Genomic DNA, 576716 nt, shown 5'->3' with positions numbered 1-576716 from the left:
TGCTTGAGGAATTTTCAGCTGACACTCAGATAGCACAAGCTAATACCTCTCTATGCCTTCCTATCACTCGGCAACCAATTGGTCTTTCAGATCAGAATGAAGGGAATACTTGTATTTTTGTTGCTGGATCTCAAGATAAGCTAGTGCTTCAGGACTTTCAAGATTCTTTCGCCATTCTTTTGCAAGCACTAGAGAAGATGAATGTTGTTTGGTTCATTATCATAAGCCTTGGTTTCAGTGGTTATTGTGAGTTTCCTACATGTACATCGTTCTGCCTGCTCAGGGAAAGTGAGAGCAAAATTTCATTAAGTAGCCATTTGTTGGATTTGTTACATTGGAAGGCCCACCACACATGATTGTACATATTTCATCAGTAGGCGGGTGGTTGTCATCATGATTTGAAGCCCTCAAATCTCGATGGTCTGCTACCATTTAAAAGCTTTGTAAGTACTTGTTTCAGTTAAGTTAGTCTTGAGTCATTTTTTGTTTTAGTCGGTTTAAAGATAGTTTCAGCTGAGTGTCCAGTTTCAGCTTTTGAGTGTCTTGTTTCAGTTTTGAGTTAGTCTTAGTTCTTACTCATTTCAGATTATGAGTCTTGAGTCTTGAGTTTTGATGTTTTTGTTGCCAACATATGGACTCCATTGCCCAATGGATGAAGGCACCTGTCTGCTTTCCAAAGATCTGTAGTTCTTGGCACCTCCAAGGAGCTACCATCCCCATTGGAGCCAATGTTAGTGTCAGTATTTTCAGTCTTCCTCCATTGATCAAACATGCTCTTACAAAGTGATTTTAAGGTTTCAAGGTCAAATTTTGTCATTTCAGTGAGTCTTCAAGTAAAATTTGGTCACTAGGTATTAGGTCTAGGGTTTGCTTTTACTCCTTCCAAAGTTATCCAAATGTCGGTCCATGTCACCATTCAAATGAGTGTGCCATCATTCAGAGGGTTGTCACTATCATGTCAAGTTCCACTGAGTCATTTTACACCTTGTTCATGCTTCAGTTGCGCCTAGGTAAGGTTCATTTCCCTCTATTAGGGTTTTGAAGGAAATTTCTCTTGGATGGTCAAATCATCAGCAAAACTTGTATCTTGATGTTCATACACTTTCTCCTATCTTTAATGTACCTTATTAAACACTTCCCATCACTGAGATCTCCCAAATTCCTCATTTTCGCACAAACCCTAGTTTCTTGCTACAACTTGACAATTTTCTAGGCTAGGCCTGTGTTTTTCCATTTTGGACATTTCCCGTCACTCAATATTTGAAATTACACTTTTCTCTACTTCCTAACTTCCCTCCCTACTTCCAAAAATTTTCTCAAGAATTTAGAAGCCCCTTATCCCCTTCATTTCGCTTCATTTCGACAAATCCCCTGTTCCACACATCAGGATAGGTTTTACTCGAATGATGTTTCTGAGCAAGAAAAGATGCATTTTGGAAAAATGAGAGAGGTTTTTGTCCAAAATAGGCCAAGAAAGAAAATCCTCCTTCAATTTTTACACAGGTGTCATGGTTTTAGAGAAATGTCAAAAATACAGTTGCCTCGGGAGAATTAATGCACCTCTAAGTGACCTTGGGAAAATCAAGGTTTCTCCTAGCTTGGTTGGCCAAATGAATTTTTTGATGAGTCAACTGATAATTAGACACAAATATATTTCCAATGAGCTATCATGCACTCAATTTGGAGTTGAGGAAGACCTTCAAAAGTTGACTGTAACATCACTCTGCCTTGAGGCAGCCTCATTTTGCACATTTTGACCAGTGGTGAGAGATTTGACTTTTGATAAGGTAAATGAACTCCACATTGCAAAATTATAGTTGGGTTGGAAAGTAGAGTCAAGTACCTTTCCAACGAGCTATCTCGCGCCCAATTCCGACATTGGAATGTCCTCCAAAATTCATCTGCAAAAAGGCACGGCGCACCTGGGTAGTGGCGCAGCGCACTCAGTGGTCCGCACCTTTACCACAGAGAAAGTGCGGTCAGGTCCATTGGGTACATGACCAATCGGTGCGGGACCGCAGGAAATACTGAGAGAAAGTGCGGACCTAGAAATGTTTGAGCAAAAACAGGATTTTCTGCCCAATGCACCGCGCCACTTGGCGCGCGCTTATGATTGGGACATCTTCTGGAGGAAAACTTGATATTTCTGGGTTTGTTATGATAAATTATGCATGCTCAAGAATGGCCGAGAGATTTCATCAAGTTTTGGGTGGCCTAAAGGGTCAAAAACACCTTGAAAATGGTCTTTTTGCCACATTTTCCACACACAGGAAGAAGTCTAGGCAAATGGACACCAAATCTAGAAATTCCACTTGGGTTGGAAAGTCGACAGGCAGGGCTTTCCAACAAGCTATCTTGGGCTCAATTTGGACTTTAGAAAGTGCCTCAAAATCAGCTCCAAAGTGGCATGATGCATAGAGAATCAGGCGCGGCGCATAGAGGATTTTTGCCCATTTTTCACTCAGCAGCTCAGAAATTCTCCCAGTTTTGACTAGTTTTACTTTTTGATGTAATTATTGATTTATCTTGATGTAATTTGATGACCATGATGTAATATTGGCACATTTTTACTTGTTCTAGAGGATTCATTCACTAAAAAGTGAAAATTTAATGAATGAATCAGTTTCTTAGCATATAGGGGTAACTTGTTTGACTACCTAGATTTCAGTTCCTTGTTTAGAATTGGTTCAAACAGCTCCTAGAATGATGAACTCAACCCCTAGAGGCAAGGGAATGGGTTGGGCTAGTCTATATCATGTATTTTCTGAGTCATTTTCAGGGTTGGACACTTGGGATTGTTTGGCACATCATTTTTCATTCTATCTCTGCATTTTTGGCTAAGGAAAGACCAAGGTTTTGCAGCACTTGTTGGGATCCATGTGGCTCTGTGTTTTGATGGTGTTTTTCTCTATGTAATTGTAAGTTCATTGATGTTTATGTGTATTATTTTCCCTTCTCTTTGCTTCTGAAATTAAAAAAATGAGTGATTAAGGTAGAATTCATTGGATTGATATGCTCTCCCTGGACATTTTGTTTAATTCTTCATGTTTTCATCTGCTTGAGGAGGAACCTTGAAACCCTCTTGCCCTCCTTAGCTTCTCACCGGTCTGATCCATCCATTCATTCAATCCAAAGCATCAAAAATATTTCCTTCCTTGCCCCAATCAGAACTATGCAAAAACTTGGCCTCATCCCTGGACCCAAAATTTTCCTGTCCCTTTTTTCCAACAAAACCTCCAAAAACTCAAATCAAAACTTTGTACTTCATATCTAACCTAAAATTAGTTTATATTTTAGTCATCCCAAGCCCCATAGATCATCTTTCGCTGAGATTGACCCGGAGAGAGCCCTCTCCTGTCCTCGTAGGGCTAGCTATGAGGCTGAGCGTGGTTTGATGTGGACCTAAAACCTTGTCTTTTCAGCCTGAGGCAAATCTAGGCTCTAACAGTGGGAGCATCTAGAATTTCACTACTGGATGGATTTTCAGGCTTCAACCTGATCTTAGTTCATTCCAATGATCAAGATAAGACTTCTTTTACAACACATTAGGGAACTTTCAAATATGTCAAAATGCCTTTTGGACTTAAGAACGTAGGGGCAACATTTCAATGAGCAATGGACATAGCCTTTGCAAAAGAGATTCGTGATTTTCTAGTCAAATACCTAGATGACCTTACTGCATTTTCCAAATCAGATCAGCGACATTTAGAACATCTCAGACAATTGTTTTTAATCTGCAGAAAGTATTGCATATCACTAAATCCAAAGAAATCATTATTTGGCCTAGAAGAGAGAAAACTCTTAGGTCACATAATCTCAAAAGATTGCATCAGAATTGACCCAGACAGAATACAATCTATTCTACAAGTCCTCACCCTAGGAATATCAAAGACCTGCAAACTTTTCTAGGGAAAATCAATTTCCTAAGAAGATTCATACCCAACTTGGCTGAACTGATAAGATTTCTGAACAATATGCTAAAGAAAGATTCCAAAGTCAAGTGGAGAGTAGAAGCCAAGCAAGCCTTTGAAGAAATAAAAATAGCCTTAACTAAAACACCAGTCCTCACAAGCCCGAAATTTGACAGAGACTTTCTAATCTTTTCCTTTTCATCTGAACATACTATTGCTGTTGTTTAGCAACAAAAAGATGATCAAGGATGTGAAAAACCCATTGCTTTTTTCAGCAAGGCACTTAGAGATGCACCTTTAAAATATTAAATCATGGAAAAACAGGCCTATGCTCTTGTAAAAGCAATTAAGGACTTTAGCGTTTATATCTTATACTCTCATGTAATAGCTTATGTACCAAATACTGTGGTCAAGGATATCCTAACTCAAGAAGGACTTGAAGGCAAAAGAGGTAAATGGATAGCTAACATTTTGGAATATGACATTGAAATTAAACCAACAAAGCTGATAAAAGGACAAGGATTAGCTAAATTGATGACTGAAACCAACTTTCAAGCACATGACATCACTTAACTGGATAACGAACAGGAGATGGCGACTTCACAGATTAATCAAGCCTTTTTACAATCACCTTGGTATGCTGATATAATTTACGTATTGTTAAACCTACAGGCTCCTCTAGGGTTATCCAGAACTAAAAAGAGATTTTTGAAAATGAAAGCTTCAAAATTTTCTATTATAGATAATGTTTTATTTTGGAAAAATCATGAAGGCATTTTACTAAGTTGCTTAACAAAGGATGAAATTGACAAAGTGCTTAAAGAATTTCATGCATGGGACTGTGGTGGACATTTATATTGGAAATCAACTGCTGATAAAATCCTAAGAGCTTGATTTTATTGGCCTTCCTTGTTTGCTGATGTAAAGAAATTTGTAGTTTCTTTCCATAAATGTCAAATCTTTGAAGGCAAGAGAAAGCTTTTACCCCTACCCCTCAAACTAATTTCCACTGAAAGACCATTTCAACTATGGGATTTAGATTTCATTGGGGAAATTTACCCTTCCTCTTCTGGCCAGCATAAATGGATTTTGACTGCCACAGACTACTTCACCAAGTGGATAGAAGCCATCCCTTATAGACATGCCAATGATTCAATAATCATGCAATTCCTAGAAACCAATATCCTGTCTAGATTTGGCTGTCTGGAAAAGATTATAACTGACAATGCTGCTGCTTTTAAATCCAAAAAAATGATCAATTTTTGTCACAAATACCATATTACCTTAGGCCACTCCACAGCCTATTACCCTCAAGGTAATGGTTTAGTCAAATCATCCAATAAAAGCTTGATCAACATCATTAAGAAAGTATTGGAGGAAAACAAGAAAAACTAGCATAAAAAGCTTGTCAATGCACTTTGGGAAGACAGATTGACTACAAAAAGATCCATTGGAACAAGCCCCTATGAATTAGTTTATGGCATGGAGGCTGTATTCCCTTCATCTTTGGGAATCCTTGTGATAAAATTGTTGCAATAAGTACAGGCAGAACCTAATGACATTCAGAGAAGAATCAATCAAACAATTCATTTGCAGCAGACTAGAGAAGAAGTGTATCAAAGATCTCAGATTCTACAAGAAAAACTTAAGAAGATTTTTGACAAAAGGACAAAGGCAGAGAATTTTTTCATAGGAGACAAAGTATTGAAATGGGATTCCAGAAGGGAAGATAAAGGAAAACATGGGAAATTTGACTTCCTATGGAAAGGACCTTTTGCTATTCAGGCTGCACAAGGGAACAACACCTAATTTTTGAAAAGCCTGGATGGTACAGAAGCAGAAGATGGCCCAGTCAATGGTCGAATGTTCAAACATTATTTTGACCCACTTTGTTGAGATGTGAGGACTACAACTTGTACATAAGAGTGTTTATTTTTTGCAGTTTATTACAACAGTAAGATAGGGAAGAAGATATAGGAAATTTTGAGAAAAAGGCAAGGAACTATGCCACCTTTTTGTATTACCTTTTAGTCTATCAGAAGAATTGAAGAAGAAGACTTGGGAGCTGTAAATATGATGGCAAACATTCAGATAAAAGATCAAAAATAGAGCTGCAATTGTTTGAATCAGCTTATCAAAAATGTATATATGTTGCACAGGTACACTGCTGTTTATTTACAGCCAAGGAGAAATTTCGGAATGCAGCAAGAATCAAATGTAAGGCCATCCGACCTACTATTCTTGACTTTTCACTAGGAAAAGCCATCCCCAAGTGGAGCCAGTGTTATGATCCTATACCAATAGGTTTCATATTTCATGATTGACTAATGAAATGCCAAATATGTTCATCCTTTCCATGCTACAAAGGTTCCATATTTTGAAAGAATCAAAAAATTTTAAAAATGAAAAGAGGGTATGCTCTAAAAGAAAGATCAAAGGGCAAAAAGAATGAATTGGTCAAAAAAAGGAAAATGAACCCCAAAGAAAGGACCAGGAAAGTGTGCTAGTCCAAAATTCCACTACTATCCTATTTTTTGTAAAGAAGTTCAATGTTTGCACTTAGGTGACTTCTGTCACAGTTGATGGATAGCTGAACAACTCAATCTTGGCCAGGCCATATTTAAATTTCTTGTTTTAGAGATAGAGAATGAAATCTGTCCAAACAGTTCAAGCTTGGCAGATCAGTAGTTAGATAGAGAAATAAAGGTGCTCAACAGCAAAATCTGAGCCGCTGGAAGAAATAAGGGCAGACTTAGATAGGATTGCAGCTAAAAGAAAAGAAGAGAGTAAGGGTTTGCTAGTTCAAATGCACCCAAAGAAAAGGAAGAAAAAATGTTAGGTGTAATAGGCTGGGTAGGCATTTTTGATGTTGCAGAAGCAGGTTTGTGAGCAAGTTTGTCTTTTAAAGGTGATGTATCTCATGGATATCATAAGTGCCATGGCAAGGTGGCTAGAAAACAGATGAAGCACGACTAATTTCCCTTCTCATTTCTCTAAGGAACATGTACTAACATCCCCACAAGGACATTGGGATCTGCTCAATTTTCCCAGTTCACTTCATTTCATGAAAAAGACTAAGTGAAACTCTATTTTTACTTAGGATATTAAAGCCACATTTCTTGTGTAAAAATTCCTTTCTTACATTTTTGCTAGGTTTTCCAAATTCATAACATGGATACCTTTCACTCCCCTAAGCCTAAGTTTCACTTTTTTGACTTAGTGCTTTTGTTTGAATATATTTCTCATTTTAACCTACTGACTCTATTATATAGTTCCTACATGAAATCCCCCCCCGGTACTATATTTATATATGAAAACCCCAACAAAAATTTAATATCCTGACCCTCAGCAATTATAGCCATATATCATAGTTTTTGGGATTAATGGCTCATTCGAGGCCATTAATAACCCTGTGCGCGCATACCACGGCATTTATTTAACATTTGGTTAAATAAATAACCAAACCCCAAACCCTGATAACTAAAGGTTATACCTGTAAAACATTATAAATTCATTGAAATATTATGGTGGGTCCCCGCGCTACAGCCTCCGCCATTTCCCGTACGCTGGCCACCGTTGGATCTGGCCCCCGCCATCCAACGGCCCACATGAATATCGCGAGCCCTCCTCTACCCGATCGATAGCACCCGGGGGATGGCAGTATTCCTGCCGTACCCTGGGACAGGTGGCAACCTCCCGCACTGCTCGCTGCCCCCCACTCCAATAGCACTTCTGCCCAAAAGCGGTGTGGGGGCCAAACCGCTTACTGCCCTTGCTCCCTCCCCGCTGACATCACCCTCACATCATCCACTGACGTCACGGCCATGCCAACCCTACGTTAGCAACATGTCACAACGCTACATGACAAAATATCGCGTCATGCTGACGTCACCGACCGAAACGCGCCAAAACCCGCGAAAATCAATTTTTTTGTCAAAAAGGCGTGAAAAGGTCATTTTCGTTCATTTCTGTTTTTTTTCTCTGTGTGACCTGTGCATGCCAATTTACATCCAAGAGCAGTCATTCGACCACACAGTCCACTTCCAAGCAAAAATACTCCACAGTCTGGTCTTCCAGCTCAGTCCGCCGCCTGCAAATCGCACAATCCACTGGCTAAAACAGGTATTTACCTACATTTTGTTCTCGAACCTCGTGTTTTTTCAATTCCTCTACAAAATTGCCCGAAGAACCAAAATTTGAGTTAAAATTCATCAAATTACCCGCAAAAAGGCACACCATAACCACTATTTTTGCCCATTTTTCCAAAAAATCCCACAAGCTTCGTTTTCCATTGCAAATTCACCCCGTGAGCTAAATATAAGTTGGCTTCAGCCAGCAATTCTCTGAGAAAATCCCCAGAAACTGTTATTTTACCTAATTTGTTGCAAAAACCCAGATTTCAATTGAAAAATCATAGAGAAGTGAGCAATGGAAGCTTCGGTTGCCCTAGACATTGCTCCCCTCAATGCACCTCACAAGGATTTGGAGGGGTTGCCCCTAGCTGATAGGGATTTTCAAATACAAGACTTAATTGGTGACAAAAACCACTTCCAAGCATATTGTGAAATCAGGAACAGTCACCTAAACAGAGCTGATCTCTTTGGGATATGGGAATCCAATCTGCCCAAATACTATCTCCCCTTAGTAAATGTATTCTCAGATGTCATTCACCTATGCTATGCCAATTATGAACCTACTGAGAAAGCAGTCATGTCTCCAACTGGGACTATCCTTTTCTATATAACTCCTGACTCAATCAATGAGATGTTGCACTTCAAACCTAGTTAGCCTCTGGCTCCTCTTTCCATGGGAGAGTTGGTGGATGAAGGCTCTAAATTATCCACTACAGAAATAGGCCGAATTGCCAAGTTATTCATGAGACCAGATTGCCAGCCCAGAGAGCCACCTCCTTTTTGCCAGGTCTGGTTCAATGAAGCTGGAAAATTCATTACTGACATGATATCCTATGTCTTGGGATTTAAAACAAGTGAATATATTGATGAGACCATTTTAGCTTTGATGTCCATGTTTATTCCAGGACATTCTCCTGCTATCAAATTTGACTTTGCTACCTTCATTAGCAACAAAATCCATGAACAATTCATAAAGCTGGATAGAGAGGGAGTCTTCAAATATACCTCTTATATCTATCATCTATTTTTGTACTATCAAACAGATAGTTTTCAGTGTCCTATCAGAAAATTGGATACTAAAGGAGAAAGGAGGTTTGTGATATTTTGGACCTCAGTCTTCCATGAAGTCCATAACTCTCCCTACACTTACTGTGAGTTCATTGATTTATTTATACATCCACTCTCCTCTCTTCTAATGAGAACTCCTCCTCCCAGACTCTCTGGTGACATGCAGAAAATCTTACAGCTCTCCAAAAACTACAGAATAGGTGACCGGTACTTCTACCAGAATCACACTGAGATCAGGATATATGGCTGTGAGTTGTGCCCCTATAAACTGCCAAAATATGTGCCTATGAGACTCTTTTCTCTTGAATACTTCAGGAAATTTATCAGCTCAAATTTGACTCATTTTTATGCTGCTAAGAAAAAGGCTCAGCTGAAATTAAGAAACCAATTAGGCCCCTTTGTCATTAACAAAAAGGAAGGATGGCAAGATGCTGAAAAGATATTGGGTGAACAACTCAAATTAAAAAGAAGTTTTTGGTGGGTACTCTATGACCCAAATGGATTCATTTGTGATAGAAAGGTAAAAAATAGGCTATCAGCCTATAATCATTGTAGGATCCCTGAAATAGAGCAGTATGCTAATAAATATGAGTGGGTAGAGGGCACATTGATAGAAGAACTCACTGATGAAGAAAAAATGGAACAAGCAATGAAAAATCTTGAAAAGACTCTTGACCTGGACTCTTTTGGATAGGTCTCTTTCAAATTACCTCAACAAACTGGAGTGGGCACATTAACTGTTGCAACTTCACAGCAACCTACCCAAGAAAGCACTACACCAGCTGCAGGAACATCTAAAGGCAAAGAAGTGCTGCATATAGAGCAACACGAAATGACAGACCAGCCAACATCATCAAAGCAGCAAAGCCAAGGGCAAGTTCCTCCTACCCAGACCAAAGCACCAGAGGTACCAACATTGCAGACTCCTCTAAATGAGGAAAAGGGTAGAAAAAGGGACCGAGAAAAGACCACTCCTGTAAGTGGGCCAGCAAAATAGCCAGGGGTGAAAAGGAAAAGAATAGATCCTCTACCTGAAGAGGAAATCAGTGAGGAAATCATAGAAAGTCCAAGGGGTGAGAGGGCAACCAGCCCACAGACATCTCCAGTGGTAGAAACATCCACCAGTTCTCATAGGCAGCAATTGGAGAAACAACATAGTGTGGAAGTTTCCTCCTCAAGGCCGCAAAGCAAGCAAGGTGCTGATATCAAGAGAACATTCACGGACATCAAGGCCCAGAATGAGCCAATAAGACTGCAGCTTTATGATCAATTTCTCAGGATGACCCCTGCCAAACAACAAAAGCTAATGTCTGCATATGACATTAAGGAAGGAAAGATGATCTTGAGCCACTTCAAGCCTAAAGTGCAAATTCAATTTCTGATTTTGTAGGAGGAAAATCGCATCGACTTTGTGTGAGGGCAAAAGGCTGCGTTTTTTTCCTTGCTGCATGTATTGTTTTTTTTGAGGGGCTATCATCTGAGAAGGCCACGAAATTGCAGCGATAAAGTAAATCTCTACGTGGATTCGTTGCCAGATCATAGGCGACTTGCCCGAAGACTACGTGAAGGAGGGTGGTCAAGGTCATTTTTTTTTTACTACCTATTAAGAATTTCACTATATTATATTCAAATGAGCTTACTATGGGTGAAGTATTAGCCAGAGACGGAAATAGATAATGTCATCCATGTATAAATGAGGTGAAACCGCGGGTCCGTATAGCTGAGGTGCCACCAGAGTAACCCCTCGAGACAGAAAGCTCTTCGGATGGGCAACGCTCCACTCGGGCACAAACACACAGTACTCAGTATTGAAAAATACATTTACATTCGCGTATTCAAGATTGAACATTTGGGTATGGTGCATCGTTTTTTTTTTAATTAAAGTTCTGGGCTCTTATTAAAAGGAGTGAGTGTTGTAAAAAGCAAAAATGGAGAAATATTTTTGTTTAATTTTGTAATGTTATTGGAGTAATAAGGGTCTTGTAACATTTGCTAAGGTGATTGTGAATTTTTTTGGAGCAATAAGGAGTTTTGTTTTTTTTGAAATTTTTGAAGAAGATAAATGTAACTCAAAGTAATTTTACTTTGAGGGGGGGTAAATTTTTTTACCAGGTTGTGCAAAGCACCTTTGTAAAAAGTCAAATTTTGAAAGTTGCCCTATAAAAATTTGAGAAATTGATTAGAGCCAAGTGCAAAGCTCAGTCAATATTCTCCTGTTTTGACGACTATTCGAGGGTCAAGGCCAAGCCCCGATAGATCGTGTTTTTTGCATGGTGTGTTTTGTTGACTATCTTCTCCTTTCTGTTCTGCTTCTTGGTGTGTCTCTTCATTGCTAAAAATGTCTAAGTTGATTAACTTATTTTCTGATTCCGACAAACTTGAGGGCACCAAATCTTATAAAACGTGGCATCGTCTTATTGAAAGCACACTCATTTACAATGAATTATGGCAAGGAATATGTGATGGAGATGTTAAGCCTAATAAACCCACAGATGCAGATCCACTGGCAAAATGGGAAATCAAGAATGCTAAAGCCTTAGCTCTTATTAAATCGTCTGTGAATGATGAAATGTATGTACATATAGAGAATGCCACAGATGCATGGACTGCCTTGAAAACTTTTAAAGACCTCTTTGATACTCAGCCAGAATCAAAGAAGGTTGATCTACAGTTAAAATTGTTGCAACAAAAATTAACTAAAGATGGTGATATTCTTGAATATCTCTCCAGACTTAAGAATATTAAGCAGGAAATTATTAATTCTGGTTTTCCCGCAATTGATGATAGCTTTATGGTCACAATTGTAATTGTTGGGCTTCCTTCTTCCTATACGCATTTTTTAGAAACTTTACAAGTAACTGGGAAATTAGAAAAAGTAAAGTTTGATGAACTTTGTGAAATGTTAAGTCAGCATGATAAAACTTTTGGGAAGAAGAAGAAAGTTGGTGAAGATGTTTTTCTCACAGAAGCCAGCACAAGTAAGTCTTCAGCAGATAGTTCTCGAGGAAGAGGCCGATGGAATCAGAATCAAGCAACACATAATCGAGGTCGAAGCCAAAGTAGAGGCAACAATTTTAACAGAGGAGGAAGAAATAATTTTCAAGGTAGAGGAAATAACCAAGGAAGAGGAAATTTTCAAGGACAAGGCTACAATAATCAAGGTCGAGGACAATCTCCAAATAGAAGTCAACGCTGAGGCAGAGGACAATCTTCAGGATGAGGAAGAGACTTAAGTCAAATTGTATGTCGAAGATGTAGCAAAGTTGGCCATTATGCTGAAGATTGTCGAACTTCACTTAATAAAATTCCCAAATTTCAGCAGCATTCAACACAACTTGCAAATGATCAAGATGAAGACAGCTCAGAATATGTTTTTACTTCCTCACCAGCATCACAAATTTCATCTCATCTTAGAAGTGACTATGAAGATGCCTGGATCTTGGATTCCAGGGCAAATCAGCACATGACATGTCGACGTGATTTTTTCTGGAATTTTCAAGAATGCCAACTTAATTCAATTTTTCTTGCTGATGATACAAAACATACTCCTTATGGAAAAGGAGTCGTAAAAGTTTTTCTCCCTGACATTGGAGAAAAATTGATTTCCAATGTATGGTATGTACCCAGTTTCAAGAAAAATTTGCTCTCTTTAGTCACGATTCGACAAGCAGGACATCAAGTGATTATGGAAGATGGTTTAGTGAATATTAATTCAGTGAAACGGAACTTGAAAACAGTTATGACAGGTTATGAAGATGGAAAACTGTTACGGATGAAAGGGACAGTTATTCCAAGGCATTCTGATTTTGCAGGGGCGGTGACTACAGGTATTTCACCTATCAGACTATGGCATGTAAGATATGGACATTTGAATTTTGAGAGTCTTTCTCAATTGCAGAAACAAGGAATGGTTAAAGGACTTCCCACATTCAAAAGGGAAAACGCAATATGTGAAGCTTGCATTTATGGGAAACAAAATCGAGAAAGTTTTCCAACAAGTTCATGGCGAGCAAACAGGCGGCTTCAAATAATTCACAGTGATGTTTGTGGTCCACTACAAACTTCATTTGGTGGTTGCAAATATTTCTTACTATTCATTGATGATTTCAGCAGAATGACTTGGGTTTACTTCTTGAAGAACAAGTCAGAAGCATTTGATAAGTTTAAAATTTTTCGCCAACTTGTTGAAAATGAAGTCAAAGAAAAGCTAGGTACTCTCAGGACGGATAATGGGGGAGAATTCACTTCAAATGAATTCAAAAATTATTGCAGTGAAAATGGCATAAGACAACATCTTACTAATGTTTACACTCCACAGCAAAATGGAGTAGTCGAAAGAATGAACCGCACTTTGTTAGGAATGGCGAGATCCATGTTAACCTTCAAGAGGTTAAGTCCAACATATTGGGCGGAAGCAATACATACAACTGTCTACTTAAGAAACAGATCTCCAACTGCTTCTTTAGACGGGATCACACCTTATGAAGCTTGGTTTGGTTTCAAACCTCGAGTTAAACATCTTAGAGTTTTTGGGTCAGTGTGTTATGCCTTAGTTCCGAAAGAAAAACGAACTAAGCTTGACTCAAGAAGTTTAAAATGCACAATGATTGGCTATTCTGATGAGAAGAAAGGGTATCGTCTTTTGACCAATGGAAAATTCATTGTGAGCAGGGATGTCATTTTTGATGAAACAGAGAGTAAGAGTGCTGAAGAAATTGAAAATCTTCTTCACAAATTAGAAACTAAGGGAAGTAAAAGAAATGGACAAATGCAAATTCAACCAACTTCACCAAATTGGTATGAACTTGATTTTCCTTCCTCTGAAGATGAGTCATCCAGTCCATCTACATCAACAACATCATCCGGGTCTTCTAGCAGTTCATCCGCATCTCCAAGCAGCAACAGTTCTTCAGACAGTGAGTCTCCACATTCTTCACCTGAACGACGTACATCAGTTTATATTAATCCTCTTTATAATGATGGGGACTTTACAGAAGCACAAACAAGTGAGCACCAACTTCCAAAATGGGCAGTTCAACTTTTGAAAGATGTAAAACCTGATGAACAGAATAAAACTGGCACCAGAAGGGCACATAGAAGTGAAGGCAATTTTGCCTTGATAGCAAATGATTTTACTGAACCTTCCACATACAAAGAGGCAGTAAAACATAAAGAATGGCAACAGGCTATGGTTGAAGAATATAAAGCAGTAATTGATAACAACACTTGGAAACTTGTTGAATGTCCACCAAATGTTAAACCCATAGGATGCAAATGGGTTTACAGAATTAAGTATAATCAGAAGGGTGAACTTGACAAGTATAAAGCACGACTTGTCGCAAAAGGTTTTGCGCAGCAGGAAGGCATTGATTATGAAGAAACCTTTGCTCCAACAGCTAAATGGAACACCATCCGATTAACACTTGCATTGGCCGCTCAAAAAGGATGGAAGGTTCATCAAATGGATGTGAACAGTGCTTTTCTCAACGAGGATTTACAGGAGGACGTGTATATGACCCAACCACCAGGTTTTGAAGTGGAAGGACAAGAACATAAAGTCTGCAAATTGATCAAGGCTTTATATGGGTTAAAACAAGCTCCCCGAGCTTGGTATGCAAAGATGGATGATTACCTTAAGAAAGTTGGTTTTCATCGCAGTGAATCTGATGATACTTTGTATGTGCGACAACAGGGAAAATATTTGGTAATTCTTGTTATGTATGTAGATGATTTGATCATCACTGGCAATCATGATGATCATCTTGCACAGGTAAAAAAGGAGTTACATGCAGGTTTTAAGATGACAGATTTGGGATTACTTCACTACTATCTTGGAGTTGAAGTCTTCCAATGTCCACATCATATTTTCATTTCTCAGAGTAAGTATGCCGCAGAGGTTCTTCAACGATTTGGCATGCAAGATTGCAAGCCCGTTCTCACCCCCATGGAGCAAAACTTGAAACTTTCAAAATTTGAAGGGGGGGAAAAGGTGGATAGTACAACTTACAGACAGTTTATTGGCAGCTTGATTTATTTGACAAATACTCGTCCTGATCTATCTTATGCAGTCAGTATTCTTTCACGTTTTATGCAGGAACCACGAGACAGCCACTGGAATGCAGCCAAAAGAGTTCTTCGATATATCCAAGGAACAAAAGATTTTGGTCTTCTTTACACAAAGACTAAAAATTTTGTACTTGGTGGATATTCTGATGCTGACTTTGCTGGGAGTATTGATGATCGAGCATCAACATCAGGTTATTTAATGAACATGGGGTCAGTAGCAGTATCTTGGAGTTGTAAGAAACAAGCTACTGTGGCCACTTCTTCAGCAGAAGCAGAGTACATTTCAGCATGGGAAGCAACATGTGAAATTGTTTGGTTGCGCCGAATTTTGCAGGACTTGGGCATTTCTCAGGGAGAAGCTACATCATTGTTCATTGACAGCCAGTCAGCCATCAAACTTGCCAAGAACCCAGTTTTTCATTCAAAGACAAAGCATGTGGACACCAAGTATCATCATATCAGATCGCTCATTGCCAAAGATGTCCTCAAACCAGTTTATTGTCCTTCCGAAGATCAGATCTCCGACATTTTCACAAAACCGCTTGGCAGAATAAAATTTACTAGGTTCAGGGATGAACTTGGTATCTGTTGTAATGTATCTTTGGATCATAGGGGGGAATGTTAGATGATCCAAAAATACAAATTTTATCATAGGTTATAAAATTAGAATAAAATAATTATTAATTTAAGATATTAAATTAATAATTATTATTCTAGAATGTTTAATTATTTAAAGGAGACTTTTAGAATTAGCATTTTGTTGTAACTAGATATGACTCTCCAAATGTGTCGTATCTTAGGCTCTATTATAGGAGATTAGTTAGCTAGTTGGTTTGAATAGCATTTATTGTAAATGGACACTTGTTATTTAATAAGTGCTCCATAATTAGAGGTAGTTAAGACATGGAGCTTATAAATAGCTCATTGCAAGAGTGTTTGGTTGTTCGGGTGTAAGCTCTTGCAAATCAATTATGTAATTGTTTTTTTTTATTAATAAAATTACGTGTCTGAGGACACTTCTGCCATTACAGTTGATTATATTAGAACAAATCTGGAGGCTCTTTCCAAAGACATTCACCCTATGGACCAGATTGAGTTGCACAAGCAAACCAGAGAGATGGTCTATTCCACATTGGCAGACAAAGCAATGCTAGCTCAACAATTGCAGAACTCATTGAACAACACATCTGCCCAACTGGACTTGGAAAAGGCATCTTCTTTGGCCAAGGACAATAGGATAAATTCCTAGGAAGAGATTATCATTGAGCTGGAACATGATCCCAAGGATGCAAAGGGAATAAAATCATTAATGAAGAAAAAGGAGGATGACATAGCTGCCCTCAAGAAGCAATTAAAGCTACCAATTACTATGCATCCACAGACCACAGAGGTTGTGCAAGAAAAAGCAGAAGAAGACATGATGGACCTGCTAATGAAAATGAATCAAAGGTTAAATGAGACAGAGCAGGAATTGGAGAAGGAATTGCACGAAAAGCAAGGAGTGCCGACCTCCCAGCCATCTCAAATAGCTCCAACAGTTACAACTGCTCCTCCTATAGCCACAACAGCAGTCCCTCCCACTGTCCTGGTGTCAACAGCACCAAGTACTTTAGCAACAACAGCAACAACACTACCATGATCACTGAAGAATTGATAAAGGCTATGGAGGATTTAAAACTCCAAGTATCAGAATTGAAACAAGCCAAAGAGAAATTGGCCAAGTTGGAAATAAGCTATGAAAAATCTAAAATGACTGTGGCAGAAAAGGCAAGAGAGGTAAAAGCACTAGAAAACAAAGTAAAGGCATTGGAAAAAGACCTCTCTTTAGACAAGCCTCTGGGAGAAATCAGGGGCATTTTATGGGCTAATATCAGTGAGTCAATCAGTAATGTATGGAGATCCATTCAAATTATATATGAACATATTGACTTGATAGCAGGAACCCAGGTGGAAATTAAAAGGGCCAGAAATTTATTGGGTCATAAGACCAAACAGGCCAACAGGCTCATCCACTTTTTGAACAATAAAACCAAGGAAGAACTAGCAGCATTGGACATCAAAGACAGGACAGGCACCATCCTAACAATCAAAAGGGTTTTGACCATGAGAACTCTGATGCAAAATTTGGAGAGAAAGAGCCAGGATATGCAGGTGGAGGTAGACTCTTTTAAGAAAAGATTTGCAGTTTTGCAGGAGAGGGGCTTGCCAAGTCTAGTGGGAAGCAATGAACGCCTGTTGAGACAAGCTGAGTACCAGATCAGATTGAATAAATATGCTGCTGATCAACAAAATGCATCATCATCAAGTAATCCAGCAGAGAATACCCTTCCATCTGGCCAATCTCTGTATAGCAACTTAGAAAATCTATTTTATATTGAGCATGAAGTACAACATCTTTTTACAACCCAACTGAAATTTTACAAATACACAGATGCTGATGAGACCTTGATAAAGTTACAGAGACATCAGTTTCTAGAAGAGCAGTGGTGGCAGAGTATGTGGGAAATTTTGTAGGTATATTTCAAACTTTTGTTTCTTCCAGAACACGACAGATACCATAAAGTGGAGAAAAAGAGCAGATAAAAATCGTGTTGGGCAGCAGTCAATTAAAGCGCAAGTAAAAGCACCTGAGAAAGCAATGCCAGTAGCGCGGAATATCAGTAAAGCGTCCACCGGCCGACTCCATGAGCAAACAGTCAATGCGTCTCACCAACTAAGCGGCCAGCACAACATCACTTACCTTTGCATTTGTTTCTTCATGTTCCCATGATCATTTACTTCTCCTGTAGAGTAGGTAGAAGAAGTTATTGCTAGATATTATCTCATTGAGATATTTCATAAACATTTTGTACAAATACCCCCCAAGCAAAGTATTAGGGGTTGGTAATACCATTCTGGAACTGTGATGTGACTTTGAGAACTCTTCTGAATAAAAGGTTGCTGGAATGCGTTGTTGCTGAACTCTCTGGTTGTGGAATTAATGGAAGAGGACTATGTTGCAGAATTCTCGAATTATTTCATGGATCAATAAGTCTTTTTAACTCATGTTTTACGATTTCTGTATTTTTATATATCATCTATGTTCATACTCTGAATAACAAGGAAAAAGAATAACCCAGAACTTGCTTAACTGTACTCTGTGTTCAATCTCTGTTATTTTTTATGTTTTCTTCAGAATTAGCATAAGCAGGAATTCTTAACTGCTCTTGTTTCCCTGGTTCTTACATCTTGAATATAGCTAAGGAATTCTTAACTGCTCCCTGGCAATATTCATCCACTTTCCCTCTGTCAGCATGATGAAGGATTCTTGATTGCCCTTCACCCCCTGACCCCATTTCACCTGATTCTAGCTTACAATTTGTTTCATGATTAATTACCTTGCTCTGTAGTACCTCCCTCTGTCAAAGAAACCATATCCAGCAGTTCATCTTCATAGACTCCATTAACCCAATGGACTGAACTTCTCATATTTGCACCCCTGTTCTATTGAATGTCACCATCCAAAAATCAAACAAACCTTTGTACTTCATAACTAGCCTAATATACCCCAAAACCAAGATAAATCATAGAGAGAGAACCATCTATGGATGCAGATTGGCTAGAATCTGCATCTAAAAGATTGGTCTGTGGTTACCTCGACCGTATTCCCTTTTCTCACAACTTTTGGCGAACAACCTGAGTGATAACAAAACCTTCAAAAAATTGTTGGGAAGTACATCAGATACTACACTGCCTATGCCATTACCAAACCCTAAATCAAGAAGAAAGACCTATATACTCCCCTGCCTAGTCCTGGCAAACCCTGGGATTCCATCTCCATGGATTACATGTCATGCCTTCCTTCTACCAAGCATGGAAACAACTGTGTTTTTGTGGTCGTCGAGAGATTCTCTAAGATGGTCTGTCTGGCAGTCTACAAGAAGAGTATCACAGTAGAAGCTGCTGCCAAACTCTTCTTTGAATGAGTATGGGTACACTTTTGGAGCCCACAGTCCATTATCTCAGATTGAGATAGCTTGTTCCTAAGTGCATTCTGGTCAAGTGTCTGGTCATTTTTGGATACCAATCTCACTAATTTCATGGCCTTCCACCCCCAAACTGATGGCCAAATAGAGGTCATCAAGAGAATGATCATGCACATCCTACATATGTACAACTCAAAGCACCCACACACATGGGATGATGTCCTTCCCTATGTCAAACACAACTGCAACAAAGTTGTCCACAACTCAACTAGACACAACCCCTTTTAGGTGGGATTGGGATTCCAGCCACTATGTCCCATTGATGCTGACATACCATTTGTAGCTACTCAATAAGATTCGTCTCATGTCAGGTACTTAGATAGGTCTTTATAATGAGGTATCATACACGCCAAATAGAGATCCTATGACCAAGTTACAACCCTGAGAAGTTGGCTACCTAACTAACCCCAATAGGTCCCACAAACTCTTGTTGTTCCATCTCCTAGGGTTAGTTTTTTGGTTGTTTATGGTTTCCCTTATTCTTCAATAATAAAAAGGCCCTTGAGCCTCATTGTAATACATTTGGGAGGCATGTAGTCTCCACATTGTTTCTTAGAGATAAGCTACCGTCTCCTAAGCTAATGTATTTCCATTCTACTTATAAGCATCTTTTAGTTCATTGATATTAATGAAATGAAGATTTATTTCTACTGCATCTATGTGTGTATGTTTATATATGTATTATGTTGTATTCATTCATAAGTATAAATCAACAGTTCTCTATAATTTCAACATAACAACACCATAATAACCCTGTAATGGGTCCCAATCAAACTATATCAAATCTACTAATACAACATACCATGCACACCATCAATTACATACTTTCAATAGTCTTAAGTTAAAAAATCCATAAAGGCATATCATGCTAAACTATAAATTCCATACACTATAAAAATTGAACTAACCACATTAAACATTCATACATGATCATATAAATACCTCCATACTTAGTATAGTACCAACACATCCAAATAAAATCTTCCAACCTTTCACAAGAATGAGATTCATTCACATAACCATCTCATTACAAAAAACCAGGAACAATACTTTCCCTTGTAATCAGTGTTGATATACATGCAGTGTTAAAACACAAAAAAACATCATCCACTATTGACAATGCAATATAAGTATAAGTAAACACACTTATCCGTATAGATTTGTATGAATGGAAACTAAGGGAGGGACTTCAACTCTCCACCTAACCATAGGCCAATTGCACTATAATAGTTCTTGCATTTTACAAACCCATGGCTAGAGTCAAAGTTTGAGGATTTAAGTGCTCAAGGGTATTCACATTGATACTAGTAAACCAAATAATAAAGAAGAGGAGTCCATTACTTTGGTGGTTTATCAATTCCTTTAACATCAAGCACCACAATGACTTTTACCCCAGTAGAAATCAATCAAAAGGATTCACCCTGTTATCACCTAGATTGACCTCAGGCTGAAGGGAGGCAGCCAAGGTAACCACAAACCAAGCTTAGCCAAGTAGCTAGCCCTACTAGGCCGGGAGAGGGCTCTCTTCGTAAGGATTCCAGTCAATATGACTGGATCAGGTAAAGGATTTTAGGCTAGGTATATTAGCTTGAAGGTTTTGATTGAATTTTGTTGGTGTTTTGCTAGATTAGGATGAGTTGTGCAGTTTAGGTCTAGGAAATTAGGTCAGAAATGCAGGGTGTTCTATGGGTCAAGGTAGGCATAGGCTTTATCACTTTTAGGCTTGATGGTGTGAGGTTTTTAATGCTGATGAGGATCTAATAAGGGCATGTGACAATCATGGATCCTTCTTAAACAACAGAAAACATGAAATGTTGCATGATTTCCCACGGTGGAGCATTGATACAATGGATTCTACCTATCAAAATTGAAAACATTCAACTAGAAGCAATGAAATGAATCATGGCATACATAAAACATGTAAACAAATGAACACAAAAGAAGAAACTATACTAAAACTCCATACCACAGGGATCCCATAAAAATAGCTGCAAATCTTATTAATCTCCTTGCCAAACTGCTTACAATGATGTACAATCAAGCTCTGAGCATCCAACTAAGTCCAACCTCTTACAAAGAGAAAGAAGAAGAAGATATACACATTATTTCAACCTCCTCTGATCCTCAGGGGTCGAATCCCTAAGATGAAGAGCTAATCTAACTAATACTGAACAAGAAACAGGAATATAGGCATCATCAACAACTTGCCTCTAAAAGTGAAAATATGATTCATTTGGGCTCAAACTAATTCCTAAGCAATGAATATACCTTCTATTACTATTTATCCATCATATTTATAGGCCATGACATAATTTACATAGGTAAATTATCCACCATGAGAGAGAATTCATGATTACAATAAAAAGCTAGAAAAATAGCAACCTTGAGCAAAAACTGTGAAAAGCGCAGTGCCACTTTCAGGTCCCTTTTGGGGACCTTCCCCGCATCCAAATTGAGCCCATGATAGCTCATTGGAGGTTTCTTCAAGTCCATGTTCCAAAGCACCTATAATTTTTCATTTGGAGCTCATTTGACCCCTCAAAACTTGATTCTACCAAGACTGCTTTTGTGTGTCCAAAAAGTGGCAGAAAGGTCATTTTTAGGGTGTTTTTTGACCTTTTGATGGACCAGTTATGCCCCAAAGAATTTGAAACTTTCTAGGGTGCATGTCATCATCAATCTTAATCCAAAAATTCAATCCATTTCTTCAATGGGTGCCCCTAGGAAAAGACCAGCACCGGTTGCGCTGCGCGTTTAGGCAGTTTGTCTGTGTAATGAAATTCAAAATTGCAAATAACAAAATTTGTTTAAAACCTACTCAAAATTGGTGTGAAGCACTACCATCATGTGCTTTGATGAGCCAAGGAGGCTTCAGCCAACATTATAATTCTATCCTCCTCTTTCTTGCCTTTGAAGGCTCGCCTTAGCCTAGCTTTCATTCTCTTGACCCTCATATTGCAAATCTTGTTTTAGGTCCTGTAATGATAAGCCATGTGTCTGATCATCTAATTGTCACTGTTGGCCTTTTGTAACAGCTTCTCAAGGTGCAAGTTGACTCTCTAAAGCCAAGTCTCCCTATCATTTTCAATCTCTTGCTCAATAGGGGCAAAGTGACCTGTGCCTCTTTGCCACTTTGTCGTTTCATCTTAAGCATTTCTAGCTCCATGAGGACTTGTTTCTCAGTCAATTTCTTGTTTTCTTGCTCCAAATATGTGATGACATATTTGTCCCTCTCCAAATTTTCTGCCAAAGCCTTCACTTGAGCTTCCTTTTCCCGTATGATGATGTCTTTGAGGGTTTCTTCGTCCTAAGCCTCCAAGTCAGTGATATCAACTCCATGATGAGTATAACGTTACTTCAGCTCATCATGCTCAGTCAAGTCAAAATCTCTTTCCTCCTCATCATCATCCAGCATCTTTTCCTTTCCTTTGTGCAGCTGATGCACCTGTACCTGCTGTGCTAATGAACAAGGCAAAGCCCCTTCCACATCTTATGCAGTTAGCATTTTCCTATGAGCTAATGAAGAAGGCAAGGTCCCTTCCACATCCCATGGAGAAAACACTCACTTATATACTGCAAATAATCTCCTAGTGCCCCTATGATATGTCATGAAAATGGGAACCTCAGTAGTTCTTATCTCCTTGGCCTCCTCATCTGTTTTAGATGGGCTAAAAGGTCCTCCTGCTTCTCGAGGCACTAGTGGAGGAATTTGAGGTCCTCTAAAGATGTCATGAGAAATGAAGTTCTCCCAAGGGATGTTAAAGAGACTGAGATGATGAAGCACAATGACCTTGATCAGGGAGTAATGTTAAAGGCTACTCATCTACTGAGGGTAAGGCTTCCTTTGGACAATAAAAGTCATCTTCTCAATACTCCTGAACAAGTAATAAGGGATGTTTAACATCCTCACTATGGTAAAATGCATGAGGAGCCTGATATGATAAGTATACAACCTAAAGAACCAACCCTCACAAGTGAAATACTTCATGATGATATTCATCATGGGGACATACTTGTTCTCAAGAAATTTGAAAGGAAACAATCTATTCACCTGATTTCTGTATTGGGGTTTGATATAAGGTTCATAATAGTACTCATCTAGATCTTGGCACCTGAACCACTTATCCCCTACATCAGGAATCCTGGTAGCATATGCAATAATAGAAGATGAAATGGTGAAAGTTACCCCAACAAGAGTCACCCTGTTGTCATGAAGATGTTCTACAAAAATCCTAGTGAGCTCCGGGTGATATTGCACTCTCTCAACCTGTTCACAGAATTCATAGCAGCCAAGATACCTGAAGCATGTGACAACCAACTCTAAGGCCTGCAATTCCCTAAGGTTTGATGGATCTTCTCTGATAATCCTGCCTCCCTTGTGTGGTTTTCTCAGTTGCATGGCTCCATCAGTTGAGGTATCACTGGTTGTGTTCTCCTCCTCATAGTCTTGGTCTTCTAGGTCCATGTGTGCAAGGTTGAGGTGTGTTGAAATGAGAAATGAGGGGATGGAAAATGGTCTTGCAACTAGGAAATGAATGGAAATGAGAAGAAGTGTTTTGTGCCTTGAGCTCTTGGGAAAGAGAGACAAAAGGGAATATGAAGGAAAAGTGGGAAAGAGGGGGAAGGGACAAGGTGATTTTAGCACTGTAGGGTTGGGCGTTGAGAAGAGTAGGAAGGAGTTAGGGTTTACGTAGAATTAGGTAGAATTTTAGGTTTTCAAGATTAAAAATGACCCATGATGCTTGTAACTTAGATTTAGCAACCCAAAATCAATATGAAGGACATATACCTACCTATAATAAGTGAGAGCAAAAAAAATCTGAGGCTTGCTGGAAGATTTGGAGGTTTTTGGTCACTTCTAGGAAAAGCGCAGTGCCTTCGCTTAGAAGTGCAGCACCACGACAAAAGCGTAACTCTCGTTCAGTTTTGTTCTAGAAAAATTAGGGAAAAGTGCAGTTCTGCGTGAAAAACACAGCGCCTGCCTCCAAAAGCACAGCACCAGTCTGTCTCGGCCAAAAGCGCATTGCCTCTCTACCAAAAGCGCAGCGCCAGACTTTTTCACTCAAACTCACTCAAACTCGACTTTCTTTCTTCTCCATTTCACTTTCTTTCTTGGCAAATGAACATAATGAATTTGAAAATGAAGTATGAGGGTTTAAATAGAAGAAGATTTTGATCTTTTCACTTAAAAAACCCACTTTTTCAATGTTTCTAGTTCTTTTTCAAAACTATGTTTTAATGCCTTTTCTTCTTGTATCTTCACAGGTGGATAAATGCTCAATTTAACTTGAATTTTGCAGTGTTTTTTGGTCTTGCAGCAAGGAGAAATTCTCTGGTGTAGCTGAGATCAATTATTACATATAGGAATTTAAAACTACATATGAAATACAAAATAAACTAAAATACTCTGTTTTCACCTCAAAAAGATGTTTTTGAGGTGAAAACTAAATTAGGTTTAAAAGATAAAAAATTTAGTATATATGACTTACTAGTCATCATGCTTGATTTATTGATCATCCTCATACCCTTGCTGACCTTTATTTACACTTTGAAATCAGTTTCTTGACCTTGGTGATGAAACCCTAGACCTAATGAAATGAACTACATATTAATTATGAAACCATAACTGAAGACAATCTGAAGAAGGACCAGCAAGTATAGTCTATGAGGGAAAGATTTTCTGAAGAGAAAACAACCATCAATGGATCAGTATATCATGACCTAATGGAATGATGAAAGTTTTTTAGTATGGGACTCCTAAAATGCATATGCAAAGAGTGAATTTTGATCCCTAATGGAAGTATGCAGATATTGACACTAACATTAGCCTTATTGGGGATGGTAGCTCCTTGGAGGTGTCAAGAACATCATAAATCAAGTGCCTCATCCAATGGCGAATACGGTCAAAACCAAAAAAAAAAAGTGAAAAATGACTCAATACAACTGAACACTGACTCTCAACCAAATTGACTCAAAACTTGACTATAAACCAGCTCAGACTTGACACTAATCATTTAAACTTTATAGCCTTCACTTCGGGCCCCAAGCTCAAATGACAGTGTACTTGAAAACTTGCAAGGAAAATCAAAATGGTATATACAATGAAAGTGACATAATTTCAGGGAACCACCTCAAAAGTAGTAGTGCTTCAGGAGCCTACCATTCATTGGCCCTCCTGAACAATCCTGACCATCCATCTCCTTGAGAAGAAAAGCATTTTGTCCTTTGTATGCTGAGATCTTATATGGTCCTTTCCATAGATTGTCGAACTTACCATTCTTTCCTTTGTCCTCATTCTGTGCATCCCATCGCAGCACTACATCATCTTGCTGAAACTTTTTTTCTTTGGTTTTGCAGTCATAGATCTTCTTTATCTTTTCTTGCAGTCTGAAAGTGTTTTGGGAGACCTCTTCCCGTGTTTGTTGAAGGTGAATCATTTGATTAATTCTACGATGAATATCATCCTCTTCGCTGCCAACTTACTGTAGTAATCTCATGACCGGGACTGCAAGTGATGTAGGAAATATCGCATCCGTACCATAAACCAACTCAAAAGGTGACATACCTATGGATTTCTTGCTGCTCACTCTATCAGCCCATAAGGCATTAAGAAGCTTTTGATGCAAATTCTTCTTATTTGCCTCTAACATTTTCTTGATTATATTCACCAAGGACTTATTTGATGACTCGGGCAAGCCATTGCCCTGCGGGTAGTATGTTGTGGAATGACCCAATGTAATGTTGTACTTGTTGCAAAACTCGACCATTTTCTTGGACTTAAATTCTGTTGCATTATCTGTTATAATATTTTGAGGGCAACGAAAACAACACAGGATATTAGATTCTAAAAATTGAATAATTACCGTATCTGTGGCCTGCCTTACTGGAATGGCTTCAATCCACTTATTGAATTAATCGGTAGCTGTCAAGATCCATCGATGTTGTGCTGATGATATAGGATGGATTTCCCCTATGAAATCAAGTCCCCACTACTGGAAAGGTGCATTTACTTCAACTAGTTTCAAAGGAAGAGGAAGTAGCTTCCTTTTTCCTTGAAAAACTTGGCATTCATGGCAACTTATCACTGTCTTATACAAATATGAAAATAAAGTCAGCCAATAATATCCTGCTCGCAACACTTTGTTAGATGTTGTTTTCCAAAACAAATGACTGCCACAATCACCTTTATGAAAATCATGCATCACCTGCTGAGCATCGTCTTCAACCAAACAATTAAGAAGAACCCCTCCCAGATCTTTCTAATAAAGAGCATTGTTTAAAATGCAGAATTTAGTTGATTTGAGTTTTAGTGATATACCTTTTCTCCTTGACATTCCAGGAGGTGGAGAAAGATGCTAAAGAACATAAACTATATCAGAATACCACGATTATTGGAGAAACATTTATGAAACTTGAATGAGAGAGTCACCATCCTCATCCTCCGACATTGTTGCTATGAGATTTATGTCTAGAGCATGCATATTCGATTCTGCCATTAGTTTTGCTAAGCCTTGTCCCTTGATCAGTTTAGTGGGTTTAATCTCCAGATCATATTCCAACATTGCTGCTATCCACTCACCTCTTCTCCCCTCTGGATTAGTTTGCATCAGAACATCCTTTACTGCTGCATTAGGAACATATGCTATGGTATGTGAATATAGAATGTACATTTTGAAATCCTTCAATGCTTTTATCAGAGCCATCACTTGTTTCTCAATGATGTTATACCACAAGGCAACATTCAAATAGTCCTACTAAAAAATAAATGGGTTGCTCAATCTGATCTCTCTTTTGCATCAATATCACAGCCATGTTATGCTCGGATGCAAATGAAAATATAATGAAATCTTGAGTGTAATTAGGACTAATCAAGACTGGGGTTGTGGTCAAAGCAAATTTTACCAAACCGAATGACTTCATGGCATCCCCAGTCCATTTCAAAGTGCTGTCCTTTTTCAACATATTAGTCATTTCACGTAAGTGTTCTGCCAAAGTGGGTATAAATTTGCGTAAGAAATTCATCTTACCATTGAAAGCCTAAATCTCTTTTTTGTTGCACGGAAAGTCTATATGATGAATTGCCTCCACCCTTGAAGGATCAATGTGGATACCATCTTTAGAAATGATATGACCAAGGAGTTTACCCTCATCCATGGCAAAAAGACTCTTCTTGGGGTTGAGAGAAATCTCGAACTTTCTACATCTCTAAAAGACAATCCTTAAGTGGTGCAAGTGTTCATCATCAGAACCAGAAAACACCATCAAATCATTTAAATAAACAACTAAGAAAACTTCCTTCTCATTAGCAAAAGTGATGTCCATAACTCGCTGAAAAGTGGCTCCGACATTCTTCAATCCGAATGGCATTTTGGCATACTGAAAAGTTCCCCAAGGTGTTGTGAAGGCAGTTTTGTCTTGGTCTTTTTCATGCACCAAGATCTGATTATAGCCTGAGTAACCATCGAGTAGTGACATCTGTGATGCTCCAACTACTCTTTGCTAAACATGGTCCATCTTTGGAAGTGGATAGTTATCCGTTAAGGATACTTTGTTGAGGTTCTGGAAATCTATGCACAACCTTATTTCTCCATTCTTCTTTCGTACCAGGACCAAATTAGAAATCCAATCAGAAAATATGATTGGAACAATGATGTTAGCTTTGAACAATCTATTTACCTCTTTTTTGATGGATGGCAGCAGCTTTGGATTGATCCTTTTCAATTTCTGTCTGAAAGGCTTTTGATCAGGCTTGATAGGAATAGTATGCTAGATTATATCCTTGTCATACACCTTCAAATTTGAATAATCCCACGCAAACACATCAGAAAATTCAGAAAGTAATCTAACATATTGGGCTTTCACCTCAGGAGACAATGCTTTTGATAACTTTACAAGCTTGGGCTTATCAATTGTTCCAAGATTGACATCTTCAACTCCTTTGTTGGTAGGCACCAAGCTTAGCTTTCTTGCAACATCATCTTGATAAAAAAGCTTCTCTAAAGGTATGAGACCTCTAGGAATAATGTTATCCTTCAGCTGTAATACCTCCATCTGATTCACCTCAATCTCTTGTTCATTGGTATCACAATCATCATCAATGGAAGCATCCTTGAAATTTCCTTCATTCTGCAAAAATGAATTGATTTCATTATCAGCCCAAAACACTTGCCAATATCTTAAATTATCTGGAACAATCGGCTGGTGTTTGACATGAATTTCAAACTTGTTTCTGGAGTTCATTGGGATCTTCAAATTGCTTGCAGCAGTGGCGAGTGAATCTGCAATAATTTTTTGAGTTCGGGGTAGAACTGCCATTCTATAGGCTCTCATCTATGGATGCTTTGCTTGATACTCTCCCTTTCCATGTTTGATCACGAGCTCTAAATCACCATAGACAGAAATCCTTTTTGCATTCAATTTCTTCAAAATTTTAGGACCTGTAATCAGATCCTCATACTCCGCTTCATTGTTGGAGAAATCAAAAGCCAACTTGTAAGAACATACTCTAACATTACTTGGGACTTTGGTAGGCTGGAAAGCAGGGCTGCGAATCCAAATTCCTATACCGGCACCGTCCTTACCCATGGCACCATCAAAATCCATGCTCCAAAGGCCGACTTCATCTTCTAGATGCTGAAATTATGTTTCCTTCACTTCCTTACCTTGACTGATTACTTCATTTTTCTGCTCTTCACTGACCTTCTGCTACTCAGAAGAACTTGCTACTTTCTCTTTTTCTTGATTAAGGACTTCCCTAAAATTCTCTGAAATTTTTGGTACATTATCTACTTCTACAATCTGAATATTTACATCATTTAATCTACTATCAAAATACAAAACAAATGATTCTAAATCAGTATGTATAGCATTTATTGGATGATTGAGTGGCTTCTCTATGTTGGTGATCATGTATTTAATTTTATTCTCCCGATATAACTTTCTCAATTGACCAAAAACAGGAATGGTAGCATAAGAGAAGTCAAGTTATAAAGTTCCCTTAAGTTTAGCACCCCACAATCTAGACAAGAGCATACTGAATCGCAGTGGAATATCAGCAACAACCACATCCATCAAAACATTTATAGCTGGGATATGATCTAAAGACACTACAAAATCTTTGATAAGACCAATGCAATGAACTCTACTAGAGTATTTACGGGTAATATCCAAGCCCAACTTCTCCATAATGGCTTTAGGCATCAAATTATGAGAAGCTTAGAATCAAACATGGCATTATGGAGAATGTACTCATGCAATCTAAGACTTAGATAAAAGGGAGGAACTTCACTATCTTCAGACTGACCTTCTATGGCTGGACCAAAAATGAGTTCAGGATGATCATCTTCGACATTTACCATATCTGACAAAGGGTCTATTTGTAAAATTCTAGACACCTAGTGTTTATAATTTCTATTCTTTACCAGCTCAGTTAAGGGAATGGACACTTTTAACTTAGCAATTTCATTTTCTGAATTAAAGGATGAAACTTCTTCTACCTCTTTGACAGTAAGGTCCTTCTTCTCTACTTGCTCTTTCGTTACACTTTGCTAATTATTCTTCTCATTTGCAATGTTATTTGTTGATGGTACTTTGTTTTTTGCTACAATTTGCTAATTATTCTTCTCGTTTGCAATGTTATTTGTTGATGGTACTTTGTTGGAACGTGGATCAACATGCTCTTTCCCTTTCTTCTGAATGTTTGAGAAGTCATTCTTTGATTGCAGCTCGTTTCTTTTCTGATTTTCATACTCAGAAAAAATTTGGAGAGGGTTCTTCTTTACCTCCCACCGATCCAGGAATTGCCTATGTAGGACTGGCAAAGTGGTGATAGAGGCTACAGGTAAAGCTCTGAACCATTTTTGAAATTCACCTCGAATGCTTTGGACAAACAATCTCATAGTCACATTTTCTACCTCTACCTCATGAAGGTCAAAGAAGTCATTCATTCTATCAACGTGTTGCTGAGCTGTAATGTTTTGAGTGGCATCAAAAAGATGTATTTTACTTTGGTAATTAGCAGGCATATCATCAATATTCTGAGGTAAAACAAGGGGTGCATACTGGGCAGCCATGACTCGAGGTGGATTTGAAACAACGGTTAGACCACTAGGGTTTAATGGAGTGGTTGATGGAGAAGTAGGGGTAATAGGTGTTTGACAGGATATGACAGGTTGAAGGGGAAGGGTAGGTATTAACTGAAGTTGGGAATGAACTTCATAGATTCATGGGAATAATGATGAACTAAGGGTAGTGGATGCCAATTGAAAAAGCTCAGGGATCTTAGCAGCAGTGATATATGATTGAGGAGAATTTAGGATATACTCGTTAATTTACCAGGTTTCCTTTTGAATTTCGATATCTGCAATAAAATCCAGGTCTAGAACTATATCGTCAAGTGCATTTTTAGATTTGGTCCTAAATAGAGAAAGGTAAAATGACAAATCGAAAGAGAGATCTTCTAAGAACAACCACTCATCTGGGTAGGAATCTACTTTTATCGAAGGTGTCAAGCTGACTAAACTTTCTTGTCTTTTGAGTCTTCTTGAAATCAAGTTAGGATTATCCACCAATGGGCGGGATTTGGATCAGGATTGACCCTAGTGTACTTTCTCGAAGCCAGTGTGCTCAAATTTCGAAATTTTTATATTGCTTTACAACATTCTATTTCAGCCTAGTAAATTCTAAAACTCATCATCCAAAGTTCAAGAATTTATGAAAGATATTATCAAGGAGACTAGTCTTTCATTCCCTAGTATGGTCACCACTATGTTATCACCTAGATTGACCTCAGGCTAAAGGGAGGCAATGCCAGGGTAACCACAAACCACACTTAGCCAAGTAGTTAGCCCTACTAGGCCGGGAGAGGGCGCTCTCTGTAAGGATCCCAATCAAGATGACTGGATCAGGTAAAGGATTTTAGGTTAGGTATAGTAACTTGAAGGTTTTGATTGAATTTTGTTGGTATTTAGCCAGATCAAGAAGAGCTGGGCAGTTTAGGTCTGGGAAATTAGGTCAGAAATGTAGGGTGTTCTATGGGGCAAGGTAGGCATAGGATTTAGCACTTTAGGCTTGATGGTGTGAGGTGTTTAAGACTGATGAGAAGACAAGAAGGGCATGTGAAAATCATGGATCCTTCTTAAATAGTAGAAAACATGAAATGTTGAATGATTTCCCAAGGTAGAGCACTGATACAATGGATTCCACCTATCAAACTTGAAAGCATTCAACTAGAAGCAATGAAAAGAATGATGGCATACATAAAACATGTAAAAAAATGATCACAAAAGAAGAAACTATACTAAAACTCCATACCACAAGGATCCCATAAAAATAGCTGCAAATCTTATTAATCTTCTGGCCAAACTGTTTACAATGATGTACAATCAAGCTCTGAGCATCCAACTGAGTCCAACCTCTTACAAAGAGAAAGAAGAAGAAGATATAGACATGATTTCAACCTTCTCTGATCCTCAGGGATCGAATCTCTAAGATGAGGAGATATTCTAACTAATACTGAACAAGAAACAGGAGTATAGGCATCATCAACAACTTGCCTCTAACAGTGAAAAAATGATTCATTTAGGCTCAAACTAACTCCTAAGTAATGAATCTACCTTCTATTACTATTTATCCATCATATTTAAAAGCCATGATATCATTTACATAGGTAAATTATCCACCATGAAAGAGAATCCATGATTACAATAAAAAAATTGAAAAATAGCAACCCTGAGCAAAAAATGTGAAAAGCGCAATGCCACTGGGCAAAAGTGCAGCACTAATTTCATGTCCCTTTTGGAGACCTTCCCGGAATACAAATTGAGCCCATGATAGCTCATTGGAAAGGTATTAAAATATAACTTCCAGAACACCTATAATTTCTATATTTGGAGCTCATTTTACCCCTCAAAACTTGATTCTACCAAGACTGCTTCTGTGTGTCCAAAAAGTGGCAGAAAAGGTCATTTTTAGAGTGTTTTTTGACCTTTTGATGGACTAGTTCCGCCCCAAAACTTTTGAAACTTGCTAGAGTGCATGTCCTCATCACTTTGAATCCAAAAATTCAAGCCATTTATTCAATGGGTTCCCCTAGGAAAAGCGCGGCACCGCTTTTAGGCAGTTTTTCTGTGTAATGAAATTCAAAATTGCAAATGACAAAATTTGTTTAAAACCTACCCAAAATTGGTGTGAAGCACCACCATCATGTGCTTTGATGAGCCAAGGAGGCTTCAGCCAACATTCTAAGTCTATCCTCTTGTTTCTTGACCCTAGCCTAGCTTTCATTCTCTTGACCCTCGTATTGCAAATCTTGTTTCAGGTCCTCTAATGATAAGCCATCTGATTGTCTATATTGGCCTTCTATAATAGCTTCTAAAGGTGCAAGTTGACTCTCTCAAGCCAAGTCTCCCTATCATTTTCAATCTCCTGCTCAATATGGGTCAAAGTGACATGTGCCTCTTTTCCACTTTGTCATTTCATCTTGAGCATTTCTAGCTCCATGAGGACCTGTTTGTCAGCCAATTTCTTGTTTTCTTGCTCCAAATATGTGATGACATATTTGGCCCTATATAAATTGTTCGCCAAAGCTTTCACTTGAGTTTCCCTTTCCCGTATGATGATGTCTTTGATGGTTTCTTTGTCCTGAACCTCTAAGTCAGTGATATCAACTCCATGATGAGTATAATGTTGCTCTGGCTCATCATGCTTAGTCAAGTCAAAATCTCTTTCCTCCTCATCATCATCTGACATCTTTTCCTTTCCTTTGTGCAGCTGCTACACTTGTACCTGTTGTGCTGAAGAAGAAGGCAAATCCCCTTCCACATCTTGTGGACTTAGCATTTGATTATGAGCTGATGAAGAAGGCAAGGCCCCTTCCACATCCCGTGGAGAAAACACTCGCCTATCTGCTGCAAATAATCTTCTAGTGCCCCTCTGATATGTCATGAAAACGGGCACCTCAGTAGTTCTTGTCTCCTTGGCTCCTCATCTATTTTAGCTGGGCTAGAAGGTCCTCTTGCTTCCTGAGGCACTGGTGGAGGAATTTGAGGACCTCTGAAGATTTCATGAGAAATGAAGGTCTCCCAAGGGATGTTAAGGAGACTGAGATGATGAAGCATAATGACCTTGATTAGGGAGTAATGATAAAGGCTGCTCATCTGTTGAGGGTAAGGCTTCCTTTGGACAATAAAAGCCATCTTATCAATACTCCTGAACAAGTAATAAGCGATTTTTAACATCCTCACCTTGGTAAAATGCATGAGGAGCCTGATATGATAAGTATACAACCTGGAGAACCGACCCTCACAAGTGAAATACATTATGATCATATTCGTCATGGGGACATACTTGTTCTCAAGAAACATGAAAGGAAACAGTCTCTTCATCTGATTTGTGTACTAGGGTTTGATATAAGGTTCATAATAGTACTCATCTACATCCTGGCACTTGAACCACTTCTCCCCTACATTAGGAATCTTGGCAGCATCTGCAATAATAGAAGATTAAATGGTGAAAGTTACTCCAGCAAGAGTCACCCTATTGTCATGAAGATGTGCTGCAAAAAGCATAGTGAGCTTTGGGTGATATTGCACTCTCTCAACCTGTTCACAAAATTCATACCAGCCAAGGTACTTGAAGCATGTGACAACCAACTCTAAGGCTTGCAATTCTGTAAGGTTTGATGGCTCTTCTATGATAATCCTACCTCCCTTGTGTGGTTTTCTCGGTTGCATGGCTCCATCAGCTGAGGTATCACTGGCTGTGTTTTCCTCCTCATAGTCTTGGTCTTCTAGGTCCATGTGTGCAAGATTGAGGTGTGTGGAAATGAGAAATGAGGGGATGGAAAATGGGCTTGTAACTAGGAAATGAATGGAAATGAGAAGAAGAGTTTTGTGCCTTGATCTCTTGGGAAAGAGAGACAAAAGGGAATGTGAAGGAAAAGTAGGAAAGAGGGGAAAGGGATAGGGTGATTTTAGGACTGTAGGGCTGGGTGTTGAGAGGAGTAGGAAGGAGTTAGGGTTTAGGTAGAATTAGGGAGAATTTTAGGGTTTCAAGATTACAAATGACCAATGATGCTTGTAACTTAGATTTAGCAACCCAAAATCAAGATGAAGGACATGTACCTACCTGTAATAAGGGAGAGCAAAACAAATATGAGGCCTGCTGGAAGATTTGGAGGTTTTTGTCACTTCTTGGAAAAGCGCAGTGCCTTTGCTTAGAAGCACAGTGCCATGACAAAAGCGCAGCGCTCGTTCAGTTTTTTTCTAGAAAAATAGGGGAAAAGTGCAATGCTGGGTGAAAAATGCAACGCCTGCCTCCAAAACTGCAGCGCCAGTCTGTCTCTTCCAAAAGCACATTGCCTCTCTGCCAAAAGCGTAGCACCGGAGCTTTTCGCTCAAACTCAACTTTCTTTCTCCTCCCTTTCACTTTCTTGCTTGGCAAATGAAGATAATGAATTTTAAAATGAAGTATGATGGTTTAAATAGAACAAGATTTCGATTTTTTCACTTGATAAACCCACTCTTCAATGTTTCTATTTCTTTTTCAAAACTCTATTTTAATGCCTTTTCTTCTTGTATCTTCACAAGTGGCTAGATGCTCAATTTAACTTGAATTTTGCAGTGTTTTTTGGTCTTACAGCAAGGAGAAATGCTCTAGTGCAGCTGATATCAATTATTACATATAGGAATTTAAAATTACATATGAAATACAAAATAAACTAAAATACTTTGTTTTCACCTCAAAAAGATGTTTTTGAGGTGAAAATTACGTTAGGTTTAAAAGATAATAATTTTAATAGCTATGACTTACAAGCGATCATACTTGATTTATTGATCATTATCATACCCTTTGTGACCTTTATTTACACTTTGAAATCAGTTTCTTGACCTTGGTGATGAAACCCTAGACCTAATGAAATGAACTGCAGATTAATTATGAAACCCTAACTGAAGACAATCTGAAGAAGGACCAGCAAGTATAGTCTATGAGGGAAAGATTTTCTAAAGAGAAAAAAACCGTCAATGGATCAGTATATCATGACCTAATGGAATGATGCAAAATTTTCAATATGGGACTCCTAAAATACATATGCAAAGAGTGAATTTTGATCCCTGATGGAAGTATGCAGATACTGACACTAACACACCCAAGGCTCAATGAGATGCAATTAAGTTCTAAGAGGACGAATATGCTACATAAGTGGTTTATTAGTGACTTATATAAGCTAGCAATGTATAAGTCAAGAGCCCATTATCCAAGTGATTTATCAACTCACTAAAATAACACATAAGTGGTTTATTGGTTCCTTTCAGCTAGCACCTAGGTATCTCAGCCTATCAAGTCATGTTAGGGTCCCACCCTAACCCCCTTATTTATGTAGTGGGATCGAGTCATAGTAAAGAGTCAATAAAGCCCATATTAATAATTGTAAGTGGTTAACCCGCACTTAATGATAGGACCACAGTTAGTTGTAAATGGGCCATGGTATTATATAGATGGTATTAATAAAACCCATGGTATTGATCCATGGTATTGCATGTATGAGTCATATATAAAGGATAGAGACTCCCTGCGAGGAGCATCATGTCTTATTTTTTAGTCGAGCTCTGCTCTATTGGAGGTTGCCCCCTCGAAGAGGCTAGTGAACATTACTTTCTGAATAATAAAATATTTGTTGTTGTCTCTCACTATTCTATGTTCTGGGTATCTTTCTTTGCATATTCTGTATTTGGGTATCTTTTTGCAGGTTAAGAGCATAACAAGTGGTATCAGAGCACTTTCCAGGGCCGGTGGGATCTCCATTTCTTAGAAAAAAAAAATCTGGCTAGAGACGTGTTCCGGCGTCTTTAAACCACGGGATCTGTCATTGAGCGCATAAACCTGCGAATTTGGGGAGGCATGTACGCAGGAAATACAAGAGGTGGTCACGCTTTTTGGACTCCCTTGTAACCCATGTGGGTACCCCTTCGATTAGTAGCGCATTAGACAGAACCCTGTATGGACTGCCTTCCAAGTACCTTTTGGGTATATCGGAAGCCCCTTAGCTCCTCTGCAACCTCGCCATAGATAAACTATCGGTTGTCTTGCTGCTACAGTACACCAAGAACAACACTCGGAGAGATTACTCGCCCGTACGATAGGGTAGTCGGGTTGTACGGCTAAGGGTACGGTTGATCCTCCTTAGTTAGAGCCCTGAAACATTGGGTCGAGTACTACTGTCAGACCCTTATGTGTATTGCGATCTGTAGCACTTGACACTCCTTGAGACCATAGTTCCCTTTTCTATCTAGGGATCACGCATCATCTCGGCCAGATACGCTCGTGCAAAGGGGTGCAGCAGTAGCAGACATCAGTCCTGCAGTTCCGACCATCCATTCCGATCTATTAGATCCATCAGATCCGCAGCAGCAATCTGTTCCACCGCTCAGAGCTATCCGATCCGCCATTCAGATCTCTCAAATCCACCGAATATGAGTAGTTGTGTGGGGTTACTATATCGAGGCATGATTTTCATAGGACTTATTGGTGATCTATCCCATCAGAATCAGGACGACGAGCTGAGCACGATGGTACCATTCAATTCTTAGTGAAATTTTTTTTTGGGCGGTCCCAAATTTTAGGAACATCAGGTCAGTGCATGGTAGAAACTAGAGCTCAAGCTATGGCCAATGAGAGGATGGACAAACTTGAACAAACCTTGCAATCCCTCCAAATTCAGCTTAACAGACTAACTAGCATAATCCCGAAGGGCAAGGAGGAAGCCCACGAGGAGGCATATATTGGCAATGGACACAGAGAGGGTGAGTCTAGCCACTCTCTTTACCTCTGGGGCCCCCACCAACAATCTCGTTCGCGACCTCCCAAGTTGGATATGCATAAATTTGATGGTTCTCACCTAGAAGCATGGATAGTACAAATGGAGCATTATTTCAATCTAAATAACATCTTAGATAATGAGACTCAGCTTATGGTGGGGAGCATGTACTTGGAAAATTTAAGGTGGCAATGGTGGGAATGGCATCAACGTTGCAATGGAACTTTTGTGACTTGGACCTCCTTCAAAAAAGCTCTTACAGAATGCTTTGACTAGGAATCTTCTTTTGTGGGTCGTCTTACTAAGCTCCGACAGACTGGCACAGTGGATGAATATGTTACAGCCTTTGAAGCCTTAGCCTTCTGCACTAGGGGTCTCTCAGATGTGTTCTACACGGAATGTTTTATCAGTGGTCTTAAAGAAGCCATAAAAGCCCACGTTCTACTGCACCACCCTCCCACATGGACGGAGGCTTGCAAGGTAGCTCGTAACATGGAACGTGCGTTAGCAGCCCAGTACAGTCGCCCAAATTTCACTGCTAAGGGTCACCCCCCAATGGTTCACAGCACGACTCAAACACTTAAGGTTCAAAAGGTGTCTCCTTCAGAAATGGTCGAAAGAAGAAAGCAAGGATTATGTTACTACTGTGATGAAAAATACTCCCCAGGTCATAAATGCAAGGAGCCCAAATTTTTTCAAATTGATGCCACTGATTATCGCTCATCGGAGGAAGATCCACCACTGGAGGAACATGAGGTGGTAGAAGAGGACAACCAAAATGACAATGTCCCTGACGAACCAGTTATTTCGCTGCATGATTTGGCAGGGATTTCATCACCTCAAACTCTCAAAATCAGAGGTTTTATTAAACATCACCCAGTAGTAGTCTTGATTGATAGTGGAAGTGCACATAATTTCATCCATCAGAAAGTCGCGGAAGTAGTGCATTGTTTTGTACGAGCAGTTTCTAACTTCCAAGTCCAAATTGCAAATGGGGGCACAATGAAATGTGAAGGCCGCTGTGAAAATGTCAAACTTCAAATGGGGGATTATCAGTTGAAGACCCACATGTTTTCCATACACATGGGAGGGTGCAACATTGTCCTCGGTGCTGAATGGCTTCGCACCCTTGGGCCAATCACAATGATTTCCAGGAATTATATATGAGTCTTAAGCAGAACAACTCCACACATACCCTCCATGGGCTCCAGGTGGGAGCTCGCTCTATCATCAGCTCATATAGGATGGAAAAATTGCTAAAAAAAGGGCCATCTTGGAGTTATAGCTCAATTTAATGCCATCCATGCAGTTGAAACCAAGTCTCTACCGATTCATCCTGAGATGCAACAGATTTTAAATAACCATCTACCGGTCTTTGACAAGCTTCATGAGCTTCCACCCTCGAGAGGGGAACATGATCATAGCATCACCTTGGTTCCAGGGGCCCAACACGCAAATGTGCACCCATACAGATATCCGTTCACCCAAAAGAATGAAATAGAAAAAATAATCAAGGAACTTTTGGAAGCAGGTGTCATTCGTCCCAGCATTAGTCCTTATTCATCACCGGTGATCATGGTGCTCAAGAAATATGGGGAGTGGCGGATGTGTCCAGACTTCGGGGCCCTTAATAAGTTGACAGTCAAATATAAATTTCCCATCCCGATGGTTGATGATTTTCTGGATGAACTCAATGGGGCTCAATTCTTCACTAAGCTGGATCTTCGCTCAGGCTACCACCAAATTCGCATGAAGGAAGGCGACATTCCCAAGACCGCTTTCTGAACTCATGAAGGCCATTATGAGTTCCTGGTCATGCCATTCGGTCTTTTTAATGCCCTGTCTACTTTTTAGAGCCTTATGAACCACCTTCTCAAACCATATCTCAGGAAATTTGTCCTTGTCTTCTTCGATGACATCCTCATCTATAGTTTCACTTGGACCGCACATCTTCAGCATATAGATCTACTCTTGCAATTGCTCCGCAAGCATAAATTATTTGTTAAGATGTCCAAGTGTTCGTTTGGCATGGAAGAAGTTGAGTATTTGGGCCACATTGTGGGGTGTGAAGGTGTCAAGGTGGACCCCAAAAAGATCTAGGTAATGCAGGATTGGCCTCAACCTAAGACCTTGAAGATCCTGAGAGGATTTTAGGGTCTCACAGGTTATTATCACAAATTTGTCCGCAATTATGGTCGCATAGCGAAGCCCCTCACTCAACTCCTGAAGAAAAATTCATTCTTTTGGAATGATGATGCACAACAGGCATTTACAGCTCTCAAAAATGCCATGTGTTCCACTCTAGTCTTAGCACTCCCTGACTTCACCAAATCTTTTTTCATTGAATGTGATGCTTCGGGTATGGGTATTGGGGCGGTCTTAATGCAGGAAGGGCGACCTTTGGCCTTCACAAGCCAACAACTAAGTAGGAAGAATCTGGGCCAATCTACCTATGAGAAGGAAATTATGGCCATTTTACATGCAGTAGAGACCTGGAGACCTTACTTATTGGGGCGACGTTTCCAAATCCGCACAGACCATCACAGTCTTAAATATTTTTTGGAGCAACGCCTATCCTCCCCACAACAAAATAAATGGCTCGCCAAAATGCTGGGATATGATTATGAGATCATTTACAAGAAAGCGCAAGAAAATGGTGTAGCAAATGCATTATCTTGCCAATTTGAGGAGGAAAGTACCCTGTTAGCAATTTCCCTTCCCATTCCAGAATGGATTGAAGAGGCTCACAGGGAATGATTGTCACATCCCGGGCTCTCCCAACTCATTTTTCAATTACAGGCAGATCCAAATTCCACCAAGGGCTACTCGTGGCAGGATGAGATTCTTCACTACAGGGACAGAGTCGTAATATCACCAACATCCACCCTCAAAAGTCGCATTTTCGTAGAATTGCACTCATCCCCCATTGCAGGACATTCAGGCTTTCAGAAGAAGTATGCTCGCACCAGAAGATCATTTTTTTGGATATGCATGAAAAAGGACATCCTTACTTTTGTAGCAGAATGTGATGTATGTCAACGCCACAAAGGGGAGACCGTCAAAGCACCAGGCACATTACAACCGTTTCTCATCCTGGCAGCAATATGGACGGAGGTTTCTATGGATTTCATTACAGGTCTTCCAAAGTCAGGAAACAAATCAGTCATCATGGTGGTTGTGGAAATAATTTCGAAGTATGCTCATTTCTGTGCCCTACCCCACCCGTTTACACCAACTTTGGTCGCTAAATCTTTCATGGATCAAATCTTCAAATTGCATGGCATGCCCACTTCTATTGTGTCCGATCGCGACCCGATCTTCACCAATAATTTTTGGTAGGAACTCTTCAGGCTACAAGGCACCCAACTAAAACTCAGTACTCCTTATCATCCACAAACAGATGGTCAAATTGAAGCCGTCAACAAATGTCTGGAAACCTACCTTAGGTGTTTCACTTCAGAAAAGCAACATCTTCGGGTACAGTGGTTACCACTGGCTGAATGGTGGTATAACACCAAATATCATGCCACAACCAAAATGACTCCCTATGAAGCAGTATATGGTCAACTCCCTCCTTCTCCTACTTCTTATATCAAGGGGTGCTCAAAGGTACAAGCAGTAGCTCAAATCCTACAAAACCGCGCAACCATACTTGCCCATCTTAGAGAGAATCTTCATCAAGCTCAAAATCGCATGAAGCAACAGGTAGACCAGCATCGCTGAGAGCGCCAATTTCAAGAAGGGGATCAGGTCTTTTTAAGGCTGCAACCATATAAGAAAACATCACTCAAAGACAACGGTTGTCAAAAACTATCTCCAAAATTCTACAGACCATATCAAGTACTTCAGCGCATTGGAGAAGTAGCCTACAAGCTGGCTTTGCCGCCTACTGCAAAAATCCATCCAGTTTTCCATGTCTCATGCCTCAAGAAAGTGATTGGGAACAATTGCAGAATTCAAACCAGTCTACCTGAATTGGACGAGGAAGGGTCAATCTGGCTCCAACCTGAATAGGTCCTAGACACACGAGAAAGGCACCTGCGGGGCCGCATGATTAGGGAAGTTCTCGTCAAGTGGAAAGACACCTCTCCAAAAGATGCAACTTGGGAACCAGCCACTATTCTTCAGCAGTTTCCGTAGCTTCAGCCTTGAGGACAAGGTTATTCTTAAGGGGGAGGGCATGTTATGGTCCCACCCTAACCCCCTTATTTATGTAGTGGGATCGAGTGATAGTAAAGAGTCAATAAAGCCCATATTAATAATTGTAAGTGGTTAACCCGCAATTAATGACGGGACCACAGTTAGTTGCAAATGGGCCATGGCATTAGATATATGGTATTAATAAAACCCATGGTATTGTTCCATGGTATTGCATGTATGAAGCATATATAAAGGATAGAGACTCCCTGCGAGGAGCATTGTGTCTTATTTTTGAGTCAAGCTCTGCTCTATTGGAGGTTTCCCCCTCGAAGAGGCCAGTGAACATTGCTTTTTGAATAATAAAATATTTGTTGTTGTCTCTCACTATTCTATGTTTTGGGTATCTTTCTTCGCATATTCTGTATTTGGGTATCTTTTTGCAAGAGCATAACAAGTCATTTATTAGCTTATTGAACAAGAAAATAAGTGGTTTATCAACCCCAAAAGGAAAGAACTTATTGGTTTATTGGTTCTTTTCAACTAGAAATGTAGTGGTTTATCAGCTTACTAAACTAGCACACAACTGGTTAATTAGCCCCAAGGCTAGTACTTAGTGATTTATTGGTTCCTTTCAGTTAGCATTGAATGATTCAACTCCATTGAACTCTCATTGGCCAATTGATTCTCATGCACGTACATTTTCCTTAGTAAAACAAAAGAAATGTTATCCCAAAAATTGAAGGTAGGATAGAAAAGGTTATTTCTCCCTAGGAGATTCATGTCCACTACCAAATCTGCACTTTGCATTCACTTGCTCTTCAACATTCGTTGTCCCTTCTTTCTATTATCTTCTTCACATTATTTTTACTTTGCTAAGAATAACCACATCCTCACACATTATTCTCCATACTCTTGCATATTGTCTCCCTCATCTCTCTTCCAGACATTGCTTCACATCCCTTCCTTGTGTGTTAACCACACCCACATGGTCCATGAGAACCAGGACTACATGGGATCATACTTCACTCATGATACCGATAACTATATTCAATTCTTGCACTAGCAATGACATAAATTCATCATGGAGATAGGTGGTGAAATAAATACAATTCATTGGGTTTACAAGAAAATCCTCCTCCTTAGACATATAAATCCATGTCCACTTCTCTCAGACATTGTTAATATTTACCTTTCTAAATAATTTAGAATTACAATTCATATCAATATTTACAGCGGGATAGAAAAATGTTTATCATATTAACATTGTAAAAAAATTGACACTACATTGATGCCACTTCATCGGTTCTCTTTCATGTTAAACCCTCAGCCAATGTTCAATGGTCGTCACTACGGTGGGGTTTACATCCCCACCACTACCCCACCCCCACATTATCCTTCCTATCCTCTGTTGTCCTCGGATGCAACAACCTTTAATTCCCTAGTAAGGTTAGGGTTGAAGGTGCTAAAGCCAATAGTTGACAAGTTTGTCAAGAAGTTGGTTAGTATCCCCAAGGTTTAAGTAAAACAAGGAAAATCCAAAGCCATGGATATAGAATTTTTGAAAGAGGTATGTTGTGTCAATTTATGGTTTTTTGTTCTTCCCCAAAGTCCCTAAGACAATGGGTGGATAGGAACAAGGATCCTTTGGTAAAATGCCATCTATATTGTGCCTTTTATGGGAAAGGATTCTTCACCTTTTTATTTGAAGAAAAGGAGGATCTAGGACTCATTTTAAAGAATGGCGCCTATTTCTTGTGAGCTCAAGGGCTTTACTTAGATCGTTGGACTCCTAATTTCAATCCATAAAATGATGTTCCTATCATTGTTCCAATGTGGGTACAAATTTCCCACCTCCCCCTGTATTGTTTGGATGAGGATACATTTGAAATATTGGGAATACCCTAGGTGAATATATTGACACATTGGAACCCAAGGATTCCATGTATTCTTGTGCAAGGATTTGTGTGGAAGTAGATCTTGAGAAGGGACTTCCTAAAGAAATTCAACTTCCCTTGGATAATTGGTATTTCATTCAACTAGTGGACCAAATACCTTAAGTGTAAGCAGTGTCATGGATATGGGATTTTTTCCAATGACTACCCTAACAAGGAGGAAGGGGAAAAATCGATAATTTGGGCAAAGAGGGAAAAAATCCTCCTCAGAGGTAGTTTATGTTGGGTTGTGTTATATTCTTTCCACGACTAACCCATGTAGTTAATCAGGGGTTTAGAAGGGGGGCGGAGCCCCCCCTTCGTTGCACCAATTGCGTAGCAGGGGGAGTCACGGGGGGTTTGAGGGGTGTAGGTAACCCGACTTTATGGGGTCTGGGGCAACGCCCTGGAAAATTTTGGTTTTGGACCCTATGTTAGGTTGGGCAGACCTACCTATGGTTTTGTGCATGATTTTTGCACATGGTTTTGGATGCGATGGTTTTCGGTCCATGGTTTTGGACGCGATGGTTTTCGGTCCATGGTATTAGATGCTTCGACATGTATAAATATGTATTGTAACATTGAAAGGAACATAATGAAAAATCAAGCTGGTAATCCCGGTTTTGGGATCCAAGGGAAAATATCTGTGTATATGTGTTTTATGTGTTATGCTCTTGCATTGTTTATTTTCTATGTTTTAGAATTCGTATGTAGGTAATTTCTGTATGGGATTAAAACCTATAGTTTAGAGGGATTTCGTACATTCCAACGGAGGATCAGGATGCTGATATTCTGACGAAGGCTCTCACCAGGAGCAAATTCGAGTACCACCGAGGCAGGATAGGGGTTGCTGATAATCCATATCTTGTCGAGAGGGAGTGTTGAGATTGCAACAAGATGATGGAGCTTAGTGAAAAGAGTTGCCTTCACTAAGTGGGCCCGCAGGCTATTTTTGGCGCAAGTCTATTTTTAGACTATGTCTATTTTTAGACATATGGATCATGTCTATGTTTATGGATGATTGATCAAGTTGGGAAAATAGATGGACTTCTATTTTTGATGAAAGTGTGAGTGATCACAGTGTGAGTGATCAAGTCTATTTTTAGACTGGCTGTCAAAAATAGAAAAGTCAAATATTATTATCTCACAATAATATTTGGACTATAAACTTAATCTTATTCTCTTGGAGCACTTCAGTTTGAGCTACAGAAGTGGCACATGCAGCTGTCAGAAGGAAATTCGTTTTTCTTATGAGTCAGTTGAGTTGTTGCATGCATGACTTCAGTTAGAACTCAAGTGAGTTGAGTTTAGTGGACTGGAGGTACAGTTGATGGAGTTGTGTTCAGTTTAACTTAGTTAAACTGGTTGTAGTTAGTCTAACTGCAGATAGACTAATGATGAGTTGTTAAACTAATTATTAACTCATAATACAACTAAAGAATACATCAGTTAACTCAGTTGCATGTCAGTGCATGTTCAGTTCAACAGGGACAGGTGGTAGAGAATCAGATTGCTATCAGTTGTGACTATAGTTGTGCACCAGATCTTGCACAATCAAAGGATTGAGTATGCCAATGAGTTTGCTCACGTATTTGGCCCGCATTTTAGCCTTTTCTCACGTCCACAAAGGGTGAGTGACTATTTTGCAGGTGAAAATCGAGTTTGGGAAGCAATTCTCATCAGTTCTTGAGCAGGTATTGAGCAGTGGAGGCAGGCAAGCAGTGGAAGAGATTTGGAGATCAGATCTGAGCTGTATTGTGTGTAACAGAGGTGGAGATACTTGTGAGAAGTATTATGCTGTGTAATGTTACATGACTCAATCATTAATATACAGATAGTGTGGGGTTTTTAGCGAGATGCTTTCCCCGGGATACATACTGTGTTAATGTGTGAATGCTCTTGATGTTTTATTGTTATTGATGCTGCTATATTCTTGATCAACGTAGAGGAGCTTATGTATTGTGTATGTTTTCCGCATTAGTACATGATCAGGATAATCTCCATTGAATATGTGTTAAATTATTCAAAATTTCTACATGGTATCAGAGTGAGCTAGATAATTGTAGGAAAAGTTTCTACATGGTATCGGAGTTGTTGATCATCAGATCTACTATTCAGGAAGTGTTTACATTCTATTTCTTCAGGCAGAGTCTGTAATCGGGCCAGGTAGCCTCTGGATTCATCCTTCTTTTGGAAGGTGAGATATCCGGTGAATGCCCATACAGTCGATCTCTGTACGAGAAATATTGTGTTCTCACGAATTCTAGATCGGAAGCAGTTGAGTTAGTTGCTGGTGGAATTCGAATTTTGCAACAGTGTTGTTGAAAATGTCTTTCAACGGATTGCAAATGTTATTCCAAAGCAAGAGCGACCTGGCGCTCAAGGATAAACTCAGTAACAATAAAGGTGAGAATGGATCTTCATCAAAGGTATCTGATGAAGAGAATTGCGCTTTGGCTGCCAAAGCAAAGAAGGGGAAGAACAAGAAAGCTTCTCAGTCTGGTGCGAAAGGCAAGAAGCAGGATATGTCCAAGGTGAAGTGTTTTCACTGTCACCAGCATGGACACTATGCCACAAATTGTCCGCAGAAGAAGAAGAACAAGCAAGCTGCTGGATCTGCAGGGGGAGAGGCTTTAGCTTCTCAGTTTGAGCTTGATTTTTCATTGATCGCATGCTTGGTTTCAAGTGTGATGGGATCAGTGTGGTTTCTGGACAGTGGTGCGTCTTTTCACATGACGGGAGATAGAGATTTGTTCTCTGATCTGGAGGACAAAGATCTTGGAGTGCACATCGAGATGGGCGATGATGGTAGATACAGTGCGACCGGTATCGGTACCATTTCCTTTGAGAGGGAGTCTGGTAAACCCTTTGTATTGAAGGAAGTCATGCATGTTCCAGGATTGAAGAAGAATCTCATCTCAGTGGCGATGTTAGAAGACAAGGGGTATGATGTTGTTTTCAGCGAGGGAAAGGCCTTCCTGCGCAGCAAGACAACTGGTGAGACCCGGAAGATAGGGGTTCGAGTGAGGAACCTTTATCAGTTGCATGTAGATGGATGCGCAGCAATGGCAGGCAAGGCAGAAGGATTGGTGAGCCGGGATGATGGCGAGTTGTGGCACAGGAGATTGGGTCACCTTCACCATGGAGCCTTGAAGATACTGCAGCAGATCACTACAGGGCTTCCTAAAGGCACACTTGCGCAGTCAGATCAATGCAAGGGGTGTACTTTGGGGAAGTTTGTGAAAGCCACCTTTCACGAGAAGGATAGTCGCGCCACGACGATCCTTGAGAGAATTCACACAGACGTGTGTGGACCTTTCTCAGTTACTTCGACAGCAAAACACAGGTATTATGTGATTTTTGTTGATGATTTCTCTCGTAAGTGATGGATCTTCTTCATGCAGAAGAAGAGCGAGACATATTCAAAGTTTTGTGAATTCAAAGCACTGGTCGAGAAGGAGTCGGGGAAGAAGGTGAAGGTTCTTAGGAGCGATAATGGTGGTGAATACATCTCGGACGAGTTCAAGGATTTCTGCAAGGCAGAAGGGATTCGTAGAGAGCTCATAGCTCCCCATAACCCACAGCAGAACGGGGTAGCTGAGCGGAAGAACAGAACGATTGTGGGTGCTGCACGGGCAATGTTGCATGATCAGGGCCTACCCCTTCACTTGTGGGCGGAAGCATGCAATACAACAGTTTATGTGCAGAACCGTTGTCCTCATAGGATACTTGGCATGAGTACACCCGAGGAGGCTTATTCTGGTAAGAAGCCTGATCTTTCTCATTTGAGGATTTTTGGTGCTAACGTTTACATGCATGTGACGAAGGATGCCAGAAAGAAGTTGGAGCCGACTGCAGAGGTTGGGATATTTGTGGGGTACACTGATACGCCCCACAACTATCGTGTGTATTTGCCAGACAGTGGTAAAACTGTTGTGCGACGGGATATAAAATTTCAGGAGGAGAAAGCCATGAAGTGTTCGCTTGAGAGGGAGCTACACTTGCATGCAGATGAGGAGCTATTAGTTCCTAAGGATGAGCTTCAGGACATGGATCAGCCACAGGACGAGGTTCATGGAGTGGAAGAGACCACTCATGCAGCGCCAACCATCAGAGGGCGAAAGCGCTTGACAGAAGCTGAGCGACTGGCTCAAGATGCAGAGAAAGTTGTAGGACCACCTACAGCCCAACGCAGGCAGAGACAGTCACCTGATCGGTACACTGGATACATGGCTCTTATGAGCAAGTGTGTTGTGACTGAGCCATCCTCTTTCGAGGAAGCTGTGGAGGATCCCGCATGGGTAGACGCCATGGTGGAAGAGTATGATTCTATTGTCAGAAACAGTGCATGGGAGATTGTTCCCAGACCGGAAGGGAAATCAGTGGTAGGTTCGAGATGGATCTACAAAGTTAAGCAGGCAGCTGATGGGAGTGTGGAGAAGTACAAGGCAAGATTTGTTGCCCGAGGCTTTTCATAGATTGAGGGGATCGATTATGAGGAGACCTTTGCACCTGTCGCAAGGTATTCTTCCATACGGACGATTCTTGCTCTCTCAGCGCAGATGGGATGGCACATTCATCAGATGGATGTGAAGACTGCGTTCCTCAATGGAGTCATTGAGGAGGAGGTGTACATTGAGCAACCCGAAGGCTTTGAAGTCTTCAGCAGCGAGTCGCATGTGTGCAGGCTCAAGAGAGCGCTGTATGGGTTGAAGCAAGCATCACGTGCTTGGTACACACGGATAGACAGTTATTTCACAGGACTTGGATTCTCCAAGAGCGAGGCGGATCCGAACCTATACCAGATTGTGGTGGAGGGTAAGTTGCTTATCATTGTACTGTATGTTGATGATTTGATTCTAACGGGTGATGAGCTGTTGATACTGTCATGCAAGAAGGATCTTGCTACAGAGTTTGAGATGAAGGACTTGGGCCTCCTTCACTATTTCCTAGGATTGGAAATATGGCAGCGCAGTGGTGGACTGTTTGTTTCTCAGGGCAAGTATGCTCGGGAGATACTGGAGAAGTTCAACATGCATGGCTGCAAGCCTGTTGATACTCCTCTTCCTGGAGGTTGGAGGAAGGAGGATGCCACTTCGGGAGAAGAAGTGGATGCCACTGTTTAACGACAGTTGGTGGGGTCGCTGATGTATTTGGTCAATACACGACCTGATATATGCTATGCAGTTAACCAGCTTTCACAAGCTATGGTTAAGCCTACCAAGCTCTTCTGGAAGGCGGGCAAGCATGTATTGCGCTACTTGAGAGGCACATCGGGATATGGTTTGTGGTACAGACAGGAGGATGAGGTGAAGCTATGTGGCTTCACGGATGCAGATTGGGCAGGGAGCCCAACAGACAGAAAGAGCACATCAGGAGGGGTCTTCAGTATCGGATCGATAGCAGTTTCTTGGTATAGCAGGAAGCAGAGATCTGTGGCACTCAGTTCAGCGGAGGCCGAGTATATGGCAGCAAGTTTGGCTGCATGCGAGGCTATATGGATGAGGAAGATCCTGGTTGGTTTGTTCGGTTCTCATTTGGATCCTACTGTGATTTACTGTGATAACCAGAGTTGCATTAAACTCTCGGCTAATCCTGTATTTCATGATAGATCTAAACATATTGACATCAGGTACCATCATATCAGAGATTGTGTGCAGCGGAGGATCATGTTACTTTCGTACATTCCAACGGAGGATCAGGATGCTGATATTCTGACGAAGGCTCTCACCAGGAGCAAATTCGAGTACCACCGAGGCAGGATAGGGGTTGCTGATAATCCATATCTTGTCGAGAGGGAGTGTTGAGATTGCAACAAGATGATGGAGCTTAGTGAAAAGAGTCGCCTTCACTAAGTGGGCCCGCAGGCTATTTTTGGCGCAAGTCTATTTTTAGACTATGTCTATTTTTAGACATATGGATCATGTCTATGTTTATGGATGATTGATCAAGTTGGGAAAATAGATGGACTTCTATTTTTGATGAAAGTGTGAGTGATCACAGTGTGAGTGATCAAGTCTATTTTTAGACTGGCTGTCAAAAATAGAAAAGTCAAATATTATTATCTCACAATAATATTTGGACTATAAACTTAATCTTATTCTCTTGGAGCACTTCAGTTTGAGCTACGGAAGTGGCACATGCAGCTGTCAGAAGGAAATTCGTTTTTCTTATGAGTCAGTTGAGTTGTTGCATGCATGACTTCAGTTAGAACTCAAGTGAGTTGAGTTTAGTGGACTGGAGGTACAGTTGATAGAGTTGTGTTCAGTTTAACTTAGTTAAACTGGTTGTAGTTAGTCTAACTGCAGATAGACTAATGATGAGTTGTTAAACTAATTATTAACTCATAATACAACTAAAGAATACATCAGTTAACTCAGTTGCATGTCAGTGCATGTTCAGTTCAACAGGGACAGGTGGTAGAGAATCAGATTGCTATCAGTTGTGACTATAGTTGTGCACCAGATCTTGCACAATCAAAGGATTGAGTATGCCAATGAGTTTGCTCACGTATTTGGCCCGCATTTTAGCCTTTGCTCACGTCCACAAAGGGTGAGTGACTATTTTGCAGGTGAAAATCGAGTTTGGGAAGCAATTCTCATCAGTTCTTGAGCAGGTATTGAGCAGTGGAGGCAGGCAAGCAGTGGAAGAGATTTGGAGATCAGATCTGAGCTGTATTGTGTGTAACAGAGGTGGAGATACTTGTGAGAAGTATTATGCTATGTAATGTTACATGACTCAATCATTAATATACAGATAGTGTGGGGTTTTTAGCGAGATGCTTTCCCCGGGATACATACTGTGTTAATGTGTGAATGCTCTTGATGTTTTATTGTTATTGATGCTGCTATATTCTTGATCAACGTAGAGGAGCTTATGTATTGTGTATGTTTTCCGCATTAGTACATGATCAGGATAATCTCCATTGAATATGTGTTAAATTATTCAAAATTTCTACAATAAGGACAAAGACATGTAGACAATGATCAATGTCTTGTGCTTAAAATTCCCCAAGAACTAAAGGAATGTTAAGATATTCCGACACATAGGAAATAGTTAAGTATAACTTGGTCTAGTGTATAGTTAGGTAAAGTGTGTTTCTTTACTATGTAATTTTTCTAACTTACAGTCCAACAGTCACAATATGTTCTAGACATGAAGTGATCTGACGGTTCATTCTCTCCTCGGTATTACCAACAATTGATCTGTGGCTTAACACCGGATTGGTCCATGATCTCTATTTAAAGAGCATGGAGGGTCATTTGTAAGGTGACCGTTTATGAGAGAAGCTTATGTAAATTTTCTTTCTTTTACATTAATAAATTTCCTGAAGTGGTCGCCTTGGCTCAAGCTGTGGACTATTTCCCTCTTTAAGGTTTTTAACCACGTCAAGAATATTGGTGTACCAATCTGTGATATGTTTGTGAGTGGTGTCCTTTGGTGTTCTATCTAAGAAACTTACCCTGTAAATTCCTACATGGTATTAGAGCCTCCATCCTTCTCCTATTTTGTCATCCTTTTACATCCTTCAATCCTATCCCAAGTTGTTCTTAAGGGGGGATGTTAGGATATTCCGACACGTAGGACATAGTTAAGTATAACTTGGTCTAGTGTATAATTAGGTAAAGTGTGTTTCTTTACATTAATAAATTGCTTGAAGTGGCCACATTGGCTCAGACCATGGATTGTTTCCTTCTTTTAGGGTTTTAACCATGTCAATAATACTAGTGTACCAATCCGTGATCTGTTTGTGAGAGGAGTCCATTGGTGTTCTATCTAAGGAACTTACCCTATAAATTCCTACATGTTATTAGAGCTATTCGAGGGCCACATCTGTTGGTGATCCAAAACCGAAGATAATACAATTGCATCTGACTATCATTTCCTAGATCTACTCTTTTTTACCACTTTCAGGCCGAGAGGACTACTCTATTGTGTTAGGAGCATCTAATCTAGTGAGGAACCCCTTTCTTTTCACGTGAAAAGGTTTCCAGTAGCCCTAGATACATCATTTTTAAGATCTTGAGGTATACAGTCTTTGTTTTGCAGTTACAGTGATTTATCTCTCTGTTTATTTCAGTTTATAGTCCTCTATAATTTCTTTTATTACTAGATCTATACCTTTCATTTCTGCGTATGCTCTTTGCCCCATGACTTTGTATGATCTGCGCAAACCAAAAACAGAAAGAAAGGATTTTTCTCATGCGTATGCTCTTTTTTGTTGTGCCTTAATTTGATCTCGTAAACTGGCCAAATCTAACTTTAAGTCGTAAGGCTTGGAATTCTTTTGCATGTTTGTTTTGGGTTGTGTGGTTTTTTTTTTTTAATTATGTAGGCAAAAAGAGGTTTTTCAAGTAAGAACACACTCCAAAGCTTCGGTAAAAAGAAAAAAAAAAAAAAAAAAACAAGACCCTTCCTCCTTTCCAAAAATTACTAACCTTTTAAACTATCTCACTTGGTCCAAAGTTACTTCATGAGAATAGAGGTCTTGGGTTCAAGTCTTTTTTTTGTTGAGTTACTTTTTCAAAAAGAACATGTAGCTTATGTTTTAAAGTTACTTTATGTAAAAGTTCTCTCACCCATTATAAAAAGTGAGTCACTTATAATTCCGAGGTCACTTTATCTTTTATTTAAATTACAATTTAGTGGGTAGTTCATAAAGTACCATTGTAAAAGTGACTTTCACTTATTTATAAATTTGGGTCACATAAACTAATCATTTTTGAAAAGTGAGCTAATTAGATTAAGTTTGGAATGGGGGGTGGGAGGGGGGTTTTTTAAAATACAACATTATCATTCACATCCCAACATTCACATAGTTTGTCGACATCTTCAACAATTGTTCTTCAAAAAGCCATAACTTCCTCATCCGGACGCCGTTTTCAGAGTCGGTTTTTTTTAATCGTCCTAAGTTTTCGAGATCTTTCCATTGGAGCATTTAGTTTCAGCATATTTAGCTTTAGTTTCTTTTAAAATGGAAAGTCCATGCCTAGTTATTCTTGATAACACCAACTACTTCCAATTATCCTACATTGTGGATTTATTTAGAAGTAGAGGTCTTTATAGAATGGCCTTAGGAAAAGAATCTAAACCTAAAGATGAAGATAAGGTAGCCAAATGGGAAAATAAGCAAGATCAAGCATGTGGGTTGATAGGGATGTCTATTTCTCCAGATCTTAGATTCCATATCACAAAACTTGATACCGCTAATGAAGAAATGAAACATCTCAATAAAGTTTTTGGAATTAAAAATGAAATTAGAGCCCATCAACTCGAAAATGAGTTTCTTACATTGGACCCCGATAATTTTTCTTCCATTGAAGATTTTTTGTCCAAGTTTAAGACCCTTAGACTTCTCTTGGAAGGTGTTAAGGTTAAGAAAGAATACGATAGCCCTATTTATTCCATTCTTACTAAGTTAGGACCAACCTACTCTCTAATTGTTTTCACCAGGGAAAATTTTAAGAACCCCCCCCCAAATTTATAAATATAATAATTGGGCGAATCTCCATGGTATATAGGAAAAATGGAAGGTGATTTTATCAATAATATAATATGTATATATAATTTTCTGGCGAATCTCTCACCAGGCATGGCGAATATTTTACTCAATTATAAAATCTTGTAAGAACTTGGCAAGTCTTTCACTAAATAATAAAACTTTGTAAAGTCCTAGTGAATTTTAGCATTGTGAACTCTTAGAGAATATTTTGGAGAAGTATAAAACCATATATGATAAGAACCACATGGTGGCAATATCACTATTTTTTTTCACATTTCCACGACATGGAACTTGTCTATAAAATTATAAAAAAACCAACCAAGTCCCTTATAATATGTAGGTAAGCTTATAACAGAGTCTGATACCTCTATTATGCTTGTCTTGATTCAAGTGTCATAGTTGCTATACTTAACACTGTGAATCACAGCTCTCTCAGAACTCAACTCTATAGTGTACTTAAAACCTTTGGAAATTGAATCTGACAACTCTATAAAAAGGATTAGTGAAATAGAAGCTTTTGTGAATGAGCCCACTAACTATCACTACTAAGCAATCAATCTAGACTATGAAGTCTTCCATCTTGATCACAATCGTGCTCACGATCAAGGGAGTGCGATCACCTGGCCTGACATAATGGCCATCATAGCTTCCCTGCCAATACACAAGTATGTTCTTGTTTGCAGTTAGAAAAATTACCCAAATTACAATCTATTTACTCCAGCCTATGTTGGAAAGTTATAGAAGGATGACTAGTGCAATCAATCCATTCCTTTTAGCCCTGGATTTGTTTCGGTTTAAAGCAGAAGTATACAAATATACTTGTCCAATGTCTACTGCTATTGAGCATTAGTTAATTCATAAGAAAGTATGTAAACACACAAACATAAATTCACACTCATGAATATCCCAACTTTCTATCAAGTGCTATGACTAGTGATGGAAATCACAATTATTTTCAAAAGCCTGGAATCATGCCTAAGCATCCTCTATGAATGACCCAATGCCTTCCTGGTTAGCTGTCTACATTAAAGTTGCAACAAACAATATGACATTAGGCATGGCTTGAAAGTAACAAACCACTGCAGAACTCAGGCATAGATGGCAAGTGCAGACCGCGTTTTCAAGATATCGGTTAGAAAATCCATAGCATATAATAGCACAAATTGAGAAACTCATAATGTCCTGTCTGTTGAATATTGTAGCCAATTTTCTCACAGATCATACTGCAGAGCATAAAACTGCTCATAAATTAACATAACACGCAGGCTTCATATTCCTTGTATATGGCTTCATATTCTTTGTTTTTCTTCAAGTTTGTTGCTTTACAAGACTTAAATTATTCCTTCTGAATTTGTTTTACAAGACTTAAATTATTAAAGATAATAACAAATCTTCCCAACCATTCAAGATAAATCTGATTTAACTTGAATGCACATATTCTGTATTTCCATTATCTAAATGTTTTACTGTCATGAAAAATAGATATTTCCATCTCAACATGAGCTAGCAAGAGTGCCTGTATGTAACATGATATAGTGGATGAAGGAGCCAACAATGAACCACAAAAGGAGCATATTGTTGCATCTGAAAAAGCTTATGGGGTAATGCTATTTCCTTGTAGTATTTAGTCATTTATTTCTAAATCTAGGGTATTGAATCTAGCAAAACATGATTTGAATTCTAGCTGTTATCTTAGGATAAAATAGGAGCTACTTGTTACTTGAAGAGGATAGCATTTCTCTCTATCCGTATAAAAAAAATTCTACTCATGATATTCATTTTATGTTAATTGGATATTGACAGTTTGTATTTAGTTTATTTCAGCGTTTTATTCTAGTCATTCATATATAATCTCTTATGTTATTGGTCATACATATATTATTGTTAACCTATTACTATTTATGTAGTTCAATCATAATTGATTCTTCAATATGTAAGAGGATGGCACATAGATATAGGCATCGAATCTTCTGTACATTCATTCTGAAAATCTTAATATAATTCTCCTATTCTCTCTCCTACTTTCTTTGTGAGGCCAGTGTATGTACATTTTTAGAATATCTCTTCATCATCTCATCTCACCTATTTGAATCTTTGTTAAGTTGGCAAGTTCATATTCGGAAAATTGTGCTATGAATGTTTAATGCTTTCTTTGTTCAACACTTTTCATTGGAAACTAGACTTCTATTAATGTTGAAACATTATGCTGCCTCTCTATTTTTCTATTAAAATGTATGACTGAAGTCTGAGACTGCCAAACCTCAAGCTTTGTTGCCAACAAAATGCCTCACTAGGCAGAGTAATTAACCCCTTAAACTACATGTTCCACAATCTGGGTAGACTAGGGTATGAGGGACTACAAAGCCCTTAACAAAAAAAGGATACCTGCATGTTTACTGTTTGATCCAAACACTTTAACATAAAACAAAGGATATAAAAACTTCTACATGCATTCCTTCAATGGACAGAGTTAACATGGCAGTGATTCAGGAAAAATTGGAAAAGGCGCTCTACACAGTTGAGTGCTAGTAAGGGTAGCTCTACTTGTCAGGAATATCAAGAACCAAGTAGCTCACTGTAAGAAAATGGTTAATGCTAAGGATGGTCCACCAACAGTGTTGTTCAACTAAATGAAGAGTTGAACTGTAGGCCGTTGCTTACAAGTTTGGAGGACCTTGGAAATGGTGTTCTTCCCAAGAGTTGAATCTCGTACAAGTGGCACCAGCCTACATGGTCCTTGAGTTCAATCTATGCATAATGTCTGGCACTTTGATCTAAAGAAATGGCATAGAGGTGGTATATAATGTAATTGTGTCCTTCAGAACATAGATTGGTTGACATCAATGTGCCACCGCCATGGCCAACTGGTCAGGAAGAATACACAGCCCCTCTTCTATTGCAAAAACCCTGTTACGGGTTAACAAGAAGAAAGAAAAAACCAAAAAAAGAAGATCAAAAATCCAACTTTAGCATGAACAAAAATGTGGCCATGCAAAATAAAGAGGGCCTAGTGCAATACTTGCACCACTCTGAGAAATGAATTGGATCTTTTTAAAGGTAATTGCTGGTTTAGCCATTACCTTTAAAAACTAACCAAGGGAAAAAATGAGCACTATAGTCTCTATTTCTACTGAATATAAAAACAAGCATACTTGAGAATCATGGAAGAAATTCAAGGATTCAGAAGCACAATCATTGATAAAAAACATAAAAGCTAAACATGATTCAATATCACTCCCAAGAGAAGAAGATTATGAGTTACATACAAACTACGCATGGGGTTTTTCCTTCCTTTAGTGAAACTATCTAATAACTTCTAACCAGACAAACATCCAAACTTTAAACTTAATAGTAACTTTATACAATTCTGGCATATTCAATTGAAACCTTAAATTAATTCATATTGGAATAGTATAGTATAGAGTCTAGAGCAAGGACTCTACTCTCTCAAGTATTCCCTCTACGCAAACCCTACATATTTCAATAAGATTGTTGACTGTTCAAAGTAGAAACATTAATTATATCTTTTGTTATATTTGAATCAACAATGATTGTCCAACCTGTTCATAGTTTCAGTTCCTCTGTTACACTTCTAGTGAACATCAATTTAACTATTTTAGAAATATTGAAGCATTGTGTGAACAGTATTTGATCGCATTAATGGCTTCCAATGAGCGTAGAAATTCATTTGGGCTTACATGGGCAGAGCAGTGGGATTATTCATACAATGACCAGGACACAACACAGAAAAACAAGTCTGTGGTCTTGACCAGATTAGCAGATTATAACAACTAACAAGAAGATGAAATGTGCGGCGTCTGCTGGGGCCAAAATGGTGAAGGAAGGGACTTCGGCTGGTATCCGTTGGGCCAAACATCAATACCACAAAAATGCCCTATCATTTGAATTGAGATCATTTGCAAGACCCATGGAAACTTGATGGCCATTGCCCATGATGGTTTGCCCAGTATTAGCTGCTCCTAGAGAACTTGAAAATGTACCTCCAAGTAGAGAGACCACCTGCGTTGAAGCTGAAAAACGGATTCAAGCCTTAGTTTCATCTTGGAGGACACTTGTTACATGCGTACAGTACCCTATATTGGTTTGGGATTATTTATTGATCATTCAAATGAGTTAAATCTAAAAGGAATGAATATAATTCTATCTCACCCAACTTAGATATATACTTGCAGAAAAAACCAAATGAGTCCTATAGTTTCTAGTATCTCTTGTAGAAAACAAATGAGCACTATAGTCTCTATTTCTACTGAATATAAAAACAAGCATACTTGAGAATCATGGAAGAAATTCAAGGATTCAGAAGCACAATCATTGATAAAAAACATAAAAGCTAAACATGATTCAATATCACTCCCAAGAGAAGAAGATTATCAGTTACATACAAACTACGCATGGGGTTTTTCCTTCCTTTAGTGAAACTATCTAATAACTTCTAACCAGACAAACATCCAAACTTTAAACTTAATAGTAACTTTATACAATTCTGGCATATTCAATTGAAACCTTAAATTAATTCATATTGGAATAGTATAGTATAGAGTCTAGAGCAAGGACTCTACTCTCTCAAGTATTCCCTCTACGCAAACCCTACATATTTCAATAAGATTGTTGACTGTTCAAAGTAGAAACATTAATTATATCTTTTGTTATATTTGAATCAACAATGATTAACCTGTTCATAGTTTCAGTTCCTCTGTTACACTTCTAGTGAACATCAATTTAACTATTTTAGAAATATTGAAGCGTTGTGTGAACAGTATTTGATCACATTAATGGCTTCCAATGAGCGTAGAAATTCATTTGGGCTTACATGGGCAGAGCAGTGGGATTATTCATACAATGACTAGGACACAGCACAGAAAAACAAGTCTGTGGTCTTGACCAGATTAGCAGATTATAACAACTAACAAGAAGATGAAATGTGCGGCGTCTGCTGGGGCCAAAATGGTGAAGGAAGGGACTTCGGCTGGTATCCGCTGGGCCAAACATCAATACCACAAAAATGCCCAGAACTGAAATGGTAGTCAGTGTCCAAAATTAGCAGAAGAAATGAGTGTGGGAAGGGCATATATGTGAACTATTTTGCTTCTGTTGTATTCTAGAGCAGACTTATATCGTATTAATTTTTGGGCTAAAGTTTTGAGTATATTAAATGACTGAACCATGTAGAACGATTGACTTGAATTTACATATATGGTTGTAAGGCCTCCTGGTTTTAGTCATCCATTAAAACAGGGGATATTTGTGCACTAAATGTTCACTCCATGCTTTATTTTTCTGCTGAAAAAATATTTGAATCAGAGAGTCTCATGGACTGCATAAAGAGTTCAAATCAACATATGGATTTGTTGATAGAAGATATGGTGGAAAAAGCATCATAACAGTAGAGGGAGCTCCACAAAGAGGATGTCGATGAGACAATAAATGAAAGTCTCATGGGAGGTTAGCTAGAAGTGCTCGTAACATATATACCATATGGGGCTAAAGAGCTTGGTGATTATGATACTGATGCTATGTGTATAGATGCAGATGATAAGGATTTTTGAGAGGGACAATCATTCATAGTTGTCATAAGAATAGAAGAAAGAGAAGGAGTACCTTCCTAAAGCATGGAATGAAGACAAAATTTGATGTTGGAGGCATCAGAAGAGGCCAGGTAACCTTTTATTTTTAAAATTGGTGAATTTTATGTGAATACATGCTTTGCATGTGAGGAGAATGGACAACTGGTCCAAAAGGAGAGCAAGAGCACTAAATTGATCCAAGAAATCCAAATTGAGGTAGTAGATGCTAGACAATCCTCAAGGAAGGATGAGTTTCCAAAAGGAAAAAACAATGCATAATGAAGCCAAGATAACCTTGCAAGCAATTTTCAGAAGTGACCATGGATCCTAGCAGCCATGTGAAAGATGGATAACAAAACCAAGTTTATGTTAAGACAAGGAAGGAGGCAAAATTATCCCTCAAATGTCATTAAGGAGGAAGCCTTGAACAATCAAAGAATGCATCTATAAGAGAAATTGTAGAAGAGGGGATGAACAACATCATGATGCAATGTTCTTTAGAGATCGGTTGATCAATCCAAGGTTTAAGGATTGGCTTGAGTAACATTGTTCAAAGAATGAAATCAATAAGACAAAGGTGTCGAGCTTATTGTTGCAACTGGAGAGCTTGGTTCAACAACAAGAATTATGAATGTTGGCACCCAAGGTATAGTACAATTAACCACAAAGAGAGACTCATTATACTTAGTTGTAATATATAGACTGTTGTATAGACACTCTATATAACAGTGCAATTTGTCTTATAGCTTTACTAATTCTTTAGCAACAGTGCAATTTGTCTTCTTACCCTCCACAAGTCTTAACAATCAATTCTTCAATTATATGTTTAGCACCCTTCACTTGAAGATAGGATAATTCTTCCCATCAAGCTTAACGTTGGGTAGAGGGATGCTTTAAGATGAAGCTATCCTCCCCCTTGCTCAACAATTCTCTACAGATCTCAGAACAGAACCAAAGGTAATCTCAGGAACAGCGTACTATACTACTATGACAAAGAACCACAATTCTGAAAGAACCACAATAGTAGTATAGTACGCTGTAGAATTTCTTCCATCAGAGATTATTAGGGACAGAAATATCATTGCATATTAATTTGAGCTCACAATATGATACACCAAAATTATGTGACAAGGCCACTCGATGCATATGTTTGCGATTTCCTATGTTGAAGGTTCCAACAACCTTTGATCGTGGAAAATATCCTGGTCCCAATCATGTTTATGATCAAGGAAGCGAGTTATTTACTAGGCAAGATAATTTGCTTCCTTTTCCCCAGTTAGAACTATGCAATAATTGTGTTGCCTAGTGAATGAAGTTTTTATACTTTTTGAGGGACCCGTAGCATCATCATCATTTGGACTGGAGTATTTGTGCTTGGCTGGGCTATTAATGGAAGCAGGGGGTTTACAGAAGGCCCTTGTTTATTATAATGGGGCAATCAGGTTGAAGCCTATATTTCGATGTTCAATTGAGCCAAGGAAATGTATTAAAGGCTATGAGAGAGCTTCAAGATGTAATTTTGCGCTACCAACCAACAATCCAATTGTGTATTGACTATCTATTTGCCTTCGGGTATTTATCCAACGCTTTTTATGAACAAGAGTTGGCATTACCACTCTAGAAATATTCTATCATCCTGGACTCCATCTTTTTGGAGGTATAGAATAACCTGGGTGATGCATTGAAAATTTATGGGGAAAGTGGACGAAGAAATTGCTTGTTACCAGAACTACCTTCAAATTTAGGAAAATCATCCTCAGGCTCTGACAAATTCTGGGGGTATTTATATGGAATGGAATATGGTAAATTTGGTTGCTGCTCCTTTTTGTGGGATCCAACTGATATATAATGCAGGGGATGTCAAAGGTTCTCAAACAGTTTCCTTCAATTTTCCAAATGATAAGAAAACAATAAACGAGGTGGGAATTGCCATGGTCATGCTCAAAAATGTTGCAGAGGCTAAATTGAGGTCTATTGCAGGTACATGCATTTCTGAAGAACAAAACCAATATGTGGATTTTGAATCCATGTTCACACATATGGTTTTCAAAGAACATTTTCATGGGATTAAGCTTTCCAATAACAAGCAGTCACTTGAGAATAGAACAAAAGGATAACTTCTTATAGCTCCAGATGAAGATGCACTGAATGTTTTGGCAAACTTCATGGCTAATGAACAACGATATGTTGTATAAATTCTACATATTTACAACGTAGAACCAGATTATATTAACACAACATTGGTAACTGTCTTCCATAATTTTATAAGGGAGGATTTTGGTGACATTGTTGTATTCTTAATGAGGCAAGAGAGAATTGAAAGACTCCTGCAAAAGTAGGCTACACATTTGTTTGAGAAAATACCACAATTATCTGTTGTTGTCGGAGTAGAAAATTGCCTTGGGATAATGGAGGTCCTTCCAAGTCCATGGTTGAACTCATTTCCACCAGCTATTCTGTGCTTATAGATACTACTCCAAGGGAACATAGCCTGGTCATTTCACATCCAAAGTTAACAATCGTGCAAAAAGAATCTTCAGACATAGAGCTGGATTTTGCAAATCTGAGTTTTGAGGTAGTCTCACAACTGGTAGGTTGGTTCGATGAACTAGCCAATGAGATTAATTCAAGTAGAAGGCCAATTAGTATACTTGATAATGAAGATCTTCAGACAACTAATCCTTATATAAAAATTCTAGTGCGCCAAGTGGATGAGAATTGTCTTTCACTGACATTAGATTGGACTAGTCCTAATGCCATTAATAGAATGAGGCAGCCGAGAATGGAAGAAGAACGAATAAGGCAATGGAACATCAGTTTCATTGTTTTCATGACCAAAGCAGATGGTAAGGCAGCCGAGGATGAAATGCAAGAGTTTAGCTAGGGTGAATTGGTTACACTTCCTTTCCAAGACGATGAGCATCAAATGAACATGATCGACACCATGGCAATGTGTGTGGTTGATTGTAGTTGTGCTTATAAGCAAGAAATAATGGGAAGGGGACGTGACCTTCAATTGATGAATTTCTTAGTTGACCTTAGATTAAAGGAGCATACATACTACATTTTTCCGACCTATTCATTTTCTCAAGAAAAACTACTTCAAACACCGTAGACAAGGCTTTTCACCATGGTAACTGAAAGTGGACAATGGATACGACCACTTTTATCCCAGCAGGAAGGCATGAGAAGTCTAGAAAAGGAGAAAGGTTGTAGTGCAACTTATACTGCTGGAAAGAGTGGGTGGGTTGATCTAGAGCGCTCCTCAATTGACAAACAAAAAGGCGGATTTGAAGACACATTGAAAGCCTTCACCCTGGAAAGAAATCAGATAAAAGAAGCTATGGATTTTTCCTTGGATAACATTGATGCCTCAGGGTTTGATGAGACTTGTGCATTATTGTGGGATATAGATACTTCTGTAAAGATGGGAAAATTTCCATATTCAAATACTTCTAGTGAATCTGACCCAAACAACAAAGATGACATTGTCTTAATTGATTCTGTAAGGGTAATTTTGTGGATAATAAGGAGAAATCTAATATTGGGAATGGAAACGCTTCTAGAGTCTATGGATGCCAAGCAAGGCTACGAGGAAATTTTGTTGCATGCTCAATCTGCTCACATGCTTCACTCTGGAATAAAACCAAGTTCAAATTTTGATCATACTATGTATGAAGATGTTATAGTCAAAGATATTATTTTGTGTTTGAAAGCACCAAGCGAAGAGAAGTGGGAACAAATTGAGTGTGCAATCGATGATGGTACTGGGATTAACTTTCGATATGCACATGGATGGACTTTCTTTCATTGGACTGCAGATTCTTAAGGAAATTCTACTATTCATAGGGCATTGTGTGACCATCGTTACCAAGAATTAGCTGAAGTAGTTATTTCAATGGGCAAAGGAGATTTATCAACACAAGAACCACAATAGTAGTATAGTACGCTGTAGAATTTCTTCCATCAGAGATTATTAGGGACAGAAATATCATTGCATATTAACGTGAGCTCACAATATGATACACCAAAATTATGTGACAAGGCCACTCGATGCATATGTTTGTGATTTCCTATGTTGAAGGTTCCAACAACCTTTGATCGTGGAAAATATCCTGGTCCCAATCATGTTTATGATCAAGGAAGCGAGTTATTTACTAGGCAAGATAATTTGCTTCCTTCCAGCATTCAGGCCACATTTGCTTCAAAGTGCTTACAAGTATTGTCAAACGGCAGTACATTCTAAATTTACTCATATTACACTTGAGAACTAGAACACATACCGCTTGAGAAGAGAGCTGCTGCCGCTTCAAGTACCTCAAGCTCAAACTAGTCTGTTGTTCTTTCTTGCATCAAAAGAACTAAGTACAATAAGAAACAAGTTCCATGAGTATAAAATCAACAAATACAAATGAATATTACATTTTTTATCATCACCCAACGAACAAGAACCAAACAAAACTCAAGTCTAAGGGAAGGTTTATCAACTTGATGTCGAAAAAAGTACCATGAACAGGTATACCCCATCTTCCGGAAAGCAATTGCAATCCCTGAGAAAAGAAATCATCTTATTGTCTACCACAGTACAGACTATCGACATCTGAGACAAAAATTCATTCCCAAGTAGTCCAAAGCACCTCATAGCAGTTTCTCTATTACAAATCAGACAATATTAATACAACAGATTTCTTGCCTCGAAAACTTTTCAAAAGGTCTATACAAAACTTGAACTACAGTCTATACAGACACTGTGTTCAATCCAGATTTTGATTACAAACACCATTAAGGCCATACGGTATCTCCAATTTTTCACATCATTGAGGTCATCAGTATCTCCAGTTTCAAACAGCATTCAGGCCACATTTGATATAAATAGTGCTAACTGACCCATGACTCAGGCAAGAAAACACCCAATTCCCCCACTCAACCCTATGAACCAGCCCATACTTGGCAACATGACTATAACGCTCCCTCTCACCATAAAAGACATTTGAGACAATTGTACCGAGATCAAGCTGAATGAAAAATATGAACAATACAACAATCATTGCCGGCACCAACTGCTCTGGCCCTTATCACCGCAAGAAACAATATGACGTACTGTGCCAAAGAAGCACAACATATTCAGCGAATTGAAATTTGAAATTAACCTATCATCTGATAAAATAACCCTGAAAATAAAAATGACCGCGTATTTTGACCTTAAACACCCAAGAACACATCTGGATTGCACAAAAATGAGCACAATCTACAGCTATAAGAAAGCTAACAGAATGAAAGGGAAAACCAAAGGAAAAAGAAACGGACATTTAACGAAATAGGCGTGATATAAGCAACAGATAAAACAACAATGACCAGAAAGTTACTGCAAAAATGGTGCAGAAATATTATTTAAACCAACACGAACAATACATGGGAATCAGAAGCAGGAAGTTGCCTTCTCCATCAAAATCAGAATCAGAAGCAGATCACGGCTACTTATCCCATGCTTGAATATCAGCAGAGTTAATATACCTTTTACACGAACATGAGAATAAAGGGGCCTAATTTCTCGCGCTCAGCCAACAATTCGGTCAAGTACCGACTGTTGTTGTTGCTACTGCAGTGGCATGAGCCATTCAAATCCAAGAAACAATGGATACCGAAACCAGAGAAGAATAAGCGGATTGAAATCTGAAAATGCAAGAATATCCCACCGAAACTGTTGTTGCTAGATTTGTGAACTAGGATGAAAAAACCTATTTCAAAACCATTTTTATACAGGAACCCAGGGAGCCATATACACCAAAACAGCGGGCTGAATCCGTCAAAACAGGGAGCCGCCCTCGCTCCGCCCTCCATTTCAAAATAAATCTAACATCCCATGACCAAATCGACCCTCACAAACCACTCCCAAACCAGAAAATCCAAACTGTAAATCAAAATGGGGGCGATTTTGATCAAATATGATTCCGCAAATATCAAAATGGGGCTATTTTGATCAAATACGATTCGGTTAGTTTATCCGCCCTGGGCTAAAATAAAAAAATAAATTAATTTTTAAATAAAATATGGGCTAATTATATAAAAAAAAATTATTATTTTAATTAAAAATTCGCCCCATTAAAATATAAAAAGCCTTAAATTTCGCCTTTGGGCGATTATTCGCCCCTAAAATTAACCTTGGTTTTCACCTTCCATTCTACTAGAGAAGCTTTTATTTCTCAAGGACAAGCCTACAAGTCCCCCTCTTTTGATGCCTTTTGTGATTCTTTAATAAGAGAACAAGAAAAAATCTTACATCTTGGTCTTCTTAATACTAGAAACTCTTCTAAGAAAACCTTGATGGCCCAATAGCAACCAAATTCAAAGAATCTTAAGAAGCAACATCCTAAATAGAATGGTTCTAGGTCAAACAAGGGTCCTAAGCAATTTCAGTCTCAAAATGAAAAATCAATTCAAAAAAATGATAAGGCAAATAAAAACAAAGGGAAGAATACTAATAGACATTGCAACTTTTGTAATCATCATGGCCACTTAGAATCCAAATGCTTTAAGAAGATGGAAGCCTTGGAAGCAGCGATGAAGAAGCATAACATCCATTTGGAGCACTCTTCAGCTTTAACTTCATCTTCAGGAATAACACTTTCTACATGTGTTTATCAAGCATCTCGGTCTAGTATGCACTGAATGTATCTTCTTCTTCTCATTCGCATGAGTGGCTCACTGATTCTAGAGCTTCTTATCACATGGCCAAGAAAAATCCATGTTTTCTCTTTAAATGATTGTAACAACAAAAATATATATGTTGGTGATGATAGATCTCTTAGTGTTGTAGGGACTAGAACTATTCATCTAGACAATGGTCAATTTAATGATGTATTATGTATTCCTACCTTATCCTACAACCTTCTATCTATATATCAAATAACTCATTCAAGTGAAGGTAAAATTGTTAAATTTTCACCTCATGATGTTGTAATTAATGACCTAAGAGATCCTAGACAAATTTTAGCTATTGGTATTGCTGATGATTCTACAAGGTTGTATAAGTTTAACAAATTTGGGTCATCAAATCTTCCCTCGATATTTGTTGCTCATAATGATGAAGTGAGCAAACTTTGGCATGAGCGATTTGGTGACTTAAACTATCTCTCCCTTCAAAATCTATGTAAAGAAAATATGGTGACAGGTCTTCCTATGGTACCTTGTAGAGATGGTGTTTGTTCCGGATGTGTACTCGTAAAAGGTCATTGGGATAGTTTTGAAAAACGTGTGTCTTGGCATGCCTCAACCCCTTTACAACTTGTGCATAGTGATTTATGTGGTCCACTTCCAGTTGTTTCATTCTCGGCTACAAGTATTTCTTAACTTTCATTGATGATTTCTCCAGATGCACTTGGGTATACTTCTTAAAACTCAAGAGTGAAGTCTTTAACATGTTCTTAGCCTTTAAGGCCTTTGTTTAGAAATAATCTGGACATCAAATTCTCAAGCTAAGATCTGATAATGGTGGAGAATATGTTAACAACAAATTCATCAAATTTTGCACTGAGCATGGAATTCAATTGCAACATACTATTCCATATACTCCACAGCAAAATGGTGTAGATGGAACGAAGAATTGCACATTAAAATAAATGGCCAATTGTATGCTTCAATCAAAAGGACTTAGTCTTAAATTTTGGGCAGAAGAAATTAAGTGTGCAAATTACATAGTAAATCACACTCCTACTAAGGTTTTAAAGAATATCACTCCAGAAGAAGCATGGAGCTCAATTAAACCAAATGTAATTCACTTTCATGTTTTTGGAAGTGAAGCATGGGCCCATATTCCAAATGAGAAAAATAAAGCCTTAGAACCTAAGAGTGAAAAATGTATTTTTGTTGGATATTCTAAAGATGTCAAAGGATATATACTTCTTCAACATAAATCCAAAAATGTTATCATTAGAAGAGATGCAGAGTTTGCCGAAAATATATTGGCCTACGAGCGTAGTTCGACGGATGTTCCACCTCTCTCTATCCCTTATACTTCTGAAAATATTTCTTCTTCATATGATGACATCGAGGATGAAAATCCCCCCTGGCTTCTCGGGATCCTCCCTCAACTCCTTAGCTTCCAAAATGTGTCCGTGATACTCGGGATGTAGTAGGTGCTCTTGCAGGTGATCCTACAAATCATCATCATACATGTTCTCAGTTCGATAAAGCCTCTTCTTTACTGGCATAAGATTCAATGAATTATGATCCTGACACCTTTGCAGAAGCTTCAGGCCATCCAGATTGGGATGCAACTATGAATGAAGAATATAGATCACTATTGGAAATTGATACATGGGACCTTGTTCCTCTTCCAAAGGGACGAAAACTTGTTAGATGCAAATGGGTTTACAGAACCAAGTTTGGACCATATGGAAAAGTTGATAAACATAAAGCTCGTCTTGTTGCTAAGGGATTTTCACAAGTTGAAGGCATTGAATATATTGAGACCTTCTCCCCTATTGCCAAAATGAACTCTATCCACCTTGTTCTTTCCCTTGCTAGCTCTTTCAAATGGGAAGTCCATCAGATGGATGTTAAATTTGCCTTCTTGCATGGGGACTTGCATGAAGAAATCTATATGGAACAACCTCCTAGCATTATAAAAACAAACTCCAGCCTTCTATGTCGGCTTAAGAAATCCCTTTATGGTCTCAAGCAAGCCCCTCAGGCTTGGTATGCCAAAATGGATAGCTTTCTTTTAGATACTGACTTTTCTAGGTGTCATTCTGACAATACTGTCTACACCAAGAAAGAGGGTAGTCTCTTGTCATTCTTGTTCTTTATGTTGATGATCTTATCCTTACTGGTAGTGATCCCAACCTTATAAACCATGTGAAGTCTAGCCTTTAAAAGTAGTTTGAAATGATAGACTTAGGACACTGACATTATTTTCTTGGTCTTCAAGTATTACAATCCAAAGAAGGTATTTCCCTTTCCCAGTCCAAGTATGCATGTGATCTTTTACGCCACTTCCACATGGAAGACTATAAGCCAACTCCTTCTCCCTTTTAGTCTGGAGCCAAACTTTCAGTCACTTGTACTTCCCCTGAAGTTGATGCTACCTTATACCGTCAGATTGTTTGGATAAATTTTGTATCTGACCCATACCCGTTCTGACCTTTCCTTTGTTGTTGGCCTTATTGCTCGATTTATGCAAAACCCACATGAAATTCATTAAAAAGAAGATAAAATAATACGTTTTTATGTTTGAGGTACATTTTAGTTTGGGATTCATTACAGTGCAGAATCATCTCCTCTATTGGTTGGTTTCACTGATTTCGATTGGGTTGGTGACCCTGATGATCGGAAGTCTACTGCAGGTTATGTCTTCACTCTTGGTTTTGTACCTATTACATGGGCTTGCAAGAAACAAATTTCCATTTCTCTTTCTTCAGAAGAAGCAGAGTATCATGGACCCATAGAAGCTAGTAAGGAAACCATATGGCTTTGTCATATCTTGTCAGAGTTTGGTTTTCACCAGTAGCATCTGACTACACTTTGGTATGATAATCAAAGTGTCATTCAACTATGAAAAGATCCAACCCAACATCAACACAAAAAACAAATTGAACTACACATGCACTTCATCAGAAAGCTCATTCATGAAAATGTTCTTGAAGTGCAATATTTTTCAACCGATGATCTAGTTGCAGACATCTTTACAAAGCTCTCATAGAGGCAAAGTTTACTAAACTTCGATTTATGGTTGGAGTTTAGAAAGTTGTCACTAAGGGGGGATATGCTCTAATGCCTCCTTTCTCCTATTGTGTCATCTTTGTACATCCTTCAATCCTATCCCAACTTGTTCTTAAGGGGGATGTTAGGATATTCTGACACATAGGAAATAGTTAAGTATAACTTGGTCTAGTGTATAGTTAGGTAAAGTGTGTTTCTTTACTATGTACTTTTTGTAACTTACAATCTGGTAGTCACGATATGTTCTAGACATGAAGTGATGCAACGGTTCATTCTCTCCTTAGTATTACTGACACTTGATCCGTGGCTTAACACCTAATTGGTCCATTATCTCTATTTAAAGAGCATGGAGGGTCATTTGTAAGGTGACCATTCATGAGAGAAGATTATGTAAATTTTCTTTCTTTTGCATTAATAAATTTCCTGAAGTGGTCGCATTGGCTTAGGCTATGGACTATTTTCCTCTTTGATATTTTTAACCACGTCAAGAATACTGGTGTACTGATTTGTGATCTTTTTGTGAGCAGTGTCCTTTGGTGTTATATCTAAGGAACTTACCCTGTAAATTCCTACAAGGAAGACAAGTGCTGCAAACCCCCATTCTAATGGGGGTTTCAAAACCAACAATGAATAGATGAATATTGTCTCCTATACCTATAGGAAGACAGGGAGTGAAAAACGGGGATCATAAATAAAAATTTTAATTAGCTCAAAAAATCCTCACATCCTCCTTCTCTAGGAGACAAAAGTTGGGGGAGTGTGAAGCTCTGGAAAAAAGTAGAACAGTTTGGAAAGGATGTACTACAATAATTGTTAGTTCAAGAAGTGCGTTGAGTGGAATTTGTAACCTATGGGCCGCATCTATGTTTTAGCTTCTATATGAGGAGAGGTATCCTCATTGGGTCCTTACAAGATTGGTTCATCTCCAATCAAGGATTATTTGCAATAATTTTAATATTTACTTGCCAAATTCATATTATGAAAAGGTGGAATGTTGGGACTCTTTAATAAGGAAATGGGACAATCTTCTCAATAAAAATATTATCATGGGAGGAGACTTCAATGTGACAATTCATCAGTGGGAGAAAAATGGTGTTAGTGTTGTAAGATATTAGTTCTAGTGAAACATGGAGGACCTAATTTCTCTACTAGATCTTATTGATGTCAAATGCACAATTTCCATATTCCCCTAGAGAAATAAAATAATAGGCCCAGGTCACATTCTAGTTAGTATGGATAGGTTTTTGGTGAATAATGAATTGTTGTAGTAGTACATAAACCTATCTTCCTCCTATTTGGCCTTGGGGTGGGAGGTAGGATTATACCATTATCAAGTGAATCCTGTCTTTGAATGTGTAGAGAATCGTGGACCTACCACTTTTCGGTTTAACCCTGTATGGTCAAATAATGAGGACTTTGGTCCCCTTGTTGCAAGTGCCTATTCAAGATGGATTTCAAGCTCACCCATTTATATTTTGGAGTAGAAAATAAAAGGCCTAATGGAAATCAAGAAAACAATGTGTATGAGAGAGGTGAAATTGAAAAAAAGGGAGTGGAACAATATTATTCCTAGTTGGAGAGAATCTTCCATTAAATGGAGGAGAAGATAATCATAGAGGAGATGTTGGCTAAGGAAAAGCAAGTATTTTATGAAATACACGAGTGGATTAAGGAGGAAGAGGAAATATGGAGACACAAATTAAGTAGTTTATGACCTAAAGAAGGGGATATAAATACTAGAATTTTTTTCATTAGTAGGGGAAAATGAGGTAATGAAGGAATATGGTTAAAACAATGGAGGTAAATGGGGAGGTCATATCAGACATAGAGAAAACAAAAATAGTAGTTTTTCCCATTTTGAAGCTCTCTACAGAGAAATTGGTGTTGCATCATAATTCTCAATAACAGATTTTATTTCTTAAGTTCCTCGATTAGTTTTAGATGATAATTTTTAGCTAATGAAGCACATTGTGGAAGAATAAAATTGAAAGGTTGTATCATATTTTGATCAAGAGAAGGCCTTGGGCCTAGATGCATTCATAGGGAACTTTTACCAAAAGTGTTGGAATACAATCAAATTTCATTTGTGCAAATTGGTAAATTTATAAAAATATAAGGAAGAAGAGGGAGTGCTCTCAACTCATAAGTCTTGGCCCTAGTTCCCAAAGAATGAAACCACTCTTCCTTATCTCAATTTTGTCCCATCTCCCTATGCATTTTTTTTACAAAATTATTTCTAAAATTATATCTCAGAGGCTCAGAACCCCTCATCCCCATTTTGATATCGAAGAATCAAGGGGGCTTTGTCTGTAAGTGACAAATTATGGATAATTTTGTCCTAGCCCATGAAGAAATATATTCTAGTGAGTCCATAGCAGACAAAGCAATGGTAATAATGTTTGAGATGGAAAATTCCTTTGATAGAGTTATGAATTATTCTTTTTCTTGTTTTAAAGAAGATGGGATTCTATGATGAATTTTTTAAATGGATTAATGCTTTCATTTTGGGGTTGTGGATCTCCCCTATGGTGAATGGTTGTTCTATAAGTTTCTTTAAAGCCTCCATTTGGATGAGGTAGGGATGCCATCTCTCTCCTAGTTTATACATTTTAATGGTTGAATTCTTGAGTAGGTAATTCGAATATGAAAGAAGAATTAACTCTCTTCTTGGAATTAGATTTTTGGAAGGAATTAAGAGTGCAAATCATGATTTTTTTGAAGGTGGAATAGTTTTTCTTGGAGGAGATTCATGTATTATTTCTAGAAGATTTAAATATATTCTAGAAGAGTTTTTTTATGTCTCGATTGGAATGATAAATGATGGTAAGAGTCATATGTACTCCTTTAATGTTAGTAAATCTTTACATGGAAGTATCTCAAGAATTTTTGGAATGACAAGAAGAGACACATGGAAAAGCTTCATATATTTGAGTTTTCCTATTTGTCTTAAATCGATCCCTAATCCAACTGGGCTTGTGTAATTGACAAGTTTAAAAATAATTGTGAATAATGGGGGGCGCATTGGTTAAATCCAGTTGGGGGGCTAATTTTGATCCAATCAGCACTCTTAGCCCTTCCTCTATTTCAGTTATTGGCTTTGTTATCCTTAGTCCCAATAAGGAAACGAATGGTGAAGGACATAAGGAAATTTCTTTGGCAATGTGGTAAAATGAACACAAAAAAATTTCACTTTGTGTTATAGACATATTTGGGCACATCAACCCCAAAATTATATGTTGATGTATTAGGGCTCATCATCCCCTAAAAGATTTGTTTCATACCCTAAAATAACATAGTCATCTGAATACATCATTCCCCAAAAGTTCCATTTGAGAAACCATCCAGAAATTGCCTAAACTGAACCATACTGACTGCTCCACTGGCAAAGTGCGATGCATACTGAGTGGTACACTGCTAGGGTGTGATGCATACTGTTTAGGCCTTCTATAGGGTGCAATGGGTGAGGATGGAAAAATGTCCGGTACAGTTTGCTAGGTGGATACTCATGGAATCTTCTAGAAACTTCTCTTGTGCCACTTGCCTCTCTGAATTCACCCAAGGATAAATAATGGATCTAAGAAATCTCCAATCCCTTCTCTTGTGGAACCAATTGTAACAAGTGGAATGACACTAATGAAACCCCATGGATGGCTCACACCCTTGCAAACATTTATAAATGGATCCCTCATCCAAGAGATATATAGGGTGAAAGATTGTGAATTGCAAGTAAGTGTTGATAGTTTGAGGAGAGAGCATTGTATTCTTGTTGGTGTGATCTTGCTATTTCATGAGGTGAAGAAGGATTGAAGCTGGGAGGATGATGCTGGATCAGAAAACTAGGTTGTAATTCTCCCTTCTATTAATAAAGCTCTTCAAGTTTTCTTCCATATGATTGTGCAATTGTGAATGTTATCATTTGTGAATGCTATCATTTGTTCATTATATATCTAATTTTGTAATGTTTATGTTGTAATATATCATGATGCTTTGAAAGTTCTTTGCTGTACTTGTGCAGGTACTCTCCAAGTGTGTTAAGTATGGGGAGGAGTTGCAGTATCTGTCAAAGGGGAGAGAGATCAAGTAAGGGAATTTGTTTATGAGAAAACTAGTATTCCTAAAGAATGCTAGCCCTCTAGGTTTGGCTGCTACCCTAGAAACAATAGTTTAAAGCAATTCAATGATTTTTTCTATGTGTAACAGATAAGAGAAAGATAATGGAACCAACCTGGAACTTCCGCTTAATCCCTTGCTTAATCTCTCTCCCCTTTGACAGATCCTACAACTCCTCCCCGTACTTAACACGCTTGGAGAGTACCTACACAAGTACAACAACAAAGAACCATCAAAGCATCGTGATCTATTACAACATAAAAATTACATAATCAGATATATAATGAACAAATGATAGCATTCACAAATGATAACATTCACAATTGCACAATCATATGGAAGAAAACTTGAAGAGCTTTATTAATAGAAGGGAGAATTAAAACCCAGTTGTCTGATCTAGCATCATCCTCCCAGCTTCAATCCTTCTTCACCTCATGAAATAGTAATATCACACCAACAAGAATACAATGCTCTCTCCTCACTTACAAACTATCAGGACTTCCTTGCAATTCACCATATTTCAGCCTTTTAGATCTCTTGGATGAGGGATCCATTTATAGATGTTTGCAAGGGTGTGATTCATACATGGGGTTTGATTAGTGTCATTCCACTTGTTACAATTGGTTCCACAAGAGAAGGGATTGGAAATTTCTTAGATCCCTTATTCATCCTTGGGCAAATTCAGAGAGGCAAGTGGCATAGGAGAAGTTTCTAGAAGATTCCATGAGTATCCACCTGGCAAACTATCCTGAACATTTGTCCATCCTTGTCCATATCACCTTATAGAAGGCCTAAACAATATGCATCACACCTTGGCAATGTACCACTTAGTATGCACCACACTTTGCCAGTGGAGTAGTCAGTATCGTTCAATTTAGGCAATTTCTGGATGGTTTCTCAAATGAAACTTTTGGGGAATGATGTATTTAGATGACCATGTTCCTTTAGGGTATGAAACAACTCTTTTAGGGGTTGATGTGCCCAAATACATCGACATATAAGTTTGGGGTTGATGTGCCCAAATATGTCTATAACAGTTGCCCCCTAAAGCATGAGGTCGTAAATATTCATGTCGAGCGAAATGATTTATCATGAGGATCCGAAGTTTCGAACTGGAAGGTGACCTGCATCAGTTACAATACAATACATTATCATAATATGATTTTCATGATCTAGCTGAGGGAGGCATTCCCATGCTCAGCTTTATAAATTTCATTTCATGTACATAGATCATAGTCATCTGCAGATACGGACTGGTGATTCTTTAGATATAGAGTCATCATCCATGATTAGGAAGATCATCTATGCAGAGCCTTTGTACATTTGATGTTTTTAAATCCATGAATATATCGTAGCCCAGATGGATGAAACTAGATCCGGGGTCTTCAAAACTCATTCAATCTTCGCTCGATGTACAAGTCAAACCGTGTGAATAGATGTTATAAAGTCGAACATGGAAAGACATCGCCTGATTACCAGCCAATGACGTGAGTTGTTAACATACATGAGAGGAATCACCAATAATGATAATGATCCTCAAGGTACTATAGTACAATTCACGTGGTGTGAATATATGATCCGATGTCAAACACCACGCAAAATATTTCGGTCGAAGGCCATTGATGCCAACCTGTCACCGGAAGTGAGAAACTTGCCATTGATGTATGCAAGCTTCAAAGCACTGAAAGGGTTGTTTCTAAGTCAACTTCTTGGATAATGAGCTGATGTCGACAAGAAGCGACTCATCGTAGGAGGGCCTTGATGTATCCCACATCTATGACATGAAATGAAGCAAATGATTTCTGGAGGTGAAAAATGAACTGACGACACAAGGTTCAGGAATGGCGGTCATGAAAAAATGAAGGTTGGAGGTATTGCAGTGTATGAGACATTAACTGGATGGTGATTTCTCAACTGAATGACTTCTCTTGAACATGTCAGCGACACTGAGATGAATTGGTAGCGTTAACCCCAAAATATGGATGGTATGAAAGACCAATGGTGTGATTACCGGTGAACGGAATAACCCAACCCAACTCAATAATGGAGATGAAGTGAAAATGTCATGTTCAAGAGCCACTTGCTACCATAAATTCTTCAAGCTTTTTCCCTTTTTCCCTAGTCATTGCTGACCAGTACCTCTTTATTTTTGTCAAGCTTGAGGAGGATAACATATGCTTGTTCTATAATTCTCCCTTCAGGAAAACCTATCACTATTTAATATTTTAACAAGTCTAGCAACAGTGAAACTCGGTCTCATCTAGATGGACAAGTTTCTCAATATTGTTTTAACAAGTTTAACGACAAGGATAACTCGGTCCTTTTCATGTTTAGAGAGTTTTAAAAGGGACGAAAAGAAAACTCCATAAGTTCTTTTTCGTAAAGTAATCCCTCAGGTCTGAAAAGGATAAAATAATACAGGAGGGATGACATTTCCAATATTTTAACAAGCTGGAAAAGATAAGTGCTCGACAATCTTTTCATGTTTAACGAGTCTAAAAAGGGTTTAAAGAGGACTCTATTTTGAGGAACGAGTGGTGTCTAGGGTAGCAACTGGTTCCGATGATGTTGGAACTTCTCAAAACATGTTGATTTATGTGAAGAGGTTGGCTGATAAGACCACTCATTGCAATTGTTCCTAAAAAAAGGGTAAAACAACCAAGTGAAAGCATATGATTGGCTAAAGAGATGGTGGTGATGAGATGAAAACAACCAAGGCTCAATTGACAAAATGCCAATCACAAGGGTTAAAAATTGGAAATGGATCATTTTTAGACCCTTAGTTTCATTTTATTTTTTTAAACGAGGTTGACACAAGACAACGAACTATCCTTGGAGACCCTTAGTTTCATTTTTTAACGAGGTTGACACAAGACAACAAACTATCCTCGGAGACCCTTGGTTTCATTTTTTAATGAGGTTGACACAAGACAATGAACTATCCTTAGAGACCCTTGGTTTCATTTTTTAACGAGGTCGACACAAGACAACAAACTATCCATGGACTCCCCCAATCACAACTCGTAAGAGGTCATGAAGGAGAAATCTGGTTCCAATGCCCCCAGTACATGATGTACAACATCACTGAATTGATCGCCAGTTGATGTAGGTATGGAATAGGTTGCCATCTAATTAACCCATGGCGGGGATGATACCATTGATATAAATGGACCATTCAGGGATGACGATTGACTTGGAGCTATATTTGGACTGGGAAAAGAAAGTAGGTCAGTGGTGACAATCTTGCCTTCATGCGGGAAACACATCACTCAGAAGAGTGTTGAAACAATAGCTTCCATGTTATAAACATAGTCACACCCAAGAAGTAAATTGTAGTCTAAAGGTCCTGGGACTACCATCATGTTTAGATAAATGGTCTTTCCTCCCAAAGTAATAGGTAACTTAGGAAGGATCCCTAACGGTCGACTAGTTCCTCTGTTAAAGCCCAACAAATTCTATGTAACAGGCACAAGCGGTGGCGAACCAAGCGCTTTCCAAGCAGTTGAAGAAAGGATACTCACTGATGCACCTTCATCTATAATAGTGCCAGATACAATCATTTTACAAACTTGTACTATGATCTGGAAAGGCACATAAGAAGGAAGGTGGGATCCTGCCAGTCGATTCCAATCAAAGGAAGTGACTAGACTACTTGGAGAGGGTACCATAGAAACAGGAGAATTAACCCCTTGAGTTATGAGAACTGGAGGATTTTCCTCTTGTCTTGATGGAATAGGTGGATTGCCCCCAAGCTCATTAGAATCCGAAGTAACAAAAAGAACTTGAGTGGTATCATTTTCACTCTCTTCGGGAAAGGTACGATTAGCTGAAGGTGAAATCGAGTCAACTGCTACCTTGACCTATTGATTTTGGTCGAGTATAGGCTCATAGGATTCAATTTCAAAGAGAGTGGTTTCGACTGACGGTTGATTTAAGTATGTTGGTTCATCACCTAGTGAAGGTTTTAGGGAGAGTTTCCTTTAACCAGATGGAAGTCGCTGCGGTGAAGCAGGACGATTATCCAACACTCTTTTGTCTTCATCCAAAAAAGGACAAAGGTGAAGGGAATGATTACCTTCGCATAACCTACATGGAATCTTGACCCTTCCCTTCTGTGCATGAACTTTACTATCACTAGTTGATGGTGTGTTACCAACATGATCTCTAGAGGTTGATGACATGGGATGGTGTGAACGAGAAGACCATTCTTTCAAGATCTGAGGAAAGTAAGGAAAATTTCGATGAAAATGGTCTCCCGCACAAATTATGCATGGATATTTGGCTTTGTGAAGCTTAATGGATGGATTTTCATTAGATGTTGCATCTAGAGCAATGGTTGCTTGGTTGCCCCCTTGCTGAATTGGCTTCTTCTTCTTCTCCTGCCCTTTCTTCTTCTTCTTAGCCACCTGGTTACTAGTATCAATACTTTCACCAAGTGAAGAGGAAGAAGGGGAGGAAGAAATAAACGAGGAAGAAGGAAAAGGGTCAACTTCAGGATCAACTGGAGGTTGATTTTGTCCAGTTGAAGGTGTACTCGATTGTGGAGAAATCACAACATTTTGAACCAAAGAGGTTGAAAACAGCCATACTGGCAGGCCAATGGTAAATCCTAGAAGGGACAATGTAGCCATATAAGGAGCACCAATATTTCTGAAAGAAGGAAAAGGACTAGGATTCCCATCCAAAGGGATTCCTTGATCAGTGGACTTTGGATTTGTCACCATATGTCTCAACCCAAGATCAACTAAGGAATAGGGATGTTATTCGTAGTCAATTAATTTTAATGACACTTTGGACACAACTTTACTTTTTCATTTTTTTAGAGTCGAGAAAAAGATAAAGATGACTCTAGTCTCCTTCGATTTTTAATCAGCCTGAAAGGACAAGTGCTCAAATGGACCTTTTCTTTTAAAGAGTCGAAAAGGAACGAAAGTGACTACTCTGGAAAATCTAAACAGAGGGATTACCAAACCAATCGCAAAATTGCAATATACACCTTGGTGATAAATTAATGAGAAATTACCAAGGACTTATGTATGGGAGTCAATCTTCCCAAATGCTGTGTTCAGTGCATTGCGATCAATAAGGTGACAGACTCAGTTTCCTATGGATAAAGGATTTAAGCCTATGGTGGTCTCCCAATATATACACAACGGTACGAGGAGAACAAGTCCATGTTAGCACTTGTCATATCAAGGAGGAGGAATCACCCAACCTTCAATGAAAATGATAGCCACTAGTTTTAATGATGCTGAAACACGTCCCTAGCCTAGACCTCTAGATATGTTGTGTTAAGTTCCAAAGCGTTGTTAGGTTCATTGAAATTCATTTTAAAGTTGATCTTATTTAGAGTTTTCCTTTCAATGGTTCACTGCGTGATGATGATCTAAAATTCCTAAGATGCAATCTACAATGATAAACAATCTTCTTTTATTTGAGCAATTAAAATCCTAGCTACTAGGGAAAGAAGATAAAAGTGCTTTTAAGCAAAGAGCAAAGAGCACACACTAGTGCATTTCCATAAATCATCTTTTCGCACACAAATCATAAAATGATAAATGCAAATGCATGTATTTTTTTTCACTTTCCTTAATGTGAAAGATGCAAAAAGGAAAACTAAATGCAACAAAGCTCTAAAATATTTCACTCAAAATGACATTTTCGACAATTTCTTCTTCAAAAGAGAAAGGAAGAATCAAAATGACACTTTCAGTTTTGAATAAAAATTCTTTCGACACTTTGAATGTAAACAAATCAAGTCAAATGCATTGAGAAAAGTTCAATCGATTATCAAGGGAAGGAAGAATTTACAACACTTCTCTTTTTGACAAAAAACGACAATTACGACGCTTTTTGTAGCAAAGCGACAAATCGACTAAAACAACTTTTCGACAAAGGATTGTAAATGATGAAAAAATACAAAAAAACATTCACTAATCCTAATGTAATTGAGGCTGATCTATGTGATGCAAGTAAGCTTCAGTGAAGAGGCACTGTTCATATGTAGCAAAACAACCAAACAAAACTGAAAACAGGTCAAAAACCCTCAATTTCTAGATGGGAAAAGAGTTCAGTCAATCATCGCACCTAGGCTTCACGGAAATTGAGATGCATCGCACTTTCTACACTTAGGAGGTGCTATGCATACTGAGTCACAGTGGAAGACAGTGCGATGGTCTAGGGAACACAACTAAAATGGGTTTTGGCTCTAATGTGGAGTTGTTTTCAATGAACTAAGCTGGGTTTTGATGAACAATGATAAGCAAAGTATGATGGAATGTCTTGAGAGGTTACTGAGCTACCAAAAGGGCATCTAGATGTGCTTGCAAGTCAAATTTTTAATTCATAAACTAAACCAGAGATTGACTGAAGCAGCATTCATCTACTATGCAATTGCAAAGCAAGAGCAGTTTGAAAGCTACCTGGCTGACTTCATACTCTATCTATAGTTTATCAAATTGAACATAAAACAAACAAACAACTATTCATTCCCCATTGGAGTCGCCAATTTGTTTCTGGGAAAACTAGTATTCCTAAAGAATGCTAGCCCTCTAGGTTTGGCAACTACCCTAGAAACAACAGTTTAAAGCAATTCAATGATTTCTTCTATGTGTAACAGATAAGAGAAAGATAATGGAACCAACCTAGAACTTCCTCTTAATCCCTTGCTTGATCTCTCTCTCCTTTCACAGATCTTGCAACTCCTCCCCATACCTAACATGCTTGGAGAGTACCTACAGCAACAAAGAACCGTTAAAGCATCATGATCTATTAGAACATAAACATTAGAGAATAAGATATATAATGAACAAATGATAACATTCATAATTGCACAATCATATGGAAGAAAACTTGAAGAGCTTTATGAATAGAAGGGAGAATTACAACCCAGTTGTCTGATCCAACATCATCCTCCCAGCTTCAATCCTTCTTCACCTCATGAAATAGTAATATCACACCAACAAGAATAGAATGCTCCCTCCTCACTTACAAACTATCAGCACTTCCTTGCAATTCACCATATTTCAGCCTTTTAGATCTCTTGGATTAGGGATCCATTTATAGATGTTCGTAAGGGTGTCAGTCATCCATGGGGTTTGATTAGTGTCATTCCACTTGTTACAATTGGTTCCACAAGAGAAGGGATTGGATATATCTTAGATCCCTTATTCATCCTTGGGCGAATTTAGAGAGGCAAGTGGCACAGGAGAAGTTTCTAGAAGATTCCATGAGTATCCACCCAACAAACTATCCCGGACATTTGTCTATCCTCAGCCATCACACCCTGCAGAAGGCCTAAATAGTATGCATCGCACCCTGGTAGTGTACCACTTAGTATGCATCACACTTTGCCAGTGGAGCAGTCAATATGGTTCAATTTAGGAAATTTCTGGATGGTTTCTCAGATGGAACTTTTGGGGAATGATGTATTCAGATGACCATGTTCCTTTAGGGTATGAACAATTCTTTTAGGGGTTGATGAGCCCTAATACATCGACATATAAGTTTGGGGTTGATGTGCCCAAATATGTCTATAACACTTGGTCAACTGGAAGACAATTCATTTTCAAAAATCCCTTGGAGAACTTGGAATCACGGAGCTTGTTCTAATGAACATAGTGCTTGGGGCTAAACTGGTTTGGATTTTGATTACAAGAGAAAATTTTGGTAGAAATAGCAAATGTGTAATAAATATTAAGGTGGGGATAAGGATCTTTTATTTTCCATATCCTCCCTAATAAAGGCAACTTTCAAATTTGGTGATTGTTGTCAACTTCTATTCCTTTGATCATGTCCAAATTAAATTTAATCCATGGAAATGGATGAAAAAAATATTTGGAAAGGCAGAATAATGGGGGAACTACACCTACGAACAAATCCATCTTTACTCCCACTACATGAGTGGTTGTTCTCCCAACATAAACTCTTGTTGTGGGATGTTTGCTCTTGGACAAGTGATGGTGTCTAAACTAGTTGGAATTTGGGTAATGTTTCGAATCAACTTATTAGCATAAGTAAGGAACTTGAAGAATCCTTTATAGGTTGTGTTCCTTCTCTTGCAGCTAATAGGACTCTTGTGGCTGGTGCAAAGACTAATATTCTATGAACATGGGGTAGATCAAAGCCGTCCCCCTTCAAGGCTTTGGTATGTTTGGGACTCTTTTTTTCCTCCCAAAATAAATATAATTTGTTGGACCTTAGCACATAAGAGAATCCTTACAACTGAAAAATCTTATGAAAAGGGGAATAGTTGGCTCCTCGTGGTATTTTTTTTCCAAACAAAGTCAAGAATCTCTTGAGCATTTATTTTTGAAATTCCCATTCACTTTAACAATATGGAACACTTCAGTTATAGCACCATTTACCACTCTTGGTATATCTGATGCTCTGATTATGGCCTAGGGCAACCCTTCCTTCCAAAATTTATCCAAAATATAAAAAACAATGTTTTATTCCCTATACGCTACTTTTCCCTGTGATAAAAGCGTGTACACGCGGGTCAACATATATCCGACCCACATACATATGTTAAAACACTTTAAAAAATTAAATTTCCTTAATTTTGGGCGGAGTTCACGGGTTTTACCTGTTACTCACCTCCTATCGCCTATGGCCCAACTCTTTCCCAACTAAAAAAACTAACTTGGAGAGGTATAAATAAACCTCCATGGGAAGGCCTTAAGGGATAAAGGATGAGATATTGATACTATAGCGAGATTATCCCTTATTAAGTCTGATGAATCCATGTTCCTCCTGCACTCCCCAAAGCTTCAGGAAACCTTTGTTTCTTGAATTATAGATATCCCCCATCTTTCTTGAGATATCCTTGTGTTGGTGATGGAGGAAGATTGTTGAAGGCTGGGAAAGGATGGATCCAGATTACAGTTCCGCTTGGAGTCGGAGAAAGACTCAGGTCATATTTCTCCACCTTATCTATAGCTTACTTCAATAAAAAGGAATGATGTTCTGTTTCTGATATGAAATGTGTTTATGCATCAAAGTTATGTTGCAATTCATTTATAAATCTTATACTGATGAATAATTAGTCTTTCATTTATATGATTTAAAGATAACATCATGTATATCCTTTATGTTTCTACTGTCGTGTATGTCCCATTTGAATAATTTTCAGGTTTCAAGAACATTGGGAGAAGCAGAGGGTTTGCACCTTGTGGGATCTACCCAAACAAAAGACATCGGGTAAGGGTACTCCTACACGATTTAGTAGAATAAGGAATTTTGATGATTGTTTGAGTGTTTCTTGTTGAAGTTCGCCCCTTGCTCTGTTGGGGTTCTCAACCCAAAGCCCTAGGATGGTTTCACCTGTAACAGAATTGGTGACTCTACTGAAGATAACAATATTGTTATTCCTGGTTTGGGTTGTTTGTTCTCAATTGGGGTTCACTTTCTTGATTGCTTGCTTTCTTTGGTCCATTAGTGTCCCAGGCATCAAGTCTGATCTTCTTGATCATACCTTGATTTTTGTTTTTCCTTATAAATCTTTGTATACGCTTTTTACTTTGTTTACAGTAGCATATACATGCAGGTTTCTATAAAGAAGATTCATGTATATGTTATTTTCCTCTATTAGAAACGCGTGTGCATGCTTCTGTGTTTTTACACAGTTGCATATGCAATTTTTTGGATGATTTTTTCAAATCTTTCTACCCAATTAGGTTTGTAGCCAGTGATTTTTGTTGTTGTATGGTCATCTGTTGTCTGGATAATCTATTTTTCCTACAAGCTTTCTTTTTCAAAATCTCCTTCTCACTGAAAATATTTGGCCTAAGTTTGCTTCTTAAGCAAGTTCCTAGTTTGTATCTTGGTATTCAAGGCTTTGTTTCAAAGTTCTTGGTTGTTCTGGTGTTCCAGAACAGCAAATTGTTTTCAATTTTCTTATCAACCCGGATTTCAAGTTCTCTTGCTTTGCTTTATCTTGTTTGGTTGCCTTATTTCTTTTCTTTCTTTTTTGAGAGTCTTTTTGACAAGTTTGAAAGTATTTATTTCTTGGCCTTTTGGTCAGTTTGTCAAAATCTTTTGCTGCTATTTGGGTCAGTTTGTACAAGTTGTAATGTTTCTTGTTCAAGTTTCATTCATTTTCGAATTTATAACTTGTAAGATTGAAAGATTTCTTGTGCTTATTTATTGATCTTTTGAGTTTTAGTAGTACTCTTGTGACTTCAAAAAGTTGTTTTTGTTTCCTTAAGACAAAAAGCTCAAAAGACATTGCTTTGTTTTTCTTTTTCCAAGTTTTTGGTTTATTGTTTCGTTTTCTTTATTGTTGAAAGGTGAATTACGATCTTTTGCAATTTGTTTTGCTTGTTTTGAAGAGAGATTTGTGTTCAAATTTTTGTTCTCTTCATTTTTAAGATTGGCTCATTGTCTCTACAAAGGATTGCATTTTATTATTAAGGTTGTTTAGGATCTTGCATCATCGTTGTAACTTGCATTAGGGTAGTTTGCATTTTAAGGCATTCTTAGTCTTTTTAGTTTTTGGGTGTGTGAAGATTGTTTCAGAAAAGAAAAGAAAAATATTGTGCTTTATATAAGTTTTCGCAGAACCCACCTAGAGATCACTCTTCATCGAAGAAAATGACTGCATTCATATAGTTAGTTTTCTATTGATTTCTTTTGCGTCATAAAAACATCATCAATTTCACTCTCATAATTTCCCCTGACTTAAGTAGCAGCTATAGAAAATCAAGCGGTTAATAAAATGAACTAGAACTTTTATTGTTGTCAATAAAAAAACACCAACAAGTTTAGGTTCATTAGGACCTTGGATTAGGTGAGTGGAGAGTTAACTCTCCAAGGCCGCTCAAATTACAAAACGTAGAAGTTGAATAAAGAGCGAAACCCAATATCGTTAGAAAGACTAGGAAGGTTCCATGACTGGGAGTTAATCACGGGGGAGAGTGAAGAAAAGGAAGAGAGATACTCCCTCTCCAACTTATTGGTTCCCACCACACGACTGTTCCACTCGGATTTTGATACGAGTTGGTATCCATAGTTGCCTTTCCTAGGAATTGCATAGGTGGCTATGGAGGGGAATCCTATGGCACCTGAGGCTGACATTGCGTCACGTTCAACAGTACCTCTGCAGGGTACCCTTGCAAAGCTTGGGTGCTTGCACCGGTAAAGGCTTTTGTCTGGAGGTCAGCATAACTACTTCTGATAACTTCGCTAGTAGACCTGGGGTGTAATTACCCCAATCTATTTTTGGAAGGCCCTTGATTTTGGCTTTCTTGCATTTTAGTGTCTAGTCCTAATCACTTGGAGTGGAAATACTTTAGAGTTGTTTGATTGCTTGTATCTTTAGGGACTTTTATAGAGTGCTCTTTGCTCCTAGTTGGCCTAGCTTTATAACTTTTTTGAGTCTTTAAGTAGATTTCTTAAAATAATTCAAAGTGGTTGATCGACCAACTCATCGGTCTAGGAGACTTTGTGGGTTATTATCTACGAGTCATGAGCCTTCTCCTCGAAGGTGTAGGATCAATACTGCCAGTGGTTTTTAACCAGTGGCAAGAGGTGCATCGAAGATTGATCCTCTGGTTGGAGTCATTGATTCACAAGATAGACATGGCACAAGTAGAGAGTTAGAGAGGAACACTCTAGTTCTTTCTCAAGTCCTCTTCCAATTGGAAGATAATATTGAGGTTAAAGAGCTTCTTGAGTCGGTTGTAGCTCCTAATTATCCTCTTCCTCCCGATCATCCAGACATTTTATTGTATGTCGAAACTCTGACTAATAGGCCTTCGAGCCCGGGCTTACATCAATTTATTCCTTCGATGACCACTGTTGGAAGCATGGCATCCATGACAAGTGCTATGAGTATGAAGACCCCCATATCTATGCAAGGAGGAGGAACAATTTTTACACCCTCTCTTACTCCTAGCACTGCTATATTTGGTTCTACTTCCATTCCATCATCAAGTGGAAGTTCTCAATCTGCTACCTCTGGCATTGGTTTTTTCCCTTTTGGAATGTCAACCAGCGCAATTCCTTCGGTTCCATTGAGTATTCCATCAGCTGCCTCCACATCCATGGTGAGTGGATCAACTTATTTTCAAGGTTTCTCATTTAGGGGTGGTCATATACCACATTCCAAACCAACTGTGGGATCCATGCCTTTCTCCTTTTCAGGTCAAGGTAATAACTCATTTCAAAGTTGGACAAACACTACAGTCAGTGGTTTAGGAGCCGAGAATCAATCACATTTCAGTCAATAGAGGAATATGTCGTATTCTTCTGCCAATTCTTTTCAAAACTTTTCTCCCTGTGCTAATGCATGGAATCCTTATTAGGGGATTTCTACTCCTTTTAACACTTCATTAGGGGGTAACTCTACTAGTTATGGAGGATTTGTGGCAGGAGTTGGTCAAATTCTGGATTTGGTTGGATCACAAGGATCTCCTTATGGTTCAGTTGGGTCTACAAATTAATTTAGGCAACCTGGTGCCTTCACAAATCCAAGTCATTCTTTTCAGAACGTTGGGAGTTCCCACACCGAGTGGAATCCTCAAGGTCCGCCACAACTCGCTTTTGTGGCAACCTTAAACTTGCCAGATATCACTAAATAGACTAATGATCTGATTAGGTATAACCTGGTTTTGCCTCCAGTCCCAACCAAACTTCCCTCCAATATCCCAAAATTCGAGGGGAAGACATGTGAAGATCCACGGGACCACGTAAACACTTTCCACTTATGGTGTTCGTCTAACTCCCTGATAGATGATTCAATCAGGTTGAGATTATTTCAACGTACCGTAACTGGAAACGAGGATAAGTGGTACATAGAGCTACCAGGGGGCACCTTTACTTCTTTCGGTGATTTGGCTACTATCCTTTTGAACCATTTTTCAATTGCATGTCTGATATGATGCCGGAACTGAGCTTCTGGTTAATTTTCAACAAGATCAGGCAACTCACATTTCTGATCATATTCAGGAATGGAGGATACGGAACAGTCTCATCCAAGCCAATATCCCGCAAGAATTCTGTCACATGGAATGAGTCGATCTTGCGGACAAGATAGACCTTCCTAAAATCTAATGAGGCCTAGTGACAAGCAAGCCAATCAAAAACTATCTTTCTCTAAATATGCATTCATAAACAAAAGCAAACAAGTGTTTTAGGCCTACCTTGGGTCCAATGCAAGTTTGTGGAAGCCTCGCTCCTTTGATCCAAGTGAGCTCCCTTGTTGCGAATCTGCAAACTCAAACCAGCAAACAAATTAAATAGCACCTGAAAAGCCAATATCATAAAACATATTTAACATGAAGATCAAGGAATTCATGAAGCAAATGACATATGACAATTTGTTGAGAAAAATGAATCTGATTGTATTAATTCAAATCAAAGAAGAACTTTGCAACCTGTGCCTTGACGCTGTACAAGCTCCTCCCAGGGTCCAACAAGAAGTCTCCTCTACTTTGACAAGTTTCACTCTCTTCCCAATGAAGCCAAAAAGTTATGTGATCTCTCCTCTCAAGCTTAACTAGGAAGTCTAAATTCCACCAGCATTTACCCTCAAAAATGTTCAGCTTTTAACCTCCCTAGCAACCAGCCCAATGCCTTAATTTATAGTGCAATGGAGGGAAGTTACTAGGTCCTCCTTCAAAGGGATAAAGCCCTCCTTCAAAAAGATAGCTCCTCTCATCAAGGGATTAGCTCCTTCTCTTTTGGGATGCATGAACCACCTAAGAGCAACCAATCCACGTCAAAATTCCTTCTAGAATCAACTAGAATTAACCCAAAGTGAGTTTTTTAGAATAAACTTGCGGCTTTTTGACTTTCACAGGCGTCCGCACCCACTCCTTTAGGGACAGAGCGGGCAGGTCTGCAGTTTTTGTAAACATGAGGTGCGGGACCGTAGGAAACAGTGAGAGAAAGTGCGGAACCAGAGCTTTGTTGATTTTTAATGTCTTTCTCTCATTTTCAAAGCTTGACTTGAAGAGCTGAGGCCTGAGACTTGCTTAGGAGGACAGTGCAAGTGATGATAGACCCATGCTAACTGCAAATAATCATGGTGACGATATTTTTGTGTAACAGATTGCCCCCTAAAGTGCGAAGTCTGTAGTAGATGAGGATTTCATTTATCATTTTGAAGTACTTTATCATTTCGAGGATCAACTTGTGGAGAGCCCGGTCGGAACCTGTAAAAACATTCAATGCAAGATATATATATGAGATCATATCATCGCTGAGGTAGGCATTCCCATACTCAGATCAAAACTGACTTAGAAAACTAACTACTGCTCTGATACAGGAATGATCTTGTAATACATCACAAGTATAGACTCATGTGGACATAGTATGGACGCAGCCATCTGTTTATGAATAGTCCATCATATAATGAATACAAAATTCCTCGCAGCCTGGATTATAGAAACTAGATCCAGGGTCTTCATTTCTACTTCTCGAAACAGTACGATTCTATCCATGCGAATGAATGTGCTGATGTCGAACATGGTAGAAACCACTTGATTACCAGTCAATGATGTAAACTGTTAACAAGTGTGAGAGAAACCACCAGTGATGTCAATGGCTCTCAAAGTACCCAATACAATCCATGAGATGTGAATAAATGTGTTGACGTCGAACATGTCACGGAATCCTTTGATCGAAGGTCAATGATGCAACCTGTCGTCAAAGGTGAGAAACCTGCCATTGAGGCATGCAGATCCCAAGGTACTGACGATTTCTAGATCATCTTTCTAGATAATGAGCTGAAGTCGATAGAAAGCGATCCGTCGTAGACAAGCCTACAACACGAAATCATAGATCAAGTTGAAGAGATTTAGTTGCAAGGACTGACTCAGGGATGGTCAAGATGGATGACAGATATTTTGCAGATGAATGGCTTATTTGCAGTGACCTCTTGAACACATAACGACACAACAGATGGTTTGGTGACGATTGACCCAAAGTTAATACCCAGAAACCGGCTGAAGACTTTCAATGTGCTTTGATCAACTGTTAGGCAAAGGATTTCCCAACCCAGGTGAATAAAAGTGTCGTGTTCAAGAGTGGTTACAAAGTATGACAAACAGGCTCATTTTTCTCTCTTTTCCCCCACCATTTCTGGAAAGTGCCTCTTTATTTTTGACAAGCTTGAGGAGGATAACATTTGCTTGATTATAAGCTCATCCTTCGGATGAGTCCAACTTAGTTTAAATTTGAACCCTAAGAAGGAGTGGTTCGTTCCTGTTTGTAATTGAACAGGTCCTTTACTGTAAAATTTTAACGAGTCCAGTATAGGAGAAACTCGGCGTTTTTCAATTTTAGAGAGTCTAAAAAAACTTAAGAAGACTCCAGGGTTGACTTTTTCGTAAATTTGTGTCTCCCAAGCCCGAAAAAGTATAAAATAATACTTGAGAGAACCGCTTGATCTTTACGACCAAGGACTACTTTTCGTAATTAGTGTCCCTGATCCGAAAAAGTAAAAAAGCGATCAACGACACATTGTTTTATAACCAATATCGAATTTGAAATGAAAAAAATCCGGCAATCTTTTCATGTTTTTACGGTCAGAAAAGAGCTGTAAGTGGACCGTCTTTTTAGTTCCGTTTTAACGAGTTTTAAAAGAAAAACTCAGCGATCTTTTCTTATTTTAGGAGTCAGAAAAGAGCTTAAAGGTGACTCTAAATGTTTTTTCATTGAAATTGATAGATTTCGCCTGAATAATCCGTTATCCTGAACAAAAATGCAAACATTACTCATACCTATTTGAAATGGATAAAAATGCTGCAAAAATTACCTTTCCAAAGTGAAACATAAACAAATTTGCAATTTATTTACTCAAAAAACTTATAAAAAAGGCTTTCGTCAATTCATTTTTACCGTTTGAGATTTGGGTGAGAAAATAGTGCTTTTGTTCAGAAACTTCCCGTGAAGATTGTGGAAAATCCAACCGTCGGAATCGAACGTTGTCTTCTCCAGGTAATCCACATCATCCTACTCTTCATTTTTAACCGTTTCATTTTTTGTTTTAGGCTTTTATTTCATTTTTGGAGGGTTTTTAGGCTAAAAACCCGCGCGTGGGGGCCCGCACGCGTAACACTGGCAGCCCGCGGACCCCGAATTTCTCTCAATGGGAAAAAGTCAGGGGTCCGCACCTTCCATGTAGGCAAGGTGCGGACCCATGCGCTGTCTCTAACACAGAGGGTGCGGTCCCCGAAGCAAGGGTTTTTAACCCAAAAATTCTCAAATTTGACCCAAACAATTTAATTTCTAGCATTCTAATTTGTCTTTTTATTAGATGTAGAGGGTACATCATGCTAGATTGGCGTGAACGAGAGCATGAGGACGTGGATATTTCCGCGTTGAATCACCAACCTTCGATTGATGCATTAAAGGCATGCGGCTTGTACAAATTCTGGGCCATACCTGGCATGAGGGCCCAGGTGGATTTCTTACAGTGGTTGGTTGACAGATGGAGCATACAGGACCAGTGCTTCTTCATTGGTGGCCACCAGCTCAAAATCAAGCCAGCGAACATATACTTCTTGAACGGTTTTCCTAAGAGAGGTGAAGACTTGACTTTATTCGGGACTAGGCCAGGTGGCCAGTCTGTCGATAGCCTCCGGCTAGAGTTCTGCAACATCCAGGCTAGAGACAAAGGGATAGACATTAAAACCATATCCCTTCATGAACTCATGGTGATCGTGTTTACTGTCACCAGACTTTGAGGGAGTGCCGCATTACATATTGCCACCGGATCCCAGATGCGGATGGCAGTTGACTTCTTTCGAGGCACCATCTTCAACTGGTGCGATGCTGTGTTGGCCAATGTAAAAGGCTAACTGACCAGAGCCAAAAACGGACAACTGAAGACCTTTGGTTATGGGGCTTTGGTTGTGAGCTTTGGTCTGGAGAGGGTTCCAATGTTGATCACGCAGCACCTTACTGTTGGAGCTGGGCTTCCTCAAGAGCCCAAACTGATGCGATGGGTTGCAGTTATGGCCCGTCATCCGGACGAGGGGACAGAGGTTGTTCGATTCAAACCTGAGTATTTCCAATGGTTGGAAAACCAGGCTTTTTCTATTTAGGACTTCCCTTATGCTAGGGTAGATTTTTGTGGTGACCCAGACATGGCTCTTCCACCAGGAGAGCAATGGGATGACTCAGGTAAAATCATTTTCAACATTTTCCTATTTTAATTTTTTTTTTATTTTTCTATCGTCCAAAAACTGATAGTAAAAGTTTCAAATGCAAATGTGGGTCCACAGCGACTAGCCGCTCTCCGGCCTTACGAGAGGAAACAACCAGTTGCAGTCGCACCAGCCCCACAGGACAAATCAGTAGAGACTTTGGCCGAGTTGGAGAGTCATCTAGAGCGCTTGATAGGAGATATTCCAGAGACCAGCATAGATGACAATCCTCGTCGACTTCAGTGCTATGTGATTGGGGTCCCAGGACATTTTAGGAGGTTCCTTTGCAAGGTGGCCCGTGCGTTTCTTATCGAGATCATCACCAGTGATAGGATGATCGCCTATTGTGGGCACATATGACATTTTTGCTTTTTGTACTTATCATTTTTGCCAATCATAAGGTGTTTTTCAACCTATGATCGAAGACGATGTATTTTTTGACACACTCCTATATATATATCACTACTACCGACTTATCTTGTAAATCATGTTATGGAATGGTTTTAAATTTACATGTATGATTATTGCAAATGTCTACTTAACATTCGAGAAGAAATTGCATCTGCTAATGTATTTAAAGATCTTGGAATATGTTGATATTCAATATAATCAAATTCATGTTCCAAGAGACGCACTCTCAAAAATAATCTCAATAACACTGGATTTCTAATGGCATACACTCTATTAAGTTGTAATACAACGAGTTCAGAATCTAACCTCACTATCAAACTCCAAATCGCAAATGAAATGGATTCAGATAATAACTTAATCACTGCACTATACTCGGCAATGTTGTTCGTTGTTTGACCGAGGCTTACCCCATGCATAGATACCAACTCGTCAGAGGGTGAATAGATAACCCAAGCTACGGAAGAAATGCTCTGTGTATTACGACAAGCACCATCAACGAAACCAATGTATGTTTGGAGAGGCATCGACATCTGCAATACCAAGAGTAAAACCAAGATAAGCAGGAATGATGACGAAAAACACTATCTAAGCTAAGCACACTTTTTAAACTAAAACACACTAGCTAGAAAGAAAAACTATCCTAACTAAAAATCTCCATACCCATTCTTTAAGCATAATACCTCTTCAAGTAAAGACCATTTCTGGGTTTACCTAAAGAGTCCCCGTCAAAGTCTATCAATTCATAGGCCCCTTTTGCTAGCTTTCGCTTGACAACATAAGGACCATGCCACATAGGAACAAATTTTCCAGTGCCTAATTTATCATTAGCTTGATCGTAAACTAAGACTAGATCTCCTTCCGAAAAATTTCGAGGGGTCACATTTCGATCATACTGAGCTTTCATATGTTTTGCGTGAGTTTCGGTCGCCAATGTAGCATCACGTCGATTCTCATTTAATTGGGCCAAGTATAAAAAACGTTTTTCCTCTTCGGAAGTAGCTGGAAGTAACTTGATGGCCATTTGCAATGATGGGATTTCGCATTCAATGGGTAACACAGCTTCCAAACCATAAACTAGTTGGAAAGGAGTGAACCCTGTTGATGTTTTTACTGAGGTTCGATACACCAAAAGCGCTGAAAATAACATGTTATGCCAATTTGACCGATGAATCCCAATGATTCGTCGGATCATGATGACTAAAACTTTGTTGATAGATTCAACCAGACCATTAGCTTGTGGATAATAAGGAGTTGAACTATCGTGACGCAAACCAAGCTGGCCTGTAAGTTCGGTCATCATAACGTTTTGAAAATGATGCCCATGATCAGTGATAATCGCTTGTGGGACACAAAACCTAGCAATTATATGATTGAACACAAAAATTGCAGCTGTCTTGCCGTCTGCCTCAAATGTAGGCATCTCCTCGGCCCACTTGGTAAAATAATCTACCGCAAGGATGATATACGCATGCCCCCCGGTCGAGTGAGGGTTACATGTAATAAAATCGATACACCATTTGGCAAAAGGACCAATGGAAATTATAGGGTGGAGAGGAGCAGGTGGAGCGGGCATCTTTTGATAAGAAATTTGGCAGTTGTGGCATTTTCTGACCACGTTAATACAATCTTTAAACAAAGACGGCTAGAAGTAGCCAGCGTGCAATATCTTTTGGGTTGTGGCATACCCAGACATATGACTGCCACATGCTCCAGAGTGACAGTCATTTAGAACCCTTTAAGCTTCCTTGTGAGTTAAACAACGTCGAAAAACAGAATCCGCCCCACAGCGATAAAGAGTATCTCCAATAATCCTGAATTGTTGGGACTGAAATCGTATTTTCCGACGTTCTGACCTTGAAATTTCTGGCCGAAAGGATTGGGTCTGGATATAAACGATGATATCCCCATACCACGGATCTAAGGTGCTGATTAGAAACAAGGATTCGTCCGCAATGGGCTCCTCTGCTACAGTTTCTGTGTCAGCACACAGGAAGTCACAAATTAACTCCACAAAAACTAAAGATTTCTTAGACTTGGATTTTTCAAATTCCAAGTCGAACTCCTGCAGGATGACAATCCATTTAGAGTACTTGCCCCCTAGAAATTGCTTGGTCAAAATGTAGATCATAGGCTTGCAGTCAGAAATTACTGTAGTTTTACGTAGTAAAATGTAGTGACGAAAACGTTGGACAGCTTGAACAACTGCCAATGCCAATTTCTCCACATGTGAGTATTTTAGTTCAGTTGGATTTAAAGTTCGACTAAGGTAATATATCACATGTTCTGTACCGAATTCATCTTCCTGAACTAAGACCATTCCAATGGTGGAATGAGAGGCGGCAAGATACAAGAAGTAGTCCTGGTTGTAGTTGGGAGGATGCAATAACGGTGCATGGGTCAACGCGTGTTTTAGTGCATCAAAAGATTTCTGAGCTATCTCATCCCAATAGAATGGAGTATTCTGTTTCAACAACCGGGTAAAACCCTTGGTAACCTCGGCGTAGTTAGGAATGAATCGTCATAAAAAGTTTGCTTTCCCTTGCAAACTTTGGAGTTGGCGAAGACTCGAAGGAGGAGGCAATTTGACAATAGCTTCGACCTTCGAGGGATTGATGCGAATGCTGGCTTTTGAAACAACAAACCCCAGAAATCGACCCGTTTCTATACAGAAAACACACTTGTGTGGATTCAACCGAATCTGATAATTCCTACACCTCATAAAGATTGCTCGTAAATGGATGAGATGATCAGCTTGATGTAATGAATGAGTAGGCAAATCATCGAGATAGGGTTGCACAATGTGCTTGATGTCATGAAACACATAAGACATGGCCCTTTGAAAAGTTGCTCCGGCATTCTTGAGCCCAAAAGGTAATTTGCATAAGCAAATGTCCCCCATGGACAAATGAAAGCCGTTTTTGGTTGATCGGCAGGTAGAATATTGATTTGATTATATCCGGAAAAACCATCCATGAAGGAGAATATTTCGCTACCGGCACAATCATCAATGATTTGATCGATATAGGGAGTTGGGTAATTGTCCTTCGGACAGGCTCGATTAATGTCCCTATAATCGATACATATTCTTATTGTCCCTTGCTTTTTGTTAACCGAAACAATATTCGATATCCAATCCATTAACGGGATCGGATAAATGAAACCTGCTTTGAGTAATTTTTCAACTTCTGCTTTAATAGCAGCAGCTTTTCTTAGGTGAATCTGATGCAAACGTTTCCGGACGGGTTTAGCGTCCGGGTAAGTCTTGATTTTATGAACAACAATCGCGAGATCAATTCCTGGCATTTCCTCATAGGACCAGGCAAACACGTCGCGGAATTCTTGAAATAGGGCCTTATATATTTGAATTTCGTCTTCTGTACACGAGGCACCTATATGAATGTTCTCAACAATTCCAGGATTAATCGAAATGTCATTAGGAATAGTTCGAGAGATGTTTCCCAAATTTAACTCTGAATCAGGATTTTTCATTGGATTCTGAGGTTCCTTGACATATTCAGTCGTAAAAATTGATGAAAAATCATTTTCAAAACGATCATTCTCGGGTAAGAACAAAGATCTATGATGGAGATCTTCCCATGGTAAATCATCTACACATAGGATTTCAAGAATTTTCTCATCAGAGTAAACAAGTTCAAAAAATGTGATTGAATCCGAGCTTGATGTGAAAAGTGATTCCTCACGGACCACATTCATTAAGTCAATTTTGGTTGAAGATGGGTCGGTAAATGATTGCACGGCCTCATACGCAATTTCATATGGACTCAAAGGCATGACATCACCAAATGAGTCTATCTCAGATTCAGAAGGAACGATCCAAGGATCATCATAAACAATGGTGTCTGACGAAATCATATGAATGGTTGCAAATGAAGACGATGCGTTGATCGAAGGAAAAGGAAAAGTTCCCAGTAAACCGGCATCTTTAACTAGTCCTACTCCAACATCCTTATACGGGATAGTCGTTTTACCGACATGCTGAATACTTTCAGAAGAGGCTGGGTCAAATGAAAAGTAAGCCAGCTGGTCTATTGTTACGATCTTTCCATTATGAGGAAACTTAATAACCCGAAAGACCGATGAAACGGTAGCTGTCATAGCATAAGACCAACTACAACCCAAGAGAAGGTTGTAATCTAGAGGGGCATCAACCACCTCCCCATCTAGATTAACGGTTTTTCCTTCAACCCCTATAGGTAGATCCTGTAGAATGCCAAAAGGATGAAACCCACGGCCATCAAAGGCCTTTAGAATCGTCGAGGATTGATTTAGCGAAGGAGAACCAAGCGATCTCCAATATTGTATCGACATAATACATGTTGAGGATCCCTCATCAATCGCAGTCCTATGAATAGGCCTGTTTTTTACTATCACTAGAATCTGGAAAGCCATTTGATGAGGTAAGCGCGATGTACTATTTTCTAGATCGAAAATTATTAGGTTCGAGTCCTGAACGTCAACAGCTCCTATAGCCGACAAAAGTAATTTACGTTGTGCTGGACATGATTGCAGCACTTCCAAAGCCGACATTGCTGAGGGTGAAACAGCTAAATCCTCAACAATGTTATAGTTATGAGCCGCTCTCGCATGTGGATTGAAAGCTGACTTTCGAAGTATACCCTTGGCGGGCGGTTTGATTACCAAGTCTGGATTAGGTTTCTCGATCTGTAGTGGATCGGAACCGAGAGCTGAGGTTGATGGGTTAGAATGAGAAGATTCTGCTTCTTTACCATCAACAGGACTTTTACTACCATAATCATGCGATCGAGTCGCAATCCAAACATGGGACATCATCAGTATGGGTTCTTCATTGGAACTCGAGGAAGAACCTATCATCTTACTATCTTGACTTGGAAAAGGATCCTTCAAAATAGTAGGTGTTTGGGAACCTTTGACAATCTTCGCAACCTCTGCACAATGAGGGCAGTCTCTTGTAAAATGTTCTTCGTCACAAATGATACAAGGATAATGAGGTTTACGTTTTTCATCATTGGATTCCAATTTTTCAGGTTTCTCTTTTGAATTTTTGTCTGTTTTATTCTTCTTCTTCCCTTTCTTCTTGCCACCGGATTTTGATTTGGCTGTAGATGACTCTACAACGTGAATATCGGTGGAAATCTCCGCGGAAGAATCTCCTGTCGGGGAATCAGGCAAGGTTATGATAGGAGAAGAATTCTTGGAAGACTTCTTCTTACTTTTAGTGTTAACCATACCAATCATACCATCAGTGGCATGAGACCCTAAAGGAGCTGCAGCGATTTGATTTTGCTTGGGAAGATCGGGGATTTTGTCGTGTAACGTACCTGACTGAGTATAGACCAAGTCAAGGTACTGTGCTTGAGCAATTACTTGCTCCTCAGTAACGACTCCGGCCTTAGCTACATCTTTAGTGATCTTTGGCAACAAAGATTTTACAAACCATTCAGCCAAGATCTGGTCCAGAATAAAAACCTTCACTAAACGTTGTCGACATCTCCATTCATGAATGTGATCTAAAATGTAAGTGGACGTCGATTACTTTAATGAAGTTAGTAATTCCGTGCCATTGTCATATCTGACTGGCAACTAAAAATGAGTTAAAAACGAAGTAGCTAACTGACTAAAATTATAAAAAGTGCCTCGCGGTAACTCAATGTACCACTTGGCCGCGAGACCAATTAGAGTGCGCTGGAAAAGCCTTAGACGGATTGAATCATCTGAAATGGAGTTAGACGCACACCTGAGGTGATAAGTCATCACATGGTTTGACAGGTCCTCTCCTGATTTTCCTTCAAACTTAGGAATATCACTAGGCAACTTATTCGGCATTGGCGGCCAAAATGGAAGATAATTAATGGGATCGTTCGTTAGGCGTGACAAGTCAGGCAAGTCCAAAGTTGCGTAACTGACGATTAGGGTCCCTAAAACTCTGGGTCATGAGACCAGCCCCAAGAGGAGGGTATCCAAGATAACTATGAATAGGAATTGCATTTGGGATATTGTATCCTCCCGGAAAACAAGGATTAACCGAACCGTACTAGGGTTGTTGAGGTTGCTGATATGTGTACCCAGGGTACGGTTGATACTGATAGACTAGCTGCTGCACAGCAGGACTGAATTGGTATTGTCCCTGGTACGATTGATAAGTAAATTATGGTTGACTCGTGACAACCGTACTTGAACCAGGTTGTCCTACAGGCATTTGAACCGAAGTTTGAATCGTGGATCCAGACGGAGGTAAAGATGTCGAGTAGATACAGGAACAGTAGAAACCGGAGCTGTCGATACTCCAGAAGTAGGTGGGGTAGATTGAACAGATATTGCGGCAGTTGCAGCAGTCGTTTGGGGCGGAGTACGAGGCGTACTGGGCCCAGGCTGTGAAACTATCGAAGGTAAAGAAGTTTGAATAGTAGACTAGACAGGTTGCTGGGGTGTACCAGAAGCTAAGGGTTGTCCAATTTGAGATGACAACTGTACATTCGGTTGCAAGACTTGTTGAGTTTGCGATGGATCCCACACTAAATTCATTACGGGGTACGGACCCATAACAGGTTGAGAATATTGAGGACCATAACCGGGTTGAGGATAGGATTGATAATTCAAAGGTACATTTCCCGTTCCTTGAACATATGATTGACCGGAGGGTGGTTGGAAACCTTGGTTCGAGTATTGACCTTGGGGTTGATACCCTTGAGGCACGTACTGATACTGGGGTTGATCTTGAGGTACATATTGATACTGGGTTGACCTTGGGGTACATATTGAGTCTGGGGTTGACCTTGAGGAACGTACTGTCCCGTAGGTATGTATTGTCCTTGAGGTTGCCCCCCAGGCGCAAATTGGGTACCTTGAGGTTGCCCCCAGGCGATAATTGAGGATTTTGAGGCTGCCCCTCAGGCGGTAACTGGCCACCTTGAGGTTGAGGATTAGGAATAGTACCTGACATCATGAGAATATCTTCTACACTCAACGACTTATTACCATTGCTTCCAGTTAGTAACCCTTGTTCAATGGGTTGAGGAGATGCTCCCAAAAATGTACCAGAAAGTGACTGATACCCAGAGGGAATAGAAGGACCGCCGTACAAAAAGGATTCTGGCGATTGAGTAAACATGGACGACTGTCTTGACATATTTAACGGAGGATAGTAACCTCTAGGTGTTGGGTGATAAGGAACACGAGGTGGTGAAAAACTTAACCCTGGGTTTTCTAAGAAATTAGTCAAACAAAGATACCAAGCACTGCTCCTAGGTGGACTGTAAAAAATTGATTCACGCTCCCTTAGTTCAATAGCAGGTTGATTTTCAGGGATAGGGATGCCTACTTCTTCTTCCGGAGTAGCAAGTTCTTCGATAGCTATAAGTCTAGAAGGAAGATTTTGGGTAATTATTCTTTCTACCCTAGGTGAACCAGGACCACTAGAAGCTGGAGAAGCAAACCCCGATGTTGGAGTAGCAGTAAATTCACTTTCAGGTTCGGATATTTCAGGTTCCTCACCTATATCACTAGTAGACGAAAAGCTACCAGTAACTTCGGAAACAGACACTGATTGTGGATTATAATCTGCTACTAAAGCTTGAAAATCAGGATGTACCACCAAAGAAGACTCTCCTTCTTCAGGTGACCCAACTCTACTATCTCTAGGAGTTACGAGGGCTCTTAACCCTTTAGGCTGGCTCGGTGAAAACTCAGGAGGTTGGCCCCGAAGTCTACAGGACTTCCTCGGTAATTCAGCCACAATTAAAAAAATTTAACTACTTCATAGGAAAACAAAGTAAAATCTCAATGAAAACCACCTAAAGCCTCTAAAGAACCAAAAAAATTTGAATCACACGCCTAAAGAATCTAGGAGATCAAACACACACAAACAGTAACTTTCCGTACTGAAAACACTAGTTGGTGATGAAGCCCAACGTCGCAGAGTTCAATACAGAAATGGCGGTTGGAATAGTTACCCCAACAACCTGCTTAATGAATAGACTGGCACAAGTTCCTCCACTTAACTGTCTTGAGTGAAGAGAACCCCCTAGAAAATCCAAGTGAGTCTGGCCAACGTTTGCTCCAGGTACAGTGGGATCTTCCCACCACTGTCACCTTAGGAAGAATCCTAAAGAATATGGTCACTAAGGTTACCAACCGAAACAAATATACCTGGGGGAACAGTCTACGATCCGATACGCACGCAAGGGCAGAGTAGCAAGCTCAATCCCCTTGAAGGCTCCTTGACATAATCCAAGGTTTACCAACAAGTGACCCCAAGCTCCTCGACAATGGTTAATCCGAGGTTTACCATTTTTAATACATGAATATCTGGCGTCGTTCCCAATGAGGAAGGATTGATTCCCACACTGGTTTGGACATGATCTCGTGCTTCTCCTTTAAGAGGAGCTTTCCCAGAGCATAAATGCAACAATTGGATTTCTTCCCTACCACAAGATACAGCTACTTATTTGTTTTACTATCTTGGAGAGTTAATTACTCTCCTACTCCAAGACACTAGCCTAAGCTATGTTGGTGTATCAGAGCCCTAGAAATAAAAATATTACTAGATGAGTTTTACTTTAAGCGTTATTTTTATTGGTTTTTGTTTAAGTCAAGAGGTGCGGAGATGAAACTCGTGGTATGAAGACTCGACTCAAAATCACTAAAAAATGCACTTAAGATGATTAAACAATCTATTTCCTTCAATGAACTTCTAGCTAGGAAAGAGTTTGAGAATGCAAATACTTGTAAACACAAATCTTTCTTAACAAACAAATTAAAAGAAGAGCTTTTTGTCCTTTCCAATGCACTCAAAACGAGACAACTAGTTATTTTCACAAAAATTTCCCTCTTCTTTCAAAACACTCAACCACTACAAAAACAAACTTTTTCCAAAAGAGAACTTTTTAATTTTTATAAAACACTCAAAACTATGGAAATGACTAACTTTGAGATCTATAAATTATAAAAACCTATTTGAAGTCAAAGCTTACAAGATGTCTTTTTAAGGATGTTTTACTTAGCTAGATGTAAACTAAGGACCAATTTATGCAGAATCACAAATCAGTAAAAAAACAACCAATTTTGTTTTCTTTTTTAAAAATGAAATCCAAACTTTTAAACACAAGTTTTTCAAAGTTTTGTAAAGAGAAAACACAAGGCGGATTCCTCAACAAAGGTATATTTCACAAATGGTCAGAGTCATAAGAAGGCTGGTAAAAACCAAGGTGATCTGAGGTTCCTACAGCTTCTAAGCTCAAAGCTACTACAAGACGAAAATAAAAACCAAACCCAACAAGCAAAACTTCTAGGAATTTCACCTAAAACCCTAACACTAATGAAATCAACCTAAGGAAAGCTTCTGATAGGTTATATGCAGGTCTGTGCAGGGGATAATAACTTCTAAACAAAAACTAAGCTGACTAACAGAAAAAATCTTAGGTTTTCTGAAATTTTGACAGGGTCGTAGACCCACAGTTAACACAGGTGCGGTACCGCTTTGTGCTAAAAGCAAAAGTGCAGATAGGTACACACTGTGTCAAACGCCTAGGGTGCGGTCCTCTCCCAAAGTTATGAAAAACAAAAAATAACCCTGGATCTACTAATTCTACCCAATTCCACACACAACAAGCCAAAAACAGAAACAAAAACACAGTTTCTTAGGTCAAAGTAAAAAGAAGGAAAAAATCAAGTCCCCAATGGAGTCGCCATTTTTTCACATAGAATGAGTCGATCTTGCGGACAAGATAGACCTTCCTAGAATCTAATGAGACCTAGTGACAAGCAAGCCAATCAAAAACTATCTTTCTCTAAATATGCATTCATAAACAAAGGCAAACAAATGTTTTAGGCCTACCTTGGGTCCAATGCAAGTTTGTGGAAGCCTCGCTCCTTTGATCCAAGTGAGCTCCCTTGTTGCGAATCTGCAAACACAAACCAGCAAACAAATTAAATAGCACCTGAAAATCCAATATCATAAAACATATTTAACATGAAGATCAAGGAATTCATGAAACAAATGACATAAGACAATTTGTTGAGAAAAATGAATCTGATTGTATTAATTCAAATCAAAGAAGAACTTTACAACCTGTGCCTTGACGCTGTACAAGCTCCTCCCAGGGTCCAACAAGAAGTCTCCTCTACTTTGACAAGTTTCACTCTCTTCCCAATGAAGCCAAAAAGGTATGTGATCTCTCCTCTCAAGCTTAACTAGGAAGTCTCAATTCCACCAGCATTTACCCTAAAAAATGTTCAGCTTTTAACCTCCCTAGAAACCAGCCCAATGCCTTAATTTATAGTGCAATGGAGGGAAGTTACTAGGTCCTCCTTCAAAGGGATAAAGCCCTCCTTCAAAGGGATAGCTCCTCTCATCAAGGGATGAGCTCCTTCCCTTTTGGGATGCATGAACCACCTAAGAGCAACCAATCCACGTCAAAGTTCCTTCTAGAATCATCTAGAATTAACCCAAAGTGAGTTTTTTAGAATAAACTTGCGCCTTTTTTACTTTCACAGGGGTCCACACCCACTCCTTTAGGGACAGAGCGGGCAAGTCCGCAGTTTTTGTAAACAGGAGGTGCGGGACCGCAGGAAACAGTGAGAGAAAGTGCGGAACCAGAGCTTTGTTGATTTTTAATGTCTTTCTCTCATTTTCAAAGCTTGACTTGAAGAGCTGAGGTCTGAGACTTGCTTAGGAGGATAGTACAAGTGATGATAGACCCATACTGACTGCAAATAATCATGGTGACGATATTTTTGTGTAACAAATTCCTTCTCGAATGGTTTCTTAAATCATTACAACCTGAGATCTCTAAGGACGTGTCCCTCTCTAGTGTTTTCATTGAAGAGCGGGTTATTTTCAGGGCCCAACAGTTAGAACTAATCTATTCTTAGTCTGGGGTTCTTCAAAATATTCTACCTGATGCTCCTAGATCCAAGGTGGATATAGCCAAAACTGAAGCCAGGTCCCCATGCAGATAGGCTAGTCGGATCAATTGATGTAAGCATGGTTAACCTGCTAAATCAATTGCAGTAGTTGTCTTTACAAATTTCTTCCTCTATGCAGGCATCACCATCCACATCTACACCTTCTCAACCTACATCTATAAACACCATCCAAACTTCTAACCCCAAAGGAACTCAACAATCTGATGGAAAGAAGAAAGGACGAGGTAGGAAGAAGAACCAGGATGGTAAGGGCAATGCGAACAAACCCCAAAATGATACTGAAGAGGGTAGGAAAGAGTCCAAGAAAAAGGTGAAATTTCCATGAAAGTTATGCAATGGGGATAATTTGACTCATCTTTGCCCTAAGATCTAAGATGCTTAGCGCTTATTAGCATAGCAGGGGTCTTCTGGCTCCCAGGTTGTTCTCACTAGCCCCTTTCCCCAAGGGCAACAATTACTTGCTGGCACAAATTCTAATGCTGGTACCCCTGTAGGGGGAAACCAGGAAGGGGACAATTCATCAAATGTTTATGTGATGAGCTCACATGTCAACGTCGCTACACGATCACGTGATTACGGTGAAACGGAATCATCTAAGGCTAAGTTTGCTTCCGATGCCTCAGAGCCACTCCATATTGAGAGGTCCTATGTTGAGTCTATACCTTGGATGCCGAAAGGTTCCACGAAGCGCTCTACCATTAACCCTAATGCTAGGGCAACCCAGAACTACTCGATTGTAGAAGATCTAGGTCAAACTCCTTGTGCTATGTTAGCGTTAAAGGTACTCCAGTTGTGCCCCACTCAGAGATGTGCTTTTCTCTCAGCAAATGGAGCAATTGATCCTAAAAATTCTCGTCCTCACTTTTGATATGTCAAATGTCAAAAAGAGACTTCCCCATCATATGGCTTTCTAGATGAAGTCTACATACTGAAAGACCAACATCACTCCAACCATTATAGATGAGGGAGCTTCCACAAGCGTGATGTCCATGTCATGTTGGAAGGCCATTGGATCACCTCAAGCTATTCCTTCACTGACTCTATTGACGACATTTGATGGATATTCTCATAGGCTGCACGAGATTATTCCAGTATTTCCCATATTTGTTGGGGGAAAGGTGGTAAATATTGAGGTAGAAATCGTAGATGCAAACCTAGATTAAAACCTCTTCTTAGGAAGGAATTGGATTTATGAGATGGATGCCACAGTTTCATCATTATTTCGCATCTTGTGTTTTCCTCATGAGGGAAGGATTGTAAGAGTTGATCAGATGGAATATTCTCCGGGTGATTCTAACGCATCTTCTGACTCTACTGTTCCATTAGTGGATAATCCCAGGCAACCTATTTAGAATTTAGGAGTTGGGACGTACTCTTCTTTAATGGGTATTTTTTATCTCCCTGCTCCTTCAACTAGAATCAATGATATTTCATCCTCTAGGGGACCTTCTTGAAGAGAGTTCTTTCAAACTCATTATTTTTCAGACCCTTGGCCCTTACCTTCATCTACTACCACATTATATGGAGGACAGGTAGGTGGAATGGAATTCCCCATGTCTATGGTAGAAATCGCTTATCAGTCTAACGTTAACTCTGTTGAATCCCATCCTACTCATTTCTCACCAGAGGAGTTAGATGGGGATCTGGCTCCAGCCTGGACCCTTGATTCAACTTCAGCTCAGGATTTCCTAGATACAGTCTTACCATCTGAGGAAGAAATTATGGAGGCAATGATGGGTGTTGATAGACCATGGGATGATTTACATCAGTGTTCATATTTCCTCCCTCATTTGTGCGAAATTGAGTCAAGTCTATCCAGTCTGTCGACTAGTGATGTTCATACAGTTTTAAACCCTTTGGCTCCAGCACAGTTTCTGCCAAAGGTAACATGTCTGTTATCCCACGAACTGTACCTGTGAACATCTCTAGGAATCCTAACATAATTGAAAATGTCTTCATCGAAGCTGACTATTCGCCTAAAGAAATTCAAGTTTACACCAATCTCTTTAAAGAGTTTCATGATGTGTTCACTTGGTCTTATGAGGAAATGCCTGGAATAGATCCATCTATAGTCCAGCATGAGATCAAGACATACAAAAACGCTAAACCTATTCATAAAAAACTTCGACCAATCAATCCTAGAAAAGCAGCAACTATTAAAGTTGAAGTTGAAAAGTTGCTTAAGGCGGGCTTTATATACCCCGTTCCTCTGATTGAGTGGGTCTCTAATCCAATCCCCGTAGATAAAAAGCAAGGAATGATCCGAGTATGTATCGACTTTAGGAATATAAATAAGGCTTGTCTAAAAGACAATTACCCCATGCCATTTATTGATCAGATTATTGATGAATGTGCAGGTAATAAAAAAAATTCATTCATGGATGGATTCTCTAGTTACAATCAAATTACTATCCGTCCAAAAGATCAGCACAAGACAACCTTTATTTGTCCTTGGGGTACGTTTGCATACAAAAATATGCCTTTTGGCCTTAAAAATGCTAGAGCCACGTTCTAGCGGGCCATGTATTATGCTTTTCGCAACGTCAAACATGTTATCAAAGCATATCTAGATGATTTAGCTACTCATTCTCGAAAGAGAATAGATCATCCTAAAGACCTTTAGTTGATCTTTGAACAGTGTTGTTTTATAAAATCCGGTTGAATCCAAATAAGTGTGTTTTCGCCGTCACATCTGGTCAATTGTTAGGATTCATCGTATCAACAAATGGGATTCGAATTGATCCCTTCAAGGTTGAGGCAATACTTCAGTTGCCTCCCCAGCCTTCCATTCATCAACTTCAAAGTCTCCAAGGAAAGGAAAATTTCTTGAGGAGGTTCATAACAAATTATGCTGAGATTACAAAAGGATTTATGCGTTTGCTTAAGAAAGGAGTCCCATTTTTATGGGATGATTTTGCGTAGTGATCTTTTGATGCTTTTAAAAAATAATTAACCTCTACTCCATTGTTGAGTCCACCCGATTATAGCAAAGACTTACTTTTGTATCTCACTACTGCAGAATCAACTATTTGCATGGTTCTGGTTCAGGAAGATGATGCTTTCTATGAGCATGTAATCTACTACTTAAGTCGAGGCTTGGTAGGTCCTGAACTACACTATTCTCCCATCGAGAAATTGGCTTTGGGAAATATCCATGATATCCAGCGGCTTCAGCATTACATCCTGCTTCGAAAAACGTTTTTCTTAGCAGTCGTCAATCCATTTCAGTTTGTTCTCAGTAGGTGAGTGATTGGTGGAAAATACAGTAGATGGATTGTTATTTTGCAAGAATTCGATCTGGAATTCATGTCGGCTAAATCTAAGAAATATTTAGTATTTGTAGAGTTGATATCAAAGTTTCCTTGTGAAGAAGAAATTATTTATGAGGAAAAATTTCTTGATGAACATTTATTTCTCATTTCTTCACAAGATCCTTGGTATGGAGATATCATTATATATCTCCAGACTTTGAAGTTTCCACATGGTTTCTCCAAAGACGAGCATAGAAAGTTGTGTCACCTCACTAAGAATTATGTTATTATAGGTGACACATTATATCGTCTCAGGATTGATTCAATCCTTAGGCATTGTTTAACTTTGGAGGATGCTGAGTCAGTTCTTAATGATTTCCACAATGGAGCTTGTGGCGGTCATCTATCAGGACTTGCAACAGCCCAAAAAAATTTGTGGGCAGACTACTTTTTCAAACACTTTATTGAAGTAGTCAAAATATGCCATCCATGTCAAATCTATACTCAGAAAATGCACGCAAATCCAGCTCTGCTTTTCCCTGTTAACCGTCGATCCTTTTATGAAGTGGGGCATTGATTTTACTACTTGTAATCCACCTTCGATAGGAAATCACAAGTACATCATTGTAGCCATAGACTACTTTGCAAAATGGGCTAAGGTTATGCCTACTTTCAAAAGCGATAGTGAAACAACAACCTTTTTTTCTCTTCAATCAGGTTATTTCACGATTTGGCATCCCTAAAGAGATTGTCACTGACCATGGCAGTCACTTCCAAAATGAACGAATGTTTGAGTTGGCTCTCAAGTTGGGTTTCCGGTAGGAGCATTAATCTCCATATTATCCTCAAGCCAATGGGCAGGTTGAAGCCATAAACAAGTCCCTTAAAATCATCCTGCAAAGGATGACTGACAAATCTTGATCCAATTAGCACATCATGTTGTATTCGACACTTTGGGCATACTGAAAGTCAGTTAAGACTGCCACTGGTTTTACTCCTTTTCAACTAGTTTATGGGTTGGAATCTATCCTTCCTATCGAATGTGAAATTCCTTCTCTTAAGCTAGCTGTAGAACTTCTTCCAAAGACTTATAGTCTCGAGGAACACTTTGTTCATTTGGAGCATCTTGATGAACAACGTCAAGATGTCGCCATAATAAACAAATCCCATAAGAAAAGGATAAAAACTCAGTACGATAAAGTTGTCCGTCTTCGGAATTTATCTGAAGGCGATCTTGTCCTGGTCTACGATCAAGACAAAGATGCCCTAGGGGCAGGAAAGTTAAAATATATGTGGTACGGTACCTTTATAGTCAAGCATGTTTTGAAAAGGGGGCTTATGAATTAATTGACTTTGAAGGAAACAAGTTATCGGAGCCTAGAAACGGGCTCTACCTTAAGAAGTACTTTGCTTAGGCTTTGGCCAAGCACGCACTTGTTTGTATATATTGTATGTTTGTACATATCTATCTATTGGTTTTAGTGATGTCGATATTTTTTATTTTCTTTGGCAGGTATTGATGAACGATTCAGTATATCTAGGATTTGTCGATGGTGCGAATAGGTATACTCGGAACCTTTCTTTCGTGGCTTGGGTGATTTATTATACATTTGGCCAATTGATGGTTTCGAGAGGAGCATGTATCAGTCCTTCTTTGAATAATATTTCCAAATATATTGTCATTATTAATTTGCTACCTGAAGCAACATCTCTTAGCATTGATTCATTAGTGGTTTATTTAGACTCACAACTGGTGGTATCTCAGCTAAATAACACTTATTGGGTACAAGATCCCTATTTGTATCACCCATTTTTTAGAGTGATATTGTTGCAACAATCATTTGTTTATATCACATATGTTCACATTCCATGATCAGAAAATTCATTAGCATATTCTATTGCTAATCAAGCATTATATTGGCATATCAATCATTCATCAAATTAAAAAATATAAAAAATAATCGAAAGCATCATCTGTATATATCATAAACTCGTCTGTATGTAGATAAAGTGTTTATGTCCAAAAAATAATATAAAAAATTGGGACAAAATGCCCTACAAAATATGGGCCTATGCCCATCATCATGTCCAATCATAAAAATATCTGATCATCTATCTAGCTGGCTCAGGATGAGCAGCTAGAAAATAAACAACAGCATTGGATACATGCATGAATAGCCACACCAAATCCCGTGGTACTCCTACCATGTGACGCTACATCTCCTCAAGTATATCCTCTCTGGCTATCATGGGTACTTGGTGAGTCACTCTCACCAAGTTCCTCTGAACTGCATGAAGAACTCTTTCCGTCTCAGCTGCATCCCCTTTGACATCTCTCTCGCGATGCCTATGTCTGGGAAATTCATCAGGTCCCACTGGTCCCACATCTGAAACATGAAAAATATATTTTGTAAGTGTCTTGGCTCATCAAAAATATTTTTAAGTTCATTAAAAAAAATATCTTAAAAAATCTTAAAAATTAAAAAATTGTTACCTATGGCACCCCATGTTGCATTTGGTGGTAACACTAAATCTGGATCTCCTCAAAAATCCATCTTGGCGTAGGGGCAATCATCGACTGCGATGACCTGTTGATCCTGTTATCACCCCAAGAAACTCTCCTAGGTTGTATATCAGAGATGCTCGGGAACATTACAAACTCAACAAAAATGTTGGATAAATGGTGGATGAATGTAAGAAATGCTGCATATTCAAGCTAGATAACCACTTCTACTATGATTGAACCCAAACATGGGTGAACATCCCTAGACTACAAGGCTTTAGACCACCAATTACACACAGTTTGAGGCTATGGTGAAAATGTAGAAGACTGACCACACCAACAGATGCACAGGACCCTGTGATGGCCGACTGCAACCAGTTAAGAGGTCTATAGATCTGTTTTCTAATACACATACATGATGACAACTCTCTGGCATTAAAACAACAGAAATCTACAAACAGATTCAATGATACATGCTAAATCCTAACACAGAGGTGGGATGACAGCTCATCTAATGCTAAACAATAACAACACATGAATAAATGTAAAACAGGCACAGCCTGGAACAAGAAGGAGAAGTGGAAAGTGAGCAATCAACAACAAAAGAAGCTTGTATTAGCTAGAAATGCATACCAGAAGCTGCAGGTTACAAAGTAGTTACAGTCTCCAGAAGTTGAAGCTTACAACAGAATAACACTCATCAACCTATTACATTCTTTTTTCTGAGTATATATAGAATCTATTTACAAAAATTACTCTGCTGCTAAGCATGGAGGGGTCATAATGGACCACCAATTGCATTTACAGTTAGATATGGGTCTTTGATAACAGTTTGATTGTTTTCAATGAATAAAATGGCTCTTTTTGATAGTCTGATGTCCTTCTCTGGCAGATGGAGTGAATTATGGATTAAATTCCATGCCTAATAAATGCTCTTCACTGCTCGAGGTCATCTTGTTTGTCCTCAGCCATGCTGCTCCTTAAATACAGTCCCTGAAATATTACTGTGCAGGTACAGGGTAGCTGAAACAATGGCCGCCTTCTTCTTTTGAAAACACAGAACAGGAAGCAGTTGAGAACAGGATGGTGGAAGCAGACTTGAATCAAAGGAATGAATCTCAGTCGTTGGATTATACAAACCAACGGTGGAGATCATGAGATGAGGGCTATCGGAAGCGAAGAGGAATGGATGAATGCTGACCGTCGGATCAAAGAGATCGATGGCAGAGACTGAATTATGCAAGCCATCGGGAAGAAATGTGAATGGAGGATCAAGGACCGTCAGATCGTGATCTGGAAGATTTGACAGCTGACGGGTTGCGGAGTTGAACATGCGTTAACGGGCGTGGAACTGTACCGGAAGGGAGGTAAGTGGTTTCCCCACACCGCTTTATGGCCAAGGGTGGTTTACATATAGGTGGGTACGACACAATAATATGACAACACGTGGCAAGTAGGTTGGCGGGGGAAACCACTCTCTCGCGGGCTAACGGGCGGGCGGTTTACGGGGTGAAGACTTGCGAACACCGTCAGATGATAAGGTGGGATAATCGAACAGCCAAGAGAAAAGCATGGATAAAGCACATGATGGTTGATATGATGGGTGATGTGACCGGTAAGGGGCCCGCCGAGTTATGATTTTATTATATGTGCGCATTATAATGAATTAAACATTAGAGCCCAGGTTAAGATAAAAGCAAAGGTTAATGTAGGTTTTAAAGGGTTTTGAGCCTTTAATAAAGGGTATAGGGGTTTATTAAATTTTAACGCAAGGAAGCCCGAGAGCTAGGTAAACAAAGATTAAGGCAAGGTTTTATAAGGGGAGTAACAGGGATAAAGGAAAAGGGAAAATGGAGGAGTAAGGGTTAAAAAAGCATAAGGAAAATGAAAGGGAGAGATAAAACAAACTACTGCAAACCCTTTACAACCCAAACTAGCATTGCCTGACCTGATTTCATTCATCAAATGTTGCAAACTGTAGCAGAGCTAACACTAGCTCCTTCTAGGGATGAGATCCTCCCTGTGAGGTCTCAAGAACCTGCAGATCAATGCCTTCCTGATGAAAAACAATTAGCAAAATTCATAGTGTTCCATTGGGCATGGAGTCTACTTTGCCTACACAAAACTGATAAAAACATAATATTTACAACCTTTAATGCCAAAGACCTTAAACAACATAAATTTTAAAAAAACCGCCCATTAACTGGGCCATAAAAAATTGTCTCTCCTCCCATACTTTTTAGTATGAAGGTGGTGTTCCTTTGAACCTATGAAATGATGAAAGGCCCTGTCCAGAAAGCATCAAATTTCCCATGATTGCCTTTCCTCTCCTTTAGTGCATCCCATTTCAGAACCAAGTCTCTAACCTAAAAATCATTTGTTTTTGCCTTCTTGTCAAAGGCTTCCTTGACTTTTCTCTGATGTGCTGCAACCTTTTCAACCAGTTGTTCTCTAATCTGATGTATTTATGCTAAATCAGTGATCCTATTTTCCATTTCTTCTTCCTCATCCTATTCTGTTTGAAGAAATTTTGCCACAGGGAGAGTTAGCTGAATTGGAAATATAGCCTCAATGTCATATACCAGCTTGAAAGGAGAATTGCCTGTGGATTTCTTAATGGTCACTCTGTCAGCCCACAGTGCATACTTGAGCTTTGAATCCCAATTCTTTTTATTGTCCTCTAATAGCTTTTTAATTATCTTGATCAGACTTTTATTAGAGGATTAGGCCAGACCATTTCCTTGTGGATAATATGAGGTGGAATGAACAAGTTTAATGCCCATTGAATCACACATTTCCACCAATTCTTTTGCCCTGAAGGTTGTTGCATTATCTGTTATTAATTTATGTGGACAACCAAATCTGTTGAAGATATTCTCTGACAAAAACTTAATGACCACATTATAATCAACCTTCCTGGTAGGGACTGCTTCAATCCACTTAGTGAAATAATCAGTGGCTACTAATATCCATTTATGCTGGCCACTGGAATGTGAATTGATTTCTCCAATAAAATCCAAGCCCCACTGCTGAAAAAGGTCCTTTTTCCTGAATTGGTTTTAGGGGCAGGGACTTCAACTGTTGTTTTCCTTCAAATCTTTGGCACCTGTCACAAGATTTAACAAAAGAAAATACATCAGAAAATAAAGTGGGTCAATAGTACCCAGCTCTGAGAATTTTGTTGGCTGCAATTTTCCAATAGTGGTGCCCTCCACACATGCTGTTATGAAACTACTGCATAGCTTCTTTTGATTGTTCTTTGTCCAGACACCTCAAAAATATTCCAGATGGATCCCTCCAGTAGAGCAGATTTTCATTGATACAATACTTTGCTGCTCTAAGTTTTAAAGTTCTAGCTTGACTTTGAGTAAATTCTAAAGGGATCTCTAGCTTCAACAAGAAATTAATTATTTCAGCATACCAGTTACATGAAGCTAGATTTTCTGCCACTAACTGATTTATCTCTGTTTCAACTATTTTTTCCTCTTTTGCCTGACCATTTTCTGCCATTGTGCATAGGAAGTCAACATCTAAAGACCTGCAATTTTCTTCAGCCAATAACGTGGCAAGCTCCTGACCTCTAACCAGCTTGGTGGGCTTCAGCTCAATTTTAAATTCTATCATTTTTGCAATCCACTTTGCCCTTCTTCCATAAACATGAGGTTGTATCAAGACATCTTTAACAGCAGCAGAGGGCACATATGCAATTATTTTCGAATGAAGGATATAAACTCTAAAATCCTTTAAGGATTTAATAAGAGCATATGCCTATTTTTATATAATATCATACCTTAGTTCAGCATCCCTCAAGTTCTTGCTAAAAAATGCCACTAGATGCCCTGAACCTTCTTCATCTTGCTACAATAAAACTGCTACAATAGTATCTTCAGAGGCAAATGAAAATATATGAAACTCCTAGCTATAATCTGGACTAATCAAAGTAGGAGCCTCCATAATAGCCTTTTTAATAGACTCAAATGATTTTCTTGTTGCATCAGTCCATCTTACCTCTGATCCTTGCTTCAACATGGAAGTCACATGCTTAACCGATTCTGCAAAATTTGGAATAAACCTCCTGACAAAGTTAATTTTACCCAGAAAGGATTGGATATCTTTCTTTGATCCAGGGACGGTCAAAGACTGTATTGCTTTGACTCTTTCTGGGTCAATCTGAACACCTGCAGCAGACACAATATGTCCCAACAGCTCGCCTTCATTTAAAGAAAATTGAGATTTTTTTGGATTGACTGATATTCCAAACCTCTTGCACTTCAGAAACACTTTTTTCAAATGCTGCAAATGATTTTGATGGCTGCTGGAGTAAATTGTTATATCATCCAGGTAGATAAGCACAAATTTGTCCTTCTCTCCCACAAATGCTATATCCATAGCTCGCTGAAAGGTGGCTCTAGCGTTCATCAATCCAAATGGCATTTTGTCATACATAAAAGTGCCCCAAGGAGTGGTAAATGCAGTTTTTTTCTTGATCATCTGGGTGCACAGCGATCTGATTGAAGCCTGAAAAGCCATCCAAAAATGACATCACTTTAGCTCCTAAGACCTTTTGCAGCAAAAGCTCCATCTTTGGCAGAGGATAGTTGTCTTTCTTTGAGAATTTGTTCAAATTTCTGAAATCAACACACAGTCTGATTTCTCCACTCTTCTTCCTCACCACCACTAGATTGGCCACCCATTTTGAATATCTAAGAGGGACAATGATCTTGGCAGCCAGCAACTTTTTAATTTCTTTCTCAATTAGTGGAAGAAGCATGGGATTTATTGGTCTCAGCTTCTGTTTAAAAGGAATAGTGTATTTTTCCAGAGGTATTTTGTGTTGAATTATGCTCTTATCATAAGTTTTCAAGTCATTATACTCCCAAGAAAACACATCAGTAAATTGCCTCATTAAATTGCAGTACTCAACATTTTGATCAGCAGACAAATGAGTGGACAAATTCACATACCTAGGCTGACCTGGACTTCCTATATCATGCTTACAGACTGCAGATTGGTCTTCTTTCTAGGAAGCGTTGTAAGGCACATCATTCTGGTCAAACAATCTTTCAAGAGGAATTAGACCCTTAGGAATATGGTTGCTAGGAAGCTGGACTATGCTGTTTTTACCAATTTTATTTCTAAGTTGGGACTGGGGGCTTTCTTCCAAGGCATAATTCTATTGGTCAATTTGCATCTCAGAAAACTCATCAATGACTTGCAAGGACCTCCTCAAGTCATCATCATTTTCAAAAACTTTCCAATGCTGGACATTATCATGCAAGGATGGTCTATACTTCATTTCCACTTCATAAACTAGTCTGGGAGGCAAAGGAGGTATAAATAGACTAGAAGAAATAGCAAGGGAATCAGCAAGCTGATTTTGGGCTCTAGGGATGTATGAAATATAGAAATAATCAAAAGAGTCTCTGATTCTCCATACCTCATCTCTGTATGCCTTCAACATTGGGTGCTTTGCTTGAAATGATTTATTTATTTGCTGTATAATTAAATCAGCGTCTCCAAACACCATTATGCTTCTAATTCCTCTATCTTTTGCTGCATTAAGGCCCAACATCAATGCTTCATATTTTGCTATATTATTTGTCACTTGAAAAACCAACTTGAAAGATAGTTGAATGCTTTCTTGTTGTGGAGAAATCAGCACCACTCTTACTCCTGCAGCTTCCCTGGAACATGCTCCATCAAAAAACATTCCCAAACCTGACCTCCTTGCTCTTGCTCGGCCTGAACTATTGGTTTCCTAAGCTGCATTTTGGCCTTCTGAGATTCTTCTATTTGGAGAATACATGCTCCAAAACCAGTGTCCACTGCATAAATTGGATGATTTGTAGGATTCTTCTCATCACTAATGATGTATGCCAATTGTGCTTCTCTGTACAATCTCCTGCTTTCTCCTCCAAACACTGGGACAGTGGCATAAGATAAATCATTCTGTAATGTTCCACCTATTCTCTTAATCCAGCCTCTAGACACCAGCATGCCAAACTTAGGAGGGACATCTGCTACCACAATATCCATCATTATACTCTTCATGGGCAGCTGAGTTAAGGTAATAGCCAGATCCTTAATCAATCCAAGGCATTTCACCTTCCTTGAATCAAAAGAAAATAAATCATGATAGGGTCTAGTGATATCAAAGCCTAACTCTTCCATGACAGCTTTAGGCATCAAATTGTGGTCGGCCCCTATATCTAGCAGGCAATTGTGGAGGATTTTATCATGAATGGTCAATGAGACATAAAAAGATGGAGAATTATTATCAGCAGGTTCAATCGTGGGGCTGAGCACAATAGCAGGCTTGTCATCTTGCAAATTGACAGAGTTAGTAGAGGTTTGTTTGGTTTTTAGCTCAAGGGCTTCAAGAATAGGCTTCCTAAATACTTCACTCTTCACCAACTCAACCAGAGGCATAGATATTTTCAATTTCTGAACTTCTGACTCAAAGCTGAAAGAAGAGGATGATTTATCAGAACTTTTTACCTCTTGAACTAGAGCTTTGAGGATGACTGGATCAATTACTAGTCCTCTCTGCTTGATATTCTGTGGTTCTGTTTGGAAAACAGCCTTTTGTGCAGGATTTTCTTTGACATTCTTTGCATTCGACCTCAGGTTATATCTCTGCTGCTTTTCACTGGTTTGTAGAATAGCTCCTCTATCCCACTCTTGATTGTTTTGCTCCTACAACAATGATTGTTCATACTCAGCCAATGTCAAAAATGCAGCGCTGCCTTTATCTTCCATGTAGTGAATTTCATCCTCATCTTCTTCAAATTGTTCCTCCTCCATGACTACATTTTGGAAAGGATCTTTGACTTTCTGATCTTCTTTTGAATCTTCACCCTTCTGCATTATTTGTAACTGTTCATTTTCTCTTTTGAATGGATTTGGATTTCTTGGAGCAAATGTGTTCTGCTGCCTTGTTTTCCCTGATTTCTGTTCCACTTTCAGCTTAGAAATTTCAGTAGCCAATGACTCTATCATCTTAGTCATTTTGTCTAATTTAGGCTTTGAATATGATGTAGAAGAAGTAGAATCCTGATTTCTTTGTCTCCTTCTGTCAGCCTGATTTTTTATCTTTTCTGCAGCCATGATATTAGATTCTCTTCTAGTGTTGCATCCTGCATATCAACTAGAGTAGCACATCTTCTTTCTCTAAATAATAGGGAAAAATCAAAGTCAAAAGCATTATCATAAGTAAGTTTGGCAGAAGTGGGGGTAGGTTTTACCTCAGCTAGTATCTTACTATACATTTGATTGAATCTTTTATTAAAATCAGGTATTGATTCCCCATTTTCCCTCTTCAGATTACCAAACTCTGTGTGGTAATACAGCAAGTCCTTTTTATCTCCCCACTTCTTCAAAAATGCATCATCTAATGCTTCAATATCTGTTATAGATCTCTGGGGCAATTCTCTAAACCACGTTCTGGCCTCTCCATCAAGGCTCTGGACAAAAACTCTCATCCACACATCATTCTCACTTATATCTAAATTATCAGCATAATTGTAAAAAGCTTCAAGGTGTTCTTTTGCTGTCACTCCCTCTATACCAGTGAATTTAGGCATATATTTTTTATATCCTCCCACAGGCATAGGATTTAAAGGCACAGGCAATACCAATGGTCCATATCTGGCAGCTATAATTCTCTCAATCCTCGTAGGTGCTTGTTGTCTTGCCATGATTGGAAAATGTGGAAGAATACTAGCAGATTGAATGGTAGGGAGTAATGTGATGGATGGAAGAGATAAAGGGATGTTTTGGTCTGAATGGGAAGCCTTCTTTGGACTGAGATTTAAAGGGGAACTAACTGTACAAGGGGCTAAACTAATCTCTGAATATCTTTCCCTATTAGCAGTGTTGTGCTCTAAATCTTCAAATTGCAAATCTTCAGTAATAACTTTATCTTTCAGAGATGAATTAGATTTCTTAGGCTTACCTGATCTTGATGCCCCTTTCTGTGAAGATTTCTTCGATTTAATAGTCCTCTCAGGTTCAGGCACTGGTTCAATTGGTATTTTATGTGGATTTCTTCAAGTGTGTCTCACAAACTGAGCCAGAACTTCAATGTGGAGTAGCCAAATGATGGTCTTCCTCCAATGGAGTCATCAGACAGATGATTACAACCAGAATTTCTCCCAGGGAAGTTGTGCTTCAATTCTCCTCTCCCCGGCAATGGCGCCAATTAATGTTATCACCCCAAGAAACTCTCCTAGGTTGCATATCAGAGATGCTCGGGAACATTACAAACTCAACAAAAATGTTGGATAAATGGTCGATGAATGTAAGAAATGCTGCATATTCAAGCTAGATAACCACTTCTACTATGATTGACCCCAAACATGGGTGAACACCCCCAGACTACAAGGCTTTAGACCACCAATTACTCAGTTTGAGACTAAGGTGATAATGTAGAAGACTGACCACACCAGCAAATGCACAGGACCCTGTGATGGCCGGATACAACCAGTTAAGAGGTCTGTAGATCTGTTTTCTAATACACAGACAGGATGACAGCTCTCTAGCATTAAAACAACAGAAACCTGCAAACAGATTCAATGATACATGCTAAATCCTAACACAGAGGTGGGATGATAGCCCCTCTAATGCTAAACATTAACAGCACATGAATAAATGTAAAACAGGCACAGCTTGGAACAAGAAGGAGAAGTGGAAAGTGAGCAATCAATAGCAAAAGAAGCTTGTATTAGCTGGAAATGCAGACCAGAAGCTGCAGGTTACATAGTAGTTACAGTCTCCAGAAGTTGAAGCTTACAACAGAATAACACTCATCAACCTATTACATTCTTTTTTCTGAGTATATATAGAATCTGTTTACAAAAATTGCTCTGCTGCTAAGTGTGGAGGGGTCATAATGGACCACCAACCGCATTTACAGTTAGATATGGGTCTCTGATAATAGTTTGATTGTTTTCAATGAATAAAATGCCTCTTTCTAATAGTCCCATTTCCATATCTGGCAGTTGGAGTAAATTATGGATTAAATTTCATGCCTGATAAATGCTCTTCACTGCTCGAGCTCGTCCTGTTTGTCCTCAGCCATGCTGCTCCTTAAATGCAGTCGCTAAGATATTACTGTGCAGGTACAGGGTAGCTAAAACAATGGCCGCCTTCTTCTTTTGAAAACACAGAACAGGCTGCGGTTGAGAACAGGATGGTGGAAGCAGACTTAAATTGGAGGAATGAATAAAAGCCATCGGATTATACAAACCAACAACGGAGATCACGAGATGAGGGCTATCGGAAGCGAAGAGGAATGGATGAATGCTAACCGTTGGATCAGAGAGATCGACGGAAGAGATTGAATTATGCAAGCCATCAGGAAGAAATGCGAATGGAGGATCGAGGACCGACGGATCGTGATCTGGAAGATCCGACGGCTGACCGGCGGCAGAGTTGAACACGCATTAATGGGTAGGGAACTGTACTGGAAGGGAGGTAAGCGGTTTCCCCGCATCGCTTTATGGCCAAGGGTGGTTTACATATAGGCAGGTGTGATACAATAATATGACGATGCGTGGTAGGTAGGTTGGCAGGGGAAACCACTCTCCTGTGGGCTAACGAGCGAGTGGTTTACGGGGTGAAGGCTTGCGAACACCATCAGATGATAAGGTGGGATAATCGGATGGCCAAGAGAAAAGCATGGATAAAGCACATGTTGGTTGATATGACGGGTGATGTGACCGGTAAGGGGCCCACCGAGTTATGATTTTATTATATGCACGCATTATAATGAATTAAACATTAGAGCCTAGGTTAAGATAAAAACAAAGTTTAATGCAGGTTTTAAAGGGTTTCGGGCCTTTAATAAAGGGTATCAGGGTTTATTAAATTTTAACGCAAGGAAGCCTGAGAGCTAGGTAAACAAGGATTAAGGCAAGGTTTTAAAAGGGGAGTAACAGGGATAAAGGAAAAGGGGAAACAGAGGAGTAAGGGTTAAAAAAGCATAAGGTAAATGAAAGGGAGAGATAAAACAAACTGCTACAAACCCTTTGCAACCCAAACCAGCATTGCCTGACCTGATTTCATTCATCAAATGTTGCAAACTGTAGCAGAGCTAACAGATCCCACCATGTGAAAAACTAGTCGTCAAAAGTCATCTTGGGCACATCACCACCCCCAAGGCATTTCATTAGGTCAGCTCATCTACCCATTCATGGATCTCTAGGGCTATTGATAGTCGATGATACCTTGGGTCAAAGCCCAGGTACTTTCTCAAAGAAGAATGAGCATAAGATTGTGCCATACCCAAAATTCTTTGTCTGACCCTTCTGAATGGAGGTTAGTTGCTTCTTCATATTGGTTAGTAGAGGCGTGCACCAATTAAACACTATGGTGAGACATTCCACTACGAGGCTCATAGATACTTGTGAGGCCTGATGTAAAGCAGCTAAGCCATTTACCGTGGCTATGGTAAATAGTAAAATATTCAAGGACAAGCTCTCCACATGTTTTATTGGAATTTAACTTCCAATCTTTTCAGGATGACCGGGACAGTATATGTGGACATAGTCTTCTATTGTAAGACTACCCCTCATCCTATCGGTCGAATGCACCACCTCTCCCCCTCAAGAAATATTGGCAATAAAGTATATATCTTCGATCTCGATCCTTAGGGGCATCTAATTGATCATGAAGGTGTCATCCTCGGTGCTCTAGTATTAAATCAATAGCTCAAGCAATCGTGTGTTGTCTTTCATGTTTGGAATCTTAAAAAAATTTATCAAGCTGCAACCTCTTAAAGCATCCAAAGCATTTTGGTCCTCCATTACTTCATTATCTATAGCACTATGCTCTCTTTATCTCCAGGTGATGGTCATCTTGTCCAAAAAGATGTTTCAACCCATTAGTTTTATGTTTTAAAATTTTTACTTGCGCACACGCGGGTTCCCTTTTCACACAATCGTGTGTAGGGCCATTGTATACACGGGTTACCCATATTCAACCCACGTGTACGCAAAGTTGAATTTTTTGACATATTTTCCCACAATCAAAATTTGAAAAAAACATCTAAAAAGTATCACAAACAATTAAAAGCAGGATATAAGGGTTACCTGGATTTTTTGGAGTGATTTTAACGGTTCAATTAGTCGAAGGAAGATTGCTTGAGTTTGTCTCCATTGCTCCTTGCTCAAAACACAAATGAAAAAACTATGAGTCCAAAAGTCCTTATATAAGTTGGAAAATACAAAATATTTTCAAAAAATGATTTTTGTCTTATGGACTTTTTGACCTTTTGGCTTGGAGCATCGAGACTGGGTTGTCTTTACAGGAAATTTTGGAGACTTCTTCGAGACATCATTTTGGTCCCATGACCGCAGACCCTTCATGGCAGGTATCGTTTTCTTATTGGCATATAGGATAGGGAATACAACTTTCCGCTGCATTTTGCATACTAGCCTCCATACTACGATACATTAGCCATAGGTTCGACCCCATCATATCTTGGTTTGCAAACCATTTTCACTGGCTGACTTTAAAAATCATGATGCAATGGTAGATCCATCCTTACATGGGCATCTTAGTTAGATCCTCGCTGACATTGGCTGCCCATGTTGCTATATGGAGTAGGCTCGGGAATCCTCTTTAGTCTTGCCATGACTTGTGTGTTGAAGACTCATTCTTATTCTTCTGCGCCACTTTCTGGCCTTATACCCTAGAGGCTTCTTTGTGTTGAGCTGTACTGCTGCATTGCATATTGATTACTTGCACCTTTTAGCCTTGAGATGGCTTCATTTGGACTCGTGTTTAAGCCACTTTTCGACCATGTCTTCTACAAAATCAACCTTGCAATCACTTAGCCTCTGCAGCTTGACACACCCTTATACCCGTGGAAAGAACATTCCTTTCAGTGTCCTTGACCAGTTTTGCCACCTTGCATTAAGCATAGGAATGTTCCCCTCCTAGGAACTAGAGCATCTGTTTTTTCTGACACTTATTCTTTCCATTATACTATAGCATTCTTTTATTCTTTTTCAATCTTCATATAAAAGAAAAAGACAAAAAAAATTATATATTCCAAAAAGAGAGCGGGAATGTGACATTATTTCCATATTTTTATGGCAGCTAGAGTCAGTCGTGTTTCCCTTGAATAAAGCACTTAAAAGAAAGTCTTTCTTCCATTGGGGTGGGCTTTAGTTTGAATTAGGAGAGCCTTAACCTTGTTATCTAGTCAGTCCTCCTCTGATTGGTTACCTCTTCCAATCATATGGAGAGTTTGCTTATCCCTCATGCATGACAAACTTATACAAAGTTATCATATGATGCCTTGCAGTCACAGTTGAGTCGTGCTTTTGTTCAAGGGAAGTAAACCTGATTCGGCCTCTTTGAGGTGTCTCTTGACCTATTTTTTAGTCAGCCATCCCTGGTTGTTAGTGTCATGTTCATTATCACATCAGTTTTATTGGTCCTTTGCTCGTGCCGGTTTGAGAAGGTCTCCATTGAATTCTTGCTCGCGGGTCTTTTCCTTATCGACTATGACAAAATTTTTTGAGTGCGGATCTAGAGCTGCACCCTGGCCCTATTTTCATTATTGATGGGTCACCTTGTGCTCAACATTGATCATTATCATGAGTCTTTGACTGGGTGGTTTCCCTTGTGTTCAACATCAGCTTTCGTTATCACACATTGGGATTCATGCAGTGCCTTGGTTTCCATTTGACCCTATTGGTGGATTCCTCACCTCTGTGTTAGCTTTCATTATTGGTTGGTTCATAGGGTTTCTATTGTGCGCTAGCTACATCTTCTGTACGCGGGAAACGTGCTTCGGTTGGGTTACTACATCTTTGTTCATCGGATACTTTCCACATTATTGGCCTACGGGTTACACTCGTGCTATATTGATGAAGGATGCCTTAATGCATTCCTTCTAGAGGATCTTTTCCCATCAACTTCATCTCATTTCTTTGGGAAAGAGATCTAGAGTCCATTTGGAAGTAACTTAGGGTTTGCAGTCATCAGTGGCATATTCCTTCGCTTTCGACAGTGGGAAAACATCGTTGCCTCGTGATTGATAGATTCTTTCAAGTGTTCGACTACAACTCATTTATTCACGCTTGTTAGATTGTACTAGGTACCTTGACTCTCATCATCATTATTGATGAGTAGTCTCGCATTTGTTAACCGTGTACATAAATGACCAGTAAGCAAATGATTTCTCATGTGGTCGACTTCAGATCATTCATTCCCCTTGTGTAGAAATGTACCACAGAGGTCGGTGAAGACCTCGAGGTTGCATCAGCATGTCCTGGTTCACTTGTCAGTTGCTCCTGTTTCTGCTAGTTGACACCATCTACATTATATGTCGCAGTTCCTTACATCTACATCTTATATGCTAGCACCCAAGTTTTGGTGTAGTACCATTTATTCCATCATGTTCACTTGGTACTATTTGGATCAGTTTCTTGGCTTCAGTGATTAGCTTCATACTTCAGCATCATTGATCAGCTCTTTATATGTGATAATCAGACATGTACTTTCTTGATTATGATCAGATGATCCATTATGTATTTTCAGTTTCTTTATACTTGTACGCATATTGGATCTACTTTTGTACTTGACATGCGGACATGCTTTACTATTTCTAAGCATGGATATGCTCGCCTCAGGCAGCAATTTCTTTCTGATCTCTTTTGATGGCTTGGCAAGTTGAATTCTGGTGAACTCCTCCTGCATGATTCCTTCCATACACTTAATACATTTCAGCCATCATGTACCCCTTTTGACCTCATATATTAGGGGGCATCTATTATAGCACCATTTACGACTCTTGGTAGATCTGATGCTCTGATTATGGCATAGGGAAACCCTTCCTTCCAGACTTGGTCCAAAATCTAAAAAACAGTGTTTTATTCCCTATACGCTACTTTTCCCTGTGATAAAATCATGTACACATGGGTCAACATATATCCAACCCGCGTAAATATCTTAAAACACTTAAAAAAATTAAATTTCCTTAATTTCGAGCAGAGCTCACGGGTTTTACCTGTTACTCACCTCCTATTTCCCGTGGCCAACTGTTTCCCAACTAAAAAACTAATTTGGAAAGGTATAAATAAACCTCCATGGGAAGGCCTTAAGGGAGAAAGGATGAGATATTGATACTATAGTGAGATTATCCCTGATCACATTTGAAGAATCCTTGTGCCTCTTGCACTCCCCAAAGCTTTAGGAAACCCTTGTTTCCTTAATTATATATATCCCCCATCTTGCTTGAGATATCCTTGTGTTGGTGATGGAGGAAGATTATTGAAGGCCGTGAGAGGACGGATCTGGAGGACGGTTCTGCTTGGAGCCGGAGAAGGACTCAAGTCGTATTTCTCCACCTTAGCTATAGCTTACTTCAATAAAAAGGAATGTTGTTCTGTTTTCGATATGAAATGTATTTATGCATCAAAGTTATGTTGTAATTCATTTATGAATCTTATACTGATGAATAATTAGTCTTTGATTTATATTATTTAAGGATAACATCATGTATATCCTTTATGTTTCCACTATCATGTATGTTCCATTTGAATAATTTTCAGGCTTCAAGAACGTTGGGAGAAGTAGAGGGTTTGCACCTTGCTGGATCTACCCAAACAAAGGAAACCGGCTAAGGGAACTCCTATGTGATTTAGTAGAATAAGGAATTTTGATGATTCTTTGAGCATTTCTTGTTGAATTTCACCCTTTGTTGGGGTTCTCAACCCAAAGCCCTAGGGTGGTTTCACTCGTAACAACTTCCCTTTCTCATCTATCAATAAGAGTATGCTGACCCAAAACTATTCAAGAGATTTTAGGGAAATGAGGACAATACTACAAAGGATCGATTGGTGGTAAAATGTCAATGAGGAGAATCTAGGAAGCATTATCCAAGTTCATATGATGGAATATTGGGCTAGTAAAGAATAAGGTAGTGTTCCAAGAGGAAAAAGTGGATAACATCATTACAGCTGGCGGGGTGATAGGGTTCTTGGGGGAACCCTTCAATGCCAACAAAATTAAAGATGAGGACTAGGGTTTGGATGAAAAGGAATCAGAGTGGATAAAATCCTTCAATGATAGATATTTAGCTAAGGAGGGTAAATTATCCAAAGAAAAATATAAAAATAGACTCCTAGGTTTGGAATTCAAGACATGTATTAAGGAGAAAAAGCAGTTTTTTCTCAGTTTTGGTGAATTTGCAAAGGGAAATCCTAGTGTTGCATGACTAGGGGGTGCTTTCACCCTGACAATAAAGAAGCACTAAAGTATGTTGGGGGTTTTGATTTTCCTCTAAAAATATGGCAGAAGCATATTTCATCTTCCAAGGGTAAAAGAAAATTGTAGGCCTTGGAGCCTAAGAAGAATTTGTTATTGGAGACTCAAAAAAAATATTTCACCAGGAACATTCCCTTCATATCTAACTCAAGTAAATCTTCAAATGAATCCACTATTAGTACTAAACTATTCCAAGGAGGTAGTGCTTTCATCTTCTAAGAGGTAGCAACACTAAGGTTGACCTCATGGATAATCAAGGGGAAAGTTTGAGTAATAGTCAACTAAATTGGATTCATGAGAGAGGCTTTGACCAACTCCCTTAATCTCTTTTATTTATTTAATTTGGTGGGGGGTAGGAAATATGAGGCATTCTCACCCTTATGCATTTGGGGGGGTTGTGAGCCCAATTCATTGTGCCATGGAGGGCATTATGGAAGGGTCCAAGGATACATTTGGCAATCGTGCGAAGAAATGGGAGCTTGTACTTTAGAAAAGCACAATCTTGGAATATTTTGGCCTTGCCAAGTTTTGATTCATGAGATTGAATGATTTGGAGGTGCGGGAGATGAAAGCGGAGGCGTTAATTTCATGTTTGCAAGGAAGTGAAGCTTCCTTAGAGCAGGGAATTGGTGTTTACATTATTAAACTTATGTATGTAGGAACACCAATGTTTGATAGCTAGGTATATTGTCTTGGGATGTCCCCTTATAGGTCTAGACCACATATGAAGATGAAAGGTGATCGTCTCATTGTGGATGATTCTCTAAGTATTGGAGTGTTTGGTAGGTCGGTTGTGTAGTATCATTCTCCAATATTTCAATTGAAATCAAAGGGAAAAAAGTATGGGTTGGTCTATAGCTAAGGTAAGTGGTTTGAATAGTTTTTGTGTACATGTTTCTGATGCTCAAGAGTGGTATTGGGGGAGCCTCTATTTCTATTTGATATGAAGATGAATCATTGTTTTTCAATTTAGTCTTGTGGATTGGAGGATAAAGTATAAAGGGTTATGGGAGAACTCTGTTTTGAGGTGTATTCTTGTTGTTGATAATCAATTCAGGTTATTGGTTTGCATAGTCTCATCACCATGGATTTTAGGGCTACTATATGGGTTATTCGTGCATTATTTTTGTAAGGCTCTAGAGAGTTGTCCTTATCTTGGATTTCTTGGTTGGGAAAGTAGGAGTTTGGTAGTAGGGTGGTAGTGTCTATAGGTCTAATTGATAGAGTGATTTACGAGCTATATTAGATCACTATGTGCTTGCTTAATAGTTCACCTATGTGTATTCACCTTGTGAGTGTCACCCAAAAAATTGATTCTAGCACGTAGTTTGTTCTGGTTAGATTTATAAACTTTTTTTTATGTTAATTACAAAGATTTTTCTTTTTTTGGTTTTGATCTGAGGTTTAGTCCAGGAAGTCCTGGCTTGGTGGTTTCTAAGTATTAAGGGAAGCGATTGCTTAGTAATTTAGGGGTGTTCAAACTTTTCGGCCTCAATATCTTTAGATTGGGGACTTTTTTTCGATTCTATATTGAGATTTGAGTGTTCCATGGACTTGGACCTCTCTTAAGTTATGATGTAGGGTGGGAAGGGAAGAACTTGGGAAATGAAACTTTTATTTGAGCAAAAAAATGTCACAATGCTTATGGAGAATTTCCTCAACATCCAACAAAGGTTACAGAAGTTGGAAGATGAATTGGATTTTCTGAGGTCAATGCTGGAGGAAGTGACTCAATGGTTAAGGGAAGACAACAACCTGTCAAATGATTAAAACAATAAGGGGGGGGGGGGGGGGACCAGCCTCCCCAAAAATACTTGTAAATGTTCTGGAGTGATATTGATCCGGATTTAAATAGGAACGCAACAAATTACAAATATAACCATAAATACAAAGATGCAGTAGAAATAACACTTCATTTCATTAATATCAAACACTGAAATATGCAAACAAAAAAATGGAAATAAGACTAGCTCAGGCGATAGAAGCTTATATCTGAGAAGAGATGTGGCAGCTACATGCTTATGAAATGTGTTACAATGAGGTTCAAAGGCCTATTTATTATTAAGAAACAATGGAAAACCCTAAACATCCAAAAACGTAACCCTAGGAGATGAAGCACCAAACTATGGCCCCTGTTTGGGTAAATTGGTACATCAACTTCCCGGGGTCGTAACTTTGGCATACAATCTTCGTTTGATGCGCACAATACCTTGTTAGAAAGATCTATCCAAGGAATAAAAATTTTGAATGACCATCATTGATAATAAATCTCTATTGGTCCCAATTTTCCCAAAAAAAAAGTCGTTTAGAGCCTCAAAACGGCACCGGAAGTTCAGGACCCGAAAAACTGCCAAAAATAGTAAATTGTGTTAGAAATAAGGAAACTGAAAAACTAAAAGAAACAATGGCGGGGGTCCAAATGGAATAGGCGGGTGACCAATATCCACGTGGATCAGATATGCAATTTTTTTTTTCTTTAGGGAGGGGGCAATTATGGAGAATTTACAAATGGACCAATATGGAAACTTTTTTTTTTTTTTTAAATATCATATAAGGCATTGTAAATGGTTGAAGAGAAACTATTCCTTTCAATTTTGTATATGTTATTAGTTATGACATAAGCAAACATGATGTAATCCTACTTAGCTCTATGTTAATCCTTTTATTAATGAAAATTCATGGATACCGTTAATAATACACACACACACACATGATCTAGAATATTAAATTTAGAGTTTAAATTATTTTGCTTAGGAACAAATATCACACAATGTAGGAATTGAAATAAAGAGAAACATGATCATATTTACAATGGTCATGATAATTATTATGATATGTAGACTTTGTCAACTCAAAGCAACATTCAAAGTATTCTATGTAGCCTATCGATGCAAATTTTGAGTGATTTAAACTTTTTCCGCAAGCAAAATAAGAAGTAAGAATTTTTAAAACTTTGATTCATTTTATTGGAAATTGGATAATCTTGTATAATTTTAAATCATAATCAAAACGCAAAAATATTATTCTACTTTCAAAATTTAGATCATAATAAAACTCTAATTATTTATATGATTTTTCCAAAATTTATACGACTAAAAAATTTAATGGATTTTCTTTGCAATAGTAATTCTTATCATGGATATGAAGCGTTAGCTCTCCTAGCAACACACAAGATTCAAATGCTTTATGCAACTACCCATAACAGGGAAATTTCTTGAATTTTTTGAAAATTTTATGAATTAGAAATTTAAATTTTCCTTAAACAAATCTAACTAGATTCAATTTATCAAAATCATGTCATAAAAAAATTTACATTTTTTACATTTAGCATATCTAAAATAAATAATATTTATATAAAAAAATTGAAAAAATATAAATATTTTTTAGTCATTCATATATATATATACATATTTTCAAACTTAAAAATATACTATTTTAGATTATTTCTGATTATTACATTAACAAATAATATAAACAACTTTACTACTAATTTCATTTTTTCTCGTTATTTTGTAAGCTAAGTATTAATATTTATATTATGAAAAACACTGAATTTACATAGATGATAAAGTTGTTCCAGAAAATTGTATAGACTTACAAGCAAATACACAGTGTAACACTTGTTCCGAGTAGTCCTCATCTAGCCCAAAAAAAAAATGTGCAAAGTAACATATAACTAGATAGCCCTTCAAAAACCTCATGCAATAGATATTGTGAACTTGGCGACCAAAAAACTATAAACATCTATAGTCTGGAATACCATAAAAGTCGCCATAACTATAAAATAGAGAAAAAACAAAACATAGAGCAAGATAGACCCAGAGCAAAAATACTAATCTAGAACCATAACTAGAGAAATTTCATTAAAAGTGCCCTAAAGAAAGAGTGTCGTAGGTTGATTACAGTTGAAAGAACCTACTTTACTATGAAATCCATTCACTATGTGGTACCCATGTGAAAGAACCTACTTTACATATATACATTGTAGGAGGGCTTTTGTTTCGATTTAGTGGTGGGGGCCATTGACTATCTAGAAAGTTATTATAAAGCGGTGTGTGTTTATTCTCCTTACGGGGAAACAAAAACATGGTAGCAATCATGTTATCATCAAGTGCAATAATTATGGTAAAAAACTATATACCATGGTGTACATGTGGCAACAACACTAAACTCCGAATAGTGATATATTCTATCTCATTGACACGTGGCAACGATATTAAATTCCAAGTTCCGAATGGTATGTTATATACCTATTCAACCTGTCTCTGACGTGGCAATAGTTACCAAGTTCCAAGTAATATTATATAATATTTTTTTCGACATTGGCCCAATTAGGAAGTCTAATGTAGCTGATGAAAAGTGGTCTTTATAAAGGCATGTCTCCAAATGAAAAGGGGCTAATATTTAATTAATGTCAACAAAGGTAGAGAATATAAGAAGTTTGAAGGATAATTATTCAATATCTTACCTTGAGTAAATATTTAAGTTGCCTCGGATCTACATGTTTGGTAGTGAGTTGATTTGCTTTGCCCCTGTCATAATATCAAACGCTCTTATCCGGCTACACTTAAAGAGGCTTAGATTTAGTCAAAGGTATTTAAAAAGTCATTGCCACAAATCTACATGTTTGGTAGGGAATGGATTTGTTTTTCTATAGTCCACATCAATTAGTTTGCATTAGTTATCATCCACCAGAAGTGTTACGTTCTCAATCAAGTTGAAGGGGATATTATTTTGCAATTTATAAAATGAATAAATTTATTTTTGAATTATAAAATCTATAAGGTGATTACTTTTTATTAAGAATCTCTTTTTCTTATTGAGAGTATAGATATGGATATATACACATAGCCACTTTAATCTTTCGAGTGGCGCATATAACCCTTTCACCCCAACGTATATATATGGATATATACACATAACCACTTTAGTCTTTCGAGTGGTGCATATAACCCTTTCACCCCAACGTATAGATATGGATATATACACATAACCACTTTAGTCTTTCGAGTGGTGCATATAACCCTTTCACCCCAACGTATAGATATGGATATATACACATAACCACTTTAGTCTTTCGAGTGGTGCATATAACCCTTTCATCCCCAACACCATATTGTGATGTATCTAACAAGGTCCAAGGGCAAATCATGAGGAAGAATGATGCCTAACATTCTAAAAGGAACAAATAACACTTCAAGTTCACACACAAAATACTTCAACATTACAACTAGGAAAGTCAATGATCTTCCAAGACTAGAATAAAAAGTCAACCATTTCTTTTGCAATGTTAAATGCTTGCAAAGTGTATAAGCAGTCATTCAGAAATTTTGTTAATTTTCTTAAATGATCATCCACTTAATAAATAGGGTTTTGTCTACTGATTCTCTTTCAAATTTTTGGTTTAGCATTTTTTATTTGGTTTGTAGTAATATCATTTATTTATTTATTTTGATGATAGAATTGAAAATTTTAAAATTGTATTATTTTATTTATGTGTATCTAATGATGATAATTATGGTTTTTATTAATTTGAATTGTGATTTATAATGAAAACATATTTAATTTTTTACATATTTATGATTATGACTATAAATTTTTTTAGATTTAAAGTTGTTTTATATATATATATAAATTCTAGCATTTTATATCAATTATTTTTAAAATTAATTTTATATATATATATATATATATATAATTATTTATAATATATGTACACAAGACACATATACAACATGAAATCACAATAATATGCCACCACAAAAATTATAAAATCCATAGATATTAACCATGTGCCTTAAGATAACATTATTTTTAATTCATTTTTTATACCATTATTATTATCATTATTATTATATGAATTCACATTATCATTATCATTATACGAAATCACGGTGTATCATTGTATATGGTAATAAAAAAAAAAAAGAAAATAGTTAGTAAATATATATATATATATATATATATATATATTTATATTTGAAGTTTTGATTTTTTTATTTTTTTTCTAAAATGAGTTTAAATTTATAAAAAGTTTATAGTTAGAGTTTTTATTAAATAGGTGAAATTTTAATTTTTATTATTATTGTTTTTTAATTTAAAAGAAAATTTCAAATAAAAAAGAATAGATTCATACACTTATTAAACTATCTAAAAATATAATCATTATTTAGAGATTCTTTTATGAAAAGTAATATGAAAAAAATAATTTTTAAGATTTAAGTTGATTATTTTTATTTGGTAAATTATTTTTTGGAATATATATAAAAGTTATAAATTACAATGTCACATTAATGAGTTAAAAATAGAGTTTATCATGGCGGAAGCAAAATTTCTGTTATGAAACCAGCTCAAGAAAAGATAGAAAAGATAGATCAATGCCTTAGAATCCAGCCTCTTCGAGGGGGCAACCTCCTTTACATTACATAAATGAACAATTCTTGGATGATACAAATGACAAAACCTCCTTTCTATATATAAGAGTCTAAGGAGTCACAATATAATCCAGCCGACCTAACAATAATAATATAAAGCCACAAAAATAACAATAGAGGGATTCTATGGGGCACAGTAATAACAATATGGGGGCAATAGGGGCACAACAATATTAATAAGGGGTATAACTACAATAGTAATGGGGTAATCACTAGTATTATAGGGACCCAACATGCCCCTCTCCTTCAAAAAAGTGTTGTCCTCAACGCTTGAGTAGTTCTGGATACTTTTGCATAAAATTCCCATCCTCCCATGTGGAATCTTCAGCGGATAAGTTCTTCCACTTGATAAGATACTCTGAAATTGATCGATTTCGTAGCTGTCGAGTTCTTGTTTTGTGACTGCTTCCGGTTCCAATATAATTTTTCCTTCCTCGTCAAGTTCTGGCAATATTGTTTGAACTGGGAGCTTGTCACCTATAACCTTCTTTAAACATGAAACATGGAAAACTGGGTGCAATCGAGAAGCTGCAGGAAGCTCCAATTTGTATGCCATAGTACCAATCTTTTGCAACACCTTGTACGGACCATAATACTTTGGTGATAATTTATTATCCTTCTTAGCTTGCTTGAGGGACATTTGCTTATATGGTTGTAGCCGTAGGAATACCCAATCACCTACATCAAAACTTCTTTCACTGCGATGTTGATCTGCCTGTTGTTTCATTCTATTCTGTGCCAACACGAGGTTATCCTTTAAGAGTTGGAGGACTTGTTGTTGATGTTCGATGTGATGTTCCACTGCCTGAACCTTAGAATTTTCTCTTAAATATGATGTGATGGATGGTGGTTGATACCCATAAAGTGCCATAAATGGGGTCATTTTTTTTATGTATGGAAGGAAGTGTTATACCACCATTCAGCCAAAGGCAACCATTTGACCCATTGTGTCTGTTTATCAGATACAAAGCAACGAAGATATCCTTCCAAACATTTTTTTACTATCTCAGTTTGCCCATCAGATTGAGGATGATAAGATGAGCTATGAGCTAACTGAGTACCAAGACAAGAAAATAATTCTGTCCAAAAATTTCCAGTGAAAATGGGATCTCTGTCACTTACAATAATCTTTGGGTTTCCATGTAGCTTTTGAATTGTTTCCATAAATGCAGTAGAAACTGTACTGGCTTTAAATGGATGTGATAATGCACAAAAGTGTGCATACTTGGTAAGTCTGTCAACTACCACCATGATGACACTCTTTCCCTCAGACTTGGGTAAACCTGTGATAAAATCCATTGAAACCTCCTCCCAACGTTGGCTTGGAATGGATAAAGGTTGTAATAGACCTGGTGTCTTAATTGTTTCAACTTTATTTTGTTGGCAAACCAAACATTCCACCACAAACTTTTGAATATCCGATTTAAGGCCATCCCAAAAAAATTCCTTCTTAACCCTGTGGTAAGTTTTTAAAAATCCTGAGTGCCCTCCTAAGGGAGAAGTGTGCAATTCCATAAGAATCTTTTGTTTTAGCTGGGAATTCTTACAGAGGTATAAGCGATCTTTGTACCATAACGAATCATTTTGCCAGCTAAATGTATCAGACATACTGGAATCTTGTTGTAACTTTCGAATAAGTGCCCACACTTCTTCGTCATTCTTCCATTCCTCCCTTGCTTCATTTATCCAATCTGGTTGGATAATAGAAATGGCGCACAAAAATGCTTCCACATCCTCATCCTTTCTTGAGAGTGCATCTGCCACCACATTTTGCTTCCCTTTTTTGTAGATGATTTCAAAGTCATAACCCAACATCTTTGTGACCCACTTTTGTTGCTCTTCAGAGGATAATCTTTGTTCTAAAAAGTATTTAAGGCTATCATGATCCGTTTTTACCTTGAAGTGTCTTCCCATTAGGTAGGGTCGCCATTTCTTAAGTGCATGGAGTATTGCCAACATTTCCTTCTCATAAATAGCTTTGTGTAAAAACTTTCCTTTGATTGGACGACTTTCAAAAGCAATGGGTCTTTCATCTTGCATTAAAACAGCACCAATTCCATTTCCTGAAGCATCACATTCCACAATAAAGGTTTTTGTGAAGTCCGGTGTAGCTAAGACCGGTGCTTGGCACATTGCCTCTTTAAGATGTTCGAAGGCCTTTGTTGCTTCTGGAGTCCATGAAAATGCATCTTTCTTCAATAATGTTGTTAGAGGTGCTGCTATTCTCCCATAATTCTTAACAAACTTGCGATAATACCCTGTCAACCCGAGAAATCCTCGCAGATGCTTTATGGATGTGGGAATTTTCCATTCCTTAATGGCTTTAATTTTGCTAGGGTCTACCTTAACTCCTTCATGAGATACAATATGACCCAGATATTCCACCTCTTGTACTCCAAAGAAACATTTGGATCTTTTTGCATATAATTGTTTCTCCTCCAATAGTTGTAGCACCCTGTCAACATGTTCAACATGATCCTTCCAAGACTTGCTGTAGATTAGTATATCATCAAAAAATACTAACACAAATTTTCTAAGGAATGGTTTGAAAATTGAATTCATCAAACCTTGAAATGTTGAAGGTGCATTGGTAAGGCCAAAAGGCATGACCAAAAATTCATAATGACCCTCATGAGTTCTAAATGCTGTTTTCGGAATGTCTTCAATCTTCATTCTGATTTGATGATATCCCGAACGAAGATCCAACTTGGTGAAGTAAATTGATCCATGCAATTCATCCAGTAATTCATCAATGACAGGAATGGGAAACTTATCTTTAATAGTGAGCTTGTTGAGCTCCCTATAATCCGGACACATGCGCCATGATCCATCCTTCTTGTGCACCAATACTACTGGAGCAGAGAAAGAACTTTGACTTGGTTGAATTATACCAGCCTCTAGCATTTCTGCAACCATACGTTCAATTTCACTCTTTTGGGCATAGGGATATCTGTACGGCCTGATGTTTGGAGGAACACTTCCTGGAATCAGATGAATAGCATGATCATGATCACGAATAGGTGGGAGACCTTTGGGAGTCTCAAATACCTTGGAATGATTGTCCAAGACTTTTTGGAGATCTGGAGAAATAGATGATTCCAATGTGGAAACATCTAGCGAACATAATTGTGCAATTACACCTCTTTGTTCCTTTTTTAGAAGCTTTGTCATACCGTTAGAGCTGATTATCTTTCCCGGTTTCCCTGCAATACCCCTTAATTCAACTTCCTTTCCTTCCATAGAAAATTTCATGAAAAGTTCTTGAAAATTAAAAGCTATTGTACCCAAGGATTGTAGCCATTGGACTCCTAGTACAACATCAGCACCTCCCATTGGAATGGAAAGCATTGGGCTAGTCAATACATATTCTCCCATGGATAGCTTGATATTATGGCACTTTCCGAGAAATTTATTGTTCCTCCATTTGCAACCATCACTTGACACTCTGGTGCTGGATATAAGAAGCAATTCAATTCTTTTGCTACCTTACAATGAATAAAATTGTGGGTACTTCCTGAATCAATCAACACTATTACCTTTTTCTTCTTGATTTGTCCTTCTATCTTGATGGTTTGAGGAGTGGTAATTCCCACCAATGCATTACAAGATATGGTCGGATTCATTTCTTCTTTATCTAGGCTTTGTTCCTGGAGTATATCCTCTTCTTTTGACCTTTCTTGCTCCTTTTCTTCTTCCTCTTCACAATCTATGTAGAATAATTTCTTCTCAGCACACTTATGACCTTTAGTGTATTTGCTATCACAACTGTAACAAAGCCCTTTTGCTCTTTTTTCTTCCAATTGTTGTGGTGTCAACCTTATAGGTTGTGGAAGACTAGCGGCAACAACACTTCCGTCTTTATAGTTGTGAGAGGTATGCTTCCTGGTTGCCATAATTTTTCTTTCCATTTTTCTTGCTAACCTGAATGCCTTCTCTAATGAATCAGGTTCCCAAAGGCGAACATCATGTTGGATATTATCCTTTAAAGACCCTATGAACACATCAATCCTATGCTCCTCTGGAATATCTTTTACCCTTATGTTCAATTTTTGGAACTCCTCAATGTGCTCCATTATTGAACCCTTTTGTTTGAGACTTATCAATTGGCTAAAAAAAGTGTTGCTTTTTGTATCCTCATAATGTGCTATCAATTCTTCCGTAAAAATTGCCCAAGTGATAAATTGTTTACAAGAGCAAAGCCATTGATACCATACAAACTGATTTGGTTCCAAATATAAAGTTGCCATACGTACCTTTTGTGTGTTTTTCACATTATTGAGATCGAAGAATTGCTCCATCTGTAATATCCATGTGGCGGGATCCTTGCCATCAAACTTCCTCATATCGATTTTTGGAATATGGTGAGTCTTCGATCCAACATTAGAGTCTATGGAATCATGATTAACATTTCTTTTTTTCTCATCATGAGTTTCCTTTAGTACCTTTTCACCCTTAGTGACCATTTCTTGTAGCAAATTATTCATATTTATCTTCAATTCTTCCATCTTATCATCCATGCCATCAATTTTAGCGTCCATGCCATTCACCTTAGCTTCCATGCCATCCATCTTAGCTTCTACGCCTTTCTTTAAACAATCCATCTTAGCTTCTACACCCTTCTTTAAACCACCCATTTTAGCTTCTACATCTTTCCTTAAACCATCCATCTTAGATTCTGTTGTTTTTTGTGCAAGTGACACTTGTTGCACTTGTTCTTGTAATTTTGATATATCATATAGCATTTCTTCTTCTTCTTCATGAGTCATGCTAGAGCTTTCAGGTTCCTTACTAGGTGTTTACATTTTCTTTCCTCGGGGCATCAGTTACCGATAATAATTCTCTAATATTCCCTTTGAATTCCTTCAAAATAAATTTTCAAACCAAGCTTAAGCAAAAATTAAAGAAAATCTACACACCTTTTTTCACTTTGTAGGAGCTCGATATTACCTCTGATGTATCTCTGTTCTTTCTGATTATCTAGTTCTGAATTTGTGACCTATAGTAGCCCTCTGTGTCCTCTTTCCAATGCCACAAGTCTGACCCAAATTGGATTCTCCAAGGAAGAGTTATGCGAAATCTCCCACAGTGACTTGATTATAGACTAGTTCAGTAGAGCGAACTTGTACGACGTGCCATGAGTCACTGTTTCGACCTTTGGATCTGAAAAACACACACAAGAAACTATTGTCCGTCCTCTTTCTGTACCTTCTTACGAAACTTCAATCCGATCCCCAGAGAGAAAGTTATGACGATTTTCCCTAGGTCACCTGTTTTGAATGTAATTCAGGAGTCTGCAAAAAGACCAACTTCCTCAGATCATACCTCCGCAAATATCGCACGAAAAGCTCTGAAATTCGGACCCAAGGTTCCACGCGATTTCTTCTCAAATTGTTTTTTTTACGACTTCTGAAACATCACAGAAAAAAAGTTATAGCGAAAATGCCACGATGACCTGTTTGGAGCAGCTAAACCCTAGAATCCAAAGCTCTGATACCAAATGTTATGAAACCAGCTCAAGAAAAGATAGAAAAGATAGATCAACGCCTTAGAATCCAGCCTCTTCGAGGGGGCAACCTCCTTTACATTACATAAATGAATAATTCTTGGGTGATACAAATGACAAAACCTCCTTTCTATATATAGGAGTCTAAGGAGTCACAATATAATCCAGTCGACCTAACAATAATAATATAAAGCCACAAAAATAACAATAGAGGGATTCTATGGGGCACAGTAATAACAATATGGGGGCAATAGGGGCACAACAATATTAATAAGGGGTATAACTACAATAGTAATGGGGTAATCACTCGTATTATAGGGACCCAACAATTTCAATATTATGTTTTATTGGTAGCAGGTCGCTCTTGAACATGACACTTTCACTTCATCACCATGATTGAGTCGGGTTGGGTTATTCCGTTCACCGGTCATGTCACCATTGGTCCACCGTACCATCCACTTTTGGGGTTAACACTACCAATCCATTTCAGTGTCGCTGATATGTTCAAGAGAAGTCACTCAGAGAATTCACCTACCCAGCTTGTGTCTCATCTGCTACAATACCTTCACGCTTCATTCTTTCATGACCGCCACCTTGAACCTTGTATCATCAAATCGTTTTCACCTCTACAAAATCATTTGCTCCATTCCGTGTCATAGATGTGGGATCCATTAATGCCTTCCTACGACTGGCCACTTCTTGTCAACATCAGCTCATTAACCAAGAAGCCAACCTAGGGACAACCCTTCCAGTACTTTGAAGCTTGCATGCCTCAATGGAAAGTTTCTCACTTCCGGCGACAAGTTCACATCAATGGCCTTCGACCTAAAGATTTTGTGTGGTGTTTGACATCGACTCATGTATTCACACCACGTGAATTGTATTGCAGTACCTTGAGGGTCATCATCATCATCGGTGTTTCCTCTCGCGTCTGTTAACATCTTACATCATTGGCTGGTAATCAAGCAATGTCCTTCCATGTTCGACATCAGAACATCTTTTCACATGGATCAACTTGTACTTTCGGGTGAAGATTGAATGAGTTTTGAAGACCCCGGATCTAGTTTCATCCATCCGGGCTATGATATATTCAGGAAAATAAATACATCAAATGTACATCATTGCTGCACAGATAATCATCCAAACTAAGGGATGATGGCTCTACCAGAATCATCAGTCTGCACATAGATGGTTGTCTGTCCTATGTACATGAAAATGAATTTATCAAGTTGAGCATGGGAATGCTTGCCTCATCTAGATCATGAAAATATTATGAAGATAATGTATTGTATTGTATCTTATTACAGGTCACCTTCCAGTGCGAAAAACCTCGGATCCTCATTATAAATCATTTCACCCGACATCAAAAGATTTACGACCTCATGCTTTAGGGGGAAACTGTTATAGACATATTTGGGCACTGCAACCCCAATCATATATGTCCATAAACCAAGGGATTCTAAGTCCCTAAAAGTGTTGTTTCATACCCTAAAGGAGCAAGGTCAGCTGATTACATCATCTCCCAGAAGTTTTCCATGAAAAACCACTAAGAACTGGTCAAAGCAGGACCATACAGACTGCCCAGTGCAAAGTGTGTGACGTATCTCACCTGCCACATGCAAAAAGTGCGATGCATACTAGAAAGCCCTTCTGTAGGGTGCGATGAGCGAGAGCAGACAAATGGCACAAGAAGTTTGCTAGGTGGAGACCTTGAGAATCTTCTAGAAGCTGCTCATTTGACATTTGCCTCCCTGAATTTGCCCAAGGATGAGTAAGAGATCATGAAATCTCCAAGTGGAACCAAGAACTATCAGTGATCCAGGTGGATATTGGTGGCCACCTGCCAAGTCCACCCGGACGTCCACCATTGTTTCTCTCAGCATTTTCAGTTTCCTTAATTGTAGCACAACTTACTATTTTTAGCAGTTTTTTGAGTCCTCAACTTCTAGAGCCGTTTTGAGGCCCTGAACGACGTTTTTTGGGAAATCCCAAAGTGGTAGTGCTCGGATAGATCTTTCTAACGAGCTATTGTACGCGTCAAACGGAGATCGTATGCCAAAGTTATGACCCCGGGAAGTTGATGTACCAATTTACCCAAACGGGGCCCACAGTTTGGCGTTTCATCTCCTAGGGTTAGGTTTTGGAATGTTAAGGGTTTTCCATTGTTTCTCAACAATAAATAGGCCTTTGAGCCTCATTGTAACATAGTTCAGAGGCATGTAGCCACCACATCTCTTCTCAGAGATAAGCTACCATCGCCCTAGCTGGTTTATTTCCATTTCTGGTTGTAAGCATATTTCAGTATTTTCCATTAATGAAATGAAGTATTATTTCTGTTGCATCTTTGTGTATATGGTTATCTATGTAATTTGTTGCGTTCCTGTTTAAATCTGGATCAGTGGTATCAGAGCGGTCTGCTTTTTCTCTGTTTTTCTTTGCATGTCCCCAACAAGGTCGGGATATAAGGAGTTAGGGCTTGAATTGGTTGAACCTTTGCAAGACCAGCCTCACAAATCCCGACGGCCTCCCATGGCGGATGAGAAGAAAGACGAGGGGGCAGGAGATCCCATCAAAATATTGCTCGAAGAAGCCCTCGAGCGACAACGGAATGCGATGATGGACAGCTTTGCCCAGATCCTTCAGCGGCTACCCAGAAGCGACGCATCGGCTTCCAGCAGCTACTCTGGAAACGCCACGCCCTTTAAGGTACAAGTCAATTTTGAAATCCCCATATTCAAGGGTCAGATAGACGCAGATGCCGTAGATAAATGGTTAAATCTGCTAGAGGGTTATTTTTCTGTTCGTGAATTTTCGAGTCGGGAAAAGATTGTTTTCGCTCTTCTCAAAGCAGCCCCCCACGTCAAGGACTGGTGGGAAACCTACTGCGAGCAGAAGGATGAAAGTACTAGCTCAATATTTTCAGCCGCACCCACCTGGAATTCATTTCGGGATGCCATCAAGGAGCAGTACTACCCTGTCAGAAGCTATGAGGATGAATACATAAAGTGGACCACGCTACGGCAGGGAAAGGACCAAGACGTGCCGGAGTTCACCAATCTTTTCCATACCCTTCGCACAAAGTTGGGTATCAAGGATTCAGAGCAACATTTGATACTCAAATACCGTGGCTGCCTGCACAAGTACATCCAGGAAGAAATACAATTCCTGAACATCTCCTCGCTCGGCGCAGCATACCGATATGCCGTCAAGGTCGAGCAGAAGTTTAAACAAAAGAAGCGAGACTTTGGATCTGCGAATCCAAAGCAGGGGAAAGGTGCCCCTAAACCACAGAACAAAGGACAAAGCCAAGGCGGGATAGCCCAAGACAACCCGCCGAAGTTGCAAGCAAAGAATAGCGCCGTGAAGCCGAGAAAGGACACTGGAAAATGGTGTGAGTTCCATAAGAGCTCCACTCACAACACAAGTGAGTGTCGGGCCAAGCAGTCACTGGTGGCTGAGCTAAAGGTTTCAGAATCAGATGCATGTTCCCACTCTAAGTCAGAACCCAATAAGGGGAATTAAAAAGGGAAGTAGATCATTGATGCAGATCCCAACGCCACTGTTGCTACTGCCAAGATCCAGAAAAATGAACCCGAAGATCCAGAGGAGGAGGAGCGTCTCTTCCACTCCTAGATGTGGGTAAAGGGGTCCCTGATACAATTCATTGTTGATAGCGGGAGTCAAAAGAACCTCATTTCGGCAGAGGTCATGAAGCAGTTGGGCTTACCGACCACAGCACATCCACAACCATACACCATTGGGTGGCTTCACCAAGGACGAGATCTTCGCGTGAGCCAGCAGTGTCGCCTTCCATACAACATCAAGCCCTTCACGGATGAGGTATTGTGTGACATTGCTCACCTTGAAGTTTGTGATGTATTATTAGGACAGCCATACTTGTGGAAGCGACATGCTGTGTATGAATCAAGGCCCCGTGCTGTTATTATTACATTGGGAAATAAGTTGTACAGGATACCAGAGGTAGCACCACCTACCGCCATCTCTTTGATTACTGCAAAACAATGCAGTAAGATCATTTCCAAAACCAGGAAATTTGTTTTCCTGATGATACGCCCTCAAGGAAAGAAGAAGACGGTGGCCACGGCCTCCAGACGGGGTCCCTCTGCACGACAACTACAGATGGACAAGGTTGTGGAGGAGTACGAGGACATCTTCACCTCCCCTGCAGGGGTTCCTCTGCACTGTCAGGTCAAGCACTCCATCGATCTGACCCCAGGTGCGCCGCTACCCAATGGACCAATTTATCGGCACTCCGTTCTGGAGAACAATGAAATCAAGAGGCAGATTCAGGAGCTCCTACAGAAAGGTCACATCCGTCTGAGTTCATCGCCTTGTGGGAGCCCGATCGTGTTGGTACAGAAGAAGGATGGGACGTGGAGACTCTGTATTGACTATCGGGCGCTGAACAAGATCACTGTCCATAATAGGTACCCGATCCCGCGGATTGATGACCTCCTGGACCAACTAAAGGGGGCAAAATATTTCAGCAAGATTGATCTGAAGTCAGGATATCACCAGGTACCAATTGAACCCTCTGATGTGTGGAAGACTGCCTTCAAATCCAAGGAGGGCCTTTTCGAATGGTTGGTTATGCCTTTCAGATTAACGAATGCTCCTGCAACCTTCATGAGGCTAATGGATGACATCTTGCGGCCATTCACCAACTCCTTTGTAGTAGTATACTTGGATGACATTCTGATCTTCAGCCAGAGTTGGGAAGAGCACCTCCACCACATTCGACAGGTTCTCCAAACACTGCGGCAACACAAGCTATGTGCCAATTTGGAGAAATGCACTTTTGGCATGACCCAGGTTCAGTATCTGGGATACATCATTGATGAACAGGGGGTGCATGTCGATCCAGCCAAGATCCAAGTCATTCGGGATTGGCCATCTCCAACCACTCTAACAGAGCTCCGCAGCTTTCTAGGTCTTGCCAACTTCTACCGCAGGTTCGTGTTGGGGTTTTCTCATATTACTTGGCCCTTGAGTCAAGTCACCAAGGGAGGGGCGAAAGAAAAATTCTTTTGGTCTGAATCTCAACAGGAGGCATTCATGGAGTTGAAGGATCACCTCTGCACGGCACCAGTGCTCACGTTACCAGATTTACAACAACCATTTGAAGTCGAGACAGATGCCTCTGACTATGCTATTGGGGCAGTCCTTACTCAACATGGACATCCGGTGGCATATCACAGTGAAACACTTTCAGACACTGTCCGAAAGTACCCCACTTATGATAAAGAGATGTATTCCATTGTACAGACCTGCCGACAATGGAAGCATTACATTTTGGGGAAGGAAACGGTCATCCACACAGACCACCGACCCCTGCAGTTCATATAGACCCAAGGGAAATTGTAGAATGATCGCCATCAGAAGTGGTCTACATACCTGTAATAGTTCCACTTGAATATCTAGTATAAGAAGGGCAGCACCAATAATGTTTCAGATTGCCTCAGTCGACCACCGATCATGGCGTTAACCACCGTGCTCAACTCTTGTGGGCACAAGACTTCTGATTGGCCACTTCTCTACAAAAGCGACCCAGAATTCGGCCACACATACCAGACTCTTGGAGGGTCGGCATGTTCCAAATTTTCACCTCCAGGATGCCCTGTTATGCCACCTAGGTCACCTTTGTGTTCCTTCAAGCGAGCGTGCCAAGATGATTTGGGAAGCACACTACATTCGGGCTGTTGGGCATTTTGGGGTCGAGAAAACAGTGGCAGTACTGCAAAATTATTTCTATTGGCCGAATCTTCGACAGGATGTTGGGAAGTACATCAGATCATGTACTGCCTGTGCCATTACCAAACCGACCATTAAGAAGCATGACCTCTATACCCCGTTTCCTACCCCTAGTCGACCTTGGGAATCCATCTCCATGGATTACATGTCAGGCCTTCCTTCCACTAAGCATGGAAATGACTGTGTTTTTGTGGTCGTCGACAGGTTCTCGAAGATGGCCATTATGGCGGCCTGCAAGAAGAATATCATAGCAGAAGCCACTGCTAAACTCTTCTTTGAACGAGTGTGGGTGCACTTTGGGATCCCACAGTCTATCATCTCAGATCGGGACAGTCGGTTTCTCAACACATTTTGGTCCAGTCTCTGGTCAATGCTGGACACCAAACTCACGAAGTCCACAGCCTTCCATCCTCAAACTGATGGCCAGACAGAGGTTGTCAATAGGATGATTGTGCACATTCTGTGCATGTATAACTCAAAGCATCCATGCACATGGGACGAGAGCCTTCCCTATGTTCAGCACAGCTACAACCGAGCTCTTCACAGCTCCACTGGCCATAGCCCTTTTCAGGTGGGTTTGGGATTCCAGCCACTATGCCCCATTGATGTGGCCATGCCACTTGTAGCTACTCGCATAAATTCAGCTCATGTCCAGTCCGAAACAGATAAGGCCACCAGCTTCATTGAGCGCATCCAACATATTTGCCAGCAGGTCCATGACATTCTTGAGAAATCAAATGCCAAGTACAAGCAGCGACATGACCAACATCGGGTGCCACACAAGTTTCAAGTGGGCGACAAAGTCTAGTTGCATTTGCAAAAGGAACGCCTTACTGGAGCCTATCGGAAATTGAGACCACTCTGATATGGTCCTTACACCATTACTAAGGCTATGGGAGATAATGTATTTGAGCTCAGCATTCCCCCATTCCTTGGCCTGCACCCAGTGTTCAATGTGGACCGCCTTCGGCCATACTTTCCACCATTGCTAGACACATCCGACATTGCAGAACAACTCAAACCCGCAGAATTAAATCCAGATTGCATGGAACAAGCTGCAACTGATCGGATCATGGACACACAGATCAAGAACACTCGCCAACAGAATATCCAACTGTATCGAGTTGTCAAAGCAGGCCAACTCCTTCAGCAGGGCAAGTGGCTCACCAGGGAACAAGTTCAGCAAAAGTTTCCTCATCTCATGGAGGAACTCAACGCAATGGGGACCATTGCTTCCTAAGGGGGGAGGAATGATCCAGGTGGATATTGGTGGCCACCTGCCAAGTCCACCTGGACACCCACCATTGTTTCTCTCAGCATTTTCAGTTTCCTTAATTGTAGCACAACTTACTATTTTTAGCAGTTTTTCGGGTCCTGAACTTCTGGAGCCGTTTTGAGGCCCTAAACGAAGTTTTTTGGGAAATCTGGGGGGCAACATGGGTCCATGGACCCATGTTGCCCTTCCCAAAGTGGTAGTGCTCGGATAGATCTTTCTAACGAGCTATTGTACGCATCAAACGGAGATCGTATGCCAAAGTTACGACCCCGGGAAGTTGATGTACCAATTTACCCAAACGGGGCCCACAGTTTGGCATTTCATCTCCTAGGGTTAGGTTTTGGAATGTTAAGGGTTTTCCATTGTTTCTCAACAATAAATAGGCCTTCGAGCCTCATTGTAACACAGTTCAGAGGCATGTAGCCACCACATCTCTTCTCAGAGATAAGCTACCATCGCCCTAGCTGGTTTATTTCCATTTCTGGTTGTAAGCATATTTCAGTATTTTCCATTAATGAAATGAAGTATTATTTCCACTGCATCTTTGTGTATATGGTTATCTCTGTAATTTGTTGCGTTCCTGTTTAAATCCGGATCAATCAGAGAGATGCACTAATCAAAATCCCAGAAGCTGACTCACCACCCTGCAAATATCTATAAATGGATCCCTCATCCCAAAGATCCAAAGGTTGGAATTTGGTAATTTGCAAAGAGGTGCTGCTGGTTTCTCTTTGTAGACATTGTTGGGTGATCTTGCTTTATATAAGGTGAAGAGGGCATTTAAGCTGGGAGGATGGCACTGGGTTAGACCAAGTGGTTGTAATCCTCTCTTCTACTACTTTTACTAATAAAGCTATTTGAGTTTTCCTCCATATTCTTGTGTATCTCTGAATATTGTGTTGATGTATGCATTTGTATGGTCAATATATATATGATCCTATATTGTTTACAGTGATAGATCTCTATGCTTTGATGGTATCATGCTACTGTGAATCTACAGGTGCTCTTTGAAGCGAGACAAGTAATTAAGCAGTGGCGAGATTCTGTCAAAGGAGAAAGGAAACAAGCAAGGAGCCAAACGGAAGACTGAGGTTGGTACTCTCTGCTTCTTTCTCATCTCTCTCTCGTAAAGGAAAAACAAGTGACTTTAGTCTGTTTGTTTCTAAGATAGCTACCCATCTTAGTGGGACTAGTAGTTCTGAATAGACATTAGATTTCCTGAGAACTAGAACCCACGTAGAGATCACTCCTCCTTGAAGAAAATGATTGCATTCATATAGTTAGTTTTCTATTGATTTCTTTTGCATCATAAAAACATCATCAGTTTCACTCTCATAATTTCCCATGACTTAAAGAGCAGCTATAGAAAATCAAGTGGTTAATAAAATGAACTAGAACTTTTATTGTCATCAATAAAAAAAAACCAACAAGTTTAGGTTCATTAGGGCCTTGGATTAGGTAAGTGGAGAGTTAACTGTCCAAGGCCGCTCAAATTACAAAACGTAGAAGTTGAATAAAGAGTGAAACCCAATATCGTTAAAAAGACCGGGAAAGCTTCATGACTGGGAGTTAATCACGAGGGAGAGTGAAGACTAGGAAGAGAGATACTCCCTCTCCAACTTGTTGGATCCCACCTCACGACTGTTCCACCCGGATTTTGATACAAGTTGGTATCCATATTGCCTTTCCTAGGAATCGCATAGGTGGTTATGGAGGGGAATCCTGTGGCACCTAAGGCTGACATTGCATCACGTTCAATAGTACCTCTGGAGGGTACCCTTGCAAAGCTTGGGTGCTTGCACCAGTAAAGGCTTTTGTCTGGAGGTCATCATAACTACTTATGATACCTTCGCTAGTAGACCTGGGGCATGATTACCCCAGTCTATTTTCAGAAGGCCCTTGATTTTGGCTTTCTTGCATTTTAGTGTCTGGTCCTAATCACTTGGAGTGGAAATACTTGAGAGTTGTTTGATTGCTTGTATCTTTAGGGACTTTTAGAGAGTGCTCTTTGCTCCTAGTTGGCCTAGCTTTATAACTTTTTTGAGTCTTTAAGTAGATTTCTTAAAAATAATTCAAAGTGGTTGATCGACCAGCTCGTCAGTCTAGGAGACTTTGTGGGCTATCACCTATGAGTCATGAGCCTTCTCCTCGAAGGCGTAGGATCAGTACTGCCAGTGGTTTTTAACCAGTGGCAATAGGCACATCGAAGATTGATCCTCTGGTTGGAGTCATTGATTCACAAGATAGACATGGCACAAGTAGAGAGTTAGAGAGGAACACTCCAGTTCTTTCTCGATTCTTCTTCCAATTGGAAGATAATATTGAGGTTAAAGAGCTTCTTGAGTCAGTTGCAGTTCCTAATTATCCTCTTCCTCCCGATCATCCAAACGTTCTATTGTACGTTGAAACTCCGACCAATAGGCCTTCGAGCTCGGGCTTACATCAATCTATTCCTTCGATGACCACTTTTGGAAGCATGGCATCCACGACAAGTGCTATGAGTATGAAGACTCCCATATCTATGCAAGGAGGAGGAACAATTTTTACACCCTCTCTTACTCCTAGCACTGCTATATTTGGTTCTACTTCCATTCAATCATCAAGTGGAAGTTCTCAAGCTACTACCTCTGGCATTGGTTTTTTCCCTTTTGGAATGTCAACCAGCATGATTCCTTCAGTTCCATTGAGTATTCCATCAACTGCCTCCACATCCATGGTGAGTGGATCAACTTATTTTCAAGGTTTCTCGTTTAGGGGTGGTCATATACCACATTCCAAGCCAACTGTGGGATCCATGCCTTTTTCCTTTTCAGGTCAAGGTAATAATTCATTTCAAAGTTGGACAAACCCTGTAGTCAGTGGTTTAGGAGCCAAGAATCAATCACATTTCAGTCAATAGAGGAATATGTTGTATTCTTCTATCAATTCTTTTCAAAACTTTTCTCCCTATGCTAATGCATGGAATCCTTATTAGGGGATTTCTGCTCCTTTTAACACTTCGTTAAGGGGTAACTTTACTAGTTATGGAGGATTTGCTGCAGGAGTTGGTCAAACTCTAAATTTTTCTGGATCACAAGGATCTCCTTATGGTTTAGTTTGGTCTACAAATTACTTCGGGCAACCTAGTGCCTTCACAAATCCAAGTCATTCTTTTCAGAACATTGGGAGTTCCCACACCGGGTGGAATCCTCAAGGTCCGCCACAACTCCCTTTTGGGGCAACCTTAAACTTGCCAGATATCACTAAATGGACTAATGATCTGATTAGGTATAACTTGGTTTTGCCTCCAGTCCCAACCAAACTTCCCTCCAATATCCCAAAATTCGAGGGGAAGACATGTGAAGATTCGGGGGACCACGTAACCACTTTCCACTTATGGTGTTCGTCCAACTCCCTAATAGACGATTCAATCAGGTTGAGATTATTTCAACGTACCCTAACTAGAAACGAGGATAAGTGGTACATAGAGCTACCAGGGGGCACCTTTACTTCTTTCGGTGATTTGGCTACTATCTTTTTGAACCATTTTTCAGTTGCCTGTCCGATATGATGCCAGAACTGAGCCTCTGGCTAATTTTCAACAAGATCATGCAACTCACATGTCTGATCATATTCAGGAATGCAGGAGAAGGAACAATCTCATCCAAGCCAATATCCCACAAGAATTCATTCTCGAATGGTTTCTTAAATCATTACAACCTGAGATCTCTAAGGACGTGTCCCTCTCCGGTGTTTCCACTGAAGAGCGGGTTATTTTCAGGGCCCAACAGTTAGAACTAATCTATTCTCAATCTGGGCTTTTTCAAAAGATTCTACTTGATGCTCCTAGATCCAAGGTGGATATAGCCAAACTGAAGCGAGGTCCCCATGCGGATAGGCTAGTCGGATCAATTGATGTAAGCACGGTTAACCTGCTAAATCAATTGCAGTAGTTGTCTTTACAAATTGCTTCCTCTATGCAGGCATCACCATCCACATCTACACCTTCTCAACCTACATCTATAAACACCGTCCAAACTTCTAACCCCAAAGGAAATCAACAATCGGATGGAAAGAAGAAAGGACGAGGCAGGAAGAAGAACCAGGATGGTAAGGGCAATGCAAACAAACCCGAAAATGATACTGAAGAGGGTAGGAAAGAGTCCAAGAAAAAGGTGAAATTTCCATGAAAGTTATGCAATGTGGATAATTTGACTCATCTTTGCCCTAAGATCCAAGATGCTCAACACTTATTAGCATAGCAGGGGTCTTCTAGCTCCTAGGTTGTTCTCACTAGCCCCTTTCCCCAAGGGCAACAATTACTTGCTGGCACAAATTCTAATGCTGGTACCCTTGCAGGGGGCAACCAGGAAGGGGACGATTCGTCAAATGTTTATGTGATGAGCTCACATATCGACGTCGCTAAGCGATCACGTGATTATGATGAAACAGAATCAACTAAGGCTAAGTTTGCTTCCGATGCCTCAGAGCCACTCCATATTGAGAGGTCCTACGTTGAGTCTATACCTTGGATGCCGAAATGCTCCACGAAGTGCTCTACCATTAGCCCTAATGCTAGGGCAGCCCAGAAATACTCGATTGTAGAAGATCTGGCTCAAACTCCTTGTGCTATGTTAGCGTTAAAGGTACTCCAGTCATTCCCCACTCAGAGAAGTGCTTTGCTCTCAGAAATTGGAGCAGTAGATCCTAAAAATTCTCTTGTCCTCACTTTTGATATGTCAAATGTCAAAAAGAGACTTCCCCATCATATGGCTTTCTAGATAAAGTCTACATACTGAAAGACCAACATCTTTCCAACCATTATAGATGAGGGAGCTTCCATGTGTGTGATGTCCATGTCATGTTGGAAGGCCATTGGATCACCTCAAGCTATTCCTTCACCGACTCTATTGACGACATTTGATGGATATTCTCATAGGCTACACGAGATTATTCCGGTCTTTCCCATTTTTGTTGGGGGAAAGGTGGTAAATATTGAGGTAGAAATCGTAGATGCAAACCTGGATTAAAACCTCCTCTTAGGAAGGAATTGGATTTATGAGATGGATGCCACAGTTTCATCATTATTTCGCATCCTGTGTTTTCCTCATGAGGGAAGATTTGTAAGAGTTGATCAGATGGAATATTCTCTGGGTGATTCTAACGCATCTTCTGACTCTACTGTTCCATTAGTGGATAATCCCAAACAACCTATTGAGAATTTATGAGTTGGGATGTACTCTTCTTTAATGAGTATTTTTAATCTCCCTACTCCTTCAACTAGAATCAATGCTATTTCATCCTCTAGGGGACCTTCTCGAAGAGAGTTCTTTTGAACTCATTATTTTTCAGACCCTTGGCCCTTACCTTCATCTATTACCACATTAGATGGAGGACAGGTAGGTGGAATGGAATTCCCCATGTCTACGGTAGAAATCGCTTACCAATCTATTGTTAACTCTATTGAATCCCATCCTACTCATTTCTCATCAGAGGAGTTAGATGGGGATCTGGCTCCGACCTGGACCCTCGATTCAACTTCAGCTCAGGATTGCCTAGATACAGTCTTACCATCTAAGAAACAAATTCTGGAGGCAATGATGGGTGTTGATAGACCATGGGATGATTTACATCATTGATCATATTTCCTACCTCATTTGTGTGAAATTGAGTCAAGTCTGTCCAGTCTGTCGACTAGTGATGTTCATACAGTTTTAAACCCTTTGGCTCCAGCAAAGTTTTCTGCCGAAGGTAATATGTTTGTTATCCCATGAACTGTACCTGTGAAAATCTCTAGGAATCCTGACATAATTGAAAATGTCTTCATCGGAGCTGACTATTCCCCTAAAGATATTCAAGTTTACACCAATCTCTTTAAAGAGTTTCATGATGTGTTCACTTGGTCTTATGAGGAAATGACTGGAATAGATCCATCTATAGTCTAGCATGAGATCAAGACATACAAAAATGCTAAACCTATTCATAAAAAGATTTGACCAATCAATCCTAGAAAAGCAGCAACTATTAAAGCTGAAGTTGATACGTTGCTTAAGGCGGGCTTTATATACCCCATTCCTCTGACTAAATGGGTCTCTAATCCAGTCCCCGTAGATAAAAAGCAAGGAATGATCTGAGTATGTATCGACTTTAGGGATATAAATAAGGCTTGTCTAAAAGACAATTACCCCATGCCCTTTATTGATCAAATTATTGATGAATGTGCAGGTAATGAAAATTTTTCATTCATGGATGGATTCTCTGGTTACAATCAAATTACTATCCGTCCAAAAGATCAGCACAAGACAACCTTTATTTGTCCTTGGGGTACGTTTGCATACAAAAATATGCCTTTTGGCCTTAAAAATGCTGGAGCCATGTTCCAGCGGGCCATGTCTTATGCTTTTCACAACATCAAACATGTTATCGAAGCATATCTAGATGATTTAGCTACTCATTCTCGAAAGAGAATAGATCATCCTAAAGACCTTTGATTGATCTTTGAACAGTGTCGTTTTATAAAATCCGGTTGAATCCAAATAAGTGTGTTTTCGCCATCACATCTGGTCAATTGTTAGGATTCATCATATCAACAGAGGGGATTCGAATTGATCCCTTCAAGGTTGAGGCAATACTTCAGTTGCCTCCAGAATCTTCCATTTGTCAACTTCAAAGTCTCCAAGGAAAGGAAAATTTCTTGAGGATATTCATAACAAATTATGCTGAGATTACAAAAGGATTTATGCATTTGCTTAAGAAAGGAGTCCCATTTTTATGGGATGAATTCCCGCAGTGATCTTTTGATGCTTTTAAAAAATAATTAACCTCTGCTCCATTGTTGAGTCCACCCAATTATAGCAAAGACTTACTTTTGTATCTCACTGTTGCAGAATCAACTATTTGTATGGTTCTGGTTCAGGAAGATAATGCTTTCTGTGAGCATGTAATCTACTACTTAAGTCGAGGCTTGGTAGGTCCTGAACTACACTATTCTCCCATCGAGAAATTGGCTTTGGGAGCTATCCATGCTATCCAGCGGCTTCGACATTACATCCTGCTTCGAAAAACGTTTGTCTTAGCAGTCGTCAATCCATTTCAGTTTGTTCTCAGTAGGCAAGTGATTGGTGGAAAATACAGAAGATGGATTGTTATTTTGCAAGAATTCGATTTGGAATTCATGTCGGCTAAATCTAAGAAATATTTAGTATTTGCAGAGTTGATATATAAGTTTCCTTGTGAAGAAGCAGTTATTTATGAGGAAAAATTTCTTGATGAACGTTTATTTCTCATTTCTTCACAAGATCCTTGGTATGGAGATATCATTATATATCTCCAGACTTTGAAGTTTCCACCTAGTTTCTCCAAAGACGAGCGTAGAAAGTTGCTCACCTCGCTAAGAATTATGTTATTATAGGTGACACATTATATCGTCTCAGGACTGATTCAATCCTTAGGCATTGTTTAACTTTAGAGGAAGCTGAGTCAGTTCTTAATGATTTCCATAGTGGAGCTTGTGGCGGTCATCTATCAGGGCTTGCAACAGCCCAAAAAATTTTGTGAACAGACTACGTTTTCAAACATTGTATTAAAGCAATCAAAATATGCCATCCTTGTCAAGTCTATACTCAGAAAATGCATGCACATCCAGCTCTTCTTTTCCCTTTTATCACCGTCGGTCCTTTTATGAAGTGGGGCATTGATTTTACTACTTGTAATCCACCTTTGGTAGGAAAACACAATTACATCATTGTAGCCATAGACTACTTTGCAAAGTGGGCTGAGGTTATGCCTACTTTCAAAAATGATAGTGAAACAACAACCTTTTTTCTCTTCAATCAGGTCATTTCACGATTTGGTATCCCTAAAGAGATTGTCACTGACCATGGCAGTCACTTCCAAAATGAATGGATGTTTGAGTTGGCTCTCAAGTTGGGTTTCCAATAGGAGCATTCATCTCCATATTATCCTCAAGCCAATGGGCAGGTTAAAGCCATAAACAAGTCCATTAAAATCATCCTGCAAAGGACGACTGACAAATCTTGATCCAATTAGCACATCATGTTGTATCCGACACTTTGGGCATACTGAAAGTTAGTTAAGACTGCCACTGGTTTTACTCCTTTTCAACTAGTTTATGGGTTGGAATCTATCTTTCCTATCGAATGTGAAATTCCTTCTCTTAAGCTAGCTATAGAACTTCTTCCAAAGACTTATAGTCTTGAGGAACACCTTGCTCATTTGGAGCATCTTGATGAGCAACGTCGAGATGTCACCATAATAAACAAAGCCCATAAGAAAAGGATAAAAACTCAGTACGATAAAGTTGTCTGTCCTCAGAATTTTTCTGAAGGCGACCTTGTCCTGGTCTACGATCAAGACAAATATGCCCTGGGGGCAGGAAAGTTCAAATATATGTGGTATGGTCCCTTTATAGTCAAGCATGTTTTGAAAAATGGGGCTTATGAATTAATTGACTTTGAAGGAAACAAGTTAGCGGAGCCCAGAAACGAGCTCTACCTTAAGAAGTACTTTGCTTAGGCTTTGGCCAAGCACTTACTTGTTTGTATATATTGTATGTTTGTACATATCTATCTAGTGGTTTTAGTGATGTCGATATTTTTGATTTTCTTTGGCAGGTATTGATGGACAATTCAATATATCTAGGATTCGTCGATGGTGCGAGTAGGCATACTCGGAACCTTTCTTTCGTGGCTTGGGTGATTTATTATACATTTGGCCAATTGATGGTTTTGAGAGGAGCATGTATCCGTCCTGCTTCGAATAATATTGCCAAATATACTGTTGTTATTAATTTGCTACCTGAAGCAACATCTCTTGGTATTGATTCATTAGTGGTTTATTTAGACTCACAACTGGTGGTATCTCAGCTGAATAACACTTATCGGGTACAAGATCCCTATTTGTATCACCAATTTTTTAGAGTGATATTGTTGCAACAATCATTTGTTTATATCGCATATGTTCATATTCCATGATCAGAAAATTCATTAGCAGATTCTATTGCTAATCAAGCATTATATTGGCATATCAATCATTCATCAAATTAAAAAATATAAAAAATAATCGAAAGCATCATCTGTATATATCATAAAATCATCTGTATGTAGATAAAGTGTTTATGTCAAAAAAATAATATACAAAATTGGGACAAAATTCCCTACAAAATATGGGCTTATGCCCATCATCATGTCCAATCATAAAAAGATCTGATCATCTATCCAGCTGGCTCAGGATGAGTAGCCAGAAAATAAACAACAGCATTGGATACATGCATGAATAGCCACACCTAGTCCCGTGGTACTTCTACCACGTGACGCTGCATCTCCTTAGGTAGATCCTCTCTGGCTATCATGGGTACTTGGTTAGTCACTCTCACCAAGTTCCTCTGAACTGCATGAAGAACTCTCTCCATCTGAGTTGCAGCCCCTTCGACATCTCTCCCACGACGCCTATGTCTGGGAAATCCATCTGGTCCCACTGGTCCCACATCTGAAACATGAAAAATATATTTTGTAAGTGTCTTGGCTCATCAAAAATATTTTTAAGTTCATTAAAAAAAAAAAAAACTTAAAAAACCTTAAAAATTAAAAAATTGTTACCTATGGCACCCCATGTTGCATTTGGTGGTAACACTAAATCTGGATCTCCTCAGAAATCCATCTTGGCATAAGGGAAATCATCAACTGTGACGACCTGTTGATCCCACCATGTGAAAAACTCGTCATCAAAAGTCGTCCTGGGCACATCACCACCGCCAAGGCATTTCATCATGTCAGCTCATCTACCCATTCATGGATCTCTAAGGCTACTGATAGTCAATGATACCTTGGGTCAAAGCCCAAGTACTTTCTCAAAGAAGAATGAGCATAAGATTGTGCCATACCCAAAATTCTTTGTCTGACCCTTCTAAATGGAGGTCAGTTGGTTCTTCATATTGGTTAGTAGAGGCGTGCACCAATTAAACACTATGGTGAGACATTCCACTGCGAGGCTCATAGATACTCGTGAGGCCTGATGTAAAGCAGCTGAGCCATTTACCGTGGCTAGGGTAAATAGTAAAATATTCAAGGACAATCTCTCCACACGTTTTATTGGAATTTGACTTCCAATCTTTTTAGGATGACCGAGATAGTATATGTGGATGTAGTATTTTACTATAAGACTACCCCTCATCCTATCGGTCGAATGCACCACCTCTCCCCTTCGGGAAATACCGATAATAAAGTATATATCTTCGATCTCGATCCTTAGGGGCATCTAATTGATCATGAAGGCGTCATCCTCTGTGCTCTAGTATTGAATCAAAATCTCAAGCAATCATGTGTTGGCTTTCATGTTTGGAATCTTAAAAAAATTTAGCAAGCCGCAGCCTCTTAAAGCATCCAAAGCATTTTGGTCCTCCATTACTTCATTATCCATAGCACTATGCTCTCTTTATCTCTAGGTGATGGTCATCCTGTCCAAAAAGATGTTTCAAACCGTTAGTTTTATGTTTTAAAATTTTTACTCGCGTACACACAGGTTCCCTTTTCACACAATCATGTGTAGGGCCATTGTATACATGGGTTACCCATATTCAACCCATGTGTACGCAAAGTTGAATTTTTTGACATATTTTCCCACAGCCAAAACTTGAAAAAACATCTAAAAAGTATCATAAACAATTAAAAGCAAGATATGAGGGTTACCTGGAATTTTTGGAGTGATTTTAATGGTTTAATTAGTCAGAGGAAGATTGCTTGAGTTTGTCTCCATAACTCCTTGCTCAAAACACAAATGAAAAAACTATGAGTCCAAATGTCCTTATATAAGTTGGAAAATACAAAATATTTCAAAAATTGATTTTTGTCTTATGGAATTTTTGATCTTTTGGCTTGGAGTGTCGAGATTGGGTTGTCTTTACAGGAAATTTTGGAGACTTCTTCGAGACATCATTTTGGTCCCATGACCGCAGACCCTTCATGGCAGGTATCGTTTTCTTATTGGCATATAGGTTAGGGAATACCACTTTTCGCTGCATTTTACATACTAGCCTCCATACTACGATACATTAGCCATAGGGTCGACCCCATCATATCTTGGTTTGCAAACCATTTTCACTCGCCGACTTTAAAAGTCATGATGCGATGGTAGATCCATCCTTTACATGGGAATCTTAGTTAGATCCTCGCTGACATTGGCTGCCCATGTTGCTATATTGAGTAGGCTCAGGAGTCCTCTTTAGTCCTGCCATGACTTGTGTGTTGAAGACTCATTCTTATTCTTCTGCGCCACTTTCTGGCCTTATACCCTAGAGACTCCTTTTTGTTGAGTTGTACTGATGCATTGCATATTGACTACTTGCACATTTTTGGCCTTGAGACGGCTTCATTTGGACTCGTGTTTAAGCCAATTTTCGACCATGTCTTATACAAAATCAACCTTGCAATCACTTAGCCTCTGTAGCTTGACACACCCTTATACCCATGGAAAGAACATTCCTTTGAGTGTCCTTGACCAGTTTCGCCACCTTGCATTGAGCATAGGAATGTTCCCCTCCTAGGAACTAGAGCATCTGTTTTTTCTGACACTCATTCTTTCCATTATACTATAGCATTATTTTATTCTTTTTCAAGCTTCATATAAAAGAAAAAGACAAAAAAGATTATATATTCCAAAAAAGAGTGGGAACGTGACATTATTTCCATATTTTTATGGCAGCTAGAGTCAGTTGTGTTTCCCTTGAACAAAGCACTCAAAAGAAATTCTTTCCTCCATTGGGGTGGGCTTTAGTTTGACTTAGGAGAGCCTTAACCTTGTTATCAAGTCAGTCCTCCTCCGATTGGTTACCTCTTCCAATCATATGGAGAGTTTGCTTATCCATCCTACATGACAAACTTATACAAAGTTATCATATGATGCCTTGCAGTCACGGTTGAGTCATGCTTTTGTTCAAGGGAAGTAAACCTGAGTCGGCCTCTTTGCGGTGTCTCTTGACCTATTTTTTAGTCAGCCATCCCTGGTTGTCAGTGTCATGTTCGTTAGCACATCAGTTTTATTGGTCCTTTGCTCGTGCCAGTTTGAGAAGGTCTCCATTGACTTCTTGCTCACGGGTCTTTTCCTTATTGACTATGACAAATTGCTCTGAATGCAGATCTAGAGCTGCACACTGGCCCTATTTTCATTATTGATAGGTCACCTTGTGCTCAACATTGATCATTATCATGGGTCTTTGACTGGGTGGTTTCCCTTGTGTTCAACATCGTCTTTCATTATCACACATTGGGATACGTGTAGTGCCTTGGTTTCCATTTGACACTATTGGTGGATTCCTCACCTCTGTGTCAGCTTTCATTATTGGTTGGTTCAGAGGGTTCCTATCGTGCGCTAGCTACATCTTGTGTACACGGGAAACATGCTTCGATTGGGTTACTACATCTTTGTTCATCCGATTCTTTCCACATTATTGGCCTACGGGTTACACTCGCGCTATATTGATGAAGGATGCCTTCATGCCTTCCTTCTAGAGGATATTTTCCCATCAACTTCAGCTCATTGCTCTGGGAAAGAGATCTAGAGTCCATTTGGAAGTAACTTAGGGTTTGCAGTCATCAGTGGTAGATTCCTTCACTATCGATAGTGGTAAAACATTGTTGTCTTGTGATTGATAGATTCTTTCAAGTGTTCAACTACAACTCATTTATTCACACTTGTTAGATTTTACTAGGTACCTTGACTCTCATCATCATTATTCGTGAGTAGTCTCGCGTTTGTTAACCGTATACATCAATGACCAGTAATCAAATGATTTCTCACATGGTCGACTTCAAATCATTCATTCCCATTGTGTAGAAATGTACCACAGAGGTCGGTGAAGACCTCGAGGTTGCATCAGCATGTCCTGGTTCACGTGTCAGTTGCTCATGTTTCTGCTAGTTGACACCATCCACATTATATGTTGCAGTTCCTTACATCAACATCTTATATGCTGGCACCCGAGTTGTGGTGTAGTACCATTTAGTCCATCATGTTCACTTGGTACTATTTGGATCAGTTTCTTGGCTTCAGTGATCAGCTTCATACTTCAGCATCATTGATCAGCTCTTTATATGTGATATTCAGACATGTAATTTCTTGATTATGATCAGATGATCCATTATGTATTTCCAGTTTCTTTATACTTGTATGCATATTGGATCTGCTTTTGTACTTGACATGTGGACATGCTTTATTATTTATAAGCATGGATATGCCCGCCTCAGGCAGCAATTTCTTTCTAATCTCTTTTGATGGCTTGGCAAGTTGAATTCTGGTGAACTCCTCCTCGGTCTCGGCATGATTCCTTCCATACACTTAATAAATTTCAGCCATCATGTACCCCTTCTAACCTCATATATTAGGGGGCATTTGTTATAGCACCATTTACCACTCTTGGTAGATCTGATGCTCTGATTATGGCCTAGGGAAACCATTCCTTCCATACTTGGTCCAAAATCTAAAAAACAGTGTTTTATTCCCTATACGCTACTTTTCCCTGTGATAAAAACATGTACACATCGGTCAACATATATCCAACCCACGTACATATGTTAAAACACTTTAAAAAATTAAATTTCCTTAATTTCGAGCAGAGCTCATGGGTTTTACCTGTTACTTGCCTCCTATTGCCCGTGGCCCAACTCTTTCCCAAATAAAAAAACTAATTTGGAGAGGTATAAATAAACCTCCATGGGAAGGCCTTAAGGGAGAAAGGATAAGATATTGATACTATAGTGAGGTTATCCCTGATCACGTCTGAAGAATCATTGTGCCTCATGCACTCCCCAAAGCTTCAGGAAACCCTTGTTTCCTTATTATAGATATCCCCCATCTTGCTTGAGATATCCTTGTGTTGGTGATGGAGGAAGATTATTGAAGGCCGTGAGAGGACGGATCCGGAGGATAGTTCCGCTTAGAGCTGGAGAAGGACTCAAGTCGTATTTCTCCACCTTATCTATAGCTTACTTCAATAAAAAGGAATGTTGTTCTGTTTTCAATATGAAATGTTTTTATGCATCAAAGTTATGTTGTAATTCATTTATGAATCTTATACTGATGAATAATTAGTCTTTTATTTATATTATTTAAAGATAACATCATGTATATCCTTTATGTTTTTACTGTCGTGTATGTTCCATTTGAATAATTTTTAGGCTTCAAGAACATTGGGAGAAGCAGAGGGTTTGCACCTTGCGAGATCTACCCAAACAAAGGAAATCAGCTAAGGGAACTCCTATGTGATTTAGTAGAATAAGGACTTTTGATGATTCTTTGAGCATTTCTTGTTGAAGTTCACCCTCTGTTGGGGTTCTCAACCCAAAGCCCTAGGGTGGTTTCACCCATAACAACTTCTCTTTCTCATTTATCAATAAGAGTATGCTGGCCCAAAACTATTCAAGAGATTTTAGGGAAATGAGGAAAATACTACAAAGGATCCATTGGTGGTAAAATGTCAATGAGGAGAATCTAGGAAGCATTATCCAAGTTCATATGATGGAATATTGGGCTAGTAAAGAATAAGGTAGTGTTCCAAGTGGAAAAAGTGGATAACATCATTACAGCTGACGGGGTGATAGGGTTCTTGGGGGAACCCTTCAATGCCAACAAAATTAAAGATGAGCACTAGGGTTTGGATGAAAAGGAATCAGAGTGGATAAAATCCTTCAATAATAGATATTTAGCTAAGGAGGGTAAATTCTCCAAAGAAAAATATAAAATTAGACTCCTAGGTTTGGAATTCAAGACATGTATTAAGGAGAAAAAGCAAATTTTTCTCAGTTTTGGTGAATTTGCAAAGGGAAATCCTGGTGTTGCATGACTAGAGGGTGGTTTCACCCTGACAATAAAGAAGAACTAAAGTATGTTGGGGGTTTTTGATTTGCCTCTAAAAATATGGAAGAATCATATTCTATCTTCCAAGGGTAAAATAAAATTGTAGGCCTTGGAGCCTAAGAAGAATTTGTTATTGGAGACTCAAAAAAAATATTTCACCAAGAACATTCCCTTCATATCTAAATCAAGTAAATATTCAAATGAATCCACTATTAGTACTAAACTATTCCAAGGAGGTAGTGCTTTCATATTCTAAGAGGTAACAACACCAAGGTTGACTTCATGGATAATCAAGGGGAAAGTTTGAGTAATAGTCAACTAAATTGGATTCATGAGAGAGGCTTTGACCAACTCCCTTAATCTCTTTTATTTATTTAATTTGGTGGGGGGTAGGAAATATGAGGCATTCTCACCCTTATGCATTTGGGGGGGTTGTGAGCCCAATTCATTATGCCATGGAGGGCATTATGGAAGAGTCCAAGGATACATTTGGCAATCGTGTGAAGAAATGGGAGCTTGTACTTTAGAAAAGCACAATCTTGGAATATGTTGGCCTCGCCAAGTTTTGATTCATGAGATTGAATGATTTGGAGGTGTGAGAGATGAAAGCGGAGGCGTTAATTTCATGTTTTCAAGGAAGTGAAGCTTCCTTAGAGCAGGGAATTGGTGTTTACATTATTAAACTTATGTATGTAGGAACACCAATGTTTGATAGCTAGGTATATTGTCTTGGGATGTCTCCTTATAGGTCCAGACCACATATGAAGATGGAAGGTGATCGTCTCATTGTGGATGATTCTCTAAGTATTGGAGTGTTTGGTATGTCGGTTGTGCAGTATCATTCTCCAATATTTCAATTGAAATCAAAGGGGAAAAAGTATGGGTTGGTCTACAGCTAAGGTAAGTGGTTTCAATAGTTTTTGTGTACTTGTTTCTGATGCTCAATAGTGGTATTGGGGGAGCCTCCATTTCTATTTGATATGAAGATGAATCATTGTTTTTCAATTTAGTCTTGTGGATTGGATGAAGTTGATAAAGTACAAAGAGTTACGGGAGAACTCTATTTTGAGGTGTATTCTTGTTGTTGATAATCAATTCAGGTTATTGGTTTGCATAGTCTCATCACCATGGATTTTAGGGCTGCTATATGGGTTATTCGTGCATTGTTCTTTGTAAGGCCCCTATGTTTGTTCATTTCTATACATTGGAGCTCTAGAGAGTTGTCCTTATCTTGGATTTCTTGGCTGGGAAAAGTGGGAGTTTGGTAGTATGTTGGTAGTGTCTATAGGTCTACTTGATAGAGTGATTTACGAGCTATATTAGATCACTATGTGCTTGCTTAATAGTTAACCTATGTGTATTCACCTTGTGAGTGTCACCCAAAAAATTGATTCTAGCACGTAGTTTGTTCTGGTTAGATTTATAAACTTTTTTTTATGTTAATTACAAAGGTTTTTCTTTTTTTGGTTTTGATCTGAGGTTTAGTCCAGGAAGTCCTGGCTTGGTGGTTTCTAAGTACTAAGGGAAGTGATTCCTTAGTAATTTAGGGGTGTTCAGACTTTTCAGCCTCAATCTCTTTGGATTGGGGACTTTTTTTCGATTCTATATTGAGATTTGAGTGTTCCATGGACTTGGACCTCTCTTAAGTTATGATGTAGGGTGGGAAGGGAAGAACTTGGGAAATAGAACTTTTATTTGCGCAAAAAAATGTCACAATTGTTATGGAGAATTTCCTCAACATCCAACAAAGGTTTCAGAGGTTGGAAGATGAATTGGATTCTCTGAGGTCAATGCTAGAGGAAGTGACTCAATGGTTAAGGGAAGGCAACAACCTGTCAAATGATTTAAACAATAAGGGGGGCGGGAGGGGGGGGGGACCAGCCTCCCCAAAAATACTTGTAAATGTTCTGGAGTGATATTGATCCGGATTTAAATAGGAACGCAACAAATTACAAATATAACCATAAATACAAAGATGTAGTAGAAATAACACTTCATTTCATTAATATCAAACATTGAAATATGCATACAAAAAAATGGAAATAAGACTAGCTCAGGTGATAGTAGCTTATATCTGAGAACAAATGTGGCAGCTACATGCCTCTGAAATGTGTTACAATGAGGCTCAAAGGCCTATTTATTATTAAGAAACAATGGAAAACCTTAAACATCCTAAAACCTAACCCTAGGAGATGAAGTGCCAAACTATGGCCCCTGTTTGGATAAATTGGTACATCAACTTCCCGGGGTCGTAACTTTGGCATACGATCTTCGTTTGATGTGCACAATGCCTCGTTAGAAAGATCTATGCAAGGAATACAAATTTTGAATGACCATCATTGGTAATAAATCTCTATTGGTCCCAATTTTCCCAAAAAAAAATCGTTTAGGGCCTCAAAACGGCTCCGGAAGTTTAGGACCCGAAAAACTACCAAAAATAGTAAATTGTGTTACAAATAAGGAAACTGAAAAATTGAAAGAAACAATGGTGGGGGTCCAAGTGGAATAGGCGGGTGGCCACCAATATCCACCTGGATCAGATATGCAATTTTTTTTTCTTTGGGGAGGGGGCAATTATGGAGAATTTACAAATGGACCAATATCGAAACTATTTTTTTGTTGTTTGAAATATCATATAAGGCATTGTAAATGGTTGAAGAGAAACTATTCCTTTCAATTTTGTATATGTTATCAGTTATGACATAAGCAAACATGATGTAATCCTACTTAGCTCTATGTTAATCCTTCTATTAATGAAAATTCATGGATACTGTTAATAATACACACACACACACACACACACATGATCTAGAATATTAAATTTAGAGTTTAAATTATTTTGCTAGGAACAAATATCACACAATGTAGGAATTGAAATAAAGAGAAACATGATCATATTTACAATGGTCATAACAATGGTCATAATAATTATTATGATATGTAGACTTTGTCAACTCAAAGCAACATTCAAGGTATTCTATGTAGCCTATCGATGCAAATTTTGAGTGATTTAAACTTTTTTCGCGAGCAAAATAAGAATTAAGAATTTTTAAAACTTTGATTAATTTTATTTGAATTGGATAATCTTGTATAATTTTAAATCATAATCAAAATGCAAAAATATTATTCTACTTTCAAAATTTAGATCATAATAAAACTCTAATTATTTATATGATTTTTCCAAAATGAATACGACCAAAAAATTTAATGGATTTTCTTTGCTATAGTAATTCTTATCATGGATATGAGGCATTAGCTCTCCTAGCAACACACAATATTCAAATGCTTTATGCAACTACCCATAATAGGGAAATTTCTTGAATTTCTTGAAAATTTTATGATTTAGAAATTCAAATTTTCCTTAAACAAATCTAACTAGATTCAATTTATCAAAATCATGTCATAAAAAAATTTACATTTTTTATATTTAGTATATCTAAAATAAATGATATTTATATAAAAAATTTGAAAAAATATAAATATTTTTTAATCATTCATATATATATATATATATATATATATTTTCAAACTTAAAATTATACTATTTTAGATTATTTCTGATTATTACATTAACAAATAATATAAACAACTTTACTACTAATTTCATTTTTTCTTGTTTTATTTATTTTGTAAACTAAGTATTAATATTTATATTATGAAAAAAACTAAGTTTACATAGATGATAAAGTTGTTCAGAGAATTGTATAGACTTACAAGCAAATACACAATATAACACTTGTTCCGAGTAGTCCTCATCCAGCAAAAAAAAGTGCAAAGTAGCATATAAGTAGATAGCCCTTCAAAAACTTCATGCAATAGATATTGTGAACTTCGCAAAAAAAACCATAGTCGGAATACCATAAAAGTCGCCATAACTATAAAATAGAGAAAAAAAATACTAATCTAGAACCATAACTAGAGAAATTTCATTAAAAGTGCCTTAAAGAAAGAATGTCGTAGGTTGATTACAGTTGATGTACGAAACTAGTCCATTTTATTTATTTATCTCATAGATTATTTCAACTTTAAAAACTCTTCATTCATAATATTCATGTGACACCAATAAACAACTATTCTGGAGGTCAACTTCCTTCGCACATATCATTTCAAAATTTTAAAAATCATATTAAAATTTGCATTTTTCTTTGAGATTCAAAATTTTAAAATTAAAAAGGAGAAAAAATACTTCAATAAATCCATTCACTAAGTGGTACCCATGTGAAAGAACCATGTGAAAGAACCTACTTTACAGATATACATTGTAGGAGAGCTTTTGTTTCGATTTAGTGGTGGGGGCCATTGACTATCTAGAAAGTTATTATATGGCGGTGTGTGTTTATTCTCCTTACAGGGAAACAAAAACATGGTAGTAATAATGTTATCATCAAGTGCAATAATTATGGTAAAAAACTATATACCATGGTGTACATGTGGCAACAACACTAAACTCCGAATAGTATCTCATTGACACGTGGCTAAACCCCGAATAGTGATATATTCTATCTCATTGACACGTGGCAACGATATTAAATTCCAAGTTCCGAATGGTATGTTATATACCTAATCAACCTGTCTCTGACGTGGCAATAGTTACTAAGTTCCAAATAATATTATATTTTATATTTTTTTCGAGATTGGCCCAGTTAGGAAGTCTCATGTAGGTGATGAAAAGTGGTCTTTATAAAGGGGCTAATATTTAATTAATGTTAACAAAGGTAGAGAATATAAGAAGTTTGAAGGATAATTATTTACTATCTTACCTTGAGTACATATTTACATTGCCTCGGATCTACATGTTTGGTAGTGAGTTGATTTGCTTTGCCTCTGTCATAACATCAAATTTAACATGTGCCACTTGTATGCCTAACGCTCTTATCCGGCTACAATTAAAGAGGCTTAGATTTAGTCAAAGGTATTTAAAAAGTCATTGCCACAAATCTACATGTTTGGTAGGGAATGGATTTGTTTTTCTATAGTCCACATCAATGAGTTTGCATTAGTTATCATCCACCAGAAGTGTTACGTTCTCAATCAAGTATTATTTTGAAAAAAATAAAATAGTATTATTTTGCAAATGAATAAATTTATTTTTGAATTATAAAATCTATAAGGTGATTACTTTTTATTAAGAATCCCTTTTTCTTATTGAGAGTATAGATATGGATATATACACATAGCCACTTTAATCTTTCAAGTGGTGCATATAACCCTTTCACCCCCAACGTATAGATATGGATATATACAGATAACCACTTTAGTCTTTCGAGTGGTGCATATAACCCTTTCATCCCCAACACCATGTTGTGATGTATCTAAGAAGGTCCAAGGGAAAATCATGAGGAAGAACGATGCCTAACATTCTAAAAGGAACAAATAACACTTCAAGTTCACACACAAATACTTCAACATTACAACTAGGAAAGTCATAGATCTTCCCAGACTAGAATAAGCACTCATTCAGAAATTTTGTTAATTTTCTTAAATGATCATCCACTTAATAAATAGGGTTTTGTCTACTGATTCTCTTTCAAATTTTTGGTTTACAATTTTTTATTTGGTTTGTAGTAATATCATTTATTTATTTATTTTGATGATAGAATTGAAAATTTTAAAATTGTATTTTTTTATTTATGTGTATGTAATGATGATAATTATGGTTTTTATTAATTTGAATTGTGATGTGCAATGAAAATATATTTAATTTTTTACATATTTATGATTATTTAAATATGATTATATTTTTTTTTAGATTTGGAGTTGTTTTTTATTTCTATAAATTTTAGCATTTTATATCAATTATTTTTAAAATTATTATTATTATATATATAATTATAATTATTCACAACACATGTACATAAGGCACATATACAACATGAAATTACAATAATATGCCACCACAAAAATTATAAAATCCCATAGATAATAACCATGTGTTTAGATAATATTATTTTTAATTCATTTTTTATATCATTATCATTATCATTATATGAATTCACAGTATATCATTGTATGTGGTAATAAAAAAAGGAAAATAATTAGTATATATATATATAAGTTTTGATTTTTTTTCTAAAATGAGTTTAAATTCATAAAAAATTTATAGTTAGAGTTTTTATTAAATAGGTGAAATTTTAATTTTTATTATTATTATTTTTTAATTTAAAAGAAAATTTCAAATAAAAATGAATAGATTCATACACTTATTAAACCAATCTAAAAAATATAATCATTATTTAGAGATTCTTTTATGAAAAGTAATATGAAAATAATAATTTTAAGATTTAAGTTGATTATTTTTATTTGGTAAATTATTTTTTGGAATATATATGAAAGTTATAAATTACGATGTCACATTAATGAGTTAAAAATAGAGTTTATCATGGAGGAAGAAAAATTTGAATCTTATGTTTTTTAGAAACATTGATAATATATTCACTATCAATTTGTGTGGGTTTTCATACATTATCATAATAATGTTTGAGCTTTTTGAAAATTGAACTATTTGTGAGTCTTTCAAACGTCTTACGCTTCAATTGGACACTCCACCCATCATCAAGGAAATAAAAACTAGAAGAATGTTGGAAAAGAGTATGTTGGAGTCAAATTATAAAGTAACTAAAGTATGATAATATTATAGCCATTGTAAAAATTATTAAAATAAACAAAATAATGATAAAGCAAATAGTCATTAAAAAATATTAATAAGGTATTCGGTTCCTACTCATCCCAGATGAAAATTAAAACTAACATTCTCTTTGAGTCTAGGCACAACCACCAACAATCAAATGGCGTCTTGCACTTTCCTCTAAGGTGTGAACATAGCTAAAACCTAATATGTTCGCAAATTAATCATAATTGGTAACTTAAAATATACAAGGAGGCATTTTCAACTTGGATCTACTCCATCCAATCCCAAGCTCCTATCTATCTTTCAAAGAATTCATTCCAACCTAGACTCCCCCCTTAAGGTGCGCTCTTTCATATTCTCAAAACAAACAATTCTCTCATTGGCTCTTTAACAACTCAAGTGGTTGTAAGGGTCTTTGAAACCTTGAAAATCAATGAGAGACCTTATTTCCATCCCATCCCATAATATGAATTGATGTCATTTGGGCTCCATTCAGTGTTTCATTTGAATGCTTTGAGCATCACCTCGTTGGTAAGGTTGCCATGAGGCTTCGAAGGTATATTAATTAATTTCATCATGGAATTTGTTGGAGAGTCTATTTTACATGGTGTAAAGGATATTGTTTAACATGTTTTTGTTTATGAGATTTTATGAGGAATGGCTATGCCTTTCATTCTAGGGCCTCTCACACGAGGCTACATATTCTTATGGCTCATGTGTGTGCCAACCTCTCTACATGCAATATTTAGTATGTAGAATGTTCATACTTTTTCATCTCTTAAAACTCTGCGTGTGGTATTTTGATGGTGAGGAGATAGAAAGTTAGCATTTTCACACATCAGTGATAATGTCTCCATGTCCAAGTTCTCGTTAGGGGAAGGAGTCCCTATTTTTCTCCATCGAGTTCACCTAATTGTAGGAGAATATTATCGGTATGCAAATTTTCTTTAATCAGTTAGCATCTCAATTGGCCTCCATGATGGAAATTCTAAATAAACATTGTCAACAAATGCAAATATTGGAAGATGAATTGGGAAACATTATAAGTCAATTGGAGGAGTTTCAACAAGCTATTAATGGGGGCACCCCCAACTCCCTCTCCCTAGATAAACTTGGTTAGCACCTCTATTTCTCCTCTCACTAATTTGAATTTAGAATTGTTTCCTACTGAACTTATTGATGCTGCTATTCAACCCAATGTCCTTAATGTAGTTTAATATTGGATATTTTCTATAAAGTATTCACAATTAGATTCCCCTATTTCTGTGTAACTCTATTTAGAACTAGTTTTGAAAGCCTAGTTAAGGACAAGCTTGATGTAGTGAAGGATCTTCGGCTTACCAAGAATCCCTATATAAATCAACTATGTATTTAGGCATGTGTTTTTCTTTATATATATATATATATATATATATATATGTATGTATGTATGTATGTATGTATGTATGTATGTATGTATGTATGTATGTATGTATATATATATATATATATATAGATAGATAGAGAGAGAGAGAGAGATAATTAACAAAATCATTGTGGAGAAATAATAATTATAACAACTTAATTACTTAATTTAAACAATTAAAATTATGTGAAAAAATATATGGAAGACTTAATGATGTTAAATAAATAAATAAAATAAGGATTAGAAAATAAAGAAGGTGAAAAGGTTAAAAGGGGAAATAAACCAGAACTATGACATAAGAAGGGAGAATAAAAAAGAAGGAGGAGGAAGAGAAAGAGAATTCAAAAAGAAAGAAAAGTCAAATAAAAAGTTAGAGAGATGGTTGAGAGACTCATTCTTCTTCTTTTTAACATAATCCTAATTGTTTAAAAAGTAATTATGTTTTCACTTTTAATATTTTTCAATGTTGTGTAAGATTGAGTGGCTTAATGGTTAATAACATGTATTTTCTTCTAGGAGGTTATAGGTTCAAAACCAAAGGAGGGTAAGGTTTGTATACATTGATTAATTACTATTTAAACATTGTGATGATGCTCTAGAGGTAGGTTTTCCCTATCACATGTCCCCCAAATGACCATTGACGGTATCTTCTTTCAATGTCTTGGCCCTTGACAAGTCACAAGTTCCTACTAGTATTGACTTACAAGCTATGATACTAGCTATACCTAATTTTTATATCTAAAAAAAAATCAATGGCTATTTAGTTAAATATCTTATGAATATTTTTCTTAAATTATTTTTTTTCCTGAATTTTTTGGCATTATAAGTACTACTTGGAGAAATAAATTTGCTTCACCCTTAGCTTGAAGACAAGATAGATTTTTCTTATACATGACCATCCCACAATATATATTCACATAAAAAAGAAACATAGTGACTTTATTCTAAAGCTTAAACATATCAATTTACAAGATTTGAACTTAAGTGAAGAAGATAATAACAATTTAACCCAACCACCAAAACTAACTCAATTGAATTAATTACTATATATTTTATAATTAATTAATTTTAATAATTGTTTTTTTTTTCACTACTGGTTCACGGATACCCACGGTCAGTGGGTTGCTACGTCCAGGATCGAACAACGCTAGGGTGGACCCCACCCGAAGGAGGTCACACCCCTCGGCCTATTGACTGACTTGACCCCAAGAGCTTTCGGGTTTCGACCCTGTGACCTCCCATTGGCGAGGCCCCGGCTTGACCGATTGAGCTAACCCTTGGGGCTATTTTAATAATTGTTACAATCCTATCATATTTAATATTTATTTTTATACTTTTAATCCTAATATTCTCTATTTTAGCATTTTAAAACTATTATTTTTTAATATTATAAGAAGTGTCCATTTAAAAGATGGGATATATCAAAAACTCACAAACAAATTTAATTTCCAAAATACTCAAATATACTACGTTTACTAATATAACATAAATTAATCCTATAATTTTAATTTTCAATACATTATTTAAAATATTTGAAAATCTCCCCTCATTATATTAAATTTACCCTCCAATATTATTTCACAATAAATTATTTAAAATATTTGAAAATTTCATTCTTCACAGAAAGAAAAATTAAAAAAATATCATCATTCTTCAAACTCTTTCATTTCTTATGATATTCATCAATAAGTTATTTTTTTGTTTAGATAAGAAACTAGATTTGTAACTCATCAAGAGAGGAGGAGGGTGTTTCTATAGTAAGGGTCAAATATATTTGAAGATTTTTCTATTTTTTTAGGGGTTTCACAAAGTGTTTGTGAGAGGGACTTTTTTTAGGGTTTTTTTTTCGGAGATTTTATTTTTCCCTTTGGAAATCTCCATGGATTTCTCTATATATAATGTCATCTTTATTGCACATGTGAAAAAAGGATTCATCTATGGTGTTTTAATGGGATTTATTGCACCATAATGTATGAAGATTTGGTGGACTATGGAGGCGATAGTTGTAGACCCTCCCAAATATTTCATCCAAAAGAATATTATGAGAAGGGACATTATGATAACATGGATCAAGTCGATGACCATTTGGATTGTGAGAAATGTAAATATGTATGGTCAAAAAAGGAATTGTTTATATCCTTGTGCCCATATAAGATGGTAATTCGATGAGTTTTGTATCTCTCTCTCAATCACAAAAACGATCCTATCCAAACTCTATTTGGTTTGTCCTTTCTATCCATAGTTCATAGTTGATACAGAAGAAATTAGTCTAGGAATCCAGGCACATAACATTTTCAAAGTTAAGAAGGGGAAGAATTCGATCATACCATAAAGTGACAAGGTGAAAATGGTATTTGGAGAAGACATGAATATTTTAGATAATCCAAAAATGCTTAGTGGAGTAGTAGATGGTAGATTTTCTAGAAAGATTGTGCACCCTATTTCCCTTAAGAAACTGTTAAAATAAAATTGGACCCCCTAGCTCAGTTATACTCTTGCTTTTCATGTTTTAGTAAGGGGTTGGATGTGTTTACAATTCAAATCAACTTTGGATAAAAATAGTTTATTGGCTCATGATTATTGTTGGGCATTGTTCAGGCTAGTTTTGAAGCATTGGAGTAAAAATTTTGATCTGAAAATAGAACCTATGTCAATACAAAAAGCACGAGAAATCATGCCAAGCCTTATGTTGGAATTTTAGAGTGAAGAAATGTTTTCTTATATTGGTAACAAGATAGGTTTCTTTGTCGCTTTAGAGCCTAATTGGAATTCCAAAATGGATAGAAGATGGACTTAGATTCAAGTGGAAGTGGATTTAAAAGAAGGGATTTTGGATGAAATTGAATTGGTTTTTAGACATAGGTCTTGGATTCAACAGATTAATTATTGAAATCTACCATTCCAATTCGTCATCTCTCCTGAAGTAGGGCACACATAGATCTCATGCGATAAATATTTCATGCCTAGGTTGATCCCAAAAAATGTATGGGTGAAGAAGGATGCAAAGGTGATTTTAGTTGAGCTTAAGAGTAGGACATTGTTCTATCTCACGAGGAAATGCTACCAAATGGAATGCAAATTTATCTTGAGTACGATATCCCTTCAAAGGTTGAAATTTTGGAGAATTCTCCCTTAGGTGTGGTTCGAGATTCTCATGGTAAGATACCCACCCTATCTACACTCTCTCCTATGCTTAATTTTGATCCCTTTGTCTTTAGTCTCCTTAATAAAGGGATTAATTTTTCCCTTACCCCTAAGAAAATTCCAATCGATGATATTATTTGTAACATCGAATATGGTATTAGGGACCTTCCTGATAATGTCAAGTAGGCGATCAGGAAAGATTTTTCTATTTTTCTTAAGAAGGCTAAGCCTCCCCAAAGAAACCTTAGCAGAGTTGAGTTTCACGTCCTTAAAGCCCTGAGGGAGAAACCTGACATTGTGATCCTAAAAGTTGACAAAGGTGGGGTCTTTGTCATTTTGTAGAAGTATGACTATGTCAAAAAAATGATTGACCATCTCTCTAATAATGGTTGTTACATCAAGCTTAAAAATAATCCCATTAAGTTTGTTTCTAAGGATGTAGCGACATCCATTAAGTTGAATCTGTGTCTTAATCGTCTTTCCAAAAAGCTCATTGAAAGAAATCCCCTCACCCCTAGAATTTATGGCCTTCCTAAGATTCATAAATTTGGGGCTCCCTTGAGACCTATTGTTAACACAATAGGTAGGCCAACTTATATTCTTGCTTAATTCTTAGCTCTTAAGCTCAAGTCTCTTGTGGGTCATATTGATTCCTATGTTAAGGACTTTGCGTCCTTCGTTAAGGGATGGAAAGATGTAAGGATGGAGCCCTAGGATCTGCTTGTTAGTCTTGACGTTGTTTCCTTATTTACCAAAATCCCCATTCAAGATGCCATTGATGTCATAACTCGGATCACTGACTAGGACACTTCCAAATTGGTTGGCCTCTGCCTCAACTCGACTTTTTTCAGTTTCTAGGGTGAATTCTATGAGAAAACCTGCATTTTTGAGATGGGTTCCCCTCTTTCCCCTATTGTTGTTAACCTTTTTATGAAAGATTTTGAGACCAAGGCCTTAGCCTCAGTTGAATTTCTCGCTAAGAAATGGAAGAGGTTTGTCAATGACATTTGTGTCATTTGGCCCCATGGTCATGAGAAGTTGGATCTATTTCTGAACTACCTTAATTCCCAATCTGAATCCATCAAGTTCACAATGGAAGTTGGGGTAGTTAAATGCCTTCCTTTCCTTGAAATTCTCCTCTCTAGAATGGATGATGGTTCCATTTCTCACCAAGTTTTTTGCAAAAAAACTCACACAGAACAATATCTTCATGCTAGTTCTCATCATTTTCCTGCTCGGAAATTTGGTGTTCTCAACACCGTTGCTACCCGTGGTCTGATAATCTCTGTTGAAAAACACCTAGAGCAGGATAAATCCCATCTCCTTGAAGTTTTAAAAAATAATAGGTATAACAGAATTGAGAGCCTCAAGGCCTTTCAAAGAACCTGTAAATAATCAAGAGTTAAAACTGCTCGTGTTGATCTTATCTCCAAGGTTCATATCCTGTTTATTCAAGGGACCACTAATAGGATTTCCCATATCCATAGACAGAATAATGTTTCCTCTTCGTTCAAGCCTCTAGGACCATTAGAAATTCTCTTGGTTCAGTTAAAGACCCTATCGACCTGAAGGACATGAAAGGTATTTACCTCGTTCCATGTTCCTACATTATTCCATATATTGTAGAAACGGGTCGATCGGTTAACCAGAGAGTCCATGAACAAATTGCAGACACAAGGCACAATCATTCCCTCTCATCGGCTCTAGCTGAGCATGCAGAGAAATCCAAGCACCATGTCTGTATTGAGGAATCCAAATTCATTGCTAGGGTTGATCATTTCCACCATAGGAAGCTTAGGGCTATTGAGATTGAGAGGCATGCTAGGAATCTCAACAAATATGATGGTTGGAAATTGAGTAAGAGTTGGATTTCTACCCTGTCCTTATGATCCTCTTGTCTCTTTCCCCTTTTATATATTTTTTCCTTCTTTCCCCTTTCTATATATTTATATCATATTGTTATTTAACATAATTATAATAAATTCTCTAACTCCTAAGTACTTCCTTCCTCTCTTTTTCTTTATATATTTATAACATATATTATCCATTTATCCTTATTTTGATTCTTTTTAATTAAAATAATTTATTAAGCTCCTAATTACTTCATTAATATATAACCTCTCTTTACCTTATTCTTTATAATATATAATATTTTAGATCTAAACCTTATTAGTATTTTATATTATTTATAAACCCCTAACAAATGTTTTTAACTTATTCTTAACCCCCTTATTAAATTATGAGTATTCTTAGTGATACATTATTCGTATTCCTAACCGCTATTTTATAACTAAATTTATAATATTAATTAATTCCTATACCTTTGAGACTATTTTGAAACCTGCTATTAACCTCTCTTTACCTTATTCGCTATAATAGAGATTATGTTGGAACTAAACCTGATAACCTAATTATTATTTAATATTTCATAACAACTATTTTTTAATATCTATAACTTATTCTTAAACCCCCTTATAACTTTATTATTATTTAATAACAACTATTTTTATTAATAACTTATTCTTAACCCCCCTTATTAATTTTCTTAACAATATATTACTATTATTAGTACTCCTAACATATATTTTATAACTAAATTTAGAATATTAAATAATTAGTAACTAAATTAAATCTAGCTTTTTAAAATTTTATTCACTTGTTTAACTAATCTCCAATGGCTAGTTTTCAACGGCTGACCTTGGGCAATGATGCATCCTTGCTATTTATTCATGAAGATTGTATAATTTTTTTCACCTTGTCTTGAGGATGAACCACATTAGTTGGTTCGAAACGTCGACCAAATCCTAATGATGTGATTAATCCAAAATACATTTATCTATCATCTATTTCTCGAGATCTCCAAAAAGTCTTGGAAAATCATTACAAGGTATTTGAGACTCCCAAAGGCCTCACACCTATTCGTGACCATGATCATGCTATTCATTTGATTCTAGGAATTTTTCCTCCAAACATCAGGCCTTACAGATATCCCTATTTCCAAAAGAGTGAAATTGGACATACAGTTATAGAAATGCTAGAGGCCGGTATAATTCAACCTAGTCAAAGTTCTTTCTCTTCTCTAGTAGTATTGGTGCATAAGAAGGATGGATCAGGATGCATGTGTCTGGATTATAGGGAGCTCAACAAGCTCACTATTAAATATAAATTTCCCATTCCTATCATTGATGAATTGTTGGATGAATTAAATGGATCAATTTACTTCACCAAGATGGATCTTCGCTCGGGTTATCATCAAATTAGAATGAAGAGTGAAGACATTCTGAAAAAATATTTTGAACTCATGAGGGTCATTATGAATTGTTGGTCATGCCTTTTGGCCTTACCAATTCACCTTGCACATTTCAAGGTTTGATGAATTCCATTTTCAAACCCTTCCTTAGAAAATTTGTGTTAATATTTTTTTATGATATACTAATCTACAGGGACTCTTGGAAGGATCATATTCAACATGTTGACATGGTGCTCAAACTATTGGAGGAGAAACAATTATATTTAAAAATTTCAAAATGTTTCTTTGGAGTACAGGAGGTGGAATATCTGGGTCATATTGTATCACATGAGGGTGTTAAGGTAGATCCTAACAAAATTAAAGAAATTAACGAATGGAAAATCCCCACAACCATAATGAATCTTCGAGTATTTTTCGAGTTAGCAGGGTATTATCACAAGTTTGTTAATAATTATGGGAGAATAGTAGCACCTCTAACAACATTGCTGAAGAAAGATGCATTTTCTTGGACTCTAGAAGTAACTAAGGCCTTTGAACATCTTAAAAAGGCAATATGCCAAGCATTGATCTTAGCTACGCTAGACTTCACAAAAGCATTTATTATGGAATGCGATGCCTAAGGAAATGGAATTAGTGTTGTTTTAATGCAAGAAGGAAGACCCATTTCTTTTGAAATCCATCTAATCAAAGCAAAGTATTCACACAAACCTATTTATGAGAAGGAAATGTTGGAAATATTACATGCACGAATAAATAGAGACCTTACCTAGTGGGAATACACTTCAAGTTAAAAACAGATCATGATAGTCTTAATTACTTTTTGGAACAAATATTATCTTCAAAAGAGTAGACAAATGGGTTACAAAGATGTTGGGTCATGCTGTTGAAATCATCTACAAAAAGGGAAGCAAAATTTTGTTGCAGATGCACTCTCAAGAAAGGATGAGGATGTGGAAGCATTACTTTGTTCCATTTCTATTATCCAACCGGATAACTGAAGCAAGGGATGAATGGAAGAATGATGAAGAAGTGTGGACACTCTTTCAAAAGCTGTAGCAAGATCCCAGTACATCTGATACATTTAGCTAGAAAAATGATTCATTATGGTACAAATATCACTTATATCTTTGTAAGAATTCCCAACTCAAAAAAATATTATTTTGGAATTGCACACTTCTCCCTTAGGAGGGCACTGAAGATTTTTAAAAACTTACCACAGGGTCAAGAAGGAATTTTTCTGGGATGACCTTAAATCTGATATTCAAAAGTTTGTGGCAAAATGTTTGGTTTTCCAACAAAATAAATTTGAGACAATTAAGACCCCAGGTTTGTTACAACCTTTAGCCATTCCAAGTTAACATTGGGAGGAGGTCTCAATGGATTTTATCACAGGTTTACCCAAGTCCGAAGGAAAGAGTTTCATCATGGTAGTAGTTGATAGAATTACTAAGCATGCACACTTTTGTGCATTATCTCATCCATTTAAAGGCAATACAATTTCTATTGCAATTATGGAAACAATTCAAAATCTACATGGAAACCCAAAGATTATTATGAGCAATGGAGATCCCATTTTCACTAGAAATTTTTGGAGGGAATTATTTTCTTATCTAGGTAGTCAATTAGCTCATAGCTCATGTTATCATCCTCAATCTAATTGGAAAACTGAGATAGTGAATAAATGTTTGGAAGGATATCTTTGTTGAATGGTGGTATAACACTTCCTTCCATACTTCAGCTAAAATGACCCCATTTATGGCACTTTATGGCTATCATCCACCATCCATCACATAATATTTAAGAGAAAATTCGAAGGTTCAAGAAATGGAAGATCACATCAAGAATAAACAACAAGTTCTCCAACTATTAAAGGATATGCTCACTTTGATGCAGAATCGAATGAAACAACAGCTCAATCAACATCACAGTGAAAGAAGTTTTGATGTAGGTGACTAGGTATTTTTATGGCTACAACCATACAAACAAATGTACCTCAAGTAAGCTAAGAAGGACAATAAATTATCACCAAAGTATTATGGTCCTTACGAGGTGTTGCAAGAGATTGGTACTATGGCATACAAATTGGAGCTTCCTGCATATTCTCGAGTGCACCTAGTTTTCCATGTTTCATGCTTAAAGAAGGTTATAGGTGACAAGATCCTAGCTCAAACAATATTGCGAGAACTTAGAGAGGAAGGAAAAATCATATTGGAACTTAATGTAGTCATGGAAACAAGAATCTCATAGCTATGAAATCAATCAAGTTCAAAGTATCTCATCAAGTGGAAGAATTTACCCGCTGAAGATTCCACATGGGAGGATCAAAATTTTATATAGAAGCATCCAAAACTACTCAAGCATTGAGGACAACAATTTTTTGAAGGAGGGGCATGTTAGGTACCTATAATACTAGAGTATCCCCTATTGTTTTTTTTAGTGTAGCCCCCTTATTGTTAATGTTGTTTCCATGTAGTCCGCATGTTGTTATTATTGTGTCCCATAGAAGCCCATTATTGTTATTGTTATGCCCTTGCATTATTATTGTTATGTAGGCTCTGATTATATTATGACCCCTTAGACTCCTATATATAGAAAGGAGGTATTTTCATTTGTATAATCCAAGAATTGTTCATTTATGTAATGTAAAGTAGGTTTCCCCCTCGAAGAGGAAAATTTTTAAGTCGTTGATCTATTTATTTGTGAGTTGGTTACATAACATATTTTGAACGACAAGATCCAACTTCTGGTAGTCCTCCTTGTTTCTCTTCCAAATATTTTCATTTGTGTTGTATACAAGAGCCAAATTCAGTCCACATTGGAAAAATGAATTTTAATTTTTGGAACAATACGATATCTTTTTAAATATTTGTAATGAGGTTCCATAAAGAATTCCTAATAACACATGATAGTTACTACAATTTCATACTTCGAGTTTTCAGCTGAAATTTCAAGTGTGTGTTTTCTTTTAATCCTTATGAATCTAAATGGAGTTATTATTTTAAGTTCTCTATGGAGATGGTCCATTTTATTTCATCTAATTCAAAAATATAGTGTGTTTTACTTACTACTATTCTAGAACCCAAATTTATCGCAACCTTACTTTAATCTTTAAAAAGTATTATGATGTGAATATTGTTGCTAATATTATTTCAATAAGAAGGGTACTTTTATTAATCATATGCAAACCCTTTAGATAAAAAGTTTTACGCTCATATTTATTCCACTTTCTTTCCATGAACGTGATGATGTGCTTCAAAAGTAAATCTTCTATATGAGAGTTTTGTTCGATTTTTTTTTGGGTTTTATCTTTAGCACCCATCCGTTGCATTCACTTGAGGACATAAGAAAAATATTCCATAAATAAAAATGGGAGTACCACCTATATAAAATAAAGGAGAGTCTTTCTTTTTCCCCACAAGATTACCTTTCAATGTTGGTAATTTTCCATTGACTCAAAAAGTGATCAATTATGAGAGAGGTGTTGGGTTGTGTTATATTCTTTCCACGTAGTTAACAGGGGGTTTGAAGGACACCCGTAACCCCACTTTATGGGGTCCGGGGCGACGCCCCAGGAAATTTTGGTTTTGGACCCTATGTTAGGTTGGGCAGACCCACCTATGGTTTTGTGCATGATTTTCGCAAATGTTTTTTGGACGTGATGGTTTTCGGTCCATGGTATTGGATGCTTTAGCATGTATAAATATGTATTGTAACATTGAAAGGAACATAATGAAAAATCAAGCTGGTAGTCCCGATTTTGGGATCTAGTGGGAAAATCTCTGTGTATATGTGTTTTATGTGTTATGCTCTTGCATTGTTTATTTTTCTGTGTTTTAGAATTCGTATGTAGGTAATTTTTGTACGGGGTTAAAACCTACATTTGGTATCAGAGTTGTTTTGGCTTCAAGGGGATGCCTTTGTTGCTGAGGGGTTTCTCTCGAGCCTGTGGTAGACCCTGTTTAGTGGGAGATCTGTGAGATTGATTCTAGTGGTGATAGAAGATGGCGAGAAATGGAAAGATAGAGATCGAGAAATTTAATGGCCAGAGTTTTGAGTTGTGGAAACTCAAGATGGAGGATCTGTTGGTGGATAAAGACCAGTGGATCGCGGTAGATCCGGGTACTAAACCAATGGGAGTGTCTGATGAAGAATGGAAGAAGTTGGATCAGAAGGTAAAGAGCATAATATGATTTTGTGTCTCAGATTTAGTATTGCTGAATGTATCAGGAGAAGCTACAGCGAAGGTTTGTGGGACAAGTTAGGGACTTTGTACCAATCTAAGTCTCTGGTGAATAAATTGTTCCTGCGGAAAAAGCTGTATAACCTAAGGATGAAAGATGGAGACTTGGTGACAGAGAATCTAAATGCATTTAATACTGTGGTAAGTCAATTAGCATCTATTGATATTAAAATTTCAGATGAAGATACGTGCATCAATTTCTTGTGTTCTCTACCAGATTCGTGGGATAGTGTGGTTATTGCAATAGGTAGCAATGCAACTGCTTTGCATTTAGATGAAATAGTCTCATCCTTGCTGATGGAGGAGATGAGACGGAAAAATATGGAGAGCCAAAATGGCGATGCCTTGTCTGTACGAGGGCAGACCCAGAACAGAAACAAAAATAAGTCATCGAGTGGGAGATCTAAATCTAAAGGGAGATCTAGATAAAACCTGTAAAGGTGGTGTGCTGGAAATGTGGAAAGTAAGGGCACTACAAAAGGGACTGTAAATCTAAAGCTCCTGACAAAGGAAAGGGATCTGATGAGGCTCCTTCTGCAGAGGTGAAAACCACCTCAGATGAAGGTGGGGATGTGTACTTAGCTTCTTCAAGTACACATGTAGATCATGAGGCATGGTTGATTGACTCAGGTGCATCCTTTCACTTCACTCCCCATAGAGTGTGGTTATGCGAGTATGAGAAATATGATGGTGGTGATGTCTTCTTGGGGGATGACAGGAAGGCTAGAATCATTGGTTGCGGAAAAGTAAAGTTGAAGTTGCAAGGTGGAAGGGTTAGAATGCTTCTAGGTGTTCTACATATTCTTTCATTAGCCAGAAATATGATTTTTGTTAGCAAGTTGGATGATGCAGGTGTAAAAACAGTGTTCGAGAAGGATACCTGCAAGATGGTTTGGGGAGCACTGGTATTGATGCAGGGAGTTTGGATTGGAACTCTATACAAGCTGCAAGGTAGCACTGTTATTGATGGGTGTAGTAGTTCTGTGGTTCCTGAAAGTGGAGCAGAAAATCTAGTGGTCTCTGGAGAGAAGACCATGTTGTGGCATCAAAGGCTTGGACATATTGGAGAAAATGGCCTTTGGATTTTTCATGGTAAAGGTATGGTATAAGGTATGAGTAATAGCTCTGTGGATTTTGATTTCTGTGAAAATTGTGTATATGGGAAGCAGAATCAGGTGAGTTTCCCCTCTGGTAGTAAGAAAGCGAAACAGATATTAGAACTTGTGCACACTGATGTGTTTGGACTTATGAAAGTTCCATCACTGAGTAAGTTTGTGTACTATGTATCATTTATAGATGACTTCTCAAGGAATACATGGATATATTTCCTTAAGAAGAAGTTTGAAGTCTTTGACAGGTTTAAAGAATTTAAGGCTCTAGTGAAAAAACAAATAGAGAAGAAGATAAAGGTGCTGAGGACAGATAACGGTGGAGAGTTGTGCAGTAAGGAATTTGAAGAATTCTGTAAGAAGTGTGGTATAGCATGGCAGAAGACTACTCCATATACACCTCAGAAAAATGAAGTTGCAGAAGAATGAATAAGACGTTGATGGAAAGGGAAAGAAGCATGCTTAGTGGTGCCGGATTAGGACAAGAATTCTGGGCAAAGGTGGTGGATACTGCATGTTACTTGGTCAACAGGTCACATTCATCAGTGTTGGAGGATAAGACTCCACAAGAGGTATGGACTGGTAAGAAACCCTCTCTTTCACATTTGAGGGTATTTGGATGTGATGCATATGTACATGTTCCAAAGGAGAAACAAACCAAGTTGGATAGTAAATCTGAAAAGTGCATCTCTATTGGGTATAAGGATGGTTTAAAGGGTTATAAGCTTTGGAATCCAGTCACATGGAAGGTTGTGTACAACCGATATGTGGTGTTCAGAGAGGTGAAATATGTGATTAAACATGAAGTCCAACGAAAGGAACCTAAGAAGATAGAGTTTGAGCTAAAGGAGGAAGAATCAGACTCTACAGCAGAGGAGGAATCAGAAGATGAAGAGCCACAAACTCCGGCTATGAGAAGATCAGTTCGAGAAAGAAGGCAGCCTGAAAGGTATAGTCCATCTGCTTTCTGTTCAAATTTTGCTTTATCTATTACTAACGATGATCCCAGAACTGTGAAGGAAGCAGTAGATTCAGAGGATGGAAAACTCTGGAAAGAGGCCATGGTTGATGAAATGGCATCTTTACACAAAAATGAGGCTTGGGATCTGGTGGAGTTGTCGGCTAGAAGGAAACCCATTGGCAGCAAATGGGTGTTCAAAAAGAAGACAAATGCAGAAGGAAAAGTGGAGAAATACAAAGCTCGGTTGGTAGCAAAAGGTTATTACCAGGTGCCGGGAATTGATTTTGGTGATATTTTTTCTCCTGTTGCTAAGGTAACTTCTATTAGATTACTTTTATCTATTGCTGCTGCTTTTGACTTTGAGGTAGAACAGATGAATGTGAAGACAACATTTCTTCACAGGGATCTAGAAGAGTAAATCTACATGAATCAACTTGAAGGCTTTGCAGCAAAGGGTAAGAATGAACTAGTATGTAAGTTAAAGAAGTCTCTGTATGGGTTAAAACAGTCACCAAGGATGTGGTATCAGAAATTTGATACATTTATACGGGGACTTGGCTTCACCAGAAGCAAAGCAGATCACTGTGTGTATTTTAAATTAATTGGTGACTGTGTTATTTATTTGGTCTTGTATGTGGATGATATGTTGTTGGTTGGAAATTATAGAAATTATCCAGGATTTGAAGACCCAATTGTCCTCCAAATTCGACATGAAAGATCTTGGTGCTGCAAACTATATTTTGGGCATGGAAATTAAAAGAGATCTGGCAAAGAGGAAACTCTAGTTAAACCAGAGGAATTATGTCGAGACAATACTGCAAAGGTTTAATATGCAGGATATTAAACCGGTGAAGGTTCCTATTCATGTAGGTGTGAGGTTATCTGCTGAACAATGTCCCAAGACACAAGAAGAGGAAGAGGACATGTCCCATGTTCCATATGCAAGTGCAGTTGGTAGCCTGATTTATGAATGGTTTGTACTAGACCAAACATTGCACATGCAGTGGGAGTATTGAGCAGGTTTATGTCAAAACCAGGAAAGGAGCATTGGACAGCAATGAAGCGGGTTTTCAGGTATTTGCGTGGCACTAGTGATTATGGTCTGTGCTACCAAGGAAGACCAAGATTGGACAGAGTGTTGGATATTCATGGCTTTGTTGATGCAGAATGGGATGGAGATCTGGATCAGAGAAGATCTACAAGTGGGTATGTGTTTAACCTATTTGGAGGTGCAGTCAGTTGGATGAGTAAGAAACAATCTGTAGTGTCACTATCAACTACAGAGGCAGAATACATGGCAGCCACTCATGCAAACAAGGAAGCAGTTTGGTTGCAGAGATTGTGTTCAAGTATGGGGTTAGTACAGGAAGCTATAAGGATAGACTGTGACAGTCAAAGTGCAATTTTCTTGGAAAATAACCCTGCATATCATTCAAAGACAAAGCAAATTGATGTTTAATATCACTTTATGATGGATATGATAGAAGACAAAAAGGTGTTGCTGGTAAAGGTGGACACTTTGAAGAACACTTGAAATGCATTAAAAAAATCTATGAGCTCTGAGAAGTTCTCTTGGTGTAGAGAAACAATGGGCATTTCAGGGCTGGGAAAATGACTAATCTCTCTTGTGGCCCCTTGTGGAAAGAAAGAACAAGTGGGAGAATGTTGGGTTGTGTTATATTCTTTCCACATAGTTAATAGGGGGTTTGAAGGGTACATGTAACCCCACTTTATGGGGTCCGGGGCAGCGCCCCGAAAAATTTTGGTTTTGGACCCTATGTTAGGTTGGGCAGACCCACCTATGGTTTTGTGCATGATTTTTGCACATGTTTTTTGGACGGGATGGTTTTCGGTCCATGGTATTGGACACGATGGTTTTTGGTCCATGGCATTGGATGCTTCATCACGTATAAAAATGTATTGTAACATTGAAAGGAACATAATGAAAAATCAAGCTGGTAGTCTCGGTTTTGGGATCCAGTGGGAAAATCTCTGTGTATATGTGTTATGCTCTTGTATTGTTTATTTTTCTGTGTTTTAGAATTCATATGTAGGTAATTTATGTACGGGGTTAAAACATACAACAAGGAAGAGTAACATGCACATGTTTGTTTCAACATTTATATTGTGGATGTGCCATTTTATTATAATTATCTATATAATTTGTCAATTATGTTTTTTAATTTGTTTTGTGATTTTGGATATGAAAACTAACAATAATTTACAATCATCGTATTGAAAATAAATTAATTTGTTTCTAAAGACCTTACTTGAAAAACAATATGATGAAATTATTCCTTCCATTTTGATAACTTTATGATATGGATGTAATGTCACAGCTTAATACTTGGATATTTTGAAAATTCATAATCAAATTCCCTTTGCCAAAACTTTTGTTTTAAAATAATATTGTCAGTAATACAAATGACTTATTAAAAATATAATTTTATTTAATATTAATAATGAGTGACTATAAAAAACAAAAGTTGATGAGCATAAGCGTGAAACTCTGCTATGTTTAGGGTTTGGACTTGTAACAACATTTCTACAAACCATGCTCACATCAGTGAATCTCATAGCTTCAGATGGGATACCTCCCAGATTTGGACATTATCACCGTCACCATATTTGATTACATACATGAGTGCTCACATGGGGAGGGATGTGATCCCCTTCAAAAAAGTTGTGACTAGGGGGAATCACCTACATGCTACTGGAAAGGGAGGATCTAGAGCCCCAAATAGAGGAGGAGAATCATGAGACAATATGGCTCTAGGAGCACAATGGGAATCTCGATTCAAGAGTCGGTGCCTTCCTAAAGTAGAAACCAATCCCAAATATGAGGTAACACCCAATAAACGGGAAGGATATAAACAATATATGAAATACCATGCCTATGTCTATAAGTTCATAGGCATATGACCTTGTGAGAAAGACCTAGTAAGATGGATATATAGCAAATGTTAGCCAAAATGTCAACTTTATTTAGAACTGGGGGCCAATGGCTTATTTATGATCATATATACAAGCATCGAAGACAATTCTAGAGTGTTTGAAAATAGTCCTTACTTTTATAAAAATGCAGGTTTATTTATGTGGTTTTGGTAGGAATGCGACAACCCTAAAAACAACAATTTCTAGCAAGTCAAGTATGGGTGAGATTATTTTCTCTATCCAAAGAATATTGGGATCCAAATATTCTTGCAGGTCACCAAATAAGGGAGGTATACCTCATATTATGCTAGAATATGTGTTTACATGAATATCTCTCAGCCACTGCCATAGTCCATTAAAACCTCATACCAAGATAAAACTTGGAATCAACATCTAGATTATGAACATGTTCCTTTTAATTCTCAAATATGCCATTAATATGGCCATTTATATAGAGGCTATTGGATTGTCAAGAGGTATCTCGAAAGGAAACTCAAATAGTAGATCTGGGTGATTTTGAAAGAGAAACAACTAGAAGAAGAAACTCTAGGAACTAATATGCTCAACCAAAGGCAACCTCAATTCTAACTAGAAATAAGTACTCGAAATTTACTAACTAGGATGTATAAATAGAGTTAACTAAAGATATTATGAATGTAGACTCAAACATAGATGAGAACCAACCCAAATCCTCACCTAAAAGTAAGGATCTAGAAACCCTACTAGAAATCCCATCTCAAGAAAAGGTATTCATGCCAAACATGGAAAGAATGGATGTAGAGGAAGACACTAAAATATTGAACATAGATGAGAAAATCTTGTCAAATTTAATTGAAGAAAGGAAAAATAAAGATATGAGCTTGATTTCAGAGCATCAAAAATCCTAATACCACTAAATCTATTTAAGAGTGGAGGAATAGTTGCATCCATCCATTAGGGAGTTAGGGTTGTCAAGCAAGGGTTTAGGGGTACTTACACAAAGTGGAAAAAGGAAATATCAGTCTAAGAAGGAATTCAAAAAAGGGGAAGAAGGATGAAACCGACCTCTATTTAGATAGTTGGAGAACACTTGGTTAATACTAGACATGAGACATTGTTATCAAAGGTGTTTTCCTCATCCAAAAAATTCCACACAATGAAAATTGTTTCTCAAAACATTAGCCTCAGTAATAGAGGAAAATAGATATATCTTAGGGACTGAATAAAAAGGAAAAAGTAACCATATTTATGGTACTGGAAACAAAAGTTTCTAGACAAATAGTTAAGGAGATGTTGACGTTGCGATCAACACCCTCCCAAATTTTTCCTACACTTGAATTGTGGATCCTACGGAGGATATTATGATCTATAATTCCTTTATTTGTCTTGGTTGCTTCATGATCGAATGATTTTTTTAAAGTATTTGAGTCTTCTTCTTACAATATTCTAAGTGTCAAAGCCACTTTCTCACAAATTCCTAGTCCTTGAAGAATTCATGAACACACCATTTCTGTAAGCTTGGACTTCCATTGTGCAATCCATAAGAATAGTACATTACACAACCTATGTCGACAGTCAATGCTCACTTCCCATTGATAGTCTCCCTCACTTTGATTCTAATTGTACCTCTATTTCAATGAGTTTTTCCCAACTGTTTCTTTTGTGCACCTTTGCTTTCATAAGTGTTTCTTTCTCATTCGCGACTATCACTTTTGATTTCTTTTACTTTAACGAGTTTCATTTTTATGTTATATTTTCTCTGGAATGTATTGCTTTCAATTTCTTTAGCTTTTGCAAGTGTCATTTTCATGTTTTCTTACTATCACAGGTGTTTCTTTTAGTTCTTTTCACTATTGTATGTGTCACACCTTTGCACATCCCTAGGGGTAGCTTTAGCACACTATTCTGCATTAGATGGTTCTACATATCATAAGAATATGCATCAGACACATTCATATAGCTTTGTGCATTTTCTAGTCATAGTCGACCTTTGTGTCACAACTTGTGTTCTAAGTGTCATAATATGTCATCCCAACTATCACACTTTGAAATAATTGTCACTTTGTTGTAATTTCAAGGTGTTATTGTTGTTCGTGGGTCCTATGAATTTTCTTGTCTTATATCAATGGCATTCATGTGTGTGATCCATGTTTGATTCTTGCTCGAATGCTTTTCCCTCTCTTGCTCTACTGATCCCACACTTAGCCATTTTGGAGCTCTTCTTAGTCCTACTACTTAGTGCAAGTATAAAATCTTCAACCCTTCTCCAAGTGAAGAGCATTTCCCACTCATGAGCCTCATTAATCAAATCTCCCTCCTAGAATTGTGCACCAAGTTTTGCTAGGGTCATCTCCTATGGATGTGAATTCAGAACCTTCAAAGCATAGTCACCTAACCCTCTTGCTTGTATTGACTCACTGCATTGAGTTTTGAGCAATTTTACCTTCTATGGTACATGAAGCACTTCTAGTGGCCCTCCGCAAAATAAAATTGCACCATACAATGTCACTTCCCTCTCACATTGCATTAAGCCTTTCCCTAGCCAAAGTGACATGCTTTCTAATGCATGCCTTAGCAAATTCCATAATCTCCTATCCCAATGAGCTCTCTTGGGCACAGATTGCATCTTTAGTGAATAGTTGGCCACTATTGAAGAGAAATATCTTGTTGAAGTCCAAAATTGTCCACTTTTTGACAACCATTTTGCCTTCCTTTCCATATTTTTCCATAATAGTTTTTTTTGTTGTTTTAGGCTAAAATTTCATCCTAGACATGATCAAACAACCAAAAAGGTATTAATCATCGATGTTTTATAATTTTTTGTTTCTTTATGAAATTTAATTTGAACATTCCTATAGCTACTGAATCACATTCATTCTGCATCTAATCAAGAATTATACAACTACCTTCATGGTTATATAGGTTTTAGTGAATTAGAGAAGGAACGAAATACAGAGGAAAATGGAAAATGATCAACACATGGATATCCACCTTTCTTGGTGATCCGGTAAGTCACATGGTTCAAGAGATCTGAAATTTAAACCAGAAGTCAACTATCATTATGACACTCCAATGATTCATAGACTTTGAAGGTGGTTCGTGGCGTTATCAAGAGAACATGGAAGTGGTTGAGAAGAGTTTGAAGATGATGTGTCAAATTAAATCTCATGATTTTCTCTTTCAATAGAGAATCATGAGAAGAAAGACTTTAATTCTGATTTCATTTCTTAGTTGTCAAATTAGAAACTTACCTCTCATCTTATGACTCTTAGAACAATTAATTAATAAGAGAGTATAAATGATCATGAGGTGAAGCAATATATAATCATTATCCTTGTTAATTTTTGCAATAGTGTTGTTGAAGACTTCAACATTTAATATAAATTAATTTATTCTTTGCTGACCAATGTGTGGATAAGTGATTTGATATTTAATTGCGTGCTTGAACTCAATAGGAGGCCCTAGTGGTGAGCTGTAACAATATATTATCTTTTGATTATGTTCATTTCAATTCATTAGATGAATAACTCTTTCTTCACTGCAATTCGTTGATGCTTTTAATTAGTATTTATTTTGTCCATTGATTTGTAGTTTAATTCTCAATATTTTGACCAAGTCGAGTGCTCATAAAAAGAGAAAAATAATTACTTTTCACATTTAAATTCATTTATTGTTTTCAGTGAATACTATTAGTTATTTCATGAATGATGGATAGAGAAATCTTAAAGTACAACTATGCACACTAGTAATCCTTTGAAGTTACAATTTAGTTTGATATTTTGTTGAAGAAGGTTGATTTCGACTTATTTCCTTTTGTCAAGAAAAATAGAATTTTAATTTGCAAAAGTAATTACAATATTTTGATTGCTTGCAATTAGGAGAAAAATTTCCATTCTGAAATTAGAATAGTCTTTTCAGTACCAATTAGAGTGAGTTTTGATTCTTGATGTAGTTAAGTTCAAATAGAATAATTTTGAATTCATGTTGCAATAGATTAAATTCCAATTCAATTTGATAATTAGAGTTGTTAATTGATTTCACCTTGAACTCTGATTTGCTTTCAAAAGAGTAATTTTAATGGAAAAAACATGTGCATGGGAATATTTTCAGTTATTCTAACCTCATTGATATTTAATTCAATTTCATCTTTCAGAATCAAACGTAGAATTCGTAGAATATATTGTCCACATGCACTTCATAATTACATGAATATTGGTTGATAATTAATGAATTAATTTAACCATCGATTAAATTACCTAACATTTTGGCATCGTTGTCAAGGAAGTATATATAGGATTTTATTTTTGGTTTTTATATCATCTTAGGTGCATTAAATCTAATAGATGCATAATTAAAGCATGATAAAAATTATTCAGAATGCATGAACAGAGAAAGGGATTCTAGTGGTAGATTTGTAAGTAGAATTAGTGGACAAAGTTCAATACCAACATCACCACTCACTTACACTAGACCACGTAGTGCCACACCATCCACTAACATTCACATTCCGTCCATAGTAGGTAGACACAGACTTCCTGAGGTATATAGATCTAAATTCCAACGTAAGAATTCACCAACTTCTTCCATTGAAGCTATAGTTGAAGAACCTACATCCGCAACTGAAGGAGTTATATGAAATCTGTGAGTTGTGTAAACATATTTGAAGAGGTAAGGCTAGCTATGGTAAGAATCCAAGAGATCCAACCATGTCAAAAATTAGTAAATCTGCAACTGGAACAGTAAGTAGAGTGGAATTAGGCAATTTGCTTGATAAATTTAAAATATATATCCTTGGGAATCTTAGTGAACGACTAGATACTCTCAAAATACAAAACAAGAAAAAAGCTAAAAATGCCGCATTATCTATCTTCTATCCTAGGTGTAGGAAAAATCATTCTCTAAGAGAATGTCCTCTTGATAGTGTAGAAATTTGTGTCGTATCTGCTGAAAATCATTATACAAGGGAATGTCCCTTAATACCTAGGCTTAAAGTTGTCTTTCAGGATGAAGCTGGAATAAGTCAAGTTGAATCACTTTGATTTTTTTCTAAAAGACCATGGCAATACCAAAAACCAGATATGACACAAGGTTTTAACACTTAATATAAGCCATATGCACAACTACAAAATAATCTAACTGCACCTATTCCTTGGAAATTTTGGCCTCCTCAACCCCAAAATCCATCTTGGGCACAATTTTGGCAAATTTCTTATGGAAAAAATCCTCAATATCCTCAATTACAACAAACTTATTCCCCTTACCCACCTCAATACTACCCTCATCAACCGAACCAACCAACCCCATTCCAAGCCCAACCATGAAATCAACCACTTTCATTACCATCCGCTCCATTTCCTAAAAAATCTAATCAACTACTTGCTTAACCACTCCCAAACCCAAATAATAAAAATAAACAACCTATCTACAATGTAGAAGGACAAAATTTTCAAGCTTGCATGATAGCTCCATTAGGTCTAAATGATATTCAACTTAGATCTGGTATGGTTTTGCAAAAGAAGTCACCACTAGTTGTCATCCTAAAATCTAAAGAGGATGAAGTTCTTAAAAAGGAAACATTTCTTCATCAAGAAAAGACTCCTCCAAAGGAATATATTACTATAAATTTAGATGATAACTAAATAAATCCAACTCCTACAGTTCCTGTAGTAGAACGACCTTCTATTTCCTTACAAGATCCACCTTTTCCTGAAATGTTTAAAATTGATAAAGGAATAGAAATACAAGTTGTTTTACCATAATATGATATGCCAGATGAAGTTTGCATCAAAATTCCTTTGCTCCAAGCTATAAAGGAAATGCTGATATTTGAAAAAATAATTAAGGAGTTGTGCATTAGGAAACCAGGAAGAAAAATAAAAGATGTCAAGAAAATCCAGTTGGTAGGAAAAATAGCTGATATTATGTTGGGGAAACCGATAATGCAAATATATCTAGATCTAAGTAGCCCTATTGTAAAAATTCACATTAATGGTATTTAAATTCCAAATACCTTGATTGATTTAGCATCATCCATAAATATCATGAGCAAACAAACTATGTATAATTTTAAGCTTCCCAATTTTCAATATACCCCTACATTATTACAATTTGCAGATAGATTTGTTATCAGACTAGATGGTATATTGGAAGATGTGTCTGTCTTTTTGGATTCAAGGGAGTATCCTGTTAATTTTATGATCTTAACTCCCAAGAATAATTTAGGAGGCCATCCATTGATCATTGGTAGACCTTGGTTAGATGCAGTTGATGCATGAATAAGTTGTATATCTGGTGATAAGTATATTTCTGATGGGAACTCTACTAAGAAATTCACATTGTATCCGCCTGCAAAAACAATCACTGAAGTAGGAAGTGAAGTTTGGATAGATGATGATAATGAGGACTTTGATGATATTCAACCAATATTTACTCTTTAAAAAATAGATGAGGAAGATCAATTAATTAATATGATGAATAATAATGATTCTTCTTCATACTATGTCCAAGATCAAAGTTTTCAAGAACAATGTAATATTGAATATTTATCATCTCATCATATGGATTTGCATTCTATGGAAAATTTTGGAAATTATTTAGTAGGAATCTTTCCAGGTAAAAAATTAAACAACAATAATAACTTGGAATAATTTCAAAAGAGAAAATTGATAAAGATGCTACGAAAACATTCCTCCGCTTATGCATGGGAATATACAAATATGAAGAGAACTGATCCCAAAATTTGTATTCATCATATTTATATTCCAAAAAATGCCAAACCAATTAGCCAACCTCAAAGAAGGATGATTCCTAACCTGAGACAAATTGTTAAGGAGGAACTACAAAATATACTTAATGTGAATTTTATTTATCCAATATTAGGTAATCAATGGGTATCATCTTTAGTGATTGTTCCAAAGAAGAATTGAAAATGGAGAGTGCGCATTGATTATATGGAATTGAATAAAACTACTTTCAAATATCATTTTCCACTACCTTTTATAGATGAAGTACTAGATACCTTAGCATGAAAGAAATAATTTTCATTTCTTGATGGTTTAAGTGGGCATAACCAAATCCAGCTGACACCAAAATATAAAGACAAAACAACATTTACATGTCCATGGGGTACATATGCTTACAAGGTACTTCCTTTTTGGTTATGTAATGCACCTACAACATTTCATAGAGAATTTTTGGGTAGCTTTTCTTATCTAATTCATGATTGTGTGGAAGTTTACATGGATGATTTTACTGTTTATGGAAATAATTTGAAGAAGCTCTTGAAAAATTAGAAATTTTTTTCGTTTGGTGTAAAGAAACAACTCTTTCATTAAGTCATGAAAAATGATTTTTTATGTTTAATGAAGGAATTGTTTTAGGCCACCATGTTTCAGGTGATGGAATTAAGGTGGATCCATCTAGGGTAGAAGTAATTTATAAAATATCAATTCCTACTTGTCAAAGAGATGTTAGAAGTTTGCTTGGTTTCACTAGTTATTATAGAAGGTTCATATAAAATTTCACAAAAATAGCCTCTCAACTTTTCAAACTTCTTACAAAATATTGTAATTTTGTTTGGAATTATGACTGCTAGAAAGCATTTGAGACATTGAAGCACCAATTTTAAGGGGGCCTAATTGAAATTTCAATTGATGCTTCAGATATAGCTTTAAGGGTCATGTTGAGACAGAAAGAGCTCACTCCTTATGTTATTTATTACACAAGTACAAATTTGACTCCTATAGAGTTAAATTAGACTGTAACAGAAAATGAGTTTTTAGTTGTTGTGCATGCCATTAATAAGTTTTGACATTATATCACTCATTATTAAACTTTCATTCATATAGATCATTTTCCTTTTAGATATTTAATGAACAAACCAATTACTGATGGACATATCACAATATGGTTGTTGTTGTTGCAGGAATTCAATATTACTATTATCGATAGACCAGGAAAAGAAAAAAAAGTTGTTGATTTTCTTTCTAGGATGCAAAATGATAATAATAATATTCCTAATGAAAGCTATCTAGTGTAAATCGAGCAAGAGGAGTCGGCGGTTAGGGTTTCAGGAAGCTTGACCACAACCCTACCAAACCTGCAATAGAAGAACAAACTAGAGGCCGCACCCAGTGGTTGACGGTGGCTAAGCAAAGGATGAGCGGCATGATGGCGGGGGGGAGAGATCCCCTCCTATGGAAACGTAGCAGCAGGAGAATCAAGAAAGTATGGTGCGACAGGTGGGAATGAGGGAAAAGGTAAAGGGATACTAGTTTTGGGAGCCAAATGGTAGGCAAGACTGGGTGGGAGATGTCTGCCAAGGGCTGCAAAAAAACCCAGATTCGTTATCCCCAACAACAAACTGGAAGATTATAGAAGTTACATGAAGGACCATGCACTCATCTGCAAATTCATAGGGGCATGGCTGACAGAGAAAGAACTGATAAAGTGGATTCAGCATTGATGGCAGCCAAAAGGGCACATAGATCTCAAGTTGGGAGCAAAAGGGTTTTTCACAGTGATATTCTCAAACCTGGAAGATAAAGAAAGGATATTCGAAGATGGTCCATATTTCTTCAACAATGTTGGCCTCTTCATTAGACACTAGGAAGAATGCTACAACCTGGACCAGGAGAAACTCTTGGCAGCCCCAATATGGGTTTGGCTCTTCGGCCTCCCAATGGAATTTTGGGACCCAGAGATATTAGAAGGCATCAAAAACTCTATTGGCACTTTTATAAAGGTCGCAGACTCAATAAGAAAAGGGCGATACACCTCCTATGCCCGAATCTATGTCTACATGAATATAATGGAACCACTTCCAGACTACATCGAGCTAGAGTACCATGATGAGGTATGGCCGCAATCGATAGACTATGAGCACATACCATTCTGCTATCACAGATTCCATGAATATGGCCACCTATTTTGATCTTGCCCCCTAAACCAACCAGGATACCATTCGGCGGAGGAAAAGGAAGGCAATCATAGGGCGCAAGTGGAAGGAGATGGGTACAAGGAAGTGCAAAGAAAAAAAAGAACCCCTCGACAAACTGGGAACCACAAGGCTCATCAAACAGAAAAGGAGCAAAGGCTGCAAAACATATTTTTGGTCTTGCAGGAAGAAGGTTTAGAGGCGGAGAAGGAGGAATCCTCACAGGAAAAAGGAAACCAGGAAGGCAAATGAGCAGGGGCTAGGGGGGAAGAAGGAAGTGATGATAGAGGAAGAGAAAACATGCAAATGGTGGAAACCCTAATGGAAATAAACAACCAGAAAGAAGATCTCAGCGTAGAGGAACAAGTTATGAAGAGGTTATTGCAGGAATGGAGACACTTGGATGAGAGATTCATCCCAGAAGACCAGAAACAACTCTACAAGGAAACCTTCCAATGATATAGAGATAAGCAGAACTCTGCAATCATAAGCCAACCTGAACAATTGGGGGCTCAAGCAAATCAAGGCCAGGAGACAGGAACACAAGGAAAAGGGGGGAAAAAGAGAGGCAGGAAAACGATGAATGAATCCATACAAATGGTAGGGGAGCTACTGGTGAACTCAGGAAGAGTAGTGCCATTGTCGAAGGTGTTCCAAAAACTAATAAAACTGTTAAAATGATCATCACAACCTGGAATATAAGGGGCCTCAATAGCAGAGGCAAACAAAGGTACCTTAAAGAGAGACTAAAAAAGGATAAGCCAAGTATAATGATAATACAGGAGACTAAAATTAAGGAAAAAGAGTTAAAAGACATTATGGAAAACTTTAGGCCTAAATACCAAGTCATTGCCTAGGATGCAAATGGGAGTGCAGGCGGACTAGTGATCTTATGGAACCCGACAGAAGTGAAGTTTGAAGAATGGGTAAGTCTACCCTGAATCCTCATAGGAAAATTCCAAATTCTAGGATCAAGTGAATGGGCATTGCTGTCTGGGGTGTATGGCCCACACCTCTCAGGCAAATGAGGAGCCTTCCTCCACAGCTTGTAGGCTCTAAGGAATATATACCTAGACGAGCTATGGATAGTAGGGGGGACTTCAATATGCTCACATCCCTAGGGGAAAGAAAGGGAGGAATAAGGAGGGCTGACCCGGACATGGAAGCCTTCAACGAAGCCATCAATAACATTCGACTAGTGGATAAGGAAACAATCAATGGTATCCATACTTGGAACAACAGAAGAGGGGGTATACACCAAATAGCTAGCTGCCTGGATAGGTTCCTAATCTCTGAACAACTGATGAGCAAGGATATCTTCATAGAGGCAGTGATCCTCCCATGTATGGGGTTGGATCATTGGCTGGTTCGACTGGAAGTGGATTTAAAAGCTAGACCCAAGAATAGGCCGTTTAGATTTGAAGCATTTTGGCTCAGAGACCCAGATATCCTAACAAAGATGGAGGAATGGTGGACACAAAGTACCCAACAAGGCTGCAACAGGATGCATACCTTCCAACTGAAGTTGAAGGAATTAAAGAAGAGACTCAAAAAGTGGAATAAGGAGGAGTTTGGGCATATCCTTAGAAACCAGACAGAACTCAACCAACGTATGGTAGACATCCAACAAAAGATGATAAACAAGGGAAGAATAGAAGAAATGGTGTGAGAGGAAGGTCAACTGATCAACCAAATAGAGGAATGAAGACAACAAGAAGAAATTATGTGGAGGCAAAAATCGAGGGTGCAATGGCTGAAGGAAGGAGAACGCAACATGAGGTTCTTTCATAAAGCAATGGTGAACCACAGGCAGCACAACTGCATTTACTCTCTTAAAAATGTAGAGGGTCAACGTATAACAGAGCATGAAGAGATGGAAGGCTTGCTGGTCAATCACTTCAAGGACTTGCTCACGGAGAACATGGAAAATAGGGAGGAAGCCACTCAAAGAATCACTCAACAAATCCCCAAGAAGATAACGATAGATCAGAACAAGGCACTGATGAGAGCGGTCACCAAAGAGGAAGTTGAGGAAATCGTGAAAGGCATGCCAAAGAACAAAGCCCCAGGCCCCGATGGTTTTACTGCTGAATTCTACCAAGCTACCTAGCCATTCATGGGGAAGGATATCATGGAGGTCATCGAGGAATCAAGATGTAAACAAAAGGTATGTCCTAGCCTCAACTCTACCTTTATTACGTTAATTCCTAAGTCTGCTAAATCGGAGGATCCTCAAGGATTTCGCCCAATTGCCTTGTGTAATGTCATTTACAAGATTATTGCCACCCTGATTGTCAGATGCCTAAAACCACTCCTCCCCAGTCTCATTTCCCCGGAACAAACAGGCTTTGTGGAAGGCCACCAAATCCTTGATGGCTTTATTTCTTCACAGGAGGTAATCCACTCCCTCAAAGCCCAGAAGCTCCCAGGTATGATGATTAAACTCGATCTCTCTAAAGCCTATGATAGATTGAGTTGGGGATACCTCACGAGCATCCTCAAAGCATATGGCTTTGCTCAAATATGGATCAATTGGATCCTCGCTCTGATATCCTTGTCGATCTTCTCCATCCTGCATAATGGAAATTGCACCAAGACCTTCAACCCTTCCAAAGGTCTGAGATAAGGAGACCCAATTTCCCCCTTCTTGTTCATCTTAACACAAGATGCGTTGGGTAGGTACATAAAGCAACAGGTATGCTCCTTCCAGCTCCAAGGGCTCAAAATTTTGGGGAACAACCTACCCATCACCCACTAGCAATTTATGAATGATATCATGCTCTTCTTCCAAGGTACCCTAAGGGAATCCAATATTATAATAAATATCCTTCAAACCTTTATGGAAGCCTTGGAAACCATGATCAATAATGACAAATCTTGTATATTCTTCTTCAATACCCAAGGAAATGTGAAGACCTACCTTGCCAGAATCCTAGGCTTCAGTACTGGCACCCTACCCACTAAATACCTGGGTATGCCCCTCTCAGACACCCTGCTAAGAAACAAATGCTGGCAAAACATCCTCCAAAAACTACAGGGTAAACTAAAAAATTGGACCTTTCGATCCTTAAACATAGCTGGAAGAATTTTTCTGCTTAAGGCAGTTTTGCAGTCGATTCCCATTTATCAACTATCAGGAATGGTGACCCCAAAAGGAACATGTGCCAAAATGGTTGAAATCTTTAAAAAATTCCTCTGGGAGGTGCCCAATAGCTCAGGAAATGGGCTCTAGTGTCATGGCAGGGCCTCACCAAGAAAAAAGAGGAAGGAGGATTAGGACTCAGGGACCCATATCTCCTGAACCAAACCATGGGAGCCAAACTTTGGTGGAGATGGATGAATGGGGGTAATGACCTATGGAAGAAAATATGGACCCACAAGTATAGCATGCCTTCGAAAGTAGAGGATATCCTCAGACACCAAGACCCCCCAAAGGGATCCACGATCTGGAATCTAGCAGCAAACAATAGATACCTCATACAACAGCATGCCTTCTGGGAAGTTCGCAATGGGAAAATAGCTCACTTCTGGAAGGACTCTTGGCAGCAAAGAGAGAAACTGGGAGAGAATCAGGAGATCATGGAAATATACCAACAGATCCGAAATAGTAATACACAGGTAGTGGAACAGTACTGGAAGGAGGAGCAGGGAGAGGTAAGTTGGCGGAAATGGAAGACTAGAGATGACTGGGAACAAGAGGTAAACATAGAACAATGGAGCAATCTGGACAAAGAATTAAGGACAAGGCAGATAATGATACGTCATGATGATGACATCCTAAGATGGGGTCATACCACCAGAGGCACTTTCTCCATAAGCGAAGCCTATGACATTTATAACAGGCAGGAGTAAGAAGGACAGGATAAAATATGGGGCAAAATTTGGAAGGGGGGTGGTGGCCAAAAGTAACCCACTTCCTATGGATGGTCTGCAAAGGACGCATCCTAACCTGGGATCAGTTACAGAAAAGAGGATTCCAGGGACCCTCCCTTTGTGGGCTATGCAACCAAAATGGGGAAGATATGGAACATATCCTTAACAATTGTCCATTTGTGGAACAAAAATGGAGACAAATGAGAGAAATTTTCGAAAGGCTGGATAGAGATCCAACCAATATCAAAGGAACAATATCAATATGGCAAAACCACATCTATTCTAGCCCTATGGTAAATAGGGCTTGGTCCCTAAGCCTAGGCTTCACCCTATGGGCCATATGGAAAGAGAGAAACTGCAGACTGTTCAAGCATAAAATGACCTCGCAGGAAAAAGTGTGGGAAGGTATTGTTCAGAACATCAGAGAAACAATCTTGGCAGAAGCATGGAAAGAAGAAGATTGGCAGGTGCCACCCCAAGAAGGATGAATACTACAAAAACTAAATTTAGCAATGGGAATGATCAATAGTAATGCATGGAAGACAAGCAAAGTTGTCATGAGCTCCAGGTCCCACTTTTCCCCTCTGGCTGAAGGAGTCATCAAGCTTAACTTCGACGGGGCCTCCAAGGGTAACCTGGGAGAAGCAAGTCTGGGGGCCTTTTTCCGAGACTCCCAGGCCCACACCCACTTCATCTATGCTGAAAGCTGTGGGATTGCTAGCAACAATGAGGTAGAGTTCATTGCAGTTAGACAGGGCCTACTAATAGCCATCAAACTGGGGTATAGAAACCTGGAAGTGGAGGGGGATTCTCGCCTAGTAATCAATACAGTGACAAAACTCAACAATGGCACAAAGTGGGACAAACTTAGTCAGAGCTGGAGAACAACAAGATTAATCTAGGAAATAGGGGAAATTCTCCCCAACTTTGAATATATTCAGGCAAAAAATGTAAGGAGAGAAGGAAACAAGGGAGCAGATTTCCTAGCAAACTGGGGATGCACCCATCAACAGGAGCGGTTGGAAAAACAATGGCCAGTCCAACCAAGGGACACAACCTTTGAAACCTTGGAGAAAATCTTGAAACAAGATTGTAGGCAATACGAGGGAAGATAGAACCAGAAAACCCAAGCCCCCGATTGGGATGAGTGCGGTGTCAGAGGTGCCAAGCCTAAGTTGACATGGGCTGGATAGTGAAATTCATTGCGGCCACACCCCACATGCTTAAGGCAGGGAGTGCAGTATCCTCTTCCTTGATTGCATGGGAGGTGGGATGGAAAGGTGGTGGAGGGCAACATAAGGGAAGGTGGTGAAGGGGGAAGGTGTCTATGACATGCAAGGAAGGCAGAAGGTATAGCGGGGAAGGAAGGAGTAGCAAAGCGAAAGGAAGGAGAAGCAGGGAAGGCCGAGGGCAAGCGTCAACCATTCGGTATATAGTATGGCCTTGGCACTGTTTAATTTGTATGCTCTGGTTGGGTTCCAAGGGAAATCCCATGAGTCAGAGGGAGAGTTGCTGGGAAGGAGGGAGAGGTGCGAGGCCACCCCAAAGAGGCTTAGCTCAACTAGGGAGAAACCAGGGTAGACAAGGGGGAAATTTCGCTTGGCTCTGTGTTGTTTTGACTCTGCTCTTGAGCAGAAGCTAGGGCTATGGCATGGTGGGCACTACGAGGAGCCTCGATACAAGGCCGATCTGGAGTGACCAGCCTTCGGGTTGGGATGCTAGCAGGGTGGGCAATGGGCTGAGCGAACCCGAGCAAATGGCAAGGTAGGACCATAGGGGAATTGCTAGGGACCCCGGGGGGCATGAGAGGCAGAGAGGTGAGCTGAAAGCAGACTGGAACTGGCAGGCAGAGGCAAGGGTCTGTGGGTATGGGAGCACTGGCAGCACTTGGCTATAGATGGGTCTGCAAGCCAGGATATGGCCGCAAGAGGGTGACCAATACCATCACTAGGGTAAGGGCACGAGGTAGGGAGATAAGCCCAGGGGTTCCTGCCTGATTTCCATAACCATTGGCAGCCTGTGGGCACAAGGGTGCCTCTGCCCGATGCAAGACAAGCATGGTAGTGAAGTCTGGATATCACATTTGCACTGTGTTGCGATGAAGGAGGTAGTGAATCTAATGATGTCAAACTATCTACAAGTTATAAGTCGGTAGGGCATGGCTCTAGCACGACGTGGCCATGGTCGGGGCAACAAAGGCCCGGAACCCCGGGCAACCAAATGCCCAAGCAGGATGGATGGTCGCAAGGGTCAGAAGGCACCGAGTGCATCATAACTAAGGCAACCGAGACTTACAAAGAGGAAGTGGATGAGGGAATCCAAAAACTGATAGATGGTTGGGAAGACCAGGTGAAGAATCAGCTGGAACTAGATGATGAAATTGAGGTTTGGAGAACAATGGTGCCTGACCTAGGAACCACAAGAGGGTGAATTACATAGTTCAAGCACACCCTATACATGTATTTTCTGATGAAAAGTGTGCTAGGAAAATCACTTGAGCAAATTTCTATGATGGCAGTTACCATGCAGGGACCTCCCAACTACAAGAGAGATATGGAGAAGATCATATTCTAGCTGCATAAACAGGATGTTAGGATGGACCGTATTGATAGACACATCCCATGCATTAGGGAGATCTTTGGAATGCTAGAAGCAACTACAAAAGATCTTGCCCCAGTAGCCTCTGACACTGAGGAGTAGAATGAGAAGCAAGATTAGTCTACCTATGCTTAGTTTTGTTTATGTGGATAGCATTTAAATTTCCTATTGCCTATGTTAGATGTTATAGTTATGAAGTTTGTTATCATGAGACTGAAACATACCTAGCTCTGCTAGAAAGACTGAAGAAGTTATGTTTTTGGATGGCGTATAATGCTGACCGATGGCCAACAGACTCGGTTTCCCCTTGGGGCGAGTTGAGGCCACTGGGTAAAACTGTGTGGTGTAAATTTGCTTCATATACATAATAGAAAATAGACGGCCCTACCAAGCATTACAAAAAAAAAGAAAAAGATAATAATACTATTCCTGTAAAATATAATTTTCTTGATGAATGTCTTTTATTAGTATCTATTAAAACTTGGTTTGCATATATTATTAACTATTTGGCTACGGGAAAGTTACCCCCATATTTATCAGCTAAAGAGAAGTAGAAAGTTATCAATACCAACGCACATTAATCTTGGATAGATGGGGAACTTTACAAAACCGTACCTAACTTAATCATCCAAAGATGTATTCGAGAAGATGAAGTACCAGAAATTTTGAAAGATTTCATGATGAACCATGTGGTAGACACTTTACTGATAGGAGAACTTCTTACAAATTCCTTCTTTTTGGAAATTATTGGCCTTCTCTCTTGAAAGATTCCAAAAAATATATCAAGAGATGTGATAGCTACCAAAGAATGGGAAATCCTATTCCATCATATGAGATTCCTCTTCAACCACATGTACTTGTAGAGCCTTTTGAAAAATGGGCTCTAGATTTTGTTGGTCAAATCATTCCCCCATCTAGATAGAAAAATTATATACTTGTTTGTATATATTATGTTACGAAATGGGTAGAAGTTAAATCACTTCCATTTTCAACTGAAATTTCTATAGTTACATTTTTTTTGAGGATATTTTTACTTGTTTTGGTGTCCCAAGAGAAATTGTGATAGATCAAGGTACTCAATTCACATCCAAGTTGGTGTAGAAAATAATGGAGCAATACAAAATCAAACATCGAATGTCTACTCCATGTCATCCAAAAGCGAAAGGGCAAGTGGAATCCACCAATAAGGTACTTGAAGCAATTCTAACCAAGACTATGCATTTCAATAGAAGATATTGGGTAAAAAAGCTTCCAGAGGCACTATGGGCATATCATACCACATGGATAAATACAACTAGACATACTCTTTATGAGTTGGTATATGGCAAGTAAGTTTTGCTTCCCATTGTGTTCCAAGTGGAGTCCTTTAGAACAACAATGAAATTGGGCCTTGATCTATTTGGAGCTCAAATTTTTTTTTTAGCACAATTGAATGAGCTAGATGAGACTATACAATATGTTATCCAAAGAACCAACATAGTCAAACACCAAAGATCAAGATGGCATGACAAGTTCATCAAAGCTAAAAGGTTCAAGCCAAGTGATTGGGCTCTTCTTTTTGACAGTAAATTCAAATATTTTCAAGGAAATTTTCAAACTCATTGGCTTGGATCTTATGAGATAGATATTATCTTTGATAATGGAGTAGTCAAAATCAAAATGGTTGATGATGAAAAATTTACCTTCCTTGTTAATGGACATAGATTAAGATTAAATCATAAACCATTAACAAGAGAAGAATTTGTCAAATATATGCAAGATAGTTTCGATTTCAAGTTGGTTGAGAAAGGATATCTTTCTCCTCATCCTCCAACTCAATTGTAATTTTATTATTAAAAAAATAAAGTATAAGCCCGAAAACCAACATTTTTGACATGTCTATATAGAAAATCTTAATTGAAAACCAAGGATTCTTGGTAGTTTATATTTTCATAACTCCCTATCTCTTTCCCATTTCCTTTTTACCCCTCTTTTTCTAATATTTTTATAGGTCTTAAGTAGCACTTATAAGGACCAGCATTCTTAAATTTCAATCAAGAAGCAACAACAATAAACATTCCATTCCATCAAGCAACAAAATTTTGAAGAATGAACAACTACAATCAATGAAATTCTGCAGCTAATTTTAAATTCTACAGCTGATTTCAATTTCTACATCCAAATCAGTCTATATTGAAAGAAGCATCTAGAGCCTGTTAGCACTTAATAATTTTTTGAGGTTGCAGAAGAAAATCACCAAGGTAACCACAAACCAACTTTGGAAGCTAGGATCTATCCCTGCCAGCTTTAGAGAGGGCTCTCTCTATAAGATTTAATTTTGTTTGATTGGATATTAGGCTAGTTATTAAGTTTTGGGGTTTGATTTGTATTTGGGTGATTGGTTGATAACTTAGATTTCCATTGGGATATGGAGTGTGTTACATAAAATACAGATTAACTATAGCATCTACAGATAGATCTCATCAGGCAAGGTAGCCAAACCAAATGGATTCTTTAAATTTTGTGAAATGGAGAAGAAGAAAAGATTAAGGTTCACTTTAAAATATAGAGCATTGTTACCTGAATTCTATATTCAAAAATCAGAAGAAAATATAGAAATTATTCATAGCCGAGTGCAGAGTGTAGATTTAAACAAATTATGCCCCTTATATATCTATTGAATAATTTAGATTTAGAAAACAATCATGTGCTATAGACAAAGAGATAAAACCACATAAAAAATATAGATGTACTTCACCAACAACTTAGCAAATGAATACTATGAAATAGCTTGTGTGTTACTTTGGAAAATATATTGATGCTTCAGAAAAATATATACAATAGTGTTTCTTCGTACAAAAACCAACCTCTACTACTTCAACAATTGAGGTATTTATAACTAATTTTCAAAACATATTCTGTCAGGATGATGAGGATGTATTTACAAAATAATAGGACTAAATTAAGCTAACTTATTACAATAAGATGAGGAAAATTGAACTGTCTGAAGTGGTGGCACCGAAATGAAGGAACAACTGACTGTCTGGCACTGAAAAATTGGATTTGCTGTAACGCTAAGATGTGCCACTGAATTACCTTTTACTCTAGTAATTCATAGAGTTTATCCCAGCGTTGCTCGCTTGGGATACTCATCTTCATTAATTTCCTGTACACTTCGTCAGCTTCAGTATACCTGGAAAATTTCAATCAAGTGATGTACAAGTTTGGAATTGCATACTGGATGTCAAGATCAAATGATAGTGCTTACAGGAATGCCTTTCCTATCATGTTGAGTCTTTGGGCTATAACCTTTGAGCTATCTCTCACCTTGCTCATAATTTGTGCAATGTACTCTAGCCACGTGTTGAGCTTGTCACTAATCACTAATAGTTTTGGAAGTCCTTTCTTGTAGAGAGTCTCTAGCTTGGCAAATAATCTCTGTATACTCGTGTTCATGTTTTGACCCTTCTCTTAAAGTTGTCTCACCAAGTTCCTTTTAGTTAGCACTTTCCTTACTTCCAGAATTGTTTCAGTCTTGTCTTCAATTTCTAATTCTTCTAGTTCTTGACTGTTCTTGGAATTTAGAAATTTAATAAGCTTAATGGCTTCATTTGGTTTATCTCCTAGCTTCTTTCTAACTTGTTCAATGGCTTCATTCAAACTTTCAAAAAGTTCCTTCTGTTCAAAAATGATTTGGATTGAAGGCCAAATTTCTCCCATGTCTGCATTAATCGTTTTCTAGACATTTTCCTTCCCCTGTGCCAATGTTTTTTCCATGGCACAATCTTCTTCCATTTTCTGCACTCTTTGGGACAATATCTGGGTCGTTTGTGTTTCTGTTAAATAAGCATTTTTAAACGTCAGACTCTGCTCCTGTAACACCTTTATCTCTAGTTTTAGTTTCTTTATCTCTTCTTCTTGTATTGACATATTTTCCATAGATTGAGATAATTTCACTGAGTCTTCCACAACTTATGTGGGAAGCACTATTGAGGATGATGTTCCTATTGTAGTAGTTGTTGTAGGGACACATGTCTATAGCAGAGATGCAATAGGAATTGCATCAAGAGGAATAAATGCAAGTTGTGAATTTTGTTCCTTTTCCTTTATTAGCTTGTTCATTTCTGCTTCCATTGCTTTAATCTGGGCATGTTTCTCTACTAGAAGCTTTAGCATATCTTCATTTTGTAGCTTTGTCTCTCCAAGTTCTTTGGCGAGGGGGTCTTCTATTGCTGGAAACTTCAGTTGCTTCTTTAATGCTGCAATATCAACATTCTTCTTCCTGATTATTTCTTTTATAGATTTTGAGTTTTCTGGATCAAGGCCTGCTTTGACCACCAATTCCTCCAAGTATTTGATTCTGGTATCTTTGGCAAGTGAGGAGATTTTCTCTAATTTTAGTTGATACTGTACATTATTTAGAGTAAGCTGTAATTTTGAGGCAGTGATAGCAGTCTGAGTGAAAGTCGAACACACCATCTCTCTTGCATGTCTATGCATATCTATTTGGTCCAAAGGATGGACATTCTTTGCCTCAAATTCAAAAGTGGTATGTTTGAAATCTGCTGCTGACTTTGGTTTAGAGACCTTGACCTAAAAGAATTCCATATGCATTCTTCATTTTTTTGTATCATATGTTGAGATGAGTCTATGCTGAATGGACGAGGATTTCTTTTTGAACTGAGCTGATATGTTATCATGAATGGCCTCATTCCTCTTCTTGATTTCCTTGTATCTTTGAAAAATGTCCAACTGTATCTACTCTGTAGATGTTTTAGGTGTCTAAGGGAAAGTAGCTGGAATATCTTTTGTAATTGAGGAAGTTGATGGAGATTCTGTAGTGCCATTGTCCAGCTTGAAAGTCTTTAAACCTAAGAGAACAATAGTCCTTATGTGTCCTCCTTTGATCGAAATTCTATTTTAGACTCGGAGCCTGATTTAAGCTTCTTAGTATATATTTTAAATTCCTTAGCTGAGACTTCAGTGACTGGAGAATCATCCTCTATTTCTCTCTTCTCTGTTTTCTCTTTAGGTATTGATGTCTCTAAAGTTGTTCTTGAAAGTACCTGCTCCTCAACCTCTTGCAAAGTATTTTCCACCCAAGTGTGCTGGTTCATATACTTTTCTATTTCAGGCCTCTAAGTGTGCACACATGGTGTAATTTTTTGTTCTACTCTCAACTTGGAAATTACCCCAAAGGGGTCATAAGACCAAGTGAATCTGAGAGGAAAGTTCATTTTTTTCAACAGGAGGTCTGCTCCCTCTCTTGCTGCTCTACTGTTGCAAATGAATGGTTCAAATTGTGTCTTGATTTGGAACTGGGATTTCTTCTTGGCTGCCACAAAATGAATATTGTCGAAATGAATTATCTGCCTGATATATTCCAAGGCAAATATCCTCATTAACAAATATTTGGGCAGTTTGTATGGTGGAAAATTCGAACCATACACTATAATATCTGTGAATGATTGGTAAAGGTACCAATCCCCTGTTTTAACTTGTTCACTGAGATGTCAAACCTTCTGAATTTCTTCACTGATCCTTGGTACCTACTGGCCACTTAACACACAAGTGTCTGGATATACAAATTGGTCTATGAACTCTGAAAAGTTGTATTCCTGTGATTGCATGGTGGCAGCTCTAAACCATACACTCTAATATCTATGAATGATTCGTAAAGGTACAAATCCCCTGTTTTAACCTGTTCACTATGCTATAAAACCTTCTGAATTTCTTCACTGATCCTTGGTACCTGCTGGCCACTTAACACACAAGTGGCTGGATATAAAAATTGGTCTATGAACTCTGAAAATATGTATTCCTGTGATTGTTTTCTGACTAAGGAAGTCCAGAATACAACTGACTATGGCTTTGCTTGCTGATCTAGTTTCTACATTGAGAATGGAAACTTATCTGTTTGGAAAAATATAAACATATATATAAGAATGGATGAATATCTGAACATTCCTTCAGTTAAAAACTGAAGGAATTGTTCATGAATTAGAATTGATAAGAAGTGATCATAGTCAAAGGTGACTGATGGTCCTTCTTATGAAGAAAGGCTGGACAAAAAGCCTAGAATAGGCTCGTCTACCCACTCATCTAAGTAGTAACCAAGAATGCAAGACAAAACAGAAATAATTTGTCTTGTCCTTTGAGGGAACATAGAAGAGTGATATGGGGGATTTTTCTTAGGGAGTTGAGAGTCTTTAGGGAGGAATATTTCAAAAGTGGCAGCTCTCTGGGGGAATTTTAACTTTTGGTAAATTTCTCTGAGAGCTCCAATGGAGAAAGGGGAGAGGGAATCATAGTGGGGGACCTGCAACATTTGATTAATGTTGTCAGCTTTGATGGTGAAGAGAATTTCACCATTTGGGGAGATGATTGCCCTCTTGCTTGCAAGGTAAGAGGCTTGGTGTCTCAAGGTAAATTAAGGAAAATGATAGGATTGGGGAACAACAAACAAAGGGAGTCTGGATTGCCAGAGATGTATCTCGTCGGATTGGTCAAGGAAATTATCTTGGAACCAATAAGGAAATTAAAACAAGTCGAATTCACACTATGTTTCAACGATTTTGTAATCTTGATCTGCAAGTGGGGTATGGTCTAGATCAATAGGGGGATTGAGCATTGGATTGATTACAGGGGCAGTTTTAGGTGCCATGGTGATTTGCAGGATGGAGAATCGAAGATTGTGACAGTAGGAAATTGTTGTGCATCCAATAATGGAGGGAATTCAGAGTGGTAGACCTTTGTAAATTTGGAATGATAAGAAAATAGAAATGTTGCAACAAGATTACAGCAAAGAGGGGTGGGAGCACTATTGAATGAGTGATGAAAGGAAAGTGTAATAAGAGTGGTAAATTTCATATTTATCTGTAGCAAACTTGCCTTAACTGTTGGATTAATGGTATGTTTGGGGTATTAACTCCTGTAATGGCGTGGGAAAACAAATAGGAGATTAATGGAGGTTGGAACGGTCTTAGATGTGGAAGCTGGGGGTTGGGAGATGAGTGGAGCGAGATTGTTGGTGGGAGTAACGGGGTGTAGGGTGAGGTGGCGCAATGGGGGTGGCAGCTAGGATGGGATGTGGAGGAAACCACTGGTGGGAAGGAAATACCACTTTCGAAGGGGGGTGCAGTGGTATCTAGTTTATGGAACGAGGTTCGAACTCACCTGATGGTGCCATGTCGGGGGGTGGTAAACCACTTTTCGGACGCCGGCGCCCCCCCCCCCCCCCCCCCCCCCCCCCCCTAATTGTTAAATGTTGTCGCTTTGGGGGGGCGGGGTCCGAACTCTATTATGGGCTGTCGAATCTATGTAGTGAATGATCGGGGATTGATGACATGAAGGGAGGTTAACACAAGAGGGGCCCGCCATATATTTTTGGGCACATGAAACATAACCCAAAGTCAAAAACTTCAGAATTTATTACAAAAAATCTTCATTTGTCTATCCTAAGGCTATAAAAGCAAATTTGGGTGAATTTAGGTGTCACACAGAATAAGTCGATCTTGTGGACAAGATAGACCTTCCTAGAATCTAAAGAAGACCTAATAACAAGCAAACCAACCAGACACTATCTTTCTCTAAATATGCTTTGATAAACAATAGCAAACAAGTGTTTTTAGGGCCTACCTTAGGTCCTATGCTAGCTTGTGGATGCCCTCACTCCTTTGATCCAAATGAGCTCCTTTTCGTGAACCTGCAAACACAAACAAGGCAAACAAATTAAATAGCACCTGAAAAGCCAATTGCATAAAACATATTTAACATGAAAGTCAAGGAGTCCATGAAACAAATAACATAAGATACTTGTTGAGAAAAATGAGTTTGATTGTATTAATTCAAAAGAAGAAGAACTTTACAACCTTTGCCTTGACACTGTACAAGCTCCTCCCAGGGTCTAGCAAGAAGTCTCCTCTACTTTGACAAGTTTCACTCACTCCCCAATGAAGCCAAAAAGATGTGTGATCTCTCCTCTTAAGCTCAACTAGGAAGTCTTGATTTCACCAGCATTTACCCTAAAAAATGTTCAGCTTCTAACCTCTCTAGCAACCAGCCCAATGCCTGTATTTATAGTGCAATGGAGGGAGGTTACTAGGTCCTCCTTCAAAGGGATAAAGCCCTCCTTCAAAGGGATAGCTCCTCTGATCAAGGGATTAGCTCCTTCTCTTTTGGGATGCATGAACCACCTCAGAGCGAACAATCCACGTCAAAATTCCTTCTAGAAACCTCTAGAATTAACCCAAAGTGAGTTTTTTAAGATAAAACTTGCGCCTTTTGACTTTCACAGGGATCCGCACCTACATCGTTAGGGACAGAGCGGGCAGGTCCGCAGTTTTTGTACACAGAAGGTGCAGGACCCCAGGTGACCATGAGAGAAAGTGCGGAACCAGAGTTACATTGATTTTTAAAGTCTTTCTCTCATTTCCAAAGCTTGATTTGAAGAACTGAGGTCTGAGACTTGCTTAGGAGGACAGTACAAGTGATGATAGACCCATACTGACTGCAAATAATCATGGTGACGATATTTTTGTGTAACAGATTGCCCCCTAAAGTCCGAAGTCTGTAGTAGATGAGGATTTCTTATCATTTAGGAAGAGTGAAGTACTTTATCATTTCGAGGATCATCTTGTGGAGAACCCGGTTGGAACCTGTAAAAACATTCAATGCAAGATATATATATGAGATCATATCATCGCTGAGGTAGGCATTCCCATGCTCAGATCAAAACTTACTAGAAAACTAACTACTGCTTTGATACAGGAATGATCTTGTAAAACATCACAAGTAAAGACTCATGTGGACACAGTATGGACGCAGCCATCTGTTTATGAATAGTCCATTATATAATGAATACAAAATTCCTCGCATCCTGGATTGTGGAAACTAGATCCAGGGTCTTCATTTCTACTTCCCTAAATAGTACGATTCTATCCATGCGAATGAATGTGTTGATGTCGAACATGGTAGGAACCACTTGATTACCATTCAATGATGTAAACTGTTAACAAGTGTGAGAGAAACCACCAGTGATGTCAATGGCTCTCAAAGTACCCAGTACAATCCATGAGATGTGAATAAATGTGTTGATGTCGAACATGTCAAGGAATCCTTTGATCGAAAGTCAATGATGTAAACTGTCGTCAAAGGCGAGAAACTTGCCATTGAGGTATGCAGATTTCAAGGTACTGATGATTTCTAGATCATCTTTCTAGATAATGAGCTGATGTCGATAGAAAGCGATCCGTCGTAGGCAAGCCCACAAAACGAAATCATAGATCAAGTTGAAGAAATTTAGTTGCAAGGACTGACTCAGGGATGGTCAAGATGGATGACAAATATTTTTCAGATGAATGGCTTATTGGCAGTGACCTCTTGAACACATAACGACACGACAGATGGCTTGGTGACAATTGACCCAAAGTTAATACCCAGAAACTGGCTGAAGACTTTCAATGTGGTTTGATCAACTGTTAGGCAAAGGATTTCCCAACCTAGGTGAATAAAAGTGTCGTGTTCAAGAGTGGTTACAAAGTATGACAAACAGGCCAATTTTTCTCTTTTTTCCCCCACCATTTCTGGCAAGTACCTCTTTATTTTTGACAAGCTTGAGGAGGATAACATTTGCTTGATTATAAGCTCATCCTTCGGATGAGTCCAACTTAGTTTAAATTCGGACCCTAAGAAGGAGTGGTTCGTTCCTGTTTGCAATTGAACAGGCCCTTTACTGTGAAATTTTAACGAGTCCAGTATAGGAGAAACTCGGCGTTTTTCAATTTTAGAGAGTCTGAAAAAACTTAAGAAGACTCCAGGGTTGACCTTTTTCGTAAATTTGTGTCTCCCAAGCCCGAAAAAGTATAAAATAATACTTGAGAGAACTGCTTGATCTTTTACAACCAAGGAGTACTTTTCGTCATTAGTGCCCTTGACCCAAAAAAGTGAAAAAGCGATCAATGACACGTCGTTTTATAACCAATATCGAATTTGAAACGACAAAAATCCGGCAATCTTTTCATGTTTTTACGGTCGGAAAAGAGCTGTAAGGGGACCGTCTTTTAATTTCGTTTTAACGAGTTTAAAAGAAACACTCGGCAATCTTTTCATGTTTTAGGAGTCAGAAAAGAGCTTAAAGATGACTCTACATGTTTTTTCGTCGAAAATGATAGATTTCGCCTAAATAATCCTTTATTCTGCACAAAAACACAAACATTACTCATACCTGTTTGAGATGGATAAAAATGTCGCAAAAATACCTTTTCAAAGTGAAACATTAACAAATTTGCAATTTATTTACTCAAAAAACTTATAAAAAGGGCCTTTGTCAATTCATTTTTACCGTTTGAGTTTGGGTGAGAAAATAGTGCTTTTGCTCAGAAAACTTCCCGTGAAGATTGCGGAAAATCCAACCGTCGGAATCGAACGCCGTCTTCTCCAGGTAATCCACATCATCCCACTCTTCATTTTCAACCATTTAGTTTTTTGTTTTAGTCCTTCATTTCATTTTTGGGAGGGTTTTTAGGCGTAAAACCCGCGCGCGGGGGCCCGCAGGTTTACCATTGCGGGCCTGCGGACCCCGACTTTTTCTCCATTGGGAAAAAGCTCGGGGTCCGCACCTTCCGTGTAGACAAAGTGCGGTCCCACGCACTGTGTCTAACCTGGAGGGTGTGGTCCCCGCCGCAAGGGTTTTGAACCCAAAAATTCTCAAAAATGGACCACACAAAATATTTTCTAGCATTTTAATTAATCTTTATACTTGATGCAGAGAGTACATCATGCTAGATTGGCGTGAACGAGAGCATGAGGACGTGGATGCTGCCGCATGGAATCATCAGCCTTCACTTGATGCTTTGAGGGCGTGCGGACTGTACAAATTCTGGGCCATTCCTGGCATGAGGGCTCAGGTGGATTTCTTACAGTGGCTGGTTGACAGATGGAGCATACAGGACCAGTGCTTCTTCATTGGCGGCCACCAGCTCGAAATTGAGCCGGCAGACATTTATTTCTTGACTGGTTTGCCTAAGAGAGGTGAAGACCTGACTCTGCACAGGACTAGGCCAGGTGGCCAGTCTATTGATAGCCTCCGGCTAGAGTACTGCAACAGCCAGGCTAGAGACAAAGGGATAGACATAAAGATGATATCCCGTCCTGAGCTCATGGTGATTGCATTCACTATTACCAGACTTTGCGGAGCTGCCGCATTACATATTGCCACCAGATCCCATATGCGTATGGCAGTTGATTGCTTTCGAGGCACTATCTTCAACTGGTGCGATGCTGTGTTGGCCAATGTGAAAGGCCAACTGACCAGGGCCAAGAACGGACGACTAAAGACCTTTGGTTATGGGGCTTTGGTCGTGAGTTTTGGCCTGGAGAGGGTTCCTCTGCTGATCCTACAGCACCTTACTGTTGGAGCTGGGCTTCCTCGAGAGCCCAAACTGATGCGATGGGTCGCAGTCATGGCCTGTCACCCAGACGAGAGGACAGAGGTTGCTCGGTTCAAACCTGAGTATTTCCAATGGCTGGAAAACCAGGTCTTTTCCATTCAGGACTTCCCTTACGCTGGGATAGATTTTCGTGGTGACCCAGACATGGTTCTTCCACCGGGAGAGCAGTGGGACGAGTCAGGTAAAATCCTTTTCAATACTTTTCCTATTTTATTTTATTTTATTTTTCCATCGTCTCGAAACTGATAGTAAAAATTTTAAAATGCAGATGTGGGTCCACAGCGACCAGCTGCTCTCCGGCCTTTCGAGAGGAAACAACCAGTTGTAGCCACGCCAGCCCCACAAGACAAATCAACAGAGGTTTTGGCCGAGTTGGAGGGTCATCTCGAGCGCTTGACAGGAGATATTCTTGAGACCACTATAGACGACATTCCTCGTTGACTTCAGTGCTATGTGATTGGGGTCCCGAGACCTTTTAGGAGGTTCCTTTGCAAGGTGGCCCGTGCAGTGGTTTCTTATAGAGATCATCACCAGTGATAGGATGATCGCCTATTGTGGGCACATGTGACATTTTTGTTTTTTTGTACTTATCATTTTTTCCGATCATAAGGTGTTTTTCAACCTATGATCGAGGACGATGTATTTTTTGACACACTCCTATATATATATCACTATTACCGGCTTATCTTGTAAATCATGTTATGGAATGTTTTTAAATTTACATGTATGATTATTGCAAATGTCTATTTAACATTCGAGAAGCAATTGCATCTGCTAATGTATTTAAAGACCTTGGAATATGCTGATATCCAATATAATCAAATTCACGTTCCAAGAGACGCACTCTAAAAAATAATCTTAATAACACTGGATTTCTAATGGCATACACTCTATTAAGCTGTAATACAACGAGTTCAGAATCTAACCTCACTATCAAACTCCGAATCCCAAATGAAATAGATTCAGACAATAACTCAATCACTGCACTATACTCAGCAATGTTGTTTGTTGTTTGACCGAGGCTTACCCCATGCATAGATACTAACTCGTCAGAGGGTGAATAGATAACCCAAGCCGCGGAAGAGATGTTCTGTGTATTACGACAAGCACCATCAGCGAAACCAATGTATGTTTGGAGAGGCATCGAAATCTGCAATATCAAGAGTAAAACCAAGATAAGCAGGAATAATGACGAAAAACACTCTCTAAGCTAAGCACACTGTTTAAACTAAAACACACTAGCTAGAAAGAAAAACTATCCTAACTAAAAATCTCCATACCCATTCTTTTAAGCATAATACCTCTTTAGGTAAAGACCATTTCTGGGTTTACCCAAAGAGTCCCCGTCAAAGTCTACCAATTCATAAGCCCCTTTGGCTAGCTTTCGCTTGAAAACATAGGGACGATGCCACATAGGGACGAATTTTCCAGCGCCTAATTTATCATTAGCTTGATCATAAACTAATACTAGATCTCCTTCCGAAAAATTTCGAGGGGTCACATTTCGATCATACTAAGCTTTCATTCGCTTTGCGTGAGTCTCGATCGCCAATGCAGCATCACGTCGATTCTCATCTAATTGAGCCAAGTATAACAAACGCTTTTCCTCTTCGGAAGTGGCTAGAAGTAACTCGATGGCCATTTGCAGTGACGAGATTTCACATTCAATGGGTAACACGGCTTCCAAACCATAGACTAGTTGGAAAGGAGTGAACCCTGTTGATGTTTTTACTGAAGTTCGGTACGCCCAAAGCGCTGAAAATAGCATGTTGTGCCAATTCGACTGATGAATCCCAATGATTCGTCAGATCATGATAACTAAAACTTTGTTGATGGACTCAACCAAACCATTCGCTTGTGGATAATAAGGGGTTGAACTATCGTGACGTAAACCAAGCTGGCCTGTAAGTTCGATCATCATAACGTTTCGAAAATGACGCCCATGATCAGTGATTATCGCTTGTGGGACACCAAACCTAGAAATTATATGATTGAACATGAAAATTGCAGCTGTCTTGCCGTCTACCTCGAATGTAGGCATTGCCTCGGCCCACTTAGTAAAATAATCTACCGCAAGGATGATATACGCATGCCCCCCGGCCGAGTGAGGGTTACATGTAATAAAATCGATACCCCATTTGGCAAAAGGACCAACGGCAATTATAGGGTGGAGAGGAGTAGGTGGAGCGCGCATCTTACGATCAAAAATCTGGCAGTTGTGGCATTTTCGGACCGCCGTAATACAATCTTTAAATAAAGACAGCCAGAAATAGCCAACGCGCAATATCTTTTGGGCTGTGGCATACCCAGACATATGACCGCCACACGCTCTAGAGTGGCAGCCATTTAGAACCCTTTCAGCTTCCTCGTGAGTTAAGCAACGTCGAAAAACAGAATCCGCCCCACGACGATAAAGAGTATCTCCAATAATCCTGAATTGTTGGGACTGGAAACGAATCTTTCGACGTTCTGACCGTGAAATTTCTGGCCGAAAGGATTGGGTTTGGAGATAAACGATGAAATCCCCATACGACGGATCTAAAGTGCTGATTAGAAACAAGGATTCATCCGCGATGGGCTCCTCTGCCACAGTTTCCGTGTTAGCACGCGGGAAGTCACACATTAACTCCGCAAAAACTAAAGATTTCTTAGACTTAGATTTCTCAAATTCCAAGTCGAACTCTTGCAGGATAACGATCCATTTAGAGTACTTGCCCCCTAGCAATTGCTTGGTCAAAATGTAGATCATAGGGTTGCAATATGAAATTACTGTAGTTTTACGTAGTAGAATGTAGTGACGAAAACATTGGACAGCTTGAACGGCTGCCAATGCTAATTTCTCCACATGTGAGTATTTTAGCTCAGTTGGATTTAACGTTCGACTAAGGTAATATATCACATGTTCCGTTCCGAATTCATCTTCTTGAACTAAGACCATTCCAATGGTGGAATGAGAGGCAGCGAGATACAAGAAGTAATCCTGGTTGTAGTTGGGAGGATGCAACAACGGTGCATGGGTCAACGCCTGTTTGAGTGCATCAAAATATTTCTGAGCTATCTCGTCCCAATAGAACGGAGTGTTCTATTTCAACAACCGGGTAAAACCCTTTGTAACCTCGACGTAGTTAGGAATGAATCGTCGTAAAAAGTTTTCTTTCCCCTACAAACTTTGGAGTTGGCGAAGACTCGAAGGAGGAGGCAATTTGATGATAGCTTCAACCTTCGAGGGATCAACGTGAATGCCGACTTTCAAAACTACAAACCCCAGCAATCGACCCGTTTCTATACAGAAAACACATTTGTGTGGGTTCAACCGAATACGATAATGCCTACACCTCATAAAGATTGCTCGTAAATGGACGAGGTGATCAGCTCGATGTAAAGAATGAGCAGGCAAATCATCGAGATACGGTTGCACAATGTGCTTGATGTCATGAAACGCATAAGACATCACCCTTTGAAAGGTTGCTCTGGCATTCTTAAGCCCAAAAGGTAACTTGAAATATGAAAATGTCCCCCATGGACAAATGAAAGCCGTTTTTGGTTGATCGGCAGGTAGAATGTTGATTTGATTGTATCCGGAAAAACCGTCCATAAAGGAAAATATTTCGCTGCCGGCACAATCATCAATGATTTGATCGATATAGGGAGTTGGGTAATTGTCCTTTGGACAGGATCGATTAATGTCCCTATAGTCGATGCATATTCTTATTGTTCCCTGCTTTTTGTTAACCGGAACAATATTCAATACCCAATCCATTAACAGGATCGGATAAATGAAACCTGCTTTCAACACTTTTTCAACTTCTGCTTTAATTGCAGCAGCTTTTCGTGGGTGAATCTGACGCAAACGTTGCCAAACGGGTTTAGCGTCTGGGTAAGTCTTGATCTCATGAACAACAATCGCGGGATCAATTCCTGGCATTTCCTCATAGGACAACACGTCGCGGAATTCTTGAAATAGGGCCTTATATAATTGAATTTCGTCATCTGTACACGAGGCACCTATATGAATGTTCTCAACAATTCCGGGCTTAACCGAAATGTCAATAGGAATAGTTCGAGAGATGTTTCCCAAATTTAACTTTGAATCGGGATGTTTCATTGGATTCTGAGGTTCCTTGACATATTCAGTTGTAAAAATTGATGAGAAATCATTTTCAAAACGATCATCCTCAGGTAAAAACGAAGATCTGTGATGGAGATCTTCCCATGGTAAATCATCTACGCATAGGATTTCACGAATTTGCTCATCAGAGTGAACAAGTTTAGAAAACGTAGTTAAATCCGAGGTTGATGTGAAAAGTGATTCCTCATGGACCACATTCATTAAGTCATTTTTGGTTGAAAACGGGTCGGCAAACGACTGCACGGCTTCATAGGCAATTTCATATGGACTCAAAGGCATGGAATTACCAAATGATTCTATCTCAGATTCAGAAGGGACGATTCAAGGATCATCATAAATAATGGTGTCTGATGTGATCTGTTAAACAAAAATATCGTCACCATGATTATTTGCAATCAATATGGGTCTATCATCACTTGTACTGTCCTCCTAAGCAAGTCTCAGACCTCAGTTCTTCAAATCAAGCTTTGGAAATGAGAGAAAGACTTTAAAAATCAATGTAACTCTGGTTCCGCACTTTCTCTCATGGTCACCTGCGGTCTCGCACCTTCTGTGTACAAAAACTGCGGACCTGCCCGCTCTGTCCCTAACGGTGTAGGTGCGGATCCCTGTGAAAGTCAAAAGGTGCAAGTTTTATCTTAAAAAACTCACTTTGGGTTAATTCTAGAGGTTTCTAGAAGGAATTTTGACGTGGATTGTTCGCTCTGAGGTGGTTCATGCATCCCAAAAGAGGAGCTAATCCCTTGATGAGAGGAGCTATCCCTTTGAAGGATGGCTTTATCCCTTTGAAGGAGGACCTAGTAACCTCCCTCCATTGCACTATAAATACATGCATTGGGCTGGTTGCTAGAGAGGTTAGAAGATGAACATTTTTGAGGGTAAATGCTGGTGAAATCAAGACTTCCTAGTTGAGCTTAAGAGGAGAGATCACACCTTTTTGGCTTCATTGGGGAGTGAGTGAAACTTGTCAAAGTAGAGGAGACTTCTTGCTGGACCCTGGGAGGAGCTTGTACAACGTCAAGGCAAAGGTTGTAAAGTTCTTCTTCTTTGAATTAATACAATCAAACTCATTTTTCTCAGCAAGTATCTTATGTTATTTGTTTCATGGACTCCTTGACTTTCATGTTAAATATGTTTTATGCAATTGGCTTTTCAGGTGCTATTTAATTTGTTTTCCTTGTTTGTGTTTGTAGGTTCACGAAAAGGAGCTCATTTGGATCGAAGGAGCGAGGGCATCCACAAGCTAGCGTAGGACCTAAGGTAGGCCCTAAAAACACTTGTTTGCTATTGTTTATCAAAGCATATTTAGAGAAAGATAATGTCTGGTTGGTTTGCTTGTCATTAGGTCTTCTTTAGATTCTAGGAAGGTCTATCTTGTTCGTAAGATCAACTTATTCCGTGTGACAAAATGGCGACCATACTGGGGACTTGATTGTTTTCCTTGTTTTTCCTTTGACCTGAGAAACTCTATTTTTGTTTCTGTTTTTGGCTTGTTGTGTGTAAAATTGGGTAGAGTTTGTAGATCCAGGGTTATTTTTCGTTTTTCATAGCTTTGGGAGAGGACTGCACACTAGCCATTTGAAACAATGCGTACTTACCCACAGCTTGGCTTTTAGCATAGCGCGGGACCGCACCTATGCCAACTGTGGGCCTGTGGACCCTTTCAAAATTTTGAAAACCCTAAAATTTCCTCTGTCAGTCAGCTTAGTTTGTGTTTAGAAATTGTTATCCACTGCCCAGACCTGAATATAACTTGTCAGAAGCTTTCCTTGGATTGATTTCGTTAGTGTTAGGGTTTTAGGTGAAATTCCTAGGAGTTTTGCTTGTTGGGTTTGTTTTTCATTTTGGTTGTGTAGTGGCTCTGAGCTTAGAAGCTATAGGGACTTCAGATCACCTTAGTGTCTACCAGCCTTCTTATGATTCTGACCATTTATGAAATCTCCCCTTGTTTGAGGAATCCGCTTTGAGTTTTCTCTTTACAAAACTTCGAAAAGCTTGTGTTTGAGAGTTTGGATTTTCATTTTCAAAAAGAAAACGAAATTGGTTGTTCTTGACTGATTTGTGATTCTGCATAAATTAGTCCTTAGCTTGCATCTAGCTGAGTAAAACATCCTTAAAAAGACTTTTAGTAGGTTTTGAATTCAAATAGGTTTTTTATAGTTTGTAGCTCTCGAAGTTAGTCATTTTCATTAGTTTTGAGTGTTTTATTAAAAAATATAAAAAAATCTCTTTTGAAAAAGTTTGCTTTTTGTAGTGATTGAGTGCTTTGAAACGAAAAGGGAAATTTTTGTGAAATAACTAGTTGTCTCGTTTTGAGTGCTTTGGAAAGGAAAAGCTCTTCTTTTAATTTGTTTAATTGAGAAAGATTTGTGTTTACAAAGTATTTGCATTCTCAAACTCTTTCTTAGTTTAGAAGTTCATCGAAGAGAAAAAGATTGTTTAGATCATCTTAGGTGCATTTTTAGTGATTTTGAGTCGAGTCTTCATACCATGAGTTTCATCTCCGCACCTTTGGACTTAAACAAAAACCACTAAAATTAACGCTTAAAGTAAAATTCACCTAGTAACATTTTTATTTCTAGGGCTCTGATACACCAACTTAGCTTAGGCTAGTGTCTTGGAGTCGGAGAGTAATTAACTCTCCAAGACAGTAAAAACAAACAAGTAGCTGTATCTTGTGGTAGGGAAGAAATCCAATTATTTCATTTATGCTCTGGGAAAGCTCCTCTTAAACGAGAAGCACGAGATCATGTCCGAACCAGTGTGGGAATCAATCCTTCCTCATTGCGAACGACGCCAGATATTCACGTATTAAAAACGGTAAACCTCAGATTAACCATTGTCGAGGAGCCTGGGGTCACTTGTTGATAAACCTTGGATTATGTCAAGGAGCCTTCAAGGGGATTGAGCTTGATACTCTGCCCTTGCGTGCGTATCGGATCGTAGACTGTTCCCCCAGGTGTATTTGTCTCAGTTGGTAACCTTAGTGGCCATATTCTTTAGGACTCTTCCTAAGGTGACAGTGGTGGGAAGATCCCACTGTACCTGGAGTAGACGTCGGCTAGACTCACTTGGATTTTCTGGGGGGTTCACTTCACTCGAGATGGTTAAGTGGAGGAATTTGTGCCAGTCTATTCATTAAGCAGGTTGCCGGGGTAACTGTTCCAACCACCATTTCTGTACTGAACTCTGCGACGTTGGATTTCATCACCAAATAGTGTTTTCAGTCCGGAAAGTTACTGTTTGTGTGTGTTTGATCTCCTAGATTCTTTAGGCGTGTGATTCAAATTTGTTTGATTCTTTAGAGACCTTAGGTTCTTTTTATTGAGATTTTACTTTGTTTGCATGTGAAGTAGTTAAAAGTCTTTAACTGTGGCTGAATTACCAAGGCAGTCCCCTAGACTTTGGGGCCTGTCTCCTGAGTTAGTAAACGTGGCTGAGTTACTGAGGAGGTCTCGTAGACTTCGGGGCCAACCTCTTGAGGAAGTACCGAGCCAACTTGAAGGCTTAAAAGTCCTCGTAACTCCTAGAGACAGTAGAGTTGGGTCACCTGAGGAAGGAGAATCTTCTTTGATAGTACATCCTGATTTTCAACCATTAGTAGCAGAGTATAATCCGCAGTCAGTGTCTGTCTCTGAAATCGCTGGTAGCTTTTCATCTACTAGTGATATAGGTGAGGAACCCGAAATATCCGAGCTTGAAAGTGAATTTGCTGCTACTCCGACATCGGGGTTTGTTTCTCCAACTTTTAGTGGTCCTGGTTCACCTAGGGTAGAAAGAGTAATCACCCAAGATCTTCCTTCTAGACTTATTTCTAGTGAAGAATTTGCTCCAGAAGAAGAAGTAGGCATCCCTATCCCTGAAAATCAACCTGTTATTGAACTAAGGGAGCGTGAATCAATTTTTTACAGTCCACCTAGGAGATAGGAATGATAATAAAATAGAAATGTTGCAACAAGATTACAGCAAAGAGGGGTGGGAGCACTATTGAATGAGTGATGAAAGGAAAGTGTAATAAGATTGGTAAATTTCATATTTATCTGTAGCAAACTTGCCTTAACTGTTGGATTAATGGTATGTTTGGGGTATTAACTCCTGTAATGGCGCGGGAAAATGGATAGGAGATTAATGGAGGTTGGAACGGTCTTAGATGTGGAAGTTGGGGGTTGGGAGATGAGTGGAGCGAGATTGTTGGTGGGAGTAACGGGGTGTAGGGTGAGGTGGCGCAATGGGAGTGGCAGCTAGGATGGGATGTGGAGGAAACCACTGGTGGGAAGGCAATACCACTTTCGAAGGGGGATGCGGTGGTATCTAGTTTATTGAACGAGGTCCGAACTCACCTGATGGTGCCATGTCGGTGGGTGGTAAACCACTTTTCGGACGCCGGCGCCTCCCGCCCCTGCCCCCCCCCCCCCCCCCAATTGTTAAATTTTGTCGCTTTGGGGGGGCGGGGTCTGAACTCTATTATGGGCTGTCGAATCTATGTAGTGAATGATCGGGGATTGATGGCATGAAGGGAGGTTAACATAGGAGGGGCCCGCCATATATTTTTGGGCACATGAAACATAACCCAAAGTCAAAAACTTCAGAATTTATTACATAAAATCTCCATTTGTCTATCCTAAGGCTATAAAAGCAAATTTGGGTGAATTTGGGTATGCAAACCCATTCAATTTTTATTATAAGAGATAAAGGATATTTATTTGAAACACTAGACTAATCTAATTAGCTAAATTAACCTAGATTTAATAGTTGGATTAACATTATTCACCTATTTCTACCTATCTACTTAACCAGGATTAAACTATTTGGTTAAGTTATTCACTCTAACTTTATTTACATATATTGAAAACAACTTGAGCATGATTAAATTGTATGTCTCAAGTAGAAATGGATTGTGGCATTTTAAACAAGCTACACACAATTTCACAAATTTATTCTTTTACAAATCCAGAAGGCTAGTAGTGGCACTTAAGCTAGCATCACTTTTAGCTTTATTCATTTTTTTGTGGGGTTCATTTATCATTTATTTTCTTTTCTTTTCTTCTATTTTTGTATTTATACCCTCTTTTCATTTTTCTATCTTTTTTTGGAAATAATTTGCAGAATAATATATTATTTACTATCTGAAATACTGAAAGAAAATACTCAATGATCATTGATCCAATAAATTATAGGACCCTAATAGAACCTACAACAAACGAAAATTGTAAATATGCTAATGTATGTAGGATGTTAGATTACTTTTCATTTAAGGAACATTACATTTTCAAATTCATTGGATGATCATGATACATATAAAATTGAATAATTAAGTACCTCATAGCATTGCCTACCATTATACTTCTAAATCATAACCATTATAACCCTATTTTATCCTAATACTCCAACCCGTCACATCAAATCTCTTGAAAAATCGGCTAAAGTTTAACGATCGTATAAAATTAGAATCATTGCAATCATGTGAATGACAAACCAATCCTATTGTGAATTAAGCACCCCATGAACACCTTATTTCACATTCGCTTGACCTTTATTCAACATCCTTAACCATCCAACCTTATCAACCATTCTTCCTATTTGCCTCCACCGCCATTGTCAAAGAGAGATAGTCTAGGACTGAAACTTCTCCCCCACCATGGGCATTATTTTTAGATTATATTCCAATGAAGTAAAATTACCTCAGGCATATCCACAAGTGAGGGATCAGTTGCGGCAGGTGGGTTTGTTTAATTTTTTTGAGAAATTTGATGGGCATGAGGCAAAGGTCAAAAAATATTTTGCACGACCTTTTCATGGAGTAGAGGCAGAAATTGGTGATATCAAAATCATACTTACAAATTCCATAGTGGAAGAAGCTACAAAAGTACCCAGGAACAGAGATATCTAGTTCAGAATTTGGAAAATCAGGGAGAAAGAGTGGATAGTATTCCTTAAAGACCTAGGTATGGATATTTCTATTTTCAAAAAGGGGATACCAGTGAATGCATTAAGAACTAAATGGAGGAATTTTCTATTGGTCATTGAAATTTTTTTAACTTGCAAAGGGAGAAATGGCACCATGTTCTTCTACCATGTTCAACTCTTACTACATTTTATTGATGGAAACAAATTGAATTTACCATACTTCTTACTCTGTAGTCTTAAGAAAATGGATTCTAATGTACAACGAGAGTAAAAACCCTTGACAGTGCCCTCTATCATCATGGATTAATTAAAATGCTCCTTGAAGCACATTTGATAGCCAGAGGAGACAATTAGAAAATATTTTTGGTCTGCAATCATTTTATAGAAGTATAGGAGGAAGAAATGGGTACAAAAATTAGAAGGAGTCAACGCAGAATAATTTCAAACCCTAAATCTGAAAACATTAGTGGAGAATACGGTTTGATTGTTGATGAGGTGAAAGAAATGGAAATCCCACCAAAGATACCAGAAGATGACACTCCTCTTTATCAATTCTTGGAAAATATTAGACAAAAAAATGAAAAAGAAGATGTTAGAAGAAAGAAATCCAACACAAGTGCCAAGTATCCTAAATAGAAAGAAGTGGAACAAGAAGACAAGGAACATAGGAAAACAACCAAAATAAAAACCATCCAAAAGACAGAGGAGTCAAAAGTGAAATTGAGAAGAAGCAAACACATTTCTAATAATTTTAGCATACAATCACAAAAAATAGTTGACCTCGAGGAAGAAGATCATATCATAAATGAAGAAGCAAGAGCATCACCGCTCTATCATACTTTAAGTCCAACTAGAAGACACCTGAGATTGACCTAGTTCAACAACAAAACTATGATTATGTGGAATCCCTGGAGAAAAGAACATAACAAAAGGTGTGACTCTCCTTCCAAAAATCAAGATGAAGATGCTTTCAATGAAGAAATTACTCTACCTGATGATATTCCTCAAAAAGAGTATAAAATTGAAGATTCTTTAAAATAAGACATATATGAGTTAGAAGTATTGAACAAACATCTGAAACAAGAGCATGAGGAAATAAAGGTACAAAACAAAATCTTGAGGTCTCAAAATGATAACATACTCTTGCATCTATCCCACTGCTATAATATAAACAAGAGGCTCAAGGCTAACAATAGTTTCCTTAGAAACAAAGTCAAAGGGTTATAAAGAAATATTCTAATGAAGAATCGAAGGGAAATATTTAGTATTAAGAAAAGAAAGAGGAGAACTAGTTTGGATGTCTTAGCTCAGGCATCGAAGATAGTACACTGAATAAAGGACTTGGAAAATTTTGAAATTTTGATGCATGAGGACATGCAAAACCCTCAGTGTGGGAAATGTTGAATTCCAAAATTATCCTCTTTTTGACAACCCTTTTTCCTTCCTTTCCATATTTTTCCATAAGACTTTTGTTCTAGTTTCCAACTAAAAAGACATCCTAGATATTCTCAAGAATCTTAAAAGGTATCAATCATCCATTATTTATAGTTTTTTTTTCTTTATGAAATTTAATTTGAACATTCCTATAGCTATTGAATCACATTCATTCTACAACTAATTAAGAATTATGCAGCTACCTTCATGGTTAGACAGGTTCAGGTGCATTAGAGAAGGAATGAAGGACACAAGTAGATGGAAAATAATCAACACATGGATATCCACATGTCTTGGCGATCTAGAAAGTCACATGATTCAACATATCTGGAAGTCAAACCAGAATTCAAATTTGGTTATGACACTCAAAGGATGCGTAAAATTTGAAGGAAATTTTGGTGTTATCAAGCGAGCATGGAAGTGGCCAAGCAGAGTTTGAAGTTTATGTGTAAAATTAAATCTCTGATGATTTTCTCTTTCAGTAGAAAATCATGAGATGAAAGACTTAATTTCGATTTCATTTCTTAACCCTCAAATTAGAAACTTACCTCTTGACTTATGACTCTTAAGACAATTATTTAATAAGAGAGTATCAAAGGCCCTGAGGTGAAGCAATAGAAAATCCTTATCCTTGTTAGTTTCTACAATCGTTTGTTGTTGAAGACTTCAGCATTTAATATAAATATTTTCTTATTTGGTGACCATTACGTGGCTAAATGATTTGATATTTAATTGTGTGCTTGCACTGAACAAGAGGGCCTCGTGGAGAGCTGTAAGACTAAATTAGCTTTTGATTATGGTCATTTCAACTCATTAGATGAATATATATTTCTTCATTACAATTAGTTGATGGTTTTAATTAGTATCTTGTCCATTGACATATAGTTTGATTATCACTCTTTTGAATAGGTCGAGTGCTCATAAAAAGACAAAAACATTCACTTTTCATAGTTCATTTCATTCAGTGTTTTCAATCAGTACTTTCAGTGATTTCATGAATGATGGATTGAGAAAGTCTAAAGTATAATTGCTCACACTAGTAATCCTTTGAATTTATAGTTTAGTTTGATATTTTGTTGAAGAAGTCTCATTTCAATTTATTTCCTTTGATCAAGAAAAATAGAATTTCAATTTGAAAAAGTAGTTAATTTTTTACAATTAGAAGTAAAATTCCCATTATACAATTAGAATAGACTTTTAAGTACCAACTAGAGTGAGCTTTGATTCTTGTTGTAGTTCAATTAAAATAGAGTAATTTTGAATTCATGTTGCAGTAGATTAAATTCCAATTTAGTTTGATAATTTGAGTAATTAATTGATTTTTCCTTGAAGTGTGATTTTCTTTGAAAAGAATAATTTTAATGGAAATAACATGAGCATAGAAATATTTTGAGTTAATCTAACCTCATTGATATTTAATTCAATTTCATCTTTCAAAGTCAAAAGTAGAACTCCTAACTTATATTGTGCACATGCACTTTAGAATTACATGAACCTTGGTTGACAATTAAGGAAGTAATTTAACTATAAATTAAATTACCCAACATATGCCCAGTGGAAGGATATCCCTTAGAGTGCACTTCGGGAAACCAAGGACTCTCTGAGCACACTTCGAGAAAACAAGGACCCTTTTTTCCCTTTCAGAGTGCACAAGCACCCTCAAGTAATAGTGAGACATCGTTGTTCACTATTTATGTGCCTTGTGCTTTCACTACCTCTTCTAGACTGCACAAAGAACTATCAAGCAACATAGTGCCTCTCTTCGCTTGAGATTGTGCCCTACACTCAAGTAGTCTCTCTCTCTCTCTATCTTCCTCCCTCCCTCCCTAAGCACATGGTGCATGTTTTGTAAACAATGGGGTCATCCCTTGTTCATTGTCTGGCTCAAATGTGATCTCACTGTCTCTTTCTCCTTTGAGCATACCACATGGCATATGTTTGGTTGGCAAGATCATCACACTATTTCTTGCAATTTCCCACTATGATGGACTTTGAATAGCCCCTCCTCATAGCACATGGTGCAGTTTTAATGAGTAGTGGTTCCTTCCTCAACCACTTTTGAGCTCAATTTCTCCCTCCTCATCAAGTCCTTCCTTCTTAGTCCTTTCACAACCCTATCATAAGAAAATTCTTCCATACGATGGGTAGAGATAGAATGGATGTTTTCAAGATTGATTTTTCTTTTTCATGAGTGATATTCATTGGTAGGAGTACCTTTCTCAAGATGAAAAGGTGATGCTAAAAGAAGATATCAAAGAAACACTTGCAGACAATAAGCATAAAGAAGAACTATCATGAAGACAAGAAGCGGATCCTAGATCATGGAAGAACGAAGAATTTTCATGATGACTCAAAGGATTTCAAGGCTAATCCAAGAATATTTGGAGGGTGAAGATGAATAATAAAGAAGATCTTTCATGAAGATGAAGAATAAGAAGATCTTTCATGAAGATGAAGAATAAGAAGATCTTTCATGAAGAACAAAGATAAGGTAGCAAGAAAAGTAGATTTGCATTGGCGCATCTTCATGAAGCTCCATGCCATCATTATCAAGCTGTGTCTTGAAAAAGTGCCATGACTGTGTCATATGTGTCCATGTGTCATGACACATAATTTGTGGATGTAATGATGTAATTATCAAAATAAAATGAGAAAATGTAAATGTGTGGAAGTCCAAGAGTCACATGTGGAATATGAAAAGTCAAATGTGGACAAAAGATTTTTATAGACGTTTAAAGGAAATTTAGGAGTCCAAAAGCCTTATGGAAGTAAAAAGGTCACATTTGAAGTCCACAAGTCATGGGAATATAAAATGTCATTCCCCATGTTATAAATACACCATCATAACTCAAGAAAAAGGCTTTTAGAGTCACAGACTTTGGAGAGCTAGCCTTGGCTTCTTTTGCTTGGCATAGGAGAGAAAAATCATTCCTTGGAGAAGCAAGAAGTGACTTAATGTTCCATTATTGGAACTAGTGCATCACCATTGTAACTGTTTACTCAAATATTTCACCTAATAATTAAAGCTCCTTGAGCCAACACATTTTCACCCATGCATCGTGAATGTTTTAAGACTATTCTTTGGATGTTTGCGATATATGTTGGAGTTATCATATACTAAAGAAGTTGAACTATTTTGGTGGGTTTGGTGCTTATATTGTTGAATGTGTGTTGCATTTTCCTTCATGAATCATTGTTTTCTGAACTAATTTTCAAGTTAATTAATTAACATTTCTGTTGTAGTTGCTACAACAATCCCAAAATTTGACCCACTTCAAAATTTTGGAGCCCCTCCTCAATGAAATTTTGACCTTTTTCTACATCTTGTCGAGGTTTCACACCCTTAGTACTGAGTCAGGTTTTCCATAGCACTTGAGAGAATTTCAATTTACAAGTTTTCAGCTTAAGTTTCTCCCAAAGTCATAATTCGCATCTAGGGACCTTATCCTCAACTTAAAATATGCGATTTGTGACCCTTTCCATCACATATTGTCTTACCCAGGTTTCTAAGTCACATAGTTGTTGAGTCACACCAACCTGAATGTCTTATGTATAGCGACCTTGTTGTAGGGAAAAGTATCCGACTCGGATGACCCTATCCCACTCTAAGGGTGACAGTTCCTTAGCAACAACTGTAAAACAAACTACTTAAGGTTTACTTCTTTATGAAAGCAAAAGAGAATGGAGAAAGCACTAACCGTTGCCTTGCGCTTAATGTCGAATCCAAACTCTTCTCTTTGGCCGCTTGCTCCTAGCTCTTTGTTCTTCTGCTCGCCCAGCTACGATGAGATCCTGCAAAATAACAAAGAAGGAAACTACAAGAGGCATGCAATCATAACTGGTTCATGGATTAGTGTAAACCAAACATGCAATCATCACAATATATAATTGAAACAAGAGCACATAGAAGAACCTCAATAGCTTTTATTAATGAAGAAATAAAGGTTCTGAGAGTATTACAACCATTGAATGCTCCAACCCAGCAACACCTCCCAGCAGAAAGAATTGCTCTTCTTCACCTCTCTCAAACAATCACCCAATAACTCAATAGTGAAACCAACAGCATATCATTACTTTGCACAAAATTCCAGCCCCCTGAGCTCATAGGAGAGAGCTCAATATATAGATGAATTGAGAAAGGATGAGTCAGCTTGCAACTGATGTGTGGCTGCCTTGTGTCCTCTCTCTCTTCAGTTAATCTTTAGTTGATCTTCAGTTCTTGAGTCCACTTGGAGAACTTTGCTTCCACTTGGAGAAACAGAGCCTCTGACTCATCACAAGGTGAAATACCTGATCCAAGTGTCATTTTTGGAAGATTCCAAAGCAATGACTCACTGTGCCACTTGTCTCTTCTCGCTCAGCGCAGGTGGCCTTTGTCCCACTTGCTTTGCAAAGCAGGTACACCATGGAGCAACTGAGTTTCAGCGCAGAAACCTAGTGGAGCACCTGCTTTGATTTCAGGATTGCTTGTTTTTGAGTGTTTTCAGGTGGAGAACTGATCTGAGAGCTGTTGGTTTGCTGACCTTGTTCCTCTAGGGGTAGGAACATCATGTTTAGGGAACTTTGGATCCCTTGGATTATTGACAATTCATGCTTGTTGTTGTAAGGCACAAAATTGTCTATAACAGATGCCCCCTAAAGTATGAGGTCGTTTATCGGGTGAAATGCTTTATTGAGAGGACCCGAAGTTCATTCAATCTGCTGAGAAATGTCCTGTAATAAGATACAATACAATACATTATTTTTCATACATTTTTCATGATCTAGCTGAGGCGGGCATTCCCATGCTCAGCTTTATAAATACATTTTGGTACATAGAACAGACGATCGTCTGATTGTAGACTGATAATTCTCTGCTGAAATTATCATCCTTTGAGAAGGATGATCATCTGCTGTAATGGTGTACATATCAAATGTCTTTATGTCCTGAATATATATCGCAGCCCGGATGGATGAAACTAGATCCGGGGTCTTCAATCTCTCCCGATCTTCACTCGATGTACAAGTCGATCCATGTGAGAATTTCTTGAAGTCGAACATGGAAAGACATCGCTTGATTACCGGTCAATGATGTAAACCGTTAACAAGCGCGAGAGGAGTCACCGATAAGGATGATGACCCTCAAGGTACGGCAGTACAATCCACATGGTGGGAATAAAGGACTTGGCATCGACCACCATGCAAAATATTCTGGTCGAAGGTCATTGACGTATACCTGTCGCCGGAAGTGAGAAACTTGCCATTGAGGCATGCAAGCTTCAAAGTACTGAGGGGGGTGTTCCTAGATCAACTCCTTGGATAATGAGCTGATGTCGACAAGGAGCGATCCGTCAAAGGAGGGCCTTAATGAATCCCACATCAGTGACACGGAACGGAGCTAGTGATTGTGATGATGTGAAAACAAACTGTGATGTATGATTCAGGGTGGCGGTCATGACGTGGATGAAGGATAATGTATGGCAGTGGGTGGAACACGGTTGACTCTTTACAGAACCACATCTCTTGAACATATAACGATACTGATGTGATGGATTGGTAGCATTACCCCAATTGTGGATGGTGTGGCAAAGACCATGGTTATGAGACCGGTGAATGAAACAACCCAACCCGATGTGATACGGAGGACAAAGTGTCATGTTCAAGAGCGACTTGCTACCATTAATGCTGTGAGGTTCTCCCAATTTTTCCCCAGTCATTGCTGACCAGTACCTCTTTATTTTTGTCAAGCTTGAGGAGGATAACATATGCTTGTTCTATAACCTGCCCTTCGGGCAAGCCCATCGCTATGTTTTAACGAGCCTAGCGATAGGGAAACTCGTTCTCATCTAAAGACAAGTTTGTCGCTATTTAATCATTTTAACGAGTCTAACGACAAAGAAAACTCGGTCCTTTTCATTTTTAGAGAGTCTGAAAAGGTACGAAAAGTTAACTCCAAAATTCCTTTTTCGTCTTCTAATCCCTTAAGTCCGAAAAAGTATAAAACAATACAGAAGGGATGAATTTTCGATTTCTTTAACGAGCCGAACAAAACAAGCGCTCGATCTTTTTGTGTAATAATCCCTCAGGTCAAAAAAGATTAAAATCTAGAGGAGGGATAGCTCTTCTTGTCCTTTAACGAGCTGGAAGGCCAAAACTCGGCAAACTTTTCATATTTTACGAGTCAGTGAAAAGAGCTCAAAGAAGACTCGTCTTTTGAGGAACGAGTGATGAACAGGGATAGCAGCAGATTCCAGGTACAGGTTGGAATTCTCCAATCACGGCAGTGTCACAAGGATGGCTAAGTGAAATCACTCTTCGCAGCTGTTCCTCAAAATGGGTAAACAAACATATGGAGGTGAACGATTGGCCAAATGAACGGATGGAGGTGGTGGCATATAAACACGACCAAGGGCTTTTAATATGGCTTTCAAAGGTTACATTTCTCGAGGTTGTTTACCAGTTCATTTTTTCTGGATGAGCTTGAACTGTAGGGAAAGATTGCTCACAACTTGTGTTTAATTTTTAACGAGCATGAACTCTGTACAAAACTGCTCGATTCTTGCGTTTATTTTTTAACGAGCATGAACATTGTGCTAAAACTGCTCGATGATATGTTTGCATGCCCCCAGCATAATAACGCAAATCGAGGTGCATGCCCCCCAAGCTTCATTGCATTCAACTTTGTTGGTTGGAATGAAGGTTTACCATTGAGATCTGGAAAGGGGATCATTTCATTTTTTAATGAGGTTGACATAGTAAAAGAACTATCCTCATTGCCCACTGTATTTACAGTACTCGATAGAAAATCGAAAACTGAAGGATGATAAAGGTTATTTTGAGTATCTTCCCCACAACCCGGGAGAAGGGAACGATGGTGGGAATCATTCCATGGCGCCCCGTCAATTACCATTGATTGGACTATTCCTTTGTCGGTTCCATGCACTCGCGACCAAGGACTTAAAGGGGTGCCATATTCTCTAGACCTATCTATCCAAACGCTTGATGAGCGTTGATTTGGGGTTGCCCCCCAGGCCAAGAAAATTGATTGCTACAATACTTCCATTGGGCTTGGGGACAAAACCTTTGCATGATCCATGCTGATATCGTTTTCTGACATCTTTTGTGCGGAAGATATCATATTGCAGGTTCCTACTGTCGCCATTTCTCCCACAATGAACGTTGGCGGAAGGGTGAAAGTTCCCATTAATGTAGGATCTTTTAGTAGGCCTACTCCGATATTTTGAAACGAATGGTCGCTTCCATGGATCAGAGGAACGCTTCCTGTAACTTGTGAACCATTAGGGAGGAAATTTTGTTGGTCAATGATCGTAATCCTTCCTTGAAAAGGGAATGCGATTTTCCTAAAATAGGTCGACACAACAGCTTCCATGGCATAAATCCATGGTCTTCCCAGTAGGATGTTATAGTCAAGATTGCCATCAATGACTTCAACATCTATTTCTACTGTTTTGCCCCCTAGTTCAACTTTCAAGTTACTAAGGATACCGTAAGGGGTATATGTCCTTCCGTCGAATGCTTTTAATGTTGTCGATGATCGCGACAAGGTTGGAGATCCTAAAGTTTTCCAGCAACTCATCGACATAATACATGTCGATGCCCCCTCATCAATAATCGTTCTATGAACTGTTTTGTTGAGGGCTTTCACTTGGACGAGGAAAGCTAGTTGAGCTGGTAACTGAGGATCATACCCTTTGTGATCAAAGGATACCAGATTGGAATCTTTAGGATCCACCCCACCAATTGCTGATAACAATGCCTGCCTTTGGGATGGGCAATGTTGTAGTACCTCAAGAGTCGACATAGCAGATGGCGATTGCACCAAATCTTCCACTATGTTATAATGCTGTGCCGCTCTGGCACGAGGATTAAAGGTCGACTTGTGTACTACTCCCTTTGGCGGTTTTATTGTTAATTCATGTGTGATGGGGGGTACAACTTCTGCCGAAGTTGTTGTCGAACTGCTAGGTTGATCTTTACCTTTATCGTTCGACACCTGTGGATTCTCGTGATCTTTGTTCCTTGTCGAAATCAAAGCATCATTCTGTTGCTTCGATATCGATAACATAAGCACTTGCGACGGTGAAGCATTTCCACTACCAACCAGATTTTTTCCTCGATCAGGAAACGGATCAGTTAACACAGCTGGAGTATGCGAACTCTTTAAGAATCTTTTTAGATCAGCTTTGTATGGACATTCTCTCGTCCAGTGATCCTCATCACATATCTGACACCCATAAGGTGGTTTCCTATCTCGAGGAGGGCTTGAGGAAGTTTTTCGAGGAGATGACTCTCCTTGTTTCTTCTTCTTCCCTTTGTTTTGATTTTTCTTGCTTCCTGGTTGATTGGTTTCTTTGCCCTTATCTGCTGATACAGCATTTACTTCCGAAGCAAGAATCTCTTCATGCGCATTTTGATTCGAATCCTTACGGGCCTTCTTTTGATTGGTCCTTTTCGGATTCGTGTTTGCCGTGCCAATCACGCCATCGCCGACATGAGAGTCACTATTTGATTTAGGAGGAGGAGGGATTGAAAACTCTGGTCTAGGGGCGTCTGGTATTTTGTCATAGAGTGTGCCGGACTGAGTATATACTAAGTCCAAATATTGTGCACGAGCGATAACCTGCTCTTTTGTTACGACTCCCCCCTTTGCCACATCTTCCGTTATGGCCGGAAGTAACGACTTTATAAACCACTCAGCTAAAAGCTGATCAGGAACGTATGTTTTAACCATTCTTCGTCGACGTCGCCACTCATGTATATGATCTGATATATGAGTTGCGGTTGTCTGTTTGAAGTTAGTCAATATCTCTGTTCCGGTTTCATACCTTATTGGTAATTGAAAGTGGGTTAAGAATGTCGTGGCAAGGGAGCTAAAATTGTCGAATGAAGCTCTTGGCAATTCTATATACCATTTTGCCGTTGGACCTGTCAATGTCCTCTGAAAGAGGTGAAGCCTTATCGAATCGTCATTTAAAGTGTTCGACGAACACCATAGATGAAATGTCATCACATGATTCGACGGGTCTTCACCTGGATTTCCATTGAATTTAGGAATGTCGGATGGAAGTTTGTGCGGAATCACTGGCCACCATGGGGCGTAAGCAATTGGATCATTGGTTAACCGATGTAAATCAGGCAACTCTAAAGTCGCCACGAATGGTAACTGTTGACTCAAGTTAGGTGAAGCATAACCAGGGTACGATGGAATCGCTTGAACAGTTGGTCTTTGCATACCAGCATAATGGAGTTGATGTTGGTATGACTGATACGGTTGATGGACTTGACCACTATAAAGTGGTTGATTTTGACCATTTTGGATATATGGTTGTCCCGTATTCGCAAAGATTTGCTGTTCAGAACCCTGGTACACTTGTTGGAATTGCGGCTGTTGGTATTGCACTATCCATGGTTGCGACACCATGGGTTGTTGCGCTATACTAACCATTGGACCAAGATGTGGGGTAGTTGTACCCGACTGTACTTGTGTTGCCCCACCAGTAGGCGATTGTGGTTGGGTCGCAGGGTCAAGGGGCTGTTGCATGAGAACCTGAGAAATCTGAGGTTGACATACAACAGGCATTGTTTGAACTTGCGACACGGTCACAATAGTTGGTGTAGTTGGGATGTTTGTCACAGGTACACACTGTTGCATAGAATATACAACTCTTGGTGGCTGGGATAGCATAGGTACCCAACTACTCGTTGCAATTCCACCATAACTTGAATAAGGTTGAGAACTCCCGTATGGGTACCCTCCCGGAGGGGGTAATGAAAGGGCATACTGCCCCCCATACGGTAGCAATCCAGAACTCAAGGCAACTGATTGTCTTGGAGGACTGGATGGCCTAATTAGATTCCCAAAAGGGTCAATTTGATGAGTCTCACCATGAGAGTTACCAGACATTACTCCGGAATAAACAGGAACAGACCATACTGTCGAGATAGTCTCTTGGTGGACTCCTTCTAGCGACTGAGAGCTAGTTGGGACAAATGGTATGCCGGCGAACATTGTTGGATTTGCGGCAGGTAATTCTGCCGTCGCCGTGTCATTTGACACAGTCCTAGATGTCGACGGTTGTTCAGACATTTTTAGTCTATCCAATTGATCACCTAGTGATTCTACAGGAACTTCCACTGGTGATGGACAAACTTCTGTTGTAGCAGGAAATAGAGTGACCCCTACTCCAAACTGAATTGGAGTGGATACTTGTGGTTCCTCTATAATTTCCTCTATCGCAATCAGACCAGGTGGAAGAGGAAGACCGTCAGGTCCGTAAAAGATTTCCGGTACCGAAGAAGGGGTTGTATCAAAAGCGACAGATGTTTGAGGCACAAAACTCTCTGGACCAGTTACAGATGGAACTGGTTCAGTCAGACAAGTATTTGCCCCCAGACTAGGATCAGTATTACTGTCCCTCTGTGGCGGTTGAACTTCTTCTATGGAGGCAGGGTTTCCGGAAATGTTTGGAGTGACCAGAATCTCAGATGTTGTTGGAACACTGTTCTAACTTTTAAAGGAGATTTTGAACTGGTTCGACGAGTTCGCTTTGCCCGGATTGTTTTCGATTCCGGAGACAAAGATGGTTGACTCGCAAGCCTCCGAGAACGACGGATATTCAATTGACTTTCTTCCACGATTGCGGATTACTCGATCAACTAAAATATAAAGGGGAAAATTTGTGTTTCCGATTTGAATGAATTTTATTAGACGCTTTTAAACATAACTTTGCTTTTTCATGTTTTAAGAGTCGAGAAAAAGCTAAAGATGACTCTAGTCTCCTTCGATGTATTAACGAGCCCGAAGTGACAAATGCTCGGTTGGACCTTTTCAGTTATAGAGTTTGAAAAAGGTCAAAAGAAACTGTTGTAGGGAAAAGTATCCGACTCGGATGACCCTATCCCACTCTAAGGGTGACAGTTCCTTAGCAACAACTGTAAAACAAACTACTTAAGGTTTACTTCTTTATGAAAGCAAAAGAGAATGGAGAAAGCACTAACCGTTGCCTTGCGCTTAATGTCGAATCCAAACTCTTCTCTTTGGCCACTTGCTCCTAGCTCTTTGTTCTTCTGCTCGCCCAGCTACAATGAGATCCTGCAAAATAACAAAGAAGGAAACTACAAGAGGCATGCAATCATAACTGGTTCATGGATTAGTGTAAACCAAACATGCAATCATCACAATATATAATTGAAACAAGAGCACATAGAAGAACCTCAATAGCTTTTATTAATGAAGAAATAAAGGTTCTGAGAGTATTACAACCATTGAAGGCTCCAACCCAGCAACACCTCCCAGCAGAAAGAATTGCTCTTCTTCACCTCTCTCAAACAATCACCCAATAACTCAATAGTGAAACCAACAGCATATCATTACTTTGCACAAAATTCCAGCCCCCTGAGCTCATAGGAGAGAGCTCAATATATAGATGAATTGAGAAAGGATGAGTCAGCTTGCAACTGATGTGTGGCTGCCTTGTGTCCTCTCTCTCTTCAGTTAATCTTTAGTTGATCTTCAGTTCTTGAGTCCACTTGGAGAACTTTGCTTCCACTTGGAGAAACAGAGCCTCTGACTCATCACAAGGTGAAATACCTGATCCAAGTGTCATTTTTGGAAGATTCCAAAGCAATGACTCACTGTGCCACTTGTCTCTTCTCGCTCAGCGCAGGTGGCCTTTGTCCCACTTGCTTTGCAACGCAGGTACACCATGGAGCAACTGAGTTTCAGCGCAGAAACCTAGTGGAGCACCTGCTTTGATTTCAGGATTGCTTGTTTTTGAGTGTTTTCAGGTGGAGAACTGATCTGAGAGCTGTTGGTTTGCTGACCTTGTTCCTCTAGGGTAGGAACATCATGTTTAGGGAACTTTGGATCCCTTGGATTATTGACAATTCATGCTTGTTGCTGTAAGGCACAAAATTGTCTATAACAGACCTCGTGACCTTGCGATCTCGCAACCTATATTTCTTGCTAAGGGTTACTTTGTAGGTCACCTAGTCGCATGATCCTTTCCTTTTATTCTCGTGACCTTACATGACTTGTGGCCTAATGACATCGTTTAAACATTTACTCACTTGGTCAAAGGGTCGATAGCTCACACCATGCGAAAGCTCATCACTTGTGACCCTGTAGGACTTGTGACCCAATGAAATCCACGCCTCACATGTGAAACCCTTTTTATATATATTTTCCGCCCTCATCCTTCATTTGTTAATTGTTTAGAGTGATCAAAGCGAGATATTTTGGTGATTAGGTGATCGCACGACAACTCCTCTCCAGGTAAGCCTCATTTCACCTTCCTATGCAATCATTAATTTTTCAAGTTGTCTTCCTCATGGTCCAGGCTTTATCTTTTTTTTCCTTTCCTCATCATAGTATTTAGGCTCACAAATGATCCCACAAAGGCCAAACCCTTCCCCTATTATTTGAGATGTCATGTGTGGCCTTTTTCATCTTTCTTAGGTTGTAGTGGTTCCATTCGAACAACTTCACTTCCCCTCACCTTCATAGCTCATAGTTTACCCTAAAAGTATACTCCTCCATCTGACCTTTTCATTTATTCACCCAATTACACAAAAAAACCTTAGGTCACACCATGTAGCTAGCTCAATCTCCATTGTGCAGTGACCTAGCAACCCAATCACCTCAGTGACCTCACAATAACCATTCACCCTACCATTATATTTGAAACCTTCAAGTCGCAAGCTCACATAATAATGCAAGAGATTAAATCAATACTATGTTACCTAACTATTTTGTGACTCGATGACCCCCAAAATCTTGTGACCTCATCCCTGTGACCTCACTAGCCCCATGGCCTAGTGACCTCTAGCCTATGCAGGGGATTAGGTCGTAAAGTCGCACTTCTAACGGTCTCTTGTTCTTTCGACTCCCAAATACTATGACTCTGTGACCTACCTATAAGCCACCTTTGCAACTTAAGTACTTGTCTTGCTCCTTACACCCCCGGAATCCAATTTACAATTTTTTTCTCTTGTCAATATTATTTATGATGTCACTTTCATCTTAGGATTGTTTGTTCAAATTTCTAGGTGACATTCATTTGGACTGCATATCTATATCATCCTTCTCTAGATAAATTGTACCACTAGTAGTCAAAACCTCCTACGAGAGTGCAAAGAGCAGCATACAAGGGACTGTAGAAAGTCCACCTCCACCACCAATCTACAAGGGTACAACTTGCAATATCAACAAAAGCACCAAACTCACATGGTGGGACATCTAATCAGAATTCACAAAGAAGGACATCCCTCAATACCAAAAAGATTTCAGGGTGTAGATCAACATTAAGAGGTATTGGCTATGTTGGGTTCTGTTATATTCTTTCCACGACTAGCCCACATAGTTAACCGAGCAGTTAGAGGTGGGGCAGAGCCCCCCATTCGTTGTGCAGATTGCATAGAAGGGGAGTCATAAGGGGTTTGAGGGGTGTACGTAACCCCACTCTATGGGGTCCGAGGCAGGGCCTCAAAAAATTTTGGTTTTGGACCCTTGTTAGGTTGGGCGGACCCACCTATGGTTTTGTGCATGATTTTCGCACATGTTTTTGGACGCAATGGTTTTCGGTCCATGGTTTTGGACGCGATGGTTTTCGGTCCATGCTATTGGATTCTTCGACATGTATAAATATATATTATAACATTGAAAGGAAAATAATGAAAAATCAAGCTGGTAGTCTCGGTTTTGGGATCTAGGGGAAAATCTCTCTGTATATGTGTTTTATGTGTTATTCTCTCGCATTGTTTATTTTCTGTGTTTTAGAATTCGTATGTAGGTAATTTCTGTACGAGGTTAAAACCTACATTGGTATCAGAGCTGTTTTGGCTTCAAGGGGACGCCTTTGTTGCTGAGGGGTTTCGCTGAGGCCTGTGGTAGACCCTGTTCAGTGGGAGATCTATGAGATCGATTCTTGTGGTGAAAGAAGATGTCGAGCAGTGGAAAGATAGATCGAAAAATTTAATGGTCAGAGTTTTGAGTTGTGGAAATTCAAGATGGAGGATCTGTTGGTGGATAAAAATTAGTGGATCGCAGTAGATTCGGGTACTAAACCAATGGGAGTGTCCGATAAAGAATGGAAGAAGTTGGATCAGAAGGCAAAGAGCACAATACAATTGTGTGTCTCAGATTCAGTATTGCTGAATGTTTCAGGGGAAGCTACGACGAAGGCTTTGTGGGACAAGTTAGGGACTTTGTACCAATCTAAGTCTCTGGTGAATAAACTGTTCCTACGGAAAAAGATGTATAACCTGAGGATGAAAGATGGAGACTTGATGAAAGAGCATCTGAACGCATTTAATAATGTGGTAATTCAGTTAGCATCTGCTGATATTAAAATTTCAGATGAAGATAAGTGCATCAGTTTGTTGTGTTCTCTACTAGATTCATGGGATAGTATGGTTATTGCAATAGGTAGCAATGCAACTGCCTTGCAGTTTGATGAAATGATCTCATCCTTTCTAACGGAGGAGATGAGACGGAAAAATATGGAGAGCCAGAATGGTGATGCCTTTTCTGTATGAGGACGTTTCAAGAATATAAACAAAAATAAGTGATTGAGTGGGAGATCTAAATCTCCAGGAAAACCTGTAAAGGTGGTGTGCTGGAAATGTGGAAAGGAAGGGCACTACAAAAGGGATTGTAAATCTAAAGCTCCTAATAAAGGAAAGGGATCTGATGATGCTCCTTTTGCAGAGGTGAAAACAACCTCAAATGAAGGTGGGGATGTGTACTTGGCTAATTCAAGTACACATGTAGATCATGAGGCGTGGTTGATTGACTCAGGTGCATCCTTTCACTTCACTCCCCATAGAGAGTGGTTCTACGAGTATGAGAAATACGATTGTGGTGATGTCTTTTTAGGGGATGATAGGAAGGATAAAATCATTGGTTGCAGAAAAGTAAAGTTGATGTTGCAAGGTGGAAGGGTTAGAACAGTTCCGGGTGTTCTACATATTCCTGCATTGGCCAGAAATCTGATTTCTGTAAGCAAGTTGGATGATGCAGGTATAAAACAGTGTTCGAGAAGGATACCTCCAAGATGGTCCAAGGAGCACTGGTATTGATGTGGGGAGTTAGGATTGGAACTTTGTACAAGCTGCAAGGTAGCACGGTTGTTGATGGGTGCAATAGTTCTGTGGTTCCTGAAAGTGGAGTAGAAAATATAGTGGTCTCTGGAGAGAAGACCATGTTGTGGCATCAAAGGCTTGGACATATTGGAGAGAAGGGCCTTTGAATACTTCATAGTAAAGGAATGGTAGAAGGTATGAGTAATAGCTCTCTAGATTTTGATTTATGTGAAAATTGTGTATATGTGAAGCAGAATTGGGTAGTTTCCCCTCTGGTGGTAAGAGGGCAAAACAGATATTAGAGCTCGTGCACAATGATGTGTTTGGACTTGTGAAGGTTCCATCACTGGGTAAGTGTATGTACTATGTATCATTTATAGATGACTTCTCAAGGAATACATGGATATATTTCCTTAAGAAGAAACCTAAAGTCTTTGACAGGTTTAAAGAATTTAAGGCTTTGGTGGAAAACCATACAGAAAAGAAGATAAAGGTGCTGAGGACAGATACTAGTGGAGAGTTTTGCATTAAGGAATTTGAAGAATTTTGTAAGAAGTGTGGTATAGCACGGTAGAAGACTACTCCATATACACCTCAGCAAAATGGAGTTGCAGAAAGAATGAACAAGACATTGATGGAAAGGGCAAGAAGCATGCTCAGTGGTGTCGGGTTAGGATAGGAATTCTGGGCAGAGGCAGTGGAGACAACATGTTACCTGGTCAATAGATCACCTTCATCAGCGTTGGAGGATAAGACTCCACAAGAGGTATGGACTGGTAAGAAACCCTCTCTTTCACATTTGAGGGTATTTGGATGTGATGCATATGTACATGTTCCAAAGGAGAAACGAACCAAGTTGGATAGTAAATCTGAAAAGTGCATCTTTATTGGGTATAAGGATGGTTTAAAAGGTTATAAGCTTTGGAACCCAGTAACAAGGAAGGTTGTGTATAGCCAAGATGTGGTGTTCAGAGAGGTGAAAGATGTTATTAAACATGAAGTCCAACCAAAGGAACTTGAGAAGATAGAGTTTGAGCTAAAGGAGGAAGAATCAGACTCTATAACAAAGGAGGAATTAGAAGATAAAGAGCCACAAACTTCTGGTGTGAGAAGATCAGTTCAAGAAAGAAGGAAACCAGAAAGGTATAGTCCATCTACTTTCTGTTCAAATTTTGCTTTATCGATTAATGATGATGAACCCAGAACTATGAAGGAAGCAGTAGATTCATAGGATGGAAAACTCTGGAAAGAGGCCATGGTTGATGAAATGACATCTTTGCACAAAAATGAGGCTTGGGATCTGGTGGAGTTTTCGGCTAGAAGGAAACCCATTGGCAGCAAATAAGTGTTCAAGAAGAAGACAAATGCAGAAGGAAAGGTGGATAAATACAAAGCTCGGTTGGTAGCAAAAGGTTATTCCCAGGTGCCAGGAATTGATTTTGGTGATATTTTTTCTCCTGTTGCCAAGGTAACTTCTATTAGATTAGTTTTATCTTTTGCTGCTGCTTTTGATTTTGAGGTAGAATAGATGGGTGTGAAGGCAACATTTCTTCACAGGGATCTGGAAGAGGAGATATACATGAAGCAACTTGAAGGCTTTGTGGTGAAGGGTAAGAAAGAAATGGTATGCAAGTTAAAGAAGTCTTTGTATGGGTTAAAACAGTCACCAAGGATGTGGTATCAGAAATTTGATACATTTATATGGGGACTTGGCTTCACCAGAAGCAAAGCAGATCATTGTGTGTATTTTAAATTAATTGGTGACCATGTTATTTATTTGGTCTTGTATGTGCATGATATGTTGCTGGTTGAAAATGACAAAGAAATTGTCTAGGATTTGAAGACCCAATTGTCCTCCAAATTCAACATGAAAGATCTTGGTGCTGCAAAATATATTTTGGGCATGGAAATTAAAAGAGATCAGGTAAAGAGGAAGCTTTGGTTAAACCAGAGGAAGTATGTCAAGACAATATTGCAGATATTTAATACGCAGGATAGTAAACCGATGAAGGTTCCTATTCCTGTAGGTGTAAAGTTATCTACTGAACAATGTCCCAAGACACAAGAAGAGGAAGAAGACATGTCCCGTGTTCCATATGCAAGTGCATTTGGTAGCCTGATGTATGCAATGGTCTGTACTAGACCAGACATTACACATGCAGTGGGAGCATTGAGCGAGTTTATGTCAAAACCAGGAAAGGAGCATTGGACAACAGTGAAGCGGGTTTTCAGGTATTTACGTGGCACTAGTGATTATGGTTTGTGCTAATAAGGAAGACCAGGATTGGACAAAATGTTGGATATTCATGGCTTTGTTGATGTAGACTGGGTTGGAGATCTACATCAGAGAAGATCTATAAGTGGATATGTGTTTAACCTATTTGGAGGTGCCGTTAGTTGGATGAGTAAGAAACAATCTGTAGTGGCACTATCAACTACAGAGGCAGAATACATGGCAACCACTCATGTAAGCAAGGAAGCAGTTTGGTTGTAGAGATTGTGTTCAAGTATGGGGTTAGTATAGGGAGCTATAAGGATAGACTGTCATAGCCAAAGTGTAATTTTCTTGGCAAAGAACCCTTCATATCATTCAAATACAAAGCACATTGATGTTTAGTAGCACTTTGTGAGGGATATGATAGAAGACAAAAAGGTGTTGCTAGTAAAGGTGGACACTTTGAAGAATACTACAGATGCATTGACAAAAGTTGTGAGCTCTAAGAAGTTCTCTTGGTGTAGAGAAAGAATGGGTGTTGCAGGGCTGCATAAATGATTAAGCTCTCTTATGGCCCCCTTTAGAAAGAAAACAATAAGTGGAGAATGTTGGGTTGTGTTATATTCTTTCCACAACTAGCCCACGTAGTTAACTGGGGGTTTAGAGGGGGGGTGGAGCCCCCCATTTGTTGTGTAGTGGGGGGGTCACAGGGGGTTTGAGGGGTGCAGGTAACCCCACTCTCTGGGGTCCGGGGCAGTGCCCTGGAAAATTTTGGTTTTGGACCCTATATTAGGTTGGGTGGACCCACCTATGGTTTTGTGCATGATTTTCGCACATGTTTTTGGATGTGATGGTTTTCAGTCCATGGTTTTGGATGCAATGGTTTTCGGTCCATGTTATTGGATGCTTCGATATGTATAAATATGTATTATAACATTGAAAGGAAAATAATGAAAAATCAATCTGGTAGTCCCGATTTTGGGATCTAGGGGGAAATCTTTATGTATATGTGTTTTATGTGTTATGCTCTCACATCGTTTACTTTCTATGTTTTAGATTTTGTATGCAGATACTTTCTGTACGAGGTTAAAACCTACAGGCTGAACAAAGTAGCTGCACACCCATCAGTTTTCCCGTGTGAAAAAACTATAGACTATTTATTATAAAACATTGAAGAAGATCGTTGAGCTATTAGGAAGCATATAGGTGAGGCATTTACTTCTTTAAGTGTCGCTGACATCACCTCTTATTATACGCGACTGGAACGAGAATATTTTTTCAACACTAGGTGGTTATCATAATTGAAAGGGTCTACCACAGATATTTTGAATTCATGGTGGTAAGAACCAACCACATTCAGGCTCAAGGAAGATCAGGTTTATAGGACAGAGGGTCTCAGGAAGGTATATCAGTACATGGAAGCTATGTTGAATCCATGGAAAATTTAAGGGGCGAATTTTAGCCCTTAGGTGAAATTAAGGGGTTTTAAATTTTTAGTGGGCAAATATTTTGTATCATAATACATTTTTACAAATCGCGTCAAATTTATTTTATAAAAAAATTAGGTATGGAGGTTAGCCCACCTTATTTTAAGGGAGAGGGTAAAAAAGGTAAATTTACCCTCGAAATTAGGAGTTACAACCTTCCGCCCTAATTTTCAAGAATAGCCTAATAGGTTTTATTTAAGTGAATCCTATTGGCCAAATACCATATTTATAAAAGAGGTATGGTAAATTAATAAAAATATAAATAAATGAGAGGTATGGTAAATAAATAAAGCATTTTTTATATTTACTCCATAAGTCACCTTATATACATGCAAGGGTGTAAACAAATAAAAATATAAATAAAGTGGAGGTACGGTAAATAATAAAACCTCTTTTTATACTTAAAAGGTATGGTAAATAAATAAAAATATAAATAAACTAGAGGTATGGTAAATTAATAAAACCTCTTTTTATATTTAGTCCATAACCCTCTTTCTATTTATGAAGGCTCAAAAAAGAGGTTTTATGTAAGTGAATCCTATGGGCCAAATACCATATTTGTAAAAGAGGTATGGTAAATTAATAAAAATATAAATAAACAAGAGGTATGGTAAATAAATAAAACATTTTTTTATATTTACTCCATAAGTCACCTTATATTTATGAACACTCAAAAAATGTGTTATATTTAGGTGAAACCTATGGGCAAATACTATGGGCCAAATACCATGGGCTAGATTATTATTAAAAACATTATTAACCCTAATATTAGTATTAATAAAAATAAAAATGGCACATGGTATTGACCCATGGTATTCACATGGAATGTAGCCTATTTAAAGGGGGGGATTAAACCAGCATAGATCCATCTTATATTTGATCCCTCTCGCGGCTGGTGGATCAAGAGTAAAAATGGATGTTGTAATTTAATGTATGTTAAACATTTTAACTTGGTTAAAATAAAAAATAAAATAAAAATCAATTATTAATTTTATTAATTTTTATAAATTACTAATAGTAATTTTTAAGCTCCAGGTTTATGATAACCCATGGTATTGACCCATGGTATTCATGTGGGCATAGACTAAAAGGGAAATTCTATCATCTTATATCCATCTTAATTTTGGGTCTACCAAGTGCTCAGAGGGATAAATAGATTTCATCCCTCTAAGAATGGTAGATGTGGAGTTAAGATGGATATATGTTGGTTTTTATGATAATAAAGATATTAAATAGACTTAGGAAATTATATTGTAAAAACATCTTAAGGTGAATGGTTAAAGATACATTTAGTCGCTTCACAAAATTTAGTAAAAAATACCAATATCTCCATTAATATTGGTTTTTCTCATTTAACAAAAAAAATTCAAAACAACGAAACCTTATCACTCTTTCTGCATTTCACTCTTTCTGCATTACCCTCGTAGAAGATTTCCCACCATTTTTAAAACATTCTCAGTATGATATATTCATGAAAAAGTTTAGGTACTGATGTTGGATTAGTTGTTTGAAAAATAAGCCTTTCATCTTCCATGCTATTCATGGTTTGTCCTAATGATCTCTAGGGGTTGGAGCCACTGCACCATATTTTCCTAAAAGGTGGAGATTGTTCACCAAAAAGGAAATTAATCTACATGTTACAACACTATTAAAAAATATGAGACGTATGAGGGTAGTGAATTATGCTAATAAGCAATTTAGATTGGGAGAGACGTAATTAAATTTTATTATTTAATTGAAGATTTCCAATTAAAATAATAATAAATCTACATTTATATATTCATATATTGATTGGAAGGCTTCTCACAAGTCACTTCTTTCAATTAGATCCCCTTCAAGCCTTTGGGATACCTAATACTTTCTTATATAATATAGTTGGGGCTTGCTACTTGTTGGTGTGTTGGGGTAAACACACTTGATGTGTGTTTTTTTTATCTCGCAGTTGGAGTCTATGGAGTAAGAAAGAAATTTGATAACTTTAAAAAGTGGTAGCTTGACAAAAGTTGTAGAGAAAAGATTATTTTCTCCTACCTTGACAGAACTCGTGGTCAATATCAACACCTACAAGAACTTTGTTGTGGAATATTATCAAAACTAATAGAATATAATATGTATATATAATTTTTTTGGTGAATCTCTTACTGAATTATAAAATCTTGTACAGTGATGGAATATTATCAAAATCTTATACTATGTGGAATATTATCAAAATCTTGTAGCAGCACATTGTAAGAAGGCAAGTTTCAATTGGTCCTATGTTCATAAAAGGTATGTTCATGAAGAAAAAGTTAGAAACTGGTATAATTACACTAAGGAAACAGGACCAAGATAATAATAAGAAAAGGAGGATGAACAAGCAGATGATTCACAAGAGAGTATAAGCTTGGAATCTACAGACACCACACTTAAAAGAAATAAAGAGAAGCAAAAGGCAGATGGAAAACAAAAGAAGCATAAAATCAGCCATCAAGAAGACCCACTGGATGAGCAAGAGGAAGGAAAAGATGAAGAAACCATAGAAGAAAGGAATGCAACAATTGCTAGGAAAAGAATGAGATAAGGAGGAAAAGGGAAGAAGAGATTAAAAAATCACAAGAGGTGGGAGATCAACACGATGAGGAAATTTATCAATAACAACAAGAGAAGGAAAGAAGGAAGAAGCAAGAAGAAGAAGAATGGCTTAAGAAAGAGGAAGAAGATGAGAATGAAAAAGAATCCAAATAAAAGCAAAGGAAAGAAGAAGAAGGAATAAGGAAGCAACTGAAAGAGGAGGAACAAAAGAGAAAGCAGGAATAAGAGGAGAACTAAGGAAGAAGCAATAAGAAGAGGAGAAAGAAAAGAAAAGAATTGAAGAAGAACAAAAGAGAAAATCTGAAGAAGATAAGAAGAGGCTGGAGGAGGAGTAAGTCAAGAGGCAACAAGAAGAGGTTAATAAGAAAGTTGAACTAGATCGCCTTAAGGAGCAATGGGGAAAACCAAAAAATGAGTAGCAAGGTCAAGGGTCTAGGATGCAAATTGGTTTATCTCCATTAGACATTCCTCCTTCCACCCTAATTACTGGTGGACATCGTCCATTTAAAGAGTTTGGCATCCCAGATGAGGAGGAAGAAGAAGTATTGGATATCACTAGATTGACCTTCGATCTAATCTAGTGTAAGATTATACAAGAGAGAATAAAATGATATGAGAAGAACCTGACTAAGCCTTTATCAACGAAAACATAAAAGGAGATTTTCCTAGAAACTAATATGGACCTTGACATGATCACTTCAGATGGAACGACTTTTGTGACTGCAACAGATTTAAATTTGAGTAGACTAAACAAACAGTTTATTAAACTACAAGCCAAGATGTGTGGTTCTGAATAAAAGGATTCTTGTGCAAAAGATGAGAATAAGGTTCTGCATTTGGTCCATTCAAGCGGGAAAGAGTTATGGGATTCCATCCAAGAAGAGATAGCGACACTGGAACATGATATGGCATTGGTCTATAAAGAGATGATGAAGTTACATGAGGCTATAACACCATTCCACACTATACAGGCCAAAACTAAATATAAGACAACTATGCTTAAACAAGCCACCACAACTATCAATAACTGGGCTACCAGATATTTGGATGCGCTAGGAACTCTCCCCATAAATGATTGGATAACTACTCAAAATGAAAAAGTCCAAATCTTCATTAATATCTAATCACAAGATAAACTAGAAAAGGACATGGATAGAGTAATGTAGTGGACTATAGTCTATGATCCTACAAAAAGTACTTGATATTGGATCAGTTGGTGAAGTATGAGCAAAGAAGAAGTCTCCAGGAAATTCAAGCATTTCTCAACCTCTTCAGACAGGTTGCTGCCATGGAAAACTTGTAGGTTACAAAATAAATGATTACTCAGTATGTGGTGGAAATGGTAGGAATATATACCAAGTTTGTGACCTTGTCTAATCTAATTCAGGCTAAGAAGAACACTTTATTTCCAGATACCCTAGAGTTCCTTCACAGATATGCAGACGAGCAACAGGAGGTAATCAACATAGCAACAAAATACAAGCTTTGGCACTCCTATCCTGTACAATAACTACATCAAGATGATCTGGAGTTTTCTATTGCTAGATACTATAGTAGACCCATCCCTTTCATGTAGCATGTGCATAGTAGGATAGATAATAGAGTAGAGTGGAGTCTCATGGGAATGTGAAAGGTCATGAGGTAGCTCAAGAGTCATGGGTAGATGAAAAGTCACCCCTCTTTCTATAAATATGTCCTCATGACACATTGTAAAAGACTTTTAGATTTTGACTTATCTTTTGTGCATATTGTTTGAGAACTAAGAGATACTTTAGTGAATGCAAGAAGTAATTTTCTATTTCCAGTTATGGATTTAATGGAATTATTATGTGATGGTACCATGGATATTTTTAGCTTAATGATTTAAAGTTCCTAACTTGAGCATTTTGTTTCCTTGTGTGTCTTCATGTATTCTGGCATTCCTGTGGCAATGAATGGATGATATATTATGTGATTACCTCATGCTTGTGCTGGTAAACTAATTTATTGACATTAGGATTGTATCATTTTATGACTAGATGCTTGCTTATACTTTTACACACTTATTAATCACACACTTATCTTATATGTATGTGTGGATATTATTTTAAGTTTTTCTAACATTAATTTTCTTAATATTCATGCTTTAAAATTATGTGGTTTCTATTCATGGTATCTATTATGTTGGATTTCCATAGGTTACTTGCATTTGTTGAAGTTTTATTTGTTCTCTTAAGTTGACATTTGTATTTTCTGAGCAAAATCCTAATAAACAAGATGACATCCGAGCTCGCATACCTGATGGGACTCCTAGATCAAATGGTGTACATTCTAATTGGCACCCTACACCAGGGAGATCTACTTAGCTATTGGTGCTACATTCTATCCTGTCAACATATTTGGCGCTAGAAGGAGGGCCACTTTATAGAGTTGTCAGTGCTAACACCCATCCTCATCCTGAAACCTCCCAACAAGCTAGTAAACAACATCCTCCTATCCTCCTGTATTACCTCACCATATCAACTTTGGTCCACCTTTCAGTGACAATCCCTAAGTTGATTCTCAACCTCCTCCTCTTGAGGATGCTCCTGCCGATGAAGAAGCACCTCTTTATGAAGTCCAGGGAAAATTTTAAGAACCCCCCCTAAATTTATAAATATAATAAATGGGCGAATCTCCATGGTATATAGGAAAAATGGAAGGCGATTTTATCAATAATATAATATGTATATATAATTTTTTGGCGAATCTCTCACCAGGCATGGCGAATATTTTACTCAATTATAAAATCTTGTAAGATCTTGGCGAGTCTTTCACTAAATAATAAAACTTTGTAAAGTTCTAGTGAATCTTAGCATAGGCTACATGCTGGTTTAATTCCCCCATTTAAATAGGCTACATTCCAAGTGAATACCATGGGTCAATACGATGTGCCATTTTGGTGAATACCATGGGTCAATACCATGTGCCATTTTTATTTTTATTAATTCTAATATTAGGGTTAATAATGGTTTTTTGCATGGTATTAATAACAATCTAGTCTATGGTATTTGTCCCATAGTATTTTGGCCATAGGTTTCACCTAAATATAACCCATTTTTTGAGTGTTCGTAAATATAAGGTGACTTATGGAGTAAATATAAAAAAATGTTTTATTTGTTTACCATACCTCTCGTTTATTTATATTTTTATTAATTTACCATACCTCTTTTACAAATATGGTATTTGGCCCATAGGATTCACTTAAATAAACCTCTTTCTTGAGCCTTCATAAATAGAATGAGGGTTATGGACTAAATATAAAAAGAGGTTTTATTTATTTACGATACGTCTAGTTTATTTATATTTTTATTTATTTACCATACCTTTTAAGTAAGTATAAAAAGACGTTTTATTTATTTACCATACCTCCACTTTACTTATATTTTTATTTGTTTACACCCTTACATGTATATAAGGTGACTTATGGAGTAAATATAAAAAATGTTTTATTTATTTACCATACCTCTCATTTATTTATATTTGTATTAATTTACCATAACTCTTTTATAAATATGGTATTTGGCCCATAGGATTCACTTAAATAAAACCTATTCTTGAATATGGGCGAATGGATTCACTTAAATAAAACCTATTCTTGAAAATGGGCGAATGGAAGGTTGTAAGTCCTAATTTCAAGGGCTAAATTTACCTTTTTTACCCTCTCCCTTAAAATAAGGTGGGCTATTTGAGGTGATTTGTAAAAATGTACTGTGATACAAAATATTCGCCCACTAAAAATTTAAAACCCCTTAATTTCACCAAAGGGCGAACATTCGCCCCTAAAATTATCCTTGATGAAGTCACATACGATAAGTTGAGAGACTTGCACCCTATTATTCAAAATTTTTTTGAAGGTCTCAAATGTATCCCTTCCATGAGCTCCCTTCCTCATCCGTGCACTCTTAAGCATAACCATAGCCATAAAGGTGTCCTGGTAGGTTTGGTACTAAATGTGATTAGCATGATTTTGGATTATTATGCAAACGTCATTGAGAGACTCTCAATCTAGGGTTTGGAAAGCCCCCATGGGGCTAAAGGGGAGGGATGTAGAGGAGAAAATTTATAAGGTATCAACCAACAACGACGAGAGAATATTGAGCAGGTTCAAAGACCAAGGGTTGAAGGAAATGTTAGGAATCAAGTAAACTTATGCAATGAGGAATAATCTCATAGTGAGAGGAATCTTAGACTCGGGAGGAATTTGAGGAACCTTAGAAACCTTAGGAACTTCAAAAATTTGGGAAATATTAGGGCCCCTAGAAGAAATGAAGGGGAGCCTCCATAGGCTAGTCAAGGATCTAGGTCTTGTTCTGAAAATGATGAAGATGATAACATTAACCAAGTGGTCTAGAATCCACCTAGAGCTAACTGATGTCAACCCTTGTCCTAGATAGCTTAGTCTCCTTTGGATATCATGGGTTAAGTTCATGACATGCCAGGACACCCCGAAAAACATCTCCCAAAATGTGACCCCGAGAAAGGGACCATGACTGAGGATCATATTAGTAATTTCTACCTACCTTTACAAATGATGAGGGTTTAACATGATGATGTCACTTGGAGGCTCTTGCCTCACACCCTGGAGAATAAATCAACTACGTGGTATCACTCTTTTCTTATAGCTTATATAGGAAATGAGGACGAATTCCAGAAGACTTTCGTCAAATTTTTTTGTTGAAGATAAGAGACCATCGATGCTTCTTACTAAGATAAGTTCTTTGAAAATGGGTAAGAAGGAAAAATTTAAACACTTCAATAAATGATTCACCACTATCTTGAATACGATTCCAACTGATGTGGCTCTTGATGATTCCATTACTGTTGATTATTATACTAAGTCCTTCCCACGTGAAATTTCAATGTTTGTGAAGATAGAAGTAAAAGTTACTCTAGTTGAGAACTTTATAGAGGCCCTTGTTGTTGACAAGGATTTACTTTCACTAGGAGCCTTTTAGCATGACACACATGAATATTAAAAGTCTGATGGTAAGAAAACTCAAGCCTCATCCAACAAATCCCATAACAAATATTATTTTGATTTCTTAGTTTTAGCAAAATATTTGAAGTAGCTGACCAATGAAGTTTTTGAGTTCAAAAGGAAAACTAGTGATAATTCATCAAGTAGAAAACTTCATAATCCTTTCTTTAAGAAGAATTAAAACCCATTTAAAAATTCAGCTCATAGCTCTAATGAAAATTTCAACATAGAAGATCTTGGCATGGAGAATTGTTGTACCTTTCATCAAGCTTCCCATTATGAAAAGATGTGTCCATAGTGGATAAACAACATGATGGTTGTCATGACCAAGGTACTCGAAGATCAAATCATTGGAGAAGAAGATGAAGGGTCAAGAGATGTCGAAGAATAATCTTCCTCTCTGGATGATAATGAAGGCTCTCTAGCTATGGAATTTGAATTCATTCAGGGAGGCAAGGTTCAATCAATTAATGAAGCTTCTCTTGGAAAATCTTCTCCCCTTAAGACACCTAAAATGTATAATAGAAGGAGTAAAGGTCTAGTAGAGGAGCCCACACTAGAAGAAAATAATAAGGAGCTATTAAGAAGGATCTTTCCCCGGAACAACGCGACCCAACCTTCGACTTCAACTCCTAAACTTTCCTCCAACCAAACCTTCAAGAGCACTTAAAAAAGGAGTAAAGGTAACTCCAATACTCTTGAAACCCTTGATAAGTCTTCACAGCATACTCCTACTCCTCAATCATCTAAAGAATTTATTGTATCTTCGAATATGGGTTATAAAATTATTGAAGAAATGAAGAAGACGTGAGCTAATATTTCACTTTATGAACTTGCTAAGATAGTCAACCAGTGGGAGATAATCATCAAAACCTTTGTTTCCATGCCTCCTATCGGTAAGTCTTCTTCCTCCTTTAAATCCACCTCTCCTCATCAATCCAAGACTTTGGTTAATCTACAATCTATCGTCAATGCTACTAAAGAAAATTCTAGGGGTTCAACTCCTCTTTTTCTCTTAACTTTGGATATCTTTAACTATAAGTACATAATTATCTTATTGATTTTGGTGCATCTACCAATGTTATGCCATTTTTAGTCTGTAATGTTATTGGAAATTTTACTAGAGAAACATAATTACTTTGAACTCAGTAGATCAGAGAATGATCTACCCATATTTGTGTGTGATCGTGAAAACGATTAAAGATTCAAACCCCAATCCTTTGTTATTCAAACAAATACATTTAACACTTGCACATGAGAACATTTAGATCAAAAGATAAAACTTTGTATCCTCATAGATCAATTAAGTTTCTTGGGTCCAATGCAGTGGAAGCATGCTGATACTTGAAGATCTAATTCCACCTATAATAAAATAAGACCCTACACACAACACAACCAAACAAGCAAACAATGGACTTTTTGCAAAGAGACTATCAACTTAAAATCAACATATCAAAAAATAAAACATTTTCAAAACATGGACATAGAAAAGGAACATTTATTTCTATTAATCCAAAATGAAATTACAAAAATTTTATGCCTTCCAATAAAGGATATCCTCTCCTCAATATTGTAGTATGATCTCCCCTCCCAATACAACAAAGCTCTCACTTTATAGTGTGGATAATAGTCCTAACCCCATTCCCTCTTGGTGATATTATTCATTCTATCCTTTGGAAGATGTACCTAGATACCTAGGGGCTTGAGAAGTTAGGAAACTTCTACGATAATGGACCCCTAGCCAACTCATACACAAGTGGGTCAAGTTGATCTCCTTGGGAACGAAAACTCTAGAAAACTTTTTCACAATTATGAGCTTGTTATAAATTATCTCAATTATGAAATAAATCAATTATGAGAAATAAATTAATTATGAGAAGTAAATCAATCATGTAATTCCACCCTTTTATCATGGGATAAATCTCACATAAGTTTAAAAAAAAGTGGAAAGGGGATGCATTTTAGCCAAATAGCTGAGGTAAGTTGATATTGGTTTTCTCTCACTGTAATGGAGTGACAAATAGGTTATAAAATATGCCCCCTAATTCATAAGGTCGAAAGAGAAATTGATGGCTGAAATGAATTAAAATAATACTCAAAGCTCAAAATGGGAGGAAGGAGACAAGACTATGAAGCTAGATTGGAGGAATTCAAGTGTTGAAGTGTCTACTTTGTTGATAACATCCCCGAGGTGGGCATACTCATTCTTGATCATAAGAAAATACTGAACATGGTTGCCATAAAATACACTACCGATCCATGACATGAAATTCTAGAACATGGCCATGAAGATGTATAGAGTGGATCCATGTGACTAAATAGATTGATCATATCCACCAACAAATACAATGTGGATCTATGTCATAGTATACATTAGTAGGACTATGGAAACATGACAGAGAAAGGAGTGTCTCAAGATAGTCCTCAAAGTACATGAATGATACATAACTCCAAAATAGCGTGGGAAGGATACTATATAAGAGTGAGATGTCCCTAACCCAGGGTCTTTGACATAACTTCGATCGTATGAATATACATCACAAGAATAGATGTGTTGAGGTCGAACATGGTAGAAAAAACCTGATTTTTAGCCAAAGAGGAAAGTCAATAACAAACGTGATGGAATCCACCAATGAGGAAAATGGACCCCAAGGTACCTAGTATAGTCCACCAAGTGTGAATAAATGAGCTGATGTCGAACACCAGTGAACTCAACCAATTAGGATCCGATAATGTAAACTGATTGCCAATTGCGAGGAAGCCTACTACTGAGGTTCCTAGATCAAGCTCCTGGATAATGAGTTGGGGTCGACAAGAGAGGATCTGTCAAAGGAGGGCCTTGATGTATCCCACATAATTTGAAATGGAATAGACCACAATGATTTGATGTATGGATGAAGTCATGAAGCGATGAAGTACAACTAACACATGGATGGCCAACTCAAAAAGGTCAACATGCTACTGTAGATGGTCAGCACATGTTGAGACTTCCCTTTGAACACATAGTGGCATGACACAAAAGTGACTTGGTAGCATGACTATTGGGCACCATGTGATATCATGTAATGATGCAGGAGGCATCAAGGCTCCATATGACTGGAAGAGTAACCATTTGAAGGAGTATACATACTCATATCTATGGTACGACTCCCAGGAAAGCTAAAACCCCACTGTGGAATAATGAAGTAGATACGTGCCATGTTCAAGGGTGACACAAAGGATGTTTTTGTTTGACTAATGGAAATAAGTGTTCCTCCCTTCTCTTTTTATAAGTTTATTTTTCGTAAAGTTTTCCCCCAAGCCCGAAAAAGAGATAAAAGTATACAACGGATAACCTCCTAGCCATAATAGACTAGGGTATTCATTTTTCGTAACTAGTTTATCCAGTCTGGAAAAGGGTTAAACTTATACTAGGTAGACGAACCTTCAGGTACTTTAACAAGTGTGAAGGATACACGTTCATTTGACAATCTTTTATAAATTAAGGAGTCTGAAAAGAACTTAAAGAAAACTCCTCCTAGAGGAATAAGTGGTAGAGAGGATAGCAACTTGTTATGGTAATGATGGAACTGCTCATGACATAATGAGGACAAGAGGCAAGCTAATAAGACCACTCATCATATTAGTTTCTACAAGAAAGGGTAAAACACCAAGTGAAATCTAATGGTATGCCAAGCAGATGATGACAATGGAATAAAGAAACTAGGGCTCATCAAGAAGAAGTAAGTTGATAAAATGTCATAATCACAAGGGATAAATATGGTGGAATCCTCTAGGGATATGTCCAGAAATATGACAAAGAAGAGGACATGAGGCTCAAATTCTAGGTCATGGCGGGTCAGAAGGAGGGATTCCAAAAGAAGTGAAATTTTACTACATGGACACCAATACGATAAAAGGGTGTTATCTAGGGTATTCATGATTAGGTAAGTTCTTCCACCAAGCTATGACGTGCATAGAGAAGATATGGCTAAATTTGCAACTTGATAGGGTTAGACCTAAGGCACAATGATGGTAATGACGATCAATAATGCATTAGTGACAATGATATATGATCTAACCCTATATTTCAAGTTCAATAGAAATGTATCTAAGTTCCATGGATGTCGAAATAAAAACACTACCCTGTCCTGTCAAAACCACCGAGAAAGGCTAGAGCCATGGTTAAATCACATATTAATGAACGAAATAAACATGGATGAGGTAAAAACAAGACCATATATTTTTTATTTTTTGGATTTTATAATTTTTCTTTTTTGATTTTTGGCATAAATAAGGCATGAAATATAATCGCATCACACACCAAACCAAAAAGGATATAAAGCATCAAACTCCTATGTACAATATGTACAAGTGTAACACAATCTAAGAGGTCACACTAAAGTGTGCCTACAGCCAAGCACATGCCAAGGGTTTCGATACAAGAACTCATGGAGGGTGAGTGGACCATATGGCTCATCAATGTGGGACCATGTCAAAGGAAATAAAACTACCCAATCTTGAAAGGTTTACCATGCTCAGAACATTCTAAAATAGTTTTACTCTAAAAATTAACTGAATTACATAAGGGAGGATCAAGACACAAAGGGGCTACAAGGCACTCAATAGGTGGTAATGAAGTGATAAATTCACTGGTAAGTTCAGTAATGGAAGCCCAAGACTTGAATCGATCCATGGGTGGCACTTCTAAGGAGGGACGAGGAGGTGCCCCCTTAATCATTCCAAGATTTATGTTTCCAAGCTCTTCTTGTTTCAAATCTGGGAGGCCAGAGGGAGAAAGAGGCATAATCTCCCTAGGATTATCAATGGGTCGATCCATGACCTCCAATTTGATTAGCCGAGGGGGTTTTTTATTGAGGGAGTCATGTGGAATAGGTGGAGGGACAACCCATGTGGGGAAAGGAAACTAGTCATATTCCATATTGGGATGGATTTTCTTACGAGCATCAGGAGGTACTAAACGGACTACCAGAGAGGAAATATATTCCACAAAAGATAGGAGAGGATGCTCACTAGCTTGATCAACTTCTATAAGATCAGGTGACACCACCCAAGGATCAAGAGGTCTATGGGGTGCAAAGGTGTCAGAAGAGATCATATGCATAGGAGCTTTAGAAAATGAGGAAGGAATTTCAGGTGTTGATAACTAAGGAAATACCCCAATAAGAGATGAGATTTTAAGTAAGCCCATGCCAACACTCTTATACTAGCCAGGGTTTTTTCCAACAAGTGAGACTGAGTTCCTTGGAGTATAAATTTAGGTTGATGGCACGCAATAGTCAAGTTTATCAATGGTAACAATCTTGCCTTCATGAGGAAATCAAAGTACATTGAAGACAGATGAGATAATAGCGGTCATGGCATAGAACCAACTATGGCCAAGTAGTAGGTTATATTCCAAAGCATTGTCGACAACTTCAATATCGACATAAACAATTTTTTCCCCTAACTTAATGGTGAACTTGGGAAGAACCTCATTAGGTTCAAAGTTGTGTCCATCAAAAACTTAAAGAGTGGTATTGGACGTTGTGAACGTCGAAGAGACAAGAGCCTTCCAACATGATGCTGACATGACACAAGTGGAAGAACCTTCATCCACTAAAGTGTGATTAATATTCTTATGGAAAATATGCACAATAACCTAAAAGGCGATTTGGTGGAAAATTCAAAAGGCAACCTTATCAACATTAAAGGTGGTGAGGCTTGAGTCAAAAGGATCAACTCCATCAATTGCAGATAACAATGCCTTGTGATGTTGAGGATAAATTTGCAAAAACTCTAGGGTAGACATGGCATAAGGAGCCTCGGAAAGATCTTCAATAATATTGTAATGTTGAGCGGCTCGGGTAGAGGGATTATGTGTTGCCTTACAAATGACACCCTTGTGGGGTGATAAACAGGTTCCACAGGCTTATCTACTGTGAGAGATCTAGTGGAAGTAGGTGGAGCGAGTGAGTTCTTACGAGAAGAAATCAACTTAGGAACATCATATGATTTAACTTTCATGGTCACATTAATGTCTTCTTTGCACACAAATATGGATGAACTGTTGGTAGGATTGAAAACTTATCCCTCATTTCCCCCATGCAGAGGTGGAGGAGGTTGTGCAAGAAATGGATGAGTTAAAAAAAATAGGTTGTTGAGTAGATTGTGGTGGTGCGAGTAGCCTATGAATTTCATCCATCCGAGGACACACATGAGTAAAATGTCCACCTTGAAAAATCTTACAAGGGAACTTAATTTTACAACGACACTCACTAGTGGCCCCTCCCTGATTCTCAGGATTTGGTTGAGATTCCTGAGCAGTTTGATTTTTCTGGTTATTATTCTTATTATTATATTTACCACCAATTTTTTGGTTTCTATTAGGTGTTGTGGACTTCACCATCAGAATGTCGATGGAATCCTAAGAAGGGGGTGCTTTAGTTGATCCAAACACACTTGTCGGGGCTTGCAATGTAACGATATAGTGCCCTTGTTGAGTAGCGAGTTGGATCACGAAATTGGAAATGGACCCAAGCACACCAGCAACGTGTGAGCTAGGAGTAGGTTTCATTTTTTCAATGGAAGGCCTAGGGGCATTAGGCAATACTTCATAAAGTGTGCCCAACTGTGAATAAATCAAATCCAATTTTTGGGCACCTAAGATAGCTTTATCTTCAGTGATAGTCCTAAACATGGACACATCTTTGGTAATTATAGGTATTAAGGATTGAATGAACCATTTGTGCAAAATTTCATCAGAAATCTTGGTTCTCACAAACCCCTTGCGATGACACCACTCGTGAATACGATCAGAAATCAATGTGGCATCATCTTGTTTAAAGTTTGACAAGAGATTAGAATCGATATCATAATGCGTAGGCAACTAAAAGTGTGTCAAAAAGGTTTGGGCTAATGATGAAAAGTCACTGTAGGATGTCATGTCCAATTCGATGTACCATTTGACAACATCCCCAATCAAATTCTATTGGAACAAGTGAAGTTTAATCAAATCATCTACTAAATAGTTGGATGAACACCATAGGGTATATCAGAAGGAAATTTTGTAGGAATAGGTGGCCACTAGAGATCGTGTCTAATGGGGTCATTGGTCAACTTAGTCAAATTTGATAAATCAAAAGAAGATAGAAATGGATTATGAAGTTGATTGAATGGGTCATAGGTAGGAAAACTACCTGACTAACCTTAAGGTCCCCCCATATAAGGATTATGATGCATAGTTTGTTGGTTAATGTATGGGTTTTCCCCTACATATGACTATTGTGGTCAGAATGACTAGTGAAAGGATTATGCCCCCTAGGGTATGGACCACCAGAGAGAAAACCCCCCCAAGAGCATGATTGCTCATAGGGTGGTACCTGGTAGGAAAATATGTACCAACTAGTGCAGTAGCACTGACATAAGGAGGATAACTCGTAATATGGATGGTACTAGCAACGAGATTGCTCCCAGGTAAACCAACCCTCCAGGAAAAGTACCGGCATGTGGTGTCCCTCCAAACAATGAACTATACCAGGTTTGTGGCATGCTAGAAGTGATGTTTCCCCCACATCGACTAGGAACAAAAAATTATCTACCCCACATATTTCCCGAAGTAACCACACATAACTAAGGAACACAAATAATTGGTTGAGAAAAGCTAGGTGAAAATACCCCTGACCCTACCGATTGAATAAGATGAATAACCATGGTCGGAATAGATGATAGAGTAGGCATCAAAACATTCAGGGAAATTTGTGGGTGTCATAGATGAAACTGGTGGGATACCCCAAGAAGATGTGAGAAGTGTAGACAAAGGAGTAAGTATAGCCCCACTAAGAGGCGACAATAATGGACATGGAAGCTAACACTACCAATGGAGAAGGTAAAGAGGTCTTCGACTCTGACATAGGATAGAGAATGGATAAATGAATGTGAGTATAGGTAGGTGTAGCACCATCAAGGTTAAACCGTAAGAATTCAGGTCCTAAAGGATCAGTCAATTGTGGATTGGCAGGACAAGCAAAATCATCTGCCAATGTTTCAATGGAAATAAGATCACTACCATGAGGACTAGGTATATATTCCATAACTATGGGTTTTTTAGGGTCTTGAGCACCAATAGGAATTCTCCATGTTGGAGTAGAAATTCCACCTTGTTTAAGAGGCAAACTGTGTATATGACGTGTCTGATGCCAAATAAATTTAGCCAGGGTGAAAAATTATAAACTAACACAATTATGTTAGTGCAAACACTCTAAGGCCAAGACTATTGACTTAGACTAAACAAAGCACACTAGAAGCATCCTAAAATATAGGCACATGCAAACCAAAATACAAAGAAGCTAGTGGTGGGATAATTATACTAGCGACCTACTTCCCAACCCTTTTACCTGCGAACTTGGTGTAGGTTCCCTTATTAGCTATGGGGCACCCTCCAAGAGGGCTGAGAGTGTATGAATAATTTCCTCCCCAAGTATAGAGAAGAAAAAATCAACCATGCACCTTTGTATGATCCCTAAAATATAGGGCACTATCATTACCATTGACAATAACACATATTGTGTAAACAGACACAGGCTAAATTCACATGCAAGGGTAAGGCACTTAGACCAGAGAGATAAGACCAAAAATCCCCTTGAGATTTTCCTCCCAAGTGGTCCTTGAGTGCTACAACAAAATGCTAATAACATTGTTTGTAATACGTGCAAATTCCAGAATATCGCACCATCCAAAACTAAGTGAAATGGGATATGCCACCTTGCCCAGCCCAAGTGTGACCTTGTGCCTAACCCTCTTGTTATAAGGGCTTCCCAAAACACATTAATGCAAGTGCATTTATCTCCCTACTATAAGCTGCTAATTTTATTTTATAGTCTTGGAGAAGCTAACTCACACACCTATCTCCAAGACCTTAGCCTAAGCTAGTGTTGGTGTATTACCAGTAAAAGAAAAAATGAGTCAAGTTGCTTTTATTATCACATTAATTTTAAGCGGTTGTTGTTTACACAGTTGGAATGTAGCGTGAAACTTAGATGGTGTGAATGACTCTTGTTAGTAACCTTGATGCAACTATATGCAAATTATTCTATTGACTTCAATGAATTCCAACCACAAGAGGGTAAGAGTTCTTTGAAAACACACAAATGTGTATGCTAATGCACTTCTCACTAAATTATTAAATGAAAAAAATCACAAATTTATAAACATTTTGACCCAAAAACCATACAAAAAAATCAAAGCAACCGAAAAGAGACCAAGGAAAAGTCCCCAATATATAATGTAAAGCACTTCAAAAGTGTCAAAGCTAGGAAAGAAAAACCAAAGAGGAAAACACACTCAAGTGATAAAAAGGAAAGCCAAAGAGCAAAAGGAAGGAAAGGTCAAGAAGCTATGGCTGTAGCACAATGGTTCAACAAGAACCAATGTTCTAGAAAGGTCAAAACCAAACCCTAGAGGCAGGAAGGCCTAAATAATATCAAATGAGAGTGATAAAAAGTAATGGAAACATACTCAAATAAACTTTTCTAGATGAAAACTACACAAACAATCACAACACCACCAATTGTGATAAAAAAAAGTAAAGCAAGAGAAATCACATAACTAAAAGTGACAAAATCCAAAGAAAGGAAAAAAAAAAAAAAAAAATAGAACTTAGTTTTTACTTGATTAATTAAACAGATCTGAAAAATTGGATCCAACACAAACCAATAAGACTACACTTAGATATGATATGTTTTACATATGAAAGAAATAATAATAAACAAATCCAACAAATAAAAACGAGTTCTAAAGAAAAACAACTGAAAAATCAAGAAGAAAAAATGAAAGAAAAAACCCAAAAATTTGAGGGAAAAAAAGGGACAAAAAATACATTGATTTTTTTATTAGCCATATCTCCCTTATACATAATTTATTTCAGGTGGTTATTTTTTTTATTTGAGGTAAAATTTCAAGAGGATTACATATATATACATAGTTTTATTGTATTCTATATAAAAAATAATAAAAAATAGTCGTGCATGAGGGCGGAGGAAATCTTCAATTGGTCATAAATTCCTCATACAGAGTCTGTTTTCAGTGATTTTTTTGGTAGAATTATGAGAGGAATCCAGATATGTGGTAATTTTTATCAAATTATGTATACAAAATAATATAAATTTATAAAACAACTACAACCTGTTATTCTCTAAAAAAACATAAACAAAATCTCCAGATCTCCTTGGGAATGGAAAACTCTAGAAACCTTTTTCATGATTATGAGATTTTTCTCAATTATCTCAATTATGAAATAATTATTATCCCATAATTATAATATTTTGGAAAATTAATTATGAGAAATAACTCAATCGTGTAATTCCACCCTTTTACAAAGGATTGGAAAACTGCCCAAAAAGACAAGGTCCAAATATGCATTAAGATCCAATCATGAGATAAACTAACAAAGGATGTGGATAGAGTACCATAGAAAATTCTAGGGGCGAAATTAGTGGGTTTTTTATTTTGGTTGGGTGAATATTTTGCAAAGAGAGGTTTGATTATGGATCACCCAATATTTATTTAAAAAAAATAATTTTAAAACCAATAGCCCATGGAAATTTGATAGGGGAGAGTTTAAAATTTCAATTTGTCTTGCAAAATTCAAATAAGATACCCCTATCGCCCTATTTGTTCGGTAATGGTAATTATCATGATATATTTCACCCTAATTTTATGAGAATACAAATTATTTGCAGTTATTTCACATTACATAATTCATTTTCACTCTATTCTTTTTTCGCATGCCCGAGATTTGTTTAAATGTAGTTACTTATGGTAAAATTTAGCCAAGACTTCACCTAATATTATGATAATATAGATTATTTAGAGTTATTTAACACTATAGAATTAATTTTCACCCTATTATTTTTCTTCATGCCCAAGAATTTTTTAAATGTAGTTATTTATGATAAAATTTAGCCAAGACTTCACCCTAATATTATCAGAATATAGATTATTTAGAGTTATTTCCCACTACAAAATTCATTTTCACTCTATTTTATTTTTTCAGGCCCAATATTTGTTTAAATGTAATTATCTATAGTAAAATTCAACCAAGAATTCACCCTAATTTTATGAGAATATAGATTATTTAGAGTTATTTCACATCACATAATTCATTTTCACTCTATTTTATTTATTTTCATGCCCAAAATTTGTTTAATGCAATTTTTATATGGTAAAATTTAGCCCACTTCATGGAATCTAGGTTTTATAAGAGAGAAGTTTTGTCCCTATTTAAAGGACCATGGCAAGGAAGGATGAGCCAAAGATAGATCAAATTTTCAATTCTTTGTGGGTTATTCAACATTTAGTGAACACAAGGTTATTCAACCTTTTGAACTTTAATTTGGTAAGCACCCACATCCATGTCCTTTTCCAAATGAAGAATGAATGTGATTATTAAAATTTTACGTTGTGAAAAAATACTTTCAGGTAAATTATATTTTTAAAGTTTTTTTCTTATTCTAAAACTTCATATAAATAGTAGGCACTCCACCATCTTTTTTTATGTCGAGAAGAACTAGTTGAGTCTTGCCCAATATTTTGAGTTCTATATTGGTTAATGATTCAACTATTTTGACTAGTAACATTATATTAATACATGTGTTGACACAAATATAGCCATATATTTTATATCTTCGCCTCTCTGGATACCAACCTAAGGTGATCATATGATCCATTTTCTCTGTCCTATAAGCTTGAGTTCAAATGTACCTCTTTTTTAGTTGTCACATTGGCACACACAATATTTTATAATGGTTATGCACTCATAAAAAATGTATGATTTGAGATTGAGCCTAATATTTAATTTTGAAATTCAATTTTTGCTTATAATACTTATTAATAGATATTTTTCATATCGATTTAGCTTTTTAATATATAGAAAACAAATTATATTTAATTTTAGAAAACTAAATGTCAAGATGTAGAGAAACAATTATTTATTAGTAAGAGTGTATGTTTCTTCTTTAAAACAAACCATAGACGATGTCCTTGAGTTTATGAGAAATTTCAAGAAGTAAACCACATTGTATCAATTATCTTAACTATCGTGAGGGTAAAATAAGAAAGTAATATAATAGTAAATGTTTTTTAACAAAATTGAGGAGATTGTAAAATAATTAAGCTAAACAATGCTTGAACAACATTTAAAACTAAAAACACTGATAACAACAACTCTTGGCAATAAAAAAATTTCATAGATTAGGTTCCAAACTATCCGCTCAATGTGAGTTGCTAGAGCTCCCTTGTACAATTAATCTTTCCTACCATCAAATTTTATTTACCATGGCCTCCTGCAATAGGATATCTATAATGCAATCCATTAACTATTGGTTACATAGCTAAAATGAATTTTTCTTTATAATATAAATATTATATAATTTATATATACATAATTAGATTTTTATTTAACTCTATCAAGAAAGTATTAGGTGTGCCTAATTGGTAAATAGTTGAGCACTTTCTCTATTATTAGCTTTGTGCACTAGATAACAAATTCATGTTTGAATACAAAAACCTTGAGCAACACTAAAATAACAAAAGATTACTTCTTATAAGATAAATTGAAAATATTATTTTAAATTGTACTATTTTCCATGTATACTTTGTTTTGTTGGTATGTGTCATTAACATTGTTTGTGTGGATATTTTCCCTTCTATCTGGTTTCTATAAACGATCCACGCTTCATAGATAATGGGAGTGATATTTAATTCATGACCATTCTTCTCTGTGTGGAATAATCAATGCTTAGAACCTGAACGTTTCTTCCCACCACATGGAGTAACCATAACATGTTATCGATTTTACTTATGCACCACTGTATGTTCCTTTTTACCTTCTGGTACAACAACTCTCTCGATGAATTTAATTTTTTGTTTCTTTCTTTCTATGATATGGTTTATTTTCTTTCATTGTTTCAATAAACTGAATAAATTATAACATAATACAATTTAAGTTACAAATTTTGAAACATTTAAGAATCACTATTTTGCAACCCTAAACATAAATTAAAAGAAATTTCTTTTAATGATCACATTTTAAAATTAAATTAAATTTATTACTATAAATATAAAATATAAAATATAATTTAATCTATTAAAATAAATATTATATTTAGAGAAAGTCAAAGTCAAAGAAAGATTAGTTAAATTAAATAAAAAGCAAATCATACACATTAAAATAAATTGAATCAATAAAAAAAGATCATAATAAAATAATTTGAATCAATAAAAAAAGATCATAATAAAATAATTTTTATATGGTAAAATGATATTTACTTCAAAAATAAATAATAAAATTATTAATGTTACCATGTTTAATGTTATGCAAGATTAGTGTAGATTTGAGTCCCTATAATATATGGAATTTCTTTCTAATTTACTAATATAATTGATATTAAGGAGTTTCTAGTTGTAAAGATTATGTGATTTTAATATAATTAAACAATGATATAGATTTTTATGTAATAAATAATATTTAATGCATTTTATTATGGAATAGATTTACACTAATAATGCATGTATGAGTAATATTGTTAACAATATAGAATTTATAATACCTATTTGTTAGTGATGTAATTTTGTTTATAAATTTCCTTCTTGTGCTATGTATGTAGTTGAGTATATGAAATATTATATAATGGCCAAATATATAATATGTTCATATAACTATTGCAACCATATAAATTAAATGGCTAGTAAAGAGTAATAGGAATCAATCCTTGATAAGCATAAAAACACTTACTTTATGATACATCTCTCGATTGCTAAAATTTAAAGATTGATAAAATATAACTACCTTATTATTATTTTTTAAACGAGACAGATAATTTATATTAAAAACCTGGATTAAACAGCCAAAACCATTTACATCAAAAGATAAAATATTTCTTCAATCATGCTCAACTCTAGAAACCAATGATCTCCTTCAACTCTAGAAACCAATGATCTCCTTGGGAATGGAAAACTCTAGAAACCTTTTTCATGATTATGAGTTTTTTCTCAATTATCTCAATTATGAAATAATTATTATCCCATAATTATAATATTTTGGAAAATTAATTATGAGAAGTAACTCAATCGTGTAATTCCACCCTTTTACAAAGGATTGGAAAACTGCCCAAAAAGACAATGTCCAAATATGCATTAAGATCCAATCATGAGATAAACTAACAAAGGATGTGGATAGAGTACCATAGAAAATTCTAGGGGCAAAATTAGGGGGTTTTTTATTTTGGTTGGGTGAATATTTTGCAAAGAGAGGTTTGATTATGGATCACCCAATATTTATTTAAAAAAAAAAAATTAAAACTAATAGCCCATGGAAATTTGATAGGGGAGAGTTTAAAATTTCAATTTGTCTTGCAAAATTCAAAGTAGATACCCTTATCACCCTATTTGTTTGGTAATGGTAATTATCACGATACATTTCACCCTAATTTTATGAGAATACAAATTATTTGCAGTTATTTCACATTACATAATTCATTTTCACTCTATTCTTTTTTGCATGCCCGAGATTTGTTAAAATGTAGTTATTTATGGTAAAATTTAGCCAAGACTTCACCTAATATTATGATAATATAGATTATTTAGAGTTATTTTACATTATAGAATTAATTTTCACCCTATTATTTTTCTTCATGCCCAAGAATTTTTTAAATGTAGTTATTTATGGTAAAATTTAGCCAAGACTTCACCCTAATATTATTAGAATATAGATTATTTAGAGTTATTTCCCATTACAAAATTCATTTTCACTCTATTCTATCTTTTGAGGCCCAATATTTGTTTAAATGTAATTATTTATAGTAAAATTCAACCAATAATTCACCCTAATTTTATGAGAATATAGATTATTTAGAGTTATTTCACATCACATAATTCATTTTCACTCTATTTTATTTATTTTCATGCCCAATATTTGTTTAATACAATTTTTATATGGTAAAATTTAGCCCACTTCATGGAATCTAGGTTTTATAGGAGAGAAGTTTTGTCCCTATTTAAGGGCCATGGTGAAGAAGGATGAGCCAAATATAGATCAAATTTTCAATTCTTTGTGGGTTATTCAACATCTAGTGAACACAAGGTTATTCAACCTTCTGAACTTTAATTTGGTAAGCACCCACATCCATGTCCTTTTCCAAATGAAGAATGAATGCGATTATTAAAATTTTAGGTTGTGAAAAAATACTTTCAACTAAATTATATTTTTTAAAGTTTTTTTCTTATTCTAAAACTTCATATAAATAGTAGGCACTCCACCATCTTTTTTTCTGTCAAGAAGAACTAGTTGAGTCTTGCCCAATATTTTGAGTTCTATATTGGTTAATGATTCAACTATTTTGACTAGTAACAATATATTAATACATGTGTTGACACAAATATAGCCATATATTTTATATCATCGCCTCTTTGGATACCAACCTAAGGTGATCATATGATCTATTTTCTTTGTCCTATAAGCTTGAGTTCAGATGTACCTTTTTTGTAGTTGTCACGCTAGCACACACAATATTTTATAATGGTTATGCACTCATAAAAAATGTATGATTTGAGCTTGAACATGATATTTAATTTTGAAATTCAATTTTTGTTTATAATACTTATTAATAGATATTTTTCATATCGATTTAGCTTTTTAATATATAGAAAACAAATCATATTTAATTTTAGAAAACTAAATATCAAGATGTAGAGAAACAATTATTTATTCGTAAGAGTGTATGTTTCTTCTTTAAAACAAGCCATAGACAATGTCCTTGAATTTATGAGAAATTTCAAGAAGTAAACCACATTGTATCTATTATCTTAACTATTGTGAGGGTAAAATAAGAAAGTAATATAATAGTAAATGTTTTTTAACAAAATTGAGGAAATCGTAAAATAATTAAGCTAAACAATGCTTGAACAACATTTAAAACTGAAAATAACTGCTAAAAACAACTCTTGGCAATAAAGAAATGTCATAGATTATGTTCCAAACTATCCTCTCAATGTGAGTTGCTAGAGCTCCCTTGTACAATTAATCTTTCCTACCATCAAATTTTATCTCACTCAGATTTAGGATGGCCTCCTGCAATAGGATATCTATAATGCAATCCATTAACTATTAGTTACATAGCTAAAAGGAATTTTTCTTTATAATATAAATATTCTATAATTTATATATACATAATTAGATTTTTATTTAACTCTATCAAGAAATTATTAGGTGTGCCTAATTGGTAAATAGTTGAGCACTTTCTCTATCATTAACTTTGTGCACTAGATAACAAATTCATGTTTCAATACAAAAACCTTGAGCAACACTAAAATAACAAAAGATTATTTCTTATAAGATAAATTGAAAATATTATTTTAAATTGTACTATTTTCCATGTATACTTTGTTTTGTTGGTATGTGTCATTAACATTGTTTGTGTGGATATTTTCCCTTCTATCTGGTTTCTATAAACGATCCACTCTTCATAAATAATGGGAGTGATTTTTAATTCATGACCATTATTCTCACTGTGTGGAATAGTCAATGCTTAGCACCTGAACGTTTCTTCCCACCACATGGAGTAACCATAACGTGTTATGGATTTTATTTATGCACCACCGTATGTTCCCTTTTACCTTCTAGTACAACAACTCTCTCGATGAACTTAATTTTTTGTTTCTTTGTTTCTATGATATGGTTTATTTTCTTTCATTGTTTCAATAAATTGAATAAATTATAACATAATATAATTTAAGTTACAAATTTTAAAACATTTAAGGATCACTATTTTGCAACCTTAATGATGGCAGGGTTGCAGGCGCTATGGACAATTTCCCAAATCTGCCAATAACCTCCTCAACGTCTTCGTCAATTCTCTATTCTTCAGGCCTGAGCGCCTCAGTCATCAAACTTATATATTCATTTCAAAACCTCACCGTCGAGCCTTACAACAACCCATGGCTTTTAAAGGAATTTTAAAAGAGATGCCGTCGGAGGACTTATGCACATAACACACATATATCCACCTTATATATATTCATAGCACGTTTATTATTAACAAGGCTCGTGTATAGATGTTATAATGACCTTACCCAAGACAAGGCGCATAAAGAGATATCATAACGGTATTGCCATATGCTAGACTCTTAATTCATGGACCGAAGCCTTATATATATATATATCTCTGTTGCCGTAATTTAAAGCCGAAATACATATACAAGTCACAATTCTGCCTGCGCCCTTTATATTTGTTCCATTACATAATTCGCAATCGCTTGACAATCCTTCTCCCTCCGGACCCGATACAACTATAGTCAATGGTTAAGACTTCGCCAGTTCCGTTGTTCGCAATCACTCCAGCGATGGTCTTCTGCTCCTCCGGACCCGATGCTATTATATGCAATGTTTTAATACGTTGGCGGCTCCACTATTCGGTGGTTGTCTTGCTTAACATTTGTTCCACCTTCGAATGCCGGACTTGGCGATGCATTCAATAGCAATTTTATGTTAATTCGTTTCGTTCCAGAACTCATTCCTATCATGCCAAGGCTCCCCTTAAATCGAACCAAAAGACTTCGGGACAGTCTCAATTGACTCCGACGCCAGTATGCTTACGGTGATAAAGTTGAAACGCAATACACCACTCATGGGGGAATTGCAAGAACACTTATGATATCAAATCAAACCGCTTTAAACTTGTAAATACACTACGTTCCATTAATAAATCCGCAAGGACTTCTTGGTACAGACAAGGCATATACGCCGTCAGAATTTTAAGCCTTTAACAAAATAAAAGGAAAGGAAATCGACTTCTATAATTAATATAAAGTATTGCAGCGTGAGGAAATATAATCACCCATTCAATCATATAAAGGCGCCACACCATAATTTACGCAGGCGGTTTACAGAGTCATGAAATGAGAGACATCAAGAGAATAAAATTTCCACAGTAAAACTAAGGCACTCGCCCCTCTCCTCTGTCTGATGAGAGCTTTGCTGCCATTTTATTTATAATTAAGGATAGGCCCTCTCGTCCTTATCCAATACAAGAAAAGCATGCTTTACAGGTGATTTAAAGCTTGAAAGCTCTGTTACAATTAGCATGATTTATTGCTAGATTTATTCTAATTTTAACTAGGAAAACATAGAAATTGCAGGCTAAAGGACCCCACTCCCTTGCCTGTAATTTTTTTTGGATTTTTGGAATAATTTGGAAGATTCTTCCCCTCTGAGTCACATGCTCCCGCATCAGACTCCTGAGGACAAAATTCTTCATGGGCTCCTGTCCATGAGTTCATCTACAGATTTGCCCAATTTCTGTAGAATGTCTTCTGTAACCCAAGTAGCTTCAGTAATCGGCTGTCCCTTCCATTTTACCAGATACTGGAAATATTCTCGTGCTCTTGTCTTCTTGTATATTTTCTTGTCCAGAATTCTTTCTGGCTGTAAATTCTTGGCTGTGGGTAACTGTTTCACCCAGTCAATCTCCGAAGTCTCTTAATCCTGTGTTGTATCATCTACAACTTCATTCTCATACTTGTACAGCTCTGCAACATTAAAAATTGGTGATATTCCCACACCAGGTGGTAATTCAATCTCATAAGCATTTGCAGAGAATTTCCTCAGTATCCTGCATGGTCCAATTTTCTTGGATTTTAATTTGTTATATTCTCCCTTTGGAAATCTCTCCTTCCTGAGGTGTGCTAAAACCAAGTCTCCAACTTCGAAGTTCATTTCTCTTCTCCTCATGTCTGCTCTAGTTTTATATTTGATGATGCTGTCCTGTAGCTGTTGTTTCACCTGCTCATGTATTGTCTACATTCTTGAAGCAAAGTCTTCACCTTCTGCACTTCTTATTTCTTCTTTTCCCAGATTTCTTAATTCAGATATTCCCCTTGGGTGCATTCCATAAACAATATGGAATGGGCTCTATCCTGTGCTTCTGTTCGGTGAATCATTATATGCATATTCAACTTGAGGTAACACTTGATCCCATTGCTTTGGATGCTCTGCAGTAAAACTCCTCAAAAGATTGCCTAAACTTCTATTCACAACCTCAGTCTGTCCATCAGTCTGTGGATGATAGGCAGAATTGAAATTTAATTTAGTTCCCAGCTTCTTCCATAGTGTTCTCCAGAAATACCCAACAAATTTTGAATCTCTGTCTGACACAATACTTTTGGGCAATCCATGTAACCTTACAATTTCTTTGAAAAACAAGTTAGCAATATGAGAAGCATCACTAGTTTTATAACATGGAATAAAGTGTGCCATTTTTGAAAATATGTCCACTACCACAAAAATTGAATCATAGCCTCTTTGAGTTTTTGGCAATCCTAGCACAAAATCCATACTTATCATATCCCAAGGCCTATCTGGAATTGGCAATGGAATATACAACCCTGTGTTCTGGCTCCTTCCTTTTGCATACTGACAGACTTTACAATTCCTTACATACTTCTCTACTTCAGATTTCATTTTCGGCCAGAAGTAAAATCTGTTGAGCTGTTCAAAGGTCTTCTCTCTACCAAAATGTCCTGCAAGTCCTCCACTATGCTTCTCTTTGATTAAATTTTCTCTCATTGAACAGCTGGGTATGCACAGCTGATTTTCCTTGAATAACAGTCCATCTTGTATGAAATAATCCAGCCACTTGCTTCTGTCCGTCAAAACAGGATTTTTACAAGCCTCATATGCCTCCTTAAAATCTGAATCGATTTCATATAATTCTTTAAGAAAATCAAAACCCAACACTTGGATTTGACTTTCTTGCAGCAATATACTCCTCCTACTTAAGGCATCTGCAACTTTGTTTGTCTGTCCAGTTATATGTTTCAACACAAAATGAAAGCCTTGAAGATATTCTACCCATTTAGCATGTCTCTGGCTGAGTTTTGGCTGCTGCATTATAAACTGCAATGCATGATTATCTGAGTAAAGAATAAATTCCTTCGACATTAGATAATGCCTCCACTTCTTTAGTGCCTGTACAACTGCATAAAACTCTTTATCATAAGAAGAATACTTTATTTTTGCCTCATTTAGCTTTTCACTGAAGTAAGCTATTGGTCTATCTTCTTGGCTCAAAACTCCTCCAATTGCTTCTGCGTTGGCATCACACTCAACTTGAAAAGTCTTGTTAAAGTCAGGAAGAATCAAAACAGGCTTTTCAGTTATTTTCCTCTTCAACAGCTGAAAATTTCTCTCTGCTTCAGCAGTCCACTTGAATGGTTGTTTATCTTTCTTTATGGTCTCAATAATAGGTGCATTAATCTTACTAAAATTCTTAATAAATTTTCTGTAAAAACTAGCAAGACCATGAAAACTCCTTACCTCAAAAATACTCTTGGGTGAAGGCCACTCCACAATTGCTTTGATCTTTTCTGGATCCATCTTCAATCCTTCAGCTGAGATAACAAATCCCAAGTACACCAGCTCTTCTTTCATAAATAAACACTTCTTCAGATTCAACAATAATTTTTCTTGCTGCAGCTTTTGTAGAACATAATTTAAATGCCTCAAGTGTTCTTCCTTGGATTTGCTATAGACTAATATATCATCCAGATATACGATTACAAATTTACCAATAAATTCTTTAAGGACTTCATTCATAAGCCTCATGAATGTACTTGGTGCATTGGACAGCCCAAAAGGCATCACCCTCCATTCATATAATCCCTCATTGGTCTTAAAAGCGGTTTTCCATTCATCCCCTTCTCTTATCCTTATCTGATGATAACCACTCTTAAGATCTAACTTCGAAAAATATTTTGCACCAGATAAACAATCCAGTAAATCTTCAATTCTGGGTAATGGAAATCTGTACCTGATTGTGATCTTATTAATGGCTCTTGAATCTGTACACATTCTCCAGCCTCCATCTTTCTTCGGGCTCAACACTGTTGGCACTGCACAAGGACTCAGGCTTTCTTTAATCAACCCCTTGTCAAGCAATTCTTGCACCTGTTTCTTAACTTCTTCATTCTCTGCAGGAGTCATTCTATACGCTGCTTTGTTAGGTAGACTTGCTCCAGGAATCAAGTCTATATGATGACTGATTTTTCGGATTGGCGGTAATTCATTAGGCAAATCATCAACAATAATATCACAATAATTCTCCAGCATTTCTTGAATTTCAATGGGTAATTCAGAAATTTTAGTAGAAGTCAATATTACCTTGGGCTTGCAAATCACAGCAAAATTTACCTCATTTTCTTCAATCTGCTTCAAGTATTCCTTCCCTCCAAGCAACAGAGTTTTTGGATCAGTCTTCTGTCCCGGTACATCTTCTTCTTGCAAAGGCAACAATGTATGATTAACACCATCTTTTCCAAACTTGTAGGTGTTCCGCTTCCCGTCATGTATGGCTCCTCTGTCATATTGCCAAGGCCTCCCAAGCAATATGTGACACACGTCCATAGGCATCACATCACAAACAATTTTATCCTTATACTTGCCCACTTGAAATTCCACTTCACACTGTTCACTTACCAACAGTTGATGTCCCTTTTGTAGCCATGACACCTTATAAGGTGTTGGATGCTTCATTGTCTTCAGATTCAATTTCTCCACTACCTCTGTAGAGACCAAATTATCAGTGCTGCCACTATCAATGATCATCTGGAAACATTTCCCTTGGACTTTGCACACTGTCCTGAACAAATTTTTCCTTTGTGGCGGTTCAGCAGCCACCTCTTTCACTAGCTTAAGTAAAACTTTATTTACCACCAGAGATTCTCCCCTTTCTGGTGTGTTTTCTTCTTCTGCTGCCGCTGCCGCTGGTGCTTCTACTTCAGCTGGAGCAACAATTGCATTTCTCTGCTTTGTGTCAGCATTCTCTGGGCACTCAAAAGCTCTGTGTCCCAGTTTGTTACACCTGTAACATCTTATTTCTCTGCCTCTTCCTCTGCCTCCTCTTCCTCTGGAAAAACTTCCTCTACCTCTTGCATCACCTTCTCTAGGTGCATGCTGGGTTGAGCTACTGCTAGCTCCATCTCTAGGTGTTGTAGATCTACCTCTACCACCTTGACTTCCTTTTCCTCTGAAAGTCCCTCTCCCTTTGGCAGACTGCTTCCTTATGAGCTTTTCCTCCGCTTTCAGCGCTATCTGATAAGCTTCCTCTACTGTTTTAGGAGACAGCAGGCTTATCTCATCCTGAATGTCCATTCTGAGGCCATTCATATATCTAGCCACCTTCTCATCTGTGTCTTGGGCTTCTCCAGCTCTTATACTCACTTTATAAAACTCTTCTGTATATTCTTTTACTGTTAAAGCTCTCTGTCTAAGATTTTGCATTTGTCTAAACAATGTTTGCTGATAATTACTTGGCAAGAACTTACCTCTTAACTTTGCTACCATTCGGCTCCAGTTCTTGATTGGCTGCTTACCAAGTCTCTTCCTTTCCGCCTGCACACCATCCCACCAAAGCGCTGCATGGCCTTTTAATTTGGTGACATCAAACTTCACTTTCTTCTCATCCTCTATTTCTTCGTAATCGAAGAATTTCTCCATGTTGTTAATCCAGTCGATCAATTCTTCTGGATTCAATCCTCCTTGATATACTGGTACTAATTGGTTCCATGGCCTAGCTGTGGATTTTAACACTGACTGGAAGAATCTCATCTCAGGAGTAACCTGTACAGCTTCCTCTTCTTCCGCAGCTTCCATTTCAGGCTCACTGACATCTCCATCATCTATATTTCGATCTATAGTTAAAGCATCCACTCTAGCTCGTAGCTCCTCCACTAATTCAAATAATTCGGCATTTGCAGCAGGTCGTCCTCTTCCAACTCTGAAAGCCATCCTTCTTCTGCTCCTGAGATTCAATTCAATGTCAGTTGTGGGCTCTGATACCACTAATGATGGCGGGGTTGCAGGCGTTATGGACAATTTCCCAAATCTGCCAATAAGCTCCTCAACGTCTTCGTCAATTCTCTGTTCTTCAGGCCTGAGCGCCTCAGTCATCAAACTTATATATTCATTTCAAAACCTCACCGTCGAGCCTTACAGCAACCCGTGGCTTTTAAAGGAATTTTAAAAGAGATGCCGTCGGAGGACTTATGCGCATAACACACATATATCCACCTTATATATATTCATAGCACGTTTATTATTAACAAGGCTCGTGTATAGATGTTATAATGACCTTACCAAAGACAAGGCGCATAAAGAGATATCATAACGGTATTGCCATATGCTAGACTCTTAATTCATGGACCGAAGCCTTATATATATATATATATATATATATATATATATATATATCTGTTGCCGTAATTTAAAGCCGAAATACATATACCAGTCACAATTCTGCCTGCGCCCTTTATATTTGTTCCATTACATAATTCGGCGATCGCTTGACAATCCTTCTCCCTCCAGACCCGATACAACTATAGTCAACGGTTAAGACTTCACCAGTTCCGTTGTTCGCAATCACTCCAGCGATGGTCTTCTCCTCCTTCGGACCCGATGCTATTATATGCAATGTTTTAATACATCGGCGGCTCCACTATTCAGTGGTTGTCTTGCTTAACATTTGTTCCACCTCCGAATGCCGGACTTGGCGATGCATTCAATAGCAATTTTATGTTAATTCGTTTCGGTTCCAGAACTCGTTCCTATCATGCCAAGGCTCCCCTTAAATCGAACCAAAAGACTTCGGAACAGTCTCAATTGACTCCGACGCCGGTATGCTTACGGTGATAAAGTTGAAACGCAATACGCCACTCATGGGGGAATTGCAAGAACACTTATGATATCAAATCAAACCACTTTAAACTTGTAAATACACTACGTTCCATTAATAAAGCCGCAAGGACTTCTTGGTACAGACAAGGCATATACGCCGTCAGAATTTTAAGCCTTTAACAAAATAAAAGGAAAGGAAATCGATTTCTATAATTAATATAAAGTATTGCAGCGTGAGGAAATCTAATCACCCATTCAATCATATAAAGGCGCCACACCATAATTTACGCAGGCAGTTTACAGAGTCATGAAATGAGAGACATCAAGAGAACAAAATTTCCACAGTAAAACTAAGGCACTCGCCCCTCTCCTCTGTCTGATGAGAGCTTTGCTGCCATTTTATTTATAATTAAGGATAGGCCCTCTCGTCCTTATCCAATACAAGAAAAGCATGCTTTACAGGTGATTTAAAGCTTGAAAGCTCTGTTACAATTAGCATGATTTATTGCTAGATTTATTCTAATTTTAACTAGGAAAGCATAGAAATTGCAGGCTAAAGGACCCCACTCCCTTGCCTGTAAATTTTTTTGGATTTTTGGAATAATTTGGAAGATTCTTCCCCTCTGAGTCACATGCTCCCGCATCACTTAAACACAAATTTCTTTTAATGATCATATTTTAAAATTAAATTAAATTTATTACTATAAATATAAAATAAAAAATAACATTTAATCTATTAAAATAAATATTATATTTAGAAAAAGTCAAAGTCAAAGAAAGATTAGTTAAATTAAATAAAAAACAAATCATACACATTAAAATAAATTGAATTAATAATAAAAAAATCATAGTAAAATAATTTTTATATGTTAAAATGATATTGACATTAAAATAAATAATAAAATTATTAATATTACCATGTTTAATGTTATGCAAGATGAGTGTAGATTTGAGTCCCTATAATATATGGAATCTCTTTCTAGTTTACTATTATAATTGATATTAAGGAGTTTCTAGTTGTAAAGATTATGTGATTTTAATATAATGCAAAAATGACTAATATAATTGATATAGATTTTTATGTAATAAATAATATTTAATGTATTTTATTATGGAATAGATTTACACTAATAATGCATGTATGAGTAATATTTTTAACAATATAGAATTTATAATACCTATTTGTTAGTGATGTAATTTTGTTTATAAATTTTCTTCTTGTGCTGTGTATGTAGTTAAGTATATGAAATATTATATAATGGCCAAAAATATAATATGTTCATATAACTATTGCAACCATATAAATTAAATGGCTAGTAAAGAGTGATAGGAATCAATCCTTGATAAGCATAAAAACACTTACTTTACGATACATTTCTCGTTGCTAAAATTTAAAAAATGATAAAATATAACTAAAATATAACTACTTTATTATTATTTTTTAAACGAGACAAATAATTTATATTAAAAACCTGGATTACATGGCCAAAACCATTTACATCAAAAAATAAAATATTTCTTCAATCAATTTAGGTGCTTCTATGTTCCTGTATATCCAAAAAAGGTCTTTATCTCCCTTATGAGCCTTGTGGGCTATAATATTGCACTGGCATTTCCCATATGACCGATAGAACTAAACCAAAATCTCAACATCCTTGCAATACATAAAAAGACATTAACCATAATTTGAAGGCCCAAATTCCTCGTTGGTTCATTTATTTGCTCTACTCACTCCCGCTCCTTCATCACTAGTGACCAAATACCCCTGCAGATGGGCAAGGATATGATTAGGGAGGCCGATGATGATTTTTTGCACCTCAACAAACAATTTATCACTAACCAACTTCGAATTGGAGGAGAGGAGGTCAGATTCTATCTTGATGATTTTCTGCTCCAAGGACACCTCCACACTCTCAAATTTAGCATTGATGTGGTCTGCATTGGTTGTGCATTCTTTCTCCAATATCTCCACCCAACACGTGAGGAGGTCCAACCTTCCCATCAGTAATTTAAACAAAAATTCAACCACCTTCTTCCATTGAGCAGTGTTGGCTTCCGAAATCTTCCCTCCCTATAATTCCATCCCTAATTCATGCAGAAAGTCACAATTTTTTAGCTTATTCTCAGTGATTAAACTGATAGATTCCATTGTTAGAGACAATGTCTCCTTATACTGGGTTTATCCTCAAATTCATATTTTCCTTTAGCTCTCTCCATTAATGCATACAAATTTCAATCTTCATTCCCATTAAATAAATGCCCTACTCAAGAGACCTATTAAACCAACCATGTAGCCAATTCATTATGTCACGAGGTGAGTTCTGCCTCCATCTCTTCGCCATTAAATCACCTAAATGAATTTTCATCCTCCTAAGTAGGTAAATTTACCACTTGTCCACAAATCCTCTAAGTTGATATATGTATCTCGACAAGAATCTTAACGTCTTTCCTTAGGATTCCAGAATGTCGCCAAGTGGCTACGCATCCTGTTCCATCACCCACCTATCCTGCATGCATCCCCTTCATTCATCATTTTTCTGGAAGTTCCATCATTGATTTCCATGCACTAAAGCCAAACCAACATACTTTTATGGTATGGGTGTTAGGCCCATGTCCTGTCCATTTATTTCGCATTTTCCCACCCCCAACAATGCACTACGATTTTCCATCTCATCGGCTTCCCTATTAAGTTGGTAGAGGACGTGGAATAGGGAAAACACTTCAAATTTATTCATATGGTGAACAATCCTTTTCAGTAGAGGGGTGATTGCGGGATCAAATTTTAGATTAAGAGCTTAAAACATTTGAATTACCAGCAAGGATTCCCCTATGACACTCAATTTCTTGATTCCAATACTTAGATAAGGTCTAGGCCCTTATAAAGTTCAAGGATCTCAACCTTATTATTTTTTTCTACTCCTAATCCCCACACAATCCTTATTTCCTCATGTTTGTCAAGGTAGATGATTACTCCTCCTGCTCTTGCTTCCCCTGGATTCCCTTTTGTAGCTCAATCAAAGAAGAGCATTGCCACCCTCTACTTATCTTTCCAAGAAAAAAAAAAATTCTAGGATAAATCTTAAGCATTGAAATGTTCTCGCCTTGGGATGAATTATGAAGCTTCCAACATGATTCAAGGAGGAGGTTGAACAAACCTTCCACATATGATTTCTTAATACCCCTTGTTGTAAGTGATTTAGAGAGAAGAGAGATGGCCTTGTTGGATACTCATATGGTAGAGGGGGATTCACCTACAAATATGTTTTGATTCCTTGTAATCCAAATGACCTACATAAAATCTTCAGTAAAGTTTTCCATGCCCATTTTATGATAGAAACCTAGGAGGGTCCATGATATGTCCAATTGACGAACATCTCCTACAAGTTTGGTGGGATAGCGTGAATATGAAGGACATGTTCAAATGCATATCTCTAAACAACTCAAGAGAAAGGGAATTCAAAAAATAAGTGGGGGATCTGTTCTTTTTCTTCCTTGTAGAGAACACACCAATAGGGGCCCTGAATATTTAAAATTAAATAACAGAGAAATGGAACACATAAAATATTGAGGAAATAAAAACCCAAAAAGGCATAGAAAAAGAGAGACACAAATGTACATGGTTCACCCAATTTGGGCTACATCCATGGATAAATAGCAAAACCATCCCTTTATATTATCAAGATAAATGAATAGATACAACATACATCAAACTTGTTGTAATTTCTTCTTCACTCTCACAGAGTCTCCTCTCTCTTTTTTGTACATAATAAAATTACACAACCATAATACAATTTCCTCATATAAATTTATGGTTTCCTTCTAGGGTAAAAAACCCTAAATTAACATAACCTCTACCATCAGATCTTTTTCCTAATGAATGGACCAAATTGACTACAAAATTACAATATTTACAAGGAAAATTTTCATATATTTTTTTGTTTTGAGGGTGCTGCCCCCGAACCCTCACCAAGGAGGGCTCCAAAGGATTGCAGCTTCCCCCCTAGATCTCACTAGAAACAATAGTGGGGCGGGGGTGAGGGAACCCCCCCACACCCCCCCCGGTCACGAACTTAGATCCAACAAGGTTGAAACCAAAAAACCTTTAAATAATCAGGAAGATAATCAGGCTCCACACCCAACAGTGAATGCTTCTATGCTTTAAATTTTCTGCAACGAGAATGCTTCCATGAACTCTTAGGTCCCTATAATACTAGTGTATCCCCCTTACTGTTATTATTAGTGTATCCCCATTATTTTTATTGTTAGTGTAGCCCCTATGGTTATTTTTGTTCCCATGTGACCTCCATATTGTTATTGTTGTGCCCCATATAAGCCCACTATTGGTATTGTTGTGCCCTTACATTATTGTTGGTACGTAAGATCTTATTATATTGTGTCCCCTATATATACCAAGGAGGTCTTATTATTTGTATCATCCAAGAATTGTTTATTTATGTGATTTAGAGGAGGCTTCCCCCTCAAATAAGCTATTTCTCAAGTCATTGATATATCCTTTTTTTCTATTTTGTGAGTTGGTTGCATAACATTTGGTATCATAGCCTTGGATTCTATGGTTTTGGTGCTTCAAACAAATCATCTTGTAATTTTTTCTATGAATCTTTAGAAGCTAAAATTTCGACCAAATGGAGCCAAAATCTCAGTGAACCTTGTGTAGGAATTTGAGATCATTGTTCACTAAATTTTTGGAGATATGGTCCAAAGAGGTTAGGTTTATGAATGCTCCAAAATTTAGTCTCAAATAGGTGACCTAGGGAAAATCATCATAACTTTCTTCTCAAGCATCAGATTTAAATTCCATAAAAAGTGACTAAAATTAAACGGATTGTAGCTTCTTGTGTATCAATTTCAAGGCCAAAGGTTGAAATAGTGACATGTGACATCCCATACAAGTTTTCTCTATTGAATTAATCCATAATTAGGACATCGTGGGAGATTAGTCATAATTGTATATTTAAGAATCTAATCTTGGACTGAATTATGGCATTAGAGAGAAGACTGATATTTGAACTATAGGACCGGATTTTAGACCTTGGGAGGCCAAAATTTTAGAGATAAACAATTTCAATATCAAGATCCAAAAAGCAAAAATAAAAATGAGTGTATATTTGCATAAGTTGTTTTTTAAAAATTAGTTTGAAGTAATTCAAAGGGAATAGTAAAGAATATATATCATTGTTTTCTTCCAATATGCCTTGAAATAAAAAAGTGGATACTCTCAGTTAGAAACCAGAAATATCTACTATGAAATTTGAAGAAGAGGAAGAAATGCAACATGATATATCAAAATAACACGACCAAGTGCAAAAAATTTCGTGCTCACGAAGAGTAACAAAAAATGAAATGGAAGCTAGGATGGATGGTTTCAAGAATGGTTTAAAAGTAGAAATGGAAGGTTTGAAGGATGGATTAAAAGTAGACATGGATGGTTTGAATGATGCATTAAAAGCATATATGGAAGGTTTGAAGGAAGATTTGAAAAAGGTTCTACAATAAATGCTTCATAATGGTGCAAATGTATTCCATGAAACTAATGATGAGAACAAAAGGAATGTTAGCCATGATTTTAGAGACTCTAACTTCGGATTAAAGACCAACTACATTCCAAAGTTCGATATGAGGAAGTTTAATAGCAAGGATTTGGTAACATGGATACTAGATATGGAGTAATATTTTGATCTACATGATGTGAAACACACACAAAAGGTATGCATTGCATCATTATGTTTAGAACCTAATCAATTTGTATGATATCGATGTATTTTTTCTCGTAAACCACTTTTTCACTTGGTCAATTTTTATGGAGGAAATGATATAACATTATGAGTATAAAAAGAGCAATACCTTCTTTAGACAATTGATAAATCTCAAACAAAAGCGTTCAATGGCAGAGCACATTGGGGATTTCTAAAAATTGAATATGAGGGTAATTGATATTCTAGAGGAGCATAGGATTGATGTCTTCATAGGGTCTTTAAAGGATAATATCCAACATGAGGTTCACCTTTGGGAACCTAATTCATTGGATGAGGTATTTAGGGTTGCAAGAAAAGTTAAAAGAAAAATTATGGCAATAAGTCTACCACTCACAAATATAAAAATGGAAGTGTTGTTTCTCCTAGCCTTTCACAACCTACAAGGTTGACACCAGAATAATTGGAGAGAAAAAGAGAAGAAGGGCTTTGTTACAGTTGTGATAGAAAATACATTAAAGGTCATAAATGTGTTGAGAATAAATTAATTTACATAGATAATGAATATGAGGAAGAAAAGGAATAAGAAACATCAAAAGAAGAGGATCTACACCAAGAACCAACCCCAAATAAAGAAGAAACGAATACAACCATATATTGTAATGAACTAGAAGGAATTACCGCTCCTCAAACTCTCAATATAGAAGTATATATCAAGAACAAAAAGGTAATAGTTTTGATCAATCCAAGTAGTTCACATAATTTATTCATTATGATATAGCCAAGGATTTGGATTGTTCTCTATATCCAGCACTAGAGTGTCAAGTGATAGTTGCAATGGAGGAATTATAAATTATTCTGGAAAGTGCCATAATATCAAGATAACCACGAGGGAATATGTATTGAATAGTCCAATTCTTTCAATTCCAATGGGTGGTACTAATGTTGTACTAGGAGTCTAATGCTTACAATCCGTGGGTATGATAGCTTTTAATTTTCAAGAACTTTTCTTGAATTTTTTTGGGAAGGAAATGAATACGAGTTAAGGGGTATTTCTGGGAAAACATGGAATATAATCAATTCTAATGGCATGACAAATATTTTTAAGAAATAAAAATAGGGTGTAATTGCACAATTATGATCACTATGGGTAAAAACATTGAAATTGTCTAGTTCTCCATATCTCCAAAAACTCTTGGACAATCATTTCAGGTTATTTAAGACTCCCAAATGCCTCCCACCTATTCGTGATTATGATCATAATATTCACTTGATTCCAAGAAGTTTTCTTCCAAACATTAGGCCTGAAAAATATCCCTTAGCCCAAAAGAGTGAAATTGCACATATGGTTTCTGAAATGCTAGAGGCTAGTATACTTCAACCTAGTCAAAGTTCTTCTCTACTCCAGTGTTATTGGTGCACAAGAAGGATGGATCATGGTGTATGTGTTCGGATTATAGGGAGCTCAACAAGCTCAATATTAAATATAAATTTCACATTATTTCCATTGATTAATTGTTGGATGAATTACATTGAGCAATTTATTTCACCAAGTTAGATCTTCGTTCAGGATATCATCAAATTAGAATGAAGACTAAAGGCATTCCAAAAACAACATTCAAAACTCTTGAAGGTCATTATGAATTTTTTTCATGCCTTTTTTCATTACTAATGCACCTTCCACATTTCAAGATTTGATGAATTCCATTTTCAAACCCTTCTTAGAAAATTTGTGTTAGTATTTTTTGATGATACACTAATCTACAACAATTATTGGAGGGATCATGTTTAACATGTTGACATGATGCTCAAACTATTAGAAGAGAAACAATTATATGGAAAAACCTTCAAATGTTTCTTTGGAGTACAAGAAGTGGAATATTTGGGTCATATTGTATCTCATGAAGGTGTTAAGATACACCATAACAAAATTAAATCCATTAAGAAATGTAAAATCTACACAACCCTAAAGAATCTTCGAGTATTTCTCAAGTTGACAGGGTATTATCAAAAGTTTGTTAAGAATTATGGGAGAATAAAAACACCTCTAACAACATTACTAAAGAAAGATGAATTTTCTTGGACTCAAGAAGAAACTAAGGCCTTTGAACATATAAAGAGGTAATGTGCCAAGCACTGGTTTTAGCTACACCAGACTTCACAAAAAATTTTATTGTGGAATGTGATGCCTTAGGAAATGGAATTGGTGTTGTTTTAATACAATAAGGAAGACCCATTTCTCTTCAAAGTCGTTCGATCAAGGGAAATTATTTACACAAACCTATTTATGAGAAGGAAATGTTAGCGTTACTACATGCACTAAAGCAAATGGTTACCTTACCTAATGTGAAGACACTTCAAGGTGAAAACAGATCGTGATAGTATTAAATTCTTTTAGAACAAATATTATCTTCAAAAGAGTAGAAAAAATGGGTCACAAATATGTTGGGTTATGACATTGAAATCATCTACAAAAAGGGAAGAAAATTTTTGTTGCAGATGCACTCTCAAGAAAGGATGAGGATATGGAAGAATTTATCTACACCATTTTTATTATAAAATCTAATTGGATAACTGAAGAAAGGGATGAATGGAAGAATGCGGAAGAGGTGTGGAAACCCATTCAAATTTTGCAGCAAGATCGAAGTACATTTGATACATTTATCTAGAAAAATGATTCATTATGGTACAAATATCTCTTATATCGCTATAAGAATTCCCAAACCAAACAAAAGATTCTTTTGGAATCACACACTTCCCCCTTAGGAGGGCACTCATGATTTTAAAAACTTACCACAGGGTCAAGAAGGAATTTTTTTTGGATGGTATTAAATCTAATATTCAAAAGCTTGTGGCAGAATGTTTGGTTTGTGAAAAAATAAAGTTGAGACAATTAAGATCCCAAGTCTGTTACAACCTGTAGCCATTCCAATTCATCTTTGGGAGGAGGTCTCAATGGATTTTATCATAGGTTTACCCAAGTCTGAAGGAAAGAGTGTCATCATGGTGGTAGTTTATAGACTTACCAAATATGCACAATTTTGTGCATTATCTCATCCTTTTAAAGGCAGTGTAGTTGTTACTGCATTTATGGAAACAATTCAAAAGCTACATGGAAACCCAAAGATTATTGTAAGTGACAAAGATCCTATTTTCATTGGAAAATTTTGGACAAAATTAATAATCTTTTCTTGGTACTAAATTACCTTATATCCCACCTTATCATCCTCAATCTGATGGGAAAACGAAGATAGTGAACAAATGTATGGAAGGATATATTCGTTACTTTGTATTTGATAAACAAATACAATGTGTTAATTGGTTACCTCTGGCTGAATGGTGGTATAACACTTCCTTCCATACTTCAGTAAAAATGAACCCATTTATGGCACTTTATGGATATCATCCACCATCCATCACATCATCTTTAAGAGAAAATTCTAAGGTTCAAGAAGTAAAATATCACATAGAGCATCAACAACAAGTTCTCCAACTCTTAAAGGATAACCTCACTCTAGCGAAAAATCAAATGAAACAATAGGTAGATTAGCATCATAGTGAAAGAATTTTTGATGTAGGTGACTGTATATTTTTAAGGCTACAAGTCCTTCAAGCAAGATAAGAAGGATAATAAATTGTCACCCAAGTATTATAGTCCTTACAATTTGCTGCAAAATATTGGTACTATGGCATTCAAATTGGAGGTGCTTGCATCTTCCCAAGTACACCTAATTTTCCATGTTTCATGCTTAAAGAAGGTTATTGGTGACAACCTCCTAGTTCAAACAGTATTTCCAGAACTTGACGAAGAATTAAAAATCATATTGGAGCCTGAAGCAATCACGGAAATAAGAACCCAAAAACTACGGAAAGGATCAATTTCAAAGTATATCATTAAGTGAAAAAACTTACCCACCGAAGATTCCACATGAGAGGATGAGAATTTTATACAAAAAACCTAAGGAACTACTCAAGCATTGAGGGCAACATGTTTTTGAAGCAGAGGGGCATGTTAGGTCCCTATAATACTAGTGTAGCCCCCTATTGTTATTGTTGTGCCCATGCAACCCCCATATTATTATTGTTGTTCCCCATATAATCCCACTATTTATATTATTGTGCCCATGCAACCCCCATATTATTATTGTTATTCCCTATATAATCCCACTATTTATATTATTGTGCCCTTACATTATTATTGTTATGTAGGCTTTGATTATATTGTGAACCCTTAGACTCCTATATATACCAAGGAGGTCTTGTCATTTGTATCATCCAAGAATTTTTCATTTATGTGATGTAAAGGAGGTTTCCCCCTAAAACAGGCTATTTCTCAAGTCGTTAATATGTATTTTATTTTGATTCACTTTTGGGATGGAATATTTGTTCCAAATAGATTTTCAAAATTTTAAATAGGTAGGGAAGGGAAGTCTCCTCAATAGGAAGTTGTATCCCTATTTTACAATTTCATTAGCGGAATTTTGAGGTAAAAAATTAGCCTCAAAACAAAAATGTAAAAAAAATAATCAAATTTATAAGAACCAATAAGATTCAACATGATGATGTCAAACATTGGGGATGATAACCAATTTTGGAGTAAAAAGGTAAAATGATAAAAATACAAAAATAAAAAATAACTACTTTTCAACTCATATTTTCAACTTATCTCCCTATGATTTTTCTCAAATTTTAAGCGAGCATTCGTTGGATGCATAATTCAATTTTTCATCCAATGAGTGCTCCCACTTAAAATTTGAGTAAAATCGTAGGGAGATAAGTTGAAAATATGAGTTGAAAAAGTATTTTTTTATTTTTTCCTTCCAAAACTTGATGAAGTAATCTAACCTTATTTTATTATTTCCACTATTATTTTATAATATTACTTATAAGGCCCATTTTATACCTCAAAATTTCTCTAATGACTTGGATGAATTTCCAAGATGCCATATGCAGACATCTTTTCCATTTACATGAATGATAGTTAGATCCTTCATATAGGAGATCATTGTTTCCCATTTGGATTACAGATGATTGGGAAACTGTGGCATTCCCATCCCTTCTAAATGCAGAATTCATCCCATGTTAAAATATGTTTCAATATCTTGACTCCATTGCCTCGCATCCAGTCTGCAAGGGGCTTGAGCTTGTTAGAGGGAGAGAGAAGAGAACTAGATAGATTCTTGTCCTTGCATAAATTGATTCTAGCATCGTTCTTCGCCTTCCATCCTAAGTTTTCAATTATGAGAGTGGTTGAATTTTTACACAATCTCCATATTTTTGATCCACTTCCCTTCCATTGGGAATCATTAGCTCTAAGAAGGTAAGACTTATGGAAGTAATTTTTTAGAAAAGCCTCTTTCCACCACTCCTTTGAGTCAGATATCGGCTTCTAGACTAGCTTGTCTCCCAATGCTATGTTGACCATGAGAGTATCCCATATCTCCAAGCCCCCCACTTATTTGGGGAGACTTGTTGTATTCTAGTTGATTAGATGCAACTTTTTATCATTATTCTTACCTGCTTTTGAGAGAAAGTTCCTGAGCATGATATTGATTTGATTTAGAATTCCTTTTGGTGCTAGAAGCCTAGAGAATAGGTAATTTGGGAGGGAAGAAAGAAAATCCTTGAAAAAAGTTTCCTTTCCATCTATATTTAACCAAAATTCTCCCCACCTTGTAATCTTCTTTTTAATTTTTTGCAATTTTTCATCTCAATCTTCCTTGTGAGGATTTCCCAATGAGATAGGGACTCCTAAATATTTAAATGATCTCCACTCTTGCTGGACAAAAAACCCCAAATTCATTGCTATCTCCTTAAGCACAAAACCTAAGAAATTCCATCCATAGAGGTGACTCTTCCTCTTATTTACTAGTCCCCTTAAGAGATCTATATAGTTGTCCAAAATTACTTTAGACCTAAAGCCTATGAATTTTAAGGAACCACCCAATATAATGGTATCATCTACAAATTGTGAATGGCTGAAATATTTAACATTTCAAGTGATGGAAAGACCAAGAAAGGCTCCAGCCTTGTGAGCTTAATCGAGATTTCAACTCAAATGCTTGGCTACTATGAGGTAAATCAGTGGAGAGAGAGGAAAACCTTGCTAAAGACCTCTTGAGGCTTTGAAAAAGGGGGATTGTCTACCATTAATGAAGGGGGAAATCTAGGGATGACCAATACATCGATTTATCCAATTAACAAAATCCTTCGAGAAGCCAAGTCTTTCTAAGATAAAGAAAAGAAAAGATTGACTTACCTATTCAAATGCATTCGCCATATCCATAATGATGAAAAAAATGGTTATATGTTTTCTTGACTCGAGTGGATCACTTCCTGGAATAGAATGATATTGTCTAGTATTTCTTTATTTTGGAGGAAGCCACTTTGATTTTCTAAAATTAACCTTGGAAGAATTATTTTTAATCTCCTAACAATAAATTTTGTCAGAATTTTGTAAGATAGGTTGCAGAAGGATATGGGAAAAAAACCTATTGAAGGAGGATGTGTTCAATTCCTTCAAAATTAGTGTTATGTATGTAGAGTTTGTCCCCCCTCCAATCTTCCCTTTAGCCCTGGTCCAATTAATCATTTTAATCAGGTCCTTCTTGATCGAACACCAGTAGGAGCGATAAAAACTAATAAAGAATTCATCTGGCCCTAGGGCCTTGCATGGGTCTAAGGACCAGATTGCATCAATAACCCCGTCCTCCTTGATCTCTTGCATGAGGATGCCATTTCCTTAATTTGAGATTTCTAGGGGAAAGGGGGATAAAAACTTCTTCACCTTGCTAACATTAAGAACCCCATCCAAATAGAACATAGAGTGAAAGTGATTGAAAGTTTCCTCCTTAATCTCGAAAAATTTGGAAATAGGGGATTGACCATCTAGAGTAATTTCCCTCACCCTGTTTCAAAACTACCTTGCTTTAGTCTACTTATGGAAAACTGAGATGTTTTAATCTTCGGCTTTCAGCCAAGTTCTTTTGGATTTTAACCTACATAGTTATTCCTCTTTCCTGTTCTCCTGGAAGATTTGTTTATTAAGGATCTTATCCTTTTTCTATATGTAATTCCTCCACTACATGATTATTAATTATATTAATATGTTTCACAAGTTCTTTTACCAATTCCTCTTTTCACTTTCTTGGCGGGACATGCACATCCTTGTCCCATTTTCATAAGGATTTTTTCACTAATTTGATTTTTTATTCCCATAAAAAGGTTGGGAAGTGAGATATTCTTACCTCCAATCTTGAGATATCAACTCTCCAAATCCTTCCTTTGGAAACCATCCTGGATTGTGTCAGAAGTGGATTATCCCTAAATCCTACTTGTCATCCAACACCAACAATATTGGTCTATGATCAAACTCTCCAGAGGCTAGGATGGAGGAGTGTAGATCCAAGCCCTGAAGAATCCATGAATTGTGAATGAGAAACTTGTCGAGATAGGCAAGAACATGACCTTCTCCAACTCTTCTATTTGACCATGTGTACTTACCTTTAAGAGGCTTAATATATACGAGATCCCACTCGGAAAGTAGGTCTTCCATATTCTTTCTAAAAGGATCCTGAATTATTTTTCCACCCTTGTGCTTGAAAGAAAGTAGGGTGGTGTTAAAGTCTCCACCCACTATACCATTCTGGCTCCAATTGCTATCTTTGAGGGATGAGAGCTTATGCCAAAATTATAACTTCTCTTCATAAGAAGAGGGCATGTAGACATTTATTGCTATCAACCTTTCTTTTGTATCCTTTCTTTCTTTATCCACCGCTATCCAATTTGAATTTTTGAACTATCAATCAAAGAAAATTGACCATTATGCCAAAAAAATCCCTAACCCACCTAAGGCTCCCCTTGAATTGTGGCCTATGCCTTCATTGCCCTTCTAGAAGGTTTTGGAAACCTTCATTAAAGATTATTTTTCCATCTTTGGTTCATGTAATAGAAAAATTAATGGTTGTTCCCTTTTAATTAGATCTTTTATTAAGATATATTTAGAGGGTCCTCCCATATGCTTTGTATTCCAAGAAAGTACCTTCATCGATTGGGGATCTTGAGAGATTTTAGATTGCCCTTTATTATTCCTACTAAAACTTTGAGCATGGATGATTTAAGAATATCAAAGATATGGAGTTGGCTCCCAATATTCTTATTTTTCTCATCTTATGCCCTAATTCCTTTTTTAGAGTGCCTTCCTTTCTTATTAACATTACTCCTTATTTATTGGTTGTTGATTTCCTCACATCCTCATTGAGCCTAAAACATAGTTTGGTTTATTATTTTCCTTAGGTCCTCCTGGGGCTCGCATTGTGCCTTTATCGGTGAAGATGGCTAAGCCAACTGACACGGGACTAGGCCCCCCTTCACCTTTGGAATGCACTAACTCTTATGAGACTGGCTCTCAATGGGGGATGGTCCCTTAATAGTTTTGTTAATTTCCCCCTCTTCTAATGGTTCCTCTGCATTATCCTCCTTCACGCCTCTAACTTGAATATCCTGAGTCTCCAATTAAGAAGCTTCCAGGGATTGGAGAACCCCAAATGGGTTCGCTGAAAAGGATGACCCATTGTTATCCATCATTTTTTTCTATTATTTATCTTTTCTTTCTTATTTCCTCCATTTTTATAAGTCTACCATTGTTCAGATTGGGCACCTTGATCAGCTTGGATCTCTTCCCGGGTTTTTGGCTGATATCTTTTGCAGTCCCTAGCAAAGTTCCCATAGTCATGACAAACTATACATTTGAAAGGGATTTGTTTGTAGTCTAAGATCTGGTAATGCTTCCAACCTCCCATCACTAGGAAGATTTTGGCTAGAAGCCCCTTCTCTAGATCCACCTTGACGCAAATATTAGCACATATGAACTATTTTCCTTTTGGTTCTGCTAGATCTATATATTTTTTTACTCCATTGCCAATGGCTCGAAAGCAATCGTCACTCCAACATGACATAGCGAGGCGGAGGAGCTTGACCCACACCAACACAAAGTTGGCAATGTCCTCATTTAGATCAAAATACAATTTCAATTTGTACAATCCTCTATTTATGAAGAAATGGGGACCATTTTTGAAGATGATCTCTTTGTCCTCCTTGAACTCAAATAGGAAGGTAAAAAGTCATTGCCCACAATGAATATGCCCAGGTTTCCTTTCATTTTATCCTTCCAATTCTTCTCAGTCCAATCCTCCATTGACTTAGGGGAAGGCCACATGCCTGTAAAATTCCCCACGAGAGCCTGATTAGAATATGCCACAGTCAAATGGAAAAATACCGAAGGCATCACCACAAATGGAATATCCTCCATTCACCTAACAAACTTCAAATGATTACTATTGGATTGTCGCTTTTGAGGAAGGGAGGTAATCATTGCCTAGAAGGCTACAACCTCATTGGTCGGAAGGGGAGGATCCCCCTCTGAGTTGGCCATCGCTGGTGAGCGACCAGGGAAGGTGACAAACTAGGGTTTTAGAGAGCAATAGATGAAATTTTCCTACTCATGTAAAAATCAGGTGACTATAGTGTTTTATCAGGTAATCTTTCAAGATTTTTTTTCACTACTTTATTATTATTATTAATTATAAAAATAATTAATATATAAATTAAACATATCTACATTTAAAAATAGCATGTAACAATATTATTAACCATGGATATTCATATCCATTTTACCATGGAGATTCTTAATATCTAAATAGGCTTTGTTACAATATGATTGGGAAATACGTTGGATTATTAATACCACATGCCTAAAAAATCATCACTCATTTCATATGACACGTGTTCATATGAAAATTTTAAATTAATCAACTTAATTAAAATGTAAGGTTATAACCACATTAGAGATAGATATTGATGTTTGATTTGTGGATATTGTTAAAAATATTTTAGAATATTGCATGGAGATTAAATCCCTACCATCCACTTGATAAGTATTGACAATTGAATTAAAATTCTGGAAGCCCTCAAGGGACTTTATTAAGGGGACTTTGTTTCTCTTTGAACTTCATCATAGATGGATATATGATAGTATATAGAAGTGAAGAAATGTTATAATATAAGAATGAATTATGTAAAAATTTCAATTTATTAGGTATTAAGTTATTGTTGCATGAATATTTAGATAATCACTCAGTTAATTTATCTCTAAAAATTAATAAGCTTGACCCTTGAGTTGTAAATGTGTTGGATATAGAGTACATTATCAAGGAAATATTTGTGACATCAATGGTTCAAACCTTAAATATCCATGACCACCATATGAAGGAGGTTTCCATGGTCACTACAAGCAAGGTTGTTTAGTCATTTTTTCTTGATTATGTGAACAAATTGACAACTAGAATGGAGCAACATTCACAAGAAAATGACACCTTGTGTTGAGAAGGAAATACCTATTCTAGAAGGGTAAGTACGAATATGCATGTATTTATGTATGCATAGGAATTTTACTTATTCTAAATCCATGGTTGTATATATAAAGATCAATTTTATAATGGAAGTATGTGGACCATAAAATTTCCATTAAGATAAATGCATGCGGGGAATTTATATTAGATAAGAATTCTCTAATTTTAGACAAGTAAAGAGGAAGTTAAAGGTAATTTTGGAGGTATATCCAAATCAAATAGAAAAATAAGGCACATAAATTTCAAGTGAAATCAAGATTATTGTAATTAAGTTTTAATTGGAAAAGGCATCACAAAAAGTTCACACCATAAAGATTTGAAATGATCAAATTAATGACATCCTTGTGTAAGTCAGTGTTATTTTTTTTGAGCTCAACATAAGTGGAAGAGAGTGAGTCTCAATGTAATGTCGTCATCATGATTTATTATCCAGCAAGGTGACCTTTAACACATTAACATAATACTTTTCTCTTCTATAGTCTCATTCATAAATGAGGAGAAAAGTAGGGACATTTTCAAGCTAAATGGGGATGAGGTTATATGATGTATGTAGATATGAAAAGTAATGTCATTATGATGATGCACCATAATACTATATTTTGGACAGTCTTGTACTTATTGAAGTGCATGCATGTACTTATCTTTTATTCTTTTATAAGTCTATTCTACATCAATTATTTAGATTTTTTAATTTCTTTTAGCCTCAACCTACATGCATGCATATATTTTTTTTTTTCTGAATTTGACTAATTCTATTATCATACAAAACAAATATACAAAATAGAGTACAAAGGGCAAGGCTTAAGAAGATTTGCCTGTCAGCCGTGGCCTTGCCCACTTATCAGCTCCAAAATTGAAAGGATTCAAAATTGGGAATGTTGTTGAACCACTGCCGACACTGTTACATAACATACATGGACTGAACATAGATGGACATAACATAGATGGACACCAAGACACCAGGGCCGTAGGATGACCCGGACAAAGACACACAAACAACTGGACAATGACAATTGACACTTGGACAATTACAGGTGACACTTGAACATTATAGCCGACACATTGACAAAGATAAGGCTGCCACTTAGTCGATTTACACATCGAAATCCCAACAAAAACAGAGATTACCAGGGCGAGTTCAATCTTCATCAGTAGTCTGGAGCGCCTCTGCAATTCGGCACCCGAAATGGAGCTTATCCTCTGAATCTGAAAGCTGGATGACCTTATCTGGGCTACCCTTTCGGGCTGGCTTGCTCGGACCGGCCAGTGAAGCAGCAGCGTGCACAGAAGGGCCAGCATCCGGGTCAAGATTGGTAGCGGGGCGTTCCAGGCCCATCCCATGTGCGCGACGAGGCTCCATCCATCCCGGCCCAGGATCACGCTCAGGCGGCGACCAACCAATTCCTGCTCCGACCGGAAGGCAAGCAATTGGAGAGTCTTCTCTGCTGGAGCGCTGCCCTTCTGGCAGAGGCTCGACCTCCATGTTCGGATTAACTCCAGGTTCAACAGTAATGGACACAACCAAAGTGGAATTGACTTGTGGGCAGGGGAGTCGATACCTGAGCATGGGGAGCTCCCTCTGCCTTTCTTCAGCAGTTGGGCTTCTATCATTATGCCCCCCATCCTCATCGTTGTTGTCCTGAAACCACTGAGGCTGCGAGGTTACCTCAATGGAAGAAGAGGGGGAATAATAGTCATCCTGTGGTGGAGCTCTGCCCTGAATTCCACCTCTCCGGCTGCCCATTCTCGGCCTTTCCCGCCGCATTGCTATTCTTCTTCCAATTCCAGTGCTCTAAGCTTCGACAATGGCTAGAGCGACCACCCGAGTCAGGAACCAACGCCAGCACCAGGACCCGACTCCAACCCCAAGAACCAACCCCGGCAACAAGAACCAGCACCAAGAACCAACCCCGGCAACACGAACCAGCACCCAGAACCAACCCCGGCAACAAGAATCAGCACCAAGAGCCAATCCCGGCAACAAGAACCAACACCAGCTCCAGAGACCAACACCAGTCTCGCAAACCCAGCTCCAAGAACCCACACCAGTCTCGCAATCACAGCTCCAAGAGCTAACACCCCTCAGCTCTGCAATCGCATTGCTGTCTGGGCGGAGCAGGGTCTCCTTACTAAGCTCGCAAATCTCCCTCCGTCGTGCCATCCTTCGCTGTTTAAACTTCATCTCCACCCCGTCGCTCAACTGCCTCCCTCGAGCCGAGTAGACAGGCATTAATGCCTTCTCCTCTTCGCCTTCAAACAGTTTAATGTAACCCAGCGCGTGGTACCGCCAGACACCGTGAGCATGCCACCCGCCCACGTGATGGCGCGTGCCATTCTCCCTCCCCCTATGCACCCGCATCCGGGATACATGCATGCATATATTAAAGGAATTTGTTGACACATTTTGAACTTATAAATACCCATTAGTTAAGATAAATAAAGAAAATTATTATTTCTTAATAGTATTTATCATATTTTCTATTTATTTCCCAGGTTTCTATGTTAATATCACATTTAAAGAGTTTTACAATGTTCTTACCTTCTCGACTCTAGTATTTTAGCTCAAAAATGTTTGATATATCATCATATGGATTTAAATCTAGAGAATAAAATAGGTCCTATGGATAGAATCTTTGCATTAGAACTAAAATAATGGAAAATTTCCATAGTTTTACATTTCAAGGAAGGGTTTCATTACCTAAGCCATGATTGAAGATCAAGGGTTACACTAAATTCTTGCTTGGTACACAACATGTTCCTCTATCTTATCTTTGTGCATCCTTTTATATATCTACTCATTGTTGAGAACATATGGATAAAACCCTTGTCTTTAGATGGGTATAAATTCATGGAATAACTGATCATGCTACACCTCCCTAGGAAATAGAATTTACTTAATTAGTTTAATCAGGAGAATCCCGGTAGCATGACATTATCTCTTTAATGTTAGTCCTTTATAATGCCTTTGTACTAGTATCAAAATGTACAAAAAGCATATATAAACATTAGCCACACACACCCATATCAAAATAAAGTATTGCATCATTAGGTTATTTGGTTTCTATTAATAATATTTATATCAAGGCTTAGTACTTATTTATTAAAAGGGTTTAAGGTTTATTAATGATATTAATATTAAGGTTTATTAACAATAACATGTATTAGTATATTAATGAGGTTATAAATAGTTTTATATTATTAATTAAACCATAATAGCTTTATAATAATACATTAATAATCATGCATCAATACATTAATTTACACATTAATGATATAGTTATCTACACATAATAAGAGATTATTAATATTGTGCCTACACGTCAATATATTAAGCTATACATTAATATATTAATATATACATTTTAACTCATGTCAATCACCTAGTTAGCCATAGTCAATATGAATATAAACATTAATTTAGTCATTACACTTAATAACTTTAAATTTAATAGATTTAGATAATAAATTTAATATAGTTTTAATATTATTTAATATTTAAATTTTTCAATATTTAATTTTGAATGTTACTTTCATAAGGTTTCCCAACCATGCAACTATATTCACCATAGTGAAACCACTTCAAAAATTGTCAACCATGATCATGATGGTTAACATGGTCAATCATTGTGAACATCATCAAATATATCCATTTATAGTTAAACATTGAAACCATGCTCGATAATGTTCACCAAGAGTTTGAGCAACATGTGGCTTAGTGGAAGTTTCTATTATTTGTAATTGATTTTTCATTAATTTATCTTTTGAATGCTTCTAGTTCTTTTTCGATGTTTAAATGAACTTCTTGTTGCTGCATGATTTGCTTCATCTAATTTTTATTGATTTAAGGGTTTGGGTTAAAGTTGAAGACATTTTTTGAGTAAAGAAACCCTTTGTTTATCTTTTTGTCATGTTGACATGAGAAATATTTGGCAATAGGATTAATATAAGGCTTCAATTATTCCATGGAAATTCAATGTGTTTATCTAAAGCTAATAAATTGGAGAATTATCTAGCCATTAGAGAATAAATGTATAAGAAACCAAAATCATTTGATGTAGAGATTCGTGATTTTAAGATTGCTATTCATAGACATTATTTTGATGTGAAGCCTCTAAAATGTGAATTACATAGAATATGACTGAGTTGTTTGAACGTGTCTGTTGTTGGGAAAAGTATCCAATACGGAATGCCCCTATCCCACTCTAAGAGGTGATAGTGCCTTAGCAAAAAACAGGTAAACTTATTTGAGTATTCTTCTTTATGAAATGTAAGTGAGGAAGAAGGATCTAACTAACCTGTATCTTCCGCTAGTTTGACGATCCAAATCATTCCTCTCTTCAGTAGCTCCCAGCTTCTTGCTCCTTCACCGGTCCAGCTTCACCGAATTCCTGCAAGATCACAAGAGAGGGAAACTACACAAAGATACAGATATACATTCATAAAAAGCTTAAGATCAGATTAAGCTAAACATGTAAGCATAACAAAAAATCATTGGTATACAACATGTAGGAGAAACTCAAATAGTTTATTGATAAGATAATAAAGTCTGAGAAGAGATACAACCAAGTGAGTTCCGATCCAGCATCTACCTCCCAGCAAAGGAATCCCTTCCTCTCCTCCAACAAAGCATAAATCACCCAATGTGCTAATATCAATCTCAAACCAACAGCAATTCTCTGCAAAGTACAAAATTCCAGCCTCCAACCTCTGGATCTCTGGGATGAGAGATCTATATATAGATATTTGTAGAGGTGTGAGTCAGCTCTGGGTTTTTGATTAGTGTCTTCTCTCTGATAGTTCTTGATGCCACTTGGAGATCTCATTGATCTCTTACTCATCCTTGGGCGATTTTGAGAGGCAAGTGTCCCATGAGAAGTTTCTAGAAGATTCCATGATCATCCACCTCGAAAACTGTCTCCGCCACTTGTCTTTTTCCGTCCATCGCACCCTCACAGTGTATTTAGGTGCGCTGAAACGCAATTCCCGTGTGTACAAGGTGTGCTGAAATGCAATTCCCATGTGTACAAGGTGCGCTGATCCAGTTTTGACCAATTTTGAGTAGTTTCTGGTGGAGAACTTCTGGGAGAAGCTGTAATTTGTTGACCTTGTTCCTTTAGGAGTGGTAACAACACTTTTAAGGACTTAGGAGCCTTTAGTTTATGGACATTTCATGCTTGGAGCTGTAAGGCACAAAAATGTGTATAACAGTTGCCCCCTAAAGTATGAGGCCGTTTATCGGGTGAAATGCTTTATTAGGAGGATCCGAAGTTCTTCCAATGCTGGGAGGAGACCTGTAATAAGATACAATACAATACATTATTTTTCATACTGCTTTCATGATCTAGCTGAGGCGGGCATTCCCATGCTCAGCTTTATAAATTCATTTTTCTGTACATAGAACAGACAATCGTCTGATGGTAGACTGATGATTTTGATGAAATCATCATCCTTTTCGTAGGATGATTATCTATGCTGCAATGCTGTACATGTCAATGTCTTTATTTTTCCTGAATATATATCGCAGCCCGGATGGATGAAACTAGATCTGGGGTCTTCAATCTCGTTCGATCTTCACTCTAAGTACAAGTCGATCCATGTGAGAAATGTTCTGAAGTCGAACATGGAAAGACATCGCTTGATTACCAGTCAATGATGTAAACTGTTAACAAGTGCGAGAGGAATCACCGATAATGATAATGACCCTCAAGGTACTGCAGTACAATTCACGTGGTGTGAATAAAGGACTTGGCGTCGAACACCACGCAAAATCTTTCGGTCGAAGGTCATTGATGTATACCTGTCGCCGGAAGTGAGAAACTTGCCATTGAGGCATGCAAGCTTCAAAGTACTGAAGGGGGTGTTCCTAGATCAACTTCTTGGATAATGAGCTGATGTCGACAAGAAGCGATCCATCAAAGGAGAGCCTTAATGTATCCCACATCAGTGACACGGAACGGAGCAAATGGTTTTGATGGAGGTGAAAACGATCTGATGATATATGGTTCAGGGTGGCGGTCATGAAAGGATGAAGGATAATGTATGGTAGTGGATGGGACACGGTTGACTTCTCTGGATGACTTCTCTTGAACATATCGGCGACACTTGTGTGATGGATCGGTAGCATTTACCCCAAAGGAGGATGGTATGGCGAGACCATGGCGATGTGACCGGTGAATGAAACAACCCAACCCGACTCAGGCACAGAGTGGAAGTTTCATGTTCAAGAGCGACTTGCTACCAATAAAAGTTCTTTGAGTTTCTTCCCAATTTTTCCCCAGTCATTGCTGACCAGTACCTCTTTATTTTTGTCAAGCTTGAGGAGGATAACATATTCTTGTTCTATAATTTTCCCTTCGGGCAAACCCATCACTATGTTTTAACGAGCCTAGCGATAGTGAAACTCGTTCTCGTCTAAAGACAAGTTTGTCGCTATTTAATGTTTTTAACGAGTCTAACGACAAAGATAACTCGGTCCTTTTCATTTTTAGAGAGTCTGAAAAGGTACGTAAAGTCAACTCCGAAAGTCCTTTTTCGTCATCTAATCCCTTAAGTCCGAAAAAGTATAAAACAATACAGAAGGGATGAATTTTCGATAGTTTTAACGAGCCGAACAAAACAAGCGCTTGATCTTTTTGTGCAATAATCCCTCAGGTCCAAAAAGATTAAAATCTAGAGGAGGGATAGCACTTCCGGTCGCTTTAATGAGCTGGAAGGCCAAAACTCGGCAATCTTTTCATATTTTACGAGTCAGATGAAAAGAGCTTAAAGGAGACTCGTCTTTTGAGGAACGAGTGATAAAACGGGTTAGCAGCTGATTCCAGGTAAGGGTTGGAATTTTCCAATCACGGCAGTGTCACAAGGATGGCTAGTGAAATCACTCTTCGCAGCTGTTCCTCAAAATGGGTAAACAATCAAATGGAGGTGAATGATCGGCCAATGGAAAAGTGGAGGTGACGGTGCAAACACGACCAAGGCATTAGTGGTTGATAATGTTACATTCACGGTGGCTATTTACCGGAGGGTAGTTCATTTTTTAATGAGCTTAAACGCGGAAAAACACTGCTCGATCTTATGTTTATTTTTTAACGAGCATGAACTATGTGCTAAAACTGCTCGATTAAGCTTGCATGCCCCTAAAAGTGGAGGTGACGGTGCATGCCCCCCAAGCTTCATTGCATTCAACTCGGTGGTTGGAATGAAGGTTTACCTTTGAGATTTGAAAAGAGGATTCATTTCATTTTTTAATGAGGTTGACACAGTAAAAGAACTATCCTCATGACTCCTTGTTTCATTTTTTAACGAGGTTGACACGAGATAAGAACCGTCCTCGGAGTCCAAATCCATTAGATATAGAAGGTTTCATATTCCACTGTGGCCACTTCCGCCAGATTACTCGGAGGCGGTAGGGAAAAAGTACCCATTAAGGCAGGGTCTTTTAGGAGACCTACTCCGATATTTTGGAGCGAATGATTGCTTCCATGGATCATTGGAATGCTTCCCGTAACTTGTGAAAAGTTGGGGAGAAATGTTTGTTGGTCGACGATTGTAATCCCTCCTTTAAAGGGAAATGCAATGTTTCTGAAATAGGTCGACACAACAGCTTCCATGGCATATATCCATGGTCTTCCTAGTAGGATGTTGTAATCAAGATTCCCATCTATGACTTCAACATCTATTTCTACTATTTTCCCTCCTAGTTCAACTTTCAAGTTATTTAGGATACCATACGGGGTATATGTCCTTCCGTCAAATTCTTTTAATGTCGTTGAAGATCGCGACAAGGTTGGAGATCCTAAAGTTTTCCAGCAACTCATCGACATAATGCATGTAGATGCCCCCTCATCAATAATTGTTCGATGAACAGTTTTGTTGAGGGCTTTCACTTGAATAAGGAAAGCTAGTTGAGTTGGTAACTGAGGGTCATATCCTTTATGATTAAAGGCCACAAGATTGGAATCCATTGGGTCAATCCCACCTATTGCTGATAATAAAGCTTTCTCTTGGGAGAAGAAATTTTGCGGTACCTCAAGTGTCGACATAGCGGACGGCGATTGGGCCAGGTCCTCTATTATATTATAATTCTGTGCTATTTTTGCATGAGGATTAAATGTCGATTTGTGCACTACTCCCTTTGGCGACTTTATCATTTGTTCAGGAATGATGGGTGGCACAACTTTGGTCAAAGTTGTTGTTGAACTACTAGGTTGTTCATTAGCCTTGTTATTCGACACCTGTGGATTCCCGTAATCTTTTTTCCTTGCCAAAGCATCATTTTGCTGCTTTGAGATAGACAACATAAGCACTTGGGATCGGGAAGCATTTTGATTAGCAACCAGTTTGGTTCCCGGGCTTGGAAACGGATCAGTCAATACTACTGAGGTTTTGAACTCTTAAAGAGTTTCTTAACTTCAGCTATATGTGGACAATCTCTCGTCCAATGATCCGCATCGCATATATGACACCCCGCAGGGGGTTTCCTTTTTCTCCCTTTCTTTTTCTTCTTGCCCCCTGGTTGCTTCAGTTGTTTGCCCTTGTCGGTCGACACGGCATTTACTTTCGAGGCAAGAAGTTCCTCATTTGCATTTTGATCCGAAATCTTACGGACTTTCTTGGACGTAGCCTTTGTTGATTTCGCGTTTGTCGTGCCAATCACGCCATCGCCGGCGTGAGAGTCATTGTTTGATTTAGGAGGAGGAGGAATTGAGAATTCCGGTCTAGGGGCATCAGGTATTTTGTCGTAGAGCGTGCCAGACTGAGTATAGACCAAGTCCAGATATTGCGCACAAGCGATGACTTGCTCTTCCGTTACGACTCCCCCCTTTGCCACATCTTCCGTGATTGTAGGAAGTAAGGATTTGATAAACCATTCAGCTAATAGCTGATCGGGAACGTACGTTTTTACCATCCTACGACGACGTCGCCACTCATGTATATGATCAGATATGTGAGTGGCCGTTGTCTATTTGAAGTTAGTTAGGAGTTCCGTTCCCGTTTCATACCTTATCAGTAATTGAAAATGGGTTAAGAAAGTCGTGGCTAAGGTACTGAAGTTGTCGAACGAAGCTCTAGGTAATTCAATATGCCATTTTGCCGCTGGACTAGTTAACGTCCTCTGAAAAAGGCGAAGCCTAATCGAATCATCGTTTAGGGTGTTTGATGAACACCACAGATAAAATGTCATCACATGATTCGACGGATCTTCACCCGGATTTCCATTAAATTTAGGAATATCTGACGGAAGTTTATGCGGAATCGCTGGCCACCAAGGGGCGTAAGCAATTGGATCATTCGTCAGCCGGTTTAGATCTGGTAATTCTAGAGTTGTTACAAAGGGCAACTGTTGATTCAGGTTAGGCGAAGCATACCCAGGATAAGATGGAATCGCTTGAGCAGTGGGTCTTTTCATACCAACATAATGTATTTGATGCTGGCAACTTTGACAAGGTTGATGGGCATAACCATTATAATATGGTTGTTGATAACCGCTTTGGAAATGTGATTGCCCATTACTTACAAAGACTTGTTGCTCAGGTCCTTGATATGATTGCTGGAATGGGGGTTGTTGAGTTTGAACCAGCTCTGGTTGTTGAACCATTTGCTGTTGACCAATACTGGATGATTGACCAAGATGAGGAGTCACAGTACTTGTTTGAGCCTGAGTCGCTCCAGATAAGGAGGCACTAACCTGAGGTTGTGATTGAGTCGTTGAGACAAGAGGCTGTTGTATTGCAACCTGAGGCTATTGGGTTGACATACAACAGGTAGCGCTTGTACTTTCGACGCAGTCACCATAACATGTATAGTGGGAATATTCGACACAGGGTGGACTGGTTGCATTGAATATACAACCCTTGGTTGCTGAGGCAGTATTGGTACCCAACCGCTGGATGTAATTCCAGTTTGACCTGAACTTTGTTGTAAACTCCCATATGGTTGTTCTCTAGGAGGGAACAATGAAAAGGCATACTGCCCTCCATATGGTGGAAATCCAGTACTTAAAGGGTAAATTGGCCTTTGAAGACACATTGGATCAATTTTTTGAGTTTCAACATAAGAAATACCAGATGATAATCCGGATGAAGAAATAGGAACTAACCATGTCGTCGAGACAATCCCTGATTGGACTCCAGCTTGTTGTTGACAACTTGTCGGGACAGATGGTATACCGACAAACATTGTTGGAGTAGCAGCAGGAGGTTCTGCTGCTGCTGTGTCGAATGACACAGTCCTAGATGTTGACGGTTGTTCAGACATATCTAGTCTATCCAAAAGATTTCTTAGCGATCCTACAAGAACTTGTGATGAAGGGAGACTAACTTCGAAGATCAATGTGGGAAAGGTGATGATTATTTCGTTTAAAATAAATTTTACGACGCTTGGACACAACTTGCTTTTTCAATTTTTAAGAGTCGAGAAAAAGCAAAAGATGACTCTAGTCTCCTTCGATGTTTTAACGAGCCCGAAGTGACAAATGCTCGGATGGACTTTTTCCGTTATAGAGTCTGAAAAAGGCCAAAAGGAACTGCTCTGGAGTTCTAGGTAGAGGGTGTGCCAAACTTTTCGCAAAACCGCAGAATACTTTTTAAGGTACAGGCAGTCAATCTTCCCGAATGCTGTGTTCAGTGCATTGCGATCAGTAGGGCGACCGACACGGCTTCCTATGGATAAAGATTTTATGCCTATAGGGGTCTCCCAATATATACTCGATGGTACGTGGGAGCACAATCCGTATTGGCGCTATCATCCCTCAGGAGGAATCACCCAACCATCAGCGAGATCGACAGTCACCAGGTTTTACGACGCCGGAACACGTCTCTAGCCTAGACCTCTATGTTGTGCGTTAAGTTACAAAGCGTTGTTAAGTTCATTCAATTTATTTTAGGTTGATCTTTCTTAGAAGTTTGCCTTTTTGGATCACCACAAGATGTATGATACAATTCCTAAATGCAGTCTAAAGATGATAAGCAAGCTTTTATATCTTTTCAACAATGAAAATCCTAGCTACAAGGGGAAAAGGAAGATACAAACTTTTCTCAAAGAGCATAGAGCACACTGTAATGCACTTTTCCCTAAATCAAAGCATGCAAACTATCAAAATGCAAATGCACAAATGCATGTATTTGTTTTCGCTTTCTTAATATTGATGCCTAAAAAGAAAGTTGTTGTACAAATTTGAATTCGATATCAAGTGAAAATATAAATAAGTTCCTTTTTCAAAATCAAAAAGACGATTACGACACCTTATGATTTACTTGTTTCGACACTAAAAATGCATAAATCCAAACCAAACGACAAAAGTAAAAGCTCAATCAACTGTGAACAGCAAACAAACTCACTCCTAAGATCAAAACGACACTTACGACAGGTCTAGATCTAAGGGCGACAGTATGACTAGTTTACTTTTGTAATGGGAAACTGCAAATGATGTAACAAATACACAAAGAACAAATACAATTTCTTTATACAACTGAGGCGTAATTGAGGCAAAGAAAAGGGGTTTCAGATAGGTACACTGACTGATAACAGGCTGCAAAAAACAGAGATAAAACTGAGCAAAAGGAAGCAGGGAACCACAGCTGCACAAGGCAAAGACTGATCAGCGCACTCCCAACACAGAGGTTTTGACATTCAGCGCAGGTAGCCTTCACGGGACCTGCATTGAAATGCAGAACCTCTTCACAGAGTCTGCGCTGAAGCAGAAACGAGAATTGTTTCTGGGTTCTGGGTTACGGTTTGCAGTTAAATCAACAGTTTTTGGCCGGATCAAAGCTATCAATTAGGTACAATTAGGAGGATGATTTAAAGGAGGACTAAGATCTATCAAAAAGGGCTGTTAGAGCACTTGTGGATCAGTTTGTTCAGATCATAAAAACAGGCCCAGTGAGTGGACTAGAGTGGTAGATCTCTACTTTGCATTTGAAAATGGCAAATGCATTTCGATTCGGCACTCTGAGTTTATGAGAAAAGCAACACCAGAAACACAAATAAACTAACAAGATACTCTCCCCAGTGGAGTCGCCAATTTGTTGTTGGGAAAAGTATCCAATACGGAATGCCCCTATCCCACTCTAAGAGGTGATAGTGCCTTAGCAACAAGCAGGTAAACTTATTTGAGTATTCTTCTTTATGAAATGTAAGTGAGGAAGAAGGATCTAACTAACCTGTATCTTTCGCTAGTTTGACGATCCAGATCATTCCTCTCTTCAGTAGCTCCCAGCTTCTTGCTCCTTCACCGGTCCAGCTTCACCGAATTCCTGCAAGATCACAAGAGAGGGAAACTACACAAAGATACAGATATACATTCATAAAAAGCTTAAGATCAGATTAAGCTAAACATGTAAGCATAACAAAACATCATTGGTATACAACATGTAGGAGAAACTCAAATAGTTTATTGATAAGATAATAAAGTCTGAGAGGAGATACAACCAAGTGAGTTCTGATCCAGCATCTACCTCCCAGCAAAGGAATCCCTTCCTCTCCTCCAACAAAGCATAAATCACCCAATGTGCTAATATCAATCTCAAACCAACAGCAATTCTCTGCAAAGTACAAAATTCCAGCCTCCAACCTCTGGATCTCTGGGATGAGAGATCTATATATAGATATTTGTAGAGGTGTGAGTCAGCTCTGGTTTTTTTATTAGTGTCTTCTCTCTGATAGTTCTTGATGCCACTTGGAGATCTCATTGATCTCTTACTCATCCTTGGGCGATTTTGAGAGGCAAGTGTCCCATGAGAAGTTTCTAGAAGATTCCATGATCATCCACCTCGCAAACTGTCTCCGCCACTTGTCTTTTTCCGTCCATCGCACCCTCACAGTGTATTTAGGTGCGCTGAAACGCAATTCCCGTGTGTACAAGGTGTGCTGAAATGCAATTCCCATGTGTACAAGGTGCGCTGATCCAGTTTTGACCAATTTTGAGTAGTTTCTGGTGGAGAACTTCTGGGAGAAGTTGTAATTTGTTGACCTTGTTCCTTTAGGAGTGGTAACAACACTTTTAAGGACTTAGGAGCCTTTAGTTTATGGACATTTCATGCTTGGAGCTGTAAGGCACAAAAATGTCTATAACAGTGTCAAGACCTAGTTTGAGCAAAAGAACCTTTGCAGTTCAATGTTGTACATTTTTTGGAGTACCTATCCAACTAGTTTCCCCTTGGTAAGTAATAAGACCTTTGTGATAAAAAATGATAAAATTATTTTGCAAGAGTTTATAATAATAAAATTCACAAAAATAACCCATGATGTTTCTTTTCTCAAACATGGAAAATGAGTATATTATAGTTTCTATTATTATTTATTATTATTATAGATGATGGCACACATTATGAAGTATTATCCAAAATTTTACAATGATTTCTAATTTTTGAAAGATTTTTCAAGACTTCACAATGTTTTATAATTTAGTGAAATGATCGCCAATATTTAAAAAGATTTTCTAATTTACTGAAAGATTCACCAGAAAACTTATCATGCCTATTATATTATTGATAAAATAACCTATACATTTTCCTACATACAATGGGCATCCACCCATTTATTATACATATATTTTTTTGGGGGTTTCTTTAAATTTTCCCTATAGAGTACTAGCCTCATATAAACATCTATTAAGTGGAATAGAGTCCATGATAGTAGTATACAAAGTACCTACTATTGGATTAGTTTGTGAAGTAAGGGGTGAAGAAGAAGTTCACTAGGAAATTCAAGCATTTCTCAACCCCTTTAGATAGGATGCTACCATGGAAAACTCGCAGGTTACAAAAGAAATGATTACTCAATATGTAGTGGAACCTATAAGAATATGTACCAAGTTGGTGAACTTGTCTAATTAGATTTATGCTAATAAGAACAATCTATTTCTAGATGCCCTAGAGTGCCTTCATAAACATGGGGATGAGCTGTAGGAGGTAATCAACATAAAAAAAATTAATACAAGATTTGGCACTCCTATCTTGTACAAGAATTGCATCAAGATGCTTCGAAGTTGTTTATTGTTAGATTATTGGAGTATAGCCATATCTTTCATGTAGCATGTGCCTAGCAAGATAGAGACTAGAGTAGAGTAGAGTCTCATGGGAATGTGAAAGGTCATGAGGTAGCTCAAGAGTCATGGGTAGATGAAAATTCACCCCTCTTTCTATAAATATGTTCTCATGACACACTGTAAAGGACTCTTAGATTTGGACTTATCTTTTGTGCATATTCTTTGAGATCTAAGAGATATTTTGGTGAACGAAAGAAGTAATTTTATATTTCCACTTTTGGATTTGATGGAAGTCTTATGTGATGGTATCATGGATATTATCATATTAATGATTTAAATTTCCTAGAACTTGAGCATTTGGTTTCCTCGTGTGTCTTCAAGCATTGTGGGATTACTCTAGAAATAAATGGATGGTATATGATGTGCTTACCTTATGCTTGTGTTGGTAAACTCCTTTATTGACATTAGAATTGTATCATTATATGACTGGATGCTTACTCATACTTTTACATGGTTATTAATCATGAACTTATCCATGGTTGATAAAACTATCTTATATGTATGTGTGGATCTTATTTGAAGTTTTTCTACCACTGCTTTTCTTAAGATTTATGCTGTGAAATTATGATGTTGCTATTCATGGTATCTATTATGTTGGATTTCCATAGGTTACTTACTTTCATTTGTTGAATTTTTGTTTGTTCTCTTAAGTTGACACTTTTATTTTCCAAGGAAAAATCCTTACGAATGAGATGGCAATCAGGCCCACATACTGGATGGGACTCCTAGACTGAATAGTGTAGAGTCCGATTGGAACCCTACATCAGGGAGATCCCTTTAGTTTTTGGTGGTACATTCCAAACCATCAACGCTTTCCTTGCTCTTGCGTGCCTCTCTTAGGATAGTACTGTTACTTTCCTTCTAGAGACTCACTCTCGTCACCCTATCATGAAAGCCTCATTTTATACATTTCAATTGGTGCTTCACAATATCAAATTATTGTTCAAAAGTTGTGTGTAATATCTTATGTTATCCATTGAAACCAAGGAAAACCTTAACTTATGTTGGATGGATCGATACTCCATATAGGGTTCCTACTCCAAATGCTATGAGGTCAAATTGGAAGTTCACATTCAACATACCTCTTGTATATTGGTAGCATCCAGCACTATCAACAAGAGATCACCTCTCAATGTTGGAGGGGTTGTGAAGTTGTAACATTAGATGCTATAGGAAGCATAGGGGGTTTGGTTATTCTCTAGAACCCTCAGAAGGTGTCATTCAAATATTGGATAACACTCCCCCATATTCTTTGGGTTTAATTCCATTATGTAGGGGCCAAGGAGTCAAGATGTAAAATAATGGCATACAGTCCTCATATACCCATATAAAAACTATATTTCCTAGAAAAGATTAGAATAATAAGGTCCCTCTATAAGGAGTAGCTCTAGATATTAGGAAGAGACATAAATCCTACTCAATCTCTTAAATAGAAGAAGGGGGGAATCAAAAAATTAGAATTGGAGGCATAATAGTTCAAAAACCTCCTACATCAACTTCATGTGGTAGACCTCACCACTATAAATGGGATTAATACTTGGAATAATCACAGAGGTAAAAATAAAGTGGCTAGAACATTAGATTTATTTACAGTGTCTAAAGCCTTATTAAAAAGGGATATATTTGATGAATCTTCCATTCTTCCAAGTATCGAATCAAACCATTGGCCAGTTCATTTGGAATCTTAACTTAAAGTGGTTCCTCATAATCAACCCTTTATATTTCAAATCTTTTGGCTTTAGGATCTAGATTTTCTTCCAAAATCCAAAAGATGGTGGAAAGAAATGCAACTCCAAGGTAGAAACAACCTGCATACCTTCCAACTTAAGCTTAAATAATTCAAATCCAAAATCAATGAATGGAATAGGAATGAATTTGGCCATATTGCTAAGGAGAAGCATGTCTTGAAATCCCATATGCAACATGTGCAATAAAAATTATCCTGAGAGAATGCATGACTACCCTGGTAATTGAAGAGGGATAGCTAACCAATCAAATAGAGCATTGAAGAAAGCAATAGGAGATCCCGTGGAAACAAAAATACCAAGTGTGTTGGTTGAAAGAAGCATAACATAATTCAAAAGTATTCCATAAAGCAATGGTGAAATACAAACATAACAACATAATAGTTTCCCTCTCCTATTAGGATGGTGTTAGCTACCTATACCAATAGGTTTCATATCTCATGATTGGCTATGAAAAGGACCAAATATGCTCTGCTTTGATGATTCAAAGATCACATATTTCCAAGAAAATCCAATCTGTGTTTATAGCTTGGTATGGACTCAAATTTTGATGGATGGTCCAACAGCCTAATCTGGACCATGTCATGTTTTAAATTTTCAGTTGTAGATTAGAGAAAGAAGTCTGTCCAAACTGTTTAATCTTGGCAAACAAGTAGTTCAGGTAGAGAAGAAAAGGCTCCCAAAAGCTTAATCTGGGACCTTGGAAGAAATAAGGGTAGAAGTAGATAGAAAAACAAAAGAAAAGAAAAGGCAAGTAAGGGTCTGCAAGTCCAAGTGCACCCTCCAAGAAGAAATAAAAAATGCTAGGCAAGTAGCTGGGTAAGTAGTTGGGGTTGCAGAAAGGTTATTTTTACCATTGCAGGTGTGTTAGCTTTGTTTACCAAGGTAGAGTCAATAAAATGAGAAGGTGTTCTTCTTCATCAAGATTTCAGCAAGTAAAGGAGCATGCCTAACCTCTCTTTTTCCCCTTTCCATGTCATTTACTAACATTCCATCATCACTTGAGATTCATGGAAGAATTATGGTTTCATGGTGGTTCTTAATCTTTTTAGAAGCCACATTTCTTGTCTAAAACTCTTTTCATTTTGATCTACTCCCTAAACTAAGTAAGTTTCAAATAAACTTAGTGATTTTCCCCCCTTCATTCACATCTTTCCCCCCATATTAACTCTAACTTTACTATGTAAATCCCCTATATTACCTTTCCCCTAATATCATTAACACCATGGTGTATAAACCCCAAATGTTGTACAAGTATCCCCTCCCCTTGGCATTATAGCCAATAAGTCCTATGTCAGGGATCAAATGACACCTGGTCATCTTGATAAACCTAAGCCTAACCCTCCTCCCCCTTTCCAAATCCATTTTTTACTCATTACACCCCATTCGCACATAAACCTTACAAAAGACATTATTCCACCCTTACCCACTACAAAATTGCCAAATAATGCATCAAAACCCACTTTTTTCCTTTATCCAAAGTCTGAAGGCCGGGTGCATTTTTGCAAATTATTCATGAAAAACCCATAATCTAATGTTTTTTGCCAAAGCGCATACCCCGATATACATTAACTCAACCCTGCCCCCTTCCATATTGACCGATCGTTTTATTGACCCCGACAGCCGTCCGATCGGAGCTTGAAGATCCAACGGCTCTTATCACATCGGAGCCGATCTGACGTCCGCTGTTTACCCGCCATATCCGCCGATCACATCACTCTCCCGTCTACCGTCGGATCGGGCCCCCCAGATCCGACGGTCCTCGTTGATATCGGAGCGGGTCTCACATCCGACGGATATCTTCCGATGTCCGTAAAAGGGTTACGTCACTCGGCAGCCACGCGTCCCCACCGCAGCTCATCGGAGGTACGCCTGACAGATACCCCCCCCGTACCATGAGTGGTGCGATATGAAACCGCTGGCTGTTTCCGGTTTCGGTTATCCCGCCTATACTACGTCACCTCCACATCATCCCACGTCACTGCCACCATGCCGTCACGTCAACCGTTGCGCCCGACCGTCTGCCGATCTGTCCTGCCACTTCACCATCCCCGTGGACCAATCAGAGCCCGCCACCTCACCTATGACGTCAGCCGGCCCTGACCCCACCTATGACATCATGCTGACGTCAGCAGAAAAACGCGCCAAAAGTCCAAAAAACCAATATTATGGTGAAATTTCGTGTTTTTTCCCATTTTCTTACAAAAGACTTTGTTGCGCCTGCATGCGATTTTCACGTCCAAAGTCCACCAACCTGCAGAACCTGACCAGGAGACCGGCGGCGCACCATTTCCACAGTCATCCGCGACCATTGCTTACTCTTTACCAGGTATTCTCCACTGTAAATCCTTCACGTACCTGCTTTGTCTGTAAATTCCCTCAAAAGAACTTATAACGGAAAAAACTCTTGAACTCACCGGCAGAAATCCTTACACTTGGCCCTTTTACAGTTGTGAACTCGAAGAATACTAGCCGAGCCTTGTTTGCCCATACTTTCACTAGAAATCAAGCTCTGTTCGCGCAAACGCGACAGACTCATTTAAACTGAGTTTAACCACTGAGAGAGACAGAGTGAGGCCAAGCATTGGTCTTATTTACACTCTAAACAGTATTTCAATTGTTGTTTATTAGAACTACTCTCTGTTCCTTATAAATTCACCTCCCTGGTAAAGAGACATTCCTCTATACTGTCCTGCTCAATTGAAACCACCTTACACTTAATTCAGAATCCTCTTTTGCAATGGAGACACCTGTAGTACTAAATGTTCAGCCTCTGAATGCCCCTCAAAGGAACTTGGAATGGCAAGCCTTGGCAGATATGGATTATCAGATTTCAGAAGAGATGTTGATGAGAACCAAGTTCCATATCCACCTACTCAATGAACTTAAGGCCAAACATGAAACTGGAGCAGATGTGTTGGGTATATGGGATTCTTTTCTTCCTATTTTTAAGTTGCCTCAAGTCAATCAATTTCCTGATTTGATCCATCTTTGTGCTGAACATTATGACCCTACTCAGAGGGCTGTGTTGGATCCTTCTGGTGCTGCTCTCTTTTACATCACTCCTGAAGCCATCAGGAACATGCTCTGCTTCAAAACTCAGAGAAAACTAGTCCCTTTGTCACTAGTAGACCTGATAAAACAAGGGGCTAGATTGACAGATGCCCAAATCACTAAGCTAAATCAGTTATACATTGACTCTGATTCTGTACAATATCCTCCTCTGAATCAAGTATACCTTAACCAGTTGGGCAGGGACTTGGTAGATATGATTAGTCCTATTTTGGGCTACAGCTCAATAGAATTGGTAGACCAAACTGTACTGGTAATGATGCTGATGTTCGCTCCGGGCAGACCTCCAGTTTGCTATGATTATGCCACCTACATCTCCGACAAAATGCATGAGCAGCTAATGAATTTATCCAGAGAAAAGATGTTCAGATACACCTCCTACATTTACCATTTGATCTTGTACCATCAACATGAGAAATTTCATTTTTCAATCAAAAGAGTGGATGCCCAAGGCAATCCCAGATCAGTGGTCTATTGGTCCTCTGTCTTCCACACTACACCTGAGTCTCCATACACTTACTGTGAATTCATAGATCTGTTCGTCCATCCAGCTATGGCAATGCTGATGAGCTCGCCTCCTCCAAGACTCACTGATGACATGCAGAGAATTCTTCAGCTGTCCAAATCTTACAGCATTGGGGATTGGTACTTCTACCAAAACCACACCGTCATCAGGATATATGGGTGTGATTTGCCTCCATTCAGATTACCTAAGTATGTGCCTATGAGGCTATTTGCCCTAGAGTACTTTAGGCAATTTGGCCGGGTTGATGTGCTTCACTTTTCAGGAAAAGGCAAAAAAGCACAGTTGAAGGTGAAAAGCCAACTTGGCCATTTTATCTATAACGAGAGGGAGCAAGGATGGAAGGAAGCAGATAGAATGCTTGAGTCCCTTGGCCTTCAAACCAGTTTCCCATGGACACCCTATGACCCTAATCATTTTATAACAATGAGGAGGCTCAAATATAAGTTGTCTGCCTATGATCATCATAGTATCCCTCACATTGAAAAATATGCTAACCAAGACAAATGGAGGAGAGGGACCTTAGAAGAGCCTGTATCACAAGAAGAGCTAAATCAGAGGGCAGTAAGGAATCTAAGGAAGATGGCTGACCTTGAACTTTGTTCACAGGTATTCACACTTTCAAGCACACAAGTGGGAGCAGCTGCATCCTCCTCAACTGCCAAACAGCAAACTACTAAGGCCACTGAAAATATATCTAGCAAAGGCAAAGAAAAGGAAATGGAGACAGAACAATCACTCCATGGCAAGGAGCAGCCACCTCCAGTGACTCAAGGGCAGGCAGATAGAGAAGGGCAGCAGCAAGAAGAACAGCAACAACAGGGATTGCATCAAGAAGAAGGACCACATGAGAGGCAGCAGCCCTTGCAGCAAGAAAGAGTAGTTGATACTCCAAGTTCCACTGAGCAACAGGCTCAAAATATAGTGCCTCCTAGGCCAGAGACTACCTTTGATGCCTCGGTCCTCCAAACTCCACAGAAGGAGGACATAAACAGAAAAAGGGATAGAGAAACTCCCCTGACATCATCTATAAACCAGGGAGAGAAAAGGCAGAGGTTGAATGACTTTCCTGAGGATGACATAGCAATAAGGCAAGCATTGGGCATGGGCCCACCCAGCAGAGAAGCTTCAGCCAGTTCCTTCCAGCAGGAACAGGATAGAACTATGGGAGGAGAGGTCAGCTCCCCTAGCCAGCAAAGAGAAGGAGAAAGGAGCATCAAGCAGCAGTTTATAGACATCAAAAGGAGGAGTGACCCTATCAAGATACAACTGTACAACCATTTATTGAAAATGGCTCCCACGAATCAACAAAGACTGATGTCTGCATTTGATGTACAGGAAGGCAAAATGATCATGAGCCATTTTATGCCAACAGCACTACAGCCCCAATCTGCCTCAGATTACCTCAAAACCAATCTGGAGGTCCTGGCCAAGGACATACACCCAATGGATAAAATTGAACTGCACAAACAGACTGGTGAGATGGTGTATGCTGCCTTGGCAGACAAAACATTAGAAAATTACAAGCTAGAAAGCAGCCTCAATAATACAGCCTCTCAACTGGAGTTGGAAAGGGCATCATCCCAGGCAAAGGACAATAGAATAAGGTCCTTGGAAGACATAATCATTGAGATTGGGCATGATCCCAAAGATATCAAAGGGATACAAGAGATATTGAAGTTGAGGGATGCTGACATGGCTGCCTTAAAGAAAAAGATCAAACTCCCAGCTACCATTCACCCTCAAACAGATGAAGTAGCTCAGCAAAGACATGAGCAGGATGCCACAGCCTTGATGATTTCCCTTTATAAGCAGCTTATGCAAGCACAAGAAAAATTGGGAGAATCAGAGGCCGCACAAGCAGCATTGCAAACAGCACTGAAACAAAGAGAAGAGGGTCAGACCTCTCAGCCTCCTCTGGTCATCAATCTTGAGGAAACTGCTCCTATCACTGCTCCTCCTCCTCAACAGACTGAACAGACAGCAACATCTACTTCAGCAGCACCGACAACCACAGAGCAGGCCCAAAGCCTGGATATGCAAAAGCTGAAGAATGAAATTCAAATCCTGGAAGCTCAAATGACCGAGTTAAATGAGACCAGGGAAAAATTAGCCAAAGTCAATGACAGACATGATAAATCAAAGAGAGAAGTGGCAGAAAAGGGCAGGGAAATCAAAGCCCTTAAAGACAAGATCAAAGAGCTGGAAAATGAGCTCAAACTAGACAAAATTGTAGCTGAAATTAGAGCAATGCTATGGTCCAATATTGGCCAATCAATTACCAATCAATGGCAATATATTGAGACAATCCATGAGCAATTAGAGCTCATCCCAAAGGCACAGAAGGAGGTTCAGAGATCAAGAGCCTTATTAGGCAATATGCCTGAAGTGGCCAACAGAATGATTAATGTACTCAACAATAGAACAAGTTCTCAGTTAGCTACCATGGGAATTACAAACAGAACTGAGACTATTCAAATGATCAGGAGGGTTCTTACCCTGAGAAATCTGGTGCAGACATTGGAAAGAAGATCCCAGGATATGCAAACTGAGGTGAACAGGTTCATGGAGAGATTTCAGATATTACAAAGCAGAGGACTCCCTAGCTTACTGAACAGCGGAGGGAAATTATTCACCCATGAACAGTATGCCAAAAGAGTGAATGCTTTTGCTTCAACTCAGATCAATGAAAAGCCCAGCACTTCAGAAGATACAGGGCCAATTACAGGACAGATTTTCTACAACAAGGTAGAAAGTCTATTTTTTATAATGAATGAAATCATGCACTTGTTTGATATGGCCCCAAATTTCTACAAGTATACAGAAGCAGAGGAGACTATGGATGCAATTCTCAGGCATCAACTCCCTACACAGGACTGGTGGACAAATACAATACAGAAAATTTTATAAACAGTGAGGCATTCACCAAATTTTGTTTTTAAAAATATAAATTGTTATGTAAAGCACAGTTCAACAAAATCAGCGTGCATTAAAGGTTAGAGCTGAGCCAACTCAGCAAAGCTGTTCGGTCACCACAGCAGCAAGCGCAGTCACAGGTGGCAGGGCCGAGAAAATACAGCGCAACAAATATAAAGGCACATTTATCAGCATTAAAGCAAAGTGTTTCAACCGACTCAGTGACCTCCAAAGGTAAAATATCCTCTGACAGACTTAAAGAGCATTTATGTTGCATTCAAAGCTGTAATAACTTCTTTTCTACTTTCTGAACAAAGTAATGAAGATATTTCTCCCTCAGATGACTCAATGCCTGAGATATTTTGTATAAGCTTTCCTATAAAGTCCCCTTCGCATGAGTTTGCAAGGGTTGTTGTTGATTTCTCCTGAAGAAGTTCTTATGCTGTAATCCTTTCAGAAGTTTAATAAAGAAAGTGATGGAATTTCTCGGATTTCTGGAGTGTTGAATGCGTTCTGGTGTTTGTTGAAAAACTGCTGGATTCCTGTGTATTACACAATACAATAAGTCTCTGTAACTCTCTCTGTTATGTTTTTGATTTGTTAAAATCCATATATGTTTTCTAATTCTGAATATTTAGCAACAAGGAAAAAGACTAACTTCCAGGATTTATTCAAGAAATACCCTGGGTTCAATCCGTGTTGTTAATGAATGTTTTTTCTTCAGCTGTAATCTTGATAAGTGTAATTCTTAATTGCTGCACTTTCAGAATACATCTTTCACAGTGGCCTTTGTCTCAGGAATTCAAGTTTGCTCCTGTGCAACGTGTTTCACTTTCATCTCAACAGCTTAATAGAGAATTCTTAATTGCTTTCTGTTGGCTGACATGCTTCACCATTCAAGTTAATTTTGTTTGTCTGAGATACACAATAGGCCCTGCAGTTTGAACACCACCAATCCTGCATTTCAAAGCATTTCACAACTCCAGACTCCATTGCCCAATGATATATTACTCTCAAAACACTACATCTTAAGCCCTGAAAGAAATCCTTCAACCAAAACATAAACCAAAACCTGAGCATAATACCTAGCCTAAAACACTATCATAACAGAGACAAATCATAAAGAGAGAGCCCTCTCTGATTACAGTTTGGCTAGAAACTGTGATCCAAAGATTGGTTAGTGGTTACCCCGGTCGTATTCCCTTGGGAGTCATAGGGAACAACCTGGGTGTTAACATAATTGGCGACTCCACTGGGGACCTGCTTGAGATTTTCAATTTCTATATATCTTCCATAGCTACTATCAAGCCTGAAATCAGTCAAGAGGCCTTTAATCTGTTTCTGTATCACATTAACAGTTTTAGGGAAGAGCTTTTTTGGGAATCTTCATCTTAGTGCTGAAATATATATAGCCATTCCAGAATCTTCATCCAGTCCTTGCAGATATAAAAAACTTCCTATAAAAATCCTAAAAAACAGTTAGAAGCTGGCTCCTAAGAAAAATCCACGGCACACTAGGGCAAATCCTGACCCTAATCCACCAATCATTGTTGATAATCCAAATATCATCCCTAGAAACATTAGGAGGCAGCAAAAGCAGGAGCAGCCTGCTGATTTGACTTCAGAGTCAGATCATTCCAGCCTCATCCCTACCCCATGCAAGGTTCTTTTCCGGTCTACCCCTAATTCCCCTAGTTCATCATCCACATCTCAAACTCCTCCTCTCACATCCTCATCCACTGTTCATATCCCCTTGACCAACACTCTAGGTTCACCTTTACTTGTCACCCCTGTGGTACCCACTGTTCCCATTATCCCAACTGCCCCTGTTAATCCTCTAAATCCTGTAAATATGGCTAACAGATATGCACCCTTGCAGATACCAGCTAATGCTGCAGCTCTACCCCAAGACTACCAAACCAAAATCTCATATTTTGACTCCAATGGCCCTCTGACAGCTGTCCAGCATGCGAAGAAGATGCAAGACCATTTTGAGACCTATGAAATAGATGATGAAAGTGTCAGAATGAGGATGTTTGTTCAAAGCCTAACTGGGGATGTAAGAACTTGGTTTAGATCCCTGAATGCAAACTCCATTACAACTCCTGATGAACTGTATCAAGCCTTTACTAGCAGATGGGAAAAGAAGAAAGATCCTCTGCACATACTTGGGGAATATGACACTATCAAAAGAGGTCCCCAAGAGACTGTTTTGGAGTATTGTGCAAGATTTAACAATGTATATAACGCAATTCCACAAAATTTAAGACCTCCTCCTGATCTAGCTTTGTATAAATTCCCTGATGGTTTTGACCCTGACATGGCCTATCAGTTGAAAGAAAGAGATCCTCAATCCCTTGCAGAGGCCCAAAGGGTTGCTGTTACAGTGGAAGCCAACCTGATTGCCAAAATAAACAGGGCAAGGTTGGAAAAGAGGATTGCTTTCAAAGAAGAACCCACTGCCTTTGATCAGAAGCTGGATGCAATACTCAATGGCATGAAAAGATTGGGTGATAGAGTGGAATTGGTTGAAAGAAAATCATCATGGGAACCACCACAAAACAACCCTCCTAGGAATCCAAATTTTAGGAGAACTCAAAACCCAGGCATGGGCAAAACCAGTGCTGATCAGGACATAAGACCCCCTTTCCAAGAAAATTATGCAGAAACTTCCACATCAACAGAGCCCAATGAAGATCCTGAGATTAATTTAATGGGTCTAGATGGTGAAAGTCAAGTTTTCTTAACACAAGAAGATCATGAGGATGATGAAATCAAACTATTCCAAACTAAATCAGGTGAATCCTTTGACTTTAAGCAAGGCTATGACACTGCTGTTTATGAGGTCCATAAACAATACAAGCTAAGGAGCAGAACTGTGAATGTAAACCAGCCTGAAAAAATAAAGGATAATCAGCACCCTGAAAGAATTATAGTCACAGAACCTAATGACAAAACAAAGTTACCTGCAGAAGAAGTAATTGTTGAGGAGATCACTGAACCACCCTCCTCAAAACAGCAGCCTATGGTCACTCCCCCTTCTCATCTTTATCCAACTATTTCTCCTCAAGAGACGAGTAAAAAAGATAAGTCCCAAAGTCAAGATAAAAATCAAGAAGAAGATTTAATGAACAAGGAAAGGATAGTTATCTATAACCCCAAGGCCCAATCTGAAAAATCTTTTGACCTAGAGACTGAAATGGGTAAAATAAAGATAGTTGTTCCTCTCTTAGAACTAGCCAAGCATGACATCTATAAGCTACAGATCAAGAAATCCCTTCAACTCACTAACAGCAAAGATGATGTCAATGTGTTGGACGACACTCCAGAATTATTATTTGGCCCAGAAGTGGATGGAAAAACAATAGTCACAGGGGTACTACCTTTTTATGTCAGTCTACATATTCATGACAAAATACTACACAATGCAATGTTTGATTCAGGTGCTTCTCACAACCTCATGCCAAAAGCAGTCATGGAAAGATTGAATTTGGACATAACAAGACCATACAAAGAGCTGTTTTCTTTTGACTCCAGCCAAGTCAAGTGTCTAGGTCTCATAAAAGACTTATGTGTGTCCCTGGTTCAATACCCAAACAAGACAATCCTAATGGATGTTGTAGTTGCTGATATCCCACCTAAGTATGGAATGTTGTTATCAAGATCATGGGGAGCTAAACTCCAAGGTTCCCTACAATTAGACATGTCATATGCCACCATCTCTGTTTTTGGGCAACCAAAAAGACTGTACAGAGAAACACTAATGAAATACATGGTCAGCAGTGAGGAAAAGCCTCAAAACTTTCCCATATATGCTATCCATTCAGACATAGACTCATACATTCTCTTCAATGACACCATTACTCCCTCAAAAGGTGAGGTTGAAACCAAGATATTCATACAAGAGGAAGATTCAAATGAAAGTATTATCACCCATGAAACAACAGTCAATCAAACACTAGATGTTGCTGCTGCCCTGGTTGTCAAGAATAGCCAATCAAACGATGAGACTGTCCTAGAAGACAAGCTAGAGAAAAAACCACAACTGCTACTCACATTGCCAGCCCATGAGCAGATCATAAAGTCTCCTTCCCAACAGGATATTCTATGGTTCCTTGAATTTGATGGCTCAGTCAACAAGTTAGGGGCAGGAGCTGGAGTTTGGGTACACAATAAAGAAAATAGTCATGCAGAGGGCAGAGCTTATAGATTGAATTTCAGATGTACTAACAACATGGCAGAATATGAAGCTCTTTTACTAGGCCTCAAGTTAGTAAAATTCTTACAAGCTGCCAGGGTTTCAATCATGGGTGATTCAGATTTAGTTGTTCAACAAGTGAAAGGAAACTTTGTCACCAATGACAAAAGACTAAGGACTTATAGGTCTGCTGTTGCTAAGGTACTGAACTTTTTCTCTGAATTCCAAATCACTAAAATTCCTAGAGCCCACAATCTACATGCTCATAGTTTAGCCACCTTTGCAAGTACCTGCAAGCTGCCTTTTGAGCCCCATCATTGTTTTACAGCTGAGGTAAAACACAGACCCTCCATTCCAAACAATGTTAATGATTGGCAAGTATTTGAGGATGACAAGCAAATAAACCATTTTTTAACTCTGCAGCAAGAATTTGCAGGATTAAATATTGACACTGAGACAGCAAGTCAATCACAAATACTTGAGACAGCAAGTCAATCACAAATACTTGAGACAGCAAGTCAATCACAAATACTTGAGACAGCAAGTCAATCACAAATACAGTTTCAAAAGATTACTCACCCAATATCACCTAGAACAACAAAACAAATGCTAAATCCAACTATTTTCAACAAGGACAGCATTCAGCAAATTCAATCAATCAATTGTGAGGAACTGGCCAATGCTGAAACTGAAATCATAGAGCTGAAAGACAATTTTCTACCAACAGGCCTAACTCCACTAGAGGACATCTTTGATTCAAATGATATTCCCAGAAAACCAAAAATGCAGCCCTTAAACGCAGCCATTGAAGAATGCAACATAGGTACAATTGACAAACCCAAAATAATTAAATTATCTGCATCTTTGCCTCCTGATCAAAAGCCTAAATACATTGACCTCTTTAAAGAGTTCCAGGATGTCTTTGCATGGAGTTATGAGGACCTAAAGTCCTATGACACCTCTGTTATCCAGCATACTATCCCTCTTAAGCCTGATCAAAAGCCCTTTAAACAAAAATTGAGGAGAATCAATCCTATGCTTCTCCCAGCAATGGAACAAGAGGTACAGAAAATGTTTAAGGCAGGCATCATAGCACCAATCAGATTCTCTGAATGGATCTCCAACTTAGTCCCTACAAGGAAGAAGACTGGTGAAATTAGGCTGTGTGTGGACCTAAGGAATCTGAACCAAGTATCCCTCAAAGACAACTATCCCTTACCCAAAATGGATCATATTCTCCAAAGAGTGGTAGGGGCCTCAAGGATTTCATTACTGGATGGGTTCTCAGGCTTCAATCAAATCCTGGTGCACCCTGATGATCAAGACAAAACAGCATTCACTACCCCATGGGGAACTTTCAAATATGTAAAGATGCCTTTTGGATTGAAAAATGCAGGGGCAACTTTTCAAAGAGCAATGGACATTGCTTTTTCCAAAGAGATTCATGACTTTTTAGTCATTTACCTAGATGACCTTACACCTTTCTCAAAATCAGACCAAGAACATATAAAACATTTAAGACAGATCTTCCTAAAGTGCAGAAAATATGGAATTTCCTTAAATCCCAAGAAGTCTCTATTTGGTTTGGAAGAAGGTAAACTGTTAGGACACATCATCTCAAAGGATGGCATAAGAATTGACCCAGATAGGATACATGCTATCCTACAAATGCCCCACCCAAGGAATGTCAAAGAGTTACAAGGATTCTTGGGAAAAATCAATTTCTTGAGAAGGTTTATCCCAAACTTAGCAGAACTAATCAGATTATTAAATAATATGCTAAAAAAGGATTCAAAAGTCAAATGGACTGTTGAAGCCAATCAAGCCTTTGAAAGTATAAAATTGGCCCTTACCCAAACCCCAGTCTTGACCAATCCTCAGTTTGACAGAGAATTTATCATTTTCTCTTTTGCCTCCCAGCATACTATTGCTGTTGTTTTATTGCAAAAAGATGACCAAGGAAATGAGAAGCCAATTGCTTTCTTTAGCAAAGCTCTTAGAGATGCACCTTTAAAGTATCAAATCATGGAAAAACAAGCTTATGCTTTGGTCAAAGCCATTAAAGATTTTAGGATTTATATCCTTTATTCCCATGTTATAGCATATGTGCCAAGTCCAATTGTCAAAGACATTCTCACTCAAGAAAACTTAGAAGGCAGAAGAGGAAAATGGATTGCCAACATCTTGGAATTTGATATTGAAATAAAACCTACAAAACTGATAAAAGGGCAGGGTTTGGCCAAATTAATGACAGAAGCAAATTTCCAAGCCTTAGACATCAATCAGCTGGACAGTGAACCGGAGCTGGCGACTCCAAAGATCAATGTAGCCTTTGAGCAATCCCCCTGGTACTCTGATATCTGTTATGTGTTACAAAACCTGTGTGCTCCCCCAGGACTGTCCAAAACTAAGTGTAGGTTCTTAAAAATGAAAACATCAAGATTTTGTGTGATGGATGGAAATTTGCTTTGGAAAAACCATGAAGGTATATTGCTGCACTGTTTAATGGAAAATGAAACTAACAATATCATGCAAGAGTTTCATGCAGGAGACTGTGGTGGACATTTGTACTGGAAGTCCACTGTGGACAAAATACTGAGGGCTGGTTATTACTGGCCCACCATGTTCTCTGATGTCAAGAAATTCACAACCTCATGTCACAAATGCCAAGTGTTTGAGGGCAAAAGACAGTTGCTGCCACTCCCCTTAAGACCTATTGCAACAGAGAGACCTTTTCAACAATGGGGCTTGGATTTCATTGGGGAAATTCATCCCTCATCTTCAGGACAGCACAGATGGATTCTAACAGCAACAGACTATTTCACCAAGTGGATTGAAGCTGCCCCATGTAGACAAGCAAATGATTCAATAATCATTCAGTTCTTGGAGAACAACATATTGGCTAGATTTGGCTGCCCTGATAAAATAATCACAGACAATGCTGCAGCTTTCAGATCCAAGAAAATGGTGAACTTCTGCCATAAATTTCACATCACCTTGGGCCATTCCACTGCATACTATCCCCAAGGAAATGGCCTTGCTGAGTCATCAAATAAAAGTCTGGTAAACATCATAAAGAAAGTGCTAGAAGAGAACAAAAAGAATTGGCATAAGAAGCTTGTGAATGCCCTATGGGCAGATAGACTAACAACCAAAAGATCAATTGGGACCAGCCCATATGAACTAGTTTATGGACTAGAGGCCAAATTTCCTTCATCACTAGGGGTGCCTGTTATGAAACTTCTTCAAGAAAGCCAAGCTGAACCAAGTGATATGCAAAGAAGAATCAATCAGATCATATGTTTGCAGCAAACTAGAGACCAAGTTTTTAGCAGAGTTCAAGTTCTACAAGAAAAACTAAAGAAGGCCTTTGACAGAAGAACCAAGGCAGAAGATTTCAACATGGGAGACAAAGTCCTCAAGTGGGATGCAAGAAGAGAAGACAAAGGAAAACATGGAAAATTTGATTCTTTATGGAGAGGACCATTTGCTATCCAAGCAGTGCAAGGTAACAACACTTACTTTCTAAAAAGTCTTAATGAAACTGACTTGGATGAAGGTCCTGTTAATGGCAGGATGCTGAAGCACTATTTTGAATATCACCCATAAGTGCAGCCTGAGGTTCCCTTGTATATATGCAGATGTATATATTATTTTCTGTTTAGATGGTAAAAATGCAGTTTTCCAAGTTTATTGACTGTCAGCAAAAGGTAAATAGAATCAGAGGTCTACCAAGAAGAGAAGCACGCAACTTTGACATCTCAAAGCAGCAAACTTCAAGATTGGCAAGAGCAGTCAAGGAGCAAGGCAATCTGACCTGCTGTTCTTGGTCTTTCAAATGAAACACCATCCCCATGTGGAGCCACTGTTAGCTACCTATACCAATAGGTTTCATATCTCATGATTGGCTATGAAAAGGACCAAATATGCTCTGCTTTGATGATTCAAAGATCACATATTTCCAAGAAAATCCAATCTGTGTTTATAGCTTGGTATGGACTCAAATTTTGATGGATGGTCCAACAGCCTAATCTGGACCATGTCATGTTTTAAATTTTCAGTTGTAGATTAGAGAAAGAAGTCTGTCCAAACTGTTTAATCTTGGCAGACAAGTAGTTCAGGTAGAGAAGAAAAGGCTCCCAACAGCTTAATCTGGGACCTTGGAAGAAATAAGGGTAGAAGTAGATAGAAAAACAAAAGAAAAGCCAAAGAAAAGAAAAGGCAAGTAAGGGTCTGCAAGTCCAAGTGCACCCTCCAAGAAGAAATAAAAAATGCTAGGCAAGTAGCTGGGTAAGTAGTTGGGGTTGCAGAAAGGTTATTTTTACCATTGCAGGTGTGTTAGCTTTGTTTACCAAGGCAGAGTCAATAAAATGAGAAGGTGTTCTTCTTCATCAAGATTGCAGCAAGCAAAGGAGCATGCCTAACCTCTCTTTTTCCCCTTTTCATGTCATTTACTAACATTCCCTCATCACTTGAGATTCATGGAAGAATTATGGTTTCATGGTGGTTCTTAATCTTTTTAGAAGCCACATTTCTTGTCTAAAACTCTTTTCATTTTGATCTACTCCCTAAACTAAGTAAGTTTCAAATAAACTTAGTGATTTTCCCCCCTTCATTCACATCTTCCCCCCATATTAACTCTAACTTTACTATGTAAATCCCCTATATTACCTTTCCCCTAATATCATTAACACCATGGTGTATAAACCCCAAATGTTGTACAAGTATCCCCTCCCCTTGGCATTATAGCCAATAAGTCCTATGTCAGGGATCAAATGACACCTGGTCATCTTGATAAACCTAAGCCTAACCCTCCTCCCCCTTTCCAAATCCATTTTTTACTCATTACACCCCATTCGCACATAAACCTTACAAAAGACATTGTTCCACCCTTACCCGCTACAAATTGCCAAATAATGCATCAAAACCCACCTTTCTCATTTATCCAAAGTCTGAAGGTCGGGTGCATTTTTGCAAATTATTCATGAAAAACCCATAATCTAATGTTTTTTGCCAAAGCGCATACCCCGATATACATTAACTCAACCCTGCCCCCTTCCATATTGACCGATCGTTTTATTGACCCCGACAGCCGTCCGATCGGAGCTTGAAGATCCAACGGCTCTTATCACATCGGAGCGGATCCGACGTCCGCTGTTTACCAGCCATATCCGCCGATCACATCACTCTCCCGTCTACCGTCGGATCGGGCCCCCCAGATCCGACGGTCCTCGTTGATATCGGAGCGGGTCTCACATCCGACGGATATCTTCCGATGTCCGTAAAAGGGTTACGTCACTCGGCAGCCACGCGTCCCCACCGCAGCTCATCGGAGGTATGCCTGACAGATACCCCCCCGTACCATGAGTGGTGCGATATGAAACCGCTGGCTGTTTCCGGTTTCGGTTATCCCGCCTATACTACGTCACCTCCACATCATCCCACGTCACTGCCACCATGCCGTCACGTCAACCGTTGCGCCTGACCGTCTGCCGATCTGTCCTGCCACTTCACCATCCCCGTGGACCAATCAGAGCCCGCCACCTCACCTATGACGTCAGCCGGCCCTGACCCCACCTATGACATCATGTTGACGTCAGCAGAAAAACGCGCCAAAAGTCCAAAAAACCAATATTATGGTGAAATTTCGTGTTTTTTCCCATTTTCTTACAAAAGACTTTGTTGCCCCTGCATGCGATTTTCACGTCCAAAGTCCACCAACCTGCAGAACCTGACCAGGAGACCGGCGGCGCACCATTTTCCACAGTCATCCGCGACCATTGCTTACTCTTTACCAGGTATTCTCCACTGTAAATCCTTCACGTACCTGCTTTGTCTGTAAATTCCCTCAAAAGAACTTATAACGGAAAAAACTCTTGAACTCACCGGCAGAAATCCTTACACTTGGCCCTTTTACAGTTGTGAACTCGAAGAATACTAGCCGAGCCTTGTTTGCCCATACTTTCACTAGAAATCAAGCTCTGTTCGCGCAAACGCGACAGACTCATTTAAACTGAGTTTAACCACTGAGAGAGACAGAGTGAGGCCAAGCATTGGTCTTATTTACACTCTAAACAGTATTTCAATTGTTGTTATTAGAACTACTCTCTGTTCCTTATAAATTCACCTCCCTGGTAAAGAGACATTCCTCTATACTGTCCTGCTCAATTGAGACCACCTTACACTTAATTCAGAATCCTCTTTTGCAATGGAGACACCTGTAGTACTAAATGTTCAGCCTCTGAATGCCCCTCAAAGGAACTTGGAATGGCAAGCCTTGGCAGATATGGATTATCAGATTTCAGAAGAGATGTTGATGAGAACCAAGTTCCATATCCACCTACTCAATGAACTTAAGGCCAAACATGAAACTGGAGCACATGTGTTGGGTATATGGGATTCTTTTCTTCCTATTTTTAAGTTGCCTCAAGTCAATCAATTTCCTGATTTGATCCATCTTTGTGCTGAACATTATGACCCTACTCAGAGGGCTGTGTTGGATCCTTCTGGTGCTGCTCTCTTTTACATCACTCCTGAAGCCATCAGGAACATGCTCTGCTTCAAAACTCAGAGAAAACTGGTCCCTTTGTCACTAGTAGACCTGATAAAACAAGGGGCTAGATTGACAGATGCCCAAATCACTAAGCTAAATCAGTTATACATTGACTCTGATTCTGTACAATATCCTCCTCTGAATCAAGTATACCTTAACCAGTTGGGCAGGGACTTGGTAGATATGATTAGTCCTATTTTGGGCTACAGCTCAATAGAATTGGTAGACCAAACTGTACTGGTAATGATGCTAATGTTCGCTCCGGGCAGACCTCCAGTTTGCTATGATTATGCCACCTACATCTCCGACAAAATGCATGAGCAGCTAATGAATTTATCCAGAGAAAAGATGTTCAGATACACCTCCTACATTTACCATTTGATCTTGTACCATCAACATGAGAAATTTCATTTTTCAATCAAAAGAGTGGATGCCCAAGGCAATCCCAGATCAGTGGTCCATTGGTCCTTTGTCTTCCACACTACACCTGAGTCTCCATACACTTACTGTGAATTCATAAATCTGTTCGTCCATCCAGCTATGGCAATGCTGATGAGCTCACCTCCTCCAAGACTCACTGATGACATGCAGAGAATTCTTCAGCTGTCCAAATCTTACAGCATTGGGGATTGGTACTTCTACCAAAACCACACCGTCATCAGGATATATGGGTGTGATTTTCCTCCATTCAGATTACCTAAGTATGTGCCTATGAGGCTATTTGCCCTAGAGTACTTTAGGCAATTTGGCCGGGTTGATGTGCTTCACTTTTCAGGAAAAGGCAAAAAAGCACAGTTGAAGGTGAAAAACCAACTTGGCCATTTTATCTATAACGAGAGGGAGCAAGGATGGAAGGAAGCAGATAGAATGCTTGAGTCCCTTGGCCTTCAAACCAGTTTCCCATGGACACCCTATGACCCTAATCATTTTATAACAATGAGGAGGCTCAAATATAAGTTGTCTGCCTATGATCATCATAGTATCCCTCACATTGAAAAATATGCTAACCAAGACAAATGGAGGAGAGGGACCTTAGAAGAGCCTGTATCACAAGAAGAGCTAAATCAGAGGGCAGTAAGGAATCTAAGGAAGATGGCTGACCTTGAACTTTGTTCACAGGTATTCACACTTCCAAGCACACAAGTGGGAGCAGCTGCATCCTCCTCAACTGCCAAACAGCAAACTACTAAGGCCACTGAAAATATATCTAGCAAAGGCAAAGAAAAGGAAATGGAGACAGAACAATCACTCCATGGCAAGGAGCAGCCACCTCCAGTGACTCAAGGGCAGGCAAATAGAGAAGGGCAGCAGCAAGAAGAACAGCAACAACAGGGATTGCATCAAGAAGAAGGACCACATGAGAGGCAGCAGCCCTTGCAGCAAGAAAGAGTAGTTGATACTCCAAGTTCCACTGAGCAACAGGCTCAAAATATAGTGCATCCTAGGCCAGAGACTACCTTTGATGCCTCGGTCCTCCAAACTCCACAGAAGGAGGACATAAACAGAAAAAGGGATAGAGAAACTCCCCTGACATCATCTATAAACCAGGGAGAGAAAAGGCAGAGGTTGAATGACTTTCCTGAGGATGACATAGCAATAAGGCAAGCATTGGGCATGGGCCCACCCAGCAGAGAAGCTTCAGCCAGTTCCTTCCAGCAGGAACAGGACAGAACTATGGGAGGAGAGGTCAGCTCCTCCAGCCAGCAAAGAGAAGGAGAAAGGAGCATCAAGCAGCAGTTTATAGACATCAAAAGGAGGAGTGACCCTATCAAGATACAGCTGTACAACCATTTATTGAAAATGGCTCCCACGAATCAACAAAGACTGATGTCTGCATTTGTTGTACAGGAAGGCAAAATGATCATGAGCCATTTTTGCCAACAGCACTACAGCGCCAATCTGCCTTAGATTACCTCAAAACCAATCTGGAGGTCCTGGCCAAGGACATACACCCAATGGATAAAATTTAATTGCACAAACAGACTGGTGAGATGGTGTATGCTGCCTTGGCAGACAAAACATTAGAAAATTACAAGCTAGAAAGCAGCCTCAATAATACAGCCTCTCAACTGGAGTTGGAAAGGGCATCATCCCAGGCAAAGGACAACAGAATAAGGTCCTTGGAAGACATAATCATTGAGATTGGGCATGATCCCAAAGATATCAAAGGGATACAAGAGATATTGAAGTTGAGGGATGCTGACATGGCTGCCTTAAAGAAAAAGATCAAACTCCCAGCTACCATTCACCCTCAAACAGATGAAGTAGCTCAGCAAAGGCATGAGCAGGATGCCACAGCCTTGATAATTTCCCTTTATAAGCAGCTTATGCAAGCACAAGAAAAATTGGGAGAATCAGAGGCCGCTCAAGCAGCATTGCAAACAACACTGAAACAAAGAGAAGAGGGTCAGACCTCTCAGCCTCCTCTAGTCATCAATCTTGAGGAAACTGCTCCTATCACTGCTCCTCCTCCTCAACAGACTGAACAGACAGCAACATCTACTTCAGCAGCACCGACAACCACAGAGCAGGCCCAAAGCCTGGATATGCAAAAGCTGAAGAATGAAATTCAAATCCTGGAAGCTCAAATGACCGAGTTAAATGAGACCAGGGAAAAATTAGCCAAAGTCAATGACAGACATGATAAATCAAAGAGAGAAGTGGCAGAAAAGGGCAGGGAAATCAAAGCCCTTAAAGACAAGATCAAAGAGCTGGAAAATGAGCTCAAACTAGACAAAATTGTAGCTGAAATTAGAGCAATGCTATGGTCCAATATTGGCCAATCAATTACCAATCAATGGCAATATATTGAGACAATCCATGAGAAATTAGAGCTCATCCCAAAGGCACAGAAGGAGGTTCAGAGATCAAGAGCCTTATTAGGCAATATGCCTGAAGTGGCCAACAGAATGATTAATGTACTCAACAATAGAACAAGTTCTCAGTTAGCTACCATGGGAATTACAAACAGAACTGAGACTATTCAAATGATCAGGAGGGTTCTTACCCTGAGAAATCTGGTGCAGACATTGGAAAGAAGATCCCAGGATATGCAAACTGAGGTGAATAGGTTCATGGAGAGATTTCAGATATTACAAAGCAGAGGACTCCCTAGCTTACTGAACGGCGGAGGGAAATTATTCACCCATGAACAGTATGCCAAAAGAGTGAATGCTTTTGCTTCAACTCAGATCAATGAAAAGCCCAGCACTTCAGAAGATACAGGGCCAATTACAGGACAGATTTTCTACAACAAGGTAGAAAGTCTATTTTTTATAATGAATGAAATCATGCACTTGTTTGATATGGCCCCAAATTTCTACAAGTATACAGAAGCAGAGGAGACTATGGATGCAATTCTCAGGCATCAACTCCCTACACAGGACTGGTGGACAAATACAATACAGAAAATTTTATAAACAGCGAGGCATTCACCAAATTTTGTTTTTAAAAATATAAATTGTTATGTAAAGCACAATTCAACAAAATCAGCGTGCATTAAAGGTTAGAGCTGAGCCAACTCAACAAAGCTGTTCGGTCACCACAACAGCAAGCGCAGTCACAGGTGGCAGGGCCGAGAAAATACAGCGCAGCAAATATAAAGGCACATTTATCAGCATTAAAGCAAAGCTTTTCAACCGACTCAGTGACCTCCAAAGGTCAAATATCCTCTGACAGACTTAAAGAGCATTTATGTTGCATTCAAAGCTGTAATAACTTCTTTTCTACTTTCTGAACAAAGTAATGAAGATATTTCTCCCTCAGATGACTCAATGCCTGAGATATTTTGTATAAGCTTTCCTATAAAGTCCCCTTCGCATGAGTTTGCAAGGGTTGTTGTCGATTTCTCCTGAAGAAGTTCTTATGCTGTAATCCTTTCAGAAGTTTAATAAAGAAAGTGATGGAATTTCTCGGATTTCTGGAGTGTTGAATGCGTTCTGGTGTTTGTTGAAAAACTGCTGGATTCCTGTGTATTACACAATACAATAAGTCTCTGTAACTCTCTCTGTTATGTTTTTGATTTGTTAAAATCCATATATGTTTTCTAATTCTGAATATTTAGCAACAAGGAAAAAGACTAACTTCCAGGATTTATTCAAGAAATACCCTGGGTTCAATCCGTGTTGTTAATGAATGTTTTTTCTTCAGCTGTAATCTTGATAAGTGTAATTCTTAATTGCTGCACTTTCAGAATACATCTTTCATAGTGGCCTTTGTCTCAGGAATTCAAGTTTGCTCCTGTGCAACGTGTTTCACTTTCATCTCAACAGCGTAATAGAGAATTCTTAATTGCTTTCTGTTGGCTGACATGCTTCACCATTCAAGTTAATTTTGTTTGTCTGAGATACACAATAGGCCCTGCTGTTTGAACACCACCAATCCTGCATTTCAAAGCATTTCACAACCCCAGACTCCATTGCCCAATGATATATTACTCTCAAAACACTACATCTTAAGCCCTGAAAGAAATCCTTCAACCAAAACATAAACCAAAACCTGAGCATAATACCTAGCCTAAAACACTATCATAACAGAGACAAATCATAAAGAGAGAGCCCTCTCTGATTACAGTTTGGCTAGAAACTGTGATCCAAAGATTGGTTAGTGGTTACCCCGGCCGTATTCCCTTGGGAGTCATAGGGAACAACCTGGGTGTTAACAGATGGGAAACACTTGGTGTGACATGTAGAGTTGGAATAATAACTTGTATCCTAATATCGCTCCATATTAACAAAATCCACTCCAAATAGAGTGATAGCCATCCAAATAATTACATATTATATTCCAACCTTAATTCATATACCCAAAATGAAGCCTTGATGTGAGAAGTCTCGTTTGCAGAGGTGGAGGATGCGATGTTGGAAATGCTAAAGAACAAATCTCCAGGACTAAATGCTTTCACAATGGACTTCTTCTAAGTTTGTTGGATTTTTCTAGGCCCATAGATTGATTCTCTAGTTGAAGAGTACCATCAATCATGAATGGTATGACCAGGACTCAATGCTACTCTTACTACTTAATCCCCAAATCTGATAGAGTTGACTATGCCATTGGTTTCATACCGACATCCCTTTGCAATTTTGTCTATAAGATTATATCAACTATATATGTTAATCATCTTAACATTATGCTTAGTAATATCATATCACCAATGCAGACATGTTTTGTAGAAGGATTCCAAATCGTGGATGGGATAGTGGTATCTCACGAGGTCATCTACTCCCTAAATAAATCCAAGTGGGTGGGAATAGTAATAAAACTGGATCTCTTGGAAGCCTATGATTAGTTAAACTTGGACTATCTTCTCCAAACCCTCCAAGTCTTTGCCTCTTCAAACTAGTGGACTTCTTAGATAAAATCATCAATATAAACTCCCTTTTTTTTCCATTCTCTTGAATGGCTCCCCAATATCAAATTTTAATTGTTCTAGAGGGCTTCAACAAGGGGATCCACCCTCCCCTTTTTATTCATACTAGTAGCGGAGGACCTCAGAAGATACCTAAAAGTATAATGACATCAAAGTAAAATCATAGAGATCTTCTTATTTGATAACGATCTTCCCATTGCTCCCTACTAAGTATCTAGGAGATCTTCTGGTGGAGAACTCCTTGTGAGTAGCTTATTGGCAGGACAGAGTACAAAATATCTTCAAAAAATTATATAGTTTTATGTTTCATACACTCAACCAAGTGGGATGACTGGTCCTTCTTAAATATGTCCTCCAATCTCTCCCAAAATACTAACTATTGTTAGGAAAAATACCAAGATGGGGGGGGCGGGGGGTGTGAATCTATATTTTCAATTCATTTTAACTTTCATTTCATATTCATAATTTTGTACGTTATTGCCTTTTATGAAACCCACATGTGTAAGTGACTTTAGTAAAGTAAAACCACGTATATCCAATTTCCTTAATTTATCTTAAATCTCATTAGTGAGTTAACTTTAACCATTGCATTATTGATTCATTAATCGTCTAGTATGTAGTAAAGAATAGATAAAACAAAACACATAAGTAATAGACATAGAACACTGGGATTTTAAGTGGAAACCCAATGTGGGAGAAAACCACCACTTCCATTATCTCTGTCTTGTTTCTTATTATATAAAGAAAATTTTCATTACATCTTGTACTAGCGTAGACCCTTACCAACATGCAGAAACCCATATGCCAGAGGGTAGAACCTCTACTCATTCTCCAGCACCCATTGGAAGGGACATACAACCCCCTAATCTCATTTACCAGCTCATACTGGAAGGGAGATCCTACCCCCTTACTAAAGGTTGCGACCCTTAGCACCTGGTGGACCATGTTTCAAAATGTTTCACACACGATCCACTTGTGAATCAACCATCAAAACATGTAAGCCACATTTCATCAAATTTTCACACTAGATCGATATCAACAATAAGCCCAAACCAATATACCAATCCGAATGTTGAATCACAAAATTTGAATACAATCACCAAATCACCATTGAATACCAACTTAAACACTGAATACTGAATATTCATAAAAAATTCATACCAATGCACAATGAACCATTATTATATCAGTTCATAAATCAATTTTCAGAATCGTCAGTCATAAACAAAGATCATATCCTGTTGGGTCCCTATAATACTAGTGATTACCCCACTACTATTGTAGTTATACCCCTTATTTATATTGTTGTGCCCCTATTACCCCCATATTGTTATTTCTGTGCCCATAGAATCCCTCTATTGTTATTTTTGTGGCTTTATATTATTATTGTTAGGTCGGCTGGATTATATTGTGACTCCTTAGACTCCTATATATAGAAAGGAGGTTTTGTCATTTGTATCATCCAAGAATTGTTCATTTATGTAATGTAAAGGAGGTTGCCCCCTCGAAGAGGCTGAATTCTAAGGCGTTGATCTATCTTTTCTATCTTTTCTTGAGCTGGTTTCATAACATTTGGTATCAGAGCTTTGGATTCTAGGGTTTCGCTGCTCCAAACAGGTCATCGTGGAATTTTCGCTATAACTTTTTTTCGGTGACGTTTCAGAAGTAAAAAAAAACCCATTTGAGAAGAATTGCGCTGAACCTTGGGTCCGAATTTCAGAGCTTTTCGCGTGATATTTTCGGGGATATGATCTGAGGAAGTTGGCCTTTTTGCAGACTCCTGAATTACATTCAAAACAGGTGACCTGGGGAAAATCGTCATAACTCTCTCTCTGAGGATCGGATTGAAATTTCGTAAAAAGGTACATAAAGAGGACAGACTGTAGTTTCGTGTATGTGTGTTTCAGATTCAAAAGTTGAAACAGTGACTCGTGGCACGTTGTACAAGTTTGCTCTACTGAACCAGTATAAAAGCAAGTCACTGTGGGAGATTTCACATAACTCTTACTTGGAGAATCCAATTTGGCTCAGACTTGTGGCATTGGAAAGAGGATGTAGAAGGCTACTACAGGTAGCAATTTCAGAACTGGATGATCCGAAATTACAGAGATACATCAGATTCAATATCAGGCTTCTATAAAGTGAAAAAAGGTGTGTAGTTTTTTTTTATTTTTTATCTAAGCTTGGTTTAACGGAATTCAAAGGGCATAGTAAAGCATTATTATCGGTAACTAATGCCCCGAGGAAAGAAAATGCAAACACCTAGTAAGGAACCTGAAAGCTCTAGCATGACTCATGAAGAAGAGGAAGAAATGCTACATGATATATCAAAATTACAAGAACAAGTGCAACAAATGTCACGCTCACAAAAGCTAACAGAAGCTAAGATAAGTGGCGTGGAATCTAAGATAAATGGCGTGGAATCTAATGGCGTGGAATCTAAGATAAAGGGCATGGAAGCTAAGATGGAGGATTCGATGGTAAATTTGAAGATATATTTGAAGACAGACATGGAAGAATTGAAGAACTTGCTACAAGAAAGGGTCACTAATGGTGAAAAGGTAGTAAAGGAAACTCATGATGAGAACAAAAGAAATGTTAATCATGATTCCATAGACTCTAATGTTGGATCGAAGACTCACCATGTTCCAAAAATCGATATGAGGAAGTTTGATGGCAAGGATCCCGCCACATGGATATTACAGATGGAGCAATTCTTCGATCTCAATAATGTGCAAAACACACAAAAGGTACGTATGGCAACTTTATATTTGGAACCAAATCAGTTTGTATGGTATCAATGGCTTTGTTCTCGTAAAAAATTTATCACTTGGGCAATTTTTACGGAAGAATTGATAGCACATTATGAGGATACAAAAAGCAACACTTTTTTTAGCCAATTGATAAGTCTCAAACAAAAGGGTTCAATAATGGAGCACATTGAGGAGTTCCAAAAATTGAACATAAGGGTAAAAGATATTCCAGAGGAGCATAGGATTGATGTGTTCATAGGGTCTTTAAAGGATAATATCCAACATGATGTGCGCCTTTGGGAACCTGATTCATTAGAGAAGGCATTCAGGTTAGCAAGAAAAATGGAAAGCAAAATTATGGCAACTAGGAAGCATACCATTCACAACTATAAAGATGGAAGTGTTGTTGCCCATAGTCTTCCACAACCTACAAGGTTGACACCACAACAATTGGAAGAAAAAAGAGCAAAAGGGCTTTGTTACAATTGTGATAGCAAATACACAAAAGGTCATAAGTGTGCTGAGAAGAAATTATTCTACATAGATTGTGAAGAGGAAGAAGAAAAGGAGCAAGAAAGGTCAAAAGAAGAGGATATATTCCAGGAACAAAGCCTAGATGAAGAAAAAATAAATCCGACCATATCTTGTAATGCATTGGCGGGAATTACCACTCCTCAAACCATCAAGATAGAAGGACAAATCAAGAAGAAAAAGGTAATAGTGTTGATTGATTCAGGAAGCACCCACAATTTTATTCATTGTAGGGTAGCAAAAGAATTGAATTGCTTCCTATATCCAGCACCAGAGTGTCAAGTGATGATTGCAAATGGAGGAACAATAAATTGCTCTGGAAAGTGCCATAATATCAAGCTATCCATGGGAGAATATGTATTGACTAGCCCAATGCTTTCCATTCCAATGGGAGGTGCTGATGTTGTACTAGGAGTCCAATGGCTACAATCCTTGGGTACAATAGCTTTTAATTTTCAAGAACTTTTCATCAAATTTTCTTCGGAAGGAAAGGAAGTTGAATTAAGGGGTATTGCAGGGAAACCAGGAAAGATAATCAGCTCTAATGGTATGACAAAGCTTCTAAAAAAGGAGCAAAGAGGTGTAATTGCACAATTATGTTCGCTAGATGTTTCCACATTGGAATCATCTATTTCTCCAGATCTCCAAAAAGTCTTGGACAATCATTCCAAGGTATTTGAGACTCCCAAGGGTCTCCCACCTATGCGTGATCATGATCATGCTATTCATCTGATTCCAGGAAGTGTTCCTCCAAACATCAGGCCGTACAGATATCCCTATGTCCAAAAAAGTGAAATTGAACGTATGGTTGCAGAAATGCTAGAGGCTGGTATAATTCAACCGAGTCAAAGTTCTTTCTCAGCTCCAGTAGTATTGGTGCACAAGAAGGATGGATCATGGCGCATGTGTCCAGATTATAGGGAGCTCAACAAGCTCACTATTAAAGATAAGTTCCCCATTCCTGTTATTGATGAATTACTGGATGAATTGCATGGATCAATTTACTTCACCAAGTTGGATCTTCGTTCGGGATATCATCAAATCAGAATGAAGATTGAAGACATTCCAAAAACGGCATTTAGAACTCATGAGGGTCATTATGAATTTTTGGTCATGCCTTTTGGCCTTACCAATGCACCTTCAACATTTCAAGGTTTGATGAATTCAATTTTCAAACCATTCCTTAGAAAATTTGTGTTAGTATTTTTTGATGATATACTAATCTACAGCAAGTCTTGGAAGGATCATGTTGAACATGTTGACAGGGTGCTACAACTATTGGAGGAGAAACAATTATATGCAAAAAGATCCAAATGTTTCTTTGGAGTCCAGGAGGTGGAATATTTGGGTCATATTGTATCTCATGAAGGAGTTAAGGTAGACCCTAGCAAAATTAAAGCCATTAAGGAATGGAAAATCCCCACATCCATAAAGCATCTGCGAGGATTTCTTGGGTTGACAGGGTATTATCGCAAGTTTGTTAAGAATTATGGGAGAATAGCAGCACCTCTAACAACATTATTGAAGAAAGATTCATTTTCATGGACTTCGGAAGCAACAAAGGCCTTTGAACATCTTAAAGAGGCAATGTGCCAAGCACCGGTCTTAGCTACACCGGACTTCACAAAAACCTTTATTGTGGAATGTGATGCTTCAGGAAATGGAATTGGTGTTGTTCTAATGCAAGATGAAAGACCCATTGCTTTTGAAAGTCGTCCAATCAAGGGAAAGTTTTTAAGCAAAGCTATTTATGAGAAGGAAATGTTGGCAATACTCCATGCACTTAAGAAATGGCGACCCTACCTAATGGGAAGACACTTCAAGGTAAAAACGGATCATGATAGCCTTAAATACTTTTTAGAACAAAGATTATCCTCTGAAGAGCAACAAAAGTGGGTCACAAAGATGTTGGGTTATGACTTTGAAATCATCTACAAAAAAGGGAAGCAAAATGTGGTGGCAGATGCACTCTCAAGAAAGGATGAGGATGTGGAAGCATTGTTGTGTGCCATTTCTATTATCCAACCAGATTGGATAAACGAAGCAAGGGAGGAATGGAAGAATGACGAAGAAGTGTGGGCACTTATTCGAAAGCTACAACAAGATTCCAGTACTTCTGATACATTTAGCTGGCAAAATGATTCGTTATGGTACAAAGATCGCTTATACCTCTGTAAGAATTCCCAGCTAAAACAAAAGATTCTTATGGAATTGCACACTTCTCCCTTAGGAGGGCACTCAGGATTTTTAAAAACTTACCACAGGGTTAAGAAGGAATTTTTTTGGGATGGCCTTAAATCAGATATTCAAAAGTTTGTGGCGGAATGTTTGGTTTGCCAGCAAAATAAAGTTGAAACAATTAAGACACCAGGTCTATTACAACCTTTATCCATTCCAAGCCAACGTTGGGAGGAGGTTTCAATGGATTTTATCACAGGTTTACCCAAGTCTGAGGGAAAGAGTGTCATCATGGTGGTAGTTGACAGACTTACCAAGTATGCACACTTTTGTGCATTATCACATCCATTTAAAGCCAGTACAGTTTCTACTGCATTTATGGAAACAGTTCAAAAGCTACATGGAAACCCAAAGATTATTGTAAGTGACAGAGATCCCATTTTCACTGGAAATTTTTGGACAGAATTATTTTCTTGTCTTGGTACTCAGTTAGCTCATAGCTCATCTTATCATCCTCAATCTGATGGGCAAACTGAGATAGTAAACAAATGTTTGGAAGGATATCTTCGTTGCTTTGTATCTGATAAACAGACACAATGGGTCAAATGGTTGCCTCTGGCTGAATGGTGGTATAACACTTCCTTCCATACAGCAACAAAAATGACCCCATTTATGGCACTTTATGGGTATCAACCACCATCCATCACATCATATTTAAGAGAAAATTCTAAGGTTCAGGCAGTGGAACATCACATCGAACATCAACAACAAGTCCTCCAACTCTTAAAGGATAACCTCGTGTTGGCACAAAATAGAATGAAACAACAGGCAGATCAACATCGCAGTGAAAGAAGTTTTGATGTAGGTGATTGGGTATTCCTACGGCTACAACCATATAAGAAAATGTCCCTAAAGCAAGCTAAGAAGGATAATAAATTATCACCAAAGTATTATGGTCCGTACAAGGTGTTGCAAAAGATTGGTACTATGGCATACAAATTGGAGCTTCCTGCAGCTTCTCGATTGCACCCAGTTTTCCATGTTTCATGTTTAAAGAAGGTTATAGGTGACAAGCTCCCAATTCAAACAATATTGCCAGAACTTGATGAGGAAGGAAAAATTATATTGGAACCGGAAGCAGTCACAGAAACAAGAACTCGACAGCTACGAAATCGATCAATTTCAGAGTATCTTATCAAGTGGAAGAACTTATCCGCTGAAGATTCCACATGGGAGGATGAGAATTTTATGCAGAAGTATCCAGAACTACTCAAGCGTTGAGGACAACACTTTTTTGAAGGAGAGGGGCATGTTGGGTCCCTATAATACTAGTGATTACCCCATTACTATTGTAGTTATACCCCTTATTTATATTGTTGTGCCCCTATTACCCCCATATTGTTATTCCTGTGCCCATAGAATCCCTCTATTGTTATTTTTGTGGCTTTATATTATTATTGTTAGGTCGGCTGGATTATATTGTGACTCCTTAGACTCCTATATATAGAAAGGAGGTTTTGTCATTTGTATCATCCAAGAATTGTTCATTTATGTAATGTAAAGGAGGTTGCCCCCTCGAAGAGGCTGAATTCTAAGGCGTTGATCTATCTTTTCTATCTTTTCTTGAGCTGGTTTCATAACATATCCACACTATCATCAACACAGAAGTAATTTGTAGTCATTACAAACCCTCATCAACTTTACTTCATAAATTATACATGATAGTTCTAAAGCATAACTTCATATATACACATTTCCTCTAAATACAACCTACGTACAAACCTCAAATCACCAAATGGTAAAACTAAATTACTATTCATTGATTTACTGACACACTTAGTCACAATAGCAACTTAATCACAAATTAACATCTTGTAGCATCATCACTAACCAACATTCCAATCCACAACTAAGTCAACCCAATCAACATTGTCAGACAAATATTATCATGATCAAGGCATCATTGATAGATAGCAACAAATAGAACAGATATCATCAACTCTCATCATCAAGCAGTAATTGAAACCCCTATTATATATACATGACTTCCATAAAATAGATATTCTTATATACATGCCTACCATTCATAGCATCCGAAAATATATTTCAACATACTAAATAACTAATCGTAGAATTTATATGCGATAGTACTGAATAAGATCTGTGTATGTACACGACCTTACTTAAGAAAACACATGTACAGATCGAAAATCACAGAATAAATTTTTTTCTACAAACACCACACATATTCCACATATCTAATTCAAATCATAGATTACTTCAAGCACATTCAAATAGATCCTGCATCATTATATATTCAAATCAGTTAAATATAATTGTTAATGAACTTTCATATCTCTCAAATTTGAGCCTTCTCTTTGCTCCCTCGTGCACACCCGTTTCACATAAGATAATCCATTACTTGCACACTCCACACCTTGATATCCATATCCTTATATAGATTTTTCCTTCGCCAACACCTTAGGTAAATCCTTTGGTAATGTCGTTAGTATTTGTTGACGAGATCAATTAAATGTTGTTGCCGCAATTACTATGGGAAAATACCATGGTAATTACCCCTGGTATCCATATTTCCATGGTTCAGATTATGTACATGATTTTTTCTCACAAGGCATGTGTATGTACGCAACCCTTCTACATAGGAGCCATGTATACTTTTCAATCTTTACATTTTTCATCCATATATAACTGAACTACCATTTCTCTATCCATATCCACTGTAACATTTGTACCAATATTCTTGATAGTTGCATTAGTTCCATGACCATCATATTATTACCATGTTGACATCAAGTACATCTTTGTCAAGCAGGTTTCCATCAAGGACAACACATTAGCCATAATGCCAATAATCTCCTCCTTTGGACTTGATGGCAACCACTTTGGTGTTTGGAAACGACCTCACTACAAGAAAAAGGACATTGGTGAGGGTAAAAAAATGTCACCATAAGTTCATTGGTGAAGGTCAAAAGAGCCCCGGCCACAAAAAATTGAATGTAACCAAAGGTGGCATCGCCAAAAGTATAGGTGTTGTCGTGACATTCAAGGTTTGTCACCAATAATGGTTTATAATGATGGATAGTGACCATCACAATTTCATATGAGCAATGGTGACAGACCTTAGCCTTTGTTACCAAAATAATGAACGTCACCAAAGGTGGTGTCACCAAAAGTATATGTGTTGTGGTGGATATCAAAGTCTATCACGAATAATGATTATAATGATGGATAGTGACTATCACCATTTCATTTGAAAAATAGTGATTTATGGCGATCGACCTTTCATGGTCGTCACTATTGCTGCATATATATGGTGGCATTCATTGACCATCACCATTTCATATTTTGTGAGGGTCAAAAAATGTCACCATAAGCTCATTTTTTAGGGTCAAAAAATGTCACCATAACCTCATTGGTGATGGTCAAAAGAGCCTTTGTCACCAAAAATTATTCGTCACCATTCCATATGAATATCAGGGCATGATGAAATGGAACCACCAACCCCCTGCTTGTAAAGTAGGTGATCCTCCATTGAGCTAGCACCCTTTGAAGAATTAGACTTTAAAAAATTAAGCCTTGAAACTTTATAAGTTGTAAATTATACAACTTTCAATAAATTATAAAACTTTGTAAAGTCTTGGAAAATATTTTACTAAACAAACAAAATAGCATCAAAGTTGAATACTCAATTAGAAGTGAAACTTTGAAGACATTTATAGCCTATAAATGACCTATAATTATCAAACTTAAAATCTACATTTACACCAATGGTTGATTTCTAACCTTGTGAATAATGTAAATTTACTGTGACAACATAAAGTTTTGCCTCTAAAAAAGTGATTTGCATGCCAAAAATTAAAATTTTGAGTATATATGATGCAATTATGACTAATTAGTTACATGATTGAATCCCACTAGATATGTGGTCTAGAAAACTACTTGGTAGTGCTTATCATTATTAATTAATTCAAGTTGTCAAAATAAAATGATCAATAACAATGATCCTAAAATCTAACCACTAAACAAATGTTAAAATTATAAGCACAAAGTTTGGCTAATATCCATTACACCAACAAAATATCCAAGGGGCATTCAAACACTTCCAAATCCACACCAAGCACAAGTATCCAAACATGAAATTGCATGGATACAAATAACCATTCTCTGCCTCTTAATCATAACTATGTCCTTCCACAGGTACTTCAACTAGCAAAGGGGTGTGAAGACAATAACCTCAAAGAAAAAAGAACTACACAATACAAAAGTACACTTCATCCCCCCTATACCTTTATAGAATAGATCTAGGGGAATAACAAAAAAAATCCATAGGGAATAGGATTATAGTGGGAAAAACAAAGATGATAAGAAAAAAAGTCACCAGCAACATAATCTACTAATTTGAACATGTGTCCACATGTACTCAAGGATTAGAGGAAACAAAAGAACACATCATGATTTATTATACACTTAATAAAATGGCATTTACTTCTTTATTAAAAAGGAAGAAAATCCCAAACCTCTTTTCTATTGTCCTCTGAAATAAATCCTCTATGTATGGCATTGGGGTTTTTTGCTACACTCTATTCTTACTCTCCAACATTAAAACAAGAGTGGTTGTAGAGGAAGTCAATCCTTGCCAACTTAATTTTGTAGGGAAATATACTATATTCTTAGTGCTTTTTATACTTCATCTTTGGACTCATAATCAGGTAAAATAAGAGGCTTTCAGGAAAAGGTCCCTGAAGAAACAATGTTATCATCAACAACATAAACACAGTCTAGCCTTGAATTCCATAGTCGTGTAAGTCATTAATTCTTTTGAAAAAAACTATAACAATAAATGATGCAAAAAAGGGTGCAAATCGAAATCTAATGAATCAGCGTTAAGGCAGAATGAGTTGTATTTATATTCGAAGTGTAATATTGCACTAGGAGCTCCAATATCACATCTCCATATTGTAATATTATTGTTTTGCATTCCTAATTGACAATAGTTGAGGCGTTAGTAGCATTGTTGATTTGTGTTATAATGCCCCACATTTGAGACAATTTACAGAAAAACTTCTAAACCAATTTTGTGAAGATTATAGAAAACATAATAAACAACGTTAATGAAATTCAAATAATATTCATGAACATCACAATTACATATTATTAGGAAGTTCAATGTAAAAGAAACGCATTCTATAAACCATAGAATATAGGGTAGACATTTATCAAAATAACGCATAGGAAAAACAAATGAAGTAAAGAGCCTACCTTGTATACCAAATTATAAAAACAGATAGACATGCATGGCTTAAATAATGCAATAAAACAAAAAATAAAACTCGAATCAAAGTAAGGCCTCCTCAAATTATGCAATGTTTAACATACCTAGTAGGCCTATAACTAAGCTTGTTCTCCATAAATTTCTTTCATAATGAAGAGGAATGTTTTCTGCAGTAGCTTCACTTAACTCGGTCTCAGTTGGCTTCAATACTTGTATGACAGAAGCATCAACAAGAGGAAAGAAGCCAATCTAGACAAAAATTAAACAAAAGAACATGTGGCCATTCTAGAAAATTGGGCAGCCATGTGTAGCAGAGGGCTCAAGAAATCATGGTGAAACTCATTCGATTTGATCCATCATCGTAATTAAATGCCACTTTGTATTATCGATTTATTGAGCCTCATTTACCTAACATATACTAGGCCAAAAATTAGCTATGTTGTTTTTTTTTTATGATTTGCACAAGAACCAAATCCGAGTCACTAGAAACCAGAAAAACGAATTGAAAGATATTCAGGGTCCTATGTAATATAGTTTAGGATACAAAAAAAATGATTATTTATTCTTGATAGGATACATGAAATCAGATCTTGGAGGTTCCACTGATGACAGGAAATCCACCTCTAGATTTGTTTTCTTTTTAGGATTTAGTCCTATGTCATGGGGGAACAAGAAGTGGAAATTTGTTTCTCAAACTTCCATTGAAGTAGAATATTACACACTAGGAGGATCTGTCTGCAAAGTAGCTACATCGCATACTTGTAAGATTGGGTGTGCCACTAATACATCAAACAATCTTGTAGTGAATCAATTAAGGTGGTTTATAACTTGTTTTCAATCCACTATTTCATGAGAACACAAAATACATTGAGTTTCAGTACTAATTCAAACACAAACATGTTCAATAATACAACGTGTAGCTCCAATTTTCTTCACTCAAGATCAATGTGAAAATATCTTCACCAACTCACTTGCATGTGAGAATCTTGAGGCATTCCAAGTCTTTATCATGTACTTTTAATACTTTGAATTAATTGAGGGGGATGTTAGAATAATTACATCATAGTATATGTAAATAAACCAATGTAAATGAGGTGTTGGGTAGCAACAAACTTACAAGTAGAATACATTTAGTCCATTCTATTAGAAGTCTCAGAACAGGTTTGAGATCCTAATATATATGAACTAAGTTAGTTATTTTGTATAAAATATGCATATGCTCCAATGCATAAATCAAGACTGCTAAGTCTATATTTGTGCTGAGAAATTTTGTATTCTACAATAGATGGAATAGGAATTGTTAGCCAATTGCAAAATAATGTAGATTTCAAATACAAAATCAACAAGAGGAAGCCATTACTATGACTTTTGGGCCACAATTGCTACACTACATATCTTTGAATGCCCCTTGTGTAAATATATTACTATCTTTAAAGATCTAGCATGTTATAGGACTAGAAGCATACCTCCCTATTTAATGTAGAGATTCTCTTGCATAGGTACTAAGAGAAGATGTCCTTATGGATGTGTATTTTACTATTTTGCTACCTACTTTTAGTCGCTTGCACCCCTAATTAGAATGATTAAGATCTACACTATGTTGACATTCAAATATTTATACAGCTATATAAATCATCTAGTATGACTATGAGATAATAGATACAAACTCCTAGTAGGCACCTTTATGGAGCATGAAAAAAAGGACAATTCAACATTTCATCGATAATTCATTAACTGCTAAAGAAGAGGGATTAACTTTAGATGGTAGTAAAAAATTCCATCTACCTACATCTTTTATGAGATTTTTCAATGTTGCTTCCTAAGTTAAAGCAACAAATATTTATGATCTCAGAGTCAATGTTGTAATGCAAATATTGTTTTGGGGAATCTATCACCGAGGGTCCAAAAATAAACTAATCAGAATTGTTGAGGAAAATATTGGAAGTTGCTAACTTGTATATATAATTTATAAAATCATTAATGAGCCTGTTTTCTTTGGAAACTAAATACGAGTTTAAAATTAATGGGGAAATTCCAACACACCACTGAAAAATTGATTGGGGTAGAATGGTCATTTTTCTGAACATATAAGAAAAATTATGCCAAATATAGACCATGCTACATCTGGTTATTCACTAGCAAAATAAAATTTCAAAGGTAAATTAGATTTGTTTGTTTTATTAACTATTGTGAACCTCAATGAACTCGACTTCTCTAGTGCTTGAGGTGTTTTCAGTATCTGATTTTCCCATGTCAACACTTGAGAATTTTACTTCCATATACAACTTTGATATAAGGTAATGTTCCATCTACAACTTTGAAATACACTAATGTGGTTGTCATTTTCAATATCTTCACTACTCTTTACCTTCATGGTGTTTCTAAATGGTGAGGTGCCAACATCCTTTTCAACTATATTATCTAATACCGACACATTTAAGCTTTGATATGTGGAAAGTTTGAAGGTTTCCTTTAGAAAAAATAATATGGAACCCTGTGAATGAAGTGAATCACAGAAGGAAGATAATTATGTTGTTGATATGTTGCCAGATTAGGTTTAGTACCAATTCAAATGCAAACATCTTCAACAATACAACATGCAACACCAATTTTATCCACTCAATATCAACATTCATATATTTTCACAAAGTCACTTGCATGTGAAAATATTGTGGCATCCCAAGAGTCTCTCTCTTGTACTTCTAAGAGTCTAAATTAATTGAGGGGGATGCTGGAATAATTACATCATATTATATGTAAATAAACCAATGTAAGTGAGGTATTGGGTAGAACCAAACATACAAGTAGAATACATTTATTCCATTCTATAAGAAGTCTCAGAATAGGTTTGAGATCCTAATCTATATGAACTAGGTTAATAATTTTGTGTAAAATATGCATATGCTCCAATGAATGAATCAATATTGCTAAATGTATATTTGTGCTATGAAGATTTGTATCCTAAACCAATACAATGTTGCAAATATTGTTTTACCGAATCTATCTCTAAGGGTCCAAAAATAAACTAATAAGAAATGTTGGGGAAAATATTGGAAGTTATTGGAAATTATTGGTAGGATAAACTTGGCCTACGAACCTCAAAAAATATTAGAAACATTGGAAACATGTAAAGCTTGGAAAAAGGAGAAAATATTGAGAGAAATCAAAGATATTTTGAGAGAATACAAGATATATGTAACACTATTCAGAATCAATAAATTATTAGATGGAACTATTTGAAAGTTGCCAAGAAATTATATGGTTGTTGGTGAGCTAAGTGGATTCACTATTGTTCCACAATTGTAGACATCTTGTTAAAAGTGGCAACTAGGGCCAAATTCCAATTTGGGAAACTTCTTTGAAGAAGACAATTATTGCATTAAATCCCTCTTCTCAAGAATATGAAAATTGACCTAAAGATCACCAAATTTGTATAAGGAAAATTATTTCTTTGTTCAAAAGAAATTCTATAAGCCATAAACTTATCAAGGCGGGGTAAAATAAAATTTGAAATTTTGAATTTGCCTCCAAATATCAAGGTCAACTTCACCTTGAAAAGGACCAATCATCATGTCAAATTATATATCAAGGCACCCTCCATCCTCATTTCATATATCCAAAAATATCTTCAATGAATATCTGAGGCAGTCATGCTCAAGGAGGAAAAAGGTTCGTTTTGTTTTGGGTTCATATTCTACAGCTAGGCCAAGGTGCTTCACTTAGGGAAACTGCAAGAGAAGGGAAGATAAGGCATGGGAATTTCTTTATTTTGGAGTGTTTTCTTTCTTCTTACAGGTCTGAGTTTGGAGTTGAGGAAACCACCTTGCATAAGGGTTGATCCATTTACAATTTGGGCATGATCCCTATGGGAAATCTCTCCTAGAAGTTGGACACAATAACTTGAGTCACCTTCAGTCAAGTCACTAGCCTTGAACACCCTATTCTGAAGATCAAGAAGCTACAACTAGGATGTTGCAGTCTGGAATGCATGATTTGAAGGTTGTGTGATTCATATTTGCAACCTAGAAGAAGGTTAATAGGCAACATATAGTTGGAATTGCTGGTTGATGGAAGTCGCAGTCAATAGAAGGGTGTTGTAGCAGAGCACACTTGTGCCCTAACCTATGATATGAATTACAGTGATGAAGCTTACAGAGGGTGCCATAATTATAGTTTTGATGAAGCCCTTCTTTTGTCTAAGGGTTGTAAATTGGCTAGTCATTCTGACTTTAGTTTATTGTACTCTTTCTGTTGAACATTTGATATTGATAATACGAAGAATTATTTAAGGGTTTTCCCCATTTTGGGGATTTTCCCTGGCTTGAGCCATATCCTTTTGTTCCCCTGTATTGGCTTGTCTTCTGTATTTATGTTGAATTTTATTTCATCAGTTACTATCATAAGTTAATGATTAATGTGATTGTTAATGGATTAATGGAGTTAATTATGGGCTAATGAAGTCACTGTCCTATGTAAAGAACATTTTATCTAAAAATGAAAATGGAATAAGAGCTTGGGTGAGTAAAAGCCTAAGCTGAGTACAAGATAAATCAATCACCAAGGGATGTTCATTGACAAGTTCTCATGATTTCTGCAATGGCATATGGAAAATTTCTAATGTTTCATGTTTATGGGCAAGGACTAAAGTTGAAGATTTTGGATCAAGTTTTTTTTTTTTTTTTTTTCCTTATGGGTTCTCATTGGGTATTTATTTTCCTTTGTAGGCGACAGAAATATTTTTTTTTGAATACTCCAAGTTATATTTGGCTAGTCATGATCTTTAACAATTCTTTATCAGAAGCTAAAATTCTAAGTAGGAAGGAGTATTTCCGGGCTACGATTAGCATTAATGGGCACTCACACATGTCTAGAGTTATTAGTTTTTGTGCTATGGATTGACCCTTTTGTTAGGGCAAATTTCTGCGCATAAATTAAGCAATTTCGACCTTACCTAAGGCATGTTTTAAGTTACGGGAAATATGACTCCATTTGTGGATCGAACTACCTTCTACTTATGGTTTCTTCAATACCTATGGCTTTGGATTCTGACAAGAATTCCGTACACATCCAAGACTCAATTGGATAGTTTGAAAATTTTCTTTTTATAGGTCTGAAGTATTTTGATGATTGAAGTTGTTTTACTCCTTCCAAAGCACATTAGAATTCTTGAACGTCTGAAGTTGTATGAACGGATATTGTTCTAGCATGAATCAACCCCAACTTTAATAACTTCACTATGTAATGCTCACAAAATGTATCTCCTTGCAAAGAAATTTGACTTTAAAAATTCTTGACACTAAACTCTATTACAACCTAATACAATTTATGGAGGTTGTTCAGTCCTGCATCAGGACAAAACTATAGCAGCATTTGAGGCATGTTTTAATATAGACCTGAAGCATTAGTGACCAATGTTGAGGCCTAAACAGAAATATATAACAGTACTAAAATCAACTATTTGAAGACCATTCCATGGGTAAATATGTGGTATTCCAAGAATTATTTTTCACTATACTAAAAAACACTTCAAAGATTGTAGCAGAAATGATGAAGGTCAAAGATTGACAATCTATCCTAAATTGAAGCAATAGGCATTAGATAATCCTTTTTCTATGAACTTTCATCTTAAGGACGGAATTCTTGAAATCATGCTTCAATAGTTACTATAGCTAGATCAATCCTTGAGATTGTATCAGTGTCACATTTTCTCCATGGAGATTCAGTTGCCAAACAAGCAAGGGTTGCAGAGGACAGAGGTATTATTTGCTAAAATAGTAATCAAACTTTGTTTTAAGTCAAATTGACCAAGTGAAATAGAGTGTAATAATTAAGAACATTTGGTTATTAGTGTATTCGTATAGTGCCCATTTGAAATGACTCTTTGAGAGCCTGAACTTCTCATGATGAGCCTTATATGATTGGAAGAGAATGAAGTCATATAAGTCTGAGAAATAATCTGAGATAAAGGTTGGCAACAATATTGCAAACAGTGATGGCATGATGACAGTAATATGGATACGGGAGATATATCAATGAGCAGTGGCTGTATTCTTGACTTAAATACAGTGACTTTGGGGCATAGCAAGGCAGTGACCATTAAGCTTTTGATTGTGTTAACTAAGGAATAGTGACCAGTATGACAATAAGGCTTTCAACATATTATGTGGAAGAATAAACTTCATAAATGAAATCACCTTATTTGGAATAATTTCATTGACCTTGATAGAAAAATGAGATAGCATGGCAACAATCTACAGAACTTGGTTATATTGTGGTTGAGAAATAATTTGATTTGCATTGCTTATATTTTCTCTAGTTTATCTAAAGCACAGCATAAAAGATTCAGAACAATTCCAATAAGGACTATGAATCGTTATTAAGACACCTATGTCTCAATCATATTTGTAGCTGTCAGTTCAAAAGGAATAGAGCAATCCTATCCAAGGCAAAATCCAAAGCAAGTGATATTCTTGCTTCCACTTGGAGATTGATGATCTCTTACTCATCCTTGGTCGAATTCAGAGAGGCAAGTGTCACAGGAGAAGTTTCTGGAAGATTCCATGCCTCTCCACCTCACGGATTGACACTGCCATTTGTCACTTCTCGCCCATCGCACCCCATAGAAGGGATTTTTGAAATGCAATGCACCCACAGAGTGTACTTAGGTGAGATGCAACACACTTTGCCTATGGAGCAAGTGAAATGATCTTGTTTTGACCAGTTCTGAGTGGTTTTTCATGGAGAACTTCTGGGAGAAGCTGTAATCAGTTGACCTTGTTCCTTTAGGGGTTAGAACAACACTTTTAGGGACTTAGGAGCCCTTGGTTTATGGACATTTTATGCTTGGGGTTGCAGTGCCCAAAAATTTCTATAACAGAAAGGTGTTCCTAAGACACATAGACACGGGTCAAACCAAGAGGATAGAGATTCGGGTGAAGAATCTCTATAGACTAGAGGTAGATGATTGTGCAACGTTGAGTACAAAAGAAAAATTGGTGCAAATCCAAGACATTGGCGAGTTGTGGCACAGGTAGTTGGGCCATTTGCATCATGGGGCTTTGAAGATAATGCAACAGATATCTACAGTACTTACCAAAGGTAAACTTGAGCAAGTTGACACATGCAAAGGTTGTACCTTGGGAAAGTACACCAAGTCTTCCTTTCATGATTGAGACAGTCAAGCAGAGGCTATCTTAGAGTGAGTTCATACTGATTTGTGTGGACCATTCTCGATGGCATCCACAAAAAAGCAAAGGTATTATGTGATTGTCATTGATGACTATTCTTATAAATGCTGGATTTATTTCAAGTAGAAGAAGGACCAAACCTTCACAAGGTTTTGTGAGTTCAAAGCTTTGGTCGAGAAAGAGTCAAGGAAGAAGATCAAGGCCTCAAGAAGCAACAACGGTGGAGAATATGTCTCTCAAGAGTTTAAGGACTTATGTGCAGCGGAAGGAATTAGAGTTGACGACACCTCATAACCCACAACAGAATGGGGTGGCCAAGAGGAAGAACAAAACTATTGTAGGGGCAGCACGGGAAATGTTTCATGACCAAGGCCTACCACTTCACTTGTGGGCTAAGGCATGCAACACAACGGTCTATTTGCATAATAGAAGCCCGCATCACATACCTGGGATGAAGACACCAGAGGAAGCTTTCTCCAGTAAGAGACCGTATGTGGGTCATTTCAAGATCTTTGGCTCATTGTTATATTTCCATGTGACAAAGTATGCACGGAAGAAGCTTGAATCGACATCAGAGTTGGGGATATTTGTGGGGTACACTGATACACCTCACAACTATCAGGTGTACTTTCCAACCAGTTGGAGGATAGTGGTTTGTAGAGATCTCAAGTTTGATGAGAAGAAGGCCATGTGAGTTTCCCTTAAGAGGGAGCTCCAACTATAGGCTATGGAAGAACTGTTGGTTCCTAAGGAGGAGGAGCCTCATACTGATGCAGAGTAGCCACATGCAGAGGTTCTAGGAGTGGAGACATCTGCTCAAGTAGAGTCTTCCAAAGATGGAAAAAAACGCACAAGAGAAGCTGACAGATTGTTGGAGGATGCGAGAGAGAATGTGGGAGCACCATCTTCTCAGTGCAGATAGAGAAGGTCACCTGAGAGGTACACTGGATACATAGCCCTTGTTAGGGAATGTGTTGAGACTGAGCCATTTTCCTTTGAGGAAGCAATGCAGCGGCGATTTGGGTTGATGCTATGGTGGAGTATGACTCCATAGTTCATAACAGTGTTTGGGACGTGGTTCCGAGACCTGAGAACAAGTCAGTTGTGAGTTCCCATTGGCTTCACAAGGTAAAGCAAGCTATTGATGGTAGTGTGGAGAAGCATAAGGCAAGATTTGTTGCCCATGGATTTTCACAGGTCAAGGAGGATCATGTTGCTGTAGTGTATATTTCAACAAAGGAGCAAGATGCTGACATTTTGAGAAAGGTATTGTCAAAGTGTAAATTCAAGTTCCATAGAGACAGGATCGGGGTGCAGATAATCCCTTTCTTGTTGAGAGGGAGTGTTGAAATATGGCAACAAGAATATTCCAATTAAATTTGTCCTTGAATTAAATTGTGAATTAAAATCAAATTTCGTTTTAATAACTACTTGGAAATAATAAATTTATTTATTTTTAAATTAATTAGTTGGAGAAATTCAAGTTAGAAGTCTTTCTGAAGTCATGTAAGAGTTATCCCTTAAATTAAGGAGATAATATTGAGTTATATTTGAGTGTAATTAGTTAACTCAGTTTACTGAGTTAAGTCCAGTTAAATTAGTTCCACACTATTTGAGGAACTAATAGTGAGTTAACAGTGAGTTGATGCATTAATTCACTCAACTAGTGCTACTCCAGTCAACTAAATATTCCCTCATCAGAAACTCATGCATGTCTATTCTGAGAAAGACCTAGTTGAGATTAATGTTCAACGACAATGTACTATCAGTTTCATGTGTTTTCTCATGGAGAAAACTCATGCATGCAGTCAAGGATTCATCCTTGAGGATTGTGCAGTTTTGAAGGATTGGTTTTCCACTTGGTAAGAGGCTAATAATCCACAAGGAACAGCGCAAGAAAATAGGAGCTTGGAGGGTAGAGAGGAAGGCTGGAGAGAAGCCAAGATTGCCTGTGAGCATCTATGAGGATTGTGCTGAGAGCTGGCTAGCTATGAGATCTAAGGATTTTTATAATTCCTATGTATTTCCACCATGTATGATAATACAATAGCGTGGGGTTTTAAGCTGAGGCTTTCCCCAAAGTATTTTCATGTGTATTGTGCCATTGATTTTTCTTCTTTTGGTTATATTGTTTAGCTTGATCTTTAAGCTTCCGAAAATTGATAGTAGAAGTAGGTTATAGTATTCTTCTTTGATTTATATTGCATTATCGAGTTAACTTATCACAGATTTTCTACAAGTGTCAGTGAGTTTTAGGTGTGTTAAGGAGGGGGTGACAAGGTTATATGCTAGGTAGTGTCAAGGCATGCTAGAGTGCCATGGCATGTCAGGGAATGGTAGGGTATGCTAGGGAGTGCAAAATCATGCCAAGGAATGAAGGAGGTTTTAACACATGCCACATAGTGCAAAGGTATAGTTAGACGTGCAAGGTGTTATGGCATGTCAAGATGTAAACTATGTTGCTTAGCTATTTTATGGCCACGCTTGGATGTGAGCCTTGACTTGCTAAGTTGTAAATTGTTAAGTGGTATAAGTTAAGATTGGACATGAGTAGCCTAAGATGAGTTGTAATAAGTTCTTAGGTGAACAAGTCATAGTCTAGTTGTCGTAACTGTAACTTGGTTAAGTTTTTGTAGTTGAGCGAGGACTTGGTTAGGTTCCCAAGTCCAAAAAAAATTAAGGGTAGTTGTGAGGGCATGATAGCTAAGGAGTGCCATGGCATGCCAAGGAATAGAAAGGAATTCTAACACATTCCAGATAGTGTTAATGCATATTGAGGAGTGTTAGGGAGTGCCAGGGCTATTGATAAATGTAGGGAAAAGTAATTAGGTGATTTCTCCTCTTATGATAACTGCTTGTGAATACTTTTTACTTCTTAATATTAGGATATTATATTTACTTAGATTATTATAGTGTTCTTATTAATAAAACAACTACCAATGCATAAACAATGAGGAGACCAGAGATAAAGAGAATAGGTGATTAGCCAAGGCCAAAACCTCTCCAACATGAGAGGGAAACCCAAACAAATTATTCTTCTTATAGAGACTTCAATTTAAGAATACCAAGACCATGACCTAGACCCTTGACTAAACGACCTCTCCAAGACCAAGTCACAAGCCTCCTTGATTCAACTTCCTTCTTTTTCCTTGAGTCATTGATGATCAAGCTTGTTCCTTCAATAATTCAGCTATCCTTCAAATTTCGGTGCCCTGAATCTGATCTGTAGTTCCCATCCCTCCTTTAGAAACCCTAGGATGCGTTGTTGACCAACCTTTTGAACCTTGATCTTCTTCACTTGGATGGTATGACCTCTTATTATAATTCGACTTATAACTTTCCTTGTCTTCTTCCTTGATTTGACTTATTAGACAACAACAAGACCTTTGACCTTTTCTTCAGTAGATAGTTCTTCCTTCCTTTGCACATGTGTAGGACTTAGTGCTAAATCAGACCCATAAATAATACCAATATCTTTGCTCTTCATTTCCTTCTCGTCTTTGGTTATCTTCTCACTTCTTATTACATACTTACTTACCTAAATTTTCTTGTCCACAAATGGAATCGAGTTTCCCTATATGTAGTGTTTCATCCATCAAAATAAGCCGACTTGTGGTATAGGTAAGTTAACTTTACATTCTAGAAGCATCCTTAGGTCAACATGAAGAAGATTTTGTGATAAGGTATTGAAGGTATAATCAATTTTATTTTAAAATGGATTACATGCCCAAAATGGGTCTTCAATATTTGACATTGACTCTATGAATTTTATGACTTGATGACCAAACCTAATAGCTCACAATGAGAGCTTTAACTAAAAATAAAGTTTTGTGATCATCAAACCCATGATTCAAGCATTACGAAAATAATTCTATTTTATTATTTACATAAAATCACAATTACACATGTCATTATGAAGACCAAACCTAGTTACACTTTTCAACAATGGAATTCAAAGGGAGAAATAGGTCAAAATGCATGGAAATGAATGAATAAGAGTGTGTTCCAAGGCATGTCAACCAATTCTAGGTGTCTGAAGGATGAAATTTGCGAGGAGAAGTTGATAATAGGACTCGCAAGAGGCAAGCCTATGGTTGCAATAAGGGGCTAGACAAAGTAGTTTCAAACAAAGGTAGACTTTGGGTTAGGCACAACATTATTTTTCCAATGCCTTGGCTGGGTTCCCAAGTCGTAAAAAAAGTAAGGTTATCTATGAGGGAATGACATCTATAGAGTGCCAAGGTTTGCTAGGGAATGTTAGGAAGTACTAACACAAGCCAAAGTAGTTTCAAACAAAGGGAGACTTTGTGTTAGGCACAACACTATTTTTCCAATGCCTTGGTTGGGTTCCCAAGATGCAAAAAAAGTAAGGTTATCTATGAGGGCATGACATCTACAGAGTGCCAAGGTTTGCTAGGGAATGTTAGGAAGTACTAACACAAGCTAGATAGTTCTAAGGCATGTTAGGAATGCCAAGACATGCCAAGTGCTAAGGCCTGCCAAGATGTGCCAAGTGCTAGGGTGTGGGGTGAACACATGCTAGGGAATGTTAAGGCCAGGTGTCAAGGAAACACAAGGGAGCACTATTGATGGAAATGAAGTGTTAATGAGTTCCAGGTGTGCCAAGGAGGGAGTGACAAGATATTCTAGATAGTTCCAAGGCATGTTCGAGTGCTAGGGAAGCATATCAAGGTGTGCCAAGTGCCAAGGTGTGTCAATGTGGGATGAGTGTTGGAGAGTGCCAAGGAAACACAACGGAGCACTAGGTCAAAATGCATGGAAATTAATGAATAAGAGTGTATGATAGGGAGTTTCAGTGAGTTCCAGGTGTGCTAAGGAGGGAGTGACATAGTATTATAGGTATTATTAGGCTACTAAACTTGACTCAACAAAATTTTCGCTCTAGCTACCTCCTTTTTACTTCAAGTTATGCAACACTTAGGATCTTCGATCATTTGTTCATAACTACGTTTGTGAAAAAAACTTTGGTCTACCCATTCTTGTCATATTGTTGCTCCAAGATGACAAGTCTAGGGCTATGGAGGTCATCCTTCTTCTCACTAACTCAATCCTCTACAATACAGTGAACTAGGGCTTGTTGGCTAGCCCGCTTGACTGCTACTTTGCAAAACACATATGCAAACACCAAGTTTGTTATAGCATCATTTAGCACTCTTGTAGCTTGATGCTCTTGTAGGGCCTTGGGCATCCTTTTCCCATGCAAACTTGACCTTATATTAAAAAAAATATTTCAAATTCCATACGCAACTCTGCCCATTCAAAAGCGTGTACATATACAGGTTCTATAATTACATACCCAGGTATAATTTTTTAAAAATGAAAAAATAAAATAATACGTTATTTTTTGGGTGGGCTTCATGGGATTTACTGAGAGCCCACCTAGAGGAGCATGTAGCACAATTGATTTAACTAATTTCAGGTGGTATACATACACACCTTGGATAGGCCTAAAAGAGATAAGAGAAGGGTTATCACCATTATACCCATTTTTCTCCCAAATCAAGTCTAATTTTCTCGTGCCTCCTACATTCCCATTCTCTATGGAATCTCTGGTTTCCATTGTAGAGATGTTCATCATATTTATAACATCTCCTTGCATTTGTTAGATAGGTTTCCTTCATGTCTCGGGCTTGACGGATCCAGAGGAAGGCTTTGTTGGTGGTTTGGCTTGGATCAGGTTGTACCTTTCCTATACCTATTGCTGATTATCAATAAGGAAGCTCATGTTTTGTCCCTGATATGTTATTGTCTCATGAATAGCAATTTATATGTTTATATATGATGATCTAACATATATTTTATGTGTGCACATTCAATTATATATCATTTGTATGCTTCTCTAAATTGATTTGCAGGCCTGCTTGATTTTGGAGGAAGCAAAGGGTTTGGACCCTATGGGAACATCATCAAACGTAGGACCTTCGGGTATGTTTCTAACTCCACATTCAATAATTCACATGCTTTGCATGCTTTCTTTACTTCTTCTTGTTCATTTTCTTGTTCTTCTCTGTTAAGGTTGTCAACCCTTACCTTAGGGAAATTTTCCTACCAACAAATTATTCTCTCCAAACACCTCTTTAAACACCAAGTCTTCTCTCCCCCTTTGACATCAAGGGAAAATGGATGAACTAGACTGAAATAAGTACTTCCCTTATAGTGTTCAATATTGTAAGTCTGATCTGATGATATGAAATCTAAAATTTGCATACTAACCATGCTCCCCCTGAGCATATGATGGACCTTATAAAGAAGTGCAATAAAATTTCAAGGCTATATGACTCAAACAATTATGACCCTTCCTATCACCAATGAATATATTTTCCCAAGGTTACGTCAATCATCCAACATAATGGATTTACACATTGGACCAAAAATTTACATCTATGTCCCAAAATAATGGGATTACATACATAGCATGATATTGATCCTAATAGCCCATATATGACTAAATTTTACAATGATTACAACATGGGTGTTTGCATGACCTTTAAATCAAGAGATATACATGACATTTATAACCATAACAAGGATCTCAACTATGAAGTATCCTTTGTAGTAGAACCATGATACTCATCAACAACCACCATGCTACAAAAGCATGTTGATATGATAATAGAAACATAGATAATACTAGTATGAACCTCCTCATCATCAAGTGGAAATAAGTAGATAGGACAGTGTAGCATCAATCTCTCCAATGTGACCAAATATGTAATTGTTCCAAGCATCACCAAGAAAATGTAGCAGAAACATATGATTGTGCAATAAATCTCTATCAACAACTCACACCCTTGACCTCCTGTCATCAAGGTCAACACACTCTCTCCATATATAGGAAGATCCACAATTCTCAAGTATAAATATAATTCTCTTAAACCACAACAACATCATATTATATTCATGCATCAATCAATATATGTGTAAAACAAAGAGAACATCCAGCATCACAAACCATTAAGCATAATAGAAATGATCAGTAGCATCATTAAGCAACATCTTCAGTGATCATATCATGCATATATTCCTTATCAATATTTTACAATAGCAAGAATAAGACACCATTAACAGCTTCACTAGATACAACTCGAGAAACATATAGGCCCTCATCCATAGCTTCACCATATGCAATCCATGCATTATTGATAGCCCATGACATAATGACAACAACAAACATATATTCTCATCAATGAAATATGCCAACAAATAGTGAGTAAATCATGAACTAAACAATGGAAAGAGCATAAAAAATAAACATATATACACATAGATTTTCCCTTGGATCCCAAAACGAGGACTACTAGATTGATTTTTCATTATATTCCTTTCAATGTTACAATACATATATATATACATGTCGAAGCATCCATAAACCCCAATCCATTTATCCTCGATTAGAACATAATCGTAGCTCCCTTGACCATATCTACAAAATACCATGGGCATAAAACCATCATGCCCAAAACCATGTGTGAAAACCATGCACAAAACCATAAGTAGGTTCGGCCACCTAATATAGGGTCCAAAAATAATTTCCTTGGGGTGCTACCATGGATCTCATAGAGGGAGGCTATCATCCCCCTAAAAGCCCCCAAAAAGGAGGGCTTTTGCCCCCCATGTTGCGCCTGACACAACAAATGGAGGGCTCGTCGCCCCCCCTCTAACCCCCTGGATTCATTAATTGGGTTAGTTGTTGAAAGAATATAACACACACCCAAAATTCTCCCACTTGTTGTTTTCTTTCCACAGGGGGCCACATGAGAGCTTAGTCATTGGTCCAGTCCTGCAATGTCCATTGTTTCTTTACACCAAGAGAACTTCTAAGTGCTCATAGACTTTGTCAATGCATTTGCAGTATTCCTCAAAGTGTCCACCTTTACTAGTAACATCTTTTATTCCTCAACCATATCCCTCACAAAGTGATCATGAAAATCAATGTGCTTTGTCTTTGAGTGATAAGCAAGGTTCTTTGCCAATAAAATTGCACATTGACTGTCACAGTCTATCCTTATAGCTAATCATACTAACCCCATACTTGAACACAATATCTACAACTAAACTGATTCCTTGCTTGCATGAGTGGCTGCCATGTATTCTGCCTCTGTAGTTGAAAGTGCCACTTCAGACTATCTCTTACTCATCCAACTGACTACACAACCAAATAGGTTAAACACATACCCACTTGTAGATCTTCTCTGATCCAGATCTCCAGCCCAGTGTGCATCAAAAAATGCATGGATGTCCAAAACTCTGTCCAATCCTTATCTTCCTTGGTAGAATAGACCATAATCACTAGTGCCATGAAAATACCTTAAAGCCTGCTTCACTATTGTCCAATGCTCCTTCCCTTGTTTTGACATAAACTTGCTCAATACTCCCACTGGATGTGCAATGTTTAGTCTAGTACATACCATTTCATACATCAGGCTACTGACTACACCTGCATATGGAACACGACACATGTCCTCTTCCTCTTCTTGTGTCTTCAGACACTATTCAATAGATAACTTTACACTTACATGAATATGAACCTTCACTGGTTTACAATTTTGCATATTAACCCTCTACGATATTGTCTCGACATACTTCCTATGGTTTAACCAAAGCTTCCCTTTTTTCCTGATCTCGAATACTTTCCATGCCCAAAATATAGTTTGTAGCACCAGGATCTTTCATGTCGAATTTGGAGGACAATTGGGTCTTCAATTCCTGGATAATTTATTTGTTTCTTCCAACCAACAACATATCATCCACATACAAGACCAAATAAATAACACGATCACCAATTAATTTAAAATACACTTAGTGATCTTCTTTGCTTCTGGTGAATCTAAGTCCTTGTATATATGTATCAAATTTTTGATAACACATCCTTGGCAATGGTTTTAACCCATAAAAAGACTTGTTTAACCTGCATACCAGTTATTTCTTACCCTTCATGCAAAACCTTCAACTTTCTTCATGTAGATATCTTCTTCCAGATCTCCGTGAAGAAATGTTGTCTTCACATCCATCCATTCTACCTCAAAAGCAAAAGAAACAAAAACAAATAAAAGTAATATAATAGAAGCTACCTTGGCAATATGAGAAACAATATCACCAAAATCATTTCTTGGCACCTGGGAATAACCTTTTGCTACCAACCGAGCTTTTTATTTCTCCTCCTTTCCTTCTACATTCGTCTTCTTTGTAAACACCCATTTGCTACCAATGGGTTTCCTTCCAGCTGACAACCACACTAGATCCAAAGCCTCATTTTTGTGCAAATATGCCATTTCATAAACCATGGCCTCTTTCCATAGTTTTCCATCCTCTGAATCTACTTCTTCCTTAATAGTTCTAGGATCATCATTAGTAATATATGAAGAAAAATTTGAACAAAAAGCAGTTGGAATATACCTTTATGGATGCCTTCTTTCTCAAACTGATCTTCTCACAACTGGAGTTTTTGGCTCTTTATCTTCTGATTCCTCTCCTTTAGCTCAAACTCTATCTTCTCAAGTTATTTTGGTAGGACTTCATGTTTAATAACATCTTTCACCTCTTTAAACACCACATCGTGGTTATATGCAACCTTCCTTTTTTTTGGGTTCCAAAGCTTATAACCTTTTAAACCATCCTTATACCCAATAAAGGTACACCTTTCAGATTTATTATTCAACTTGGTTCTTTTCTCCTTTTGAACATGTACATATGCATCACATCCAAATACCCTCAGATGTAAAAGAGATGGTTTCTTACCATTCCATACCTCTTGTGGATTCGTATCCTCCAATGATGATGAAGGTGATATATTGGCTAGGTAACATGCAATCTCCACTACCTCTGCCCATAATTATTGTCCTAACCTGGCACCACTGAGCATGCTTCTTGCCTTTTCTATCAATGTCTTGTTCATTATTTCTACAACTCCATTTTTTTGAGGTGTGTATGGAATAGTCTTCAACGGTGCTATACCACGCTCCTTACAGAACTCTTTAAATTCCTTCTTGCAAAACTCTCCATCGTTATCTATCCTCAGCACCTTTATCTTCTTCTCTATTTGTTTTTCCACCACATCCTTAAATTCTTTAAACCTGTCAAAGACTTCATATTTCTTCCTTAGAAAATATATCCATGTATTCCTTGAGAATTCATCTATAAATGATACATAGTACACAGCCTTACCCAATGATGGAACCGACAAAAGTCCAAAAACATCACTGTGTGAAGCTCTAATATTTATTTCACCCTCTTAGCACCAAAGGGAAAACTCACTTGATTCTCCTTCCCATATATACAATTTTCACAGAAATCAAAATCCATAGAGAAATTAGACATACCTTCTACCATACCATTACCACGAAGTATTCGAAGGCCCTTCTCTCTAATATTTCCAAGCCTTTGATGCCATAGCATGGTCTTTTCTCTAGAGACCACTATATTTTCTACTCCACTTTCAGGAACCATAGAACTATTGCACTCCTCAATAACAGTGCTACCCTAAAGCTTGTACATAGTTCCAATCCGAACTACCCGCATCAATACCAGTGCTCGCTTAACCATCTATAGGTATCTTTCTCGAACATTATTTGTACACCTGCATCATCCAACTTGCTTACAAAATTCATATTTCTGGCCAATGCAGGAATATACAGAACACCCAGAAGTGTTCTAATCCTGCCACCTTTCAACTTCAACTTGAATTTTTTTCAACCAATGATTCTAGCCATCCTATCATCCCCTAAGAAGACATCACCAGCATCATATTTATCATACTCGCAGAACCACTCCCTGTGGGGAGTGTAGTTAAAGGATGCACCTGAGTCAATCAACCATGCCTCATGATCTACATTCGTACTTGAAGAAAAAGGAAAGTACACATTCCCACCTTCATCTAAGGTTGTGCTTTCCTCTGCAGAAGGAGAATCATAATATCCCTTCCCTTTCTTGGGAGCTTTAAATCTATAGTCCTTTTCGAAGTGACCTCCCTTTTTGCATTTCTGGCACACCTTTACAGGTTTTCCTCGAGATTTATATCTCCCTCTAGATTAAGATCTCTGACTCGAGGATTTATTTATTTATTTGGGAATGTCCTCGTACAGACAAGGCATCACCATTCTGGCCCTCTATATTTTTTCATCTCATCTCCTTTGACAACAAGGATGAGACTATTGCATCAAACTTCAAGGCAATCACATTTCTACCTATAGCAACAATGAGACTTTCCCACGAATTTGGTAGAAAACACAAAAAATTAATGCACTTATCTTCATCTAAAATTTTTATATCAACAAATAAAAATAGGCTTAGCACAATATTAAAGGCATTTATATGCTCTGTCACCGAATCTCCATCCTTCATCCTCATGTTATACATCTTTTTCCATACAAACAGTTATTCACCAAAGACTTAGATTTGTACAAAGTCCCTATCTTGTCCCACAAAGCCTTCGTCAAATTTTCCCCTAATACATTCAGCCTTACTTATTCTGAGATACACAATCATATTGTGGTCTTTGCCTTCCAATCCAACTTTTCCCAATCTTCAGCTGACATTGCCATTGGTTTAGTATTAGAATCTACAGCGATCCATTGATCTTTATCCACTAGCAGATCCTCCATATTGAGTTTCCACAACTCAAAACTTTGACCACTAATTTTATCGATCTCTATATTTCCACTACTCACCATCTTCTTTCACCACAAGAATCGATCCCATGGATCTCCCACTAAATAAGGTCTACCACAGGCCTGAGAAAAACCCCTCAGCAACAAAGTCATCCCCTTGAAGTCGAAACAACTCCGATACCAAATGTAGGTTTTAACCCCATACATAAATTACCTGCGTACGAATTCTAAAAACAAAAAATAAACAATGGCGAGAGCATAAAACATATATACATAGAGATTTTCCTCTGGATCCCAAAACTGGGACTATCGGAATGATTTTTCATTATATTCCTTTCAATGTTACAATACATATATATACATGCCGAAGCATCTATAAACCCCAATCCATTAACCGTGGATTAGAACATAACAATAGTTCCTTTTACGAGATCTACAAAATATCATGGGTAGAAAACCATCATGCCTAAAACCACCTGCAAAAACCATGCACAAAACCATAGGTAGGTTCGCCCACCTAATATAGGGTCCAAAAACAAATTCCCCGGTTAGTCATGGAACTAATATAACACATACCAACAAAATCCATACACGACTATCTAAGTCAATAAACATGTATACACACGACTTTCCTTCATGAGAAACACATTTAGAATGTAGAATGTTGATAGTCACAACTCCTCTGAACATGTCATGTTTGTTCCTAATCATTGTTACTTCATCAAATGAAAAAGTAGTAATCAAAACAACATAGTGAATCATTATCTTAATACACATGCATAGCTCCCCTGAGATCATACACCACTGATCTTGTGGACCTAATAATCATCAATTGTTTTCTATGAGGTTGTATACCTCTAATTTACTTCTACAATCGTTGTTATAAGTATGCTTTAATTAGAGTAGACTATATTGAGGATCGTTTTATTTTACTCTAAATCTGAGGAAGAGGAACTATACCTCTTATTTTCCAAAATTATTCGTTAGTAGCACATATAATTTTTTTGCATTTTGAATCCTCTTACTATAACCTTTCTAGTATCTTTTTCTATAACTTTGCATTTATTTGATGTAAACAAAATTATGTCCTTTATTATCTATTTTTCCTACACTTATGATATTCTTCTTTAGCCCTTGAAGTAATAGTGCATCAACTACTTTTGCATACTTATAAAGTTTGGCTCTAACGTTTACTAGAACTTTTGTTGGAGCACTATTTCCAATGATAAATTTACCATCTTTATTTTTCTTGAGAGGCTCAAAATTGTTCTTATCTCTAGACATATGATGAGAGAATTTGTTTTCTATGTACCATTCATCTTCATCTTCAAATGAACACAAAGAAAGGCCACATTTAACTTGTTCCTCTTCCTTTTACTTAATATGAGAAGTGTTATTGGATCCATCTATCTCAAGTCTTTTGATAACAATATTCTTAGCTAGTTTCTTTCCTTGGAGGAAATTGTTGGAAAATACTGGGGGTCGGGCGGGGTGAATCAGTATTCCTTAGCAATTATAAACTTTTAAATATTTTTAGAGCATTAGTTAATCTTCAATTATTATTAATACTTATGCAGTAATAACAGTAAATAAAAGAACCCGGGAGGCACAAAGATTTTAGGTGGAAAACCCCCTTCTAGGTCAAAATCCACCGAACTATTTTCTAATAAATTCTTTAATCTTCAGCCCCAGCTGAAACGAAAGCAACAACTTCCAAGAATTCTAGAAAAGCATTCTTCTCCAGCTCCCATTGGATGGACACTCCAACACCCGAGATTATTTAGTAGTCAACTGAACATATGCCCCAACACCCAATGAGCTACAACTCACCCTAGCACCACCCTACCACCCTATAGAATAATAAAAGAATAATGGACTCCCATACTAGGGAAAATGGTCCACTTTACAATGATATAGAATGATGTAGAAGAAGAAGACACACTAGAACATAACGCCAACTATGACACAACCACCTAAGATGGTCCTAGACCTCCCAACATTGTCTCTTCAACTCTTGGCAGAGAGACACTTGTACAACTTTTACAATGACTCTATACAATGATACTTTTACAATGATTGTATGCAGTGCTTCCCACTTGAAAACTTCATATGGTGAAATTCTTGTTGTTTTTCTGCACCTTGATTGATTCTCTTGTCATGCTACCCTTTCTCACTGTTTAGAACATTAGATTATGCATTGAGTCTTCTCTTGATGAATATATAATACCTGCAAAAAGTCTTCAAGGAAATACCCATGACATGATAATAGCAAAACTTACCTCATCATGCAGAGCATATGTCCGTGCTAAACAAAAAAACAAAAAAAAATAAAATACAAAGAACCTAATGCAATTAAGAAATGAACATGTATATACAGAAGATACTTAGTTGTAGCTTACCTCTACTACATCATTTTTCTGCACCTTGCTCTTTGCTACCTTAAAAAGTTTGGTCCTTTGCACCCCTTGATAACACTTGCTCTAGTTTTTCTCTCCTTCTAGGAGCACAATATTTAATCTGATGTATCTCTATGATTTCAGATCCCCAATATGTGATCTTCGGTCTTGTAGTATCCCTCTGAGTCTTCTTTCCAATGCCACACGTCTAAATCGATTTGGACCTTCAAGACAAAGTTATGCCCAATCTCTCACAATGACCTAATTATGGACTAGTTCAGTAGAGCGAACTTGTATGTCATGACATGTGTCATTGTGTCCTCCTTTGGCTCTGAAATTGATACACAGAAAACTACATTCCATACGCTATCTACCACTTTTTACAGAATTCCAATCCTCTTCTCACAGAGAGCGTTATGACAAGTTTCCCAAGGTCACTTCTTTGATATGAAATTCGGGAGCCTGCAAAACCCTAACTTCCACAGATCATGTCTCCAAAATATAGCAAACCAAGATCTGAAATTTGGTCACGATGTTCATCAGGCTTTCGAATCAATTTTTTTTTCATTTCAAAATTTAAGACTTTGCAGAAATGAAGTTATAGCGAAAATTCCATGATCACTACATTTGGAGGACATATGAGATTTGTTTTTATAGAGTTGAGAGGGGCTTCTATAGAGAATGATGGAGGGATTTTAGGAGCTTAAAAAATTGTTAATTAATGACTATTCAATGACCAAAACCAATTATGAGTGCCATGCCACAACCCCATAGGGTGTTAGCCCACTAACTGGGGTTACTAACTTCAAACATGAATATCTCTCAAATCATGAAGAATTGGTTGGTGTGTCATATATCAATGGAAACATCTCGACAAGTAGAATCTATCTAGAAGATCCTTCACTCAAAATAGAGTAAGTTGTCAAGTAGAAATTCCCTTCCAAGATTAGGGTATTCCCTGGTGCTTCATGGGTTGATATCAATGACAACCTCAGATCATCTTTAGATCAACAATCTCCCCCTTTGGCATTGATGGCAACACAAGTACTCCCTTAGTGATCAAGGCACCTCTTCCTACTGCCCTCTCTCCCCCTTTGACATCAATGGAAAAGGGTAACTCCCCCTGAAACACAACCATCTTGCAGACCTATACACACTTCCACTCCCCCTTTATTTTGTAAATAAGGAAAATATAATGAGAACTTGGGAGAATCCCAAGCTTTTGGAGAAGATATTCAAATGCTTCACGAGGTAAAGGTTTAGTGAAGATATGAATGTTTTTTTATTTTGTACTAACATATTCAAGCTTGATATTGTTTTCGGAGACCTACTCTCTAACAAAATGATATTAAATCAGAATGTGCTTCATTTTGGAATGCATCACAGGATTATTGGAGATATTGATGGTGCTGGTGTTATCGCAAAATATGGGAATAGGCTCATCAAAATTGACCTGAATATCTTGAAAAGTTTTCTTCATCCAGAGAACTTGAGTACAACAAGTTGTTGCCGTGATATATTCTACTTCTATTGTGGATAACAAGATTGAGGTTTTATTTTTGCTCAACCATGATACGAGACAACCACCTAGAGAGAATGTTTCTCCACTAGTACTCTTACTATCATCAACGCTTCTTGCCCAATCTGTATCTGTAAAGGCTTGAATAATGAGATTTTTTTCCTTGGGATACCACAAGCCATATTCTGTTGTGCCCTTTAGATATTGAATAATTCTTTTGACGACAATAATATGTGATTATTTTGGTGCTACTTGGAATCTTTCTACTTGTCCAATTTCTTGCATAACATCTCACCGGGAGGCTGTCACATATAGAAGACTACCAACCATAGATCTATACGAACTCTTATCCACATCCTTAGATGAGTCGTCAATGCTCAATTTGCAACATGTTACCATTGGAGTAAAGACGGCTTTGCAATCTTCCATTTTGAATTTCTTGAGCATTTACTTGATGTACTTGGCTTGACATATAAATATTCCTTTCTCTTTTTTGTGTTTATGGAAAAACCTTTGAACAGTTTATGAAACCAAAATTTCGGACTAGCTTGGTGAGTCCATCATCAAGGCAATGTGATTTGTATTTTGAGAAGAGAGAGCATGAAAATATGGAGCTATTAATAGTTTCTAGCTCTGGAAATTCTCATCTTCTCAAAATTTAAAGCATTGTTCATTATGTCCCTTCCATGGTGGGACTTAATGGTGTTAAAGAGAGAATCCATACAGGTTGGTATTATGTTTATGGAAAAACCTGTGAACAGTTTATGAAACCAACGTTTCAGACTAGCTTGGTGAGTCCACCTTCAAGGCAATGTGATTTGTATTTTGAGAAGAGAGAGCATGAAAATATGGAGCCATTAATAGTTTCTAGCTCTGGAAATTCTCATCTTCTCAAAATTTAAAGCATTGTTCATTATGTCCCTTCCATGGTGGGACTTAATGGTGTTAAAGAGAGAATCCATACAGGTTGGTAGAATTTTATGTTTATGGAAAAACTTGTGAACAGTTTATGAAACCAATGTTTCGGACTAGCTTGGTGAGTCCATCATCAGGGCAATGTGATTTGTATTTTTAGAAGAGAGAGCGTGAAAATATGGAGCTATTAATAGTTTCTAGCTCTGGAAATTCTCATCTTCTCAAAATTTAAAGCATTGTTCATTCCTTTCTCTTGTCGAGATATTTGAAGCCCTAAGAAGTATGTAAACTCACCAAGTAAAGACATCTCGAACTCACTTTGCATCTTTGTAGCAAAGTTCATACTTCGTCAACCATCATTACTACCAAATATTATATCATCCACATATACCTCAATGATTTTTAAATTATCTTTATCTATTTGTACATAAAGATTTCTATCAGCAGTACCTTTCTTGAACCCTTGTTTATGTAGATATCCATGAAGATGAGTATACCATGCTCTAGGAGCCTGTTTGAGACCATACAAAGCCTTCTTTAACCTGCAAACATAGTTTTCTTTTCTGATAGTAGAAAACCTTCAGGTTGTTTGATGTAAACTTCTTCTTCTAATCCTCCATAGACGAGAAACATCCACATGGGTTCCATTCTGGAAACTGGTGCAAATGTTTCGTCGAAAACAATTCCTTCCACTTATACATATCCTTTGTAGACTAATCTTGTCTTTTTCCTAGTAACTTATAATCCTTCAATTGTTTTCCTTCCCCTGAACCTTTATTGAAACTACCATCTTTTTCAAACTACCTTCTTGTCAATCATAGACTTATGCCATATACTGCTGCATAGACTCCTCTTGTACAAACATTAAGGAGTCAACAAGCTAGATTGTTCAAAATAGTGAGTCACCTAACGGGCCATCTTGACCTGAGTCATTATCTGAAGCAATTGCTAATTTCTCATGACCTTTCGCTTTTACAAATCCTGAAAGCATAACTACTGAAACCTTGTTATCTTCTTTGTCTTCCTGTACCTGTTTCCTTTTCCAGACCTTCTTATTCTTGCAATCTCGAGCCATGTGCCCATAGTTATGACACTTGAAGCATTCAATGTTGTCCATAGGTGATTCTGTATGATATCTGCAACCGCGAGCGCTATGGCCATAGTTATGGCATTTGAAACATTCAATATTTGGCCCATCTATCACGTATCTCTTCTGACAAAATCATCGTGGAACCTGTCTCGTGATCCTACAAACTTGCTTCTAGGGTTTTGCAGATAATGATTGTACCTGTCAAAAACTTCACAATCCCTAGCCATATGTCCATAGTTAGCACATAAAAGGCAATAACCATTAAATAAACGAACATACATGGAAGATTTTTGATTCTTCTTTGGAGGTGGTGTTGTAGTTTCTTGTGGTCCTTTGTTCTTGATTTCTTTGGTCTTGTTCTTTGGAGTTGCAACATTCTTCTTTGGATTTTTACTTTGATCAACTTCCTTCTTAGAATCATCCTGTGAAGCTATGGATCTTGTACCTTCATCAACTAGAGCTTAATCATCTTTAATTGCCTTCACTTTCGCTTCTTCATCTGTCTTATCTTGTAAGTATTCTTTTTGTGATCCCTTGATTTTGTTGATCTCATCACGAGTTGCATCAAGTTCTTCTTGATTTTGAGCAAGATCTTCTTGAAACCATCTTTTCAATATCTTCCTTCTTTTTTCTGCCTCCTCAACCTATAGCTTGAGAAGAGTTGTCTTCTCTACTTCTTTGTTGAGAACCTGTATCTGTTCCTTGTGCTTCTCATTTTCAATTTTCAGCCTGCTTATTTCTATTGAAGATGTCTCTAATTCCTTTTTCTTTTGGTCAACGTCGCATATGTATCTTTGATTAGATTCCTTCCTTTCAATTTCTTCTTCTTGCATCTATTGTGTGATCATGCTAATCTCTGCAAATGCTGTGTCGAGTTCTTGTTGCTTCTGTTGGACTTCTCTCTTGAGGTCTCATGTCGCTGTATTATTGATTTCTTCCAACTTCTTTTGAAGTGAATCTTCAATACATTTGTGTTCTTCAACTTCAATTTTAAGACCTTGAACTTGTTCTTCAATAGTATTGGAATGGATCTTCTCAGCCTTGAGCTCTTTTATAAGCTTTATTGCCTCCTTAGAAAATTATTCTATGGTCAACCCTTCTTCATCATACTCAAAAAGATATAAGTTTTCAATAACATCTTGACCTGATTTCTTTGTTGAATAGAGATTATGAAGCTTTTTCCCAAAGAGCTTTAGCTGTTGAATATTGACCAAATGTTGTTTTCATAGAATTTGGCAAAACATTCAAAATTACATTCATGGCCTTTGAATTGTACCTTTTATCTTCGTCGGTAGATGTGTCTCTAGAAACAATTGATTCCCATACTCCATGTGCCTACACAGATACTTCCATCCTAGATTCCCATATCCAATAATTATCTGCCTCAAAATCGGGGGTTGGTACACAATACTCACTTTCTTGAGATTTTGTTGTACCTGTACCTTCCTTCGAAATCCTTGTAACCCGCTTCTTTGACTTTCCCATCTCTATGCTTTGAAAACTGACTTCCAACGGTTAATCTCTTATTGAAGGAACCAAGCTTTGATACTAATTGTTGGAAAATACTGAGAGGGAGGGCTGAACCATTATTCCTTAGTAGTTATCACTTTTAAATCTTTTCAAAGCATTAGTTAATCTTCAATTATTATTAACATTTATGCAGTAATAACAGTAAATAAAAGAACCCAAGAGGCACAAAGATTTTAGGTGGAAAACCCCCTCTGGGTCAAAAACCACCAAACTCTTTTCTAATAAGTTATTTAATCTTCAGCCCCAACTGAAATGAAAGCAACAACTTCCTAGAATTATAGAAAAGCATTCTTCTCCAGCTCACAATGGATGGATGCTCCAATGCCAGAGATTATTTAGTAGTCAACTAAACAGATGCCCCAACACCCAATGAGCTACAACTCACCCTAGCACCACCCTACCACCCTGAAGTTTTCACAGGCTTGAACCTGTTGGTGACTTCATGCACCAGCCTAGCACCACCCTAAAACCCTATAAAAGAATAAAAGAATAATGGACTCCCATACCAGGGAAAATGGTCCACTTTACAATGATATAGAATGATGTAGAAGAAGAAGACACACTAGATCATAACCCCAACTATGACACAACCACCTAATGATGATCCTAGACCTTCCAACACTAACTCTTAAAATCTTGGTAGATAGACACTTGTACAAATTTTACAATGATCCTTTTACAATGACTCTGTACAATGATACTTTTACAATGATTGTATGCAGTGCTTCCCACTTGAAGACTTCATATGGTGAACTTCTTGATGTTGTTCTGCACCTTGATTGCTGCTCTTGTCATGCTACCCTTTCTCACTCTTCAGAACATTAGATTATGCATTGAATATTCTCTTGATGAATATATAATACTTGCAAAAAGTATTCAAGAAAATACCCATGACATGATAATAGCAAAACTTACCTCATCCTGTAGAGCATATGTCAATGTTAAACAAAAACAACAAATTAGAATTCAAAGAACCTAATGTAATTAAGAAATGAACATGCATATATAGAAGATACATAGTTGTAGCTTACCTCTGCTGCATCATTTTTCTGCACCTTGCTCTTTGCTACCCTAGAAATTCTGGTCCTTTGCACCCCTTGACAGCACTTGATCTAGTTTTTCTCGCCTTCTAGGAGCACGATATTTAATCTGATGTATCTCTGTGATTTCATATCCCCAATATGTCATCTTTGGTCCTGTAGTATCCATTTGAATCTTCTTTCCAATGCCATAGGTCTGACCCAATTTGGACTCTTCAAGGCAAAGTTATGCCCAATCTCTCACAATGACCTAATTATGGACTATTTCAGTAGAGCGAACTTGTACGGCATGCCACGTGTCCTTGTTTCTTCCTTCATCTCTAAAATTGATACATGGAAAACTACAGTTTGTGCACTATCCGCCATGTTTTACAGAATTCCAATCCTCTTCTCATAGAGAGAGTTATGATTATTTTTCCAAGGTCACTTCTTTGAGATGAAATTCGGGAGCCTGAAAACACCCTAACTTCCACAGATCATATCTATGAAAATATAGCGAACAGACATCATAAATTCGGTCATGACATTCATCAGGATTGGAAATTAAATGGGTTTTCATTTCGGGATCTAAGACTTCGCATAAATGAATTTATAGCGAAAATGCCACGATCACTACATTTGGAGGATATATGAGATTTATTTTTATAGATTTGAGAGGGGATTCTATAGAGAATGTTGGAGGGATTTTAGGAGCTTAAAAAATTATTAATTAATGACTATTCAATGACCAAAACCAATATGAGTGTCATGCCACAACCCCATAGGGTTTTAGCTCACTAACTGGGGTTGCTAGCTTCAAACATGAATATCTCTCAAACCGTGAAGAATTACTTGGTGTGCCATATATCAATGGAAACATCTCGACAAGTAGAATCTATCTAGAAGATCCTTGACTCAAAATAGAGTAAGTTGTCAAATCAAAATTCCCTTGCAAGATCAGGGTAGCCCCTGGTGCTGCTTGGTGTTATAGAAATTTTTGTGCCTTACAACATTGAGCATGAAATGTCCATAATCCAAGGGATCCAAAGTCCCTAAATGAGTTGTTCCTACCCCTAGAGGAACAAGGTCAACCAATGACAGCTTCTCCCCGAAGTTCTCCACCAAAAACCACTCAAAAACAGTCAATTCAGGATCAATTCAGAGGCTCCACTAGCTGTCTGCGCTGAAATGCAGAGATTACACTGGCTAGGTGCATTGCAACGCAGGTAGAAGCACTAGCAAGGTGCATTGAGCGGGAAATGACAAATGGAAATCTCATTCAACGAGGTGGAAAGACCCTGGAAGCTTCCAGAATCTTCTCCAATGACACTTGCCTCAATGAATTCGACTAGTGATGAGTAAGAGGTCCTCAAACTCCAAGTGGAAGCAAGAACTGACAGAGAGAAGCCATAAGTCAAAACATAAGTTGACTCATCCTCTCTGCTTACATCTATATATGGATCTCTCACCCAGAGGTTGGAGGCTGGAATTTTGTACTTTGCAGAGAATTGCTGTTGGTTTGAGATTGATATTAGCACATTGGGTGATTTATGCTTTGTTGGAGGAGAGGAAGGGATTCCTTTGCTGGGAGGTAGATGCTGGATCGGAACTCACTTGGTTGTATCTCCTCTCAGACTTTATTATCTTATCAATAAACTATTTGAGTTTCTCCTACATGTTGTATACCAATGATGTTTTGTTATGCTTACATGTTTAGCTTAATCTGATCTTGAGCTTTTTATGAATGTATATCTGTATCTTTGTGTAGTTTCCCTCTCTTGTGATCTTGCAGGAATTCGGTGAAGCTGGATCGGTGAAGGAGCAAGAAGCTGGGAGCTACTGAAGAGAGGAGTGATTTGGATCGTCAAACTAGTGGAAGATACAGGTTAGTTAGATCCTTCTTCCTCACTTACATTTCATAAAGAAGAATACTCAAATAAGTTTACCTGTTTGTTGCTAAGGCACTATCACCTCTTAGAGTGGGATAGGGGCATTCCGTATTGGATACTTTTCCCAACAACAAATTGGCGACTCCACTGGGGAGAGTATCTTGTTAGTTTATTTGTGTTTCTGGTGTTGTTCTTCTCATAAACTCAGGAGTGCCGAATCGAAATGCATTTGCCATTTTCAAATGCAAAGTAGAGATCTGCCACTCTAGTCCACTCACTGGGCCTGTTTTTATGATCTGAACAAACTGATCCACAAGTGCTCTAACAGCCCTTTGTGATAGATCTTAGTCCTCTTTTAAATCATCCTCCTAATTGTACCTAATTGATAGCTTTGATCCGGCCAAAAACTGTTGATTTAACTGCAAACCGTAACCCAGAACCCAGAAACAACTCTCGTTTCTGCTTCAGCACAGACTCTGTGAAGAGGTTCTGCATTTCAACGCAGGTCCCGTGAAGGCTACCTGCGCTGAATGTCAAAACCTCTGTGTTGGGAGTGCGTTGATCAGTCTTTGCCTTGTGCAGCTGTGGTTCCCTGATTCCTTTTGCTCAGTTTCATCTCTGTTTTTTGCAGCCTGTTATCAGTCAGTGTACCTATCTGAAACCCCTTTTCTTTGCCTCAATTCCACCTCAGTTGTATAAAGAAACTGTATTTGTTCTTTGTGTATTTGTTACATCATTTGCAGTTTCCCATTACAAAAGTAAACTAGTCATACTGTCGCCCTTAGATCTAGACCTGTCGTAAGTGTCGTTTTGATCTTAGGAGTGAGTTTGTTTGCTGTTCACAGTTGATTTAGCTTTTACTTTTGTCGTTTGGTTTGAATTTATGCATTTCTAGTGTCGAAACAAGTAAATCATAAAGTGTCGTAATCGTCTTTTTGATTTTGAAAAAGGAACTTGTTTATGTTTTCACTTGAACTCGAATTCAAATTTGTACAACAGCTTTCTTTTTAGGCATCAATATTAAGGAAGCGAAAACAAATACATGCATTTGTGCATTTGCATTTTGATAGTTTGCATGCTTTGATTTAGGGAAAAGTTCATTACAGTGTGCTCTATGCTCTTTGAGAAAAGTTTGTATCTTCCTTTTCCCCTTGTAGCTAGGATTTTCATTGTTGAAAAGATATAAAAGCTTGCTTATTATCTTTAGACTGCATTTAGGAATTGTATCATACATCTCGTGGTGATCCAAAAAGGCAAACTTCTAAGAAAGATTAACCTAAAATAAATTGAATGAACTTAACAACGCTTTGTAACTTAACGCACAACATAGAGGTCTAGGCTAGAGACGTGTTCCGGCGTCGTAAAACCTGGTGACTGTCGATCTCACTGATGGTTGGGTGATTCCTCCTGAGGGACGATAGCGCCAGTACGGATTGTGCTCCCATGTACCATCTAGTATATATTGGGAGACCCCTATAGGAATAAAACCTTTATCCTTAGGAAGCCGTGTCATCCGCCCTACTGATCGCAATGCACTGAACACAGCATTCGGGAAGATTGACCGCCCGTACCTTAAAAAGTATTCTGCAGTTTTGCGAAAAGTTTGGCACACCCTCTACCTAGAACTCCAGAGCAGTAACTTTTGGCCTTTTTCAGACTCTATAACGGAAAAAGTCCATCCGAGCATTTGTCACTTCGGGCTCGTTAAAACATCGAAGGCAACTAGAGTCATCTTTTGCTTTTTCTCGACTCTTTAAAATTGAAAAAGCAAGTTGTGTCAAAGCGTCTAAAATTTATTTTAAACGGAATAATCACCACCTTTCCCTCGTTGATCTTCGAAGTTAGTCTCCCTTCATCGCAAGTTCTTGTAGAATTGCTAGAAAATCTTTTGGATAGACTAAATATGTCTGAACAACCGCCGACATCCAAGACTGTGTCATCCGATGCAGCAGTGGAAGAGCCTCCTACTGCTACTCCAACGATGTTCGTTGGTATACCATCTGTCCCGGCAAATTGTCAACAACAAGCTGGAGTCTAATCAGAGACTATTTGGACGACATGGTTAGTTCCTATTTCTTCATCCGGATTATCATCTGGTATTTCTTATGTTGAAACTCAAAAAATTGATCCAATGTGTCTTCAAAGGCCAATCTACCCTTTAAGTACTGGATTGCCACCATATGGAGGGCTGTATGCCTTTTCATTGTTCCCTCCCGGAGAACAACCATATGGGTGTTTACAACAAAGTTCAGGTTAAATTGGAATTACATCCAGCAGTTGGGTACCAATACTGCCTCAGCAACCAAGGGTTGTATATTCAATGCAACCAGTCCACCCTGTGTCGAATATTCCCACTATACCTGCTATCGTGACTGCATCGCAAGTACAAGCGTTACCTGTTGTATGTCAACCACAAGTTTCTCAGGTTGCAATACAACAGCCTCTTGTCTCAACAACTCAATCACAACCTCAGGTTAGTGCCTCCTTATCTGGAGCGACTCAAGATAAAACAAGTACTGTGACTCATCATCATGGTCAATCATCCAGTATTGGTCAATAGCAAATGGTCCAACAACCAGAGCTGGTTCAAACTCAACAACCGCCATTCCAGCAATCATATCAAGGACCTGAGCAACAAGTCTTTGTAAGTAATGGGCAACCACATTTCCAAAGCGGTTATCAACAACCATATTATAGTGGTTATGCCCATCAACCTTGTCAAAGTTGCCAACATCAAATACATTATGCTGGTATGCAAAGACCCATTGCTCAGGTGATTCCATCTTATCCTGGGTATGCTTCGCCTAACCTGAATCAACAGTTGCCCTTTGTAGCAACTCTAGAATTACCAGATCTAAGCCGGCTGACGAATGATCCAATTGCTTATGCCCCTTGGTGGCCAGCGATTCCACATAAACTTCCGTCAGATATTCCTAAATTTAATGGAAATCCGGGTGAAGATCCGTCGAATCATGTGATGACATTTCATCTGTGGTGTTCATCAAACACCCTAAACGATGATTCGATTACGCTTCACCTTTTTCAGAGGACGTTAACTGGTCCAGTGGAAAAATGGTATATCGAATTGCCTAGAGCTTCATTCGACAACTTCAGTACCCTAGCCACAACCTTTTTAACCCATTTTCAATTACCGATAAGGTATGAAACGGGAACGGAACTCCTTACCAACTTCAAACAAACGACGGCCACTCACATATCTGATCATATACATGAGTGGCGGCGTCGTCGTAGGATGGTAAAAACGTACGTTCCCGATCAGCTATTAGCTGAATGGTTTATCAAGTCGTTACTTTCTGCTATAACGGAAGATGTGGCAAAGGGGGGAGTCGTAATGGAAGAGCAAGTTATTGCTTGTGCGCAATATCTAGACTTGGTCTATACTCAATCTGGCACGCTCTACAACAAAAAACCTGATGCCCCTAGAGCAGAATCCTCAATTCCTCCTCCTCCTAAATCAAACAATGACTCTCATGCCATCGATGGCGTGATTGGCGCGACAGGCACAAAATCGACAAAGGCTACATCTAAAAAGGCCCGTAAGATTTCCAGTCAAAATGAAAATGAGGAACTTCTTGCCTCGGAAGTAAATGCCGTGTCGACGGACAAGGGCAAACAACTGAAGCAACCAGGGGGCAAGAAGAAAAAGAAAGGGAGAAAAACGAAACCCCCTGCGGGGTGTCATATATGCGATGAGGATCATTGGACGAGAGATTGTCCACATATAGCTGAAGTTAAGAAACTCTTTAAGAGTTCAAAAACTCCAGCAGTATTGACTGATCCGTTTCCAAGCCCGAGAACCAAACTGGTTGCTAATCAAAATGCTTCCCGATCCCAAGTGCTTATGTTGTCTATCTCAAAGTAGCAAAATGATGCTTTGGCAAGGAATAAAGATTACGGGAATCCACAGGTGTCGAATAACAAGGCTAATGAACAACCTAGTAGTTCGACAACAACTTTGACCAAAGTTGTGCCACCCACCATTCCTGAACAAATGATAAAGTTGCCAAAGGGAGTAGTATACAAGTCGACATTTAATCCTCGTGCAAAAATAGCACAGAATTATAATATAATAGAGGACCTGGCCCAATCGCCGTCCGCTATGTCGACGCTTGAGGTACCACAAAATTGCCTCTCCCAAGAGCAAGCTTTATTATCAGCAATAGGTGAAATTGACCCAATGGATTCCAATCTTGTGGCCTTTGATCATAAAGAATATGACCCTCAGTTACCAGCTCAACTAGCTTTCCTTATTCAAGTGAAAGCCCTCAACAAAACTGTTCATCGAACAATTATTGATGAGGGGGCATCTACATGTATTATGTCGATGAGTTGCTGGAAAAATTTAGGCTCACCACCCTTGTCGAGATCGTCAACGACATTAAAAGCATTTGATGGATGATCATACACTCCATATGGGATTTTAAGTGACTTTCAAGTTGAACTAGGGGGCAAAACAGTAGGAATTGATGTTGAAGTAATTGATGGAAACCTCGATTACAACATCCTACTGGGAAGACCTTAGATATATGCCATGGCCGCAGTTATGTCGACCTACTTCAGGAAGATTGCATTTCCCTTTCAAGGAAGAATTACAATCATCGACCAACAAACATTTCTCCCCAACAGTTCACAAGTTACGGGAAGCATTCCAATGATCCATGGAAGCGATCATCCGCTTCAAAATATTGGAATAGGCCTCCTAAAAGACCCTGCCTTAATGGGTACTTTTTCCCTACCGCCTCCAAGTAATCTGGCGAAAGTGGCCACAGTGGAAACCTACAATATGAAATCTTCTATATCTAATGGATTCGGAAGATTCCTAAACATTTTGTCAGCATGGATCATCACCCTAATAGAAATATTGTAGCAATCAATTTTCTTGGTCTGGGGGGCAAACCAAAATCAACACTCATCGAGTGTTTGGATAGATAGGTCTAAGGAATATGGAACCTCTTCAAATCCTTCGTCACTTGTACATTCTACAAATGAAGGAATCATTCAATCAATGGTAATTGACGGGGCGCCATGGAATGATTCCCACCATCGTTCCCTTCTCCCGGATTGTGGATAAGATACTAAAGATGACCTTTATCATCCTTCAGTTTTTGATTTTCTATCAAATACTGTAAATACAGTGGGCTCCAAGGATAGTTCTTATCTTGTGTCAACCTCATTAAAAAATAAAACAACTCCCCTATCCAAATCTCAAAGGTAAACCTTCATTCCAACCACCGAGTTGAATGCAATGAAGCTTGGGGGGCATGTACCTTGATTTGCATTATTATGCTGGGGGCATGCAAACTTAATCGAGCAGTTTTAGCACATAGTTCATGCTCGTTAAAAAATAAACATAAGATCTGAGCAGTGTTTTTCCACGTTTAAGCTCGTTAAAAAATGAACTATCTTCCGGTAAATAACCACCGTGAATGTAACATTATCAGCCATTAAAGCCTTGGTCGTGTTTGCACCATCACCTCCACTTTTCCATTGGCCGATCATTCACCTCCATATGATTGTTTACCCATTTTGAGGAACAACTGCGAAGAGTGATTTCACTAGCGATCCTTGTGACACTGCCGTGATTGGAAAATTCCAACCTTTACCTGGAATCAGCTGCTAACCCGTCTTCTCACTCGTTCCTCAAAAGACGAGTCTTCTTTAAGCTCTTTTCATCTGACTCGTAAAATATGAAAAGATTGCTGAGTTTTGGCCTTCCAGCTCGTTAAAGCGACCAGAAGTGCTATCCGTCCTCTAGATTTTAATCTTTTTGGACCTGAGGGATTATTGCACAAAAAGATCGAGCGCTTGTTTTGTTCGGCTCGTTAAAACTATCGAAAACTCATCCCTTCTGTATTGTTTTATACTTTTTCGGACTTAAGGGATTAGATGACGAAAAAGGACTTTCGGAGTTGACTTTACGTACCTTTTCAGACTCTCTAAAAATGAAAAGGACCGAGTTATCTTTGTCATTAGACTCGTTAAAAACATTAAATAGGGACAAACTTGTATTTAGACGAGAACGAGTTTCACTATCGCTAGGCTCATTAAAACATAGCGATGGGTTTTCCCGAAGGTCAAATTATAGAACAAGCATATGTTATCCTCCTCAAGCTTGACAAAAATAAAGAGGTACTGGTCAGCAATGATTGGGGAAAAATTGGGAGAAACTCAAAGAACTTTATTGGTAGCAAGTCGCTCTTGAACATGACACTTCCACTCCGTGCCTGAGTCAGGTTCGGTTGTTTCATTCACCGGTCACATCACCATGGTCTCGCCATACCATCCACCTTTGGGGTAAATGCTACCAATCCATCACACAAGTGTCGCCGATATGTTCAAGAGAAGTCATCCAGAGAAGTCAACCATGTCCCATCCACTACCATACATTATCCTTCATCCTTTCATGACCGCCACCCTGAACCATATATCATCAGATCGTTTTCACCTCCATCAAAATCATTTGCTCCGTTCCGTGTCACTGATGTGGGATACATTAAGGCCCTCCTTTGACGGATCGCTTCTTGTCGACATCAGCTCATTATCCAAGAAGTTGATCTAGGAACAACCCCTTCAGTACTTTGAAGCTTGCATACCTCAATGGCAAGTTTCTCACTTCCGGGGACAGGTATACATCAAAGACCTTCGATCGAAAGATTTTGCGTGGTGTTCGACGCCAAGTCCTTTATTCACACCACGTGAATTGTACTACAGTACCTTGAGGGTCATTATCATTATTGGTGATTCCTCTCGCGCTTGTTAACGGTTTACCTCATTGACCGGTAATCAAGCGATGTCTTTCCATGTTCGACTTCAGAACATCTCTCACATGGATCGACTTGTACTTAGAGTGAAGATCGAACGAGTTTGAAGACCCCGGATCTAGTTTTGTCCATCCGGGCTGCGATATATATTCAGGAAAGATAAAGACATTGAAATGTACATCATCGCAGCAGATAATCATCCTACCAAAAGGATGATGATTTCATCAAAATTATCAGTCTACCATCAGACGATTGTCTGTTCTATGTACAGAAAAATGAATTTATAAAGCTGAGCATGGGAATGCCTACCTCAGCTAGATCATGAAAGCAGCATGAAAAATAATGTATTGTATTGTATCTTATTACAGGTCTCCTCCCAGCATTGGAAGAACTTCGGATCCTCCTAATAAAGCATTTCACCCGATAAACGGCCTCATACTTTAGGGGGAAACTGTTATAGACATTTTTGTGCCTTACAGCATTGAGCATGAAATGTCCATAATCCAAGGGATCCAAAGTCCCTAAATGAGTTGTTCCTACCCCTAGAGGAACAAGGTCAACCAATGACAGCTTCTCCCCGAAGTTCTCCACCAAAAACCACTCAGAAACAGTCAATTCAGGATCAATTCAGAGGCTCCACTAGCTGTCTGCGCTGAAATGCAGAGATTACACTGGCTAGGTGCACTGCAACACAGGTAGAAGCACTACCAGGGTGCGCTGAGTGGGAAATGACAAATGGCAAGCTCATTCAACGAGGTGGAAAGACCCTGGAAGCTTCCAGAATCTTCTCCAGTGACACTTGCCTCAATGAATTCGACTAGTGATGAGTAAGAGGTCCTCAACCTCCAAGTGGAAGCAAGAACTGACAGAGAGAAGCCACAAGTCAAAACATAAGTTGACTCATCCTCTCTGCTTACATCTATATATGGATCTCTCACCCAGAGGTTGGAGGCTGGAATTTTGTACTTTGCAGAGAATTGCTGTTGGTTTGAGATTGATATTAGCACATTGGGTGATTTATGCTTTGTTGGAGGAGAGGAAGGGATTCCTTTGCTGGGAGGTAGATGCTGGATCGGAACTCACTTGGTTGTATCTCCTCTCAGACTTTATTATCTTATCAATAAACTATTTGAGTTTCTCCTACATGTTGTATACCAATGATGTTTTGTTATGCTTACATGTTTAGCTTAATCTGATCTTGAGCTTTTTATGAATGTATATCTGTATCTTTGTGTAGTTTCCCTCTCTTGTGATCTTGCAGGAATTCGGTGAAGCTGGACCGGTGAAGGAGCAAGAAGCTGGGAGCTACTGAAGAGAGGAGTGATTTGGATCGTCAAACTAGCGGAAGATACAGGTTAGTTAGATCCTTCTTCCTCACTTACATTTCATAAAGAAGAATACTCAAATAAGTTTACCTGTTTTTTGCTAAGGCACTATCACCTCTTAGAGTGGGATAGGGGCATTCCGTATTGGATACTTTTCCCAACAACACTTGGGTTGACATCAATGACAACCTCAAATCATATTTAGATCAACATAAATCAACTTGTTGTCTGTGAGAATCCATTGACTTGTTCATGCATTCTTTTGCTACATGGCAAAACGTGTTACAAGTATAACATCTTACATGACTAGAAAAGGAAGCAGAGGAATCATAATATTTATGTTTCATATTCCTCCTATTGCAATCAATAGATTTGTAACCAAATATGTTGCAAGAAAAAAATATCCCTTAAAGAAACTTGAGTACCTGGGAGCTTATGATCTTCCAATGAATCTCTTTTTGAAATTGGCTGCAAAGTGTCCAAAGTTATTGTTGAGATTTTCTGTTTTAATTAAAGTTGGCAAAAATCTCATGTATGTGACAACAATAGGATTAGTTGCTATATTAGCTCCAGTATTTTTTGAGGAGGACTTAATGCATCCTATATTTGTTGTGAGGGAATTTATGATTCAGTTTTATAAACCAGCTATAAGAAATGTAATCCCATAGAGGATTGTGGTAGAGTGTAGAGAAAATAGGGTGAGCTGAGAGTATGTGTGAGAATTAAAATTGTTGTAATCTCCTTTGAATAATAAGATTGCTGATGCCTCTGTTCTGGTGGACGTAGCCCAGATTGGTTGGGTGAACCACGTTAAATCTGTGTGTTATGGTTTTATGTTTTTTAAAGTGTTGTGTATGTTTCTTTATTTTATTTCCGTTGCGCATTGTTTATTCTAACAAGTGGTATCAGAGCGGCGCAGCAGAAGCGTGGAGGGCCCATAACCTACAAGTCTCTAGTTGTGGAGTTGGTGTGTGTGACAGAGCTGCTGAAGGTGGAGTTTTGGCGATTGGCGCGGTTTCGGCAGAAACAGTCGCGCCAATTTCTGACAGAGATTGGGTTGGCGCGTTTTATTTTGGAACAGACGTGCCAGTGGCATGGATCTGAGTTTAATACTTGTGCCAGAGCGCTAGTATTCTGTTTGGTGTGGATCGTCTGCTGTCAAAGAAGCGCCAACGCGCCAAGCAAGGATCACTTCGGTAAAACTGTAATTTTGTTATTTGTTTTTTATTTGTAATCTGCAGTTTGTACAACAGATGGATTGTATGATAAGGTAAAGGTAGAACAGTAGAAGGCAAAGGCATTTTTTTTGTTAGATATTAACTTTATTTATTAAGTTGGAATTGGAGATTCATTTTGTTACAACATGGCAAAACCTCAAAGTGCTTGCTTTGAGATCGAGAAGTTCAATGGCAAAAATAACTTCGAAATCTGGAAAGTGAAGATGCATGATCTGCTTGTGCAACAAGACATGGCGAAGGCGCTGTTGGGAAAAACCAAACAGCCTTACACCATGATAGATGATGAATGGAATGAATTGGATGGAAGAGCTCTGAGCAGTATTCGACTGTGTTTGGCAGATGATGTTTTGTTTAACATCGTGTCAGAGAAAACTGTTGTTGGTTTGTGGACAAAGCTTGAGAAGCTATACATGACAAAATCCTTGACCAATAGGATTCTTCTGAAGCGACAATTGTACAGTCTGTGCATGAAGGAAGGTACAACTATTACTGATCATTTGAATGTCTTTAATACTCTTCTGGTGCAATTAGAAAGTATAGAAGTAAAATTTGAATTAGAAGATAAAGCTATAACTTTATTATGCTCGTTGCCCGAGTCATGGGATCATTTTGTTACTTCTATAAGTCTTAGTACATCAGAAACCCTTGAATTTGATGATGTTGTTGGAGCTTTGTTGTCCGAAGAGACAAGGAAGAGGTCAAATTCAGAAACCTCTACATCAGAAGCAATGATGGCTAGAGGTCGTTCTAGAGAAAGATGCTCGGTAAGCACAACGACTCGCATTCAAAATCGAAAGGGAAGAAGAGTAAGGTAAAGTGCTGGTTTTGTGGCAAGTCGGGACAGTTGAAGAAGGACTGTTGGAAAGACAGCAAGCATCCAAAGAAGACTCTTCAACAGCGAAGCAAGAAGCAAACACGACAAATACAGGTTCGGCATCCAAGACAGGTATGAGTGATGAAGTGTTATCAGTTGATTTGTCTAGTCATGATCAACATTGGCTGTTAGATTCTGGTGCATCAAATCACATGTGTATTCATAGGGAATGGTTTAAAACTTATAAACCAATCAATGATGGAGTAGTTTACATGGGAAATGATGTCACATGTAACATTGTGGGAATTGGAAGTATACAGCTTAAAATGCTTGATGGGACAAATAAAATTTTAATTGATGTAAGACATGTATTTGAACTAAGGAAAAACCTCATTTCATTAGGAGTATTGGACACAAATGGATATAAAACCTTTATTCAAGGTGGAGTAATGAAAATTTATAAAGGAATTTTACTAGTAATGAAAGCAAAGAAGGTTGGAAATCTTTTTCAGTTAGAAGGAAGAACAGAGTCAGATTATGTTTCTATAGTGTCTGAAAATGACAGTAATTCTATTCATTTATGGCATCAAAGGTTGGGCCATATGAGCGAAAGAGGATTAAAGATTTTATCTGATCACAAGTTACTTCCTAGTCTAAAGTCTGTTAAGTTAGATTTCTGCAAACATTGTCTGTTTGGGAAACAAAGCAAGCAGAAGTTTCAAACTGGAAAACATACTAGTAAGGGAATCCTTGATTATATCCATTCTGATGTTTGGGGTCCATCTCCTACAACCTCATATGGAGGTTCGTCATATTTTGTATCTTTTATTGATGATTTCTCTAGGAAAGTGTGGGTCTACATGTTAAAGAAGAAGTCTGATGTGTTTACAGTTTTCAAACAGTTTAGAGCATTAGTTGAAAACATCACTGGAAGAACTATTAAATGTTTAAGAACTGACAATGGTGGTGATTTTACTTCAAAGGAATTTGATAATTATTGCAAGGAAGCTGGGATCGAAAGACATAAAACCATTGTGTATACTCCTTAGCAAAATGGAGTTGCAGAATGCATGAACAAGACTCTTTTAGAGAGAGCAAGAAGTATACTGAGTAACGCCAATTTGCAGAAGGAATTGTGGACAGAAGCGGTTGCTAGAGCTTGCTATTTGATAAATCAATCACCATCAACTGCAATAGGATGCAAAATTCCTCAATAGGTATGGAAAGGTCATCCTTGTGATTATTCTAAACTGAAAGTTTTTGGTTGTGATGCATATGCTCTAGTTTCAAAACAACAACGTTCTAAATTAGATCCTAAATCAAAAAGATATATCTTTGTTGGATATGGTGATGGGACTAAGGGATACAGATTGTGGGATCCTACTACTCACAAGATCATCATTAACAGAGATGTTAAATTTAATGAATCCTCACTTGAAAGTTCAGATGTAGATGATAAATTGAAACAGGATAATGTAAGTCATGAACATGATTCAAATGTAAGTCATGAACAAGTTTCAGATGCAGGTCATGAACAAGTTTCAGATGTAGATCATGAACATGATTCAGATGTTGATCATGAAGAAGTTCCTACAGACAATAATCAGCAAATTGTGGAAGTACCAGAAACATCTTTAAGGAGGTCCGCGAGAATTAAACGTCCTCCTAGAAGGTATGATGATTATGTTACTTCAGTTGCTTTAACCACTAATGATGATGAACCTTTGTGCTATCAGGAAGCTGTAGAAGGTTCTAAAAGTGAAAAGTGGAAAGAAGCTATGAAGGACGAGATGATGGCATTACACAAGAATGACACATGGGATCTGGTAGAACTTCCTAAAGACAGAAAAAATATGGGATGTAAATGGGTGTAGAAATTGAAAAGGGGTGTTGATGGTTCAAAGGACAGGTACAAAGCAAGGCTGGTCGTGAAAGATTTTTCTCAGAAAGCAGGCATTGATTTTCATGATATATTTTCACTAGTTGTAAAAATTGTTTCAATTCGAATTGTATTAGCATTAGTTTCCTTACTTGATTTAGAATTACAACAACTAGATGTTAAAACTGCATTTTTACATGGAGATTTAGATGAGAAAATTTACATGGAACAACCGGAAGGGTTTGTTCAAGATCGCAGCAAGAAATTTGTCTGCAGACTCAAGAAATCACTCTATGGTCTGAAGCAGTCGCCTCGACAATGGTACAAGAAATTTGATTCTTTCATGTTGAGTCAAAATTATATAAGAAGTGAATATGATCATTGTGTTTACTTTAAGAAATTAAGTAATGGTATGTTCATTATCTTAGTGTTGTATGTTGACGATATGCTTTTAGCAAGCAAAAGCATAACAGAGATCAACAGGTTAAAGGCTCAGATGGCTAGGACATTTGATATGAAAGATCTAGGAGCAGCAAGACAAATTTTGGGCGTGGAGATTTTCAGAGACAAGAGCAATGGTAAGTTGTGGCTATCACAACAGAAGTATACTGAGAAAATACTCTTGAGGTTTGGTATCAACAATGTGAAGCCTGTTTCAGTCCCTTTAGCTTCCCATTTTAAGCTTTCTTCAAGTTTATGTCCTAATACAAATGAAGAAAAGGAATATATGTCTCGAATTCCATATGCCAATGTAGTAGGTTGTTTAATGTATGTGATGGTTTGTACTCAACCAGATATTTCACATGCAGTTGGGGTTGTCAGCAGGTATATGGAAAATCCAAGAAAAGAACACTGGTCAGCAGTGAAATGGGTGCTTCGATATTTGAGAGGCACAAGTGATTATTGTATCATTTATAACAGAAGTAGTGAATTTGTTTGCGGATATGTTGATTCCAATTTTGCAGGTGATTTGGATAAGAGAAGGTCAACTTCAGGGTATGTCTTTACTCTTACAGGTGGAGCTATTAGCTGGATGTCAAAGCTACAGAATATTGTTGCTTTATCCACTACTGAAGCAGAATACATAGCTACTTTGCATGCTTGCAAAGAAGCGGTTTGGTTGAAAGGTTTGATTGGTGAGTTTGGTAGGTTACAGGACAACATCAAGTTATTTTGTGATAGTCAAAGTGCAATTCATTTGGCTAAGAATCCAGCCTATCATAGTAAATCTAAGCATATACCTATCAAGTACCATTTTGTAAGATAGGTTATCACTGAAAGGGGTGTTTCTCTTGAAAAGGTGCATATGAAGGAAAACTGTGCAGACATGTTCACGAAACCAGTTTTGTTAGAGAAGCTAAGTTGGTGTCTGGCTTCTCTTGGCTTGCAGAAAAGATAAATATAATAAACGAACAGGGTATCAGGCTAATTGTTGTCAAGGTGGAGATTGTTGAGATTTTTTGTTTTAATTAAAGTTGGCAAAAATCTCATGTATGTGACAACAATAGGATTAGTTGCTATATTAGCTCCAGTATTTTTTGAGGAGGAGTTAATGCATCCTATATTTGTTGTGAGGGAATTTATGATTCAGTTTATACTCCAGCTATAAGAAATGTAATCCCGTAGAGGATTGTGGTAGAGTGTAGAGAAAATAGGGTGAGCTGAGAGTATGTGTGAGAATTAAAATTGTTGTAATCTCCTTTGAATAATAAGATTTCCGATGCCTCTGTTCTAGTGGACGTAGCCCAGATTGGTTGGGTGAACCACGTTAAATCTGTGTGTTATGGTTTTTTGTTTTTTAAAGTGTTGTGTATGTTTGTTTATTTTATTTCCGCTGCGCATTGTTTAGTCTAACAGTTATGACATATAAAAAATTCAACATCATTGTCCAAAGGAGAAAATTGATTGTTACTTATATAGTTAGGATCAAATGATTTCCTTTGAAAATTCACTTTCCTTGGTTGTTGGTCTGGTGCATTTCTTATCTCTTTATCAATAATTTCATATTTTCTTGTTATCCTTCAAGTTCCTTGCACAATCCTATGAAATAGATTCTCCTTTAATAGTTTCATGAAATCCAAGGCCATATTTAATGGATGGAGACTTTGACTACTAAGAATGTTATCAAAAATCTTAGTACTATCCTGAATTCTCATTTTCTTATCCTTTTTTGCTAGCTTACCTTCTAGAATACTGACCTCAATCTCTTTTTCACCTCTAGTCTTTTCAAATTAAGTTCTCAACTCAATGATCTCATTCTTAAGCCCATTTTTTGTTCTTTATATACTTGAAAAAACTATGCATGTCGTTTGTTCGAATTTTCAAGATCAGATTAGAGAGAAATAATTTTTGCTTCAAGTCCTTCACAGTAACTGGCTCTTTCTTTAATCTCATTGGTTGTTGTATCCTCTTCATTTAATTTCTTTCCAATTTTATTTCTTAATGACACTACTTAATCCTCTAGTATTTGACATTGACCTTCCTTTTCCTTATACTACTTCCTCATTCCTTCTTCAATTTTACTTCATTCTTCCAACTTATTCTTTAACTTGATAATCTCTTCTTTGTAAGTACAATCCCTTTCATCAAATAGTTGTAATAGATTTTGATGATCTGTATTCTCATCTGTGAGCCTTTTAATCTTTGCTTCTAGGGTCATTATTTTTTAATCTGATTTTTTTGCATAATGACTATCTTCACTTTTACTCAAGAGGCCAATATCAATTGATTCATTATCATCATCACTACATAAGATGGAAAATGTGCAATCATTTGTACAATAGTTATTACACCCACAATTAAGAGAAGAATCAGTTCCTGGTAATTCCTCGTCATTATCTTCACTATATTCTTCATTCTTAATCAACAAATTCGAGGTGTTCCTATAGTTGAATATTTTTTGACATCCATAACTATAACTGCATCTAATATATTGGTCTCACTCGTATAATTTTCTTGAACTAACTTCTTCCTTTGCGTTTCCTTCTTCTATCACTTCTTTCCCATTATCCCTGATCCACTCTCAAGTAGTTAAGCTTTTGCTGGGGTGACCTACTTTGATACCAATTGTTAGGAAAATTACTGAGAGTGGAGGGGGGTGAATCAATATTTTTAATTCACTTTAACTTTTTATTTCATATTCATAATTTTGTATGCTACTATCATTTAGGAAATCTGTGTGTGTATGTGACTTCAATGAAGTAAAACTTCATATATCCAGTTTACTTAATTTATCATAAATCTCATCAGTGAGTTGACTTTAACCATTGTAGTATTGATTCATTAACCATCCACTATGCAATAAAAAGCAATTAAATCACAACACATAAGCAACACACGTAGAACAACGAGATTTTACGTGGAAATCCAATGTGGGAGAAAACCACTATTGTCATCATCTATGTCTTCTTTATTATTATATAAATAAAATATTCATTACATCTTGTATTGGTGCAAACTCTTACCAACACGCAGGAACCCACCCGCAGGAGGCTACAACATCTACTTGTTCTCCAGCACCCACTAGAATGGAGATACAACCCCATGATCTCATTTACCAACTCCTACCAAAAGGGATATCCTACCCCCTCACTAAATGATGCAACCCTCTACACCTTGTGGACCATGTTTCAGAATGTTTCGCACTAGATCCACCTATCAATCGATCATCAAAACATGCAAACCACCTTTCATCAAATTTTCACACTAGACCCATATCAATAATAAGCCGAAATCAATATACCAATCTGAATGTTGAATAATAGAATCTAAATACAATTATTGAATCATCGTTGAATACCAACTGAATCATTGAAGAAACTGAAACAATGACTACTAAATCTTCATAACCAGATCATACCAATGCACAATGAACCATCATTATATCAAGCCATAAATCAATCCACAAAATAATCAGTCAGAAATCAAGATCATAGCCACACTATCATAAACACAGAAGTAATATACAATCATTACAAACCCTAATCAACTTTACTTCATAAATTATACATGAATTTTTTGAAGCATAACCGTGTATATACGTGTTTCATCTAAGCACAACCTACTAACGGATCTCAATTCACTGAATGCTAAAACTAAATTACTTCATCATTCACTAAATTACTAACATACTAAGTCACAGTAACAACTTAATTATAGATTATGTCCTGAAGCATCATCACTAACCAACATTCAATCCATAATTAAATCCACCCAATCAACATTGTCAGAAAAATATTATCATGGTCAAGACATCATTGACAAACAAAAACAAATAGAACAAATATCATCAATTGTCATCATCATGAAGCAATTGAAAACCCTTGGACATATACGCGACTTCCATAAAACATATATGCCTATATACATGACTACAATGCATAACATCCACACATATATTTCAACATACTGAATAACTTATCACAAAATTTATACATGGCAATACTGAACAAGATCTATGTATGTATGTGAACTTACTCAAGAAAACATGCATATAGATCTTAAATCATAGAATCAAAACTTCGCTGCAAACACCACACATATTCCACATATCTTACTGTCAAATCACATATTACTTAAAGCACATTCAAACAAATCCTACATCATTAGATATTAAAATTAGTTAAATATAATTATTAATGCCCTTTCATATCTCTCAGACCTGAGCCTTCTCCTTGCTCCTAGTGCACACCTATTTTAGATCAAATAATCCATTACTTGCACACTCCACACCTTTATCTCCATCTCCTTATATAGCTTTTTCCTTAGCCACTTAGGTAAATCCTTTATTAATGTTGTTAGTATTTGTTGACGAGATCAATTAAACGGTTCCACCCCAATTACTATGGGAAAATACCATGGTAATGACTCCTGGTATCCATATTTTCATGGTTTGGATTATGTACGTGAGTTTTTCTCCCAAGACCTACGTATGTAAGCAACCCTTCTTCACAAGAACCATGTATACGTTTCAATCTTTACATTTTTCTTCCATCTATAACTGAACTTCCATTTTTCTATCCATATCAATTATAACATCTAGACCAATATTCATGATAGTTGCATTAGTTCCATGACCATCGTATTATTACCATGTTGACATCAAGTACATATTTGTCAAGTAGGTTTCCATCAAGGACAACACATTATCCATAATTCCAACAACTTTAAGTATTAGCAACTCCTAAAGCAATTTTAAGAACATTACTGCTTTGTATAGAAATTTCATGTGGAGAGGAGAAAAGAAAGAAAGAAAACAGTCTTTGGTATCTTGGGAGAAAATCTGCATCCCCAAGCTAGTTGGGGGTTTTGGGCTTAGATATTCTGATATGCTCAACAAATCTATAGGAGCTAAAATTTGGTGGAGGTGGCTTTAGGAAGGTAATGAATTATGGAAACAAATTTGTAATAGGAATTACTAGAAACCATCTTCCCAGTCATCCAAGCTAAGAGCTATTGAATACCAATTAGGGTCCTTAATATGTAATATAACATGAGAAAATTAAATCCTTATTCAAAACGATTCCTTTTGGGAGATCAAAAGTGGTTGCACGATACTATTTTAGAAGTATGCATGGAAACAATTACCTTGCTTAGGTGATCATGGGGAGATCCAGGATCTAAAGGCTTTTACAACAACTCAACAATGTACCACAGTAGAGCACTTTTGGAAAACATCTCCTTGATCTACTCTATGGAGAAGGTGGAATACGGTGGAGGATTGGCTTGATCACCCAACTATGAAAAATTAGCCTATACTAGCTTAGGAGCTATAAAGATGTAAAAATTCAATTGACCAAGGCCAAGATAAACTTTGTTGGGGATATCAAAACAAACTAATGTTTACACTCAAAGAGGCTCATGAAATGTTGTTTGGTCATAATGATCTTCAGAGGTAGCCACTCTAGCAAAAAATTTGGAGGTTAGTTCATTGGCCTAAAGACATTCAATTCTTGTGGTTGATTGGAAAAAGAAAAATCATCTCATCGGGCCAAATTCAGAAGAAGGGGTTCTAGGTTCCTTCAATCTGCCCTCTATGCCATTATTAAGAAGATATGATCAAACACCTCCTTAGCATATGTCCTTTCACCAGCCATCTATGGAATCATATATCACTCCTTTTTTCATGCTCATATTGGACCTATAATAGCCTTCTAGAAACAATGGATCAATGATGACCAAGCATATTCAATAATATGATCCTTAATCACGCATGGATCTATGGTTCCAGACTTTGTAATGTGGTTGACATGGAATGAAATAAATAATAGGATATTCAAACACATGGGAACTAAAGAAGGACAAGTCAGGTGAATCATTAAACAAAACACCAGGGCAACCATCCTATTAGAGGATTGGACAAAGGAGGACTAAAACGTTGATTGGTATGAGACACATATTCTAAACATACTAGATCTTTCACCATCTATGATCCCTCAAATTAACACCAAGTCTCCAAGTAGTAGTGATTATCCCAAAATATTTACTCCTCCCCCAACAAGATTTGTGATGTTGGATTTCAATGGAACTTCTAAAGGAAATTTTGGCTAAGAAAGATATAGTGAGATATTCCATGATTGGCAAAGACAAGCATTATAGTCGTATAATGGAAATTGTGGAATGACTAGTAGCAATGTGGTAGAGTTTCTTTATCTAGAGATAGGTCTAAATTTGGATAAAAATAAATCATATTCAAAAATATAGGTAGACGGTGAATCTTAGCTAGCTATTACAATAGTCAGGGGAATAATGAATAGGGCTCCAATAGAAAAATTGTTTAAGAGTTGGAAAATAGATAACATCATCTCATGTATTCAGACTATAATCCAATCCATACCCTCCATCATTGCCTCACATTCTTGATGTTTTTCTAATAAAGTAGTTGATTTCCTAGCTAATGTGGGATGCCAAGACCAAAACATCTACTTGCCAGTTGCATGGTCTAATGAATTGTGATCCAACTGCAAGGGGAAACTCCAAGGTATCCTCAACCATCAAAAATTACCCTCGATTAGGGTGTTGGAACTCACATCAATGGAGAAGGGTGGGGGGCCCCTCCCTCCCATATATTTTAAGATGGGGGCTGGCGTAGCCATCCCACCCCATTCATCCACATATGCAAACATATATTCATTCCCTTCACAATCATATTGTATATTATTGTCTATTTGAACACTCATGGTTGGGTGATCTAGAATCTATGTTTATCTAGAGTGGTTGCGACATTCCTCCACCCCAGGTGGGATAATTCCCCCACAACACATGATTTGTGGGGCTTAACCACAATTGTCATGGTTGAGTATTGTGTGGCAAGATTTTGTTGAAAATGTAGAAAGAAAGTCTCAATTTGATTTTTCCTTGGTCAAATTGAGGAATTTGAATTTCCACATCAGCAGACAACTTGGATGCAGTTAACGTGTGTGACATCAATTTTTTTATTTAGTTACCTTAGTAAATTCGAGTTAGAGGAGTTGGATTTCAGTTAAGCATGTGTGATTGCTAATTTGTAGCAATCAAGGTCAATTATTTCAAGTTGTTTAACTATTGGAGGAACTAGTGGAAGGTCAATTGTGTAGTGGGGCAGTATTCTAACTCGGTGATCATCTAGTTAATTGATCAATCAACCCAAAATAGCTATTTCATGTAGAGAATTTGAGTTCCCCAACTTTTGTGGATATTCCAAGGAAGTATAAAATCATTTGTAGACTAGTCTTGAGTGAATAGGTGTTGCATGAAATCAGATGATGTTGGAAATAATACTGAGAGGGGGGGTGAATCAGTATTATCAAATCAATAAAACTTTTTCATTTCCATATTAAGATTCATATACGCTACTTCAGTTAAGTGAACCCGCGTGTATACGCAACTGTGTCTAATGCAACTAGCGTATATCCAGAATACTTATGATTCAGTTAATCCATTAAATGTTGATCTTTAGTTAGTGCATCAGAACTTCATTAACCACATGAACAGTAAGTAGGTGTAGTGAAACAGAACAAATCATCACACACAAGAATCACACATGAACACCATGATATAAGGTGGAAACCTAATGTGGGTGAAAACCACCTACTGCAAGTCGTCTCAATCTTCTTTTTAATAAGAAACGTCTTTTACAATGGTTTTGTACTGGTGTAGTCTTATACCAGTACGCGGGCTTCTACCTGTAGAAGGCTACAACCTTCTCTCATTCTCCAGACTCTCCTGGAAGGGAGCTAGAACCCCCTTAGCTCTTGTACTAGCTGATCCATTTACTAGTATGTAGGTGCTAGCCTACTGAAATGCTCCAACCTTTACTCGTTTTCCAGCTACTACTAGAAGGGAGCTATCACCCCCTTAGCTCTTGTACTAGTTGATGTACTAGTACGTAGATGACAACCTATATAAGGCTACAACCTTCTCTTTCTTCCTCCAGGTACCACATTTCATAAATTTTCAGACTAGATACTCCTGAAGCACAACACCATAATTTGAAGGCCACGTTTCATCCAATTTTCATACTGGACCCATCAATCTCATTGAAGCACAAAATCAATCAATACTAGCATCATCAATCTCTGAATCACTAAAACACTAAAACCCTGTCAACAACACAGTCACCAGAACATAGAGCAGACAACAGAACTCTGCAATAACAATCAGACCCAACTGCAACTTCAAATATCATACTTCATAATGTATACGCTACTATGACAAATCAAACCCGTGTACATACGCACTTTCACCAAAGCCAACCCGCGTACAGATCTACAAATATTTTCTCATAACTTTGCAGCTGTATCAGTCATACCCATAACATTTACAAAACATTACATGCGTCAATATACAGATCTAAAGTAAACAAGATCAAACCATATAGAGATGATTCATTCCAAGCCATTAGATCCCGATCTATCCTTAGATCTTGTTCTCCATCAACTGCTGAGATTCTTCCTTAGCAAAACATCATGAACCCATAATCTGCATACTAGATCTCATACTTCATCAGATATTCAAGACTTTCTCAATCATCTTGCCTAATGATCTTCTCCTCCTTTTATAGTCTTAGGCTTTTCTCAATACCATGATCCAAAACCATAAATAATCAATACCTTGGACCAAATACTTGGGTTCAATATTTTAGATGCAATACCAAGGACCAAAACCATAGGTTCAAATATGTTGGACTAAATACCATGGACCAAAAGATAAGTTTTTCACATGTACGCGCCTTTCCGTGCATGAATGTGCGTGCATACGCATACGTGACTTTTGGTCAGCAATATCACATGTATACGCACCTTTGCATTAGGGAACCTACGTATATACTTTTCTCTCTTCATTCTTGTAGTTTGATCATCAATTCCTTGCTACTGTCCTGTTGCACTATGATCTGTCATCTGTGTGATTTTCCATCAAGGACAACACTTGTCTCATAATGCCAACAATCTCCCCCTTTGGACTTGATGGCAAAGCTAACTTGTCATACTGAGAACTGTCATCTGATTCCTTTGAGTTTTCCAGCATCCCATGCATTCAGTCACATTTGATATCTCTTCTGTAGATTCATCTAGTTATAAATAAGTGAGATGTTCTTCTACGAGTGGGTTGCCATCAAGTACAACACATGCATCATAATGCCAACAATCTCCCCCTTTGGACTTGATGGAAACAACACCAAATCACTCCCCCCCTTTGACATCAAGGGCAAAGGGTGGACCAAGATATTCTCTTTCCTTGATAAACATTCCGCTGTCCATACTCCCCCTGAGTACCTGCTGAAATCTTTGAATGAGCTCCCCCTTTGTATATGCCAAGGTGTACCAATCTGACCATGCTCCCTCTGAGTACATGCTGAAGTCTCTGCTTTGCTGAAGTGTGTTGTTCATGCTCCCCCTGACTGTAAGCAAGGTCTGCAAAAAGATGTTCTACAAGAAGAACAAGACTCTATCATAAATGACCTTCCTATCACTAAGGACTCATACATACATCCATCTCCCAACCCAGTGGGGATATACCAATGTTGACTCATCCACCCAATCAAGTGGGGATGATAACACAAGAGTATAACATCATCCATCCCAGGCATAGTGGGGAAACCAACATAGGCTGTTACATGACCTTGATAATAAAAGATAATTCATGACTAAAATATTTCATCATCCTTATTATGCATAGTGGGGGTACAAATTACATCATATGACCAGAAGAGATTTCATCAAATGAATACAATAGATAGAGACACACTATTACATCATGAGTCTTGATATGACCTTTACATGAGACCAAACATCTAAATAAGACCATGATAGTCATCAGCAACTGTCATACACAATATATGATCTGCTCCATAAACATCTGTCAACAACATCTAGACCAGCAATCATGTTCTCCCTCTGCACCTATTCCAGATGGTCTCTGTCAGACCCATAACGGATTTTTCTCATTCTAAGTTTGGCCTACTAATTTCCAAAAATCCACATAAACATGCATATATATGCAAATATCCCTCATAAAACTCGCGTACAACGACTTCTAGATCAGTAACTTGTAAATGTCCTATAACAAGGTATGTCTGCATATAGATATCAACTCATTCTTTTAAACATCATCATAAAATCATTTGCATTATATCATATGTGAAAAACACCATAGTCATCTCATCATCATCAAGATCTTCATGATCTTATATATCATCCATGTATCATTACTTGGGAACATCTGCATCAATCAACATATGTAAGTATCAACCTATCATCATATCTCCAACAATGCAACTCCATGTATCCAAAATATTGTATATAGCACTATGTATCTTGAGCTCAAGATCATTTGTCAAGACTTCTTGATATCATCAACAACAACAATCCTCATCCATATGAGCACCAAGAACTATAGGAATCCTGCATCATAATGGTATTATACGATTTTTATGCATATGACGATAGCAGCATATGAGTGACTCATCATCAAGTGTATTCAAGCTTTGTACTTCTCCTTATCCTTATGAAAATCACCATGTAAGCACCATATATGAATCCACAAAACTGATCAAAACACCAACTATGTAAACCCAAGAATCATATGAGATTTTGTCATGGACAATTCATAACCATATCATAGCAAGATGTATCATTTAGCCATATAAGGACTACTAACCATAATGCCAACAATGTATTATTAAAAGAATATGCTCCCCTTGAACCTATGCCATCTTGCTTACTGTCAGATCTGATCATGCATATATCAGCAAGAAGTATCAAGGCGTCATCATCATTAATCTAGGATCAAAACACTTTAAAAACATCTTACAAGTGTCAAGGCATTTCCACACATCATCAGCAGATTATAACCATTATCAAACAGAGCAAATAATGGACTGAATCATATCAGACCCTTTTTCTGAACCTGTCCCTACTACTTTTTGTTGGCATTATGTTTCTAGTACGGCTCTATGTTACAGATGTTGTACTTGATGGCAACACCCGTGGCAAGGCTCTCAATATGTTGAAAATTAAGAAGTACGCAGGAGAATAGTTCAGAAGATGCGTACCCGCAGGTACACTGTGAAGGGACTGCGGCCAGACACGCAGGTCACCCGTTCAGGAGGTGCGTACCCCCAGTTTCACTTACTTCAAGGCAGAGAAGCGCGTTCACGTGGGGTTTCCTATGTTTGGCCCGTGGTATTTAGCCCGCCACTCTTGATTCTATGGTTTTGGCCCGTGGTATTATTTTATATTATTATTATTATTATTATTGAGCCCCATGTTTTTGGGTCCCTGGTATTGGTTATCTATGGTATTGATCCATGAATTTAGGAAGAGGTTGCCTATATAAAGCAAAGGAGATCACTTGGCTAAGTATCTTTGCAATTGAATATCTTAAGATCTGAAATATTGGGTTATTGTCTTAAAAGCTTGATCTATATGTAAGTGAGGTTGAAAGCGAATCTGTGAAGGGTGATCTTTCGAGCGCATGATCAGATCTGGGCATCTGACTAACTGTGCTACACTGGTGGACTGCCAATTCGGCCCTAATCAGAAGTACGCAGGTGATTAACGATACAGGTGCGTGGGTACGCAGAGAAGAAACAGGAAAGTTGCGTGGGTACGCAGAGCAGAAGAAGGAGAACTGCGTGGGTACGCAGTGCAACAAAGGTTCAGGTGCGTACGCACAGTAAAAGTACGCGGCGCAATAGTATCTTTGAGTGCGTGGCTTCAGTAACAGTACGCGGCGCGATAGTGTCTCTGGGTGCGTACCTACAGCAACAGTACGCGGCGCGATAGTGTCTCTGGGTGCGTACCTACAGTAACAGTACGCAACGCGATTGAAGAAGCAGTGCGTGGGTACGCAGTGCAGCAGAAGGCTCTCTGCGGGTATACGCAGGGAAGCAGAAGGTGAAGTGCGTACCGATGCAGGCCACAGAAAGAAAAACTACGTATCTGTCTTAAGATCTTCTGTTGATTGAATTTTTCTTCTGATAAGGTGTTCTGGGTTAGTTCTGTTATTGTTGATCTGGTTACTGCAGTTGACTGTGTAATTTACATGTACTTGATGATCATTTGATGCTTTATGAAAAGTGGTCCTTGTAAGAAAAGAAATAGGGGGTTGTAGCTCCCTTCCAGGAAAGACTGGAAAACGAGAGAGAGTTGTAGCTCTCTGCAGGTTGCAGCCTGTGTACTGGTAAAGGACTGCACCAGTACAAAATCATTGTAAAAGGAGTTTCTAATTTGAAAGAAGATAGAGACATATTGAAGCAGGTGGTTTTCACCCACATTCGGTTTCCACCTTACATCTGGTGTTCTTTGGTGTGACTATCTGTTTTTCTTGTTCATGCTCATTATTTTATGGTACTGATATGCAAAAATAATTCAAAGTATAAATAAGGAAGATTTGTTAAAAGAACTTGATAATACTGATTCACCCCCCCTCTCAGTATTATTTCCAACAATTGGTATCAGAGCAGGTCCTTCGGAGAAGCTTGATCGCTTGAAGGAAGATCATTCATCATGAGCAACTACGAGAGGGAAGCATCAATCAGGCCACCAATTTTTGATGGGACAAACTTCAATTATTGGAAGGTAAGAGTTACTGCCTATCTTCAATCTCTTGGTATAGAAGTTTGGGATATCATAGATACAAGCTACACTTTTCCTTCAGCTACTCCTACAGATGCGGCCGAAAAGAAGAAATATGAAACAAATGCTAAAGCAGTCAATACTTTGCTGGGATGCTTATCTCAAACAGAATTCATAAAGGTTATGCAATATAAATCCGCAAAAGAAATATGGGACAATATTGTCTTGAGCTACGAAGGAGATGAACAGGTAAAGCGTGCTAAACTTCAAACTCTCAGGATTCAGTATGAGAATCTCAGGATGTATAATGATGAAAGTGTGGCTAACTATTTTCTTCGGGTAGATTAGATTGTTAATTGCATGAAAAATTTGGGTGAAGAAATAAAAGAGGCTATTGTGGTTGAAAAAGTTCTAAGATCATTGTCCCCCAAGTTTGAATCTAAAGTGTCTGCAATAGAAGAAAAGGAAAATCTACGAATTCTTACTATTTCTCAGCTTCACGGAATTCTAACTGCTTATGAAATGAGAAAGGGAGGTCCTTCAGACAGAAGAGAAGCTGCTTTCAAGGCTTCAGGCAAAGGAGATTATTATGAAGCAAGTCACGTGCCAGAAGAAGAAGAAGAAGAATCAAATTTCGTCAAAAATCTTCAAAGGGGTTCTGGAAGGTTCAGAGGTAAGTTACCTTTTAAATGCTTTGCTTGTGGAAGAGTAGGTCATTATGCTGCAAAATGTCCTTATAAGGATAAAGGAAAGGAACCTGCTAGATGGAACAAGAAACAGAGTGCAAATAAGAAAAGCTACTACACTCATGAAGATAGTGATGGTCTATCAAATAGTGATGAAGATGAACGAGGTAATGAATATAAATTGTTAATGGCATTTGAAGATGATGATTATATGGATGCTATAGATGTGGATAGCCTTTATGAAGAAATTACTAGACTCAAGAGATGTATAGAAGAAAAGAATATGATCATTGATACTCTACAATTTCAAATTGATGAAAAGGAAAAACATCTTGAAAAATTAGAAGGTGAAATTGTTGGTCTTAGAAAAGAGATTGAGAAAACAAAAGCTATTAATCTTAATTTTGTCAAAGGATCTGAAACTTTGGATGAGATTATCAATGTACAGCGTTCTCCACTAAACAAGACAGGTCTGGGCTATAATGGAGAAACTTCTCAAGCATCCACCTCAAAAAGTTATCTTGATGCAGCAAGAAGAAATGAGCAAAAGCACAATGGAGACCATCAGGTAAAGTAGGGATGAATTGCAAACAGAGACTATCAGGGGCAATCCATATTAAGGGTGAACAAAAGCTACAACCAGCCACAGGTAAAATCTTCTCAATTTTGTTCAAGAATGGATGACAATAGAAATTACAATCATTTGGCCGGTAGATTTGATAACCGCAGAAGTTTCTTCAATGGACAATGCTTTTCTTGCCATAACTTTGGTCACAAAGCAGCTCAATGTGTTGCATATAAAACGATCATGACTAGAGAAGCTCAAAAACAAAGAAGTATGACCGGGATTACAAAAAGGACCTATAACAACTTTTCGGTTCTTGAAAATGAAGTTGAATGTTCTATTTGCAATAACTTTGGTCATGAAGATTCTGAATGCAGGAGCAGGTTTCAGCAGACAAAGGAACAAGCCTCAAGCACCAAAACATGGAGAATAAAGGAAGCACAACCAGAAAGATGTGGGATAGCATTTTATGCAGAGGGACAGGAAAATCTATGGTACATTGACAGTGGATGTTCGAAGCATATGACAGGTGATAAAGAAAAACTTGAATCATATTCTGCTCTAGAAAAAGGAAAGAAAGTTTCTTTTGGAAATGATACTCCTGCAACTATAAAAGGAAAAGGCACTGCTCAGTTAAAAGAAAAGGTCAAAGCTGGAAATGTTTTGTATGTTGATGGATTGAAACATAATCTTCTAAGTGTCAGCCAAATGTGTGATCAAAGAACCGAGGTGATATTCAGATCAAATGGATGTCTTGTTCGTGATCTTGATACAGGTAAAACAATTATCAAAGGTAAAAGAACTCCAAATAATCTATACATATTTGAAGAAGGACAAAAACAATGCTATCTGAGCAAGGATGATGAACACTGGTTATGGCATCGGAGGTTGGGGCATCTAAGCTTTTCACAAATAAGTAAAGCATGCAGATATCAGGCAGTTCGCGATCTTCCAGATATCAAAATTCCAGACAACACCATATGCAAATCATGTCAGTTTGGAAAGCAAACCAGAACTAACTTTCCAGATAAGGAAGGATCAGCTAGCATGCCTCTTGAGCTAGTTCATACAGATACATGTGGTCCATTCAGGAAAAGGACACCTCGAGGAGAAGAATACTTGATATTATTCATTGACGACTTCTCCAGGTTTGTTTGGTTAGGACTTATGAAGCACAAAGATGAAGCATTCGAAAAATTCAAATCCTTCAAAGCCTTGGTTGAAAATGAATCAGGACACAAAATTAAGTGCCTCAGATCCGACAGAGGTGGGGAGTTTACCTCAAATGAATTTTTCGATTTCTGTGAAGAACATGGGATAAGAAGAGAATTCTCTACAGCTAGAACTCCTCAGCAAAATGGAGTTGTGGAAAGAATGAACAGAACAGTCCAACAAATGGCTCGTGCTATGCTTGATGAATCTGGAACTCCCACAACTTTCTGGGGTGAAGCTGCACATGCTGCGGTTGTTATTCTCAACAAAACAAATGTCCAGGTAAACAACACTCAAACCCCTCATGAGCTCTAGTGTGGTGAGACTCCTTCGGTAAAGCACTTCAAAATCTTTGGGAGCAAATGTTATATTAAGAATACTGATGAGCAACTTGGAAAACTTGAACCTAGAGCAGATGAAGGCATTCTTCTTGGTTATTCTCCTCATAGCAAAGCATACAAGTGCTACAATAAGAGACTTGGCAGAATTTTTGACAGCATTGGTGTAGTGGTTGATGAGAAGGGATACATTCCTAAGCAAGTACATCATGAAGACATCGAAGAAGATGAAGGCTACCCTCAAAGACAGAATGATGAAGAAGAAGAACCTCAAGAAGAACCAGAGGAGCAGACAAGAATAGAAGAGAAGACTCCATCCAGATATGTTCAGAAGAATCATCCAGAATCTCAGATTGTGGGGCAGAAAGAAGCAGGTGTACAAAAAAGAAGAACAATTGCAGAAGCCTCAAGCTATTTGGCATTACTCTCTTCCACTGAACCACAAAATGTGAAAGAGGCATGCAAAGATGAATGTTGGGTGAAAGCAATGGATGAAGAACTTGAGCAGATCGAAAAGAACAACACTTGGGAGCTGGTCCCTAGACCAAAGGATAAGAATGTTATCGGAACAAAATGGGTCTTCAAAAATAAATTGAATGAAAATGGAGAAGTAATTAGAAACAAGGCCAGACTGGTTTGTAAAGGGTATGCGCAGCAAGAAGGAATAGACTTTGAAGAAACCTTTGCTCCTGTTGCAAGACTTGAGGCCATCCGAATGTTCCTTGCTCTCTCAAGCTTTCAAAACTTCAAAGTATTTCAAATGGACGTGAAATCAGCCTTTCTGAATGGAGACTTGGAAGAAGAAGTATACATTGAGCAGCCAGATGGGTTCATTCTTGGAAATGATCCAAATCTTGTATGCAGATTGAAAAAGGCTCTCTATGGTCTCAAACAAGCTCCAAGGGCTTGGTACTATCGTTTGGACAAATATCTTCATCAACAAGGTTTTTCAAAAGGATCAACAGATAGCAATCTTTATATAAAAGTTGAAAATTACAAATTGCTAATACTTGTTGTGTATGTAGATGACATTGTCTTTGGCAGCAATGAAGAAGCTATGAGTCAAAGCTTTGCCTTGGTGATGCAGAAAGAATTCGAAATGTCCTTGCTGGGAGAACTGACATACTTTCTTGGTTTGCAAATCCAACAAAAAGAAGGAGGGATCTTTTTGTCTCAAACCAAGTATCTCAAACAGATTTTGAAGAAATATGGCATGGAAGATGCAAAACCAGTATGTACACCCATGGTCACAGGATGTAGCCTCAGTGAAAATGATGAATATGCAGCAGTGCATCAACCAACCTACAGATCTATGATTGGAAGTTTACTTTATCTGACAGGTACCCGACCGGACATCATGCATGCAGTTGGAATAGTTGGAAGATTTCAGGCAAATCCGAAGGAGACTCATCTTCAGGCAGTGAAGAGAATTTTCAAATATCTTCAAGGGACTCAAAATTATGTCTTATGGTATCCTAGAGATACAGATCTCACACTTCATGCTTATACAGATGCAGATTGGGCCGGAAGCGTGGATGACAGGAAAAGCACAAGTGGTGGTGCGTTCTTTATGGGTTCCAGACTAGTATCCTGGTTCAGCAAGAAACAGAGTTCGATTGCCTTGTCTACAGCCGAAGCGGAATATGTTGCTGCTGCATCTTGCTGCACTCAACTCCTTTGGATGATGCAGACTTTGCAGGACTTTCAAATTACTTGTACACCACCTATCCCCATCTTATGTGATAACACAAGTGCAATCAGCATCTCAAAGAATCCTGTCATGCATTCAAAAACCAAGCACATACCAATCAAGTATCATTTTCTCCAGGAACAAGTGCTTGAACAGAAGGTCAAGTTGGAGTATGTTCCTTCTAAGGAACAAGTTGCTGATATTCTCACCAAACCATTGCCCAGGGAGACTTTTGAATACCTCAAGCAAAAGCTGGGGGTTGTTGATGCATCATCTTATTGTTGAAACTCTTCTGATTGATGGTTGTACGCATGGTTCATCTGGGGTATATGTGTACATGTGCTGGGTTGTGACACAGGTTCAGGGGGAGCATATAATGCATTGTTGGCATTATGGAGGATGTACAGAAGGAGATCATGGAAGCTGGTCTGAATATAGTTGCAATATGTCTCTATCTCTTTCATGGTCATTTATGGTGTCTGGTGGATTATGGTTCTTCTTTGCAGATCTGGTTCATATTCAGGGGGAGCATGTTCTTAGGGGGAGCATAACCCTTTGCCCTTGATGTCAAAGGGGGAGAATGAAGCTAAAGTTTTTGAGGTTGCCATCAAGTCCAAAGGGGGAGATTGTTGGCATTATGTTTCTGGTATGGCTCTATGTTACAGATGTTGTACTTGATGGCAACACCCGTGGCAAGGCTCTCAATATGTTGAAAATTAAGAAGTACGCAGGAGAACAGTTCAGAAGATGTGTACCCGCAGGTACACCGTGAAGGGACCGCGGCCAGACACGCAGGTCACCCGTTCAGGAGGTGCGTACCCCCAGTTTCACTTACTTCAAGGCAGAGAAGCGCGTTCACGTGGGGTTTCCTATGTTTGGCCCGTGGTATTTAGCCCGCCGCTCTTGATTCTATGGTTTTGGCCCGTGGTATTATTTTATATTATTATTATTATTGAGCCCCATGTTTTTGGGTCCCTGGTATTGGTTATCTATGGTATTGATCCATGAATTTAGGAGGAGGTTGCCTATATAAAGCAAAGGAGATCACTTGGCTAAGTATCTTTGCAATTGAATATCTTAAGATCTGAAATATTGGGTTATTGTCTTAAAAGCTTGATCTATATGTAAGTGAGGTTGAAAGCGAATCTGTGAAGGGTGATCTCTCGAGCGCATGATCAGATCTGGGCATCTGACTAACTGTGCTACACTGGTGGACTGCCAATTCGGCCCTAATCAGAAGTACGCAGGTGATTAACGATACAGGTGCGTGGGTACGCAGAGCAGAAACAGGAGAGCTGCGTGGGTACGCAGAGCAGAAGAAGGAGAACTGCGTGGGTACGCAGTGCGACAAAGGTTCAGGTGCGTACGCACAGTAAAAGTACGCGGCGCAATAGTATCTTTGAGTGCGTGGCTTCAGTAACAGTACGCGGTGCGATAGTGTCTCTGGCTGCGTACCTACAGCAACAGTACGCAGCGCGATAGTGTCTCTGGGTGCATACCTACAGTAACAGTACGCAATGCGATTGAAGAAGCAGTGCGTGGGTACGCAGTGCAGCAGAAGGATCTCTGCGGGAATACGCAAGGAAGCAGAAGGTGAAGTGTGTACCGACGCAGGTCACAGAAAGAAAAACTGCGCATCTGTCTTAAGATCTTTTGTTGATTGAATTTTTCTTCTGATAAGGTGTTCTGGGTTAGTTCTGTTATTGTTGATCTGGTTACTGCAGTTGACTGTGTAATTTACATGTACTTGATGATCATTTGATGCTTTATGAAAAGTGGTCCTTGTAAGAAAAGAAGTAGGGGGTTGTAGCTCCCTTCCAGGAAAGACTGGAAAACGAGAGAGAGTTGTAGCTCTCTGCAGGTTGCAGCCTGTGTACTGGTAAAGGACTGCACCAGTACAAAATCATTGTAAAAGGAGTTTCTAATTTGAAAGAAGATAGAGACATATTGCAGCAGGTGGTTTTCACCCACATTGGGTTTCCACCTTACATCTGGTGTTCTTTGGTGTGACTATCTGTTTTTCTTGTTCATGCTCATTATTTTATGGTACTGATATGCAAAAATAATTCAAAGTATAAATAAGGAAGATTTGTTAAAAGAACTTGATAATACTGATTCACCCCCCCTCTCAGTATTATTTCCAACACTTTTCTCAAACTGACATATACACGACTGTGTAGTGCATAACTCACGTATATACATGACTTCCCTTTATGAAAATTGCGTATGAGATTTAGGACACTAAAGTTTTACACTTTCAGCTCCCTCTGAGTCTGTTATGTCTGTGCTTTTCTGTGTCTGAGTATATTGTGTTGTGCCACATCTTTCTGATTGTACTTCCTTCTTATTCCATATCTTCAAGTGTGATGACGTTTTCTCCTTTTGGTATGGTTCCCATACTTTGTTCATGCATTCCTTTGCTATATGTCCAAGCTTGTTACATGCATAACATCTTACATGTTTCATATTCCTTCTGTAGCAATCAACAGCTTTGTGACCAAACATATTGAAAGAAAAACAATATCCCTGAAAGTACCTGGAATGTGATGATCTTTCTGTGTGATGATCTTGAACCATTCTTCTTCTGCATCTGGTTGCAACATGTCCAAGATTATGACATACATAACATTCAACATTATTCATTAGAGGAGTAAAAGATTTTCTTTGAAGAATTTCTTTCCTTGGTTGTTGATGGGGTTGACCTCTCATCTCAGATTTTGCATTAGATTCCCGTGTCTTATTTTGTAAGCTAGATTCTCCTTCAACAGATTCATGAAAACCAAGACCAATTTTGATAGCATGAGACCTTTGACTACTAAGAATATCATCCAAGATCTTAGTACTATCTTGAAATCGTAAGAGCTTATCTTTTTCTTCTAATTTATCTTTTAGAATATTGACCTCAACCTGATGTTGCTCTTCCTTTTCAAGATACTGCTTCTTCATGTTTTCTTCAGCTTTTCTTCCTTCTTCCAACTGATTTCTTAATTCAAGAACTTTGTTTTCTTATTTTTGAAGAGCTTGGAGTAGTTATTTATTCTGCTTCTTTGATTCTTCAAGATCTTCCTTTAAAGAGAGGATAGTAGCTTCAAGCCTTTCATAGTAACTAGATCTATCTCTGAGTTTCTTGATTATTGTGCTCCTTTCATTTACTTCATCCTGCAAATTTTGACATTGATCTTCCTTTTCCTTGAACAACTTCCTTACCTTGTTACCTTCCTCTAGTTGAGCCTTTAGTTTGGTAGCTTCTTCTTTGAAGGCACAATCCCTTTTGTTCAATAGATCTTGTTGGTCTCTAATTTTGTCTATAAGCCTTTTAAATACTGCCTCTATTCAACATCTTTCTTGCTCACCCATAAGAGCAAATTCAGTTTTTTCGCTATCGCTTTCATCGTCTTCAAATGGATAAATAGATGTATCACTAGGGGATAACAAATTCATACCTCATAGTTCTTCATCTTGAAGTGATTCTGAATCTGAAGTGCTTCTTCCACATATTCCCCAATCGATTCTCCCACTATCATAGCTCTTCTGAGATGTCTTCTTCTTCTTAGGCGCTTTCTTCTTAAGCTTCTTTCCCATTGTTCTACAGATCTCCTTCAAGCAATCAAGCTTCTACCAAAGGACCTGCTCTGATACCAATTGTTGGAAATAATATTCGGGGGGGTGAATCAGTATTATCAAGTCAATAAAACTTTTTCATTTCCATATTAAGATTCATATATGCTACTTCAGTTAAGTGAACCCGCGTGTATGCGCAACTATGTCTAATGCAACTAGCGTATATCCAGAATACTTATGATTAAGTTAATCCATTAAATGTTGATCTTTACTTAGTGCATCAGAACTTCATTAACCACATGAACAGTAAGCAAGTGCAGTAATACAGAACAGATCATCACACAAAAGAAGCACACATGAACACCATGATATAAGGTGGAAACCTAATGTGGGTGAAAACCACCTGCTGCAAGTCATCTCAAACTTCTTTTTAATAAGAAACTTCTTTTACAATGGTTATGTACTAGTGCAATCTTATACTAGTATGCAAGCTTCTACCTGCAGAATGCTACAACCTTCTCTCGTTCTCCAGACTCTCCTGGAAGGGAGCTACAACCCCCTTAGCTCTTGTACTAGCCGATCCATTTACTAGTACGTAGATGCCAGCCTACTGAAATGCTCCAACCTTTACTCGTTTTCCAGCTGCTACTTGAAGGGATTTATCACCCCCTTAGCTCTTGTACTAGATGATGTACTAGTACGTACGTGCCGACCTACAGAAGGCTACAACCTTCTCTTTCTTCCTCCAGGTACCACGTTTCATAAATTTTCAGACTAGATACTCCTGAAGCACAACACCATAATTTGAAGGTCACGTTTCATCCAATTTGCATACTGGACTCATCAATCTCATTGAAGCACAAAATCAATCAATACTAGCATCATCAATCTCTGAATCACTGAAACACTAAAACCCTTTCAACAACACAGTCACCAGAACAAAGAGCAGACAACAGAACTCTGCAATAACAATCAGACCCAACTACAACTTCAAATATCATACTTCATAATGTATACGCTACTATGACAAATCAAACCCGCATACATATGCACTTTCACCAAAGCCAACCTGCGTACAGATCTACAAATATTTTCTCATAACTTTGCAGCGGTATCAGTCATACCCATAACATTTACAGAACATTACATGCATCAGTATACAGATCTAAAGTAAACAAGATCAAACCGTATAGAGATGATTCATTCCAAGCCATTAGATCCCGATCTATCCTTAGATCTTGTTCTCCATCAACTGTTGAGCTTCTTCCTTAGCAAAACATCATGAATCCATAATCTGCATACTAGATCTCATACTTCATCAAATATTCAAGATATTCTCAATCATCTTGCCTAATGATCTTCTCCTCCTTTTATAGTCTTAGGATTTTCTCAATACCATGATCCAAAACCATAAATAATCAATACCTTGGACCAAATACTTGGGTTCAATATTTTAGACGCAATACCAAGGACCAAAACCATAGGTTCAAATATGTCGGACTAAATACCATGGACCAAAAGATAAGTTTTTCACATGTATGCGCCTTTCCGTGCGTGAATGTGCGTGCATACGCATACGCGACTTTTGGTCAGTAATATCACGTGTATATGCGCCTTTGCATTAGTGAACCTGCGTATATACTTTTCTCTCTTCATTCTTGTACTATGATCATCAATTCCTTGCTAATGTCCTGCTGCACTATGATCTATCATATGTGTGATTTGCCATCAAGGACAACACTTGTCTCATAATGCAACAGATGATCAACCTTGTGAATTATACAATCAATTGGATGAATATTTCTAAATAACAAGGGGCCTAATTCCTCAGGATTTGCGCAAGGAAATAGGGGCTCAAGAAGAGGCAGAAATTGACCAAGTCTAGGTTATAGATTTACATTGAGCAGAGAGATAAGTTCTTCACTTGCAAGTTGATCTCAGATTAACCTATACATTGTAATACATATTTATTCATCTAATTAATGAAAAGAGGCTTAAGGGGTTTTTAGTAGTTTTTTCCCCTATAAAAATATTGTGCATGTGCGTTTTTTTTCTTATTGCATTTTTGCGAGTGTTGTTCTAAATTGTGAATTAAATTTCTACAGAGCAGCAGAATATAATTATGTCTCATGATTATAGATCAAAGTTCTTAAGCAGTTGCAATTATATCACCATATTTCTACATGGTATTAGAGCAAGATTCACAATGAACAGGAATTTTGAAGTTGTTTCTCAGGAGGTTCGAATTTTCAGTTCAGTATAGTATGATCTCTTCAAAGTTGAGACGACGACCTCCAATAAGTGGAGATTAAAGTATGCCTTGGAAGGCAGCTCAAATTTAATTTCATGTAAGGATTGCATGGAGACAATGTTGGATGAAAGTGGATTGCTATAATATGTCAAGATAGATATTGCAAAACCACAGGAATCTGATGCATAGAATCTAACCCAATGAAAGAAAGATGTAGAAAAGGTGAGGAGAATGATCTTGGAGGGAGTGCAAGACTAAACTGACTTAAAACTCCATGGGAAAGAAACTCCTTACGCAATGTTGAAGGAATTTACGTATCTATTCTAGAATAACAATGACCATAGAAAACTAGCCCTCAAAGACAAACTTCAAAATATCAAGATGTAGAAGAATGACACTATTGCGTAGTCTCTGAGTAGATTTACCCAAGTTGATGATGATTTGGGAGGGGTTGGTGTTAATTTTTCAAAAATGACTTGGTAAGCCTAGCTCTTCTAGGCCTTCCTAAAAGTTGGCATAACTACTAAGACTTGATGAATGGGAGGGATAAATTACCGAATTGAGAATTCTTATGGTTTGATGTACAAGAAGAGATAAGGTGGAATACCAGAGATGGAACTTCATCCAAGCGCGAGGATGAAGGAATTTTTACATTGGTTGGAAAGGCAAAGAAGGGAAAAGGGAATAAATCTCAAACCAAACTAGAATCTAGCTAAGGAGGAAAGAAACAAGACTTTTCCAAAATAAAATGCTTCAATTATCATGAATTCAGGCACTATGCCATCAAGTGTCCATGCAAAAAATTGAGCAAGAAGAACTCAGGAGGAGAAACAATTGAAGCTTTGGATACATAGTTGAAGCTTGACTTCACACTTTTCGCATGCATGGCCAACATAGTGATGGGGAGCATGTGGTCCTTTGACTCAAGTGCATCATCCCACATTAAATGTAGAGAATTTTTCAGTGACATGGAGGAGAAATATCTCTAGATGAATATTGAGCTGGGGGGTGATGGAAGATACAACATGACCGGTATTTGTATGGTCACCTTTCATTGGGGTTCAATATCCCCTCTTCGTATCAAATATGTCATGTTTATTCCAGACCCAAAGAAGAATCTCATCTCTGTAGTAGTTTTGGAAGACCATGGTTAGGATGTGATATTTAGCAAAGGGAAAGCATTCCTGAGACACATAGCCATGAGACAGGTGAAGCAGATCAGGGTTCGTGTGAAGAACTTGTATAATCTAGATGTGGAAGATTGTGTTGTATTAAGCAATAAGGTAGAGAAAGTGAAGAGTCGCGATGTCTGTGAACTTTGGAATAGAAGAATTGGCCATTTGCATCATAGCACCTTGAAGATTATGCAACAAATAATCACTAGCCTCCTTAAAGGAGCACTTGATCAACAGGATGCTTGTAAAGGATGTACTTTGGGGAAGTATGCAAAATCCACATTCCATGATCGGGACAATAAATCACATGCAATATTCGAAAGAATCCAATCTGATGTTTATGGACCCTTCTTGAAAACCTCCACTGGTAGACACAAATATTTTGTCATTTTTATTGATGACTTCTCAAGGAAGTGCTAGATATTCTTCGTGCAGAAGAAGGATGAGACATTCTCAAAGGGATATCTGAGAGGAAGAACCAGAGAATTGTGGGAGCAATGAGAGTTATGTTACATGACCAATGACTACCTCTATATTTGTGGGTTGAGGCATGCAACACAATAGTCTATTTTCAAAACTGGATTCCACATCAAATTCTTAGTATGATTACACCAGAGGACGCATTCTCGAGGAGAAAGTTGGATGTGTCGCACTTTGGGATTTTTGGAGCCTATATTTACTTCCATATCTCCAAATAATCAAGGAAGAATATTGAGATGATAGTAGAGTTGGGGGTATTTTTGGGTTACATGGAAACTCCTCACAACTACTATGTGTACTTACCTTCCCTCAGAATGAAGGTTGTGTGAAGGGATGTAAATTTAGATGAGGAGAAAGCGATTTGGTGCTCTCTTGAGAGGGAGATTCAGATCCCAACAGAATAGCAGCTTCTAGCTCCAAAGGAGGAGCCTCGGGAAGTTGTGGAGCAGCCAAAAATTGAGGAGCAGAGAGTGGAGAAATCCACTTAAGAAAAACCATCAAAAGAAGGAAGAAAAAGAACCAGGGAAGCTGAAAGACTTGTTCAGGATGCGAGGGAGAATGTGGGAGATCCTTCAAAATTTCACAGGTAAAGGAGGTAACCTAAGAGGTACACTGGCTACCAGGGAAAATTTTAGTGGCTAATAGTTGCAACTAGGCTAATTTTCCATTCTTTTTCCAAAAAAAGATTCGTTAATTCCATTTTTTTCTAAAAATTATTTGTCCAAAATTTATGGTATAAAATTGTTTTACTATAAAAATTCACCAAAATTTTATATAGAGATTGCATAATATTTCATAATGGATGCTTCTGTGATTCATGATTTAAGCCAAGTACTTCTAAAGAAACTACATGGAAACATTAAGGTCGACGTGTTTTGAACCCCTATCAAGTTTCATAATATTATTAGAAACTTGAATATTTTTACAGAATTATTGCTAACATTTTACATATTGCATATTATGAACTAGTGAGATTTTCCAAGCTTTCTAAACATTAAAATAAATTTCCATCGTTAAAATTTTCCCTGATGGCTACATGGATCTAATGACTGATCTAGCAAAGACTGAGCCATCCTCTTTCGAGGAAGTAGTTGAGCAACCTGTTTGGGTTGATGCAATGGTGGACTAATATGAATCGATCATAAAGAATAGTGTCTAGGAAGTTGTCCCAAGACCAAAAGATAAATTAATTGTGGGTTCAAGATCGATATTCAAGGTTAAGCATGTATCAAATGGAAGCATAGAAAAGTATAAGGTCATATTTATGGCCAGAGGATTATCTCAAGTTGAGGGAATTGAATATGAGGAGACCTTTTCTCCTATAGCAAGGTATTCATCCATTAGATCATTTTTTTCAGTGATTGCGTAGATGGGGTGGAAGATCCACCAGATGGATGTAAAAAAAAAAATCTCAATGGGGTTATTGAGGAGGAGGTGTACATCGAGCAACCAAAAGGTTTTGAGACATTTGATCTAGAGTCTCATGTGTGCATAATCAAGCAAGCAGTGTATGGTCTCAAAAAAACACCCCATGCTTGATACACTAGGATTGACAATTATCTCATTGCTTGGGCTTCACCAAAAGTGAAGCAGATGCAAACCTATATCACATCTTAGTAGAAGGTAAATTGATTATTATTTTATTATATTTTGATGATTTAATTTTAACTGGTGATGAGAATCTAATCAAATCTTGCAAGGAGGACCTTTCAAGGGAATTTTAAATAAAGGGCATGGGTCTCATGCACTACCCTCAGATTGGAAGTATGGAAAGGTGATGGGGAATTGTTTGTGTCTCAAGGAAAGTATGCCAAGGAGATACTATAGATATTTCAAATGGAGAGTTTTAAACCCATGGAGACACCTCTAGCAACTAGTTGGAGGGAGGAGGATGCCACTTCATGTGAAGAAGTGGATGCTACCATTTATTAGCACCTAGTGGGTTCATTAATGTATCATGTGAACACATGACCAAATATGTGCTATGTAGTCAACTAGATAAGCCAAGATATGGTTAGGCAAACCAAATTATATTGGAAGGAAGCTAAGCATGTTTTACAGTACCTCAAAGGAACTACCCAATTTGGATTATGGTACATAAAGACAGAAAGAGTGAAGTTGTTTGGCTTCACAGATGCAGATTGGGTAGAGATTCCATATGAAGAAAAGAGTACATAAGGTGGAATTTTTAGTGTTGGGTCAACAGTGGTTTCCTCGTACAGTAGGAAGAAAATATTTGTGGCGCTCATCTTAGCAGAAGCATAATACTATAAGTCAAGCAACAAGTGAGGTGATCTGCATGAGAAAGATAAGTGTGGGATTGTTTGGTCAGATGATGGATTCAACTATGATCTATTGTGATAATCATAGTTGCATCAAGCACTCTGAGAATCCTGTATTTAACGATCGATCCAATCATATAGATATATGGTATCACCATTTATAGGACTATGTATAGAGGCAGATAATTTTTCTACAATATATTCCGACAAAGGAATAAGATGTTGACATTTCGAGAAAGGCTTTATCAAGAGGAAATTTCGAGTTCCAAAGGTGCAGGATAGGGATGGTTGCAAATCCATTTATTCCTAAGAGGGAGTGTTGAACAATGCAACAAGAAAGTCTCAATTTGATTTTTCTTGGTCAAATTGAGAAAATTTGAATTTCCACATCAACAGACAACTTGGATGCAGTTAGATTGTGTGACATGGATTTTTTCACTCAGATAGCTCAGTAAATTTTAGCTAGAGTAGTTGGAGTTTAGTTAAACACGTATGATTTCTAATTTGTAGCAATCAAGGTTAGTTACTTCAAGTTGTTTTCATTTAAACTAGTTCTAACTATTGGAGGAACTAGTGGAAGGTTAGTTGTGCAAGGGGACAACATTCTAACTCAGTGATCATCCAATTAACTGATCAATCAACCAAAAATAGCTAGTGCAGGCAGAAAATTCAAGTTCCCCAACTGTGGTGGAGATCCTAATGCATTGTAACTTCAATTGTAGACTAGTCTTGATTGTACAAGTGTTACATGCAGTCAAATGATTAACCTTGGGAATTACACAATCAATTGGAAGAAAAATATTGAATAATAGGGGGGCTAATTCCTCAAGATTTGTGCAAGGAAATATGGGCTCAAGCAAAGGAAAAAATTGACTAATTCTGGGTTAGATCTTCTCATTGAGTAGAGGGATAGGTTATTCACTTGCAAGTTGAGCTCATATTGAGCTAGCAATTGTAGTACATCTCTATTCACCTTATTAATGCAAAGAGGTTTAAGGTTTTTCTAGTAGTTTCTTTCCCTGGTTGCTTGGGGGATCCTAATCCAGGTTCAAAGTTAGTTGTGCCAACCAACAAAATCCTACACTACTGTCCCTTTCGGTAGCAACCCACGTAGCACAGGCTACAGTCTCACTCAAACCAGTATTGGGGGATGCAAGAACCAAGTTTCTGCATCGAGAGACTAGTGTGATGTCTTCCAGTGCCTTGGATTACCTCCGTGTAGATTGATATACTCCTAGGGCATGTGATTGTAACTCAACTAAAGCAGCCTTTATACCTTCATGAAGGTCCATGATCAGTCCTTGCGAACCTTTAACAGTTGATTTACCTACTTACGCACATCAAAAAGAAATCCTAAATTGGAGTTCACATAGATCTACCTAATTCGTCGGAAAACATAAAAGGAACCACCAAAATCTTTGCAGAAGTTCTTAAGCATTCATTTCATACATCATTAAGACAAATTCAAGACATTCACATAGTATTTAATCATTATTTCTTAATACATGTCATTCATCGGCAACACATAACATAAATAGATATGAACATGAATACTCAATAATTCTTCGGAAAACTGTCTTTATTGATCTTCAATTCACTGATTATAGACTCCAACTAGCCTGTGCACATAGCTGCAGAAGTCCGTGCACTCAGTTGCAGACTCTACCTAGGCCTCCACACACTCAACTATGGAGGCTTCCTTCCTCTACCTAAGCACAGGAAGCAAAGCCTTCCTACCTTATCTCTTTCCCAAGACTCTTTAATGGACCCGATTCTCTAACTTAGTTCACCTCTTCCTTTCGCTAAGACTCAACTATTTATAGACTTTTGCATATGATTCCATGGTTTATGGACCATGGGTGAATCTCAAAACCAACTCAAAACTTTACTTAAAACAAGGGGCTAAACCCCTTTGACTCTTATTCATCTACACACTCTGCATCCACAAATCACAGAGACTGTACATGTTTTACAAAATTGTATACAGAATTTTGGTTTATTAACCCTAAACTAACCTAGGGGACCCCATCCCAACAAGCCCCCAACACAAATATAGTGACCTTCCCTCGATTCACTTGGCTCATTGTTCCACTTTCTGGAAAAGTTCGCTAAATGCTCTAGTTAATTCTTGTAGCTCTGCTATTTTTTCTTCTGTTGCTTGTTGTACCTCCTAGACCAGTTTCTCTGTGGTTGGCCCCTCTACTTCCAGCTGTGTAGTCCTCTGCGTCTGTTGCATAGGCTTCATCTTCTCAAGCATGGTCTATGATAACTGGCTAGCTTCCTCTATCCAAGGCTCAAGTCGTGCGCTGAGCACAAACTTCTTCTTCTACAATTCCTGTATCTGCAACAATTTTTCTTTACCTTCATGTAAGCACGTGAAATGTTGGATCGGTTCCAATGTCTAAGTTGTCCTAATGAGCTCATCATATTGTTGCTCTACTTCCTAAAGTTTCGTGCTCAATTGTTGCAACGTAGGATCCTCCTACAATGTATCCCAGAGGCCTAGTGCTTGTGTGAAGATCTTATCGCACCCTTGAATGGCAACGTCTAGCTGAGCCATGGATTCTCTAATTTCCACGTTCCTTTGTTCTCAAACCTCTCGTGGTGTGGTCAGCTGCAACTTCAACTACAACTCAACTATGTGCATCCTGAGGTCAAAAGTCACCTTATCGACCTTCTCCATTGAAGTGCGCATTGCAGCAACCAATTTCCTTACCTTGGTTGAAGCCTCTGCATCATCCGGTATGCCTAACTTAGGTACAAATTTTCAAGCCTGCTCGATCCTTGTAACCAGGTTCTGACGTTGTGTGCACAACTCCTCTTACTCCTTCAGGGCCTAAGTCTTTTCTATGAAAAGATACTGGTTGTTGACTTTGAACTCACGGATGAAAGTGAGTGTGCATTGTTCTCTAATCTTGAGCTCATCAGCAACCTCCTAATGTAGCACATGAAGGGACTCAAGTGGTAAAGTGGACCTCCTGTATATCTGTATCCATCACCATATAAGATAGCATGTGCCATTTCCACTTAGGGTCTTTGCACACTTTGATCAAGACCCTATGAAAATCATCTTTGAATTTTGCATAAGCCGATAGCTGCACGTATGAGGTGGGAGACAACCTTGGCCACTGGTTAACTACCATGTGCATGTCCATCTCCATCAACACCCAAAATATATTTGTCTCCTTAACACGCTCTGGATCTTTTGAGGCCCATAACGAGGCAAACCGCACTACCTCGAGCAAATCGTCTTTGTGCGAAGGAAATGGGCTATCGTCCAGTAACCTCCAAGCAACCAAAATAATTGAAAATAATAGCCAGGCATAGTGAAATGTCTTTCTCTCCTCTTGGGCCTCTCGGTAGTTTGCGAGGAACTCCTAACATAGATACTTGGCCCAGTTGTACTAAACTCCCTTCGTGCACTGAGATGCGAGCGATATGACCGGCACCAGAACTTCATCCGTGAGGCATTTTCTCATGAATTTTCTTGCTAAAATCTGGGTAGCCAACTGTACTGCCTATTCTGATATGGACGTGATAGAGTACCCTCGCGATTTTTTAATCAGACCAAATTCTTATATGCCAATTCTTTCTCTCAAGTTTTTCCTCCAAATTCTTTGGCAAGGTTCGTGCCTTTGTAAGGTAACTTAGTGATCCTGTGGATCAACATTTCATTGATAGGGATAGGCTCTCCTAGCCATAGGCACCCATCATGCACCAGCACGAGGAGTTAGCACACACAAACCGTATTAATGGGGGAACGATGATAATGCGACACTAACATCATATTGAGCAACCCTTACTTCTCAACACTGCACACCCATTTCATGGGCTCCAAAATCATAACCCCCGTGTCATCAAAGTAGGTTTTCTGCATGTACTTGTGAGTTTCCAAGTGCAGAAACTTTGTGTGGTCCTCGAGGTCCCAATATTAGATTTTAAGAAAAGGAATGTGTGCCAGCCTAGGACCCCCAAACACAATTTTCTCATGCAGTAAAGGTGTTGACACTGAAAATTTCCCCGTATCAAGATCCTTCATGACCTTATCTTTTCCCTTCCATGGAGGGATATATTCAAGAATCCTCATCATAAGATCCACCCCTTCAACATCAATATCCTCAATTCCCTAGAACTCTTCTTCCTCTAGGTTCACTAATTTTTCTAGCTACTTATCCTTTTTCTGCTTTGCCTGTGTCTCGGTATGCTTCCTCGGTGATGTGCACTCCAGCACTGGATTTTTTGGCTTTTCCTTCATGGTTGGTTTCTTTTCTTTCATGGAAGGTTTTTTTCTTTCGCCACAGTCTATTTTGACCTAGGCAACCTAGGTGTCATGGGCACAGCAAGGGTGGCCTCCATACTGGACACTTCCAGTCTTGATGCGTTAGATATGGCTACTTCCAAACTAAGGGCTTCAACGGGGTTAGTGGAAGTCATTTTCTCAATGAATAACTTGCAGTCTTTTGCGGGATAGTTCACAAATGGAGGATGAGACAAAAATTCCTCCCATAATTCTCGACTCATGTGCGACAGATAGAAAAAATCACCAGTAAGTCTTAGAGTGCAAAGTGTTCTCTACTGGATCAGCTTGCATAATTTATAGGGTAATTTGAATTCAAATCTGACCGTTTCCCCCAAATTCTGATAATAAATGTCATTTTGGTGGTAGATCTTAAAATATTTTCAACTTAATTTCCACCTCCCTGCTCCTCTTAACCATTTTCTGGCTGTCAAGTCATGAACAGTAACTCCAACGGTCATTTTCTTGTTGGTTTGCACAGTACCTTCTCTTCTCACGTAGTGTCTTTAACATAGCTTCATCTAGTGCATCTTCATCAATCTCCATGCAGCCTAGTCACTGCCTGTCCTCCAATGAGGGCATTGTAATTTATAGTCCTGCACTCCCTTGCAACTTCCTAGAGCACTAAGACTATCCTACTACCATATAACCATTGCATAGGATCCCTTGTATACAATTTCAACTTCCTCCCATTGACTCTTCCCATGAAGGGCTCCCCATTCAGCTTCACGAGCTAAACTGTGCCACCATCTATAATTTCCTTGACAATATATGGCCCTAACCAATGCATCTGGAATTTACCTAGAAATTTAGCGAACTTACTATCATATAACAAGACAAGATCATTTACCTTGAATGGGAAAATTTTGATATGGAGATCGTGCCATGCTTTTTCGTGTTCCTTTTGTACTTGTTGATGGAATCCTGCCAAAAACTGGTCTTCTTTGAGCTCCATGATCTACGCGAGCCGTTCTTCCAGGGCCTCATGATTTGCCATATCTGTCAAAGCTGCTATGTGCAAGCTACGCATAATGTATTCCATCAGTATCATGGCTTTGACCCCATATACTAATATGAATGGCGTTTGTCCTATCAACTTCTTACAAGTAGTCCTATAAGCCCATATCACTGCAGGTACGCATACATTCCAATCATTCTACTGTGTGTTACAGATCTTCGTCAGTGTTCTCCAAAATCTTGTTAAAGGCTTCAACAGCTCCTTTTTCCGTGGGTGATATGGTGTACTCTTCTAATGGTAGACCTAGAATTCCTTAGTCAACGCACTGATCATTTCATTCAAAAAGTGTGTACCCCTGTCACTCATCAGCACTTTTGGGCATCCAAATCTTGTTAATACATGCTCAAACAAGAATTTTTCTTTCGTAGCCCCTATACAATCCATGACAGGATGTGCTTCCACCCATGTTATTAGATATTTCGTCGCAATGATAATGTAGCGCACACCCATTTTCTTTCCAGGGGGCTAAATTGGCCCAATAAAATCAATTCTCCACTTCTCAAATTCCTACAAAGACACCTAAGGATGTAGTGGTAACTCATCCCTTTGTGATGGTCTTCCAATTCTTTGACATGCATCGTATGCCTTATAGTATGCCTTGGAATCCTTATGCAATGTTGGCCACCAGAGACTTGAGTGCAAAATATTCTACACAGTTTCCTTGCCTGCATAATGGCCTCCCGCAGCTCTGCCATGAGCTTCGGTGAGAATTATATCATGCTCAAAATCTAGCACATATATTCGCAATATTTCATCTAAACCCATTTTATACAAATGTCCTACAATGACTGAAAATTCAGCTTCCCACACTACTAGGTCCTTCTTTTGTTGACTTGTATATCCTTCCAGCACCATCCCTGTATTTAAGAAGTAAATAATGTCTGAAAAATTGTCATCCACTATGCGCACCAGATAGAGTTGTGCATCTGGAAACCCTTCCTCCAAATTACTAGGTTATTTGCCTGTTTCGATTCGTGACAGATGGTCAGGTCCCGCATTTAACCTACCCGGCTTCACAAGGACTTCAAAGTCATACTCCTAAAATAATAGAAACCATCTGCAAATCTTCCCCCCCAACATAGGCTTGTTGACCAATTATTTTAAGGTAGAATGATCTGTATACATCTTGAAATGTCCTCCTAACAGATAATGCCTGAATTTTTGCAGCGCATAGACCATGTGTCAGCTCAATTTATTGTGTAAATTAAGACATGTATTTTACTATCAATCGAGGTTGGTAATCTTAGAAGAAAACCACAATTTTTGGACTTTTGGATAAAAACTAATGTATGAAGTAGTTATGAATGAAGAAGTGCATATTACAAATATAAATCATTCTAAGAATGGAAACGCATATTATAAATTACGTCTCACAACTGAAGCAAAACTACCTAAGTCTATTCCATAAAAACATACATTATTGGTCCCTGAAATTAGGCTATTTTAGAAAAACAAGGAAGAGGCTCTCTCAAAGAGACCTGGTTGTCCTCCCTCATAAATTCTATACTAACATTTCCAATATCTAAGTAAGCAATAAATAATGTAATGAAAGTATAAAAACTTAATATAAGAAAACTTGAAAAAGTGAATCTTGTTCAGTTTTAGTTTTAGCTCATGGTGAAGAGGCTCCCTCAAGGAGACCTGGTTGTCCTTCCACATTTAATCTAATCACTAAAAGAAGAAATATTCACTTAAAACATTTCATAAAAATAAGTTCATATTAAAGATATCTACAATTATTTACAGAAAATGAATATTATGAACATGGAAAATCAAACTAGCATATGCAGAAATATAAACATGATGCAAAAAAGTGTACTTAGCTTGGATGGGGGCCCTCAAACCTTATTGGTACACTGCTAAAATATTCAGCTACAACAACTCATTCACTCTATAAAACACAAAGAAATCATGAAGCAAAAGTTTTGTCTTCAATTATCTCAAAAATAATAAGTTTGTCTACATACTTCTAACTATGAATGCCTCTCTGTAAATAGGCAAAATGATAACAAAATAAGATAACAAGTCTAAAATAACCATCATTAATGTTATCCCACTTCATCAGATTGAATCCATCCATTAGTTACAAGAAATTTAGAAAAACTCAAAAAAATCCTAAAATTGCCCCTTTTTAATAGGGATTTCTGGGTGACAAGTCATGTTTGACCAACTTTGACCGGGCCTGTATTTTCTCATTTTGACCGAGCCAATAGTTGTTAATCCATCCTTGGTTCCTAATATTTCCAAATATATATCCATATTGAGCCCAGGTGTCCTGAATATATCACTTTAACGGAGCTATTACAGGAATTTCCAGATTTGTCCAAAAATGCTCTTAAAACCAATTTTTTGCAAAAATATCTAAAAATTGAAAAACATAATTTTTTTTGCCTGAATATGCATAATAAGATAAAAATAAAGCATATATGTATGATATAAGGTGGAATATGATGGAAGTTAAGTGGTTTTTTAATAATAAAATTTGATCAAAATCGAGCACCAACATCTCCCCCTTGCTGATCTCCAAGCATGTCCTCATGATTGCTCTCTTCTCTTTGATATTATGAGTGTTGATGTACCTATTGACCCAGATCCTAAAGTCTCTTTTTTTCTTCCTATAGAAGACAATCAATACCTTAACATGTCCCTTCTTTATAGATATTATCCATCACCTTATGTATCTCATACTTGTATTTCCATGTGTTCTTTTCATTGAGCCACCTGTAAGCTTGTTTAGAAATCAAAATGTTCTTTGTTTCAAGCTTATTAATTTTCTTGTTCATTTTTTCATTTTCTTTGATGATATTTTTGTTGTTTTGTTTATACATCTTATTTTCTTTCTTCAAACGCGTTTCCAAAATCTTGTTGACTTCCAACTCCCTCGTCAATTCCTCTATCTTCTGAAGGTGTTCTTCTTGTTGTATCTCTTTTTCTTCTCTTACATTTTCCTTGGAAAATGAATGTGATGATGTATCTCCTATCCATGCATGCTCAAAGTAATAGTACTTTTCCAAAGGTGCTTCTTGAATTTCCTTTTCCATCCCTTGAAATATCTCATTAACTTCCTTTAATATTTTTGGAGGTTCCACAATTTCTACCTCTTGGTCTTTTTCTTTCTCACTTGGATTTTCTTGGGTTTTCTTACTAGGCCTTCTAGGAACATATATGAAAGATATTTCTTTTTCAACCATGCCACTATCCTATTTCTTCTATATCGAGTCCTAGGATACATAGGAGAGTTCATTATGCTTCTAGTGACATGCATTTGTTCAAATTTCTCTTTTGTTGTTTTCTCTTCAATATGATGCTGAACCAAGAATTCTCTCCAAATCAATCCCTTGCTTCTCACCTAATGTTCTACAAGTATTTTAATCAACCCCTGATGATAAACATGTGCTTCTTTCACTTCATTTTTATTTTTAACACTCTCTATCATTTTAATCAATCTTTTCGAGAAAAAATAAGGTAGATTAATCTTTGATTCTTCCTTTATGTGTTGCAGTAGCCTAATGTGGTAGAGATAAATTAGGTTGTGCCTACTATCACAAGTGAAGTATATTTGAAGGATTAAAACTATTTAAGACCAAGGTTTCGTGGACCAGTCCCTTTGAATGCCTTTTGACCTATTAAAAGATCATTTTCTCTGCTTTTATAAAATGAATGTCCATCCTTTCTCTTTGAAGTGTAGGCCTTTATGGTATTCTTCTCCTGTTAAGTGAAGATCAATAGCTTAGGAAATGAATTATAGTTTTAGTGCTATGGAGATGTCACCCACTTTTTTTTGTCCGTGTTCATAACGATCTATGAATTATTGAGTAATCTTCTTATTATTCTCATTAAAATTTTGAAGAAATCCTCTCAATCCTACATGATACAGTCTTTCTATGCTTTCTTTCCCCCAATTCTCTATCTTGAATTCATTTGGCTCAGTTCTAGTTGCCATATGTTATGTGTACCAATTAATGTATCCTTGGACAGTTAACATGTTCATTATAAACAAAATTACATATATAGATATATCTTTGCTTTCTTATTCATGCAATTTTGATTTATGGATCATGGCAAATAGGCTTACCTAATATCTCAAGTTATTTGAAAAAAAAATGATTCTCTTGCTTCAATCTTTCTCAATTCCCTGTTCTGCTACTAAAAGGAAGTCCAATGTTCTTTAAAAATGGCTCACTATGTAAAGAGATTCCAAAAATATCGTAACAATGTCTCACTACTAAACTCCATGCTCCAATCTCTATTTTCCAAATTTTTGTTATGAAAATACCCTCTCTGTTTTTAAAAAAATTCACTATGCATATGAGAATGGCACAAATTTGCTCACTGTATATATGAAAATAGAGAAAAAGAATGCTCACTATGTAGGAAAAATTTTCTCACTATATATATGAAATCTCACTCACTGTATATACGAAAATTTCACTGTATATATGAAATTTTTTCTCACTGTGTATATAAAACTAAGACTCTATTTTTCATATGAAACCATATATGAAGAAATTTGTAACTCGAGCTCGATTACCTGATCTAGAAGAAAACTTGTAGATATCTCTAATTTAATGACTTTTGTTCCTTTGTTTAACAATGCCATTTTGATTAGAACTCTTCTCCAACATCTATGAGGATTTTCACATTACATAGATGGAAACGTTGGTGTTAATGGTGGCAAGATTTCGATTTCATAACTGAAGTTTGACCCCTTATAATATGACACATTTCAATCACTAACTCGAGCTTATCTATTCCTGAAATCCGTTCAACTACTGATAAAAATCCAGAAATGATTTCTTACCTTGTTTCTATGTGGAATTCCAGGAGTTTGTTGGTAAACTCGGTCGATTTGGAAAATAGGAGATCTTGACTTTAATTCTCTCATTAAAACAAATGCATTCCTCCATTATTTCTCCACAAAATTTTCATATCTCCTCACCTATTTCTTATGCAACTTCTTCTCTATTCAGGCTTCTCTGTTCTACACAACCCTCTCTCCAATATTTACATTTTTCTTGCTTATTTTCTCCTTCTACAAGGGTGCTATATGCATGCATATAAGTGCACATCATTCTCCTCTTCTTTCTAAGCTTAAATCTAGTTGTGATGGTGGAAGAAAGGCTTAACAAAGAGCTCAGTTAGCATTGGAATGGTGAATGAAGGCAATATAATTACACAGAGTTTGTTTGAATGCATTTTGATCATTTTACCACTCCAACTCATACTTCAACCTGCGTACTCATGGCTACCCATGTGTCTCTATTTTGACTACGTTCCTCTGCCTTCTCATATGCTCTTCATTCACGGATTTACATGCATGTCCTCTCACCATAATATTTACATAGTTGCACTACCCATGTTTTGTGAAGTTCATCGTTTGTTCATGACTGCATTCATTTCGTTGCATGCCCACCTTTGTTTGTATATGCAATGATACATATGTATTCATTCTTTTTTTATGACTTCACTCATTTCGTTGCATTCCCACCTTTGTTTGTATATGCAATAATACATATGTCTTTTCATCCTTTCTTTTTTTGTATATTGCATATATAGTTTTGCATTTCAATTTTTGTACATTAGTCTTTGTCATTTTTTATATGCTCACTTCTTAATTTTTTTTTGAAATGACCATAGGATAGGTCATTTTAAAATCAAATTTCTTATAATGACACTAACTCTTTGTGGTTTTGTAGGCAAACAAAAATTCTTATGGCAAAAATATTAAGTCCTCAATCTTTGATCAAAATGCTTATAGGATGATGTATATGGAATTATTGTAGGAAATTTATATGGGTTAATGTAGGATTATGGAATTTTTAATGTAGGATGTATGGTAGGGTAATGGATATAAATAGGATTATGATGAGGGTAGGATGTAGTTAATGGATTATAGATAGGATAAATATAAGATGATGAATGTAGGTAGGATAAATGTAATGGATGCATATCCAAGTTAAATTAGTTCTAACAATTCTAGAAAAATTTTGAAAAATCAAAGGTTTTAAGAATACACTTGTTTTACATACAGTACTTCTTCTTTTGCATACTAGCTCAATATTCGTTGGTGATGATAATTCTTCAAAGATGGATGTAGATGGAATGTAGACACTTGTATCTTCTTTTGTAATCCCTTCAATATTGTTGCGTGTTTTTGCATCTGATATTAATTCAGGTCCTTTCTAATGAATTTTCATGTTGTTTAGGTCCCTTCTACAATGATCTTTTGAATAATGTTTTAGGTCCCTTCTGCAATGTTGTTTCAGGTCCCTTTGACATTAGTTTGATGCAGGTTCCTTCTATATGTTTTAATGATGACAGGTCCCTTTTGATGCTGGTTGATGATGTTTTATTTCAAGTCCCTTATGATAAAAAACTACTTGATATCAAACCATAGCATGGTTTGTTGATTTATTGTGAACCTTCCCCCCTTGCTTATCTTCAAACTTGTGATCAAGTCTGTTAAGTTTCAGAGAGTGATCCTGTAAAAACAAAAAAGAAAATAAAATCATGAAAAATAATTCATGTTGGCCAAACATGTTGGTTTTCCAATATGAATTTGAGTTTGTGTTGTGCAAGTTTCCTGGGTTTTCACAACCAAACTCTTTTATTATTATTATTATTATTATTGGAGGTATGGAAGTCATATTGATATGCTTTTCCAATACTTCCACATCATTGTCCTCTGAAAATATTTTCAAAAAGTCTTCTCTGTTTATAATCTTATGATAAACTTTTAATATATGGCCATTAACCAGAAAAGAATTTGTTTCTTCATATATTGTCTTTATCCTTAATACTCTGTTATCAAAGATTTCTTCTATCTCATATGGCCCTAGCCAATGAGTAGTAAGTTTTGCCTTGAAATCTTTGAACTTAGAGATGAAAAGTAGTGCCCAATCTCTTATATGAAAGATTTTGTTTTTAATGAATTTATCATGCCATTTTTTCCTTTGTTGTTGAACTAGAGATGTATGCTCCATAGCTTATTTTATGATCTCATCTAGTTCATTGAGTTACATGATCCTTTGTTGTTATGCTTCTGTCAGGTCTAGTTCCAATTCTACTGCAAGTTTATATGTAGGAATCTCAAATTCAATTGGAAAAAAGACTTCTTCTCCATAAACAAGCTGCATGGGCTAAATCCGGTAGTGTTTTTCCATGTTATCCTATAATCCCATACTACTTCATTCAACTTCTCTCACCATTCTTTTCTATGAATGTTTACTGTCTTTGTCATAATGTTCTCAAGTACCTTGTTTGTTGATTCCACTTGTCCATTTTTCTATGGGTGGTATGGAGTTGATTTTCTATGCTTAATCTTGTATTTCTCTGTCAGGTCTCGAACAAGCTTGGAGGTGAACTATGTACCTTGATCCATGACAATCTTCCTTGGAACTCCATATCTTGAAAATATTTTTTGATAAAGAAAAGTAACTACTACAGTTTCTGTTGATGTGCTCAATGCTTTAGCCTCTACCAATTTTTTTACATAATCAATACATACTAGGATGTATTTCTCACCATTTGATGGTGGGCTAATAGGACCCACAAAGTCAAGAGCCCATTGTTCAAATGGCTCTATCAGTACTTGTGGCTTCAACGGAATTTCATCTGAAACTACAGGTCTACCTATTCTTTGGAAACTATCACATCTTTTAGCATAAGTCTTTGAATCCTTGAATAGAAATGGCCAATAGTATCCTTGATTTAAGACCTTATATGTTGTCCTTGTTAGCATTGCTACATATCTTCGGTTTTTGAAGGTCAGAAATGAGCTTGGTCCTTGGTCATGCTCAAAAGAAGCTCATAATGGTCACTTTCTCCTTTTCCTTTGCTCCACTCATTCTCCCTTCATCAGTCCTAAAAAATGATTAATTCCTTTATCAGGTCCGGGTTTAATCGCTATCGCAAGTCGCATTCATGTGTGTGTAAAGGTTGCACCCCTTTGGCTTCTGCCGATGCGATATTGCGATGCTATCTGATTGCAATCGCATATTGCTATATGTAAAGGCCTAAAGAATTACCATTAAACCTTATCCGTATAGCCCCGTGCACTCATAAACCCCTCTTTAAATCGCAGTTGTTGATTTCCACCCCTACCGATCCAACGACTCCTGTCGCACCCGAGAAAGCGACTTGCACGACCATTTCCCCCCCGCCGTCTGATCGCATCCACCGAAGATCCGACAGTAGTCGCTCTCCCCGCACCCACAAAGCAATGGGATGATAGCGCGCGATGGAGGGTAGTTTTTCTCTCTCCTCCACTGCTACATGTCATGCGCCAAGTGGAATCGCGCGCCCTCACCCTTTTACCACCCGACGCCCAAAGTCGGTGCGATCGATACCGCTTACCGCTTAATCCTCCATCCCCGCCTGATAACCGCCACATGCCTTCACCACCCAATCACCGTTTTATTTGTCCATCTAAGATCCAATGGCCCACATTCATCCCGCTCCCACTTCTTCTGATTTCCTCCGCCAGGCCATTTCCGCCATCTATTATTCTGATCCGACGATCGATCTTTCTCCTTCATCTGACTCATCCACTCGCTATGTAGTCCATGTCCCTTGACCATTCCGTCTGCCAAAGGACGAAGGTGACCGGCCTTCCAATACCAGTCGCAGTTGCTCCTCAACAACCACATTTAACAGACAGTATGGCCGAAGGGAAAAAGGACAAAACATGAGCATGTAACTGCATTTAGCAGTCATGGGACAACATAGCACCTGAGAAGATCAGATTCATCCACTAAAGCAAGCAAACGCACTTAGAGACTCCATCAGGCAGTTAAATGTAGTTGGTGGTCAATTATGACCCCTCCATACCTAAATTGGCCAAGTGCCTTTGTAATGAAACTCTATATATACCCAGAAAACAGATGTAATCAGGGTTGATGGTTGATGTTTTGATGTAAGGTTCAACTTCTGGAGACTGTAACTATTTTAACACTTGCAGCGTCTCGTCCTCATTTTCAACTAATATAAGCTTCTTTTGCTATTAATTGCTCACTTTCAATTTCTATTCTGTTCCAAGTTGTGCCTGATATGTTGTATGATTGAACTCTTGAATTTTGACATTAGAGTAGCTTTCATCCTATCTCTGTGTTAAAAGACTTGTATGTATCATTGCATAAGTTATTCAGGTTTCTATTCATATAGTGCCAAAGAGCTATCATCCTGTCTATGTATTAGGAGATTAGATTTGCAGACTTCTTTACCGGTTGCAGCTGGCCATCACATGGTCTTGTGCATCTACTGGTGTGATCAGTGTTCTCCATATCCACCCAATCCTTAAACTTTAAGTAGTTGGTGGTCTAAAGCCTTGTAGGCTGGGGGTGTTCACGCATGTCTAGAGTGAAACAAAGTAGAAGTGGTTATCTGGCTTGGACAAGTATCATACCTTCCATTCATCCATTTGTAACAATAAGTTGAATTTATATGTTACCAGGCATCTCCGAGCTACAACGTAGGAGAGTTTCTTGGAATCCTAACAGTCCTCTTCCCTGCAAAATGACCACCACATGGTTCGTCATGACATGATTTTAAAATATCAATGATTTCATATTCTCTTATACATTTCCTAATTATAAGATTAGGTCCTGTATAGAAGAGATCTCCATTAATCCAAGTGTATCTCGTACTATTTCTAATTATTTTCTTTTTCTGTTTGCTTGTGAAATGTGATGGTAATATTCTAGATGATATATAATTTTCTATATCTACAAACCATGGGGTTTTACTTGTTATAGAAAATAAATGCTCATCAGGGAAGTTATGTGACACGGGTATAAGATCATCAATAGAATGAAGCCTTGATAGAAAGTCTACTGCTTGGTTTTCTCTTCCTGGTTTATCTAAAACAGTGATATTAAATTCTTGCATTAATAACAACCATCTAGTAATTCTTCCATTAGTAATTGTTTTGTTCATTAGATATTTAATGCTTGAATGATTTCTAGGGACAAATACTTGATAACCTATTATATAATGTCTGAATTTATTAACTGCATGGACAACATATATCATTTATTTTTCTGTTACTGTGTAGTTTAATTCTGCCGGAGTTAAATTTTTTCTTATGAAATAGATGGCATAGTTAAACTGATTTTCTTTTTGTCCTAGAGATGCTCTTATTTCTATGTTTGATGCATCAGTAGATATATGGAACGGTAGTGACCAATTTGGTCCTCTGTGAATGGGTGCTATAGACAATTTTTCTTTTAATTTTTTGAATGCATTTTGACAATTGGTAGTCCATTGAAACTCAATATCTTTTGCAAGCAGCTTAAACAAGGGTAAAGCTATCTTACTGAAGTTTTCAACAAATCTTCTGTAGTAGCCTGCATATCCATAGAAACTTCTTACTTCTTTCAGTGTTTTTGGTGGCATTAAGTTTACAATAACTTGTATCTTTGTTGGGTCTACCTTGATTCCTGAAGAAGAAATGTGGTGTCCCAACATTATCCCTTCAATTAACTTCATAAAACATTTCTCATTATTGAGGGATAGGTTTATCTCTATGCATCTATTTAAAAAAATTTCAAGATTCTTCAAATAATCATCAAATGTATTTCCATATACAGTAAAATCATCCCTGTAAACCTCTACACACTCATGAATTAAATCAGCAAATATTGCAAGGACTTCTCTTTGAAAAGTAGCAGGTGCATTACATAACCCAAAGGGAAAAACATTGTATGTATATGTTCCCCATGGACAAGTAAATGCAGTTTTATCTTGGTCCTCTAATGCTATCTTAATCTGATTGTATCCGCTAAACCCATCAAGAAAAGAAAATAGTTTCTTTCAAGCTAATGAATCCAGTACTTGGTCAATGAATGGTAATGTGAAGTGATATTTTAATGTTGTGTTGTTCAGTTCCCTATAGTCTACACATATTCTCCATTTGTAATTTTTCTTTGGAACCACAACTAAGGGTGGAAACCATTGACTATCTGAAATAGGATAAATGAATCCTACTTGTAATAGTTTTTGCAGTTCTTCTTTCACTATTTTTTCATGATAGGATTCATTCTGCTTTGTGGTTGTCTCACTAGTTTGATATGATCGTCAATATAGATATGGTGAATACATGTCTTTGGATGAATTCCTTGCATGTTTGTATAGTTCTAGGAAAAATATTTTGAATGTTTCTGTAATATTGCAATTACCTGTTGTTCTTGTGATGATTATAGATTATTACCAATATTTAGATTCTTTTTCAGATTGATTTCAACAATTTTTCTTTGAGAATTGGTAATATTAACGGGAAAAATGCTTTCAAATGAATTCTGCAATGATTTAATAGTACAATTTTCCTGAAAGCATTGATTTAAAAGATGATATGCAGCTTCATATTGTGTTATTCTTAACTATTCATAAATATCAGGTTCTGAGATAAAAAGATATATTAAATCCTCATCTTCTTCCTCTTCTCTAAAATTGAAGGCTTGAATAATGCTTAAAATAGGCTGAGTATTTTATTGTTCATCATCATGCCATGATAGTAAAGAAGGAGATTGAGGAGGATAGAGTGTAATATGTTTCCTTTCATTTCGATGTGCTATATTGATCATGATTCTTGATTTGCATCCAATGAAGGAATTTGTTGTGGCTTACCATGGTCTTCCAAGAATTAAAGGATGGCCTTCTAAATTTGTTTTTGATTGCAAGATAAAAAAGTCTACAGGATATTCTCGTGAATCTAAAGAAACAATTATGTCCTCAAGTGTTCCTTCCAGTACAACTTTAGATCTATATCCTAGTTTAAAATCGTAGTAGTAGGTCGGATGTTTGGCAATTTTAAATATGTCATTGTTTATGTCCTCGTGACATCTATATCAGCCTCTAGATCAATTAAAGTTTTTGGAACTCAAAAATTATTGATTGAAATGGTAACCATAGGTATCCCTAGATCAATATGTTTTTCAATTGTTAATTTTGTAGACATGAGACTAGCTAATTTTCCATTGACTTCAATTGTGGGTGGATCTCTTTTCTTTTTGCCAGTTTTCTTAATGCATAATTCCTTTATTGTTTTTCTATAAATTGGTCTTTCCTTAATAGTTGCAACAAAGGAATTTTAACATAAGCATTTTGTAATTCTTCTACAATATCAAATTTAGGAAAAGAAATTGGATTTTTGTTTTTCTGCTCTACTAACCTCTCTAGATAAGATGGTTTTTGAGTCATAATAACTTTTCCTTTCTGAATTTTATTTTCTAGATGAGATTTTTTAGATTGTTATCCCTGTTCAGTTTTCTCTTCAATGATTGGTGGAGAATCTTTGTGTAATACTTTCCCAGACCTTAAGTGGACATCTTGTATAGGAAGAATAGAATATGTAGGAAATAATGTTGTTTCTTCCATATTATATGTTGGCCTTTCCACTCTATTACTCGGATTTGCTATTGGCTGGGCTAGTAATTGAGTTGGTGTTATGAAACCAACTCACAAAAAGATAGAAAAGATAGTTGAACGCCTTAGAATTCAGCCTCTTTGAAGGGGTAACCTCATTTACATTACACAAATGACAATTCTTGGTTGATTCAAATGACAAAACCTCCTTTCTATATATAGGAGTCTAAGGAGTCACAATATAACACAGCCAACCTAACAATAATAATATAAAGCCACAAAAATAACAATAGAGGGATTCTATGGGGTACAGTAATAACAATATGGGGACAATAGGGGCACAAAAATATTAATAAGGGATACAACTACAATAGTAATGGGGTAATCACTAGTATTATAGGGACATAACATGCCCCTCTCCTTCAAAAATGTGTTATCCTCAACGCTTCAGTAGTTCTGGATGCTTCTGTATAAAATTTTCATCCTCCCATGTGGAATCTTCAGTGGATAAGTTCTTCCACTTGATAAGATACTCTGAAATTGATCGATTTTGTAGCTGTCGAGTTCTTGTTTCTGTGACTACTTCCAATTCCAATATAATTTTTCTTTCCTCGTCATGTTTTGGCAATATTGTTTAAACTGGGAGCTTGTCGCCTATAACCTTCTTTAAACATGAAACATGGAAAACTGGGTGCAATCGAGAAGTTGCAGGAAGCTCCAATTTGTAAGCCATAGTACCAATCCTTTGCAACACCTTATATAGACCATAATACTTTGGTGATAATTTATTATCCTTCTTAGCTTGCTTGAGGGACATTTTCTTAAATGGTTGTAGCCGTAGGAATACCCAATCACCTACATCAAAAATTCTTTCGCTGCGATGTTGAACTACCTGTTGTTTCATTCTATTCTGTGCCAACACGAGGTTATCCTTTAAGAGTTGGAGGACTTGTTGTTGATGTTCGACGTGATGTTCCACTGCTTGAACCTTAGAATTTTATCTTAAATATGATGTGATGGATGGCGGCTGATATTCATAAAGTGCTATAAATGGGGTCATTATTGTTGCTGTATGGAAGGAAGTGTTATACCACCATTCAGCCAAAGGCAACCATTTGACCCATTATGTTTGTTTATCAGATACAAAGAAACGAAGATATCCTTCCAAAAAAAAATTTACTATCTCAGTTTGCCCATCATATTGAGGATGATAAGATGAGCTATGAGCTAACTGAGTACCAAGACAAGAAAGTAATTCTGTCCAAAAATTTCAAGTGAAAATGGGATCTCTATCACTTACAATAATCTTTGGGTTTCCATGTAGCTTTTGAATTGTTTCCATAAATGCATTAGAAAATGTACTGGCTTTAAATGGATGTGATAATGCACAAAAGTGTGCATACTTGGTAAGTCTGTCACCTTTCCCTCAGACTTGGGTAAACCTGTAATAAAATCCATTGAAACCTCCTCCCAACGTTGGCTTGGAATGGATAAAGGTTGTAATAGACCCGATGTCTTAATTGTTTCAACTTTATTTTGTTGGCAAACCAAACATTCCGCCACAAACTTTTGAATATCTGATTTAAGGCCATCCCAAAAAAAAATCCTTCTTAACCTTGTGGCCAGTTTTTAAAAATCCTGAGTGCCCTCCTAATGGAGAAGTGTGCAATTCCATAAGAATCTTTTGTTTTAGTTGGGAATTCTTACAGAGGTATAACCGATCTTTGTACCATAACGAATCATTTTGCCAGCTAAATGTATCAGATGTACTGGAATCTTGTTGTAACTTTCGAATAAGTGTCCACACTTCTTCATCATTCTTCCATTCCTCCCTTGCTTCATTTATCCAATCTAGTTGGATAATAGAAATGGCGCACAACAATGCTTCCACATCCTCATCCTTTCTTGAGAGTGCATCTGCCACCACATTTTTCTTCCCTTTTTTGTAGATGATTTCAAAGTCATAACCCAACATCTTTGTGACCCACTTTTGTTGCTCTTCAGAGGATAATCTTTGTTCTAAAAAGTGTTTAAGGCTATCATGATCCATTTTTACCTTGAAGTGACTTCCCATTAGGTAGGGTCGCCATTTCTTAAGTGCATGGAGTATTGCCAACATTTCCTTCTCATAAATAGCTTTGTGTAAAAAAATTCCCTTGATTGGATGACTTTCAAAAGAAATGGGTCTTTCATCTTGCATTAAAACAGCACCAATTCCATTTCCTGAAGCATCACATTCCACAATAAAGGTTTTTGTGAAGTCCGGTGTAGCTAAGACCGGTGCTTTGCACATTTCCTCTTTAAGATGTTTAAAGGCCTTTGTTGCTTCTGGAGTCCATGAAAATGCATCTTTCTTCAATAATATTGTTATAAGTATTGCTATTCTCCCATAATTCTTAACAAGCTTCCAATAATACCCTGTCAACTCGAGAAATCCTCGCAGATGCTTTATGGATGTGAGGATTTTCCATTCCTTAATGGCTTTAATTTTTCTAGGGTCTACCTTAATTCCTTCATGAGATACAATATTACCCAAATATTCCACCTCTTGTACTCCAAAGAAGCATTTGGATCTTTTTGCATATAATTGTTTCTCCTCCAATAGTTGTAGCACCCTGTCAACATGTTCAACATGATCCTTCCAAGACTTGCTATAGATTAGTATACCATCAAAATATACTAACACAAATTTTCTAAGGAAGGGTTTAAAAATGGAATTCATCAAACCCTGAAATGTAGAAGGTGCATTGGTAAGGCCAAAAGGCATGACCAGAAATTCATAATGACCTTCATGAGTTCTAAATGTTGTTTTTGGAATGTCTTCAGTCTTCATTCTGATTGATGATATCATGAATGAAGATTCAACTTGGTGAAGTAAATTGATCCATGCAATTCATCCAATAATTCATCAATGACAAGAATGGGAAACTTATCTTTAATAGTGAGCTTGTTGAGCTCCCTATAATCCGGACACATGCGCCATGATCCATCCTTCTTGTGCACCAATACTACTGGAGTAGAGAAAGAACTTTGACTTGGTTGAATTATACCCGCCTCTAGCATTTCTACAACCGTACATTTAATTTCACTCTTTTGGGCATAGGGATATCTATACGGCCTGATGTTTGGAGGGACACTTCTTGGAATCAGATTAATAGCATGATCATGATCACAAACAGGTGGGAGACCTTTGGGAGTCTCAAATACCTTAATGATTATCTAATACTCTTTGAAGATCTGGAGAAATAGATGATTCCAATGTGGAAACATCTAGCGAACATAATTATGCAATTACACCTCTTTGTTCCTTTTTTATAAGCTTTGTCATACCATTAGAGCTGATTATCTTTCCCGGTTTCCCTGCAATACCCCTTAATTCAACTTATTTTCCTTCCACATAAAATTTCATGAAAAGTTCTTTAAAATTAAAAGCTATTGTACCCAAGGATTGTAGCCATTGGACTCTTAATACAACATCAACACCTCCCATTGGAATGGAAAGCATTGGGCTATCCAATACATATTCTCCCATGGATAGCTTGATATTATGGCACTTTCCAGAGAAATTTATCATTCCTCCATTTGCAACCATCACTTGACACTCTAGTGCTGGATATAGGAAGCAATTCAATTCTTTTGCTATCTTACAATGAATAAAATTTTGGGTACTTCCTGAATAAATCAACACTATTACCTTTTTCTTCTTGATCTTTCCTTCTATCTTGATGGTTTGAGGGGTGGTAATTCCAGCCAATGCATTACAAGATATGGTCAAATTAATTTCTTCTTTATCTAGCCTTTGTTCCTAGAGTATATCCTCTTCTTTTGACCTTTCTTGCTCCTTTTCTTCTTCCTCTTCACAATCGATGTAGAATAATTTCTTCTTAGCACACTTATGACCTTTAGTGTATTTGTTATCACAACTATAACAAAGCCCTTTTGCTCTTTTTTTCTTCCAATTGTTGTGGTGTCAGCCGTATAGGTTGTGGAAGACTAGGGGCAACAACGCTTCCATCTTTATAGTTGTGAGTGGTATGCTTCTTGGTTGCCATAATTTTGCTTTCCATTTTTCTTGCTAACCTGAATGCCTTCTTTAATGAATCAAGTTCCCAAAGGCGAACATCATGTTGGATATTATTCTTTAAAGTCCCTATGAACACATCAATCATATGCTCCTATGGAATATTTTTTACCCTTATGTTCAAGTTTTGGAACTCCTCAATATGCTCCATTATTGAACCCTTTTGTTTGAGACTTATCAATTGGCTAAAAAAAGTGTTGCTTTTTGTATCCTCATAATGTGTTGTCAATTCTTCCATAAAAATTGCCCAAGTGATAATTTGTTTACGAGAACAAAGCCATTGATACCATACAAACTGATTTGGTTCCAAATATAAAGTTGCAAGACGTACCTTTTGTGCGTTTTGCACATTATTGAGATCGAAAAATTGCTCCATTTGTAATATCCATGTTGCAAGATAATTGCCATCAAACTTCCTCATATCGATTTTTGGAATATGGTGGGTTTTCGGTCCAACATTAGAGTCTATGAAATCATGATTAACATTTCTTTTGCTCTCATCATGGGTTTCATTTACTTCCCTTTCGCCATTAGTAAGCATTTCTTGTAGAAACTTTGTCAAATCTGTCTTCAAATCTATCTTCAAATCTTCCATGCCTGTCTTCAAATCTACCTTCAAATCATCAATCTTAGTTTCCATACCATTCATCTTAGCTTCCATGCCCTTTATCTTAGATTCCACGCCATTTATCTTAGATTCCACGCCATTTATCTTAGCTTCTATTAGCTTTTGTGAGAGTGACATTTGTTGCACTTGGTCTTGTAATTTTGATATACCAAATGTTATGAAACCAGCTCACAAAAAGATAGAAAAGATAGTTGAACGCCTTAGAATTCAGCCTCTTCGAGGGGGAAACCTCCTTTACATTACACAAATGACAATTCTTGGATGATTCAAATGACAAAACCTCCTTTCTATATATAGGAGTCTAAGGAGTCACAATATAACCTAGCCGACCTAACAATAATAATATAAAGCCACAAAAATAACAATACAGGGATTCTATGGGGCACAGTAATAACAATATGGGGACACTAGGGGCACAACAATATTAATAAGGGATACAACTACAATAGTAATGGGGTACTGAAGCTGCTGAGGTTGAGCTAGTGCTGGCATTGATTTTTGTGTAAATGGATTTGATTCAGTGGATTGCTGGAATTGTTGATATGGAAATGATTGTTGAGGATATGGCTATTGATATGATGGATAAGGTTGATATTGTTGAGGGTAAGATTGTTGAGGAGGTTGTGCTCCATAAGCATATCCTCGCCAACTTTGTGAAGGTTTGTTTTGGTTTTGGTTTTGTTGAGGAGGCAAAACCTGCCATGGCATAGGAGTATTCCATGAATTCTAATATTGAAAATTTTGTGGAATTTGTTGAGGAAACTGTTGAGATGTACCTGCAAAACGTGGTTGCCAAGCTCTTCTTGGTGCCATATAATAAAATCCTTGAGTTTCTTCTATTTGACTTGCTTGAAACTCTTTTAATGTTGGACAATCATCTGTAACATGATTTTTTGTACATAGTCCACAAACATGTATATTATCCAAAGGACATTCTCGTAAAAGATGCTTCTTCCTACACTTAGGACAAAAGATTGACATTGTTTGTTCTTCTTCTTTTTGTTTCTTCTTTGTTTTTAATACATAAAATTTTTTTCCTAAGGTACTCAAAATATCTGTTTTAAAGTTTTCTAACAAACTCCCTATTTCTTCTCTTGTCACTCCTCTTGCTATAGATTTGGAAGCTCTAGAAGTTACATCTCTTTTCCCTGTTTTGGATCTTCCTCTAGAGTACTTTTGACATAGTTCAACTATTTCATCAAATGGTATGTATGAAATATCTCCTTTACCCATTACATTCAGAATATCAAGATACTCATCTCTTATTCCTTTAAGAAAAAATGTTCTAATGGTATCAGGATTTAGAGAATGTTGTTTGGATTTTTGCAGGTTGTAAAGGAATCATTCCAAATATTCCTCCAAACTCTCATCTTCTTGTTGAGACATTCTAAAAATATATTCTTTTGAATCTCTAGGCCTACAATAGGCTTGATATTTCTTAAGAAAAAATTTCTTCATTTTGTCCCAAGAAGTGATAGAGTGTTCTCGTAATCCCATAAACCATTTTAATGCAGCTGCTTTAAGAGTAGCAGGAAAAAGATGAAGCTTATGTGTATCATCAGTGTAACCATAAGTTCTACATAAGATATCAAATTCGAACATGAAAAAATCAAGATATTTAGTAGACATTCCATAGAAGTTTGGTAAAACTAAAGGTCGAATATTCTTCATTTTTACTTATTCTCCTAGAATTGCTCTAGTATCTACAATTGGAAATCTAAAAGTAGCTTCTTCATCATTTTCTTCATCTTGTCTTCTTGTATGATCATATTCTCTTTTGAGATCTTCCTCTCTTTTCCTTTCTGCTTCTCTTCTGGCTTCTTCTTCTCTTCTCCTTTTCCATTCTTTTTGTTGTTTCGCATATTGTAACCTTTTTTCAGGGGTGAGGATAGTAGATCCTTGCCCTTCTTCTGCCATATCTTTTTCAGTAGTTTCAACTCTTTCAATAGCAATTTGGGATTCAACTTGTTCATTATTTTCAAAAATAGGTTGATCTATTTGTTCAAGAATGGGCTGATCAATTTGTTTTCTTGTTTCTTTTTGTTTTCCTATGGGAGGTATTTCTATTTGTTTTTGTCTTCTTTTCACTTCATAGGCTAACAAAGTTTGCCTTTCCACAAGAGTTAACCTTTGTCCTGAACGCTTTTTTTCCTCTAACTCTTCCCAATTTGGTTTTCCAGCAATTGGTGTAGTTAATTCAAATGGAGGTAGACCTACTTCTACCAATGGTTTAGTAATTGGGGGGTGTTTTTTTACGTATCTACCCTTTTCATCTATATACCTAGGCATAAATTACCATAATGAAAAATCCTATCTATGTTTTTTGTATTTTTTTGTTTCTTTTATGTTTTTTTCAAATAATCTTTCGAATTAGTTATATCCAGAATATGCTTCCTCGACAACGACGCAAAAAATGCCAGCTCAGTTTATTGTGTAAATTAAGACATGTATTTTACTATCAATCCAAGTTGGTAATATTAGATGAAAACCACAATTTATGGACTTTTGGATAAAAATTAATGTAGGAATTAGTTATTAAGATAGAAGTGCATATTACAAATATAAATAGTTCTAAGAATGGAAATATATATTATAAATTACTTCTCACAACTGAAGCAAAACTATCTAAGTCTATTCCATAAAAACATACATTATTGGTCAATGAAATTAGGCTATTTTAGAAAAACAAGGAAGAGGCTCTCTCAAAGAGACCTGGTTGTCCTCCCTCAACAATTCTATAATAACATTTCCAGTATCTAAGTAAGCAATAAATAATGTAATGAAAGCATAAAAACTTAATCTAAGAAAACTTGCAAGAAGTAAATCTTGTTCAGTCTTAGTTTTAGCTCACTGAGAAGAGGCTCCCTCAAGGAGATCTAGTTGTCCTTCCACATTCAAGCTAATCACTAAAAGAAGCAATATTCGCTTAACACATTTCATAAAATAAATTCACATTAAAGATATATACAATTATTTACAAAAAATGAATATTATGAACATGGAAAATCAAACTAGCATATGCACAAATATAAACATGATACAACAAAGTGTACTTAGCTTTAATGGGTGCCCTCCAAAATTTCTAGTACACTACTAAAATATTCAGCTATAGCAACTCATTCACTCCGGCAAACACAAAGAAATCATGAAGGAAAAATTTTGTCTTCAATTATCTCAAAAATAATAAGTTTGCCTACATACTTATAACTATGAATGCCTCTCTTTAAATAGGAAAAATGATAACCAAATAAGCTAAAAGTATAAAAAACCCATAATTAATATTTTTCCACTTGATCAGGTCGAAGCCATATATTAGTTACTAGAGATCTAGAAAATTTCCAAAAAATCCTAAAACTGCCCCTTTTTAATAGGGATTTATGGGTGACAGGTCATGTTTGAGCGCTTTGACCGGACATGTATTTTCCTATTTTGACCGAGCCAATAGTTGTTCATCCATCCTTTCTTCCTAAGCTTTCCAAATATGTATTCAGATTGACAAGTGTCCTGCATATACCACTTTAACGGAGCTATTACGGGAATTTCCAATTTTGTCCAAAAATGCTCTTAAAACCAATTTTTTGCAAAAGTATCTAAAAATTGAAAATCATAATTTATTTACTTGAATATGCATAATAAGGTCAAAATAAGGCATCGATGGATGATATAAGGTGGAATATGATGGAATTTAATTAGATTTTTAATAAGAAAAATTGGTCAAAATCGAGGACCAACACCATGGCCAGCCCTTTGCGCTCAGTCCTAGAATATTTTTTCTCGGCCTTCAATAACTTCCTACTTTCGAAGGTGATAGGATGGTCCATTTATCCTTCGCTGACATGTGTTAGCACTGCACCCAGTGCAATTCAAAAAGAATCCACATGTACATGAAACTCCTCTTTCTAATCAGGGAATACTAAGATTGGCGCAGTGACCATCTTTTCTTTTAACACATCTAAATTGTGTTGATATTCTTCATCCCAACAGAATGTCGCATCCTTCTTTAGAAATTTCTCCATGGGTGCAGTAATTTGAGCATAATCTTTGATAAATTTTCTGTAGTATCCAATATGTCCCAGCATCGCGCGCAACTGCTTGACGTTCTTAGGGGCCTCCAAGTTCACAATTACCGCAATCATTTCAGGGTCCAACATCAATCCTTTCTTGCACACAACATGACCCAGAAAGATCCCAAAAGGAACACAAAATATGCATTTTTTCAAATTCAGCGTGATCTGGTACCTGCGACATGTATCCAACATCAGGCGCAGACTCACTACATGGTGCTTCACTAATCCAAAAATTGTCAAGTCACCAAAATATACTTCCAGAAACTTATGAATGAATTCCTTGAACACCGTTATGACTACGCGGGAAAATATCGTAGGAGAATTCTTTATTCCAAATGGCATAACAATGTACTGAAAACAACCCCAATTCATTGCTAAGATCATTTTGATCGTATCCTCTGGCACGATCTTGATTTGATGATACCATGAAAACCCGTCAGTAAAGGAATAGGTCTCCTGCCCCCTAAAATTGTCTAACACTTCATCTGTAAATGGTGTTGGGAATGGATCATGAACACATGGATCATTAAGCTTCTGTAGATCTACGCAAATCCTTATTTTTCCATTTTGTTTGTTTTCTTGGACCACCATCGGGCTCACCAAATCAGACTCTTCAACAGGTTCTATGATCCCCGCCTCCAGCATTTTATCCAGCTCTTGGCGAACCTTTTCCTTGTACTTAGGGTTGTTGGTCGCTCTAATTGTTTTCACAATTCGAGCTCCACATAAATTGTCAACCCGAGAAGGTCTTTTTATTTCAAAGATAATAGCGCACTGGATATGCTCAATTTCAAAAGCGGGATCGATGTTGTAGTGAAAGAAAGACACACACCTGCTGAATTCATTAATCTACTAATTCACACTCTACTTAATTAAAGCTGAAGTCAATTAAATTATAGCAGAAACGATTTCTCAGTTATAGCAAAGGAAAATCAATCTATAAGGAAAGAAATCATTCAACCATAGCAGGAACAGGACCCTATTCCCTGGTGAGGAACTTCAGCACCTGCTGCCTGGCACTTAATCACACTGTAAGAAAAGTAACTTCAAGAGATCAAGACCCTATTCCCAGGAACAGGAACCTTCAGCACTTGTCCTCTTGTTTCTAATCACACTGCAGGCAAAGGAAAGCAATCAATGGGAGCAAGACCCTATCCCTTTATGCAGGGATCTTCAGCACATGCTCTCAACATCATTCACTCGTGCATTCAATACGTGTAGCGCTAAGAAACAGAGTATTGCAAACCATGTAACTAGTGTTTCAACAACAGAATTAAGGGAAGTGCAAACACATAAAGAGATAAACAAACTACAGGAACCAAAAGGGTGAATCTTGTGAGGAAGGCGGGCCCTTTCCTTCTCACAAGATTCCCCAGGAGAAAGAATTAAATTGGAACGCTCAAAAGAAGTTTTTATTCATCTGTCAAAGTAACTGATACATTACAGAAGGAGACTAGCTCCAGTTCTCCACAATACTGTCCTGTAACTTACAATTCAATCCCCCTCTAATGATGATGTCTCCTCTTTTTAAAGAGGAGACATCATTTACAATTTACATGAGAGCGAATATCTCGATTCTGTTTTCTTCTCCAAAACAGGACTATTCTGTTCTTTTAAAAAGAGATACTGTTACAACCGAGACAACAGAGGTGCTATCTTCAGGATAATCCAGGTAACCGTATCTTCGGGCTGCTGCTACTATTCCACAAAAAGTTCTTCCAGAATCGCAAATTACGCATAACGGGATTTGCGTGCTTGACGGCTGTTTCAGCAACTGAGTTAGCTGTTTCAGCAACGGGGTCAGCTGTTTCAGCAACGGAGTCAGCTGTTTCAGCAACGGCCGCTTGTTCCCAACAAGGCATATATCTTATCTGCGATCTTTGACTTGTGTTAGCAACAATGCACTTCAATTAATGATGAAATATAAGAGTATTGCGGAATTAAATGTAAGACAGATTAATCATATAATAAAGAAGAGGTTTCTATATACCTTGGGATAAAGTGGATGAAAAAGACATTGAAGTTCATAGTTTAAGAGTAGAGTGGTGTCAAAATATATAGCAAAAATGGTACATAGTGGAGTCCTAACATCCCCCCCAGCTAAAAATGTTGCATGTCCTCAGGCAACCCCTAGTCTGAATCAGAGTCTGAGTACTGGGACTGAGCATGCAAATTACTCAAGCAATAGCTGGAGAAGGTGGCATCTGTAGGAGCTCGGAATCCGCTGTTGGTCTGCAAATGTTGCCATGCCAAGGCTTCCTCTCTGTTAGTCAACTGGTAATGACATTGATATTCGTCTGAAGGCAGCCATAAAATTGGAAAACGGAAATGATACCCGATCCAGTTTACTCCACAATGTTGAATGCAATCAATGTACTTAGGGACCCTGGATAATGCAGCTTGAAGATTGAGAGGGTTAAAAGGATGATAATCCTGTCTTTCCTTACATGACTGCTGCCAAAAGATATCATTGGCCTTCAATGCAGCAGTACCCTTCATTCTAATGTGCTCTTGACACTTAAAAAGTATTGAAGCCTGTAATTGCTGTATGTGCTCCTTCATTCCTGGCTTCTGCAAGAATTCATAATATTGTGCTATAAACATGGCTGGGCCTACAGGCTCTGGTCTAATCCACAGGAGTTTATTCTCCTCATTATGACTGCTTGCAGTGAACGCAGTCTGCCAAGTGAGCTGGTTAGAAAAAAATGAAGCAAATGCCCTGATTTGTATGTCGCCTGCAATTGGAATAAGATTAACTCTCCTATCTTCGGGAATGGCCTCATTATGAAGGTAGAGTTCGCACAGCAGATGCTGGTCACTTTCAGGGGCCTCCTTAAAGGTCTCAACAAATTTCTCTGAAGTCATTAATTCATATGGTCTGCCATTTGCTATTGCTTTTAATTGAAAATAAACTAATCGTTCAGAAAGAAAGAGAGAGTAATTTACAGAGGGTTTACGTGTAACCATCAATTTCCACACTAATGAGAACATCAAGGCTATCCGTGCCTTAGACTGTCTGGCTTCCTTCTTATACTCCCTGTGCTCTTGCAGTATTTGGTCCCAGCTATCCCAGTTAGCATATATATGGTTCTGCCATTCCAACTTATGCTGTCGTAATATTATATCTTGTTCTTCAGCATATTGCTTCTTCCATCTGTTCATCTGTTCCAATGGATTCCATGGCAGAGTCTGTGTCTTTTTGACAGAAGTAGTGGGTTGGGACACTGTTTCCTCTGTCTGGATGGCTGCCTCAGAGGTAATGCGTTGGGGCATTGTTTCCTCTGTCTGGATGGCTGCCTCAGAGGTAATGCGTTGGGGCATTGTTTCCTCTGTCGGGATGGCTGCATCCGCCTGCAAAGGATGGGATATCTGTGGTTTGATTTCTTCTTCTTCTTGCTTTATAGAGGGTCCTACTGGTTCTTGTGGAGCAGTAGGGCATTCCTCTTTTATTCCACCCATCGTAGATGTTTCAGGGAGCTGAATCTTAACTAATTTGTAGCCTGCATCCTGGTAAATGCTGCCACACTCCTTGCACATATATTCCATACATGGCTCCTTATTTTGCATTGAGGCTACGTGTGCTAATGTATGGAGATTCAGTTCTCTTTCAAAAGCCTCTCGAGCCATGGTTAGTTCAGTTTTGTAAGCTTCTAATTCAGACTTCAGGAACTCATTTTCCTCCAGTAGAGATGTCATAGTATGTGAACCCTGTGTGCTGATTGGCTCTGTTGGAATATTTTGTTGATGCACAGTCGTAGCTGGTTCTTGTACCACAGTGGGTGGTTCTTGTGTTTCATCCACTGGGCGAGAAATGGATTCTTGTGCTCCAGTGGCTGGTTCTTGTGTTTCAGTCACTGGTGATTTCCCACTATCGTCCTGCTTGGTGTATTTTTGTGCCTCAGTGACTGGTTCTTGTGTTTCAGTCACTGGGCAAGTGACTGGTTCTTGTGGAGCAGTCACTTCTTGGCCCATAAACAATGTCATATTATCCCGGGGCGCTGGTTCTTGTGTGGCAGTGCCTTCGGACGAGCCGGGTTGGGAAGTTTGGAATGGGGATAAAGATTTTAATAGAATAGTGGCAAAGTCAGGGAAAATGGAGGTGGATTTTGTCTCAACAGTCGTTTTCCTTTTTCTTTTTGGTAGGAAGGCAGCAAAATTGCTGCCCTTCCTTTTCTTTGAAAGGGAGGGCTTTTTTCTGGGGACAGGGTTTTCCGGAGGGGTAAGAATTTGAGATGTGGACCTTGTCCGTGGTCTGGAGCCTGCGACTGCTGAGGTTTTCTTCTTTTTCTTAACGGGTGAAGAAGGGGGTGTTAGAGAATCGTCACTAGGGACTGGAATAGTGGGGGCAGTTGGCTCTGCTAGATGAGGCGAGTTCGGGGTTGGGCCAACTGGAGAATGCGGAATTTCTTCCTGTTGTTCTTCATGAGGAATCTCTGGAATGTCATGAGGACTTTCAGATGGTTGAGGCATTTGGTCCTGCTGAGGAATTTCCGGAATATCCTGAGAATTTTCGGGTGGTTGGGATATTGGGGTTTGTTGAGGGATTTCGGGCGGCTGGGGAATTTCAGGTACTTGTTGAGGAATTTCGGGTGGCTGGGGAATTTCAGGTGGGGCGTGCAGAGGGGGATTTTGCTGAGCAAAACCCCTCTGTATCAGCAACTGGCATAAACGGTGATGGGTAAGGGATGACATTGGAGATTTGGCTCGTTTACAATAATAAGACATGTTTTTAATACAACCAAGCAGATAATAGGGGATATTAATCAGTCATCCATTCCTCAAGTGATTCATCAAAACAAAATCATGATTGTACACTACCTGATAACGCCCCTCACATGTTAAGTAGTGTTTGATGAACTCTGCCACTGATGGCCATGGTTGAGGAAGTGAGTGCAGACTAACCCCGCGGCCTCTGGGTTCCACTTGCTCGTCCGGGTGCAGAAATTCTTGCTGTGCGTTAAGAACGACCTGCTTCCTGCTAAACCAGCGAGTGCCCTCAGCTGGCAACCCTGATACTTGCACTATGTCATCCTCTGTTACTGAAATGCGAACCCCTTGGACCACTGAAAAATTGTCTTCAAGGTTTTGTGCAAATTCTAAGACTTGTTCCTCGTTAAATTCCCCCAACCTTTCGAAATATACTGTCCATCCCGCTTGTTGGAAGATCTGATAGACTTCAGGAAACAATTGAAGAAGACTTATGGAGCCGGGCTCATGTCTAACGGCCGACCCTCCCATGGCTGTAGCTTTGAGTTTTCCGCAGAGGCACAGACACAGTAAACACAGACCCTGATCGCGCTAGTTGTTGCAACAGAGGCTGCATAGTCTAAATGACGGCAGAAATAGATATGACAACGGGCGGCTGCTTGGTTCATGCGAAATGATTATTCTATTTTCGGAATTCCCCCCCCTACGTATGGTGTAATAATGATTGGACGTGTAAAGATATGCAATCATTATGAAATGAAATCCTCTCTTTAATATGATTTAACCGAATTACATTAAAACCTTATACCTTACATTTTACCTTTGATTTAATAATTCGAAGTGTCGGTTGCTTCAAAATAGCTTTAATGTACATGGAAGAATTTGTAGATTTTTAGAACGGAGGTGTAATTGAATCTGGTACATGCTGAATAGTTTTCACCAAAAGGATCTGAAGTATAATCGTGGAGAACCAGAAAGCTCATATGACAGCAAAGAGAGATACTGCTTTGATGATAACAAGTTGCTGAGACTGGTGTTTGAGCAACTGAAAAATGAACGATACGTTGCTGAAACAGGTGTTTCAGCAACGGGAGAAATCGATAATACATTGCTGAAACAGGTGTTTCAGCAACGGGGGAAATCAATGATACGTTGCTGAAACAGGTGTTTCAGCAACGGGAAAATCAGATAAATGGGATAACTGACTTAGGTCCGTGAATGATAAGGGATTATTTCGGCAGTAAGGGGTGGGAAATACTGACTGAAGGAGGATATTTCAAGGGTGGTGGGAGTGGGAATAATAGAAGTAATGTGGGTATGGAGGGATATTGCTTTAGGAAAGAGGGTAAAATGATGGGAAGAAGCTTCTTGATTTAAAGCTTCAGATCTTCTCATGATGAATCTGTCCTCCTTATTGCTTTTTCCAGAATCTGCAAAATTCAATTGTAATATGCCAATCCTTGACAGGGATTATTAGTGCTAAATCTAATCTAATACTAAAAATATAGTGCAGAAAATTAAGTACTGTGAGGAGCAGAAGACTCCCCTAGAAAAAGATAATGAATATCAGTCATGCAAGCAGTCTTGAAATCCTCTTTAGAAACAGGGCGCTTATATAGACGGAGCCTATGGCCATTGACTAGTAGAGGTGTTTTAGCATCATCAATTGTTACAAGCCTTACCGTTCCGTTTGGAAAGACATCATCTACTTCATATGGTCCAAGCCAACGTGTACGTAGCTTTCCCTGAAAATTTTCAAACCGAGAGTCATACAACAAGGCCCAATTACCTTTTTGGAACTGCTTGTGTTTGATAATTTTGTCATGCCACCTCATCCTTTGTTGCTGAATCATGTTTGTTTGATGAATGGCATCTAATCTCTTTTCATCCAACTCCAAAAGCTGCTGCAATCTAGCTATCTACACATCATTCAAATCAAGATTAACAGCTAAAGCAGTCCTTAAAGTTTTAATTTCAAATTCCACAGGAAAAACAGCATTTTTACCATAAACCAATTCATAGGGGGAAAAACCTGTAGTGTTTCTCCAAGTAGTCCTGTAAGCCCATAATGCCTCAGGGAGCCTTTGGGACCAATCCTTTCGGTTGTCCTTCACTGTTTTAGTTAGAATGGCCTCTAAAACTTTGTTTGTGCTTTCCACCTGCCCATTGGCCTGGGGGTGGTATGGTGTAGTCATTCTATGTTGAATATGATATTTGTGAAGGGTAGATTTAAAACCATGAGAATTGAATGGAGGTCCTCCATCAGTAACTAGCTCTCTGGGAATTCCAAATCTAGTGAAAATTTCTTCAAACAAGAAGGCTAGAACAGCCTCTTCATTGGCTCTAATAAGTGCTTTGGCCTCCACCCACTTAGTCATATAGTCTGTGCAGACTAATATATAGGTTCTTTGATTGGATGGAGGATTAATGGGTCCTATGAAGTCCAAGGCCCATCTTTCAAATGGTTTAGAAACTACCTGGGGATTTAATGGCATTTGGTCTCTATGATTGGGTTGACCCATTCTCTGGCAGCTGTCACAAGCCCTTACATACTTCTTTGCATCCTTAAATAATGAGGGCCAATAGTAACCCATCCTCAGAATTTTATGCGCTGTTCTTTTATCAGCAAAATGGCCTCCACAAGGGCCATCATGACAAGCTTTCAATATGTCATACACTTCATCTTCTCTAATGCATCTTCGGATCTCCTGATCAAGCCCAGTATAGAAGAGACACCCGCTTATCCAGCTGTACCTGGCACTTTGTTGAACAATTCTTCTCTTTTCTCTATATGACAGGTGTGCTGGTAGTTTTCCTACAACCAAGTAATTAGCAATATCTGCATACCATGGAGAATGAGCAGAGACTGCAAACAAATATTCGTCAGGAAAACTATCATCTACTGGAATATCATTGTCAGTTTTTAACCGTGAAAGAAAATCAGCCACCACATTTTCTTTACCAGGCCGATCTACAATTGTAATATCAAATTCCTGCAATAGTAATAGCCATCTGGTAACTCTAGCATTTGTGACAGATTTGTTCATTAAGTATTTAATAGCTGAATGATCAGTGTGCACAAAAGTAGGATAACCAGTAATATAGTGTCGGAATTTATTAATGGCGTAGATTACTACAAGGAACTCTTTCTCGGTAACTGTATAGTTAAGCTCAGCAGAGGTCATATTCTTACTGATAAAGTATATAGCATAAGGAAGATGATTTTCCTCTTGTCCCAAAACCGCTCCAATAGCAATGTCTGAAGCATCAGAAGATATGTGAAACTGAAGATTCCAGTCGGGCCCCCTCAAAATAGGAGCAGTAGACAACTGATGCTTCAGTTCTTCAAAAGCTTTCTGACAAGAATTAGTCCACTTGAATTCAGCATTTTTCATAAGCAATACAAATAATGGAGAAGCTATTTTAGAGAAATCTTTAATAAATCTCCTGTAATAACCAGCATGTCCTAGAAAACTTCTCACATCAGTTTGAGTTTTAGGAACAGAAAGATTCTGAATGACCAATATTTTAGATGGATCTACCTGAATACCTTGAGATGAAATGAAATGTCCAAGCACTATTCCCTCACTCATCATCATATGGCATTTTTTGGTACTTAGGGAGAGGTGAGCTTGAATACATCTTTTAAGTACTTTCTCAAGGTTTTGTAATGCCTCTTCAAAAGACACACCATAGGGGGTAAAATCATCCATAAATATTTCCATACAATCATTCAGCATATCGGAAAAAATTCCTATAACAGCTCTTTGAAAAGTTGCTGGTGCATTGCACAACCCAAATGGAAGAACTCTATAGGCGAAAGTTCCCCAGGGGCTGGTGAAAGTGGTCTTGTCTTGATCTTGGGGTGCAATTCTTATCTGATTATACCCACTGAATCCATCTAGAAAAGAAAAGAATTTCTTCCCTGCAAGACTGTCCAACACCTGATCAATGAAAGGTAAGGGAAAGTGATCCTTTTGAGTAGCTTTGTTTAAAGCTCTATAGTCGACACATACCCTCCATTTCCCGTTTTTCTTAGGAACAATTACTAATGGGGAAACCCATTTACTGTCAGATATGGGGTATATAAATCCTGCGTTAAGCAGTTTTTGAAGTTCTTCTTTAACAATTTCTCGTAAATTAGGATTCATTCATCTTTGGGGTTGACAAACAGGTCGGCATCCCTCTTTAATGTAGATTCTGTGAGTACATAATTCAGAAGAAATACCTTTCATGTCCGTGTAATCCCAGGCAAATGCCTCCTTATATTCGTGTAATAACTTCATTAGCTGCTGTGTTTCAGCATCTGTTAGATCAGGATTTATGTTTAATGTCTTACCGGGTTCAATTTCAACTGTTATGCTTTTAGATGAGATCGTGGTCAAAGTTTGAGATGAATCTTCAGATTCAATCTTTTCTTGTGCATCAGTTTCAAAAATTGCAGTTAATTGATTGTGTGTTTCAGCAATGACAGAAGAAGGCTCACAAATAAAATTATTGATTATCTCATCTTCTGTATTGTCTTTAAGAGTTAAAGCTTGTCCTATAGTTAGAATCGGCTGAACAGCATTATCATCATAATCCATCCATATAGAATCTTCATTATTGACTACTGGCGTAGCGTGAGGATAAAGAGTTAATTGTTTTGTTTCATAACCATTAGAAATTGTCATTGAACCAGATCTGCAACTAATAAATGCATCAGCTGTGGCCAACCATGGCCTTCCTAGAATTAAGGGATGTCCCCCCAGCTTTGTTTTAGTTTGCAATACAACAAAATCAGCTGGATATTTCCAGGATTCAACTGAAATGAGTAGGTCTTCAACAATCCCTTCTGGCTTAATTGTGGAACAGTCAGCTAACTCTAAGATGGTGGGTGTATCTCTGATTGTGTTATTCAGCTGTAACAATTGTGAAGTTTCTAGAGTCATTATATTAATTGCTGCACCTAAGTCTACCAGAACTCGGGGAATCATTGCTTTACCAATTTGAACTGTGACAGTAGGATGGCCAGGATCACCATATTTTACAGGAGGGGCTTTTCCGGACATTAATGCAGACAAGTCTCCCATCACATGTACTGTAAGGGGATCCTTGGTTTTCCTACCAGGTTTCTTAACACAAATATCCCTTAATGTTTTGGCATAAATCGGTACATCTCTTAATGCTTGTAAAAGTGGAATTTTAATATACAAATTTTGCAATTCCCCCATAAAATTAAAAGCAGGTGTTTCAGCTGTTTTGGTTAAAACCAAACGCTCGGGGAATGGTGCTTCTGTTAATTCAACATTTTTGTTAGCAGGTGGTTGAGCTTCTTTTTGTTTCTCGGTTTCATTTTTATCTGAATCAGTTATGTCATCAATAATAGGCTCTACTATTCTTCCAGATCTCAGATGAATATCATTACATTGCATAGTAGGGAATATAGACTGATTCTGAATATCAATGACTTGCACAGCTTTATTATTGGGGTTAGGATTTGGTTGCACAGGTAGTTGGGGTCTCATTTGGTTGTTTGGCGGAGCATTTGATGGCAGAGAGAGTGATTGTTGGAATTGAGGCATTTGATTTGGGTACGGGAGTGATTGACTATTCCAATTTGGGTTCCAAGGATTGAAAGGAGGTGGTTGTTGTGGAGGCCAAGGAGTCCACATTGAAGGATCAACAAAGGGAGGGTTTTGCATTTGCATGGGTGGGAAATTCATTTGATTGAAAAGTGGATATTGCATTTGGTTGAAGGGGGGGTAACTTGTTTGGCCAAAAGCAGAATAATTGTTCCAACGATTAAATGGCATACCAGAGTTCGTACCTTGCCCTTTTGGTTGCCATTGTCTTCTTTGAGTTAGCAGGTAAACTGCCTCAGCTTCTTCTTCCGTTGGCTGCAACGCTGCTTTTATTCCTGGTAGAGATGGACACTGTTCTGTCTCATGATCTTTCTCACAAAGGGTGCAAACTGGTACTTTATCTCTTGGGCATTCCCTTAGTGGATTCTTGTCTCTACATTTCGGGCAAAAGACAGCCAGAGTTGCTTCTGCTTCGGCCTGCTTCTTCTTAACCTGCAAAGTGTCAATCTGCGAAGCAAAAGAACTTAACATTTCGGTTTTAAATTCTTCAAGTAAATTACCTATTTCTACTCTTGTTGCTCCTCCATTGGCCGATTTCTGCACCCTTGAATAGGTGGAGTCTCTTATTCTGTTTCTTGCAGCTCCCCTAGAGCACCTTTTAGCAAGTTCACAAATCTCATCATATGATTCTTTGGATATATCTCCCTTAGCAAGCATATTTAACATATTTAAACAATCATCCCTTAAACCTCTAAGTAATATTGTTTTACGAATTTCCTTACTTATATCCGGATGATCGGATCTCTGTATGTTGTATTGCAGCCTTTCTATGTAGTCCTCCAGACTTTCATCCGATTTTTGTGCCATATTGAATAGTTCATCCTTCTTCTCTCTCGTCCGGCAGTAGTCTTGATATTTAAGCAGAAACTTTTGTTTCATTTGTTCCCATGTTGTGATTACCTGACTTCCAAGGCTCATGAACCACCTTAAAGCATTCCCTTTTAAGGTGGCTGGAAACAGCTTCAATTTTTTAGCATTAGTAACATAATCATAACTTCTGCATAAAATATCAAATTCAAAAAGAAATTCGTCAGGATCCTCAGTGGATAAACCATGAAAGTTAGGTAGAGCAGACAATGGGATATTTTTCATTGTTCCTGCAGGAAGATCACTGATGGGAAATCCTAAGGTAGAAAGGGAATTTTCATCCCTTCTTTCTTCTTCAGGACCTGCACGTCCTCCTCCAAAGAGGAATGCATCATTGTTATCTTCCATCGTTGGCCTTCCTACTGCACTTTCTCGATCGTCAGAATCCTCTATTGGTTCTTCAATGTTTTCTACCGGTCGTCCAACGCTTTCTACTATTTCCTCAATGTGTTCTACTGATCTGCTAATACTTCCCTCTGACTCTTCAGCGCTGGCTGCTGGTTCTTCTGTATTTTCAGGACCCACAACTTCCTCTGTTCTGTAATCTGACTGAGGAGAACGCTGGAATTTTGATTTCCGAGAACTTAATCTTTGTGATGATTCAGCCTTCGATACAATCTCGTCAATAAAAGTTTTTCGTCCTCCCCAGCCCTTGCCACCTGTGCGGTTATTTTTCTTCTGGTTTCCTCGTCCTCTCATACAATCTGCACATTAAAAAGAAAAGATGAATGCTTTTGAAATCTATAATTACCTTCCCCGGCAACGGCGCCAAAATGTTGGTCGCTCTAATTGTTTTCACAATTCGAGCTCCACATAAATTGTCAACCCGAGAAGGTCTTTTTATTTCAAAGATAATAGCGCACTGGATATGCTCAATTTCAAAAGTGGGATCGATGTTGTAGTGAAAGAAAGACACACACCTGCTGAATTCATTAATCTACTAATTCACACTCTACTTAATTAAAGCTGAAGTCAATTAAATTATAGCATAAACGATTTCTCAGTTATAGCAAAGGAAAATCAATCTATAAGGAAAGAAATCATTCAACCATAGCAGGAACAGGACCCTATTCCCTGGTGAGGAACTTCAGCACCTGCTGCCTGGCACTTAATCACACTGTAAGAAAAGTAACTTCAAGAGATCAAGACCCTATTCCCAGGAACAGGAACCTTCAGCATTTGTCCTCTTGTTTCTAATCACACTGCAGGCAAAGGAAAGTAATCAATGGGAGCAAGACCCTATCCCTTTATGCAGGGATCTTCAGCACATGCTCTCAACATCATTCACTCGTGCATTCAATACGTGTAGCGCTAAGAAACAGAGTATTGCAAACCATGTAACTAGTGTTTCAACAACAGAATTAAGGGAAGTGCAAACACATAAAGAGATAAACAAACTACAGGAACCAAAAGGGTGAATCTTGTGAGGAAGGCGGGCCCTTTCCTTCTCACAAGATTCCCCAGGAGAAAGAATTAAATTGGAACGCTCAAAAGAAGTTTTTATTCATCTGTCAAAGTAACTGATACATTACAGAAGGAGACTAGCTCCAGTTCTCCACAATACTGTCCTGTAACTTACAATTCAATCCCCCTCTAATGATGATGTCTCCTCTTTTTAAAGAGGAGACATCATTTACAATTTACATGAGAGCGAATATCTCGATTCTGTTTTCTTCTCCAAAACAGGACTATTCTGTTCTTTTAAAAAGAGATACTGTTACAACCGAGACAACAGAGGTGCTATCTTCAGGATAATCCAGGTAACCGTATCTTCGGGCTGCTGCTACTATTCCACAAAAAGTTCTTCCAGAATCGCAAATTACGCATAACGGGATTTGCGTGCTTGACGGCTGTTTCAGCAACTGAGTTAGCTGTTTCAGCAACGGGGTCAGCTGTTTCAGCAACGGAGTCAGCTGTTTCAGCAACGGCCGCTTGTTCCCAACAAGGCATATATCTTATCTGCGATCTTTGACTTGTGTTAGCAACAATGCACTTCAATTAATGATGAAATATAAGAGTATTGCGGAATTAAATGTAAGACAGATTAATCATATAATAAAGAAGAGGTTTCTATATACCTTGGCATAAAGTGGATGAAAAAGACATTGAAGTTCATAGTTTAAGAGTAGAGTGGTGTCAAAATATATAGCAAAAATGGTACATAGTGGAGTCCTAACAAGGGTTAAGGCGATAAGGCCTCTGTTTAACAGGCTTCGCGTCTAGCTTCAATGTGATCTTCATAACACCCAAATCGCCAATTATGCCCTTTAAATCTGAAAACCTAGTGGGGAAAATATCCTGGTATTCACGAATTAATTCAACAACTTTATCTACTGTAGCATTGCCCCAATAATCTCTAATTTTTGTGAACTTTGGTTCTTCTTCAGTGCCAATGTTTACTTACCTTGTTTTGAAAGGTGCAAAGATGTTTGGGTTTTCTATTTTTGGGCCTTCAACTTCGTGATGCCTTTTGGCCTTCGGAATATTGATGTTCCTTGGATCTTCTTCCTCTTCTTCAGCGGTCACATTATAGCATTCTATTGCGTGGTTCAGTTGGGTGCTCCAGTCCAGTTGGGTCCATTCCATAGGTTCCTTTGGTGTTCTGAAGATAACTACTTTAATCTCTTATAGCACTTCATCGATGCTTGAAAAGTCGTCTTCAAAGTTGAAAGTCAATAAGAACCCTTCTTTCAATACATCCCACTCTGTAGTGCCATGGTAGAGCTCTATTTCTAGATACCAGTTCATGGGAATTGTATCCAAGGTATGAAAAAATATGTGTGCCCATTCTGGCTATGATTTTGTCCACTGTGCTTTAGTCCATTTTTCCAAGTGATCACGTGGATCATCCTTCCCATTAATCTTCTCAGTCATTTTGGTATTATCAGGCCCAAATCGTAGTTTCATCATTCTCCTTTAATCTCGCCATCCAACAAAACTATCCTTATGCATACCCCACCATCGTGTAGGCGTAGCATGCAACACTAAATCCAATGTGTGAAAGCGGTGGTCGTTAGGGACTTCACACTCAAATTCATCTAAAAACATATCCACATCAGTTAACCCATCATAATAAGGTATTTTTCTTACCTCTAACGAAACATAGCGTAGCGACTTTATCATCATATTGCATCACAGTGTAGAAACATCATGTAAGCGATTATGCCAATGCTCTAATTCCTTGTCTCAATCAGAGGTGCAGGAACTCTCTCGGTCCCATGAAATTCGGCCATCTGTCGTCAGATTGATCCATTCCTAATCTTGCGCTGTTATCTTGTAAATTTAATCCAGTTCATCGTCACTTTCTTCGTAATCGCAGACTAGTTCAATATAGCGCACCCCTTCTGCAGAGTCCACTAGCACTATAGCCCGAAGCGACTTCCTTTCGAACGACATTGTTCTATTCTTCAAATTGATGACCCCATTCATATCAATAGCCCAATCAATTCCTAGGAGCGCGGGGTAAGGATTACTGTCATCGATAATTTCTATAACTTCAAAGTCTACTACTGCACTCACACCTTCAATATCAACTGTTACTCCATATAACCATCCCATTGGGATGATTTTCTATTGATTCGCCATCCTAAGTTGAATCAGAGACAACTGTAGTGCAAGTCTCCCCATCATTTCCCATGTCTGTTTCGGTAGAAAATTTGCATCGGGCCCTAAATCCAAGATGACCTGGTCCATTTCATAATCACCTATCTCCGTTGTTAGCTGCATCTCTCGCCCTGTTCGTGCCTTATGCTTACCAATCTTTCTGATCAAGGGCCTTTTCTTTGTTGGCATATTTATTTATTAATATCTGCAATCCTTCCACAAACTTGCTATCATGCAACAGCTTCATGTAGGTCTCCAAAAATGTAGTGAGCATAGAAGAATCAACCTTTGTAGGCATGTTGATTTCTTGCATCTTTTCCTTGCTCCATGAGGTGGAGGCCCCAATGAAGCTTTTCTTAGCTTCCATAAATGTTTCCTTAGTGCGATCCAGATCAAAGCTAGCTTCTTTCTCCAAAGCTTTGCTGACCCATCCATATTCTTTAGGATGTTTAGCTTTATCAGTTTCAGTTGTCATTCCAATTCTCAACCCAATATTAACGCTTTGACCTTCCTCACGGCGCTCAAACCTTATCATTTTTAAATTCTACATAGGCTACTAAGGCTACATTTTCTTCTCTTGCATCTTAGCTATTAACACTGGGCATTATTCTATAGAATGGTCAAACTATCTACAGTATTGACATGATGGATATGTAGAAGTCTGGCATTCTTGCGCATAGTGCCCCGGTTGTCCGCAATTGTAGCAGATAATCTGGTTGCAACCTCTACCAGGTCCTCCTCCTCCTCGGCCCCGTCCTTGACCCTTATAACCTCCATGTTCTCCTCTAATGCCTTGATCTAGAGGTCGCGTCTCTTCTTCCATACGGTATGTAGGGGCTCTTTCCATCATCAACTCATAGCTTTGACAATGGTGCTCATCAAGGCCCACCGATTTGCAGAAATTACAAAACAATTGTTGGGGTGTCTGAATGAACTTCTGAAGTAAATGGCAATTATTTGTCGCATGTTGCCTAGTAACTTGACAAATGGCACACAATAGTGTAGCCCCCATGCTCGGCCATATTGGGGCTTCTGGATTTAGGGGAATTGGCCCCCTCCTGTAATATAATTCGTGTACATGAGATAATGATCTTTATCATGCCCGTGGCCCCTGCACTTCAAACACCAGACTTCTGCGTGCATTTCTGATTTAATCTCCTTGTCTTTTTTCAAAATTTGTAACTCTAGGTGGAGGCTTGATAACTGTGAGTGGATCTATTGTACCCCTAGCTTTGTATCCTGAATAGGTGATGCGTGCAGCCTCATTGCGATTTCCAGGGCTTCTACCTGTGTTTTTATCTTTTTTTGTGACATAACGATTCTCAAATGGGGCAAAAGTGACGCAATGAATCAGTCGTGATGCTGGCTATCTGTCATCTGCATGTTAGCTTTTTTTATTTAACACTTCAACCACTTATCAAAGTCCCCAGGCATCTCCTCAATCTTCATCATGATCTCTTTAAATTCAATCACTGACTGTGAGTCAAATTTAGGATTACTAAACTCTTTGTTCAAAGCCGTCTTAGTCTCTTCTAGCGTTGCAAGAGGATTATCAGTGCAATACCTAATGTACCAAGTTAGTGTGTTATCCTGCAAAGTGATAACCAACTGTGACTTCTTTATATTATAATCAGTGATATATTGCATTGTCCATACAACATTCACAAAAAACCATAACCGTTATGGATCTTCACTTCCTATACCCTTGAAGATTGTAATCTTCATTGCGTTCGCCATGTTGAATAGTGATGGTGGAGGTGGAGGTGTGGTTGAAGGTGTATGCAGTGGAGGTGGGGGTGGAGGTGGAGTGGATGGTTGATTTGTTCTAGAAATCCCCTGAGTTATTAGCTGCATAGTACTTCGCGGCATAGTCCACCCTGCCCCTTCATCATCGCTTGAAGGAGGTCCAATCAATGGACTATACTCTAGTCCCGATCCTTCACGATATCTAAAGAATATTCCACTTCACGTAGCTCCTAACATCAAGGTAATGGAATTAGCCATTTTTCACATAATAGCATTTTAATCTAAGTATTCAATGATCTTAAATACTTACCTCGCAGTCCTTTGAATAATCTTTGTTTTTATTTGCTATAGCTAACTGAGGTATCAAATGCAAATTCTGTAACAAATCCTCCCAGAATTCGATCGAGCCAATGATCGACAGCTTGCATGATCTTGTTTTCAGAGGCTTCTAGTCGTCGCACTAATTCTAAATTCCACACTATGGGACTATCGAGCTTCCACCTTCCTTGATTGTCCGTCAATTTAGCTAACCACTAATATAGTTCAATTGGGAAGGTGCAGAAGAAGATTTTGTGTATCTTCGTATACATATATCTATTCAACCATTCTTCCTTTGATAGGCGTGGATTCCTATTTCCTTACGCCGTGAACTCATGAATCTTCCGATCCAACCACTTTTCAATTTCTTTCTTAGTCGAATTCCAATGATGCGACATTACACATCTCTTTAAGTAGATCCTAGTCCTGGCAACAGAACCATTTGTTGGCTTGGGGAGTCCTGACCCAAGTTCAGAGTTAGTTGTTCCAACCAACAAAACCCTACACTACTGGCCCTTTCGGTAGGAACCCCTGTAGCTCAGGCTGTAATCTCACCCGAAGCAGTATGGGGGGATGAAAGAACCTAATTTCTGCATCCAGAGACTAGTGTGATGTCTTCCAGTGCCTTGGAATTGCCTCTGCGTAGATCGATAGACTCCTAGGGAATTTCATTGTAACTCAGCTAAAGTGGCCTTCAGACCTTTGCAAAAGTCCATGATCAGTCCTTGCAGACCTTTAACGGTCGATTTACCTACTTACGCGCATCAGAAAGAAATCCTAAATTGGAGTTCGCACAGAGCTACTTAATTCGTCAGAAAACATAAATTGAACCACCAAAATCTTCACGGAAGTGCTTAAACATTCATTTCATACATCATTAAGACAAATTCAAGACATTCATGTAGTATTTAATCATTATTTCTTAATACGTCATTTATCGGAAACACATAAAATAAGCAGATATGAATAGAAATAATCAATAATTCTTCAGAAATCTCTCTTTATTGATCTTCAATTCACTAATTACAGACTCCAACTACCCTGTGCACACAGCTGCAGGGGTCTACGCACTCAGTTGCAAACTCTACCTAGGCCTCCGTGTACTCAGCTGCAGAGCCTTCCTTCCTCTACCTAAGCGCAAGAAGCAGAGCCTTCCTGCCTTAGCTCTTGCCCAAGACTCTTTAATGAACCCAATTCTCTATCTTAGTTCACTTCTTCCTTTCGCTAAGACTCAACTATTTATAGACTTTTCCATACAATGCCATGGTCCGCGGACCATGGGTGAATCTCAAAACCGACTCAAAATTTTACTTAAAACAAGGGGCTAAGCCCCTTTGACTCTTATTCATCTACGCACTCTGCATCCACAAATCATGAAGACTTTACATATTTTACAAAACTGTATACCAAATTTGGGTTTATTAACCCCAAACTGACCTAGGGGACCCCATCCCAACATTCCCCTAGAAAAATACTATGCATGTGTGATTTTTTTCTTATTACATGTTTTTGAATGTTGTTCTAAATTGTGAATTAAATTTCCATAGAGAAGTAGAATAGAATTGTGTCTCATGAGCGTAGATCAAACTTCTTCAATAGTTGCAATTCTACCACCATATTTCTATAGCTTTATGGTTCAAATCTAGTTCAAAAGATGGCTTAGTCCCATGGAAATGGCATTGTGTAAATGGTAATTTAGGGAGGTCATATCATCAATGATGTTGACCTCCAATGCATGCACCAAGTGTCAAGCATCTGTGATGGGAGAAAGACATTGATAGCAAAAGAGGTGACCTCTACAATGTTCATGGAAATTATGGTGGAAGCTTGAGTAGGGTAGGGTTTCAACAAGAAAAATATCATCCTTGTTTTGGTGTAGGTTCAAGCCTGGTGGGCTAACCAATGTTGGGTAATTTATTCTATGTCCAATTTCTATAGTTGCTTCAACTCTTTCAATTGTTTAGCTTTTTTCTGGTGGCTATAAGCACATAGTGTTTAGAGTGCAGTGGTTGTGTGCACTGGTTTTGGTATTCTTGGTTCTTTGTGGTTATCAAAACCTACTTATAGTCCCTCCCTCTCTTTCCATCCATTTCTCAACATCACAAGAAACCATTACAAACTCCCCTTGTAACTATGTCTTTCTTGAGAATTATTTTTACTTTGTTCATTATTTTACGATCTCTGTGATTTTTTTATTTTTGGGGGTTTTCCTCATTTTCATCTCTAATAACTTGGCATGACATGCCTAGATAGAGGATGCATTTTCACCATGGGTCTAGTGGAAGAGGCCCTCAAGACTAGCCACAAGCCCAATCCCAAGCACAAAATGAAGTAACCATTATTCACTCCTCGACTCTTATGGAAATCCAAGAGGAAATGTGTCAACTTAAAGCCTTGACCAATAATGAATGCAAACCCTACTTAGACTCCAAAATCCATGCTGAAGTAGCCAATTGGCCTCCCAATTTTGGAGATACCAGGGGAAGATGGAGTTAATATTTGAACTCCATTACCCTACACTGGAAAATTAAGATACTCTTGGGTAGGGTCCTAAAAGAAAAACATGAGGACCATAATGACATCATCTCCTTCCTAAATAAATTCAACAAGTTCAATGTCATTAATGTTCTTGTCTTATTAGTTTGAATGCTTGGCTAGCTAATAAAGAAGGCCATCTCCAATGCATCTTGAAATCTCTAGTGCCAGTAGGTACCAGTGCCTAGGATCCGACCCTAATCACTTCATCAAATACTTGATGTCATATTTAGCCACTCAGATTATGTATTTTATTGTTATTAGTTCAATTTATTTCATTTGCCATGGACTTAGAAGTTATAGTTGTATACATTTCTATTGACCTAACCTATTTTCCATAATCAACAATATTTGTTTCCCTTATGGCAGATTATGACTGGACCCAGTTCAAACAATGATATCTAATTTTCTATGAAGTCATTTTGAGGCAATATAATTTTAAGTAAAAAAATAAAGTGACTAATTTAATGAATACTTAGGAATTGAAAAAAATATATACTTAATGAAACAAAAAAAAATATGTAACTAAGAAAAATATTAAAAGAGGAAATCAAATACATTATGACTGTGTGTGTGTGTGTGTGTGTGTGTGTGTGTGTGTGTGTGTGTGTGTGTGTGTCAGAGAGAGAGAGAGAGAGAGAGAGAGAGACATTTTATATGAAGTCAATTTGAGGCAATATAATTTTAAGTAAGAAAAACAAGTGACTAATTTGATGAATGCTTAGGAATTGGAAAAAATATATACATAAAGAAACAAAAAACATAAGTACTTAAGAATATTTTAAAAGAGTAAATCGAATACATTATGACTTTATGTGTGTGTGTGTGTGTGTGTGTGTGTGCGTGTGAGTGTGACTTTAATAATAAAAAAATTGTTTCTAAAATTATTGAAATGTGATTTAGAATTTTTTTTCATGATTTAATATAAATACAAAATGTTTTCCTTATTTAAAATTTAATATTATCTATTATTGTCAAAGAAAATTTAGTACATTCAAAGTATTTTTCATTGCATTGCATATGTAATATAAAATTGTAGAAATATTTTCATAATTTAATATGCATGATGATATCACTATATAAAAATTTAAGGATAAAAAATTGTTAGATTTAAAATTAATTATTTTAATTTTATTAAAAAGGGGTGAACACTTATATAGTTGGATTTCCTAGGATTTTACTTGGAGATTTGTAGCTTTGAGAGTTTTAGTGGATTTCTGGGGCTAGATGGCTAGATCAGGTTAGTATCTTCCTCTGGTCCCACCACATGATTTGAATATAATTTTTTTTAACTCATTGTTCACAAATGGGTACAATACCAAAAGACAAATCCTTCTCATTTTGTTAAGAATCTGGAAGAAATTCCAAAGGTTGAGGTTCTTGCACCACATTTAAGAGAAAAATCCTTGCAACCAGCTAAACATGGGTTGGTAGGCCAATTTAAGGGATCTAACCCTCCCTATGTTCTGTGTGGTTGTGGGTTGAAAAAAATGGAAACCCATGATCAAGGGCTCTATCACTTTGACTTTCTATGGAAAAGGCATTTCTTACCTTTTTTTGCGAACAAGGATGATTAAGCCCTAATATTTTGAAGTCGGCCTTACTTCATTGGGGGCCAAGGGTTATATTTGGATCAATGAAACCTATATTTTAGTCCTAAAAGTTATGTCCATCTATCGTCCTAGTTAGCTAAAGCTCCCTTTTTTAGCCCTACACTACTCGAATGATACTACTTTCATAATCGTCGGCAATGCAATTAGGAAATACACTGATCGAGTTGAGCCACTATAGGGGCTCTTCTCCTATGTAATAATATGCATGGATCTAAATCTAGATAAGTGGATCCTAGTAGAAATAACCCTAAATATGGATATTTGGACCCATATTTAAGAGGTTCACTATGATAAACTTCCTTTTAAATGCAAAGATTATCATGAATATGTCCACTTTACAAGAAGCTGCAAAATCAAGTAGGAGGAGCAATAAAAAAAATGAATGAAGGAGAACAATGGATACAAAAAAGGAGGAGAAGAGACATATATAAAGAATGGAATAATCTGCAAAAGAAACCAGATCAGAATGAGAACAAAGGGAAATGATTAGCTTCCCCTAATAAATCAACTCTAGGGGGATGGGAAGGATCTAGTAATGGCCAAAAAGATAAATATAATATATTTGAGGCTCATAATTCAGTGAATGAAGAAGGGGAAATTCTCGAAAACAATGTACAAGGATAGGTACAAAATTTGGGACTAGGGCATGAACCAAAGAAAAATGATGAATCCATGCCACGATTAGAAAATAATCTAATACTAGAGAAGAAAATAGTGGAATCTTCCTCAGAAAAGGAACAATTATTCTCCCCAAAAAGATTCAAATTGGAGACTTCCTTTCCATGATTAGTCGATGAGAAGTTGAAGATAAAGAAGGAAATATAATTAGAAAGGCTCCAACAAAAGGCTAATTGACAACCTAATAGAGAGGTAACGCACAAAATTTCATAGAAGGATAAGGAAATGGGAGCACAAGAAATAATATATCAAAAACTAAAGGGATATAGAAACCCTATAAAAAGTGTAAACTCATCTCCTTAGCAAGGGTCTACTCATACAACAAGTAAGTAATGAGTATCATCCCCTAGAATTGCATGGGATTGGGTTAAACAATAAGGATGGAAGAAGTGAAATATTTTATCAAGAAATAGAGACTTTTAGTTATCCTACTCTATGAGACAAAATTGGGGGATCAAGAGGTCCTCCAAATTCAAAACAAGATTTGGAATGGTAGCAAGATTCTTTTTGTTAGTGCAAGAGAAGCTTCAAGCAGATACCCACCATATCGTCAAAATCTTCGCTCATATTGCTAGAATATAGTTCGACATCTCACTAGTTGGCTACTCGTTTTCCAAATATTCCTTCAAATCAAGTATCCTCCTTTGTCAATATTTGCATGCATGTTCAATTAAGAGAAAAAGAATGATCGTTGGAATTCCCTAATGGCCCTCAAGTACATGATTTTTAGATCAGAATGCATATTGGGTCATGACTTCAATACAACCCTGCATCAGTGGGAGAAAAAAAGGGGTATCTCACATTCCAAATCAGTTCTAAGAACATTTAGAAGACAAGAGCATACAAATTAACCCCTCAGGGTAATGGTTCATAGTCATCAATGGACCTCCTCAAGACTCCAACAAGTTCATAGTCATCAAGGATTTTATTATTAATCAACAGTTTTATGTTTTTTAAATTTTGTGTTCATCTTGGGAAATTTTGTAAGGTATACACCTACAAAAACCCCATTTCTTCACTCAACAATATTCTCCTCAGGAAGGTTTAGCATATCTGTTTGATAAGATAAAAATTATAGAAATTTTGAAGAAGTTGGTATGTAATTCCTGAAGTATTTGTCAAGATCCAAGCGTGGATTTATATAATTTAAATACTCTTTCTATTTAAAAAAAATTAATCAATTTTATAAAAAATTATTGAAAATTTTGTAAAACCATCTAACAAACATATTAAAAATATATTTTTTAACTAGGAAAAGCTATTTAATTTTTTTTTTGTCTAGATAAATTTGTAACTAGGCTAGACTTGTACTTGATATACAATATATTAATGAAATCAATTGAGTATTTCATCTAATGAAACATGTAAACATGTCCTATTAACATATGTATATGTTTGCACAACAAAGAATTCACTTTGAAAAGTGATTAAACATTATATGATGGTTTAATTGTTTTTTCAAGTGGAAAATACTTGTATATTCCATTTGAGGAATATATATATTTTGGTCCTTAAGGGATTATTGATTTTCAATAACAATGCTCAAAGCCATTACATTGAAACTCATCATGTCACTTGTAGGAATTGAACCTGGGTGGGAAGGATCCCAACCATTCCTCCCAAGCACTCAAGATTAACCAATTAACTAATTAAATAGAAGAGATGGGGGTGGAATTTGATTCACTTATGTGTGCATGGCTCACAAAACCATTTAATATGATTCATCTGGGTGCAACAAGACATTCGAGAACTATTTCAAGGTGACCCCATGGCTCCAAGTTAAGTCCTCCTAGGAATTAAACCTTACCTATTGGTAAAAAACAACTCCCTTTCCACCATTGATATAATGTCATTAATCGATTAATACAAAAAATGAATTAAAATACTTTAACTAGAGTCCAACATCATATGATATCTCTAATTTAGATGATTGATGGATCTCAATGTAATGATAAGTTTCCTATTTTTATTTGCAATTTTCAATACCAAGGTTCCATTACCATATCTAAGGATGGATCACTAATTTACAAGTATCTAACATGAACTAGCATCTTTATATTCAATGTCAAAACATGATAATCAATCTTAAAACTAGCATTTTATCATAGATTAAATGGTATTTGAGATTCAAGATTAAAAGATGAAAAATCAAACAATCTAAAAAATTTCAATATATGGTAAATTCAGATATTTATTTTTATTACTATAAGAAATTTAAAATTCGATTATTTCTTATGTTTAAATGTAGATGTGAAATTCATACTTCTCAAAATAATTTTATTTAAAAAACTTGTTAATGATAAATATTATTTTCACAAACTGATATAGATGATGTAATCACCATATAAGTTCATAAGGCTTTAAATTGGTAGTGAATGGGTACATTGTTAATGCACTCTTTATGATAGACCATTTATTCAAATCTCATATAGATATAAATTTAAAAAATGTTATCACCATATAAATTTGGAGAAATAATTATAAGAAATACAATATTATTAAAATTATTCAAAATTTTGGTAAACAAATTTTAAAAATAAATTTAAAAAATTACTTGAAAAAAATTTCATTAAATCATTTAATCAAAATTAAATTTGTAGACATGTTTTATCAACATACTAGATCTTACCCAACAAATATTTCCCCTTGAAAAATGATTATAATGACATTAAATAAAATTATCATTGTGGAAAAAATTATATTAAATAATTTTAGCTAGAGTTAAATATTGTAAGGCATTTCTAATTTGAATGATACATCCCAACCCAATATGTTTCCTACTATTTCATTTGCAATTTTCAAAATGATATTAAATTATTTTAGCTAGAGTTAAATATTTTAAGGCATTTCTCATTTGAATGATACATCCCAACCCAATAAGTTTCCTACTATGTCATTTGCAATTTTCAAGGATAAGGTTCGATTGCCACATGTAGAGTGGATTGTTCATTTACATGTACTTAACATGACTATCATCTTGGGATTCAATGCCAGAGCATGATAATGTTAAAAGCATTACCCTATGGTAAATTAAATGATAGTTGAAATTCAAAGTGAAAGAAAGAAAATAAATAATTTTAAAGTTATTAATATATGGTGATTTAATTTATTTTTAGTATTTTTAATAATTTTAAAGTTTAAATCCTTTTTTAATATTTAAATGTGGATGTGAAATTAATACTTTAAGATAGATTAAAAACAAATGTGGTTAATAATAAGAATTTTTTTTTTTGTAGGTTTAATAGTAATTATTTAAGCAGTATAAAACAAATAAAAAATAGTAAATATATTTAAGATAAATTTTAAAAATATAATTTAATCTAAAATTTGATTTAAAATGTTAATTAAATTGGGAATTATTGATTAAATAATTTAATCAAGTTTGTAAATATGTTTGATTAACATAATGTATCTTCTCGTACAATAATGAATTCACCTTGAAGATTTTTATTTAGACGAAATTTGGTTCAAATCACAAAAAAAGTTACAATGGCCCAAAGGAACGACTTGGATTTTAAATTTCTCCATGGAAAGAGATAATAGTATTTTGACTGAAAATAGAGTATAATCTCAAGCAAATAATTGATGGCTCCGCTAGGGTTTGGTGTTTAGACTGCTTTTTCAACCTCAGCAACCCCTTTGCCTCAACTCTGAAGCTCCTCATCCCTATCATACCATGTCCATACCTAGCTGCTTAAGATGCCAATCAATTTGTATGATGAACCAGTGGACTATTTTCCAAACCGATGGGAAGACATCAACATTTGGGTGGACCCAACCACAATGTCTAGGTTCTCTCCTCCTTCCACATCTGCATCACCAAATAAAATTTCAATGGTGGTATGAAAGGCCCCTCTAACAACCCCTCCTGCATGGACTTCTCTGCAGGACCCCTCTAAGTTAAGAACAATACCTCTTGTATTAAATATTGTAAGTGGTGAATCCCAAAAAATTCCTTGTGGTCCCTACCGGTCCTTGTTGTTTCCATTAGATCGAAAATCCACTCCCTCGAATGACCCTCCCTCCCCATGATATCCATTGTGCCTTTCAACACTAGTTATTCTGCCTATTGTAGATGGTTTTCCTTCTAGGAAATTGCCATATTATCACCCTCTCTCTGTAGAAATTTTGAATAATCACTTGTTCACAGAGATTATCCCGATTATGCACTATTGCGGAATACATGCACAATACATAACCTCCTCTACGTTGATCATCAATTTATCAGTATCAAAAACAATGAAACATCAATCGCATGCACACATTAACACAGTATGTAACCCGGGGAAAGCATACAGTTGAAAAGCCCACACTATCTGTATATTATAATGATAGAGAACATCTAACAATACATAGTACAATACTCCTCACAAGTACTCAGTACTATCTCCACCTGTTACACACAAACTAGCTCAGATCTGAAGCCTCAAATCTCCTCCACTGTTTTCCTGCCTCCAATGCGCAATCCTGCAAAAGAATCAATCAATCTTTGAAATCGGATTCCATTGGTTATACTACGCAAGCCTCATGGGCAATCTCCATCCATGCATGTGCAAATCTCATGCACAACTATAGTCACAACTGATAGCAATCTCAACCTCTAACACCTGTCTCCACTGAACTGTACATGCACTGAGTTAACTGATGTATTCTTCAGTTGCTTTATGAGTTAATAATTAGTGAATTAATTAATAATTAATTCACACAACTCATCACTAGTGTATTCTTTAGTTAGACTAAAATACAACTAGTTCAACCAAGTCAAACTGAACACAACTCCGTCAACTCCACAATCAACTCCACCAAACTCAACCACATGAGTTCTAACCGAAGTCCTGCTTGCAAGAACTCAACTAACCCACAAGAAAAGCGTATTTCCTTCTAAAAGCTACATGTGCCACATCTATAGCTCAAACTGAAGTGCTCCAAGAGGATAAGATAATGTTTATAGTCCAAATATTATTATGAGACAATAATATTTGACTGTTCTATTTTTAGCTTGGCAGTCTAAAAATAGAAACCGCCCATATGTCTAAAAATAGAAGTCCATCTATTTTTACCAACATGACCAATCATCCACAAATAGCATCCTGCAACTCATAGAACATGATCCATATGTCTAAAAATAGACTTTGCGCCAAAAATAACCTGCGGGCCCACTTAGTGAAGGTGGCTTCTTTCCACTAAGCTCCATCATCTTGTTGCATTCTCAACACTCCCTCTCTACAAGATATGGATTATCAGCAACCCCTATCCTGCCTCGGTGGTATTCGAATTTGCTCCTGGTGAGCGCCTTCGTCAAGATATCAGCATCCTGATCCTCCATTGGAAAGTATGAAAGTAACATTATTCTTCGCTGCACACAATCTCTGATATGATGGTACCTAATGTCAATGTGCTTAGATCTATCATGAAATACTGGATTAGTCGAGAGTTTAATGCAACTCTGGTTATCACAGTAAATCACTGTAGGCTCCAAGTGAGAACCGAACAACCCGACCAGGATCTTCCTCATCCATATAGCCTCGCATGTAGCCAAACTTGCTGCCATATACTCGGCCTCTACTGAACTAAGTGCCACGGATCTCTGCTTCCTGCTGTACCAAGAAACTGTTGTCGACCTGATACTGAAGACCCCTCCAGATGTGCTCTTTCTGTCTGTTGGGCTCCCTGCCCAATCTACATCCGTGAAGCCACATAGCTTCACCTCATCCTCCTGTCTGTACCAAAAACCATATCCCGATGTGCCTCTGAGATAACGCAATACATGCTTGCCTTCCTTCCAGAAGAGCTTGGTTGGCTTAACCATAGCTTGTGAAAGCTGGTTAATAGCACAGCATATATTGGGTCGTGTAATGACCAGATACATAAGCAACCCCACCAACTGTCGATAAACAATGGCATCCACTACTTCTGCTGAAGTAGCATCCTCCTCCCTCCAACCTCCAGGAAGAGGAGTATCAACAGGCTTGCAGCCATGCATGTTGAACTTCTCCAATATCTTTCGAGCATACTTACCCTGAGAAACAAATAGTCCATCACTGCGCTGCCAGATTTCCAATCCCAGGAAATAATGAAGGAGGCCCAAGTCCTTCATCTCAAACTCCTTATCAAGATCATCCTTGCATGAAAGTATCAACAGCTCATCACCTGTTAGAATCAAATCATCTACATAAAGTACAATGATAAGAAACTTACCCTCCACCACAATCTGGTATAGGTTAGGATCCGCCTCACTCTTGGAGAATCCAAGTCCGGTGAAATAACTGCCTATCCATGTGTACCAAGCATGTGGTGCTTGTTTCAACCCATACAGCACTCTCTTGAGCCTGCACACATGCGACTTGCTACTGAAGATCTCAAAACCTTCGGGTTGCTCTATGTACACCTCCTCCTCAATGACTCCGTTGAGGAACGCAGTCTTCACGTCCATCTGATGAATGTGCCACCCCATCTGCGCTGAGAGAGCAAGAATCGTCCGTATGGAAGAATACCATGCGATAGGTGTAAAGGTATCCTCATAATCGATCCCCTCTATCTTGAAAAGCCTCGAGCAACAAATATTGCCTTGTACTTCTCCACACTCCTGTCAGCTGCCTGCTTAACTTTGTAGATCCATCTCGAACCCACCACTGATTTCCCTTCCGGTCTTGGGACAATCTCCCATGCACTGTTTCTAACAATTGAATCATACTCTTCCACCATGGCATCTACCCATGCGGATCCTCCACAGCTTCCTCGAAAGAGGATGGCTCAGTCACAACACATTTGCTCACAAGAGCCATGTATCCAATGTACCGATCAGGTGACTGTCTTTGTCTACTTTGAGCTATAGGTGGTCCTACAACCTTCTCTGCATCTTGAGCTAGTCGCTCAGCTTCTATCAAGCGCTTTTGCCCTCTAATGGTTGGCGCTGCATGAGTGGTCTCTTCCACTCCATGAACTTCATCCTGTGGCTGATCCACGTCCTGAAGCTCATCCTTAGGAACTAATAGCTCCTCATCTGCATGCAAGTGTGGCTCCCTCTCAAGAAAACACTTCATGGCTTTATCCTCTTGAAATTTTATATCCCGTCGCACAACAGTCTTGCCACTGTCTGGAAAATACACACAATAGTTGTGGGGCGTATCAGTCTACCCCACAAATATCCAAACCTTTGCTGTCGGCTCCAACTTCTTCCTGGCATCCTTCGTCACATGCATGTAAACGTTAGCACCAAAAATCCTCAAATGAGAAAGATCAGGCTTCTTACCAGCATAAGCCTCCTCGGGTGTACTCATGCCAAGTATCCTGTGAGGACAACGGTTCTACACATATACTGCAGTATTGCATGCTTCCGCCCATAAGTGAAGGGGTAGGCCCTAATCATGCAACATCGCCTGTGTAGCACCCATGATCATTCTATTCTTCCACTCAGCAACCCCGTTCTGCTGTGGGTTGTGGGGAGCTATGAGCTCTCTTAGAATCCCTTCTGCACTGCAGAAGTCCTTGAACTCGCCAAAGATGTATTCACCACCATTGTCGCTCCTAAGAGCCTTCACCTTCTTCCCCGACTCCTTCTCGACTAGTGCTTTGAACTCACAGAACTTAGAGTATGTCTCACACTTCTTTTGCATGAAGAAGATCCAGCACTTTCGAGAGAAGTCATCAACAAAGATCACATAATACCTATGTTTTGTTGTCGAAGCTACTGAGAAAGGTCCACACACGTCTGTGTGAATTCTCTCAAGGATCATCATGGCGCGACTATCCTTCTTGTGAAAGGTGGCTTTCACAAACTTTCCCAAATTACACCCCTTGCACTAATCTGACTGCGCAAGAGTACCTTTAGGAAACCCAGTAGTAATCTGTTGCAGTATCTTCAAGGCTCCATGGTGAAGGTGACCCAATCTCCTGTGCCACAGCTCGCCATCATCTCGGCTCACCAATCCTTCTGCCTTGCATGCCATTGCTGTGCAACCATCTACATGTAACTAATAAAGGTTCCTCACTCGAAACCCTATCATCCGGGTTTCTCCAGTTGTCTTACTGCGCAGGAAAGCCTTTCCCTCACTGAAAACAACATCATATCCCTTGTCTTCCAACATCGCCACAAAGATAAGATTCCTCTTCAATCCTAGAACATGCACCACTTCCTTCAATACGAAGGGTTTACCAAACTCCCTCTCAAAGGAAATGGTACCGATACTGGTCGCACTGTATCTACCATCATCACCCATCTCGATGTGCACTCCAAGATCTTTCTCCTCCAGATCAGAAAACAAATCTCGATCTCCTGTCATGTGAAAAGAGGCACCACTGTCCAAGAACCATACCGATCCCATCACACTTGATACCAAGCATGCGATCAATGAAAAATCAAGCTCAAACTGTGAGGTTAGAGCCTCTCCTGCTGTAGATCCAGTAGCTTGCTTGTTCTTCTTCTTCTGCGAACAATTAGTGGCATAGTGTCCACGCTGGTGACAGTGAAAGCACTTCACCTTGGACATATCCTGCTTCTTTCCTTTCGCACCGGAATGAGAAGCTTTCTTGTTCTTCCCCTTCTTTGCTTTGGCAGCCAAAGCGCAATTTTCTTCATCAGGTCCCTTTGATGAAGATCCGTCCCTGGTATTCGCTTGATCTCCTCCTACACAAGATCTGACCAAAGTCTCTCCCATCTTGGAAATTTCTCCCGACCATTGACAGAGTCCTGATAGGAATGCCAACTCTTCAGAAGACCAAGGAGAGCCAAGCTCACCAAGTCCTCATCATCGACAATCACCCCCACACTTCCCAGCTCATCCCTGCACTGAGTGAACTTCGTGAGATACTTGGGCATACTATCTCCCTTCTCACATTTAATGTTTCTGAGTTTATCCTTGAGTGCCAGCTTCCTCTGATCGCTCTTGCTTTGGAATAGATATGTCAACTCTTTCCACATCAAGTATGGAGAAGCCTTTCCATGCAGGCTAGACACAATGTGATCCTTCACGCCCTCCAACAGAATCCTTCGACACTTTGTTGTCTTATTTTGCCAAGCATCAACTTGCGCAGTATCAGTAGGCTTTGGGACCTCAGCCTCTATGAAATCCTTCAACCCATTATCATCTAACACAGCCTCCATCCTGTCCTTCCATGCAATATAGTTCGAGCTGCCCTCAAGAGCATACTCCAATCGTAATATGTTGAAAGACATTGCCACGTTGATACCAAGAAAACACTGCTGCAAATTCGAATTCCACCAGCTCAAAACTCAACCGCCTCTGATCTAAAATTCTTGAGAACAAAGTATTTCTCGTACATAGATTGACTGTAGGGGCTTTTACCGGATATCTCACCTTCCAAAGGAAGGATGAATCCAAAAGCTACCTAGCCCGATTACAGACTTTGCCTGAAGAAATAAAATGTAAACACTTTCTGAATAGTAGATCTGATGACCAAAGCTCTGATACCATGTAGAAATTTTGAATAATTAATCACTTATTCATAGAGATTATCCTAATTATGCACTATTGCATAATACATGCACAATACATAACCTCCTCTACATTGATCATCAATTTAGTAGTATCAAAAACAATGAAACATCAATCACATGCACACATTAACACAGTATGTGACCCGGGGAAAGCATACAGCTGAAAACCCCACACTATCTGTATATTATAATGATAGAGAACATGTAACAATACATAGTACAATACTCCTCACAAGTACTCAGTACTATCTCCACCTGTTACACACAAACTAGCTCAGATCTGAAGCCTCAAATCTCCTCCATTGTTTGCCTGCCTCCACTGCGCAATCCTGCAAGAGAATCAATCACTCTGTGAAATCGAATTCCTTTGGTTATACTACACAAGCCTCATGGGAAATCTCCATCCATGCATGTGCAAATCTCATGCACAACTATAGTCACAACTAATAGCAATCTCAACCTCTAACACCTGTCTCCACTGAACTGTACATGCACTGAGTTAACTGATGTATTCTTCAATTGCTTTATGAGTTAATAATTAGTGAATTAATTAATAATTAATTCACACAACTCATCACTAGTATATTCTTTAGTTAGACTAAAATAAAACTAGTTCAACCAAGTCAAACTGAACACAACTCCATCAACTCCACAATCAACTCCACCAAACTCAACCACATGAGTTCTATCTGAAGTCTTGCATGCAATAGCTCAAATGACCCACAAGAAAAGCGTATTTCCTTCTGACAGCTGCATGTGCCACATCTGTAGCTCAAACTGAAGTGCTCCAAGAGGATAAGATCATGTTTATAGTCCAAATATTATTATGAGACAATAATATTTGATTGTTCTATTTTTATCCTGGCAGTCTAAAAATAGAAACCGCCCATATGTCTAAAAATAGAAGTTCGTCTATTTTTACCAACATGACCAATCATCCACAAATAGCATCCTGCAACTCATAGACCATGATCCATATGTCTAAAAATAGACATAGTCTAAAAATAGACTTTGAGCCAAAAATAGCCTGCGGGCCCACTTAGTGAAGGCGACTTCTTTCCACTAAGCTCCATCATCTTGTTGCATTCTCAACACTCTCAACTCCTTCCAATTTCATTAAATTCTTTCTAAATTTGAATTTCACAATGAAGTTAGTTTCCCTCAATGACAATTATCTCCCATTCATCCCTTCTGGCCACCTTCAAAACGAAAGATGAAAATGAAATAAATGAAGGCCAGAGGAATTTTCCTTAGTATGGGGGAAGGAAATCCAATTAAATAACATTCACAAGATGGAGGACATGATGGTGGTAGGATGTTTTTCTAACAAACATATGTTAGTCGTCATCGTGTAGAAGTGGATAGATATACACATCAAGTCACTTCTCATCTACTTTCCCTACTGTATGAATTTTTCTAAAGGTTAGATGAGTTGTCCAACTCTATGTGCAGAAGAAACAGAGAAAATCATGGTAGGAAAGTTTTCATGGGGCTTTGAGGCCCTCTATCTAGAAAAATGGTCTCTTAACTTCAATGCTAGAGCAAAATAACTAGACCTTGTCCTAACTTGGGTCTAGATTCCTGCATTATCACATATTTTTTGGTCACAAATTGTATTTAGAGAGGTCGTGAATTCACTTGGGTTCTACTATGATGCAAACCTATGTTTTTACAAGACAAGAGTCATGGTTATTTCTTTCATACTAATGGGGTTCAATCTATCTATGGGCTTATCTGAATCCATTTCAATCAACACCATGAATATTACTCATCATCAAAATATCAACTATGGAGGTATGCCTTTCAAATGTGCTTGATGTCATGCATATGATCACCTCAGTAAATATTACAAGGTTGGAAAGAGAAAAGGGAAGAAATGGGTTAGGAAAAGCTCACTATATTCTATGACGCCTCATGCTTCTCCTCAAGAGGCATCTCAAGAAGCCAAAAAATCCCATCATCATGAAATTCCTTTGAATTATTAGCCTCAAAACACTGATCTTACTTCAATCCCTTCTCATTCATCTCCACCATCAGGTATACCTTGAGTCTTGACATTGTATCTTTTTACACATGGCATATTAATAATCTCAACAGGTTCATCCCCATTTTTGGAGGGCCCTTCTATCTTGAGTATCGATCCCTCTCTTCTTCATTTTATTTCTCTTTCTGGTGATGTTTTTTTTCCCTTACTCAAAGGTCTCTCCCCCTTCTTTCCCCCTCTTTACCCCTGCAAACCATCTCAATCCTCTCATAGGACTTAATCCCCCCATCCTCCTTCACTTATTCACTCTTCTCCACTCCTCTACCTCCTTAAACCCCCCCTCACACATTCCACATTGTAGGCCTCTCCCTCTGATCTCCCCGTTGCTCCTCAACCCCCCTCCCCTTCCCCCTTCCCTAAACACTACAATCTTTAATCCCCTCAAAAATCCCTTTCCTTTCCTCCCTTGGTCCCTTATGATCTCCCTTCTAATCCTAGTGGAGGCCTAGGGATCTTTGAGGGCCCCCCTTCACTCCTCCTCTTTTAAAGGAAGAAAATTCCTTCTCTCTAAATCACAACATCAAATCAATTATGAGATTTAAGCTGAAAAAATCCTTTATTATAAGGGAACTTAGAACTTTAGGCCCTTCTCTGGGTCTGAAATGAAAGTTCTCTCCTTTAACTATTGGGTATTAGCCAATCCCTCTAAAAAATTGGCATTCAGATGGCTCTTTAACCAACACTCCGCTCATTTCCTATGTATCCAAGAGACAACATTGAAGGTGACAGGGATATTAGTATCTTAAATTAAATTATTTGATATTCTGACTTCCTAGCAATAGATGTCGAAGGCAAATCAAGGGGGCTAGTCTTGGGATAGAATATGTGTTTCATGTGACTATCATCTACTTGTTCTACAAGGTCAATAGTAGATCTTGACCTCTTATCCGCATAATTGTATATTCCCTTCCTCTTCATTGACACTTATGGGCAATATGTGGAAATACATCCTTTCTAGACAAACTTTTCTCAATTTCACGTCTTCAGATCAAACAGAGTTATAATTGGTGGGGATTTAAGCTTCACCTTTAGGAAATCTGATTTTTGGGGACCCTTAGCTAGAACAAAACCCTATAATACTTCTTAGTTTCCCTCTCGTACAATATTAATGTTTATGATATTCTCCCTCCAAACTTATTGCTCAATTGGTCTAACAACAAATATAGGCCAAATAAAGTTTCCAAGAAATTTGATCATTTTCTTATATTGAATAACCTCCTTGACACCAACCTAATTGGACTTATAATTGTTTTTAATGTGAGAGTGAGGCTAACATTCCCCCCTCAATCATAAGTCCAAAATAAGAACCAAGAACCATCTTCCAAGTTCTCATGCTAAAACTATTGATCCTCAAAAAACATGTCCTTAAAAAACCACCAAAGCTGGATGCTGAAAAAACTCCAATCTAAAGAGAACATGAATCATCTACAAGTCTAATACATCTTTGAAAATTGCTTGACAAATCCATCAAGTGCCAAGTTGAAAAAGGATCCATCTATCCTTCAATCACATCCTTTATTCACTGAAAAAATGTTGATGATGCCCACTAGAAAATTTGCTTGTCCACTGACAAAATGTTGAGAATGCCCACTAGCTACTTTGACGTTGACCACCACTAGCTTCTTTGATGTTGACTACCCACTAGCTAATTTGACGATTCCCACTAGATGATTTGTTGATGATTCCCACTGGCTAATTTGACGATGCCCACTAGTTGATTTTTTGATGATGCCCACTAGCTGATTTGATGATCAAACTTCTCACTGATTGCTTTTTTTGATGTTGTCGAGACTTTTAGTCTAACAACCACCTTCAATTCCATTATCATTTCCCCCCTTTGTCAGCTGAAAGGAGAGACAATCATCTACATTTGATTTCTGAACTCCCCCCCCCTTTAGGTGTAGGAGGGTGTCGCTATTGTACTCTCGCTTTCAGGTGCACGAGAGTACCATTTTTTCACTATTGGTTGCAATAGTTGTCTTCATGTGAGACTAAATTCTTCGGTAACACGTAGACAACTGTTTGACTATAGATGATCACTTCCAAGGATTAATCCATGCATAATTGATCTTCACTTTGGGTGTTTGATTTCTCTTGCAACATCTTTCAGATGAATGATATTTCTTTGCATAATGGTGACAAGGATGGAGGTCAAAGAATTTAGTTTCCATATGGCCATTTTGCTTACAATGGTTACACTTAACCATATTTTGAGCACTGTCTAGAAAACCGACACTTACAAATTGAATTGGTTTTGAGAAATTTGGAATAAACAAACTATTTTCTTTGTTGTATCCTAGGCCATGTCGATCTTTGTTGAAGGATATTTCTTCCCAATGTTTGATCACCTTCTTGGAAAGACTATCCTGCCATTATTCTTCATAGTTGTTGCTGCTACTAACATTTTGTCCCTGATTTATTAAATCTTCTATATCATGCTGGGCATCAATCATTAACAATTCATCAATTTGACATGTTGCATCAAACTGATAAATTTGATCTTTGGTACTACTCATTGCATAATTAAGTAGTACAACTAGCTGGATAAGATCACTTGTGTCGCAATTGACATCAACTTGGTGGATTAGATAATTTGTGATACAACTTGTATCAATCTAGTGAATTAGATCATATGTATCACAACTTTCATCAACTTGTTGGATAAGGTCTTCAGTGTCATAACTTGCATCTAACTTCTCTGTAAATTGTGCATCTTGTAAATCTTTCTTTTCACTTAACTTGATTTGGAGTGCATTGATGAGATTTTAATTTATTTCTAGCTCAATTTGAAAATCTTTTGTTGCTTCTAATGTGTTGGTCATTTGATTGATTAAGTTTTGATTTTGCTTTAGCTTCCATTCCAATAATTCAATTGTATTTTGTAACTCTTGATTGCACTCTTTCAACTCCTTAATTTCCATCTCTGCACTTTTAAGATGTCTTCCTCCTTTACCCATTTTGATCTTTAACACACTCACTTGAACTTGCTTTAATCAATTTCATGCTCACTCGATTTGCTTCAATTAACTTCACGCTCGCTTGAATTTTTTCACACTCCCTTTCTTTTATATTTGCTTGATTCTATCGCTTGATGTTTGTTTTGATTGTTTCTTGAATTGCACACTCTCTTGCTTTAGAGTTGAACTCACTCGCTTGATGCTTGCTTGATTGTTGCATGCTCGCTTGATGTAGATATGAACGGGATTAATTGTTGTTTGAATATCACATTTTCTTGCTTTAGAGTTGAACTTGCTCGCTTGATGCTCACTTGATTATTTCTTGAATAGTACACTCGCTTGAACTTGTGTTAACAAATGATTGCTTGAACTCACACTTTCTAGCTTTCACACTCGCTTGATCACGATTGCTTGTTTTGGAACTTGCTTGATTTCTAGCTTGAATTTGTTTGCTTGATCATTGCCTGAATTTACAAAAGAAGGGTGTTGAATATTATCGAAAAATGCACCCAAGAGAAGGTTTAAAATGATTTAATGACAAGTTCAAATGAATTTGATGATTCAATTGAAAACAATGGACTCACTGGACTTAATTGACTCTTTAACAATTCAAAGCTTGGGTGTCAGTTTCAACTGAGAATGCACCCTTACAATTCGACTCAAATTGATTACAAATTATGATTTGCAAGTTACTATTTTGTTTTGAGTTGACTCTTACAAAAAAGTTGCAAGTTAATTTTCGAAAAGTTGATGTAGTTGATTGTTGATGTAGATGACAACTTCATTAACTTTATTGCCTTGAGTGAATGATGTTGAATTGCATGTTCATGTAGAATCATTTTTTGAATGCTGATGTTGACAACTTGATATCTTTGATTATGTGTTGTAGCTTCTTTATTGCTTGTACTTTGCTTATGTATGCTTGATTACATGAGCTTGAATAGAATTTATTATGTGCATGCATTTCCTTAATTTTTTGTGTACTCCATGCATACCATATTACAAAGATAGTGTCAAAACTAGACACACAAAAATAAGCAACATCAAGAATCCAAAAATGCATGATCCATCACAAGCGTACTCATGGTGTACCTAAGATGCCCATATTCAATTTTGGGCGGATCTAGGACACAATCACCATAAAAAAAAAAAAGATATTTTTTATTAAGTATTGAGTACATAAGCAATCAACCTCACCCTTATAACTCCAAAATTTCAAAAATCACTTATTACTCCAAAAATCACTTATCCCTCCAAAAATATTACAAAATATACACCTTATCACTCGAAAATTATTATTCTCATTACAATCAACTATTTCTAAAGGGTGACTCTCTATAACCCTAAATAGCACCATTTTTTTATTTTTTATTTTTTTAATCTTTCTCAACACAATAGGACGATCCTAATTTTCCCTTTTTAACTTTCAATGGATAAAATTAATTTTGATGAAGATAAATCCACTTCATATCTTCATCATTAAATCAAATCAGTATTTCTAAAATTGTTTCTAATTTTGGATGCACTAACCATGACAAATTATATCAAAAAAACATACCATATTCACCGCAATTGTCGCGGGCCATAACTGTTAAAAAGTTGTGGCAATGTGCATTGTAGACCCCAGGTTCTTTGATCGCAACTTGTGGGCCACCAAGCCTCTTTTTTCTTCTACAATGGCGACCCCAACTGATATTCCATTCATGTTCGTGATGGTATTGGAAATTGGAATTGAATTATTAGAAAAGGAAAAGTGGGAAGATAGATATGAATTCAGAGTAGAAAGCCAAGGTGTCGATATACGATTAACAGGGTCCATGCCCTTCACCATTCAATATCTGCAGGGACTCGCAAAATCTAGAAGCCGTAGTTGGACATGAAAAATAAGCAACCTGTGAAAATAAGTCAATGGCTTGCCCGTGGGCCAACCATAAAAGTTTGCAACCCACTGGAACAAGCGAACGATGTGCCATAATTTGATTCGAGTCCTTCATCTAGAAACGGAGCCACTATGTTGCGTGTATCTTCGTTCGATCTAAGCCTTGTCCTTGCTACCTTCTAGTGCCATATGTTATGAATAAGAGACCCAAGGAAGTGCTCCAAATCGAATAATTGGTAGCTTTATGAGTTACAAGATCAAGATCGTATTGCAGCCATGGACATCACCTAGTTTATTGAATCTCTTAGTGTTATCATTGACTTTTAAGGACACTGCAAGTAATCAACGATTCTATTGAGCGCAATTTTGTTGAGCTTTGAACTCCATGCTTTGTCCACGCACAATAGCTCACTCCACCCGTAGGTTATCTTCTTGGAATAAAATGAAGGTATCTATATGTGATCTTCTTCTCCGAGGTTATTTATGTGGATCTTCTCCTTAATCCAGCTTTTGACAGTCCCTCACATCTTTCAGCTCAGGAAATTGCAAAAATGTGATCAATTTTACAGAGTTTGGTGTCGGTTTTCTCTCATATTCATCCAAGACTGCAAGAATGTCTTTGTAAAGCCACCGCTCATATGGATCCACGATGAATTTTGCCAACCTCAAATACCTTTGAACTAATTTGACCTGCTTATGTACCTCCTCCATGATCCAACAACTCTCAAATGGAGAAAACTTAGCAACAACTTGTTTCTATATGGATCCGATGGGAAAAAAACATCATAATGCTACAAATAGATCATAACAACAATTCTTGAAACAATCTACTCTACTCTCCACATGTTGTTGGGCCCTCCTGCAAGGGAGTTAATATCAGACCCACTATGTAAGGGAGTCGGCCCCAAACCATCTATGATATTATGTAGAGAAACATGAGAGGCATAGTTTATTCTCACACATAGTTGAATGATTGAGAACCCTCCTTAAAAATAACGTAGAAGATTAGGCTCTAAGCACAAAGTTTTGTCACAAAATTCATCCAAGAATTCTAGAACTTCTGATTACGCTGAAGCAACTGGGCTGGCCTAGGAAGCTTGCAGTCATTAAGGGAAAAAATATTTGATGCTATCAACGCCACACAAAATAGGGCATTGTCGAACACCACCACTCTATGATCTCATTCCATGGCTCTCACAAATATCAACATGTCTCTGATACCACATGAATGATATTAAATAAACACACATAAAATTATCACAGACATATACACAACATAGACAAACCAGACATGGTGGAAAAGACCTGAGAGACTCAATGTATTCCTCTCACAATGTAATGTACAAAATCATGGTATTAATACAAATATAAATACAAGAGGAAACTTGTCTTAAGATAGTGTTCCTATATTGGACACTTTGGTTCAGCAAAGATCTCAACAAAACACTAATATAGGAGCCTAACCAGTCAGAGAGAATCTCTCAACCAACTAGGCCTAAACTGACTCCTAACTTTGACGAACAAACCCAATCTAGAAAGATAGGAATAAATCCTAACTTTCATGATTTTAATTATTTTAATATTTTTTTACTTATAATTGTTGTTAATGTGAGAATGAGGCTAACAAATCTACCTTCGATAGCTCTCTCGAGGACCTTTTTGCTAGAATTGCTAATATAGAAAAATCTAGAAGAATAATCCTCTTAGATCATGAAAAGGAGTGGCATCTAAAGATTTGAGACCTTTATCTCTAAGTTAGTTCTGATAGTACAAAACTTTTCCTTAGGATGGAAAATGATAGGAAGACCATAAACCCCATCTAGGGAATCATTGGTTCCTCTAGGATGCTTGCCACTCCATTCTATAACATTACCTAGGAAGGTTGAATGTTCTTCAAAAATATTTTCAAACAAGAGGAAAGGGCCACAATCAAGCATATTCGTTTAACAGTAAGACATTTTCCTAGCTTCGTTGATGGAGATTAAAATGAAGCTCTCATGTACAAGGTCACTAAGACTAAGCTAGAAAATTTTCTTCATAGCTTTTGAAAAGATAAAGTATCGGGTCCTTATGGACTTCCTATTTAACTATACATCAAATTCCTGGACTTCATTGGATATGACCTACTCTCAGTGATTGGATATTCCAAATCTTCTGGTCAAATTCTAGCTCCTTTTGATTCCACATTTTTGTTGGGTATGTGTTATATTCTTTTCGTAACTATTGTAGACCTAATAATGGTTGGGAAAACCCAAGGATGGGTGGTAGACCCAAGGATAGTGGATGTACCCACCCATGGTTTTGGGCATGATTTTCTTTCCCATGGTATTTTGTAGATCTGATCAAGGGAACTATGATTATGTTCTGATCCAAGGTTAATCGATTGGGGTTTATGAATGCTTTAGCATGTATATAATTTATTGTAACATTGAAAAGAATATAATGCAAAATCAATTTTGTTTTCCTAATTTTTTATTCTAGGAGAAAATATTTGTGTATATTTTTATGTTCTCTCCGTTTTATATTTTTCTGTTTTTAAGAATTCATTTGTAGCTAATTTTTGTACATGGTTAAAACCTACATTTGGTATCAGAGTAGTTTCTACTTCAAGGGGACACCTTTATGGCTAACGTTTTTTTTTCCCGGGTATGTGGTAGACCCTGTTATAGTAGGAGATCTACGAGATCGATTCTTGTGGTGATAGAAGATGGAGAACAATGGAAATATAGAGATCAAGAAAATTAATGGATAGAGTTTTGAGCTATGGAGGCTCAATACAGAGGATTTGTTGGTGGACAGATATTATTGGATCATTGTAGATCTAGGTACAACACTAATATGAATGTTGATAGAAGACTAGGAAAAGTTATATCGAAAGGCAAAAATCACTATATAATTGTCTCTCAAATTCATTATTGTTGAATTTATTATGGGAAGCTACAACAAAGGCTTTGTGGGGCAAGTTAGGGACTTTATATCAATCTAAGTCCTTGGTGAACAAACTGTTCCTATAGAAAAACATATATAACTTGAAGATGAAGGATGGAGACTCAATGATAGAGAATTTGAACGCCTTCAATACTGTGGTAAGTCAATTATTATCTATTGACATTAAAATTTCAAACAAAGATAAGTGCATCAACCTATTGTGTTCTCTACCAAACTTGTGGGATAGTCTAGTTGTTGCCATAGGTTGTAATACAACTACCTTGAAATTTTAAGAAATAGTCTCATCATTGTTGTCGGAGGAGATGAGACCAAAAAATGTGGAGAGCTAGGTTGGAGATGTCTTATCTATAAGAGGATGGTCCTAGAACAAAAATAGAAATAATTCCTCAGGTGGGAGATCTAAATCTAGAGGGAGATCTAAATTTCTAGAAAAATATGTAAAGGTATGCTAGAAATGTGGGAAATAAGGACACTACAAAAAGGACTATAGATCTAAAACTCCTGAGAAAGGAAAGAGATATGACGATGCTCCTTCTGTAGAGGAAAAAACTACCTCAAATGAAGGTGGGAATGTGTACTTAGCTTCTTCTAGTACACATATATATCATGAGGCATGGTTGATTGACTTAGTTTCATACTTTCACATGACTCCCCATAGGGAGTGGTTCTATGAGTAAAAGAAATATGATGGTGGTGATGTATTCCTAGGTGATGACAAGAAGACCAAAATCATAGGATGTAAAAAATTCAAGCTGAAGTTTCAAAGTGCAAGGATTAGAACACTTCCTAGTGTTCTACACATTCCTGCGTTGGCCAGAAATCTAATTTCTATAAGCAAGTCAGATGATGCATATATAAAACTAGTGTTGGAGAAATATACTTGTAATATGGTTTGACAAGCACTAGTATTGATGAGGTGAGTTTGTATCAGAGCTCTATAAAGTTTTCATTAGGGGATTTTTGAGGTTTAAATTGGCCTCCTAAGGAAATTATAAAATTATAGTGGAAATTATAAAATAATAGTGGAAATAATAAAACAAGATTGGATTACATCATAAAATTTTGGAGGGAAAAAGGAAAAACTATTTTTTCAACTCTTATTTTCAAATTATCCCCTGATGGGTTTACTCAAATCTCTAGCAAAAACACTCATTAGATGCAGAATTTGATTCATCATCCAAGGAGTACTTTTGTTGCATACTTTCTATGGACCCTGCTACACGAAAAATGAGAAATACATAAAAAAAATAAAAAAATAAAAAATAAAAAATGTGATTGCAATCACATTTTTCATGTAACAAGATCCATCGAAAGTATGTAACATGGGTACTCCTTGGATGAGGAATTAAATTCTACATCCAACCAGTACTCCCACTTGAAATTTGAGTAAAACCTTAGGGAGATAAGTTTAAAATAAGAGTTGAAAAAGTTATTTTATTGTTTTATTATTTTTTAATATTCTTACTTTTTTACTCCAAAAATGGTGAATCATCCCCCATGGTTGACATCATCATCTTGAATCCTATTGGTTCTTATAATGTTTATTTTGGTTATACATTTTTCTTAGGAGGCCCATTTTAGACCTAAAAATACCTTAATGTGGGTAATATTGTTATTGATGAGTGCAACAGTTATGTAATTCCTAAAAGTGGAGCAGAAAATCTTGTAGTTTTTGGTGAAAAGACTATGTTATGGTATGAAATACTAGGATATATTAGAGAGAAGGGCCTTTGAATACTATATGGTAATGGTATGGTAGAAGGTATGTCTTGTTGGAATTGTAAATAGGTTCGGTCTTCATAATTGTCATTGTACTTATGTATTTTTATATAAAAACAAATTGAAGAAAAATTATTATTATTATTTTTATTGTCAAACATTTTCTTTGTGCTTTGTTTTGGTCAAAAGAAAATGTAAAAAGGAATGGTCTTCGTGATCCTTGTGAAAAGAAGAAAAAGTGAATTTTGTAAGTATCATTTGTCCCTCCAAGTTTCCAATTCAACCCTATATAAAGACAAGTTAGTCATTCCAAAAGATGTGTCCTTTCAAATACAGGAACAACTATATATTGGAACCTATCCTCCACTATGTTCCAAGTAATTTCAGACATCATATGTGGAATAAAAATTTGGATCTATGGCATGGAATCTGAGGCACCTTCTTTTGTGGTATTTGATCAAGATGCGGCATCTCCTCTGTCTAATGTGGACTTGTGGCAGTCTCTCTATAATGTAGACATGTGGCAGTCTCTTGATAATGCATACATGTGGAAATATCTCTATAATGAAGATCTGTGTAAGTCTTTCTGTAATGCGAACTTGTGGTATATCTCTTTATAATGCAAGCTTGTGAGAGATATTTCTATGATGAAAATACTCTTTGTAATGCATACTTATGACACATGCAATGGTGTGAAAGAGAAGGATATTTGTGGCATTTGATGAGACAAATCATGGTAGAGTTTGGAGGGATAACTTAACACTTGGATCACTGTATGGTTGACTCAGATTTCTCTTGTTGATGAAGAATCTATAAGGAAAGCATTGGCGGGTTTTCTGCTTGTGGGTTTTTCCCTAACCTCTGGCCTAATCTATGGTGTCTCTTTTCTCTTGTGCACTATAATGTCTATTTTCTTGTATTTGAATGGTATTTTCTTGATGAATAATAAATAAAGAACAAGAAGAACTCTAAACATCTTCACAAGTAATTATAATGATTAGAAGTTCTCTCTTGCATTAGAATTTTCAACATGGTATCTAATCTAGAAAGATCAAAAGGGGGTTGGAAGAACCTAAGAAAGATGTCTTCCTCATAGATAGTTGAGCTAAAGAAGGAGGAAAGGTCAAGCCTGAAAAGAGGTCAAGTCACCCTTGTAAAGCAACCAAATTTTCTGTGGAGATGGACATTTGGTTTTGCAAAGTTCTAAGCCAAGTAAGTATACAATTATCTTGATTTATTTGTTGTGATAATCCGAGATACATATTCCTATGGTTAATTATGATTCTTGAAATGATATAATCCGAGCCTCTACAAAATAACAAGGAATTTGTACAAGGTATGAGGTATGAACCTAAGAAAAGTAATGAGCTCCTTAATCCAAGATTGTGGTATCATTTTTCTGTGGAATCCTAGCTATGTATGACACTACACCTCTATGACATGCTTATAACATCATATGGACAGACTTCATGTGGACAATAATCAAGTTACATTTCTCTGATACCTGAATTGTATGCACTACTCTCCTCAATAGATCCAAGAATAATAATAACCCGAGGAAAGGCCACAAATCATTATTTAAGGTTGATTTGTAGAGGGAGTAATTCAGGCATATCTGATGTCTATAGATATTCCTAAATCTGTGAATGATCAAAATATTTTCTAGGACAGAGCTTTACCACTATCTACATCGTTGTGAAGTAATTCAAAGACAAACCTAATCTGGATTTAAACAAGAACACAAAAAAATATAGATATAACCATATACATAGAGATGTAGTAGAAATAATACTTCATTTCATTAATGTAAAATATTGAAATATGCTTACAAACAGAAATAGAAATAAACTAGCTATGGCGATGGTAGCTTATCTCTGAGAAGAGATGTGGTGGCTACATGTCTCTGAACTGTGTTGCAATGAGCTTGAAGGCCTATTTATTGTTGAGAAACAATGGGAAACCCTAAACATCCAAAAACCTAACCCTATGAGATGTAACGCCAAACTGTGGGCCCCGTTTAGGTAAATTGGTACATCAACTTCCCAAGGTCGTAAATTTGGCATACGATCTCCGTTTAACATGCACAATAGCTTGTTAGAAAGATCTATCCAAGGACTATCACTTTGGGTAGAGAAAAATTGGTCTAATACCCATGTTGCTCCTGGATTTCCCAAAGAAAGGTCGTTTAGGGCCTCAAAATGGCTCCGGAAGTTCAGGACCCGAAAAACTGCTAAAAATAGTAAATTGTGCTACAGAAAAGCTAAAAGAGATAGTTGTGGGGATGAAACTGGGATAGGTGGGTGGCCACCAACATCCACCTAGATCATTCCTCCCCCCTTAGGAATCAATGGTCCCCACTGCATTGAGTACCTCCATCTGCTATACTTGGTCCCTGGCGAGCTGTTCTGCAATCTCTGATGTGTCCAATACTGGTGGGAAGCATGGTATAGGGTGGTCCACATTGAACACTCAATGTAAGTGAAGGAATGGGGGAATGTTGTGCTCCAAAGCATTATTACCCATAACCTTGGTACTGGTGTAAGGACCATGTCGCTTCTGGTACTTGTCATTTTTTAGAATGGAGCAGTGATATATCAGCTCGTTGGGTAGAGGTGCTCTGAGAGTCAGATCGAATGAATTATTGACCTGACAGTGCAATGATACCCCTGTGGTTGGGGAGAAGATGTTACTGTGTTCTTTCAAGACCATATCCATCTACTTCTGCTGTTGCATGGAGGAACCCTTTGCGAGGGTCATGGATGTGGCGATGATCTTCCCCTTACTTTGGGAGTGAATAAGACAGAAAATGAATTTCCTAGTCTGGGAGATGAGCCTGCTGCATTTCTTATAAGTGATCAAAGAGGTGGTGGTAGGTGAGGCTACCATCGGTATCCAATATAATGAATACCCAATGTGATAATAACAATGCGAGGCCTTGACTCATACATAGCATGTCGTCTCCATAAGTATGGTTGGCCTAATAGTACATCACAAACATCAAGAGGTGAAACATCACACAATACCTCATCTGTAAAGGGCTTGATGTTGTAGGGAAGGTGACACTATTGGCAAACTTGAAGATGTCGTCCTTGGTGAAGCCACCTGATACTGTACGAATGCGGGTGTGGTGTAGTCAGTAGACCCCACCACTTCATGACCTCTACTGAAATGAGGTTCTTTTGGCTGCCACTATCGATAATGAATTGCAGCGACGAGCCCTTCAGCCACATCTGTGAGTGGAAAAGTCACTCCCCCTCCTCCGGATCTTCAGTCTCATTCTTCTGGATCTTGACCATGGCAATAGTGGTGTTGGGCTCTGCATCAATGATCTGCTTCCCTTTTCCATTCCCCTTGTCAAGTTCTGACTCAGGGTCAAAACATGCATCTATTTCGGAAGCCTTCAACTCGGTCACCAACAACTGCTTGGTCTGATACTCACTCGTGTTGTGATTGGGGCTCTTATGGAACTCACACCAATTTCCTGTGTCCTTCTTCAACTTCATGGTGTTGTTCCTTTCTTGTAGCTTCAATAGGTTGTCTTGGGTAACCCCACCTTGGCTTTGTCCTTTGGTGTTCGAATTCACAAATCCAAAGTCTCACTTCTTCTATTTAAACTTTTACTCGATCTTGACAGCGTATTGGTACACCGTGCCGAGCGAGGAGATGTTCAAGAACTCCATCCCTTCCTTGATGTATCTATGTAGGCAGACGCATTATTTGAGTACCAGATGCAACTCAGAATCTTTGATATCCAACTGTGTGCAAAGGGTATGATAAATGTTGGTGAACTCCGGCACATTTTGGTCCCTTCCCTACCGCAGCATGGTCCACTTTATGTATTTGTCCTCATAGCTTTTGACAAGGTAGCACTGCTCCTTGATGGCATCCCGGAATGAATTCCAAGTTGGTGCGGCTGAAAATAGTGAGCCCGTACTTTCATCCTTGTGCTCGCAGTAGGTTTCCCACCAGTCCTTGATGTGGGGGGCTGCTTTAAGAAGAGCGAAAATAATATTTTCCTGACTGGAAAAATCATGAATAGAAAAATAACCCTCTAGTAGATTCAACCATTTATCTACGGAATCTGTGTCTATCTAACCCTTGAATATGGGGATTTCAAAATTAACTTGTACCTTAAATGGTGCGGCGTTTCCAGAGTAGCTGTTGGAAGCCGATGCGTCGCCTCTAGGTAGCCGCTGAAGGATTTGGACAAAGTTGTCCATCATCACTTTCCTTTGTCGCTTGAGGGCTTCTTTGAGAAATATTTTGATAGGATCTCCTGCCCCCTCGTCTTTATTTTCATTCGCCATGGGAGTTCATCGAGATTTGCGAGGTTGGTCTTGCAAAGGTTCGACCAGTTCAAGCCCTAACTCTTTATATCCCGACCTCGTTGGGGACAAGAAAAGAAAAATAGAGAAAATGCATACCACTTTGATACCATTGATCTGGATTTAAACATGAATGCAAAAAAATACAGAGAGAACCATATACATAGAGATGCAGTGGAAATAATACTTCATTTCATTAATGTAAAATATTGAAATATGCTTACAAACATAAATGGAAATAAACCAGCTAAGGCGATGGTAGCTTATCTCTGAGAAGAGATGTGGCGGCTACATGCCTCTGAACTATGTTACAATGAGGCTCGAAGGCCTATTTATTGTTGACAAACAACGGAAAACCATAAACATCCAAAAACCTAACCCTAGGAGATGAAATGCCAAATTGTGGTCCCGTTTGGGTAAATTGGTACATCAACTTCCCGAGGTCATAACTTTGGCATACGATCTCCGTTTAATGCGCAAAATAGCTCGTTAGACATATCTATCCGATGACTATCACTTTGGGAATAGTAACATTGGTCCACTACCCATTTTGCTCCCAGATTTCCCAAAAAAATGTCGTTTAAGGCCTCAAAACGACTCTGGAAGTTTAGGACCCAAAAAACTGCTAAAAATAGTAAATTGTGCTACAATTAAGGAAACTGAAAAGCTGAAAGAGACAGTTGTGGGGGTCCAAGTGGGATAGGTAGGTGGCCACTAACATCCACCTGAATCAAAGCCATTTCTAAAGAAGACAGTTTATAGACGAAGGTTCTGAGCATAGTTACAAATTTGTGGTGACAAGAAATTCCTATGAAGTCTAAGAACATATAGAACAACCATATATATGGTATCCTTTGGCATCTAAGTTCATACAACATCACTGAGATACAACCTAATGTCTATACCCAATTTTTGTGGCTACCAAATAGAAGTTTCAAGGTCTACTAGGTATGAGTTGCCTCTGTGGAAAGGCCTAAATTCCTTCAGTCATTGAGGCCAAGCTTTGTTGCAGTTCTCTAAATGAAAATGGAAAGCTTTGTGGATGTCCAAGACTATTACTATGAATTTGATCCTATTATACCAATGATCTATGAAGCTTGAGCCCAAAAATCAAGTCTGAGCTTTCCTATGAGAATATCACTTTGAACCACCCTGAAGAAATTTGTGATTTGGCATTGTATTCTAGGAAGACATGTAATGCTTCTGAAGAGGTACACATAATTCTTAGTTATCATATCTCAAGAAGTAGACATATATCTAGATCAAGTTTCCTTGAAAATTCATCTAAACAATGATCTCTATGTTAATCATTTTTCATAAAATTATAAAATCTTAGGATATCAAGAAAACACATTTACGAAATATCATAGCTAACATATTGTATAAGAAGTTGTGTCCTCTCTTGAGGACAAATACATAATCAGTATGTTAGGTTTTGTTCTCATTAGCATTCAGATCCTTTCCTTGCATATGGAGAGTAAATTTGTGATCTAGAAATCAATGAACTCCATCTCATGTATAAAAGGCCTTTCAATAGAATTTATAGCGTTTATGGCTAACATATTGGTGTACATGTATGTCTTGCAATTTGGAAGTTGTCAGGTCTTGAATATTTTTGAAGCATCTAGTGTTTGCTTGAAAACCCTAGGAACGAAACCTTAACACAAATTGTTTTCAATGAAAGAAGAAACCCTATCTCTTGAGAATGATATAATTGACATCATTACAAGAAGTACTAAATTAAGAGGGAGTTGATTCACTTCTCAAAAAATAAGTACTCTACATCTCCTTTCTTTGATTGCTATTATGTTTGGATAATCCTTTACACTTCGCTTAATCATATTTATTCTTCCATATCTTCCTAATAAAGTTTGCAAGTTAATGATAAGACTTGATAGTAGATTTGGAAGAATGTAGCAAAGCACAAGGAATTTATTGAATCATAGAGAACGTGAATGCAAAAAGAAGAGAGAAGTTTGAAGTATGCATTAGAGAAGTCAAAATCAAATAAAAAGCATGGAAGCAAGAATATTCTCCCAGTTAGAAGATAATGTTAAGTCAATTTCCTTATTTGGGAAAAAAGGATTCATGAGCCAAAGACTTCAAAGGGAGATGGAAGAAATCGTTGACATGAAGGATCTTACACTACAACTTGGGACTTGAGGATACATCATTTGGGTTGGATACTATTGATGCTTGGGCTTTGGTATGGTTTCTTGAAAAAGAATGAAGCAAGATTTTGTTGCACTGTGAAAGAAGAAGATATGGAAGTTTGTACAATTACATATGAAGTTATTTGGCTATGTAAAGTGTTTGATGGACTATTTAACGACATGTTGGACTCAATTATAATATTTTCTATTGATCAAAGCTATTTGAATATTTTCAGAGATCTAGGAAGGTTGAAGCACATTATGATTCGTGGTTTGTTGGACCGTGAAGCTACTAGTATATCTCCATCGATGAACAAGTATTTGATGCATTGATGATGTCCCTTCCTAAGGGAAAGGAATAGTACTTTTTGAGACAAGATTGGGCTCGTGGATATCTCATCCCTGGTTGAGAGGAAGTGAGGATGGAAACTGGTCTCCATGTGTCATGTACTTTGGATAGGACTAACCTTATAAGTCTAGTGCATGAACACAAGTAGGGAGAATGGTGGATTGGATAAGCATCAAGGACGTACATTATTGAGTCATATTTTTTGACCAAGATGAATAGCCATAAGTGTCAAGTACATAGAACTTGTAAAGAATGGTCTAGAGGATGAACATTTCCTTGGGATTAGGAACCAGTCCTATGAGGACATGCCTTCGAAACACCTAGGTGGGATATGTGCCTTGAGAATCGATGGTGTCCAAATTAATGCCTCCGATACTTATGCTTTATTCTAGTGGAAAGATATAACGTATTTTTCAAGGCCTTGGTAGTTTGAAAATGCAATTTATGATGATGCTATCGTCATTGTTGCTTATCAATATAGATCCTTTCTTATAGAAGTTCTCAACTTTAGAATATCTTGATAAGTCATTATGGATACCTCCCTAGTTAAGAGGGCATGTAGGAATTATAAATAGGTCCAATCTTCATAATTGTAATTGTACTTATGTATTTTTATGTAAAAACAAAAGAAGAAAAAATAATATTGTTATTTTTATTTTCAAGCATGTTCTTCATGTTTTGTTTTTGTTGAAAGAAAATGCAAAATGGCATGCTCTTAGTGACCCTTGTCAAAATAAGAAAATTTGAATTTTGTAAGTTTCATTTGTCACTCGAAGTTGCCAAGTCATCCCTTTAGAGAGATAAGTCATCCTGCCAAAAATATGTGTCCTTGCAGATACAGGAACAACTATATATACTCACACCTATCCTCCGCCATTTTCCAAGTAATTTCGGACATCATCTATGGAAGACAAATTCATATCTATGGTATGGAATATGATGGAACTTCTTATTTGGTATTTGATAATACATGGCACCTTCTGTCTCTAATGGAGACATATGGCCGTCTCTCTACAATGTAGACCCGTGACAATCTCTCTATAATGCGGACCTATGGCAGTCTCTCTATAATGTGAACCTATGGCAGTTTCTTTGTAATGTAAACTTGTGGTAGATATATCTATAATGCAGACCTATGACAAATATTTCTATGATGTGAAGTCTCTATGTAATGTGAACTTATGAAAGATGTAATGGTGTGAAGCATAAGGAGATTTATGGCATGTGACAGGACAAATCATGGCATAGTTTGGAGGGTTAACTTGGAACTTGGATCACTAGATGGTTGACTTGGATTTCTCTTGTTGATGAAGAATTTATAAGGAAAGGATTGACTATTTTTCCCCTTGTGAGTTTTTCCTCGACCTCTGGCCTAATCTATGGTGTCTCTTCTCTATTGTGCACTACAATGTATATTTTATTGTATTTTAATGGTAATTTCTTAATGAATAATAAAGAAATACTAAGAATAAATGTAAAAATATTCACAAGTAATTATAATGACTAGAAATTTTCTCTTGCATTAGAATTTTGAACATGTCTAAATTTCTCTCTGGATTTCAATTTATGTGAACATTGTGTATATGGGAAGCAAACTCGAGTGAGTTTCTCCTCTAGTGCTAAGAGGTAAGAATGGATATTATATATTGTGCACAATGATGTGTTTGGACCTATGTCGATTCCATCACTGGGTAAATATGTGTACTATGTCTCATTTATAGATGACATATTGAGGAATACATGGATATATTTCTTTGGGAATAAATCTTAAGTCTTTGATGAGTTTAAAGCATTTAAGGCTTTGGTGGAAAATCATATAGATAAGAAGATCAAGGTGTTGAGGACAGATAATGGTGGAGAGTTCTGCAAGAAGGAATTTGAAGAGTTTTGTAAGAAGTGTGACATAGCATGGTAGAAGAATACTCCATACACACCTCAATATAATGGAGTTGTAGAAAGAATGAATAGGACGTTGATCGAAAAGGAAAGTTTCATGCTCAGTGGTGTTGGGTTAGGAAATAATTTTGGGTAAAGGTAGTGGATACTTCATATTACATGTTTAATAGATAACCTTCATCAACATTGGAGGATAAGAGCCCACATGAGGTATGCATTGGTAATAAATTGTTTCTCACACATCTCAGGGTATTTGGATATAATGCATATGTACATGTTCCAAAGGAGAAAAGAACCAAGTTGGATAGTAAATCTTATAGGTGCATCTTTATTCTGTATAACGAATTTTTGAAAGGTTGCAAGCTTTGGTACCTAGAAAAAAAGAAGGTTGCGTAAAGTAGAGATATGGTATTTAGAGAATTGAAGGATGTTGTGAAACAGGAAGCCTAATAAAAGGAAAGGAACCACATAAGATATAGTTGGAACTAAAAGAGGAAGAATCAAACTCCATATAAGAACAAGAACTAGAAGAAGAAGAACCAAAGACTCCAATTTTGAGGAGATCAGTTCAGGAACGATGAAAGCCAGAGATGTATACTCCATTTTATTTTTGTTCAAATTTTTCTTTATCTATTATTGATTATGATACCAAAAATTCCAGGGAGGCAATGGATTAAAAGGATGGAAAGCTTTGGAAAAAGGCCATGGTTGAAGAAATGGTAGCCTTGGACAAAAATAAGGCTTGGGATCTAGTCGAGTTTCCAGATATAAGGAAACCCATTGGTAGCAAATGGGTGTTTAATAATAAGATGAATGCAAAAGGAAAGGTGGAAAAATACCAATCATGGTTGGTAGAAAAATATTATTCCTAGGTGTTGGGAATTGATTTTGGTCATATCTTATCTCTTGTTTCCAAGTTAAATTCTATTAGATTACTTTCACCTATTGTTGCTTCTTTTGATTTTGAGGTAAAACATATGGATGTGAAGACAACATTTCTTCACGGGGATTTGAAATAAGGGATCTACATGAAGCAACTAGAATTCTTTGCAGTGAAGGATAAGAAAGAATTGGTATGTAGGTTAAAAAAGCATCTTTATAAGTTAAAGAAGTCACCAAGAATGTGATATCAAAAATTTGATATATATCTGTAGCAACTTGTCTTCAAAAGGAGTAGAGTGGATTAATATGTGTAATTTAAATTAATTGGTGATTGTTTTATTTATTTGGCCTTGTATGTTGATGATATACTATTGATTGGAAATGACAAAGAAATTATCCAATATGTGAAGACCCAATTTTCCTCTAAATTATAGATGAAGGATCTTGGTGCTACAAACTATATTTTTGGCATGGAAATTAAATGAGATCAGGCAAAGAGGAAGATTTGGTTAAACAAGAGGAAGTATGTTGAGACAATATTGCAAAGGTTTAATATGCAGGATAGTAAACCGATGAAGGTTCCTATTATTGTAGGTGAAAATTTATCTGCTAAATAGTGTCCTAAGGCACGGGAAGAGGAAGAGGACATGTCTCTTGTTCCATATGTGAGTGCAGTTGGTAGCTTGATGTATGCAATCATTTGTACTAGACTAGACATTGCACATGTAGCGGGAGTATTTAGCAAGTTTATGTCAAAACCAAGGAAGGAGAATTGGATAATGGTCAAGTGAGTTTTCAGGTATCTATGTGGCACTAGTGATTATGGTTTGTGCTATCAAGGAAGACCACGATTGGATAGAGTGTTGGACATATGTGGCTTCGTTGATGTAGACTGGGCTAGAGATGTATGAGATAATATCTATAAGTGGGTATGTGTTTAACCCATTTGGAGGAGCAGTCAGTTAGACGAGAAAGAGATAGTATGTAGTGGAACTTTCAACTATAAAGGTTGAATATATAATAACCACTTATGCAAGCAATGAAGAAATTTGGTTACATATATTGTGTTCAAATATGGAGTTTATACAACGAGCTATAAGGATATATTTTGATAGCTAAAGTGAAATTTTATTGGAAAAGAACCCTTCTCATCATTAAAAGACAAAATATATTGATGTTTAGTATCACTTTGTGAGGGATTTAATTGAGGAAAAAAATGTCTTGCTAGTAAATGTGGACACCTTGAACAATGTTGTAGATGCATTGAAAAATTATATGACCATTGAGAAGTTTTCTTGGTGTAGAGAAATAATGAGTGTTGAATCCTTGGACCAATGATTGTGCACTCTTGTAGCCCCATATGTGGAAAGAAAATAATAAGTAAGAGAATGTTGGGTCTGTATTATATTCTTTTCACGATTAGCGTGACGAGATGTTATGTTTCATTAGGCACATCAAGATGGTCATGGGGGGAAACAGCCCCCCTATACGGCGTCTAGGGCTGCCTCCCAATTATTTTTTTGGAAAACCCAATAATGGTTGGGAAAACCCAAGGATGGTGGACAAACCCACCCATGGTTTTGCGCATGGTTTTCGGCATGATGGTTTTTCCCATTGTATTTTGTAGATCCAGTCAAGGGAACTACAATTGTTTTCTAATCTAAATTTTATGAATTCTTAGGAATGTATATAATGTATTGAAACATTGAACGAAATATAATGAAAAATTGATTTGGTTTTCTCGGTTTTGGGTTCCAGAAAAAATTTATGTGTATATTTGTATGTTCTCGCCATTGTATATATATATATATATATATATATATATAGAGATATAGATATATATATATATAGAGAGAGAGAGAGATAGAGAGAGAGAGAGAGAGAGAGAGAGAGAGAGAGAGAGAGATATGCAATTAATTTCTATATAGGGTTAAAAATAGCCCTCACTCCCAAGAATGACAATGATGAATCTTTTAGCAACTTCAGGCCCATCTCCCTCTACAACACTATATACAAAATCATCACCAAGATTTTAGTCCTTTGTTTAAAGGATATCCTTTCACACCATATATCTCTTTAAAAATTTGGTTTTCAAATTGATAGGTAGATACATGAAGTAATTGGTATGGCTCCGGAGGCCCTCCACTACATCCACTCCCCCAAGAAAAAATCTCTGGTGCTTAAGGTTAACCTCTCAAAATCCCTTAATAGAGTAAATAGTATTTACTTAAGACATATTCTTATACACCTGGGCTTCTCCCACTCCTTTGTCACTTGGGTTATGAACTACATCAACATCTCTTCCTTTTCCATTCTTTAATGGGGTTACTTCCCTAATTTTCCATGTGGAGCGAGGCCTTTGCCAGGGGTGCCCTCTCTCCTCTCTTATTTTCCTTCTAGTAGCAAAAGGTATCAACAATTTAATTTTTTATTTAGTCCACAATGACAACTTCAAAGACATCCTTATCTCTAAAACAAATCTCTCACATCTCCTTTTTGTAGACGATGTCCTTATCTTCTCAAATGGAGGAATTCCACATATCATGCATTTAAATCCATCCTGGACCTCTTCATCCAAGCAATGTAAATGAAAATAAACAATCAGAAGTCTTACATTTATGACTGGAGTATACCATAGAATGAAATCACTTCAATTGTAGACATTCTATCAACTCCATTGAAAAATAATGATCAAGAGTTTAAATATCTTGGTTTTTATTGGAATGCACTGAAAGGACGAAGGAATGGGTAGTAAATCCAATTTCATTAAAGGAGATATACATATAAATACAATATCATCACTACTGGATTTAACTTCCAAGGTTTCTTGGATTTCTAGTAATTGTTCACCATAACCCTAATGGATTAGGTGTCCAACATCCCCCCTAATCTAAAGGAGTTTATATGATTCCAAGAAGAGAGTTGAAAATCAAAAAGTGCATGACATTCAATTTCCAAATGTGCTCTCTAAAATGGTGCTTTAAGAAAAACCACAAACGAAATGGGATGGGAGAACTTGAGGTCTCTACCGATGGTGGTTTAAGGTTGAACACTAACTCTAGAACTAAAGTTGAAAGAAATTCCTAGAATGAATCCAAATTTGGCAAGAATGTGTAGTCTTTTGTTAGTGGAAGTGCTCCCTAATGATGGTTTGAGGATGACCAAAAACTAATTTAGAAAAAATGGAAGTCTTATACCATTGGTGGTTTAAGGTAGGTCACTAATAAAAAAGCATGTTCATGGAACATGACTCTATCTCTAACTACAACTTTGAATCTTGCTATGGCTGAATCTGGCTCTAGGATCTGACAGTTGGTTTTGGTTCAAGCTATGGCTCAAAATCGCTTGATAAATTTTCAAAGCAAGTAGATAACCATCAATTCCCCCCATCAGATACAAGGTGAGAAGATGAATAAATTTATGTTTCAAGACGTGTCAATATTCGAGAACGAATTCTATGGTATGACTATTATATCTTCTTGGTTTTTGAAGACCATTGCTAAGAAGCAATCCACCAAGCTGAATATAATTTGTTCTTGTGGGAGTGTTGTTTCTGGATCTTTTTTTTTAATGATGGGTGTGCTTACCACAATGCTCATAGGGGTGAAGATCAAAACATTTAACTTTCACATGGACAGCCTGAACACAATGTTAGCATCTAACAATCTGTTATGGTTGTAGAACAAGAGTAAGTGAAGGTGAATCATCCTAAAGAAAACCAACACTATGAAACTGGATGGGCTTGGAATAGTCCATAATATGAAAGGACACGTCTTTGTCATATCCAGAACTAGTTTTGTTATTGTTGTTAACAACTTATTCCCAAGGTTTGATGATGGGCTTGGGAAGTGCATGTTGAACCTTTGTGTCTTCATGCAATTATTTTCCTAAAACATACCTCACAAATATGATTATTCTCTGACTTTGATGGGAATCAGACTCAAAAATTGATTTTTTATGAACAAGAACCAATTTAGAATCATGAATCTTCTATCATATTTAATCTTGTAGCTGAGATTCAAGTTATAGAAACTTGATCTTGTCTTGTGCATTTTGTAAAAAAGTTTGAATGTCAGAGATATTTTCCTTTCTTTTTTTTACTATGATGTGAAAAATAGATACTATTAGAGTGTTCAGTAAATCTAACACATTAGTAAATTGATCCATTTTGTAATAACTCAAGTACATTAGTAACTTGAGTTATTTTATAATAACTCAAGCTTAGAAAATTAAGGGTGTCGATTCAACCGAAATTGCACCCACTTACAACACACCTCATTACATCATTTTAAATAAAGTACAACAAGCATGAAAAATGATTCTCTAATTCACAATGTGACCATTACTCCATGATACTACTCTGCAAATTACAAAATCATTACATATGGTCATTTATATCTTATGAACATACATATGTTCATTTACTCTTCAATATTCAAATGAAGTCTTCCTTTGATTACATTTGAAGTGAATAATCTTACGACCATACATGCATTTTTTCTTTAACTCTTTAAATGAAGCCTTTCTTGAGGTTGAATAATCTGAACTTTCATAAATTCTTAATTCATGCACATTAAATATACAAGACCATAAAATAATTTATGCAGGTCCACTAGCCTTGGAATTTTACCATCAAATTTAACTCCAAGATTAAATAAATTCACAATTAACCATTATACTTTTATTTGTTGAAATGTGAAACCAAAATGGCATGAACTCACTCATTAGTTGATCAAGTTGGTTGTATATCAATTCGATGGTAAACTACAAATTTGATTCCACCCTAATATTATATTTCCACTAATGTATGAAAGACAAAAACATTATTCACCATCAAGATTCTACCATCTATAAGATGCTCAATGCCAAAGCTCATCTTGAATGTCATTGAAGAGTTCGATTACTAAAACATTATAATTAAAAACTCATATCCTTATTGTGAAAGATAAAAACCAATCCTACCTTGTCCAGAATCTTAGCAAACTCAACATCTTCTTCATCTGAGTTTGCCACTCCCGTGCCTTTGACACAACTTCAAGAGATCTTAATTTAGATTCAAATTCCATTGTCACTGGTAAGTTCCCATGATGACGTCAATCACACTTTTTCCTTCTTATAGCCAACCGTCCATTCATACATAAAACACAGGTTTGTTGCTTTCTGGGTTAGGAAAATTAAAAAACTCACACTAAAAAACACAATCGTTCTCATATTCCTTACACAATTTTCATGACCATGATGTTATGTATGACTTCTAGTAATTTCTTACCATAACCCAAATAGATTAGATGTCCAATTATTGTATCCTCAAACCTTGCATCTATAATAAGCAAGACTAGACATGGCTATTAGATAAAATTGTTAAAAGGGTTTGAATTTATACAAATAGATGTCTCTCTAGATTTTCACGCCTTGTCCTCTATAAGTTGTAATTGAAGCCATACCTATCTACTGGGATTCTCTATCCTATATTCCATTGGGAATTTTGAATAAGATTTAGAAATGATATGTCTATTTCATATGGCCCATAAAGGAGTAAAAGAAAACATTTTATGTCGTTACTTTGAAGTATATTTCTGGCCAAAATATTTCGGTAGATGGGGGATAAAACACATCCCAAAACTTGCATAAACATTGGAATAAAAAGGTGTTTAGCACCTCACCCAAGGGACTGGTCTATGGACTCATGTCATAGTCCAAAAATATATAAGGCCTTTATACATTCTAGATTAGATTTTCACTCCCCAAAATTCCTCTTGGAATGCCTCTATTATTTGGAAAGGTGTCTCAAATGATTTTCCTATTGTTGGTGATCACCTCTGCTGGAAGGTGGCAAATGGAAAAAATGTTATTTTGGGAAGGGATCCTTATATTGGCAGTCAGCACCAGAACTAACTTCCTAACCCCTAATGCATATTTTGGTTACTCAAAGGAAATTCTTTCTATCTCACATATCCTTCCCACACCCCTCTTCGTGTCTACAATAATGGATGTCATCCATTGACATACAACTTAAAGAAGAGGATGCATCCATCTACTTGGGAAAATTATATCAAAGCTTTAAAATTCTAATGAGAAACTATATTTGACAATGAAAATCAAATTATATGAATGAAAATCCCGCATCGGAAGTATGCTCTGAAATATGGATTTTAATCTCACTACAGGAGATAGAAAATCCTCCTTGGTGGGGGAACATTATTTGGAAATTAATTTTCCCTCTAAAAAACTAAGTTGTTCATGTGGCTCATGTTAAAGGGGAAGTCCCTACCTAGGATATTCTCAAAAAATAGATCTTTTTAGGGTCCCAACATATGCCTTCTTTACAAATATGATGTTGAATCCATAAACTGTCTCTTCATAAGATGTCATTTTACCAAACAAGTATGGATGAAACTTAAAAGTTCCTTCCCTCAAGCCTTGGAATGGGTAGTTGAAAGCATCAATATTTTCCTAATACCTTGGCTCACTTGCCACCTTCCAAACAATCCAAAGGGACTCCCTCTAAGTTCTATCTAGGGAATCTAGCTTGAAGGCATGTTGCTATATTCAAGAATAGAACTACAAACTCTTCTAAAGTTTATTCAAAAAGACTGGAAATTCTCTCATTATCCTCTTCATCCACACTAGTCAGCCATTTCTCCCCCTGATCCTATTATCTTGCAAAATGACTATCCCTGGGATTTTTTCGATGGTGTTTCATAGGGCTCTCCCTCAATTGGAGGTTCAAGGGGCATTCATCATCTATCATACTCTCATTCTCTATCCTTCTCAACCAATATTGGGATAGCAACAAATAACCATGCAAAACTTTTTTCTCTATACATTATCATTCTTCTAGCTATTTCCAAGAATATCATATCTCTAAATATATATGTCAATTCTCAAGTGGTAATACAATGGATGCAAAAGAAAAAAATTCTCGGGATTTTCACCTTGCTTTGTCTCATGGAAAAAATAAATAAAAATATCTCATATTTCTCACATACTTCCTTTGATCAAATATACAAGCATCAAAACAAAGGGGCAAATCGACTCTTAAAATTTGGATTGGATCTAGAGAGAGTCTCATACTCAGTTTTTTATACTAAATAAAGCAACATATCTTTTTGACTCTTGGGTCTAATAAAATAATGAGGCCATTTTGTTTTTTGCTAAAATGACAGTTAAGGAACCATATGTAGGATTTTTCTGAAGATGTTTTTATTTCAATTTTTCAAGCTACAAATCATCCATATCTATATTTTTTGTTGAATATCTTGGAAGGAATCCATATATTTTTGGATCGTTTTTTTAGGGGCGTCACTGTTGTCAGTTCTTTTTGTCAAATTATAGCATCATGTATGCCCAGATTTTGTACCTTGTAGTTGTATAGCAGCTACAATAGGTTTTTGTATAAACATATGATAAACGCTTAAAAGGGATATGCACCATAAGAATGCATAAGAATATGCCGATGTGACATCATTTATTCCCTATAAATAGAAGTTACAAAAAAATTTCTATGGAATCTCAAATTTAAATGAATAAGTCATCTTTATTTTGTATTTAAGAATAGTAAAATAATTAATGATGTTAATCATTAACATACACAATTCATTTTATGAATCAAGAAACATCAAGATCAATATGAAATGAAAAGAAACAAGCTAAGTGATATATATATATATATATATATATATAGAACTGGTGGTGTCAATACCTTCACCATCAAAGTTAGAGACATTAGTAACTTCATCAGGTAATAATGTAGAAAGCAGTATGTGATATATCTCCCCATTAAAAACTATATCACTAGATGCTCCAACAATGATTATAGCATTAGTAGTGAGTACAATGGTTTGGTTTGTTGGTTTTTGAAGGAGATGGTGGTTGATTAGCTATTATAGGAGGAAATGGTGGCCATTTGATTATTGAAGGAGAAGATTGTGGTTGGTTAGCTATCAAATGAGAAGGTGGTGATTGATTTGTTGCTAGACCAGGAGATGATGGTCAATCTAGAGTTAGAGTTAGATATGATCATGAAATGCTCATGTAGGTGATTGTGGATGGTTTTCTCATGGAGTATATGGTGTTTAGTTAGTTGATATAGGGGGAGGAGAAGGGGGTGGGAGATCACCATGTTAGACAAACGAATTTGAAAATACTACTAAATATCCCTCAAGTTTGCAAGTAGGTTGAGGGCACCAAAAGAATGACACATCAATAATGCATGACATAGGTAAGGGTCAGCAATAAAAATGTCAATTTAGGGTCTTTTTTGATCTCCCTGTCTCACGCAAGCACCACTCTATGGTGATCCATTGGTACCCAAATCTAGTTTTCCACCCCATAATGGAAATTATGATCTAGCTTGCACAACATGCTAGTTCTCTAAACTTAAGTTAGCTTATGATCCCCAATCATGTCCTCATCCAACTGGGAGGAACCTCTCTAATGTATTTGGAAATATGTAAAAGAAAATATACAACAATAATTAGACAATTTAAATAAAATCTGATAATAATTATATGTTCATTAGATAAGACAAAAAAAATGTAGTCATATCAATCAAGCATAATGATATTAATATTCTAGAATCTAGTGGTTCCCCCTAGCTAAATAGGATGTTTTCACTTCCTCACTGCTCTATCCCCACATACAAGTATTTTACAAGATCAAAGATGAGATCACCCTCATTATTAAGAAATCAAAAACATCTGAATGCACTAGCCTACCTGGGTACTTTTCCTCTCCCCTCTTCGCCAACATCTTACCCCACAATCACATATGCAAAATAGTAATTGAACTAGGAGGGAGGTAGTTAAATTTCATTCAAGTACTTGGAATCCTCTGAAAAAATATAGTAAATAAATTTGCAGCAAATGGTAAGACGATCTTTTGATCAAACACAACATGAAATGATCTAGAGAAAACTAAAAATATCACAAAAATGGTTGACCACCTAATCAATTTGAGTCCCTAAAGTAAATTATCTATTTAGTGCATAAGATGACAATTGGTGTGATTCCCCTTAGAGGCATAGTGTTCCAATGTCATAAGCATAGGATATAAGTACCCAACTCATCTACAATGAATTTGTGTTGCAACAAGGAAAGGGTATATATTCATGTCCATCTCTTAGGCTTCCCACTCACATATCAAGTTTTATGAGTTAACTTACTGTCATCATTGTCATCATTGTCATCATTGTCATAATTGTCATCATTGTCATCATTGTCATCATTGTCATCATTAATTTCTCGAATTCACATGAAAATTTAATTAAGCACACACATACATAAACAACATGTTATAAATGACCATTTTTATTTATTAAAAATTGAAACTATTTTTCTTCAAAAAAAAAATTGTGTGAAACATAACCATGCCTGTTATAGACATATTTGGGCACTGCAACCCCAAACTCATATGTCCATAAACCAAGGGATATTTAGTCCCTAAAAGTGTTGTTTCATACCCTAAAGGATCATGGTCAACTGATTACATCATTCCCCAAAAGTTCCACCTGAAAAACTACTCAGAACTGGCCAAAATTGGGCCATACAGACTGTTCCATGGGCAAGGTGCGATGCATACTGACTGCCTGACTAGCCAGGTGTGATGCATACTCAAATGGCCTTCTATGGGGTGTGATGAGTGAGAATAGACAAATGGCAGAGACATTTTTCAAGGTGGATGATCATGGAATCTTCTAGAAACTTCTCCTGTGACACTTGCCTCTCTGAATTTGCCCATGGATGAGTAATAGATCATGAAATCTCCAAGTGGAACCAAGAAATATCAGTGGAATGACACTAATCAAAAACCCAGAGCTGACTCACACCCTTACAAGACATCTATAAATGGATCCCTCATCTAAGAGATCTAGAGGCTGGAATTTTGTATTTTGTAAGGAAGTGTTGTTGGTTTGTTGGTGAGAAGAGACATTGCATTGTTGGGTGATTTTCTTGTTCATGAGGTGAAGAGGGCTTCTACAACTAGGAGGATGATGTTGGATCAAATAGCTGGGTTGTAATCCTCTCTTACATTACTATTAATAAAGTTCTTTGAGTTTTCCTCCATATGATCTTGTATTTGTGAATCTTATTGTTTATGAATGCAATTGTATGGTCAATGTGTTTTTGATTCCGCATTATTTATGATGTTTTAGATAGAGATGCTTTGATAGTTTGCTGTTACTTTGACTCTACAGGTACTCTTTGAAGCAGGACAAGTAGGAGAGGAGTGGCAAATTCTATCAAGGAAAGGAGAAATCAAGCTATGATCAAAGTGAAAGATCCGGGTTAGTTCTCTTCTCTTCTCTTCCATCTATCACACTTAAAGGAACTCTTGAAAAGCTTTCATTGTTTGTTTCTAAGATAGCTACCCATCTTAGTGGGACTATCAGTTCGAATCGACACTAGTTTTCCCTGAAACAAAATGGTGACTCCGCTAGGAAACGAATAGTTTGTTTTGTTTGTTTATTGTTTTCTTTATAAACTACAGACGGAGCCTGAAGTTAGCCAGCTAGCCTTCGAAACGCCTTTTCTATGCAATTGCGAAGTAGATAAACGCTACTTCAAACAATCTCCAGGTTGGTTTATGAACTGAACATCTGACTTACAAAGCATCCTAAGTGCCCTTGTGGTAGCTCAGAACCTCATCAAATCTTACCCTTATGCTTTGTGTTTACTGTTGGCATCATTACTCAACCTAAATCACTAAACTTAGCTACAAGTTTTGAGAGAAAACCAAGCTCAGTTTCACTCCCTGGCCCATAGCACTGTCTATAACTTTGCAACCTTGATGCATCACACCTCCCGTGTGTTGCAAGTGAGATGCATCCCTATTTCCCTATGTTGTAGGTGTGATGATTGAGTGAACTGTTTTTTCTTCTCTGAATTTTTTTTTTCTCCTTGTTTTTAGCTTTATTCAGTAGTTCTTCTATTCATGATCAGAACCTTCTTATTGAAACCATCTTCCTTCACATTATTTCAGCGTCCATCAGTGAGGAATTTTAAATGTTTTTGTGTATTTGTCAATCATTTACAGTTTTCCTTTGTCGAAAGTAGCCTAATCGAACTGTCGTTTTTGATGCAAGTGTCGTAATTGTCATTTTAAATCAAAAGACGAGTGTTGTAAAGTCTTCCTCTTATAAATAGTTGATTGTACTTTTGTCATTGTACTTGTTTTTGAAATTATTAGTATTTCAGGTGTCGAAAATAGTTTTCAATTTGAAATCAAAAAGTGTCAGCTTAGTCTTCCTTTCATTTTGAAAAGAAAATTGTTAGTATTGTCGCTTTGAAAGAAAATAGTTCAAATCTGTACTTAGCTTTCCTTTTTGGCATTCACACATTAAGGAAGCAGAAAACAAATACATGCATGTGCATTTGCATTTTGACTGCGTAAAGAATATGATTTAAGAAAGTTCATTTAGTGTGCACTCTATGCTCTCTGCTGAAAGAAAAAATCATAATCTTCTTTCCTTTGTAGCTAGGATTTTCATTGCTAAAAGAAAATAAACGACTATTTATCATTTTAGATTGCATATTTATGAATTTTACATCTACATCATGCGGTGAACCTTAAAAGACAAACTTCTAAGCAAGATCAACTCTAAAATAAATCTCAATGAACATAAAAACACTTTGGAACCTAACTCAACACATCTAGAAGTCTAGCCTAGAGATGTGTTCCGGCGTTGTAAAACCCGGTAACTATCATTTTCATCAAGGGTTGGGTGATTCCTCCTCTTTGATACGACAAGTGCCAGTACGGACTTGTGCTCCCCATACCGTCGAGTATATATTGGGAGACCACAATAGGCTGATATCCTTTATCCTTAGGAAGTCGTGTCTGCCGCCCTATCAATCGTAATGCACTAAACACAGCATTCGGGAAGATTGACTGTCGTACATAAGTCCTTGGTAATTTCTCTATCATTTATCACCAAGGTGTATTTTGCAGTTTTACAATTGATTTGGTAAACCCTCTATCTAGACTTCCAGAGCAGTCACTTTCATTCCTTTTCTACTCCTTAAAAGAAAAGGTCCATCTGAGCACTTATCACTTCAGGCTCATTAAAAATTGAAGGCGACTAGAGTCACCTTTAGCTTTTACTCGACTCTTAAAAATTGAAAAAGCAAGTTGCGTCAAAGTGTCTTAAAATTCATTTAAATCGAAATAACTTTTTCCCCTTTATTTTTTGAGTTGATCAAGTAATCCACAATCGTGGAAGAAAGTCAATCAAAACCCCATCATTTGCGGAGACTAGCGAGTCAACTGTCTTTGACCCTAGAAACGAAAAAAATCTCAAGCAAAGTGTTCTCGTTTAAATGAGTCGAATTCACCTGATTTATTTTAAACTTGTGTTTCAACATCGTCAAAGACTACAATTACTCCAATTATCTCTGGTACACCTGCCTTTACAGAAAAAGTGCCGCAGTTACAAGAGGACATTAGAACTGATCCTAGTGTAACAGGAGACACCTCTATTCCTAAGGCAGCTCCATCTAGGACTGATCTGGAAACTGAAGTTCACTTGCCTGAACATCTGGAAGTCGAGTTCTAGAATTCAGAAGGTGTCACCCCTCCAGTATCTGTTACTACAGAAGCTACACTTTCTTCGGCTCCAGAAATATTTTACAGACCTGACAGTCTACCTATTCACCTGGATTGATTGCTATAGAAGAGATAGCAGAGGATCTTCCACCCAGTAATCTAGTGCATTTTGGAACTGGGATCCACTTATATCCTTCTACTACAGAAGTTAGCTCTTTTGATCATACTTCATCGCAAGTTCCTGTCGAATCGCTAGGAAATATTTTGGATAGACTTAATATGTCTGAACAACCATCAACATCTAGGACTGCGTCAACTGACACAGCTACGGCAGAGCTTCCTGCTGTCATTCCTACAATGTTTGCTGGTATACCATCTGTCTCGACTAGTTATCAACAACGAGCCAGAGTCCACTCAGGGACTGTTTCGATGACATGGTCTGTTCCTATTCATTCATCCAGAATCTCATCTGGTATTTCTTATGTTGAAACTCAACAAGTTGATCCAATATGTATTCAAAGGCCGATCTACCCTTTAAGCACTAGATTGCCACCATATGGGGGGCAGTATGCATTTTCATTGTTCCCTCTTGGAGAACAACAATATGAGAGTTTACAAAAAAATTCAGGTCAAACTGGAATTACATCTAGCAGTTGGGTACCAATAGTACCTCAACAACCAAGGGTTGTATATTCAATGCAACCAGTCCAACCTGTGTCGAATATTCCCACTACACTTGCTATTGTGATTGTATCGCAAGTACAAGCGTTACCTGTTGTGTGTCAACCTCAAGTCTCTCAGGCTACAATACAATAGCCTCTTGTCTCCGCAATTCAATCACAACCTCATGTTAGTATCTCCTTACCTGGAAAGACTCAGGCTCAAAAAGGTACTATCACTCTGCATCTTGGTCAATCATCCAATATTGGACAACAACAAATGGTCCAACAACCATCGCTGGTGCAATAATTCCAACAATCATACCAAGGACCTGAGCAACAAGGCTTTATATGTAATGGGCAACCGCATTTCCAAAACGGTTATCGACAACCATACTATAATGGTTATGCCCATCAACCTTATCAAAGTTACTAGCATCAGATACATTATGCTGGTATGCAAAGACCTACTACTCAGGTGATTCCATCTTATCCTGGGTATGCTTCGCCTAACCTGAATCAACGGTTGCCTTTTGTAGCAACTCTAGAATTACCATATCTAAACCAGCTGACGAATGATCCAATTGCTTATGCCCCTTGGTGGCCAGCGATTCCTCACAAACTTCCCTCTGATATTCCTAAACTCAATGGAAATCTAGGTGAGGATCCATCGAATCATGTAATGACATTCCATTTGTGGTGCTCATCTAACAACCTGAATGATGATTCGATTAGGCTTCGCCTATTTCAACGAACGCTAACTGGTCCGGTAGCAAAATGGTATATTGAATTGCCTAGAGCTTCATTTCATAACTTCAGCACCCTTGCCACTACCTTTTTAACCCATTTTCAGTTACCCATAAGATACGAAACAAGGACAGAACTCCTTACCAACTTTAAACAGATGACAGCCACTCACATATCTGATCATATTCATGAGTGGCGGCGTCGTCGAAGAATGGTAAAGACGTATGTTCCTAATCAACTTTTAGCTGAATGGTTTATAAAGTCATTATTACCCTCTATTACAAAGGATGTGGCTAAGGGAGGAGTTGTCACTAAAGAGCAAGTCATTTCTTGTGCACAATATTTAGACTTGATTTATACTCAATCTGGCACGCTCTATGAAAAAATTCCTGAAGCTCCTAGACCAGAATTTTCTGTTCCTCCCCCTCCTAAATCAAACAAGGACTCTCATGCTAGCAATGATGTGATCGGTACCACAAGCACGAAAACCACAAAGGCTACATCTAAAAAAGCTCGTGCAGTTTCTAGTCAAAGAGCAGATGAAGAACCTTTTTCCTCAGAGATTAATGTCATGTCAACTGACAAGGGAAAAAATCCAAAGCAACCAGGGGGCAAGAAGAAAGGGAAAAATAATAAAAAGAAACAGGAAAATTCACCTCCTGAAAAATCTTCTGAAAACCCTACTGGGCAAAAGAAACCTCGTTGTCCATGTTACATATGCGATGACGAGCATTTCATGAAATATTGTCCACATAAAGCTAAGATTATGAAATTTTTAAAAACTTCAAATACCCCAGCGATGTTGACTAATCTGTTTCTGAGCCCAAAAACAAACCTGGTTACTATCGATCATGCTTCCCCATCTCAAGTGCTTATGCTATCCATCTCAAAATAGCAAAATGATGCTTTGATATCGACAAGGAATAAATATTATGGGAATCCACAATCGTCGAACAACAAGGCTACAGATCAACCTAGTAGCTCGACAACAACTTCGCCTGAAGTTGTTCCACCCATCATTCCTAAATTAACTATTAAACTGCCAAATGGAGTAGTACATAAATCGACATTTAATCCTCGTGCCTGAGCAGTAGAGAATTATAATATAGTGGAGGATCTGGCCCAATCGCCATCCGCTATGTCGACACTTGAAGTACTGTAGAATTGCCCCTCCCAAAAGCAAGCTTTGTTATCAGCGATAGGTGGGATTGATCCAGTGGATTCCAATCTGGTGGCTTTTAATAATAAAGGATATGAGCCTCAGTTAACGGCCCAACTCGCTTTCCTTATACAAGTAAAAGCCCTCAAAAAAACTGTTCATCAAACAATCATTGATAAGGGGGAATCTACCTGTATTATGTCAATGAGTTGCTGGAAAACTTTAGGCTCTCCACCCTTGTCACGATCATCAACGACATTAAAAGCGTTCGATGGAAGAACATACACGCCATATGGGATATTAAGTAACTTGCAAGTTGAACTGGGGGGCAAGACAGTAGAAATTGAAGTTGAGGTCATTGATGGAAACCTTGACTACAATATCTTGCTAGGAAGGCCCTGGATTTATGCTATGGTCGTCGTTGTGTCAACATATTTTAGAAATATTTCATTTCCCTTCCAAGGTGGAATTACAATCGTTGACCAACTAACCTTTTTCCCCAATAGTTCACAACTTACTGGAAGCATTCCATTGATCCATGGAAGCTCTCAATCGCTTCAACATGTCGGAGTAGGTCTCCTAAAAGACTCATCCTTAATGGGTACTTTTTCCCTCCCGCCTCCAAGTAATCTGGTGGAAGTGGCCACAGTGGAAACCTGTCATATGATATCTTCTACATCATCAAAGATTAATAAGGACTCTGACCATTTTGATAGTGTCGATCACAACGAGGTTTTCATAGTTGAAAATCCGACTGACGTGACTCAATTAAGTGATGTGGTACAATATGTACTGAGGGCATTGGAACCAGATCTTTCCTTCATGACCCGTTATGAGTTGTGATCAAAGGTCGCCAAAGGATAGTTCGTTGACTGGTGTCAACCTCGTTAAAAAATGAAACCAAGGATCTGAGCAGAATTCTTTGTCTTGTGTCAAGCTCATTAAAAAATGAAACAAGGCTGAGCAAAGTTCCAAGTTGAGTCTTTCACTTGATCTTGTAAAGGAACCTTCATTCCATCCACCTAATAACTGCGAGTAGTCTGGTGAATGTAACGAAGCTTAGGGGGCATGCACCCTTGTCTATTTTTCGAACAAACCCAGCTGTAGAGATAAGTTTCCTTGTAAGTTATGTGATCGGTCCGAGTGACCTTTCACCTTTGTCTATTTGGTGGACAAAGTGCAGGAAGTGTTTTGTCTAAGTATTGATAGAAAATCATCATGCTTAACCACAGTAAGTTTCCGTATGGTTACTGAAGACTTTTGTTTATGTTGGGGGCATGCAAACCTTTTTATACAAGCAAAAACGACCAATTTCATTTTTTAGCTTTTTAGCGTTTTTAGCTTTTTAGCTTTATAGTTTGGTCGTTCCTAGCTTACATAAAAGGGAAAATGAGCAATGTTTCCGCAAGGTTCAACCTCATTAAAAAATAAACCCACCTATGAGCATAGTTTCCCCCGGATCAATCTCATTAAAAAATGAATCCACCCTCGATAAATAACCTTTGTGATTGCCCTGCTATCAGCCTTTTGAACCTTGGTTGTGTTCCTACCGTCACCTCCATTCTTTTGGCCGATCATACGCTTCCACTTGATTGTTTACCCTTTTGAGGAACAGCTGTGATGAGTGATTTTGATTGCCACCCTCTTCACACTGCCATGTTTTGAGAAGTTCCAAACTTACCTGGAACCAGTTACTACCCGAAAACATCACTCGTTCCTTAAAAACGAGTCTCTTTTAAAACTCTTTTTAGACTCGTTAAATATAAAAATATTGTTAAGCTATTGGCCTTTCCAGCTCTTTAAAGTAAGGGGAAGTGCCATCCCTTCTGTACATTTTAATCTTTTTTGGAAAGGGATTATCAAACAAAAAGATCGAGCGCTTGTCTTTTTCAGCTTGCTAAAGCGATCAAAAAGTCATCCCTTTCGTATTATTTTATACTTTTTCAGACTTAAGGGATTATGCTACGAAAAAGGACTGCTAGAGTTTCCTTTTCATCCCTTTTCAAACTCTCTAAACATGAAAAGGATCGAGTTATCCTTTTCGTTAAACTCGTTAAAAGAATAAGGACAAACTTGTCCATCCAGACAAGAACGAGTTTCACTATCGCTAGGCTCGCTAAAACATAGCGACAAGTTTTCCCGAAGGGCAAATTATAGACCAAGCATATGTTATCCTCCTCAAGCTTGAAAAAATAAAGAGGTATTGGTCAAAAATGACTAGGGAAAAAGGGAAGAAAACTTGAATAATTTTATTGGTAGCAGGTCGCTCTTGAACATGACACTTTCACTCCATCAACATGATTGAGTCGGGTTGGGTTATTTCGTTCACCGGTCATATCACCATTGGTCTTCTGTACCATCCATGGGGTTAACGCTACCAGTCCATATCAGTGTCGCTGACATGTTCAAGAGAAGTCATTCAGAGAATTCACCATCCAGCAAACGCCTCATCCATTGTAATACCTCCACCCTTCATTTTTCATGACCGTAATTCCTGAACCTTATATCATCTGATCGTTTTCACCTCCAGAAAAACCATTTGCTTTGTTTCGTGTCATAGATGTGGGATACATCAAGGCCCTCCTACGACAGGTCACTTCTTGTCGACATTAGCTCATTATCCAAGAAGTTGACTTAGAAACAACCCTTTCAGTACTTTGAAGCTTGCATGCCTTAATGGCAAGTTTCTCACTTCTGGCAATAGGTTTACATCAATGACCTTCGACCGAAATATTTTACGTGGTGTTCAACATCGGCTCATATATTCACACCACGTGAATTGTACTGTAGTACCTTGAGGGTCATTATCATTATTGGTGATTCCTCTCGTGCTTGTTAATAGCTTACATTATTGGCTGGTAATCAGGCGATGTCCTTCCATGTTCGACTTCAGAACATCTTTTTCACATGGATCGACTTGTACAATCGGGCGAAGATTGAACGAGTTTGAAGACCCCGGATCTAGTTTCATCCATCCAGGTTGCGATATATTCAAGAACATAAAGACATCAAATGTGCACAGAATCTACATAGATAGTCATCTAAGTAAAATAAGATGACTCTTCATATGAAGAATCACTTAGTCCTATGTACATGAAAATGAATTTATGAAGTTGAGCATGGGAATGCCCACCTCTGCTAGATCATGAAAATAATATGATGATGATGTATTGTATTGTATCTTATATAGGTCACCTTCCAGTTCGAATACCGCAGATCCTCATGATAAAGCATTTCACCTGACATCAGAAGATTTACGACCTCACGCTTTAGGGGGCAGCTGTTATAGACATATTTGGGCACTGCAACCCCAAACTCATATGTCCATAAACCAAGGGATCTTTAGTCCCTAAAAGAGTTTGTTTCATACCCTAAAGGATCATGGTCAATTGATTACATCATTCCCCAGAAGTTCCACCTGAAAAACTACTCAGAACTAGCCAAAACTGGACCATACAGACTGCTCCATGGGCAAGGTGCGATGCATACTGACTGCCTAACTGGCCAAGTGCGATGCATACTCAAATGGCCTTCTATGGGGTGTGATGAGCGAGAATAGATAAATGGCAGAGACAGTTTGCAAGGTGGATGATCATGGAATCTTCCAGAAACTTCTCCTGTGACACTTGCCTCTCTGAATTTGCCCAGGGATGAGTAAGATATCATGAAATATCTGAGTGGAACCAAGAACTATCAGTGGAATGACACTAATCAAAAACCTAGAGCTGACTCACACCCTTGCAAGACATCTATAAATGGATCCCTCATCTGAGAGATCTAAAGGCTGGAATTTTGTATTTTGTAAGGAAGTGTTGTTGGTTTGTTGGTGAGAAGAGACATTGCATTGTTGGGTGATTTGCTTGTTCATGAGGTGAAGAGTGCTTCTAAAAACTGGGAGGATGATGTTGGATCAGATAGCTGGGTTGTAATCCTCTCTTACATTACTATTAATAAAGTTCTTTGAGTTTTCCTCCATATGATCTTGTATTTGTGAATCTTATTGTTTATGAATGCAATTGTATGGTCAATGTGTTTCTGATTCCGCATTGTTTATGATGTTTTAGATAGAGATGCTTTGATAGTTTGATGTTACTTTGAATCTACAGGTACTCTTTGAAGTGGGACAAGTAGGAGAGGAGTGGCAAATTTTATTAAGGAAAGGAGAAATAAAGCTAGGATCAAAGCGAAATATCCAAGTTCGTTCTCTCTTCTTCTCTTCCATCTATCACACTTAAAGGAACTCTTGAAAAAAATTCATTGTTTGTTTCTAAGATAGCTACCCATCTTAACTGGATGTGGGTGATTATCGAGTTCATTAATGGTGTCAATTGGGAATGGTGTCGCTCGGCCGTGCCAGCTGCTGGCCTGCGCTTATTTCAATGTCACGACTCGGCACTTGATGGCTCACCTTAGGCGAGAGCAGGTCTGCCTGCAGATTGAATTAAATGCACACTCCGGCCGAGACAAGGCCACTACTAGTTTAAGCATGGCACATTCGGCCCTCAACTCCAATGTTCGCACCCCATCCTCTAGCCTTTGTCCGCCCTTTGCTGGAATCCCTTGCAGCAGAACGGTTTTTGGCACCCGCTGTTCGCTCCTGTTGGCTCTGGAATGTGAAATTGGGTCTCCTTCTTCCCCTCCCCAGCCTTGCTCGCTGAAGCCTGATCAGGCTCCCTCTGTGCTCTCTCATCCTCCCGTCAAAGAATCCCATTTCTCTAAGCATCCCCTGTGCAGCCTTGCCATGGTTCAGCACTGTATGAGAAGCCACCATGGCGGGAGTCATGGTGGCCGCGTGCATTCTCAAGCTCCTTAGTCCGTTGAGAAGCCTCCCCTCCCTGCTTCTCCGCCTTCATCTCCTGCCAATTCTCCCTCGTTCAGACCGTCTCGCAAACCCTTCCCGCACAATGCTTTCCAGTCAACTCATTTTAAGTTTTAGAGCAACATGAGCAGGCCCATTATCACGGCCAATATCACCATCATTTTCTCTGAAGAAGAGGCCCAGCCTCATGCTCCTGCGCGTATCTCGGCAGAGCTCTCTCAGGGCGCTCGTAGAATTGCAGGTAGGCATGGCTCGGTGCAGAACCTGGCTGAAGAAGGTAAGGCAGATGAGCGTGGCAGTCAGCATGAGGAGGGTGACATTCCAGATGACACGTGGCCACCTGGTGGCAGTTCTCATGGCGCCACTGTTGCGGTGGACATTGCGGGCAGCTCAAGCGGCACCCACCCTACGATGGTTACTCCAGGAGGCAGCGGAGCTGGTGACGTGGCGCGGGATGGTGAAATCTAGTATGGTAATGCTTGCCTTGTCGTGAGGAGCCTCTGGACCCGGACATCCCCATGTGATGCCACCTGGACCCCCTCGCGACTTCTCAGAGTGTTTTGTTTCACTACTCACTGGTTAGGTTCGGCTGTTCTTGGTCTGATGGTTCTGGTTAAATTTTTTGTGGATTGGCAGTCTGTGGTTTCTTTTGCTGGTGTGTACAGCATTTCTGTAATTTTGGTTCTGTCAATGTATTCTCACTCCTATGTAAGGTTTTTTGTTCTCTATAACTGGTTTTCCCAATTTTGGGACAGTTATGGTGTCCTGAAGGCACCCAGTTGCTCTCGGCTGAGGCTTCTGCCTCTTTGTAATTTTATTCTTCTTTCCTTCTAATAGAATTAGTCTTTACCCAGAAAAAAAAAAAAAAAAAAAAAAAAAAAAAGAGAAAAAAAAAGAGAGAGCCACATGGTGTAAAATACTACATGCTGCATATTGGTGCTCATTATGAAAGCCTAATAAACTTATAAAGTGGATATTGTTTATTATTAGTGGTGGACCATGTATATAGGGCATTGTTGCCTACCAATATGCTTTATATGTTCAAATGCATTGTAGTGGTGTTCATTATGAAAACCAATTGCATTGGTAAACCACAATTTATTGTTGTTATTGTTGTTATGCATATTGATGCACTCTGTATGCTCCAAAACATCACAAAATGATACATCCATTTAATCTAAATTTCACTAATAATCTTGGATTTTTTTTATTTTCATTCCATTCATAGTGAACTTAATTTATACAAAGAGATTAATAATGGTGTCCCTATTTCCTAGAGAAATCACAACTCTTATATAAATGACAATAGAATAGATAAGTGATGTGTTTACAATATTAAAAAATATCACCAATGATGCTTCTAAATATTATAAAAAATACGAAAAGTCAAAAAATTATTTATTTTATATTTTTTTAAATATTATGAAAAATATATATATATATATATATGTTTGTTTGTTTGTTTGTGATACCAAAAAACACCACCGATGATATTTCTAGCTATATAAGGAGCACTAAAGAGTGGAGAATTTTATTTATTTGTATGCTTTACTATGTGTCTATAATATTTAGAAGCGTCACCAATGATGATTTTAGCCTATAATATAGATAACCAAAAACTGTAGGAATTTGAAAATTTAAAGCATTATATTGGTATTGTGAAGCACCACTTACAATATTTTTATTTACCATCACCTCAGGTATCGTGCTTTCTGGAAACATACAGGTGTGTGACACACTACATTTTTTATAAGTGAAAAAAATGAAAATTTTAAGATACATCACAAATTTTTAATCCACTAAATATGTAAATCAGTAGTAAGCTACATCACAATTTTTTAACCTACTAAATAGGTAAATCGGGAGATAGAAAACAATTTCATTAGGCTAATCCTTTTGCAAAAATATGGTTGGATGAATTTCTTTGATGTCTCTCTGTAATAAAATTAATATATATATATATATAGAATTAGTAAAATGTGTAAATATTTTAATAAATTAAAGTAATAATTTTATCATATGAAATTTGGAAAATCATTTAAAAAAATGCAAGTAATGAATATATGAAAAATTTGCTCAATAACAGAATTTAACCTTTAATTAATTTATTTTTATAATAGTATCAAAACAAATGGGCTTGTGAACCCCATCAACAGTCATTGGAATCTTAAAACATTTCAACATAGACATAACTAAAATGTGAATAGAGTCATCAATATTTCTAACATGGATTTGCTACTTAACCATTAGTCATATATGGAGTGTAGTAATACTAGAGAAGAAACACCAACATTCTCTTCCATGATTTCCCTCTCATCCATTAACATAGTTAAATATTGTTTTTGCTAATCATTAGCTTGACCATTGAGCTCCCAATAAATATGAGAATAAGAAATATCTATATAACTTTTCTCTAGCAGCTCAAGTTTTTTTGGTCAAATACAAATTTGAGTATAATGTTCCGCATGTTAATGTTTCCCTTCATCCACTTAATGACTAGCTTAGAGTCACCATAGATATGAATTTAAGATATACCTTTCTTGTTAGCTATTCACATGAACAAATCTGAGGAATTATATTCAGTAAAGTTATATCTAGCACTAAAACACAACTGATCCAGATTTATAGGAACGCAACAACTTACAGAGATAACCATAAATACAGAGATGCAGAAAAAATAATACTTCATTTCATTAATGTAAAATACTGAAATATGCTTACAAATAGAAATCGAAATAAACTAACTCGACCGATGGTAGCTTATCTCTGAGAAGAGATGTGGCAGCTACATGCTTCTAAACTGTTGACACCTAATCCTCTGCGATTGGGTAAATTTGGAATGTGAACAGTCATCAAGAAGATGAACTGATCAGTCACATTCATGTATATAACAATAGCTACCTAATGAAATAAACGAATCAGTTTTTCTGCCAAGTCTGGAGCTACTCCTGGCCTGACATGGTATCAGAGCACAGGTCCCAGGTTCCTTTTTTGGCGTGCCTTGTAACTCCTCTATCCCATAATCTGCCTTATTCCAGCACTGCCTCATAAACGTTGTACGTTAAATTTCTTCATGAATAGCGCTGGTTCATGACTGACAATGCTGAGTGGTGTATGATGAATCTGCGTTGAAATGGTACTTGAAACGCTGACATGTTGAATGATGAGCCGTTTTGATGAACGCCCAGAATCCGCTCCTGTTGAATGCGTTACGTCCAAAGTTGAATGCGTTGAATACGTTGAATGGGCTCTGCGGTTTTTGGTATACACCGGTTTTGTATATGGTATTGAACTGACTTCTGGTATATGCGTTTGAATTGATTGGCAACGCTGTCCCATTTTTAACACTGCGTTTGTAGTATCAACGGTTTATTGAATGCGTATTGAATGAATCCTTGCTTTGAATATATGCAAATACATTCACTGGCCAATTCTGCGTGGAGATGTGCTGTTGTTGCGTAAAGCCTGATATGCGTGGTTTTAATATGATAAGTGTGGTTTTTATAAATTGGGTGTTGATTTCTGAAATGGTTTTAGTGATGCGCACTTGTATGGGTTGTGTTTATAAATCAAAAGCGTTGAATGATATACAATGACGATGGTTCATCTGTTTATGGTGAACGCTCTTATATAAGCATGTTGGAATGGCAAATTGTTGTATAGTTGGGTTTATAAAGTTCAGTGAATCGATGCTTGATTTTACACTTGGCTCTCTGATGATATAATATCCACAACGCAAATAAATCGATGTCCCATAAGCAATATTTAAAAGAATGGTTGAATAACACATTGGAAGTGCAGCTATTGTGATGGAACGCTGAGAGAAGCAGCTGAGTTGAATCGAATCTGGTAAGTTTTCATTGGTATTTAATTGGTAACGCTAAGATCATGTCGTAGTGTTACAGCAGAGTAGGCGGTGATTAAAGTTCAGCCTTGAAGTTTCTGTTTGGAGGGATTCATATGTTTTGAATGCGCTGTCCCATTAAACTATATATATATTGAACAGCATATATATATACCAGCGTTTAAAGTTTTGCCCTTTTTTAGTACAATTTCACTGTTCATCAGTAGAATTTTTTATCAGCAGAAATTTCTCATCAGTAGAAGTTTTTTATCAGCAGAAATTTCTCATCAGTAGAAGTTTTTATCAGCAGAAATTTCTTATCAGTAGAAGTTTTTTATCAACAGAAATTTCTTATCAGCAGAAGTTTTTTTTAGCAGAAGTATTTTTTACAGAATGCATTCAATCATCTCTATGGTAGGAATAGTTCTCACAGGCAAGGAGAACTATCCTGAATGGTCTCGGATGATAAAACACACCCTCATCTTCAATGAGTTGTGGAAGGGAGTGTGTGTCGGAGAAAAATACAATGATCCAATACAGCCTACATCAGACAAAGAGCTCGTCATTTGGGATAACAAGAATAGCAAAGCATATGCATTAATCGCAGCATCTGTAAATGAAGAAGTAAGTCGCCATATTTCATCATATTCAACTGCCTTTGAAGCTTTACAAAAGCTCAAAGAACTCTATGACTCACATTCTGCACTTGAAGTTGTTCAGCTCATGATTAAACTCTTCACTCTTGAACTGAAAAATAATGATCCTCTTGTTCTTGCATCTGAAGTTAAATCCATAATGCATGATATCAAATCCACTAAGGTTGAGCTGGATATCCCTCTTATTGATTTTCTCAAGGCACTCTATCCTACTTACTCCAATTATCTTGAGTCTTTACAAGCAAATGGAAATCTTAAAGATATAACCTTTGACTCTCTTGTGAAAAAGTTTGCTGAAAGAGAGAAAGTCTTTGGAAAGAAGACAGTCCCTGAATCTTCTGAAGAGACTGTTTGCCTTGCTCATAAAGAAAAACATCCTGCTCAAGATTCTACAAGAGGAATAGGTGGACGAAGAGGAAGAGGAAGATACTTCAGAGGCAGGGGGGGCAGACATTCTCAAGGAGAAAAGGCAGATCTGCAGCATTCGCTGCAAACGAAATGGATCACATGATGCTTCTACATGCAAGCTACCATGGGACAAAATTGAGCAGAAAAGAAACCAGCAGAAAGGTAAAACTGATGATACAGACAAAGGTAAAGCACCTGAATCCGCTCACTATATTGAGGCACAATGTAACAATGGAGTAAATGAAGATTTGTTTAATGCTTCACTTGATTCTTCGAAAAATGATTGGTTGCTTGATTCAGGAGCAACCTGTCATATGACTCATAGGAAAGATTTTTTTGAATATTTCACTAACAATGTTGATGGAGCAGTATACTTTGCAGATCAGTCAAAAATCAAGCCATCAGGGCTTGGCACAATCAGGCTTAAACTGCCTGGTCTTCCAGACTTTCTTCTGGATCATGTTCTATATCTCCCACAGCTCAAGAGAAACTTGTTGTCCTTGGTCCACATCCGCCAGCAAGGTCACTCCATTCATATGTTTGATGGCAAGCTTGAGGTAAGAAAAGCATCTGACCACTCACTTGTCATGAGGGGAATAGAAGAAGAAAGACTTCTCAAACTGCAAGGAACCTCTGCTCATGCACAACATTTCTCATATATTTCTCATCATCAAGAAGGTACACTTCCATCAATTTTATTATGGCATGCTAGATTTGGACATTTAAACTATGACAGTCTCTGCTTATTGAAGAAAAATGGTGTTGCCGGTTTGCCTACAATTCCTAGGAAACATAAGCAATGTGATGCTTGCATTCTAGGAAAGCATAGCAAACAGTCTTTTCATGATTCACATTCAAGAGCACATAGGAAGCTTGAACTCATTCATTCAGATTTATGTGGTCCAATGCCTGTTCCTTCTGCAAATGGAAATAAATATATCATGACATTTATTGATGATTACACCAGAATGTGTTGGGTTTATTTATTGAAGAACAAATCTGATGCTTTTCAAACATTCAAGAATTTTCATAAATGGATTGAAAATGATGCACAATCTCATATTGGGTCTATTCGCACTGATAATGGAAAAGAATATACATCAAATTAATTTGAAAACTATCTTCGCCAACATCGGATCAAACATCAAAAAATTGTACCTTATAATCCCCAACAGAATGGTGTAGCAGAAAGAATGAATAGAACAATTTTGAATATGGTACGATCCATGCTTTTCTTCAAAAATGTAAAGATAATGTTTTGGGCTGATGTTGTTCTATGTGCTACATATATAAAGAATAGATGTCCATCTAATGCTATAAGAAACAAGACTCCTTATGAATTGTGGTATGGACATGTTCCTTCGGTAAAACATCTCAGGATCTTTGGTTCCACCTGTTATGCTTTGATACCAAAGGTACATAGAAACAAACTTGGTGCTAGAAGTCGTAAGTGTATCTTCCTGGGGTATTCAAACACCTCCAAAGCATACCGTCTCTATGATGAAGTAAATAAAAAGTTTGTTGTATCTAGAGATGTCATTTTTCTTGAATCATCCAAATCTGACAATGTTGTTGAGCGGCAACTTGATCGCTTGAATAGATTCACAAAAACGAAATCATTTCAAGAGTTTGATAATCAGATTCCACATCTTGAAGGGGGGATTCCTATACTAGATCAACATGTGGAATCTTCTTCTGAAGAACAATCTCCCCTGCATGAAACTCCAACAACGGATGATGCTTTAAGTGATGTAATTTATAGAATTGGAGACTCAATCTTGATTCAGTCCCAACTCAATCAACAGAGCAGCCTGGACCATCTCAGAAAGGTCCCCCAAAGTGGCTGACAAAGACACTTGAAAGTGTTCATCCTGATGAAATTGGAAAAACAGGAACCAAAGATTCAAACCGACAAAATGGAGGTGATGTAGATGACTCTAATTCACGTGTTGATATGGATGTTACTTATGATTGTGAATTGAACTTGTCTACAGATTTTGAACCAACTTCCTTCAAAGAAGCTGCTTCTCATGATGAATGGAAAGAAGCGATGAAAAAGGAGTATGATGCCCTCATAAAGAATGGCACTTGGAAGCTGGTTGATCCTCCATTTGGAACCAAACCAATTGGCTGCAAGTGGGTCTACAAGAACAAGTATAAAGCTGATGGCTCACTTGACAAGCACAAATCTAGGCTTGTGGCAAAAGGTTTTGCACAAAAGGAAGGGGTCGATTATGAGGAAACTTTTGCCCCCACAGCAAAATGGGCCACCATCCGGACACTCTTTGCACTAGATGCTCAGAACGGTTGGAAAGTCCATCAAATGGATGTAAAAACTGCATTCTTGAATGGAGATTTAAAAGAGAATGTTTTTATGTCCCAGCCTGAAGGATTTGCTGTGAAAGGACATGAACATAAAGTATGCAAACTTGTGAAGTCCTTGTATGGCCTCAAACAAGCACCACAAGCCTGGTATGAAAAACTAACTGAGCATCTTCTGAAACTCAACTTCAATCATTTTGATCTTGATGATGCAACTTTATTTGTCAAGAAAATTGGCAAAACAGTTGTGTATCTTGTGGTATATGTAGATGATCTTTTAATGACAGGGAACAATGAAAGCTACATTGCATCCATAAAGAAGGAATTAGGGAAAAGTTTTGAAATGACTGATTTGGGCTAAGTTCATTACTATCTTGGCATTGAAGTAACCCAACATCCAAAATCCATATTTCTTTCTCAAAAGAAATACATTGGAGATTTGTTAAACAGATTTGTCATGACAGAGTGCAATCCTCTTTCTACTCCAATGGAACAAAACTTAAAGCTCACATCTATTGAAGGAAAGGAATTTGAGGATGCAACAAAGTATAGACAGCTTGTAGGAAGTCTCATCTACCTCACTACTACCAGACCAGACATTTCATTTACTGTTGGAATCCTCTCCAGGTTCATGCAAAAGCCTTGTGAGGGACATTGGTCTGCTGCAAAAAGAGTTCTAAGGTACTTGAAGGGAACTCAAGACCTTGGAATCAAGTATACACAGGTGGACGACTTCAGCTTGATTGGATACTCTGATTCAGACTTCGATGGAGACAAAGAAACTGGGGTATCTACTTCAGGATATGCTATGAGTCTTGGATCAGGAGTTGTCTCCTGGAGATCACGCAAACAATCAGTTCTAGCAGATTCCACAACTGAAGCAGAATACGTAGCAGCAGCTGAAGCAACGAAACAAATTGTGTGGCTCAGGAAAATTCTTGAAGATTTGCAGGTAAAACAAGTACAATCAACTCCACTCATGATTGATAACACCTCTGCAATAAAGTTGGCCAAGAACCCAAAGTTCCATGATCGTACAAAGCACATTAATACTAAATATCATCTGATCCGACATCATGTTGAGGCCAAAACAATCCATCTCCGTCATTGTTCCACAAATGAGCAAATTGCAGACATCTTCACCAAAGCACTTGGAAGAGAAAATCTTGAAAGATTCAGAACGATGCTTGGACTCACCAACATCCCTTCAGATTAAGGGGGGGAATGTTGACACCTAATCCTCTGCGATTGGGTAAATTTGGAATGTGAACAGTCATCAAGAAGATGAACTGATCAGTCACATTCATGTATATAACAATAGCTACCTAATGAAATAAACGAATCAGTTTTTTCTGCCAAGTCTGGAGTTACTCCTGGCCTGACATAAACTGTGTTACAATGAGGCTCAAAGGCCTATTTATTATTGAGAAACAATGGAAAACCCTAAACATTAGGAGATGAAGCACCAAACTATGGGCCCCATTTGGGTAAATTGGTACATCAACTTCCCGAGGTCGTAACTTTGGCATACAATCTCTGTTTGATGTGTTAAATACCTCGTTAGAAAGATCTATCCAAGGACTACAACTTTCAAGTGGACAACATCAATATATAATTTATTTTGGCCCTTGTTTTCAAAAAAAAAAAAATGTTTTTTAGGGCCTTAAAACAGCGCTGGAAGTTCAGAACCTGAAAAAAATTGCCAAAAATAGTAAATTGTGCTACAAATAAGGAAACTAGAAAACCGAAAGAGATAGTTGTGGGGCTCCAAGTGGGATAGGCAGGTGGCCACCAGCATCCACCTGGATCATTCCTCCCCCCTTAGGAAGCAATGGTCCCCATTGCGTTGAGTGCCTCCATGAGATGGGGAAACTTCTGTTGAACTTGGTCTTTGGTGAGTTGTTATGCAATCTCTAATGTGTCTAGTAATGGTGGGAACCATGGTCAATGACGGTCCACATTGAACACTCGGTGCAAGCCAAGGAATGGGGCAATGTTGTGCTCCAAAGCATTGTTTCGCACAGCCTTGGTAATTGTGTAAGGACCATATCGGAGTGGTCTGAGCTTCTGATGGGATCTTGTAAGGCATTCTTTTTGCAGATGCAACCAGACTTTGTCGCCCACTTAAAACTTGTGTGGCACCCGATGTTGATCATGTCCCTGCTTGTACTTGGAATTTTCCACAATGGAGCGATGATATATCAGCCTATTGGGTAGAGGTGCTCTGGGAGTCTGATCAAATGATTGCTTGACCTGACAGTGCAACAGTACCCTTGTGGGTGAGGAGAAGATGTTCATGTATTCTTCCATGATTGTATCCACCTGCTTCTACTGCATGGAGGAACCCTTCCCGGGGGCCATGGATGTGGCTATGATCTTCCCCTTACTTTGAAAGCAAATTAGAAAGAAAATAAATTTCCTAGTCTGGGAGATGATCTTATTGCATTTCTTAGCAGAGATCAAAGATGTATTGGTAGGTGGGTCTACCTCTGGTATCCTGTATAACGTATTACCCAAAGAAATAACAACAGCACGAGGCCTTGACTCATACACAACATGTCTCTTCCACAAGTATGGTTGGCCTAATAATACATCACAAAGATCAAGAGGTGCAACATCACATAATACCTCATCTGTGAAGGGCTTGGTGTTGTAGGGAAGGCGGCATTGCGGTTGACTCGGAGATCTTGTCCTTGGTGAAGCCACCCAATATTGTACAGTTTCAGGTGTCGTATGGTTGGTAATCCCAGCTGCTTCATGAACTCTACTCAAATGAGGTTCTTTTGGCTCCCACTGTCAAAAATGAATTGCAGTGGCGAACCCTTCACCCACATCTGTGAGTGGAAAAGATGCTCCCCATCCTCTGGATCTTCGGGCTCATTCTTCTGGATCTTGGTAGTGGAAACAATAGCACTAGGCTCTGCGTTAATGATATGCTTCCCTTTTCCATTCCTCTTGTCGGGTTCTAACTCAGGGTAGGAACATGCATATGATTCCCAAGCCTTCAACTCAGCCACCAACGACTGCTTGGTCTAACACTCACTTGTGTTGTGAGTGGGGCTCTTATGGAACTCACACCATTTTCCTGTGTCCTTCTTTAACTTTGTGGTGTTGTTCTTTTCTTGTGGCTTCGACGGGTTGTCTTGGGTCACCTCGTCTTGGCTTTTTCCTTGGTTCTACGATTTGGGGAAGCCTTTCCCTTGCTTTGGATTCATGGATCCAAAGTCTTGCTTCTTCTATTTAAACTTCTGCTCGATCTTTACAGCATATCAGTATGTTGTACTGAGCGAGGAGATGTCCAGGAACTCCATCTCATCCTGGATGTACCCGTGTAGGCAGCCACGATATTTGAGTACCAAATTTCGCTTAGATTCCTTGGTACCTAACTTTGTGCGAAGGGTATGAAAAATGTTGGTAAACTCTGGCACATCTTGGTCCCTTCCTTGCCACAACGTAGTCCACTTTATGTATTTATCCTCATAGCTTCCGACAGGGTAGTACTACTCCTTGATGGCATCTCGGAATGATTTCCAAGTGGGTGCGGCTGAAAACAATGAGGCCGTACTTTCATCCTTCTACTCATAGTAGGTTTTCCACTAGTCCTTGACATGGGGGGCTGCTTTAAGAAGTGCAAAAGTGATCTTTTGTTGGCTGGAAAAATCATGAACAAAAAAATACCCTTCTAGCAGATTTAACCATTTATCTATGACATCTGCATCTATCTGACCCCCAAATATGGGGATTTCAAAATTAACTTGTACCTTAAATGGTGTGGCATTTCCAGAGTAGCTGTTGGAAGTAGATGTGTCGCCCCTGGGTAGCTGTTGAAGGATTTGGGCAAAGTTGTCCATCATCGCGTTCCTTTATTGCTCGAGGGATTCTTCGAGCAATATTTTGATAGGATCTCCTGCCCCCTTTTCTTTCTTTTCATCCGCCATGGGAGGCCGTTGGGATTTGCGAGGTTGGTCTTGCAAAGGTTCAACCAGTTCAATCCCTAACTCCTTATATCCCAACCTTGTTGGGGACATGCAAAAAAAATAAAGAAAGAGCATACCGCTCTGATACCACTAATCCGGATTTAAACAGGAACGCAACAAATTACAAAAATAACCATAAATATAGAGATACAATAGAAATAATACTTCATTTCATTAATGTAAAATACTGAAATATGCTTACAAACAGAAATGGAAATAAACTAGCTCGGGCGATGGTAGGTTATCTGTAAGAAGAGATGTGGCGGCTACATGCCTCTGAACTGTGTTACAATGAGGCTTTAAGGCCTATTTATTGTTTAGAAACAATGGAAAACCCTAAACATCCAAAAACCTAACCCTAGGAGATGAAGCGCCAAACTATGGGCCCTGTTTGGGTAAATTGGTACATCAACTTCCTGGGGTTGCAATTTTGTTATATGATCTCTATTTGATGTGTTCAATACCTCATTAGAAAGATCTATCTGAGGACTACAACTTTTGAGTGTCCAACATCGTTCAATGACCCATGTTGGCCCTTGTTTTCCCAAAAAAATGTTGTTTAGTGCCTCAAAACGGCTCTGGAAGTTCAGGGCCTTAAAAAACTGCCAAAAACAGTAAATTGTGCTACAAATAAGGAAACTGAAAAACTGAAAGAGAGAGTTGTGGGGGTCCAAGTGGGATAGGTGGGTGGCCACCAACATCCACTTGGATCAACAACTTTCCTGACTTCAACTAGTATAACACCTATCTTTGGGGTGCCTTGACAAGCTCCATAATTGAAGAAAGCCCAAGGTTTGGACTTCTCAATCACCATGTTTATTAATATCCTTAAATATTTTATCCTTTTGGTAGAGTAGATACCCCCATATGTGAACTTATCTTAATGGTAAACCTAGAATGAAATAAAACCTTCCTTACTTACCGAATAGCCCATGTCACGAATAGAGGCAATGCTTTATTTTCCTCAAGTAATGGTTATTCATGCATATAAGCCAATAGAGACTCACCTTATTAATTCCTATTACCTCCTACTAAGAAGAATGTAGATGACCATCCCTATTTTTCTTAAGGAAACTTGACTAATATATGATAAACAATTTCCTTGTCTTGTTTAGAAATGCACATATATCTTGTCTATGGCATATTCCCATATTTGGAGTACATATTAAGTTAGAAATTAATTAGAAAAACATAGCCACATAAAAATCCTAGTTTTCAATGGTTCTTTTACCATCTAAATTATCTTTTATCAACATCCTTCCTATCCTTTACCTTCCGCATTGAACATTGACCTATATCCTAGCTTTGTTGAGTACTAACCTAAGGTCATGTTTTTGGACTAGGCAAAATAATTTTCTTTGATGCTAAGCCTTATTGCACTATGCAATAATATTTTCACTAAAATTTCCCAAGAAATTACACCATTTCCTTCCAATCCCAACATTCTGAATGTTTTTCATAATTGCTGCCACAATGAAGAAGATGGTGGATCTATTGCATCAAGTAGGGAGAGATTTCCTTATGATTGAAAGCAATTCACCAACTGTTATGGAAGCTTGCAATCACTAACACTCCCCCATAGATCTATCACTATCCTTATCTATACAACATCCCAATCATTGAGGCTAACAAATTTCCTAACAAAAGGAAAGACAATGCCACGACTTTCCAATTAGTAAACACATTTGAAAAAGATTTGATAGGTAACCAAATCTGTTCTCCAGCAATACAAGGGTTTAGATATTTTTAAAGAATTATATTTTTCCAAATATTCTCATGATTGAAGAATCTCCATAAACTCTTTGATGTTAATGTTTTTCTAAGCCAATATATAGTTTTTAGACCTCACTTCCTTGTAGCCTTAAGGCTTTCCATCTTCGTCCATTTTACAAAGGAAATATCTTTCTAATATGTTTTGTCTATCCATAAAGCTAAAACAATATTTCCTTATCTTTTCCAATAAACTATTATGCATATAAGCATTGACTTCTAACACTAATATGCCCTCAAGTATATATTTTACAAAGGCCAATACATCCCCTCTCGAGAGCCATCATGTTTCCACCGAGTGTTATTTTTTTCAACTTTCTGATATAGCCATATCCAATCTCTAAAACCATATTCATTAGGTTTCATAATAGAAATTATATGTTTGAAACATTTGTTTGATAATAACATGTAAGTTCATCTTATTCATAACCATTACATTTCATAATTTTATATTTAAATTTGATAAGCATATAAAATATCAATATTTACAAATAATAATAATAATAAGCTAACACACACATATATAAGCAATGCTATGCATATTACATTAAAATAAAAATAGAAAATGTAAAACATGCAATTATCAAAGTTTTAATAAAATAAAAAAATAATAATATTTCTATATATAGATGTGAAATTTATATAAATATAAATAATATTATTAAGAACCAGCATAGATCCATCTTAACTCTGGATCTATTCAAACTTTGAGAGGAATCAAATCTCTTGAGGTGTTTGAATTCAAAATGAGATTTGCATTTTGAGAGATTTGATAATCTTGGTGCTTGGTAGATCCGAAGTGAAGATGGATCTATGCTGGTATAATTATATAGAGAGTAGAGAAGTGCATCTACAACCTAGTTTGGATGTGATGTGTAACAGAATGTACTCTTAAAAAACTAAGTTGAAAAAATGAAAAAATAGAAATATTACAATATACCATTATGTAGTTCATGATATATGGCTAGAGTGGGCTTAATGTTTAAGAACAATTGTTTTATCATAAGAGGTCATAGTTTTGAATATAGAGAATGGTCGAGTATATACACTTCTATAAACTTAGTAGTCAATTCATTGTGTGGGAAGGGGGGCGGCGAAGACATTCTCATATACCAATTTGTTGTTTAGCTTAGTCATGATCTTAAAATTATTATTATTATTGTTTAAAAACGTTGCACACTCCTCCTTTCATAGTTTTTACCTAAACTCAATTCATTATATAACATCCTTTAAATTGTATGCTTTTAAGAAAATGTGAGTTCAAACCTACTTGAAACCCCTACCTAAAAAAATTCATTCTCTCACCCATTGTTTGGTCCGCTAATCATGACATAGTGATGAGTCTCAAGCTAAGTGAATGATACAAATGTGATAACCCGAGTGCACCACACTCTTCCCCTCCCTCTACATTCGTTATCTCACCAATAGTGAGGCCCTAAGCTAAGTGGGTGGTACAAATGTAATGTCCCCTTCACCCAACAAACGATTGTCCACTACAATAGTCCCATTCCGAAAGGATAGATACCAAACTTTGATGAAGTCAATCTCCATTCAAGGGAGATAATTATATTTAAAAATATATTTTATCTCAAATCAATTTATTTTTAATCTCTTTCAATATTAATAAATTTTAATTTTAATGGTATATTTAAGATATACGAAAATTCGATACTTCATTTTCTGTTTATTAAATATAAACCATATATTTTATAATTAATCTAATTTAATTTATTTTTATTAATGTAATAATGTTATCACAATCAAAATCAAAATAAAACAAAGATAAACGTCGTCATTTCGTGACACAAGAAAATGATTGTATATAATAAACCTTATATTTTATAATTAATCTAATTTATTTTTACTAATGTAATAATGTTATCACAATCAAAATAAAACAAAGATAAATTTCGTCATTTCGTGACACAAGAAAAGGATTATATATAATAAACCATATATTTTATAATTAATAAAAAATTAAGGTAATAATGTTATCACAATCAAAATAAAACAAAGATAAACGTCGTCATTTCGTGACACAAGAAAAGGATTAATATATAAAAAGGGTTTTGAGCGAGAAACTATTATTTCATAATACATTATATTCTATATGTTGACTTCATTTTTTTATTTTTTTTTTACTCGGCCATTGAATTTGCAATTTCCTTGAAATTATCTTTCTTCAATATTCACATTGGGATGAGAAGGCCATAGACATTATCTATTTATTTAAAATAAAAATAAAAACAAAGCTTTGTTTTTGGAACAATTTATATCTAATTTTTTAATTTTTTTTGATGTTGTGTTTTTGGTATATTTTTAGATAATTTTATTCAAAATTTAATATAAAATTGTTAAAATTATAATTGCATTATATTTTTTTAATTCTGGATCTACTAAAGGTTTAGAGGGATCACACTTCTTGAGATGTAGACTTTTTTTAGAGTGAAAAGAGATTTGATCCTTATTGGCGCCACATCCACCACATCCATCACATCTGGAATTAAGATGGATCTAGGCTAGTATATATGTAGTTAACATTGAAATATTTTATTTATAATTCACTTCTCCACATTAAATATTAAAACATACCCCCTCTTTTTTTTAGTGTAAGCATAAATTTAATTGTTTGTATTATTAATATTTTATAAAATAATACATATCAAATCCATATTAATCATTGAAAGAATTATAAATATCCCTCATACATTGAATTACAAAATAGCTATTAGTGGAATAAGAATTCTCTCAATCTTTCTCTCTATATACGTTTCATGCTAAAATCTTTTACTCAACGTGCTTACTGAAATATTTTATTTACAACCTATGTTAAATTTTTCATTGTTATTGATATTTTTAAAATTTTATATATCGCCTCCATATCAGAAATAAAATAAATTACATATCTCCACGTGAAAAATATAAGAAAATCTTTAATTTAGAGTACTTTATTTTTCTTTGTATAAAGTAGATATACTTATGGTTGACATTAAAACAATTTATTTATGGTTGACAGTAAAATAATTTTTTAATTAATGTTTTTTTGTTCTAAATATCACATACATGAACGTAGAATGAATTACTCATCATGTAATATCGATAATACTACTTCCTGTCATCTCCATATTAAGTAGTGAATGAATTACGTTTCATCTTCATAGTTAAAAGTAAATTATTTTTTTACTCATTTCCATATTAAGTAGTGAATCAATTACATTTCTTCCTCGTACTAAAAGGTAAACTGTTTTTTTACTTTTCATTACTTTACATCTCTATATAAAGTTATGTAAAATTAAGGTCCAAATTGAACTATTTTAATTATGGCTGACATTATTCTTTTGTTGTTACTATTTTTAATTTGTTAATTTAAATTATTATTTTACTATTTTTAAATGTAACGTTACGTGACAACATTTCTCCCATAATAGGTTGTAGAGTGCCTCTTGGCACAATAATATGAGTGCCCCATAGGTTTTTCATAACATTGAATTCATTTATCCATTCAAAAACACATTTTAAATAATGAAAAAAACACAATCTCACCTAAAATAGTATTGTTAAATCTTGGCCACAAAAGTCAAAATATCAAATAGTTAAACTTCTACCAACTAAAATTATTTAATAATTTTTTGTAATAGATATTAGGAAATTTATATTAAGCAAAATCTATGGTCAAAACACACAACTGAGTTCCTTCAAGAATTACTTCCTTGCCAAAATCTGAGGTAGATATACCTAATTAGATATTATCAACACACCAAGAAGAATCTAATTGACTTATTTTTCTAGATACTCAAAAAAGCTACATTCCAAAGTCTCTTACATGAGTATATTCTCACAAATTGGTTGCATAGCAATAGATAAAAGCAATACATGATTAAACTAGTTTTTGGGGACCAACTTCTTGTCACCGTAGTTTTGGATTCTTCAAAAGATTTCTTCTTCTTCTTCTCAATTTTGTCTAAATTTCTTTTGAGATAGGTGGAGTACTTGTTGGTTCTTCCATCCCTATGGTATCTTGAATTAAGGGTTCTTCTTATTCTAGAGATTTGGCATAAATAGCTTGATATGCTCAACTTGTCGTTGGTTGAGGGCTTGATTCACTGTGAGATTCTTGCTCTACGTCTTGTGGCATTAGATCTTTTGTTTTGGGGCTTTGGAAAACCTATTCTTATTTTTTTTTTTGAGAAATTCGAGTCACATTCATTGGAGGAGCGACTAGTGTAGATTTATCCCATGAGACTATCTAGTGATTTTCTAAAGAGCTAATCCACCAAGTTGATTTTTATTGTGTTTCTACTTTTCTTAAGCTCATTTGGGAATTAAGCTAAAATATGAATTATTTCAAAATACACCCTACAATGCAAGGACACTCACTCATAGTATAATTTCCAATTCCACATAAAGTACTTACCAGTCAAAATAATTATAACTAAAAATCCTAACCTGAAATCCATTTTCAAATAAATTCATGCATACGTTGCAATATTATGCCTTTGAGTTTCATGAGAGACAAAATGAACCTTTCCTAGAGCAAACCCAATGGACTAAAGAAAAGGTAAATCCCAAAGATATAGTGGCATATTTGGAATCCACACTCAAATGGGAGTTGTTGTTAGAACCTTTGTCAAAGGATTTAAAGAAGGATGTCATGACTTCAAGCACAAGTTTACATTGCCACAAAACCATGAACATGAATTAAGGATCAAATCCCTATCTTCGACGTCATCAAACTCAGTTAAAAAAAAACTTAGCACAAGCATGGATGAAAACTTCTTATTCGATCACTCGAATCCAATATTTTGTGATCCAAGCATGAAGATGTACTAGCCATAGCCAAAAACCAAAAAAAATGGAAAACCACATTGTTGAATCTGAGAAATTCAGTGTTCTCATCAACATCAAAGCCAATGGGGATGGAAATGGGAGGGGATTTGTTCACCAAAAAAGATGGAGAGCAAATAGAATATTGATTAAGCACAACGTTCTTTAAGGAAACACATCTAGAAGTTCCACTAACAAAATTGGGCATCAAGAGTCATAAGAAAGAAAACAATGGAGGTTACAAGCACAAAAGAGGTGATAGATGCGAAAAGCACCATTGATCAATGCAATTGCGAAAACATGGCAAGCAACTAAGAAGTATGCTTTGCACCAACTAAACCTAAACCCTAGCCAAAAGAAAAATATGAGCTCTATCACAAAATGAGAGCTCATTATGAACTCAAAATTAAATATTAAATATTATAAATGGCTTAAACAAAAACAAATCAATTTTACAAAGTGCATAACTTTAACTAAACAAGTGCTACATAGTAGCTAGACCTTGTCGCTTAGATTAAATATCGCTAAAATTATATGTATAACTTATATAATAATATGATGATAAACATAGCTAAAATTATGTATATACCATATACAATAATATAATAATAATGTTAAAACTAAAAGACATAATAAAAAGACATGAAATAAAATAAAAAAAACATTGAATATATAATAAAAAAATTAAAATTATTAATAAAAATAAATCAATAAATATTCATAAGATAACCCATAAAATAAAATAAAATAAAATAAATCAATAAATATAATAAAAATATTTATAAAATAAATTAATTATTTATATCTCCAAGAATTGAATGCATATTTACAGTGGCAACAATAGTACACTAGTTGTAAAAGGTTAAACTGTAGTTGGCTTGGTTTACTTTATATGGAATGGAAGAGGTATGAAACAATGTATATCAAAAGATGACTCAATGAATGTGCTTATCGATGCATGCTTTATTTTTATTTTTTTAGTGTTTAGTGTTCCAAGGTTGGGTAGACCCACTTCACTCGATGCAATGACACACCAAAATTCACCAATATTTATGTCATGTTTAACTAATAAATTACCCAGCGAAAAATTGGTCACAGTGTAAAGCATTCATGGTCAAGCAGGTAAATCTTGGAAATATGTATACAAATTTATTTATATAAAAATAAATTATGTTGATGATATATACACATTCTCCCTCTAGGTTTCCTTTTCTTTCTTTTTGGTCCACATAAAATACCTACTCTTCTACAATATGTGTGCCATTGAGGTAGATTAGATTCGACTGCCAGACCTTGGGAGGAGGAAGAAGAATAACAAGAGGAAGTGAAAAAAAAATATTAATAATAATCAGAGAATAGCAACAGTTGAAGAAGTAAAGGGATTTGGAAATGGGACAAGGTCGGGACTAATTGAGACGAATAAAAAATAGAATAAATGGACAAGTCATGATTTCAAATTGTCAGAATGGACTACTAAAGAAGGTGTATAAATTCCAAGTATTGTACGATGTAGAAGTGTCGATAATAATTTTCTAACATCAATTTTTGTATTTTTGTATTTTTGTTTTTTTTTTGGGTTGTTTGTGTGATACGACCCTTGTATTTTTAGGTTTATTAATTGATGCAATGAACAAAAATATTTGCAAATTGATAGCCAATCAAGTTGAAGATAAATAATTTTAATAAATTAAATTATTGTTAAAAATAATAAATTTCAATTTACAATATTGAAGTATAAAATATTCAATTTTTTTTTAATTAAAACCAAACTAATATGGATTTGACAAAAAAACCAATGCAATATCTACCACTTACGAACCAAATAATAAATTAAAAATAAAGAAAAACAATTAAAAATAAAGAAAAACAAATGTATCTAGCTACATGTTTGTCTTGGCATGAAAACAACAACACATTATCATTATATGTTTGTAATACACAACTAAATTCCAAATAATGTTATGTCATATACTTCCTCCATTTGTATGAGACCTAGTCTATGTGGTTTGACGACTATGTCTTTTCCTATTTTGACCGTTCAATATCTTTATGAAAATGAAGAGGACGTACATGTTTATACAAATTAAGTTTCATACACTAAAGCCAAGCTAATCCAAGTTACTTGGAAGTAAATTTATTTAATATTTTTTAAGGATTTCGTGTATAATTAAACTCTTTTGTAAATTGTACATACCTCCCAAAAAAAAAAAAAAAAAACCAACCCAAGCTAATCCAAGTTACTTGGAAGTAAATTTATTTAATATTTTTTAAGGATTTCCTGTATAATTAAACTCTTTTGTAAATTGTACATACCTCAACAAAAAAACAATTTATGCATGGATTTAAATAGAGAATGACGTACTATTTTAGTATCAAATTTAACATGTGTTGGTCTGAATATCTTAGATATATATTTAACCTGTTTGTATATTTTTTTTTTTTATATTTGTAAATTAACATAGCTATCTATGTACTTTATTAAGTCGTAAGTTTTAAATTTGGTCAAGTTTCTGAATTGTGGAAGAATTGTTGAATGGAATGTGCAGAGGGAATAGTAAGTCGTAAGTTTTAAATATCATCGAGTTTCTGATTTGTACAATGGAATGTGCAGAGGGAATAGTGAAGGAGTTTTGAAAATTTTAGTCTAAATTATATTTGATTTTTTGGAATGTTTTTTCATGAATTTTAGGTAAAATTTGATAGTATTTTTTGGAATGAAATTTGTATAATTTTAATACTTTTGGTTTTTTTAAGATATTTAATTTATTTATATATTCAAAAATATATTTTAAATTTTTTTAAAAATTGTGATTTTATTAAAAAAAATATTATTGATTTTGGGAAGAAAAACATAAAAGTGTAAATTATGAAATTTATATAATTTAAGTATTAGAGTTTTTCAATAACATTAAACTATAATTTATTAAGAAAAAAAAATTGTATTTTTATGAACTATTTCCATGTAAAAAGAATTGTCATTTGTAATAGTCAATAAGGTCCATCAATTTTAATTTAAACAAAAAAAATTCAATTAAATTTGAATTACAATTGAATCTCATTTTTAACCTTTTTCATGAAATGTAAACACAGTTTTTCATGAAAATTACACCCTACACAATTCTATTAATGTATGCTTAATAGATAATGTGGTTAATATTATTACTATATGAAATTGCAAGGAATTTTTTTTTATTGAATTTAACTATAATAATTTTAATTTTATTCAATTAAAAGTAATACAAATTTGGTAAAAATATTTAACAATAAATATTTAAAAATATAATTTTACTAAAAGCTATTTAAAATATTTATATAATTGCACAATTATTGTTTAATTTATTTAATCATGTTTTTAAATATTTATAATTAATGTATAATTTATTTAATCATATTTCTAAATATCTTTAATTAATGATTATACAATAGGAAAATTCATATTAAAAATTACTAAAAAATAATTAAATATTATATAATGATATTAAATGGTTATTATAAAAAAAAACAATACCATATGGTATTTTTAATTAAATTAATTTACACGTTACAATATAATGATAAGTTGCTTTTCATTTGTAATTTTTCAAAATTAAGGTTCCATCACTATACTAAACCATGTATATTGTTATTTTCCAGATATTTTTTTTATAAGTTTACATTTTTTATTGATAAACATAGGAAAAAAAAATCACATTTTTTTTATTATTGTAACCTCCTTTCCTTTTTTTGGCACAGTTTGTCTTATTCTAGCAATATCAAAACAAAAATGAATGGTAAAGAGAATAATAAAATAAACCTAAAGACACAAAAGACATAACTACTAGAGAGGAGAATCACCCAAGTTTGAGTTGATCCTCAAGATAACTTTTCTTTGTTTTTTTCGAAACTTTAACCCAACTTTCTGAAGGGCGTTTGACCAAAGCTATCTGCAAATTATCATTGTGTGTTGGGAGATTCCTTGTCAAAATCTGAAGAAGCCAACTCATGAGCTAATTTCAATATACTTTGAGAAGCCAACTCGTGAGCTAGTTTCAATATACCTAGGGAGCACTTCGTGCCACGAAACTACACTGAAAATAACCAAGCGAAGGGATGTGGAAAGGAACACACATCAGCATCCCATGCCGTCCACACCACCCCAACTTTTTCAAAGGTTGGCCCTTTGACTGTGTGAAATGTCGCCACATATGCCTCACCTGTCGTCTATCTACCTGCCTAGTCACCTGCCATGAGTCTCCGCCAGATGCCTAGTCATTCTCCACGTGCCCGGCCCCACCTTTGGCGCACATCATCATGACGTAACCAAGACCCTTAACCAACTTGCACATCAGCCAGATCCAACAACAAGAAAGCATGGTCATTAGACGATCGCGAGAGTTTTGCGGCATGGAGATGTGTAGACGTTAACATAAAGGGGTCCACATGTCAGCCCCTCATGTTCCTGACACTTCAACAAATTTCAAAGACAATCCCTAATCCCTGCAAAATGCCAACACGTGGACCTCCACGTGAGCTATCTACACGTTAAATCCATGTAAACCATCCGCCCTAGTCTACTGCCACGTCAACTGTCTAGGCCTAATCATCATGCACGGTCAGCTTGCCAAGTTTCCGACCCCACATCCCACTGATGTGATTGAGTCTCCGCCCAATCGGAATTTTCCATGTGTCGAAGCCAAAATTTTATAAAAATACCATGGGGTTTCATTTGCCCCATTATTTCTTTTTGTCCACGGTACATTTCGCTGGCACGTCGGTCGATTATCTAGCTCAATTTCACCAATTCCTTACATAAATAACCCATCATTTAGTTCTGTGTGGAAAATCTGACTCTCTAAAGCCCTTCGTCATTCAAAAGCCATAGATTTCGAAGCTCAAAGTCAAACCCTCGCCCTCTTTTGAAAACATGTTTGAATCCGGTGTTGTCGCCAAATCTAGTAGCTTTGCGAAGTCGTGGGGTGAATTCCCATGGAAATTCTTCGAATCTAAGCTCAAATTTTCCCAAATTTTCCCCTGGAACCGTAAATCATGCCCAAGCACATGTCGGTTGTTTCATTTCCATAAATTTCGAAAGATATTCCCTCTAATTACTATCCAATCTCCTATTTCCATGTGTCATACCGTTACTGGCCTGGTCAATGATGTAGGTGTCCCACATTCTTCCTTGTCATCCATTTTTAGTCAGTTATTTGTTTCAACAAGTTCACTCTTTTCGAATAGCATCATCATCAAACAAGATTTCTACTGATGTCTAGGCCAAAGGAAAATCCAAAGAACCAAACCTCTATTAACAACCCAAGATATGAAAGGGTTTATTCTGGTGGTGTTGAACTCCAATGAAGTGCTAAAGGATGACCACAACAAGCATGCATATGGTCTATTCTACATCGTCCCTCCATATGGTTTTCATTTTTCGGACATGGTGGCTTGTGTGTCGAAATACACTTACGAGATAAAAGGGTAATTGCTTCATCCCAAGATGGCAAAGAAGTTATTAGTGTTGCTTTGGAAGCCATTTTGGCTATGCTATCATTATTGACAGGACCTAGTTACAAAAGTTAAATAAAGGATAGATCGAAGAGAAATGGTTCAGCCTAACACCAAACCTTGAGCAACAAACTATCAATGGTTATCTCCAAAAATGAATGGTGCCTCCTCCAAGTCAACCTCCTTATCATATCTCATTTTTTAAACCTATGTAAATAGTATCTTTCTCCATGATTTCCCAATTCCTTGGTATTGACACCAATATATTTATAATTGAAACCATCCCAGGTCTCTTGGTATCCTTTATCACATCTCATCCACCAAAGCATGTACCCAATTTGATTTTCCTTAGTTTCTATCAAATGAAATACATTCCTCAATGATAGAACTCAATAAAGGGAAATCCTTCTGGTTCCAAACCTATTTATTCCATTTGTTCACTCATCAACAATACCCCTACCTTAAGCATATTAAGCCCAGGATGGTTGATGAACACAAGGCCATATTACCAGCTTACGCATGATTTCCATGGAATGTAAAGAAAAAGGTAACCAAGGCATTCTTTATTACATCTCTTCTTTCATGTTAGTATTATACACCCTTCTGCATGGCCAACATATGCCTAGAGCCCCCCCTTTCTTCAGGGAAACATTGCAATTCATCCTAGATACCTGAACCAGTGACTGGTACCTTTTCAAGGAATGCACAATCATATGAGTTTATGGGTTTTAAGAATATTTGTATCAACTACATACATTACTCACACTTCTTATCTTTGCTTTGGAATACATCTAAAAAATATTGGTCAACAACAAGGTGCACTTCATCTCAAGGAAAGCAACAGTTACATTCCACGTTTCTCGAAATGAGGGACCCTTTTATGTGAATTCAAGGAATTCTCTAGAGACTATGGAAAAGATACTAGAAAGTTTCAACTTCCCGAAAGTTGGAGCCTAGAGATATGATCCGCACAATATCACATATGAATTGAGAAAGGATAAGGATCGAGAAAACCATAAGCATGATCAAAATACTATGGTATAGGAGTGTGTGAATAAATCTACCTGGAAAGAGGTCAAGGCCATCATGCATTTAACAAAGCTAGAGCTTTCGTAGCTCTCTAAGCAGAAGTGTGGCACTTTTGATGAAATGGAGGTAGAGGGAGGAGCAAGGTCGAGCTCAAAGAGAGGCAGGATAGATGAGGTGTGTTACCCACCACTTCGTGTGTGATATCCCTAGGATAAATTTTCTCCATGATGAGCCTTAGTAGACAACTAACAACCCCTTGCAGCCTCCTACTAGCTCGTTGTGCCCTTTATCTATGACTGGAGCCAGCCATCTGGTCCCTCACCCACCTGTATTGATCGTATGTTTGAAGGTGGGCCTCCTGGATTTAAAGGTATGTCTTGTCATTTGGTAATTGAGTATTGGGTTTACTTATCATGGATACTTCTAGGTATGGATTGATGGGGGGATTTGGTGGAAAGGGTGGACATAGTTTGTGCTCTTGTCCCCTTGATCTCTGTTGGTTGTTACCCCTGGATCTTAGTCCCGTGGGATCTCCTTTATTGACCATTTGGTTCTAGGGTGGTACTACTTGGGAAACTCCAACTTTGGGGGCGTGTACTTTCTCCTTTATCCACATATATTACTCCATTTCCACTCACTATACCCCATTCATCATTTCTCCCACTTGGGTCCACATTTCCATGCCGGGTACACATAAGGCCAACCTCCTTATCCCCTTGCCCCCAACTTGGGTCAGGCCTAGAATGATTCCCTGGAGGTTGAAGCAATTAAAGAAAAAGAAAAAAGCATAATTAACCACATTTAACAGGAAATTGTACCACAAAATGAAAAATATGGTTGGGAAAAAATAATAAACACATGGGAAAAAGACAATACATGAGCTCTACCCCAATCCATGGTCATCACCCTGGTTCCATGGGCCCTAGATGAGCCTCCTTTATCAATTAGGAACCCATGATTATCCCAACCCCTGGAGGGCAATGAACTACCCTACCTCAAAGGGGGTAATCGCTGCTATATCTTACACATCATGCTCTTGTTGTTTGAGCTATGAGAAGTTAACTAAATAAAATTCATAAAAGGAAAAAGGCATGTAAAGAAGGGTGGAAAAATCAAGACTGGGGCACCTCATGTACCACTATTTCTCATTCCTACACATTACATACCTAGGTGTGGGATTTCCCTTATATAGTTACCCCTATGCCCCCGTATGTGGCCCAAGATCACCCTTCTCATTCCCTACTCCATTCCACTTATTTATCACTTGTCACCTCCATTAGAGGGATGTACCTTGGACATACTATCCCCTTTAAGGGATCAAACCACCTAATAAGAGACTCGATTAACCCCCTTTGGAGCTTGGAGACACTAAAACATGCCAAAGCCCACCATGGAAGGGCATGTAATTATGAAGTGCCCACTTTGTTATCCATGATTTGTAAACTCTTTTACTCGATTATTTTAATGATTTGTTGTATTGGTAGCCTAGGGGATGCATTGGATCTTATGCAAGATTACAAGTGGTTTCCATTTGGGTTTGGTCTCCCTATAAGGGATCCTAACCCCCATAGGTCTACATTGGCACATATAGGGTGTGCAGAGATCCATTCACCTCCACAACAACAAACAACACTCCACGGATCTTCATCAATGCTCAGAGACTACTAGCGATCTACTTTTGGGATGATGGTGATATGATTGGTACATTATGCCCAGCAAGCCCCCATAGGAGACTCATGCCCTTGGAAAGTGTCCCAGGACTTGTACGATGACTTGGAAGCATTCATTCCACCACTCGGATCCTTGCAAAGGATCTATAGGCATCTTCGATTTAGATGGAGACCCATGGGGTCATTTATGTGCCCTTAGACCCATTGGGAGCACCAGAGGTCTACTACATGGAGAACACGGGGCCACCGCCTTTTCCACCATATTTCGGGGAATTTATTCCTTAGTATGGCACTTCAAGATATTATTAGGCCTTTGGAGGGCCCCATGACATATACATATTATTATTTGGCCCCTTGTGAGGCTTATTTTCCACTTGTGAGCTCGTTTGGTGGGCTTGTCACCAATAGGAGTTTTATTTGCCGATTATTTTATCATTAGGGGCTAATGTAGGCCCATAGGCTAATTCAAACTCTTCAGGAGGCTATATATTGATGTTAGATACATTCATTTGGATCATCACTTGATTTGGTATCTCTCTAATCATAGAGAACTTCGCACTTTTTCCTTGGAGGATATTTTCTAGAGATGGATGAATTTTGACATACGGATTTGGGTTATTTATCTTGTCTTGGAATTTTATCTTGTGAACAAAATTCTAGTTGGATATACTCTATAAAATTGTAATTGAATTTTGATGTTATTATTCTTGTTGTTTCATACTGCTAAAATTAGGGCTAGTTGTTGCATACTCAAAATGTGGAATTGAACACATTTTAGCTAATTTGATGTATGGCCAATGTTATATGAATGAATTGTCCTAGAGATTATTTGTCTTGATAATATTGCATCGTTTGCATTGAAGTAAAAATTCTTGAATTTCACTTTTATTTTCTTTATCTCAACATCGGAGGATGTTGATTTTTTGGGCCTCCTTGATCAATAAACCAAGTTATTACTCATCACCATCCTTGACTCCATATCCCCAAGTGAATTAGGCACTGGTCCCTTAAAGAGGTGATCATTTTAACCATATTTTTACCATTTTTTCCTTTTTCCCAATGTCTAGACCCATTAGGTCACCTAGGGCATCAATTTCCTGAGAATTGACCCAAGGAAAAACTTCAATCTCCTATAGGCTACTCCCCTGGTGGGTCCCATCCCTCTCCTCCAAATTTGAGACATTTCCAACTGTGGAATCTTGGATAATCCCAAGCCCTAGCTCTAGGATCAAATTTAGCCCAGGCATCTCCAAGGCTAGACTTCAATAGGATAAATTCAACCTTTTGAAGTAAATATTCTTGTTTGGTCCTTTCCCCTCACCTTGTCCAGGATAGGAACATCATTGGTTGTTGCATTCCATCCCCGAACCTAGGCTGGGTCCACTTGGCCCCATGTGGCCCCACTTCTCAATAAAGATTATTTGTGAAGGACCATTTGGGAATCCAATTTTCCCAAGGATTATATGGATTGAGAACCTTGTTTATAAGCTTTTCCTTTCTCCCTCTACCGTCCAATCCTGACCCCTTCCCTTGGTGGACCAAGTCCCTTGTTTAAAGGTCAAGCAATTTCCATTCTTCACTCCATCCTTGGGAAAGGGTTTTTAGGGTCACTTCTCACCTATCCATTGACATATACTTTACAAGTGATCCCTACACTACTGGGACTACTCCCATCGGTGAAATTTTGTAACAAGTAGGGAGACTTAGTTTTGGTGACAGTGGGTTAATCTGCCACCGTTTCCCTTAACCTAGTAGTTATCCTTTGTTGGCTTAAGGGGGTCTGACTCAAGTTCAGAGTTGTTCACGTTAACCAACAAAACCTTAATTATTGGCCCTTTCAGCAATAACCTGCATAGCGTAGGCTGTAGTCTCACCGAAGTAGTATTGGGGGATGCTAGAACTAGGTTTATGCATCCAGGGACATGTGATACATGGTTCTTAGGCTCTGATAGCTCAAATCTTCCTTAGCGCAGATTGGTAGTCTTCTAGGGCTCTTCACTGCAACTAAGTGAAGATGGCTTCTAGACCTTCGCGAAGGTCCATGATCAATCTTTGTGGACCTTAAGCAGAATATTTACCTACTTCCGTGCACCAATAAACCACCCTAGATCTGAGTTCACGCAGATCTACTTAATTCATCAAAAAACATAACTGAAATAACTTTTAAATTCGTGAAAGTAGACAACCATTCATATCATGCACCATTAATATAGATTCAGTGAACTTGTGCAACATTCATTCATTATTTTATAAAAACATATCATTAAGCAAAAGAATATAACATAAACAAATTCAACAAAAATGCACAATAATTCTTCAAAATAGTCTTTATTGATCTTCAATTCTAAGGTTACAGACTATTCTACCCTGCGCACTTAGTTGCAGGGGTCTGCGCACTTAGCTGCGGACTCTATCCAGTCCTGCTGCACACTCAGCTGTAGGAGTTGTCCCTTCTTCACCTAAGTATAAGAAGCAAAGCTTTCTTGCCTTAAAAATTGCCTAAGACAACAAAAACCCTTTAGCGTACCCAATTCTCCATCAAAAGTTATCTCTAAGACTCGCTATGACTCAACTATTTATATCTTTCCTTCATACAATACCATGGTCCGCGAACCATGGGAGAATATTAAAACCAACCAAAAATAAGGGCTAAGACCATTTTGACTCCTATATATCTACGCTCTCCACATCCACATTTTGCAAAGACTTTACATTCTTTAAGCAAAAACTTTTACACCCAATGCCATATTATTATGGTTTTTATATTGTCATGTTGCCATGATGTTTTGCTTTTGAGTAGGTCTTTCATTGTAAATACTGCAACGAGCTAAGTTATAAAGTTGCATGGGCAGTATGTTTTCTTTTCAACAATTTTGTTGAGGTCATGGTGTGGTTTAACACCGAGGACAATGTTCCCCAAGGGGGATGGTTCTGGCTATGGTGAAAATTTCATGTAATAAAAGTTAATAAAGGAAAAATAAAACCACCATTAAGGGACACTTATACCAAGCTGAATGTTGGGCAAACATATCATAGTGGGCATCACTGGATGTGTGTTTTGGATAAGGAAAATTGACAAAGGCTAAGGCAAAGGCATTAAAAGGCAAAAAGGCATTTTTGGCACATTTATTTATGAAAATAAAGGAAAATAGGAGAAAATGAAGGTAAAAGGTCATAGGTTGTATTTGAGGAGGAAATTGAAGGAAAAATAATGGAAAATGAAGAAAATAGAAGCTTCACTCATAAAAAGGCTTTTGAGGATCAGTTGGTAACCTTTTGTCAGTTCAAGTTTGGAGCTCTCTCATTATATTCTCTCTCTCTGTCACTCTTGGTCACTTAGAGTTTTCTTGGAGCACTCTAGCTTTGTATCAAGGAAGGAAAAGCAAGCAAAGGGAAAGGAAGGAAAGAAAGGATCAAGGAAATTAGGATCAAGCAGCTTCAATGTGAATACTTGCAGGTAAACTTGTTCATGTGTAGTTTCCTAGATGGTTTGTCCATGCATGGCTTTGCATGTTGGTGTATGGCTCTTTTGCTATCGGTGGCATGGTTTTTTCGGCTTATGATAATGGTTTTTCATCCTAGCCTTGCCTTTTTCCGGATGCCATGGTGTTGGGATATTTATTTCAGTTTTGATCTTTGGTTGTCGGATGGATTTCAGAATCTGGGGCGGAGGTGGTCTCAAGTTTCATTCCCAAAGGTCAAGGAATCCCTTAACCGACATGATAAAGCCTGAGGAAAAAGCCTCAGTTTAGGGCCTAGTGATCCGAGTTTAGATTTCAGTAAATCCTGAGAGACTAGTCTCAGTTGAGGGTCTAGTGATCTAGGATTGGATTGCGGTAAATCCTGAGAGACAAGGAGACAGAAAATTCCTCAAGGATAATGATGGATTCCAAATGGCATTCCAAGTTCGGTTCAGTTGTGATCGAAGCACCAATTTTGGTGTGATCACTGTTTGGTGAAGGTGGAGGTGGTTTAACCTCTGGATTCCCTTGGTTGTTCTTGGATTGTTTGTTCTATGATATTGTTATATGGAATTTATACCTACGAATAAGTACATCTTCCCTAAGTGGGTAGTTTCACTTAGAACAATAGAAAGAAAGTGGTTTGACCTTTTCCTACAATAGATAGATGAGATGAAAGAACCTACTTCTGATCTTGTGCTTCCTTTGATCTCCTTCGAATTGCTCATGTCGCTCCTGCTCAAACTGAATTCTCTTAATTGGTACTTGCCAACATAAATAGAAGACAACAACAATCAAAGCATACGATCTATCTACTGTAAACAAATGGAATCGATAACATTTGAACATATATGCATCATAGATATAAACAAGAATATGAGAAAAGGAATAAACAACTTTATTGACTGATAGAAGGAGGAGTTGCACCCAATGTGGTTTTGATCTCGTGTCACTCATCCAGTTTAGTACAAACCCTCATCACACCAATAACACATTAATCCAGCAGCATAACATTACTTGACAATGATCTCAAGTCTCAAACCAACAATATTTCTCTATAATCTTCAAATTCCAGCTCTTGATCACTATGATGAGTGGTCAATTTATAGGGAAATGCAAGTGGTTTTTTCATAAATTGGGCATTGAATGGTTTTCCAAAATTGGAGTTAGTTTCCATGGAGAAAGGGATGAGAGGATAGAGGGATAATTGATCCATAGCCTATCCAAAGTCGAGCTCATAAGATAGGATAAGAGTTGGGCATCCTTCTAGAATTTTATAGAATCAAGGAATATTCCCAGAATCCTATGTCAATTTCGCTCATTCTCGCCCAGCGTAGGTCAAAGTGGGCCTAAGTGCACTGTAGTGCAAGTTTGAATGGGCCTACCTACTCTGTAGTGCAGTTGCCCCTGACCAAGGCTGCACTGGTGTCCCAAGGAGGCATTTCAGCAGGGTTTCAAGTTAGGAAACTTTCATGGATGAAATCATTCAATTTGATGACTTGTCTAGGGCATGTAGCAACTAAATTAGGGTTTGATGAGCCCTAATTGTATTGATCTAACCATTGGGAGTGATGTGCCCAAATAGACCTGTAACATTTGCCCCCTAAAGAATGAAATTGAAAATGATAATGTTGAGTGATATGCTTTATGATGTGATGAGGAGGATCTGAAGCCAATGGTGACCTGCATCAATTACAATACATAATATCATGATATCTTTGAATTTTTCATGAATTGCTGAGGGAAAGCATACCCATGCTCAACATATAAACTTTTCATTACATGTACATAAATCAGATAGTCTTCTATAGATATAGACCCATGATAGGATGACCATTTTTGTAAAGTCATCGTACAGATGATTTAGTACTCTCCTGAAATCATAACCTGGATGGATGAAACTAGATCTAGGGTCTTCTATCCCTTCCAATCGTTCGCTCAAGTACGAGTTTAACCAAGTGAAAAACTTGATATGAAGTCAAACATGGGTAGACACCGTCTGATTACCAACCAATGATGTAAGTTGTTAATAGACGCAAGAGAAATCACCAACAATGATAATCAATGTACTACAGTACATCCTACATGGTGTGAATATATGTTTTGATGTCGAACACCACACAAAGTATTTCAGTCCAAGGCCTGTGATGTCAACCTGTCACCAGAAGCGAGAAACTTGCCATTGATGTATGCAAGCCTCAAGGTACTGGAAGGGTGTTTCTAGGTCAATTTATTGGATAATGTGCTGATGTCAATAAGAAGTGACTTGTCGCAAGAGGGTCTTGATGTATCCCCCATCAACGACACGAAATGAGAGTAATGACTTTGAAGACAGAATGTGACTGACAACACAATGTTCAGGAATGGCGGTCATGAAAATGAAGGTTTATGAGTATTGCAAAGGATGAAGTTTACTGAGTGACTTCTGTTGAACATGTTGGTGACACTGAATGAATTAGTAGCATTGACCCAAAACCAAAGTGATGGATGGTATGATAGACCATAGGTATGATAACCATTAAGCAGATAACCCAACCCAAATAGTCAAAGAGATGAAGTGAAAGTGTCATGTTTAAGAGAGACTCTCTACCATAAAGTGATTTATCCATTTTCCTATTTTCCCTAGTCATTGCTGACCAATACCTCTTTATTTTTTAATAAGCTTGAGGAGGATAACATATGATTGTATTATAATTCCACCCTCCAGGTGAATCCATCGCTATGTGATGTTTTAACGAGTCTAGCGAAGGTGAAACTCAGTCTTGTTATGATGGACAAGTTTGTTGCTATTTGATGCTTTAACGAGTTTAACAACAATGAGAACTCTGTCCTTTTCATATTTAGAGAGTTTGAAAAGGGACAAAAAGAAAACTCCACAATTTCCTTTTCGTAAATTTGTCTCTCAAGTCCGAAAAGAGTAAAATATTACAAGAGAGAACCTATTGACCATGTTCGATCAACCTATTCCATTTTCGTAAGTAATCTATCTCAATCTGGAAAAGGGTTAAACTTATACTGAGTAGATGTCGTTTCCAATCCATTTATGAGTTGAAAAGGACAAGCACCCCACAATCTTTTCATGTTTCAAGAGTCTAAAAAGAGCTTTAGAGAGGACTCCACTTAGAGGAACGAGTGGTGTCTAGGATAGCAATTGGTTCCGATGATGTTGGAACTTCTCAAAACATGTTGATTTATGTGAAGAGGTTGTTTAATAAAACCACTCAATGCAACTATTCCTCAAAAAGGGAAAAACAACAAAGTGAAAGTGTATGATCGGCCAAGAAGATAGTGACGATGGAAGGAGAAAAACCAAGGCTCATCTGACGAAAGAGGCTAATACAATGGAAATCACGAGGGTTAAAATGGAGAAGCTTGAACCATAGGGAACTATGTTTGGATTCAGTTTCATGTTTACACAAGCTTCAAATGAAAAAAGAACTATGCTTGAGATTGGTTTACATGCCCCCAGCATGATGCCTCGATTCTAGGTGCATGCCCCCCAAGCTTCATTACTTTCACCTAAGTAGACTACTCGTGGCTATCAGGTGGATGGAATGAACGTTCATTTACGAGATAAAGTGAAAGAATCGACCGAGATTTTACAAGATCTAATCAAAGACTCGAATCAGAACTTTGCTCCAGGGGACCTTGTTTCATTTTTAATGAGCTTGAAACACGACAAGGAACTCTACTCAAATTCCTTGTTTCATTTTTTAACAATCTTGACACAAGACAAAAAACTATGCTTTGGGACCTGTTTGATTTTTTAATGAGGTTGACATAGTAACAAAACTATCCTCATATTCCTTGTTTCATTTTTTAACGAGCTTAACACAAGACAAGGAACTATGCTCATGATTCCTTAATCACGACCCATAAGAGGTCATGACTTCCAAGAGGTTCTCATCAAATGGGAGAAAATGCTCTGGAATGGATACGTAGCAAGGAATCCATTAGAGAGATCTGGTTCCAATGCCCCCAGTACATAATGCACAACATCACGGAATTGATCGTTAGTTAATGTAGGCATGGAACGGGTTGCCACATAATTGACCCGTGGCGGGGAAGACACCATTGGGACAAAAGGACCATTTAGGGAATATGGTTGACCGGAAGCCATATTTGGACCGGGAAATGAAAGATGGTCAACAGGTGATAATGTTTCCTTCATGTGGAAAACACATCACTCGAAAGAGCGTTGAAACAATAACTCCCATGTCATAAACATAGTCACACCCAAGAAGTAAATTGTAATATAAAAGCCTTGGGACTACCATCACATTGATATGAACATTTTTTCCTCCCAAAGTAATAGGCAACTGGTTCCTCTGTTAAAAGCCAATAGATTCTAGGTAAGAGGCACAAGTGGTGGCGAACCAAGTGCCTTCCAAGTAGTGGAGGAAGGGATACTCACAGATGCACCTTCATCTATAATAGTGCCAGATACAATAATATTATAAATCTGTACTATGATATGGAAAGGCACATAAGAAGGAAGACGACATCCTACCAGTCGATTCCAATCAAAGGAAGTGACCAGACTCCTTGGAGGGGGTACCGTAAGAATGGTAGAATTACCCCCTTGAGTTACGAGAATGGAAGGATTTTCCTCCTATGTTGATGGAACAGGAGGGTTGCCTCCAAGCTCATTGGAATCTGAAGAAACAAAAAGAATCTGAGTGGTATCATACTCACTCTCTATGGGAAAGGTACGATTAACTAAAGGTGAAATCGGGTCAACTGTTTCCTCAACCTGTGATTGGTTAGGTACAGACTCATGGAATTCACATTTAGAGAATGTGGGTTTTACAGAAGGTTGATTTGGATCAATGACTTCATCAACTAGTGAAGGGTTAAGTGAGAGTCTCTTGTAACTAGATGGAAGTCGCTGCTGAGAAGCAGGACGGTTATCCAACACTTTTTGGGCTTCATCCAGATAGGGAAAAAGGTGAATGGGATGATTCCCTTCACATAACCTACAAGGAAACTTAAATTTACCCTTCTTTCCATGAACTTTACTACCACTAGTTGATGGTGTGTCACCAGCATGATCTCCAGAAGTTGATGACACAAGATGACGTAAACGAGAATACCATTCTTCTAAGATCTAAGGAATACTAGAACAATTTCAAAGAAGATGGTCTCCCGTACAAATTTTACAAGGATATCGAAGTTTGTGAGGCTTATCGGACGGTTTCTCATCAGAAGTTGCATTCAAAGCAATGGTTGCTTGGTTGCCCTCCTGCTGAATTTTCTTCTTCTTCTTCTTCTTCTTCCCTTTCTTCTTCTTCTTATCCACCTGGTTACTAGTGTCAATACTTTCACTAGGCGAAGAGGAAGAAGGGGAGGAAGAAACAACCGACGAAGAAGGTAAAGGGTCAACTTTAGGATCAACTAGAGGTTGATTTTGTCCAGTTGTAGGAATATTCAGTTGCGGGGCCAAGGAGGTTGAGAACAACCATACTGGCAAGACAATGGTAAGTCCCAGAAGGGATAATGTAGCCATATAAGGAGCACTAATATTTCTGAAAGGAGGAAAAGGACTAGGATTCCCATCAAAAGGAATTCCTTAATCGGTGGACTCCAGAGTTGTTGCCATATGTCTCAACCTAAGATCAACTAAGGAGTGACGTGGAGGATGTTATCTATAGTCAATTAATTTTATTTTAATAAAAATAACATAACAAAACAAAAGAGGGATAATCTAGGCAAAAGGATTACCAAGTAACTGTGAATTGAAATATATTGCCTAAGTAAACCGAGGACTTAACATACGTGCAGGCAATCTCCCCGAATGTTGTTTTTGGTGTATCACAATATAAAAGGCAGCCGACTGGGTTACCTATGGATGTATATCAACCTAATGTAGTCCTCCCAAATAAACTCGAAAGTACGTGGAGGCCCAATCTATGTTAGCGTTGTCTAATACGAAATCACATAGTGAGAGCATTCCTTTATACTTTTCGTACTATAACACCACTCGATATACCTGAAAGTATGTGGACGAACTACGATATACTTACGTACGTGGAATGAGGTATCACACTTGGAATGTATCACATACCATTAGTGACAGCTGCTATGTTTAATGATGCCGGAACACGTCTCAAGCCTAGACCTTTAAATGTTATGCGTTAGCTTACAATGCTCCATTAGGTTAATTGATATAAATTTTAGTTGATCTGGTTTAAAAGTTTTCCTTTTAGTTTCACCGCGTGATGTTTTTGAAACTCCTAGAATTCTTTTATGATGAGAAACATTCTTTTCATTTGATTTAAACAATGAAAATCACAACTAAAAGGGATAGAACAATCATAATATTTAAACAAAGAGCATAGAACACATCTAATGCAACTTTCCCTATACCATTCCTACAAGCACACACAAAACTTCTAAATGCATTATGCATGTTTTTCTTTTCATTTATTTAAATTTTTAGATGAACATAATGAAACTACATGCACAAATGATCAATCAATGCTTTTCACAAGAAACAAAGACTTTACGACAATTTCTTTTTCAAAGAAATGAAGACTTTACGACAATTCTTTTTAGAAAAGACTAATCAATGTAAGCTAACTTTGACAATGAATTGATAATCATAAAGAAATCTCTTAAGAAACACTAAACAATCAAGGTCAAAGTAAGGCTAGGAGAATAAATGCATATTGATTTCAAAGCCATAGAAAACATTGATCTTTCAACAAATAACATCAGAAGCAAATTTGGAAAAAACAAAGCAAAAGATGGGTTTTTTGGCTTGACAGGGATCAGCGCAGCCCTGAGTGGGAGACAGTGCATTGTAGAGCACTATCTCTAAGCCAAGGATGCTCTGCAGCGCACTGTGTCAAGACCAACACTGTGTTGGTGCCAGAGAGCCCAATTAGGAGACATTTAAGCACACTTTTTTTACCAAAAACACTTCAAAATGACTGAAAAGAGATCAATGAAGTCAAGTAAAGTATACTAGGATGTAATATGATAAGGGTAAACTACCAGGAACAATGGTCGATCCCTAGCGGAGTCGCCAATTTGTTATATGGAATTTATACCTACGGATAAGTACATCTTCCCTAAGTGGGTAGTTACACTCAGAACAACAGAAAGAAAGTGGTTTGACCTTTTCCTACAATAGATAGATGAGATGAAGGAACCTACTTGTGATCTTTCACTTCCTTTTATCTCCATTGAATTTCTCCCATTGCTCCTGTTCGAACTGAATTCGCTCAATTGGTACCTGCCAACATAAATAGAAAATGACAATGATCAAAGCATACGATCTATCTACCATAAACAAATGGAATAGATGACATTTGAACATATATGCATCACAGATATAAACAAGAATATGAGAAAAGGAAAAAACAAGTTTATTGATTGATAGAAGGAAGAGTTACACCCAATGTGGTTTGATCCCATGTCACTCATCCAGCTTAGTCCAAACCCTCATCACACAAATAACACATCAATCCAATAGCATAACATTACTTGACAATGATCTCAAGTCTCAAACCAACAATATTTCTCTACAATCTTCAAATTCCAACCCCTGATCACTATGATGAGTGGTCAATTTATAGGGAAATGAAAGAGGTTTTGTCATAAATTGGGCATTGAATGGTTTTCCAAAATTGGAGTTAGTTTCCATGGAGAAAGTGATGAGAGGATAGATGGATAATTGATCCATAGCCTATCCAAAGTCGAGCTCATAGGATAGGATAAGAGCTGGGAATCCTTTTAGAATGCTCTAGAATCAAGGAATATTCCAAGAATCCTATGTCAATTTCTCTCATTCTCGCCCAGCGTAGGTCAAAGTGGGCCTAAGTGCACTGTAGTGTAGGTCTGAATGGGCATACCTGCTCTGCAACACAAATGCCCCTGACCAAGGCTACGTTGGTGTCCCAAGGAGGCATTTGAGTAGGGTTTCAAGCTAGGAAACTTTCATGGATGAAAGCATTCAATTTGATGACTTGTCTAGGGCATGTAGCAGCTGAATTAAGTTTTGATGAGCCCTAATTATATCGATCTAATCGTACAATCCAGAGACTCTGAGTTTGATCCCTAGTGGACTCGCCAATTTGTTATATGGAATTTATACCTACGGATAAGTACATCTTCCCTAAGTGGGTAGTTTCACTGAGAACAACAGAAAGAAAGTGGTTTGACCTTTTCCTACAATAGATAGATGAGATGAAGGAAGCTACTTCTGATATTTCGCTTCCTTTTTCTCTCCTTTGAATTGCTCCTGTCACTCCCGCTCGAACTGAATTCACTCAATTGGTACTTGCCAACATAAACAAAAGACGAAAATGACCAAAGAATACGATATATCTACTATAAAAAAATGGAATCGATAACATTTGAACATATATGCATCATAGATATAAACAAGAATATGAGAAAAGGAACAAACAACTTTATTGATTGATAGAAGGAGGAGTTAGATCCAATGTGGTTTGATCCCGTGTCACTCATCTAGCTTAGTCCAAACCCTCATCACACCAATAGCACATCAATCCAGTAGCATAACATTACTTGAAAATGATCTCAAGTCTCAAACCAACAGTATTTCTCTACAATCTTCAAATTCTAGCCCCTAATCACTATGATGAGTGGTCAATTTATAGGGAAATGCAAGTGGTTTTGTCATAAATTGGGCATTGAACGGTTTTCCAAAATTGGAGTTAGTTTCCATGGAGAAAGGGATGAGAGGATAGAGGGATAATTGATCTTTAGCCTATCCAAAGTGGAGTTCATTGGATAGGATAAGAGTTGGGCATCCTTTTAGAATGCTCCAGAATCAAAGAATATTCCCAGAATCCTATGTCAATTTCGCTCATTCTTACCCAGCATAGGTCAAAGTGGGCCTAAGTGCACTGCAGTGCAGGTCTGAATGGGCCTACCTACTCTATAGTGTAGTTTCCCCTGACCAAGGCTGCGCTGGTGTCCCAAGGAGGCATTTCAGCAGGGTTTCAAGCTAGGAAACTTTCATGGATGAAAGCATTCAATTTGATGACTTGTCTAGGGCATGTAGCAACTGAATTAGGGTTTGATGATCCCTAATTGTACTGATCTAACCGTTGGGAGTGATGTGCCCAAATAGACCTGTAACAGATATCCCACATTCATGCTTGGAATATGGCACGAGGGTGACTGGCTGAAAGAGAGATTTGGTTTAGCCATGTCTATGGTTTGGGGGTATGTGTAAGTCCCGAACTTGGTTGGATTTTCCTATGATTAATAAAAGCTAAGTTCTCTTACTTTTGTACTTGTTTATATGTGGATTTAATGGTTGTCATATCCCTAATATTTATATGATTTAATGTTGGTTATAAGTATGGTTATGTGACTAGTTCATGTCATGGTTATTTCATGTATTTACTTGTAATTGTTAAATGGATGGATGCAAGACTTAATTAATGATATAATAGGTTAATGGAGAAGGAGGTGATCCTTCTAGTTACGTTTCAAAAGTTCTTTCAGTCATTTATGCTTTGTCTTGTATCCTAGATCTGTAGGTTGCATTGATGCCAAGTGTTTGACAGAATGTTAGTCCTGATTGGGGATGCTCAGGCCTAGTTCTAAGGTTGATTTTTTATTTATCAACATTTTTATCATATAGTTCATGGATTCTGAAGGTTGTAGCAAGTTCTAGGCAGAGGTTAGGATTCTGGGCTAGAAAAGTGTCTCAAATCTCGGGGCCGCTGGCACAGGTTTGCTGAGAAAAGTTCACAATCGTTGGCACAGAGGCCTATGAGATCGACTTTGAGTTGTTAGTCACTATATTTCCTATAGCATGAGAGAAAATATGGGTTAAGAGGCCTAAACCATCAGTGGGACCCAGGGACAGGATGTCTGAGTGGATGACATGTCTCATGGGGGTGTAATTACTGATGTGGATGGGTTTGTTTGAGGAGTTCTGCTGATTCCATTTTTTTAAGGTCACCAAGGAGATTGAATCCCTTATAGTAACCTCTCTCATCACATGTTTTCCCATCTAGTTGGCTGCTTGGGTGGACCTGGGAGGAGGGGGTGTAACATGATCACACTTTAAACCCACGTGTATAGTTACCATGCGATTAGACAACAAATTTAGATCTGCAATACACTTAAGTGATGCGCATTGATTACCAATCAACCAAATCAAATTATTAATTGTGACTAAATCAAATTGATCAAGTACAATGAACTCATGGACCAAATCAATTTCATTCCATTATTGCTTTTGAGACCAAATAAAAACATTCATTAATTCCATGAAGAGAAGATCAAAATTCAAGCATGACTCCAACACCACTATGGACAAAATAAATTATTTTGGACTAAATCAAACAACATACTAGATCAAATATTCAACGCTACCAATTAACGTGGCAATTTCCATGGATTAACTCATGGTTTTCATTTTCTATGCTATGGGATGTAGAAAATGGTCACCCACTAGTAATCTAGGTTGCAAACTCTAATTTTTGACTCGCAATTTGGGCTTCCAATGCTACAAATGTAGATTGCTCATGTTTAATCGAGAATTTTTACCTAATTTAGGGAAAGCTAAACTTTATTTACCCAAATCTGCGACTCATGCTTCATATCACCTGTAGTCATCATGCCAACCACCTTTGTCACTCAAAAACACATCAACCAATCACCAAACCATCATGTACACCTCCTACAAATGTTGAAATCAATTCCCATCACACAACTAATTCACTATTGATATCAATGCTAACACCATGCTTCCAAAATTCAAGACACAGATCAAGGAGAAAAAGAAATTTTTTCTATGTTTTGATAGAGTTGCAAAGGGAAACCTTAGGGGGGGGGGGGGGGGGGGGGGGGGGGGGGGGTTGGGTGGGGTATTTTTCAACATGAGAATCAAGAAGAACTGAAGTATGCTTAGGGTTTAGGACTCGCTTCTAACAACGTGGAAAAATAATATGGCCTTTTCCAAGGGTTAAACAAAATTGTTGACTTTGGAGCTTAAGAATTTATTATTATTAGAGACTCAGAAAACATAATTAATCATTTATACTCAGGAACATTCCCTTCAGATCTAGATCTCAAGTAAATATTCAAATAAAATCACTATTGGTACCAAACTATTCCAAGGAGGTAGTTCTTTCATGTTCTAATAGGTAGCAACATCAAGGATGACCTCATGGCTTGTCAAGGGGCAAGTTTGAGTAAGGGTCAATTCAATTGAATTGGAGATAGGAGCATTGAACCAATCCCTTAATCTCTCTTATTTATTTAATTTGGTGGGGGGTACGAAATATGAGGCGCTCTCACCCTTGTGCATTTGGGAGACTCGAGTCCCCAGTTCATCGTTTCATGGAGGGCATTATGGAAGAGTCCGGGTAAACATTTGGCAATTGTGCAGAGCAATGGGAGGTTATACTTCAAGAAAGTGCAATATTGGAAGATGTTGGCCTCACAATGGTTGGATTAGTCAAATAAATGATTTGGAGGTGTGGGAGATGATAATGGAGGCATTAATTTCATATTTGCAAGGAAGTGAAGCTCCTCATAGCTGAGAATTTTACTTTACATGATTAAACCTATGTATGTAGGCAACCACATGTTTGATAGCCAAGTATACTATGTTTGAGATGTCCCCTCATATTTCCATGCAACATATGAAGATAGAAGGTGGCTAGCTCATTCTAGAGGATTCTCCAAGAACCGAAGTGTCTGGGGAGTGGGTTTTGTTGTCTCATGCTCTAGACAACTTGGTGTTTTAGTTGAAAGAAATAAGAAAAAAGTGTGGGTTAGTCTGTAGCTAAGGTAAGTGATTTCACTAGTTTTTGTATACCTATTTCTGATGCTCATGAATGGTATTGGGGGAGCCTCTGTTTCTATATGATATGAATATGGGTCATTTTTTTTTCAATTTAGTCTTATGGATTAGGGGAGGTTGTTAGAGTATAGTGAGTTATGGAAGAACTTTGTTTTGAGGTGTATTATTGTTATTGATAATCAATTCATGTTATGGGTGTGCAAGGTCTCATCGCCATGGATTCTAAGGGTGATATATGGGTTATTTATTCTTTGTTGTTTTGTGTGGCCTCTATGGCTATTAATTTCTATATGTTGGAGCTATGGAGTTTTTTCCTCCTCTCGAATTTATTTGCTAGGAAAAAGAGGAAGTTTGGTAGTAGGGTGGTTGTGCCTATAGGTATGATTTTGGGTGTGCTTTGTGGGCTAGATTAGATTTCTCTATGCCTGCTTACTAGTTCACCTGTGCGTATTCTCCTTGTGAGTGTCACCTGGTCAATTGATTATTCCACATAATATGTTCTAGTTGGATTTATAAACTTTGTTTTTATGCTAATTCCAAAGATTTTTTTTTTTTTTTTTATCATTTTATTTTATTTTATCTCAAGCTTAGTCCAAGGGTTCATTGGTTGGTGGTATCTAAGTACCAAGGGAAGTGATTCCTTAGTAATTCAGGGGTGATGGGACTTTTTGACCTCAATCTCTTGGGATTAGGGACTTTATTTGGATTCTATATAGAGATTTTACCTTTGCCTATACTTGGCCATCTATGAAGGTATGATGTAGGGTGGGCAAGGAAGAACTTAGGAAAACAAAATTTTATATTTGCAGCAAAATAACACAATGCTTATGGAGAATTTCCTCAGTATCCAACAAAGGTTATAGAGGTTGGAAGATGAATTGGATTCTTTCAAGTCAAAGCTAGAGGAATTGACTTAGTGGTTGAGGGAAGGAAAAAACCCTGTTGGATAATGATAGCAGTCAGGCCAAGGACTAGCCTCCCAAAATGTGTTGGGATGATATGTAAAATTTATTTTCTAGGGTGCCAATTACAGGGAATCTACAAATGTGCCAATATAGAAACTATTTTTTTTGTTTGAAATATCATATAAGGCATTGTAAATGGTCGAAGTGAAATTGTATACTTTCACCATGTTTTTGTATATGTTATCAGTTATGACATAAGTAAACATGATGTAATCCTGCCTAGCTATTCATGATATATATATATATATATATATATATAATGTTAATAATATAAAAGAATTATTGCAATGTAATAATATATTTTAATTATTATAAAAGATGGAGATTTCAAATAATTGCCTTAAGAAAAATTTTCACCTATTAATTCTTTATTTTACAAAAAAAGGGATAAAAATCATCCTTATAATACTCTACAATATGAAATTTAGAGTTTAAAATCTTTCGTTAGGAACAAAGATTAGACAATGTAGTCTTTTACTAAAGAAAAAGACAAATTGAAATAAAGAGAAACATGGTTAGGTTTACAATGGTCATGACAATAATTATGATATGTAGACTTTGCCAACCAGAAGCAACATTCAAAGTATTCTATGTAGCCTATGGGTGTAAGTTTTGAGTGATTTAAATTTTCTCCTGGGCATAATAAGTAAAATTTTTTAAAACTTTGGTTGATTTTACTTGAAATTGGATAAATTTATATAATTTTAAATCATAATTAAAATAATACTATTCTACTTTTAAAATTTAGATTATAATAATAATAAAATTCTAATTATATATACAAATTTTCCAAATTTAATACTATCAAAAACAATTTAATGTATTGTCTTTACAATAATAAATCTTATTATGGGTATAAGATGCTTGGTCCAGTGGCAACTAACAACATCCAAATTCATTATGCAACCACCCATAACAATAATATAAGAACCTTTCTTGTATTTGTTGAAAATTTGATTTTCTAAATTGAATACTATAAAAAACAATTTAATGTATTGTCTTTACAATAATAAATCTTATTATGGGTATAAGATGCTTGCTCCAGTGGCAACAAACAACTTCCAAATTCTTTATGCAATCACCCATAACAATGATGTAGGAACATTTCTTGTATTTGTTGAAAATTTGATGATGTAGAAAGTTAGATTTACCTTGAATAAATCTAATTAAATTCAATTTATCAAAATTATGTCATAGAGAAAGTGACATTTTTTAAATTTTTCATAGCTAAAATGAATCATAATTATATAAAAAAATTGGAAAACAAAATTTTGAGAAAGCATGGGTGTTTATTTAATCTTGAATGTTTTTTTTTTTTAAATTTAAAACTCTACTATTTTAAATTGTGTCTAATTTTATTTTTTTTAAGGTGAATTGATGCTAAAGATTTTTATTATTAAAAAAAAGTGTACATTGACATCCTGTTTATAGATCTTTCAGAGGATAACAACATTGACATAGAAACCAAAAAACCAAACTTAACCAATACAGAACATACATCTTGGCGATAACGCAAATAATCAACTTTAACCAACATCATAGGTACAATAAAGTCATAATTTGTAACCATCGAGTGTCGCATCGAAATCCTGAAATAAAAACGCAAACAAGTCTTTGTAGGGCGAGGACCAACCAACAAAGCAACAAAAACCATCCATCAAAAACCTATGAGCACCACGTTTGAAGAGGCCTTGATGGCCAACAAAGGAGAGATTGAGTAAGAGTCAACCAACTTGAACAAAAACGAACTGTGATGGCCTAGGGAGATTGTAACCATTGCCCAAGTAGTATTTCGCAGTACCTTGATTGAGTTTCTCGACCAAAACATGAAGAGCTTCTGAAATAGAAATTTCTAAAACAGAACAAAAACTTTTCAAATATACATTAGTATTAATCAAAAAAATATAATTATAAAATTTGAAGGATTGTGAAGAGAAAGAAGCATAATACTATCAGGAAAGTTGGTCAAGTTTCCTAATCCCGAGTCAGACACCACAAAAACTTCCACCCTAACCAAACAAACATTAATATTATCAAAGCAATAGCAAATATTCCTGAAAATTCATTTAATATCCTCCTAATTGGCAAATAATTTGTTATCTACTTATTAAATTGATAAATAATATACACAATTTACTACTAACTTCACTGGTTTCCATTCCTATTAGTTATCTCATAAACTTCAACTACCTTTACATTGATAATTTCAACTTTGAAAACTCTTCTGCATGATATTCACCTGACACCAATAAACAAGTATTCGGGAGGTCAACTTTCTTCGCACATATCATTTCAACTCATTATTATAATAAAAAAAAACATATTTAAATTTGCATTTTTCTTTTAAATTCATTTTTTTAATTAAAAGGCGAAATTTTACTTCATTAATAAATCCATTCACTAAGTGGTACCCATGTGAAAGAACCTACTTTAGTTGTATTGTAGGAGGGTTTTTCTTTCGATTTAGTGGTGGGGACCATTGACTATCTAGAAAGCTATCATCAGGCAATGAGTATTGTACACCTTGGATGCAAACAAAAACGTGGCAGCAATAATGTTGTTATCATCAAGTGCAATAATTAATGTAAAAAGGTGACTACCATGGTGTACACGTGGTATTGATATTAAATTCCAAGTTCCAAATAATGGTATATTATATACTTATTCAACTTGTCTTTGGTTTACACGTGGTAATAGATACTAAGTTCGAAATAATATTATATTCTATACTTTTTTCAACATGGCCCCTAGTTAGGAAGTCTAATGTAGGTGGTGAAAAGTGGCCTTTATAATCCAACATAGGTAGACAATGGGAAGCAGAGGAATATAAGAAGTTTGAATGATAGTTATTTCATACCTTACATTGAGTATTTAGTCAAACATATTTACATGTTTGAATTGCTTTGCCTCTCTCATAATATCAAATTTAACATGTGCCACTTTTGTGTACAAAATCTCAACCTTGTATATATAACGCTCCTATTAAAGAGGCTTAGATTTAGTCAAAGTTATTTAAGCACTCACTGCCTCAAATCTACATGTTTGGTAGTGAATGGGTTTGCTTTTCTATAATAGTGCACATCAATTAGTTTGCATTATTTATCATCCACTAGAAGTGTTAAGTTCTCAATCAAGTATTATTTTGAAAAATAAAATAGTTGATGGGAATATTATTTTGGAATTTATAAAATTAATAAATTTATTTTAGAATTATAAAATCTATAAGGCGAATCATTTTTATTACAAATGCCTATTTTTTATTAAGAGGGTAGAGCTGGATAGATATACGTAACCACTTTAGTATTTCGAGTAGTGCATATAACCTTGGAGTGCACTCCAACACCATGATGTATTGTATTTGACAAGGTCTAAGGACCAACACCTTTCATGATTTCTCACTGCAACTCATGAGGAAGAATGGTGTCAACATTCTCAATGTAACTCATGTATTTGGCACAAATAACACTAGACAATGGGAGGTTGTACTTCAGGAAAGCGCAATATTGGAAGATATTGGCCTCACCATGGTTGGATTAGTGAAATTGAATGATTTGGAGGTGTGGGAGATGATAATGGAGGCATTAATTTCATATTTGCAAGGAAGTGAAGCTCCTCATAGTTGAGAATTTTACTTTACATGATCAAACCTATGTATGTAAGCAACCCCATGTTTGATAGCCAAGCATACTATGTTTGAGATGTCCCCTCATATTTCCATGCAACATATGAAGATAGAAGGTGGCTAGCTCAATCTAGAGGATTCTCTGAGAACCGAAGTATCTGGGGAGTGGGTTTTGTTGTCTCATGCTCTAGACAACTTGGTGTTTTAGTTGAAAGAAATGAGAAAAAAGTGTGGGTTAGTTTGCAGCTAAGGTAAGTGATTTCACTAGTTTTTGTATACCTATTTCTGATGCTCATGAGTAGTATTGGAGGAGCCTCTGTTTCTATATGATATGAATATGGGTCATCTTTTTTCAATTTAGTCTTGTGGATTAGGGGAGGTTGTTCAAGTATAATGAGTTATGGAAGACTTTTTTTTGAGGTGTACTATTGTTATTGATAATCAATTCATGTTATGGGTGTGCAAGGTCTCATCGCCATGTATTCTAAGGGTGATATATGGGTTATTTATTCTTTGTTGTTTTGTGTGGCCTCTATGGCTATTAATTTCTATATGTTGGAGCTATGGAGTTTTTCCCTCCTCTCGACTTTATTTGCTAGTAAAAAGAGGAAGTTTGGTAGTAGGGTGGTTGTGCCTATAGGTGTGATTTTGGGTGTGCTTTGTGGGCTAGATTAGATTTCTCTATGCCTACTTACTAGTTAACCTGTGTGTATTCTCCTTGTGAGTGTCACCTGGTCAATTGATTATTGCACATAATATGTTCTAGTTGGATTTATAAACTTTGTTTTTATGCCAATTCCAAAGATTGTTTTTTTTATCATTTTATATTATTTTATCTCAAGCTTAATCCAAGGGTTCATTGGTTGGTGGTATCTAAGTACCAAGGGAAGTGATTCCTTAGTAATTCAGGGGTGATGGGACTTTTTGACCTCAATCTCTTGGGATTAGGGACTTTATTTGGATTCTATATAGAGATTTTACCTTTGCCTAGACTTGGCCATCTATGAAGGTATGATGTAGGGTGGGCAAGGAAGAACTTAAGAAAACAAACTTTTATTTTTGCAACAAAATGACACAATGCTTATGGAGAATTTCCTCAGTATCCAACAAAGGTTATAGAGGTTGGAAGATGAATTGGATTCCTTCAAGTCAAAGCTAGAGGAATTGACTTAGTGGTTGAGGGAAGGAAACAACCCTGTTGGATAATGATAACAGTCAGGTGAAGGACTAGCCTCCCAAAAACTAATATAAATGTGTTGGGATGATATGTAAATTTTATTTTCTAGGGTGCCAATTAGAGGGAATCTACAAATGTGCTAATATAGAAACTATTTTTTTTGTTTGAAATATCATATAAGGCATTGTAAATGGTCGAAGGGAAATTGTATATTCCAACCATGTTTTTGTATATGTTATCAGTTATGGCATAAGTAAACATGATGTAATCCTACCTAGCTATCACGATTATTGTTTATATATATATATATATATATAAATTGTTTATATATATATATATAAATTATGTTAATAATATAAAAGAATTATTGCAATGTAATAACATCTTTTAATTATTATAAAAGATGGAGATTTCAAATAATTGTGTTAAGAAAAATTTTCACCTATTAATTCTTTATTTTACAAAAAAAAGGATAAAAAACATCCTTATAATAGTCTACAATATGAAATTTAGAGTTTAAAATCTTTCGTTAGGAACAAAGATTAGACAATGTAGTCTTTTACTAAAGAAAAAGACAAATTGAAATAAAGAGAAACATGATTAGATTTACAATGGTCATGACAATAATTATGATATGTAATTATGATATGTAGACTTTGCCAACCAAAAGCAACATTCAAAGTATTCTATTAGCCTATGGGTGTAAGTTTTGAGTGATTTAAATTTTCTCTTGGGCATAATAAGTAAGAATTTTTAAAACTTTGGTTGATTTTACTTGAAATGGGATAAGTTTATATAATTTTAAATCATAATTAAAATACAAAAGTATTATTCTACTTTTAAAATTTAGATTATAATAATAATAAAATTCTAATTATATATACAAATTTTCCAAATTGAATACTATCAAAAACAATTTAATGTATTGTATTTACAATAATAAATCATATTATGGGTATAAGATGCTTGCTCCAGTGGCAACAAACAACACCCAAATTCTTTATGCAACCACCCATAACAATAATATAGGAACCTTTCTTGTATTTGTTGAAAATTTGATTTTCCAAATTGAATGCTATCAAAAACAATTGAATGTATTGTCTTTACAATAATAAATCTTATTATGGGTATAAGATGCTTGCTCCAGTGGCAACAAACAACATCCAAATTCTTTATGAAATCACCCATAACAATAATGTAGGAACCTTTCTTGTATTTGTTGAAAATTTGATGATGTAGAAAGTTAGATTTACCTTGAATAAATCTAATTAGATTCAATTTATCAAAATTATGTCATAGAGAAAGTGACATTTTTTAAATTTTCCATAGCTAAAATGAATCATAATTATATAAAAAATTTGGAAAACAAAATTTTGAGAAAGCATGGGTGTTTATTTAATCATGTATTTTTTTTTTTTTTTTTAAAGCTCTACTATTTTAAATCATGTCTAATTTTTTTTTTTTAAGGAGAATCGATGCTAAAAATTTCTATTATTAAAAAAAAAGTGTACATTGACATCTTGTTTATAGATCTTTCAGAGGATAACAACATCATGGCCACCAAAATGATCCCCAAACTAAGACATAGAAACCAAAAAACCAAACTTAACCAGTACAGAACATACATCTTGACGATAACGCAAATAATCAACTTTAACCAAAATCATAGGTACAATAAAGTCATAATTTGTAACCATTGAGTGTCGCATCAAAATCCTGAAATAAAAACGAAACAAGTCTTTGTAGGGTGAGGACCAACCAACAAAGCAACAAAAATCATCCATCAAAAACCTATGAGGTGCATTCGAAGAGGCCTTGATGGCCAACAAAGGAGAGATACAATAAGAGTCGACCAACTTAAACAAAAGCAATCTGGGATGGCCTAGGGAGCTTGTAACCGTTACCCAAGTAGTATTTCGTAGTATCATAGTTGAGTTTCTTGACCAAAAAAATGAAAGGCATCTGAAATAGAAATTCCTGAAATAGAACAAAAACTTTTCAAATATACATTAGTGTTAATCAAAAAATATAACAATAAAATTTGGAGGATTGTAAAGAAAAATTTGGAAGATTGTAAAGAAAAAAAAGCATAATATTACCAGGAAAGTTGGTCAAGTCTCCGGATCTCAAGTGAGACACCACAAAACTTTCCAACCTAACCAAACAAACATTAATATCATCAAAACAATAGCAACTATTCCTGAAAATTCATTTAATATCCTCCTAACTAGCAAATAATTATTAAATTAATAAATAATATACACAATTTACTACTAACTTCACTGGTTTCCATTCCTATTAGTTATCTCATAAACTTCACCTACCTTTACATTGATAATTTCAACTTTGAAAACTCTTCTGCATGATATTCACCTGACACCAAGAAACAAGTATTCGAGAGGTCAACTTTCTTCGCACGTATCATTTCAACTCATTATTATAATAAAAAAAACATATTAAAATTTGCATCTTTCTTTTAAATTCATTTTTTTAATTAAAAGGTGAAATTTTGCTTCATTAATAAATCCATTCACTAAGTGGTACCCATGTGAAAGAACCTACTTTAGTTGTATGGTAGGAGGGTTTTTCTTTCGATTTAGTGGTGGGGACCATTGACTATCTAGAAAGTTATCATCAGGCAATGAGTATTGTACACCTTGGATGCAAACAAAAACGTGGCAGCAATAATGTTGTTATCATCAAGTGCAATAATTATTGTAAAAAGGTGACTACCATGGTGTACACGTGGTATTGATATTAAATTCCAAGTTCCAAATAATGGTATATTATATACTTATTCAACTTGTCTTTGGTTTACACGTGGTAATAGATACTAAGTTCGAAATAATATTATATTCTATACTTTTTTTCAACATGGCCCCTAGTTAGGAAGTCTAATGTAGGTGGTGAAAAGTGGCCTTTATAATCTAACAACGGTAGACAATGGGAAGCGGTGGAATATAAGAAGTTTGAATGATAGTTATTTCATACCTTACATTGAGTACGTAAAAAGGCTTATATTTAGTCAAACATATTTACATGTTTGAATTGCTTTGCCTCTCTCATAATATCAAATTTAACATGTGCCACTTTTGTGTACAAAATCTCAACCTTGTATATATAACGCTCTTATTAAAGAGGCTTAGATTTAGTCAAAGTTATTTAAGCGGTCACTGCCTCAAATCTACATGTTTGGTAGTGAATGGATTTGCTTTTCTATAATAGTCCACATCAATTAGTTTGCATTATTTATCATCCACTAGAAGTGTTAAGTTCTCATTCAAGTATTATTTTGAAAAATAAAATAGTTGATGGGAATATTATTTTGGAATTTATAAAATTAATAAATTTATCTTAGAATTATAAAATCTATAAGGCGAATCATTTTTATTACAAATGCCTATTTTTTATTAAGAGGGTAGACCTGGATAGATATACATAACCACTTTAGTATTTCGAGTAGTGCATATAACCTTGGAGTGCACTCCAACACCATGATGTATTGTATTTGACAAGGTCTAAGGACCAACACCTTTCATGATTTCTCACTGCAACTCATGAGGAAGAATGGTGTCAACATTCTCAATGTAACTCATGTATTGGGCACAAATAACACTAGACATGCGTTTTAAGTTCATATACAAATACTTCAACATTACATGCATCCCCTACAACTTGCAAAGTAAATGTAAATGATCTTCGAAGACTAAAATGGAAAGTCAACCATTGTTTGTAATGTTAAATACTTGCAAATTAGTAGAAGCACTCGTTCATAAATTTTGTTAATTTTCTTAAATGTTCATGCACTTAATAAATAGGGTTTTCTCTCCTAATTCTCTTTCAAACTTTTGATTCGCCATTTTTAATTTGGATTGTACTAATAGCATCACCTCCTTGGTAAGGTTACCATGAGGCTGGGAAGGTATATTAATTAACTTCATCCTGGAATTTGGTAAGGTTACTATGAGGTTGGGAAGGTATATTAATTAATTTTATTATGGAATTCGTTGGAGTGTTTAGTTTATATGGTTCAGTGTGTTTTTTTAATGAGATTTTATAAGGAATGGTTGCAGATATCATTCTAGGGCCTCTTCACACGAGGCTCCATCTTCTTATGAATCGTGTGTGCCAACCTTTACATGCAGTATTTAGTACGTAGGGTGTTCGTAATTTTTCATTTCTTGAAACTCTATGTGTGATATTTAGTGGTGGGGAGATGGAAAGTTGGCCTTTATACACATGAATGGTAATGTCTCCATGTCCAAGTGTTCGTTAGGGGAAGGAGTCCCAAATTTTTTCCATCGATGTCACCTAACTATAAGAGAATATTATCCTTCTGCAAATTCACTCTAATTAGTTAGTATCTCAATTGGCCTCCACCATGAAAATTCTAAATAAATGTTGTCAACAAATGCAAATATTCGAAGATGAATTGGGAAATGTCATGTCAATTGGAGGAGTTTCAACAAGTTGTTAATGGGGGCACCCCCAAATCCCTCCTCCTAGATAAACTCAGTTAGTACCTCTATTTCTCCTCTCCCTAATTTGAATTTAGAATTGTTTCATACTGAACTTATTGATGTTTCTAGTCGAACCAATGTCCTTTCCACTGTTTAAATCTAAGTGGAATTCAAATATTGTTTAATATTGGATATTTTCTATAAATTATTCATAAATAGATTCCCCCATTTCTGTGTAACTCTATTTAGAACTCATTTTAAAAGCCTAGTCAAAGACAAGCCTGATGTAGCAAAGGATCTTTGGCTTATGAAAAGCCTGTATATAAATCAGCTATGTATTTAGGCACATGTTTATATATATATATATATATATATATATATATATATATAGAGAGAGAGAGAGAGAGAGAGAGAGAGAGAGAGAGAGAGAGAGAGAGAGAGAGAGAGTAAAAATAACAACTTAATACTTAATTCAAACAATTAAAATTATGTGAAAAAATAAATAAATAAAATAATAGATTATAAAAGAAAGAAGCAAAAAGGTTTAAAGGAGAAATAAACCAAAACTATGACATAAGAAGGGAGAATAAAGAGGAAGGATAGGAAGATAGGGAGAATTCAAAAAGAAAGAAAAGTAAAATAAAGATGGCTGAGAGATTGTTTCTTCTTATTTTTTCACATAATCCTAATTGTCTAAAAAGTGATTATGTTTTCTCTTTTAATATTTTTCAATGACATGTAAGTTTGAGTGGCCTCATGGCTAAGAACATGTATTTTCTACTAGGAGATCACAAGTTCAAAACTAGAGGATGGTAGAGTTTGTATACATTGATTAATTAATATTTGGCACGTTGTGATGGGGCTTGGGGGTAGGTTTCCCCCTGGCACATTTCCCCCAAATGACCATTGATGGTAGTTTCTTTCAGTGCCTTGGCCCTTGCGAAGTCGCAAGTTCCTACTAGTATTGGCTTGCATGCTATGATATTAGCTACACCCAAAAAATTATCTCAAAAGGAATTTTCAATGGCTATTTGATTAAATATCTTATGAATATTTTTCTTAAATACCATTTTTTTCCCAAAAATTTTGGCATTAAGCACTATTCGGGGAAAGAAATATGCCTCCCTCTCAACCTAAAGGAAGGAGAGAGTTTTCTTATACCTTGTCATCCAGCAATATATATTCATATAAGATGGAAACATAGTGACTCTATTCTAGAGCTTAAACATGTCAACTTACAAGATTTGAACCTAAGTGCGGAGAATCATAACAATTCCACCCAACCACCCAAGTTAAACTCAATTGAATTAATTATTATTACTTTTATCATTAATTTATTTATTTTAATAATATCAAAATTATATCATATTTTATTTTTATTTTTATAAATTTTAAGACTATTTTAACATTTTTTTAGTTTCTATGTCTTTGATATTAGGTGAAGTGTCCATTTAAAACATGGGATATTTCAAAAAATCACACACAAAATTAATTTCCAAAAAATTCAAACATCAGTGCATTTACTAATATAAGATAAATTAATCCTCTAATTTTCTTTTGTAATAAATTATTTAAAATATTTTAAAATCTCAACTTATTATATTAAATTAATCCTTGAATATTATTTCACAATAAATTAGTTAAATATTTCAAAAGTTTGATTCATTGTCTATGGATCTGAAAGAAAAAATAAAAAAGGATTATCCTTCTTTATAATTTGTCATTTCTTAAGACATTTATCAATAATTTATTCTATGTGCAGAGAAGGAATGAGATTTGCAACTCGCCAAGGGGGGAGGTGGGTGTTTATGTAGTAGAGATCACATATCTTGAAGTTTTTATTTTCTAAAAGTGTTAGGGGTTCCACAAGGTGTTTGTGAGATGGTTTATTCGCCACCTTTCTATTCCCCTTTGGAAATCTCCATGGTTGGGTCTTGTTCTCCATCTCTGATGTCATCCTTATTTAACATGTGTAGAAAGGTTTGAGCTATGGTGTTTGATTGGGATTTATTGCACCATAATGTATGAATATTTGGTGGACTATGGAGGTGATAGCCTTTGTGCCTCCCAAACCTTTTATCCATGAGAACATTATGAAAAGTGACATTATGATAGCATGGATCAAGTCGATGACCGTTTGGATTGTGAGACACTTGAAGATGGGCAGTAAATAAAAGGCATTGCTTTTATCCTCGTGCCCATATAGGATGGTAAGTTGATGAGTTTGTATCCATCTCTCAATCACACAAACTAAGCTATCCAATATCTTTTTTATTCTTCCTTTCTATCCAAAATTAGTCTAAGAAGCCAAGAACACAAGACTTTCAAAGCTAAGAAGTGGAAAAATTGCATCATACCATGAAGTGGTAGTTGGAGAAGACGTGAATATTTTAGATATTCCATAAATTACTAGTAGAGTAGTTGATGGTATATTTTGTAGCAAGATTATGCACCCTATTTACCTTAAGAAATGGTTAGAATAAAATTGGACTCCTCAACTCAATTGTACTCCTAATTTTCATGTTTTAGTAAGGGGATGGATGTGTTTATGGTTGAACTCAACTTCGGATATAAATATGTTATTGGCTCATAATTGGTGTTGGGGGGTTATCAAGGTTGGTTTTGAAGCATTGGAGTACTAATTTTGATCTTGCACAAGAACCTATCTTAGTCCAAAAGGCATGGGATATCTTGCTAGGCCTTCTGTTGGAATTTTGGAGTGAAGAAATGTTTTCTTCTATTGGGAAAGAGATAGGTTGCTTTGTAGCTTTAAAGCCTAATTTCAATTCCAAAATGGATAGAAGATGGACCTAGATTTAGGTGGAAGTAGATATAAAAGAAGGGATTTTGGATGAAATTAAATTGGTGATTAGAGGCAAGTCTTGGATTCAAAAGATTACTTATTGGAAACTCCCCTTCAAATTATTCATCTCTCATGAAGTAGGGCACACATATAGCTCATGCGAGAAATCTTTCATGCCTGGGCTGACCCCGAAAAAAGAATGGGTGAATAAGGATGTGGATATGATTTCATTTGAGGTTAAGAGTAGGGGCATGGTTTTGTCTTAAGAGGTGATGCTATCAAGTGTAATGCAAATGTTTCTTGAGCTTGATATCCCTTCAAAGGTAAATTGTTTAGAGAATTCTCCCTTAAGAATGGCTCAGGATTCTCATGGTAAGATCCCCACCCTATTTACACTCTTGCCTATGCTTATTTAAAAAAAAATTGTTGATGTTAAGTTGAATGTGGAAGTCCATTCTATGTTTTTGGTAGAAGATACATCTTCCATTTTCCCCTATTGGTGTGGAGAATATTTTTCTCAAGGACTTGTTTACGTGATTGTAGTCATTCCTTTTGAGGATAAGAGCTTCAAGAAGGAATACATGCCTCTTTCTTTTGGGTTTCATTCTAAGACAAGTATTATTGGGGATATCCCTCCAAAAAATGGATACAACCTCAATTCCAAGTCCAAAATTTAGGATAACTCCTCATCTTTGGGAGCTCTAACTATTGAATTTTCCCTTTCCTCACAGATTGGGAGAGAATATCACCTTTCAAAATCCTAGTATAAGGTTATGCTAGACATAAAGAAGGAAAAATAATTTACTATTTAGAGAACCCTTGGAGCAAGGAAATCCCCTGCAAAATTTTCCCCATGACTTACATTTCTTTAAATGCTTATGGGGTTGGGATGCCTCAAAATTAAGAGCCCTCAAAAGACATGTTAAATTCCATAATTTGGGAATTATTCTCATTCAAGAAATAATGATTGTAGGTGATAAAGACCATGTAGATTTCAAGCCCTATTTAAAGGGCTAGCCTTTTTTCATAATAAACGTCGTCAACTTATCTAGTATTTTATTGACCACTTGGATTCAAAATTTCTAGGTTATTTTTTCATCCAATTTTAACTCGACCATAGTTGTGGATTAATATGTAAAAAAACCTGGTATTTGCTATAGAGCGTTAATTGTTTTGTCTCTTTATTTGGACAAAAATCCATATTGGGAATATTTGTGGACTTAAATGTTCTAAATAATGACACTATTCTCATTGGTATAGATATTAATCTCACCTCGTCATTACGAGAGGTTTTTGGATCCCACCCTAGACAAGATGCTTTGAAATACTATTTTATATTTGAGAGATATAAACTTGTCAATGTAGAGTGAGTCAAGCTTGTTCCTACCTTGATAAAATTTCATTGAAAAGAGGAAGCCATATCAAGAAGGATTGATCATTTTCTCCTATCTAAATCTCTAATGAGGATCTCTTTAAATATTAAGTCATGGGTTTTCTTGAGTGGAATTTCAAATCACCTCCTAATCCTCTTTGTTATGGAAGTGGATTCCAGAAAACCTTCACCCCCTATTAATTCTAATCATGAATGGATACTTGAAGAGGATTATAAAAAGGTGATAGAAGACAAATGGGTTCCTCCTAGCCAACAAGACTCCCACTCTTTTATGTAGTAGTTTGCTAACAACATTTCTCAGGTAAAAAGGAAAATAAAGGAGTGGAATTCATATTTTAAGGAAAACACTTGAGCCCTTATTAAGGAATTAGAGCTCAAGATTAGTACTCTATATGAAGATAATAAATTTCATATATATATTTTTTTTTATGATGAAGAGCTTGTTCACTAGGATCTTCTTGCAAAAGAGGAAATAAGCTAAAGATTTAAGAGTTGGGCCATTTGGATTTAGAAAGGTGAGAACAACACTAATGTTTTTCATCAATATGTTAACTATGAGATATACCCTAACTCAACCTATGAATTTTATAATTAGTACAGGGCGATGGTTATATATTTGAAGGGTATAACAGATGTTGGGGTTCACCATTTCAACATTCTTTTTAAAGATCCTCCTAGTAGTCCAATTTAGGAGATTTTGCATATTCGTAGGTTGATTTCTTAGTCTATTACAAATGAAATGAATGATTCTTTGGAAGTAGAGGTGATGGAAGAGGAATTATTAAGTTCACTTTCATCCATGAAAAAAGGAAATCGTTTAGGCTTGGAAGGCCTCTCGATGGAAGAGGCCTATTAAAGGGAGTGTGGTAATCTGAGTGGCCAAGTAAATTCTTGGAGCCTTAAACTTCACTTTCATTCCACTTATTCTAAAAAATAAATATGACATCCATTTTTACATTTATGGGCTTATCTCCCATTGTAACATCATTTATAAATTGTTGTCTAAAATTTTATCTCATCATATCAAACCCATTCTTAGCCAAATAATCTGAAAAGAGAAAAATAGGTTCTTACAAGTGTTGAAAAATGCAGCAAGAAATTCTTAATTTTATTTTGCCTTGATTAAATTGAGAAAATTCAAATTTCCACATCAGCAGACAACTTGGATGTATCTAACTTGTGTGACATGGCTTGTGTCACCTAGTTTACTCAGTAAATTTGAGTTGGAGGAGTTAGAGTTCAGTTAAGCATGTGTGATTGCTAATTTGTAGCAATCAAAGTCAGTTATCTCAAGTTGTTTTCAGTTAAACTAGTTCCAATTGTTGGAGGAACTAGTGGAAGGTCAGTTGTGCAATGGGACTTCAATCAAACTCAGTGATCATCTAGTTAACTGATCAATCAACCCAAAATAGCTAGTGCATGCAGAGAATTTTAGTTCCCCAGTGTGGTGGAGATTCGAAGGCAGTGTAACATCAGTTGTAGACTAGTCTTGAGTGTAAAGATGTTTCATGCAGTCTCATGATAAAACTTGGGAATCGCACAATCCATTTTAGAGAAATTCCTAAATAATAGAAGCCTAATTTCTCAGGGAATTGCACAAGGAAATATGGGCTCAAGCAGAGGAAAAATTTGATGAAGTCTGGGTCAAAGCTTCTCAATGAGCCGAGAGATATGTTATTCACTTGCAAGTTGTGCTCAGTTGAGAAAAGAAATTGCAATACATCTATATACATCATATTAATGCAACCAGGCATTGGGGCTTTTAGCAGATTTCTTTTCCTGAGAAAAATATTGTGTGCTTGTGTGTTATTTCTTATTGCATGTCTGAGATTTTTGTTCTAAATTGTGAATTGACTTTCGCAGAGTAGTAGAGTAGGTTTGTGTCTTGTGATTTTGATTAAAACTTCATGAGCAATTGCAAATCTACACCATAATTTCTACAACAATATCACCAAATTCATGATATAATTGCCCTGGTACAGGAGGCTTTGCATTCTATTAAGTTGTCCAAGAGGCTATTGTTCGAAAGATTGATTTATCTAAAGCATATGATAGAGTTAGCTAGGGTTATTTATGTCTATTCCTTCTTCATGAACCTCAACTCTATGAATTTGATAACAGGTTATGTGCAATCCATGTCCTTTGTTGTGGAAAAAATCCTAAGCATAAAGCATTTTGAACAAGATGAAGAAGAACAATATAAAAAAGATGTTAAGAGCTTTGAGAAAGAGATAGAACCCCCTTTCAACGTAGTAAGTAAAATAAACTCCTAGTTGAGTCTTTTGATATATTATTCTTAGATAGAACTCACCTAGCCTTTCATTTTGATTTCCTCCTTGCTTCTCTTCCAATTATTTTAATTTAAATTTTCTACAAGAGTCCAATTTAGTCCACTTTGGGCAAATGCATTTAGATTTCAGAACATTATGAATTCTTTTTAAAGATTTGTATATTTGAGGTTACTTAGAGAATTCACAATAACACATAGTTAAAGCAATTCCATAATTTGAGCTTTGAGCTGAAATTTTAGGTGTGTGTTTTCTTTTAATCCCTATGAGTATAACTGGAATCATTATTTTAAGTTCTCTACAAATATGATCCATTTTGTTTCATCTAATTCAATAATATGTTGTATTTTACTACCATTATGCTAGGACCCAATCTTGTGACAACCTTACTTTACTCTTTAAAAAGTCTTATGATGTGAATATCAATGTTAATATTATTTCAATACGAAGGGTATTTTTATTTTTCATATGCAAGCCTTTAGTATAAAATATATATACTCATATTTATTGAATTTTCTTTCCATGAACACGAAGATGTGCTTCGCAAGTAAATCTAGTATATGAGAGCTTTGTTGGAAGATTTAGGTTTTCTCTTTAGCACCCATCCATTGCATTCATTTGAGGACATAACAATAATCTTCCATATATTAAAAAGGAAGTACCACCCCTATGAAAACAAGGAGACTCTTTTTTGTTCCCCACAATATTTTCTTTCAATGTTGGTCATTTTTCCATTGACTAAAAAGTGATCAACAAGACGAGAATGAAGAGTAATATGCACATATTTATTTCAACATTTTTATTGTGGATGTGTCATTTTATTATAAAATTTTTTCTATGATATTGGATACAAAAAATTAACAATCATTTACAATCATCATGTTGAAAATAATTAAATTGTTTTAAAATACTTTAATTAAAATATAATATGATGAAATTATTCCATCCACTTAGATAACGTTATGATATGGATGTGATGTCAAACTTTAATATTTGGAGATTTTTAAAATTCATAATGCCATTCCCTTTACTGAAAATTTTGTTTTAAGATAATATTTTCAATAATACAAAGACTTATTAGAAATATTAATTTTATTTAATATTAATAACAAGTGACTGAATTTGATGAATACTTAGGAATTGGAGAAAATAAAGAAAGAAAGAAACATAAAAGATATGTATTTAATGATGCAGGTGCATAGATGGAGAAAAACGTTCGATGAAGATTGGACTAGAGCTTTCCAATGTGATGGGATGGTCACATGGTGATGTTGGGAAAGATTTTAAATGTTATGTAGATATTTTCATTAGGATGTGAGTTTTGTTTTAGAATAAGTTGGAGGAAATATTTCCTAATGTAAATGTAATTTCAGTTTCCCATATTTTGTGAGAAGGGGAAACAAATCATCACTTGTGACTCTTGGTTATCCCATGTAGCTTTCTTTTTAGAGAGGAAGAGTGTTTGAGAAGAGTAGTGTGCAACGGAGAAGAGATGCAATAGAAAAAGAGAGGAGAAGCTCCATCACTATGAGAAGAGGCATAGGATGAGGGGCCTAGGTTGCACATGCCCACATCGTAGATATGACCAGTTTAATGTATGTTGAATGTGATTAATGAGAAAATGTGTTTATGTGCCTCTGTGTTTGTATTTTCCCTTGTTTGTCTATTATTAATGAGGTTGTTTGTCTGCACTTATTAAGAATCTGAGTATGTTGTGAAATGTGGTAGTTGTACGACATAGGGACAAGATCAATTCCTTATTCAAGTGTAATTGGGGCTGAATATATTTTTGTGTGTATGAAACTGTAACTTCATATTGTGGCCATAGTTATAGCTGATGTGTTTGGGATAGGCTGTTGGTCTGAATATCGATGTATGTTATTCTTGTTGGTATATAGTAGCACCACATATGCATTGTAGAGGCTATGTGTTGTTGGTATACAATCTTTGAGACCCCACAATCAGATAAATCGATTGATGTTAAGGGTTGATGACTTAACTGTTGTGTGCTTTAGTCGTGCAACTTTGGATTTCATTATAGTTGTTTCCAAACCCATGATGGAGTGGTTGATGTGCGGTTATGTGTAAGTTGAGTGTTTTTTTAGCAAAACAGTGTACCCTTGTTAGGGTGCATTCACACCCTTTTGCGTCTTGTTCCAAACCTATGAGGGTTGTTCCTGTGTGTTGGAGTAGGAAGTGTGTAAAACTCACAGCGAATAGAGCATTGTCATAGTGTTATGAAACCAGCTCACAAAAAGATAGAAAAGAGAGATCAACGCTTTAGAATTCAGCCTCTTCGAGGGGGCAACCTCCTTTACATTACACAAATGAAAAATTCTTGGATGATACAAATGAAAAGACCTCCTTTCTATATATAGGAGTCTAAGGGGTCATAACATAATCAGAGCCGACATAACAATAATAATGTAAGGGCACAATAATAACAATAGTGGGCTTCTATGGGGCACAATACTTACAATATGGGCACTACATGGGTACATCAATATAATAAGTGGGTTGTACTAATAACAATAAGGGGTTACACTAGTAGTATAGGGGCCTAACATGCCCCTCTCCTTCAAAAAGCGTTGTCCTCGGCGCTTGAGTAGTTCTTGATGCTTCTGTATAAAATTCTTGTCCTCCCATGTGGAATCTTCAGCGGGTAAGTTCTTCCACTTGATGAGATACTCTAAAATTGATCGATTTCGTAGCTGTCGGGTTCTTGTTTCTGTGACTGCTCTAGGTTCCAATATGATTTTTCCTTCCTCTTCAATTTCTGGCAATATTGTTTGAATTGGGATCTTTTGCAACTTTTGAATAAGTGGCCATACTTCTTCGTCCTTCTTCCATTCATCCCTTGCTTCGTTTATCCAATCTGGTTGGATAATAGAAATAGCACAAAACAATGCTTCCACATCCTCATCCTTGAAGAGTCTTCCCATTCGGTAAGGTTGCCATTTTTTAAGTGCATATAGTATTGCCAACATTTCCTTCTCATAAATAGCTTGCTTGAGATGTAGCAATAAAAATACCCAATCACGTACGTCAAAAAATTTTTCACTACAATGTTGATCTACCTGTTGTTTCGTTTGATTTTGCACCGAAGTGGCGTTATCCTTTAAAAGTTGGAGAACTTGTTGTTGATGCTTGATGTGATCTTTCACTGCTTGAACCTTTTTCTTCTTGATATGTCCTTCTATCTCTAGAGTTTGAGGAGTGGTAATTTTTTCCAATCCTTTACAAGATATGGTTGGATTCATTTCTTGATGCTCGATGTGATCTTTCACTTCTTGAACATTTTTCTTCTTGATATGTCCTTCTATCTTGATAGTTTGAGGAGTGGTAATTTCAACCAATGAATTACAAGATATGGTTGGATTCATTTCTTCTTTCTCGATGTGATCTTTAACTTCTTGCACCTTTTTCTTCTTGACATGTCCTTCTATCTTGAGAGTTTGAGGAGTGGTAATTCTTGCCAATGCTTTACAAGATATGGTCTGATTCATTTCTTCTTTCTCTGGGGTGGGGTCCTGGCGTATATCTTCTTATTTTGATGTTTCTTGATCCTTTTCTTCCTCCTCTTCATATTCTATGTAAAATAATTTCTTCTCAGCACACTTATGACCTTTAGTGCATTTGCTATCACAATTGTAACAAAGCGCTTTTTCTCTTTTTTCTTCCAATTGTTGTGGTGTAACCCTTGTAGGTTGTGGAAGGCTAGGAGAAACAACACTTCCATCTTTATAGTTGTGAGGGGTATGCTTCCTGGTTTCCATAATTTTGCTTTCCACTATGTCACAAAGCCCTTTTACTCTTTCCAATTGTTGTGGTGTTGCTCTAAAGAAGGTGTTGCTCTTTGTATCCTCATAATGTGCTAGCATTTCCTCCATGAAAATTGACCATGTAACAAGTTGTTTACGAGAACAAAACCCTTCATACCATAAAAAGTGATCCGGTTCTAAATATGAAGATGCAATACATACCTTTTTTAACAGTGGTACACCATGTAGATCAAAATATTGGTCCATCTGAGGTATCCGATTTACAGGATCCTTGCCATCAAACTTCCTCATCTTGCTTTTTCTTGATTTTAGGAGCTTGATCTTGAAATGGCTGTAACTATGTACTTTCGAATCTTTAAGTTCTGAAATTGCGACCTGTAGTAGCCCTTTGTGTCCTCTTTCCAATGCCACCAGTCTAATCCAAATTGGATTCTCCAAGAAAGAGTTATGCACAATCTCCCAAGATGACCTGATTATAGACCTTTCCAAAAGAGTGAACTTGTATGAAGTGCCACGTGTCACTGTTTCGACCTTTGGCACTGAAAAATATATACAAGAAACTACAGTCCGTCCTCTTTCTGTAACTTCTTACAAAATTTCAATCCGATGCTCAGAGAGAAAGTTATGACGATTTTCCCCAGGTCACCTGTTTGGAATGTAATTCAGGAGTCTGCAAAAAGACCAACTTCCTCAGATCATATCTCCGCAAATATAGCGCAAAAAACTCTAAAATTCGGATCCGAGATCTAGCACAATTTCTTCTCAAATGGGTTTTTTTTAGCTTCTGAAATGTCGCAGAAAAAAAGTTATAGCAAAAATTCCATGATGACCGGTTTGAAGTAGCGAAACCCTAGAATCCAAAGCTCTGATACCAAATGTTATGAAACCAACTCACAAAAAGATAGAAAAGAGAGATCAACGCCTTAGAATTCAGCCTATTCGAGGGGGCAACCTCCTTTACATTACACAAATGAACAATTCTTGGATGATACAAATGAAAAGACCTCCTTTCTCTATATAGGAGTCTAAGGGGTCATAACATAATCAGAGCCGACATAACAATAATAATGTAAGGGCACAATAATAACAATAGTGGGCTTCTATGGGGCACAATACTAACAATATGGGCACTACATGGGTACATAAATATAATAAGTGGGTTGTACCAATAACAATAAGGGGTTACACTAGTAGTATAGGGGCCTAACACATAGGAAACCTGAACACCCTATGGTGTGAATGTTGTTAAAATACCTTAACAATTGTGATTTTTTTCGAGTGGCGAATGTGTTAGTGTTGTAATCCTATTGAAGGAAAGGCGTATGAAGTCATGTCAATAAAAAAGTGTAAGCCATGAATATGTGATTTAGACTTTGATTGGAACAAGTGCGAGGCATTTCATCTTCCCTGGAATCTCAAAAGATGGTTTTTGGGCGAGTTTGAGTTTTTGAAGCCCGTTTGACCTACCCATTGTTTATTTTGTTGGATGGAAGAAGATGAGAGTTGGATGAGGTGAGAAAAAGAGTAGGAAGGCATAATAGAAATCTCTCATAGAATTTGTGAAGGAAATCTCCATTCTCTATTATGACTGCATATGTTGAATTAATTTATGAATTTCTAGAATTGAGTTAAGAACAAATATGTGCTTGTGGATGTTTTAGTCCTGGGTTATGGGAAGATGGGGTAACTTGGCCAGTCCCCATCAAGTTGTATCAAAGATCAACTATGTTTTTTGAGAATGTCAAAGCTACAGAAAGTTTCAACTTTACAACTCTTAGAGAAAGATACAGGAAGCTCTTGGGAAGTAGAGTTTACAACAGATTGATGTAAGTCTTCATTGAATTGAGATTTGTTGAGTGTGAGTTGTTGTGTAGACATATTGGAGAGTGTCTACCTTGAAGTAGAACCGATTTCACTTCGGTGATGAAGACATAATAGCAGAGATTGGATAGTGCAGATGCCTGCATGTTTGAAGACAAATTGACAGTGAAAAGAGGTTGAAGAGAAAAGGAAACTTATAGCATTAAGTGAGGTGATTGCAGGGGATTGAAGCATTGATATGCTCTTGAGAAAGAACAAGCTCATTGGTTGGAGAGGAATTGGTTCAACAAGTAGTGGAAGATGATATCTTGTTATAGATCTTATAAAATTGAATATGATGTTTATGTTGATTTGGGTCATTAAAAGAATTTTGTTTGGAGGACTGAATTGGTAGAACCTTCCATAACAAGTAACGTATGCCAAAGGAGAAGGAGTAGGAAAAGGACTTGGATGAAGAAATGGTGACAAAACCTAACAACAAAACTAAGAAGAATGAGCAGTTGAAGATGTGGTAGCCAACAACTTTGAAACTTGAGGAGAAAGTGTGCTCAATAAGAGGTTCTACTACAGAGAAACTAGAGAAGAGAAGATACCAAGATGATGACTTGGCATGGGTGACAAGTGTTGTGGGGAAAAGTATCCGACTCGGATGACCCTATCCCTACTCTAAAGGTGACAGTCTTTAGCAACAACTGAAAGTAAAGCTTTAATGTTTTCCTTTATGAAAGTACAGAGAGAAGGAAGAAAAGATTAACCAACCGGTGTCTTTCGCTTTTGTCGATCCTTATCCTCTCTCTTTGTCTCTTGTTCCCAGCTCCTTGCTCCCTTTGCCGGTCCAGCTACACACAGATCCTGCACAACAGAGAGAAGAAAACTACAAGATACATGTACTCATAACTGATGCATGGATTAGAGTGAATCAAATATACAAGTAAATACAATACATCAATGCAATACAAATATATAGGAGAACATTCAAAGCTTTATTGATAAAAGTAACAGGGTTCTAAGAAGGTTACAACCATCAATGGCTCCAATCCAGCAACACCTCCCCAGTAGCAAGAAGTCTCCTCTTCACCTCTATAAAAGCAATCACCCAATAACTCTAACTGTAAACCAACAACACTTCCTTGCTTTGCACAAAATTCCAGCCTCCTTAGACCTCATAGAAGAGCTCTATATATAGGATAGAAGAAGAAAGGATGAGTCAGCTTGAGACTGACATAAAGCTGCCTTGTGTCCTCTCCCTCTTCAGTTAAACTTCAGTTCTTGAGTCCACTTGGAGATCCTTGCTTACACATGGAGATCAAGTACCTCTTACTCATCACAGGGCGAATCCCATGAACCAAGTGTCAGTTTGGAAGCTTCCTGGGCAATTGACACCTTGCAGAATGACTGTGCCACTTGGCCAATCTCGCCCAGCGCAGGTAGCCTTCATTAGATTTGACTTTCAGCGCAGGTACAAGGAGGAGCAGTTGCATTCCAGCGCAGATGCTCAGTGGAGCAGCTGACATGATCCAAAAATAGCCTGTTTTTGAGTGTTTTCAGGTGGAGAACTGATGGGAAGTGCTGTGGTTTGCTGACCTTGTCCTTCTAGGGGTAAGAACAACATGTTTAGGGACTGAGGATCCCTGTAATTATTGACATTTCATGCTCCATGCTGCGAGGCACAAAAATGTCTATAACAACAAGTAATAGACCTGTTATAGAGAAAAGAAGGGCTAGTTACAACACACTAGTAGACAAGGAGAATTCCATAATAGGAAGAAATGAAGATGATTGTTATTATTCATAACAGGGGTTAAGAGGAAAGTCTCAAGTAGAAGAAGAAAATTGCAAAAGAAGTGAGTGATGAAGGATTTGAGAAGGAGATGGTTGGGTCGAGGACAAAACTCAATCATGTGAAAAAGTTTCTACAAGAGAGTCAAGATAACCATATTTATGAGCAGGAAGAATGGTGTTGAACAATAATGTCTACAACAACAAAGGGATGATAGCAGTAAGAATATTTCTGCAGCAGTAGTTGTGTGTTCAAGTGAATATTGAATAAGGAGGTAAAGATCTTTTATTTTCAGTTAATTGTGGATTGATTGTTGATTACAAGTAGAAGTGATGAATTTTTGCAACTGAGGATGATGGCAAGGAACCTTGAGGTAGAAAGTGAGGAAGAACAACAAAGTTCTTAGAGGAAGAGGGTGGGTCAATTGCATGCAAAAGCCAAAAGAGTAGAGAGTGCTCAGATGAAGATTCTATAGGAATGAGTCATCAGAAATACCGGGAGAAGACTAGGCATGGAAGATCTTAGTATGGTATTTACAAATAGGTTGATGGAGTTAGCTTGTTGCAGTGGCTTATGTGCAGCTCATCGTGAGCAAGGAGGAGCTCATAGAAGAATGATATTTTTTACTATTGAAATTCATAGTAAAGGTTCAGAGAGAAGCCATAGTAGATCAAGTTAGGAAAAACTTGATTGAGAAGTAGCTGAAATCAAATTACAACTAGAGATTATGAGAGGACTGCGACAAAAAAAGGAGGAAGAGTAGGGTTATAGATGGACCCTCTGAAAGAGAGTAAAATGGATTTTGTCACAGGTGAAGCTGAGACAAAGATCAAATTCTTAGTTGGAGGAAATATCAAAGGAGTTGAGTTGCATCCATGGAAGAACAAGATAAGGGTGATGAACACATGTGATGAAGCAAATGAAGATTTGATGAGAAACCTGAACATAGAAAATTTCAGCCATGGACTAACTTAGGGGGATGAAATTGACAAAACGAAGTAGGAAGGTATAGTTGATTGGATGAAGAGATATTCTATGATGTATTGGCAAGTTTGGACAATTTGACAACAAGTAAAGTTTAGAGTTCGCAGTGGAAGTGGTAGAAGAAGGTACAAGTTGAGTAAATATCCATTGACAGATTTGTTTCATTATGTAGGTGACAGTAGAGGAAAGTGAGGAGATTTACAACAGCTTATAGAAAAGAGTGCTTGTAGGGTTCTGGAGAAGAGATCCAAGAACATGCCAATAGCCCAAACTCACGAGAACATTTTGGTGAGGTATCATGTAGCAAGGTGGAGACTTGTTACTGCAGAGGTGTGTTACAACTCACGAGTTGAGGTTGTTACGAGAACACCAGATGCATATGACCAAGAGGTCATAGGTTTTTTCTACCTTGGGATTCTGATCTAGGTGAATAGATGGAGAAGAAAGTTCTATGAAGACTATACCATAGCTTTCTAATGTGATGGTATGGCCACATGGTAATGTTGGGAGAGATTTTAAATTTTTTGTAGATAGTTGCATTAGGATGTGATTTTTTTTTTTAGAATAGGTTGGAGGAAATATTTCCTAATGTAAATGTAATTTTAGTTTCCCATATTTTGTGAGAAGAGAAAATGAATCATCACTTGTGACTCTTGGTTATCCCCTGTAGCTTTCGTTTTAGAGAGGAGGAGTGTTTAAGAAGAGTAGTGTTCAATAGAGAAGAGGTGCAGTAGAAGAAGAGAGGAGAAGCTTAAGCGCTAGGAGAAGAGGCAAAGGATGAGAGGCCTGGGTTGCATATGCCCACATTGTAGATATGGCTAGTTTAATGTATATTGAATGTGATTAATGAGAAAATGTGTTTATATGCCTCTATTTTTCTATTTTCCTTTGTCTGTCTATTATTAATGAGGTTGTTTTTCTACTTGTTAAGAATCTAAGTATGCTATGAAATGTGGTTGTTTTATGCCTTAAGGACAAGATCAATTCCTTGTTCAAGTGTAGTTGGGGTTGAATATATTTGCATGTGTGTATGAAATTGTAATTACATATTGTGGCCATAATTATTGTTGATGTGTTTGAGATAGGTTGTTGGTCTGAATATCGATGTATGGTATTCTTGTTGGTACATGGTAGCACCACATATGCATTATAGAGGTTATGTGATGATGGTATGCAGTATTTAAGACCTTGTAATCTAATGGACCGATTGATGTTAAAAGTTGATGACTTAATTGTTAGAATTAATGGAGAAAATTATAGTTAGTTGTTTTAAGGATAGGATTGAGACTCTAAGATTAGGTCTCAGATCCTACTATCTAGGGAGTGGTTGAAACCACCCTGTTAGTGTGAAAGCCTATATGTACTAGGTTGTTCTCCTGATTGAATATAGCGTGTGTATTGTGATGTGCTTGGGCACTCTTCAAGTATCTCACCTAGAGAGCCATTTAGGTAATATATTCATATTTTATCATGGTATCATAGCTTCAGGGTTGTTGATCTATACGTCGAGTGAAGGGCATGACTAAGCCGAAATCGTCGCAAGTTTTAGGTGCACAAATGCGACGATGCCATTGTAACACTACACATGCTTTTTATTTTGTCGACCATTGCAGATCTGGAGTGTACAATCGTGAAGAACTTCGCGAGTCCGTGATGCTAACTCACGTTGGCCTAGTTTGTTGCGAATTGTTGTGAGGTGGCTGTCGTTTGGGAAGAGCGAAGTCATGTGGAAAGATTGTCGTGCTACATGCTCAGAAGATCTGTCCGAAGGCTAAGTGCTTGAGCTATCCACAAGCCTGCATGAGTGCTTGTGCTACGGATTGGTGTGGAGGCGAGCAGGTTGCTCCGGATCGCAATAACTATGGAGATCTGCCGTGGTTGAGGTGGAATTTTGCAAAATATCCAAAGGCCATTAAAATATTCACATGCAATTTTGTGCAGATCTCATGGAATAGTCAGAATCTCCAGTAATTGAGCATGAAACGAAATTGGTGAGTGCATGCGAAATGAAAGGATGAAATAAGGGGTCGTAAACATTTGTTTCCAATCTGATGCCTACAATGCAAAGCAGGATGAGGAAAACCTCCCTCAAAATATGCTTACAGACCAACATGGCTTCTACTAATGCACGTCGACTGATCCGGCAATTGAGAGGAAGATTTGATCCAACCGTTCTGAGATGAAATTCGATTTGCAACGGTCTTCTTGCCATTACCATATCACTTCTATGGGTTGCTATAAATCCCCCAACAGGTAGTTCAGGAATCAGTGGGGGCTTTCAATTTCCATAAGGGCTTCATAATTGCACATGGCAGAAAAGTGAGTAGCGTCAGAAGATCCACTAGCCTTGGATGCAATGTTTGCCTAATAGTTTGCATCTTCTCTAGCATTTGGCGGCTCCACATCTGAAGAGGTACTAGCCATTGTTACAAATTCTGTAAAGATTGTTGGCTTTCGAAAGACTTTCAGTCTAACTGAGTTGGTGAGCATTAGCTATATAATTTTTTTTTTTTGAGAATATAATTTTGAATTCAATTCCCTTTGCCGTACTGGGGGAACAATTGGACATTTTGTCAATGAGGGTTAAGGATGTGGTAATTGTGGACCTTACTTTATCCAATTTCATATTCTCTTTGAACCACTGGACTAAGAATTTGGATAGCAACGATTCGGTATTGCTGCCAACAGATTTGTCCTAGAAATTTAATTTTTTTGAGTAACCTAGAAGTTGCAGGTTGTGGAGATCTGAAAACCAATTGGGTAAATTTCTCTTCTAAGTTATTATATGCCACAATGAAAATGTGAAATTTCGTGCTAATTTGAACCCATCTTCAAAAATATGTGCATCAAAATTAGATATTGATAGTGTTTCCAGCTTGTGAGAGGTTGTTTTGTTGCTCGTCGCCAGAGCCAAGGGCACTAAGACCTGTGTGGCACAGAAACAACAGTCTATAAGGTTCTACAGTTGAAAAGCTACCAAAGGGAGAAGTTTCCCGCCTGCATGGTAACGGGGTTGTTGGAGCTCGTTAGAGGACCGTGTGGAGATGAAAAGAAATCTCGAAGCGAGATAAGATGGACTTTAACAACATGCCTATATCTTTAGATATTTTTTATTTTGATGATGATGATTTTCTCATGTGGGCATTTGAAATTAGCATGGGTAGTATGTTCAAGTCAGAAGAAATTTCAGAAAAATAATGTGGTTCTATTGATGACCACGAGAATCAAAAGGCATAGTCTATTGTGAAAGATCATGAGGTTGAAGACATACGAGCTGATCTTCAGAAAGGGTGTAAAGAGGAACAAAGCGTTGAAGATCAATGGGACGAGCCACATGATGCTGATTGCAAAAAAGTGGCAGAAGAAGACAAAGCTGGAGAGAATTTAAATTGTGATGATCTCATTAATATTTTTGTGTGTGTAGATGTTACATCAATGAATGATGAAGACATCATAGCTGACTTTTAGATGGTTGACACTGAAAATAGTGAGAGGAAAAATTCTCCTATCCAGCCTGCCATAATTCTAAGAATGGCGAGAATAAGAATTCAAGCTTTCCATCACTGGGGAAGAAATGAGGTGAAAATCTATCACTACCTCATGGCAAGGAAAGTAAAGATGAAGCCTCACCTAGGAATGAACAAGCATGGACTCTCAAGCAAGAAGACTAAAATGAAAACTATGTTACCATGTTTTTATGTACTATTGTAAGCCTAGCTGAGACTAGACCAGCAGGCATATGTTATTTTTTCAGTACCTTTTCTCCATTAAGGGGGAGTGCTAGAATTAATGGAGAAAGTTACAGTTAGTTGTTTTAAGGATAGTGAAGAAATTTCAACTCCCACTCCAGTTATCAGTTTTCCTTATCACAACTGCTGAAATTGCAAAAATAAAACACAACAAAATTAAGACAGCCACACACAGAAAATAACACAATGATTTTTGGTCAATGTGACCCTAGAAAAACCCCCTACAACTCTTGGGGAAAACTAGTTTGAGATCTCTTCTTTATTTCTGAAAATGCTTTTACAGCAAAACTGAAATACACAGTAAAAATTCCAGCAACCACAAATTACAACTTATCTCGATTTCCATGCTTGTACTCCACCTCGAAAATCATGCCAATCAGCAAACAGCCAAACCAGAAATTTTTACAGCAATAAAACAACATTAAATGCTGTACGGCCAGCCTCGAAAAATATGCCCAGAACGTGCTATCGCTCTTCCTCAATTTCTGTGCCTTTCTCCTACTGTATGATTTTTTCTTGGGATGCATGCCAATAAATGCTACTGCCCAAATTTGCTTAAATGTCTTATTGCTGCTCTCCTTCGCTTCCTCACTGCTAAAAAATTCTCTCCTTGCTCTCTCTTCTCTTTCTCTCAAATTCTCATGAAAAAATGAATTGATCTTTTCCTCTTCTCTTCTCCTTTTATTCTCTAAATGACCTTTTGGGTTACCCTAAGATATAATGGCTGAGATTCATTTAGATCTAGGGATGAGAATAAATGTGCATTTAATTCTCATTTTCTATTTTTTAACTCACCCACTTAAATAAATACGCACTTAGCCTTTTATTTCCATAGTCACTTTTTCACTTTCTAATTCTTTATTCACTTTAATAAAGTCACCTTTAAAGTAGAATGTAACTTTACCACTTATAAAGTCAATTTTAAATTAGAATGTAACTTTACCACTTATAAAGTCACTTTTAAATTAAATTGATTTTACCACTTATAAAGTCACTTTAGGAGAAAAGTAAAAAATAAATTTGGACATTTTTCCCTAGGCCAAAGATCAAAGCCTTAGGGAACCACTTGTCCTCTAGTACCCAAATTTTAACAGATAGGATTGAGACTCTAAGATTAGGTCTCATATCCTACTATCTAGGGAGTGGTTGAAACCACCATGTTAGTGTGAAAGCCCATATGTACTAGGTTGTTCTTCTGATTGAATATAGCGTGTGTATTGTGATGTGCTTGGGCACTCTCCAGGTATCTCACCTAGAGAGCCATTTAGGTAATATATTCATATTTTATCATTAATTGTTGTGTGCTTTAGCCGTGCACCTTGTGATTTCATTGCATTTGTTTCGAAACCCATGCTAGAGTGGTCGTTGTGTGACTATGTATAAGTTGATTGTTGTTAGAGCAAAATAGAGTACCCTTGTTAGGGTGCAGTCAAACCCTTTTTTGTCTTGTTCCAAACCTGTGAGGATTGTTCTCGTGTGTTGGAGTAGGGAGAGTGTAGAACTCACAACGAATAGAGCATTCAAGTGTGTGGTGTGAATGTTGTCAAAGCCCCTTTTGTCATTGATTCAAGTGGAAAATTTCTTAGCGTTGTAATCTTAGTGAAGGAAAGGTGTATGAAGTCTCTATTTGTATCAAGAGGCAAGTCTAGGTTGTTAAGATGTGATTGGGAAGTAGATTGGAAAAAAGGAAAGGAATTTAAGCTTCCTCGGAATCTAAAAAGACATTTTTTGGGGAACTATGAAAATATTTCGTAGCGCCTATAGGATTTTGACAACACTGCGAAATCATTTCACAACGCCTACAACCAACATTTTTCAAGACTGTGAGTTTGGGTTTTTGTAGCCCGTTTGGCCTACCCATTGTATCTTTTGTTGGATGGAAGCAGATGAGAGTTGGATGAGGTGAGAAAAAGAGTAGGAAGGCATGAGAGAGATCTCTCACAGCATTTGTGAAGGAAATCTCCATTCTCTATTGTGACTGCATATGTTGAATTAATTTCTGAATTTCCAGAATTAAGTTAAGAACAAAGATGTGCTTGTGGGTGTTTTAGTCTTGGGTTATGGGTAGTCAGGGTAACCCGTTTTGTCCTCATCACTTAAGGATATTTAAAAAGACAAAAATGAATACCTTATTATTTGACTTATAAATGGCTAGAAAAAATTTATTAGAGAACGTGTGTGCACATTTAAACCAACCAATTAGAAAAAGTGATTGAACATAAGATTAAATCAAACAAATTGATTTCTAAAATTATTCAAATGTGATTTAGAATTGTTTTCATGATTTACTATAAATACAAAACGTTATCATTATTTAAATTTTAATATTAACAACTATCATTGAAAAAGGTAATTGAGTACAATGAATTATATTTCATCACATTTCATATGTAATATTAAATTGTAGAATTATTTTCATGATTTAATATGCATGATGATATCACTATATAAAATTGCAAGAATAAAAAATTGTTAGATATAACAATAATAATTTTAATTTTAATAAAAATTAATGAAAACGATAGTAAAGACATATAACAGAGAAATTAAAATTATATAATTTAATTGGGAAAAGCTATTTACTTGTGTGTGTGTCTAGAAGAATTTGTAACTAGGCCAGGCTTGTACTTGTTAGTACTTGTTATTCAATATATTAATGAAAAAAATTGATTAATTTATTCAATCAAATATGTAAACATGTCCTATCAACATATTATATATGTTTGCACAATAAAAAAATCACTTTGAAAAATGGTTAAACTTTATATAATGGTTTAATTCAAGTGGAAAATACATTTATTTTCCATATGAGGAATGCATGTTTTGGTTCTTCAACAATCATTGATTTACAACAACAAGGCTCGAAGTCATTACATCACAACTCATCATGACACTTACAAGAATTGAACCTATGTGAGGAGGATATCCATCATTCCTCCCAACCACGTGAGATAAACCCAATTGACTAATAAAAAAAAGGAGGACATGAGATTGGGCTTTGATCCACTTATGTGTGCATTGGTCACAAAACCATTTAATATGATTTCTCTAGAGACAACCAGAAATTTGACCACTACCTCAAAGTTCCCCATGGATTCAAGTTAAGCCCTCATGGGAATTGAACCTTACTCAATAGTACAAAAACTCCTCATTTTCCACCATTTATATAATGAAATTAATTGATTAATACAAAAAAAAAAGAAACAAACAACTTTAACTAAAGTCAAATAGCATATGACATCTCTAATTTAAATGATTGGTGGATCTCAATGCAATGATAAGTTTCCTACTATTTCATTTGTAATTTTCACACCCAAGTTTCCATTACCATATTTAAGGATGGACTATTAATTTAAAAGTATCTAACATGAACTATCATTTTGATATTCGATCTTAAAGCATGATAACAAATCAAAAAACTATTATTCCATTGTAAATTGAATGATAATTGAGATTCAATATTAAAAGATGAAAAATGAAACAATTTTTTTTTTAACTATAAAGAGTATTTATGTTATATAATTTTATGTATGGTTCATAGTAAATACATTAGGCACTATAGAGTTAATTCATCAAAATTTTCCAAGTGTTTTTTCCTTTCCAATAGGAATACAAAATTTTCTTGAGGAGAATATATCTGAGCAACAAAAGGAGGGGTTTTGTAGGTGAATACCTTACAAAAGTGCCCCAACAAATACAAAATTTACAAGAAGTAACACCACTAATTGGTTATGAAAGACTTCATGATGTCTTGTTTGTATGCACGTGTTTCCTCGGGGTTGCCACGAAGTGACTTGGACCCTCCAATTTTCCATTTTTATATTTCCTTGTATCAACCAATTTAAATTAAAATAAAAAATAAAAAATAATAGAATTCATCTGTCATAGGGAATTCTAGTAGGCTTCATTTGGTCATTGATATTTAATTCATTGATGTTCAATTTTCCATTAGAGAAAATTTCAGCCTAAAAGTGGTATCCTAAGGAAAAATAATAAAATAATGGTTAAAATAATAAAATAAGAGTTATGAATTTTGGAGGGAAAAGAAGAATTTTTTATTTTATTTTTAATTTATCTCCTTATAGGTTTACTCAAATTTCAAGTGTAGACACTCGTTGGATGTGGAATTAAATTTCACATCCAATGAATACTCATTATGCATACTTTCGAGAAGGCCCACATTGATAAAAATTAAAGATACATTAAAAAAACATGTTCAACACCTTTTTTAATGTATCTTAAATTTTTATCAATGTGAGTCTTCTCGAAAGTGTGCATAATGGGTACTCATTGGATGTGGAATTTAATTCCGCATCCAACGAGTGCCTACACTTGAAATTTGAGTAAACTCGTAAGGATATAAGCCAAAAATACAATTTAAAAAAAGTAGTTTTTCTTCTTTTCCCTCTAAAATATTTATATGTACCTCTTTTTGAATTTAAATAATTTTGATTGGTCTGCATATTATGCCATAGAAATTACGTGAAAATTTTATGGGCACTTTTAGGATGAAATTTCCTCTAATGACCCCTCGTTAACATACTTATTTACTTCTTTGTGAATTCTTTTAAGACACAGAAATATGCTTTGGATGAGATATCTTCTATGATTTTTCTTATTCTTTTCATGATGTTTTCCATAGATTTCTTCTTTGGGAGAGAGCCTTTGACCAAATAATGCAGGATTAGGAGAGAATCTTCCATAACAGTAAGTGTATCCACTTGATGTCCTTTGGCTCAAAAAAGTGACCCCTCGTTAACATGCTTGTTTACTTCTTTGTTGAAGTCTTTTAGGACATGTAAATATGCTTTGGATGAGATATCTTCTATGATTTTCCTTATTCCTTTCATGATGTTTTCCATAAATTTCTCCTTTGGGAGAGAACTTTTGACCAAATAATGCATGATTAGGAGAGAATCTTCGATAACCGTAAGTGTATCCACTTGATGTTCTTTGGCTAAAAAGAGTGCTTGGTAGAGACCATATATCTCTGCTTGATTATTTTCCATATGACCAAGACCCCATGAGTATTTGAACACTTTTTCCTCCTCGGGGCCATAAAGAACAATTTTAAAATGTTAATATATGATAAAATGATAAATGCATTTTTATTACTCTAATAATTTTAAAGTTCAATTCTTTCTTATATTTAAATATAGATGTGAAATTCATACCCCTCAAAACAATTTTATTTAAAAAGTTGTTAATAATAAGAATTGTTTTCACAAATTAATATGGATGATGTAATCACCATATAAGCCCATAGGACTTTATATTGATGGTGGATGGGTGCATTGTTAATACACTCCTTAAGATAGGTCATTAGTTCAAATCCCCCATGAGTGTTAGCTTACAAAAACAAGGGTTAAAATCTCCCATGATCTCGAAAAGACAAGGGTTAAAATACAAAGGAAAGAGTCAGATCTACACCTAATTTATTACTACTGTCTCTCTTCTTTGTAAATCAGTCCTGATGATGAGTCTTGGTCTAGACTCGAAACATCGACAAATTAAAGATGAAAACTGTGGAATATCCGAATTTAGCTTCTAAAAAACCACACCACAGAAATCTACAAACCATTATCTTGACCCTGTACGGAGGGGAAACATGGAAAGAGATACGTGATCTCGAAAAGACAAGGGTTAAAATACAAAGAAAAGAGTCAGATCTACACTTCCTCAAGCAATGCAGAGATTCTAATTTATTACTACTATCTCTGTTCTTTGTAAATTAGTCCTGATGCTGAGTCTTGGTCTAGACTCGAAACATCGACAAATTAAAGATGAAAACTGTGGAATATCCGAATTTAGATTCTAAAAAACCACACCACAGAAATCTACAAACCATTAAAAACAAAATTGTTATCACCATATAAACTTGGAGGAATAATTATAGAAAATGTAATGTTATCAAAATTCTTGAAAAATTTAGTAAAAATATTTAAGAATGAATTTAGAAAATACACTTTAAACCAAAAATTCACTTTAAGATTATAATCAAATTGAAAAATTATTTATTAAATAATTTAATTAATTTTGTAGGCATGTTTTATCAACATACTAGATCTTCTTATACACTAAATATTTCACCTTGAAAAATGATTATAATGGCATTAAATTAAATTATCATTATGGGAAAATGATATGAAATGATTTTAGCTAGAGTTAAATATCATATAACATTTCTAATTTATTTTTTCTTTAACTGTGATGAGAATATTGTATTAATTCAAAATTTGTGCCTTAATCGCGACATGTATAGTAGGTGAGTACTATGAAAATCTTTCAAGGCTAGCTATACCTATAACTCAACACAATGTTTATTCTCAATATCAATTAGCCATCTTACTATACTAAAGGACATAAGGTCTTTGGATGTGTAGATTCTCCAAAACACTTGTAGATATAGGAAAAATTTGCACTCCATAGCAAACTCATTGTTAAGGAATAGTTGTGAGAGAAGGAATACCATTTCTCATTAGGACTCCTGCATCCAAGTTCACACCTTTATTTGTGAGGTCGTCAGTAGCATAATCATTCATTCTCAACAATGAAAGAAGCTATTAATAGAGAAGGCTAGTTTCAGATTCATGATTCTATCAATAATGCTTCGCAACTTGCAAACCTTAGGAAAAAAATCCATGAACAAGGTGATTGATAACAAGTTGTGAATCTCCCAACACCACCAAATCTTCAATGTTTTCTTCTCTGGCCAGAAAGGTCCCTTGCAATAATCCATATGTCTCTACCATATCATTTTTACAATAGCCTAACCCTCATTAGCACTCGATTTCAAATT

Source organism: Pinus tabuliformis, chromosome 3_2, assembly GCF_031772625.1.
Source record: "Pinus tabuliformis cultivar Carrire ecotype Pingquan chromosome 3_2, CPIR1, whole genome shotgun sequence".
Taxonomy (NCBI): Eukaryota; Viridiplantae; Streptophyta; class Pinopsida; order Pinales; family Pinaceae; genus Pinus; species Pinus tabuliformis.
Note: the sequence above shows the minus strand (reverse complement) of the source record.